This window comes from Cygnus atratus, chromosome 1 (genome assembly GCF_013377495.2).
Source record: "Cygnus atratus isolate AKBS03 ecotype Queensland, Australia chromosome 1, CAtr_DNAZoo_HiC_assembly, whole genome shotgun sequence".
NCBI classification, from domain to species: Eukaryota; Metazoa; Chordata; class Aves; order Anseriformes; family Anatidae; genus Cygnus; species Cygnus atratus.
The window spans coordinates 95,173,105-95,667,628 of record NC_066362.1 but is presented as its reverse complement, the minus strand read 5'-3'; the positions used below and the strand labels follow the sequence as shown (position 1 = coordinate 95,667,628).

Here is a 494,524-nt window from a genome sequence, read left to right as displayed (position 1 = left end):
TGAAGTATTTTTACTGTAGTTTTGGTGACTACATACCAAATTAACAACTCTTTCCGGACACACACAGATACCTATGGTATGCTGACAGTTTGCAGCTGTAGGAGACTCATTTTTAGCCCAAGCAATGTTTTTGGAGCTGAAAGAGCTTCAGCTGGAATTCAAAACCATGAAGGTAAGGGTGGTCATGCCTACTGCCACATGGGAATGCTTTTTGATCATTGAATTGTGACAGTGGAGTAGTTCAAGTTACGATGTTTTACTCCCAACTTTTAGAGTCTGCATTTGTTACAATTTTCAGCACCCTTCCTACTCTTTAATCTATACTTCAGTTAGCTGTTAGGAAACAAATTGGAAATATCTTTCTTTACTCTTGTAGGGAGGTTATATTATACTCCTTAAGGGGAATGAAATAACTTTATGCACTTTTCCCTTATTTTATTCCCCATTTTGCCTGTCTGTTCCTTGATGGCTTTCACTCTTCGATCAATTCCATCAGTTTTAATTGGAATTTTTTTCCTGTCTTCTCTTGTGATAAAAAGATATTTTCATGTAATCTGTTTCTTTGGGCCCAATGGTAAAAGGGCTGTCTTTGGGAATTCGGACATCTATTTTCCATTAAAATGAATGGAATATAGTGTTAGTATCTTGCAGGGATTTGAACACCTTTGAGCTATTGTGAAGCAAATGTTCTTGTTCCTCTGAAAGGGAACCCTTGCTGGTGATGAGGATGGATAATCTTGAGCTTTGAGACCTGTGGATAGTGCTGGGAGCCTGTAAGTCAACTTTTTGGTTTCATTTGTCTTGTGCGTAACTTTTCTTTTTCTCAGAGGAGTAGTCTGTAAAGTGGTCCTAAAGAATTGACTACATCATTAAGTACCTAACACCAAAAACACGTAGACTTTGTTATATTGTGGCTTCTCCAGAAAATGGTGTAATTTTTGTCCTTCTTATTTTGAAACAGAGGTCAGATTGAGCTGACTTTTGGCAGTATGGTAAACCGGTGCTTTTTTCCCTGGTGGTTTACTTCCTGTGCTCCAAAATTACAGCTTTAATTTAGGAGCTGAAAAGCTTGTAGCCTGCCTGACTCTGAGGTTCTAATTAAAGATTGCACTAGATGTGAGCTGACACTTGGTTATTTGCAGTCAGTTTCCTAATACGAGAAGTCTCAGATGTTTGAAGCAGTGTTGACTTTGAAAACTATTGACAGTCATTTAAACGATAACATTATTTATTATTCTACTGCTTTTCAAGAAGTAAGGCAGGAAAAGAAATTAGATAATTCTGTTATGCACCTTGCGCATTGTTGTCATACTTTGATACTTCGAGCCCGGAGTAGTGTCTGGATTGAAACAGCAGGTTGGGAGACAAATAGCCCATAAATTCTGTCTATTATAACTCTGTGTCTACTTTTCTCATACCAGTTTTTAAACTGAATGACCATCAGCACTAGATGTATGCTTGAGTGGGATGTGGTGCCTGAGGAGCCAGCCCCAGTTCTGATGACTGAGGATGTGTGTTGCACCAGGTAGCTCTTAACAGGGTGCTCCCAGCTGTCCCCCTGCCCCAAAAACCTTTATCTGATAACCCCTCGTGAATTTCTGTGGTGTGTTACAGCTTTACCATATGAATCTCTATGAATTCCAGACTGAAACTCTACTTTTCTTACTCAGTTGGATGGATGCGTGATGTATAGTTTGATATTCCATCTGGTATTTCTATCAGATGTGATTTTTCATTCTTGTTTGGTGTTTGGCCCATAAATGGTCCACTGAAGCTAGCTGAAACTTTCATGTAACTGTAGTGGTAGCAAATTTGTTTCTGAAACAGAAATCTTTAAGGTTTACTGACATTTATGATTCTCACATCTGCGATGTTATCATGGTGTGGTAAAAACAAACGTTGATTCATTTCAAGACCACAACAGGGAGTGCTTAAAGTCATATTTGCATTCTGATTCTTACTGATTTTTTGTTGGCTTCAGGACAGCTGAACAAATGGAACAGTGGGACAGCAAAGTACCAGTTAATACAAAGTTATCCTTATCCCAACCTCTGTTTATTTTGTTGGTGCTTTTTTGTTGTTGTTGCATACTATCAAATGGTTTCACAACGTGACCTCTGATTTTGAAACAAAACAAATTAAATGTTAGTTAGTACTGATTAGTGGAATATTAACATTGATTCTTTATTTACTCAAAAATCAGGAAATTAAAGTTCCCCTGGCAAACTTAATTATGTGTAATTGCACAGATATTACAATGGGGATCTCATTACATGATCATAGACTGTCTTTGTAGCAATACCAAATATTATAGTCCTTGCTAATAATTGCAAAGAAAGTTATAGAAAAGGAGCCCTTTGACCATAAGATAATATCTAACTCAAGCTCTTCACAAAACCTGACTGAAGCTTAGCGTTGAAGTTGGTACACTTCATTTCCATTATATTATTTTGGAAATATTTTGTCACCTTGTTCTGTGTGCCCTAGTTCTGTAATGAAAGACCCTTTCGTTCAAATACAGGTAAAATAAAAGAGTTGTTTGCCCATAGGATACTGTGATTCTGTGATTTCATTTCTGTTGGGTTTACAGGCTTACACGGCTACCAACCTCACCAGATCTTCCAATTTTTGGTAGGTCTGATTGAAAGAAAGGCTCTTATCTCTCTTCATGTGTAAATTAGACCTGAGGCTTAATTTTAGTTAATACAACTTTTTGCTTGTAATTTCTCTGGCTTTAAAAAATAAAAAATTCGTATTTTCCATCCAAAATTATTTTCAATTAGTATTAAAAAAGAAGAAAGAAATGCACCTCAAAATGTATCCTTTAAAAGAGCTGAGCAAACTGTGTTCTGATTATCCAAAAATATTCTTCAGGCTAAAACTGAAGGACTAATTGTAGCCGATCTTGCCTATTTTTTGTAAGTGAATTTACTTTACGTAAAATTAAAAAATATCCAGACGAGGACATTCCTTTTCTCTGTTACATCTAGTACATCTAGGGTTTTTTATCCCTCAAGAACATCTTAGACTAAAAACTTCAAAGGCAATGAATACTAAATCCTGCCCACCTGCCCACAAAAATAATCCCACAGAGGTGGTCTACAGATCACAGATAATCAAGTTGTGTCAAAGGGAAACTTTTACACTGAAGATTGATGTTATTAGCCCTGGTGAAATGGTTGCATCCTTTCTAGTGTTTCCCCTGCTTTTGGTACAAAAGTCACCAGTCGAGTCTCGGAGTCGATTTTTTGGACAAAAAAGGACAAAGCTTTGTTTGGTGTTTTACTCATTTCCATTTTCTTTTGCTCCATGGTCTCTGTAGTATTTAGCTTGCCTAGGGAGAATAGAAACAGAATCAGGTACTTCTCTATACACTCCCCATGTCAGAGTCAGTTACCCTAAACACCCCTGAAGGCCCTGAACCTGATACTTTCTATTGTCTGGATGTGGGATTTTAGGGGCATATATCCAGAATTCTTAAGCATGGTGGCTTAGCAGGAATTCGGGCCATCTGAATCTGGGTCCTAGGGTAAATTTTGTGCTGAGCTCCTTGAAAGTGTGATAAAGCCACAACCCTGTGAGTCTAGCATTTTCCATAATTTACACTTCCAGTCTGCTTGGTAAATGCATTGGTTTCCCCTTGCCTGGAATACATGGAAAAAGATCTTATATAGGAACTTTCACACAGTGCCTATATTTGAGGACAAGAATCCTACATCAGCTGCAGGAATTTTGTGGTGAAGTGTTAGATGAGTAATGGCATTAGCATTGGTCCTTTCAAAACTTACAGCATTATTGTTCCTGTGATTTTTTGGTGTTGGTCATACAATGCTAGCTTTAAGAAAGTAAATAAGTTTCTAGTTTTCATAATTGTGCAGAAAAAAATAAAAATACTTGGGAGTACGATAGAGATTAAAAACAATAATCCCGTAACTTTTAAGACAATTGCATAACTTTTAGGGCCTACTCGAGGGTTTTGAATGTTTGAAGTTTCAATATTATCTGTCTCTTTTCTGTAGAGTTGGGTTTCATCTACTTTATTTATAGTCAATCAAATAAAAGTTTTTGTCCACGTAATACATAAAAATTTCATTTTTTTTTCTTATTTCCTTTTTGCCTGTTCCTTTTTCCTAGAAGTGTCTGTTTATTTGGGGGCAATAATCACATATGCAATATTCTAAACAGAAAGATAATTACATCTTGGAGGAGTACCATCTCTGAAAATGCTGACATAAATATTTTCCAGGTAGAATGGATTCATGTTGATAAGCTTGTGCAAATACACTCAATTCACAAGCTTCCAAAACATTGGTAGCGATACTTACATTTTTCCTCATCTAGATCATCTCCATGCAAAATAAAATCAGCGCATCTGATCTGATGTGACAATCACTAGAATTGCAGAAGTATGTAGTGTGTTTTTTTTTTCTTTTTTTTTTTCCTACTATATAAAGAGGGTAAAAGTGAACTGATGACCACCTAGAGCTTCAGCATTTCACAGTGGTTCATGTCATAACCACATGACTGCCTGTAATTATTATGACAGAAATCAAATCCTCCTGCATGCTCCCTAACTTTCTGGGACAAAAATAGAAATCTTTGATAGTCATTCTAGTCATCCAGTAGAAGAGAGTGATGGATGTGCATCCTGGCTTGTTTGTTACCGTAATTCCTTTCAAATGGCAAAACTACGTTTTACCATTTGTTGATCAGTTTCTAAAGGATTTCCGTAAGTAAATCATCAAATTTCTCATCCTTTAAATGCTGACTGAACTGCAATGTGATTCTTTATAATCAAATTATAGGTAACCTTTGGGAAGCGTGTAGTTATATAATAGAGGGTGCACCATACAATTCAGTAGGCTATGTAATAAGATCCGATTCCATTGTAACTCCACAGCTTGGATGAGGGCCTTACACATTAGCTCAACAGCTAAATTGGTCACAAATTGCCTGCTGATGCAAATAAAGGTAATATCCCAACACTCTGTAAATGGAGAGGACGAACACAGATGTAGCCGAGGCTGTATACTTAGCTACAGGTTGTTTTGTGTTAAATAATTACAACACATTCTGTACGTTCAAGAAGTAAAGTTCACACACAAACATGCCAAGTGTGTGTGCATGTGTGCATAATGGAGAGATGAGGATAGACCATGTGGGAGTTTGAGGATTTTTTATGGTTTTGGTTCTCGAATTGCAAAAAGGTATGGTACCAGTCTTCTGGACTTTGTTTTATTAGGACTCTCAGTGCTTGTAGATGGTGATTGATGATAAGAATGATGATGATACACACCAGTATCGATGGGTATAAATAGCAAGGGATTGGCTATGGTGGGGCAAAATTTCTTCCATCACAGATACCTCACTGTCACAACTCACTGATGTAGCATAGCAGCAGTACTTACCTAACACAGTACTATTGCATCTGGCATGGGAAACACCACTTTGCATCTTTTGTGCAAGGTGGCTTAAGTACTGTAAGGGAACAGCCACTGTGCAAAGCGTTCCTTTACCAAAGTGCTGATATTGTCATCATAAAAGAACGTGAGCATTTATGGTACGTGGTACTTATGACTGGGAGGCAGATTTTCACAAATCCATTGAAACGGTTGGAGACATCTCATCTTTGCATCTGATCTATTATTCACGACGTTCCTGGATTTAAAATTAAAAATAAATAAATAAATAAATAGAAAAGACAGTTCTGGTTCAGCAAGTGTGCCCCAGTCTTTCCAATCAATTGGACTGTCTGAGATCCTGATCTATAGAGGCAGCACAGCCTGAACTCCTGGTCAGGAAAGCCTAACATCCCAATCCCACTCCTACTCTCAGTCAAGTGGTTAACTCTTTCCACTTAGTTTTTACTGTCTGTGAAATGGAAATGACAGTAGCTATTTACCAAATGAAGTTTTGAGATTTGTTTTTTTTTAATACATGCACATTTTAATATGTGCAGCAGAATGGATCAAAGCTGCTAAATTAAAAGAAAATACTACTGATTTGGAGGTCTGGCAGTAAGTAATGACTGCTGAGGTGGGGCAACAGTTGAGATTCTTTGTGTATTGAAAGACACCAGGAGCACACTGTATTTTTTTCCTTCTGTCCTGATCATCTTCACCAGTAAATCTGCAGAGGTAAAGAGCATCTGTGTGGTTCTTCTACATTTTTGTTGACTCCTGCTGATGTAAATCAAACACACTGTCCTCCTGTTATCTTCAGGTTTAGAAAAACCTATTTTAATCACTTCATACAGGTATCTAATTTGAATCAGACTGCCAAGCTGCAGGGCTCTTGTGCCTTCTTAATTGGCATCTTTCTCATTACATTTGAACAAAGTTGCAGAGACACCGCAGGACATGAATAGAGACAACTGAATCACCGTTCCTGTCGGGCTGGCAACATGACGGTATGATATACCAGGGGAGTCTAGGAGATCTGAGTATGTGGTGAAGGGGACTAAGTGGAAGTAATCAAGTTCAGACATGTTGTGGAGTGTTTCTAGGTCCTGACAGTATTATCTGAAAGAGAACTGCAACAGATATTTGCCTGAAATTTTTAACACCAGTGTGGTATCCGTATGCTAAGCCTCAGCACCATTTTGCTTGTTGCAATGCATGGGACAAGATGCACTTGGGATCAGCTGAACAACTGCTCTATAAGGTCTATAAGGTCTGTGAGGACCTCACACTGGGGTTCTGATTCTGGTCCAGCTGGAAGCAATATAGCAAAATAGTGTGTTAACCCATCACAATGATGAGCAGGATACCCAACCAGCCCATGGAGTCAGTCCTATTTAAATTTCTTTAGAACTTGAGCGTCACCCAATATATAGCTGCTAAAAGGCCAAAGTCTTTTAAATGAAGTCAGTTGTAACCTCAGATATGGTTATAGGATGCAATGACTCCTCTTCTAGTGGTTGCCTACAAGATAGGTCTAAACTCACTAAGTTGGTGAGCCTGGGAACATAAAAAGGAGAGGAGAGAGCAGAGCAGCGCAGAGTATGTTATTTGGCACCAAAGCACATTCCTTCCCTCTCAGTCTGTCATCCAGAATCTTGTCATGTGCAACAAAGACTTGCACAGCCATACCAGTTCTGGTGGACACTTTTTGTGTGGTTTAGGTAGGCTGACTGATTTATAAGACAACAGAGAATCAAATCGTTGATGGTTCGTATCCATACAGAAAGGTTCACAGGTGAGGAACCAGTTGTGCAGATCACAACTTGAGAGGTTTATCGTTGAGGTCAGATAGATACTTGGATTTTATAAAGGTTATGGCTAATTGCATTCATTTCTGATTAAGGGCCAAAACTAGCTTACATTGGGATCTGCTTGATAGGCAGCCAAACCCCGCACTACTCTGAATGTGCTTTGCTTCAGGTGTCATTTGAGGTTTGGTTCTAAGTGTCTCCATATCTGGGTGGAATCAGGTTCAGTTTTAGGGTCCTTACTGAGATTCAGACTTTCTGAGAATATGAGTAAATTTACCCTGTGATCCTGGTTTAGATATGTGTATAAAATTTCGAGAAAGTTACAGGAAGTAAGGCTCTAGATGCCTCCCAACTTAAAGTTTTTGGATCTGGATCAAGGGCAAATCTGAACATCGTTCAAACTTACATGGTTCCAAATTAGTGTAACCTAAATGTCAAAATTTGAAAATGTTCAAATCTGTATTTTATTGAAACTTGTTAAGTTTTGACTCTCTTCAGATTTGAATCTATAAGGTAGGAGGACTGAGGTGTGAATGTCAGTTTTGGGTCAAGTGTGCCAGAATACTAAGAAGTTCTTATATCTGATACCCTCATTTTGGTGTAGATCTATTTTTTAAATTTGAAATTCTGAGACTACTCATATTTAAACTGAACAACAGTATGTAAAATCTTGTGATTTTCATCAGCTGGCTTTAATACAGATCACCTTTGATTTGTTATCTGTATTTTTCACATGATATTCTCCATCATAAAAGTCTGAGAGATGCTAGGCTGAGATAGGAAAACAAAGCACTTCATATATTTTTAGTACTATTTGCTCATGGAACTACAGTCAGGTCCATTTTACAGATGGAAAAACTGAGGCAGAGAGTGGTCATTTGGCACGTAGACGGCCATATAAAGAACCACATTTAGAAATAGTCTCCTAGATCACTTTTATTTTTTTAACGTTACATACCCTTCAATAAGTTGAATATGGTCATAAAGTCCAGAGAAGCAAATATATAACATCTGGATTTTGCTGTATATATTTGGAGTACTTCAACTTGTAGAGCTACCTCTATGTACTGCAGGTGTGCATTTTGCTAAATATTACTGAAGGAGTTGAACTAAGTCACCTAGTAGAGCTTTTTATTCTTTGTATTTTACCCTAAGGTAAGAAAGGTTGTGTTTTGATGATGAAGGCAGTAGTGAAAATTAACCTTTTGAGAAAAGATTAATCTTTCTGTATTTCCTGTACATCTGTATGAAAATATGATGTTTATGAGCAAAATACAAAAATGTGTAGCAGCTACCAGTGAATAAAACTAATCAAATTCACCAGTCACCAGGCTGGTTAATATTATGAAGACTGTGTGTGAATTGTGAACATCCAGCGAGCCAAAGGGTACAAATACATGAATCTAGGGGGTTTACCTGTCTCTTTTAGTCAGTAGGCTATCCTTTTTCAATCGGTACAAGTTAGGCATATATTGCCTAATAATGAATGTGGCATAAAAATGTAATTTGGGAAGCAGGATGTTGGAATAGGACTTTGGATCCAAATGACATTCGTTTTACTTAATTTTAGCCAACTAAAAGCTAGCTGCCTGGCCTAATCCAGCTGTACAGGCTCACTCCTCTTTTTGGGGGGTGGGGGAAGTGGGATGGGTGGCTTTGCGGAGGTGCCTGTCCCTCCACTGGCAACAGGGGGAGCCCATGCGACTGGTTCAGACGGGACACTTAACTTTTACACGGCCGTGAGTTATTCAAAGCCAATTCCGTGCTAAGCACCAAGAGATTTGGGTTCTCATCGCTTTATCCACTGATTTACAGCATAGCCTTGGGAATATCACTTAACTTTTTTTTTTTTTTTTTTTTTTTTTTTTTTTGGACCCAGTTTCTCCAGCTAAAATAAAGATACCCTGCTGATAAAGTTCTTGGAGGACCTTTGTCCGAGGATGAAATACAGGTGCAAAATCTTGTTTTCCTGCCCTTGCTACTTTCACATGGCTGTGGCTGTCATTAAAATCATCAGAATTTTTGTGAACAGCATAAGTTTGTGTGCGAGGGGAGGCAGGGCCGAGTGAAAATTATTTTAGTGGCAGCGTCGATCTTCTTCAGCCATGAGAGAATGTTGTAAAAATAAAAATCTAGTAACCGCTTACGTGTGCTGGGTTTCCTGGCTTTGTTGTCTCCCTTTTGCACCTTGTTTCTGTCTGTGCCCCCCCCCCCCCCTTTACCCCCCCCCAGCCAAAAAATGCAGGGAGTGGGGAGCACATTTTCCAAACCAGACCCCTATTTTAAATAACCTCGGCCTGTTTGCAACCGGGAAAAATGTTTTGTTTGGTTGTTTTCTTTTCTTTTTTTTTTTTTTTTACTTGAGAGATTTATTTCCGTCCTCGTAACGCCGTGTACTATATGCATTGCACCTGTTCAGCCATAAGCACGGCGCATTATTATAGCTGTAGGGGCTGAAGCCTCCCGATACCCGTTTCGGTGTGTGTGTGTTTGGGGGTGCTGGGGCCAGCAGCCCCCTCTCTCTGCTCGCAGCCACCTCAGCAGAGCCTTCACCCCCCCCACACTGCTCCCCTATTGTCTGGAGGCCCCCCTATTGTGTGGGGCCAGCTGTTCCCCCCATCCCAAGCCCCCAGCCCCAGCGGAGCTGCCTTTACACCTTCCCCTCCCGCTGCCTAGCGGGGCAAGGTGGCAGTGGGGGAAACGCTGGCGTCCCCTTCTCTGGGGGTCCCCACCTCCCCGGGGGTCCCCTCTCCAGGTGTCCCCTCTCTGGGGGTCCTCTCTCTGGGGGTCCCTCCTCCAGGTGTCCCCTCTCCAGGGGTTCTCTCTCCGGGGATCCCATCACCTCTGGGGGTCCGCACACCTCTGGGGGTCCCCTCCTCTCTGGGGGTCCCCTCCTCTCCGGGGGGTCCCCTCCTCTCCCTGGGTCCCCTCTCCACGTGTCCCCTCTCCAGGGGTCCCTTCTGGAGGTCCCCTCACCTCTGGGGGACCCCTCCTCTCCGGGGGGTCCCCTCCTCTCCAGGTGTCCCCTTTGAGGGTCCCCTCTCCGGGGGTCCCCTCGGGGTGTCCCCTCCGGGGGGTCCCCTCTCTGGGGGTCCCCTCCCGCCCGGGGTGTCCCCCCCCCCATCCCGCCCGGGGGTCCCCCCGTCGGTGCCGGCCGGGGCGCGACCTGTTGCAGCGGCGGGGAAGGAGGGGAGGCTGCCCGGGCGGAGGGAGGGCTTTGTCTCGGCTCCCCCCTTGCCTCCCCTGCCTCCGCCGCCGCCGCCGCCGCCGCCGCCCGCTCCCTCGCTCTCGCTCTCCCTCTCCCGTCGCCGCGGCGCGGTGCGGAAGGTAGGTTGCAGTGCGTGTGTGTACACACCGCCCCGAGCAGGAAAATGGACCCCTTAGGGAGGCAGGCAGGCGTTAGCCGCGCACGCTGCGCGCTCCCGGGGAGGCAGCGGCTATGAGGAGGCGAGCGGAGGACGGGGGAACAAGGTAGGCCGGCCAACTTTGGGAAGGAAGCGAGCCTGGGTTTGGGGGGGGGGGGGGGGGGGGGGGCAAGGGGGGTACACACGACACGAAGCCTCCGCTCCCCCGAACCCGGCCAGCCAGCCTCCCCTCCTTCCTCCCCCCCCCCTCCCCGGGTTTTAATTTGGAGGTGTAAGTTTGGCAGCCCTAGCCGCTCGCTGGAAATTGGGAACATCTATAGAAGGCCTTACCCTCTAGAAATGTTTTTTTTTTTTTTTCCTTTCCCCCCCCCGTGGACTTATTGCAGGGTGTGCCCCCTTATGATTCACTTTAATTACTTTTTCTTTTTTTTCTTCCTCCACCCCTAATCGCAAAGGAAACAAATACGTTTGTTTTCCAACACGAGTTCCAAGTAAATCAATATCTTTCACTCTTGTAAAACAGCCCTCTCCGCCTGTTTGCGGGTCCCTCTGCTTTTTCTTTTCTGTTTATGCAGTTCCATCTGTCCGTCCATATATCATGCTCTCCTTATTTACTGCTAAACGGGCTTTTATTACTATTTGCCGATGACTCCCGACTGTAATGCCGGGGCTAACGGTGACTCTCGTCCTTTGTTTTGTGTCTATGTATACACTATAAGTTTAAAGTCCATGCCTAACCATACATCAAATAACAGCAGAAAAGAGAAAGCAGGTTCCACTCCTTCCGACAGGATTTTTATCCGGAGATCTCGTTGTTTGTCTGTTTTGGTGCGGGGGCGGAGGGGGTTAATTTGGGTTATTGTACGTGCACTTTTTTCTTTTTTTTTTCCCTCTTGGGTATTTTTAACATCTATTTTTCATTATTAGTATTTTTCCAGTTTCCTTTCCCGGGAAGAAAGGAGACATATATTGCAACTTTTGTGTTGCTGATCAAACGTCACATTATGGAGGCATCACTGGGTTAATAAGAATTCAAACTTTCTAAGAGGGAGTTCGTATCCTTGGCTGCCCCCCACCCTCCCACTTTCTGCATGGTTATGCTTGCGTTTCCGTCTGTATTGGCGGGGAAGGGGGGGGGGGGGGGGAAGGGAATAGATATTTTTTACAGTGGTGGCAAATTATGAAATCTATCGAGCCATTTTGTCCAGAAATAGTAACTATTTATTTACCATTTTCCCTTGCACAAATACGCTGCTTATTTGTAATTTCAAACATCGAAGCTTTTCTCTGAATTAATCTTTTCTTTTTCTTTTTTTTCCTTTCCTTTTTCTTTTTTATTTTTTCCTGGGGAGGGATTGACGATGCATTTCGTAGCCCATCTAGCATTGTCGAGTTTTTGGAGCCCAGATTTATCGTGGGTTCTAAAGGCTGCTTAAATCGATCCATTTGAAATGGTCTTTTTATCTGAGCTCCTGTCATTTCTGTTGGAGAGTAAAACTGTTACTCTGCTGGTAACAAAACAAAACAAAAAAAAGAGAAAAGAAAAAAGACAGTCAGTGGAAGTGAGTTACATAAAATGTTCTGGAGAATCCTAAGTAATTATATAAAATGGACGCTGATCAGTGGAGATCTCTCAACAATAACAATCACCTTTTTTAATAGAAGATTATTTATTTAATAGCAAGGGAGGGACTTCTTAAAAAAATGCATTAGGCCTTCCTCTCAGCACAAAGAAGTCCATAATGCAATATTCCTAACCCACCTGGGACTGCCTGATAGATTCTCCCAAACCTTCAGATCCTTTGAAATGTTTTAATAAAATTCATTATTTTACAGCCAGGGAGAACTTTTGCTGCCAACAGGTTTGGCTTTTTTTTTTTTGCTGTTGTTTTGCTATTTTTTTTTAGCTGTCCTTTAACTTGCAGCTCCCCAGTTTCAACCGAAGTGCCTCCTCGCTGAACAAACTAAGTTAATTGAAATCCAAAGCAGCAGATCTATTCACTGGCACGACAACTGCAGAAACTACTTGCTCCATTTTATTAGAAGCTTTATTCCAGAACCCAAGTGAAACTTTTCAAGGTTTTACATAGCGCTGTGCCAAGAATTGGTGGCTCATCTCTTAGCTAGGGAATGACATTCATTGCTTTTTTCTTTCTTTCTTTCTTTTTTTTTTTTTTTTTCCTTCCTCCTTTTTACTCAGGCTTCTAAACCAGCGTTTTGCCGGTAGGCTCTAGCAGTGCTCAGGGCTCCAAATGACCTGTTCCTGCAGCAAGGTGCTGCCTCTCCTCCTATAGCTTCCACCTCCAGCTCTGACACTCAGACCTGGGCCCGGAGGGGATGCACAAGTCCTGCCAGGCGCGCGGGGACCCTGAAGGCGGACGGAGCTCCCGGTGCCTGGGCTGGTGCTGAGCCCGTACCAGGGTCGCGGCAGCAGCCCCTCTGGAGGGGTGTGCATGCTGTCAGGCACCTGGCGCTCCGTCCCGAGCCAGGGCAGGTCCGTGTCCTTCAGCAGCTCGGCTTTCCTCCGGCAGGGAGGCCGGCAGACCTGTCCTTGGGAGTCCCGCACGCACGCTGAGCGGAAACCCAGCCTCACCTTTAGGTTTCAGGAAAACTTTAAAAATGACTGCGGTGTATCTCTTCCTTTCGTGAAGACCCCAGGGAAGAAAAATGTGAGCATAGAAAGAGAGTCGGAGTGGGAGAGACATTTTTCGTGACTCAGTAAGGTCTCTTTTTAATCGTGAAAACTTTTCCATCAGAGGGATTTCAATTTCTTTGAAACCTAAGTATATTCTATAAAATAATAATAAAAAAAATTAATAAGTCTTAGCCTTTCCCGACCGCACAAAGTCCGTTTGCAATCTGGATATGACAGCAAAGGGTGAAGTATGGCTAAGTAAACTTAAATCCAGTGCATGATGCTGTGGCTGGAACCCAGCGAGCCAAAAGCCCCTTGGCCAGGGGGCACAGCGGAGCTTGAAAGGGTGCCGGGTGCCCAGGCTGCTGGGGGGTCTTGGGGCTCAGGTGCCCCCAGCCCACTTGGTGGTCCAGAGCGGAGCTCCCCGGTGTCGGCTGGGTCTCAGCACGCTTTATTTTAGCGCTGGAGCAGACAGTTATCTAACACACCCACACGAGGAAGTGCTCCGGAGCAGTTATTTCATGCTTTGCCATGCCCTGTAGCTAGAGTAATTTTGGACTGAATGGCGTGTGCATGTGCCTCTTCCACTCCTGCGAGACGAAAAGCAACGCAGTTGGGTTTTGTGTGCATGTGGTTTTTGGTTTGGGTTGTTGTTGTTGTTTTTAAACAGGACCAAAAATGGGGTATAAGACGGTCAAATCCAAATACCAAACAAATACCACGTCAGATTAATTTTAATAGTAGAGGATTTTGCTTTTCTCTTACAGGAGGAAAAAATACCAATCTTGTTTATTTTGATAAAGACAGTTATAGCAATTTCCTGAGTTGGATATATCATTATTATAAATATTACTCTCAGTTTTCCTATTTTCACATTTTCTTCATAGGCCCAGCTTATTCGTAAGGGAGAACAGCTGCAGAAAATCTAAAAAAAAATTAAAATAAAGTATTATTATTTATATAAAACTTTGATGTAAATAGGGAACAGTGTCCCCTGCTAGAGAATTCTGTGGGATGGCTTGCAAATCCCATACAAGAGAGATTACAGTCTTAGATAAATTGTTATTTAAATCATTTCAAGAAAACCCTGTTCATTTTTGCAGGCCATATGAGGTTTTAAGCAGAACGATTTGAATAGGAGTTCTGTTTAGAAATTGATGGCATGCTGTGGCCTTATAGATTTTAGTTGGTTTCACTCCTGTCTCATTTTATAGGACTGTTTTACAGTGTGGTCTGTATAGTAAAGAGCTCCTACTGAAACAGATTTGTAAATGTTAATGGAGAATTAAATACTGAAATTTAACTTCAAGTTACTTTTTTTTTTTTAAGCAAAACTTTTAGAAAACCTGAGCCCTTTATATATGCTTTAAAGATTTTTTTAATGAAACAATGTACTGGAAATAGTTGTTTTTAAACAATAACTTGTTCCCTCTGTAAGGTCGGCAGTTCAAACCGTGCTGCAGAGAGAAAAGGATGGCAAATCAAAGTGAAACTGACTTCATTGATTGCGTTAGTTTGGCCCAAGAAGATTCAGAAAGTAAACAAACCATATCAACTGTGAAAAATAAATTGGATTTTTAATAATCTATCCGTTCCAATAATCCCAGTTTCTCATGGTAAAAGAGTAGTGTTTAACTGTGCTCCAAACTCGGAGGGGCCGTTGTAATGCCTACAGAGCTTTAACTTCAGCAGATTTTCACTGATTTATCAACATTTCAGTGAGGAGTGAATAAAGGCAAAGGCTTTTGTCCAGGATGGTTTTGGCTTTGACAGCGTCGCCTATATTCCTGGTTATTATTTATCTCAAAAGTTAATATTTAGTTCTAACAGCACTGATCCAATCCTCTTTTAATAGGAGACTGGCATTTCTGGATGTTTACCGCCTATGCACTTGACGTTTTCATGCCTTTTTTTTTTTTTTTTTTTTTTTTTTCCTCAGTCCTTCAGTTTCTTCGTGTCCCACGGAGGCATTTTGCCTGCCAGGCTTTGGTGGACATTGGGTTCGGGAACGGGTCTCGTAAAAGTGCTCCCCCGGGGCAGGTAGGTCGCTGGTGGAGAGGCGAGCCCCACACCGCTGCCGGTGGGACGTTGCTGGCTGCTGCGCACCTCAGAGGTGCGCGAGGAGGGCCCAAGTTCTTCTGCCTCACACGCAGCAGCCCCTATATCTCAAAGCAGTTAAAATACAGCAGTGGGAAACGGAGCCGGTCAGATAGAGCCGTCTGTAGGAACAAATATGCTGTTACCTTGATGGCTGGGGTTTGGCTTGGGTGAGGTGGGCGCCTAGGGTCCCAGCCTGAGGCCTGAGGGGCAGATGCTCACCGCAGGAAAAAGAGAACCGCTGAAGGAGCTGGCGCTAGGTGGCACCACGCGAAGAAAGGCCACGGTCTGTGCAAGCACAAAGACCGACAGCTTGTGGTGCCAAGGAGGGGTCTCTCCCCACCGCGAATATCCCACCCGCCAGCCCCAGGGTTAGTGCCACGGCCTGTGCTGCCCTTGCTCTGCTGGCACCCGGCGCTGCTCCTCAACACCTCGTATTAAAAAAGGTGTTCTACAAGAAGCCAGTGCCACTGAATTCAGGCACTGGCAGCATCTTCAGGACTTCACTTATCGGTGCCCTGTGTCATGTGCCTTTCCTTGTGCTTTGGTGAAGTGAGCGAACACAGACCCTTAGCTAACATTTTCTGTCCGGTTTGCACAAGTGTAAACGACAGCACAGAAGGCAAACCAAAACCAGTACGTTCTTCCTCAATATTTGAGCTAGTATCAAATCAGTGATTACATAAATTTGCATTAGCAGGAGTTGATAACTGTAGTGAAGGGGCAAGGAAACCCAACTGGGTAGTGCATGTCCCCCTCTGCAGAGCATCTGTGGGAAATCTTTTGCTGGTCAGTAGTGTTGCCATTCTGCAAGCTACGTCTGGAGATGACCTCTTAATGTTATGCTTCCGTAGTAGATTTATCTTGGGATTGTGGTAGAGCTAAAAATGCAGGCAAGTGTGGTGTGCCAGTTGATTCTGAGGTAAACACAGTGTGGAAATTACTGACTTTTTTTTTTTTTTTTTCCCCCTCACTATAAGACAGGCTTTCTAATACCTTGCTTCTAAAATCGTCAGTAGCTGAAAGTATGATCCACCCCTTGTGGATATTGACGTAGGACTGGGAAAGTTACCTTACGGACTTCAGAGTTGTCCTTTCAGCTGACTGAAAGTTAATTATTGATTTCTCTTCGCTCCCTAGGGATCCGTATGCCATTCTTTCTGGCTAGAAAGTTAGCGGTCCCAGTGCAGGAGTTTGGGAGTAGTGGTTTTGTGGCAGCACAAGATTTCATGGGCAGGTGGTTGGGAACAGGTAAGATGGAGGCTGATATAGGGGGAGAGAAGAAAGACACCTAGGTAAAAGCCTCTGTCCGCTAACGTGTTATGCAGGGTGGATGTGGAGCCTGTTATTCTCTGTGGCTTTGGCTCCTCAACCCCTAGCAATCTGATAGCTGTGTGAGTCATTGGCATTAGTGACAGGGAGGAATGCTGACAATAAAAATAAAAACAAACAAACAGAAAAGCCCCCCAAACTCATTGTTTAGGCACAAACACAAGCAAAACCATGTTTAATTGCTAATGTGCTCCCTCTGCTGGTTCTCTAAAACTAACAAATGCTATTCCCAGGAGACCAGGCCACACCCGCTGGGACAGTGCCTTACAAAAAATTGCATTTAAATGAATGGCTCTGAGCTGTCCTGCAATGAGCAGTATTAACAGGACAAGAAGCCTTCTTACAAAGTATGCTAACGCCTTGTATACCAGGCATGACTGCTAAGTAAGGTCAAGAAATGCCCGATCCACTAATTTAGCCTTTTTTGCTTTGTTTCCAGTCTTACTTATATTCAATAGGCATTCATTTTTCTATCATTTCCCAAAGTTTGAATTTTCGATTTTGCTGCTGCTGCTTCTAGGATTCTTCCCATCTGAAGGAGTTTTAAAAACATTTTCGTTGGTGCTTTTAGCTTCAATTAGAGTACACGTAGGATCTGAAGAAGCCCCAGTGTAGCTAAGGCTTTGGCTGCCTCCAATTCTTTCTGTCCCTGTCAGTTATATCTGCTTGTCAGCTTTATACTGCTGTGCCCACTTCATCCTGTCCTTTGGCTTGAATAGCTGCTGTTTTTTCGGGATGCTCTTGAACATTCTTCCTCGTTGTGGTGCATCTGTATTTCTTTTCCAAACATAGGCTGGATTGTTTAACATGTTCCCTACACAGCGCATTTCCCCAGTAGATCTGCTTTTAAAATCCAGCCTTTTGTACTTTGATACTATGGAAAATGTCAAAGTTCTGGATAAGTCTGAGTGTTGGATTAAAAAATGAAGAAAGCTTTTTTAACTCCCTTAGAATATTTGGAATGTGTGGAAGATTTCTGACATGGAAATTATATAATGAAAGATTGTCCTGTATTTCCCATATTTTCCACCTTGCGGACTGTCACAATAAAGCGCCTCATCTTGCAGCCATCCACAGATCAGTGGGAATCGGCTCTGCAGAGCTGTTGCAGGACTGGGCTCAAGTTTTCAATGTAGAGTAGTGAAAAGTTTCCTTTCTGCAAGTCTCATGCTTCCCATCTAGGTGACTGCTTATTAAATCTTTACCCAGTAGGGACAATAAACCAAACAGCCTGGTGGGTAGCTAATTGGCTGGAGTGACTCAAGCCACATATAAATCTCATTTGTACTCAGTACATTGACTCTCTCTGGCCTCATTGCTCTCTCCAGTATTCGTTCATTTTGAGACGGCTGGAATATAATACAAAGAAAATAATCCCTGGTTCTTCTTTCTCAACATGTCTCCTAGGATGCTCATAGGATGATTCTCCATTATTTCCCTTTCATAGGCCCTGCAGTTTAGGAACCCGTCCTCCTGAAACACAATGCAGGGAATTGGCCCCCGTGCGGGCAGCCACAGCAGAGACATCAGGAAAGCAGAGCAGCGCCGAGACCAGATCACCCTCCTGTCACCAAGTCCCTTGACATGAGGAATCGTAGCAGGGGTTGGTACGGAGATGGCTTGCCCTCCTGCTGTACCTGCTTTGGGGATAAATAGAGAATGCAGCGCCTGGGGCTACCAATCTGGCACCTTTTGCTAGCACTAAACTAATAAAATACTTAGGACCAATACAAGTTTTCAGTGAAGGCTCAGCCTCTTCTGACTCACGGGTGAACCGTTTAAAGTCCAAGCAGCGTTTTGTAATTTCCAGCATTTCATAAAAACACTGCTTACATTTTCCTCTCCAAGCCATGGCCAAATTTTGAAAGCTTCAAAACTTGCTCCGATTGAATAGAAAAAGAATGTTTTTAAGGTACTGACGTTTCCTAAATGAGTTGTTTCTTCCTGAGCTATATCAACTTCAAATCATTTATCCACTAAGTCAGTCAAGCTCAGCCTGAAACGTTTCACTGCTGTGAAAGCAGCTGCTCCTGAATGAGGTTAAAAGCCAGTTGTGCTCTTGCAGTACATTTGGCTGTGCTGTACTTTGTGCTGGGCAAGAGAAAGCTCAGTCTTCTTCCTTGGTGCAGGGCATTTCTGAATTCTGGAATTTACCTTTTTTTTTTTTTTTTCCCTGCAAATCTCTGAGTCCCTTTTTACAGGAGAGAGGATCCCATTCAGAGCTTTTCATGATGCCTTTTAGATATCTTGTTTAACCTCTGTGCAAAGTTCTTAAATATTTTACTCAGCATAAAGCCATGGTGTGGTCTCAGAAGTTGTAGTGAGATTGAAGTATAGTAGCTAGAGTGATGTATGCAAGTATGTAGGTACCTGAAAGGATAACTCACTGATTATGGAAGCAGGAGCCTTAGTTCGTTTCTAGTTTCTTGTGTAATTTTCAACAAGTCACTTCATTTCTCAGTGTCTCAGTTGCTCGTCTTCAAGATAGGACTAATGAGGTTTATCAGTTCCTGAGAGCAGTTGGGAGAGCATTAGCTATAGCTATATTAGCTAATTTTATTGCTGTAAGAGTCTTTCTCTCTCTTATTGCTGTAAGAGTCTTTCTCTCCCAATTTTTTTTGCCTTATCACCCTGAAAGTGCATTGCCATCTCTTTCTTTAATGGGTTTGCTTTAGCTTCCCGATCAAGGTTTTGAAATATATGTAGTCTTTCTCTGGCATGTCTGAACAGAACCGACACCTGATTTGTTGTTTGGATGAAGTTTTCACCTCATGGAGATGAGAGCTAGCATTTACTTCAGTAGTGTAGGTGGCAGTATCTGCTCAGCCCGGATCATGCAGACCGTATTATGTTGGATCTCAGGTGAGTTTTGCACGTGTCTTGAGCCACGTATTGTCACTGCATTCAGCCCTAGATTGCCTTGAACAAACTGCTATTGATGACAGAGCTAGCCCAGGTAAAGTTCTCTTATGGTGGAGTGGGAGCCCTCTTGTCTAGATCACATCTATATCCAGCCGTGTGTAAATTTGTTCAGCTACCAAAGTTGAGTTAATTTTCATTTTGTATCTTTTTTAAGGGAAAAAAAACAGAAAAGCAAAAAAGGAGATGAGATAGAAACAACTTTTCTGGAGCTTCCTGGTTAAGGCTGTTTGTTCAGGAGCATGGTTTAGTTGTCTGTAGGCTGTTTTAAAGAGTTATTAAAATCTGGTTGAGTAATGTTACTATGGAACATTGGCTTCGATGTGGGAGAAGGATACAAATGGAGCATTTAGGAGGGAGGTTTGGGAAGAATCTGAGCAGCTAGAAGAAATAAAAGCTGAGACGCAGGCAGGGGGCAGAGCTGTTCAAAGAAAATGAGGACAAAAAGTCTGAACTTCATGCAAAAAGAGGGGCTAACTTGGTCCCACTGGCAGGAGAGGGAGAAAATTGTAGCAGCAGGACTTGGTTCGAATAGGGCCAGAGTGAGGTGGGATGAGGCCACAGCCCTTCCCTTTTCCCTCATGAGCAGTGAGCTGGAATAATCATCATACAATAATCATCAGAGGACTATGCTCATGGGATAAGAAGTTCCACGTGAAGTTTCTGAATATCTGTGTATCCGCTAAAAAGTTTATAGGTCATGTTTTGCCCTAAGTTACGGTTGTATAAAAGTCTTGTAATTCCATGAAATTTAAAAGAATCAACATTGAACTGAGAGCTGAATTTAGCTTTGTATTTCTAGCCTACTGGCTGCAGCTGGCGTACGTCTGAAGCAGTAAAGATGATACATCGTACTCCACAAGTGATTTGTGACCAGGAGACAGTTTTCTCTAGGACAGTGCTGCTGAATTTGACCTCATTTTTGCTGTGTTAGATACTGTTTCCCTTGTGGCAGTGTGCATAGGTGTATTAATAAGATTCCTACCAGATCTCTCCTTGAAATCTGAGCTTCAGAGGTTTGATGAAAAGGCTTGCTTTCAGGAGGTGTTGGTGATTATTCTCGTCATATCCAGGCAAAGCCTGCAAAGAATTTAACATCCAAGAGATGCTTTTTTTTTTCTTTTTTTTTTTTTGTTGATCATCTGCAAAGCCTTAATTCTGAGACCCTGCATGATTTTTTATTTGTTTTGTTTTGCTTTGTTCTCATTACCCACAAAAGAGAAGTGCCCGTTCTGTCTAAGTCTTTCCTAGGCTTTTTAGATAAAGGAGTGACACAAGTACTTCAAAACAGAGTGCAGTTATCAGCTGAGTTCAGCCGGAGGAGGGAACGCTCACAAAAGATTCCAGGACAGTTTAGCCAGAGATAGCAGTTGATACAAATAAATAGCACTTTGCCTTTCTGAAGAAACTTACTCAAATATAGAGTTTAATGAAAGTAGTTAGTTTTGCTTAACTCGAGTAGCTGAATCAACATTATTATTTCCATTTTTTAAATCAGGAACAATCGAGGCACAGAGAGAAAGAGGAAGTGATGCCTTTCTTTCTTCCTTCCTCAGTGTATTGTACAAGCAGATGGGACCTGGAAAAGTCAAGACCATGTTCCATGGACAACGGAAGCTCAAATGGTTCCTGGCCATATTAAAAGCTGTTAAAGCTTTTTTTTTTTTTTTTTTTTTTTTTTTAACCACTGTGGTATTGAAACACATGTGCAATTTCTTTGCCATTACAATCTTATTCTAGTTTCAGAATTATATAAAAAAGACCCTACCATAACTCAAAATTGAGGCCAATTTTGAGACTTGTCAACAGTCTTATTTTTAATAGCAGATTTTTTTAATTCATTTTTAAAATTTTGTTTGCTTATTTTATTATTATTTATAATTGCTCTCTTAACCCAGTTAATGTTAACTTCAAAGGCTGGTAAGCAACAAGTAACTTTTTTTCCAATTGGCTTTCCCACAGCTGGGTATGTCCTAGCGAGGTCCAGCCTTAGATTTGAGTCCATTGTGTCCAAGAAAGACAAGTTCAAAACATGGACCAGTCTCTTACCTCTTTTTGTACAATAATAATCATAGGGGAAGATTATACTTGGCTGAAATAAACAGTGGTGTTGCTTGCTTCTTGAAACAGTCATCAAAAGAAGACTGAAGCTCTGTATCGCACATGAATATAAAAGTACCTACAAATAGTTACGTTGTTCTGGGCTTCTTGTGTGTGTAACTGCTTGTCTGCATAGCTGCTCAGTGGGAGTTGCAGTATGTAGAGGAGAAAATAGCCCCTAAGGGTTCTTTGGACACATATTTAAAGAGGATTGTTACTTGTCTGTTTAAACTGTCAGTGGAAACAAACATATGCAAGTAATAATGGAAGCCTGCGAGTACTGGATTTGGGCAGAGCACAGATGTATTACTGCTGAGGCATCTGTCAGAGAATGAACAGTAGGAGGAACTGAGTTATTTGTACGTTTAACTTGAAAGCTGTGCAGTGAGTAGGTGCGTTTAACTTTTTGTTACTTGGGAATGAGATTCATCTCAATTCCTGAAAACTTACAAGCAAGTTTTGGTTTTGTACTACTTTCTGATACATTCCCACTTCCCAAAAGCCAGTTTTAATGTCTGTTGATGCTTAGAAGACCAGATTGGAAGGAGAGCAACAGAAAGTTTTATTAGCCAGCACAATTAATACTTTCTCCTTTGAGAGCCAAATTCGTCTAGTTTAGTATGTTTACAAAAGAGAAGGCTGGAATGCACAGTAAAGTTTTTTCTTTATCAGAGACATATGGACTCACCATCGCTGGATATATTTGTGAGACACTATAACAAAGAACACTCCTCAGGCGTGTCTCACATTTCAGGACTCGAAGGGCAAAGTGGATGAGCGTCCCTTCTAGGAAACGGGTGAACCAGCTTTTTCATATGCAACCTCTGATTTCAGTAATCCTCAAGAAGCTTGTAAAAGCCGGGATGGAGTCAGTAAAATCTCATCTTATTAACCTCCAGAAGGACACAAAGAGCTTTGGATCTCAAGGCTGGTCTGGATGCCAAGTGCACCTCTTAAGTACTCTCATATTGTCTCAGCCTGCTGTAACTTTTGGTAGACACAGCACAATAAGGTTCATACAGGAGATGAAGAGACCAGGTTTGCAGGGAGAACTCCCACCCGAGAGAGGCAGATCAAGCTGCTTTGTACAGGAAAGCCAATAAATGCCTTGTTTGTTTGCTGTTTGTTTTCTCTCACTAGAGATCTTTCCCTGTTATCCTTTCATTTATGCATAATGACCCGTTTCACAGACTGAATGGTCGCTGAGATTTGTTTGCCTCTGCTGGTAAGCACTGGTCCTACGAGAGATGTTCCTCAAGACAGTTGCATTTGAATACTCCTACTTTTTAGAATGCTTATATCCGGTTTACACGCTAAACTCAGACGTAGGAAAATTCTGCAGGTTACACATTTGCTTCTGCATGCTATCGTGGTAATAAAAACTGGCAACTTCTTTTTTTTCTCATTAAGCATTTCCACTGTTATACATTTGCTTACATAAATGAGCTTCCGCTTTTTGTTTTTGTTTTTCAATTTGCAGAGGTACAACTTTTGCTGCATGTAATTAAGGCACACAGAGTCTTCAGAACTCCAAAGGAGCGCTTTATGTAGCACTCCATTTTTCCTTCAGGGTACAGTGAACCATATATATCTACATGGGGTTGGGAGAAAGGAGGATTAAAAAGTCAACAGCTATGTAAACATTCAGTCAGCAAGCCCAGTGGATACTTGTTTCTTGACCTTTTTTTTTTATTTTATTGTTTTGAACTCATCTTTTTTGGCCCTTCCTCCAATTACAGCAGGATTAACTGATGTGTTTAGGGGGAAGTTCTCCTTGACCCTGTTGTTTTCCAAAGTTTCAAACATGCCAAGAGGAAGGTGAGAGCATGATGGGGAGGCTGAAGAAAGTCTAGTGGGGAATTTCTCTTGGCTGTCTGGAAAGCCTGGGTTCATAAGCTGAATTTCTGGCTGAACCAGCGTTAGCCAGAATGGGTGAGACTCCTTGCCTACTCAGAGTTGTTCTCCAAGTACTTCTGTGGGGACACACCAGGAAAGATGCAATTCTGCATGATTCAAGACGGACTTTAAAGGTCCATGCTCTATTTTTTAGGAAATATTCAAGCATGAGTCCACTTTGCCATATGCCTTAAACTGTAAGACTTCAAATCTTTTTTGCTTATTGCTTCGTTTACAAAGCTTTTGCTCTTCTCTGTCTTCACTCTCAACATCTGTGTATTTAAAAAAAAGCAGCATAGTAAGCCGAGCAAACGCAGTGGTGTTCAATTTGCTTGCTTATTTTCTGCCTGAGCAGGTCATGTACCCGCTCCTTGTGGCAGAAGGGGCCATATGCCGTGGCTCCTTCTCTGCCACGTGACCCGATTTGCTGTGCATGCACCGAGTTTACCGCTTACGTGGGATACAGGTGTAACGTCCGTGCTCAGGAGCTCCAAAGCTTCCTGGAATCACTGGGTTTGCTGTGAATGCACCAGAACTAATTTGGTTGGTTGAGGTGCATCTGACGTGTGCCAGAGTTGCTTGACTGCATCCATGGTAGTGCTGTGCTTGCGAGGGAGCGCATCCTCCTGGATGACCATCATCAGGAGTAGGTCATGAGCAAGATGAATTGTGTGTAAACACAACAAAGGTCAAGCATCCTGAGTACAACCCTCAAACACTGTTTTCTATTATTATTATTATTATTATTATTATGGTTCAGATACTGTTTATAATGGCCTTAGATAGGGTATGTGTAAGAAGAGAAGATGTGGAAAATGTAACTAAAAGTGCTTTTTGGATCTGCTGCAGACCGTCTTACTGATCTGGGTGCTTCACCTCTCTGCTCCTCTGTTCCCTAGCTCTAAAATGGAGTGACAAAAGTAACTTCTTCGTGCCTTGAAGCTTAACGAGCCTTTTGGCACGTGCACAGAAATCTTTAGGTGAAAAGGCTTGGGATAAGACAGCGATTATTGCCCCATTTACCTTCTCGTGATCTGGGAGGAGTGAGGAGAAAATCCAAACACTTGTGTTACCACGAGAAATGAAAATGCCCTCATTTAAGAAATTTTCCAAGTAAGGTAGCGTTTCATGCCATCTGGAAATTTCTCCGCAGACCTGTCTTGTGAAGCTTTAATCCTTTCCCTCCGTACAGTGTTTTGCCTGATCACGTCATCAGGGGAAGAATACAGAAGTGAAACAAAGGAGGGAACTGCTAAAAGGCAAATTTTGACTACTTCTAAACCTCGTGTTCAGCCGATGCCAGTGGAAGTTTTAATTCCAGCCCCGGGTTGCAGTTAGCTTTCTGGGTAGCGGAGGATGAGCAGAGGTGGGTATCTGGGTAGGGAGGAAAACGCCATGAACAATAAGCGAGCGCCCGCTGGTGTCGTGTGAATGACTGAAGGAGTTGTAGTTGAGAGGGTAATCCCCGGGCAATGGAGAAACGTGGCTGTGACACGATGAGCGATGCCGATGTGTTGTTTGTATCTTAACTCCTGGCAGAGAGAAGTGTTCAGGAGGGCAGGATTTAGGAGCCGGGTAGAGGTGAAGCTGAATTGGATTGGAAACAAAGGGTTGGAAAGAAGGGGAAGGTGCGGTTCTCCAGCAGCAACTGCTGGGGTGCCTGTGTTTATTCTGGAGTTTGTGGTGGAGCTGAATATCATCAGTGGCAGCGCCGTGTGTAGTGTTCTCAGTATAAATAGAATCCATAAATAGTTTTGTAGAGAGTCAGGATTTTATTTTGCTTGCGAAGTTGGACCTATTGTGACTCTCGGCTCTGCCATTTCTTTCCTTACCTTATTGGTGGGATAAAGTTTATATTGCTTAGCCCCAAATCACGTATATTAATATGCTTTCATCTCTTTTCTCTGTTGCTTTGTTTATCTGTCTCCGTCTATCTCTCTGTGCGCCTGCTGCTTGTCTGCCTGCCAGTTTTTTCTTTGTCTCTATCACTTCATCATTGAACCCATCTGTGTAGAAAATGGGATATTTGGCTGTCTTGTATTTTTTTTATTATTTTTTTTTTATTTGTGTCATTTTGTTCGCTCAGACTTACGAGGATAAAACTCGCACTCCTGGGGGTGCCAGGCATTTCAGCTCTTGCATTTAGGAGGAGCCGTGATGCTTTTTGCGTCTGTTTGTCTGTCCATCTGTCTGCTGGTCTATTATAAGCTGTGCAGCGAGACAGCAGCTTACTATCTGTGTGTGTGAAATTAGCTAATTGGTGTTAGCAGCAATATTTTCACATGTTTTATAAGCAAAGTGCAGCAAGGTATATAAATGTAGATATGATCCAGAGACACACACACATACACACACGCGCGCGCACGCAAGCCTGTCGCTGCTCATGCATAGACGCTCAGAAGTAATTAATGTTAATAAGATTTTAATGTGCTTGTGAGATCATAATGAGGAGAAATGAATGCTGTGATTAGAAAAAGGTAACTCTGTGTGTGTTTTGGCTTAGAACACGATTTCCCCGCTTTTTTTATAAATCACAATTTCAGAACTTGTTTGTGATTGCATCAATCGGTTTTTATTTTCAAATTAGAGGTCTGTTTAGCCATTTGAATGATTAGCCAAATAAATGGGTAAAACCCTGATCATAAGGAATGGTGCAGATTTTTTTTTTTCCTCTTAGAAAGCAATGCTGGTATGTGACAGCGCTGGGCACCCTCATCCTTCTAGCATTACATTTTTTTGATGCCGCTTTTAAAGCCTCATCAGAAGCTGCTCTCAGAGACAGTGCTCATTTTTTACAAATAGAGATGTTTATCTATAGGTGTCTGCAATGCATAATCAACCACTGAAACTATTGTGCCAAGGCACATTCCCGTTCATCAGTAATGATGAATCCACAGAGTCCAGATGATCACATGACACCTTGATAATATTTTGAAATAATTAGTTTAAGAAAGCAGAACCATATACATTTTTTTTTTTTAATTTTAATCAGTCGGCATCCAAGTAAGGGAGAGAGGAAAGTGTTTGCAGGAAATATTTTACTAAGGAAATATTTACTAAGATGTTCTTTCATCCCGGATGCTGTGTAGTCACCAGACCCCAGGCTGGCTAGCATCCAGATAGACACTAGGGGTCCTTCCCTCCAGCAAATCAGTGAAAGTATTGTCCAGAGGGCTTTGCTTTCATTTGCTTATTTCTTATTGTTTTTATTTTGAGTAATAAAGAAGTATAAAAATATTAAAAAGTTCTTGCCTGATAGTTTGGGCATTTAGATATTTTTTTAATTGATATTGAGAGATTATATATTCTGTTTTAAAACCATCTACAATTTAAAAAGCATGTTTAAGAAGTCCATGCACCTGGCTGCATGCAACCCACTTCTTTATTTTGGTGGTGCCTAGCTTGGTTGGTGTTTAGAGATATTAGATCTGTGTTTGAATTCATGGAGTATGATTCATTTCCAGAAGCTGCCGAGGTACCACAACAGTGCTTGTGATGAGAAATGGTGGAACGTGGTGGTATGATTGCAGTTTCCAAATCGTGATGAACAAAAACCAGCGTCAGGAGATACGACTTTGACATGACTTGAAGTCTCCGAAGAAGATGATCTGACAGTTCATTTATAATGAATGAATTTATTTTGGGGAAAGGAAACATCAGGCAGTTTGTGTATTTGTTTATTCCTCTAAACACTCCATGCAGCCAGCTGCTATACAGTAGGGCCTCTAACTCTAGTTCATCATTCAGATAGCTCAATCAAGGAACATAATACAGGAACTTTAATTTTCTAAGGTACCTTGGGATATGTCATCTGCATATGTGTGCGCTTAAGTGTGTCTGTGTGAGTGCACTCAAAGCATCTCTGAAACCTGAACCTCCTTGCATTAAGGCCATAATGAAGTATTACCCAACTGCTGCCAGTGTCCAGGTAATTTTTAATGAGCCTGGATGAAACATGGAAGCCTTTACTTCACCTAAGTGCGTATATAGTTTGAGAAGTGCTTTAAATTTTGACTTAAATAAAATGATCTTCTAAGCTACAGCTGTAAGGAAGCAACTCATTTGCTCTAAAAATCATAGATCCTTTCTATAGGTAATTTCATTAACATCTTTTGAAAAATTTAGGATTCTATGATTCTAATGTTAATCCCAGTTCAGGATTAGCATTGAATTGAATTAATGTTGAATTGATGGAATATGATTCATTTCCAGAACATGCTGAGGTACTACGACAGTAATTGCAATGAGAATTGGTAGAACATAGAGATATGACTGCAATTACCAAATCCTGGTGAGCAAAAACCAGCATCAGTAGATACAGCTTTGACATAATTTGAAGTTTCTAATGATGATCTCACAGTTCAAATCCCACTTTGGTATTAGTATCTTCTTGCAATTTTTTCTTTGCTTGTTTCTGCTTGTTTCCTTCATATTAACATACCAGTTCCCAAAACTGGCTTCCACAAAGTTAAAGAGTGAGAATAGGAATGAGGTAACAATAAACTCCAATACCACCAAATTTCAAGCTTGGAGCAGGAAGCAGCTAAGCTAAGGACCTTCTCTTTAGTTTTTCTGTGTCCTAGATGGGAAAAAAAGTTTGATGCTCTAAATATCAGAGTTGAAGTAGCTGAGCTGCCTTCAGCTATAGACTGAAAACTCTTTAAGAGAAACTCAGGAAGAGCTGAGGCAAATTGGCTAAATGCATGAAGTCAGTACACAAAAATGAGTTGCATGGAATCTTTAGGGGACTGCTTTAATTCAGGAGGAAATTAGTCTTAGGCCACTGTAGCTTAACTGAATAAGGAACTACAGGGAGCTTTGCTGTTGAATTACAGCATCTACTGACAGCTTCAAGACAATTAAATGTGTGCATATTGAAGTCAGACATCAGTTGATTTGCCTTAACTTTCTCAACACCTCCATGCAGACTTGGCATTAGAGACAGATAAGCTGTCCCAAGCAATTCATTTGATATTGGGGATCCAGAACAAAACAAATTTCAATATCTCCTTTGCTCTGTGGAAAACATTATACCACCGATTATTGCACTGTTGTCAGAGTATCGGTTGCCCTGCCGGTCCTTGGACACCATTGTTTTCCTGTGCAGTTGTTGGAGGGTCCACAGCTAATAAGGATGACTTTCTGTTAGAGTCACTTTGTACACACCTATGCCCCAGTATTTGGGAACAAAGCATACCAAAGGTAGAGGTACAATATACTTACAGTGACTTCTAGAATTACTAAAAGAAAAACAAGTGTATTCACAAGTTCTGTTTCCCTTTTACAACTGGCTGCCATACTTACGTTTGGCTACTCTGGTGTAAAGTTAGCTCAAAGGTGAGAAAGAGGGATCTGTGTTTTTATGTGGTTGTAAGGGTAGAACAGAATATCTTGGGAGCATAGTGGTGGCAAGCCATCTCGGGAGAAACTCATTTTCTCTTAAAGAGGCCTATGCACAGTGTGAAAATAGGAGCTCATAAGCGTATGTTCAGATTGTGCCCTGAAGAATGTTTTAAAGTATGTTTGCCAGCCTTACTTGTATTACATTCATTTAATTTGACTTTATTCCTAAGTGCACATATAAGGTTAAAATGCTGTTAATTAAAGTTTATAATTGACAAACTGTGAGTTCGCTGATAGAATCTCCATGCTAAACAACATTAGATTTCTTCAATCATTTGCACAGCGAAAACCTCTGCAAATGGAGGGATTTAAAAAAATATCTGTACGTTCTACCTCTACCAGGCCAGCAGAGAAAGTAAGTGATCAGCTTGAAGGCTTTATTGGAAGTGGTCATCTGCTAGCCTCAAACTGGGTGTGTTTGTTCAAGTATGCTAGCTGATCTCTGTTTTTTTTTTTTTTTTTCGTATGATACAGAGACAGAGAACACATATATTCTGAAACTGTCAAAACTGAAGTTTTAAAGAACTGATTATCTCATCTTACTTGCCCAATTCCATATTTATGCTTCTAAATAAGCAGCTACGTTTTCCAAAGTGCTCGATGTCAAGAAGCCCCTGCTGAGTGTGCTGGATGCACAGGACTTTTAGTAACATGGATTTAGAAGAGCAAATTTAGGTACCAGTTTTGAAACTGTTAGCCAGAGGACTTGTGGGTCAAGATGAGCTTAGAAATTCCAGATAAATGGTGTCACGTTTCTACCAAAAACTTTATTTTAAAAAGTTGTATAATTGTAGCATATAGTATTTACATGAAAGTAAAACATACAGTTATCTACAGGAAGACAGGAGCTGTTGAAGAAACTAAATAAGTTGTTCATATACTCTGTCACCTCTGCTTCTGAAAGTGTCAGAAACTTCTGAGCTAGATGGGGAAGGCCTTCCAATGAACAAGTATGGAAAAAACTGGCGATGGAGGAAGCTCCTACCTTACTCTGCCATGGGATAATTGGCCAAGTCTTTGAACAAAGTAGGTACAGGTTTTCTACTCGATTAGAGGTCTGTTTGATGTTGTAATGGATATTCCTACTAGCCATATACAAGTTTTTCCTTTTTTTATTTATTTTTAATAAGCTCTTGATCTCAGTGTCACTTTGCAGCAGGTATCGTGTGATCTACAGGTTGTTTCACACATGAAAGGAATGGCTTAACTTTTCTCAAGTTTTGGAAATTTGAAGTTTCAGGTAATGTAAAGGCAGACAGCACTGAGCAACTAGATGGAGTTAGAAGCAGTAGTCGCTGTAGTATAAATTCTTGGTATTTCATTTCTTTTCACTGGTGGGCATGTGTCTCCAGTCATTAGCAGAATTCCAGTGGCTTCACATTGGCTGCATTCATCACAGAAATATAGAAAATAGTTTATATGTGTTTATGTATGTGCTAACTCATACGCTTATGCCTGTGTTTACAAGTAGTGCATTTGGAAAGAGTCAGAATGTACAAGAACTGTTTGAGTAAGTCTGGGTAATGGTTCAATTTGTTTGGAAAATGTTGGAAGTTAGTCTTGTTCCCATTCCCCAAACAGTTCTGCCACTGACGTAAATAGGACTAGGTCTTTTTATCTATGCCTGCATGAGTTATTCAAGAAAAATTGTAAACTGCATGAGCCGCTCAGATACCTAGCAGCTCCCAGCCCTGCCCACGTGGGGATTCTTACCTGACCACACAATAAATGTCTTTCCTTGGATAATTGCCCTGGTCACCTCAACAGCACTTAAGGCAAGCCATGTGGCGAGTGCCGCCTTGTTCTGCCTGTGGTGGTAAACCATCCTGCTCCGCTCCCAGCTGCTGAAACACCATTGGTGTCAGGCTCTGATCTTTCCGCTCAAGACTAGAGAAGAGGCCCAAGGCAACACAGGGCGGGGAACATGGGGAAGGTGAGCAGGAAGTGGGATGGAGGGGTGAGAGGATGGGGTTGGACCCTGGTTCTGTGGCGGAGAGGAAAGCAGGGAGGGGATGAAGCAGGGGGCAGTGCCACGGGGTGGGCTGTGATAGAAGGGCATGGAAAGTGCATTGTGTAAATGTGCTTTAAGTAGAATCAGTGTTAGAAAGGTGGGGAGGTGAGAGAATGGAGAGAGATCTGTTTTGAAGGACAAGAAGAAACAACACAGGCGTGCTGCCACCTGTGCACGTTGGGGGTTCATCACAGAACTGGGAGATGTTGTTGCCAGTGCGTTGGTACCACATGAAACTTCTTTGCTTTTGGAAAAGCTTGAAAATATTAAAACTAAATATAGTTGAGGCCCACTCCTTATTGGATTGTCAGCTCTTCCTTCTTAATATAATAGTCCAGTCTTGATCAACGCATTATTAACAAAATCATGCTTGAATACTGTGCCCTGGGTACAATTATTTTCAGCACTCTACCTTTACTTCTTCTTTCGTTGTGTTCCTATTGTTTCTTTTTCTTCCCTTGACAGTAAGCAGATGACAATAAATTGTTAAATTCACTGCCGCCACTTTGCCATGACTTGGTGCTGGAATCAGACCAGTTGAAAGGCCTAGCAGGTACTGTTTTTGTTAATCTCAGGACACGATGGATTTATTTGTAATCATGTAGCACTTACTGAAGCCTAATGGATTGACAGGCATGCTGTAATGAGGTTGTCCTGAAGGATCGTTAGGGACACCACCACTTCTGTCCTAGATTATTTGTTCAAGTACATGTCTTACTGAAATCCAAGCATGAAGACAAACCCTTTCTGGGATGAAATTTTGTCTTCTTAAGATATATGATAATTTTCATATATCTTCGTAACTCTTGTCCTTCATATGTGGCTTTTTTGGGGGGGGATTCTCCTTTAGTCCTTGCCAGTTCTGTTCTAGAACCCTCAAAAAAAAAAAAAAAAGGTGTAAGGAACACTCAAAGTCCTCTTCCCTGTCCAAAAGAGGATAGACTGTATGTTTTGTTATTCCTGACAAGTATTTGTCCAGACTGTTAAGTTATGAGTCCCACTTCAAGTGATCTATTCTGGTACCTCATTATTCTTACCCTTAGAAAGACTTTCCTGTTGCCTAACCTGAATCTTCTTTACTACAGTTTACTTCACTTACTTCTTTGACAGTGATTCCCGTTCCCTTTGCAACAGCTTTTTATGTACTAGTAGTCTGGGTAATATAGTCATTTCTGGCAGTAATTCCATTCTGTGTATGGTATCTGCGTTTATGATCATTCATGCTCTTTTCTGGATGTTCTTCATCTGTTTCTTGAAAAGCTCTGTCCATAACTGGACAGTTTGCCTCTTCAAACTTCCCAAACTGCATAGAGCTGAAAGATCACTTCCTGTGTCCTCAGGGCTGCATGTCTGCTTATAGAAAGCTCCAAATGATGATTGTTCCCTTGTTTCACCAAGATTCTGCAAACTTATATCAAGCTTATAATTCACAATAACCCTAGATCCTTTTCTGAAAAACTGCTACTTTCTCAGTTATACCCCATCTTGTATTTATGTCGTTAATTATTTCTGCCTAAGCACAGTAGTTCATCCATACTCCCGTTGAACCTCATCCAGCGCCTCTAGACCATTTCTATTATTGCCAAGGTCATTTTGAATTTTATTCAGTCACTCAGTGCATTTCCAGGTTCATGTGGTCTGTAAGCTTAACAAATATGTTTTCTATTCCATCATCTAGGTTATTAATGAGAAAGTTTAATAGAACAAAACTCAGGGCAGCAACCCAGTTGTTGTAGTCTTGTATTTTGATAATTACTGTGTGGATTCCCTTATCTAAGAAGTTTTGTATCTGTGACTATCTATGTTATCTGCTTCTGACTATGCTTGCTTTGCTCCAAGCTTGTTTATAAGAATGTTGTATAAAACTGCCAAAGGCTAAAATAAAGTTAAGGTACATGAATGACACTTGCTGCTTTCTACAGGGCTTCTTATCCTGTTCTGGAAGGAAATTAGGTTGTTTTGACATGATTCGTTCTTAAATCAATGTTGATTACTACTCATCTTTTTTAGTTAGGTGTTTTCATTGCTTGATCAAGATTTTTTTTTTCTGGGAATTAAGCTTAAGTCGACTGGTCAAGAATTCCTTTGTTCTTTCTTTTCTCTTTTTTCTCTCACTTTTCATGGCAGGTACTATATTTATTCTTCCAAACTTTTCTTATCTCTCACAAAGTCTCCAAAACTGTTTCAGACAGCTCTTTAAGGATACTGGGATGAAATTCATCAGGCCCAAATGACTTGAAGTATACCTAACTTAGTTAAGTACTCTAATCTGTTTGCTCTTCTGGAGTAAGAACATGTCCCTCTTCATGAGTATTAAGCAAATTATCCATGTCTTGCCACTGGAAATTTTGAATGAAAGGTGACACAAAAAAAGGTGTTAAGCACTTCAGCCTACTCACATCATCTGTCAGTTGATCTTCCTCTCCATTGATTTACAGATCTATATCTTCATCTACCTAATGTACTAACAGAATGGCTTCTTGTTACTCTTGGTATCCCTCGTTAGTTCTGTGCTTTGAGCATAATGATTTTGCTCCTTCATGTTTGTACTATTTTTATAATTATCGTCTTCTTTTCTGATATCCTTCTGTTTTCTTTGGGCTTTTTTTTTTTTTCCCCATTTGATAGCAGTAAAGAGCTCATAATTTAATGATGATTTTATTGTAATTTCTTCAAAGAACGGTTATGTCTCCGTTTTTTTTTTCCTGTAGACTCTCCCTGAGACTTCATTCAACAACATTACTGTCCGCATTGCACTCTTACCCACTCAGTCTGTCCATACAGGCTAGAGCCCAGCCAAAAAAAATGCCCATTTGATCTTCTCTTTACTTTCCAAATAAAAGAAAAAAATTCTCACCAGTGCATTCCATGAAGTTTCTGGAAAGCTGTGATCTGCTGTTTTCTTTTCTCCAAAGGATGTGCATAATTAATCCCCATTTTCACCAACTTTTTCATGCAGACACTTCAGGTTATCTCACAAATTGTTCTGAAAAGTCAGACTCATCTTCCTGTTTGGTAGTTTGTGGTATTTCCCCGTCATGGTGAGGCCTGGGTTCTTTTGCCTTTAATCACTGCCTGTGGTTTTTCACGAGGTTTGACGCTCTGCACATTCTGGACCTCAGAGCGTGCTTGTGCTTTCTCAGTTTTACAAGGCAATATGCCTTTCCTTTTTTTCCTTTTAGGTATCCTCACACAGGTTACATACCCATATATGTTACAGCCATATAAGTAAGTCTGTCAGTTTTCTCTCATACTAATTAAGCATCGATCTTGATGATGCATTAAGGTTTCTAGTTTATTTTCCTATTCACCAAACTTCTTGTCTTATTGTATGGACATAGAAGATGCTTTTTGTCCTTGCCTGATCCATGCTTCTGCTGTGAGGACTGGGAGGAACACTGATTCCTCCACCACTTTGCTTCTAGAAAATTGTAGTCACTTTTGAACCTTGATGTCCCTAAAGTGTTTTTGTAGATCCTTCGGTATTCATTATGCCCTCTCTATTGTGTTGTGCCCTCTTCCATTGTTACTTCTCTGAGTTGGAATGTCCAGGAGACTATCCTGTCCTCACTTAAAAGCCATGTAATTCTATTGCAATCTGCATTTACTGACTTAAAAAGTGGTTTATAGTATCAACATATTGTATTTATTTTCCTACACTTTTGGCTTCCACTTATTTCTTTTTTTCTTTTTTTGTTCTTTTTTTTTTTAATTATTTCTTCCTCTTAGTTTGCAAGTTCCTTGCAGCAAGGTTTTGTTCTCTCATGTCAGCTATGTCCCAATAGACTTGCTGTTTTTCTCTCAGTTCTCCTTGTACATAATTTGCTTTTCTTGGTAGCTTTTTTGGAAGTTTTGCAGATCAGTGCCATTGCAACCATATGGTTCCCCATAATTGTGCTCTAAAATTACTTTGTCCAATTTTTGTCCCAGCTTTGTGCAAGTCTCCTCTATTGACTAACTCTGTTCATTCTCATTTGCTGTTTCAGTCTGTTGTGAACCAGGTGAAGGTTGGATGGTCTTTCTTTAACCTTGGTTAGTTAGTTAATAGCAATTCCAGAGAGTTTGAACTGTACATCTTAAGGCAACAACAGATTTCCATAGTATTGAGCCAGCAATGTTTGCAGTGTTTGCCTGACAGGAAATTTTCTTCACAGCAGATATTCATTAGCCCTTGACTTAGTACTTGGAAAGATGGAAGGACATCTGAACACGAATCTGCAAGTTTTTCCTTTTGTTTGTTTTCTTTTTGTTTTTAATAACAAACCATTGGAAAATTCCAGAGAAGATAATATTTAAATTATCTATACAATCTAGTTTCTTACATTAGTTCATTCAGAGACCAACATTTTAAAATGATAGTTGAGTACAGGTTTCTTAACTTCAGTCAACTTAGAGGAAAAAGCAGTCAAGACAGCAATTTAGTCTCCCTCTGCTATCAGAGGAGGAGAAATACCCCTACAGAGCTATTCATCCTAAATATATTAGAGTTTTGGGATGGGATTAATGGCTCACTGGAGATGATTATGGTGGCTTCAGTTAGATACCTAACTTTTAGGAAGTTAATATTTAGATTATATGCATCCTAGATCAGATTTCAGATTTCATCCTAGATCTCCTGATCAGATTTCTCTGAAGAATATTTCCTCTATTCTTTTCTATAGAAAGCTACCATGGTTTGTCTAGTTTTGGAGAGATTTTATATGTTAGAATTTTCCAGAGTTTGGAAGGGTTATAGACCTTTTAAAAGATTTCCCTTTTTTAAATCTCAAGTTATCTCCTTGCCTTTTTGGTTGTAACCTACTCCTTAATTTTGTTTGTGGTGAAGAAGTTGTTCAGATTGATCATTTTGGTGTGGCTTCTTTTTGATGGGTCAACAATTTGCTCTCCGGCATTGCAGGTAAATACTATCCCATGTTACCTTCCTCACGGGTGACACGAAGATTAATGTTTGCACATAGTTCTGAGTATACCTAACTCTCTCTAAGTTATCCCTGTAGGTGACTATTTTTCCTTGTATTTTGGATCATTTCATGATGTAGCCACTAAAAATAAATGATCCTGGACAACAGATTAGACATATTTGTTGTTTTTTTGGGAAGAGCTAATGTCATTTTGGTGTTGCACAAGCTTTCCTCTTTATCTCTGTACAGCCGTAAGGTGTCCGTGACACTATTATTCTGGCCACTCTGTTGCCAAAAAGTTGTCAAGAAATTAGTGGAGAATTCAGAGAAGAGCAACAGAAGTTAAGAGGCTGAAGAGATTGAAATATGAGCAAAGATTACAAGAATTTATTATGTACAGTTTGGACTAAATGATGACTAAGACATATGATAACAATCCACAAGTATTTGAAGGGTGTAAAATATTAAGACAAAAAAAAAAAAGAATTATTTTAAGATGTTCAAAGGGGTAAAACTCGGCAAGGAAAAATTTCAGTGTGAACCACAGAAACTTCCTGAGGAGCTGCATGTGCTGGACTCATGGATTGGAGTCTACAAGAAGGTGGTAAAAAGCCTATGATTTCGCGCCGCCCTGGGATCACACGCACAAGGACACGGGTCTGACTGCACAGGTCAGGGTTTGCCTGCTTCTTACATCTTGCTTTTCTGATGGCTCCTGAAGAGTGAGCTGCAGCACAGGGGCTTCGTGCTGGTGGCAGCAGCCTGCCTGCAGCTGCTATTTTTGTGGAGCAGCCCTTTTCCATCAGATGGCTGTACGTGTACCCATCCGTCTGATAAGCGTAGGCAGAATCAAGCTATCACCAATGGAATAATTAATCTCATTTTCAGCTCGCTCCCTGCTGAGGTGTGAGAAGTGCCCAGGGAAGAGGGTGGCTGAGATGACACTGCAGGAACTGGTCTGTTGGTGATGGTTTGCCCTTGGCAGCTGTCTTCCCACACACTCTCCTGACCTGGAAGCAGAGCGGTTTCACAGGTAACACAAGGGTGTGCCTGTAGGAAATCTGGACATGTAGTTGTCAGAAGGGCTTGCAGCCCTCTAATACTGGAAGAAAACAAATGGCCCATCCAGGAAGGAAACTGAACACCACTGAACAGAGCAGTTCTTAAGAAACAAGACTCAAATAGGCAGAAGACTCGAGGAAATGTAATGAAGAATAGCATTTATAGTGTCCTGGCAGAGGACTGGAATGACGTCTTAAGCATTTTCCTTTTCCTTTTACCCTCTTCTTTCATTTCTATTATTTGGTGCAATCATATTAAAAACTGTTTTCACTTAGATTTTTTTCCCACAATTTAAGAACCCTCAACACCTATTTATTCATTCTGATAAAGGCTGCTGGTTTACACTGTAGGCTTATTGTAATTAGGAGGTCTTTTATTGTCCTAGTGAATTGTAGTGGACTATTTTAAGCCTAAAAATATTTAACCATCCTGATCACTGATTAATTTGGACGGTATTTTTGTTTAATAGGGACATCTTTACTGTTTACAGCTCGTTTTGCACTCTTAATAGATATGGACAGGAGGAGTGAGGACTACAGCTCTTGTTCCCCACTCTGCCCTCTGTTCCTCATTTTTATTTTTGTGTGTGCAAAACCATCATGCATGCCAGCTTGGGAAGCTGGCATCCCTCCTGTTAAGACCGAACTTGCTCTCTGTTGCAGTATAAATAGTGCTTGCTTCCAGCTTCAGAGCAGTACCCATGTTGCATGTGTTCTGTAGCTGACTGTATTAAAGGGTTTTCCATGTAATATAAGGCTTTTTTATTTGTGGCTTTAGATTTGCTGGACAACTCTGATCACGCATCTGGGGATAGGCCTTTAAGCTTGTGTGATATTAGGGGGCTGGAATATTTCAATTCTGGCGTGGCTCAGTTTAAGAAGGTCCTACTTCACTGACATGTACAGAAGAAAGAAAACCAAATGCCATTCTTTAAAATACTCCAGATATAAACCTAGGAGCACTCCCAACTTTGGTAATCCTACATTGTCCGTAAATCACTGGGAGCGGAGGGGGAAATTGCACCAGGTGAACCAGATGTATTTGGAAATGTCATTTAGTTTGCTAGTCTGGGATTTTTGATTTGATAAAAGCACTTTGTTCTGCTTTGTATAAAAGCAGCTGGCCGGGCAAACTGAGACCAGTTGGTCGGACAGAGGTCACAGACAAATACAGTCAGGGAAGGTTTAGGAGGGGGGCTGATTTGTGATTATAGAAGTAAAGAACCATTACAGACTTTGTGGGCAGCATGTGAAGTTTTGCCATGACCGATCAGTCCTTGGGCTTTTGAAAACTCTTAAAGGTCTTAAAATTCTCTTAAAGTTATGTGATAGAAAGCAAAAGCTGTTTTCCTCAGACTTGCTAGAACTGTTATCTTTCCGATTGAAAATGCTGGGCTGTCTGCCCCAGTCATCCCCTTGGGAAGTGCCCTTCCCATTCTTGCCTCTCTGGCACACGTGGCCAGCTGGAGGCTAAGCCCTGAAGAATAAGAATTATTTTATCCTTTTATCTGTTGCATTTCATTTTCAGAGTTTGGATGGTCTGCTTCTGCAACATCAGCCACTGTTAGCTTCAGTAGGCAGGCTGGACACACTCGAGCAAGTGTTGCAGAGAGGGATGCTGGGTTTTAGGGTTGTGCTGTGTTGCTACAGATCATGTCACCTCAGTGTGTAAACAGTCCAAAAATAAAAACAGCAAATGATACAAAAAGGAATCCAGTTATATTTTTATATCTCATTAAGTTTCGCTCCTCCTTGTGGTTTTATTGGCAGAGATATCAGGGGAGTGTATATCTCCATCTGAGAAGAGGCGAAAAGATTCGCATTGGTTGTGTGGGTGGACACTTTTTTTGCCTTTTTTAAAATTTTATTTTCTATGGGGATTAAGTAGGACGGGGTCTAGGCTCTCCCACACCTGTCTCATTTGTGGATATCCTTATTTTATCATGTATAGAAAACATCTGTTAATTTAAGACTCGTTACTAGTATCCTGCCCAGGGGTTCTTTATTTAGGTACTCAGCTACAAGAGCTGCTGTCCCAAGCTGTCATACACAGAGCAGATTGCTTACTATTGCTGTGAGCCAAAGGTATAGGGTATAGGTGGGTGGACTTGTTTTTGAACCCTGAACTTTTCCTGTGTGGTAGTGACAGATGAGCGGGTTGGAAAAAAGACAAGGGTCCACAACCAGCAGCTTTGGGTCAAGGCACGTCTGTCCCAGAGCCGTAATTGAGCTTGGGATATGCCTGCAGAATACTGGCTACAAGCATCAGCCTTTTTAGTCCCTGCTGTTTAATGTGAGCCTAATAACTGACTTATACTGTTCTCTTTTGGTATTTTGGAGATTCCTTGACTGCCTACCCCTAGTCTGCAGGGAGTGGCCAGGACGTGGCTGGATGATTCTGTTGGAACTTGACCTGCATTTTCCATCCAGACACCCAGTACAGGCCAGGTCAGGGGAGGGAGTGGGAAAGATTATTGCAAGCCTTTGGTTTTCGTACACATAGATCCACGGAGAAATTCCCTATGACGTGTTGTTGTTGTTGTCGTTTTCTCTCCTAGCTTTGTGCTGGGATCCTCCAGCATGCTTAGCAGCCACGTGGTTAGTGGCTTTTCTGGAAATGAATTATGGCCGTCAGAAATGCTAAAGCCCTATCCCAGATATGTTCCCACATCACGTTTAAGTTTATGCTCGTGTTATGGTCCAGTCAACTTTTCTGGCTTTAAGTCGGAATGGCAAACCTTTTTCTTAGGTTCATCTGTAGTGAGTGTTTTATTTGTCAGATTTTGATCCTGAAAGCAGTGGTTTTTCAGACAAAAGCTATGGGTTTGATAGAATTGGAGTTATTATGATTTTTATAGCCATAATCCTGTGCTGTAGGAATTCGGTTTGTCTCATGTCCCCTACGTACAGTTTCTGTGTAGTTACTTATACCATACTTACTGGATCTGGGATGCATTCAGTAAGGGGCATGACTCCCCAGTGTGGATCTGCAAACATGACAATGCATGGAAAACTTCAGTTAGTATTTAATGAACTTCTTCATGTGTTCAGTGTGAGGACATTGCTTAGAATACAAGCCTTGGCAAGTAGAAGTATCAACTGTTGTTGTTGTTGTTGATGTTGTTTTTTAACTACTTAAAGCACTGAACGTAAGCAGACGAACTAGTAGCTAGAGAAAAGCATGTGATTTCCTCAAAATCGTTTATCTAAGCTAGGATATTGTAAGATGGCCTTGCAAAAGCCTAAGAATGAGCTATTCCTGGTGAAAGAGTTAAAAAAAAAAAAAGCCTTAATTAAAGAAATCCTTAAGTATGTATGAGTTGTGTTTATTCTTTCTCTGAAAACATCAGTGTTTCTATCCCTTCACTAAAGGTCTCTTTATATAGTAGACAAAGATCCATAAGGAAAACAAAAGACATTGCATCTGGGAATTAAAAAAGGAGTTTTTTCTTTGTTCCAAGTAACCCATACTGTTAATTCTAAAAATGAAATTGAATATTTTTCTAAAAACTTAGTATGCAGCTCATGCATTTCCGTGGAATGTCCTTAACTATTCACTGACTCACTCCCTATTCATTTATAACTAATATATGGCACTTTTATTGTGGTTTCTAAAGTATGGAGGTTATATGAGTCAGATGCAATTTAGAATAGACATTATCTTTAAATAATCAAAAACATACTTTGCCAAAAATACTTTTTAAAAAAAGAGGGGAAAAAAAAGGAAAGAAAGCATGCCGTGTTCTCAAAATGTGGAGAGTTTTTAAAAAAGATTTGTTTTCAATAAATAAGGGGGAAGAAATGTTATGTAAACCTAAGTGCTTAGCAGACATCCGTTTACTTCTTTTAGGGAGACAAGGGGTTTTAAGATTTTCAGAGCTCATGAGAAAGGCACATCCTTGAGTACTAGCACCAAGGACGTGATGGAAGCATTTTTCCTTGAAAATTTGCAGCATGAACACGTAAGGTTAGAGGTGGCATGAATGATAACTTTCTTGAAGATTTTAATCAAGGACATTTTGGAGAATGTGGGCGTTTGGATCTATCCTTAAAAATAGGAAAACAAAGTAACAAAAAACAAACGAAAACATACAAAGAAAAAGAAATAACTCCTTGCCTACCCTTTCTTTTCACTTCTTCCTTCTCCTTCTTAAGTTGGTTATGGTTCTCATAAAGTTTTTCATTAATGATACAGTGTTAGAAAGAACAATTGTTAATTTTTTTGCCTTGACTTTGAAGTCCGTTTGTTGTGACAGCTGTTAGGCTGGCATTTCCTGGACATCAGTGGTATTTTATGATGGCTTGCCTGCTTCCCTTCCTTCTTATGGCTTTTCTCAGAAAGGAATAGCAAGCTGGCAGACTTAGATTCCTGTATGAAAAAAGCAGAAGATGGATCATATTGGGCTATAGTTGAGAGAATTTTGGGGATCCAAAGAATCAACAGCTTTTTTGTAAGGTAGTTGGCAACGTGATCTACAGACAGAATCAAAAAGATCTCAAAGCTAGAAACTTGCACTCATCCTTCTGCTGATTTTTTTAAAGAGTTTGGTGCAGCAAAAGATCTTACTGGCCTAACAAGTTGATACCAATACAAGTAGAGGCCACTTTATAATAAATGAATATTTTTGCTTTCATAAAAACCGTACCATTGGCTTAAAAAAATCCAAGAGCCTTGCACAACAGTATTTTCAACAATATATCGAGCCTGATATTTTTCAATTACAACAGGGCTTTTTTCCTCTGCTGATCTTTTTTTTTAATAACCAAAGGAACAAATATGTCTTGGTTTTGAGCTTTAATCTGGTGCTTTGTGTACTCTGATGACCTCCTAATCACACTCTCTGTGACATGTCAATCTACTGCTATGGAAAGTGGGTGATTTGGGCTGTCATGAAAGTGATGATATGCTCATATATTCTGTGCACTTAGGACAGAAAAGTTCAAAGAAATGCATTAACCAAACAAATGAAATGTTATGGGAACCCATAATTCAGCTACCAAGTGTCTCTCTCCCAGTTCATGAGTGGTTCTTTGTCTGTGTTGTGACTTTAAATGTGAGCACCAGGTGTGAAGATTTCTGTTTATCTTTATTTAAGCAAAAACAAACACAAAAAAATTCAGAGCTGATGCAGATGATGAAATGTAAAGATGTGCAATGGGTTTAGTAAATAGTCATGGTGCATATGTCTAAACAAGGAAGGAGATTGTAGAATGTGGTATTAGTTTATATTGCTCTCCTTTCATTACTGTATAACCATCTGCCTCTCTGGCATGTTCCTTAAAATCTTACACTTCAGTTTGTAACCTTCAACACTGCAGTGGAGTTTTCTCTGCTGAGTTAGTGGAATCATCTAGATTGCAAGGTAAATGCCGTCAACATCTACAGCAAATTATTATTCATCAAAACTGAAGGATAAGACTGACATTTTTATCAGATGAAGAGACCTGTCTAGTATGTAATTGGAGAGGTGTGATGTGAATGGGAGTCTGGGGGCAAGGATATACTCCTCTTGGCATCAATAGGACTTCCTCTGTGGTCTTAGATGCATTACCCAACTGTTCTGCATGGCATCTCCCATCTGTAATGTGTAGATAGATAATGCCACTTGCCTCCCCGGTGAGGATTTTGATCGTTAGTTAATGTTTGTAAGGGTCTGTGAAAATGCAAAGTGTTGCATAAAAAATATATAAGCAAATAAAAAATGATGTCCTCATTGATGTCCTCCATTTGATGTCCTCAGTAAATTGAAGACTGTAAGTGAATGCTTCCACCTTCATAATCCAGCACCTTTTATGTTATAGTTCAATGAGTTGAACATGAAAACATGACGTTGTGGAACTGTGCTTGTTTGAGGAAATCATGGTCCAACATCTTCAATACACCTTCCTGGTTTTCCCCAAGGAACATTGTTATCATTTAACACATTACTGAACCTCTCTTCTGAACGTTTTTTTCTGAGGTTTTCCTTCAATTCAACTTGAGCAAATGGCTAGGAGATTTAGACTTATAAGGTTGCATCTCAATCCACCTAAACTTGCTAGAAATCCCAAAGCAAGTTAGTTTCATTCCTGTAGACTGACTCTTGACAAATCCCTTTGGATGTGCCCAATGCTCTACTGAACATCATGGTGAAGAATACAGAAACTTGTCCATGGATACAGACTTGAGGCTTTAGAATCTCTGTTCAGCATTTGTCATCCATAAATTGGTACAAGGATCAGAACAGATTCATGATCTGATATGTACTTGTACAACATGAAATCATAAAGTGTTTTAATCATTGTCATGCCTCAGTGAGTATGTGATGGTGGTTTTAAAAGTGGTGAATATTCCTTTTGAAGCATGGTCTTGGATGAAGAGTTAAAAGATCAGGAAGGCCAAAGTCATCTTAGAGGGTCTCTCTCTCTCTCTCTCTCTCTTTTCTTTTCTTTTCTTTTTTTTTTTTTAATTATTATATATGGTTTTTGAAGAAAAGGAACTTGCAGCTCCTTGCTCAGGCGGTTCTTGAGTTGTGGTGTGGATGCTTTGAGGGTATAAACCACAGAGGAAGTCTGGATAAAATAGCTACTTAAAAAGAGATTAAGGGATTTACTTCAGTGCCTCTATGGGCTGTGATTTAAAGGGAGAAGGGCCCACTTTTTCATATTGCAGCTACTTTTATTAGCTACAGGTTTTAACCTCTTGGAAGGATTCTCATGTCTTTCTATCAGCCACTTCGGGGAGTTAATCCAGACCAGTCAACAGAACTGTACATTGCACTTGATTTCTTGGTAATTTTAAAAGCTTTCAGTGTCTTCTCTGGACATTGTAACTCCATAGTCTTTTGGCATAGATGGTATTGATGAGCAAGAATAATAGATAGCTATACCTAAACTCCATTTTCCAGAGATTAAAAAAAAAAAAAAAAAAAAGAGAAAGTTGGGGTGTGGAGGGAAGAAGGCATTACATAAACCAGAATTGAATACAGAATGATGACTCCAGATCAAAATACTCTTTAAACTTTTTTATTTAGTTAATTTTTTCCCCTGCAGAGGTTTATTTGGGACAGAAGCTGAACTTTGTCTTACAACTTGCTCTGTCTTACAACTTGCTTTGCCAGCATTGATCAGTGGGGACACAGCATTGTCAGCCTGCTTGGGTTTGCGGACTCCCTCAGAACTGTAAAATCACAGCACTCAGTAGTGTATTTTTTAGAAGTTTTTGATGATCTTTACTGGTAACTGAATTCTGTGTGACAGATAGATTGAGGATGGCATGATATTGGGCAGTTGAGATGGAAAGCTCAGTAGCGTTACCACTTTTCAATAAGTGAAGGTTTTCCAGTAGTCCCAGAAGAACAATATTATCTGTCAGGTAGTAGATAAAGTTTGTGCTTGAAAGGGTTTTCTCAGTTGGCTCTTATTTACCTGTATCTGCCTACCCTGCATTAGAAACCTCCTTACATTTTCTCTCCCAGAAGCTTAACTCTGTAATTGTTTCCTATTTGTACACATTTATTTTATCTTTCTCAAATGTCAGCTCAGTATTTCAATTAAAGATTCAATCACGCCTGAAGTTCTTACTATCCAGTTTCAGTAGTGGATCGTCCAATTAGGACATAATGTCCTCTGCAGTTCTGTGAGGCTTGGTTTACCTTAGGATCAGAACTACCAAAGTCGCTTTTGAAAATGAGTTGTTGATGCCTAAGTAACATTTTTTAAGTCAAATTTTGGAAATTGTATATTGCAGATGGTTTGTTCTCCTAAATGAGAGAGGGCAAGGAGGTGAGTTTAAACACCTGGTTCATGGTCATCCATGCAGTTCACCTGCTAGCTCTTCACCTGTCTCTGCTTTGTACTTTCTCAACTAATTCTGTCCAAGACTAGACTGCTGGAAAGAGAGACATTAGCTCTGCACTGTGTAGATTTGAGCTAGTCTTCGTCGTGTAAACTTAGGAACCAGGATTGGTCTGGGGTTCTTTTGTTTTAAAACTGTTTTGTGTCATAGTGTAGACATTGTCTCTGTGACCCAAAACTAATTGCCTGATGAAGGGGAGTGGGATATTCCCCTTGTCTTCAAGTAGTTTTAGCTAAGAATGGTATAGACTGGGTTGATGACACTAAAGATCCTGTTGAAGTGAAAATAGTAATTAGTTCTCTTCTGTGCCAAATGTGAATTTGGAATTGGCATTCTTGTGCACTGTTCTTTGTTGTGTTCCTTCATCAAGACGGCATAACAGCAGCAGATCTCATCAACTTTAAAAATGCCTGTGAGCACATTCGTTTTGATGTTACTGAGGCACTCTGCCACCATTTTGGATTCTCCACTGAAGTTAAATGAAGACTTGAAGACTTCTCTGCTCACTGTAAAAAGTATACTGTACTTTCCTCTGTGGAGTCTCTGATTGCAGCATCGTTCAGGACAAAATAGATGGCCAAATAATCAGATGCTTGCTGTCAGCATGCTCCCATTGTCTGTGATGATTTATGCTTGCTGAGAAACTGCCTGGTAGGGCTGAATCAAAATGTGAGGTTTCTGTGCTGGCCCGTGCACATCACTTTTGTTTATGGTCGTGGTCTCGCCTGTGAAAGGGCAAAGAGAATTTGATTGATGCTATGATCATAGTTGCTTTTTTACTTGCCATCTTTCTGTTTCTTAGCCTAGGTTGAGTGTTCATTAATGGCTTCCTTTGGAAGGCATAATGCTCTCTTTCTTTGGAAATATTTAATAAATGCAAGTAAAAATTCAACACAGTCCAACCCCTAGTGGTTTCTATCATGTAACTTCTTCTAATATCTTAAATTTCATTATAGTTGCTTTTAACCAAAACCAGCCAGTTTTAAGTCTACAATAAGCCCACATTAAGGTCTAACTTTGTATTTTTGGTCTAAAGTTTGGAAATAGAAGTGTCTGATACTCAGAGAAATATTTTTTTTTTATTATTTTTTTTTCTGTGTAAATCAAACCCAACTTGATGGATTAGGTGGGTTTGGTTTTAGTTATTATGTGTGAGATAGTAGTGGTGTTGGAAGGAAAACGGGTGAAAAGGACAAAAGCTGTGGATTCAGGCTGGCAGACTGTATTCCAGAGACCTTAAAGTACTCTTTGAAACTTTTGGAAGGTTTAGGTCTGAAGATTAGGGCTCAAAAATGCAAATAAAAAAAATAAATGTAGAAATACTTCAGGTTAAATCTTTTCAATCTGGTTTTCTCCATGCTGCTTTCCAGCATCCTGTGTTTTCTCTTTGCATTCCATTCCCTGAAAGCCTTTTCTACTTTAAGAAACTGTTGAAATGCTTATTTTATGATCAGCACAGTATTTAAAGTTCTCCAACTTTGGAGGCAATGAAACCAGTGTTATGCCCTTCATTTCTAGCCCTACAGTTCCCTAAAACACTGAGAGAGGTAAAGATGAGAAAAATATCTTCTATGCACATATCCTGTAGCTTTTGTTCAGTACAGCATAAACATCATCCAAAGCTACTCTATTTTTTAACACGAAAAGCATTTCAAAATACTCATCAGGTCTGACAGATTGTATGAAGATTCCATCCCTGCATAATTTAAAGCATCAGATGTATCTTCCCCCATCCCCTCACCCCAAATTACCTGAAAATGGGTTTTGTAATGAGGGTAACTTTAAACAGAAGGCTGCTGGATACTGCCATAAATTTAATTCCATATAACTGAAAACAAAAAACTAAAACCAACCAACCAAACAAAAACTAAGCAAAAAACAACCAACCAATCAACCAACCAACCAACCAACCAAAAAAAAAACACAAAACCCATCACCTTATCTTTTAAACTAAAACTATGTTTTTAAAATGCAAATAAACCAGCTGTGTTAGAATAATCCAAGTAGAGATAAATAAACCAGCCGAGCTAGAACCCTTGGCCTCGTATTTACTATCAGAACTTTAACTTAGATGTGGAACTGGAGCATGGTAAGATTGCCACTTACTAAACGTAACAGCATATGTGCAGGGTCTATGGATGAACCCAATTCTCCACAGCCTATGGCTGGTGCCCCGACTATCGATCATTCTTTTCTTATGACAAACTATTAGCGTATACTGTATTTGCCAAGCTATTGTGGAGAGATCTATCACAGCCAGTTTGGAAATCTTTTATACTCTTCTCTCTCAGGGAAAAAAATAAAATAAAATCTTAAGTCTTGTTTGTAGTGAAGTGAGGTTTCTGTGTTTATACATTAAAGCACCACATGTTTGTCTAGTGGAACCTGAGAAGAATTCTCATCTCGACAAAGATTTGAACTTCACTGGTCTGTCTTGTACCTTGAAAAGAGTCCTTTCCAATCAAAGGCCTTCTTGACTAAAAATGCCATGAACTTGGTGTAAAAGGGAAAAGATCCAGACCAGGAATGGTCATTTCCCTTCCAGGTGACATCTGGAGGGCAGTGGGATATGGTCAGGCACTATTGTTGGAATCATCTTTTGGCTGTGACAGAAGAGGGGAAACAGGAAACTGAGACTTGTCTTCTCATCTTTTCTGAAACAAAAATACTGAAAATAGGAAGAAATCTCCAGTACCTGCAAAAGTCAGGGCAGGATGCAGGTTACTGGAGGCCCCATAATTCCTCCAAGATGTGAGGCAAAATGGGAATGTAAAGTTTAAGGCCTTGATTTTCTCCATCTTCCCTCTGCACCCCCAGGCTTTAATTTTCAAGAAGCCAAAAAAGAATTGAGATTTCAATCCTGTTATTTGAAGCCTAAATCAGAGGACTTGATCTCTGCTTTGCTCCACTGAATGCTTCTGAAGTGAATGCACATGGGAGAAATTGGATCTGGTGGAAATCCACCTCCAAAGCCCTGGTGTTGTTATAACTTTTGGTGCAGAAGTGAGAACTTCTGAATTACCCTTAACATCAGGCCCAATATAAATGTGCAATATTTCAGAGGTGCCTAAAGGTTAGGCACCTCTTAGGTTTCTGCTTAAATCTTCATGTATTTACATTGAGGCCAGCTGGGGGGCTCCTACACCATCTGGAGATCCACTTGGACCTCTCTCCTCCATTTAGAGCTTCTTTCCTATTAAAAAAAAATTAATAATAATCATCATCATGCTTCCCTTGAAATTTATTCACTTTTCCAGTGAAGCTCAGTAGACAGCAAAAGGACTTGCAAACAAGTGTGTGCAAATACATCAGAGAAAGTGATATTTAATCATCATCTGCAGTAATGTTGACACTAGTAGAGATTACATTTGGTTTTAGAGTTTTTAAGAGGTTTTACCAAATTTTATTAACAATTTCCTGGGTTTTATAACATTCATCAAAAAATTGCCTGGCCAAAGTAATGGAAACTTTGAGAATACTTTCAGAATGGTCAGCTGCCTTAGATCAAGTCCCTTTGCCCCAGATGGAGAACAACCATGTTGAAATCTTTTATTTGACTAAGGTATTGTCTCTGAGCCTCATGTGTCTCAGGTGAAAACCTGTATTTTTTTTATCTTTCTTAGTTTTTCATGAAAGACTCAGGAGATCTTTGTTCTGTTGTGAGGCAGAATGGGAAAAAATGAAACTGTAAAGTTTCATGGAACAGGGGGAAAATTAGATCTGTTCTAGAAGATGCTGAAGCATCAAAATTTTAGAGCATGCAGTGTTGTGTGAACCATGCTCTGACCCATATTTAACATACAGGGGTTGGAGCTGGGAATGTTGGTACAGTGCTAGTGCTGTAGCAGGCAAACTGGGGGATACTGGGGCAGTCACAAACAGTGCTGTGCCACGTCTGCTTCATATTCAGCCAAGCCTGAGGATTAGTTTGTGAAGTCTGTAGTGCACTTTCACCTCTTCTCTTTATACCACCATTCAGAAGTAATACTGTTACCTTGTTCCCTACTCTGACCCTCCTACCAGTAGAAACAATAAAAAATACTTAGTACACAGGAATAAAAACTGTAACTAGTTTTAGAGCATGCAATGTTGATTGGCATTGTATGCATGTCTGTATATGTTACAGTATTGAAATTAGTGATGAGATATTTACACACTTCTGAACAGATCATTTTCTTTTCCTAGTGTCCATTTCATAATGACTACAAGCAAAGGCACCATTGTGCTTCTTCAGTGATATTTATTTGATCCTAGTTAAGTAGGATTTTAAGAATTTTCCCTGAAACCACTGTCTGCACCAAAAGAACATGAATTTGGAAAGAGGAATTAAATAATGCAAAAATATCCCTTGACCTTACCAAAGTAGAAGGTAATCCATCTAGACACTGTTTGCTGCTCTTTTGCTTTGTTAAAGTGTGTTTATACTCCATTCAAAAATACAATTAAGAGGTTATTAGAATTGCACTGAGAATTCAGAATTATGGGACTGGAGAAGTCAAGAACATTTTGTTTTCAAGGGGAGAGTGGCAGCTTAAAATCATCACTTTTCTTTCTTACTATTGTTAGCTGTGTGTAGTGCTTTCATAGCTGAATGCTGAAGAAAAAAATCTGTATATTGTATGTTTGATAGGCCTTTGGTTGAGGCACTTTGTCTCCCTGGTATACGTATTTCACATTGTATGTTGATGTCTCACACAGCTACAGAAGAAGGAAAAAGCAATAAGAAAAGTGGTAAAATAAAGACTGTGAGAGGGGAAAAATGAAGATGTTTATAAAACTCTGAACATTCGTAGAGCATCTTAGGAGCAGCAGCAAAACCCAGATCTCTGCCTAGCTAATTTTATTTAAAAAGGACTAGATTTTACATGGGTGGTACATCAAGTCACTGTATGTTATGACTTAAATGTATGTTGAGGGTATGTGTTATATCTTGCAATGGTGGAGGAGCATATATTAGACCTTATATTTTCTGCACATGCTAGTATTTTTGTCATAGGTATTGAGTTTATCTTGGCTGACCCACACTTTTTAAATAATGATGTGTTTGAGTTTTTTCTTATAAACAGGATTGCATTTTTGATGAGATTATATTGATCTGCTACCCAGCATTTTTACATTCAGAAAAAAGGAAAGCTTGAACTAAATATAAAAGACATATAAGTGTTCTAGTGGTAAACTTTCAGAGCTGTATTTTATCCTGTATTATGATTCAAAGGCTTTTGGCAGCTTTTTGAGGAACTGTTACTCAGTTATACTTGGTTATTTATGCATCTGGTGGTGTGCACTTCAGTATCTCATTAGTCCACAAGGCATCCGTAGCAGTAGCAGCCCTGCAGAAAGTCCTACAACTTCCTTTTGTGTGGGCACGTCACATCTTGTGGGTAACCGGGACATGGGGAAGAAAGAGAAGCAATGCTGGTATATATTCAGGTTTCACTTTATTTTGGAGTTGAAATGTTGTGTTGAGTGTTTTCTTAGGAAGTGCAATGGAGACTTGCAACTTCTGCCCCTCACTATAACTCCTATCTCTGTGGCTCATCTTTTCTGACACTGGCTTTTGGGAGCAAGACAATGTGAAGAAGAGCATTGAGTGAGAGCTCCTGAAGCAGCATCCCGCCTCCAAGATCATGATAATTGCCACGTTTGTAATGCATCTTCTCATATATCATCTAATATAAAAAGAAACCTAGTCATTGGTCCTGTTCTGTTGAAGGCAATAGCAGAATAGTCATTATCTTCATTATGACTCAGGTCTCAGTCCTGTACACGATTTCAGAGGATCCGTCTTGGAGGGTCCTCCCTTTCCTTGCGTGCTGAACGTGCTGAGATCCTGTCCGTACCTTACACCTGCTGAGTAGTCCTCACGACAGCTTTTGTTGTGCATCTTCCATCTCCCTCTGTTTACCTCACCACTACCCCAAAAGCAAAAGCTTAATTTTGTTAGTGTAATTGGGTGGGTAGTTCATCATTAAGTATGTTTGTTTGTTTGTTTGAAGGCTCATTATTCATTCTGGGTGGAGGTGTTTGGCTTCAGTCACATTTATCTATCTGTGTCCGTGTTTCAAGGATTTCCATGGTATTGACATTTCCATTAGAGGAATTTGAAGAATGTTCAATTACATACAGGGTATGAAACATATTTACTTCTTCTTCTTCTTCTTCTTTTTTTTTTTTATAGTCTGCCAACTATTCCTTGCCAAACTTTAAACAGGGCTGCTATGACTCTTAGATATTTTTTATAACTGCTATATTGTAATATATACAAATAGTGCACATGCAAATAAAAGCTCATACCGGAGCGATAGAAGACAGCACTAGATTTTATCTGGAGGATTATTGTGGGCCTGTTTCTAATTTATATAATGTTTTCGTTAATAGCAGTACCTCTTTAAAATGCCCAATAAAACAGTGTAGCATTAGTTTAAAGAGAAATTTCAGTCATTTTAGATATCCCCCTGTTGTAACAGGTCAGGCTTTTAACAGATGTCTCAATAACTTTGCTATTAGCAGGAATATTTCGTGAATTAAAATCAGGCCTTTTTGTCTCTGTCACTCATTGAAATGACCTACATATTTGGCAGACGGAGAGGACTTGCTTGTGCATTAGTACTGATGGGTAGGGTTTTTTCATTTGTGTATTTTTGGAGAAGAAAGATTTAACATAAGTTAACATCGTTTATTTTTTATTAATACCATACTTCAGTTTCCCTTTACAGAAAAATCATATTAGGCACATCTTGCCTTTTAGGCGTAGACAACATCTAGGACATTTCTCTTGGGCACCAACCTTCTGCCTTAATGTAAACCTTTCAGTGAAGCAGTGGACAACTTTTTTGCAAGCATGTGGACTAATGGAGCTGAAGTAGAAGGTGTAATAATTCAGTCACTGAATAGGCTCTAGATGAAATCTCCTCCTGAGACCTGCACCCTCCCAGGTCTTTCTGGGGTGCAGATTTGTCTGCTTATGCCTTTTCATTCCTCTCCCTGGCATAGTGGCAGTTTCAGCGTTATGCTAACGCTCTCGCTTAAAACAACTCAAAGGCATGTTATGCCAGCACGTGTTTCTGTGTTCTTTGAAGAATCAAAAAGGACCTCTTGAGCTGGAAATTTCATTGACTCTCATGATGACAGCAGAGCCTGAGGCCTGCTGTGAAGAGGCAAACTACAGAGAGAGATTTAGTTGTAGATTTGGTCTGTTTATCTATTGCAAAATCACTCTCTGGCGTCCTGTGCACTAGTGAAGGTTGAAATGATTGCTTATTATTTTTGTTGTAAGTTTGATTGGAATATAACTAATTACACGAGCAAGTACAAAAGCTCCACACATAAATGTGCTGCCTGAGAAAGCAATATATCCCACAGTCATTAATCAAGAGATAAGAAACACTATGGGATCAAGTGAAGTTACTTGAGGGATACATTTGACTGGCTATCCTTTTTTTTTTTTTTTTTCTCTGTGTATACTATTGTTGTAAGTCAAGGAGGTACTAAGTTTCTGTGATTTCCATTGACATCAGTGAGAGCTGCAAGTTCTTAACATTTCTTCCAATCACTGTTTGAAGTCAATTGTATCAGTACTGTCTGATCAAATTCAATGGCATTTGTCCAACAAATTCACAAAATAGGTAGTTATGGACACTAAAATGGTATTTTATTGCTGAAGATTCTCCTTGTTTGCATGGAAATTTAACTTTTTGTACCCAGTGAGAGCAGTTTACAAGTTAGTCAGCAGCCAGGAGAGTTTCCCCAGTGAACTCTCAAATCATAAGGATATGCCAGGGATTGAAGAGAGAAATCATGAAAGGTATTTTGTTATCGTAACACAGCCTACACTGTCTGGGACTGTAAGTGGAGATATAGGTGAAATAGTTATGTGATGATGATACTACTAATAATAATGAGAAGAAATAACTGCAAATTTCAACTCTTGGCTAAACTAGTTGCTTAGGATAATACGAACAAATGCATACAAAGCACTTGGAACTTTGCCTCCTTTGAACTGTAGGTCTTTATATACTTAATTCAAGTAGAAGCTGAAGTCGTGCTGGCCTAGTTCATTTCAACTTTTAGGACTTACTGTTTTAAGGAGCTTCCAGTGATAGAGAAACTGCCATCATTCTGCTTGGTCTGCTCTTTTATGTGCTTTCCACCTGTGCACTATCACGGGAAAGTAACTGAAAAGAGAGCATACTCCTTTTCAAACGAAAACCATAATTGTTGGGGTAAAAAAAAAAAAGTCATGGGGTTAATCATCATCTTGCTGCATATCACTGTTTTCAGTGTTCTCTCTTAAATAGGAAAGGAGATGTGTGATTCATTAGAGGTTTTCCTGTAACAGTGATTCGAAACACAGTCCCATAGAACACCACTGGATGTTTATTATTTATGTATCTAAGTCAAGGAAAAAAAAAAGAGAAGAAAAGTAATGATACCCTTTTAGCATTATCTTTTAACTCTTTTTCTCCTTGCACAAAGAATGACTGTAAGGAGTAGGAAAGACACTTAGGCAGAGACAACAGGGGAAGGGATGTGGTACATCCTGCACCCATTAACACTGTCAATTAGCACCATTTATCTTGAAATTTGTCCAGCTTGGAACACGAAGTATGTACATCAGGGTTTGGGCCAGACAGAAACATAGAAAATGATGGTATTTGTGGAGACACTAGCCAATGTGGGGGTGAGAGCAAAGGCACACAGTAATTCTAAAAAGAGCTGCATTTTTTGTGTGTGAAAATTTGATTATAAGATGATTCTTTCAACATAAACACAATTCTCTAAGGACTTATTAATGCTTCAGTAGCATAGTGAAAAGACACTAGTGCAGTCCGCTTTAATAGCTTTCTGGCTTGAACCCCAATACATAATGTTCTAGTAATAGTTTATGGGTGACTGCAATAAATTGGTAGCAAGTGTTTTCCATTTTTTGGCTCTTCTTATCAGATCTGCTGGTGGAACATTTTGTTCTGAGAATATTGCAAAGGCAATTGATCTGCTTTGGATGTGTGCTCAAGAGTTTTGTGTCTTTTAAAACAAATGTATATATAAGCTTTTTCGTCATGCTCCGAGATGTACACTGTAAAAGCTGGGGGCCAGTAAAATGTTACAGGGGATCTGAGCAGTTGGTTAAACCCAGCAGGACTCCACCTAGCCTAAGTAATGTTCTTTAAGTGCTGCCAAAAAGGCACAGTTTTCCTCCCCCCCCGCCACTTCCCTTCCCAATACTTTCATTGTTCTGGTCTTTTCATGTAACAGTGGAAAATTTGTTCCTGTCCATGAAGGAGTAAAGATCTTTCACGCCGGTTCATTTTCAACCCAAATGGCTTTTTGAACGAGAAAGGAACGTAACATTTTTTACACTTTGTGGTGAGGAAAAGAACCACTTCTGATTAGAGATGGGCCTGCAATGGTCACCTTTGATTTCTATTGGATTTGGAGCTGAACTTGACTGTAATTACAGAGTGAGATTCCATGGCCTCTATTATGCAGGAAGCTGTTCCTCTTGGTCTTCAATTAATTCACAGCTCCAGATCATCTCTATAGTGAGCCTAATTGAAATATCCTGCTTTCATCTCCACTCCCACAACTAGAAGATGAGTTTGGTGGCTGAACTCAGATCAGAAGTGCCTAGCTGGTTTCTGTGTGTAAGAAGCCAAACAAAAACCATCAGCCTGATTGCCTCTGGATTTTTATGCTCTGGATATGACAAATAAAATCAAAGGTACAGACCATCGGACAGTAAGCAAACATTGCCTATTATCTGGTGAGTTGTGCCGATGGACATCCACTGCTTGTTCCTAGCTCCTCTTCGTTTTCTTTAAACAAGCTAGCATGCTGGCTCTTTGCACAATCACCCAGCATAGTTTGCAGATGAGATTCAAAATGAAAATGGGTACATTTCTCTAAGATAACATTAAACATATGCAAAATTAATGGAGAGCCGAGTACCTCCTTCATTCCTTTAGTCTTCTGCATATACTGGAACATTTGTTTTGTATAAAGGTTATATTGCAAAGATACTGGACTCGGGGCAAAAATCAAGTCTTAAGGAATGTAAACTAAAGTCTGGAGATCTCTAAAGCACGGAGTGAATAGATACTCGAGAAATATTTGAAGTAATAGAATGTGGATTTTGCCCAGTTAATGTTAAAGTATCCCAAATGACAGCCCGGGAGTCAGTTTGGTTGTCGCATCAAGCTGCAGAGAGAGCTGGAGATGAACAGAAAGTACTGAAAACCTGGCCCTGAGACAATAAATGGAAGTGCAAAGTGAATGAGTGTGAGAATTGATGAAGGAAGTTAGAAACAGGGAAATGCAAAATAAGGGTTGCCATGCCAGAACCGTTTTTACTGTTGTGTTGTTGTTGTTGTTGTTGTTTTACAGTCATAAGCCTAATAAATGTGAATATTTCTTCTCATATAAGTATTAACCGTGTTATAAAAGCATTGTATGGATTTATTGAAGGAGAAGAGCATCTTAATAAAAGGGGAGTCAAGGTGGACTCTGACCACAGTGGTTCAGTGCTAGTTTTAGGCAGATCCCATCCTGTGGGTCTGGTGTGCTTTCATTGTTCCTTGTGAACAGGGAGCTTTTTTTCTTGTTGTTTACTTATTTAACAGAGGAATTAAGATCATTCTATCAACAACTTGGGGGCACTGCTTTAAGGCAGTTTGATTTTCTTATTTTCCAAGGAAAAAAAAAACAACAACCCATTTTCAGTGACTGTTCTGGGAATCTGTTGCATATTGCATTTGTGGAAGAGCTGCAGTTTTCTGTCTTTCATCCTACATAACGGAGAAGAGGCTTCAGGCAGCGCTGCTAACAATGCACTAGGCTTTCTGTTTCTCTCTGCAAACAGAAATACATCCCATTTCCTGTTAGGGATTCTGGGCAGCATTGCCCAATAGGTAATTTCCTGTAGTAAACATTACAATAATTAGAGTTACCGTTCCAGAGCACTGAACTTTCAGTGTCTTTTTATTATTGCATCGCAGAAAGCATACAAGAAGCAACCCCGGTCAGATGTGGCTATTGTTGTTCATTTCAATTGTGTTAAGGCAAATGTGCAATGTGAAGAATGTAGAAACTAGACAGTCCTGTATTTGTAACCATTTACGTTATTAACATGCCCTTAAAATATATGTGCAAGAACAAACATGCAACTCGAGACAGAAGTTGAAGAGGTTAATCCAGCAAGAATAGTTAAAAACCATTTAAATGAGTTTAGGAAAATACATTACAGACAATCAGCAAGGTTTAGTGCAATAGATAATATTAAAACAAGCATAATATTTAAATTAGCAAAATTTAGAAATGTGGTGATGTTGAAAATGCCCTGCAAGAAGACTCGGGGAGATTTGGTTCACATTGTTTGTGCTGGCTTTTAGAGGGCAATATTTTCTTCATTTTATTTTGGATAGGTCAGAAGCAGAGAATTAGAGGGAGCGTGTTCTATTTAAAACAGAAAGAGGGAAAAGAAATTCTTGAGGTATCTTTTTTATGTTTAGTGTATTTCTTCATTGTATAAAGTGGTCTACTTACAGTGCTGTTATGTGTTTGGAATAAACAGTAGAGTGCTATATTTCACTGTAAGGTCTGTCTATAGAAAGTGCTGGCTCTCAGATCAGCTGTTTACATTTTTTTGAAAAAGCTCCCATCTGTTACATCAAACTTGTTAGTATAGGTCTACAGGATACAATAACATTAATGCTCTAAGTATCCAAATGAAATGTCAGAGTCCGGTTGCATACACTGAATTCAAAAGTGGCAGTGTCCTGAAGCCACCCCTTCTACTAACAGGCCATTTAATAATCTGTGTAAGTATCTATAGATGTCTAAGTAAGTCTTTGAAGGTCTGCGAGGAGCCAGATGTACAAATGCAGTTACAACATCCAATCCTCACAAAAGCTTTTTCACCACACTAGCATGACCACATAAAATTTGGCCTCGTTTTTTTTTGGCTCTGCAGCTACAGCACCATCAAGACCTATTTAAAGTGAAAATAGGCTTGGTAAGGGAAATCTCCGAGCTTCACGCTGTTCCTGGTAAAGTTAAAGGCAAAGTGATTGAATAAATAGGGTTATACCTTACTTTCATGTATATTTTACCATTTATTAGCAAACGAACAAAAAAACAGACTTAGTGGCTTTTTTTTTTTCTTGTTTTTGTTGTTGTTATGGTTTGCTTTGTTTCAATTTAATACATAACGGAGTCCTTGATATTTTAATTTTTTGTATGAGCTACTATAATTTATTCTTATAGTGGCCATCTGACTAGAATGAAGATGTATGCCCCTGTTTTGATCCTTGTAATGATGGAGGGTGAAATGTAAGTTTGTTATATTACCTTCTTGTTTCTACTCTTTTGTATCCATGGTTTTTTAATTTACATTGCATTGTGAATGAAAACCCTTATCTTCTGCTATGTTTTTTTCCTGCCACTCAAATTTTGCATCAACACAAAAGGTTTGTTCTTCAGTTCGTGTTCAGTATTTGGTCACGTTCATTATGAGGTGCATCTAGAATACACAGATCACATAATATACATAAAATATCATTTCTCACTGCTTTTTCCTTGATATCTTATTATTAAGGGCTATTTTTTAGTGGATAGAAACTCAGTCTATGCATAAAACTGCCTTCAAATGAGCTTTGCACATCTAATCATATCTATTTTTATTCCCAAATGCTCGGTGATCAACAGTGATTTCAAGTAGAATGGTTATAAATCATATTACTCATAAACACAATGCAACTGGCTAAATAGGACCAAACAGAGGGTTAATAGTCCAACAATAATTAAAATAATCCTCTTCAATTCAGTAATAACTTTGGCCACCTGCCTTCATCCAACCCCCAACACCACCCTCGGTACTCCTTAAAAAAATATTCACATTACAGACAATCTTGTGTAACAGATTAACATAACATATCTGGAACATTACTCAGATTTTTGGGCAATGGCAATCTGAACATGTTCGTAAGTTAAGCTTTTTTTCTCAGACAGCATCCTGCTGTTAACTCTTGACTTTGTAAATTGGTGGGGCTCTGTGTAACTGGAAAGCGCTGCCTGTGGTATCACACGGAGGGTTGTGAGTGTACGTGTTGGAGGGAGTCTGCTGAGCAGAAATCCTGCATGTTACAAGGGGTTTACACCGATAATATTGTAAGGACTGAATTTTTACCGTCACTTTCAGATTTGAATGGCTGTGATACCTATTTGATGTATGATTTTAGTCATGATAGTGGGTGACACAAATCTGGATGCACAGTTGGGTGTGTGAGGTAAACTTCAAAAACACGGTATTTTTTTCATTAAAAAAAAAGAAGACTCAATGTCACTAGTTCAGTGTTAGGAAGCCTTTTTTCCTTCTGTTCTTTATTTCACCCTGACTTGTTTTTCAGATAAGTTTTTCTTGCTTGCAAAGCGGGAATCATGCCAGGGAGATTTGTGATGGAAAGTGTTTGGGGCACCGGTTATTACTGTTGTAGTATGATATAGTCTTTGTTCATTGTCATTTTTTCTAGGTGACCAGACTTACACACAAAATAACTTTGTGTTACAAAGGGGATTTAACATAAAAGTCCCATTTTTTTTGTAACAGATTTCATCTTGCCTGTTGGTAAAATATTTGGCCTCTGTAAATAAGTGGTAAGTAAACAGTCGAGCAATTTTTGCTAGTACATATTGTAATTCCCATTTAAAAATCACCTAATAAAGATTGCCTTTTAAATAGAGCTATTTGGGTATATCAGGGGCATGTTGTACTAAACAAAAAAAGAAAAAAAAAATCCCTCTGTCATTTGAAAGAGACCATTTAGCCTCTAAACATATTTGCTCCACACTAAATAATAGATGTTATTCTCAGATAAATAGAACATGGTTTATATCCTTCTGTTGGAAACTGTTTTGTTTTGTCTGAATACTTCACCCACTCCATGCACCTGCACCCAAAACAACAAACAGGTTTGGGTAATATGTGTTGTAAATTTTAAATAAGTAAATAAGTTGTAAATAAGTAAATTTTAGGAGTGTATATAAATTATTAATTTAATAAAGTTAATATTTAAATAACTTCTTAATCATTAACAAAAGTGGAAGGTTCAGAGTTAAGATATTCTTTTTCCTCCCTGCAAAAATAAACATTAACAAAACAGTCTAATACCTGTGCATAATGGAGGTTGACCTGGTTTGGAAATTTAACTTATGGCAGTAGATAGATATGAAGATATCCATATCTTCATATTCTGGCAAAGCATTATAATTACTTTCATGCCCTTAAAAAAATGTACAAAAGTGTTATTGACAAATGAAGAAGGAATTTTTAGCACTTGGGCTCTTAAAAGATTCTCATCACTGAGTCAGCTGAGACCTTTTCCGTTTGTTTTCTCATTGTCTTATCCGGAGAAGGAGTAGAGGCCACACAGTGTTTTTATTTTATTTTATTTTATTTTATTTTATTTTATTTTATTTTATTTATTTTATTATTTTATTTTTTATTTTTTTCATAGGTTTTGTTTGTTGAGCATTCCTCTCTTTAGAAAAGGCAGGTCAAATAGATAAATTGTGCATGCATGGAAGAAGGTGTTAAGACATGCAATGCGACTTTATTCCTAGGAAAGGCCATTCCACTACTTCGGCCCTGGAAGGTCCTTTTTAATAAGTGAGCTGCTCATCGCTGCCATGTTTCATAGAGCAGGAGACAGAGGTTGGAGTCCTCTCCATCATGCTCTTCTGCCTGCTCATCCTAGCCATGACACACTGAGAGCTGGTCTCCAGCTGCTGCACTGGGTATTGATTCTTCTTGGCTGGTAACAGATAACCATTCGTAATGGCGATACCAATGCTGCTTTGGGCATTTTAGCATATAACTTTCATTTGAAACAGAAATTTGCTAAAACTGAGAAGCTTGAGCCTGATGGTGGTGTTCCTAGCTGTTGGCTCAATGCTAACTGCTGGGCTTGTGAAAAGTATGCGAGATTCAGGATAGCTCACCACACAACAGTGCTTTGCTTAAACTGAAGACTTCAGTGCTTTTATATGCACCCAATGGGGGCTTTGGGGCAGTATCCAAAGAGGAGAACTTTCAATTTGCAAAATCTATTTCTCAAGGTCCTGTAGCTTTCTCATACCCTTCATGGCTCGGAAGGTGATCAAGTGAAAGTGCGGGTGTTTTTTCATGCAACTCCATCACAATCCTGTGATTTTTTGAGAGAACTCTTTTCCATGTTTTATTTGGCAAAAATACTGAAATACATTTCTTAGCTTTGCATGCACAGAATGGAAGCTGTTAGTCTAAATCATTCTCTTGTTGGAGGTACTGCAGTTTTCATGCCTGTTGTCCGTTCTAATGTTGGAAGAGGCATCATTTGAATTTTATGTTAGCCAGCTTTCATTTTGGAAGAGCTACTTGAAATACTACTTCACATTTAGTTTAGAGCTTCAAAATCCTATCATGCAGTTTAGTGCCAGATTAGAAGTGTGCAAGATGGCATGGAAAAGTCAAGCATTTTTGGACCCCAAATCTAATCTTTGGATTTACAGAGACAATGATATAAGCATTTCTGTTCTTTAAAGGTTATGTCAGTCACAACCAGATTCATTTTCACTGGGATTCAGAAGTATTTCCTCTCTGAATAGCAGGACTTTTGATCAAAGTCTGGTAGCAGACTTTCATCACCTTTCTTTGAGAAATCTCATTTTGATGTGAGTTTTATTTATAACCATTATTTATGTTGTGTCAGCATCCTGAGTATTCCTGCTGGGGTTCTACTGGTTAGCACTATGGGCTAAGTGCTGCACCAGTCTCAGCTAGACCTAGGGATTTACTGCCATTTGTTCCCATTGTCAGTAACTCAAGAAATGGTGGTCAACATTTGGGCTGTGCAGATGCTAAGAAGCAATGAGTTCTGTTTTTTGGTCTGATTTTTGTCAGTACATTAATCGATCTAGCAGTATGCACCTAACTTCTTGCATATGTGCACTAACACATACAGACCTTGGCCTGCCAGAGTTTTGCCTCTTAGGAAAGATATCAAGGGAACTTTGGGGAGATCTACTTTGTGCTAGGATAGGAATTTTTGGCTCATTCATATAAACATCAGGCACTTAGTCATGGCACCTGGGCTGTCTTTATTGGTAAAGGAAAGGGAGAGGCTTCTCTGGTGATTTACTTAGCCATGTATCTGAGAAGAGAAGGAATCTCACTCTCGAGATGCTCACCTCGTTCCAGTGTCAGAAGAAACAACCTAAACAGTGTCTTTTAGATGGCCAAGGTTAGGTGAGATGAATTTACCCTTAATCCTTCTGTGTTTTTTTTTGTTTTTGTTTTTCATTTGTTTGTTTTACTGCTTCCAAAGTAAGAACAATCTAATTCTATTTGTTTTTGCTTCATTCAGAGTATATAGTACTTTGAATTTCTTCATGCTAGAGTTATGCAAATGCAAAGTGGTATGATGTTTGGAAATGCTGAGTTAATGGGGCAGATGTAATACTGGGATTTTTGTTGTGGCTTTTATAGTAATTAATAGATAGGAGGGAAGGCTTTGTTGTTAAAGCAGTGGAGTGTAACTTGTGATAAAAGTTCAGCACTCTGTCACTGATTTCCCGTGTAACCTTAAGAAAGTAACTCCAGTCTGTGTGTCTCAATGCATCTGAAAAAGTAGTTCTTGCACTTCTACTTCTTGCTTGTCTTGTCTGAAGAGTTCTTTCAAGTGACAACTATCTCACAGTCTGTGTCACTGCAATGCCTGGTACATTGGTCTCACTGGAATCTCTAAACTCTACTGTAAAATAAATAATTTATTACCTGAAAAACAGCTTTTTATAATACAATGTATTTCAGAAACTTTGTCTAGTCTCGTTTTGGCCTCATAAGAGGACAAAAACATGAATAATCCATCGACCTGTACTAAATGGAGAAAAACGTGGAGGTCATTTTGTGTATGTTTAAGGAAAATGTAGATAGAAGTCATATATGTAGGTCATATACGTATATGTAACAAAATAATAGTATCAAATGGATCACATGCTTTGAGGGATAGCAACTTGAAGAAACAGATTTTACTGCATAAAGTATTTGTACTAAAGTGTTCATAATTTGAAAACTCTACAGCATAATAAACATAGTTCTTTAATAGGAATGAGTTGAATTGATTTTTGAATCTCATTGATTTGGGTAAGATTACAGCAAATATTAGTTTAATCCCAAACTATCCATTCACTTTTGCGGGTGTATCTTCAGCTGAAAGTGTACAATCCCTCTTGAATTGTTTCCGTCAGACCTTAATCTATACAAACATTATATTTATTCTACAAAATATGAGGCATTCTCATAATGGAGATATCTACTAGCTTGCAATATAGCTCCCAACATGATTTTAATCTGAATACTGTGTGTTGATGTATCTCAGCTAAGATTTTCACTAAATCAACTGTCCTGATGTCCTTAAAGCAGGATGAATGTTAGAACTAAAAAATCCTACTGATCTGAATATCTCAGTCTTCATATTGATTAATCTAATGGTTATTTTTGTAATAATATGAATTTTTAATTAGACCCATTCTTGTTACTTGGTTTCTATGAACCAATTTTTGCATATTAATCATTATAAAAAATAAATACTGTATCTGTAATGAAAGAAATGATAAGAAAAAATAAAGGAAAAGGTGATAATCAGGATTGTAGCTGTATTGTGGTACATTGTGGTATATTTAGTACTGTTGCAAGTATGTACTTATAATTCCCCTTATATTTAGACTAGAAGAACCTACTGCAGCCTGAAGGAACTGTTTTCTGTCCAGAAGTCATTGCAACATGGCAAATATTGAATTTTTAATGTCCCCTACTGAATCTAACTGAGCAAAGATACATTTTCAAAGATTTTTTTTTTTCATAGAGGAAATGCGAACTGAAATTTTGTATTGTGAGTCATTTTAGGATGTAAGTGTTATACATGTATTGGAATAACTATTAAAAATTCACAAAAATACAGGAATAAAAAGAATGTGAAATAGGATCAGTTTTGTTTTTGTTTTTCAAAATAAAAATGATTTTGAATGTTACTTGACAAAACATCAGCTGAAGAAAGTGAGAAAAGCTTTGGAACTGATATTTTGGCAGGGATGCCAATAAAGGTTCTTTCGTAATAATACCAAAAATACTTCGCCAGTAGAAAAAAATGCTTTTTCTGCGATCAGATACTTTCGCAGAAAACAAGTCTGGTATTTGCTAAAGCCTTAGCATCTGTCTTAGCTACCAATACTTAGAAATTTAAGAAGAACCTAGCTGAAGCCCTTAGACTAAATCCATTCTTCATGCACTTCCAAGGTAGTAAGAATTGTTCTGGGACTGCTTATGGGTCCTTTCATGTAGGCTTAATTCAGAAGAACCTGAGGAATTTTCCCTTATATGGTCCTTACAAATGCCTGTTGGTGTATCTTTGATTCACTTTTTAAATAGGAGGAGAATGAAAACCAGTGTACTTTTCCTCATAACTATGAGGTAAAGACAAACAAAAACTCCTTTTCGGTGATAATTCCTGAATATCAGTACCTCCTAAATAGATATCGCCGTAGCTAGGTAACTGGATGCCTTACTCAGAACTGCTCTCCAGCTGTTCCAGGAAAACTTAAATCTGCTTTGGCTGAGTTATTGTCGTTTGGAACAACCTATTGCTCACTCACAGGGCATCTTTCACTGGCGCTTCCAGCTAACATTGCTTAAGAACACACTGGAAAGGGGCTGCATAATTCACGAGGACATAGTGAATCTACATGCCTCGTGAAAAAGGTCCCAAAAGTGCGCATAAATTCTAGCAAAGATCCTACTTCGTCTTTCTGGGTCTGGTAAAATATGAAAGATTTCGGGAGATTTCCTGTGTGTTTCATTACAATTGCCTCCTTTGTGAGACTTCAGCAAGAAAGTCATCTTTTCCTTCAGCTGGAGAGCTTCTAAGGCCTCCAGAGGAAGCTTTGAAATGAAAAGTTAAAAGAGGGATGGGCTTTGTGCATATATCCCCAATTCTGCCTGTTTGGTCTACACATTATAACCTAGCTTTTAACTCCATTATTGGATACATTTTTGTGTTTTCTCTACATCTTCTGTTTATCCCTATTTTCTACAGTGTTAGGTATATTTAGAAATACATGTATTACTTATACATTTTTCCTTATGTATCAAACGGAATTTGTAAGTCATTTATGTGAGCAATACACAGTAAACCATTTTCATACAATGTACTAAATATTAAACATAAAGCATAACGTGCTAATAAAATGTTGCTAACGTAAGTAGGCCACCTAAATTAGAGGCTAAGCCAGCTCTGTGTTTAACTGTCTCATCTCCTGAATTGCACCTTTGGAAGGTTTTAGAAGGCTGAGCAAAGTATGGTACATAAATATTGACAAAATTATTAATATCTAAAAGCAGGGAAAACAAATTATGTTGGACCATTATAGCAATTAAGAGTAGATGATGTAATATCTCACATTTGTACAGTTTTGTAGAAACGATGAGGGAATAGTAGTCTGTTAACACCTTCTCAGATATTATCCTAAAATTCTTGTAGAGACTTCTGCTCATGTGTGAAAGCTTTGGAATAGATTTTTGGTGGCATCATTCACATACACAGCTTCAGTATATTTGCATATACCTTTACTAATCCAGGGCTTCAAAAGCAATATTATGAAATTCTTTTCAAAGAAAGGCTGGTTAAGAAAAATTGTCTGAGATTCACTACCACATTTCTTAATGATAATGATTTTGCATTTTTCTGGATGGCAGTGACTGCATGGTTCTCAACCTGAGGTTACTGAGATGGAGATAGCGTTGTTCTACACTGCTGATTGCTGAAGACTTTAAAGGGTATGCGCCAACTTTGTCATGTGCAGGGCTGTCACTGCTTCATCACACCTCCAGGAAGGAGCTTGGAACTTCCTCCATTTTCAACACAACACCAGTAAAGTGACTGCACCAGATCAGCACTGCCTTAGGGCTAATTATACATAGGAAGAAGGAACGTAAAGATGGTTGGGCCTAGACCAGTTGCTTGTAGGATCATCGGGGACCCGTGGCATTGACTTCATTTGAGGGGTAGGCAGGGTTTACTTCAGCAGGGTAGCTTTACTGAGTAAAGAAAATGGGCTTGTGCCTGAGACTATTTTATCCTTCTTTGTAGCACTTCTGGCTGGAACCTTCACCAGCTTCTCTTAACCCAGCTCCTTTCTAGCAGATTTACGGAAACAGGAGAGGTTGCGTATGCCTCACAGGAATCTCGTTTTCACTCAGCTGCAAGTCAGAAACAAGCCAGCTCATTCACTGGTGAACACGTGAATACAGGATCTTTGTACTAAAACTTTTATTTCTGTATTTAAAATTCCAGCAGGGTTCAGTGAGAGGAAGGTATTTTGGGGTTAATAAGAAGTGTGTATTCTTCAAAACAACCCCACCTCTGAAAAAAAAAAAGTCCACACAGCGTTATAAAATATCTGCTTTGTGTCCTAAAATAAAGCATGTGTTTCATGCTCTAAAAGTCTGAGGTTTGTAGCTGAAAAAGATTAAGTAAATAATTCAGAATTTGTTGTGTTTACCTGTTAATAATTAAGCAGGCTAGTCTGTGTACTTTTTATAGATGTTGAGCTTTATTTATTTATTTTTATATTCTTGGCTTATGTTCTGATTTTTAAATTTGAAGAAGTTTCTGCCAAGGAGGAGATGAGAAAATAGCCATCAAGGAGTTAAGTGTTGCACAGTAACCAAAATCTGTGGGGACACATGGTCTCTGGAGAGAATGGAGAATTGTCATCTTTCTCTCTTCCCTTATGCTTTCCCCCAAACTAATTTCCAGTGCTTTGAGGAAATTAATTTTTAAAGGTGATAATTTTTTTTTTTTGGACAAAAGCAGTACCTTTGATTCTTACTTTCTGATGCCAGTGGCTAGGGATAGAGGATTCTGTTACGAGGTGACATCTCAGTCAAGGAAAAGTTTCAGCCTTGTCCTCTTTCAGAAATAGAACAGAAATTTGAAGGAAAAAATAAGCCACCAGGCACATAATATTTCTGTTTTCTTATAGGTGAGTTAGTTACATTTTGGTGAAAGGTGATGGCTCTGAAGTCTGAAATCTTTTGTCATTTGAGTAGGTACAGAGAGGCCAGCAGCAGTGTTTCTCTCACAAATATATTTAGAGTTGTTCATTGTGAGACTGTACTCTGTGGTAGCTGGTAGTTCAGTCTGAACAGATCAGTCAGGGCATCTTTACTCTCAGTGGTAATGAACAGGGCAAGAACTTGCCAGGTTGCTCTTGAATCTTAGTATCTGTTTCTTGAAGGAAAAACAAAAAACAAAAGGCACTTGATTAGCAGCAAAATTATTCTATGTTTTCCACCCAGTAATTTTCAGTTACTGTTTACATAAGCTACACCAGGCATAGATTGAAAAAGAGAATAAGTAGAGATTTGGGTTTGTCTTTTTTTTTTTTTTTTTTTTTTTTCTGCTGAGAGGTAGGGATCCACCCCACTGTTGATCATTCCCTCCCCACCTTAAGCAAAGTCATTGCCTAATTTTTTTAGTATTTGAACTGTTCCTTTGGTCTTGGCAGAGTAAGATAACATTTGATATTTTCACTCACCTTTTCCAAGGGTGAGAGAAAGCACAGGGTAGTGAGAAAAGTCAGTTGAAATGATTGGCATTAAAAGACAAAAGCTGCTGAAATGTGAGAGTGATCTTTGGACTGTATATTAAAAATCAAAGATTTAAAAAGACTGTTTATGTGAGAATTAATAGCCTGATTTTGTTGACAGTTGAAGTCTTCATCTGTTACCATGGCATGTTTTAATTCACTGTCTGCATTGGTATTTCCTTCTGAAGAATTATACATGCTAGTTACTAGTACCTCTAATATTAAAAATTCTGCCTCTTGTGTTCCAGGCAACATTTTCTGTTTCAATAAAGACAGTACATAAAGTTAAGAGGAAGTTAAGCTGGTAGATAGTGTTACAGAAGCTCCCCTACTTCCTTTTCTCCATAGCATGACTTTTGCCTGAAAGGTCATTTTGTTTTTATCCTAGAGGGTTATTAATCCAAGTCTTCCGTATAGATAAATGTGGGCAAATAGTCCTCTTCAAGTAGAATTTGGAAGTGCACAGAGAATGTAAGTTGTTTTCTAAAAGATTTTATCCTGCATTAAGAATAGTGCTGTAACACCGAGTATTGTTTCTTTAAAAACCTTTCCTGCCAAAAAGCCAATTCATATCCAGTTTGTTATCTTACACTCACAGGTCAGGTCAGTAGTCTGTTTTTGGCAGTCTTCATGTAGAAATTCTCTAAAATCTGTCCTTATGTTAGAAATTTAAAGCTAGTCATTTTATTTATTTTTCCCCCCAGACAGACAAGCTTGACTCTCAAGTCTAGTTCTCAGTGGACAGAAGTCAGTATCATGAAAAATGTTACTACAGTCAGTAGTAATTGGTCTGTTGTTGTACATCCAATGGAAGAGGTCGAACCAGTCACAATATGTGACCACTCAACATGATCCCGCAGTTCAAGGCAGAGGGGCAGTGGTGAGCCTATGTGAGTAAATTTGTTCTACTCAAAGTAGTGTCCTGGAAATGAGAGGAGAGATTTCAACCTTTAAGCTTGCCACAGTAGCCTTATTCATAAGCATTACATTCACACTTGAGTTTTTTTGTTTTGTTTTTAAAAGTGCATTGCTGTGATGCACTGTCCATTTTGCTAAGGACATACTTTACACAATGCTCATGCCAGGTTGACTGAACCTCAAGAGACCAAGGAATTTACCGGTAGTCTTACCATGAATCATTGTCTGAAATCCTTTTGGCTGCTATATTCTTAGCATTAATCAACAGTGATTCCTTTCATCCACTTGCTACAGGAGTTTAGTTTGCATGTATGATGATTGTATTTTGGAGGAACTGAACTGGAGTAATGCTAAAATAATTTATCTTATTCTTTGAAATTCACTCTTTGGATATAGAGTCTTAAAAAGAGAAGATCCTCACAGTTGTCATCCTATAATATTTTCTCCCTCTTGGGAAAGGTTCTATAAATTGAGAGAAAAGTAAATAAAATTTGCACATTCTTTACATATTCTTATATGGAATGTACTTATCTTGGTTTCACTTAATCTGACGATAGTTCACTGAATAGGATTTTTTTCATTCATAGCAAAAGTCAAAAGGCCATGCAGCTTATAAGTTATTAACATAAAGAAGTGAACAAGTATATATAGTTCTTTCCTGTCAGCATTTGTATGCTGTTGCTACTGTATAATCAACTGGCATAGCAGAAGAGGCATTTTTAATTTAGCACCATTTAAATTGTCCATTTCTGTATTTCTTATCTTTGTGGTAGATCTTGATTTGATTAGACATTTTAAAAAACAGCTAAGTATTTTAACTAACTGACTTCATCATTGAAAAAAAACAACATTTTTTCTGGAAAATTACTGTGATCTACCTCAAGTCTCTGTGAGGATTGTGTATTTTGTGATGTTGAAGTCAGTAAGGCTGTTTTGAGCCAATGCTGCAAAGTATTCACTTTTGCTTAGTTCATGGGGCTTAACTTTCAAGTTGACCCGAAGTGAATTTCCTGAGTTGTGTGCATAGTTTTTCATGATGTCATACAGCTGCATCAGATTTTGAGCATATTATTTGATATAATTTGAGTCACCAATAAGCTGTTGATCCAAGTGAAACCATTAAATGTAAACACAGAGGGTGGAATTTAAAACAAAATGAATGGCGTGTAATTTTAGATATGATAAGCTCTGTTAACAGTCTTGGTCCTACAAATGACCATCTCAAATATAAGGCTTGATTAATTTAAATTCCATATAAAAATAGTTTTTAAAAACTATGTGGCAGAAATGTTATCACTAATTAAACTCTGGCATTCAAAAGTTTGGAAAGGATAAATTAACGGTAGTGAAAATAAAGAAACGTAGCAGTTACAATGACACAGACCTTTGTATAGTACTTTCTGGCAAGAATGGTAACTGACAGAAAGATAGCTATGTATGACATGGGTAGGTGTACAAAATTTCAAATGCCAGTAGACCAGAGAAGAGAAACTGAAACTTTTGACTTTGCAGAGCTCGAGGAGATAATGCCTGAGCACCACCACAGGTCCAACTGCTCAGTGACGTTAAACCAGAAAAGATTTATTTCACCTTGTGATCGATTTTTCCTGTACTTTTTCCTGCTTTTCATCTCTTCCGATTCCCCAGCATCGCCCTCTCTTCCTGCGCTCCCCCAGTACATTCTAGAGGCATTCAAGCCATCTCTCACTGCAGCACGTAGTTTGCCAGCCAGTGCAGAGAGCTTCAATTGTTAGATGAGTTAGACATTAGGCAAACAGCACAGTTTCATACCTACTAGTATCGCTCAAATCAAACATACCCTCGTGCAATACATCTACCAGCATCTAAAGGTCAAAACCTGATCCTCGTTACTCAATATTTTAGGCCTCCTGGTTTGCTTTATTCATTGTCGGCGCAGAACTGACAGACTGTTCGAGAACCTGGTTGTGTAATGTTGGAAAGTGCTACCAGCTGCCGCCCGGCGTGTCTATTCAGGCAACAGCAGACCTTATGAAAGCTAAAAGCACATGCTGCACGGCCTTAGTTCCAGCAAAATAAACCTCCTTCCCTGAAAGCGGTGGAAGCCACCATCTAACAGACTGTGTGCTCTGTGCACTCCGAGCTGACCCACGTAGGCCAGAGAAATTTCCCCAGATGGAGAACCTGGGGCATGGTTTGCTGGTGACGATCAGAGGTTGGAAGCACCCAGAAAACTAAGGGAAGGCTGCAGGTGTGAAATGAAGTTGTGAGTGTGTCACCGAGGTGGAAACAGTAGCACCTGTAGTAGCACCTGTAGTAGCACCTGTAGTAGCAAGGATCTGGTGGGAAGTCAGGCTTGGGAACGATGAGCCAGAAGGCCTGCTGTCATTATGTCTTCTTTAACCTGAGAAAACAATGCTTTATGTCCTTTCTTTCCAAATAAGCAAAGTTGCTCCGAAAAGTAGTTCTTTCAGTTCTTTTCTGTTAACAAATTACTTTTAGCAGGTAAGAGATCACAGGTCCATTAACAGATTAACAGACAGCAAATCATATGAGCTTTGGAGAAACAAGTCTATGACAAATAAGTGCCACTGAATCAGTTCTGCAGTATGGCAAGGGGGTCAAAATCTCAGTGATTAAAATGCCTTTGTGGGTAGCTTTGAAAACCCCTCACCAGCAAAGGATTACAGAATACCAGTATGCTTGGTTAGCCCATTCCTGCCATACTTGAGCTGGTTATTAGATTTGGACGTGGGTTCCCAGGTGGAAGGTCAGCACTTGGGAGCAATGAAAAGATCTTGCAACTCCTGTGAGGAAGCAAGAAGCCCTGCTGAAGTGGGTTTGGGAGCTGTAACCTGAGTGAACCTCTCATAACAGGAACTGGAAGTTACGCCAATTAGGGCCCTAAACCATACTCTGAATTGGTGGAAGTGGAGTGCCCAAGTCTCATTTCTGACTTCAAAATACTCCATCCTCAACTGTTTGGCAGCCAGTTCTGAACATTTTGTTAATTAGTGTTATATGGTTCTAAGTCTGCTTTTAATTCTTTTTTCAAAAAGCGGCCTATAGAGAGATTTTCTGAGCATTCTAGTCATTAAAGCCATTTATAGCTGACAGATGCAAAGACATTATACACAATTCTTCATTTAAGGAGAATAAAAGAACCTCTTTAAACTCTTGAACTGTTAGAGTATTTACCTGTAACTTTTCCCACAAATGCATTTGAATGGCAAACATAACTGGTGAAACTTCAGTTGTGACACCCATTTGTTTTTATCCCTAGCAGGAATGAAACTACACTTAATGGAAAAAATGAGATTTTTTAATTTTTTTTTTAAAGCATGAAGTCGTATGAATCACTCTCTGCTAAATTGGTGTTCAGTTGTGTAACTTTTCTCTCTGAAGTTCACCCATAACGTGACATGTTGGATGTACAATTAGCTTATTTGTTTGTCACCTGTGTGCTAAACGTTAATGTGTAGGACTTTTTTGTTCTTCCTTCAGATAGTTATATGTTTATATATATACAGCATTCCACCCACTTCCCCCACTGAACTCCTAGTTATTTGACTGTTATGAAAACTGAAGGTATTGTGTGTGCAAATCTGTAAACATAAGCATTTTTTAAAATTTCTTTCTTTTTTTTTTTCTTTACAGCAGCATAAAAAAGAAGTGTTGAGAGCTGCTCTTAACCCTTTTGGAGTCCGAAGTCAAAAGGTAAAATCAAATGCTACTTTTTGGGTTTCTACAGGTGTTGATACCGTAATTGTTTGGAAATGCTATTTCCCTATCACATTTGAACTGAGATTTCCCACAGGAGAAAAGCAGGGGTACGATAAGAAGACTCAAAACATTATTAGATCTCTTTAAGAGCACCAGCATATCTGGGCCTAAATTATGCAGGTAAGTTACAACTGGTAAACTGCAATTATCTATTTTACTTAATATAAAAACATTGGCGTTAGGAGTCAGTGGGACTTTCAGTAGGGTTTAATATTGCTAAGGATTTAATGATTTTTGTCTCACTATAACTTGATAGTTTTTATGATATATAAAGTGTTTTTTTTCAAATTACAGTAAGACAAATCCTGTAGCTCTTTTCTCAGGCAAGAGTCCCTCAATGGGAGTTTTGCCTGAGTGAGAACTGAATGAAGTCTAAATAATTAGCAATTAAAATATTCAGTTATTGTGCTATTGTATATAACAAAGCACTGGAGGTATTAAAAATTGCTAATCTCCTCCTTATTAAAATGTTAACTGCTAAGCATAATACAGCTTTGCATTTTCTATCATTCATTTTTGCAGTTCATTAGTAGAGGTGAAATGTTAGTGACAAATAGTCATTTGAACTTTTAAGGAATTGACTTTGTCAAGCAGAAGTGTTTGTGGAAGCCATGGATTTTAGTCAAACACTAAATAATGTACAGAGAAAAATTTTGATATAGCATTTGTGAGTATTTACATAGGAAGCCAGGTGGTCAGCTACTCATCAGGAGGTGGAACTAGACAGTTTGGATATTCAATTTGTATACATTTTGATCAGCAGCTTCTTGTAATGAACTCACGTAAAGAAAATACAGATTAAGGATTGTCCATAGGGTATACTGAACAAATAATCTTCAGTGAGAGGGTTAAGAGACTAGCATGTGAATGATTCAGTAGCAGGTTAAGAAGCGAAGTTGGTGACATTGTTCAATTGTGCACCCAGCTCAGTTAATTAGCATGTGAACTGTTTTGTTACTAAGGTAGTCAATATAAGGGCCAGAGTGTGCTCTCATCCTGTTTTACTGCACAAAAGAATAAAAAGAAGTGAGATGTATCTCCTGTCTCCTTTGGCACAAAGCAGCTGCAGGAGGATGTGCGGAGAAGGAGAAAGGTTTTTGATGAGTGAGAAAAGAGTGGTGAGCGAAGGTGATAACTGGTAGATGAAGAAGGTAAATGTAATGTTACTGGAAGAATGTGGTGACAGGTGAATTTCCCAAGGGAAGACAATTCCCTGAACACTGTTCTTCTCATAGTTTCTCCCTGGAGTAGATTTTGTTACCTCTTATGCCTAAAGATTTCTTCTAATCTTTCTGAAGAGCCATTCTAGGCCTGGGCATTTAATTGTTCCATGTAATGCTGTTGGCAATTCAGGCCATGATTCTGCAAGGATTTACACATGTATTTCACTCACAGCATTATGAGTAATCCTGTTGAAGTAGATGAGATTAATTGCAGGACATAAAGTTAAGCATGTATATTAGTCATTGCAGTAAAAAAAGGTGTATTTTATTGTATTTATTTACTTGTTTATGTTGAGTGTGTGAGACTTTTTAAAGATACATAAATACATGGGATTTTCTACCAGTTGTGTGGCTTATAAAGAGGGGTAGATGGTAACAAAATAAGCTTTTCTGCTTGTTCACCAAATCCACAATTTTGTCAGGTTCTCAGCTGTAAAGTGTGAAAAAGAATAGGCTGCTATCATTTTCCTTTTTACATGCACAGTTAAACCTCTGGCTAGAATGAGATGATCATATAATTTATTATAGATTAGTAAAGAGGACAGAAATCAAACAGGAAGACGTGTGCTTTTGTGGACTCTTGTTTATAATTTCATCAGATTGGTATACACCTCAGACATTTTATTTAGTGATAAGATATGCAAATTGTTCTGGAGCCAGCAGTAATACTTTCACCTGAATGTCAAAACTGACAGGGATTTCTAAATCAAACCTCAACAACAACTTGTATTTTAAAGCAACTGTTCCTAAGATATAACCAACTGCGTGTGAGAAAGTGCAGAATTGTTTTCATACTTCATACTTCCTTCATGCTGTTGATTTCCCTCCATTCTCTTTTACCTCTGTAGAGGAAGAGAGTTGCAGGCTTACCTGTAAGTATTGGGTGTAACTACTGGCAACACTGCAGAGGAGCTATACATTTATGTGGAAGTATGCACAAGGAACAGGAATGCAGATTGAAAGTGGGGAGACATACAAAACGAGATTTACCAGAGGTGATGTTTTCTGGTGTTCCAGATGTCTACATCATACCTTCCATATGCTCATTTCAGCTGATTTCAGTTGGTTTCTCTCTGTTAGGTTTTAGTTTCGTTTCATTTGTGCTTTTATTTAAGAACGTAATCGTAGAAGCCTGTGGACACAATGGAAAGTTTGGATGTTAGCTCGATCCTTGAGATCAAAATTTCTCAAAGCTGTGGATGTTAGCTGCTGGGGTTTTGTTTTTGAGTGTACATACATTCACGTGAGAAAGGGTGTCACTGAAAATAGAGCTTGTGATTTAAATGTTAGTTGTGTTTATTTTTGGAATCCTTGTTCAAGTCAAAGTCCACTGCATCTGAAGTGATAATGGTTTAATCTTGTATATTTTCCTCAGACTTTGTTCTTCTTCTCCCTTCTGTGAATGTCTTCACATAACTACATCCAAAGTCTTCCGTCTGAAGTTTTCCAAGGACTTTTTCTTAGAGCTTGTTTTCTTGTTGTTCTTAGTATGTGTATTTATTAACCAGGAAGACATCTGGGCTGAAAACATTTAACAAGGGACAACAACTTACGTATTCCTGTTACTGTACATGGGTATATGTGTGGATGTGCGTGAGACAAAGAGAGGTGATTACAGAGATTATGAAAGATTGCTGTTTGTTTTTGATTACATGCCTAGTTGCTTATGTTGTTCTGACTCTCTGAGTTCTGTTGTATCACTTGGTCATTGTGTCCTAATAAACCCTTATTTGTGGTAGATGAAAATGTCTGGTCAGTTGCATTGTCTGTACCAGCCTCTTACAGGTGAGATTTTGCTTTCCACATTTAAATAGGAGCAACAAGTTTGTTTTCCTACAAGATGAGAAGAAGGATTTATATCTGCATTCATGATTAGAGAGATATGACCCGTCTATACAATGTAAGTCCCACAATATATGCCCAGGGAATTGGGTCCCATAGGTTTCAGGGTCCCCAGAATTACTCTTTGTAGAAAAGGACTTCCAAATTTCTCAAGGCTTGCTACTTATGCAGATTTAGGCCACTGCAGAACATTTTGTTTACAACAACTAGTTCTAGGACTTACGCTGATGTTGTGGATACTTAACTCCTGCCCACTCGAACAGAGGCACTTCAAAATAATTAAAGTAAATGAATAATCCACACACAGAGCAAAGCCTTTCAGAGGGAAAGAGAGCTTATTGAAAGAAAGAATTTGCTTTTTTTTTTTTTTTGCTAAATAGTTTTTTTCAAGGTCTTCTTAAATAAATAGCAAATGCTTTTGTTGTAAAAAAAATAATAAAAAGCTTAAACTTTAATTTTCTTCTTTATCATGACTGATGAGGTTAAATCATTGAAAACTAGAAGAGATCAGGTTGAATTTGTTTTCCCAAAGCTGAAGTCCAGGCAGTAGTGTATTGCCTCACTGCTAAATGCTGACTGCGGTAACAGTGGGAGAAGTACAGTGGGTGTTGTGGTATGCTCACCTTTGATGCACTACTTGAAAAGTATTGGAAAGATTTGAAAGAATTTTGAAGGAATTTCTGGAGCTTTCTGGGGACTGCAGGGTAAAGCACCAACGGAGGGGGAACAGCTATGATGACTTTGATTTTTCCCTGATTGGCTAGAGGGAAACCCATTGTTTAGTCTTTCAACTAAATGGATGCCCTTTAACCATCTGCTCCAATATTAATACCATGGCTGCTCCTAACAACATTGGTACTTGCCAGTTGCCATTAAAGTTGTTTACTTCATGCTGTATAGAAAATAATTGCCCATAGCTGATACCAATAACCTTATTAGTCTTACCATAAACTGCGCATACATATTTGATAAATAGGAATATTTGTCATATCCTTTCAACATCAAGCTTAACAGAAAATCTTTGCTCCTGCAAGTTTCTTCCTTACATGCAAAGTCCAGGAGGCAAAATTCAGCTGCTTTCTTATGTTGACATTAGATTTGCTGTTTTTTTTCTGTGCTAAGTTTGATTCTAGGCATCCGGCAGCATTCCAGAGGGAGAGGCGACCAGCATCACAGTGTGCAATGCTGCTGCTCTATCTGCCATGAATAATAGCCCACTGGGCTAGTTAATCATTACACTCACTTTTTCCTGTTCCTTCATAGCTGATTGCTGCCCAGGGGACATGGGTTACCACAGTCTGGCTGCCAACACAAAGTTCAGTGGTGTGTGTGTGTTTATGTTTACCTGCATGTATATGCACTGTGGTTTTCAGCAGATATTGTAGTAAAACTAACAATGCAAGGTCAGTGTATACTTTCCTATATAAAAAGAAAAGATGGGAGAGAGAATGTTTTATTTTGGTAAAGACATTTACAGTTCCTCTAATCAACACGCTAGCACAACAGGTTTCCTCATTTAGCACTTTAAAAGTCGAGTTGGAGGATGTTAAAATTTTCTTTCGTAGCGATTCATGTTGATTTGCCAGGGGCCATGATCTGACACATTCTTTCTGAAAAAGACATCGTCCCTGTCCGCTGGGAGTGAAAAAAAGTATGGGCAAGAAACAGAACATCAGTGAAGTCTTTTGAGATTCAGAAGAAGGTATTTAACCACCATGGTTCTTGCTCAGATATATGCAGTTGTATTGACTGCTGGGGTGGAAGCCAAGACAAAACTTTCGTTTAAGTCAGATTTTTTTCATCTTAAGTGTGGGTCATCTTGTAATACTTGGTGGATGTGGTACAGATGACACATTTTTGATGACACATGAGCATTTTTGGGACATAGAACAAAATTTGGTAATAAAGCCTTTCTTCTCTTTCACTGACTCAGTTTACCTTCAGTGGAAAGAAAAAATAGTTATTTTGCTGTCCAGATGTCAATATTCAGATGTCCAAACAGATTAAAATACTGATCTTTAGTATCTCTGGTGTTTGTTTTGAGAAAGGTAGTTTTCTTCAGTGGATAGCTCAGGGCAGTGTGTTGTTTTTTTTTCTTTTGTTGTTGTTTGTTTTTTCTTCTGGTCAGATTTTCTCCCCCGCTCAGATTTCTTTTATGTTGTCTTTTTTAAACCCAGTAGGCACTTGGCTACCACAGTTCATGCAAGTAGAACTTGGGTTGGCAAGGGACTAATTGTAAAAGGGAGTGGTAAGTCTTCCATCTGGTAGAACAAAATTTTCTCTTCAAAACATTACTGTGTCCCATAAAGTTCCATAGATATATCTTCCACTGAGTAGTACTCTGAAATTCTTTTTAATTTCCTCCTCCCTCGCTCTTTTTCCCCCTTCTTCTCTCCTTTCTTCCCAGTTTCCCTCCTTTCTTTGTCTCCCTCCCTTTCCCTCTCTTTCTCTGTCTCAGCATCTCTCCCTCTCTCTCCCTACAACCTCTTTCTATAGATGGACATCTATTTTTCTCTTAGAGCTAATTCAAATGTTTGCATGGTGACATTGTGGTGGTGCCGTTGAACACCCTACATGTGTCTCATCCAAGTTTGTAAACCTTCTAGTCAAGACCAACCTACGTTATGTAGTAGTATCAATAGCAGGACAGCATTACTGCTTAACTCAGTGCTATTAGAAATGAGGATCACTTAAAAGACCAAACCCTCTTTCTCCTGTACCAGCAAATAAAATATCAGACAATAAAATGAGAGACAGCAAGAAGTCAGCAGCAGTATGAGCTGGACCATTTGCATGGCAGCAGCAAGCATGTTTTAGTGCCAAGTAGATGATACAGACCATTCTGACTCTGAAAAACAGCTTTGAGCTCATTGTAGCCATTCCCTCTGGTTGTTTTGAATCAAACCTGTATCATTCTTATTGATATTAATAGGACTTTGGGGATTACGTGAGTCCCTTTGCCTTCAGAAGGCATATCTTAAGGAAGGCAGAGGGAATTTGCAAAAGTAGGCAGTCTCTTCTGAGAGACAAGCAGCTGAAAGCTTTTTTTTTTTTTTTTCCTGGCAAGAAATCAATTTTGAAGAAAATAAGGATCAAGAAATGTTGCTACTTAGTCACTCATAGAGTATTTTCATTATGTACATAATGTGCCTTTAATTTTTTAATAATCTGAATTGTCATTTGCAGAACTGTGATCAGAAACATTTTCCTTCCTCTGTATGAAAGTATGTTTACAATGATGTTTATAGGCACATGTAGATGTTCTTTATGAGATGGGTTTGGCCCCAAGATCTCAATTCCCATGTGTAAGAGTTCTCTTGTAAGTTATGTTCTAACAGTTTGATTGGTAGGTGATTAAAACACAATGTTCAAGTCCCAGGTGCTTACCTGAGATATAAACATGATTTGAACATATGCTTTAAGCCTCCTTGATATTCTGGAGGCTGTCAAACTGTAGGTTTCTCAGGTAAGCTCCTCAAGCAAGACTGGAGACTCTTGTCTTTGTTTCAGAGGTCGTCAAGGGAGCATGACTTCCTTCCTCTCTGTTGATACACTGTACTGCAGCAGACTCTCGAATTCATTTAGAGGTGACTGAACTTCCCCAGATCTTGGAAAAAAAAAAGATTTTTCTGAAGCAAACTCTGGACATTTGAAAAACAGTTTTTCTTTGGTTGTCTTGCAATTCGTTTTAAAAGTCTTTATCCTCCCAAGGTTCTTCATTATAATTGGTGAATCTGAGCAGAGAGGTGTGTGGAGGCAACACTGTAATGGGAAAAGCCTAGTTATTATCCACACTGAACCAAGTAAGCAAGCCCACCATCCTCCCAGGCTCTGCAGAGAAGTGTGTGGTGTTTTTTTTCTAGCCAGTGTCTAGGGACGGGAGCTGCACAAATTTTCATAATAATGCACAGTTCCATCTTCCTCTCAGGGAGATCTACCTGCTATGGTTTGGAGATCTGCCTGTGGATTTTTGAGGAGACAGTTACGCATGTATGTACACTGAGCATCAGTGGCCTGCAGGTAATCCTGTTGCCTCTAATTCTAGGACTTTGCTTTATAAACAGGTTCAGTCATCCAAACGTTGTTTACGGCAGTAACTGCAAGGCAGCAGCAGGTGAGAAGTATCTTCAATATGCCCTTTCCTGGTATTGGCCACTTATATTAAGTAGTGTATGCATTACTCACTTAGATTTTTTCATAACATATGCTTGAAATCATGAGTTCTTTAAATTTTCAAGATCCTTAGAATCATTCTGTAGTTTTTTAACTCATTAAATTAAACTAGCTGCTGGATTTTATGTTCAAACAGTAAAGTGACCCTTCCTACTTCTGCTCCTTTCTTGGATAAAAATCCTCCTTAGTTCTCTGAAAAAATTATATGTGCATGTAAATAATTTTCATCTCATAATGGAGTCCATGTTTATTTGAATATTGATGTCTTAAATGGCAAAGAGAAGAATATACTGTCACTTTGAAAGCAGGTGTCTACTTTTTCATTAAGTAGCTCTTAGTTTTGCATCATAGTTAGACTTGTTTTTAAATGTTTAGATCACGTTTTTCTGGAACACAGTATTGAGAAGGAAAGACCCTCAGTTACAAAATCTCACTTATTCTTTAGAATTCTTTTCCCTAACATCCAGTAATATGGATATAACATCCAGTAATATGGATGTTAGGGTTATAGTCTGGCCCGTTGTAGAAATAATGCAGGCCTTAAGAAAGAGACTTGAGCTTAGATATTAAAACTTGTACAATCAAAGCATGCTGATCTGGATTTAGCTTCTAGAATTAGAATTTAGCCTTTAGATAAAATCTTACTTTAGTAACTAATACTTTGACATTCAAATAATTGGGTGTTTTTTTAAAAACAAAAGCTGAAGGTTTTCCCCCTTTTTTAAACAATTTTCTAACCAAAGATTTTTTCTTCTTGAAGTCTTGCCAATGCCAAAAATAAGGAGGGAACATGTGGACTCATGCAGAGTGCTCACTAGGCCAAAAAAGAAAACAGAAATACAAACAAGCCCCCTAAGCTATGTCTAAGTAAACTTCACATTTCTCTGATATGAACAAAATGCAGAACTTGCTTCTTACTGCCGTGGAAAAATCAAATGAACTAACCTCTCCTTTTACAGAACAATTTTTGTGTGTTCTAGTTCCATTTCTCACTGGAAATCAAACTGCTTTGTTTTTAGGCATTTCTCCTGCACACGTAGTCCCTCATGCGTGTGCATGCACATACACACGCACACAAAAATAACAAAAAACAAATCCATGCATCCTAGGGAATCAAAGACTTAGTTATATTTTTCATGGGTTGTTATAAATATGTATAAAAAATTTCCCATTGCATGAATTTCCCAAGGGGATAATACGTGAAGTCACAAAGGAAAATATTATGGCAAAAAGTAATGAAGTAAACTCAAATCTAGATTATCATTTTAGGAAGTTGCAGGCTGAAGCAACAGACTAAAAATGGAGCAGCTAGAGTCTAGGTGGGTTTGGATGTGACATTTTGTTTTTGTCTTTTTTTCTGGTATAAAGATAAAAGATGACATTAGTGTAGTCTCCAGTTGTCTCTAGAAACTTTTTAGCTCTGTAGGATAGCTGCAATATGAGTAAGACAAGAAGCCTTCAATTTTTTGTGTAACTTCCTTTAAGGTATGAATTGTTAACGTAGCATTAGATGAACCAAATGGATGTAGTAACTCCTACAGGAAACATTTTGGGGGATGATCTCTTCAAATTGGGAACAAGTGCTTTATTTTATTTATTTTAATTTAATTTAAATTTATGTATTTATTTTTATTTTATTTCTTTTTTTTTAAGAGGAGGGGCTTGGGGAATGTCTGATTTTTTTTTCCCTGATATACTGCATACACTCAAATACCAGACAACAAAACTTCCTGCTTACACAAAGCTGCCATTGTTTTAAGACTGTTCTCCTACCACTGAATCTGAGTTGAAACAGGTGCCTTACTTGCTTGGCTCTCCTGGAGCAGTTTCATGCATTAAAGCACCACACATACCGTGCACAGTGGCACTATTAACAGTGCAGAATGAGGCTGGGAGAAAAACTCATATAGGAGCTACACACCTAGGTGCAGTTAGTAAACAGAGACAGTTACCCTCATTAAGCATAATTAAACCTAATATTGACTGTAAACTGTTACTTACCTTAAACTTCTCTGCAGACATTGTGGGAAAGGGATTAACTTAGCGGATAGGTACGCTAATTACTACCTTCTTCACATTAAAGTTACCATCAGGAAGGCCTATATTCATAAATAAAACATAGTAGGGGATGAGAGACTGAGAAATATGTAAATTCATTTGCAGAAAAAAAGACCAAATTAAAAAAAGAAAGTTGAGTGATGCTACTGGAAGCAAAATGGCACTCTAGCTAATTACCATGAAAAGTATGATAAATCATGGACGTGTATCCTTGACTTCTGACTGATAGAGCCTGCAGAGTGCAATCTCTCATGCGTAGCTGCCTCTGACTGATTTAAACCCGTACCACTATCGGGTTTGATGGGAAAGCACAAAAGTGTGTTATTTTATTTCCTTGGGTATTGTTGCTACCTCTTTCTCCTAGAAATGACTTGCAATTATTGTGAAAATACAGTCTGATTTCTTGTCTGCAGAAGAATTGTTGTTTGATGCAATTGACAAACAAAGGCTCCGAAGATGGTCTAGTTATGGTTTAATAGCTGCATTTTCAAATGCAATTGATCTGGTATATCGAGACAATTACAGAAATATAATAAAATGTCAAGGGAGGGGTTGCTTTTGCTTTGGTGTATTTATTCTCAGGGAAGAGATCTTGTGTCCCACAGACAAGATCAAAAGTCAGAGACAATCCTATTTATGAATTTCTGTTTGTTTTCTGTAGAATTTTAAGTGAGACACACCACTACTGTGTGCTTGAGCTTTTTGATCTCTTTCCACCCAAATTTCATAGTTTTCTGCACTTTACAATCCCTGCAAAGGACTGCACACACTTATTTAGGATTATTCAGACGAGAGAGCCTTCCAGGATGAGGCCTTACTATGTGTTATCATGTCACTGCTGTTACTGCCTAATCCTGTAAACACTTTACATAATAACGATATGATTGCTGTTTGTGGGGTATTTTCTGTTTTTCTGGTATATCTGTCCGGAGTACTTTTTGCTTGAGTCATATCAGAATAAAAGTCCATTCTGCTGAGGTAATTCACAACAAAATAATGGGAGTACAGGCTTATCCGTAGCTTCTTGAACAGAGCATTGCCTAAGCCCCTCAAACAGGGGAAAGTTGAGTATGCCAGTGTTTCATACCCAAGGTGGAAATTTACCATCTCAGTGGCATTCTTATTAAGTGGGTATTTTAACACAAACTTATTATTGGCTTCTACTGAGCATTATCCTTTAGCTTTTCATGAACTTCCATCACTGGACACACCGGAGAAGAAATCTGACAGTTGTGATGCTCATAGTTTTGCTGAAAGAGGGAGTAAGACAAGTTAAGTTACCAGCTGAACATTTGCAGGTAATATATAGTGAGTACCATTTTTGGGTTGCTTTTTCTTTTTTTTTTTTTTTGTTTGTTTGTTTGTTTCATCTCTCTTTTCAGATTCTCTTTTCTGCTTGAAAGATTTATTCCTTGTAACATTGATGTGGTATACAGGTAGGAATGTGCAGTTTCCAGATACTGGTATTATGCTTCAAGAAACAATGCTAAGTAATTAACAGTATTTTCCTGCTCTGGTAACCCTTATTCTTCCTCTACAACTCTTTGTGTAGCCAGCTGCAGTGTGTATTGATATTATCTTCATATCCTTTTTGCAGTTTCACAGAGTTTTGACGGAATAGGTTTTGAAGAAACCTATATCACAATTGAGTCATAGAACTGCTCGTTACTTTCAAGATCTCATGGCCAAATTCTGCAATGACGTGTGCAGATGTAAGTTGGTTATAACATATAGCAAATAAAAGAGATGGGCTCTGAGCAATAGTGCCAAATTATTGCTATCTATCAAAATCAAAGGCTAAACGAAGAGCTACTTACAAGCTCTAAATACAAGTTTAGAGGCTAGGTTGTTCCGGAGTAAAGAATATCTGCATCCCTTCTCTTCTTTAGCTCTACAAAACTGAGACATGGAGCTTTCACCTGGGATTTACTTTTGAGGAGACATTTTTTCTGTCTGCTTCTTTGGGGAGATTCAGATCAACTCTGTGGTGGGTTGTTGCTTTTTTTCCTTGTTGACTTCCACATCTTTTCAGAGGAGGGAAAGAGTGCTCAATGGAGAGAAAAAAAGACAAACAGACTCCAGACACAAAAGTTATGAGGCTACACAGCCTGTATATTTCTTTTCATTATCAAGATGCCTGGCCGGATTTCTCCAGACTTACTAGCTAGCTCTCATGGGGAATCTTGGTCACATGGCATCTGTAACAGTGGACAGTCTAAATGCTGGGCAAGGATTTCAGTATTTGGCCTGTTAGGAAGAGCTGCCTGCTTTTTATAATTAGAAATAAAAATTGGGTTCCGTAGCTTCCTAGGGAAACATTCAAAACTAGTATTTTTGATAAATAATAAATATTAGGAAAGTTTCATTATATAAGAAATGGCAATATAAATGCCAACCATGCTTTTGGAAAGGAAAGAAATTGCTCTACTTTTTATGTTAGCACCCTAAAACTAAATAGGATTAATTCCTCTCTTCTGCCCATCCAGCTGGTGTCCAATGGACACTTTATGTCTACTGGACACAATAATAATTGATCTCTTTGATCTCTTGTCAAACTCATTCCCTCCAGTCCTTTTAAGAGCACACTTGATGATTCTAGCAAAACGATTATCTAAGTAATAATATGCTTGAATCCCAGTCATCTGCAAAGCATAGGCCAAATCCTTTGAATCCATACTCGAGCAAAATTTCCACTGAAGTCAAAATTAGAAGCTTTATCACTTTGCAGGTTTTTTGTCAGACAGAAATTCCCTACTTACATTCTTCCCCTGTGGTAAGGATGACTAAACACATTTGTGGATTGATATAAAATTTGGATACAGATAATGCATTTAAAAAGGAAGAAAAAACAGATTTTCTTTTCTTTTTTTTTTCTTTCTTTTTTCTTTCTTTCATTTTTTCCTTTTTTTTTCTTTTGTGAATGATGTGTCTCATTTAAGAAATAATATTTCTTAAATAATAGTTAAATGAAATATTTGAAGGTCTAAATTTCCATTTTCATCAATATCAGAACAGCTGGGTCCTAAGACCGACTTAAGACAAAATGACGGAGTGTGGACATATCTCTGCCAAGAATAATATACAGAGATTGGGGGCCAGACTTTTAAAGATGGATGGCACTCTTCATGTGAGTTTAAGACATATTCTTAATCAACTGGTTTAATTTTATTTGAATTAAGCAGAATGTGTCTGTTTAAAATTCTCTTACATTTTCTACTGGATACGTAATAGGTTTGAAACCTTTTTGTCGTGTGGATCATACCTGCCACACTAAGATATGCTCATCTCTGAGAGAAAGTCCATAATTTCTTTTCTTCATCCAGAGTTGTTCCCTGTGGAATGCTCTCTGGAATGATAGTAATAGAGCTTCCATCATTTTCCTTCATTTGTAATATCAGAAGCTAATAGCGAATGTGCTAGGCTGCTAAGACACTTTATCACAGAGGGATTTTTTAAAAAGAAGCTGAGCACACTTCACCAGTATCCTGGCATCTTCCTGGTATGTAAACAGACAGCTGGAGGGAAATTCAGCTGTCACATGACTCCTTACTTCTCAGTTGCAAATTTTGCTCCTCTGTGGGTCAATTCGGCAGTCTTCTGATAAAAATTCCTTGCTGAGCTGGGGCCTGAGAGAGAGAGAAGGGAGGCTGTTGCTGCTTTTTCCATTACTAGCAAGGGAAAAAATGGTTCCTTCTCATCAGCAAACTGTTTTAATGAGAGCTAGAGGGAGAGCAAAGCGATGAGTACAAGTGGGGGAGGAAGCTAAGAGAAAGCTGGAGACTACCATTTTGGTATGGATGAGAAGAGGAACTTAGCGAAATGCATCCAAATCAAAACAGGCTTTTCTTCTAATATAAATAAATTCAGTTACTTGTCTTTTGGCATATTAAATACTAATATGTATTGAGCAGAGAGACTTACAGTCAATCCTTTAAAAGCTTTAAGAAATCAATGTGTCCATTGCTTCTCCTGTTTCCTACTTATTGCCTCGCATTTTCCTGTTTACTCTTAACCTTCCCCTACATGTTGTCTTCTCTAATGTTTCCTTCTCTCACTGTTTTTCTTCTTTCTTTGTTTCCTGGTAGTGCTTTTCTTTTATGGCTAAATCCCTGAATTTCTTGGTTCATCCTTACACATGCAAAACTCCTGTTGAGGTCAGCCAAGGCAAGGGTATATCTTCCTACGTTTTGGCCTTTTCTTGTTAGCAGACTATTTGTATTCTGGGACATACACTTGAGCCAATATAAGGCCATTTAGTTTACATTTACTTCTAGGTGAATTCACTTACTTCCAGTCCTTCTGTTGGAAGCTTGCTAGGCATGTGCATGCTGCTGTAACATGCCAATTCTAACAAGCAGGTGGAGAAAAAGTATTTTTAGTCTAATAGGTTACTACTTTTATTTTATCCTTTTAAAGACAAAGATGGGAATCTGCTTGTTTAATGTTCAGTAAGATCTCGGTGTTGAGTGTTCAGGGGGTATAAAGTGCTTAAAACAAAACAACTTAGGGGCTGAAGAGATAATTTTATGTGATAGGGAATACTGGAAGGGCAGGAAATGCAAATACAAGCAGGCCAAGATAGATTCAGTGCCACAAAATAATTCCCCATTTACACCTCCCTCAAACACACAGTTACCTACTCAATAACCTGAATAACTCAATAACCTACTTGAGTTAATGAATATTTTGACACATGTGAAAGGTTGATGCAAGTGATCTTTACTTTTACTGGATATCTTATACCTTTTTGTGCTGGGCAGAAAGCAGGAAATGGCATTTCACTGGCGAAGAGTTTTATTTGGGTGCTAGGATTTTCCTGTTAAGGTTATTTCCTTCTACAGTGAAATGCAGCACATGGGGTTTTCATACAAAGAGTATAAACTATGAGTGTCAGGCTGTTGTTAGAGAGAGTCAAAACCGATGTGTGGTTGTCCATAATGAGTCCTGTACCCTGTTTCTTCCTTTGCTGAAACAAAAAATGACCATCTTCTCTATCAGAAGATCATAAAGCCGAGAATATTGGTGTCTGAGGCAAGGTTCTCAGTGTCGTGTCAGAAATCCAGTGCCCCTATTCCAACTGGCTATGGAAATATAGCTAGTTAGGTCTACAGAGCAGTGTGGCCTAGCAGGAGTAACAAACAAACAAACAAAGATGTGCACAACAAAACCCAAGCACTAAACAAAAATGTAGATATGGAAAGACTAAGATAATGTTTTGAGTTCTCTTACCGCTGTCTCTCTGGACCTTGGAAAGAAGGCTGCCTTCCATCTTTTGATTTCTCTGCATACCACGGTGAGAATGATTCTGTGTAGCTGCCACTGTAGAACTCTTAGTAAGAGTTACAAATAAAAGTACAGGTATATTTGGTTGTCATGATGATCCTGAAGGTCTTTTCCGACCTAAATGATTCCATGATTCTGTGACTTTGACTTGCAGGTATAACCTCAAGTATTTTTCAGTCTGCATCTCTGGCATGCTATTACTTTGTAGTAGAAAGCTTGCAGATGAATGTGTGCTTACCCTCTTTCCCTTAGCATCCACTGCTGGCAGTAGGACTGAGGATTCTCAGTTAAATGGATTTTTGTCTGCTCCAGTGTGTGTTCTTCTGCGTGTTAGATCACTGCATTTTGGATGCAATAGCTTGTGGTGTTTTAAGGATATAGCACAACTACTGAACACCTTTGGATTAACAAATTTTAAGTATTTGAATCCGTTGGGAAAAATGAGAAATGGTGTCTCCCATGTTAGGAATGACTAGCAGTGACTTGTGGAATTGAAAAAACATAGATCCTAGTAGCTAGATGGCCGTCAAACTGAGCTTAGAATGCCAAGTGACCCTTTCAGTTTGCATGCTGATCAGTGACTCTAAGTGAGAAGTCCTTCCACCTCTGCCATGAGGTTATGAGACATGGTGGTGCAGTAATTAATGCCACTGTATCATTTTTTTTTTTGACTGCTACAGAAATATAATATCAGATGCTCAGATGGAATCAGTTGGCTTAGCTCCACTGAAGGCAACAAAACGTGATGCCAACTTGTACCAGCTGAGGATCTGGCCCACAGTTAAAAGGAAGAAGGGACAGGCTGCCAATATGGCAGGGAACATATTGAGATTTATGGTAGTGATTTAATCGGTAAAAAGTTCTGCTTGGAGTAGTTTTCCCTCTACACATTCACATTAGTCACTTGAGCTGGAGACATTGGAAGCTCCAGCATTACCCGTATGGGCACATTCCCACTCTTTTACCCTCATCCACAGACTATCCTGTGAAACATCTGAGGGCATCCCACCTCATTCACCTTCTTCTTGTAGGCTTTGTCTTCTTTTTTTAAACATAGTTTTCATTTGAATGACCTTATTTTTTCCCTGGTGTTGCTTTCTTAATCATATCTGGAAGAGAGGGAAATTTCACTTGTTGCTGTTGTAATTCTTATCTAGCTGTCTTATTTGTATTAAAATATTATATTGATCTTGATAAGAAAAATACAATCTAGTTTGCTGTCTTTGTATTCAAATATGTAGATTTTTTTTAACTTGGAGATAAGGTGACTAACTTTATGCTTGTAAATTTTTATTTGCTAGAAATATGATAGAATAATTGATAGAATTGATGGGCAGAAATTCTGTTCTCTGTGTTACAAAGTTAGTGAATGAAGCACTTACTAAAGATGATATGGCCGTAGAATCCCCCCAACTTTGTTCTCCTACACTAATACAATTATTTTAGCATTTGCTTTATAATGAGTGCTGTCTCTAAACTGGTGAGAAATCAGTTCTGATCATTTTTGATCATTACTGATGTCCAGAAAAAATATTTTTGGGGGCCTGGCAGTTTCAACACTTGGTCCCATCTGTAAGGTTGATTATTTGAGAATCTTTGGGACCCATTCTTTTAATATGAATTTGAGGGAAAAGTTCTCTTCAGCTCTAAAGCAGTTATCATAAAAAATGTAACTAACTGATCAATGACTTGGAATTTGACCTACAATGTGTATGTCCAGCTGCTTTTGTATTACACCCTAAGAGTACATATTTGAGCAGACAAACTTTCAGAAGTAGAATTATTTAAATATCTAAAGCCTACAAAGTACGTTGAGTTTTCAACATGTAATGAATTTGCTCTTCTATGCTCTAAAAGTACAGAAAAAATAGTCATTAAAACATCTCCAGATGTAAAGCTCAGCTGCAGTTTTTAAGAAGTTTCAAAGGATGCTTTGAATGACAGTCAGTCTCTTACCAGGATATATTTTCTTGTACTTCAAAGTAAGAGTGAGTCTTCTGTGGCATCTGTGTCATGTAGGTACCGAAAATAATGTTGGGGAGGCAGGACACAAAGTTCCTGTTTTTCTCTTTGACTTTCCTAATTATTGTATATTCCAAAGAATGCAATGATACTTTAACCAAAGGATTGTCGCCTGTGTTAGAAAAAACATACAGGGCCCAGTCCATTTCTTACTGAGGTCAGTGGAAAAGATTCCTGCCGCAAGTTAAAACTAAAAGCCTGTAGTATCTTCAAATGCAGAATACTATAGGTACGATAATTGTAGTTGATTCACTTAAACAGTACATAGAAACACTTAAGCACAATGCAAAGTACTTACAAGAAAGGTATGACTTGTATTAACATATTGCAAGAAACCTTTCAAGCAATACTTATTTCTGTATTCTCACTATTTTTCAGAGATTCCAGTGCACTTTAAGAGTTTCCAAATGGAAATATATTTTCTAAAGAACCTCAGAGTTGTTATACAAAGTATCATTATCCCGATTTGATAGATGGGGAAACTGAACACAGAACAGTTAAGTAACTTTCTCAAGGTTGTAGGATAATTCATTGCCAAGCTGGGGATAGATTGTTTCTTGACATTGAGTGTTCCCTGCACTATTCCACTGCTTCTTGGTGTTAAAAAAAATGTTACAATACTTTCATGATACAATTTAAAGAGGAAGCTCAACTAGTTGTCTCATCTTTACAAGTCTCTTGAAAAAACACTTCTTTAGTTGAGCATCTTCATTTGCTATCCCGACCCTGTATAAAAAAATTGAGTTTTTATACAAATACTCATACAGGAGAGGAAGGCTGAATACCATCTTTGACTTGTCTGGGATTGCAGTCAAAAAGAGAGGGCAGAATCTGGCTAAAAAATATTGAGTTGAAATTCTTATAAATGCACTTCAGCCTTCCAAATACTGTTTCCTGTATATTGGACCAGAACAGAAGGTTAGTAGGAGATGGATGTCCCTAGTTATAAATAATTGTGACAACAAGTAGCAGTACAGTGCACTTGAAAGAACAGTTAAGTCTTACTGCAAAACGAATCCTAACTACAAAAATGACAGCCTGCATGGTGCTGTGGATGGAGGGCAGCTTGTAGTGCTATTCAGAATAATAATGCTTGCTTGTATGAGCTTAGAATATCCCAGAGTTTTGTAAATATCTTCTGGAAAGTAATCTGATGTTTCTCTTTCTGGTATCGCTTGTTAAATAATCACAACTGGTGTAAGAAGACCTAGTTTATGAGAAATCCTAAGTCAGGTTGTAGCATTTCTGGGGCAGGATGTATAATCAATATTCTTTTAAAATTACAGTAGCTTTTACCTTACAGTGGAGTTGATGGTACACTTTGTGGTCTGGCTGGCACCAGTAAAGACTATGGTTAGTCCAGTTTTTTATTTTACTGAAGCCACTGCGGATACGTTCTTCTTTGAGACTCTTCTAAGCTTAGCTGAGGTTCACTGCCTTGATGTAATTTGAAGGCAAAAGAGTGTAACTTCACCCTAAGATCGTTGCCAAAATACTAACTCCTGTCTTGTTTCACAGTTTCTAGGATCCTTGCCTAGAGTTTACAGTGTTTTGCATCACTTTGTCATTAAGCTTCATCAAACTGTGTACTTAGCTGAATATATCTACACCTTGAATGAACAGGCAATTTCTTTAGAGAGTTTCATTCTTTTCTAGATGGGAGATGTTTCTATTGTCACAATCTCTTTACCAGAGTGTCGTGTTTATTTGCCATGTAATGGGATGCATTGGCTATTGTCACTATGATTCCTGTATTGTCTTGTCAATAGGCACTTCATACTTCCACATCTTTCGAACTGGAGGTGCATTAGGGAGAATTAAAAGCTTGTCTGTATGTATGTCACCTGCAGATGCTATATCATCTCAGGCACAGAGAAGGAAAGATCACACCCTGCACTTAACATGGAGCAACATGAAGTAACTTGTGTTACTGTCTCAAGATCTTGGAACCAATCATATGAATAAAGCTGAAGTGGTAGTAAGTAAAATGTCTTCTTAGAACTTCATTTCTGAAGTCTACGGAGACAAAACAGATAAGAAGCTTTAATGCCGTTGATGTTTTTATTTTTTTTTCTTTGCTGAAAGAATTGCTCTACCAACTCAAGAAGAAAGTATCTTAAGAAAAGCTGACAAATGAGCCTGTGTTGAACATTTCCATAGAATTTATAGTCTTATATTCCCCAGTCTTTTGTGTTTACTAAAATTGCCTTTTGCTTATCTGATGGAAAATAAACCTAAATCCCAGTTCATGAACTAGGTTTCCAGTCAAGCACCTCATGCTCTTAGTGTTGAGGCACAGTTCTGACAGCGGATAAACCACAACTCTGTCACGTTGTCTCTTTTCTGCTGGGGAATTTTTAACAGCCAAGAGATTGTTTGGGTTATTTAATGACATTTCCACCACAGCCCCTGTAATGTTCAAGACACCATGATGATTATTGTCCATTGGAGAAGCTCTGGTGGTTTGCGATTCTGCATCCTTCATTACTAGGAGATTCTGGATCAAAATATATATCCCAGATAACAGTGGAAAGTGAGATAGCACATAAAAGGTTGGTAGACAGAGCTGGCATTTCTGCCTGGTGGTTGTACAAGTGTTATCGGTCCACTGAATGGCAAGAGCATTGTAATAACCAATTCCAGTTCAGGTTGAAGTGAGTACATCAAACCACGTAACCCTGGACTAGACACCTACAGACTATACAAAGTTTAGCTAGCACCTAACCCATGGCAATACCGTCCACAATAATTACATGCTACCAACAACTGTCTTGATGATCAGTTAAGCAGAGAGCAGTTGCTTTGCCTAGGGAAATTTAGATTAGATGCAAAATTGAATTTTTCATAAGGCCTTGTTTTTACCTAGCTATGAATGTTTCCTTAGCACAAGTGAAAACTTTACACATTTTAGCTCAAACTGTACTCTACTAAGCCTCCCACATTTATACCCATCTTCTTGGCAGTCATCCCAAAATATGTTTGGGTTGAGGCATTACACATTACATTTGGTGAAGCTTTAGCATTCCCTGTTGCTCACATCAATCCTTATTTCTGTTTGCTCTTGTAATTTACAGTTAATGAAAATTCTAAGTTTACCTTTGTTTTTGTTGGCGTCTGTACAAGAGAACCCTTTAGCCTTTTCAGCCTCCCATCCAAATGGAAAGCTGAATCCAAAAGGGAAGGTAAAGTCTATCTGAGCAGTTTTCTTTAGACAGAAGCTCTTAGCATGCATGTCAGCATTACATTTTTGAACAAACAGTGAGAGATCCTTGCTCAAGACTTGACCTGTGCTTACTCTTATGAGCAGCCTTGTAAGTAGCAGATATGATCAACTACTAGTCTAGTTTCTAACATTGGAGAGCCAGATCCTAATGACCTTAATCAGTTCCTGCTCTCTTCTAATTCAGGCAAGGTACTGCCTGAAATTAACAGGAATTTGCCTGATTATCAACATGGGAACATGGTTAATAAACCCATACAGATGACCTTAACAGAGTGTAGGAAACATTGACAAAACAAGCTGTTCTGGAGTTATTGCAGAAAACTAACAAGCCTATTAGAAACAATTTGTCTAATTTTGTCAGATTTTCAGGAAGTACTTTTTCTGTCTACCTACGGTACCACCTATGCATTAAGCTGTGTACTTACAGTATTAGAATGGTAAGCAGTGGGCTGTAATCATATGGTATGTATCTAATCTCTATACACACACAAAATCAGATAATTGTGTTATATTATGCCTGTAAATACACTTATTTAACATACAGGCTTGAGCAATAAAAATTCATATACAGCTATAGAATTATTTTAAAATTAAGCTTTAAAATGCACCTTTTTCATTTATTATTGGTTCTCATTATGAGTTCTGAAACATTACTGTTTACAATAAAAAAATCTTTTCCAGGTGATAAATATTGACAAATTTAGGAAATTTTGTAAGTATGAGCTTTAATGCATTTAAAAAACAAACAAACAAACAGATCTGCACAAAGGCAAGCCCAACCAAGTCTTCCTTTATCTGCCTGCAGTGCTATGTATAAGCCATTTTTCTCACGTTATGAAAGTGTAGCTTTATCGGCAGGACCTCCGATTGCATTTTAAAACTTCATTTGCTGCTTTCTGGTTCTTCTTGTGTTGCCATTGCAGAGTCTGTGCAGCCTGACGCGCTGGAGGACCAGGCATGGGAGAAAAGCACTGTTTGCACCTGTTTAAAATCTCCAGTGCTTTGTGTGGTTCCTGGGCAACAGGCAGGAATCCTGAAAAGCTAGGCTGCACTTGCTCAATTGTTGCTGGCAGCTGTGACTTTGAGAGAGCACATAGCAGCTCGTTAGCAGGTTGCTTGTGTTATGTGACATGCACTGAGCAAGGCAAACTCTTAGCTGATCTCTCTTCCTTTGCTGCCTACGATCAAGGCTGGGTTGCCTGGGGTTGCAGACCTGGCCAAAGGAAGCATTATAGAGATGTAAGGTGAGTTTGTCATTGGTAAGGGGCAGGGAGGCGAGGCAAGTAGGAGTGAATCAGTGTTTTCTGATTAGAAAAGGAGAACAACAGCGTAGGTTCTCTGCACCACTGAGTGCTAGTTTCCTCTAGCTGTCATGTTCTTTCAGAGTGAGTGTGTTTGCAGTGGTACAACATACAAATGCAGGGGATAACATGGATTTCAGAGTGAATGGGGGTGTATGTGTGCATGAATGCATCATATGTGCATTGCAGTGTGGCAGTACAAGATGATTTCCAGGGATAATTTTAAATTTTATTATGAGCTTTAATTTCTGGGTCTTCTTAACTTTGAGGGATGGGAATCAAATCAATCTTTGCAACCTTGATCTTGGCCTACTTAGGCAGCATCTTAGCAGCAGATACAGTCAGACTGCATGTCTGACTGGCAAATTGAGACCATTTCACCTGCATACCTACTCAGTTTGTGCCTATTGGCTCAAATTAAATATCTGTGTGCTCTTCTATAAGGGACTGAGTATGTTATAAATCCATTTAAACCAACAGAAAAGCTACAGCATTGCTGTGATCTTTTTAAATTTTCACCACGAGACAGGAACAGATCTGCTATTGTCGTGAGACTCTACTTTATACTGGTTAGCCCAGGAGGAGTGATCTATAGTCCAGTCTCTTCCTCATATTTGTATGAGAGATCTCTTTTCTGCAGCTCTAGAAAATCTCCTTTAGGCACACAGTGCAAATGTTGACAGTGGAAGTCATTAACCTAAGATGAAGAAAAAGCAAAAGGAAATCTGCCTACAAAGCAAATTAGATACGCTCCTGAAAGAAATCCATCAAGGGCTGTTTAACGCAAAGGTAGGAATATAACCACTTGCTCAGAAAATCTGTAATCAGCAGTTTGCTAGCTACTGGAAAGGTTTAGTGGAGGGCAACAAGACCTCTGATTTGCCCCATCCACAGATTCTTTCTGAAATTAACTGCCTTGGCTAGTGTCAGGGTTGTGCTGCTGAGCCTGTGCAGCTGTCCGTATGGTCTGGAAGAAGAGGTTATGTGGACATGGTAGATTTTCAGTTGAGTAATGCTCCAGATGCACGCTCTGATGCCTGTGTATTGTTGTTGACTTCCTAAGCTGAATAAAACAAAGTACTCATTGTTAGGTACCAGGGGTACCTAACACATTATCACATTTACACGTGATAAAATGAATAGGAAACAGAGTATGCCATGAACTTGCACATTCAGCATATGAGTCCCTTGATTTATTTTGTGTCTTAAAGGAGGGATTTTTATTTCCTCAGCTAGGAAATGGGGATAATCGGGGATAATTGATGTTTGTATCTCATATTGCTATATGAAAGCAGCATATTGTAAACTTTCTTTTCATAGCCTTCTTGTGATATCTGCTGTCACTTCCTTTCTGGTCTTAAACTTGTGTTAACGTCTATTTCATCACAGAGGGCCTTCAGAATTCAGTAGCTGGCATTAGTTTGGCTATCCAATAATGGAATAAGCTGAAAATATGTATTTAGGTCTGTGCACATTTTTAGTGTCTTTTGTCATGCAGATAGGAAACTAGACCACAGTAAAGTTGCTAGCAACTTGCAAAATGACATCACTTTAGTCAGGATACAGTTTTCATTTGAGGACATTTGAATAAATATGGTATTATTCTTTAGGAAAGTACTCATGATACCTTTGGTTGGGCTTGTTTAGTACCCTCTTGATACCATCTCCTCACTGCAGTGAGAGAATTCTAGGCTGCCACCTCCTCTGCAGGTACAGGGAACACACAAATTTGACAAATGCCTCCTCAGTTCTGCTCCACCATTCTTAAAATTCACAGAAATGAGATCTGTAGGACTTCTGCTAGTGTAGAATATGCTGTTAGCTGGTAATAACAACTGCGCTGCACAGCACACACTATAGGTTGGGTATTTATGAAATACATGATAATAGGTGTTGCATTTTTATGTAGTGATTCATTTTATGTAGACTGTATAACACCCACTCACAAATAAAATGCAATAGAAAAATGGGCATTCAAATGTTAAAGGCATGACTTAAGCTCTCACAACCAAGGACAATAAAGTTGGGAAACTCATTCTGTTTTTAAATCAGACTGTTTTCTTAGGTATTTCAGCGCATGTAGTCAAAAGGACAGACCCCCACTAAGAGGATTACGTGAGCTGCTATTTGTAGGTACAGTAAGATAGTTGGATATAGTATCATCAAATCTTAGTAGAGATATGTTTGACAAGAGTCTCTTTTTAATTTCTTACTTGGGACCCCCATGGTTTAATTCATTCTGTAAATTACTCTCACCTCCTTAACATCCTCAGGTGCTGACAGCCTGCAAAATAAAACGTCCCCTGTCTCAGGATGGCATACTTGCTTTGTTACTATTTAGTACATCTGCATTCATCTGCCATGCCAGATCTTTCACCATTTCCCAATGAACAGAATTGTAGCAGGAAGCTGTGCTTGTGTGGGAGCTTTGCCATGCGAGAACAGCACGGATTATTCAGAAGTATCAGCAAGTCTCCTTTCCTGTAGCCTCTCTGGTAAGAATTCAGAACTACCAAATACACCTTGAACAAGTTAGGGTGACAGCAGGTAACTGAGGTGGATGCAATATCAGTTCAGGAGAACCTGAAGGGTTTTAGTGACTTTGACTTGGATCACACCTGAACACACTTTTAGAGGGAGGAGAGAGGCGATAAAAGTCCATCTATATGGACATGAGCAGAACTTGTCCTTTCACTCTGGGGTCCGCCATCTTGTTTTTGGCCTTGTTTTGCACGCTGCAGCTTCCACATGTCCAGAGAGGGGAATGCAAAGGCTCTTCAGAGGCTAGTGTTCATTCTGTTCTGTAGTTCAACCATCCGAGCAGGTAGTCAGTGACACCTTTTGTCATACTTGTGGTCCTTAAGATTAGTCAGAGCCTAGTAAAAGTCCACTTGAGCACTTGCTAGCCGTCTTTGACTCCTACCTTTTGGGGTGGCTTGTTAATATATTTCAAGTGGAAGAAGAGGAAAAGCAGAGGGGCCAAAGAAAGAGGTATACAAAAATATTTAATGAAGCTACATTGACAGATGATATATAACATATATAACAGGCAGGTAGAAGCTGAACTTTCCTTCTGAAGAGCAGAGCCCTCCCTTCCCAGGCTCCCAAGTCGCCAGCCTGTTTCACCACTGAACTTCCTTGTCAGCTTTCCAGAGCACGTACAGCACTAGATAGCGTTATTATTCCACTCTTCATTGGGTGTAGTTACAGGTTGTCTATTCTGCCTTGTCAGTGAGGGTCATGTCTTCCAGAGTCCATCAAACATGCCTGACTGCACTATCATGGCTTTAAAAGACAACATAGTTGAAGCACACATTGGGGCACTCAAATTTTTCTTCTGTTACAAGAATGATGCAATGATAATGCACAGGCTAAATTTACTGGTGTTTGCTATGTTAATGTTCTCCTGCACGTTGTTACCCTGTTGCTCTACACAAAAACTTCACAGCAAAAAGTTCTACTAAAAAAATCAGACACTTAGAAAACAGATTTGCATGGGATAATTTTCTTGTCCCTCCACTTTTGGCTTCAGACTTAGGTTTTTTTTTTTTTTTTTTAAATCCACTTTTTGGTGTCAGCTCAAGTAAATTGACAATTATCCCAGAAAGGGTGAGGCTAATTGTCCTAATTAATACAAGAGGGCCCAGGTGGGGATTGTTGGAGCTCAAGACCAGTCAGGTGGTATGGGCAAAAAGCCCTCCAACGGTTGAGACTTGCTATCATAATGGAGAAGCTGGTGACATTGAAGTCTGTAATGCTCTTGTGGTATGGTTTTATGTCTTTGATTTCTGCTTGGGTTGTTGCATAATGTATGTTTGATCTGTGGGTTTTCATGTATTACAGATGTGTGAGGGAGATGGGTTACAATAAAGAAAAAACTTTCTTTTAAAGAAAAAAAAAGTGTTACTTTAGCACTGTAGCTCTTGTTGATCTTGAAATAGTCAGCAGTGTACTTCTGAATTGTGGAAGGATATACTAAGTTCACCTATCAGTTGGAGATGTGTGGAAGAGCTACTAGCTGAAAATTTACTTTAAAACGAGAATGAAGAATTGTGTTGTGCTTCTCCTATGCTGTAGCTATAAAACACTTGCTTTGATTCTTCACAAGGTATGTGAAGAGAAAATCTTTCTTTAACAGGAATTTGTTCACACAAATGGTTAATGCAGTCTTGAAATTCTTTGAAGGTTTAGTTTTTGTGTAGGGGGATGGCAGAATATTATACTTTTCTAACAAGCATATATCATTTCATTTCGATTTACACTACTCCTTGATCATCCTTCTCCAGTCTTGAACTACCTTTATGTATGTAGCTGTCACTGAAGACTCCTGTTTGCTCCCTTGCATCTGACAAAGATTCTAAACAGGGTAGATTCTGGTTGTTGACTTTAAGAGTAGATTTTAGCCCAATTTACACAGATAAGAATTGGCGTGTTATCCTATCCCAAGTGTCTGTTCAGTGAAAAACATGCAATTCTCTGTTCTTCCTATTATTTTGTTTGCCAGCAACCTGGCAAGCAAAGCTCTTTTCAAGTCCTGACCTGGCTGATGGCTATTTGAGGGCATAGAAAAAGGGGAAATAAATAGCAATTAGACTAGCCCAAAAAACACTAAATGTGTAAGGCGTTAGAGTAATAAACGGCAGTTCATTATCAAGTTCAAGGATCCTGTTGAACTAACCACTGCACCTTTTCTATAACTGGAGGGGAAAGGCCATGATCTTCATATCTGTCCGTAGGGAAAAAGATTTTTTTCAGTCCAGGCAATATGGCTGTTAAAACACGTAGGAAGAGGTCAACCATGTGGTCCTATAGCCACAAGAGTCTTTTTTTCCCTTCATCGTGGTCTGGCTGTAGCATTGTTGTGTGTAACTCATGCTGATGCTAAAAGGAGTATGAATTGTACACATCTTGCGCATCAGTTGTACTGTCTTTAAAAAAAAAAAATTTTCTTTCTTTTCCCCATTCCTTTGAAGTTTGAAGGCAGAACTTGCTGGTGACCCACTTTTTTTAACAGTTCTCTTAACTCACCCCTGTACTCACTTATACTTTTTTTTTTTCCTCTTCCACCCACTGTCTGTCTAGCCTGGTTTAAAATTTTTATATATGTACTTTTAAAAAATTGATTAGTTGGAGAGCTGCCCGTTCTTCTGCACTGTATAATAAGGATTTAAAAACTGCACACTGAATTCTGTATAGTGTAATTAAAACTGACCCAGATTTGGACCTGAGAACACCAGGACTTAGCCAAACTTGCCATGAGCTGAGTTCTGATGGCAGATGGGAGCTAATGAGGACACACTACACTCCAGAATTTCCCAGCTGCTTGGCCCCTTTTTGTACAAACAAGGTTTGGAGTGAAGTCCCAATCCCAAGAGCACGTTTGAGCAAATGTACTGCACCCAGTGTTTTGGGAAACAGGGCAGTGCTGTCAGGCTGTTTCAGGAAAATGTTAAGGCATTCTTTCCAAAGGGCTTTTGCTGTGTATTCCAGTGTTCTGCATCTGCTATCTTCCAGCTTCCATCTTATCCTAGACTGTGTACGTCCATGTGCTTCAGACTGCGCCTGAATTTCCTCTCCTGAATTCAACTGGGGGGGACTTCCACCTTAATTTAATGGAGTGTCAAAATCCCAAAGAACTAGGTCTCCCTTCAACCTGTGGTTCTCTTCAGTGGATTCAATGTCCTGGGACTATTCAGGCAGATGTAATTGAATCAGTTTGAAGCAGCTGTAGCTGGCATCATGTGGTCTCAGATTGCTAGCACCTGCTTGGGTGGTTGTTTTTTTTTGGTGTGTGTGGTTTTTGTGTGTGTGTATGTTTGTTTGTTTGTTTTCCTCTCCCCATAACTCACTAGAGTGGAAGTAGTGCCAAAACCAGCATTGGTCTTGCAGCTGATAAAGCATTCCTGGTCTATATCCCGTTTCCCTTCTAGCCTGTCCACCTCATTACTGGTGCATGCAGTAATGTTGGTGGTAGTGAGCAGAAACAGGTTTGTGCTTCTCCTCCAACTGCCTCCCTCCCCTTCAAGCCAATGAATACCCTGCCAATACAGACTGTTCTTCATAAGCAGTAAGACTTAATCATGCTCAGGTGTGCAGAGTGTCTGTGCACTCCTTAGAAAATTGGGCAGCCTGTGGCTTGCTGTATCAGATGCACACATCAAATTTAACTACTGCTTAGTCCAACGGTAACTGCTGGCACAGGGAAGTTACTGTTCATGTCTAACAAATGACCAAATAGTCCGGGGATGTGCTCTTCAATATTTCTGTTCCCCTCCTATAGTGTAGTGTCGGTAGGTTTTGGTTACTGTGTTGCTGCTACAGTCCAAGTTTTAATAGGGTAAGATTTCAAAGGGGACTGTGAGTCGCTTGCTTGCCTTCCTGTATCATGTGATTTATCATAAAGTTCAAATTAAACACGATGGTGCACTTGGTCAAATACAGTAACAACACACAGTGGTGTGGTTTTCAATATGATATTGCAAGATGGCATATTGAAACATTAATTTTTGTAATATATCCCTCCACTGACTTCCCCTCACTTTGTGCATAAAGTTTATGTGCCTCTCTCTCCTTTTTTTTCTTAACTCCCTGCAGCCCCACTTGAGCAGTAAGGGCTGTACCTGGATTCTTAATTCCATCTGTTTTTGTCTTCCCTGTTCTTCCCACACCTCCATTCGTGCTCTCTTCCTTCATTATTTTAGTTTCTGTTTCAAGACTGTAGTTCTGCACTTTGTCTTGAAAGGTGCTGCTCCATTGTGGGGTCCTGATAGTATGAGGAGAGTATTTCCTAATACAAGTGTAATTATGAACTCTTATTTTGTTTCTTTGGCAGTAAATATTTGGGTAGGCTTCTGTATTGCAGAAAGTATCAGCCTATTCCAGTACCTCCTCCCTTCCTCTTTTTTTTTTCCCCCCACCTGTTGGGTGTTACCACTTATTCCTAGGGCTTGGACGCATGGTCATGCCTACCTTAAAAGTTGCTATTGTATGCAGTTAGAAGTCTAAAGCTGTTTCTTTCTCTCCCTTTAACCTATATCTCTTATTTATATCAAATACAAATAGATGATGTGATTTGCCTGTAGATATCTGTGATATAAGCCAAGTCTTTCCTACTTTGGAATATTCCATAGTTGAAGCATCGATCTGCAGGTCCTTTTGTTTTGGTGAGCTGAAGCACTGAAGAGTCTAGAGGCAACTTCTTTAGGGTTAGTTATGCACTTCCCTTTCAGCAGAAGTGAAAAGCCAGTTGAAATGTATAGCATGAATTGTTTCCACCCTTTTAATAACTGTATTGCAGAGCAGGTGCTCTTTATTTCTACAGCGTGGAATACTACTGTTTTAGATGTAGTAAAATTTGCTTTCAAGTTGCCTGGTGTGCTTAAGTGCAAGTAATACAAGGTGGTTTATCAGCGGCTGTGGAAGTGATGCTGCTAAACAGTTTTGATAATTTTCTAACATAGATGCAGAAGAAGATGAAAACCAGTATTCCAATCAACCCGGAATCACTTTGACAGACCCAGTAGGGTGATGTCATCACTTGATTTTTCTCATGTGCTGTAGTAATCTGTAGTGGGGCTTGCTTTTTTTTTGTTTGCACCTGTGCTCCCACTTCCTTACTCCCTTCTAGTTACTGTCTAAAAAAAAAAAGTCTACTAATAAAAACATCTGTTCATAGTGATAGCACTTACAGCTCTTTGTAGTCTGGAAGTGCTGCAACTACAAATGCTATCTACTGAACATGTCAGCCCACAATTGTAATAGGGGAAGTTAGTAATTTCTTAATTTAAGCCTTGGTAAGGACAGTGGCCCTCAAGTTTTGGGAATACTGCTGTAAAGCATTTTTGCTATAAGCAGCAACACTAATTTATTCTCCATTATTTTATTCACAACATGGAGTATTTATCGCTTTCAGATGTTTTTGGTGCCCAGCGTTCTTGTTGAGATCGGTAGGAATATGGAAGGGAAACTGTTCTTGAGACCGCAGTGAATATAGCACCCATGGATATCTAAATAAAGAGCAATAGCAAATCAGAAAAGTGTTGTTTGTATGCAAAAATACTTGCTATTGGAGGGGGGGAGGGAAGGAGAGGACAAGCAAAGAGTAAGTATGCAAGAGTCTATCTTAGGATTTCTTGGTGCCTTTTGTAGCCAGTCAGAACAAGAAAGCATCTGCCACTCTCATGGTTGTCTTGAAAATATATATAGTTTTAGGTCAGTAGCTATTGCTAGCTGATATCTTATATTCCCAGAATGTTTTTTTCTTGTACTGAAGTTTACTTAGAAATGTAGGCGCTAAATAATTGTGAATTCTACACTAAGTACAAAAGGTACTAGAAAACCAACAGGATTTATATGAAGTCTGTGTGACAAAACTGAAGAGAAAAATAGAGAGGGTTTTTTCGTCCTGCTAACATCATGGTTATATGAGTTGTAAATTAAGACGTGTGTAATATAGTACTAAACCAACTTTTTTTTAATAACTTTAATTTTAAGGTATCAGTTTAGAGACTGCACATCCTTTACTTGGATACAGTTGACTGATCAATTTTATGCCACGTATGCTAGCTTTTTGTGCTTATGGAGTAAAGCACCTAAAAACTAAGATATATTAGTGAGTAGCACAGGAGTGTGATGGAAGGGACAACAAAGGAAGCTAATAAATTGATAATGAAGTGGGATTATAGAGGATTGAGCATGGATATTAGAACCATTTCAGACATACTTTTTAATCACTACTACTCTGCTCTGATTCTGTCTAGTGGGTTTCTAGTGGCACCACCCTGAAATGTATTGTTGAGTTTTTGGAAAAAGACCACTTGACTTTGTCACTTGTTGGCAAGCGTGTCTGCATCCTTGACAGAGGCCAGGAGGTTAAATGGATGATAGAGACAAGATTCTTCTGTTAGCCATGCAGTTGGTCCCTCTGGAAGAGTCTTAAAATACACTGACAAAAATATTTTGAAAACTTGCAGTACCGCATCTGATCTATGAACAAAGCCTTTATTTTCTGGGCTTGTCATTCCATCACTGAACTCATAAACGTATGAAATCAAGCAGTTGGTGACTGATTTAACATTGGAGTGAATATAAAAGGTAGCATATCATGCTTCTAACTAACAAATGAAAGTGTGTAAGACAGTCAAACTAATACCAGGTACAGAGGAGGAAATGCTGAGAAAAGTGAATTGGCTCTTAATCTCATGGAGTGTTTTTTGAGAAGAAACCCAGGCCTGATTCTCTCAGGTCAACCAAGAATTCCTCGACAGAAGACTGAATTATGTTGTATCCAGCATGTAACTCTTGGGCGCTTCCCAAAGGTTCAGCCGCTTCTCCCGAAATACTGTGCTCGACAACTGGACAGAAGGCTATGCCGAATTAAATTTTATTGTTCTGGTGTTCTCCATCCATTTGCAATGCGCGTAATCAGGAATTCAGCTATGTCCCAAGAAACCTGTTTAACTTAATGAGATCAAATGGCAATGGGTGTTCCTTACTTGGGACAGCAGTGCCAACGTTTCCACTTAATTGGGACATATTTGGCTGTTTCCAGTGCTTCAAGTGGTTTTTAAACAGGTGTTTAATGGGTGCTGAGTTCTGAACTCTGCCCTTTTAATATAGAAGTTGCCAAATAAAGATCAAGAGAAATAAAAAAGATCTAATGCAGGATAAATATCTTTTATCTTTGTATACTTATTTAGCATAATCTTTACCTTAACTTGAATCACGGGTGGATGGGGAGGTGTTTCTTCTCATAATTGAGAAAGTCCATTAAATAGAACAACAGGATGTCTAACAGGGTGTCCTAATTAAAATTACCCTGTAATTTGAACAAAACATTCATTTGTATGTAGCTAAGGTTGACCTAAAACCCATCTAAATCAGGAAAATTATTATACACTTTTTTTTCCTGCTGAAAATGAAACTTAGCATTCTGCCACAAAACAGCATGATTCTGTTATTATGTAGTATTGAAGATTAAGGGTTTTCTCTTCAGTGTTTAAAAAAATAAATCATGTTTTGAGGAAAATTTTAAAATAGGTTTCTGTACTACCCCCTCCCTTTGATAGTATTCATCCATGGTTGTGTTTGTGCAGGATTTTGAAAGCAGACCCAATGCTGTTCAGTGCATGCTGTAAGCCAGTCTGAAGCCTTTGGTCGTGGCCAGTGTTCTGGTGAACTAATAAGCAAGTGAGATAGCAGCTGCTTTGCAGGACTGATTGGCTTGGGCATGACTTTGGTATCTGTGACTACACAGTTTCTGACTTGCTTGGTGTGCAAGCTGGGTAATTTTGTTATCTTAGGGTGTGTGGGCCTGCATACATAATTTACGCTCTATACACAACTGGATAGATTTTACTTGTGTGTGTAAAAATGACCTATTCATGCTGTAGCTATCATGTTTTAAAATGCTGCTGTGGCAAATTGTATTTAATAAATTTTATTAAATACAAAGTGAATGTTTGGAAGAATTTGCTAGCTTCTGAAATATTGTTTATATTTAGAAGGGAATTCTCAGCATCTTTATCTTGACAGAATTGTACAAGCTGCAACTTGTTGCTACTCAGGCACAAGCTGGTGGAATCTTTTGTTCTGTACCTCTGGTTCTCCCTACTTTGCAGGCAGGTGGGGAACGGGGAAGATTTTCAAAAGCTTGTGAAGCTGGCCTGAATGTGCTGCTGATGGATTCAGCTAGAACTGCTTCACCATGGTTTTAGTGGAAAGAGAATCACACCATTGTTCCTTTTGATAATCCCACCCATAATGTGTAACGCAAAATGTAATGAGACAGCTATGTGCAAAAAAGTGGAAATTCATAAATGCCAGAATTTAATTAGGTACAAGAGGGGCTACTTTTCACTGAATTATTCTTCTGCTTACACCAACTTTATACTTTCATCTCTGCTTCAGTGGAGTACGTAACAACAAAAGAAAAGAAAGGGAAAAATCTGATGAACAATTTGCAATTTGCTTCACCTACTTTCAGTTCCAAGAAGAATTGTTAGAGTGAAGATAAAATTTGAGGCTGGTGTTGTGGTAATATACTACTTAAACCAATCAAGAACACTCGAATAGAAAGTATTCAAATGTTGGCATCATTTAAAATTCTTAGGTTCTCCTCATTGTTTTAATGACCGTCAAAGCTGGTGTAGGCACTGTTGTAAATTGGAGAAAATAATTCATTTAATCAAACAATTGTGATGATGAGCTAATGATACTGTTGCAATTAGGTGTTAATTACAAGTATTTACCGAAGTATTTTATAGATGTATGCATATACATACATTAATGTGCATATGCATGTCTTCCAGTGGACCATTGTTTTATAGAAAGAAGTATTCAGAAACACTATAGCAAGAATATATGCCTGACTGGGTTGTACTCTTATCAGGAAGCCGTATCTTATGGGCAGCTGAAGGAAAGCAAATCTCCTGTTGGTAAACCAGCCAAGCTATTGTACTGGTCACATAACTTGAACATGTATAAAATTGTGTAACAACCTGTGCATCTGTTCTGGATTGATAGGGTAACTACAGCTCTCTTCAGAGTATATATAACGCTGCAATAAAAATAATTAGTTGTGTGGATGCCATTGCTTCAGAATCACATGTGCTGTTATATAACGCTGCTTAAGAAGGTATTATTTCATTCTTGTGGAAGGAAAAAAAACACCAGTTCTTATGTCTGATCTGGTATTCTGCCCTTGAGGCCTGGTTGCAATTGAGGTATGAAAATTCTGACTGCCTCTAGTACTGAAAAGGTTGATATTGGTTGTTGAACTAATGATCAGGTATCCACACTGATTCTTCTAGTTTTCTCAGCCACTATAATTTCCAAGATGATGAATCATCTATGGATGTTAACTGGCTGGTCAAGTTGTTCATTAGTGACTCCTCCTCCTGAAGAAATTGTGGATGATGGTGTTGGGTGATTACTTGCTGCCATAGGATCTCTCTCATGTAGGGTTTAATTTTGTTGTTGTTGTTACATGGAGCAAACAAGCTAAGGGAGGAGATTTGGACTGCAGTGTCTTCTGTATTTACCTGAAATCCAGATTTATATCCCACAACTGCTAGGGCAGAGTGACTTCAGGAATGATGGTGCTAGAAAACTTAGATTCCACTCTAGCTGGAATTAATAGTTGTGCACTGGGAAAGCAGCAAGAGATGCTCAATATCATAACTACAGAGATGAAAAAGAAAATTCCTGCTCTCTATTTCCAAATGTATTTTCTGAAGTCCTTGAAGGATTTCCAGGAGCTTCTGGATGTCCTGGTAACAGTGCTTCTTAATCGTGTGCTTTATCATTTGCCGTTGGCAAGAAAGCTCAATTCTTTCCTTTTGAATGTGGGACCTTGCCCTATTGCCTCAGGGAAGCATCACTGTAATGCATGTCACTTGAGGCTAATTCAATCTGCCACTTGGAAATTGCCCCTGGTGCAGGTTGTAGCAGTGCACCATTATCTCAAGCTATTTTTCATCAAAAGCACACTGCATCTATTCTGCGTGATCTGTATAGCCCGTCAGTTTACTTTAGGTTAGCATGTGAGGTGGTGGCATTTTTTTCTACCTGTAAAGCCATGATTGCTTTGGTTTCCAGCAATGTGATAGGAGCCTTTCTTCCACACCATACCAGAGCAGCCCTGGACTTCTCAAGATGTAGGTCCACAGTAGCTTATACTGATTGACATCCAGGCCTCTCTGTTGTTCCTTCACTTGTACAGTCCTGCTGCCTCCTTAGCTCTAGCCCCAAAATGTCATGACTGGATGTTGATTTGTGGCTGGAGGTTTATTTGGCTGAAAACATATGAAAAAGGAACATTCATTCAGCTGAAAGCCCCCTGAACCAGTTACCCAGTTCTGGCTCAAGGATGGGGTCAGGCACATGTGTCCAGGAGAGAAAAAATGAGAGGGAAGGCTGAGATTGTTGCAGCTGCAATTTAAATTAGCTCAGATTGTGGTGGAACAGCACTGGTAAGGTTCTGGAAATAACAACCCAATGGTTTCAGCAATGTAAGCTGTGAGTACAGGATATGAGAGTTAAAGGAACTTTGGCTTTGGAATTTACTTTTTTCACTGTTTGCTAAAACCAGCATTTTGGTATGCATCAAAACTTCTGAAGATCACACATCTCAACCTTTCCATTCTTGAAAAAGGGAAAATGATTTGAAGGCTTGATTAATTTCTTTTATTGGGTTTGGTTGCTATATGCCATTAGAAGATGATCAGGCAGGAAGTGGTAGGCTTTTTTTTGTAAGCAGTAGGGAGTTTTCCCCTTTGAAAAACAGCTAAAACTTCATTAACATTTCAGCCAGCTTTAAATTAAAATTTGTGTCTGCAAATAATCTATAATGTATTTTGAGTGCCAGTGAGGCACATCAGGGAAGCATCAGTATGAGTTTCCTCTATGTACAGCTTGCAATGCAGATCCTTTGTCTTCTGTCACGGTGTCCCTGTGCCACTGGTGTGAGAACGCCTGCCATGTTAACCCTTGGCCTTCTGCTGGGCCTGTAAAACTGTGGCTGGGGCGAAATGAACCAAGCAGATGATTGCTGAATGCTAAATACCACACCTGCTTGGTAAACAAGCTGGCTTGGCATAGTACTTGCTACCATGCCTTGTTCCAGTAGATTTCAATAGGGCTGCCTGCACTAGAAAGGGCTATACCTGCCGTGTTTCTGTAGGACAGGTTCATATAATGTGCCGGTGATGGGTTCTTCTTCCCCCCCCCCGACCTTCTGCTATTGAATGTCAGTATTTTGCCTTTCCAAAAACCAGGCATTACTTGGCCTTCTGAGCACAAGTCCGTGAGTATGCTGCTGAGGAGAGCTGGGCAGCGATGCTAGCTGCTGTGTAGGCCACAACAAATGGCAGACTGTTGTGCTTCGCTGGGTTTTGCACATTTGAGGGGACATGGAAATGTGCAGCATGCAGCCTGAAATCATGTTTTTTTTTTCCTGCAAAACTTTTATGCCACTTCCACATGGATTAGAATTACAGCCATTCTCTGCATTTGGTACTCCCACTGTAAAGCCTGTGGAGAAAAAGCTTTTGCTGACGTATTGTGCTTTTGGTAGGGCCTGTATTAGAGTTTCTGCCAACTGTTTCTAAAGGTTTTTGCCTTTGTGACATCTTAAAAATCTTTTTCTCCTCTTCTTCTAGGGAACTAGGGGGCTTGATACATCGCTTGCATCCTGCATTTACTCTGACCACAGTCCCTCCCTGTTCTCACAAGTGGAGCTCTGCCCTGCTTCCCTTCCTGTTGATTCCCAGTCAGCTACATGGTAAGTTTTCATTATCTCTATACTTGATGCCACAAGGTAAAATTCTGGCAGACTCCCTCTGAAATCCATTAGCACTGGGCATTGAGGGCAGACCACTTCATGCCCATCAAAGATCATTCAGTCCTGTTCCAGGCTGACAGTAAGGAAAGGAAGATAGTATTGAATTAGCATTGGAGCTGAACTTCAGCATAGATTGTTATAGGAATAAAATATGAAGTAAAATATGTGACAGAATTAAATCCATCAGTTCTAATAAAGGAAACAGAAGAAAGCAAAGAAATCTTGGACCCTTAAATCCCATTAACCAGGCCAGAGAGAGAATGTGTTAAAAGGGAGCTGCACTGTATCTTTTTTCATTGTTTGATGAAATAATCTTTTTCACCCTTTAAGTGGTGTGTTTAAAAATCCTGGTATTTCTGAAACAAAGAGAATACACAGCCACTGAGCTAGCTGGATTTTATACCTTCCTTTTCTGAGTATTGTCCTTCAGTACAATACCGAGCCATTTCTTTGTTCTCACAAGCTAGCAGTTAAATTGTATGTAAATGTATGCAAATTAGATGCTGTCTAATAAAGAGAGTCATTAGATGGAAGAAATATTTAGTTGGGGGGGGGGAGGAGAAAAGAAAGCAGGTGTATTTTGCAATAGAAAATGTAAGATTGCAAAAAACCCTCAAACTTTGGGTGAGGGCTTTTTGTAAAGCCATTAAAATATTTTCTAGAAGACTTGCCCTACTCTTGGTCCTTTCTTCTCTGTGTTTTTGTATGTATACTTCTTTGATCTTAAAACTCACGCTGGCTGTTCTATGTATATATATGTATTTGAAATGACACAAATACTGTGTTCATAAATATTTGATTTCTTTAAATCATACAGCTATGCATTTACATGCATGTACTTTGTATTAGGGTGTGTTTTTGCTTACTGAGTGTATACAGGTGGAGTCCATGTGGTAAATTTTATATTCACGGATTGATTTATTCATCATATGCCCTGAGTGTCTGCCTTATGCTCACTAAATCATCTTCCTTCATTTTATCAACCTCCTCCTCAACAATTTTAAAGTATTTTTTCCACATTGTTCACTAAATCTCAATGCCAGGTATGTTTCCATTCTTTGGTGGAATTTTCTACTAGGTAATCCCTTTTGAAGTATGAACCTGATTCAAGCCTAAAACAGCAGTGACTTTTCTAAACATGAAGTTGCAGCTTGGAGCATTAAAATGCTGGGAATGTGAAGCTGTGTGTCCTTAAAGGCTGGAGAACCCACACCTGTGGGTGGAGCTCTCAGCATCCATCTAGGCTCTGAAAGGCTTAAAATTGATGAACCTTATGCTCTTGCCACTTCTAAGGAGACAAATTTTAAGACTTCAATCTCTGCACCTTAGAATCTGTAGCTCTGATCTGTCCAGTCTTCTGTTTGAGTGGATTAGTATACGCAGACAACATGGCTCAATTATTTTGAAGTTGGTATTGTATTTTGTTTCTGATGGTCAGTTGTCATGGTTCAGGCAAGCAAGCTCATAACTATGCTTTGGCATATTTTTTTCAGTTCCCGTTTTGCAAGTCTGGAAGTCTAAAGACATATATGTATATGTGTATAAATGTATGTATATAAAAACAATGTTTAAATATTTACACACAAAGCCAAGGGATTGGCTTCCTTCCCAGAATTACTGGAACTACCTTCCCCAGGAACATTTGGACTTGAAAAATCTCTACAGCAACACTTTTCAGAAACTAAACAACTTGTGAAAAGAGGAACTAGCTCTGCACCCTTTGCTGTTCATATGGGTTCTTTTGCATGGGGTGATGGAGAGGCCCCTGTGCATGAGTAAATACATTTCCAGTTAATTATGACAAGATGCTCTTTTATTACTCTTTCCCCCCACAGTTTCTCATTGGTTTATTTTATGAGAGAACATTTATGAGAGAAACTATAGCACAATGGGGAATTTTTGTCATTGTTCTAGGACAGGTCTATTCAATGTGCTGCATCTGAGCCGCATACGGTCCAGAGGCAGCAATTCCTGTCTAGACAGCTGCAGGGCAGATGGGCTGATCACTCAGAAGGAGCTTGACTCCCTGGTTGCTCCATGTCCCAACCGTGCTTGCTGAGCCATCAGCAGAGGAGCTGCAATGTGTGTCTGCTACATGATGGGAAATATAGGCAAGGTCATTGTAAGTATACAATGGAGGGTTGGCAGTGGATGTTCTTGAAGGAGAATGCCTTCATTCTATTCAAATTATTCTTGAACATTCAAGGTATTCTGGAAGGAGAGTACCTCAGACAGAAGATGTAAGGTGAGGATTGCTCTAGTGGGAATACAAGAAGAATCTGAACTGTAATATGAAGATTCTAGAGAAAGATAAGATTAATAAAGTAAGGGGAAACACAGGGTATTGTGGTGAGTGGGAGGTATGAGGCAACATCAGTAAACAGAAAATGTTAATGGTTTACCCACTCACTTGGGGGGCGCCGCTCTTCTAGGTTGTCTGGCATTGCATGTCCTAGGAGCGTTGAGCCACTAGTGATACAAATATTTAACACTCTTTCATGCAGTGTGCAGCCTATAGGCACAACTTCAGCCACGTCTCAAAATCTGAAGAATTTGCGTTAATCCTGAAACACCAATTGGGATGTTTGTACAGGAGCCTAGCAGTCAAGGACAGTGCTTTGTCTTGCAACGTGTTCTTGAGCAGGGCACCAAATGCACATGCAGAAAAGACTATGTTCAAATGGGGGAAGAAAGATGCAGGGTTAAAGGCAGGAGCCTGATTAACTGTATGTTGCTCTCCAAACTTCCTGTGTTCAGGGCAGGCAGAGAATTCAGTATGTACTTTTTGAGGATACATGTGTTAATACCTTGGCCATCTTTACAAAAAGGGTAATACAGCTTTTCTGTGCTCAAAATATATTGCAGGGATATATGCATAAAAGGATGTGGGGTGTCCATATCCTGTGATAATGAATCCAAAAGCATTACTGCAGAAAGATGTAGAAATAAGACCAGATGTCCATCTAGTGTGACATCTTCCTATTAAATATCTTCAGCTACAACAGAGAGGGCAAAAGAAATGCTAAGTTGTAATGTGAAACAACCAATATTTTCATCCGTGATCTGAAAATAAGTGAGAATTTTTTTAACTTCTATTTCTCAGGAGCTTGTTCATCTTTTAAAAAAAAGTTTTAAATAAAATATGCTGCACTAAACTAATCCTAGAGCTAACGAACAGGCAATGGGACTAGCAGCTTTTGCTATTACCTACTGCTTATTATTGTTATTATTATTATTTCTTTTTAATTATGCAAAGTGCTAATCAGTTTGATTATGCACAGTGCTAATCAGGTTAATTATGCAAAGTGCTAATCAGTTGTTCTCTAAGCACACGAGGAGAGCAGAGGTGCTGGCAGTGAATGGTGGTTCTAGATGGGGGTAGTCACGGCAGTCATTCCTTATTAAAAGAGGAGTAGGTGAGATGACAGGGGTTTTTGCTTCCATTAAAAAATAAATAAAAAAAGAAAAAGCCATGAGAGTGATAGTTCTGGTGGGGTAATGTCTTTCACAGCAAGGCAGACTTTTTTTTCCAAGTTGGCTCATGCTGTTGGATAATTTCTGTAGGAGTTTGAGTGCACTGATTTGGGCAAATATATTACAGAGGGGTCTTGTAATGGAAGGGGTAGGAGTGTGCCCCCACTTGAGAAACTGAGATGCATAACCAGAAAAATAACAAATTAAAGGAGTTAGTTGACTGTTCATTATACTGAACATTTAGACACTGGTAAGTAGAATAGTGATAATGTAGCATGAATAACAGTTGATCATATGTTTGTACGGTTGAAGGTACTTTGTGAGCATTCAAACTGTATTTCTTTCAGTGTGATACCTTTATAAGTAGCAGGAATGTAGGATGCCTTATCAGTGGAACGTATGTTAGGCTGCACTTTCTCTTCCTCTTTAGTGCTAAATTACAAATTAGAATTTTGCATTCATGGGAAACAGGATCTGTTCTCAATAAGCTGTGTTCTTCTGACAATTACTGAAGATTCAGTGTGTCTATTTTGCTGTGCTCAGTGTCTAATATCTAACCAGTATTCCTTATTTGATTATGTTTCAGTGTTGGTGTGGGATACATAAGTACCACTTTTTACAGTTAGTAATGGAGATGACATTCCCAGAGCAGAGAGCTACTTGCTCGTAAAAGTCTTGGGAGGATCTTAAGAGATTTTTAAAGTCATTAAAACAAAAGACTAGTCCTGTGTAAGGCCTATAGTGGTAGAAGGTTATTGCATAAATAGTGCAAAAAAAGTTTTCCTTGGAAAAATTAATCATTGCAGGTGGTTACCTAGGGGATGTCATGGCAAATTTTGAATTATATTTAAGGTAGGAAGTAAGGCATCATTATAACTTACACGAAAGCCTGAAATTTAATAGTATTGCCTTCTCAGCATTGTGATTACTCCACAAGACATTGGCCCTCAAACCAAGTTTGCTTTACTACCAAGTGTGTGGGCACAAAGTCATCTGGTTTCGAAAATTTGTTACGGTTTTAGAAAGCTAAACCAATGGTCCATCATCAATTCCAGTGCTTTAAACCTGGAATAGAGGAGTATATGATCTAAAAACCCCAAGTGAAAGGGAGGTGCACCAGAAGCCAGGGTCCTGAGAGTGCAGATGCTTTTCTCTCAAATCAGAATCCTCTGAAGTTAATGCAAAGCTTCCTATAAGCTGATGGTTAATCAGATCACTGCTACCCTAGGTGCTGCTCCAGAAAAGCTGTCTGTGTTCCTCAGATCTGAATTTGACCTGAAGTAGTACAGTCCACAAACTGTTTCCACAGAATTGCTATTTTGCTTTCATCTATTGTCCCTAGCTCTGTTTCTGTTTGCTCTTTCAGTACACTCCACTCCTCCCTCATCAGCTCTTTGATGAGACACAATAGGAGAGTGTGTATAGTCAACCACAGTAGGGGAAAAAGACTGACTTCTTCATGTGATCCCTTGGCATCGCACAGCCTTGCAGGAGGCAGATGCTTGCTTTGATTGCCGTACCCACAGAAATGCAACAGTCTCACACTTGGATTATTGTTCTGTCTCTTTTAGAGGCTGGGCTCCAAAACTGCACAAGAATGGAATTAGTTTGAAAGGTATTGTGATGCTTTAGGTGTATTCTTTGTCATCATTTAAAGATTTTTCAAACTGGAGTTTCATCCTTCGTAAAGAAAATATCAAAGTTTTTGTGTTAGTACAAGTATTTCCCCTAGTCCACTATCCCCGAACTTAAAAGATGATGTATAGTTGGAGGACACTTGCAAAGCCAGTAGCATAAGCCACATGTAGTATTTGGGTGGGACAAATGTAAATCTACCCAAAGCATTGTGAAATCCAACAGAGTTTATCATTATTTCAGATGACTGGGTTTCTGATGAATCACGGCGCTAGAAAGTAAAGAAGCTCACATTCTGCTCCGATTTGTACTGCTTTCTTTGTAACCCTGCTACATTGCATTATCTCACTCTGCTTCAGCTTTCCTTGACAGTGAAGTATGGATAATGATCCGGACCTAACATGAGGTGTGGGAGGGTTGTTGTAAGGCAAATGCATTGTTTGCAAAGTGCTTTGATATCTCTGGATTAAAGGGGTTGTAGAAGTGTGATGTATTATGGGGAGTTATCTGTGTTATTAAGGAGCATCATCAAATCTTGTGATCTTGTGTAAATTTGTGCAAGATAACACAAAAATAGTTTATGTGCATCCCTAAAAAGTGAAGTAAGTGGATGGAGAAAACTCAGTTGCCTTGGCATTAGGCTAATGGGTTAGCAACAGATGAAGAAACCCCAGTAAAGAAATCTCTGATTTAAAAAGCAGGTCTTGTGTGACAGTGGCATTGTTGCAAAACCGTTTTGCATCTTCCTGAGGACCTGGTCTTCAGAGGTGCATGCTAACTGCTCTGCAGCTTGACAGAAGTTGAGCCTGCTCATTGGCATTCACAGAGCTGGGAGCTGGGGGTGGGGGAATTAATAACAAAAAGATCTTAAACATTCAGCCTTACCTTTGAAAGTTACTGACCTGCATTCAGGTTACAAACACACAGCAATTTTCTCTTGAGCTGCAAAGACTCTAAATGTTAAATCAGTAACTCGATCGGGCTAGCAGCCCTTCTCCTCTCTGCTTGCCTGTGCCCAGCTGCCACGACTGGAGTAAAGGACCAAGAAAACTATCTGCACACATACCTATCTTATGGTGACATGAGTACTCGGAAGAAGCCCCACTGACATAAGCTAACACAGAGTGACACTTTTGCTTAAAAAGCTGTTTTGAATGTCTTCTCCCATCGATCTTACGCAACGGAGATAAATAAACACTGTGTGTGGTGCAGCCAGGCTGAGTATTTTTGCTCCTCCAAATGTTTATACATTCTCTGGTGGTTGTTTGTGTTGCTGTTTGTTGACTGTAAATTCCAGACCTGGATGTTTGTAATATATACATTTGCAGGAGCGGGACAGTTTGGAGAGTATGGTGAGGGTAGTGCTTTTTATGAACACTACCAGCTGAATAGTGGGAGGGTTTTTTCTGCTTCCAGCGTGGTGAATTAGTCTTTGTGCTCATGGTGGAAGAGAGGGCTGCTGTACCAGGAGCTTTAGCTAAGCAAACCATTTTGGGCTCAGATAAATGCAGGTAGATGCACAAGAGAGGCTGCTGAAGACTTGTCCGGTAGGAGTCAAGTTAGTTTAGCTTTGCATCTGATTAATAATCAAGTCTGTTGTGCTTGCAGTTTCATTGGTGATGATGCATGTCTTCTCTTGGGATTTACTGACTGAAGTTGTTACAGATGACAAAATTCCCGGCGGCAGAGACCCCTCCTGCCACTCTGTTGGTTTTAGTTCACAGTTTCTCTGCCTGGCCATTAAACCAACTCTTCCCTCTTTCACAACTGCTGTTGTCAGCATCTCAGTATCTAGGGTAGTGGGAGTGTGTAGAGGTTTTTGGGAACTGATGCAGGCACTTCTGTCCACCAAATTGAATGGGCATTTAAGAATTCAGCTTAATTGGTCATCATTTTTTTCAGATTTGGTGGGATTTTCCTTGAACCTGTGCTTCTGTTGTGTTTGTGCAGGTTAAAATCATGTGTTTCTGATACTCCAAACTCTTTAAAGCCTGACTAGTGTTTTTCCTTTTTGCACCATCTCGTGCACATTCTCTCTGTTTGTTAGAGGCAGGTTTTGCTGTCTTGCAGTTACTGTACTACAGCAGCCTCTCCTGTTTATTTATAAGTTTCATTGAATCTTAACTATTTTTACTTAATTTTATTAGCTTTAAGCATAACTTTTAAGGAAGAACTGTTATGGGTGCACTGCTTACCAATCTGATACCAGATAAAAATATTTGGTGTTGCCCATAGTAAAATAGTCTAAAGCATCTTCTTAGAGTTCTTATGGTTTACTTGGAATGAAGCTTTGAAAGGAAGCAATGACCTTTGTGGCAGGGAGTTTTTTTCCTTTCTTGTCAACTGTGTCTCAATATCCTGATAACTGCTGTCCTGTGAAAATAAGGAGGACCTACTATCATTATCAGCTTCTCAATTCTTAATTTTCTCTCTCTGGTGAGCCTGAAGGTTGCCGAACTGATGATAACCACAGAGCACTGATGTATTGGTGTGTAGTAGATTCTCTTTTTCAGCTTGCTATTTAAAAATCCAGAGTTAAATACACTAGCTAAACAAGGTGACAGAATACTTTGCTTATCTGAAGTCAAATGCCAGAATTGAAGTTGGCTTAGCAGCCTTAAATTGACTTCCCTGTACTTTTGCAGTTTTTAATTACGTGATCACGTTCTTTTCTGTGGGAACCGATCATCTCTTAGTACACTTAATGGACCTGGTCTGAGGTTGAGTGGAGGTTCCTTAGCATGAGGCTGTTTTCTGCAAGATCAATCAGCTCACTTACTGCAAACACTGGAAAATGTTTAATAAATGAGGCAGGAGATAGCTGTAAAAGACAGGGTGATCTTATTCTTAAGATTGAGGTGACAGCGTGCATGTGCTTAAAAGGGAAAAAAGTGCTTGATTTTTGATTTGCTTGTAAAACCAGACATCTATAGGTGGGCTACAAGGCAAGCAGGTATTTTTGCCTTCTCTTTTCAGTTCACTGGCTCCTTTTAACCCTTCACTACTTATATCCTTTTAAAGCATTCTGTTTGTATTTCTAAGCTGCCCGTCCCCCCCCCAAAAAAAAACCAACCAAACAAACAAACAAAAAAAGACCATTAGTAACAGCCTGTGCTGTTTTTGCCTTTTTCATTTTCCTGGTATACAAATGTCCTCCCCCTTTCCCCCCCCTCCCACACTGCCCCTTTCCATAAAATAGCAGTTCCCAGGATTTTGACTTTCAGTTGGTAGGAAGTGTAATGTGTTCCACATTACTCGCTGAGAAAAGTGCACACAACCCTGATGATGCTTTGATGGTTTAGTTGGAGATGTTGCTCTAAGTAGAACTGGTCTGTCTAGCCAGGTCCATTTTCTAAGCACTGGGAATTCAGCTGTTTTCTTGTGAATTCTTTTCATATTTTATTACTATGAAGAGAATACAAAGAGTGCTTGTTTCTCTTTTTTTCCTCCCTCCAGTTGACACAATCAGTATTATTTGGAGGAAAAAAAAATTACACACAGAATGGGAAATAGGGTGGGAAAATGTAATAGGATCTGCAAATCTTTTCTGTCTTGTCTGAGTAAATGAGAGCTGATGAGAGATGCAGCACAATGAGGGCTAGGGAATGCTAGCTGAACTGGTATATAAAGATAGTTTCATTTTGCTTCATTTCATTTTACCATATTGAATTTGAAAGGGAAAATTGCAGCGGACATGAAAGTTTGCTGTGGAAACACCTCAGGTTGCTGTACCCTTGATGCGAACCTGGGCAAACATGAAAAGGAGTGTTAACTGAAGTGGTGTATGAATTTTGTAGGTGTGCTTCTGAAGCACTTTTTGAAGTGCCCTTTCAGAAACAGTGGCCTGCCTATAGGCTATTAGGCTACTTCTCTTTAATCTCTTTTATTGTCCACGTAAGTTACCAGTTCAGGAAAGGTTGTGGTTTTTTTTAGCTTTGGTTGTTTTGCTTTTTGTTTTTATGAGCCAAAACCATGCTGATTTTCCAGGTAAATCTGTTCCCACCCCCCCCCCCCCCCCCCCCCCCCCGCCCCGTGCAGACTTTCAGGAAGATTAGAAGGAGATTTTCTTCCCCCCACCGCCGCCTTTTGCCTACCCTAAAAGTTTATCTTGCATTTTTGAGTGAAGGTAATGCAAGCTAGGACAGAACTCAGTCCTAGGTGGGATACTATGACAGCAATGCACTCATCACTAGACAAATTTTACCATCAGTGTTACAAGTGGTAGTGTTTTTATTCAATTGGGGTGGCTGTACATCTCTTGCTGAAGGGAAGAGCTATAGTTAAAATCATTTGTGAGTCAATTCCATCTGAAAAGTTGTCTTTTGCATGTTATTATGCTACCTTAGGCAGGGATAATTTTCAAAAAAAAAAAAAAAAACAAAAAACCACAGGGTAAGATTTGTGTTGTTCTTGTAAGTCAAAGTCAGGTGTAGAGGTCTGAAATAATGCAGCATGAACAGCAAACATTTCTGCATAAAATCTCCAACAGCACAGATTATAAGATTTGAAACTCCTATAGCAGCCACTACTCTGGGAGATATCTTTGATGATAAAACGTTTAAAGACTAAACCTTTTTTCTTTAATCTGTTTTTTAAGTAAGTGAATTTGTGTTCAGAAGTAAGACTCAACACCTTAGCTTCAGAGTCCAGCTGGTGCGATCCCAAGGCAGGTTCATGCTGTGAGCAGATTTAAGATACTTCTCTCAAAAGCATTGTGTAACTTCTGTAACTTTATGAGATAGACGTGCTTGACCAGCATTTATCTGGCAAGCAGTTTGCTCTCTATGCTTGTTCCCTTTCCAATGTCCTCAAGACTGAAGAGGCTGGGTGGGCACTGGAAGAGGAAATGAAGGGGATTGGTTTTGCTTTTCTCCAAGCAAAAGGATGGTTTAATGGCATTTGTATAATGCTTCAGCCACTCTGAAGTCAATGCAGAGATTGTTGCTTTCCAACTCTCTGCCCCCTAGCCATTATTAGAGAACACCTCTCCCCTCCTAATGGAGACCTGGCAAGTGCAAGGCTATCCATGGGTGAGTGAGTGTTTCTGGATGGGATTCATTCCACAGAGCATTCCTTGAGCTCAGTATGTAAAATCTGGGTGTGCATGTGGATCCATGTTTGTTTGAGCACAATCTGTTTTTTTCTCTATGGTTCCAGTTTCGGAGGTGGAAGGGTTCCTCACTCTTATATTTCAGAAAAACCCCATAGCCTCAAACAAGTAAATCTTAGATACCAGAAAGGAAGTGAGGAGAAAAGTTCTTCTCCCCCACTCTAGGAGTGTGGAGACAATGCTACCGGTATGAGAAGATGTAATGGCTGGACAGCAGCAGGGAAAGATCTGAGATCTTAAAAGCTGGCTGAAATCCAGAAAGGATTGGTGGTTTTTTTGGGGGTGGGGTGAGGAAGAAAGCTGTATAGCAACCAGTCTTTTACACAAATTATTTCAGTCTAAATCTTTGTCCTGTGCAGTCTGAATAGCTATCCTGTCTCGTATACATTAGTAATTTTAAGGATTATTCTTTTTAGTAGAATAAACAAATTTTTGCTGCTTGACATGTGAAATGCTTGTACTAGTAAATTCCACAGACAGCTTCTGCCCCCCACTCCCCAATATTGTTTTGTCTGATTATACAACCTTGAAAGTTTAAAATTGACTGGTTTACTGTAAGAAGCATTAAGTAAATGCAATCTCTCTATTTTTAATAACACTAGCTCAAATATCATGTGAGATCACACTAGTCCTCCAGTGTAATTAAGTTTATGGCTTTCTTATGCACTTCAAATGCCTGTGATGTGCAGTTAATAGTATTTTTCAGACAAGTATTAGGACACCTCGGCAGCGATGCCAATGTGGGCTGGTGTCTATCAGCAGTGCAGACACCACAAAGTAATGGAAATTGCAAGACACTCTACTATAATTTGTCTAAAAATATGCATGACAGCAAAGCTTTTTTACCTGAGTTTAGAAAGTGATAAGGCTCTGAATTAGAGTGAAGCTTCATAAATGAATCGGGCATGAAACAAGATTTTCGAGTTTGGCTTGACGTCCAGTGTTTATCGAGACGGGAGTGTAGCTGAATATCAGAGATCTCCTGCATCTTGGATTTTGTATCATGAGCGTACCTGCAGTATGATCTCTGCTGCATAATTCTTAACTGAGAGCTGTGTAGGGAGTTTTGGAGTAAAGGTTTGGATGGACTTTTCTTCTGTGTATAAATATATATACATGTGTATGTAATATTTATTTGTTTAAAGAAATCGAGATCTTCAATACAAGGGCATTCTCTTTTATTTCTAAGGAAAGAAAATGATAGTAAAGATGCCTAACTATTCCAATGAAATGGCCTGAAAATACTGAAACAAAAAAAAAAAATTGGGATTTCTCCCAAAGTAGGTTGATTTTTATGTTCAGACATTTTGAAAAATGAAGGCCAAGACTTCAGATTTTGAGGAGGGCGAATGTTTCTGAAGTGGTTCCAACTGACACACTTGTTGAACACTGCAAGTTGCAATCATATGTAGCTAGGTTTGGATGCGGATTTGGATCTGAGCCTGCAGTGTGTGCCACAGCTCTGTAAAGCAGAAGAGGATCTGACTCTTCTGACATCTTGGAAAGTCTGGGTCGAAGTCTACAATATCAGGAGTTTAGGAATCTTGAGATTCAGCTTGGTTGCTTATAGAAATATTGGAACTGAGCCCGTAGTCACCTTCTGAAACGGTCACCTCTGATATGATAGGACTTTCAGGAGTCTCTGCCTTTGTGGTAAAGTTTGCCCATGTAACCACATTCTCTCTAGCAAGCCGAAGTTTAGCTTTAGCTAAGTGTCCAGTAAAGCCTTTAGCTAAAGGCCCAGTAAAGACCAATAGCTAATATGTGGGGCAGCTTCTCAGTGGCTGCCTTTTAAGTTCATGAGCTAACTCCAGTGCAATGCTTTGCTATGCTGTATGTTGTGGGTACTGCAGATCTGTGTAATCTCTGGCAGGTAGCCATAAACTGGCCGTTCCTTTCTTAAAACAGCGCATGCAAATGCTAACCAACTGTTTGTTTTTGTTCATGCAAATTTTTGCCCATGCAAATTTAGGCTGCAGGTTTCCTTCGTTACATGTTAAGAGGTTGGAATGTTCTTTTAAATGGGAAATAATAACAACGATGGTAAAGCAGCACCATCTCTTTCTGTTTTCTCCTTAATCAAACGAACATGGCACAGACTTGAGTGAGACTGCTGCATCAGTGAGGACTGCAGGATTTGGCCCAGCAGGTATTAACTTGTTTCAATCCTATGGGGAGCTTTCTTTGCCTGGTGTCTGCCTTTTAGGGGGACTGCTGGGGGGCAGGAAGCAGAGCAGCTAGGACAGGCTATCGGAGAACCTGCTGTGGCATCAACTGCCCATTGCTGGCTGGGAACTGCTAGCTGACATTTGAGAGAACGTGCTTTATATGAGAAAGTGATGAGTGAATGGAAATTAAAACAAAAGGATTGAAAATAGAGCTGTAATCAATCTAGCCCCAGTATCTCAGTAAACCAGGGATGTTTTTTTCACAGGGAATTTGGGGTAGATATCACAGCAAGTGCCATGATGGCAGGGTCTTCCCCCTTTTCCCCCTTTCCCCCCTCCCCTTCCATTAAATCTACATTTGGAAGGTGGATGGTGCTGACTCATAAATTAAATTGGAGTAATACATACAGTGTATATATATTTCTGTCACTTTGTCTCAAATTAAACACGAACCTTCTCCCCTGACAAGATGATAGAAAAGTTAATTGCTCGCCCTGGCTTTAAATTGGAATTTGAATTTGCAAAATGCTAAAGGTTTATGAGATCTAAATCATGAGGAGCTTAAATTACATTCCTGTGATAAAATATTAATAAATCAATTAAAACATAAGCCGAGTATAATATTACTTTTTTGTAGGAACCTTGAACACAATAATTCATTAGAGTGTGCAGTAACAATTATTGTATCTTTTTTAATTTTCTTTTTTATTAGTTTTTTTTTGAACTGGGGAAAAAGCAACATCAGATGGGAACACACCACACAATGGTGGAATATTATCCTGGTACCAAATCTAGTCATCTCCTAGTAACAATGCACATGCATACAAAAGCATCTAAGCACCCCTAACTGCACACATGGTGTTGTGGTTCACAGATAACCAGATGTATTCCCTAAAATTCAGGGGCTATTTTCCCCCCTTCACAATGTGGAAAAGAAGGGCAGCAGCATTGGAAGAAAAGTGATTGTACTGCTCCTGCTTCTTTTTTCTTTTTCCAGTCCCTTCCTATGCCATTTTATTCTTGTTCTCCTTCTAGTCTCCTTTCCCTTGCTGGGTACAAGATTGGTATAATATCAGAGTCAAAACTTCAAAAATGCGCAGATCTTTCTGTACAGCTGGCCTGAGTTTTGTGTTGGGGAAACCTAAGCTAGAACTGGATTTTGTTACTAGCTTTTCAGTTACATTGCGAACAGCTCTCGTAGCTCTGATCTTTACATAACCCATTTCTGCGTACTATATAAAGAGCACTTCAGGCACAGTATGAAACTTAGTTATTATTTGAGGAAGGAGGTGTTATGCTAGCTCAGCATGCATTTCGTATATGCAAACATTAATACACGAGGAATGCAATTATTATATATACCTGCACACCTCTAGTGCCTGTCAAGGTGCAGATTCCTTAGTCAAGTGCTTTTCACCTTCTGAGAAATGACTGGACTGCATGGCTGATACAGCTTTGCTTGATAAAGGGTCTAATTGCTATCATTACGTTATTTGTGTTGCATTCTTGAAATGTTATTTAGTACAAATTACACGCTAGTGCCAAATTGGCAGCTCTGGGGACTGACGGCTGCCGCATGTATCCATAGTGTAGGTGCTGCGTGCTCTGCCCACCCTGCCCTGTGCCCAGGCATCCTCAGTGCTGAGGGACTGACCGAGGAGCCCCTGGTTTTGCCAGCGTATAAAGGCTGCTGGACTGCTGCTTGGCTTGCCCTGTGCTGTGGCAGAGGGGTTTCTGACCGGATGAGGGATTTAACAGAAGGCCGAGCCTTCTCCCTCTCAGGGGATGAGGGGCTGGTGGAGGAGGCCTGTAGGCGGCTGGGGAGCGGTGCGCAGCTGCCACCCCCCTCTGCCTGCTTGCGGCCTGCAGCCATCTCGCTTGCAGCGGCATGGGGCAGCTGCCATTGGCCAGCTGAAAGCAGTTAGGGCCAGAGTCAGCTGGGGAACACAGCGAGAGGAGATCTAGGAGCAGGTGGCTGTTGGTGCTCCTCACCACCTGTCTGAGGAACGCTTTGCGGTGCTGCACAGAAGCGATGGCAGGTGCTGGTTTGCCCTGGGTACAGGATCCTGTGAGGCTCAGGGCCTTCCCCTCCTCATGGTGAGAAGATAACTGGTGGATCTAGGGATCCCACCTTACTGTGCTCTCTCAGGGGTGACTTCGTGTTGCAGTTAACCTTGACTTTCCACAGACTTATCTGTTTTGCCATCCCTCTGCTGCTGAAGCCAGTCAAGGTCCATTGTAGTGATGCAAAATATAATAAAACTGTTTCTTACCACATGTACCATGTCCCTACTGGTAAGCTCTTCATCAATATTAACAAATTAGTTGTTACTTTTTATATGTATTATCCTCCCTTTAAGAAGGGAACATGGGGAAAGTCCCTTTCCATGAACTCTCAGGGCATTACAGCAGGCCAGTGGTGGAGATCCCAGTAACCTACATGCCTTCCAGCAGCCCACCCACGGGACTTCACCAGAATCAGAGAAATGCCAAAGATAATGAGCCCCGTTCATGGGGAAGCAGAAGGAGATTCATTGAGCTTGTTTTATGTAGACCAAGGAGTAGCTATCAGATGTGATTAGCTTCTTGTGGTTACTGCAGTGAGTTGGCATTTAGATCAACAAGCTGCAACTGAAGGCTTCATGTCGCCAGGACGGTCTGATCTTCCTTTACTATGATTTTTACAGCAATGGACTATTGAGGTCTCAACCGGTGGTGTTCACTCAGTTTGATAATTGCATTTACTCAATAGTTTCCATTCTTTACAACTCTTGTTTTAGAGTGTGGCTGAATCTTTGTGAGCATTTCTGTAAATAACTTTAAAAAAAAAAAATGGATTAGCTGGAGTTTGTGTGCGTGCAGGGAAATGTTCCAGATTTTTCTTGTGTACAGGAACAATTTCCAGTAGAAGCTAAGAAAAGTTTTAAAGCTAATTTTTGTCAGTGGTATCTTTCTGCTGATCAGAGGAGTTACACTGGCACAGTGCTTTCTCTGTGGCATACTGTCCTTGCTGGGGAGGAAGCAGACTATACACATGAGAGTGTTGTCACCCCCCATTTCAAACTTGAAAGCAATTTTAGCACTGGGTAATGCCAGCTGCTTGAGAGGGTGAATCGATGCTTATGCATCAGTCCATAAAATGGAGAGGAGGGAGGGGATGGACTGGTCAGTGACAGTGCATATGATGCACTATAGCTTTGAGGATCGTACTATCCAAAACCTTCCTGCTCTGCACAGAGATCACAATTCCTTTTTTGCTTCTGCCTCGGGAAGACTTCCTTCCTCCTGGATGGCAGCTATTGTCAGAGTTTCCACGTCTGCTGGGGGCACCGAGGTTCTTGCAGACTACGGTAAACATGATTTGGCTCCCGAGCATTCGTAATCAGGCTTACTTGCACTGAAACAGAGATTGCTCTATTGCAGTGCCAGGCCTCTAGCAATACCAACTGTTAAATAATAAACAGGCCCTGGTTGTTGGCAGTGCCTCCCCACCCCGCCACCCCTGCCAGCACGCAGTACCCATTTTCTGGGTCTACCTGCCTGCCCGCCTCCTAAAGTGCAGCCCCTCACCTGTGTTTGGTGGAGGTGGAAGCAGCATGGAGACATCAGTCTATGTCTAATCTGCTTAGTTTATTATTCTCCTGGGACCTCGGGTGATATAGCAAACATGCAGTGCTTTGGCAGCACTAACAATGGCTGTGCTGTCGTTCTAGATAATATTACAGACTTTTGCCTAATGCATGGGATTTTTTTTTCCTCTGTTCATCTGTGTGTTCTTTAAGGTCTTTTCTTTTTTTGGGGGGTGTTGGGGTTGCTGGGAGGGACTGCTTGCTCCTTAAACAGCTCTGATTTTTTTTTCCTGCAAATTAAAAATAAAGTAGCATGTTTAGCTGGCTTGTTCTTCTGATGGCAGAATGGTATTTATTGTTTTATTGCATTGAGAAGTATTACCCAACATTTTTTTCTGTACTTCATGGTTAGAATGGGTACTGGAACAATCAATTTTATTTTTTTTTGTGAATCAAGGGACTCTGTTATGAAAGACAATCCGCCAGTGGGGGAAAAATACTGTAAGCAAGCCCCTGTCCTCTCCATTTTGGAGACTTCTGTAGTTTTCATTTGATTTCCTTGTTACTGTGTACACAGTACACATGTGGAAAACAGTATGTCCTGTTTTATGCATAAGTGAAGTTCAAGAGCTTGGAGATAAGTTAGGAAAAATATTATGATATTGTGAAGAGGAAGAGATTATATTGCAGAGTTAAAATGTAACTGCATGAATAGATTAGAGTGTACATATTAATTTCCCTTCCGTTCTCTAAAACCTTGAATGGAACAAAAGCCAGAATTTTCACTTGGTGGGATAATATTTTTTTTGTAAACCCATATACGAAATGGGTTTTAAACAAAGTATTCTTCTCTAATCCATACAATTAAAAAGCCCAATATTTGGAGTCAACTGAAACTTTTTTTTATATCTTTGCTTGGTATAGCTGTTGTTTTTTTTTTCCCCATCTGTGAGGGAATTTTCTGAACTGTGGATTAACCATGGTATGGATGCTGAGAAAAGCCTTCATGTTTTCAACAAATATTGTACTATAAAAAGTCTGGTATTTTTCTAATGGTCTGGGGGACATTCCATCAAAATTTCCTATCAACTCTATTTGAAACTCCACCCTTATATCATAATTATGGCAGGTGGCAAATAGAAGGAAGCAATTGTAATTAGTAACTGGACTTGGGAGCATTGCTCTGTCACTAGCTTTTCTTACCAGTCGTTCCTGTCTACAGCTTTACCATTACCCCAGTTAAAGGGTTTGAGAACCCTTTATTTAATGAAGTCCTTGCTTTATTTGTGCTTAGTGTCTAAGAAATGCAAGAGGGTGAGGTCTATGAATGATCAATGTTGTTCCTTTTTAAAATACATTGATATTATATATTATATATCCACTTTAAATTATTGAGTCACATTAAATACTCCAGAATAAGGTAGGAGAACTTGAGTTTGTCTAAATCCTTGGGCCAAATCTTGTCAGATGAGATCTTCAAAATGCCTGCTTGACATTAGGAGAACAGCAATATTGGCTTCCCATGTTATTTGTTTTCCTAGCGTACTTGAGCACTTCTGAAAAGTGTGTGATATGTTTGTTGGTTGGCTGTTGTTGTTTGGTTGGCTGTTTTGTTTTCTTTTTGTCTGGTTGTTGGTTTTTTTATTATCCCAAAGGCTTTGGCCTGAAGAAGCATCTGGAATTAGACTTGGTCTATGTTGAGACAGCAGCAAAGACGATGACTACTGTTTGCATTTACTTTACTTGATCTTTATTGACAATCATTTAATTTATTCTTAGTAGGAATAAGTTGGAGCTTAGTGCTTCTGAAAGTCTTCAGAATATGGGTGAAATATCAGTAAATGAACTTCTTGGTTAAGATATTTTTTTTCTGGAAGGTGTAGAATTAACATAGTTTGAGTGTTTTTTTTTTTAATTTCATAAGAATATTGAAGCAATGCCAACAGATAATTTTTAGGAGGCTAAAACAGGGCAGCTACAGGTATGCAGGGAGAGGCAGTGCACTCAGGAGATTAATGAAGTGCCTTTGCAGCTGCTATTGTAGAAGCTGGAAACCTTGTTTCATTAAGCAGGAAAATAAACTACAGAAACAGAAGACTCCCTCTCCTTCTTTCTAAAAGTGTTTCCTTTCTTAAAATGCACATTTTAATCCAGTGGGAAGAGTCTTTTCTTATTGCTGACATACTCCTTAAATCATATTGTTTTCAGGCAGTAGGTAGAGTGTGTAGATGAGTGACATTTGCGTGTAACTGTAACTAAAACATAGTTTTAGTGACATCAAAAAAAATTATTGCATTTATAAGCTGAGCCATTTTCAGCAGGTAGAAGGAAACCTCAGAACTAGGGATAGCAAGCAAACATCTCTTACTCCTTGCGGTGCCCGTGGCTGTACCACCTTGAGGTGTGATTTATTTAGCAAAGACAGTTGTCTTGGTCAGTAATTGGTCAAGGGAATTGCTGGGATGAAATGCAGGGAGCTGTAAAAGTGGTTCAGTAGGTGGTGCTATTCCCTTGAAGCCAGTTCTGATGCTGTGCCCAGTAGCGTATTTGGGGGGGGGGTCTATGTTCTACAGGTTTAGCCTTCAGATAGGACCTGAAAAGCTGTAGTTTGTTGCAATACAAATCTCGTTTGTGTTTTTTGTTAGCTGTAGTAGTATTCTTAGATGCGTATTTGAACTCTCGGGAGTGTGGGGGTGGGAAATGCAACAGAGGATAAAAGTGATTTCAGAGTCATGTCATACATACTTGAACCTGAAGCTCGAAGCAAATTTCACGATCTGAGGGATCCAGGAGTCATAACTGAAAAGAAGAAGGGGGAAAAAAAAAAGGAAAATGTTACATGTAAGAAATCAATGGCTGCAAAAGGGAGATTTTTCCTAGCTGTGTGGATAGCATTCTTTCAGGTAGCATCAAATTTGGCTTCAAGAACAAAGCAGAGTTGAATCTAGAAGCAGACTCAGTGAGAACTGCAAACATTCCAGAGCTGGGAGTTGCTTGAATGTGAGCTCTCAGCTATGGCTCTCCACTGAGCTATGTGCTAGTGAAATAACAAAGAAAGCAACGCATTTTTCAGAAGCCATGAGCAGTATCTTTCCAAGCTGCCTCCAGATGTCAGAATTTAAATTTTTTATTTTTTTTAAGAAATCTTCAGAACCAGCAAAACTGGTTGTACGGTGCTGGGTGTATACAGACCCTTCTGTGAGAGGACCATTTGTTAAGGTCACTCAGAAAGAAGAATAGTCTATTTGCAAGTTGCATAAAAATATATAATCAGAAACTTCCTCTCATATGGTTTGAGGTCAGAAAGGACCATTAGATCATCTGCTTTGACATTGTGTCACAAGTTGTTATATTTGACCAGCCATTTCTGATTTGAACCCAGTTACGCGCGCACACAGCATCTCTCCATCTTGAAGCCATCAGGAGGTTAAAGCTCCTCCCTTCCATTGGTAATTTTGTTCTGATGGCTAATTCCCTTACTGTTTCAAAATGTGGGATTCGTTTCTGGTTCGATTTGACTTTCTTTCTTTCTTGGCTTCGTGTTCCAGACTTTGGTTCTTGTTATGCCTTTCTTCACCCAATTGAAGATCCCTTCAGAAAACAATACAACAAAGAAAAGTAAAAATGCCTTCCCAAGCCTACCCACTACCTCCTGTTTATGCCTCCAGGGATTGTGTTTAGCCATCTTTACCACATTGCACTGGGTGTTCTTGTTCAGTTGTTTGTTCGTTGTGACCTCTAAATCCTTTTTGGAGCTGCTCTCTTCCAGGATGTAGCACGTTTCCCATGCCCAATGCTGTAGATACAATATATGTTCCTTTTTCTTAAGCATATGCCAAGCTAAAAAGTGTATTATTTGAAGGAACTGCAGTTTGTACAATGATTGATTCTCCCCACCCACAGATGCCCCGTTCTCCTGATCTTTTGTCAGTCAACCTGCCTTTGCATCACCTGGAAACTTTTCTCAGCAGTGCTTTTGTAATGTAGGAGTCATTGTTCTAAATGCTGAATAATGTTGTGGGCTATTACTGTTTTTACCTGAATCTTACTCAAGATACCTCTGTTTGAAGAACCCCGAAGTAACATTTTTCTAAGGGTTTTCCATTAGTTAGCTGTTAAGCCATTCCACGTGTGCTTTCATTGGCAGAACTGGAAAGCTGTGCAGCTAGTACTAAGTCAAGTGCTTGTGAAACTGTAAGTGTATCGCATTTATGCTGTTAGGTTCAGTAAACACGTATGCTTACCAAAGAATGAAATCCGGTTTATTTGACGAGCTATCTTCCATCATAATGCCATGGTGACTGGCATTAATTATATTCCTATCTTTATCAATAAATTCACTCTTGGCATATGTGGGTGCAACTTCATCATTGTCAGTGGAATTGTACACTTTTCTTGTCTAAAGCATATTTGAATGAGCTTGTATTTAAAAAAAAAAAAAAGTAGCAAAGCAAAAATGGGAACAGCAATATAAGCGAGAGTACCTTAATATTTGGAGAGCAAGTCTGTAACTTCTTTGTGTGGCTGTGAATGGAATACACTGGTCCCAGTGACTGCAGGCAGAGTGGGGAAGGTCTCTAACTGGACCTTTAATCTACCAAAAGGCATGTGGAACTTCTTACAAAAGTTAGTGCTTGATCTGAATTCTTCCTGTATCTTGCATAAAGCATGTGCTATGTGGGCATCTATGCTGTACTCCCACTATCCTCCCTTGTTTGTACTAAAGCTCAAAGTAAAGTTTGATTTTCCTCAGCTGGTCTCCTTTCACAATGGAGACTTAGAGGGGAAATTCTACAGCAGAGTTGTAGGTGTGATGAGATGGCTATGAAGCTGCTGTTCTGATTTGGAGGTGGGAGGTTGATGTCTCCTGTAAACATCTCAACATCCCTTTCAGATAGCTTGAGACATGATTTCCACGCCCTGTCCCCCCAGTCAGGTCTTAAGATGTTTTTCACATTAAACAAAACCCTATTTTGTCTAGGAAGCCTCAAATGTCTTCCATTTACATTAGTCTCCAAATGAAAAATATTGAAGGGCTTTGCAACCAAGATGCATGGACAATTGCAGTTGCTTCTGTATAGCATATAGAAATTTTCAAGGTATGGATGAGAGTTGTGTGTACAGATGTATTCTAATCACACACAAAATAAACGTGTTAATTTTATTTTGTCTCTAGGGCATGGAAACTTGGCCAAAATTGGGCTGGAATGGATTGGGGGGGGGGGGGAGAGAATTAGAGTACACAAGAATGACCTACTTAAAAAATTAAATTGGAAAAAAAGACTAATGGCTTGTAGCTATGGGATAATGGAATTTGGGACACTGGTGACTACTTCATCCTAATCTTACTTTTAAGTGACAACAAAGATGTTTGTGCTTTGTTATGGAAGGACTTTGTGATCAACATACTGTTGTGTGAAACATCCTTTTTAAGAAGCTGTTCAGAGCAAATAGCTCAGGATTCCAATGTTCAGGGCTAGGATTTTCATTTGGATCCATTTGTATTATGTTCTGAGGGAAATTCACTCTGATTTAAGAGAAGTTTCCTCCCTCAAAAAAAAAATCACCCTACTTCCTTTCTAAACACTTAAACTTCTTCCTGTTCAAAGTCCAAAAGAGTGAAGGTCAATATTTTTAATGGATATTGTGTGGCAGAATAAGGTTATCCCTACCGAAAATATTCGGGGTTGGGACTTTTTCTGTGTGATGCAAGGGACTGTTGTTTCTGATCCATCCTTTTGGGCATTACTGTGATACAAATATTTTAATTTGCATAACGTATAGGTTGGAGAAGTTGAAACAGAATTTAAGTGATCTCAGTGTTATAATAACAGGTAAAAATCATGAGTTTCAAGCCCACTTTTTTAGCACTAGGCTGTTATTTTACTTAGTAGCTGTATTCTGAAAGTTAATGAAAGCCTTCTGTTTTCAGGAGAAGATGCCTTTACAAGGAAGTGCTTAGCAATAAATCATTTGAAATAGTATTTTTTTTTAGCTTACTACATTTTTTCACCCTCTAATTTATTACCATTTTCTCATTCTTGATGAAAGTGGCATTTTATGTCTTAGCAGTTTATCTGTAAATTCTGTCTGCAAGCCCTTCCATCTTAAAAGTTCGTAGTAGTTTTGGTGCATGCTATGTGCCTTGGGGAGCCTGCACGATATATTAAAATCCCCACCCTTCATCCCCTTCCAAATACGACAATCAGGATTCAAAGTGAGAATAATTACAGCTGTGCAGTTACAGCACTTCTGAAAGACAGGGTAATATGAAGACTCCAGAGGAAATGTTAACAATTCTAATAGTTTTTCATAAAAGACAGAGAGACACTGTCAAACCAGAGGTTTAAACAAAGAGTAGGTTGTTAAAAATAAAATAAAATTAAAAAAAAAAAAATACTTAAAGGCCATGAGGGGCCAGCTGAACCTTAGTACAGAGTGTAAGCAGCCAAAAAGTTCTTGTCTAAAACATTGATGTCTTGCTAGCAAAAGAAGACATGTCTATTATCTGCCCCACTAGATAAGTCACAAGGGGACACCAAGGAAAGAAATAAATCTTTCACTACCTTTCTCTGAAATGCTAAATTAAGGTTAGTGGCTACGTTTAACAAAGAAAGAAGTGTTTCATCTGTGCTGCATGTAGTGAACTATTAGTAGGACTGCTGCATTTGTACAAACCGAACGATGTGCTATTGTCCGTCATCTTTCTCTTTCTTCTTTTTATCCTCATTTTGAATAATTCATGGAAAAAAATGATCACTTCATAATGCCACAAACTCACAGCAGGCAAAACTAATTTTACATGATATGAAAACAGATTTTATTTATTTAAGAGTAATATTTAAAGAAAACAACAACTTTTTTGACACCAGCTGCTGGGAAATAAATAGAATATTTTATGACAGAAAAAAATCTAAACGCGTTAAAAGCTGTTCCTGAGAGATGGATTAAAAAAAATAAAATATAGAAATTGAGCAGATAAATTTAAATGTATCGGTCACTGATGTAGTTCTGATCTTTAAGGGAGGGAAGGATAACTTGCCGTTCTTCCAGCACACTCAGAGGAATGGTGAGTTGTACACAAGATGGTTTCTGGATAGCTGGTCTCTGTGTGCTGCTCAGGTGACAATTTGGAGGACCTTTTCTGTCCTCCAGACCAGATTTTTTCTTTGAAGTGCCTCTTACATAAGAAAGAAGCCTCTTTTTTTTGTCTAGTTTTTCCATATCTGAGCTCAGCTCTTAAGTAGGAGGAAACGCTGAAGAACTGGGATACGATGTTAAGCTACAGCTTTTTTTCCTTGAGGTGGTTTGAGTGCAACAAGAAGTATTCTGGAGAGGAAAAAGGAGGAGAAAAGAAAAAATGATCTGTTAATGGTGCCGTGTGCTGCTTTTCCTTTGCTCTCTGGAGTAAGAGGACCAAGAGCCGCTGTACAGCGCCGGGGAACGGCGACATGCAGTGCCAAGCGCTAGCGTCTCTCCCCACAGTGCAATGCGGTGGCTGGAGTGGGGCTGAGGATGGATGGGCTGGGTGCCATGGGCGGGCCCGGGTTTAATCCGGGATGTACGAGAGTCCAAGGATCTGTCCATGCACAGCGAGGGGAGGAGGGGATGGGGAACGGGAAGAAGGCTGTGCCATCGTTTTAGTTCAAAAGCAGGGGGAACAAATGCCCTTGGTAATATAAATGCTGTTGACGGCGTTTTCATGTAAAATTGTTTAACTTAAAAACTCTTAGTGACAGAGGGAATGTAAATTTGAGGCTGAGAGCCTGAGTCATTGGCAGAAGTTTATTATTATCCCTGATAACAGCTGAATTCCAGCCTTCCTGCGTGCCATAAAATGGGGCAGTTTTGTCTATTATTGGCGCCGCGTGCACCGCTATACTTACGGGTTTGTCAGCAGTTCAACTCTAAGCCCATATTTTCATGGGTTTATAACTGGACTGTTAAAAATTCACTCTGGGCTGAAACTTGGCACGTGAGATGAAGTCTCAGCAAGTTATGCTGAAACTTAGGCTGTCCTCGTGCAGCTTCATGACGTTCAAATACACTCGGTGTTCAAAAGGCAGGAGGGAGAGAGGGCAGGGTCCCAGCTTTTTGTGCCTTTGGAAAACGGCACTGTGGTTGCTTAGTGGCATGCTTAGAAGGACCGACGTTCTTGCACACGTGTCAGGTCTGAGAGGACTTGTATTTAAATTGTGTATAACTCATCTGTTCTCATTCTTTCTAGTTTTACATGGAGAGAATCCATCTAGCCATTTCTGTGGGTTTGTTTAAATGGGAGTTAAGTGCACTGCTGTTTTGCTGCACCTTAAGGTTTAAATACCATTTAACTAGCTCCCATTAATAAGTTAATATTTGTATAGAGCTTGGGCAATATAACATATTCAAAGTACACGAAGTAGGTGGTTATTCAAGACTTTAAGAAAATATATTTTCTAAGAGGTGGATTTCAAGGCTGTAACACAGTTGTAACTGTTGGGTGGTTATAAAGATGCAACCTTTGCTCTAATCCAAGGTAACTTGGTACAAGGCATGCTGTAATCATGCAAAGAGCACTGTTTAGTGGTTTTGTGAGCTCTGGTTTGTCAAGGTATGTGGATCAGCTTTGTGTTTTGTGTTTTTTTGTTTGTTTTTTGAGGGGTGTTCATTTTACAAACTGATCAGATGCTTTTATGGAGTTGCAATCTTGAAAATAATGACATCATGTTATTTTTTGATTTTCTAGCTGGTCAAGGTGACCAGGGAGTACCTGTGCTGCAAATTGGCAAGAATCCTTTAAACAAGCAAACAAATAGTGCTAACTCTTAACGTGATTATTCAGATTTATAAGTAGGTAGGTCTGACTGTGAAATCTAAATTGTCTTGGGAAAATGGACCTTTCTAGCTGTCAGATTCAAAAGTATTGGCAAAATATTACAAAAGAGAAGGTCTGTTGGGGGAACACCAGGGGGCAAAGGTTATATATATCTAGAGGGAGAGAGATCCGTTTGTTGAAATTCAGCTTCTGACCTGTATGGGAAGATGCTGCTTGTCTTTTGTTATAACGAATAAATACAACTATGTATTTGAAAGAAAATTTGTCCATATTTTGTCCATATGTTTTTCAGCACTTGTCCCATTGGGCATCTAATTCTTGGCTTCAATCCAGTGATTAAAGAACAGCGCTAGAGGTGAAATTCGTCTAGTAAAATACATTTTCTTGTCTTATGCAGTTGTAAATTCTGGATTTTCATACACGTCAGTGTTCTGGATTTACTCTAAAATATATCTAAGATCAAAATATGGTCAGCTATCTAAAATTTGGGAGTTTAATTAACTTTGTGCGATAAGGTAGCAGTTTGTTGGCATAGACCTTCTTTTGCTGAGGTCATAGGATCTGTCCGCCAGCATCCTCACCTGCAAAAAAAATTTCACTGTCTTAAAATCCCCCATTCTTGGTGGATGACTCATACCTATCCAGGATTATCTCAGGGGAAAACGTTAAATACAGTCCTCTGGGATTGGCTAACAAATATTTAAATGTCTTACTGCAGTGGAAATAGAAAATCCACGTCACAAATTGTAATTAGCAATGAGGCTGAGGTCCATCATCTGGAACTAACTTTTTGCTAAACTTTATATGAATTCAGGCACTGTTGGCAGAGCTTGTGAAAAGGTCAAGGGGGTGCATAACTGATAGAGTTCTGTATGATCAGTCTTTGAGGTCTCAGTTTAAAAAGCATCATTAACTCAGTGTTACCTTTCAGTGTCTTTCTAAAATCTTTCATTTTAGACGAGAGGCCTGCGTGCAGAATTTAAGAGGCTTATTCTCTTACACAGAAATAATGCTGCTAAGCTGCTAGAAATCTCAGCAGCTTAATATAAATGTTCAAATAAAAAGTTAGTATTTTAACTGTATAACCTTCAAATATAATTAATAATGAAATCCTAAGCAGGAGCCTAGGGGAAAGCATTTGGATTCTTTCTATTTGTGGAATAGGTGCAGGTCTCTAGTGTGCAGTTGAAAATAGGGACTAAATATGAGCTTGATGATTTGGAATTCACTAATGTGCGCTGCCGAATACAGTCAGAGTTGGGATATAAAGTAGAGCACAGGAGAAAAAGAAAACAGAAGGACCTGGGCCACCAACTTCAAACTTGGATAAAATTTCAAACTTTTGTACCAGTTGGAGGTACTCAGACGCGGAGCTTTTCACATTTGCCCTGATGATCAAATTGTGTTGTTCTGCCAGCACAGGAGACAGTATGTTATTTTTTTTCACTCCCTTACCGGACCACCCAAATAATTATTCCAGATTATAATTATGGGAAACAAAAATCACAGTGAGAGAATGTGTCGTGACCACCTGCAACACGAACCTGTAAAGATTTCTAGCACAGCAAGATGCTTTCAAGAAATCAGTACTTGAGCTCTGCAGCAGTCTCGGTTATAAACAGGAACTATTTGATTGTGTGCCAAAATTTTGGCCTCAGTAATGAAATAAGCACAGAGGTAAACTGTCTGCAGGTACTTCAAATGTAAGGGATGTCCGAACAGCATTCCTCCAGAGTGCAGGTGGGCAAGGCAGAAGCCTTGAAAATTACTGTTTGTTTTGTTTCAAGTTTTTCAGCTTCTTTAGGCAGCTTGCAGCACATGCAGTAGGCCTGATTAAGGTATAAATGAGGGTCATATTGTGGGTTACTGCATTGAAATCCCTGGAGACACACGATTATAAAGAAGATGCAAGTAGAAAATAAAGTTCTGTGTACACAGTAGTCATTATTTACACACTGCTGTCACACCGTGAGGTTTGCGGTATTGTGGTTATTTCCTATGAAGGTATCAGTTGCCATTTTAGTGACAGCCTCTGGAGAAGTGATAGTATTGGCTAATGGAGCAATCATGCTACTTGTTGAAGAAAGAAAGATATTTTTAGACTTGTCTTTTGTGACAACCCCCTGAAATGGCTGATGATGCCTAAAAAGGAAAGCACAGAAGTCAAACAGGTAGAAGCAAAAATCTCAAAATGTGAAAAGGACACTGTAAACTAACACACAGTTTACTTTTCTAGATTCTCCCACCTGCAGCACAGCATCTGCTAGGACTAGGGCTGCATTTTAATTTTGAGGCCACCTTCCATCTTGCAGGCCATGTCATGTTGCACCTTCTTCATTCCCTTACACACACTACTGGTGTGTGGTAGCTGTAGGAAAATTGCTGTTCTATGCTGCGTTTTACTTGAGGGGAAAAGAATTGAACACACGATGAAAATACTTGCTTGTCCATATGTAGCCTATTGCTAACCAATTCATTAACGCTTCCAGATTATGCTGTCTTTCCCCCACCTCAAGCAACTGACGGGTGTACTGATGAATGACTATTTAACAGCTTCAGATTGTTTATGCAGTCTTGAGGTCTTTTATGTAACCCTTCCCAAGTGATCATGTCTAAATGTGCCTTGTGCAATTAACACATTGTTATTCTTTGTTATTTGAAGCCAGAAGCTGACCAGTGTGAAGCTGTAGAAACTGAAATACAGTGGAAATCAATTTTTCCCCTTAATCCAGGTTAGAATAATGTCCTTGATATCTTTTGAGACGTTAGCAGATAAAGATAGGAGATACCTAAAATACTAGCAGATCCCACTAATTACATATTTTAGATTTGAGATCCTTCATTCTTTTTCACAATGTTTGTTAAACCTCATAGAATCTCCATAGGGCATACAAATTGTTCATTTTAGCCAAAATAAAATGTTAAGTACTTAATAGATCTGGAATGCAGGTCTAGTCTTCTGACATCTTTAGCTGTTGATTGAAAGCAGAAATTTATTTATTTACTCATTGATATAGTGCTTCTTGGTGACACTTTTCCCATTTCAAGAAGACATACTCAGAGGGTTTGTTTGTTTGTTTGTCCCCTCAGGACTGTGGAAGGGTCGTAGAGAAAAAGAATTCATTTTCAGTAATTTTCAAACAAACAAACAAACAAAAACATTAGTTCAGTGAGCATGGGAATTCACGAATCGAGGTTTTGTACTGGCTAGTGTTATGGTTGAGTGACTCGCTGTCTAAAGTTGTGAGCTTGTGTGTACCTGAAAGGTGTGAACTGTTCTTGTCCGGGGGAATTTTAGCGTCTTTTCTACCCCCTATTTTGTATGAAGATAGTAGGAATAAGCTTTTTTTTTTTTTTTAATTCATGGTTATACTCCTCTAGCATATTTTCCTGAAATTGGTAAATTTATTTAAAATATGATTAGGGAGAGGATATATCCAGACAACACGCTTTTAGCCTTAAGACAACCAAGAGAAAAAGCTGGTATCCAGAGATGGATATCCTTAGTTATTCCAGGTTTAACCAATGATTTGGTCTATGACCTTTGGCAAACCACTTGTCTCTTTATGCTTGATAAAGATTGATTGATTGAATTGATCTTCTCATGGGATGAAGGCCATTTTCAGATTGCTGATTGAGGTTCTCAGGGTTCTTTATTGCAAAATACCGAGAGGATGGAAGATAACGGTAAACAGTCTGTCAGTATTTTCTTAAGATATGCTAACATATATTTTGAAAATGATTCATACTGAAAGGTTTGATCAGGTTCTGCTGATTGAATAATGCAGCTGAAAATGTCTCTCTGAATTAAGGAGAGCTTGGAGTATGGTCTGAAATGTCTGAAGAAAGGAGATCTAAAGGCAGTTATGGGTTTGGAGAGGTTTACCTGAACTTTTACTTCCTGTTAATAAAACAATCTCCCAGAAAGGAGGAGGGTTTTAACTCTTCGCATGCTATCTATGACTTGCTGTCATTGAAACTTGCCATAAGAGGCTCAGACTATATAAGAGGCTACATAAGTTTACTTGCTTGGGTTTTTGTTTGTTTCGTTTTTCTCCTTATCACTGGCAAACCTATTACAAGTAAAGCATCAAGATATCTTTTTCATTCCTTTCATCTATCTATAATGTATGCTAGAGCCAATTCCTTCCCCTCTTTTTTTTCCTGTTATTTGATAATGTGATGCAACATGTGACCAATGTGGTGGGAAGCCAGGTATCGGCATCAGTTATAACAAATTCAAGTGCTCCTCAGCTTTTTAGCGCCCAGCCTATTGTGTCAGGTGTATTGCTTGATTAGAGAAGTTGGTAGCCTATAATTTACTCATTAAAATCAGTCCACTGTGGAGCTTGCCTTACAGCTTTCCTGCTGCTACTTCTGGGGGAGGCTTCAGGGACTTGTCCTTCCTACTGTTGCAGCTGAATATGTGCACGTGTCAGGGAACGAGATGTTTCTGTGATGGGAGAGTTAGGAAGGCTGGTAAATCAGGCCAGTTTAAAGCTTAAAAGCAAATCTTTATAAGACGCTGGCGTTCATTAACAATGCATATAGGCACTGGTTAGTTCTTAGTCATTATTAATTACTATCACTGCATATTCAAACAGTTGGTGCTTAACAATTATATCCTCCATTAGCTACAAGCATACAATACCACAGTTTAATACCTGCTAGTTGTCCTACAGTCCCCGGTGATCTTAGTCACCAAGGTTGAGGTCATCAAAGTTGAGAGCTTCTATATGAGGGAATCAACCTCTTAATTCTTCATTTTCAATTGCTCTTACTTGAGGTTTTTATGCTTCTTGGCCCTCTTCCCGCTCAAAAGGGGGGTAGTTTCATCTGCTCTCAGTGCTACCTTATTTTTAGGGTAAGCACTTTCTCAGTTGATGTGAGAGCTGTCATTTTTAATGCTCCTTGGGAGGTCAGGATAGTAAGAATAACAGGTATGGTTCCGCAAGAAGATAGTTTATTGTTTGTAGCTTTTATTTGTCCATTGTGTGATCTCCCAGAGCCCATAATGATTCTGATTAACTGAGTTTGTTATCAAAGTTGAAGGATTCATGGGTATTTCTTTGTTCATACAGAGTTTGAGCTCTGTACGAGCATCAGGCATGAGGATGAGCATTTGATATATCATAAATTTCACCTTTCTTGATTGTGTAATGAAAGGGATGGTGCTTCCAGAATTTGTTATAAAGCTTCGTAAAAGGGAGAGGATTGTTTTGTTTTGTTTGTTTTGTGGTACAGAAAGTTGAGATGAAACTGCTTTCTCTACAGGGGTCTGTGATGCCACCAGATTTTCCGTAGTTACTACTGGCACATATGGTTTTCTGTACTCTCTGGTCTCCGTGTCTTTTTTCCATTCCATGGGGAGTCTTCAGTGAATATTAGCCAACAGACATTATGTGAGAAATCTCTCTGGTCATCGGTCAGAAGTTACATTTGGCTATGCCGAATTACACATAATGTATTTTTCCCCCCTCTGGGCCTTGCCTTGTTTTTACCAACAGTTATTAACAGAGGCCCAATTTGTCCCATTTGTCAAAAAGGAATGGGAGACTGGAATGTGACAAAGACCACATTAGGATGTCTTCATAAATAAGGTGTGAAGCCCTTGAGCTCTGTAGCCCTTGTCTATAGTGGAGAAAAATAGAAGGATGCTTCTGGGCATCTCTGGGGAAAAGGAGCAGGGTGGGTAGGAGCTTACCACTGGGTAGTTCACATGGTGTTGCTCACACGGTGTCAGTGTAACATGATGCCTTTCTTAAATACAGACGGTAGCACTGACTATGAAGAGGTGGCTAAGAACTACCGAAGTCTTAGTTTAGAAAGGTTCCTAGACTCTATTTATTGTCTTTGCGTGGTTGTTTGGTTTAGGTCAAGCAGAAAGGACTGCTGTTTTGGTTCTCGGTGTACATCCCACTTGGCATGGCATGACATGACATTATGAAGAACCGTGCTACTTGATTGCAAGAAGAGATCTGCAATGATGATTCACTTCATTGTACTGCTTCTCTTCACCTTTGGCACTAAACCTGGAGTGCATTGTTTTAGCTTTTAATCTTCTGCTAATGGTACTGATATTCAAGGTTGAGCAATAGTAACAGTTATCTGTAGGAGTTTCACTGGCAGGAGTGCTATTTCAGTTCTTCTCGGGTAGATGTGAGCTGTGTTTTGGAGCTTTGCACTTTAATCTCCTTTTGAGAGAGTTCAGTATGATGAGAAAAGAAGGATCAGATTGTCTTTCTGACTGTCCAGTCTGGCTTATCTGTCTCTCTCCTTCAAGTAATGACAAGAAAAGAAATAATTTTTATTTTACAAGAGTTTATGAAATCCTTAAATGAGGTGACATACTGCTTCAACTCCATATTGAAAGTTCTGTTGATTCTTTTAGCAAGATATGTATTTTTCCAAGTATTGATTGAGAAGTTGCGGTAAGAAACTTAAACAGTATTTTGAACTCCTGGAAGAGTAAAAAGCTGTTTCCTGCTTAATGCTTCCAACTCCGATATTAAATACAATAGACCCATGCTCTGTGTCCAACAACCTGGAAGCTGTCCTTTCAAGAAAATTGTATCATAACATTTAAAATGTAAAGGAAAGGCACAACAGAAATAGAAAATAAGGAATTATTTTTAAGTTTTTACTCAAGGAAACTTCTACAGCTTTGTAACCTTAACTGTGATTTTCAAGCTGTCTTTTGTAAGCTATGACAATATAAAAATATTAATTTTGCGCACACAAAAAAAAAAAAAGAAAAATTGGGGATTGGTACAGGTCACATTCTTCAGAGATGCATACAAGATTATGAAAAGAAAAACGAGAAAAACACCTGCATATCTCTTAAATATATTACATATACAATATGTGTAAATGAAAAAAAAAATCAAAGCAAAAGTGAAGTTTCTTTTTGCTCTCCCTCCACCACCACTGCTGTACTTACCTATTTCAGCCTCCTTTTTTTTTTTCCCTAGGGTTGCAAGCTATCTTTTAAAGATCCCTTCCACTTAATATTTCTGGCTTTCAACCAATTGCCATTTTACCTAAAAGGGCAACGTGTTTACAGACTATGTGAAATCACTTTTGAGGGTAATGTGTTTCCTGAACATCTCTGTTTTTAGTACAGTGATAGCTCAAAGCTAAGAACCCTTGCTAATTGATACTGTGTTTGTTGGAACTTAAAGATAGGGTTCTTAATTTTTTGCTGCTACAGACACACATTAATGTGGGAGGCATCTTACCAAATCTTAGCCAATTCTCCTCTTATTCATAGCTGTGAGAATTCTCTCCTCTCCAGCTTGGATTTGTGTAGTTCTCTGAGATTGAACCACTGTTGATTTCAGTGCAAATTTAAATGTTGAATGCATGTTTGGATGTCTTTTTTCCCCTCTTTTTTAATGCAGCTTAGCAACTGGGAATAAGGTGAACCAGAATAACGTGACTAACTAGTTTCCTGCAGGCCATCAGGAAGAGCCGCACCAGTGGTACATGAATTATGCTGCTTTAAGAGAAATAACGGTAGCACGTTACTCTTCAGAAGTGTTCTACAAGTAGACACTGACCTGGAACACTTCATTAGCCTTTCACTAAAAATAAGGGAGCACAGATTTCATAGGTTAATATGTTTAGGTGTTCATGGTACCATCTTACTTAACACAGTGGGATTTTCAGCAGCTTGTAGAGGTAAGAAGTAGTTCTGTATACATTTAATATGTGGGACTGTGTTTCTCCCTTTGGACTTTATGTGACTTAGAAGATAAACCAACTTTTCTCCTGTAATTCACCAATGAGTTGGTGAATTCTAAATACAGTTATTTTGAGAGATCTTTATTTGTCTCTCTGAATGTCAGGACCCTACTGTACTGGTTATTTTTTGTTAATGCAAACTTCCAGTCAATGAAGATAGGACCATTGATTACTTATAATTCAGGGCTTGTTTGAAGTATGGCTCAGGAGATGGAAAGCTTTTCTTTTGTCCAAACATGAGTTCCAGCCACAGTTAGGAAATCTAAAGCTATTAGTATTGTATGCATTGTTAAAAAATAAAAGTTTAAGCTTAAAGATAGAAATGCATGAGGGAGAGTCTCATATAAGGTGGTTACAGCAGAGAACCTGGTGGGTGGAATTCTGAGTTCTGCCCAAGCATCTCTAGATCGCTGAGGGAATAATGTAGCTGTAGTCAGCATTATTGTATTTGTTCATGGGAAAAGAAAGCTTCTAAATCATTTTGAGATTCGGGGAGGAAAGGCTGGATATGTCTGGAAATTTCTGCCTAGTCATTGTACCAAGTGATTTTAGGGGCATTTGACTATGTGTAATTGAAAACAAACCTCCATTCAATTGACATTAAATGATGCAGTATTTTATGTAACAGTCTTCAGTAAACACAGATGCATAATGAGAATTTATAGGTGTATATAATTCCTAAACTCTTGTACTTTTTCTTGTAAACTATTGCCTTCAAATTTGGCTTATTATCACTTTTTTTTCTGCTTGCACACACTAGAGTAAACATGCAACAATCTTTAAACAGATCACCCCAGAGTAGAATAGCATTAGGAGTTTTGTTTCCTGGCAGGCTTAGTGTATTTTTCAAGCACCTTTCTGGAGGAAGATACTTGTTCAGGTCTGGTTCAGGTTCAGTTCCTATGCATTGCTTAGTGTATTGGTAGGGGAAGAGTGGATAGTGCTCATCTGCATTGTTTCAAAGAGTTCCTCAGCATGTAAAATGGAATGAAACAGCTCTTCCATGATAGACCTCTGTACATTATCGATATCCTCCGTATACTATTTGTAGAGAGCACGCTTTAAAAGTGCTGAGATCTTTGTGGAGGAGGTGCAGAGGGGACGGAAAGGCTTTTTTTTTGACTTTCCATACGAATTACAGGCAAGGTCCCCTTTGGTAATTGGAGATGCATCTCAGAGTTGTGATGACAAAAAGTCTTGAAGGATCTCTGGTTTTAGTTCTATTAAGGTATATTGAAGAACTAACGAGTTTAGTTGAGTAATATGTAAATTTTTTTTTTTTTTTTTTAATTTTCACTGTCTTAGTAATTGGGCCTGAAATATTTTTCTGGGCTTAGTGGCAACACAAAGATCAAGAATGTTCCAAGATTCACATTGGCTGGTATTTGCTTGTATCACCACAACTGAATGTTACCAGTTTTAAAATGCTTTTTCTGTTCAGGAAATTTTAAAACAGCTTTGATTTCAAACATGAAACTTGGCAAGTGACTGGTCCATAATGTGTTCTAATCACTTCTGGTATTTTGGAAAAGGCTTGAAAAAGATTCAGTTGTTATTTTATTAGAAATCTAGTTACCAATTGCATATTTGAACTTTTCTTCCTCTTTACCTGAAACAATGTTGAAAGATAATTAGCATATGGTCTTGTAGTTCTTTCCCTAGTGTTAATGTTAACATGATGGAACTTGATTTTGCACTTTAACAGTAAAAAATATTTGTACAGCAAAAAAATTTTTAGACCAACTACAATCTTGTCATTTTGTTGACCACCAGGGGGGTGCATTTGATTTAATCTGTTTTGTTTAAACAGATTCTAGAACAGGTTGAATACATAAACTTTTCTAATGATAATCATTTACTGTCTATTAGGGGTGTGGTGTGTTTTTTTTAATGCAGATGGAGCCAGAGTGAATTTTATTCTTGGCACTTCAAACAATTCAACCGTTGCAGAAGCCCTACTAGTCTTGAGCTCATACGTAGCATTATACATTTTATCACATGTATTTGGAGATAAATATTGCATAGATGTAAGCATACATACACTTTATAGTAGAGAGTCAGACTCAAAGCCCCTGGAATGACTACAAACATAATTTGTATTGGACCAGTCCGGCAGGATGCCGAGGTCTCTGAATCCAGTTCTGCAACATATTTAGATATCCTTTGCCTCTAGCAAAAGTAGGCTATTCTTTTTACAAATACATTTAAAACTTATTTAGTAATTATGCTGTTGCTTTATTAGTTAAATCTTTGCAGGATGTGGCTGGCAATATAAACCTTTTTGTTGTTTTTACTAGTAGTGAAAGTAAATGGAATGCTTTTTTCTCTTTCGGATATTATTTCCTGTTCTGAAGCAATGATCAGTTTGAATCATTGCTGATATGCTTTCTTTTCTGTATTGTTTCCGGGGGGAAAAAAATTACAGTGGAGCTTTACCAAATCATAATGCAGGAGCCAAATTTTTGTACAGCCTCAACTTGGTCTCAGTTTCACTTCTTGTAGAACGATGTCTAATTAAGCAGGAATTATGTATATGGACTTCACTGGGAAGTATTTGAAAGTTTAAGCAGCAGGTTTACAATACAGTCCAAAGGTCTCAAAGTCCTTTGGTATTAAATTTCCGAAGATTTTTGAGATGAATGAAATTGGGGGGTTTAGTAGCATTGTCCCTGTAATATTGAATCTTAATAGCCTGTTCAATAAGATATTGTTCAGTATCCTCTTTGGGCCTTAAGCTTAATATGGCGGTTACATAAACTGAAATAATATGAAACTTCTGGCCATGGTTTATGCATGACACTGTGCAAGTTGAAGCTGGTTTTGGACTTCAGGTTAACGGCCTACTGGCAAAAGTACATAACGTGCCCAAGTAAAAGTGCAGTGACTTGTGCCTCTGCGCAAATGGTAGGATAAACCTATTCCACAGACAGCCTGGAAGTGTCCTGGTACCACTTGAGGTGCACCTGCTTGCATGAAATCCAAATCTAGCCCGTAGTTCTGACTTTACTTTCTATTACCTGTACATTTTAGTAAAAGATAACGTGTCCCATCTTACATGTCCCGATCCCACGATCCTCCCAAGGCACTTGGTAGCCCTGTAGAGGAAGGTTACTCAGGAGCAAAGCTTGTGTTTGCTACTCTGGAGGGTGGCCAACGGCAGGGTATTGCTACCTCTCACTCTTTCTACTCCTCTGGCCTCAACAAGAACTACAAATTCAGGTCTCTCTGTTCGTACCACTTCCCTCCTTGTATTTTTCTCCTGTCAGAGGGGTGTCGCACCTTCATCCATGTCCCTCCTTGTTGTGCAACAGAGGGGGAATGGAAGTTCTGCAGGTGAACAAGACAAGGCGGATTCTCACAGGGCAGGCAGAATGAAGGAGGGGTTTGTCAGGAGGATAGGGTTAGGCTGCTGTATAAGGGAGGAAGGAGTATTGTTAAATCCTGGCAGAAGAGCAAAGGCCCCAGAAACAAGTGATGGGATGTCAAAAAGGAGCTGTGCTGCAGGTTATGTTCTCATGACATCAGCTTGCCAGTTAATGTACCATTAATGAAAAATCTAGAGTAAGAGCCACAAAAGTAACAATTTTCCAAATTTTACAATTTAACAATTTGACAGGGGAAAACATGCAGCCTCTACTTGTTCAATTTGTTTTTGCTGCCTCAAGAAGGATGACAACAGAAGTTAGTTTGTCCTTATTCTTGGAGTAGCACAAGTAAGTTGGGGCTGTGGCACTGGGGCTACGTTTTTTGTGCAAGGAAAAGGATGCTCCTGTGTTAGTAAGAGAAAGGAGGGGGGAGGATGTGATGAACTTCATGCCTTGCTGCTGTTATGGAGTTTATCCTGAATATATTCAACTGTCATATTTAATTGCTCAACTTTAAGGGATGTTGCAAATTCAGAATAAAGATTTATCACTTTGATCTTCTCTGCCATATGTCCAATGAGATGAAAAACCACAAAGCAATGAACATACATTTCACCTCAGAATAATGCCTGTCATACAAGATCTTGCCCTTTAATAGATAAGGGTCAGACTGAACCTCTTCAAGGCAGGTCTGTGATGGAAGTGAAAGGGAGAGGGAGTACCCATTATACAGCAAGGGTTATGTGCACACAGTGTCTCTGTGGGGACAGCTCAATGTCACCTCCTGTACTACAAATCAGCAATGAAAAGGCATTGACTGTTCGGGGGGTGGAAATTCAAGACGACAATCAAAGAAGTACACTGTTTACAAAGAAGAATTTAAAGACATTGTATGAGATGACTCTAAGCTTTAAAGTTTAATCATTAGAACTAATATCCTTACTCTAAGAAAAGAAGCTAAATGATATTGTGTGACCACAGTGGCAGCAATTTTGTTTTTAGTTTGCTTTGCAAGGGAGCAAGTTTCACAACCAGACCATACTGGTGCAGAGTAATGTGACATAGTCATATACTTGCATAGTGAAAACTCTGTATTTCCAAGTTCAAAACCAAATTTTATATCAGTATGCAATAACTTTCTTTAAATGTTAAGATATTTTTACATACTGCATTGTTCTGGCTCATGCACATCTCTGTTATTTGGATCTTAAAATTTTGATCCTTAATACCCTTTTATATTTGACACACATCTTACTTCTGAATCATCAGTTTTGGATGCTGTCAACATTTACATTTTTTTTTCTGTTCCTTAATGAATCTGTTTAATGATAATAATCCTAGCCCCATTTGCGAGGCATATGAGTAGATTTTTCTTTCTATTCTTATCTAATACCATTGATTAATAACTCATTGCTTCCTATCTGTCAGAAGGTTCTTATCCACCTTATTGTATTATTATCCAGACCATAATTCTCTAGTCTCTCTATGAGCTTCCTGTGTGGTACTGTGTCAAAGGCCTTGCTAAAATCCAAACAAATTATATCCGCCACATTTCCTTTATCCGCCCAGTTTGTCACTACACTGAAATACCCATCACAATGAAACATTTATTGATGTAGGTTTCTGTGTTAAACCAGAATAAATGTGAAGGTTCTGCTGTGATTATGTGATAGAGCCTGCTTCTTAACAGGTATTATCATTTTATGCACTAAAGATAATTTGAGCCATGGGAGATGATACCATTCAACAGAAGCACTGAGGCTGTGAAGATCAAAGCATTATGAACCTTGAAAAGAATTGGGAGAAGCTTATATGCTACAGTAACTTGTGAAGGGTATAAGCGAAGACCTCGATCTGTATTCCAAGAGATGTTCAGAGAATATCAGCTTCAGAGCTGCTTCGCAAACAACTGTGTCTTCAGAGGAAGAATTGTTTGGGCAAGGCCTTGTGAAAGCTGCATGCTGTCACTGTTCCTGTTCCTTGGGAACATAAACAGGATCTAGGGACAGCTTGTGCAAGAAAACAGTTGGAATAGGGAATATCATGGTTTTCAGCAGCCAACTTGATTACCATCATCATCCCCGCGTAGGTGGAAAGCTTCAAGAGGTATTTAGAAGGATGCTGGGACCCACCTGGCTATAGCACAACCACTGGCTGAACTGCACTTTGGGAGTCCAGGGCAGGTCTTAAGTGCAGTTATAAAGAGACTAACTCTTCAGTGGGTTGAGAAGTTCAGTTACTAATGTGCTTTCACAGCTGGGCTTCTCAAGTACTCCTTGCTTACTCTGTTAGCAGTAGGAATAAATGAGAGGGGTGGGCTATGGTGTTAAGGGATCTAATGCCTTTAACAGTTACAAGGGCCCTTGTAGTGGAATTGCATGCAGCACCTATTTTGGAGGGACCACTAGGGTCGATTATGCATCACAGCTTTTGTTTGTTTGAGTGTCTCTAATTTTCTGAAACCTGGATTTCAGGGAGCATTAGTCTTAGCCTATGGGCAGTATTTTTCATACTTGAATGAAAACAGTTTAGATGCTGCTGCTTTTTTTTTTTGGTTGTGGTGGGGTGTAATTGGAAGAAAAGTAGACAAAAATATGCCTTTTTCCCCATCAAAATACTTTTCTAACTGAAACAACTATGGCTTGGAAGCTAAAATTTGTGATGGAGAGAGTCTTCTCTGGGAAAGTAAACTTAATAAGTGAATGCCATAAGGAAGATGAAATCTCTGTCGGTGCGTAGCTTTGCAGTGAACTAATAACGGATGGAAATTTATCGTTTTGACAAAGAAACCTTCAGTCTGCTGTTGTCCTTTATTGCAGTGGCAGGAGTTCCTGTTCCCAACACAGTGCTGTAGGTTGTCTTCTACTCTTCTCCTGCTGAACCACAAAACCCGGGTTTCTTCCATCTGCAGCCCTGTGAGCCGGGTTGGAGCCACAGTCGTGGGTTTGGAAGATGCCCAGCTCATCTCCCTGGTTGATAGTGGGGCTGCATCTGACGTTGCTGCTGTACCCTATAAATGGCCATGAGTTGAAAGAGCTGGAAATGAGCAAAGCTGGTAGATACTTTTTGAAGTGTACAAAGGGCTTCAGTTCAGGAAAACATCCCTGTTTGGGAGGATTCTTTAGGCACAGACGTTACTTTTTGTTTTTTTACACTATCCCCTCAAGACAAATGAATGGTGACACAAAATGAACCTATATATGGAGAAAAGACTCTTGGACTAATAGCAACTGAAGTACATTCACCTTAAAAAGCACAAGAGCGTAATGCTGTATCTACGTTAATAAGATTTATTCTTTTGCATTACTAATGAGCCTCGAGAGAACATTGTATATACTGGTTCCAATTTCAAACTTTGCTTGTTTGCTCTTACATGGTGAGACCTCTCTCTCTCTGATTTCTCTGACACAGTTAGGACATGACCCTGTTTGTGTTTTCAAACCTAAAATGCCAGAAAGTAATCTGGGCCATACCCTAAGTCACTGTCCGTATTCTGAAATTGGAATGAAGTCTCTTGACTGGCCTCTGAATTTATTTGAAAATTCTCTTGAAATTAATGGGCTTGATTTTTTTTTTTCTTTTGTTTCCCAGGTTCTTGAAAGGGACTTTCTTATTATAATCAGTGAGGTTTTTCAAAAGTAAGGATATCAGTATTTTACACTGTGTGAATTGTTATTTGTGGCAGTTGCTTCAGCATTGATTTGCAGCTCTAGGAGTGAGAGCAATGGTATGAGCAATTGACTTACACCATCAGTCAATTGATAGATGTCAATAAGTGTTGTGCTATATTCTCTCCTACCCTTCTCTCTCCCTATAACTAATCAACTGCATATGATTTTCATTAACCTCCTCCAGCTGACATCAGGTATTCAAAGTAAATCAAACCCTTACAGATGCAGAACTTACTTATTGCTAAGAGACAGGTTGTAAAAGGCTGAAATCTTCTGAAATGTTTTCTGATAACAAACGATTGTTATTTTTTATTTATTTTTTTAGGTGGAGTGAATGTGGTTTTTATGAAAGTGGAGGACAAGACTGCTAATATCCATCAGGCACAGCAGAGTCAGGTGCCATATAGGCCATGAAATATTGCTGATAAACTTGTCATGTACGCTCAGTAGCTTTGCTTTCACAATTTGCAGGCTTCATGGCAAGCAAAAACCACGAAAAAGAACAGTGAAAATGTTTACCTTTCTGTGATTTGTTTTTGAAGCATTTGCTGAGAACCAGCACTTGTTCTCCTGTTAACACTCTACAAATGTACCTCATTTCATACTCCTCATTCCTGTAATTCCAGCTCTTGGGCTTCTCCAAAGCAGAAGTTCACCAGCTGTTCTCAAGGCAGGTTTGTTTCTTGCTTTTCACCAGGGGACAAGGGCCCTCTTTTAGGACAGGTCTCCTGCCCTGCAGTGCTAGGCACACTCACCAATGCCACCTCCGCTTTTACTCCTTGCTCGTGCATGCTTCTCCAAATCATTTCAAACCAAGGTCATTAGTTTCTTAGTTTGTAAACAGAAGGATGTGGTTAAAATGGCAGCAATTGGTATTCTGTGTTTAATGAGGCTTTCTGTAGGTTTTGCTCTGGGTTTACCTCCAACTCGTTGCTAAAATAGCTCTTTACGGCGCTCTGGCTGTGTGTGTTGTACTTCAGGTGTTGTGTTAACTATGGTTATTTAATTGAAGTTTTTCAAGATGGTAGTTAAAAGGGTCTCACGGTGAGTTGTTTCCGAGGCTCCATTTCTTTTAATTGGTGGGTCGTAGCGTGTGCCGGTTATGCCTGCCTTGAGGGGAGGGAGTGCTTTCTCTGAAAGCACCGTGCCCTGCTGCTCAGCTCGCAGGGTAATGCTAGATGTTGTGTTTCCTTGTTTTTCTTTCCAATTAGAAGAACAGAAAGGACTTTGGGTTAGAGCTCTTTGGAAAACGCATCAACGTATGGCCATAAGGAGGGTACGGAGCATGCGGAGAGGGGGCTGTACCTTTGTGGTTTCATAGGACAGGGCAAAATGCTTCCTCGTTCTCTACAAGAAAATGGGGATTTGGAGAAAATTCACTGTGATGAAGTTTGTGTACCAATTTATTCCTATTTAGGTCATCAGAATAGGGCTTCAGTGGTGCAGTCTGTATGCTGGCTCTCTATACAGGGATACATTTCACCGTTAGTGAATGCTCTTTGTTTTCTCAGTTGAGGTCAGTTTTTCATTGCATTCATTAAAAGAAATAGCTCTGGATTGCAAATACCACTGCCCTTCTCCTTCCCAGCCAGCAAGCCAGCATTACAGTTCTTAAGATGTTAGAAAAGGGGGTAAACTTGGAAAGGGAAGGGCAAGAAAGAAATGGAAGTTCAGAGGCTGACGCTGTTATCACTCATCTGATGGTTGTGCCATTGCCTGGTTCTGATGGACTCTACGACCTTTTTTTTTTTTTCCTTGATTTCTTCCCTGTTCCTCTATCTAGCTTCCTGGATGCCGATCAGGAGAGAGAAGGATAGTTATGTGATGTAAAGATTGCATAGGGAATGAGGAACATGTTTCTCAGATGATTCCTCTTGCCAAGCTACTTCAAGAAAAATTTCATCCAAATCTCCTTCATCCTGTGGCCGTGTTGTCCTAGGACCACTGGGTGTGGGGTCTTGTTCCTTTCATTTGAATGTTAAAGATTTCATTCTGCATAAGATCTGGTGATCCTTGCTGAGCTCTTGCTTCAGGTGCTCTCTGCATTGCTTCCTGCTCTTTACTACATCTCATCTTGACAGAGTTAAGCCTTAAAATAAGTTCCAGAGTTTGCTCACGTTTGTAGAGTACACGTGTGTATGATGATGTTTGTATGACAGCATATTGCATGATATAACTTTTCTTGGTAAATGTTTGTGGGGCAGGATGGGGATATAACACTGAAGCCTGAAGAACTATTTTGTGCTGTTGCTTTTTTGTTGTGGTGCTGGGTTTTGTGTTTGGTTCTTTGTTTTGTTGATTATTTTTTTTTACTCATTTGAGAACAAAAAAAAAAAAATTTCACTTAGGAATTGCCCCCAGACTGTGGGACATTCAAAGTCATTATTAGATTTGTATCCAGAATTTATTTGTGGGTCTCTGTCTGTGTGCTGCTAGTGAAGAGAATAGCTTTGACGTTGAAGGGCGTAAATTCGGAAAGTTCTGGTGTCATCTTTTTTAAAATAAAATTTGAGCAAGTTTTGATTTATTCCTTTAATGAATCATTGCTGTGGTGCATGTGTCTGTGTATAGGTGTACAGTTTGTTATTATGAGGTCAAATCCTGACAACTTACTGCAAAATTGTTTTAATTTATTATTAATATTTTTTGTTTTTCTCATTTCTCCTGGTTTTGGAGCCTTTATAATTAGATATAATTAAAACCACGGGTTTTAAACTCCAGTCTAACATTTAAACTCATATTTATGGTGGAACCCCTGGAGTTTTGTTGTCGTTCTAACTGTATTTTGAAAAAAATATATATATTTTTTGCATTTGTTCAAATGCTTTGTCTACAGCTACCACTTCTTGATCATCTGTTTTGCGCAGTGAAATGATATTTATTTTACACGATAAGAAACTTTGCAGTTTTGTAGAGTAGCTATTTCATATCCCTTAACTAATGGGTGCAAGGGACCTTTTGCCTCGTACACTTGAAAAACAGCTTTCCTCTTTTGGAACTTGTCTTTCTTTCTCTGCTCCTCCATGTAACAGTCTGAAAGTGCTACATGCTGTAGAACGGATTTTTAAAAAAAATGTTGGCTGGCATTATGTAAAACCATATTTTCCCTTTTGGTGCGTATGTTCTGGTCCTAGCAATGTCCTTGTTTTGCTGAAATTAACATTTTTCCCCTCGCAGTCATTGGTATGTGATGGTGTTTTTCTGTCTTCTTTAATTGTGATGCTTTTTTTTAATTAAAAGTATAAGGTTGATTGTTAAAATTAAGTGGCAGAAGGCTTCTTTCCGAGTTATTCAGATTTCTTTTGCTGTAGAAATATATTTTGCTACTCTCAATTGCCTTTTTTCCCCTTCTTTCATTGCAAACTACTCTGGGAAGAGCTGCTTTTAACAAAAAAAAAAAAAAAAAAAAAGAGGGAGGGAAAAAAAAAGGCTATGCTTGACTGATAATGCATTGCTTTGGATGGTGAAACATTATGAAAGTTTAATTTTTAATTAAATCTGAAATACCAATTATAACTGAAAGAGATTTTAACCTGTTTCTTTTCAGACTGCCTGAAGTTACATTGTAGATGCTGAAATCACTGCACCTTAAAAACAAAAAGATTAAACTGCACTGCATTCTTGTAAGTAAAAGCTTTTCCGGTACCTTTTGTGTGAGTATTTTTCCTCAATATGCATCCAAAGTGTTAGCACAGTAACTGGTCTTGGATAAAGGTCAGAGTCCCCTTGAATAGGATTTAGAAGTTCAAAGGATGTTTTATTTAAAAATTAGAACTAAACTTAAATCTTTCAGATCTTTAATTTCAGACCCCTGAATAGATCTTTCTTTTTCACTTCAATTTGAATATTATTAGGAATAATGTGTGTCTGTGTGTCTGATGTACAGTTCCTGTGGCTTTGTCAGTGAGGATTTCTGCAGTTTGGTGTAGAAGGAGATTCCTCATAGCATAAAGTATAATTTATTTTCTTTTTCTGATGTCATAATAAAATTTTGTCCCTTATGTAAGAAAAAACTGAACAACTTTCTAATGATATCACAGGAGGCTTCATCTGCTTTAGGACATGGATGAAAGCAGAAATTTCTCATTTTGTCTGTTCTGTGATACAACAAAACAGTCAAAATAATGTCTTGTGTCTCAGCAAGAAAGGAGTCTCTTTCTAAAATCGTAGTTGCTCCATAAGTGCAAGGCAGATTGTACATCTACCCTTATTTAGAATCTGTTTACCAAATGTATTTGGGTAAATAATTATGATTTGGAACTTCAGTGACTGAAGAACAGGCAGGCAAAACAGTATTGAGAAATGCAGTAGATTCAGATGCTCTGAATTTAATGAAATAATATATGAATAAAAATCCATGAGTTTGTAGATACTAAGAAAAAATGTTTTTCAGTTGGGCAGTGCAAAGCTGTGGAATATTACAAAGCAAAGTCAGTTTGTTTTCTTGTTTGAGATCAAAATGTACAGTCTGTAATGAAATCCAGAGTCTTTTCCCGAAGTGATACTTTTGTACTTCAGTATTAAAATATTTTAACTATTCCATGGGATTTTTCTTCTCTCCCTGCACCCCTGCCCCCCTCCCTCCCCCATCTTATTTTTTTTTAATTGTATTTTAGTGATTTATTTTAAACTAGCTGAAGGGTACAGTACACTGTGGGCAGCTAATGCGTGCCCCTTCCAGTGTGGAACGCCAAGCATGACTCAGGCAGGCAGATTGTGCCATTCTGGCTTGACTCCATTGTGTTTTTACATTACTGGCAAGGGCCGTGCCATTGTGTTGCTTAAATATTGTGCATTAACTGCAGGCTGCGGCCAGTGAATTGTATTTAACATTTTCTGCTCATCATTGCTGAATATCTGCCACGAGCAGCTTCACCGGCCGTGAGAGGTTAACCTTACAATTAAACCAGTGGCCTAAACTGAAAACGCTAATGGATCTGCTGGGTACAGCAACAATTTAAGGGGAGGCATTAGGGGTTGGGGGGAAAAGTTGGGGGACACTTGTGAATCTGGGACTACTGAGTTTCAAAGTTGTCTTGAAATTTTGTGTAAACAACCAGGAGAATTTTTATTGGAAAGTAATAGTATTTCTCTTTCCAAAACGCAACAGAGCAAGGAGTGAATTAAAGCATGTTCTCTGAATCCATAGGATCCAGATGGTCAGTAAGTCCTGTGTGGACAGCCCTAAGGCAAAACACCAGGTAGCAATATATGGGTCTGATGGATGGTGCTGGCTGGAATGGGCTTTTTCAGTTAGGGAGGAGATGACAGTCTAAGCTTTTGAGGAGGAATAACTACACAAGTGTAGAACTCATGTGCAGAAAAAAAAAAAAAAAACACATATATAAATCAAGGCAGAAATGTTGAGCAGCTTGCTCCAGATCAGAGTAAATTAGAAGTGAAACTGGGAATGGAGTATGGGTTCATGACTCCAAATCTCTTCTGTTGAGCCCAGTTCTTCTTTCCATTCCATGACATAGAGGTCCAAGTGTCTAATCTTTGAGTTTCTTGTCATGTTGTGGTTTTTGTTTTTTTCTGATGTTTTCTGTCCTTGGCATACAGCCTGTAATAGGACGAATAAGGAGGGAGAATTTTTGTATGCACACATATGCTGTAAAGTGAGGCTGATTCTTGCTGTACCTCATGTCTACTTAACTATGGAACACCCTCATTATAAACAGAAATATGCTTAAGATTTTTCTTATGTATGTTCACTGTAGTCAGGTGTCTCTAATTCTGAGATCTTTAATGAAGTGAATTCAAGTATGGGTTCCCTGTATTAACCTGCAGACAGCATGAAGAAAAGGCAAGCCATGCTCTAGTAGTTTTCTGGTGTGTTAATTGTTGGTGTTGGTGGGTTTTTTTTTGTTTGTTTTAAATTGGATTTCTTTAATTCAAGGGTGGGAACCTTGTTTTAGGGTGTGGATGTCTCTAAAGTAACAGGTTAATATAGAAGGGGCTAAATTTTCAGCTGATATAAAAATGTTCTTGACTTGATACATGGCATTAGAGGAGAATACAGATTCACAACACGTGAACATCTGGCAGGCAATTGCATAAAAATACAGCCTTTTAAACGGAGTGCAGGCATGCTCCTAGTGGGAAAGGTCTGTGGGCTTGATTCTTCTTATGCTGGGTGCTCAGCTTAGCTACATACTAAAATTACGTAGATTAATAGGCAAGTAGATTCACTGAGCTCCGCAGGACTACTCAAAAGCTTAACTTTAAAGATGTGCGTAAGTACTTCACTGTTTGCAATTAACCCAAAATAGGATAAAGTCCACTATGAGGAGTTAGTTACCTCTGCTGGCATTCAGCATGTACCTCATTTTAGAATGAGGCAGAAGGGAAGGCATTTTGTGTGTGGAAGAAAAAAAAATCTGTACGCACAATGAAAACTTATACAAGAGATGCACTGGATGTGCTCTCAGACTAATGGTTTGTTATTGGTCTTAGACAACAGCAGCATAAAGAATATACAACGCGTTATTTTTGTTAAAAAGTGAGATTTTTCATAGTTTCAGCCTTAGGTGGCCTTGTGATCTGATTACTGACCAAGAGATCTGATGTTCTAATTTTGATGGATGCTGGCTCCTTGAGTGGCATTGGACAAGTCATTTAACCTCTTGGCGCCTTGTTCAGCAGATCACTTCAATCTGGTTTGTGCTGATACAGCTCTGTGAACATTATTGAGTTTGTTTTTTGCAAAGCTCTTACAGGAGAAATAGTAACCATTGTTATTATTAATAAGTATATTGTGTAGACAAAACACGAGGGATGGAGATACAGCTACTCATGGGGGTGATCTTTCACAACTCACTTGTGCCTTTGTTTAATTCCATCACTCAAAGGTATCAAGGCCAACTCCAATTTACAGAAGTATTTCTCATGTCACTCTCCACTGTTGAGTATTTTATTGTTCGTGTTCTCTCTCCGTCTGTTTCCCCGCTACTTTCCTCCATGCTGAATTAACCTTGCATACCAAACTTTATTCCCTTTTTCTGTATTATAGAGCAGAGACATTTGTGTAGACTCCAAATTACAGAGAACAAATTCATTTTGTCTACTGATTGTTTGCTGTTGAAGTATGAAACAGACAGAAGACAGTTTGAATTTTCATAAGTTCAATTGAGCTTGCAGGCATAAGGAAAGGAACAGGCAGAACCCAAGCCAATGTGACACAGTAAGCTGGCATCCCGGAGTGCATACAGCATGTGTAGTGTCAGGACATCAGGGCTAGGAAGGGCTTCGTCCATCACAGCAGTGCTTTTAAATGAAGGAAGAATTTTGAAGCAACAAACAAGCTACCCTACCGTGTTCTTCACAGCACAAGGATCCTTGTGGATCCTGATGGATAAGGGCTCTGCCCTATCCTCCTGTAACTTGCTGTTTTAACTAGAATTGCATGTCTAATACATGCTTTGTTGAGCTCTGTCCATTCCCAGTTGCTATTTCTCTGACAAAATTTGAGCCCTCAATAGTTTACTAAGCCCTTTTTAGATGCAGGAGTGGCTTGTAGAAACTGCATTGGAGAAGACTTGTTTGAATGTGAAATAAATATGGAAGTATGCTTCCTTTGAAGAAAGATAAGTGTCTTGAGGCTGACTGTCACTGAGGAATTGTTTTAGCAGTAACAAAGAGAATTAATTTTGCCTTTTCCCCTTCCTATACTAAGGCATTAATCCAGAAAGTCATGGGGATAAATTCTGCCCTGATTTCTACCTGTGGAACCCCAGTGGAAATGAGGAGAGGTCATAAATGTTTGTCAAGGCAAAAATTGTCCAAGTCTTAAAATCATTTAGAAAGCAGAAACTGTTTGATTTTTACCTGGCCCAGGGACATGGGGATACATTGGAGTCCTACATGGCAATATATGCTTCCAAAAGTGTTGCTTTTGTTGTATATACTAAAGAGAGTAAGAAAAAATATTCTAGTGAGTGAGAAGTTATAATCAGGAGCACAGTGATTAATTGTTCTTCATATCCACTGGGAGAAAGACCTAAAGAAATCAGTTCAATGAGCAGTGAAAATTACCAAGTTACATATTAAGAACCATGTTCTGACTGTGTAGGCAGTAAAACACGCAACCTCTAGGTACTGTGGAAGCAAGGGACGTTTCTTTTTGAAGGATTGGGTTGGAAAATCACCTCTGGGGGTGTGCCATAAGACAGACGCTGAACTAGATGATTTTTGTTGTTCCCTTGCATTTGTCTGATTCAGCATACCGTTTGGGAATGTTGGTATGTGGCTAGTACATTCCTGATTAATAAAGCTTAATGTTCCCAAAAGATCCCTAGGGTTCTCATTTTTCCATCCTCTCATAACTGAAACCATACTGTCTCTTCAAGGATTTCAGTGGGCTGCCAGCATTTCGATTTGACCCTTCTTTTTTTAGAGGAGGACAGGGGAAGGAATTGTATAGACACCAAAAGACAGATTTTTGGTTGCTGTGAGTCTGTCTATTTTTTTTCCCAGTCAATGTACTAATAATGCTGATTTGTTTCAGTTACTGTTTTTGAAAATTTGGATGGCACTCCAGGTATAGCCTAGTACAAAAGCCTGTGATATAGACCATGGAGGTGGTTTGGAGGTGCAAATATGACTGATGATCAGAGTGAGTATGTAATGGGGCTGGAGTAAAGCAGTTTGCAAAAAGTAATTTCTGAGGAGATAATGAACTTTCAGTTTTCTGAATTTTCATGCAAACATACTTGAGAGATATTTTCACTTTGTGAAACTGCCAATCTCAAAGTACAATTGTCCAGCCTGATAGTATTGTTAGTTCTCAGGTTGATTTTAATCAGTCCCATCCACAACTTAGCACAAAGTAGCGCTGGAAATGATTGTTGATCAAGTCTATCACAGTTTGTGTTTTTTTTTTTTGTGTTCCCTTGCAAATGCTTAAGGGTGGTGTTTGTTATTGTTCTAGGTCTATATGTTAAGAGTATCAATTGTAGTGTACAAATGAATAGAATTCTGACTTTTATCACAGGTGGCAGCTCTTGTTTTTACAGAATAGTGGCCACAATAGATGAGGATACGAAAATGGCTCTCTAGTGCATGGTTGCTTTAGTATATAAAGGAATATGCGTTGTGATTCACTCATATTAAAAAGGCATGGGAATATCAGCACTGATTCCCTCAGTAGCACTACTGCAGTAAGTTGTAAAACACTTCAGTATTTCAGCACCTGAAGATATTATGGTGGAAGTGGAAAATATCTCACTCCATTTATCAAAGCATTTGCTGGTCTAGCTTCGAGATAAAAGAAAGACTACAGATTGAGCATATATCATGATTGTAAAGACCATTAAGCATATATTATCTTTGGCCAGAGATGCTCCTGGATAAGCTAAAAAAGGAAAAAAAGATGATACAGGCCTGGCCTTTTCCAGTTCCTGGCCCTCTTATTTTGTTCTATCCAAACTGAAATTCTTCAGCTAAACCAGTGTATAATGGGAGGGACTCCACAGAAAGGCATTGTGGTTATTTCATGTTTGCATCAGTGCCCCTGGGGAGACTCTCACTGAATCATTTTGAATTTCAGAGTCTGATGTAGGGCAATCTGATGAATGTCAGTTACCCAAACTTTCTGGTCTATTTTCTTCATTAGTGTAAGTGGTCTTGCTCTGAATTTTACTATAGAGGATCTGGTTCTTCTTATTGCCCTCCTTTCCGTCATTGCCCCTGTATCTAAATAATAGATTAGAATAGATTTAAATCTCAGTTGTATCAAAATTGATCTATTGTTTTCATCAGTTTCCACTGGCACAAGAGAGATCAGAATACATATATTTTTTTAAATAAATCATCTGCAGAGCTTCACTGCTGACAAGTTCGTGGCTTTGGTGCCAATGCATGCTCTGCAGGGTCTTCAAAATCCTGACAGGATGCGCTGTCATTCCATATGTGTTTTAGTAGTTCTATATTTCCTCATGACAAAAGAATCTCTCGTTCTGTGCATGTCATTATCCTATAGCATTTGGGTGATCCTGTGGTTTAAAAGGACCTAGTTGTTGCTCCTTCCCTCCTCTTTTTATACCTGTCTCATTTAGGAGCCTTCAGATGTCAGCAAGATAGCTGGGTTGGAGACAGTGAGCACTTGGCAGGTCAGTCTATGCTGTTAAAGGCTATTGCAAAAGTATCTGGCTTTACAGAATGTTTGTGTCAGTAATACTGAAGGCATCACTGAATCAAAATTTCACTGAGCTTTCCCCAGCAGGCTACTTTTTTTTGTCTACATAATGTTTTCTCAGGAATTTCATTCCAGCTCATGTTTGCATGGAAATTCTGAATAATGTAATTACTTTGTAAAATGGAAGAGCATTATTTTATTTTACCTCTTTTAAGACTGGCAGAACCTTTCCATGGAATTAGGCATGTAATTCCCAGCAATGACAGGATTTTTGCACCAGATCACTGTATGTCCTCTCTGAATATGGACCGTTTGAGGTCATGATCCTGCAGTCCCAGTTCATTTAGGTGTAGGGTATAGTGGCACAGTTCCTGTGAGTGTAGGTTGCAAGATCAGACCATCAATGGGAAAACCTGCCAAACTTCATTCTCAGAGTCTGAGCCAGAGACAGATGAATTTTCATCTCTGCTCGGTTTCCTTTTCCATTCATTAGGATTTCTAGTGTGGAGGGTAATCTGTTTTGTCATGTCTCTTGCCCTGTTTTAATACAAAACTGGCCTTCTTATGTGTGAATGGCTGTCACTTCTCCAGAACAAATGATACTGGATTCCTGAAGCAAACAATTATAAAATGATTACCTCTTGAGCTGACTTAGTGTGCAGATGACAGCTTTTGCCTAGATGTAGTTAACAACTGGAGGGAATTTCCAGCAGTCAGACATCACACAAGCCTGAGGAATGCAGAGAGAAGGTGCTGAGGAACCCAGAAATCAGGTGACCACGAGGGTGTGGACTTGCATTAGTGTGTCATCCTGATGGAAAATACAGCATGATTAGAGGTGAGAAATCCCCGAGACTCAATACGCAGTGTTCCTATAGGTACTGATTTATGCATGGATAGCACTTGAGTGTGCTGTTGAATTTGTGCCAGTGCCTCTCTGCCATATGATATTGACCCCAGAAACGATGCTATTTGCTGTCTCTTCCTTGTGTTTGTAGTTTAGAAAATACTGTTCTTCACAGCTACCTCTGCCCATATTCTACACTTACCATTCAAGAAGACATTTACTGGCTATGAAAATCTCCTGTTCTGTTTATTGGTCTTGGTTATGCTGTGGTTTTCTTGAGCTCACTGAAGAGAACTTCACTGAAGAAAATCTGCCGGTACTGCTCTAGGTATCTAGCAAATATTTTGTTCCCTCAGGATACCAGTCACAGTCGCCTCAAATGTTTTCCTGCCCTTTCCAGAGAATTACTCTCTGGTAAAGATTCAGGATAGTTCTTAATGCAGGAAGATAATCACAATTGGTATGTATGATTATAATCTGTAGCAAATATGAAATCTCTTACATTAACGTGTATGGTTTTTGGAATGGTACTGGACCAAAGCTTTGTATTCAGACAGTCCCTGAAATTCTGGGGTTCTGAAAATTTCGTTGTTTTCTCATACGTGAAACCTTAGCCTGTTGCAGAGATGAAAGGTGAAAGGCCCCTTCCCTACCATGTCGAAATTTATCACAGGGGCTTTCAAGCTAGATGCAGTAACATTTAGGTGCTTAACTCTGAGGGGAATTCAAAGCCCAGAGGTAGGGTCTTTATCCGCTATTTGGGAAGTACTGAGGGCAAAGGTAAGAATCTCGTTGGGTGGAGTGCTGCCTGGAGGTAGTCAAAGGGAAGCTCTAGAGGCTAAAGGTTTGGTGATTCTTTCACGGGCAGGATTTTTTACCAGCAATTACCCTGAAACACAGAATGGATCCTGTCCTTGCTGCGGCCTTTAGTGTCCCAGAGAAATTCAGGTGTGTCAGGTAAATTCTACTCTTTATGAAATTATCAGCTGTTAAAATACATTTTTAGATCCCCCTATCCTTTCAGCTGCATGAGATAGGCATATATTTCCCATGCCTTGCGATGGTGGAAAACATTTCTGATGTCCCCGCATTGTCAGACTGTCAAGGGCACAGCTATGTGATTATCATTATTGTGATTTAATTACATTTAAAAGCATTTACTTTCTGAAAATCTTGTACGCTCTCTCTGTCATAATGTTTAGAATGTATCTTTACCATACAGTAGTTATTCTTTAAGGCTCCTTATACGTAGGAAATCTTGTAAAAGAAATATACTGTATAGCAGAACAGGCGTTTCTTATCTAATGCTGAACTAATTCTTAGAGCTGTGTCGTGATTACTCTTGTAGGCATTGGTGGAAGTCTAGAAAGGGTAGTGGACGTTTTCTCCTGAATTCTCCATGATGAGATGGTAGGAGTCATGAGTATCTATCTTGTAAAACACTGAGTCTCACTTCTATGGCTCCTAGTACTTCATCCCACTGTCTGAACGGGATAGGGTTTTCCCTGTAACTTCCCTCTACTGCTTTCTAGAGAGAGCAACAGGAGAATGAAGTTCTGGGCTGCAGGTAAGCTGTGTGACAAAGCAAGTTTTCTTTGTAGCACACTGAGAGGTTATGCAAATGTGAAGTCACCTGCAATTGTCACCAGAACTCTGTTTACAATTTCTTTATTGAGTACAGCCATCTTCTGATTGCTTGTCTTACAGATGGAGTGAAATCTCGGCCTCGATAAAGTCAGTGGGACTTTACTACGTTCCTTTCAGTGGAGCCAGGTTGTGTTGCAAATATATGTGCTTGAGCTGCCTGGCTCTGCAGGGTAGGTTATGGGATGCCTGCTGCATTGCATGTGTGCATCTGTTCCCACCTCTCCAGCAGTGCTGTCTGGATGAGGGGCAGGTGCTGACTCTTCTGTCTGCTGTGTTGTCAGCCTCAAGGTAGAGGAGGAAATGGAGGAAATTCCTTAGGTGATGTAGAGGAAAACAATTTGCAGCAGAAAAATAAACATATGATGCTCTCTTTAGAAAGAGGTGGTTTTGTTGTTTTTTGAAATAACATGATTAAACTTTTTTTATAATAATATTACATAAGTTGTCATGCATGTTTTAGCCCAGTAGTGGTCAAATGAAGGTTTATTTCGCTTTTAATCTCCTCGTTTTAGGTTGTTTGGAGTTCTTTTGTGAAAGTTCATAAGACTATATTGGTTAGAAATTATTCCCCTCTCCCATCTTATCTAGCCCTGATTTAATATTAGCTAACAGAACAGATCTTTCTTCTGTGGAGCCAAGGAGGAACTGGCAAATTCCATGCCCAGTTCAGACAAACTGTACCTCTGTGAGGCAGGGGCTGTGCTGAAAACCAGGTGTAAAATCCCCAGTCCCTGCCTCAGTTTGGCTTTTCTGCTCTCTGCAGCACTGATCTGCAAACGGAGACTCCTGGGCTGATCATTTTCGATGCTGAGCTTTCAAAACTGAGTGTGTGTTTGGCCTGTCTTTGTTTAAACTTTAACGGAGCTCATTCTGCACATCTGAAATCCCAGTCTTCACGCTTACACAGAACATTTGAGTAGCTTTATTTGCAAGTCTAACGCTAATTCATGAGGCTGAATTGACAGAAGAGGTGGATGGTACTATTGCCCTTTAAGTAGATCCTTCCTTTATTTTGGTGGGACTTTTGCTGGTATCAGTGTTCGGGAGTATTTCCGTGTTTCTCTCCAGTTTGCTAATCTCTCTCTAATGCTAAGCTTCCTCCATAGCTCATTTCTAAAGGCCACTTCCTTGAGGTTATGGTAAGACCTCAGTTGGACAGAGAGGGAGAAACTATAAGAACCTAAACCAAAAATTCTAACACAAATTTTACCTAATACAAATTACAGGGATTGGTGTGGTATGCAACAGCTTCCTCTGCAATGGCCACGCTTACTGTCTGTCACTGCTCAGTTTACTAGGCTGAGCTAAAATGGGCTCTTCGCTGCCCTGTAGATCTCTACCTGTAGACAGGGAAAGGAATTGTGTCCCCTTGCCTCCCCGCGCTCTCCACTTCATAACTACAATCCCAATTATCTTGTCAGAGAGATGTTTTTTTATGGGAAAAAGGTAACGTATCACCACAATAACTTCTGAACAGAGCTCTTGCCTCAGGACTTGGTGTAGCAGAGAAGGTTGTGTTTTACCTTCAGGCCCTGTACAAATAGAAATAGCTTGAACAGTGAGCCAGCAAAATGTGAAAATAAAGAGGGGCAAATGTACGTTTACTTTTTGTATATTCACATTAATCAGGCATATCGTTTTTATTTGGAAAAGACAGTTTCGAGAAAAGTAAAGTTATATCAATTAAAAATGTGAAAAGGGAAAATCAGAATATTGGTTTTGTGTGTGTATATTGTGTGGTTTTGTTATCTTTTTTGCTTAAGTTCATCACTCATAGGTAGTAGTAATGCATGACATTGCATGTCAATCTATTTGTTAGACTGGAAGAGGCACAGGTTTAGGAAAGGTGAAGGTTCAGTAAGCACTAAGCTTATGCCTAGTGAATGTTTTATAGTGATATAGACTGCTGCTAGGCTTTCTACAGGGACGTGCAATGATGCGAATATAAAAGAATGGAAGGGCTTACGTGGAAATTCTGATGAATTCATTTCTGGCTTTTCAATTCTGTGGGGAAGTTCAGTGTTCTTTCTGAATTCCAACTTCAAAAGGAAATGAGAAGTCAAATTTTCTGATTTTAGATGTATCTGTAAAATGCAACAGAAGGCATGTTAGCTTACTAGCAAAAGTAATGGAATGCCCAAAGTGTAAATCTCTAGAGACACCAAAAAACAAAAACCAACCCTGGGATCTGTTGCTTTTAGAAATGCTGTGAGGATTAATTGCATGCTTTTTGCAATGTTATGAGCTTTATCTCTCACTCTGACTTTCCACCATCATTCTTGTGTCTAGGTACACCCGATTCTCTGTGTTCTTTTGGGTTTCAAATAGTAGAATTCAGGTGACCACCTCCCTTTTTGCTGACTAAGGCTACTCTAACAGATAGTTGAGTATTGTTGTGAGTGCCAGGAGGAATGACTGCTTTGTGGACAGATATTGTAGCAGACAGAAGTATTGATTGGGTTTCATTGTAATAAACATTGCCAGATGTTATCTCAGTGTGCACTGTTTACATTAGTAAATAAATAAATCCTCCAGAGCACAATTATTCTCTATAATGTTTTTTTCAAAAGTTTACTATTGTCTCCTTTTATATGTCTAAAGTGACCTTCCTATGCTCTCTGTGCAGCTTGAGAAACTAATTAGGACATGTGAACCTAATTGTAAAATTCAAATCCTGATCCATGTTCAGATATCACGTCAAGGCTGAGTCTAGGATGTATATGTACTAGCATCTTCCTTTTGGGTACTCTTTCTTCATCTGAGACCTTTTCCCATAGGAAATACGTGAACAGGTTTTTTTCACTGTTGTGTTACTATCCATACTATTATCCAAGATAAACACCTTGTCATGCAAATGTCATGGTAAACATCTGTGTCCTCTTATTCTTGGCAAAGACTCTCAAAACTGGTGGGTCACTTGGTACACAAAATAATGATGGGATTCCAACATAGGCGGAGTCACCAATGCACGCAAGGCCAGCGTGTTAGTTAAATAAGCTAAAAGAACTCTAAGGATCTGAGCTTCCACAAAGGCTAAGACTCATGAGAGTCCAGATTTGCTCTTCAGACTGTGAATGCACAGCACATCATCACAGCGCACAGCAGATCAGCATGGGCCTGTGTGGAACTCCTGCTTCTACGCTTGGCTGGTGCCGCCTTTTTCCTTGCAAGAGGCATGGCAGATTGAAGCATACTTAGGTTTTGAGTTCTCTTGATCCCTGCTGTAATCAGCTCTCCCCAAAACACCCAGCAAGTTCACAAGAGGTTTTTTGAAGTGTAGTTAGTAACCATAAAACTTCATGTTAAATGAGAGCTGAAAATGTCTACTGGGCCTTCCGAGAGTGAGTTTTTTGTTTCCAGTGAAACTCTACCTATTATGTTGAAGTACTGGTTCCTTGCTTTGCTAGATTAAGCCATCTTGTAATTTATCATCTTGAGTAATGTGTGCTTCCACAGATGTACAGGTTCCCTTGGCAAGTTGGCTCCCTCTGGAGACTCCCCAAAACATACTTAGAACAACTTCTGTAGGTTTAGAAAGATGCCAGTGTGTATCTCAAATCTCTGCCAGTGAACCAACAATATTAACCTTACATCTCCCAAATTAAATAATCTTTCTTTGTCATATCTTAAGTTTAAATTCATATAAAAGATGTGCTTTTTCCCCCAACTCTTAATAGTTTTGTGGGATGTTGTTTTTGTTTCTTCTGCTTTATCAGCTGAATTTAACTGTACTTGTTCTTTTTATTTAGCTACATGTAGAATTATTCTATACATTTCACTGGAACTGCTGTGATGGAAGCACAAACAAGTTACGTGTTTATGTATGCAGAGGTATCCTGTAAAACTTCTAGGGCTACCCATTTTTAATATTTTGTGATAGTGGACGAAGACCATCAAACCAATAATCATTTTTCATTGTTAATGTCTCCCCTTTTCTTTTCATTGACAAAAAGGGAAAAGAAGAAAAAATGAATAAATAGCAAAAGAGGAAAATCTCACCTTCTCACCAATTATTTCCTGTGTGTGAATGCTTTCAGTGATGCCTCTGAAAACTTTGAAGAGACCTACTTGCTTCTGAATATGCCTGTGTAGCATGAAGAATGGTTGTCCATATAAAATGCGGCTCTATTTCTTATCTCACTTTCACTTTGAATAGTCAAGTGCATGTCCAAACTACAGCTACTGAAGGAACAAATTCAAGTTGCATGCAAACATGGCTCATCAGCTGTGCATTTTTCCTGTTTCTAAGGAATAAAGATCACAAGTGTGAAATGAAACATAACAGGGAGGCACTGGAGTGCAGATCTGAAGGTGGAATTTGCATTGGCTGCACTTCAGCACAGATGGTAGAAAAACTTAAATCTACTCTTGGGTCCTGAGACCTCCCCCCCTCACATACACCTCAGGTTAGTGAATGTATCTAAGGGAGGAAACTGGAGCAGGTAATTCCTGAGGGATTCTAACCATTCATGCTCCCTAAAAGAAGGAGCCATGGGAAATACGCCTCAACATCACTATTTTGTTGGCTGCAATGGGATTTTTGTTTAGTGCAATAGCTCTCCTAATCACCATCTAACCAGTCGTGTCCCTAATAACGTAAAAGGTGTAACACAGCCTTCCTCAGGATTACTCGTCTGCGAAATTAAATACCTTAATTGTTCCTCCCATCTAGGGAGGAGAATTAAACCAAAGAATGACCAAAGTCTGCAGTAAGTCTGTCTGTTCCCCTCTTGATTTTAAGGGGGTAAAGAGTGTGCACAGGCTTAATGCATCCTCCTCGTTAACTGGGATAGAAAACCTTAGCTTCATTCTCCTTTTACTGTCCTATGTACTGTCCTACTCTCTTGGCTCTGTCATAATACAGGGGCATAACATCAAGCACCTTCTAGTTTGGGGGAAAGTTAGGACTCCTGAACTCTTCGAGTTCACATTTCAGGTAAACGTTGCAGCACTTAGCGGATGTGACTACAGGGGAGTTGGTTTTTCTGTTTGGTAGAGAGAGAGAGATACGTTTCCCTGTGCGTGCTCCACACTTGTATGCACCAACCCTGTCTTAATGATCAGTTCTCAGGATAAAGTGGGAACTTTGTATCCAGGACCAGTTTGGTGTTTTTTTTGGCATCTCCTATGTCGCTGTGTGCACTGATGCCAGTTAATGCTCATTGAGGCAGAGGATTTGCGATTCTGGTTCTTGGCCTGAAGTGGATTGAGATTCATAAAATATAATCTCAAATCACAAAGCCACCATGGGAGGTTTACAGCTTCTGTGACTATCTCACTTGGGCTAGATTTGAATCAGCAATCAGGAGGTGAATGGTATTGTTCTTATCCCACTGCCAATTTCCTGAGCTAACATAATCTGTGTGTATGTGTGTTACAAAACTTTATTTTCCAATTGAATGCATCCATCCTTTAAAAACTGGTTAAAAAACAAAAGACAAAATGTAAAGGAAATTTACCATCCAAAAAAAATACAGAACAGTGCTAAGGACTTTAAAATATATGTAAACATCAGTTCCTGCCAAGTTAGTCATTACTAAGAGTTAACAACACGGGGGATTGATTGAGAGAATGATTGTTGCTGTAGAATGATGATTTAATAAGAGAAAAATCTGATAGATTTGACATGCTACATAAAATGTGCAGAACGGTTATTCTTTGGGAAATTGCAACTTTCATTTGCACCCTTTACAGCCGTGTTTGTTCTTTGCCTTGCCACATTCCCCTTCTTCCCTGTTATTCTCTTTCATTGCTGTAAATCATTAGTATTCACCATTGTTACATGTGTCACAGGAAAAAGGAAACGCACGTGCCATTTCCCTTCCTCTTCTTGCCTTCTCTCACACCTTCATCTGGTCTGTTTTCCAGTAGTCACCCACCAGCTTTGTGCCATAGGGTGCTGCAAAATGTCCTGCTCCCCATCTTGAAAAGATGGCTGCTGAGAACTCAATTTTATTTCCCCTTTGCTACTGTTTCCTTCGTAAGCATCCACTCCTCACTGTTCTGGCTGATTACTATTTACCCGTTACTTAGTCCTAACAACATGCTTGGTGCTTTATAAGCCAGAAAATAAAGGCTGTCTCAGCTCAAAGTTGTTGTTGTACAGGACAAATAGACGGAAAAGCCCTTCTATTGTTTCCATCTTTATTGATGAGCTGGGCTCTGTCCTTCAGTTTTTCAGCAATAATTTATGAGAAGGTGTTTTGTTGTGTTTTTTTTTTCCCTAAATCTGAAATGCCCAGTGCCTCTGAAGATCCTGTTGCAAATGTTGTCAGTGTGTTTAGTCTTCTGTAAAACATGGTGGTTCATGCAGTCCATGCTCAGGTAATAGCGCAACGTAAGCTTCTGTGCCCTTTTGCTGTAGATAGGGGATGCTGATGTCAAAGGCTGGGCTAAAAATGGTCTTCTTGCCTCAGTAAAATTTTGGGCTAGCTTTAGTGCCTGTATTGTGTGAATCATTTAAAAAAAAATAAATCCTAGAGTCTGATTACAACAAATAAATTCCATAACACCCTATGCACTATATCTGTTGTCATGCCAAAGAGCATAATATAATGACTGAGAATGACAGCAATTAAAAAAAAAAAAAGTAAACAATAGTGTAATTTGACCCTAAGAACATTAAGAAAAAAAAAGGTTTAAAAGAAAACAAGGCAAAAATGGGAACATGGACTGGCATTACGGGCAGTGTCATGAAACTACAGTCAGAGGTATGAGCCTAGTAGAAAGAAAAAGAGAAGGGGGTTGGGGGGCGAGTTACTTATGAATCAGTACAACTGTGCTTTGTTCTGCATGAGTGTTTTAATAGAGCAAGTGTAATATAAGGATCAGGTGGGCTCGTGGGAATGGAACAAAAGGTTTTGTAAAATTAAAGCAAAATAATTATAGCTCTAGGTGTAGAGTGAGCACACTCCAGCAGTTGATAGCGGGAACCTGCTTAGAATGGAGAAGGGAGGAGGGAGAAAGATGCAGTTGGAAGGTTTTTTGTTTTGCTTTGTTTTTTAATGCATACGTGCACGCACATATGCATAAACATGCATAATATAAACAGATTTATATATGTATGATAGCAAAGACTTTTAATCCCTGACAGTTGCAAACAACTTTAGAAGTGATTAATAATACCCACACACAAAAACGCATTAAAAAGAAAATTTAAGGAATAGTCTGAAATGAATTAATTAACAACACAAAAAAAATCACAGCGGAATGCTGTCTTTTTAGTCAAATAGAGGACTGTAATCTAAAATGGAGACAATCCTCTGACATGGGATTCAAAGATGATCTTCCTGTAAGAGCCCAACAAGGAATATATACGGAGTGCCACGTACGCCAAGGAACCAAGCTCAAAATTCCAGAAGTGGACATGATCTCCTGGGCATCGTGGGAAGGCTTTCAGCAATAAAGGTGTTAAAGGATCTCCCCTGTTTGGGCAAAGCATTCTTGCAGAAGAGCTGTTTCCTACCTGAATTTAAGAGCAGTTTTGCTGGTAAGATGACAGCTTGGTTGATCCCACAGTGGCCTCTCTGTATCTAGTTGTTTGCTTTTTCTTTCCTTTACCATCCATTTATATACGTACCTAAGTACATGAGGGTGTGTACACTTAAGCACATATTTACGTGCCTGTACTGTAAAAGTAACCCTCCCCCAAAGAATCCCTGCCTCAGGACCACCGTCCTTTTCTCTCTGGGTTGTTGGTTGCCTTCAAACGTGTAACTAAAGAATAGTTATTTGTGAGTAGTGAAAGGTGTGCATGGTTCTCTGTCATGTTAGGTTCAAAACGTTCAGAATCTGTTCCTGTTGTGGGCATTGACTTGCTAACAAATATGTAATTTTTCTTTGGAGATTTATCAAAAGAGTTAACGAACACTAGTTCCATTAACTCCCTGTGGCATCTGTGGGTTGGGATGGGCTCCTTTCCGCTTATGTGCTGCTATGCGGAGTGTTACAAGGAGCACAAGCGTGTACCTGTGATAAAAGGGACCTGTGGAAAGGATCCGGTTTTGTTACCGAACTACAACAGCTTCCCTCCCGTGGTGGAGAAGGCTTCTGACGGGTGCAGCGATTGCCACCTTGTCGCGATGCGAGAGGCAGGCAGTCTGCGGAGAGGAGGCTCTGCGGAGCCCACAAGCTGTAGTAGCAGGCACAGCTACTACAGATGGCTGGTGCATGAGATAAGGCCTTGGCGAGGGAGGGGGGCGATCAGCCCTACCTCCCACCACATTTCCCCTTATTCTGCCGTCAGATTTCCCTTATTCAGAGTTTGTTTGGGATAATTGTTCACAGACAATATATTTTTGCGCTCATGCTGTAATCAGAGGCTGTTGTCACTTGAAGCAGAGCACATCTCTTAGGTGGTGCTTTCTGCCAGAATGTGGAGGCTGAGATCAGAGCGAAGCTTTATGAGCTCCATTTGGTGCTTTTTACTTCCGTCTTGTTTCTCTCTCTGCAGGGGATGTGAAACTAGATTTGTCCTGTTTCCACAGCAGGGTTTTGGTTTATTTTGTTTTTCCATAGCATTTCATTCTGTGGCGCAAATCCAGAGGAGAGTGTGTTGCAGAGATGGATTTGAATGTCAGACAGAAAGAGTTGTGTTTAATAAACTCTTTGTTGTAAATTATAGAAACTAGAGAGCAGGAGGCCCATGTTTAATACAAACATTCTGTGGTTAACTTATCACTTTAAGTGTTTACCCCGTAACATAAAGAGCAGTGGAACAAGATAACTTTGCTAGAGGGGTTGCTTATGGGGTACGAAGCTCAAGACTGAAACTCCTTCGTTGGGGGCAGTCATCTCAAACTCCCTTCACCTTCCATCTTTTTTTTCCCCTGGCACATAAATTGATTATTGTATAATTCACCGTGAAATTGTCTTCCTATATATGTTCTCTTTGTGTTCCTATAAGAGGTTTGTGGTGATAAGGAAGGTTGGTGGTGTTTGGAATAACCAAAAATCCCATTACCCCCTGGTGGTTCAGTATCGTGTTCCACTTGTATACCTGCCTCCCTCTTCTATCTTAGAGGTGGCTGCCTAGCAGAACTGAGAGACAATATAGGACTAGTTCAAGAAAAGAAAAAAAAAATGTTATAGGCTTTCAGGAAAAAAAAGGTGCTTTAGCAATATAATACCATACTTGAAGATGTCAGCCCAGCATGCAAACAGCTGAACATGTAACTCCCCTTATACGTAATGGCTGCTGCTTATTTCCTGCGCTCACCAGCTTTTGAAAACTCCTTTCTGTTTGTATCATACCATGAGTTACGTATCTATGTTGATCTCATTTCGAAGTGATTTGTCAACATGAGCCTATTGTGAAATTAAAGGTCAATAACAGGCCAGGCAGTTGACAGGGTAAGCACTGCACACTGGAAAGGGAGAAGTCAAGAATAGCACATCAAATCCTAAGTCTTCAGATGTGCCTCGTGAGTAGTGCGTTTTGCTGTTTAGGAACAGAGATGCTATAAAGCTTCAGAGTCGAGCACTCGTTCACAACAGGACACAATATGCCAGTATCTGTCGCATTCCAAGTCCTTGCAACACTATTGAAGTCAGAGAATTGAAGTCCCAGATTCCTGGCTGTTTTAAAGATCAGCTCATTTTCTTTCTTGTTGTTACAGTAAATCTGACATATATGCATGCACACACATACTCTTATAGGTGCACTGATTTTTTTTCCAAATGAAATTAAAAACAAACAACAAAAAAAATTTTTTTTTTTTTTACTTCGTCCTTCTATTTTCTGGCAAAAAGCACTTCATAAGTAGTTTATATTCCAGCTTCATTTTCTTCCATTCACCCTCTGCTGGGAGCTAAGTCTAAAGGATTAAGACAGGAACAGGCCTGTATTATATAATTTAATAAATTAAAAGTGTTCTAAATAGCTCTTAAAAAAAGAAAAAAGGTAGGATTTCCACTTTTGCTCAGAAAGAACTGACGCAATGCTGCTTTCCCTACATCTACTTTGGAATTCAATGAGCAACTATGTACAGACAGCAGTAAAGACTTCTATCCCTTTCTTTGCTCTTTCATCTGATTCTCCTGCTCCTAGTCTATAGGAGAATGAATCTAGTCTGGCTAGAGAATTTGCACCCTGCTTTTCTCATAAGGAATATGAAGTTTTTTAGATAACAGTAGGGACAATTTCTGGTCTCATTGAAGTTATTGGCAGTTCTCCAGATGATTTGTTATGAGATTTGGCCTTGAGAAAAAGGATCAGTCACACTCATCTCCTTTTTATTCTGAACTAGAATGACCCATATCACTACCCAGTGATGGCTGCCTAGGATACTAGCAGTGAATTTTTGGAAAACGATCAAAAGTTCAAATATATGCAAGAATGCATGAAACCCACTGTCTAAGCAACCAGAGAGAATGCAGTTGGCCTCAGCAAAATACGTGATTAAATAGAACCAAATAAAATTGGAAGCTTGTTATGAAAGACCATCTATATCCATTTTATTATTTGCCTATGAAATATTATATTAGGGGGAGGCCTGGAACAGTCACCTCAAACCTAAATGTAAGTATGTATCTTCCTGCAGTCTCTGAAATTTTTTGATTGCAGAACACTATAAATGGTGCAAAACAAAGTCTCTTTTCCAAGTTCCCTACAGTGAACAATTTAAGAGCATTTAGTCTTAGCTGGTATTAGGACTTCGTGTCCTCAGAGAATAAATGCTGCCCCTTTGATCTCTAGATATAAAAGTTGCTATTTCCCAGGAGCTGGGGAAGATCTGGGGCCCCGGAGCAGAGAGAGAGACACACAAAACAAGAGTCTGGCAGCAGTGGTCCATTCCCAGCATTGCTGCTGACTTGTTGCAAACTTAGAAAAAACTATCAGTGGGCCCCAGTAATCCCTATTTTTGAAATGAATTTAAGAGTATTCATGTCTTAGCAACATTAATTAAGGAAGGAAACAAAATAATGTTGAAGAAATAGTCATATTTTTGACCTTACTGTAGCTTCTTCCATATTTTTTTTTTGTGTAAGCAGGTATTTTGCAAAGTAAATTCACAGGCACCTGATTTTGCAAATCTATATCCTGTGCAGTGCCCCTTCCTATGGGTAAGGAGGTGAAAAATGATACTTGAATCCAAGAGTTTTCCCTGTCTTCTGGAGGGGAGAAGCTAAATGCAGGAGTGGCAGGTCAAAGAGAATATAAGATTTCATTACAATCAAGTTGTGTATGTATTTGAAAGCATTTTATTAACATGTTGCTATCCAGAGTTTTCCCTTTCAACATTTCTTGTAGGAGGTAAATTTTCTGGTTGGTTTGTCTTTGCTGTCAAAAAAGTCAAGCTGATTTTTTCTTTCATCTGATTAAGTGAATAAATGTTAAGAGTAATTAAGCCAAGGAGAGTTTTAAATCTGTTTTTTTTTCCCCTCTTTAATTCCTAACCTGATAAACAAACTACTTGTATCCATCTTTACAGAGAGATTTTAAAACCACTGTGCTGAAAGTATAGTGTAAAAACACCAGTTCTCACTTCAGAGTCAAAACCACTTTGATGACCGCCAAACCTCATGTGTTAAACTTGCAAGTAGAAATCATGTTTTTCATTATTCGTTACCTCAGGGTTACTTCAGGGCTAGGTTTCCTGTGAAGATCAAACAAGGATTTTTTTTTTTCCTGTCTTGCACGTCCTCACTTGTGCCCAGATTATGCCCTCCGAAAGTACTAAGCGTCAAACTGTGGCCTTGAAGCTGGAGGGAGGATTGTTTGGTGTTTTTAAGGCTCTGATCAGCAGACCAAGAGAAATCTGGGTTCTTTTCCTCGTCTCTGGCTCTGTAACCTTGGAAAAGTCAATATATCTGTGCCTATGTTCCCTGGCTGCAAAGGGCAGGGGATGCTCTTTCCCTGCTGCATTAGGTCCTTTGAAGATAAACCTGCTCTCTGAAACTGATAATGAGCACTAGAAAATGCATGTGTTGGTCAGGTTCCCAGTCCATGCCCTGAGTGGGGAGTCTTTTCTCGCAGTGCCTAGTCCTGGAGATTTACCAGGAAACCTTCCTTACTCGAAGGCGATCACATAGGGCCTCTGTGCTCCTTCCTGAGCGCACCTTGTCAGCAGCTGCTTTGGGAAACCTCTGCTTCTCCCTCCGCTGTTGCCCTGGCTGTTGACATACGAGAGATTTCTGTGTGCTCCTCTCACGCTTGAGGGATGTAGAGACTGAAGTTGCCCAGCCTGGCTTAGTACTTTGGAGCTTTTGATCCCCTTTGCAGGGTGAAAAGGGTTGTTTCCAGAGCTTTAATGGAGCATTTTTCTGTGATTTATTATCCGCAAATGCTTGCGTTCCTGATACACTTCTTTTGGAAATGTTTTGCTGAAGCCTTATCCGCATAGGCTGATCATATGTGCCCCAGATATAAACAGGAAGGAAAGGTTTCCAGTTCCATCTGCTGCAGTCTAGAACAATTTTATCCACCGTTGGCTGGGGGAAAGCAATTCTGATTTAAAGGGCACGTAAGCTCTGTGTTATTACTCTGATAGGATAAGGTATTACAGTTTTTCTCCTGGTGAGTTTTTAAACCTGAGCTGAAAATAAGTGCACTGCATGCTGTAAGCGAAGATGCATAAAACTTTAAATAAATAAGAAATAAAAAAAGAGAAATAACAGAGCTGGAACTGTGCATCAGTAACGTCTACTGGGCACCTGGACTGTTGGTTAAAATCCCATCAGGGAGAATCTTCTGCCGAATAGCCAGCCAGCTTCTCTCCGGCAACTTTCAACAGAGGTAGATGGGAAACCCCAAGAAAAACAGTCGAGCACATGCAAGTTTCTTGTAGCCAGCCAACTACTGGATGCAGCCTCTTCACCAGGGCCCAAAATCCCTTTTCCATTTGGTAACAGCCTGTGCAGGCTGACCGAAGTGACATCACTCCTTGGGTTGGGTCTGGATCAGAGGCACAACTTTGTAAATTTGGTGTTGGTGGCAGGGATTCAGGTAGAAGTAGCTCAGGTTTGCATCAGGGTTTACTGTTCAGAAGCTGGTCTGTGGATTTAGGTAGGGATTTACTGGATAAAGGCATAGCATTCAGCTGCTGAATTTTAACTCTCCCGGACCACTTAAATCATTTGTTTCCCACTTAGCGTACCTAAACATGGGTGTAATTTGCTGGATGTGTTTCTCTTTTCCTCGAAGTCAAGATGTTCTTCTAAAGTTACTGTTCTGAGTTCTGCTTTCCTCTTCTGTAGCAGCTGAAACTGCTCAGTGATAGTGCTGTAGCGGTGACACGTGGCATGGGTAGTGCTGAGGGTCCCTTCTGTGGGGAGACGGGATGGGGACATTAGTACTGTGAGCAGCTGTGGTCCCCCAAAAAGCACCGAGACATGTTAAGAGATTTTATTTACTGGACATCACTACAGAATGTCTGGCTGGCTTCTGAAATAAAATAATAGAAAAAGAAAAAACTTTGAAACTGAGAGCAAATAGGAGCTTCTAGCAGGGAGAAAAAAAATAATCCAAAGGGGAAGTTAAAAAGTTACAGTGACCATGTATCCGTGTTTCTGTCAATTGAATTTGCACACTGAAAGTGCACACAACTGAAAGTGCACGCTGAGGTGTGGGGCTGCCTGCAGCCCTGCTGCCGACACACAGTGCCAGTGCCACGCGAGCGAGGAGGGCCGGCTGCACTTCTGTCCTCCCACAGGGGACGGCTGTGAAGGAAGGAAGCCGATCACAGCGTGTGAAGTCTGAGAAGTGACAGCGTTTTGCACTCAAGGCAGCTACACGAGGTTACCTGAGGACAGTGTCTGGCTCTACTGGCTGATTGCTTTGAGCACGTAAAAAAAAAAAAAAAAAAAAAAAAAAAAAAGCCAGCTAATGGGGGCACCTCCTAAGCAAACCAGATATCCCTTTTACCGTACAGTCCCTGTTGAGAAGAGTATAATTTTACATTAATTACACCGGATAAGTAAGAATTTGTTATGTTCTGACTTGATCCAGTAAATTCCCATTTAACCCAGTTGTTCCTATTAAGTGTGTCAGCTCTTCTTTCAAAAGCTTGGCTGTGCAAAGACAAATTACTGTATTAACGTGAAAATACATGCTTTAAGACAACAAAAATTAGGAAGCCCTTATCCATTTTTTTCAGAAAGAATTATTTATTGTGGAATATTGCAGTGTACGCTGGTTGCTTACAGTTGTTTATAAAAATCAAATTTATTTTTGTTCGTGCTGTTTATTTTTTTGGTTGTAAGCCTTAACAACAGAATTCTGCTCGTCACTTTCATTTTCTTTAACGTACTTTCATTTTGTTTAAAGTTGATTTAAAGTTTCATTTTCAGATTCTCATATAAATACTGAAAAAAAAAAAAATGACCTGAAAGTACCTCCTAAGACTGATCTCTTCTCTGCTCTCTCTTTAAATTATACATAATATATACTAGACAATAGTCAGATCTAATTCTGGACTGCTTTATTTATGCCAGTTTAAGTCAAAGCCTAGGGGAAAACCATTAGTTTATCTTGCATGCAATTAGGATGTGACTCTGTTCATCCAAAGTTAAGTATACTTTCCAAGACTTTCCCATTGGAGTGCAGGTCCACTGCTTTTAAAGACTTACCGAGGAGCTGACCCTTTCTGAAAACACGGTCTCAGTTGCAAGGTTCTTTAAAATACGTTTATCTGTCTTACTTGAAACCAATAAAAACTGTGGTGTTTATGTCCACAGATATGTGACGGGTCCTAAGTGGGCATTTCGAAGCTCTCCTGTTTTGAGGGCACCTATATAGCTAAGTATATTAACCTTCAGGTGTATTTTGTGTTATGTTTTCACAGGGAAGTTGGGTTTAGGGAATAACAGAGCAATGTAATTGTAGTTTTGGTTTTTTTTTTTGTTTTACTTTTCACATGCCACTTGTTTCATCATTCTATTTCACTTTTTTTGGATGGTGTCTTGCGTGCAGAAGGTGGTTTTATAGATCTCCTTGTGTTATGGATGGACAGGTGGGTTTGGGGAGGAAGGTTAAATAATTTCTAACATGAAATAGTCAATTTGGGAATATGAGATATATACGTACAAGAATCCCAAAGACGTCTGGATTGATTGAGCACATTTTTCACTTGTTGCTTTTTAGCAGCTGATATATAGCATAGACACAAAATAAGTGCATTATATTAGGGATGTTTGATAGTTCTGATTCTGTTTGTGCTCAGAATGTGGTATTTTAGAATGCATGTTTGTATATGAGGAATTATTATTACATTTTATTGTTAATTATACATTTTACTGTTTGAGTAGAATTTTTTGCTCAGAGAAGCTGTTGATGCCCCGTCCCTGGAGGTGTTCAAGGCCAGGCTGGATGGGGCTTTGGGCAACCTGGGCTGGTAGGAGGTGTCCCTGTCCATGGCAGAGGGTTGGAACTGGGTGGGCTTTGAGGTCCTTTCCAACCCAAACCATTCTGTGATTCTATGAATATGTGATAGTTCTGTTTTTCTACCATACCATACGAAATGCACGCAGTGCATCTAAATGCACTAAAGTGTCCACGATGTGATCTTAATTTTCAGTCTTTGGCCCACAATTCGTTTTCATTCACGTAAGAAGTAACCAGACCCAAACTGACTTTGAAAGATGACCTGCTTGTATCCTAAAATGGATTTAAATGCATTCTTTCTCATATTGTTCAATCCCAGGTGGGTCACTTTTTAATTCTACTCCCTATAAGGGTGTTCCTGTTTTGTATTTCAAAACCTGGATTTTCATTTAGCAATTAATGTGGGTGATTCAAGTCACTCCTTCTGTATTTTATTAATTTTTGCCAAATATAGTATTTCTCTGCCTACTGTTGATTGAGCAGAATGGAACTTGCCTACACAAAATTTCTTAGGAAATACAATTTGCACATCCAGATTTCTAACTACACCCACTCTCCCCATTATTGCAAGGTGTTAATCTAGTTGTATGATGCTGCCTGCACAGATGCATACCCTCTTTAAAATAGTTTATGTGCCTAAATCCTTAAGAGAAAGATTGAATACTGAATTTTTCTAGGTCTTTTTGCTCACCGAATATTTAGCCCTTGTGGTTACTGTACCAGTTTTTGTGAAGGCTTTTCTGTGTTTTTAGAAAGTGCATCTAGTAAGTAGTTTAATCCTAAACAGCAACTGAGTTCTGTTGCAGCAAAAGCAACTACTGATTTTAAAAGTAATTTTAAATTTACACATACCCATTTTGGCAGTACTTTTGATTTGAGCAGTTCTCTTCCAGAAATCTACCCTGGAGAAAATGTTTTTAATCAGGTTAAAATGGAGGCAAGATAGGAAAAAAAAAAAATGTTTGCTGTGGCTTGACTGCAGCAGTGCTAATGAGCTCTGCTCTAATACATGAAGGAACATATGGCCCCCATCTGAATACAAACTGGACACAAAGCAGTAATTCAGCTGGGATGTCCTGAATATTGTAAACTGGGTGAATGTGGTTGAAGGTGTTTATAAACGGTGGCTGAATCCCACACACTGACTCACTGCTTTCTAATGTCCGGGGCTCAAGGTGCTATTTGTAAGAGTATAGAAAATGACCAGTAGAGGGAATTCTTAATTAATGCTAACAAAATAGCTAACTGAAGTGTTATGTTATGAAGAAAAGACTTCTTGTGCTTGTGACGCAGCGAGAGACGGATTATCGAGAGGGCGAGTTAGGAGAAGAAAAATCACAGGACAAGCAAATTGAGTATTTACTGGCAAATAATTGCTCTCTTAAGCTGTGGCTCTCTTCCTAAATTCTTGGCATTCCTGAGCACTAGAAGCATTTTCAAAAAATGCATCGTTACAGAGTAGATGTAAAAAAAACCCTCAAAGGCTGATGTTACAGGCTTGTGCAGGTAAGAATGTGTGTTACTGCATATATTTCTTCTGAAGCTTTAGGTTGACCATTGTTTATGGGAGTACTGCTTTTTTTTTCTGTTTCTGAAGAAGTGATATTTTGGTTTCACAGCTATATTTCATCTGAAAGTTGGAATAGTGGAGATAGTCTTCTAGGTTGTAGTGTATGCTTTTGTGTCAGCAAAGATATACCGATGTACAAGGAAACAAAACAAGCTTTTGGCAGAGAGTATATGGCCCGATTTTATTTAGTTTAAATGGGTTCCGGCTTTTCTAGAAGTGCCTCTACTTAAACATCTCCACAGCAGCTGAGTGTGGGGCAGAAACACATGCCCCTACGTGCTTGCATTTTGCTACAGTCTGATTTCACTGGAGGGAATGCTTGGGAGATTCTGCAGGGACAGAAGTTTTTCTAAGTAACTCTCACAGGCTGCCTGCATCTGTACGTCTTCCCGAGGCGTGTCTCCCTGAGGAAATGAGATTTCCGGGAACCCACTCTGTTTGCTCCTGGATGTAGTTTGTGTTACCTGTCTCCAATTCTTTTTTTTTTTTTTTTTTTTTTTTTTTTTTTTTTAATTTAGCCACATTCAGCCAAGTTTGATGAGTAAAAGTCTTCAAGATACCAAAGCTTCCACATGTTTTGTGGAACTAGGCAGCTCTTTAAAGGGGAAAGGCTCTTTTAATGACCACACTGAGGGAGAGGCTACCTCACAATTTTAAGAAAATTATACATCGAAGACCCAACGTGGACAGAAATCCATGAGAATGCAGGCTCATTTGGCTGTCTGTGAGCTGGTACAACTTCTTGAGAATCTGATTTTTGTTTATCCCACATGTAAACTTGATTTTATAATAGTAAAAAGGTCTGTTAGAGCATGGAGATCTGTAGATGGTTAAGAATGCTCTGCCTTAAATTTGATTCTTTTTCACATCTTAATCAACAAATAAAAAAACCCACTGTCACTAGCATTTTTTTTTGTTATACCTACAAAATACTCTTCTTTTCTGCCCCCACTTCGTTATGTGCATTAAAATTAATGGCCAAAATAACCTCACTTTTCACAAGTAAATAAAAATAGCATGTACCCCTGAAAACAGAAATGTTCTTTGATTTTACAAGGATCTGATTTTGGTTGTACAGATTCTGTCATGTGGGGTATTTAAGTTGAACACTGGACTGATGAGCATTATGCATTTCACACACAACTCTGGAAAGCTACACCATTAGCATCACAGAACCCAGTATCAGGTCCTTCCAAAAAAAAATTGCTGAATTTCCGCTAAAGAGTAAGTGATTTAACCTTTCCCACAGGGGTAGTTTCTCCTTAACAGGTATCAAATTGAAGTTGCCTTTTGTCTTTAAACACGGGCAGTTTTCAGTCCTCACTCCTTATTGTACCATAATTGTGGATATTTTGTTTATTGACTACTGCTAATAATTATTTCTACAATTATATTATTATTATGTTTTTATTATCGTTAGTATGGCAATAATTAGTCCTTTTTCAAACCCTCATAAAATCTTGGCCCTTCTGCTGTCTTGGGTGCAGAGTCCTGCAAGTTAATTGTATAGTATGTGGATAAAAAAATAATAATCCTTTTATTGGTTTTAATGTTCTGCCTTTTAGTTTTAATGACTGTCCCCTCTTTTCTTGGGAGGTCAGATTTATTTTATTTTCTCTATGCAGCTACATTTGTATCACTTCTCCTATGTTCAGTCTTTTTCATTTTCTCTGTCAGTTTGAAGCTTTCTAAACTTTTTGCATATGGAAGACTCTTGAGGGCTTTAATGAGTCTTTTTACTCTCTGAACCCTTTTTGCTTCTTTTACATCCTATTTGAGACAGGGTGATCAGGGTCGACAGCAAAATCCAGAGGGATGGCATAACACCAACTTACGTAACAGCATTATAGTATTCTCCGAAGTATTCCCTTTGGACCACCAATCTGCATGAGGCACCAAGCAATCCACAAAATCCCTGTCTCCTTTTCCTGAGTTGGGTGCTGTGAACTTATCATGCCTTGTGAGATGAAAGCGGTGCGAGTTATTTCTTTATTCCTGATAATAATAGGAACCTGATAGCTGAGGAAAGGCTAGCTACAGAATCCTATGAAAAGTTTTTTTTAAAGTCAGAAGAGAGATCTGTGGAGAGTGATCATTGTACCTTGTGTGTAGTAAACTGGAAGGCTTCCACAAGATGGTGATGGCTGACATCAAAAGGAAGTACAGCTTGTTCTGTGGCTTCTAGACCATCTGCAAGTGACTTGCAAGAGATGAGAGGATGCCAAACAAAAGCACAATTGTGATATAATGGAAGTATGAATCAGGCATTGGTCTACTCTTCCTGGAAAAAACAGGCAAAGCCTGGGTGGCGCTCTGAGACTTCATTCAATCGAAAGAGATGAATTTCAGGCACTAATTCAAGATGAGAAGTCATGTTAAAATGTCTGGATCGAGATTTTTTCAGTTTAGATTGTTGAATTTTTACCAGATTATTTTTATTTCTGCAACTATATAGAAGCATGTTATAGAAATATGTAATAATAAGTCCTTGGGTCCAAGTAGAGCATATCAAGTTGACTTTTGTTGGAAGCAAGCTAGTTTTATTCCCATTCATTTCCTCTCAGTTCATCCCTGTGACCCTTTTCCCTCCTCTTCTTTCCCCTCTCTGTCTTTCACCTCGAATTTTCTTCCTTAATAAAACTTCTGAATGGCCTGGTACGTTATACTACAGGGTAAATGATCACGTTCAGCATTAAGGCGATAAAACATACTTTACTGTCATCTTGCTTGCCCAAGAAATAACATAGCTTTTGAAAAGCAGATGGTTGACTAGAGAGCCCTGAGGTATCACAGAGCTAACAGGTGCAGCTCCCTATTCAGATTCTGCAATGCAAAGAAATCTTATTTCCAGACAAGTCAGGAAGAAAGGAGAAACAGTGAGAAGGTGGACTCAAAGAACCCAAATGCATACATTTAAAAATTGTATTTGTGGTAGATGATGCAGGGACAACATTTGTATGCTGAAAGAAGCAATCTATTGCTAAGAACAAGTTAAGCTTTATGGATGAAGCAGAGTGCTGAAAGGTAGAGAGCTGCATTGAGTTCTGTTGTGGTTGTTGACCAGCCAAGTAATTTGCACAACTCTGTTTAGGTCTATTTTCCACAAAAAAGCAGAATGCTAGCTGAGGAATAATGAATGTATGCTTCTACAGACCATTGTGAACTCTGTATTGGGAAAAGATAAGGAAGGAGAAGTATATCACTGTTGAAACACTAGATACTGAGGCAACTCAAATGTGTTTCTGGGATGTATTTAATGCCTCAAGCAAAACACCACATGTAGGTCGCCAGTAAAGAAGGAAAAATCACACCACTACCGATACTTCTTCCTAGTCCTGTGTCTCCTAACTTACAGGTTAAATACAGGATTGTCAAAAAAATAGAGCCAGCATTCAAGTGGTTAAGAAGCTATATCCGCACCTTTTGAGTTCCTCACATTTTGACGGAGCTGGGCTTCTGTGAGCTATTGATAACTTCAGATGCAATTTATTTGGGGTTTCGTTCACGTTACCATAAATCCCAATTTGAAATGAAAATGGCCAGAGAATATAAATGCTTCATTATTAATAATATTATTAATAAAGTCATTAGGCTCTAATTTTGTGATTTTAAGCTTGAGCTGTCCAAGTGAAATCTGTGGCCTGTGCTTACTGAATATGGGCCGTAGTGCAGGACTGGGAGCGCTTCATTGTCATGGGTGCTTTAAACACGTTTGATCTTGGGATGCCAGAGGACTTTGTGGTGTTACCTTTCTCTAGAGATCACAAGAGTTATCCTTGCAGAAGCAAGTAATTTATACAAGGTGACAAAATGACTCTTACAGTGCTGGTGGAGGAAAAGATAGAGACCTTGACTTCTAGCCTTCTAATCTAAGTACGAGAGAAATAGGGTCTTTCATTTCAGGGAAAAGTAAAGGTAAAGGAAACCAAGAGAATAATCAGAATTTTATCTAGTCGTGAGAAATTAGGAAGGAACAAATAGTGAACCTGGTCCTTATGCAAGCATTCAAGTCTTTAAATTTTAGATTGCAAGGAAAGTGTGTATTTAGTCTATTAGAAAACAAATTCACAGTAATCATAATCACATTTTAAAAAGCAATGAATACAGGTATGAGAGACTATTATAGATAGTCTGATGCAAAAGTTTTTCCAAGAGTTATGGAATCTGGTACATCACATTCACAATTTTTCCATAAAAAGATTTTTCCATTAGTCATCAGGTTGGAACAAAGTTCATAAAAATTGGAAAAACAAGTCATGCGATCTATAAAACATTTTGAAAAGTTGAAATGAAGAAGATGAATTGGATGGAAAACTTTCTGAGCATTTGAGAGAGAAAAAAGTAACGGAGATTTTTTTTCTGCATTTGTTTTAAAGATGGAGTCTTCATGGAGAAAATACTGTAGCCAACTGCAAATACATGATATTCTTAAATAAAAGATTGCTCTCCTTTTCCTATTTTCAGACAAATTGCCTTCGTGGTCCTGGTCCTTTGGTTCCACACAATCATCGACTGAGCTGAAGGAGATCTCCCTATAGCTGTGAGTAATAATGAGGCTTTAGTGTTTCTTTGCACATTGCTACTAGAAAGTGAACTCTCTCACTAGAAGGCTCACCTTTTCATTATAAAGGTGTTACTTCTTTTCTGCATATTTAAAGCATTGCTCGAGTTACTATGTGATTCTTTTCCTATGAAGCAACAGAAAAATTCAAGCTAACAGAAGTTCCAGAGAGCTTCTTTAACCTTGGATGTGAAAGGTGGCCAGTGATAGAAAGGAGCTTTGAAGGACAGCAGAAGAATGATTACATTTAGGATTGTACTTAGAATGGTGTACAAATGATGCAAGAAACCCAGAGAAATGCCACAAACACGCCCTATTAGGGAGATGTCAGTAACACAGAATGAGAGCTACTGTCCAAAACTGCTAGAGTTTCGACAGCCTTGTGTGATGACATCTGAAATGTAAATAGATGACAGGCAGCGATAGTGTCCTTTTATGAAGACATTTATTCTTTCCATGGTGACTTTTCCCCTTGTAACAGTTCGAGTACTCTCCTGTGACATAGAACTGATGTGACCTCATGAAATTCCAAGAAGAGAGGAAATCAGGTAGACAAAATGGATGCTACTGCAAAGGACAAATTACCTAGTACTCTAAGAAGTAAAGGACATGGTGGAGTGAGTCAGTCTTCACAAAATGGTGCCTGAAGTGAGATGGATAAATGGTGATTGGACATGACTTGCAGCTCTAAGTGCTGTGAGGAGGTGATACCATGTGGTGGATTTACCAGGGATTTTTGAGCTGGCAGGCAGATGGGTTTGGGGGAAGGAAGGTTTTTTATAATCAAGGAGTAGAGTAGCTCAAAGCAGCACTGGTTTTATGTGTGTGAATGATAGACAGTGGTGAAATGGAGTACAGCAGAATCCTAAACCAAGTGATTGTGATAGGGCAAATTATACGGGGATTTATGCAGGGATCTCTGCAGCTATAGCTCAGATGATTCAGCTGCACTTTCTTTGTCTCACCCTTTTCCCAGTTTATTTTGTATTACGTATCATTCTTATAATTGTGTTCTTTGTTGTTTCTCTCCTGACATGTTAAATCCCACAACGCAGTCTAGTCTTGATGTTTTCCTTCTCTTTCAAAGAGTCCCAAGAGAGAGAAACAAGGAAGGTAGATGTATTTGACTTTGGAAAATGAGTTGATGCCAGTTGCAAAGGAAATAAAATATATCACAGGGGTCTGCTAAGGGGTGGGGAGTGAAAATATTCCTCATTTGTGACAAAAGATTGCCTTGAAGATTGCTTCAGCTTGATCAGTCTGAAGCCCATGTCTCACTGTTTCCATTACAAAGGCTTTAATGTTCCTGTTTCTCTTGGAAAAGGACTTCATCTCTTTTGAAATAAATCCAAGGTTCCCCAAATGTACTGTTTGCTTTCAGGCTCAGCACATGAGACCTATGCATTGGGGTCACTTCGTAGAGGGGTTTGAAGAATGTACATGATTTAGGTCATGATCCAGGATAGCCAAGGAGACAGCATGTGACAGCCCCATGGCAGCTGAGGAGCCACAGTGTTCCACTGATATAGTGTGTCCTACTTCTGCAAGGAATTTCAATATGGGGACGTTGGAATGTTGCAGTACAGGGCCATGGCTTCCACCCTGCTCTGGGCAATGGATGTAAGCAATGTGCTTAGCAGACAGGAGAACAAGCTGTCCAGCTGTGCCTGGCACAAAGGACCACAGGATGGGTGAAAAGCTGAAGCACTGCTGTGCAAGGAGTCTGTACTGTGGTGGGTGACCGCGGGGCTGGAATCAGATGAGGAAATCTCAGGCAGAACAAGTGAAACACGGTAGATCTTTATTTTACATAGGACTTGTCTGGTTTGCCTGTAGGAGGCAGGATGTAAAGTGCATATATGATGCATGAAGACAGAATACTATTTGTATGATGCTTTCTTGCTTTCAAGTCTGTAAGCCAGTGCTGATCGTTCCTTTAGAGGATCTCAGTCTGGATATGTTCGTTGGAATTGATCGTTATAGAGCCATAATACATTAATTCAAGTCCTCAGCAAACAGTGGCTTAGTATCCACCCCAAGCCTCCTACGGCTTCCTGTTGTGAAGACCTAGCTTTCTGATGTTGTTTTTTTTCCCTTTTCTGCTCCTGAGATATCCCTAATCTCTTCTGAGCATCGATCCCCGTTTTTCAGTTTGCAGAAAATAACTTTTTCAGTGCATACATGTGGAGCTCATTCCTAACCTATCATTTTGATAGCAATAGTTTAACCTGGTGTGAAAATACATCTACTGTCCTGATACATAGAAAGAAAGAAAATAAATGCACCCTCTGGAAAGGGGCAATACAATCTTTAAATTAGTGGCAACCATCCCTTGTGGTATCCCTGGTGATATGTTTTAAAGTTCAGGGTCTTTTTTTCTTTTTGTTTTCCTTTTTTTTTTTTAGCATGTTCACCTGTTTGCATCAACTACTGATGCTTTTATCTTAGGCTTTTTTTTCTTTTAGAAATCTTACAGCTTTTTTTTTTAATATCCATTCCTCCAATTCAGCTTTTAAAAGTTTTTTTTGTTGTTTTAAAATAAATGAAAGCAACTCTTACATAAGATCAGCTCAAGTGAGCTGCTGCCAGGAGGTAATTTCTTTGTAAGTGGGCTTCTATTTCACATGGGGTAACCACTGTGGACTGCAACAACTCCGGGTAACAGCCTGCACTCAGGATGCACACAAGGGTCGTCCTGCCACCAGGGCCAGTCAGCTCACCCAAACTGACCTCGGAGCTAGCACTTGTGCCCTTCAGCATGTCCTGGGTGTCCTGCCACTAGGGATGGAGGAGGGAGTTGGAGGGGCTGCGAGCGTTGACCAGAGGGAAGCACGAAAGCGCATGGGAGGGAGAAGTGGGGGAGGGCAGTCATAGCTGGGGATGTTGTGGCTGGGAGAGGGGGAGAAATTAAAACCAAATCCAAAGGAAGCCAAGCCTCGCTGCTGCTGTTGCTTATGGGATGATTTGTTTAATTCAGATACCCTCTGGTCTGTCACCAGATCCAGAGGTATTTTAACCATGAAGCATTGCTTTGAGGTTAAAGACTGCAACTGAAGGGGAAAAGACATAAGTTCTGTTCTTCAGATAATAGGTGTGAACTTGACAAACTGATTATAACATCTGTGTCTCATATTCTTTCTCTCTGAGAGAAGAACAAAAATACATGTGCGCTGCAGAGGGGAGCTGAGATGCTTCATCCATTTGGAAATTATTTTTCTCCTTCAGGAGACGGATGCTTTACCTTTTTCCATGAAAAGTTGTAAATGTTTCAGAAACAATTAATGAAGCTTCCTGACATCCTCTTGGGTGAGGAAATATGATTGCTGTGGGAAAACTGAGGCAAAAATCTGTCATGTGAATATTTTATTGTAATAGTTAATGAACAGGGAAAAAGAAAGTATTACTATAAAACACATGAGCAAGATTGTGGAAAACTTTGGCAGAGAAAGGTACTGAGATAAATTCTGTCTTGATTGACACCTCTTGAAGGTCAAAGTATCCAACCAGTCTATGAGGCAGGATTAAATTTGGTTCATGGTGTATATGTGATCAGAAGACTTGCCTCTTAGTGTACTTAATTTCAGAATACACATACTGCATAAGGCAGGCTTGTAGAGTAGAAGTAAATACTTTGGAAGTGACTACATAAAAAGATAAGCTTTCTTTGGTTTCACATCAGTAATAATACCATTATTTTTTACACGAAAACCTCAAATTGTTTTGTGATCAATACTTAATCCCCTGATAGCATGCCTCTTCAGGAGATCTCAAAAGACCTTGAATAAAATACACCACAACACTTCAGGGTGTTTGTGTTGTGTACAACTGGCATTTCCTATTCAGGAATTTGGAAATAGACACAGAGAAATAAAGTAAGCCACACACCAAATTAAGTGGCAATTGAGGAAGAAAAACCAGATGCCCTGACCTTTTCCTCTCTAAGTCAGAAGATCCATAGTCCTTGGAAGCATGCACATCTGTTTATAATTCAATCTGATTTTTGTTGTTGCAATGATGTGTGATACTTCAGATGATCCAGTTGTTTTGACTCCCTCATCCCAAGAGCCAACTCATCAAATCAGTAATCGTAGGTAGTGTCACTTGTCCGCTAGGGCAAGCGTGCCTTTCTTCACTTCTAGTAGATTTTATACTGAACAAAAACCAAGTAGCATTTTAAACTGTATTTACATAATGATACTGGCAGATTGTATTGTATAGATATGTATGTATGAGTATACGTTGAACACTTAACTCTAATACCTGTGGCTTTCTCCAATTAACCTTCTTTATATCTTTATACCTTTATATCATTTCAGTATGCAACTGCATCTGTAAGTCAAGTATGTTATAACAGAAAAGAGAAGCTTCAGCTGGTAGGAAATGAAAAATACATGGTGAGAAAAGACAGGACCACCCATAAACATCATGTATATGCTGTCATTAAATGATTATTTTAGATTTGTTTGTCTGATTTTATCGTAAGCTTTTCAAAAGTCAGCAATGACTTTATTTTATGTCTGCTGAAGTCAATGTGGGGTGTACCATATACTTAAAGTGAATTATACCAGTATTGAATATTGTGAAAATCTCACCCCTAAATAAAAGCAGGTTCATGTGTAGGAAAATGAACAAAAATAAAATTAAACAAAAAAACCCACCCCAACAACTGAATAACTCACCCACCTTCACTTTTGTATTCTTGAATCAGGTTTGGGAAGACAATGTACAGAAATGGGCATTATTTCTTATTCAAGGAGAGCTAGTGCTTTCCAGCACACTGTCCTCATTTCAAAATTGCTGTGTTTTCAATTGTCTTGCAACATAGCTTGTCTGTGCATCCAGTGGGTTTTGTCTCTGGCCTTTTAAAATCCATAAACTTGTGAAGTATACTAGACAAGAATCCTTTGCTCTTGCCTATGCCATTCCTAGCTTGTAACACAAATAGAAATATAAAGCTAATTTTGTGAGGTTCTCCTGGGAGAAGAAGGTATGTGAAGAGAACACTGTCTAGCCTTCTGAGGTCAGAAATCTCAGGCTGGTTTCTTGGGTTAATTCCTCAGCAGTGTCACGAGGTTTGGACTGCTTCAGTCCCTCTCCCTGGGCCATGATTTCCAATTCTGAAGTCATCTAGATGCTGTACGTGGCAGTATGTTAAACGGCCGCTATTTTCTCTGTCACTAAGAATCTGAATGGTCTCTTATTTCATAGAAGTGCAATTCACTTCCTAGTGATGTTAGTGGCAGAAATACGTCAACTGTCCACTTCTGTTAGTGTCATGATGGATTCTGAGTTCCCCGATAACTGTATCAAAAGGAGGCTGGGGATGGAGAGATCAGGCTACCAACAGGTCTTTACTCGTAAGAAATAGGCATTTGCATTCTTTGTATCCCGGAGTTGTAAATCAGGAGGGCAAATCATCATTCTGAATGCCATGCTTATTCTCAGCATGATGTGTGTGGTGAAGAAAGCACTGAAAGAAAGCATTAAGGCTAGGATAACATCAAAGAAAATGCTTCAGTTTTTATTCTCCCTTCCATGGTGGATTAATTAAAACAGAATGAAACACCAGCTAACTTGAAAATAAAATCAAATGTGTGTATGTAGACTATGGCAGTTTATTCTAAAAATCAAAGTAAATTCTTCCCTCCCTCAAACCACAGCTTTAACAACATAATCCTCTACCTTGCTTTCTTTGACGTACCTTCTCAAATACGCTGGCCAGCCCATATGGTTGCTTTGAGATTTTTGCCGTGCTGTGTCACTTGCTTGGCTTTCAGAGCTGTAACAGATAACTCTGCTGGACTTAGCATCCACTGATAATACATTGTGCTTGGCATGTGATATGAAGGGATGTCACTTTATTGCACCAACCCTCTCCCTACACTTTGAAATAAAAAGTTCAAACAGGGTTCCCACTGAGTGTTCAACATGCATAGTGGTGGTAACTATAGGAAAATGGGAAGCAGGAGCTTTTCAGGCAGAAGGAGTCTAAGGAGACAACCTCAGTCTATGCCCTCTTTTGAATTAGGAGTTGCATGGCACAGGATCCTTTACATCCAAAAAAAGTGTGACTAATCCTTCGCCTTCCTCATTCCTTTATTTTAAAATGACTATACCCTGTATGACACTACCCATGTAAACATTGCTGCTGAATACAGTCCTGAGCACCACCAAACCATTCCTACAGTCCAGATGGGGTTTTCTTCTGCCTTGGGATACACCAAGACAGTAACAACATTAAATTCTATTCAGCTGGAGCTATTTGTGAAAACAAGAATTCTAGAAAGTAACTAGATGAGTTCTCAAGTAGCAGTCAAGGTAAAATGTGTGTGCATAAAATATTTTTTAAGACTCAAATCACAAGTATGCAATATGCAAGCCAGTTGTAATCAACAGCTTGCTTTTCATATGTTCAGTGAGGAAATGTTTTGTTGTTTTTCTAGCTTTATGGCAAGGTGGGCTACTGTTTGAAGTATGTTTTGTGCTGGTGACTTCTCTAGTCAGGCAAGTTAGTGATTCTGTGTGTTTTTTGTTAGCTGGAAACAGCGGTACTGATTTCTGCCATAAACAGCTCATGAAAATTGTTGATATATTGGGGGACCAGTACGCATTGATCTGAGTAATACATCTGTCCGAATAAGTGTATAAGTATTTGGTACATTGCTAGTAACACCTTTGTGAGCTTTACTCCTTTTCTTTCCCAAAGAAAGTGTGCATGCATACAAATAAAACTAAATTTTTTGTCTTTTATTTCAGTACGTGAATATGGAGACAGAGTAGAGACATGCAGTTGTACAGTTGTAAATTTGTATTAAATATGTCCTCCATTATTTGTGGCAAAATTAGTTTTTAGACCATACTGATTAGAAGAAGACACACAGTTATTACTGAGGATATCAACCATAGGAAAGAAACACTCTCAGCTTTATACCACATATCCCATTCTTTTGTCAGCTTACATTATAAATAAATAACAAAGCAATTTGACACATGCCCATTGATTAAAAATAAAAGTTGTCAGAGTGAGAGGAGAAAGACAAAAATATGAATTATTAATAACAATATTAAGCAATGCAAAAAAGATGCTTAACATGCAGGAAAGTCCCTGAAAAGTCACTTAGTGAAGGGGAAAGAAAGGACAGCCACAAAGACCTTTCCTCCACTACTTTGTGGCCAATTCTTTGCTACTTGGTGTAGTAACTTGACCGTTGGAGGTCAGGGTGACCATATGAGAAAGAAAGGTGATTCTGTTAATTTTATATAATCTTGTTTACCTCTTCTCTAGTATTTCTAACATGCACACCCAGCAAGCATATATACATCATGTAGGGAGTGGAGTAAATTTAAATCGATCACATTGTTGTGATTAGATTGGCCATTTTACGTTTCTGAGCAATCTTCTTGCCTGTGGGGTTTGAACAACTGATTGACAATGCTGACACTTTCATGGCAGAAACTAGGCTAATTTATACTCTTTCTAATTTAGGATACCACATGTACCTGTGATTTAGTAAGCAGATATTAAAGCATGCAAAAATATTGTTATTGCTAGTAGTAGTCTGTGTTCTGTGTACTGTGTGATGCTCCAGTTGGTATAACAAACAGTACCCCACTAGCTGGAATAATTATGCATTTCTTTTCCCACCTTCTGTTGCTTATTTTGGTTGCAACTATTTAAATGCTTTCATTTATCAGGCCAGTTTGAATGGCTGTTGGGTATATTGACCATCCTGGCAATACTTAATTTTCCATCTGTGAAGATCAGATTTCTTTTTTCACTGAAGAGGGAAGGAGGAAAAAGAATACTTGTAAAGAGCAAGAGAGGCAACTGCACAACTTCCATGAAAACCTCAGAATCACATTTAGCGACAGTCCTGCTTGCTGAAGAATGCCCTTGCCCTACAGCAGATAACGGTGTGTGCTATCACAATGGAAAAGCTAATCAGAAGGTTTTCCTGGTAGGATAGCACTAAAAGTCCTGTTGTGGTTAAAATGATGGTGTCTGTAGTGGAACATCGAACATTAGACTTCCTCATGGCCAGTCTGATTTTTGTATTACTTGTAGCTGAAGAGATGACGTCATCTAAAGAAAATGACTGCAGGAGCAGTAAAGCTCTAACCTTATGCTTATGACGTTAATGTTTTGAATTAACAAAGTGTTAATGAATTCACAACGTGATCTTCCAGTTATTGTGCTTTAATTCTGGAAATCTCTATTTTAAACATCTTTAGCTCAAGTAAGGGCTAAGCACTTGTAGCTTTTATGGATTTCATTAACTGTCAGATGCTCAGAGCTTCTGAAAACCAGGTCGAATGATCTTCTCTCCAGCGTTAGTAGCGTATGGTGCAGGTACCCTCCATCTTATCTCCTCATTTCAACTACAGTTGTAGTTGGGTGGAGAACAGTAGGTACTTAGAGGTGTGATTCGCCCTATCACAATGAAAGGCATATGAAATACTCTCAGGTAAGGGCTCACTTCTGTTCATAGATTACAAAGAAAGTCTGGATGAAGATGGTAAACTGTTAAAAATTGTCAGCTGAAATTCTTCTGTATGGTGCCCTGAGTTGAATAACTGAAATTAGGGAGTTGTCCTAGAAATGTTAGTCCTAGCTTTTTTGGTTCTGTATGTAAAATGGGGGCACTATGCTCCTTTGCAGGTTGTGAGACCACCATGGAGACATAGAAATGTTTGGGCTGGAAACGACCATAAAGACCATCCAGTTCCAACCCCCCTGCCATGGACAGGGACAACTCCCTCTAGATCAGGTTGCTCAAAGCCCCGTTCAACCTGGCCTTAAACAGTTCTGGGGATGGGGCATGCACAACTTCTCTGGGCAACCTGTGTCAGTGCCTCACCACTCTTACAGCGAAGAATTTATTCCCAATATCTAATCTAAATCCACCCTCTTTTAGTTTAGAATTATTACGCCTTGTCCTATCGCTACACACCCTGACAGAGAGTCCTTCCTCACCTTTTTTCTGTAGGCCCTCTTTAGCACTGGAAGGCCGCTATAATGTCACCCTGGAGCCTTTCCTTTTCCAGGCCTAAGAACCCTTAACTCCCTCAGCCTCTCTTCACAGGAGAGAGGTGCTCCAGCCCTCTGATATCCTTGTGGCACTTCTCTGGACTTGTTCTAATAGGTCCATGTCCTTCTTGTGCTGGGGGCCCCAGAGCTGAGCACAGTACTCCATGGGGTCTCACAAGAGCAGAGTAAAGAGGGAGAATCACCTCCCTCGATCTGCTGGCCACACTTCTGTTGATGCAGCCTAGGATACAGTTGGTTTTCTGGGCTGCAAGTGCATGTTGCCAGCTCACGTTGAGCTTTTCATCCACCATCACCCCCAGGTCCTTATCAGAGCTGCTCTCAATCCATTCTCCACCCAGCCTGTGTATGTGCTTGGGATTGCCTTGGCCCAGGTTCAGGACCTTGCACTTAGACTTGTTGAGCTTCATGAGGTTCTCACAGGCCCACCACTCAAGGTCCCTCTGGATGGCGTCCCTTCCATCCAGCGCGTTGACCATACCACACAGCTTGGTGTTGTCTGCAAATCTGCTTGAGGGTGCACTCAATCCCACAGTCCATGTCAAAGACAAAGATAGTAAAGATACTGGTAAGATGGACATTTCTTACCTGGTACACAGTTATAATAATGAGACTTCTTATTAGCTCCTAAATGGTTAGCATTTACATTTTATGAGCTCTTTCTACTTTTACATATAGTATGAGTAAAAGTTAGCACTGAGTGGTTGCGTCAGTTGTTTCAGCATGGGTACTGTACACTATTGATAAATTGGCTGTACATGAACTTATTGTTTTCTCTTAAATATTAATTGATGTAGCCCAACTCCCCTTAGTACTTCTAATCTGCTAGATCTGATCCTCAGGGTTTTGGTGAACATAAATTTGCACATTAAAAGACTGAATTTAAAATATGTCATTTGTTTGAAAAAAATACACAAACCAATAGTTGCTTAGCAGAGCCCAAGCACAGAACAAACTGAATGGTTTCTGTGGCAGGACTGAGGCGACAGAGAATCAAACAGCTGTCCTTTCTCACATGTACCCAGAACTATAGCTAAAGTAGATAAAGACATGTAAAGAGATACTAGCATATTATGCTGGTCTCTGTTGGGACTTGAAGGCAATCATTTCATAAATCATTTTAGTCTACTGGCACCATATTTAGCCTTATTCTAAAATCTTGTACAAATGTCTGCAAGGAAATCTTTAGACATTCCAAGAATTTTGTCCTCTGAAAAGGAGTTTCTTAAGAAAATGAGTAGGCTTTAAAATTAAGCAAGGAGAGTTAAGAGAACCTTTGATAGGGAATTTTAAGAATCTGGGAGAAAGCACTTTAATAATACTGTTATAGTACTTTTCATCAGTCTTACTACACCCATGTGCAGTATTTCAGCTCTGTAAACTGAAGCATATTTATGTTAAATGATTTGCCAAATATCCTATCATGGGTAAGTGGCAAGCTGGAAATGGAACCCAGGAGTCCTAATTTGATTTCTTGTAGATTTCAAAGACGGTATTCAAAGTCTCTGAAAGAAAAACACTCAAGAATTCAACGGTAACAGTCTGCATGAGGAGTCTCCCATTTCAATAAATGTGTGGTTATGATATGTCTGTACTTCACTGACCAAGGTCCCTGAGGTTGCTTTCAATCCAAACCCATGTCTCCTTTGTGGGTGCACATTACACTACCAAATCTTTCAGTGCTCTGAACCAAAAGTCTTGTTCTTAATGGACATACTGGGGAAAATACAGCCAACTAAAAACACCACCACTGCCAGTGAAAAAAGCAAGTATGGGTGAAATAAAATCTGTAGAGTCATAAGAATATAAACTGCAGCTTGAAAGCTTCTATCAGTGCTGGGCTTCCTTTTTTTAAAGAAGTGAAACAGAGACAGCAGATGATATTATTTGCCTTAAAACCCTAGTCTAACAGTATTTGCAATCTCTGTGAGATCTTGAATAAATACAGATATGTCTCTGTATTTTTAAATTCATATTTTGAAATTTGACGACACACTGGATGAGCCTTACAGAGAGGTACTTCTGGTTTCTTTTGATAGAAGTCTCTTCGTATCAGCTGGTCTCCCCAGTAGCTTTTGCAGTACGTGAAGACAGAAGGTGAGAACGAGCAAACAATACCATCTTACGGAATCTGGGCAAACATTTGAAATCAGTGGGTTAAGTGCATTGGCTGGTGTAAAAGGCTTGCATAGACTCAGGAGCTAGTCCAGAAAATCCAATCTCATGCTCTTGAACGGAAAATTCAAGAGACAGGGGGAATGCAGTCCAACGCAATTTGTGCAGTCAGGGTTTTTGTTTGTGAACTTCTGTCAGGATTGAGCTCAATGTTTTTATAAAATATAAAACTGATGTTCTTCCTTAGAATTCCAGCTTATGCCAGAGTCAAAAGAAATTTTGTGTGTTATAGCAAGTTTACTTTGCAGAGATAGTGTGAATTTCCTGAGCCAAGACATGGAGGACATAAAAGGGAGTTTTGTGAGCAGAGTTTTTCATTAATATCTAATTTTATGTATGTTTGGCCAGAAATTGAAGGAATTTTATATTCTTACATTGGTGCTGAGAATAAGAAGGTTTGAAAGCAACGAATAGATGGAAAGCTACAGCTTAATACACGTGCACTAACTGTCTGTACAGTAAATGGCCACTTCAGTTGCTTAAACATAGGTTCTTGGTACAATTTGAGATGTGTTAAGACACAACTCCTGGCTTACAGCTGCTTTTCTCAAAAGACAAGTATTTCAGAAGTGGTAAGTCATATCTGCTAGATGTGTCTAGATGTGTTGAAGTCCTAGGGCTTCTATGATGGCACTTGAAAGCTATGCTTAAGCAAATGATTTAAACTAAAAATCAAACTTAAACTAAAAATCAAACTTTACACATTTGTAACCACGTTTGGCACGCGATTTATTGATCATAATCCTACTATGCAATAGTTCAGGAGAAATCATTTTCCTAGCAGTTATTAGAATTAAGTATCATAAAAGAATGGAGGTCAGATGTAGACCAGTTAATTTCATTCATGATTAATTGATTACACTGTTGATCCTCTGGCATTTTAGATCAGCACCTAAGTCAGGATTTTTACCTATAAATGCTCGTTCTATGTGTACTCTATACACTGGGTGTGATGGATAGTTAAGCATACAGTTTAACCGTTAGTATATCTGACACAGCATAAAAACCCCTCAGCACTTTTGCTGAGTGGTGTAAATATGACTTGACTTCCCAGGTTGCTATGCATTTGTGCCTACTAGTCACTGAAAAAAAAATTACTAGAAGTTGAATTGTTGTATTGTAACTTCAGTGTTAATTGCCATACATATCAAGCAAAAGTTAAAAAACAAACAACAACAAAAAACACATGAATTTATGTCCATGTTACTGAAATCTGCGTAGGAAGAGAGGATCTATTAAATATCTGCAATTTATTAAATTCTCCAGTACGAAGGTAAAGCATATATTATCTGATGTTACCCAAAGGGATATACCGTATGTTTTAAATAACTGGATTATAATTTTAGGTACTGCACAATGTATATTGATCTTGTCCTATTTTACAGATGTCATGGATGACATTGTTTCTTTTTAGCTGTTAATACAAGGCTATTTATGATGTCAGGGACCAACTATAATTCGACATGATTGGTTTGGTTACCCGAGCCCTTTTTTTTGAAGACATTATCCTTACTAAAAGTAACACAGTGAAGTATGAATCTTTTTCTTCCATTTCCTGCACTCTTCTTCAACTATTTTCTGTCATGAAAACAAGAATAATGTCTTTTACAAACTCTCTTCTTGGCCCTTATTCCAGCAAAGCTCCCACTGACTTCCGTAAGTATTTTACCTAAGTAGAGACCAAATCAAGAGTTAGTGAGGTACTTCAGGATTTTATGCTCTATTTACAGGAACTTGAAAGGACAGATTTCTTTGGTGGTGAAATCTGAGGAGCTCTTGAATATTGCCCAACACTGTTTTAACCTTTCTCCAGCAGGCAGTCTATAGATTCTTTTGGCAGAAACCTGTATTTTGTTGATGTTCAAGTCTGGTTTAACTTCATGAAACTTCACTTAGAATCAGATTTGGAGAATTGAGGTTACCAAGATCAGTTTTTTTTTTTTTTTCTCTAGTCTGTTAATGTTCCATGCTGTACAGTTTTATCTGCTGCCTTTAAGCATGGTATAGGAGAAAGAGATTCTAAATCTGCCTAATGATAATGCAGTGGAATGAGATACCATAACCCTGTCAAAGTTGGTGTTCATTTAAGAAACTATAATTTGTGCTTTTTTTCAATTATTTGTAATTCTTCTGATTTTATTCATTCTGCCTTGATAAAGGCAAAGTTTATGGTATCTGCTTGCTCTGAGAAATTTCTTCTGATTGTACACAGTGTTCAGTGAATTGGGGGAAGAACTGTCAGTCAGTTTTATGACTTGGTGATTTGTTTTCTGGCCAAGACTTGGGACAGGCAATAAGAAGGCTGAGGTTCACATCCCCAGCTATCATCCAAGATCATTGTGTAGGCTCTGGCCAGCTATTTCTGATGCAGAGGTGGTAGTCACATTGATTAATTCACGATCACAAAGTGCTTTGGGCTCCTGGGATAAAAAGCAGAATAGAAGTGCAAAGTGTTATTAATGGAAAGTATGCTTGACATGCTTAGTATACTACGTTAAATATCATTTAAGGATGGGTACATTATGAGAGTGTGAGTGACTCAGCTGAAAGTAATTATGGTTGTCTTCAATTGAGAAAAACAGATTCTTAATCAGTGCATCACAGTTACAACCCTTGTGGTAACTTCCTGGTTAGGTTTCTGGATCGATTTAGTTCACCTGAGTAACATATGGCCTAGGAACCAAGATACTGACAGCATCTTCTGTGTTTGGGGAACATTTGCACTTACTTTTGGTAATGATGTCTGGGAATTTCTCTTCCTGTCCTAGCTGGATTTACCAAGCTTTCACCTGTGATATAATTCAAAGAGTATCATACTTCAAAGCATGTATTTTCCCCTTTTCCTGGTGATTGGTAGAAGAAATTTGTAGTTCTCTGAAATACGAGAACTTATTTAGAGTTCCTTCTCTCTAGGGTAGGAACTCTAAAATACAACATGGTTGTATTTACACTGGGACAAATTTTGCTCTCGTTTATATTAATATGAGATTTGCCACTGTGTCCCCAAAGCTGGGATTCAGCATTTTAGGGTCTGTTCCTGTGTAGTGGGAAGCATTTGCTGATGGAGCACTCTTTGTGAAAACATAGGTATGTTACAATACCAGCTTTTCTCCAGAGCTACTTACAACTACAGGGCTCTTCTTGTGGAATTTCAGTGCTTATGCATGAGGTGAGAACCAGAGGGATGTGTATACCTAGATTAATATTTTACTTTGCTGGTGATAGTTGTGGTTTTACTGGAAGTGTCATAATATCTCGTGCTTTCCTTGAAGATTCAACTCTTGAAGTAAACAGATAATGTCCAGATCTTCAGTTTTTGTTTGTAAAATGTTTCTAGTCCTCACGATTGGAGGGAAGACACTCGATCATGATCAAAACATCATACAGAAATTCAGAAATGAGGAAAAAGAAATAAAACCTGGTACTTATTAGATTGTTAGTATTTCTAAAAGACATTAGAATTTTCAGGGGAAAACAGTGAAAGACAGGAAGGGAACAGTGTGAAATTAGGATCGGCAGTATTCATTTGCATTTTGTTTTCAGTTTGGTCTGAGGAATAGTTTAGTGGTCTGAATACCAGCTTTGAAATCCCTGGGCAAGTTGAGTACGTGACTACAGTATCAGCAGCAGGACTGGGAACAAAATTTGTACCTTCACATCTCTACAAAGATCAAGTACAGCAGTGGGATTTTATTATATATTTTGCTAGCCATTTAAACAAAGATTGCCGAAACTATCTTCTGTCTGTGCATACGTCCATTCATAGAAGTATTTGTGTTACTTATCTGTGTTTTTATTAGTTGACCAAGAAGTGCACTATTCAATGTTCATTTATGTGATGTTTCTGCCTGTCTGCCTGTTTGCTTGGCTAGATTTTCTCTTCTCTCCACACTCACAAGTGTTTGGGCAATGAAAGTACTTGTTAAATTTCCAAGGTATTCTGTGATATTCTGCTGCTTTAACTCCTTAAATTAAGTTGGTATTCATTAATAAAAGGTATGTACTCATTCAGACACTAGTTATTAGGATTGTATAAGAATTACTGGGTGAAATTCTATGTTCTTTATTGTACGGGAATTGGGCTGCAGGATTACTGAGGGTCTTCTATGGCTTTGAGAGCTGTGAAATAGCTTTCAAGATTTAAAATGAATGGTTATGAATCATTTGTTGTTTTTTTTTTTTCTCTGTAAATTCCATTACAAAAATAACAATAACAATAAAACTGCAAACAAAATAGTTTGTTTGCCTAGGGAATTGTTTAGTTTGTTATTTGGATTGCAGTACTGCCCCAGTTCCCAAACAGAATTAGGGTCTGTTTGTAGTAAATGTTTGTGCAGAAATTAAGAGATTGCCCCTGCTTTAGGTCTTTGTAATCTACATCGGAGATTCATACAAATGAGAGGAGACATCGCTATAGCCAAAATGTCAAAGGACATCTTGGAGATTATCCTTTTGTAGAGATGGGCCAAGCAATTCCAAGTCAGATTTGAATCATGCAGACTGTGGTAGGCACAGTACCTGTTCTGTGGAAGAAACAAAACAGAGTAAAGCAAGACTTTCTTTTTTCTTTTCTGACTTTCTTTTTCTGACTTTCTAAGAGCAAATGCCAATTCACCCTCCACACACTTTTGCAAGCCGTTGGGATTTTTACTGGGGTATTCCCACTAGGTCTAACCAGAAACAGCATTCTCTGCAAGAGATTTTAGGTAGAGAGTATCTCCAGAATTTGAAGTCAGATTCTAACTGTTTTGCTGATGTGAGGGAGAAGTAGTGTTGTTGTTTCTTTCTCTTCCATTTGCTTTTTTCTGTTTCCTAAACATAATGCCTACTTCCAGGAGAAAGGAAGAAGAGATATCCACTACTTTTCCCTGCCTTGCTTCCACCTGTAGATAATCTTCTCCAGTGAGTAAATCAGGGCATGTGCCAGGAGTGCTGTTTCCCCAGCCAGCAACATAAGGAAACTGTCTAGCTGTACACTGCAAGATTTCCCAGCTCTGTGTTTACAAAACTTGTGAGGAGAAGCAGGAGCTTTGGAAACTTTTTTTTTTTTTTTTTAAAGCATCAGCTGGCACTTGATGTTAGGAATTTTACATAATGCTGACACAAAAGCAAAATCTTAAGTCTGTATTTTCATCCAGTGAATCTTAGGAGCTCCTTGAAAGCTTGAAACTTGATTTGCTAGATCTCTTCAGAGCAGTTAAAAAGCTATTGCCTTTTAAATTTGAATTGTTCTGTTTCCCAAGATCAGGTGGACTTTTTGGATCCTGAAGAATAAAAGTGAAGCTACAGAGAAAATTTAGAGTCAGACCTAGAGTTTCAGTGCAGTTTAGGGTGGGGGGGAATTAATGTTAAGAGGTCTTAAATAAAAATCTTCATACTGCCAAAGAAAGACACAAAACACTGTAATATTTAAATCAATCTGAATTTCCTCCAGCTAAAAATAAAATAAAGGAAAATAGTGCAACTTGGTGAATGCATCTTGACCTCATGCTATTTTTACAAGTCAGACAGATGTGCCGCCACCGATAAGCTGGTACCCAGGACTAGCTATCAAATCAGAAATCTGTGGACTCACTCTTCAAATCCCAGCACTAATCGCAATGATAAAGAGCTACCTTTCGATTAATCCTGCCCTGGACTTTAGACGAAAGATACTGCAGTTTAATTACTGAGTGAAATCCACTTTGTCTGATCTGCCAGTCTGCACTGTAATGTCATAATATAATCAGCTTCACCCCTGTCTGAAGCTCCAGGGCTGTGAAGTCCAAGGACTTGTTTGATTGGAAGAAATAAAACGATGTTCAAACAACCACCAGCCTCAGCGCTGTAATTACCAAAATCTTGTTTGCATCTGTCTGTCATTTTTGCCATTGGTTTTTTTATGACACTAAGAGGCAAGGAGAGATTGTGGTGGATAAGAACAGAGACCTGACAGGTGACAAATAAGATGTGGGAGGGTTCACTTGTAGGAAATAATCACTGTAAAATATTCAGGCTAATTAAACTGGGTCTCTTTCTTACATATTTCCCATCGGCTTCAGTGACACATGCCGGTTCAAGCAAAGCCAGCCATCAGTACTGTCATCTCATAATTAAAACCTGTAACTGATCTGGGAGTGTCTCCAGCAGAGGTTCCAGTGAGGGGACAGAATCATGCGAGTGAGAGAGAAATGTATTTTTACCCATGTGAGAGCTACCGCAGGGCTGCCACTGTGTGAAACGTTCCCTCCCTCCCTCCCTCACCAGGAGATACCAGCCGTGACTTGGAAGGACTATTCCTTCAGACAAAGGAGGTGGCCACAGCTTACTGATACAAATCACTTAATGAGTCCTGCACAGGCGTAGGGCTCAGCTCCCACAGCTCTGTGGGAACTCGTAACGAGTCCCACTGGAAGCAAAGGGAGGATTTAGGGTGCTCCTGCTCTGTCGGTGTCAGGCCTTCATTCTCCCTGACCTCCTTTATGAAGAGTGACACCAGGGAGTGTCGGTAGCAATTTCTTTTTCAATATACCATGGAGAGCTTTATTCTCAAGAAGTTCATTACCTGCTCCAGCATTGTTTCACAGTGCATACAGTATACCAGTTGGGTAGCAGTGATGTCCTGTTACCTCTGACCTCAGCTGAAGGTGGATCGTTAACAGGAGGTGAGAAGATCCAAATTTTCTAACACATGCTTGATTTGGATACTTCTCTGGCCATGCCAGGGAAGTTGTGATAGTGTACAGAAAGAAGAATAGCTGACAAAGCCCTCAAAAGTAGTTTTCTCTCATTTTATTGCAAAGACATAGATGCTAATGACCGGAAGAGGAAACACAGCTTTTATCTATCTGCAGCTTTTAGGGAGGACACTACATCCTGTGCAGATGAGGTAAAGTCTGGTTGATTTTGCTAGAGTCTTTAGAATGCGTAAGCTTTCCTCCCCTACCTATCCCCCAAATTTGGATTTATCTCATCATTCTTATATTCCATGTTCTCTGCTTTCCTCTTTGCATCTTTTCTGTCTTGACTGTTTCCAGCCAGATTTTCCTTTTCTCACGTGATGTATTCCGTGCAACCCACACCATTTGATTTGCACTTAGGATTCTCTGTTCCACCCTTCTAGCGTGGAGATCTTGTACTTTCACTCTTCTCCCAGCTCCTTTCCCCTGCAAACACTTGCAATTTCCATCTCTATCCATCTGTTTTCACAGAGTGAGCTGGTAGACTATCAGAGCAAATCACAACCACAGTTTGATTATGGTCCCTGTGCTGCACCCTTATCAAAGGGTTGCTGTGTTCGGCACCTATGACTAAAGAGGCCAAGCACAGGGTAAGATGAATACTCTCAAGGTATCCTGGAGTTATAGCCTGTGGGTAGATTTCTGTGCAAAGACCAATTCTCCTCTTTATTGCAAAATCAGAGCAATGTCTTAGGGCAGAGACTGGGGATGAGGAAGAATATCAGACAGCAGTTGTTAGCAGTATGTCTCTCTGTCTTAAACTTGCAATACATTTACTTTCTTCCTCTTCCTTTTGTATCCTGTAGCTGACAGCGGTGCCTAGCATTGCCTGTCAGCAGGGATGGCATGCAGGGTGTTTTGCAATGGAAATCTGGCTTTAAACCTAACTGGGTTTGTCACTAGTGTTTTAGCTTCTGAATAGTATTTAAACATTGCAGACTGCAGACTCAGTTCCAGCAGGATCTATCCAGAGGAGGCTGTCTAGAGAATCATCTCTGAACCAGCTTTGACCAGCAGCAGTAGCCCTAGCGCTTTATTTGTACAGTACTTTTGCCCTCAGTTTAATCCTTTGCTTTAGAAACAGAAATGTCAGAAGGAAGATGTGCACAGCTTCTCTTAAATCCCAAGAGAGTATTTTTCAGCATGAAGGAGTCCATCTAGTTACGTGGCCTTGCTAAAACCATCCCGCTGCACTGATGATCTTGCTTCCCTGGGGAAAAATGCCAGGGGAACCTGAAAAATAGTTTTATGGCCAGTTACTACAGAAATGATTTCTTTTCTAAATAAGAGGATAATGGAGGGCATAGGGTAGTGTATAATGTCACTTACTAAGAAAGGAAGAAATTAGTGTATATTGATCAAAATAAATTGTGATTCTCTACAACAGGAGAAGGATACATGTAGGTGGAGTGTAGGCTTGGTGTGGGGAAAGCCTTATTTACATTATCCAGTGACATGAAGTACCCACTTTTGTAAAGACCTCTGTTCGCATTCAGGTGTTCAGTATGCTTACAAACATGAAGATGTGTTATTCTAAGTGTATTGTCTTTCATCTACTTTGATGTGTGAAGTTTTGTGTCCATGACACCATGCTACAGCCTGGTTACAGCTCCTGGGCTTCCTGCATAGAAATGACCCAGGTTATGAGGGTCATATGGTAGCTTACAACTACATTATTGGGACCACCATAGACACTTTTGTCAGAAGGCCTGTTTCAAAGTTTTCTTTGCTGTATACATTGTTTTAGCCTCTTATCTCCTCTGAGAAATGAATTTCTCTCTCTTTTCTCTCTCTGTGATACTTGTAGGTCCTAGTTGTCTTAGAATAGATACCATGACATCTAAGAAACCATGCTGCCACTAGCTCTAGTACTGTGTGAACTAATGATTTTTTAACATAGGTGAAAAATTAGGAAAAAAGTAAGTAATGAAATGAAAGAATACAAAGTGTTATCACATATTCCGAGGCCTCACATGGCATAAACAGAATTTGTTGAAAGTAGGGTGATATTTATAAATGGCAGGAGCAATTCCACTCAAATGTGTGAGTCAAATCCAACTCATGGAGGACCAGGGGCAAGAGCTTAATCTCAAGGCTGCTCCTTGGATGTGCAAGTTACTGGGAAATGACTCACTTTCTAATTGAAAATTGCATCGTGTTCCTGTATTAGTTTTAGGGCTGGTAAGAATGCTATTGACAAGGTGTCACCTCATCATAATATTCTCTTTTCTGTTTAGCAGAAAGACTTGGAAGAGAATTTTCTGGTCATTTTTGGTGACAGAGATTGAAAACCTCAGGTTTTTAGGACTGAAGGCATTTGGCCACCTAATTGTTTTTTAGCATGCTAGAAACCTATTTTTTCTGTCCCCATGAAGAATCCGAAACTCTCATCCACTGGCCAGCTCTAATTAAAATGACCCCCTCCCCAGCAACAAGCCTGATGGCACTTCACTGTCCTTTTTGTCAAAGCATGTCACTTTGTGTAGCAGGGAGAGGTGTTGCTCTGAGAACCCCGGGAAGGAGAAGGAAGCACATCCTCTGCTAAGCAAACAGGAGGTGGAGCACACCCTGCAACAGCACAGGTCGGCTCCTCATCCAGGCACTGACGAGTGCCCTGCTGATAACACAGGGCCATCAGCCAGGTTGCTTTGGGATTCACTAGAAAGCTTATCAATATTTGCACTGCTTTTGGCCATGCTTGCCCCACTTTTTAAATGGAGGCTAAAGAGATGTTGAATTTAAGCCCCCGAGATTCTGCAAGAGCCGGAGGAGAGTTAACAGTTGTGGTCTCTGGTCCTTCCAATGCTGCTAATAATATCTTAAGGGCAGAAGGCAACCGCTAATTGTGATGTAACTTGAATGATTTCATCACCCTACTCCTCTCACCCGGTTGGGACATTCATCAGCTCTTCTTGGTCACTGCTGACCTGGGATGCCAGCAATCTGGCAATCCTGAAAAGCAACTTAGCCAACCTGGAGGTGATTTATCCACTCTGGTCTGTTTCTGCAAATGTTTTCCGTATCCGATTATATGTAAAGTGCACTCATGCTTATGATCGTGTGAAGACTTTTGATTTTGTTTTGCTTTTATATATATATATATATATATTCACATATTTAAACTATCATCATGTCAAGGGTGAGGAAAAAAATCATTTAACACCTTGTTGCCTGTCCCCTAAGCTACACATTTTTCTCAAAGCCTACTGCTCTAGTAAATGATAAAATACCCTTTTTGGGAATTTTATCAGCAGTAGAATCTTTTTCCCCTTTAGCATAAAAAGTAGTTGAGAAACCAGGGAGGCAGCTTACATGACTGTCAGAGCCTGTATTGAATTCATCCACAGGTCTAAAGAGATCAAAATTGTTTGAATTGACCCTTTCTGTTGCCAGTGTAAAGAGAAATCCCTTAAGCTTTTTGCTTTCTTGTCATGTACAGTCTCCCTTTGTCAGTTCACATCCAAGGTCCCCGTTTTCATTTTTCTTAGGGATAGCAGGAGCTCTTGCAATATCTGTCTTTATCATGTCTGCAGTGAGAGAGCAAGAGACTGAGTGTGAGGGTGTGGGGAGAAAGGGTGAAATACACGAGGTATCTGACCCTTGCGTACCTCACGCTGTCTCTGAGAACCGCAACCTTATCAAAAATCACAGCTGTGGCTTCTGTGGCAAAGGATGACGACAAAAGCAACTTTGCCAACAACAATTATTATTCAGATTTTAGACCTCTGCTTTAAAACAAATGCATTTGGAGCAGAGATGTGGAAAGGAGGAGAAACACAAGTGTTGCTTATTGGGGGCCCTGCAGACAGAAAATTATTGTGTTTCTAACGCTATTGATTTTTTGCAGCAGCTGATATTTCAATCTGGGTGCAGCATGTCTGAGAGTCTACGCACACTGTCAAGAAGAAATATGATAGTGTCTTAAAAGATTAATAATATCGCTGGTCCTCAGGAGGCCTGTCTTAATTCACTGGCCTGTTCCTTGGCATGTACTGTAATTTATCTAGTCTGATTTGAATAGCAAATGGCAATCGGCTGCCATTAGGGAAATAGGCATCAGTCTTATTGATCCAGGATGGGCTGGATTTTATTTAAGGAGAGCTGCAAAATGTTATTAACTTCCGGATGAGAGGCTGGAGGTGGAGAATTTTTTCCACTGTTCCAAGGGGGAATTTGCACTGAATCTGAAAAGTCCTGAAATAGATAGGAAGGGGTCTGAGAGGATCAAGGGGGCATGGGAAGAGGGGTTCAACTGCTACCAGTTTGTTTCCAAAGACACCCATTATTTCCAGCACAAATGTTTTGTTTTCTGGGCTCTCTGTAAGATTATGTCAATGCGGTACTGAGTTGTCTTTAGGTGAGAAGGCAGGAGGTGCTTTACATTTGGGGAGAAGAAAGTGTGGTGGTTGATCTTCAGCACTGATTGAGTTGACTCTTTAATGTGCTGCATGAATTGTTTGTTTTCAAGTCCCCCCTCACTATGCTTAATACGAGCTATACCATTAATCTCCAGACATCAAGGGAAACACGTACTCCTTGCTGGTGATCGGCTTCGTGTGTGTTTGGAACTGCCACCAGCATTTCCTGAGGAGGGTGGCTGATGGGGCTGGAAGGGAGACAATGCCAGAGTTGTTGTAAAGGTCCTCTCTTGGTTTCCTGTTCATACCAGGTCTCATCAGAAGTCACAGTGAGGGATAAAAAACAGTCTTTGGATAACCCTTAGGTGCTGCAAATCCTTCAGGTGTTTTTTTCCCCAGTGGATAATATTGTTAAATTTCACAATAGAGCCATGGATGTGAGGAAAACAGAACTGGTGCAATTTCAGTCTCTACTAACTGAGGAAATAAATCATTTGGTATTATTGGGAGTCTGGAAACTCATGCCTGAAAACGAAGCATAAAGAAGTAAAATCACACTGAATACCTTGGGAAACTTACAGTCTCGTGGCATATCACTGTGGAATAACCACCCCAGGGAAGTGGAGAGAGCCCAGCTATTTGGCATGCTTTAAAGTTAGACTAAATAGAACATCAGAAAAAATATTGTAAGGAATACCCCAGCTCAGGTGGGAGGATGGAGGAAATGATTAAATACCATAGGTCTTTCCAACTTTAATCGCTGTGATTCTTTGATACATCACATTCTCCCAGCAGGAACTGCTAGAAAGAAAGATCCAGGAGTGCTGTCTATTAAAAAGCTTATAGATACCTTAGCTCCAGCAGGAGACACTGTAAGGAACAGCAGAGGAGGGTTGTATGTAGAGGACTTCAAAGCTACCTTCCAGTCCCCGTCTCACTGGGAAGCCAGCGCTTTAGGGAGCAGCACAGGAACAGGAGCTCCCAAGCCCTTCCTGTGCCAGGTTTTCCACAGAAGGCACTGGGAGGACTGGGCAGGGATTGCTCTTTGAGGAGGTGGGAAGTACATAATGGAGAAAAGGATTGGGGAAGGGAGGGTCCCCACAGCTGGTCAGCATTAGCTTTTGCCTTTGAGAAGCTTCTTGAGGCTTACAAGACAATCTCACAGCTTTTTCCAACAGCAGTCACAATAAGGAAAAAAAGGTGTGGGAACGTTTAGGAGAAGCAGCATCTCGTTTCTTGCATTTCTTTTGCACTGAAATATGGGCATAGACAGTAAAGTGCTACAGGAAATGGCCAAGCACAAAAGCAATAAAATAAATTGAAACTGACTTTTTTTTTTTTTTTTGAGCAGCAGTAATTGCTATACATTGTGATGTTTGCATAAGAAATTAGTTAATGTGTAGGAGAATGACATGTGATACATTTTATTTGCCTGATGACTGTAGTCTCTGAGTGAATGACTTATTAAGGTTAATAAAAAAAATTTGCTTGTGACTTGTAATAATCCAATTGCTAGAATTTAACATCCCCTTATGCATAGTTGCCTAAAGGGGGGAAACTAAATTACATATACGTTCTAATGACCGACTGGCTATGCTTTTATTTATTTCTTAATAGCGGTTTGAGAACAAACAATGTGTTCTAAATTGTTGGTCTGTCTGTCTTTCTGCCTGCCTGGGCAGGAACGTTATGGCTTTCTTAATTCTCCTGTGTGATTTATCATCCCCAATTCATTGTTTTGCATAACTCTGCTCAAAATGAAGAAATGTCATTATTTTGCAGTGAAAAAGTTGTCATTTGCATAATGCCTGCCATTAATTATTGTGAGACTAATGCAGTTGTTGATATTTTTAGGGCACAGTGGTACATCCTGCACCTTGTATAATGTCATTCTGAAAACATTGGTAGTTAATAGGTGCCACAACACTGCACAAATGCAAGAAAGGAGGAGAAGAAGAGGAAGGGCACATAATGGAACAGGCTGTGATCTTTACTTAGATTTTTCTTTTCCTGAAGTACATGGTGAGAGACAACTGTAAACAGAAGCAAGAGATAGGAAGCTGTGACACTCAAGAGAATGAGGGAATGAAGAAACAGGAAACGTTCCCTTCTGCATGTTAGTCAAGATGGACCTAACTAAAACTCTCTCATGCTGACGATCCCTGGAATTTGAGAAAACTCACGGTGGTATTTAATGACTGTTATCCCATAGCTGGCAGTCTTCCCCCTTGAAGTCTTTTGTGTTTTGTTTTTTTTAGTGGCTTATTTATTTTTACTTTGGAGTTTTTTATAATTTCATTTCAAATATATAAAGTGAAAGCCCCTGCATATACATAACAAATATTATTTTGTAATGTCCTTAGAGTCTATGAGGGGAGAGCAAAACAAACAGATCTGACCCCTATTAAGAATTTAATAAATCTAGTTACTGAAGTATAGTTCCTGATCTCATCTTTGCAGCTGTTCACTGCTATTTGAAAGTCTCTTGATTCAAGCCACCAGTGGTTGAAAAAAAATATCCTTGTCAAGTTAGGCTTGCACATTGCCAGAGGAAAACAGCTTTTTCATTACTTTTTCATTGCAAAAGTAGTTGATTTGGCCCACAGATATTGGAAATGTGGAGACAGAAGAGCAGTCTTCTATAGATCTGTAAATTGAGAACATGGAATGAATTTTCCACTTCCTTTTCTAAGGACTTCCATTGCTCCCTAAGTAATTAAGAGAGCATGTTCTCTGAATAACATGTGCACAATAACTATAGTAACTATTAATAGTCAAGTGGAACAAATATAAGGGTCTCAGGTTGGCAGAAGCTTTCTTTCCTACATGTCTTGTCCAACTAGTACTGCAAATGCAGGATTGCTTGAATGCAATAGCCTTTCTTCTACCCCTTTTCTTTTTTGGTCCTTACTAAGAAAATATTGGTGAGCAGTGTCTGAGGCTGTGGTAGTGGTTGAATGTTAATGGAGAGAAATTAGTTCAGAAGGCCATAAAACATCAACAGAAACTATGGCTTTTGGTATATTTAGTAGTAAATAAGAAGCCTTGCATCCTCTTGCCATTCTACACATTTACTAGGTCGTCTTTGTTTGCTGACATATCTTAAAATGCCCGAAAGAGAAGAGATGGCAGTTTACTCTTCAGATACTGCGATTCACTGCCTCCAGAGGGATGTTGTTTCTTCTCCTGTTTTCTGCCATTAGAATTAAAACAACAACAAAGAAAATTAAACCACAAAAGTTCAAATAATGCTTAAGAGTCTAACTGAAACCCACAAAGGGCAGGAAATTCATCTCCAAAGATTGCCAGTCTGTCCTCAGCTCACCCTATTGTCACAGAGAACTGAAAGTTGTTCCTACAGTGGGTGATCTTACAGACCACAAATGCTGCAATACGTAGACGCAATAGGAAACACAATACAAGAACAGAGACTGAGCTTTACTCTTGGTTTCTTGGCTTTGTTAGGTGTGAGACAGACTTCTCACGTACATTAGGGTAATTTTTTGTGTGTTTTTATGCACTTTGAGCACAAGTGCAGTGTATAAAGAATATTCCACAAAGTTGTAATTCATAGTTACGAACTACATCACAACCATAAATTGCAATCTTTGATATTACAGAAATACTCCATATGTCAGTTATTGATATCTTATACCCATACCACTACCCCTTCTTGAGACTTTTTAGAAAAATATAGAATACCTCGTGTTGGCAAGAACCCTAGAGAATGCAAATCAGGAGGAGAAATTTCTGCAAAAGATTGTAAGAACTAAGTGCCAAAACTTTGTCCCTCATCATACTGATAATTTGAGTATCTCCAAAGGCTTTGCAAATCTCACAGCAATTAATCCTTAGAGCAGCTTTTCCCAATTGACAGAATTAGATATATGGTGTGATCAGAAAGGGGTTCCTGTCCCTGCTATCCCATCCCTGTTGGAGAACTTTTATGCCATGGGTGAGCTGCAGGTCTGCTGGAAGAGCATGAATCCTCAGAGTGCTCCTCCTGTAGGATAAATTTAGGAGATTCTTGGCACCCGTTAGAATGAAAAGATCTAAGTTCTCTTCCTGTCTTTGATAGAGACTTCCTGTGTGGCCACAAAAAAAGTCACATAATTTCTGTCATAATTTTCTTCAATGAGGAATTATAATCATTCCAGACATCTGAGGGTACATTGTAAGGATTAATTCATGAAGATTGTTGAGATATTCAGACGCTATACTGATGAGTACCACAGAAAAGCCAGAAACAAAAAGCCATCTTATTTCATGCAAGACTTGGATGCAACTCAGTAAACAAGGCTTGGGGCCACACACTGAACAGAGAGGATAAAAAAAGAATATTTGAATTAGTCTCATTCCCTGGATGCTATCCATTATACAGAACACAAAATATACAATCATAACATGGAAGATTGTATTGTGACACTACAGTTGTTGTGACAGACTTCATTTTGATATTTTCCTACTTCTGAGTGCTTTGCTTTGTGGCCTTAATGTTTTTACTTATTTTTTAAAAGACATCTTTGGGTGTATCATGGACAGTAGACTATCTCCAGCTCCCACAGATATCACTCCATCATTGTGAATGTTGAACACCCATTTGAACCAAAGAGGGTATCACTGGTAACAAAATGAGATAGATGGTTTTCATCTCAGGAATGAACACTGCCACCTAGAATCCAAGCCAGCAAGGAAGAGCTGCTGTATCCGTATCACAAGTCTGAAAGAATGTCTTGTTCCCCAGACATTGCTCTTCCTGTTTCACTCTTAAGTCTTTGTCCTTAAAAGAAAGTTTAACTATAGTTGTACCTGGTAAGGATATTAATCAATATCTAGTAGGTTGACAGTGCAATAGTAAATCATCAGTTGTGGCCATAATCCATGTGCTCCATAAATTCATTTTAAAGCCAGAATCTCTGTGATCTATGTGTTAGCTATGTCAGAGCTTAGCTGCTGATATGTGTCAGATTGGTTCATTCTGCTGCTTAGAAAGTGGCAGATGAGCCTTCCTATTTCTTAGTGCAGGGTAATGTTTTCTGCTTTCAGATCGTTGTGTTTAATTGACCTGGTAGACCTTTCTGTTGAGATTTTGTCCAATTGCTTTTTGAAACCGTTTTTACTTCTGGCATTGAAAACATCCTGTGCCAGTGAATTCCACAGTTTAATTACATATTGTGTGAAAAAGTGCTTCCTTTTGTTTGCCTTAAACCTTGTGCTTGATAACTTCTTTGGATGTTTCCTAGAAATATGTAATAAGAAATATGGAACAGTTATTAGCAGTTCACCTTGTTCTTGTTTGTTATGATTTTATAAAACTCCTTTCTATTTTCCTCAATAATTTATTTTTCCAGGGCAAAGAACCCAACTCTTTTTCATCTCTCCTTAAACAGAAGATTTTTCCATACATTTATGCACTTTTCCATGTCTGTTTAGTTTGCTTATATCCTGTTTTGCACTGGGAGCTCAAGCCTACGTATAGTATCCAGTATATGAGTCTACTGTGGATTTATTAGAGGGCCATAATTATGTTTTTAGTTTTATTTTCTATTTCTTTCTTAATAATCCAAACTTTTTTTTTTTTTTTAACCTTTATGATCAATGCTGAGTATTGAGCTGGTGCTTTCATAGGTATATCCACAAGGATTCTCTACTCTTTTTTCCTACATAGTAACAGCTAATCTAGATCCTATTGTATGAATGTGAGGTCATTTTTCTATGAATATTGCTGTGTGTTATAATGGTTAAAATTCATTTTTCTCTTAATTGTGTAGTATCTCAGTTTTACCTGGTCTTTTTTTCGGAACATTTCAGTTTTAGCTTTTGTTGTGCTATATTTTTTTGGTAAGAAGTACAAATTTTGTAGCGTCACTAGTCTTCTTTCCCTAGCCATTTATGAAAATGTTGAACAGCATAAGTCTTCCTGCAAATTCTTATGGGACTCTGGTAGTAATCATCTTCCATTGTAAAAGCCGAATGTTTATTCCTCCCATTTATTGTGCATCTTTGAGACAGTTATTAATCTGAGAGGCTCTTTTTCTCTTATGTCATGATAACTTACTTTCTTTTAGAGTCTTTGGTGAGGTTTTTCAATTTTACTATTTTTTTTACCAACTAGTACTACTTGAGTCTCTTCCACATAGGCCTGTTCACTCCTCCTGGGAACTCTGTAAATTTGCAAAACAAGACTTCCTTCTACAAAAAGCTCATGTTGTATCTTCTCTGTTTTATCTGCCCAAGTGTCAGTTATTATTTATTATATTTTTCTACCAGTCTCTATGTTGTAGATTATAGACTGATCTACATGGGTCTTCCTAAAGCCCTTTTTCCTTTTTTAATATTGCCAGTAAGTCGCTTTCTATTATTTTGTTGTGCACTAATATTCTTTTGTTGCACTGATTATGTGCAAGAGTTATTAGTAAAGTTCTTTCATGTCTGATTTTCTTTAGAACTGTTAGATTAGAACCATTTTTTTTTTTTGCATTGCATATTTTCTCAGACTATTATAAACTTCACCATAGGGAACACAAGTACAATAAATTAATTTTGGATTTTTGTTCTGCGAACACTTTTTTCACCTCATCTGTTGGCCTTACAGATTCTGTGTAGAGTATTTGGAAAAGTTATCTATGGCTTTAGAAAGTTTTTCTTCAACATTTTTATGGGCGTGCTTTATTCTACATACTCAAAAAAAACCCTTCTGCATTAAATATGGCTTTCTCTTTTCAGATGGTAGCTTTTTACTTCTAGTAAAAATGCTCATAAAAAAATCCTGTTAGAGATTTTCTTTTTTCACAGGTGATTATATATTTGTTTTGTGAATTCAGAGTAATGACTAGATATGCATTACTGTAGGACAACTTTAAAAGTTCCTGCATCCAGCGATATATCAAGCTTCTCTCCTGGAGAATTTTGCCCCCTTGCAAAGGATTTTCATCTAAAGTGGCAATCGAATTATGACAGTTTACAATCTAGCATATTCAGGTAAATCAGAATGGCTTCTGGATTTCTTTAGTACCTTAGGCTGTAATTTTCTGTGCCTGCCAGACAAACTGCTGAGATGTTTCTCACAATGATTGAGGCGGGCAACTGGGGGTCAAGATTATTACAGCTACTCTAAGGTAAGGCTTTCCTTTTACTTGTAAGAGACCTGAATCTCTGATAACGTATCTTCTAACAGTAACATCTTAAAGTGTTTTACTTCTATCGTTTTTTCAGTTTCCTTTTTACTAGATTCCTAATTTTAAATATGATTTTTTTTTTTTTCTGAAATTGCATATTGCTGTAGTGGATTTTGCTGTTATTTTTTCAGTCCTATAGATAACTGATTTTACATGCACTATAATCATAATTACAGGATAGTTCTTTGGTATGAACATGTTAAAGTAGGTTTAGTGCTTTACTTGCTTCTTCTTTCATAGGTTTTCTAACTAACTGCTGCTTCTCAAATCTTCTTTTTTACATTTCATAGTCATTGTCAGCATTTTGGGAAGATGTTGCATAATATGATTCTAACACCTATCCCTTTCTATGTAGGCCTGGAATTGAAAAAACATTGTACTTCTTAATTTTAATATATTCATTTTATTTATATATACTTTCTTTAATTCCCAGCACCCGTCTCTCACCTGTGCATTTTACTCAGTCATTATTATGAAATGCAACACACATCTTCTCTAGCAGCTCAAGTTGTGTCATATATGTCTTTGAAAAATGGGCATTGCACTTCACTTAGCTCAGTCTTTAGACGTTCAGTTTTGTATTGCAGTGCTTACATATTTGACCTGACTGTCTGTTTAGATGCTCTGCTTAAAGTGTATTTAGTCTATTGAGGCAGTTCTTTGCTATTCAGTACCTGAGTTTTGCCAACTTGTGTCCTTTTTTTTTTTTTTTTTTTACAAAGATAGGGTTCTCATGGCCTCATCCATAAATTAAGCATCATTCTGACCTGCCCACAGTTCTGAACCTGGAGCCTTAAAATCTCTCACGTAGTCTTTTTAAGTGTGGTACATCTTGCTATAGTTGGAACCATTTATCTTTTGTAGGATTTTGTAGGATCTAAAGGAATCTTAAGCTAAACTTGTCTTCCCTTGAATGGAGACCAGCTGGGGAAAAAAAAAAAAAGTGAGTTTAATGTAATATCTGACTTGCCGGCATCCTATTCAGACAGTCACTCACTCACTCAACCTGATATACAGCTGGGATCAGAAATTGTCAGATTGTGCTCAAGAAGTAGTTTTACTTTTGTTCTACGTATTGGCTGACACACTTCCCTGTCTTTTGGCTTGTCAAGAGTGCTGCTTCCCACAATCTTGGGGATGCCTCTACCCCAGAGGATGTACAAGACCTGGAAGCTCTCCCAGTAATACATTGTAAAAAATGTTTTAAATGGTTTTCAGAATACATCAGAATCGCAATTATCTGAAGAACATGGAAAGAACACTGAATAGAACTCGATAATCGCGTTTATGAGTAACCAAAATGCCCTGCATGCCCATGGATCTGTGGAAATAATTAGTAATAGAAGCAATTTACCATTTAATTAATAAATGACAAGGGGCAAAACCTTGTCTGGGTTCACTGAATTTGGATAATTGAGGCTCCACTGTATTTTAGAATCTGAAATATTAACTATTATTCTGTGTGCTTGAGATAATAATCATTTAAAAAATGTGCACATACCAGGATCTAAGTCTCGTTGTACTATTTCTGCAAAACAAGGTAGAATTTCATAATGCCCTACGTGCAGAGATTCGCTCTGCAAGAAAAGTTCATTTTTTTGTTTGTTTTTGTTTGCCTTTTTTTTTTTTTGAAGTGTCCAGAATCTGTGTCTCTTAATATATAGGTCTGTCAATTTTGAATCTGTAACTACATTCAGATGCCAGTAAGGGATTTCACAGGGCAGCGAATAACCCCTCACCAAGAAAAGGAAGAACCAGTGCAGCATAACATCTTGAAACTGGTTCTTATCTCAGCAGTCCACAAAGCAATTTGAGATTGATGGAGATAACTTAAACTCTGTAATGAAATAAGAAAGAGATAAGAATTGGGCCCTGTTACAAATAGTCATTCAAAATATGCTGTAGCAAGTGAAAGGATGGGATTGAAGATAGGGGTTCGTGGGTTACAGTATATTCTAATGGTCTTAAATGCCATAAAGCACTGCTTTGGTACATCTTCAAATATCAGTAATTGAAAAAAGAGTTCCAGACTTCTGCCTTCCTCTGCTTTGCCTGTGTCTCTTGCCATTTTACATGTTTAACAACACTTTCCTCTGAGTCATTGAAGCAGGATGGCAGAAGAACAAGGACTGAGCTCCTTAAAGGCAGTGGCCTTAGAATCACTCTCACGCTGTCAAAATGCAATGTTCTTTCCTTCTCTTCTCTCTTTCATGTTGTTTGCTGCATTCTGTATTTTCCTCCTTCAAATCTTGTCCATTCTGGCATTGACTGGAGGGATGCTGCACAAGAGAATGGGTGTGGTCAAAAACAAGACCCAGCATTTAAATATGAAAGTAGAGAGAATGGGATGAGTCTAGTCTTATTCAGTTGGGCTAACTATTGCTAGAAAACTGTTGCTGGAAACATTGTTTTGTACCCAGGAGACTTACCTTAAATTGATTGAATTTGTACCATCCTTTTCAAATATATGACAATTATCTGCGGACAGGTAGTCTTTGCAGAAGCTTAATTCCAGCCCCACCTAGATGTTTCATTCACAATGAATTGGAGGAACGCACAATTAAAACGTGCTATGAAGTTCTGTCAGCATTCTGTCTATTGCTTCTGAAGAGGTAAAAATAAAATCGGTCATTTCATTCAAGTTTTTATTGTGCGTGTGTCAAAAGTGTCACGGACTTTGGCACGTACAGAAGTCTCTGGTCAAGGAATCTGTTACCAGAAAGCAGGGAGGGTTGCATCAGAAATGATGAGTTGGCACCATTCATGGTGGTAAGGGAAGCTTACTTATGCAATGAGCCACATCCTGCCCTCCTAACTCCATGAGTAGCTCTATTGAAGTCAATGGTAATTACATCTATTTAAATCAGTGGAACTACTTGCATCAATAAGATAAGTAGGATTTGGCCCAAAAGTTGGTTAATATCAATGTTTTTAATCTCTCGTTTTCATAAAAGCTATATTCATTCAGCAATATAAAGTGAGGTGAATAAAGAACATTCTGTGCTTTGAATAGTTTGGCATCATACACAGATAGGGCATGTGATTAATACCATATTGTTGGCTTTGTTCTTTGCTTTTCAGTTGTGGCTGGCAATGTCCTTTTCATAATTGCTGATATCCCCTGAGCCTATATAATCACTCTCTCCAGCTTTTCTATGATGCCCTTAGATTTTTCCTGCACTAAGTGTAATAAGTTTCTGTATTCACTTATCCCCATAATGTGTTTCTGATGTACTACTCTGATGTGGTCAGAACTGACATGGTACAATGTATTCACCTGACAAAGTTTCCAACCCAGACACCTTACCCATATATCCATGTGCTTAACCATCACGCTGTAGAGTCATGCTCTGTGGTTGTGCCTCTGGGAAAATCTGTGGAACTGCAGCACAGAGGTTCAGTCAGTGGTGTTAGATAGGAAATTTTGCTTGGATTTGAGAGAGTAGACTTGTTATCTCAAAATAATATAATTAGGGGCTAAATAATAAAAATGGAGAATTTCTGTTCTCATTGTAGACTTAGAAACATAGATGCGTTGTTGGAGCATGACAATCCTGATACTTTCTACTGAAAACAGCCAATATAAGATGCTATTATTAAAGTAGAATTATGATTCATGTAGAAACGTGACCCAGCAATCAAGTCTCTGAAGTTACATTCTGGTTTTGGTGTTGGTAAAATTAAATAGTTAAAGGTATAAGCCTCATTCTTTATATTTTTTTTTTCAGTAAGTAATATCTAGTGTATTTCTTTTCCTCCAGTGAATTTCCTGACAGTATTTAACTTCTTGGATGGCCGTTTGTTGTCACCAGGAAACTCCTTTTGTAAGGCAGACTGTAAGGACTGGTAGCTGTCTGTGCTATTTAGTGTGCATCAATGAAGTGAAAGCCTTACCACAATCAGAAAAGATTCATTAATGTGCCATGAAATTCTGCACTGCCTTCTCACAAGAGATTTCCGTTTTGTTAAACTCTCACTGATGTGACATTCAGGACCAGATTCTGTTTTCAAATAAATGTGAGGTCATTTGACGGACACTAAAATATTTTTACTGATATAACAGCAGAATGTATAATTTATGACTACACATGAAGTGAGAAATACCGCCAATATTATAATTGTTACATAGGTAAACTTGCTTGCATTCATAGTAGTAATCCATTCATTGATTTATTAACATTAATTTCCATAAGAAAATTCAGAAAATCTCCCTACATATATACTCCATGGTGTTCCTTGGAAGACTCCGTGGAATTTCCTGGAAGTTGTTAAAAATCTCAAGCCATGCAGCTCCCTACTTATACTGTAGGCGGTGTTGGTCCATATGTCACTATGGGTGCAATTTGCTCAGTTTTCCTGGATGTTTGAGATACCTACTGGTACTACACAGAAAGGGGAGATAAGATTTGGATCAGCAGCCGAGGAATGCGAAGGATTCATCCTTGTGAAACCAGTAAACTATTACTCAAGTCTTGCACAATGAAGTATTGTATGTGTTTACAGGTGCTGTGAATACTAGCCTTCTTGCAAGTTGCATCTTGAATTGTTTATCCAGCTACACTTATATTGATGACACACTTTAAAAGAGTTCATAAACGCTAATATATGATCGATCAATATTCTAAGAATATTTTTGATATGGATAGTACATATTATACGTTTTGTGGGCATATTACAGATGAATCTATAGGTTATTATAAATATCAGCTAGTTTGTTCCACTCAGTCCTTTGTAAAACTTAATAAGCCATTTATTGAGCCCTTTATTGATCGTCTTCTGAATCTTCAAAAGTAGTCGTAGTAAGAGTATGATCACCTGGCCATGTAAGGAATTCACAGGTTCTGAGCTGAGAATAGAAGATGGACAGTCCAAATGCAAATTCTTCTTAATGTAGAATTGGACAGTAATGATGAAAACTCTTTTTAAATTACACTGCTGTCCAAGCATTTCTTCTAATCAATTGTTGTAGAGCATATTTTTAAGCAATCACATCTGAAAAGATTCTCACTTGTAGATACGTACGGAAATCTCAAGAAGGCAAATTAATTTTAATTCTGAGCAGCTGAAAATTCAGTAGCACTGTGCTCTAGTAAAAGCTTGGAAAGATTGATATGCCTGAGAATACTGTCTTTTAAAATTAGCATCTTCCAGACTGGTAGAAAGCCAAAGGATTCTGATTCTGTTGTTATATTTATCCATTATCAATTTTCCTCATATTTCTGAGGAGTTCAGAATATGGCCCCCATATTTCTGAGGAGATCAGAGTTTGTGAGTGAAAGACAGAACTGGTGTTTGCTGTTTTCCTGTTCATTGCTTTGTCATGTATGACTGGTTTTAATTCTTAAGAACATAGGTAGCTATATACACATCCAGTTGGGTCTGTCCAAAATGAGGTTTTCTAGCTGAGGATTCGGTTTTCTAGGCTTTGAAGCCTGAATGAAATTATTATTGTTTTATCTCTTTCTGTGCTGAAATTGTTGTGACTGTTTCTAGTTCCTATTTGTACCAAACAAAGGGAAATAATGGAAAGATGTTTAGGAATTATATCACTATTTTATATTTGTTTGTAAATAACCATACTTTTGGGAATTTAAGTTAGGGTAGGCAAGAGGAGCTTCATGTTAGTATTAATGATGTAAATCAGTTGGGTAGTATCTGTTCATTCACATGTTGGAATTTCAGAAGAGTCTGTTAGCCTAGAAAAATAAATCTCGTTGAATGGGTGCAGAAAATCATTACTTCTTTCCCTGACTTATTTACATCAGATGGATAAAAGAGTTGTTAGGCTTTGTTGAAATGCAGAATGAAGATTTGATTTCAGCAATGTAAAGCAAGGTGACATGTCAAGATACGCAGAACTGATATGTATAGATTATGGTGACCTGAGTATCAGTCTCCAGCAGCTATCATAAACAAAGTACACGATAAAGGATGTGACTTTTGCTGCTCACAATGGTGTTCAGTATGCTTCTATGCATACTCAATCTTCTACCTGTTAAGCTTACAGGACCTACAGGCAAGCTTTATATTTCTGAACAGTACCAAGTCAAATAAAGCTATGCACAGGGAAATATTTCAACACATTTTGAAGTAACTTAGTATCTGAAAAGAAAATTTCATAGAATCATTGAGGTCAGAAGGGATCAATGTAGATTATCTACTCTAATTCTGCTGTTCAATGCAGCATCACCTAGAGCATGCTGCTCAGCATTGTGTCCTGTTAAATTTTTAATAGCGCCGAGGATGGAGACTCCCCAGTCTCTCTGAGCAACCATCCAGTGTTTGACCACCCTCACAGTCAAAAGTTTTTTCTCATGTTTAAGAGGAATTTCCTGCATTTCAGTTTGTGCTTGTTTTCTGTTGTTCTTTCACTGGATAGCTTGGAGGAGGGCTTGGCTGTCTTCTTTACTTCCCCACATCAGGTATTTTCTACACATGGATAAGGTTCCACTTGAGTCTTCAACATAACTTCTCAGGATAATTATCCACAAAAACCCTACTCGGTATCTTTTCAGTGCTTACTGCAGAAAGGAAGATACTTTTCTTTCATTGTGAAATGAGGCAAGTGATTTGTAACGTTTCTCCAAGAAAGCTGGGATGATCAGTTTAAGTTAATAGTGATAGGATTAAGATAGTTTCCTAAAGTTTTTGCCAGCATTTTATTTGTTGACGCAATTCATTATTTTGGTCAAGATGATCTCCAGAGCTAAACAACTGGTTTCTGCTGGCTTCCAAAGAGAAATAAGGCTGTTTTTTTCAGTATTCAAAGAACCACAGATTATTTGAGGACAATAAAGAACTAGAACATCCTGAAAAGATACATCAAACTCAGTGCTAAAGCCCTGGAGCATTGCCATTTGGGAAGGTCTTTTATAATATTTTGAAATTCAGTTGCTGATATCTCAGTTTCAAGAGTTTATTTTGTTCTTCAGTCATCTATAGTACTTGGGAGTGCTTTAAAAAAAAAAAAAAACACACCTCTGTGCATTGTGCTAAGCTAGGCATTCCTGCAGTCTTCAAGTTTTAGTACAGATTTGTTGTTTCTTTTACTGAATTTTCTAAGTTAGAATTCTATCCTTCTGTTATGGGTTAAATAGTTGAGATATTGCTGTAATGTCATATTTCAGGAAGATACTGCCTGCTGTCTTTCCAAATTTTAATTGCTGTTGGCAAAATAGGAGAGCTTCTTTTGTGTAGAGAGACGATAATGGGACCAAACTGTACTTGTATATATACAACTTACGTTTTTGTTTGTTAGAAAGCACTATTGATCAGTTGTTGCTGATGAGATTTCAGTCTTTTCTAAGAAGAACTGCTAAACAGACTTGGTTGGTTTACAATGTGCATGTCATTCTTTGAGTTTGTCCTACTAAACTTGACAAAATATTTCCTTTTTGTAATTTTTCATTACTGTTTGCCTGTTGAGAAATTGAACAATTATTTTCTTTCTTTTCATCTTTAAGTAAGCATTGTTGTCTCTGAAATTTTGATTGTACTTGTTAGTGTGTGGCCTGGATATTTTACTTGCTTTAAGTCCAATATATCTGGGGCAGCTTCAGATTTGTTGAGATTAATCAGGAATTGGGTGTTTACCACTTTGTCTTAGGTGGTCTCATCAACTAAGGCCTAGTATGTGCATAGATTTTATACTAATGTAATTGATCTGATTAAAAGGATTGATGTTTTTACTGAAGTAATTATACTAGATCAACTTAATGCATGGATATAGTTATACTAATACAAGATTGAGTTATATACCTTTTCGACTGCATCAGCATGAAATTACATGACTAGTTTGTTGCGGCAAGGATAGGCCTTAAGTTTTTATATTTTAATTTATTTGGAAGTAAAGGGTTACTTCACATAGTTGGAATTTTAACATACCATTAAATCTTCTCCAAGAAATATTACAGTAAGTTTAAGATCATAGATACCAATTAGGAAATCTAATGGAAGGATTCCTAAGGAGCGATAGATGTATGTCAGATATTAAGATATATTGGCAGACAATGTGCCAGGAATTGAGAGGTATTTATGTATTAACATCGCTGTTCTCCTTGAAGCAATAGAAGATGTATTAGACATTTGTCCCAGCCTATATTTTTTTAATACATTGTATACAGAGAAAGGTAGATGCATTTCTTGAACTCTGGTAATATTCACTCTCTTTGTCAAAAGAAGGAGGGAGTTTGCATTAAACAGATTCCTTTAATGTTCTACCTACAGAATTTCAAAGAATGCTGAACAAATGAGGTAGGAGTTTGTACTTTTGTGCATCAAAGAAATGCTTAAATAGTTTCTTGTATGTATAAAGGTACAATGTAAGGCACAGTTTCTCAAAGAGAAACTATATCCTGTAATCAATCTGTTGCCACCTCAATAATTACATAATACTTTTCAATTTGGAGATGCTCTTAAACACGCTAAAACTGTAAAATATCCTGCTGAGAAAAAATTGAATGGACTGTTTGCTAAATGGTCACTGCTAAGAATAGCATAAATGTAGGCTCATTACAGTTATCACAAGATTGTTATTTTTAGCCGTATGGTAGTATTTTCATAATAGATCCTACCAGATTGGTGGTGGTCAGATAATACAGAAGTTAACTAAGAATCCTTTCTCTTCTTTTTCAAATTAGCATTTTATTTCTAGATAGATAAACTTTTCAAGTACTGTCGATGTCATGTTACTACATGCATTGTGCTGATCAGTTAAAAAAAATAGCAAGTTAAGAGGAAAGAATGACATTTTTTAAATTTTAAAATGGTTACGTCAGTCATCAGTGGGTAAGGAATAACTTTAACAGTGAGGAAAGTATGAACTGAGTTTTGTTCAATAGCTGCAGTTGATTTTAATGATCAAGAAATTGGAATATTAAGATCAAACAGAAATTAAGTGAAGGTATGTAGAAAATTTTGTCTACACAGAAAATAGATACATGTTATATTTAAACGCCTTCTTGTCTGTAGATTATCCAAAAACCCTTTCAAATGGACCATCTAATACCTGTTAAACATTAAATTACTACAGGACCAGTTTCCAAATATTATCAAGTGGATGAAAGAATAATTATCCAGAATTCTTTGATTTAGGAAGTAGTATTTCTGTTTTAATTAGCCAACACAATCTTGACATAAAAAGTTTTTTTAAGGGTGTTTTTTTTCTTTCTGATACTGAGTTGCAGGATTTTAGAATTTTGTGGTTTTTAAATATACCCGAATATTTTATTTATTTATTTTTTTGTCCACGAAGTATATTGTCAACATACTTACTGTGTGGATTTCTGTGTAGACTTTCTTAGACTTGAATACAGTTTTTTACACCTGTAAAAAGAGAAGATATGTTGTGTGGTCAATTTTGAAATTTTTCGGTCTTATGGGTAAGGTTGCCTTTTTCAACTGCCCTTCATACCCAGTAGGTTCTCTTTATGTTTGTATCTTATCTCTGTAGTCTATATATCCAATAGGTTTTGGCTCAGGGTTTCCTACTCCCTTCAGAGAGCCCAGAGGTAACATATTGAATCGACAGTTCATTTTCACTGTGTTACGAGTAACTGGAAACCCAAAATATAGCTTCTCCAATGAGAGAAACAGATGTCCCCGGTGACTGTGTTGCTTAGCTTTGTTGTTATCTTGTGCAACCTCCTCCTCCAACACACCTGTGAGATGATAGGATGTGAACGAATGAAGTACTGAATTAAGACGTGAAGATCATCCAGTGGACACATGCTATAATCTGTTTCCATAACTAGCCTAATGCAGGCTTTATCACATTACAGCATCACAGAGACCTTAGTATCAGAGACTAAAGTTCAGTCAACTCCTTTTGCAGCTCTAATAGACTTAGCAGAAGCCTAGCTAGCAGGAAAAAAGGTTGAGATGGACCTAGCTCCGACCGCAGTGACGGGACAGACCAACTGGAACCCTGCCCAGTGACGTGGGGAAGCGTGGCATGCTGGTTTCTGCTAACAAGAAGGTGAATACCCCTGTTTATCCTCTGGTAATTTGGGAGAATGCTGTTTATTCTTAAGGCCCAGGGAAGCACACTACTAATGTTTGGACTTAAAACTGCCAGATTGACCTGGATCTGGAGTCACACCTTGTTCTTTCCCTCTAGGGGATTGTCTCCTGAACTGGTACAGGGTGACTCAACTCTGGCCTCTTTAATGAATAGCCGGAGGGAAACTGCTCGTGGTACCAATGGGGAATCAGGCTGCAGACAGGCTGGCAGTGATTTCACAGCTGTGCCAAGTGAGCTTACACAGAAAAACTCTAGGCAAAATAACAGTCAAAATTGTTACTGCTTGCAAATCTACGGCAACAGACTAATGTAAAGGGAACCAATTATATACAGTCCTATTTAGAAGGCAGCCTACTGAATAATAAACCTTCCTACAGCCAGCAAGGCATATTCATTTAATTGTTTATGATTTTCTTTGTGTATGTGTCTTCATTTATGTCGTGTATGCTGCATATGTTTATATTTATACAAATCTTACTGTTGAACAGAAGCCTACTGTAAGTATGCATATTTTGGGGTATACCCGTATGTGTGTTTATATATGCCTGTATATTTGTGTGCACGCACGCGTGTGTGTGTATATATATGTCTGTGTGTATGAGAAACAGATGCACTGTAGGCAGATAAAGCAGATAAATATAGATTCAAATAGAAGCATAAGCCTATAAATACAGGCACTATATAGAGTGAAAGCAAGCAGATCAGCACACTTTTATTATTACTTTCATTCTGTATGATAAACGAGTAGCTGACATTGAAATGACTGGGGAGATGACACTGTTGGCTTTCAGCAAATGTAGTAAAAAGGTAAGGAAACTTTTATTTCCAATATGAGCAGCAATTAAGACAGAAGATTTACCATCTTTAATTATTTGCTTAATGCAAGCTATTGTTTAGTTTCTTCCAGGATTGAAGACAGAATGAAAACAGCATAACATTTCTAATTTTACCTTAAAATAAGTGAATAAAATAAAAATCCTGACCCACAATCTGAGAAAGTGCAACCTCTAGTTTCTATTTTTACAATAAGCCTCACACACTGTGTTTGTCAACTTTCTGCTGCTACTGTACCCAGACGAACTTCTGTGGCAGAATATTGGGAAAAACATTTAAGTTCACAACAAAATTAACTTAAATAGTTTGTGTGTGTGTATGTATGTATCTTAGCCTTCTGTCTGCAAATTTCTGATGCCAGTTTTTGCAGTCAGCTTTCTCTCTGTTGTAGCAATTTCACTTTGGCCACTCCATAGCTGTAATATAGGTAGTTAGAGTCAGGAAGGTCTTAATCCCATTAGAAATGAAGAAAACCACTGTAGTTATTCTGGGTGACCTGGAAAGCCTTTATTATTATTATTATTATATAACATTGTGATGAGGGTGATCAGATAAATCAGCAGCTGAGAGTTTGGCATTCTGTTTTCAGCTCTGCCACTTGCTTAGCTTGGGATCTTACACAAATTGTGTACTTATTTCCCCATTTGTAAGTGGAATGGATAATAATTATGTCACAGGGTTGGGTAACTGAATAATATCTTATTTTGTTAAAAGGTCTCACGATTTCATTGGAACTACTCATGGAACAAGGTGCTTAATATGAGTGCATCTTTTTTTACAAGGTGCTCTGACAGTCTTGGGGAAAAATGAAGTTATAATGGTACAAAAGACTGTTACTGCTGTTCTGTATTGTGTTACAAATTATTCACTTATTTTTAATTTATTTACTTGTTTTCAAAATATGTCATTAGCTGATGAGTATTGTCAAGTTTCTGTATTCCGAACAACTCTCTGCAAAGCAGGAGAGGTAAATGCCACTGTGTATGCACACTCAGACCAGCAATACTCAATAAGACAAAACATAACCAAAGACAGAAAATTAAAATGTCAAGTGGTGGAAGCCTTGCTGTCATATTCAGCTCATGTAACTCTCGCTTTCTTATACTATCTAGTCTGAGCTAATTTCCTCATTGGATAAAAAGAGAAAGGCAGCTTAGAGCATCTTAGAGCATCCTGAACTTGTTGCACAGTTTGCTGCAAGCTATTTCTTATTCAGCTTTCTTATTTTGGTGCCTGAAAATAAGCTCTTCCAGGTATATTTTAACATTTAGATATGCAGGGTAGATCCCAATTTCCAGCTACCTAGGTGCTTTAAAAAAAAAAAAAATTGATCTTGGAGTCATGTGAAGTACCCTGTGAAGGTGCTTTTTTTTTGCTGTACATATTGAGGTACTTGAATTAAAAACAAATAGGAGTCTGGAGTCGTACAGATATGAACGATGAGAACCTCTGGGGAAATCCTGTAACTGCTGATATAGTAGGCATTCACACTTTTGCATTTCCTTGAGCTAGTAGAGCCATTTTGTAAAGCAGGGCCTTGCAGTCTTCGTCCAGGTACTACTGCTAGAGGTGACAGTGGCAGAAGCAGCAGCTCTCTCCTCTGGGTTGGAGGAGGTGTTCAGCTGTTCCAGCAGGCTTCATGTGCAGTGGGGTACTGCCTTGCACTCTGCAGTTTGAGGGCTCCTCAGACTTGTGACCTACCCTTTGTCTGCACGTCCCTGAGTCACTCAGACCTCTGCAGGATCAAACCTGTAGAGTGTAGGGGTGATATTTGAGAGGTATGAGGTGAATGAATGTGATAAAGTACAGTACTTCAAAGATTAACAAACATCATCTACCCTGTAAACTCCTTTGGGTCTCTTCTAGTCTCTTCATAGTCTGCTACATATTATAACAGCCAGAATAGCTTCAAAATAGGATTTTGCATTTAGGGACCCAAACAAATTTTTAAGGTTTGTTGGACAGGTATTATATTGTGCCCCCAGTTACTGTATGGTCTTTTCAAAATCTCATAGGGAATATCTGGTAGGGAAGTTATGCTATCCCTGAAAGCATTCACTGTGATTTCTGAATTTTGTCTTCTGTATCCCTTCTCCTTTCTCTCCCTAATTCTGTTACATTAATAATTCCTTGCCAGATTAAATTATAACAGTAGATTACATTTGCAGTAGAGAAAATAAATTTAAATATATAGATAAATATTTGCACATGATCTCAGTCCTTGTATGCACTGATTTTAGTCTGGATCGGGTCATTGCAGCTGAGTTACAGAGTCTTGAAAAATGAGGTTTATTATGGAAACACTGACATAATCTCACTTCTTTTGGTTTTGGCAGACATGGCAATAATATCCAGAGACCATTTTTCTGACACCAAGTTCTTTGCTAGTCTCCTTGGACTTTGCTTTCTGAGTCTTTGCCAATTTTACTGCCATTCATTTCAACTAAAACTGTCTCGGAAATATGTTGGTCTGCAGGAACCATTAGGAAATACACCATTACACATGTTTAGTTGGCTGGTTGGGAGGTGGGGAAAATTTAGTAACTTTTGCTGTGTCATAGTCATTTCCAAAATGGAGGAGTCCTAAAGGTTCATGTTAAACAGCAGCCTATAGGAAAAAAATCAAAGTAAATTGCCAAGAAAAGCATATTTGTTGCAAGTTTCTTTCATTGCAAGGAAAATCATGTTGCAAGAGGTCTGCAAAAGGTTTATTGATTCTTTAATTAGCAGGAAGAGTTGGCAAGCATCTCTAATGTATTTATTTTTTGTCTCTATCATTTTAATATTTTTTTATATTCATTTTGCTATTAAAAGCCCATGACAACCTAGCACCAGGCTTATCTCCTCCTACAGTCATTAAAAAGACAAACTGTACTGAGAAACATTAAGTTTTCATGCAAAATCATGAAATTCTAGAGTAATAACTTGTTTATAACCTTAGTCTCTCCCTTATGATGCAGTCTTTACTGAGAGGTCACATTGCTTTTCAGCAAATACAGAGCTATGGAATCTTTGATACATGCAAATGGCATCTGCAATTAATGTGTTTCTCTTATCAACAAACAACAAAAAAATCCCAAGCTCCAACCAGCTACCTCGCATAGTGACAAATAAGCCTACTTTGCAGGTATGTTGTGTTGTAGGGAGAACATGTATCAGAAGTTAAAAACTGTTACATACCCCAATGCAAAAAAGACAGTTTGTTAGAACTAACAAAATTTATGTTTTGATTTTCTGACCTGAGTTTGTGTACATGATGCCCTTTGTAAAATATTTAGTAGGATTTCATAACTGTGTAGACTTTCTAGAACTATGATGTTTTCATCATAATAGAAAACTTATTCTTGAAACTTGAAACTAGCCAATATTGGCTTTATAAGCTATGAGTCCATTCATGTTTTCAATTTTTAATGCTTTATACTATAGATAGTTTAATCTCTTTTTTACACATTTCTTTTAAGTCTCTGGATGTTCTTCTTTTCACATTCCCTACATGCAAAACAGATGAACTTTTGTTTATTCAAGATCTCATGGAATTGCATATGAGGTAAACATTAAGAATAGAAAATTTGCACAGCAGTTTCCAACATTTTTGAGTGATTGAAGACAAGATGATTTTAATGGAAACTTTTCTCAGCTTGATAGCCCCTGAAGTACAATGTACATGAGAACTGAACTCCATAATTTCTGTCCCCATATTTTTATTGGATTCTGATCTCTGTCTGAGCCTGTTATGTGCAGTCCACTGCTGGATGCTTAAAATCTAACATTCAGACTAGTGCTTAAATATATGTCTACTCCGGTTGTTGGTTAAACAAGCATAGCACTGTTGGAACTGCTCTTATTGACATGACAGCTTGCTTTGCCCTAGCTGGCATTTCTTTATTTTCTCTGTGTATCTCTTTTATATAACATCCCATGAGATTAATACATTTTAAGCTTCTACACTGCATCCCTGACGAGGACATATACAACTTGTGAACTAACTTTAAGTGTATTAATTGATGCTGAAACATTCCTCTTCACATGCAGTCTTTTCAGAAGAAAGAAGGTTAGGAAATATTTTTTATTTTCTGAGTCTGTTCTGTAGATCAGTCTTCCTGAGATACTTATCGTGTATAGCATCACTCAAAGTTTGATTGTTAGGCATAATTTCTAATGTCACCATGAGAGTCAGGGAGAGTTTGTCTCTTCTCTGTCTCATTTCTTTCTCCCAGTATGTCTGAACGCATTTTTTTGTTGGCCTGACCTGTTACTAAAGAGTGCTAAATTGAGATTGCACACCCAGGTCCCTCTTTATGAACACCTTACTCTTTTCCTTTAAGGATCAGTTTCATTTTAAGACAAATCAGACTAGTTAGGCCACACATGACTTTGTGTGTAAAACATTTCTGGGGTTATTTCAATGCAATTTCAGTTTCGTACAAACAAAATGAATAAGCATGTGTGAGACAGAGAATTACTATTTTCCTTTTCTCTCTAACCTAAAATCCCAACAGAGATTCTGAATGCATGCCAGCTGGTAGTATCATAGTTAATGTTAGTAGATGTGGATCTGCAGAAAAAAAAAATCAACAAAACAGTCAGAAACATTGTATACACGTGGAATTTCCTTAAAACAGGATCTACCTTTTTTATAATGTCATTTTTTATTTTGTTTTGTTTGCTTGACCTGTAAACAAAAGCGTGTTGTCTATTATACAGAGCTTGAAGAAAGCAACATGGGGGATGCATGTCTTCTGGCAAAGATGATAATGCAAAGGAAGCTTTTAAGGGCATTGGTAGCTGCTGGTTTGGGTTTTTGATTTTGGTTAGTTGTTTTCTTGTAATCAGCATGCTCTTTTTTTCTGCCACTAGGCTAGATGTCTGCTGTGGCATTTAGTAAACCTGCTACTTTTAGTCTTTCAATCTTTAAGTGTGCTTTAGAAACTATTAAAAACCTCTACAATCACATCAACATTGTTAGCAAAATCCCCAGCCTAATATGAATAAGTGGCATCTAACAGGCCAGTGTCATGCCAGCCTGGCAGTGTTTCCTTGCTTTGTAGGACCTAGAATTAAGTGGGAGCAGGCAGAACTTGGAAACCCTTGTCTTACCTTGGAGGCAAAGGATTCAGGGCATTCACCTGTGGGAATGAGAGAATTTCACCTTATTGACTGGATATGGTTTTCATTATAGAGCTAGGGGTGTGCTGCTGTCTAAATTGAGGGCTCCAGGTGTGTGCTTGCTCAGTGAAGAGTGAGCAAAATAGGTTGTGTTCCCTGTTGCCATTCTCTGATTCCCATGCTACTACCTAACATATCAAAAGATGCAGGGCTTTAGGTGACATACTGTGCATAGTGCCTATGACTTCAGTGCTCCTACAAGCCTGCAGATCCTGAAGGAATAAGTCAAAAGTTGATGTAGAATAGTAATTAAAAAAGATTTTTCTTAGTGCTAACCCTCGTGGCTGAATAAGAGCTTCCTGTGCATCTTCATAGTGAGCACAAGAAGTGCCACAATGACATAATTATATATTGTTCTGTAGTTTCTAATGAGATTTGGGCAGTGGGTGTGGGAGGGAAACCCTGCTTTTGGCTGGAGGGTTTAGTGGCTCTTGTTGAGCATCTGTGCTGCCAGAGACCTGGCGAAGGGCACCAAAATGATGAGGCTGGGAAAAGCCTGTTTGGTTCAGAAAGGCGTATTTCTGTTCCCAGATGTTTCGGTCCCCTCTTTCCATGGCTCCACTCCTCACCCGTCCTTAAATCCCCATCTTGTCCCTTTGTCTTTCTTCGTGTGCGTCTCTCCCTCAGAGCTCTGAATTCATTATATGGAGTAGTGTAAATCAATAGTAAATGCTAGCCGCCCACTCGGTACTCAGTTACGCAATATCACATACCGTGTACACAGAGACAAAAAGGGAAAAAAGCACACACAGGCTTTACATTCAAAAGCTCTTGCATAATTTTGCTTTTCTACAGCCAAGAGGGGAAAAAAAAAAAAAAAAAAGGAAATAACAGATGGGGAGACTTGCAGTTTTTTCCCTTTTCTCAGACTGTACCGAGGGGAGTTAGTTTAACATCCATGGTCATTTGAAGTGCCCTGTGCTGCAGATAAGCAAGCCGTCCTTGCTTATGCTTTAAAATAAGACTTTCTTCCATCTCCCATGATGTGGTGCACTTCTCAGGTAATACGAGAAAAACTATTACAACATATTTAAGACAGAATTGGTTATTTGTTTAGGTTTAATAGGAAAAAGGAGAAGAAAAACCTCCCTTGAACTGCTCGATGCATGTTACAAAGCGAAAGAGGGACATGAAGTACGGGAGGCTGGATTGAATTCTCTTGTGCCTTTTAATATCTTTTTTCCTTTCTGAAAAGCAAAATACCTCTCACTGCAATATTTATGTAAAAAGCCAGTTATGTAACTCTCGTCTGCCTTTCACTTCTGCTACCTCTCCGGACTGTATAGCTCCACTGTTTTTCCTCACGACAGATTGCATTAAGACCTGCAAATCCCGATGAAAGGAAAGAGCGACTGCGTGCCGGCAGCACAGGCTTTAATTTCTAGCCTTTTTAAGGGCTTCAGACTGGAAGACAATGGATCTATTTAAGATCTTTTTTTGGCTGCTGGAATTCCTATTGAGTGTTTTCCTGTCACAGTGTGCTCTGGAACATCCATGACTTCTGCACAGCGCTGTGCTCTCCCTCCTTCTCTCTTTTATATTTTTTCTCCCCCCTCCAAACTTCAGATGTATAGAATGAAAGTGTCAGGTCACTCTCCACATAACAGCGGCAAGTGCAGAAGCAGAATAAAATTTTATGCTGCACTGAACTTTATTTATTCACTTTTTATTGCATTTACGTGATTGATATCCATAGAAATCCAGAAATTCTTTTGATTAGGATTGGTTGGGATATTTTAAATTGACTTCTGTCAAATGCAAGTGAAAAATATATAACCCTGCTAAAAGAATCAAAGATGAAGGATTTGGGGAGGGGAAGGCAAATAGAAGGGGGAAGAAAATGGTCAGTAGTATGAAAATTTCATGCTTTTTGATCACGTTTCAAGAGGAAAATATGCTTATACTTATTGCAACCAATTTATTCATAGTTGTATCCTCTGAGGATCTGACCTGTTTGTGGTTGCAAGCATTGTGTCGGGGTTTGTTTTCTTTTGCCCTTTACAAATAGTTCTTGTCTGTGTGCACATTCTTGGGCAGATTCTTCCCTAGTGTAATGCTGCTAATTTTGTTGATATTACGTCAGGGGTGTATAAGGTCAATTAAAAAGTTATAGGGCTTGACTCTTGGTTATTTTAAAGTGTTGTCCTGGCAATGTAAAGCAGTCATAAAGTGAGCACAAGCATAAATTTTGCCCACTTCAGGAATAAAAGGAAATAGTTGACATCTTTTGACAATGATCCCTGAGACAATCAAGAAAAGAATCAAGAAAAGCTTTTTGAAAACAGGAAGTGGAATATTTTAAGCTATATAAGTATCTTATATAAGTATACTGTGTAATAAGTTGATTATATAAGCTGTATTTCACAAAATCGCTGGGCAGTACGTAGATCTTCAGAAGGATACTAGAACACCTGGATTCCTTGCCTGATTCTGAATCCAATTCTTGCTTTAGCTCTGGGCAACCAGATCTTCTGCCTCTATTTCTGTCTCGGTACAGAATCTCTTAGGGATTACCACAGATACTTGGTTTATTGTGCCCTACAGAAATATTCTAAAGCTATTTCATTAATGCTTATAAACTGGATTTAAATGTAAAGGCAGAAGGTGTTGAAATAAGTCAGAGAGGTTAAAAAAAAAAACACTTCTGACTGGTATTGCCACAAAAACCAAATTGTAGGGACTAACTGTAAAGAAATGTTAGCTGCAAATTAGAAGATGACCCTGATCTTTAGAGGAAGAATTCTGGAAGGAATTATCTATAGGAATAATACATCCTGGAAACCTATGTAGTTGTAAGGATGGAGCTGAATCAGTAGCATTTTATGACATGGTTGTATGAAGTGGAGGAGACTAACCTTCCTGAGCATGACAATCCCTAATCCTGGTGTCCTTAATTGCTGTCAACCCTTTGTAAAATACTTGGAAGGTGTGTATGAGATGAATATGATTCCAGTGTTTAACATGATCAAAAGAGTGGTCATATGTCCTTGAAAGAAAAGTGTTTTCTGCTGTTCTTCCCACAGGTTTATTCTGGAAGTTTTTCATCTGCACTGGAAGATTCTACAAAACCTGATAACTTCTAACAGTAGACAAGCAGAATTCACTCTTAAAATCATTTTCTTGCTTTTCAATTACTGAAATTTCTGTTTGTATCACTAGGTTACCTCTGACTTCCCCAGTCTTGAGTACTCAGCTTTGATTTGTAAGCTTATGTAGACTTGTAACAGGGCACTAACCTTCCTGAATGGTCCAACACGTTTAATTATTTTCTGAGTACTTACTAATTAAACACGGTGAAAAACCTTGGAAATGAATGTTGCTAAAATTCTAGTTTTATCTGTGCAGTTGAGTGGCATCCAGAATGGTGGAGTTTTGTGTTTTCTGCAAAATGTAAAATCTAATTTTAGTTTATGGAGGAGAGGGTGATTTGACTTGACCAGACATTAGACTTTCAACCTGTGAAGGAAAATTCTGTCTTCCTAAATTTATAAACAGAACAGACAAAAATTTGAGCAGTTTCTGAAATGGGATGTTACTGTTCAGTTTTAACAAACAAGACTTCATTTCACAACTTAAGAAAACTGTAGTATTTAAACAAAGCTGTTCGAGTCCTGCCACTATGCAGATCTCTGCCTTATTTTTCTTAAATTCAAGTTTGTTATTTTAGAGAAAAGGCTAAATATGAGCCCTAAGGGTTTAAAAAGAGCAACAACAATAAAAAGAAGCTCTACGTTAATTTTTATTTTAAAATTTCATTATTTTGCTTTCCTGACACATGCTTGGGGTTGAGTATATTGGAAAAATAGTTAGCTAATATGATTTTGCTATATCTAGTAATGTGCTGAATTAAATACAACAGTCTTTTTTCTTCTATCTATTAATATTTCTGCAAGGTTAATCCCCTCCTGTTCTTCAAAATATCATTTTTTTGCAGCTCTGACACTTTGTTTTAAGTTTATGACAATTTTGTGTCCTTCACTGTCAGTAACTGATTGCTAGTACCTTCAATAGCTTCACGGGTCTTTTTGACTTATTGGTGTCCCAAAGATATGATGCCAGAAGGAATATATTTAGAGTGACTGTAACTGAAGTATCAAGCCTAGCTGCACTGCATGTTCTTGTACACCTCCTTTTTAAAACTATTATCTCATACTTTCCCAGAAAACGAGGCAGGACGGTTCTTTGCTCCCATCACAGAACCTGTGCATCCTTGTCTTTGTTGTTAAATACGGTTTAGGGAGGTGGGCCGTGGCACCTGCAGGGAGGAATCACTGCAGTCCGAGGATGTGGAGAGGTTCTCAGCACGGGCAAGGTGCTTTTGGCAGAGGCTATTTTGAGGAGTAGACATCTGGATGTTCCTTGCTCTTTCTTCTGGACAGTTGTTAATATTTTCCTCTTGCCATGAAACAAAGTGTGTTCTGTTTGGACTGAATGCCTGTATCAACGTTAGTCCAGTGAGAGGATGGCCCGGGCAATGTGTCATACCCACTTTGGGGAAGGTGCATATCCTCATTTGCTTGGGGGGTTGACCTTCTGGGTGGATGGATGGATGGATGGATGGATCGTTGATTGGTTGGTTGGTTGGTTTCATCCCTGGCAGTTACTTTGTGCTGGTGCCTGGGGTGGGAAACAGGGCAAAGCTCTCTTCACCTAGTTGATTAGGAGGCTTTAAAAACACTCTTTAGGACATGACTTTTATACCTAAAGTAAAAGAGAGAAGGGAAATAGACTTGATATTCCAGAAAGTCTGCTTCAGGGTAAAATCTTGTGAGAAAAGTAACTAAAAAAATCAGTTTCTCTGGGGACTCGGTTTGGGCTATTACTTCATAATTTTGACTGAAGATGCTTCCGACTTGTTTGGCTGTTAGGACACATGCTGAAGTTCAGCTCTTTAAAGCCGTTCTCGTAGAGACAAGATACAAGGAGAGCTTGTCAGTGTGGCGAAAAGAGAGAGGATTGTTTGCTTCCAAGCTTTTGGTGTTTGATTTGTGATCAGTGGCAGCAGATTGGATGGACTCACTGCCTTGACTGTGCTGCGAACAAGAGTATAACACACTTAGTTGATATTTTTTGCAATCAAACTAAATAATATTGCCTTTCATGGAAAGATTTTGTGGAAAGATGTTAATAGAAAATGGTGTAGAAAACATCTGAAAGCATCTTCACCCGTAACTTTCACTCCATGTATTTCCTCAACTTTTTCTGCTTAAAGGTTTTATTAAATATCCTGGTTGCTTTATGCTCCTGACATCACTTTAGAGAAAGATCACGAAGTTTCAATCTAGTCATCTGGGGTACATCTAAATCTACATTTTGGCTTAAAAGCGTCAGTGTCAGCTGAGGCTGGAAATGGTCTGTTCTGCTCTGAGAAAGGGAGGGGCAGACCCGTAATGGTTGTTCGGGCTGTTTCTGAGAATCAGCTGTTTTTTTCTTTATACTGCAAAGATTAAACAAAGAATGTTAAACATTTCCCAATTTAGCATTTATAATGGAAAGCGGCTGTAGGGCCACAGCTCGCTGCTGCAAGGGCAGGCGTTCATATTCGGAGTCGCTTTAAAAGGCTTTTGTTTTCTTTGAAGACCTATCCTTTCCTCTTCCAGCCTGGCTGCAGTACTTTGCAGTCAGGTGGAGGCAGCTTTAAATTTTTTACTTTCATTTAAGTAGGAGCTAATTTACTTTTGGAAATGAAAGTTAAAGCGACTCAGCTATCTGCAAAGTGGAGGAGTAGGCAGTGGATTTCTTTAACTTTTCAAATGTCTCTGATTCTATTTCACACCAACAGGCAAGCAAAAATTACCTTCCTGAGCTCCTATTAGTAACAATATGTAGTATTAATGATCTAATGTCTTAGCTTCAGCTCTTCATCTCAGTTTCTAAAAAATATCTGTCGGCTGTGTTCAGTCTTCTTTATAGTTGCACCCAGCTCAGGAGCTTTGAAGCTAAATGTTGTAGTTTAATTCCTGAGAGCAGCAGAACGACATTTTTTGACCTACTGTGACAGCACAGCTTTTTCCATAGCATTTCACTAGTGATTGCATGGAGAACTTGGAGAACTGTGACTTTCTGTTCCTCATAGCAAGGAGAAAGAATTCTTAAGGGTGACTGTATGTGACCAAAAAAAAAAAAAAAAAAAAGTTTGTGGGCAGCTTTTTAACATCTCAGTGTTATATATGTTTTTCTTGTTTTAGTTGTTTGTCAGCCTTTCTTATTTTGTCTTACTTGAACAGGCAGTCTGTAATTGAAACAAATACGTAGCTCCAACTGTCTTAGTTGAAGCTGAGGGGAATTTCAACTTTATGCAAATATATGTTTTACTCTCTGCTGAAGTGAAATAAGTGTTAATAAAGTTAGTTTTTAACAGAGCAGCTAAGAATGTCCTTTGCCTCTCGATTGGCTAGTTTTCAGAAATTTGGTAGTTCTCTGTCATCACATGTGGACAAGATCTAAACATCTTATATAATTAAAACATTTTCAGAAAAAAAATATTTCTGGTTTCTTTTATAAATTGTAAGCACTGCAAAAATCAGATATCCATTTTCTGCCTTCTCTAGCCTGCCTGCAAGTAGATTTTGTCTAAACAAAAGAGCCTTGCACTCAGAGCTCACAAACATTTGTGTATTACTTAGGTATCTACATGAGTAATTTTATTTGCCTTTTATAATAGCTTATATATATTTGTAAATATTTGCCCAGCTTTTTGTTTCTTAAGGGAAGCTTTTCAAGAATTCCTTTTTATTTCTTTGAGCAAGTCAAAGTTTGAGTTTAAAAAATATTTCAATCTTGTGATTGCACTTCTTACAGAATGTTGGAATTTTTGGACTGTGCATCTGTTTAGGCACGTGGAGAAAGACAAGGCTGAGATCATGTAAGTCATGAAACTGAGGGTGAATAATCCATACTTTATTCTTTCACCAATTTTATAATTTATACCCAGATGCAAGTAATAAACCGAAAAGGAAATAAAGAAAATCTAGTTAGCATTTATTTTTAAAGTGATTAATGAAAAGCAAAGTTCAAATGAGGCCTCAAATCCTGGTGGTGCACAATGAGTTGATTTATTTTGTAAATAGACCATGGATAATTAACCATAAAACAAAACTTTTTTTTTTTTTTTGAAACTTGCATAATGACATTGGTTTCTTTTAGTTGCTGTGAGTTGCACAGAGGGATAACGACTTATTCACAACTGGTTGCAACTGGTTACAGCCAGGAAAGGAAAAATCCCAGAGCAGCTAGAGGAAAAAGGCAGTTAAAACCGTGCTACACTTGTAGTTTTACAGTAAGGCATTTGCTAATGGCTACAGTGGGCAAAGCTGTCATTGCATGATAAGAGAAAAAGAGTAGATACGTACATGCTCTGATGATGCTTGCCATGTTATCCTGTGCTTTGGCTTAAAACCTGTTAGCAAAAGACAGCCCCTGCAGCTGGCCTTGTGGTCCACAATTTTGTATTCACTTCTAAATAACATTACTTTATGCTCTGTTATAAGCTTCTATGATGCCTGTATCTTGCTACTCTGGCAGTGGGGAAGAGTCCTCCAGATAGTCAAAATAGTCTGACTTGCTGCCAAATCCTCTTGTGAGCCAGACAGCGATGGTAGTTTTTCAGATATGTGATGTGACAAAACTGCCTGCCCAATGTCCCCCAAATTTGCTTCTTCATATTCCACAGTCATCTGGGAAAGGGATTGCTTATGCCCAAGAAGGAGAAGGTCCAATTTGTTGTGTGAGCACATTCACTACTAATCAAAACTACCAGCTGGGGTTATAGCCCTGGAGAATGTAAATAAACTGGTGCATGAGATGTTCAGATGACAATATGGCAGCTTTTGTGTTGGTTTGTTTTAGTTGTCCATATTCAAGTTTAGTCATCTCATGCCAGCTTATTAGAGTGAAGAGAGGCTTTATATAGGTAATGGTCAAGATGCAAGAGGTTGGATTTGCCACAGATACATTGTCTATATGGACACCTTAGCCTGCTTTCACACACCACAATGTGCCTTAAAATTCTTTTGTCCGTGTATATAATAAGTCTTGCAGTTCACATGGAGCTGAAATCTGATCATGATGTGTTCATGTGAAAGTTGGTTTATAGGTGTAACTGGGCTGTTTCACAGACAGAGACTCTTAAGGTATTTGCAAAAGGCCCTCCTCATTAACAATTATAGCCTGGATAGGCACATGTAGTGAGTAAAATTACTTAAAACCAGCAGAGTTTTACATGTGTTGAATAAATTTATCACAAGAGTGTTATGGACTGATGCTCGTAAGAGTTCTGTGTCTTAAATTGATTTTGTAGGCATTAGTTTCTTCTATAAATAAGAGGTATTCATTGTCAGCAACATACTGTAGAGACTGAAGAGAGAAGAAGCAGATCATTAATGTCAGACTGTCACCTGCTATCTCCGTGAGCTTCATGTAGATAACTGGGTATAAGGGTTGTGCATTGAATTTTTAGTCTCGATCCCAGATGCAAGACAAGGCCTTAGATCAGCTCTTTAAACCCATAGCAGGATAACTGCTGAGTTCCCACTGCATTACTAACACTAGTAACTACAACACATGGGCTGCCACTTCAAATCTTTATTTTAGGCCAAAGAGTCAAGTTAAAATAGCATTTAATTTGAGCAAGAGACTTCTGTTTGTGGGTGGGAGTTGTGCTGGGTGCAACATTAGCACATTACTTTCGAGTGGCATTGCAGTGAAGACAAGACCCCAAAAGTAAGTTTACAGTTTTTGGCTTCTCTTCAGGTCCTATTGGAAAGGAAGCCAGTGAGGGTCCACTGTGGTAGCGTTAAGTGGATGTGTTTGTCCCATGGGGTCTCCCTTGAAAAATGCTGTTGTCAGACTTTTACTTAGGAAGTCGTGATGATGTATGGAATCTGCTACGTACTGTTTATAAGTTTGAACTTGATTTTATTGACTAACTGAATCCTTTTATCTTGTGACAATCTTTTTCTGTGCTCTACATCATGCCAAAGAGACAGGGGAGTGGTGTTGGCATATCTTTGTATGAATAGGTCTGTCATTAAATATTTGAAATAGAAACATCTGAAATAGATCTTGCCTGAGAAGAACAATGGGGTAACTAGAGAAAGCTGGTTTTCTCCAAATTCTCTTTTGGGGGCTGGAGTTTTAAGCAAACAGAAAAAAAAAAAAAAAAGGAAAAAAAAAAAAAGAACAAAGTGGTCAGGTATCAGCACAGGGTCTTAAAAACACCAAAGCATGAGAGTCGTGAAGGGACACACAAAGGAAGCTGAGAGAGGAGAGGGGAGGTATTACATTTAGCAGAGGGAGGTTTTTCTTCTTTTTATTTTTATTTTTTTTAAGTAAGTTTAAGACCAGACAAGGGAGAGGAAAGCTGGTAGTAGAGAACCGACAGTCCCTCATTTGGAAAAGGCAATGTGTATAGGAAAGGGGAATTTTTTCACATAATGTTGATCTAAGCATAAGGAACTTCTGCTGCTAGTGCTGAGGATGCTGAGGCACAGAGGTGCTTTTTAGTATTTTCAATTTTCTCTGGTCTCTAAATTGGTGTTTTTGTTTTGTGAAGGTGAAGAATAAGTGAGTCGGTCATCTTCCTCAGGCAGGGCAGCTAGGCTCTGAAATCTTACTGCTAGGAAGGGGTTACAGACAATCTTAGCTGAAGAAATATGCAGGATGAAGGAGAGCGCATTCAATTCATTTCAGATTGTGGAAGCTGTCAGCCCGTGGGCCCAGTATGCAGAAGGCACATTCAATAGTCCGCTTGGTGTGCAGCAGGGAAAGCTCTGTTAGAGAAGTGACAGAGGTAATTGTAGTTCAGGCATTTGAACAAGCCTTTGTATTTCTCTCATATGGTAATGACCTGTTTGTAAAGATATGCAATCCAAACTCTTTTTATTTTGCCCCCCACTCTCTTCCCATACATTGCTCCCCAAATCTAATATTTTAAAAAAACACTGGAGAGGTAATCCCAACAGCTCTCCCCAAGACTTTCCTCGTCTCTGCTTTGCAAAGTGTGGCATCTGATGTTCCAGTAGGTAGGTTCAAGTTAGAAAGTGCTTTCATGGGAGACTAAACAGTACAATTAATTGTTTGAATCCTTGGATTTCTGCTCCAAGCACTGCATTTAGAAATGCGCTTTATAACAAACAAATTATTTGATTCTTAATGAGATTCCGTCCATGTCACAAAAAGCCCTTCACCAAATGGCGCAGGAGGCAACCACTTCTCAAAAGCATCTCAACATTGAAATATCCAGGGGGTGCCAATCACTGGGAATGATGTCATGTTTACAGGCCAAGCCATACCTCAGCTCCCCTTCTGGTCTTCCTAAGTGAATACTTTCATATGCTGGGGCTCTTGCTGCTACCTGATTTAGGTGAATCCTAATTTGAATTCCTCCTGCTTTAGGTCAGGACTCATCTTGCAGTTTCAGTCAAGCTTACATGGCTTCATGGTATTTTGCATTTTATTTGTTTGGAAGTGTGTGAGCAGTGAGCAAGAATCTTAGTGGTTGAAGAAAAAGGAATTCTTGGGTGCTTAAACATCTTAACATCCCAATTATTCTTGTATTTATCTGTAAGTTAAATTTAAAGGAACAGACCAAATGGCAATAGTAATGAAGGACACTTGACCCAACAAGACTTGTGCTAGTTGTTACATAAATGATTGTATGAAAAGCTTTTTACTTTTCATACACCAGTAAGCTCCACCAGTCTAAGGAGTAGACAGGAACAACATACCACCTAGATTATTAATAATAATTAGATTGTCACTGATACATTGATAGAATTCCAGAGGTATTACAAGCTTCTGAGGTTCACTAAAGAGTATGGAAGGCCAGGACTAGAATTAGTAAAAATAATAATAAAAAAAATAATAATCTAGTGGAATTCTCTTCTGATTGAAATACTGGTTCATTTTATATATATATACATACATATATATAATTGTATATACATAAAATGCACACACACACTCCTAGGACTCAATTTATTTTCATTATCTATATTTACAGATAAAGCTTTTTTGCATTTGTGGAATAGAAATGCTTGTTTCAAACTTTTCTTTCAAAAATGTGTTCTATGTTCTAATATAAAATTTAAATCAAAACTGAAAGCAACAATCAAAACAAAATTATTTTGTCAAAACAAAACATTCAGTTGATTGAAATCATTTTTTATTTTTGTTTCATGGGCAACTTTGCAATACGCTGTTTAATTCAACTGTGAAACAAAAGCAAATTTCAAAGTCTGTAGCTATCCTGTAAAGCAGAAATACGGGGTTGTGTTTGGGCTCTTCTAGGTGACATTTAGGGAAGCACTTCATCAGAATTCTACTAAACCTATTTAAAATAAAAAAAAAAAAAAGTAAATCTCTCATATTCTATTAAGACAAAAATATTGAAATATATGAGGACCCTTAAACTTTGCTGAGGTCTTGTATTGATGTCACTCACAGCAATGGACTTCAAATACACCAGTGTTTTTCAAATGTTTCTGTTGTTGATTTAATTCTCTGTGGAAGTTCATAAAATTACAAAAATGGTCCCTTGGATTATTTGGGATTTTGTAATGGGACTTTCTGATCAACTATTACAGAGATAGTGTCTGTCTCTGCAACTATATGTAGGTTTCCCCTGGAGATATATTCTTTCTGCTCTGCAAATTGAGAAGCCTTTGATACCATTTCAGTTCTACTGGCTTCCTTCTCTGTGGAGTGCTTGCAGACCAAATTTCTGAAATTCTGGGTGCCTATCTTGGTATAACTGTTTACAATGTCATCGTGTGTGTGTGAAACCTATGTAGTTAATATTAGTGTATTCACTTCAATTTGTTGCTTCTTAGGTCTTATTTGAAAGGGACCTTCCCTTATTAGAGCACTTTTGGTTGTTGCTGTCAGTCTTTACTCATCCTGTGTAACACCCAAAACACTCTTGCTTTCTCTTCTTAATGTCTTGGATGTTTTTTCCACTCCGTTCCACTTTCTCTTGTGGGATTGGTATGCTTAAATACTACAGTTCTTCTGGCAGCAGTATTGTCCAGGGCCACGATATGGTATGCCTCAGAGGCATACTGCTTTAGGTTATGGTTTTGGCTAATCTTAAATTCTTCTGGACTGGCATAAACCCAGCTCCGTGGGAGCACTCTACAAAAGAACAACATGAATTTAAAGGGGGTATTTTTGATAAGTAGGGCTGAGGGTAAAGATTAAAAGCAAAACACGTAGTTAAGGATTGCTCTGTTGCTGGAGAGACTGTTTCACATGAAATGTAAAGGACCTGACCTTGTCTCAGCAACGTGTGGATCCCTGTTTTTTGAACAAGGGCTGCAATACTACCCTGCTCACATGATACCTTGGTTATTCTGATCTGGCTTCCTTGAATTTGGCTAGATATAGCAATGTCCTTTGGCTTAGAAATATTATCACTGAGACTTTTGTAAGTTAGGGATAGAACAGTCAGCATCTGATCATCCCTGCAGAGGAAATGCATCCTGCAGCTCTACTTCAGAGTTTGCGCTCAAGTCGGAGGTAAACACAAGGTGACAAAAAATAAGAAATGAAAAGATTTTCCATTTGTTTGACCACCTAACCTTTTGTTTCTGTTTTTCAAACTTGGTAAGGGGTATTTTGTCATACAGAAAAGCTGCTTTTAAATAAATACTTATTCTATGGATAATAGTGTAGTTGCTTTGATATTTCTCAGTCACAGACCAGTGATGAGACAGGCAGGAATATATGCTTTGTCTAACAGCTGTCTCCTGTATTCATCAGAATTTTTTACGTGACTAAGCATGTAACCTGCTGTATCAGTATATATTGAATTTAGTCTTAAGAAGGCTGATTTAATCTAAAGAATATATTTTTGCACTGGTCTTGAACGTGAAGAGCTGGAATAATGATATTTTTAGGCTTTAAAAAAAAAAAAAAAGCTCCGCCACCTCACTCTATAAATAAATTTTTGAAAAAGTTTGTTGTGGACACACAATATTTCTTGCGTGCTGGTAGAGCATCACATATCACAAAGATAATAATATAAGCAGTAAAATATCCCAAGCAAACAGAAAGCAGCTGTAGATCTTGCCTAGCTGGCTAATATTATTGGGATGGTTCTTTTTAGCTTAACATACCATTAATGCTTTGCAAATGTATATGTGCATGCTGAGGGCTGGCCAGGAGTTGAACTGCATTTATAATGGTTATATTGAATTGCTGCACTGTGCCTGAATGCTTACAGACACATAAGAGGACAGGAAAGGTACTCAAGAAACTGATAGACCATGCCGGATCTGGTCTACCAGCTCTAGTTACAGGAGAATGTAACGTGCCAGAAACAAGATGTGAAGAAAAATTTATAAAGGTACTTGGTGAAATGCTGCAATGCAACTGAAGTGTTTGTTAGCTGTTGTCCCAGGATGGATTGTCTATGTCCCTTTGTTGTGCTGCTCTCTTTAATAAATAACACACCAAACTCAGAGATATGATTTAACTAGAATGATTTGTATCATTAAAAACTTGTAACAGATGTAGAGAGAAAGCTATTCTGCCTCCCATTCTCTTCCAGTGCCTTTTGTTTCCTTCACTATCTGTAATAGTTGAAGGCTATAACATATCTCTCTAAGCCTTCACTTCTAGACTGATACTTGCCAGTCTGTCTTCAGAAAGTCAAGGTCATTTCTGCAGTGTGCAGGAGTAAATATTAGAGGTATAGACAGGAATTGTGGCTGTTTGGTTTTCTAATGAACTGTATTTCATTATAGGCAGCATTTCTTGTAGAAAAAATGTGACTTTTTTTTTGTAACATATCATAAACCTGATCTAATTTTTCCCCTTGGCTTTAGCAGACACTGGGGATCAAGTCAATGTTGGGGATTCTCCATGCATGCTGCTGGATGCAGTCAAACCTGCAGCTGGCTTTCAAGCTATTTCAGCCTGTGCTGCCCTCAACCCAGGCCAGTCAGCTCTGACTGAAGATACAGAAATCAGAAAACTTCTGATGTTACCTTGAAATAAAGTGGCCCTTGAAGAAATCCTCTCTTGGGAATCCTGAGATTTCCTATTGTGCTCACAAAATCTTTCTTTACTTTCTCTAGAAGTATGCTTTTGCTGGACAATTAAGATTGTAAGCATTAATCTGAAAAGGTTCCCAATGGGAGGATATTGGTGACACAGATTATAGAGCCTTACTAAGGCAGGCCCCCTTTCAAGAGTCAAAGATCTTTAGGTCAAGGGGTCACAGAGACTTTTCTAAAAGTTAATTTTGCATCAGTACGTCCAAAAGCACTGTCTTTCACAGGTCCTGACAATCTGTTGTCAGCAGAGATCCTGCTTCACGTATCATTGCTTTTAGTGGTAGCTCCTGGGCAAGTGGGATGAGTTTATCCCACAACAGCTCCCCCAGAGCAACGGTACACCAGACATGGAATTGATTTGTCCTGTCTGTGCTGTGCAATTCAAGTTCTTTTTGGGTTCCCTTTCTAGATTCAACTGTTTAGTAGCACTGCAGTATGAGCTTCAGAAATGGATGATTTCTGTCTCACAGACATATGCTTAAATTCCTTCTTCTATAGCAGTTTGTAGAGCATCTTCATTTCCAGTCTTCTACTATTCAGTGAGAAATCAATTTAGGATTAGGGTCCTTCAGTAAGGATCCTGTTGCAGAAGTCCTTCAATCATTGCATGGTACAAGAACTTACGATTCTTATGACTGAACATTCTGATATAAATACGAGACTGCTGTATTTATGGCAAAATCTTGATACAGTCTTGCTGTTATGTGGGGCATTTAAGAGATCCTGAAATATCTTTGAATCTGAAACAATGGGAAGCTGCTTACCTCATGACATAATAAGATAAAATAAGGTCAGGAAAAAAGTCATGTTTGCAAGTCCAGTAACAGAGCTGCAAGAATTATTTGCAAGAAATAATTTAGTTGCCAAAAATAGCAATCAAATATCCACAAGTTGATCAGTCTCTTTGATTCAGGAATCACTGGAATTTATTTGGTGACTACCTTCAATATTTATATTCTATGGACTCTCTGTCACTGGAGGTGGAACAGGGATAGCTGTGGTTATAATACTATTTGCAAAAGCCTATTCTGTAATTTTCCCCTCTGGCATCCGTCTTCACATTACATGAAGCCAGGCATTTAGGAGACTATAGTATTGATGAAAAGACTAACAAGTTTAGTGTTCCTACAAGAGTTAATGTTTAGCTTACAGGAGGCTTCACACAGGTCCATGAATCCTCACACATCCTTCGCATTACATTTATTTTATTAGCCCTACGATTGAAATGGTGAAAGAACAAAACATGATAAAGAAGACTGTTGATGCTGCATGAGTGAAGTGGGGGACATTGTTCCACGAGCCCATGGATTCAGAAGATCAGCATGAAGCTCAGTGCACAGACGGGCAAAAACGTGTCAAAGGCTGTTGCAGGTAGTGCTGCGTTCGTAAAGGCAGCATGGCCACCCATTCACTTTCCAGCCACCACGTAGCAGAGGAAAGACGTCATGCTGCAGACGTCTGTTACTGTGTTTGCTTACCCTTACCCGTGTTCCGAAGAGTTTTGGAATAGGTTCTGACAAGTGCGTATGGCAGTCATTGTTTATGACCATACTTCGCAATGTCCTACTGACTTAAAGAGCCCAAATTTGGCCCTCTGTAATTTAACCAACAACATAAACAGCGAACTCTCAGCTAAAGAGCTGGGAACAAAACTTAGTTCCTGGTTTCCTGCCTATTAATTTAGTACATATCTGATTTGAAATCTGTTTTCTACATACCCTTGCGTGCATATTCCTTGGCACATGTGCTTCTTGCCATTATGGGGCAGATCCCATAGATTTTCTGCGTCATTAGTAGGGAGAGCCAGTCATTAGGAAAAAAAAAAAAAAGCTTATTTCCCTGAGCCGTTAAGATTTTTTCTCACAGTTCTGCCTGTGGCGCCTGTCACTAGCAGTCAAATAAGGACAATTTTACCATTCTCTCCTGCTGCTCTAATTTTTTTTTTTTCAGTGCCAGTACATGTATTTGTTATTCTTTATAACTCCCTTTGAAGTTGGGAATCCAAGGGGAATCTAAAACCGACCAGATGTTTCTGCTGCTGGAGACACAGAAGACAGCAAGGATTAAGTTTAACTGAAACTTACTTCTCTACAAAGCCCATTACAGTCAAAATTCTTCCTCAGATAGATTTATTTATTATTTATGTTTGCACTTGCCATCCCGGGTAGGTGATACCTCAAGTCATCTTGCCCAGGAGGAAAATGGATGATTTATCCAAGTAAATAGCGTATCAGCAACTGCCTGTGTTGATTTCCCTTATGGGGTTTCAGTTCCATTACACTGCATATTTCCCACCCACACTCTTTATACGGCATTTCATGTTGAGGAAAATCATTCCCATCTCTTTAGCTTCAGAGGACAGATATGTGGAAGCATCCAGAGGGAGGGCAGCGTCACTTGTGTGCGGAGAGAGGTAACATACATGAGAAAGTACTATCTGGAAGGCAGCGTGATCTTTAACTCCTTCTCCTTTCACTGCTGGAAGATGGGAGAAAGGAATAGAAGGAGGCACAGGTGGGGAGGGACAGGAAAAAATGCTTTTATTGACACATGAGTTCAGGTTGTATGCTTTTGAAGGTGCAAGACATAGAAAAAAATATTCTAAAATATACCGTGATGTAAAGGCATTAGGAAATCTTATGCATTGTCCAGGTCCAAATTATGCCATGGCAGATCCTGCTTGTCTGTGTCTGCAGTCATGGCCACAGGAGGAAATAGCAAAGTCAGGGCTCGTGGAGGTCAGGATAGGGAAGCAGCAAACAGAGCAACGCTTTGGTTTCTCTCTGCTAGGCATGGGCTTAAGCTTCCAGATTTTAAACACCACAGATTTCTGTTGTACTTTGCTGCCAAGTTATCTCATGTAAGTTTATGGGACTCTCTGTCTCTATGCCTGTCTGTCATGACCATACACAACTTTTGAGCATGCTGACCATTTTCAGCCAAGTCTGAAAGAACTTGAAAGATAATTCAATTTCTATAAAATGGGGGTCTAAAGAGAAGAGAAAAAACTCAAACTAGTGCCTCTGCTGGGCAAAAACAAGCAGAACTTATCATTTAACCAAGCTTAGTGGAAGACGGCTGGCTGGCCAGCACATGCTTTGCTCCAGAGCAACCACAGCACTCTGTCTTTTGCTCACTGAGAATTTTATCTTTCTTGTGGGAGGGGAGACCTACAATAATTGTACTCGTATTGTGTAGAGCTTGCAGGCTCTGATCACCAATCTGTAGGAAGATGGGCTTTGTTAGTATTACTTTCATGTCTGAGCCGTTTTTCTTAAAGTCCTGCCCTCTTTCTTGCTGGTAATCAAGGTACATTTCTGGCTGACAGTGTTTTCCCATTTCTCTCTGCTGTGGGGTTACAACACCTATTCCTTGCTTTTCTCTGTTTGGATTCACGGTATTATTTCATGCTAAATCTCACTATTCCTCAAGTCTCGATGTCACAGCCACCGTAATTGAGAAATAGTATTGGGCTCTGCCTAAGTTGCTCTTTAATTGGCCAGATGGATCGCTAATGCCTTTGCTGAGGCACTGTCCTCCATCATTAGCTGTTGGAGTTGCCTCCTAATATTCCAAGGCCCTGTACAACACCCTAATTTGTTTTTAAACAGGGAAATCAGAACCTTTGTAATTATATAGAGCCTCCTGATAAATATCAGGTAAAAACATTTTTTTTCTGATTTGAAAATATAAAAAGAAATAAGTCCTGGGAACACTGTGTGATTTTGGATGTTCCGTGAGTTTCTGAGGAAAGATAGAAAGAAAAGAAATCATGGTTTTCATTTTATGTTTTAGGACCTGAATTCCCAGCTTTATATTAAAGGGAAACAGGTTAAAATCGGGGAATTTGGGATCTACGTATTTTCTCGTCTGTATTTTTTTGTCAAGGCATCAAGGCAGATGGTATGAAAAGCATTTATATTGGTCTCTCTGCTGACGGAGCTTAACCTAATAATCCAGGACTTGGAACTGGGTACTTCGATAAAAACACTTTCCGAGAGATTTTTCCATTCAAAACACCAGCAGAAATTTTTTAATTGACAACATCAGAAATTAGTATCCTGCTAGGACTACATTTCTTTACACCTTATTACTCAGAACAAAAGATTAATATATACTCATTCCAAGCATGAGAGTTTTCAATATTTTTTTCCTAAATTAAACCAAAGACAAAGTGAAATGGTTTACCACAGGATTGTGAGAGTGAAAATGGGGAAAGTCCCAGTTCCCTGTCAGTTATTACTTTGTCCTAGTTTAAGCACTTGACTCTTTCTTCTGGTGATTGCTCCATTTTCTTGTTTTTATAGCGTGCTAGATACTTTGAAATTTGCAGACTTAGCTCAGTCTTTGAAATGAAGTAATTCTAGCTCTGAAAATGCCAAATTAAACTGTGATTCAGAATTCCCCTTAATTGTTACCAACTTCATATACAGAAAAAGCTGCACTCTACTGGGGTTTTCCTTCATTCATCTCTAGTCTGAACTTCATTTCCTATCTTCTTCCTGTTGTCATGGGGCAATCTGAAAGACCAAAACTGGTGTATAAGAAAATAACATGGTTCTCATCTAAAATTTGGAGCACAGGTCTGTGTGGACCCCTCCCACTTCTTGGATTTCCTTATGTGTACGCTCTTGAGAAATTGCATTTAAAATATATACAGGAAACTAAGCCTAACTGAGAAGATTATACCTTGTAAATATTTTCTTCTGTATATTTTGATAGAACGGCATGGGCGTGGAGGGCAGGGGTGTGGATTATATAAATGTTTTTATGCTTTCATAATGCAGCCCATAATCCATTTTAGATCGTTCTTCTTAAACAAAGGTATTCAGATTTGCCATAGAGGTTAGCAAATAATGAAACAGTACCATTGAATTGCGATGTTAACACCCCAAAGCAGCCCATCCAAGTGGGATAGCATGCACCCTGTTTTCTTGAATCAATTTGTGATTTTTTTTTCCTGCTGCTATACAGCAGTTTTAAAGGTTACTTCTCATGTCCTTTACAGTTGTCATTTTCCATATTGTAGCACTGCAAGGAAGAGTGCACTGTGGAAAGGATCTGTTGTGGAAATGTCAGGTGCAAAGACACAGCTTACCTATTGTCTGTGACATACTGTCTTATAAAGTCAAACAGGAATCTCTATCTCTTGCAGTTGGGTATTAGAGATTAGGCAATGAGTCCAAACCAACAAGGAGCCAGAGGGCAGATTGCACATCTGACTGTGAAAGTCATCATCAGGCCAAGTACTCAATCAGGCCAGTTGGAAAAGCATCTTGTTTCTCAGAGGTAGGGCTGGATTTATGTTCTGCCCAGCACACTCATTTAGAGAGAGAGGATTAGATAGCCCATAATATCACTGCTAATACTCTTGAACACAAAGGGGTTACCAGTGCTTCATGCTGTGCTCACTCTCCCAGGGTAGCAAGTGTGTGGATGAGGTAGGGACGCGGGTACAGCCCCCAGTATCCCCAGACCAGCTGAATTATTCCAGCAAAGTAGCCTGGACCTCAGTGGAACACGTTCTCTGCTGACTCCCAGAGGTTTGTGTTCTGGTGGTCACAGAATCAGAGGAATTATGCCTCGTGATCGCTTTCTCAAACAATGCTCCTACGTCCCTAATGATTTAACAGCTGTCTTGCAGTTGTGGTTCTTATATCTACCTTTATTAGATCTCCAGCTAGCCCCATGGCCTCTTTCATCTTCCTTTCCCAGGGCCCTGGACAGATTCCTGCTAACTTGCCGTTGCTTTGTATCTGCCCGCGGATTGCTGGTGCTGCTATTCTGACAGCCTACCCAAATCCTTCTTTGCTCAGAGGAAATAATAACTCTCATTCAGTTGCTTTCTTAGCATTTATTGTGACATCCAAAGACAAATGCAAACTCATCTCTAGAATCATTATTCTCTTTGAAGAACAACGGATTGTCAGGGGAGGCATTTTTTTGTGTGGATTCACTTAGAAGTTCTGTCCCCCAGTGTGGTTCTCCAGCTGCCCCTGTCATATCCTCAGTTGTTGTTTATCCAACTTTTAATAATTTCCTTTTCATGCTAGAAAGGCCCACATAATTTTCTCTGTGTGTGCATGTATTTGTATTTACTTCATTTTTTTTATTTCTTTAAATTCATAACATACAAAATATATAGAAAAAGACATCCATTGCACTAGATACATGCATTATGTATATGCATAAATTTTATATATATATTGGCCTGAATTTCTTAAAATGTCTAGGGATTTTGTGTGCCTACGTTTTCAGTGCACTGTTGCAGTCTTCAAGGTATATCTTAATCACCTCACATCATGACTAATTCTTGGAAGAAACGTACTGGTATGTGAATAGCTAGGCTATGCCCTACTTCTACGTAGAGACGAGTGGAGGGAATACTTCTTTGTATACTACTGAAAGAGATGAAGACTGTGGATATTACTTCACTTCATCAAAAGAAAGAATATCACTTAGTATGTTACCAGCAGCATTGCTTTCTACACCTGGGCATCGGCTATTTATATGTTTTCTGGATCACTAAAGGTACTTTGAGGTTCCTGTTTAATACTACGGTGGCTTTGATTAGTGGACTCTGATTTTGACTAATCTCCATTTCATCTGAAGATGGGAAATCAAGCCTGGCCTGAAACCAGCCCAAGGTGGCATGAAAATCCCTAGCTTAATTTGTTCTATTAACATAAGCTTTCACCTAAAAGTGTTAAGATGAGATCAGCACGAGGCTTGCCATTACAGCAATGTGCACAAATATGAGGGTGGAAAATTGCTCAGAGAAACTGTCATTCAAGTTCTCAGGGTAATGTAGGAATGTTGTTTATTCTCGTCTGAATAACAATAGCACCCTTACCTGTAGCAAAAGAAGTGGAAAGAAGCAGCAGAGAGAATATCCTTCCAGCCATGACTTTGGGTTTGACAATCTCCAATGAAATTGATGTTTAAGTGCTGGCTAGTGTTCCCATAAAAGGCCATCACCTTTTTTTGTGACATTACTGGTTAGGGTAGAACGAAGAGGGAGAACAGGAGGAAAATGAAGAGGGAACATTAGAAAGTGCAGCCTTTGTCTTACAGGAGTGTATAGGATTTTCACTGGGATCTTTTTTTCAGTTCTGTGTCCCTAAAAAAAAAAAAAAATAACAACTTGCAGAACGCATTTGAGAAAGAAACTGGAGGGTTAAGTTGTCAGGTACTAACCTGAAACACATAAGCCCTGGGCTCTTACCCTTGCTTTGCCACAGCTCTCCCAGAGGACCCTGGGGAAGCCAGTTTGGGCATAACAGCTCTTTCTGCCTCCCAGGGAGGCTGGGGGAAGAGGCACTGGAGATCAAGTGGAGCTCTGACATAATGGTGACAGTGGCCTTCCAAGGAGTTGATATAGATACCAAGGTTTGATACGATGAATTGGATTCATCGAACTGAAGGTAGAAAGCAGGGATCTGTGCTGGAAATGCTTCCTCTTATAGGGATCTGTGCCACTCATGCACCTGGTGCGAGGGGCTCATAGCTTTTCCTTCTGTGTTTCTTTCAAAATTTACACAGTGAAAGTGTTGTAGGTTTTCTGTCCTGCATTAAAACAAGGGTAATATATATATTGTGTTTATAAAATAAGAATTTTACAGGCATGAAGGACATCCATCCTATGTTACATAAACATAAGTACTTTTTGCTTCCTTTTCCTCCTTTTCCCATGTTTATGCCATACAAAGAAATTATTAAAGCAAATACAGTTACAGACATTTTATCTCTAATCTGCACAAAATTTTAAAACCTTTTCTCACATCCCAGCATATATAACTACTACTTTAAAGGCAAAGAGGAGTTCTGTGGCTGGGAGCTGAGGAATATGAAAGGTTTAGTAGCCTTCCTGTGAGAGGAATATGATAATGTTCACTGACAGAGGAACTACGAGGAACAATTATCCCAAGCTGTGTCTTTCAGACAATGCTGTCAGATTTTCCACTTCCATGAGCACAGCTGGGCATGCGGTGCCAGGGTGAGAAATTCCACAGTGGCTGGAAGCTGAGAGTGCTGGGTGCAGGGCTGGCCTTTGGTGCTGGAGGTCAGGAGCAGAAACTGGAGAGGAAAAAGGAGGATGACTTTCTCAAGCTTTGAGACTGTAATTTAAAAAAAAAAAAAAAAAAAAAGGGAAGGAAAAAAAAAAGTTTGGTACTGTAAGGAAGGAATCTTTCAAAGATGTTCCTTCCCAGACTGCTGCTCCTTTGAGTTTTGTCTCACAGTTCAGGTTCTTAACATACCTGTACTGCCTTTACAAGATATATGCCACCTACTTCCAGCTGTCTTTGGTCTTGGGCAAATTTGCATCTTACATATAAGTCTGCTGAAATGTTTGGGGTTTTGTTGTTTGTTTATCATTTGTTTTCTTCTGTGCCACTGGTACTTTACATGTTTTTGTTTGTTTTGTTAATTTTGTTTTATTTTTTTTTTGTTTGTTTGTTTTTAATTATGTAATATGCCCAATGTTAGCTAATTGAATGTGGGAGCTCTGAAGGATGAGGAAGTGATCCAGGTCAAACTCCAGTGGGTATTCAAACCTGAGATCTGTTTGGATGCAGAGTTTCAGTCCTACCTGGTTTACTTGGGTCAGCCAGCAATTTTGACTCCATTTCTGACTTTTGTATATGTATAGCAGTGTGTGCGTTAGGTAGGCTTCAAGCTGGTTAGGTTGGTTTCCTACAGGGAAACAAAGAAGTGAAGAGATTCCAAACAAGCAACAGTGGAGATGGTTAACTCGGGATCTGTGAGTGCTTCAAGTGCTATAGATTGCTTCTCATATACACATCACGTTTTGCTTTATGTGGTGTTTGAAATATTAAATGGTACAGCCGTATGTTACATCTCCCGATTTGATCAGTGTGCTGTTCTTGGTAACTTTTCATGATTCTAGCTTTTTAAGAATGGTTTGCTAAATGCTTGAGTTAGATAATCTTTGGGACTCCTCTTAGATTACCTTCTTAAATTATCATATAGATTGCCTGTTACATCAGATTACCTTGACTTTTGCCTACTGCTTTGCCTTAGTGCTTGCAAGGAATGGTCTCTTTTCTCATTCTTTGTGTGAGTTGTTTCACAGAGATGTTCCCTGGCCTACCTTTTTAATGTTTTCTAATTTCTCTGTTGAAAACTTGGGAATTCTGGATAATTCCCTAGTCAGTCAGACAGCTCAAATAATGGACCCCCAAATGTAGGCTGTTAATTATTTTTCAGTGCAATGGCAATGTAATGTGTGACAATGGAGCTTTTTGGTAACAAGCAAAATCATTTTGGACATGCTGAAGACTAGAGTGATTAGCACTTAAATAACACCACGCTTCTGAGGATATCAAAACACTTCATAGCATTTAATGAAGGAGGCCTTCCTTCTGTACCCGAAGGATATACTTCACTACTACTAGCTCTCTTCATAGGGAAAAGAGGAAACTGGTTCAGGGAGAGGTGAGGGACTAGGCAAAATTATAATTAGTGGCTGTGTTGTCTGACCAGGGTCTCAAACTCAGACCAAAAGGCGATGTGTTTTGGTCCTTTGCATGCACCCGACAGGGGCCTGTTGTCAGCAGGGAAGTCCTGTGGGAACTACAGCATTGCTGAGGCTCTCCACAACCAGACAAAAAGGTTGCTCCGTGGGGAGAAGAGCCTGCCAGCAGCTGGTGGGGTGATGAAAGAGAGAAAGGAGAACAAGAATGCCAATAGACTGAATCATTCCAATTCTATAAGGAAGAAATTCTTCACTGTGAGGGTGGTGAGGCCCTGGCACAGGCTGCCCAGAGAAGCTGTGGATGCCCCATCCCTGGAGGTGCTCAAGGCCAGGCTGGATGGGGCTTTGGGCAACCTGGTCTGGTGGGAGGTGTCCCTGCCCATGGCAGGGGGTTGGAACTGGATGGGCTTTAAGGTCCCTTCCAACCCAAACCATTCTGTGATTCTAAAAAAATGGATAGCTGATTATGGAGGGAGAGCCTGGGTGAGTGCAAGAAATGAGTGAAAAAGCAGGAGAAAGTAAAGGACTGTGTGGATGAAAGGGTGAACTACTGAATGCGTGAGCCCAAAGCATCCTGGGCAAAGGAGAGTAAGATGTGGAATACTAGCATATATTTGCTTTCAGCTACTGGAACATAGAAACTCATTTTGTTTCCCATGTAAAGAACACTGTGAAGCTGAGCATTTTGTAGTTAATGCTCAGCTTTGAAAAATAAAGTTGTCTGCATGTATTTTGCAACACCTTTGAACTGGACACATGTAATAAATATCACCATGAGATGTCTTAACAGGATTATTTTAGGATAATGGTCAATTTGAAATTTTTAGCCTTTATGTGGCAGGAGATGAGGCCATTAGCTCATGGTTGCTCTGGCTAATCTTTCTAACAATGTAGGAGTACTGTGCTGTGATCATCTTCCTTGTGTGCTCAGCCTGTCCATGAGATAAGGATATCAGACCCCAGAGTCTGTGTTAAATTCTTTTGTAAATAGGTACAGCTGGTTTTCTTTTTTTTTTTCCTTGGTAATTACAGTAAAAATGTACTCCAAGTTATATCTGGTCTTAATGTGGTGTTTGTTTGTTTGTTTGTTTACTTTGCCTTCAGCACTATCTTTAAATCACTGTACTAGGGATTTGTTTTTAAGTTTTAAGAGAGAACTTCCTAGGCATAGAAATACCGGACTAAATTTGCTCTCTGGGCGTTAACATAGCTCCTTCAAGTGCCCCATCTCAGGAAGTGCTCAGGGGCTTTGGGCAACCTGGTCTAGTGGGAGGTGTCCCTGCCCATGGCAGGCGAGTTGGAACTGGATGAGCTTTAAGGTCTCTTCCAACCCAAACCATTCTGTGATTCTGTGACAAAGAGGACACGGAGAGATATACCTGTGTATGAGTCTCAGGATTGACTTTGCTGTATTAGACAAGTTACCTTTTAAATTCTGCTTTTAAGAATGGCCTGTGAGGCAGGTATCTTCAGCCGTACGTGTGTGACATTTAAAAATTATATTACTTGAAAAATACTATCACTGTTACAATTTATTTATTCACTTCTTAAACATACCTACTGTTGAGAAGGGTCTGTGTGATGATTAATGAGACAATTATACACATTAATACCAGAGTAATCAGACCTCATACTTTTAAAACAGCGACAAAATGATACAAAAAATTTTTGAAAAGCATTGTGCTATCTGTAGTTGTCACTAGTTGGTTGGCTGAGACGTATGTAGTGATAGCTGGACTTCATAGTACTGAAGCACTGTCTCTTAAGACATGTCTTGCACATGACAAATTAAGAAAATGAAACACCAACAATTTGAAAGACTTACCGAAGCCATAAAGCAAATGCTGACACTCAGGCCCAGGCCACCAGTTCTCAGCTGTATGTCCTGGGTCCTGAATAGGTACAACATGAAAAGTCTGTAACTGAAAAAAAAATTATCCTGACGATGTTAAGGTGAAATAATGAATGTTTTATCAGGGAATCAGAGGTTATCAGGGAATTCCAATGATTTTATAATAAACTGGTTATCACCAAACGAATACATATTCAAGTCCCACTACTCTAGTCAGCCAGCAAAAGATTACCTCTGAAAGCTCATGCATGAGGTAAAACACATTTTCAAGCAGAACAGCAACGTGTTTCTTTAATTCTTCCTGTCATAGGAAGGTGGTCCTTGGCCTAATTTCACGTTGTCTCTGCACTACCCAGCTGATTAACCTTGAACATCTCATCTAAGGGATTCTTCTGCACAACTGTCCTGTTTGGTTTTGAATATTGGGCTGCACCACCATTTTCAAAGCTGGCTTTAGTGCGCGTCCATTGTTTCTCACTGGCTCCTGAGAGGCCTTTTGGTTGTACATTTTGTTATTTGTACATATTATTTTCACTCTTGTTACAGTTTTCTTTTCAAGCAGTAGACAGAGCTGACTCACTGCTGTTGACTCCATGACCTGCTTCCCATTTCAACCTCCACCTGCTTAAAAAGTTTAGTAGTTGGTGGTCTATCTCCTGGGACTAATGTCTGAGCAATGGACCATTAAAAAGCAAAACAAAAGGTAAAAATCCTTTTGGCTTGTGTGGCAGGAGCTCTGAGGGTGCAAGTAAACACCCACTTTGCTGATCATTGAACCTAGGGAACTGAAGAAAGAGAAGGAATGTTTTTCTAAGCAAAAAGACCTACTGGAAACTTGAAAACCACCTCTTCCTTGCTGTATATTAGCTGATAGGCACAGAAATGAAAAATAGCTTTGTTTGTTCTTCACATAAAATACATTGAAATATCAGGAAGATACCAAGTAGCTTGGTGAGGAGTGAGTAGCGCAGGCATATCTATATATCTAATATATATATATATATTTGGTTTTATCATTGACTCACTCTTGTGACTTTGATCATTTAATCTCTCTGTCTCAGTTTTCCCCAGTATTTAGTGAAGGCTACAAAAATGCATACTGCAGTTTTTGATGTTACAGTTGATTTCTGTAGATTCCAAGAGACGCAACAGTGCTTTAGGTACTGTGTGCCCATTCTGGAAATGCAGCGTATGTTTCAACAACTTACAGTTTAACTAAACTGTGGCTGGTAGAAACTTCATTATGTTAACTTTCCCCATCAAAACCGAATCTCTGTTTTAAGCCTCTGTGAACTCTGTGAAGTAGCAGCACATTTCTGGATATCAGAAAAGGCTCAGATATAGTTGAATGAATTTATTAATGAAGTATTCCCTCACAGCAAACAGATTTGTGCACTCCCATAATTAAACAGTGCAGAAGTAGTACTTCTCACCTTCCCTTTAGAGAAAGTGAAAATAAGCACTGTACAATGTTAGATAGTTTTCTCTAAAATTAAAGTTTTATTGCTGTTGAAATCTTGCAAGTCTTATATTAACAAAACCATGTGTTTTATTTTCTTAAATGTTAATATAGTTTTTTGTTTGCATTTAAATGTTCTCCTGGAGTGTTTATACCACTCCGAAGAAAGAGTATTGTTCACACATGAAAATCTGTAAATGAAACCAACTTGAAACAGAAGTAAAGCTAGCACATCTGTTTTAATATCTCAGAAAGTAAACCAGCTGTGTATATATAATATATACACGCTAGTAGTAGATGTTAAATTAGATTTTAAGAATTTGTTTCAGCTTAATAGCCTAAAATGTTATTAGTAACATAGATAAGGAAATTACTTAATAAAAAATATATGATTTTTAACCCGACAGTGTCCCTCTTAATTAAGTTATGAGATCCTTAGATGAATGATGTTATAAAAGTGCAGTGTGTAGCTTCTATTATTTATAACAGAATGCCAAAGAGCTAGCTCAAACCGATTAAAGCAAGGAAAATCTCATTGAAACTTGCCATTCTGAGTAAGTGAATGGTGAATATTTCTAGAGAATTCGTACAGCTTTAGCATCTCAAACATAGCAACCAGCTAGCTCCTTTTGATGCAAGAATTAAACATGTTGGGAAAATAATGATGATACTATTAAATTAATAAAAAGGATGGTCTTGGCAGGTTCTGGAATGTGAACAAAAATACAAGTATTTAAATTGTGATAAAATTTAAATTAGAAGTCTGGGTATCCTCATCTGCCTTACAATGTCAGCTTTGCACTGATTTTTTTATTATTTTTTTAATACAAACTTTAAATATTCCTATTAGGCAGGTAATTTATCTCCCCTGCTACAGACCACTATGGGGCTTGTTTCTTCCTGCCCTAAGCTGGTTGTCCACCCTTCAGCACAGTGAGTGTTGTAGACCTGCAAACCTTTAATCTACGTCTCCTAATAATGACAGCAAAGATTTGGGGTTTTAGCACTTCATGTTTGACTCTGTTGCAGGGCTGAGGAGGGTTGATGTGTGATCCACAGCAGGACTATGCTGGCACAGGGCACTGCTGAATCATTTCCGTCCTTCATGGTGGGGGAGAAGTGATTTGGCAGGGACCACAGAGGCCAAGACTAGCAACTCACCCAGGATCCCAGCTGCAAGCTCAATTCTGTGCAGTAAAACAGCAGGACCCTTAAGAGAGTTTGTGATCTCCAACCTCTCAGCTGCTTTTGGAAATCCCCTACCTCATCGCTTTCTTTATCTGTAATATGTGTCTTTTAGCTCTATAGAGATCAGGTGTGGCACACGGCTTTAAGGACAGGAAGGATCTTGACGCAGGAGAATTAAGAGGGTAAATACTCATTTTGTTGGTGTTTAACTTATCATTAGTGAACTTTTACCTCTGCTCACTTATTGTAGCAATTAGGTGCTTTGGAAATTAAATTATCTACAATTTAAGCAAATAAGAAAGCTGAAATCTCAGCTACATGGAAGTCAATGTGGTGGTGTTTTTTTGTTGTTTGTTTTTTCCTTCTTTCTGGTGCCATGATTTCATCCTAAATATCCAAGTCATTGAGGTAGGGTTGATTAGTATCTCTTACGTTCTTTTACCAGTGCTTACTACTCTCTTGAGGGCTATAAAAATAACTTATTATATGGAATTTAAATCAAAATGTATGCAGCATAAGCAGATTTTAGAGAACTTGTATTTGAAATGTTTCTTTTCCTAGTCTGCCTTCAGAAAACTCCTAAGCAAAACGAATAATGAAGTAATTCATTTTAAAGGCTTGATTCTGGAAATATGGTTGAAGGATTCAAAAGACCTAAGCACATGTTCAAGGAAATACATGCTATATCTTAACACGATTATCATTTTAAGCCAGTTTCCTATAGCAGTTCGATCTATAACATGTAGAACTGATAGAATATAATCAAGTCTTATGATGATCATGCTTGGCATGGAAAATGAATATATGCAAGGCTTCAGCTTAGATTAACCATGCACCACAGATGCATTCATGAGCCCGTTTCCTGTTTTGCTTTATAAGCACCCCCAATCCAATCCTTTAGAGACACTTTTATCTGCTAATAAGCATAATTACAGTCATTCCTGCTGTCATTTATAAAATTATAAGACATTCATTTAGTCAGTTGTGGTGTTGAAGGCTGCTAAGTTTCCCTGACCAGGGAAGTTCTGCTGAATTCCTTAAGAAGTCACCAGCACACCTGGTCCGGCAGCCCTCTCTCCGCTAGATCATTAGGCTGTGATGAACCACTGACTGCACAGAGATTTCCACAAGATAGACAAGAAGTTCAGGTTCTCACCTCTGTTCACTTTGTACCATTTATTACTGCATAGAGAGGATCTAATTTTCTGCATCTGGCGGGTGTGAATCTAGACCAGCTGCCCTGACACCTGAAGGGTTTCAGCGGTGTGCATTTCTGCAGGCCCAAGGCCTTTAAAACCAAGGGGCGTGGGGGGGCTTGTAAATTTGGCCATCTGCTGAGAGTTTTGTGGAGCATTACACAGGAGGGGAAATGCTCTGACACAACTCCACTTTAAATGGCATATCTTGAGTGACTTCAAGGTAAGGAGGCTGTCCTGTAGGCCTTCAGCTGCTGAACGCAGCTCGTGGTGCTACATTTAACTTCAGCCAACATTTCCCCAGTTGAGAAGCTCCTTTGCCATGTTTTTAACATGTAAATAATCCACACAATTTAGAAATCTAATGTTATTCTATGGGACAACAGCATTTCCTTTGGACACTCATGACAACAAATAGAAAACTAGGTTGCTTATATTTATAACCTTTCAATCTTTCTGTAGGTATCCAAATGCTTGCCTCAGATAGTGAAGAGATTTTACTCTTAGTAGCTCCACAGACAATAAATTGCAGTTGTCTTCTTAGGAATGGGACATCTTCGAGTCGGTGATATGAATAACTGATCACTTCTTGTATGAAGGAAACTCAGGCCTCGTGTATTTAAAGTCATCCTGCTGCTTACTACTCAGTATACTACCACGAAGTCCACAAGAAGTAGGGTGGTCAGATGACAGGTCACCTGAACACATCCGGAGTCTGGACTTTGGTTATGTATACTGATGTTACATATAAAGCATCTGATACACTTCCTTGGGCCTCACGCCCTTTAACAAGAGTTTGGCATATCTTTTTAAATCAGTAGGAGGTTTGTCATTGATTTGAATTTAAATTGTGAAAAGGCTCTTGTTTTGAGGAAAGATATCTAAAAGTACCAGAATATGCACATCTGTTAGCCAGACGTCACTTCAAAAACCTAACTCTAGTAGAAAGTTTTAAAGGCTTTGTGGAAAATAATGGACCACTCTGGGGAACTGCGGAATATTCAGATTAATCATCTAGACAGAAGTTTGTGAGTCTAGGGACTGTTCAGTATAGAAATGCTGAAGTCACTAGCAAAATGTTATGGTAGGTCACTCAGTTCTACTAAAAAGGAATATCGTCCTTTTAACTTGTGAAATCCTGCTGTCTATCTAAAGGTGGGTCATAGTAGAATAGTTCAGAGACAGCACTGATAAAAACTGTGACTGTTACTAATTTCACCCTCACTGATATATGTTCCATGCAACTGCTGTTTCCTCTTCCTAATTCACATTATAGTTGAGGGGTTTTTTTGTTTATCCACATGAATAGACAAGCTCATGAAATGGTCTCAAGCAGCAAATGGCTTTGGAAGACAGACAAAGTGAACTAATCTCCAGTTTATAAACGTACTGCAATGCTGAAAGAGCAAATGCTTCAGCAAGCAACTTTAAAGAGGAATTGGGTTGTGGAGTTTCTGAAGGAAAGAAGTTGGAGGTGACAGAGTACAATAAGGCCAGAGCACAATGACAGCCTGACTAGAGAAATTTGATTATATAAAGAGGGATAATAGATGAATCAACTAGAAAAACAGACACCAGAGAGAGCAGACAGAATACAAGAAAAGAAGCATTTGACCATAGGAAAATAAAATGAAGAGAACTTAGCAGTTTCCTACTAGCCACCCTTTGAAACTGAATGGAGTATGTGAGATTTTTAAAATATCGTTTATTTCTTAGACTGCTGGAGAAAGGACACTGCAAGGGACGAAGTGACTCTGCTATCACACAGCTCAAACTGCTTCAAAGGTCTGCCCAGTGTGGTAAGTGGCGCAAAGCACTTTGTGATCTCTGGATGGAAGTCTCGATAGTAAGTCCAAAAATTTTTTTCAAAGGGCAAGTCTAGCAGTCTTTAGCCCCAATTCAGGCAAAACTGCCATTGTTTCATACATGAGCGTCTGGAAAACAGAGGATACAGGGGCATTGAGCCAACTGTTCTTTTTTTTTTTTTTTTCCTGTCTTTTTTGACTTTATTGTAGAAAAGGCTGAAAGACTTTTCAGGGTGGAGGACATTGTGAGAAAGGGAGGGGGCCACCCGCTGGTAATGCAAGGCTGAGCGTGTTCTCCACCACTCTCTTTCCACCTGCCCCCAATTTGCCTTATATTTTGCATCATTCAGTTGAGGCCAATCTTTCAGCCTGAAAAAAAGGACTTTGCAGAAAGTTATGGGCAAACAGTCTGAATGGAAACTGTTCTGCAAACTTAATTACAGTGTTTGCAGTTAAATGCAAACTAGTAACAGCACACTGGGATTAGCTGGGTGTTCAGCAGAGAGAGTCCAGGTACAAAGGCTTTAGTTATATGGATCTGAATTTGAATTAGACACCTTTCAGCATCTTAAAAGAAACTCTGTCTCACCTGTGGTTCAGGATGTATCCCTTCTTTTTTTCTTTTTTCTCTTTTTTTTTTCTCTCCCTTACATGTGTGTACAATCAAATCACAGTCAAAGCAAAGCAAACAGCTGTTTGGTTCTCCTTAGGGCTATATTGAAATCAATGAAGCATCTTCATGATCTATTGTTCTTAAAAATGTACACGCTGAGTCACTCCCTCAGCAACATCTTCTTGCAGTTCAGGGCAGGATTTCACCTCAGGTTTCAGTGATTGTTTTGGAGTCTGGGAAGCGATTGTGGATGTGTTCCTTTTGCTTGGGAGTAAGCTTTCCTGCTACCATTAACCTTTGCAATTGCTGACTAGTAACAAAGGGACTTATTTGGGTGCCATTCTCTTCAGGTGTTGAAGCTACCTCTAGTTTGAAAGGGCTGAGCAGAGCGCCGAGTGTGTCGCAGACAAAGGCTTCATGCTGTGCTGCACAGGCAGGCTTAGCTCAGGCAAACTCTCCCTGGAGTCAGTTGAGGTTTTCCCTAAGTGAGAAATGAGTTAAAAAACTGAGGCAAGATTCTGATCTTTTACCCAGGCACAACTCCAGCAACTTTGGAAGAGTTACTTTTGACTTACAGCATTGTAACATGGATCAGAGTCTGGACTACAATAAGGACTTCAGCATTTGGCCCCGCTTCTGTGTAGGCTTTTATTAATTTATATATATTTTTTAAAAGGACAATTACATTGACTTTAATAACCCTTACCTCAAAGTTCACTTTAAAGAAAACTAATAAGGCTTTTTATTTAAAGGGGAAAAAAAAAAAACTAAAAATAAAAGTTTAGCTATGGTCAGCCAGGGTGGGAAATTCCATTGTGGCTGCAAGCCCATGGCAGGTAGAGTGGAATTTAATGAAGGAAACTGCTGTGTTTTTGTGTCTTTCTGTATGTTTTTCCTTTAAAACCAAGAGCTGGGCAGGCTTCCCATTTGACCTGATGTGACCCAAGCAAATTGCTTCTTATATAAAAACAACTGCAGACTTGGAGAATGTGAAAATGCACTGTATCCTTTTTCCAACTCAGGGAAAATGAAAGCCTGAGAAACAGGACGGCCCTGTCAATACTCGTTGAGCAAAACTATCACTCAGACCCGATAAAGAGAGATTAGAACAGGCTTCCTTATGCCAGAGGGATTCATTATAAGTTAGATCTCTTTATGTGTTGTGTGGTTTCTGTTGTGTTTTTTTGTGTTTTTTTTTGTTGTTTTTTTTTTTTTTTAAATAGACACCGTCAGTAAGGGAAAAATCCATTTTTCAAATACTGTTTTTTCTGTGTGTGAAGGGAGCAGGAAAGGAGCACTTGTAAAGGAGGACAGAGAAGGAAAGGGGGAAAAAAGGAATTTAACTAACACATCCAAACTAAAGAAAGAAATTGATAATGGTTAAGATGTAGGCAAAAAGCCCAGCTTTTAGCTTTTGCTGTAACTTGGGAGAGCACAGGCGCAGGGATTCAGGGTGTGTCTGCTGATATTGTATTCAGATGTGTTGCCTTGGCATGTGTACTGACGGATTTATTTAAAAAACAAAGCAAAAAAAAAGCATTGTGTGCTCGTGAAATGACTTCATAAAATCCTTCCCTTTATGAATTATTTTGATCACAGGGCTTGTTGTTTAAATTTCTAAAGTACGGTGCTTTTTTTTTTTTAATTGCCTTCTTTTCAGAACTGTCTGTTCTCAAGTTGGCACCTTTCGCATAACAGCATGCAGAGATTAAAGGAGAGGAGAGGGAGGGGAGTTGGGGGGGCTCTCATCAGACCAAGGGGGTGACACAGCACATAAATCAAACATCTTCTGAGGGTCACTGCTGAAATGAGCCTTGAGCTCTCAGCCCCTTGTCTGCTGTATGGGCAGGTACAATCTTCAGTGGAGAGAAGAGCAAATACTCAAAATGTCGCGTGCTGCCATGTTGCAGAAGGCAGAATAGACTTCTGTTTGCTCTGAGTTGCTTAAAATGGAGGTGAAGGGCTTCTCACCCAGGGAAGAAAGATGCTGTGAAACAAGCCTAGTGCAGTGGGACCTGTCTTTCCGAAAAATGGATTTTGCTTGTGCTCAGTGAGCCTTCTGCCTAGTGGTTGGGGTCTTTTCATGCCATGGCTTGTGAGCGTAGTCAATATACTCTGTAAGCACTGCATGCTAAATGGGCAGATGTTCAGAAGGAGGCTATTTGGACGGTTTTGCGCTAAATATTGTGTTAAGGACCTGCAAAGTCAAGATCCACCACCGTCATCATACAGATCCTGTATTTATCCAAAAGTTGCAATGGTATTTTCAGACTCGGCATGAAAGTCAGAAGGTTTTCCTGGATTAAGGCTCTGTACTACGGATCAGGAGAGCTGGTAGTCACTCGCTGTTTCTTTTTGTTTGCTGGGGATCATTCACAAGCTCCCTAGTATTTTGTTGTTGTTACTTGGTAGGGTCTGAAGTACGATGGTGCTTGGGACTACCCTCCAAGACTATTCCTGCTTGTGTAAAGGAGGAAGTTAGAATAGTCCTTACCTGAAAAGTAGTGTGAGCTTTTTATTCTAACATTGTGTTCAGAGCATTAGGATTTATGTAGTAAGCTGTATTTTCTGTCAGGAATGCTTGTCTTTTCAGAAGGTCGCATGCAGAACCATGAGCCTGGTATTCATCTGAGGACAGGAATAATAGTTTTGTGTTATGTGTATTGATTTATTTGGTTCTCTTCTCATTGCACTGTCTGCTAGGCAGGGAGATCACAGCTGCACATATAAATGTGTGTAGTATCATGGCAAACAATGAGTTAGGGTTCTAGATTATGATGAAGAAGATGCCGATTTCCATGTAAGCAAAGAATCCTTGTTTGGCTTACTGGACGTGATATTAGAGCAAAATACGTTTTACTTTTTGCTGCATGGAATTTTTCTGCTAGTAGCAGAGCTTCCAGCTCCTGACAGATTTGCTTTTAACTGTGTACAGGAAAGTTTCCAAAAAGAGACAAAGAGTGGAAACCCTATTATCTTATTCTAGAGAATTTGTCTCTCAGTTTAGAGACGCTTTGTTCCCAGAAACTCTTTTCCATAGCCTAATACATCTTAATTCTCATATAGACAAATATGACTGTACGTAGATTTTGCTTGTTGTTTACTTCAGGACCTTTCCTTGTACGGATTAGATATCTCTTTAATTTTGAAAGCTGCACTTTGGGTGTCTGGAGATGAGTGCCATTCAACTAGCTTTTCTTGAAGGCAGGTCTTCTTGACCCTTAGTCAGGAGAGTCTATTATGTTTGACATGATGGAGTTCATGTAGAACTATTCTGATCTAAGTGTGCCTTTTTACTTCCTGTGCATAAACATTGGTACCACTTTGCGTTATCTTCCATTATGGGCTGGACACTGAAGCCATCTAATTTTCAATGTATATTAATCCATTCATCCAGTAACAGCTGACTGTATAACGAGCCTGAATTATTTTTTGTAAACATGATTTTCTGCTGCTTGTGCATTTAGCTTTACTGGCCTTTTAGCAGGTAATGGAGGAAGAGTCAAACGAGCCACACAAAAGGTTTCAGCCTGGACTCTTTCTGTAGCATCTAATAAAGTACAAAAGTACAACAAACATGCCAACAAAATGTTGTGCCATGCTTATCGTGCAAAAATTGGGCAGAATTCCTACAGTAAGAGCTTGCTGAGACATACAAACATTTCCGTGGAACATTTTATTTTATTTAACAAAAGGTGTGTAAGTAATACGCTCTAGTTTTAAGTTAGTCTTGTTGTTTCTCATGGATGCTTAGAAGAACAACACCTAGGATGACAGATTGCTCTTTTTTTTTTTTTTTTTTTTTTTTTTTTTTTTTTTTTTACAGGGCAAAGCACTTAGCACAGTGATGAGAGCAGTTTAAGTACATAGGTGTCTTTCTGAGAAGAGATTTAAAAGTGAAGTGCTGTAAGGTGTCTACATTTTTGGCAATGGACATTTCAACTGTTTTGAATTCCAGTGAAAGGCCTAAGGAACCTCCTAAACAGAGTTCAAAGGGCGTTTGGTGGCTCACGGAAAAAATCCTATTGCATGTCAGTTCTCCCAGTCTGGGCAGAATGTCACAGGACATGTCATCATGCGTCATCTGTTATTCTAGTTAGATAAATTCTCAGCTGCTTTTTTTGCCTGTACTCTTTTATTGATTTCAGAGGGAGTTTTGTCCAAGTTAAGAAGTGAATAGTGCTTCAGGATTCAACATCCTGACATTTTTATGTTCCTGGTCTTGACCAAGTATGTGAGCAGTTTGCTGAGTGAAAGTCAGGATGAAATGAAGATGCTATCGCGTGAAAAGCAGAGGAAGAAATTTCTCATTTAGAAATCCAAATTCAGGTGTCAGCAAGAGATGTTCAGTCTGTTTAGAATATTTCTAATTTGTACTAGCCACGCCCAGAGCTTCCGCTGGCTTCAGTGCAGTTATTCTTACAGCTGCAGGAACTTTCCCAATAAACCTGTATCGAAGACCATTTAGCTACGTGGGAATGCTTCCAGTAATGTCCCTGTGCCCTGGTCTGGGCTGCACACGCATGTGCTTCTGAACTGAGTACTATCAGAGAGACTCTATACTCCTGTTTGAAAGATATAAAACAAATTAAATTCTCTGGTCAATAGTTCAGTTTTGATGTCAAAAGTAGTGACAAAAGTGAAAGCTATTGATGGGAATTATAAAAGTAGTATGATGGGTACTGCAATTTGTAATATATAAAGGCTCAGAAAAGAGATTTATTTCTTACTGAATTTGAGAATGTCACTGATTTTGGGATATCTCGTTTCTACTGGAAACAGCATTTGTAAATATTGCAATATTTACACTACATACATATTTTACTTTATATACTTGTTATATTTTTAAGAACAGTGACAGTAATATAAAAACTGGTAATAGTATCTTGAATTTTTATAGGTTTCTTTACCTGAAAAATTTATAAAGGACCTTATAAACATAGTTCTTGCTCTTGTGAATACTTACCGCTACTTACTTAATTTTGAGCATGTGACTAGTCCTGTAAGGCTAAAAATTCAGGGGAATAGCTAACCAGATGTAAGCTGAGTATGTGTGTACATGTTTTTGTAATCAGAGTTTTACATTTTTAAAGAAACTGCACAAAAATCTTATCATTTACTTTAAAAAAAAATACTTTTGGGATAAGACGAGAACATTATTCACTAACTTACGACAGAAATGCATAAAACTTCACTGTTGATACTGCAAAACGGACTTGAAAGAGAAAATTATATTTACCCAGTAATTTGGAATGTGGCAAGCACACTGCAGTACTTTTTCTTCTTTTCCTTGTCTAATGTGCAAAGACTGGCAGGATTTCAGTTCAGTCTAAAGTGAAAATAAATAGGATACCTCACTCAAGAAGAACTTACGTCATTTGCTTAAGAATGCATATAAAGCGTTTGACAGGGTTGAGTGGTATTTTATTTGGTTAAATTAGGGTTTGAGGTATGTGCAGTTTAAACTCCTTCCCCTTCTGAGAATGATAAAAGACAGGAATGCTATAATCATCTGGTTATATGAGGCCAGAACAGGTGCAGGATATGGAAGAATGAATGCTCTTTCCCCTCACATCTGTTCTCTGATGAACTATTTAATTCTTCTTGCAGAAATCTGTTAAAAGCTTCTCCTAAGGCTTCCCTGTAGGCAGGCAGTTCACTGCAGCACCCTACATGCAGCACCTTCTGATGCATGGGAAGTAGCATATGCACATGTCCTTTCCATTTCTTAACGTGGAATGAGAAAAACAGGAATGTGTGCTTAGAAGTCCTCTCTCTACCTTCCTTCTGGGTACAGCAGAGGTTGAACTGACTGAAGAGTAGCATCATGATCCGTTTCTGCTAGTGGGAATAACATTGATTTCTTTTGTGTTTAAAACAACGATTAGAACTGGATTGCTTTACTTTCTGTATGAGGATCTGTCAATTATTCTAGTTTTGTTGTTTTTTTCCTCAATATCCAAACAAATTATAAGTGAAAGCAAAACCTCATAAATGTTTAATTTGAAATTGTTTCTGCTTCTGGGTCAAGACAACTTGAGTTTATCAGACAGGATGTCCTCTTGTTGGGAAAATAAGCTGTGCTACATTCCTTATTTCTTTGTTTCTTTGTGATAGGTATACCCAGATGTTTGAGCTTTTGAAAATGATGGTTGAGTTTTTGAAACTCAGAGCCATATTCTCTTCATAGTACAGATTTCTTCACAATACTTCTGCTAATTTTAATGGGATCCATACATAAACCCCTTTTGTAGATGTAGAGGAAGAGATCTTGAATGTTTTATTCTTCCAATCTGTGTATTGGGAATGCTATCTGATGAAGAGGACGAAAAGAGTGCCAGTTTACAGCAGAAAAGTATTAGAGGAATTCCCACCACACACTTCTCCTGCAGTGAAACACAAGCATATGTTTACAGAAGAAGACTGTAAAGTTTGGTGTGAGCTTGGGTTTCAACTCCCTCCAAGCCTTGACATGCTGGAATCCAGCATTTGAGTCCAGATCATTGCTATTTTGTGAGCCAACAGTCAAAGTCTCAGCTACATGTAAAAAAATCCTGCTTAACATTGGAAACTTGAAAGTCAGAATTTTAGTTTTTTTCTCTAAAATAACTGAAGATAAATGGACCCTATCAGAAGGTGATTTATTCTGCTTGGGTAGACCTCTTATGATGGGACAAATTTCTCTTTAAAGGCACCTTGGTATCACAGAAAGCATTTAAACAAAAGATACTAGGCTTCAGTAATTCATATGAATGTTGCCATTAGGTATTGTACTACCAATGTGGGTCCTTTTATGGGGGAAGTTAGTCCAGGACAGAGGAGAAAACCAGTCACTAAGTGTATGTCACTGCACAGTTCAGCACAGTACAGAGAATGCAAGTCTGCAGTGAATAAACCACCTCTAGGAAAAAGCAGCAGCATAGGTCTGACAGCATGGCACCCTACCCAAGTTCATAAGCACTGCTTCTTCGAAGTATTTCTTTGTTCAGGTGCACCATGATGCTATTCTGCTTTTGAGATCTAGGTTTGATTATCCATGTTGCACTGTGCTCTGCTGGCTGGTTATACAGCCCTTTTCAGACTGACACTGGGGCTAGCTGTAGCAAAAAGAAATAGTATTGTCTAAAAGAAACAGCTCAGTTAGGTATTCACAGTTCACAGTGCAGTTTTTCAATAGAATATTGCAATATGTTTACAGCTGGGCTTGTGTTTTGTTACCGCTTAGTGATATTTATGTTTTGGCTTACTAGTTTTACCAGCCTAGTTTAACCCCAACTGCAGGTATAATGAGTATACATAAAAGTCCACAAACTTTTTAAAATCACTGACTAGAAAGAGGATATTCTGGGAAGGTATTACAAGAGGCTTGCTTTCTTTTTATACCTTTCCTTCTAGATGCATGCTCTTGGCCTCCATTGGAGACAGATGACTGGGCTAAATGGAGCATCTATCCCCATATGTGTTACCATGTGCTATTCAGGAGACCTTATATACATACCTGAATATATGTATGCATATGCAGCAAGCCTTTCAGTCTCCAAGGTGCAGCGAATAATTATTGTCGTCTTGTCCTGTGACATGGGTAGCAGGTGACATGAAGATACTGGTTGAGAACACAGAGTTTCTTAACCCCTAGTTGTGCCTCTTACCTACACACACATCCTTCCTGCTTGAACTCTTCAGTATACTTCAGGCTCAACTTGAACTGCCTAGCCCAGTGATGGAAAATAAACCCTTTTTGATCACTGTATGGGACTGTTAGGAGATTAATGTGAGAAGAAGGGAATGTAGCCGCCAGTCTCCCTGCCAAGATGGCAGGAGTGCCACTTTCATGCTTTCCAGCTGCTCTTTGCTTAGGCCGGTAGAGAATGAGTTGAGCTCACTCATGGAACCCAGGTATGCAGTGCTGCTACCAGTGCCGCCAAATAATCATACATTAGTCATTTCATATTGTGTGTGTTCAAATATGTATAGATGTACACTATGTATAGTTTATGTATAAAAATGTAAAAATATACAAGTGTGCCTACATGCATCCAAGGGAAGCACTGGCATTTAGCATCTGCAGTTCTAATGGCCTGGGGGCTAAGCCTTGAACATAATTTAAATATCCATAGCAGTCTTTCCTTCTTCTCTGCAAAAGGACAATGCATGTTATATGCCTTTCATGCAAATTTGATCTTTCTAGACACTTTTGAATATTAGGACCAGCACTGTATTTGTCTTAAAGAAACATGAGTGTTCTGAGCCAGCGCTTTCTATGATAACGAAAGCATGCTTTAAACACAAGAAAGATTTCCAGTGATCCAAGTTTCTAACAGTACTGTCTCTGACTGATTTCTTATTATGTTCTTGAGCAGATCACATCACCCATTTGCCACTGTTCTTCCATCTGAAAGAGCCATTGTGAGCCTTGATTAAGTGATAATTGGAAGGATCCTTGCAAATGGAAGCTAGTTGTGAAAATGTGTGAATAAATATATAGATGTATGGTCTATAGACATTCTGATGAACTTCACCTCAAACAGCTCGATATCTGTGAGCTTTAAAAAGCAGAGAAGATATCTGTAGTATTACATTGAGTTTTATTCATTAAAAAGATGTTTGAAATACATTATTCTGTTTAGTTCAGCAAGCATTCACCAGTTAAGTGATGAGTTATGGCCTTTTTTTATGGGACCAAAGCACAACAGGAGAAAGTATACTATTCTCCTTTTCCAGTTTTTGCATTGTGACCTGACATTTATGTATATTGCATAAAGCAAATTCTGAGCACTGCAGCTTCAATGACTTGGGAACTGACAAATATTTTTTGTCATTTTTACTTTCTTATTGTCGTTTTCTAAGAAGTTAAACATACTGTGCTATGCAGCTCTTTCCAGATAGCATAGAAAGGCTTTGATAGAGAGGTTAGAGAAGGCTACACCATAACTGTTTCTGTATGTCCAACTTTTCAATATAAAAATAATGCGTACCTGAGTATAACAGAAATGGTTGTGTCTGCTTGATTGTATCTTTAGAAGCCTAATAATCTAAGCAATGAATGATATGATGAACCAAGCATACAACAAAAACTTCCTTTAAATTACTCAGGTCTTTAATTCAAGAGTCACTTTGGTTGAAATGAGTCAGTCTTCCTCTTGCTGGCACTGGGAAATTTAAGAAGAAAAGCAAAAGAATTCCTCCAGCATAACAATACCACCCATTGTAAGTCAGTGCCAGCCAGAGATACCAGGAAGCAAGGAGCTAGGCCAAATCAGCACTTATTTGTTAATTCCAGGAATATTTCAAATATTTGAGGGCAGTTTCCGGACAGAGTGATGATGGCGGAGGGTTCTGGCATTACAGTTTGTTGGGGCATGATGGATCTTGTCTTTGGATCTGTTCACATTCAGGCACTCATTTCATTGCACTTTAAGTGATTGTCCTTCATACTGTTCCAGCAGGAGTGGCAAAAATCTGAATGGACAAATAAAGCAAACAGCCCTTCATCAGAGCCCCATCTGAAGGCCAAGCTCATTTTTCCTATCTGTCTTTTTGAAACTTAATTTTACATCAGACCCAGAGGTCAAAATGCAGGCATTGCAGTTCCGGTGTGCTCACCTAGCAGCTACTGTATTGCAGCTACTATATTTTTAGTTCACTTTTAGGTATAGAGGGAATTCATCTTTATCATTCCTTATTCCCTTGCTGTCCTAGTGCTTCTTCATTGTATTTGTGTTACAGATTTATCAGGTCTTTTGCAAGTACCTCCACTCACTGTGCAGACATCTATTTTTTTCAAGTGGTCCTCTGCCTTCATTACATCTGCTTAACTCACAGTTATTCTGCCATGCCAAGTCTAGTACTCATTTCCTTGATTTCTATTTTTTTCTCCCATTTTCACAATTCGAGTAAGTCTCTCACCCTATGAATTGAATGCAGACATAACCAAGTGAAATTCTATGACTTATATTACTTAGGAGGTAAAACCATGCTACTTGGACAGACTGTTGGAGCTGTAAATCTTTTAGTTTGTTCATTTTGATTCTATGGATGAGTGTTTCCTTCTGACCTCTTAGTTGCATCCAGACTTTTGCAGGAGCAATGTTTTATATGTTGATATGCAAAAAAGATGCATATACAGCAGTGAGTTTCCAATCCTGATAGCATAAATTCACTCAGATTTTTTTTTAAACGTAAATAAATTAGATTAAATTGCAAGGAAATCTGTAAATTGCAAGAAAAAAAAGGCTGAAAAGAAAAATGTTCATTTATATTTTACAGATTATTGTTTTGCAGTCACAGTATTTGAGCATGTCTCAAAAGTTCATCAGGCAATGCAGCCAGTATCTGTCATGAGTTTACGGTCTTGTTTGGCTTTTGCTTTTCCTCATCCTGCTTCTGCTTTTCCTCATCCAGCAATGTGATATGGTACCCAACCTACAAGGTTTTCCATGCTGTTTTGTTAGAGTCACCATGCCTTTTCCAAATCTGTTTCTAGGCTATTAACTGCTTCTGATCTGTCCTGTTTACTCACTTATCTAATTTTTTCCCCCTAATTCAGTGAATGTAGGTCTAGCATGCTTGCTGGAGACACAGGTCTGAATTTCTTTAAAGCAACCTTTCTGCTGTAATGTAAGCAATATTCTTTTGTTCTCTTTTAGGCGTTCCAGGTGTTAGATTTAGTCTTGTAGTTTTTCAGACCTGGATGAGCAATGTTTATCGTAACCTAGTTTTATGCTGAGAAAATTGTTTCTTGCTTACTTTTTTTTTTTCTCTGAAGCCTGATGGAATTTGCACCCTGTTCCACAAGGTGGTCAAGAATGACTGTTTCCCAGTTACCAGCCTGGTCTTGTCTTCTCCACTTCTCCCATTTCAACCATCAAGTGTAAAAATAAGGTTAAGATTAACTGTTACCCAACAGCGGTCTGCATTGCCAAGCAAGGTAACAGAGAAACACACAGCTTCCTTCAAGTTCACAAAATTTCTTGAGCTTGGAATAATGCAAGACTGCTGAGTTCAATTCCAAGAGGAAAGCTCTTCAGCAAGTTCAGGTTGGCCATAGAGCTAGCCAGAAATGGTGGTTAGAGTGAATCCATTCTGACACAGAAAATAGTCACAGAAAAAAAAAAAATTAAAACTGAGAACAGCTATAGTTTCATATTTTGGGAGTGGTGGGGAAACAATGAATATTCATTGATAGAGTGTTGGCTCAATAAAATGTAGGGATTCATTCTGAATTTATATGGAGGTCAGTCTGGGCTGGCTTTCTTGTTCCTTGTTTCTTAACGTATTAACTGAGCGTGTAAGAAAGGAAAAACACACAACAAGCAGCATTTGCTTTCTGCAAATTTGCAGTGCACCAGCTGTGAGAGGGTATGCATTCCTGGGGACAAGCAGTTTTTATACTCTTTTCTGACAAGCACTGTGTAGTTACATCTTCAATCAGTAAATGTATGTGTTTTTAATATATATATATACACACACATGTACATATATATCATTTAAGTAAATAACTGTGGAAGGGAGGAGAAATAGTTATAAAAATAAGCATTCTGAACAACAAACAGGCTTAGTGTACAACTAAAGGAAACTTGGAAGAAACAGGCCTTCATGAAGGAATAACATTGTTGAAACCATATGTTTTCCATGTACCGGGGAGACTGTTTTAATAGTTTACAAATGCATATAACCACAGAAAGACTAAAATTAGTCAGTGCTTTAAAGGGCTAAAGATTGACACAAGTCATTCCAGTCAGTAAAGCACTTCTTTTCATCCAGATCCAGCGAATAAACTTATGTGACTGAGCTGAAGGGAGGTGCTGGGGGGGGGGGGGGGACATGGTGTGTCCCTGGCTGCCGGGGGGGGGGCATGGTGTGTCTCCAGCTGCTGCAGAGTTGTCCAAAACTTTGCACAGCTAATTTGCAGTATCCAGGAGAAGCATTTTCTTCAGGCATTGTGCCTGGTGGGAAGGATGGTGGGCTAGACCACAAGTAACCTGAGTTCTGTCCCTGCTCTGCCACTGGTATGCTAAAAGATCTTGAAGAAGGCATTCCTCCTCCTTGTACTAGTTGTGCCATCATAAATTAACAAATCCCTCTGTAGTCTAGACTGCTTTGGGAACAGCTGATGAAAGGTGGCGGCTAGGAGTTTTATTTTGCCAACCTTTTCTCCCAAAGTTTGTTTGAACTTAGTAGCCTAAAGCAAAACTCAGGTGAGTCTCTATAGCCTCCAGGGTTTGTGCTGAAGCTGTACAAAACCTTCAGTACTGCACGGTATCATTTTAACAGCTCCAGGGTTACTCTGAGCTGGGCCCACCTTCATTAAAGGGGTTTGTAAATCTCAGCAAATCCTTCATCATCTGATCTGAATTACGAACTGGCAATGAAACCAAGATCTTCTGTTGAGCTGTAAAGGCTTTATCAGTCTGTGTAGCCCTGTCTCCACAAAAGCTTAGCTGTCTTTCGGCAGTGCTCTCATGGCAGCTTTGCTCTGCTGCATGTCCTGTTCAGTCTTCTGTTCATCCCTAGATGAGCTTCATCCCAGATGGCTTCATCCTTAATTGATTCTGGGCTGTGTATGACAGCTGAGGCATGCACAGTGATGTCACCCTGTTCTGTGATATCACAGGCTGAACGTGACCTGGGTTCCTCCATCCAGGATCCCTTGTTCCCAAAAGCAAAGTAAGGGTGCCCTTCCAACCCACCTGGACATCTTTCTCATCATGACAGCTGTTTGCATTGTGGTTTGAGCTACTTACAGAGAGAACTAAGTTGCAGAGCTACACGGTAACGTCAGAGTTACTGAAAAGCATGCTTCCTAAGTAGCCAAGTAGTGACTCTATGCTCACCTGACAGATTTTCATCCCAATGGCATTTGTACAGAGTTTCAAGTCTGTAAGAAACCCCATTCTATGTTAGGAGCCTTCTATACAGCCCTTGGTAGGAGCAAGCTTAAGAAAAAGAGATTTACCCAGAAGAAAGGAGGAAAGTGGTTTTGGTCCTCAATAGATAGGCCTGGCACTTTACCAGAAATTTGGACCAGATCTGTGTCGTGGTTTTTTTTTTTTTGTTGTTGTTGTTTTTTTCCCTTGGTGAAAATGCATTAATGCAAACAAACCTGCAAACAGAAAAAAATTTACTAGACCTTCTGCATTACTAGAAATCCTCTCCAGGTCTTTTACTTTAAAACATGGTCAAAGTGTACCTAAGAAAAAGTCTGTTGTTGTATTATTTCCTTTAATGAAGTATTCCATTCAGTGTCTGTCAAAAACAGTCACATGGTAAACATTGAACAGAAATTTGAAATGTTAAAGGAATAAAACTCTTCAGGGAATAAATTATTTTTACAAGTGGCCAATATAAAATAATACAGTACAAGTCTCTTAAAGTAGTAATTGATAAAGGAATAAAACTGCTAAAAGAGTATATTTTTCATTCTCTGAAGCAAACCGTGCAATAGCACTCAGCAGTATTTAATCTCCAGGGGTCTCCAGAACAGGCACAAAAGTGCACGTAACTTAAAATCGACAGGAGGGCTCTTCCACGAGGTCTGTGCTACCTACTGCCGGCTGTCAACAGCCACGTTACAGCAGCAGGCCTGCTCACTCAGCACCACCACAGTTTGCCATTCCCAGGCTTTTTTTCTTTAATCTGGATATTAAGCAGATAATTCCCAAGACATCCCTGTGAAGTGGAAAAACATGATTCTTCCAGCCTGCCGTATGCGTAAACTGAGATATGGAGAGGATAAAGCCTTGACTGAGGTTGGCCTGTTTGTTCTGACATGTAATATGGTTGTGCAGGGCCTCCATCCTTTCATGGCATTTTAACAACCTTTTTAAAATGTGGTTTCCCTGCGTACTACGAAACAAGATTGCTTTGGAGTTACAGCTGTATTGTAACTGGGTCCTTCGGCTTCCTACAGGGCGTACCCAACTCTCCGTATGGAACCAAAGTATCACATTCATCTTGGTGGCTGCCTAATTAAAGAGCTCTTTCAACATATTGTAGGGCTCTGTGAGTGGGCTTCAAAGGCTGACCTTACACAGGCAAAAGGAGAGCATCCCGAGGGGGATAAAATTATCCTGCTACGTGGCTAGAGTGTGATTCTCATTTACCTTAGAAATCGGTCTGTCCCAGAAACGTTTTAGACTTTCATTGAGGAAAAGAAGAGAATTTTTTTCATTAGGTAGATATATTCAGAGAGATTCTTGCATGAAAAGAGCAGGAAAAAAAAAGTGGGGATTTGGGAGAAGGCACATAAATGACATTTCATATATGCTTGTTATAACTTGGTGGGTCTGTGAGAGACCAAGTGACGTCAGTTCATGCAGGCTTAATCCAGTGATGCCCTCTCCCTGAGTTCTCATCCTGTTTTTCCATCCACTGTTCAGACAATCTGCCCTGCAGCACTTGTTTGTTCTTCTTGAGATTGGTCACACTGAAGCAGTTGTATGGAATTAGTTGTTTGTTTTTTTTTTTATTTTTTACTGTACCTGTCAGCTAGTTTTTGGTTTGGTGGTGCTTTTTTTCTTTTGCCCCTATTTCTCTACCCCCAGCCATAAGCTCATTCTCCATGAGTTTAATCAGAAATAAAACCCGCTTTTATCTGAATAGTCTCAAACTTGGGTATATTTTAAAACGGAGTCCTTTTTAATATAAAGTTTACAAAACTACCTTCTGCAGCATTTCTGGTTTTGGTATTCCTTAAAAAAAATAAATAAATAAAAAAGGAATAACTATGAGGGTTTTTTATTTTTTAATTCCTGCACAGTTTACTTTGCTTAGTTATAGAGAAGATGCAAGAAACTTTGACTGGGTAAAAATAATAGAAGGTAAAGGTGCTTTTGGAAATCAGTAGACTTTGTAACAATCTACATCATGGAGTTTACTCCTTGCATCATGGGGTATACTCTCCTAGCCTGTTCATTGTAAACAGACTGCATTAATTTCAAGAATAGTGGCATACCCTTATCAACAATATGGAGATTGTTTCCTTTTATAATCCACCTTATCAGTTACAATTTTCTCTCACTAATTATTTCAGGATTGAAATTGTTATACTTTGTTTGAGACCTGGGGATATGAAATTTTAAAAAAAAAAAAAAAAAAAAGCCTTCAGTTTTTCTCTTTTTTAATGGTGGTTTTGATCATATAGAAATAAGGAAAGGAAATGAGAATGAATTACAGTATTTCTAACATACCCAATAATATATTTTGTTTCTGCCTCATTTCAAAATGACCCAAATGAATGTTGTTTAAATTTGGCTTATTTTGTAGATACCCTAGAGAGCCTGGTAATAAATCAAATGCCAAACAAGTTAGTTCAGTAGTTTCAAAGTGGTCTGTACGCATAACATATGTAGACTGAATATCACTTGTGCCTGTACCTCACTATTTTTCTCTGTTGAGATCTCTCCATTCTCATGGAAACCAACCACTGATTGACAGTAATGCTGTGAACTTCCATTTATTAGCTAATGTGTTTTCACTGACTTTTCATGAAAATAGGAGCAGAGTGGAGCATTATGGAATATTCATGGAACAAAATTCCAGAGAAAGAGGTCTTAGGGTCAGGAGGAGGGAGGGAATGGGAAACAGATGCCAGATTGCCTGTAGAGAGTCCAAGCATGTGTTTTTGTTTGTAGCAATGATGCACATGCCTTTTGCGGGTGCAATTATTGCTTCTGCCTTTGAAAGTTTCACCATAAATCTGTTTCTCAATCTCCCTTCATTTTTGACCCAAATTAACCTCTTCTCTATACTGTTCTGTTACTTAACCTCAGTTTCTCTTGGGAATATGTGTACACGACCATGCTGTAGGTGTTCTCTCCTGAATTTCGGAGATCACTCTGAATTCAAATCCATTTCTGGACAGATTTAATTAATTAAATATTTATATTTTTTCATAATCTGGAATTTATGGATTTTATATTTCACAGAGTCACTGCAGTGAACAACACCACACGAGTGAAAAAAAGACATTCGCCCTTTATTTTTGGTCTCTGCCTAGCATCCAGCTTTATGTGAAGGCATATGATCTGCAAGTAGCTGAAAACTGGGACCTAGAGTATTTGAATATCCATTTAACATATCGTGACACTTTCCTTTTAATCTATCAAACACTTAAAAATCTGATTTCTCTTGTTCTAGCAATAGCTTGTCTTCTTTGAGTGACACCTTGGGTCTAATGAAGCTGACTGCAGGTGACTCACAGATAACTGCAACAGATGTGGGGTGAAAGCTTTTAGCAGCCGTGCACCTCCAAGTGGGAATTCCCAGCCCGTCATACCTGTGACATTGACACTCTTCTATTTTCCCACATCAGACTCAGGCTTTAGCACGGACCTGACAGGTTCGAAGTCACATAAGCTATGCCTTGTCTTGGAGTGTTTTAGAGAGGAGGGAGTTAAGTGCATTAGCATTCATTAGTTTTGTTTAGGAAATGGACAAAGAATTGTAACTTAATATTCTTGTACTCTAGGGAGCTTTGAGCCTCCTATGAGTTTTCTAACTTGGGTTTAATCAGTAGGCTGGGATGCTTGCAAAAGTGTTTCAGCTTGCTGCCAGGTGGTTAAATTCAGCTGCTAGTCATGCTGTATCTTACTGAATAGAAAATGCGCTAGTTCTAAATGTAATGTAAGTTGCCACGAACAGCTGTGTATCAGAATATAGAGCCACATCATACTGTATACAAAGTCAGGAACTTCTGTGCTCTCTCCTTCTGAAAAGAGAAGCTCTTCAGTAGCTCAGAAGCTTGTTTTTGAGAGAACTAGCACATTGCCTATGGTTTTCTCTGCGTGCTTGAGGCGAGTCTCCTGTAGTACATCCTGCAATGTGCAGGACTGGTGCTGGGAGAGTAAGAGCTGCAGAATATCTTACAAATGTGAGCCCTGCGGTACGGGATAAGTCAGGGAGGGTCAGATGGATTGGCAGAGTTTCACGGTTTCTAATGTGCTGCCCACAGTGGTTTGAAATAACTGCAGCCTGTATCAGATCTGTCAAAGCTGAGTGGTAGCCTTCAGCCCACGTGGTGCAACCAACCAAATGGGGTCGCTCACTCAGGATAGCTAGTTGTACCAAGGGCACTGTGAGCTTAGTGATTTCCAGCCAATATCTCTCTGCAACACTATTTGTCAAGAAAGCCGTTCTTTTGAGCTAGAGGTGTGTATCTGGGCCCTCAGAATGGAAGTAATTTAAATGCATATATATGTATTTTTATTTATTTTATTTTATATGGGGCAAAGTTGCCTGAGGTCTGTTTATTAGTTAATAACCCCCTCCAGGTTACCATCTCTAATCTTGTAATGAAATTGAGTTAATAAATCCAAGATATTATTAAATAAAGTAAGTATTTAATATTACTTGTCCTCTTTGAATCCAAGTTGCAATACAACAGAATTTCATTTTATAAATAACACCTTTCGTGCTAGCACCACAGGGCATGATTCAAAAGAATCTAAATAGAACATGAATGCTGTAATCAAATGCAGACCCCAGGAAGGCAGATTAAAAAGGCATGTTGCTGGTTAGCGCAGCAGACAGGGTAAGTATAGCGGGTCACAGCAGAAAAGCTAGTTACAAAAACAAGGGCACAATCAAATGAAAATTGTTTGCGTGCCCACTCCAAACCATGACTGACTGCTTCTGTGTCCATGACCTATTTTTTTAATAAAGGAATATTTAGAGAGGCTGTTACATTTTAATTGCTTTATACTAAACAAGAAAACAACAAAAATCTCAACCCTGTGTTTGCATCTGGAGGACACTAGTAGATTATCTATTTATAGATAGGGATGCTACATCTGGAGAAGACTTTTCCACTAGGTTTATCTCATCTTTCTCTGTTTATCTCTCGTCTGCTCTATCTCTCTTTGCATCCACTGCCAAAGCTTGTGTATCTCCTCCTACACAGAGGAACATACAGCAGAGGGGGAAGCTGATGGGAAGTGCCATGAAGCTTACCTTGCAGAGATCCTTCAAGTGTTCACTTTGGAGGACAGGATTGACAGGAGCGAAGGAGGCTCGTCTCTAAATCCTTGGAAACCCAGGAGTCCAGAGATAGCCGTGCCATGGTATGACTCCACTTGTATTGCTGCCCAGCCTGTCGCATGTGCCTGGCTGTGTCGCCCGTGTCATCTTGCTATCTTTTCTCCTCGAGGGGGATTACAAAGGTGGAGCAGGGGTTAATGGAACAAAAAGCAGAATTAACCTCTGTGTGTTTATCAGCAGCTGCTCCCGAGGTCTAGTCTCAGTCTCTAGCTATATGGAGAAATGAGGGGAGAAAAGTCGTGTCTCCAAGCCTCTGGTGGGTTTCTTCCCCCTTTCTTTGCAAAGGTGTGGGAGAGCCCTTGGAGGCTTGTCCTCTCTAGGGCTTTATAAGGCAGGCAGAGAAACCCACAGGTTGTACTGTTGTTCTTAAAAGGATTCTGGTTAGCTCTGTGTGTGTGTGTGTGTAGAACTGCATCCAAACACATTTAGTGTTCAAGAGCTAACAGCCAAGTCAGGAGGGAGAAATAAAACCATGATTATTTTCTTTATATATACGTGTGTGTGTACACATATGTATATATCTATATCTGTGTGTGTAACACTGTTATGAATATTATAAAATACTACCTAGATAAAGCATGTGTTTTAGGTGTCACCTAATTAAAGCTTTTAAATTACATTAAACTTAAATTATTTGAAGTCAGATCCCAAGAAGGAATGTCAGTACAGTTACTGTGCCGAACTATATAAACAGTGAAAATATTTCCGTAGGCAGTCTGATACTTTTACTTTAACAGGTAGGATCAAACCAGCCAAATGCAAAATAATGAATTGCAAAAACTGGTCTGTAAACACTCTTACAGAAAGAAAAAATAAATAAAATCTTCTGGAGTGGTCTGCTGTACTCACGGTAAATGAAATATTTAGTGATGGCAGCAGCAAAAAAAAAAAGGAAAAAAAATGAAATATGAGATCTTGCATCCCAACTTATTAGTGACCTGTTAAAAGACAGGCTGAAAAGTGCCTTTACCAAATTAAAACTTTGAAAAAGGGCACAAATGGGAAATGTCAAAATAAAATATCGGAGGAAAATGATTGTCCTCCTGGCTCTTATTATTTTGCAGTTCTGAGGCAGCGGCCACTGTTAACGGTAGTGAAACAAGAGCAGCACAATTCAGAGTCTCTCCTGAAGTCTGTAATGGAAATAGTCTGTGCTGACAGGCAGACAGTTAGAATTTACTGAGATTTTGATCACAATTGTGTGATCTGTTTGCTGCATGTGTGGTTTGTTTTTTTGTTTGTTTGTTTTTTGTTTAGTCTAATTTTTTAGAAACCTCATAGGCTTATTTTTTTCAATGGAAGATTTCATTTGGTTCTCTGCTCCCTGTTTTTATAGTTCAGGCATCCCTAATGCTTAATGATACTAAATAATCAGAATGCCAGAGTGCTTAATTTAATGTCTGCTATTGATCTCTAGACTGTTTAGCAAATGACTTATTAAACACAGAGGGCCATATACTGCCTTCACTTTCATCTATGTAAATCCCTTAAAGGCAGCTTAAGTTATTGGGAACCTAAGGTCAGTTGATCAGCCTGCTAATCGTGGTTCCTGCTTAGAAATGGGGAAGGTTTTACTGGGCATGGTCAGGAATTATTTTTTCAAATTCTGCTCCATTATACTCTGTGCACTGCTGCTCTCTGAGCACCTCATTCTCTGGGCACCTCTCAGTAATAAGGTTTCACTTGAAAGCGCTTGAAATTTTCTTAATTATCTTAAATATTCCTGGTAATGCTAGTAAACATATTGGTAGCGAGAGGTGAACGATGAGCTGACCCAATACATGAGCAAAACAGTTCTTGTGAGATTAGATCGGCTGGTGGCTGCTCAAACAGAGCAGAAGCCATTGGCTTCTGGGGCTTCTCCCTTTTTGGAGAATGGAGTCAGTTATGATGCTGCCTTGAAGTGCTTCACAGGGATGTTGGGAAGTGGACACTTGCCTGTCCATGGATCCCTGTGATCTGAACACGTGCTGTGGGCTAGTAAAGCCCTTGCCAAGCTTCTTCTTGAGGATTTTTACTGAAATATCCGAGCACAGGTAACAAGCTGCAGCTATCAGGATGCTAAACTGACCTTGGGTTTAGGTCGGTCATTTTACTGTGAATACTGTTGGGCAGAAGGAATGTTTGGACTCAGATTACATGTTTTTAATTGTTTGATTTTAGCATGTAAGAGCCAGATGGTCAAATTTACAATTTACCAGTCAGTCTGGTATAATCGAGTTGAGTTCCTTCGTTCTCACAGCTCCTCAGGTGTTGTATGGGTGATGTCACTTTGATTTTTCTGTCTTAAGAAATCTCTTGAAAATTCTTTTGTTTTATGAAGATCACCTTGGTATTGTAGATCTAGAAATGCTTTAACAATAGCTTGCCCAAAAGATGTGAGCCTGAAAGAGCTGTTTTATTATAAATTTTGCATTAAATACTCTCAAGTTTTTCTTTCAACTGTACTTCCGTCTTAAGCATATCTCTGCCTTATCCACCTGCGTTCATATACTGATTGTTGCTAACAAAAATCAATGACAGCATTGCTTTGCCAGCAAGAACACACAGATGTAAAGCTAATTAGGTTAAAAAACAAGTTTTCATTTGTGTCTTATGCTTACAGTAGTCCTCAGGTATTCAACAGACTAGGGATTTTTATTTGAGATTTGGGACATTGAGATCTGGGAGAGGTATGGATGAGCACTATGCACACTATGCGTTGCAGCTCTGTCTCAAATGGAGGAGTCCCCTAGAAACAAAGTGAAAATTGGGACTGCCAAGACATTTTCAGCATCTCATGTTCTTTTAGTCTTTTGTCCCCCTTCTCCTTTGAAGTGACTCCTCTCCTGCTGTACTCTGCTGTTCTAGTCATGACCCAAAACACAGCATTGCCAAGCATCTCGGCTCTCATCAGCAATCTGTGATCTTCTAATGCTGTACATGCCAGGCAGATTTAATAAGCTCCCTAATAATGACTTGTAGCATACTGGTTTCTCATAGACTCAGGCCATCCCCCCATTCTAGGTCTCCAAATATGCTTGATAAATTATTTGAATTACGCTTTCTGTTGCCATCTGTGGTTCCTCATAAAGAGACTGCTATTTGCCGTGCATTGTGCCAAATCACGCAATAGTTTTTGCAAAGCTAGGGACTGTACTGGAATCACCAAATTCGTGTCACTTGTGACCTGCAGTGCAATCCGATGTGAGCTTTATGTAGGCATCAGTTCCAGCCTTGTGAGATGAGAGCGAAGGCAGAAGGTCTCCAGCCCATGAACTTCTCTTCTCCCTCACCTCCTTTTGAGGTTTATGTATGTATTAAAAAAAAAAAAAGTGCTTATATATAATGTTCTTATAGTTATGCATCATAAAATGCATAAAGAGTTGATATTATATATATAAATAGACAAGGACACATATATGTGCACACACACATGTATACCGTGACCTTCTCCTCCTTCCCCTTGCCTTGAACTTCCTCCCCGAATCTGTCCGAATGGCGAGGCGATGAGCAGTTCTAAAGAAATGTAGCACTGCGTGAAACCTTGGAACAGTGACATCTGTTGAATTTGGACAGTTTTGTTTGTCTACTGGGAAATCGCATGAACTTACCAATATTTTTTTTTTTATTCCTAAAGTTTGTGTTGCCCTCCCTCCCTCCCTCCTCCCCAGTAAGGGAGGGCAGCTTCGGGAGACATGGCTGCTTTCTTGCCTTCTGGTGCGGTGTAAAGTTTTCCGTCGAGAGACAATAATGTACATTCCTCTGGCAGGACGGGATGGATTTTTTTGTTTCTCTTGCTGTTGTTTATTTATAAGACATTTCCTCTTGCTTAGTGGAAGTTTGATCATAAGAGGCTCCAGTGATTTTCCTTCCCACCTCTCCCCTCCCTAATTTCTCTGCCTCGGCACTCGCTCTGGAACACAGTGAACTCAAAAAGCCCATCAGCGCGGGGCGCGCTTAGCAGCCAAGCCTTGCCACTCTCCAGAGACTGTGAGGTGATTCTCCTTCGTCACCGCTTGGACCAGGAACCACAGCCCTGGTGAGTGGTGAGCTCCCAGAATTTGATGTGTCAAGGCTTCTATTCTCGGTGCCGCTGAGGCAAAGCAGGAAATAAAGGGTTTTTTGTTGTTGTTGTGGTGTTTTGTTTTGTTGGTTGGGTTTTGTTGGTTTTTGCTTTGCCTTTTTTTTTTTTTTGCCTTTTTTTTTTTTTTTCTCTCTGTTAAAAACAAGATCGGCAGCGACCATAGAGGGATACGGAGCTGGGAGCAGCCGAGGGACGGGAGCTCCGGGCGGGGGGCGGCTGCGCCCGGTGTCCCTGCCGCCACCAGCGGGGGTCGGGGTCGGCAGCGGCTCCCGAGGTGCGGGGGCTTGGGGATGGGGGACGGGGGGGAACAGGGGGGGACACATGGGGGACGACGCCGACGAGAGAGGGCCGGGCGAGCTGGGAAAGGGAGGGCATGGGAGAGGGGGGAAAAAAGCGTTAATCCTGCACTTGGAGTTTCTGTCTGGCAAGTTTTCATGCCTCTGTGTTCTGAGCATTTACATTATGCTCTGAATACCTGATTGCCCAGCCAAGCAGAAAAGAAACTCTACAGTGGATGCATAGTAAAAGAAAATGCTTCTGCGGAAGCCACCTCTGGGAATAGGAAGAACTGGTTGGTTTATAGGCTTCTGGTCCATTTGAGGGGGAGGGAAGGGTTGCTTTTATTTTATTTTATTTTATTAACTCTCTCAATTCCCTTCTTTTCCCTTTGTATGGGGAACTGGCAGTCAGGAAAAAAAATGTTTTTTGGAAAACTTCACCTACAAAATTTTGGATACTAAAGAATTAAGTATCTCAACCAACATCGAGACACTTGTGCAGTTATTTCCAGCTGATGGATAGGGAAGCTGAGGCACAGAAAGTGAAGTGATTTGGTCAAGGCCACATGGGAAAGCCAGTGAAAGAAAAAGGAATGGGATGTGCGTCTCTGGTTCCAGGCCCAGATTACTCAGGGTCTCCTTTTGTCCTCTCCTGCCCAACTAAATGTATCACTTCTGTAAATCTTTCATTGCTGCAGTGATAAAGAAGGCCAGGGCAGCGCGTGGGTTGTTCCATTCATCTTTTATCATCTCCCATGTTATCTGAGTTGAAGAAATGAATCATTTCTTGACTAATCCTTTCTACTGTTAACAAAGTAGGCATATAAGAAACACAGAGTAGCAGTCAAAATATTTGTATTTTGAGGTGTTATCCTGTTCTTTGAAACATGTTGTCCCTGGCAAAAGAACAAAATGTTTAATGGCACCAATGTATCTCACATGTGGTATTAATTAGAAGGTGTTCTTCTCCACGTAGCCTTGCTTTTGACTTGGATTCATTCACTAGGTGTATCAGCAAACACACATATCTGACCCCCCTGGAGATACCCCCTCTCCAAACACTGCTGTTCACCTGTGACACACAGAGGAAGTCAAGTCAGCTTTTCCCTGGCTTCATGGCCAGTGCAAGTTGTTAAGGACAGCATACAAAACCTGGCTTTGACCAGTCTTTCACTGGAGTTATCGGAGGTTTTGCCATTGACTTCAGAATCGACCTCAGTGTCAGATGAAACCCAAGCCACGTTAAAGTACTTGCTATTTCTTATAACCAGTAAGTAAAGCCATGCAAGACTTGGTGGTTTTACTGCTTGGCAATTTTTGCAAATATTTTCTTTGGTCATGATCCATGTGGAGTTCTCAGTCCTTCTCAGTGTTTTCAGTTTCAGCCTAACATTTAACTAAGCCCAAAAACTGTAGATGGAGCACAGACAAAACCTCTGAGTTTCCTCTGGGTTTACATTAGAACCATAGAGAACTGTGAACTCCTTTTTTTTTTTTCATCTACAGACCCATAAGTTGACTGTAGATTTCCTTCAGCACTGAGCAGCGAGGGTTAGCTCTTTCTCTTGGTGCACTGCAACTGTGGAACCTCTCCCTGAACCTAAACTAAATAGCTACTTCTTAACAAAACCCACAATTAGGCTGGCCAGTTCCCTCAATAAAGAGTTGTATGCGCACACAGAATAATCTTTACACCCATCGAAGCCCTAATCCAAATGGTCCCTGCTTTTGACTAAATGGATGTTAAGATCCAAAGTTGGCATTTGCATCACCTTTTTACAGTGTACTCAAAGAAGCTGACAGATCAGAACATCCCAAACTTTCAGGCAGTTCACATCACAGGCAGAAATATAATGGATTTTTTCTTTTCTCTAAATGGGCTATACTGAACGCCCACACACACTTTTGGGTCTGATCTTTGAAGCTTATCTCTGATTTACTTTCTCCCTCCAGGCAGTGTAAGTCTGAAAGACATAAGTACTTCTGAAATGGAAAGTTCTCAAAGCACAGCGCTAAATGTCTGAAACTTCAAACTTCTGCCTATGTAACACTTGTTCTCTGGATATACAGTAGTCAAGGGCTGTCACTCTGGCGACTTCCACCAAGAAGGCAAAACAATGTTTTATTTCTTTTTTAAGAGTCTCTGTGTTGTTCTAAACCTCTTGGTGTTTAAATTATTTAATTAATGTATTCTGCAAGTCTCTGCAGAGGCAAAGGAACTTGTCTTCACTGGTATTTATGTATAACAATGTGGAGAAAATCAGGAGTCTTTCTTATTATGGTATAAGCTGCTTATTGACTCTAGTCCAAGGTTATAATGGTTTGTCTATGGTCCTAAAATCATTAGGGTGAAAATCTGCAATTTCAAAACGTATTTTAACTGTCTGTTTTAACGCTTTGGGACAGTAAGATGGTAAACTGTCTCGTTAGTAGTAACTTCTTTGTTTACCATGTAATAGTTTGCCATAGTTGCTTTAAAAAATCAAAATGAATATTCTTTTACAAATGCCCTGTTTGCCTCTACTGGCAGCCATTTTAGTTACCCTTCCAACTGCTAATCTCAAAGTGTCGTACAAGTCCTGCTGAGTTAAACCTCCCCTTGTTACCCATAGGTAAGGTGGGGAAGGTATCATCTCCTGCCTGACACAATCAAAGAGCAAATGATAGTCTTTCATTTGCGTTCAAACCAGCACACTGCTTGTGTTTGATGTGATGTGTTTGTTCTGTTGACTGCATCAGGCAAGAACATAGCACAGAAAAGGTTGTGATGATAAAGATGCACAGTTTTGTAGGTACTGGAACAAGAACTTAAGCCATACTGATAATCAGGTTTTATAGTGAACGCAACTGCTTCATTTCGAGTATCTTGCCCCTTTTAAGGTATTCCAAATGTTATTGATTTTTTTCTTCTTTTTTTTTTTTTTTTTTCCAGAAGTCAAACAATGGCTTATTTCCTAGGGCCACAAAATTGAAACAGCACTATTTTCACTATATGTAAATCGGAAAAGAAAGTGAAACTTGATTTGAAGTCAAATAAGAGGGAAAGTTATGAAAGTAAAAGTGATTTGGGGGGATGGAGCTAGATGGTCTTTAAAGTCTCTTCCAACTCAAACCATTCTATGACTTGCAAGTTACCTAGGTGAAGTGGCCACTGACCACTGATGATCAGCTCCAAAGCTGTGTTGTTACATGGAGCATTAGAACAGTTAACTCATTATCATAGCTGAAGGCTAAAGGAATAACAAGGTGTATGAGTTGTAAAATGAAGGCTTTTCTTACTGACCTGGGCAGAGAAAAGGGGTGTGGATGAACAGTATAATAAGAGCAGAGGGAAATGGAATAGTATCTGGCAGATGTGAATCTCAGCTCTGTCACTCTGTAGCCTTTACCTCTATCTATATCTTACTTGCCCATCTGTAATGTGGAAATATTATTTTCCGACCTTATGGGGCTTCGAGGGAAGGGAAAACTTCTTCCCATTTAGCGATGCTCAGACATGCTTTAAAACCCTTTAAATCCAGTGCGTAGATCCCCCTGGTGCTGCATTGTTTGTTTTTCCCTCTGTTCATGTTTCAAGTTCCTAGAATAGACGCAAGTTCCAGAGCTAGCATGGGTTTGTGCTGCTGGCAAAACAAAGCAGGTGCAAATTACGGTGGGAATGAAATAGCTAGTGCTTTGAGGCGGTGGAGTGCCCAGTTCACCTCAGGGTATGTGTCTGAGTTCACAAAACACGGCTATCATGCACACCCTGATTCATTAGATGTGTTATCCGGCAAACAAGAAGCCTAATCATATTTTAGTGGGAACATTCTTATGATAAACTCTGCTTTAGTGAAACTCCATATATAGTGCAATTTCTCCCGGCCGCGTATATTACACGGTGAAGAAAAGCTACCCTGCTGCGTATCAGAAGGCTGTAATTTCATTTAGGGGGTCTATTGACATCGTAAACTGCGAGAGCAGAGCTCAAGTGGCTATTTAAGTCATAGGAACTTCAGACTGAAATTACTGCCTGGCAGTAATTGCCCCTCCCCGGCGGGCATGCGGGCCCCTATGTACGTACTTAATGTTTTCATCCATGTGCCTATAAATAATACATCTTCCATGGCCCCTGAAGAGAGCGGTTCCAAAATACGGGTGTTATCTACCCCCTGTGCTGCAGGACGCAGCCCAGACAGCGTCCTCTGGAGCAGCCAGGGAAGGAGCGAGTGTCCCAGGCCGAGGCGGTGGCACTCAGTGGTGGGACGTGATGCCCGGTGCTCCAGAGCTGTGCCTCTGCCAGCTCCAGAGGCACCCACATGCCGTGAGCAGCAAGAGGTGAATGCACCTGTGCTGGCTGGTGAGGCTGTTTGTTGCCATCGTAGTTGACACTTCTGACCTTTACCACTTGTACGTTGTAGGTATCCAGCCTGGCACACGCAAAGATAAATGTGCTGTGCCACCTGTGATCCGCAGGGCTACGGCACATCTCCTATTTATACCGTGCCTCCCTCAAATCCCTGTGCACAGCCCCGGGGCTGGTGTGCCACTGGAGAGATGGCGGTGGTGGGGAGAGGAATCAGTGCTGCCCTGAATCTGTGCATTTGGGGAGCAGATCCAAACCTGCCAGCAGCAGTGCCCAATACACCTGAGTGAGAATTTCCTTTTTGTTTTCTCATGCACAGAGCAACAGCCACGTGGACAGAAGTTCATGTATTTCACCCGCTTGGGTTTGTTTCAAGAAAAGAGTGAAGTCAGAAAGCGTTTGCTTTTTATCAGGAAAGCGAGGTTAACCATTCATTATAGCTTGTCAAGAAACCTCACATTTAAGCCAGGCACAGGAAGGGACTTTCAGTAAGGCTCTGGACAAGGATCGTTAGGATCATGTGCCTTATATACCAACTTAGGCATTTTAATTTGTGTATCTAAAAGCTGAAGCATATCAAGTCCATGTAAATTTTCATCTTTGGTTCCCTTTTTTTCCTCTTTCTTTTTTTTTTTTTCAGATGGTGGGAAAAAAGTATTTTTTGTACTCAGTGTGTCTGAGACCTTGGGGTGCAAGAGAGGTGTTAAATTGCTACTGGGAACAGAACGAGTATTTATTTTCTCTGAACCAGTCTGTCCAGTCTTACATTGCACTTACCAGAATAATTGTTCAGCATGTTAAATTATAAAAAAGTACTTGGTTATAACATCAGTGTTTCCATTCTTCATCAAGAATGCTTTATTTTGGTTTTGGAGCTTTTTTTTTTTCTGGAAAATCGATTAAACCACTGCCTCTCCCTCTTAAATGCCACCATCCTGTGAATCCTATGACAGTGGTATGGCTTACAACGACAGCAGTGTTGAAAGTAAATAAACAAGGTTTACATAGTTATTAGGCATGGCAGTAGTAGGACAGACTTTTCTGGTGTGAAGGGAGGCTGTTCACGCTTGCATTTCATCTGAGTTTGAGCAATAAAATGCACTTCTTAGATTGGCTAGACTGTTATCCTAGAGAACATGCTTTAAATATTCTTTAGGAGTCTGCGAGAGCAGCTTACGTGCATGCCCACAGTGTAAATGGGAGAAGTGAATTTTGAACCCTGTGTTGCTGACTACAGGGACCATGGATGCAGATATCAATAGGGTCTATGCTTTTTCTGACTCTGTTTCAAAAAGAACTAGCCAGGTCTTTTTTGTGCCATTCCTTACCCACCTTCCTCTCTCCACTTTATTGACTTCTGAACCTTGTTATGACTGATGTTTTTATGCTGGCTGTACCTACTGCAAGTGGGAAAAAAAAATGGAAGTCCACAAACTGTGGATAACAGCAGATCCCACAATACAGTGTAATCAAAATAGGATGCTGGATGCCAAGACTTAGAGTTCTCATGGTCTTTATCTCTGTATGGAATAACTGGAAGTGGTTACAGTTTCCTTCGTTCAGTATAACTGAATGTATTGAGGGCAGCATATCTTTAGTGAGATATTGACTGCCTGATGGCATGTGTCCTAATTTCAGGACGTGATGTCCTGGCATGAAGATAGGGTAGCCTTTTGTCCCACTGAATCCTGAGTGTCTGAAATCTAAAGCTGTGTTACTGTATTGGTGTCTGTCCAACAAAGATGTGTGTTCTACTTGTAGCATGTGGAAAAATGAATAAAATATCTAAAGTTAAAAAACAATTCATAAACACCATATGCACATACATACTGCAAGCACAACTTCTCTTTGAAAATATTACAATGGGACACCCTTCCAGATTCTGGTTGCAAAAGACTGCAACTTAATTTCTTCTACAGGTTTTTAGTCAAGAAATACTGCTACAGAGTCTGTTTGCTTTCAAATCAGCAAAAGTATAATAGAATAGAGAGTGTTCTCTAAAATGAAATATCAATCTGTCTAATGTTTAGGAAGATATCAACCCTACGAACTGGTAGGTGCCAAAAACTAATTCAGGCTTGGAGATACTGAGGCAGAGGTTGGTGAGGTGACTAACCTAACACCATGCCCTGATGTAGTCTCACTGACTCCAAGTCCCCTGCCCTAGATGCGTTGGTTAACTTGTCAGAAGAGTTGGTGTAGCCTGGGTGTGAATGTGGCAGTGGAGGGCTCTGCAGGTCTCATGTCATGGTGAGGAACCTTACTTCCTTGGAGCCTGAGTCTCTTAGACCTCGTGTGAGAAAAAAGACTCTGCCTGGCACCAAACTTCTTGTGTCACGTAGCTTCTGGGGGTGGCATCATTGTTTCTGCTGAATCCCTGGCTCATCAAAAAGCTCAAAGAGTGGCTTCAGTGCTCTTTTGGTCCCATCTCTGTTTGTCCACCACAGCAGTACCATCGTTTGTTTTGCTGGCACAGTGCTGCAGTTTCTTTGTAAAACCAGAGAGACGCTGTGGCAACGGGTTAGAAACGAGATGGATGGCACTGTTACAGCAAGGAAAGAAGCGAGACTATCTGACATACTCGTTCTTCCCAACCCTGAAATCTGCGTCTGGGTTTAATATTAGATAGGATCACTGAGAATAATCGTGGTTGGCAATTTTTAGTTTTTAACGACTTAAAATGACCTCTGATGTATTAGGCTCAGCAGTGTCACTCCGGAGCATGACTTCATTGTGAGACTTCCTGCTTCCCCAAGAATGAACAGTGCAAACAGTGCCACTTCATCCACATTGGTGCTTTCAGCATGTGATACCCTGTGGTGTAGGGAATGCTACAGCTGTTTTTACTCTAGAAATATTAGTAGTCTGTTTGATATTATATCAGTGAGACTTGCTGCTCCATAAAATTGACTGCTCTGTAGAGCAAAGACACAAGTACAAGGGCACGCTGAGTCACTGGCTGTATTTGGATGTGTTTTTGCATACTTTTGTGAGGAAAGATGTATACTTGACAGGAGGAAGGCTAATTCTTCTCTGTCAGTCAGTGGAAGACAGGTGGTTTAGTGAGAAGAGATCAGATGGGCTTGAATGAATTTTGTAATTCTGAACGTACCTAGGAAATAGAGCTGAATGATGTATAGAGAACTCCTCTGTCACTGTGGAAAATTAGAGATTTGAACAAGATGAGTTTAATACTGAAATGAAATGAGAAGAAGTTTATGATTAATAGGGTCTGGCAGAGACAGCATACTTGTATATAATTTTGGAGGGTTAGGAAATGATCCATGGGCAGATGTGAATCTGAGGGTTTAGGGGAGAGGGGTAGCCCCCCAAGGAATACCATCTGGATTGGCTGTTTCTAGTGAAAGTTCCAAAAGTTTTATGCAACAGGAGTAAAAAGAAAGAGTTAATCACCAATTCCAGAAATCCCAGCAGCTTTTAAAATATTTTAAAAGATAGGAAAGATAAATTAGGAGTATTTGCTGAGCATAAAAAAGGCTTTTGTTTCATCTTATCATTAGTCCTGCATCTGAAGGTTGCTTCTGGGGAAGGCCTTTTTCCTCTGGATACTGAATCTACCCAATTGAGCAATACTGGACATGGAGGCCAGCTTCTTTCTGCCCCCTGCAATGATCAGCTTGCCATCCTGAAGCATCAATTTGTTACATTAACTCATAAATGGCAAAATATGCAGGCAGATTACATTTGCTTTATCTTACATGGCTACAGATGTAGCTCATTATCATTAAAATTACTCATTGGTCTGTGAGGAAACCATAAAGAAAATTATTTTGGAGAAGCTAACAGAAAAGGATAAGATTCACAGCTCACTTGTTATCTTTATTCTAGGTAAATAATTAGCTATTTTATTATATTCTAAGTAACTTTACAAACTTTGATTGTATTCCCCTCCAGGACATGCTGAGATTCTGTATATTTTGGCTTGCATACTTCCGTTTTGAAATTTTCTTTCAGAGCAAGAATTCCTTCTCCTTTGCACACCTTTAAATTTTTCCTAGTGCAGAAAAAAAGCCATGATTTTGTGCCGATGTTTTCTGACTTAAGGTTATCCATGTAAAGTCAGCAAACACAGAGTAATTCATTCTAATGCAGAATTTTCAATAAGCAAGTTTTATTAGAAATGAACTGCAACTCTTATCTTTGCATGCCTCTCTCCAGAGTCCCATCCCACTGCACTTTCCTTTAGGTGGCACTCCCACATTAACTTGTGTACAACCCGAACAGCTGTTTGTGATCTGTCATTTGTGTCTTGAAATATGATGGAGAGACTTAGAAATTATATTAATTGTGGTGTCCACATCCTCTCTTCATTAAAAGTTGAAAATTGCTGTTCAAATATTTCATAATCAAAAATTAATCCCAGTCTACCTGCTCCGAATCATATATTACGTCCTCTGGGAATGAATCCCAAATCCCTGTTACAATTTGGATGTTCTCTCCTCTGGGTATTGATTACAAATTCTGGTTATTGTTCACATACTTTGTCATAGGGGGAATTAATCTCAAGTTCCTGTCTACTGTTCTGGGACTGAAAGCTATCTATAATTAAGATTTTTCTATTAAATGGATATTGACGATGAGCTTTTCTGTCTCCATTTTTTGGTTATCTTCTGGCAAGTAAACTCAGTCATGGCTCATGGAGAGATTATTAATGCTGAGTATTTGGACCACCGATTTTCAGGCCACCGAGTTCAGACATTTTGCAGGAGTCCATGGCATAGCTGGAGTGTTCTCTAATATTGACATTTGGTAAGAAGATGTAAAAATTTTCACAGGGACTCAGCAAAGTGGAGCAAATAGGATGGCTGAATAAAACCAGAAGCGTTGCGTCAGAAATGTAGAGGAGTATGTGTTTAGCAATCCTGAAGCACCCTACAACTGCAAACCAGTTTCCACATGAAATCAAAATGATCTTAGTTATGTGGAAAGGAGGAATAATTTCTGCTCTTTTTCAATGGTGGATAGAATGAGAATGAACATACTGTGGTGAGAGATAGCAGTATAAAACCACCAGAGAGACTGTGTATTTTTGATGTGTGAATCCGTGTTCTGTCTGATTAGTTTCAGCAACTTTGTCTATAAAAACAACTGCTGTATTTTTACATAGGTGTAGTCTTTTTTTCTTTTTTTTTTTTTTTTTTTTTTTTGTATAACAATGCAGAGAATAAAAGTATTCAGTTCCATAGCTCTGTATATCCCTGTTTCTCTAAGGGAGGAAAATCAGATTAAAACAGCTCTGATTTTAGGAAAAATTGGAATCTGGACCTACACTTTCTTGTTTCAGACCCACTGCCACTGCTAATAGACATGGTGTTTCCAGTGGCAACAGTTGGCTCACGCATTCTTTCACACTTCAGAAGAGATCCCAGTTTCCTTTTTTTTCTTCTTCTTTAGCAGTGGGCAGCCCTGCAACCTTTTGATCATGCCGACTTTGTACATTACATGACTGAACTCAGCTATGCCAAACATCCTTTCAGAAAGTTGACATTTATGCCATTTGAAAAAAGAGAGGGAGAGAGAAGGAGAAAGGTAGGAGAATGAATCCCGACTGCTTCCTACTGCCCTTTTGATTAGGAGAGCAGTAAGTCAGCAGAAGAGGTGGGACTTTTAAGAAGCAGGGATGCGTGCAAGCTAGTTGTGGTCTATGATGTGTGCACACACATAGAGGAGAGGAAAGAAGGATGGAAGTTAGACAATAGTAATCGGAAATTATTACAAAGAATTAATTAATTGATCAAAAGCATAAGGAGACAGTCAAAGAGACGAGATGAGATCAAGGAGATGGCCTTTGATACTACCCTAGACTAGATGAAGGAATTTGAACTCAAGAACTTCCAAGGACCTTTTCATACCTAATAACTTTGATTCCGTAACACCTTTTATCCTATTACTTCCCTTGCAATTGATATTTTGTGTGCATTTATTACTTATTTTATTTTGTGTAACTATTAGTACTTCCAGTTCTTCCAAATTTTTGCTCACCTTTATTATCCCGGTCTTAGAGATAGCACAGAATTTATGGAACTAATATGGCTGTTGTAACATGCATAGCATATAGAGAAAACAGAGACAAGACTTGTGCCTGTTTTTTTTGTTGTTGTTGTACTAGTATTTGTAAAGGAAGACAGGGAGAGAAGCGTCTTGCATATCTTCAGGGAAGTAACAAGACTTTGTTGCATCTAACACAGTCCCTTCATTTAATTAAAATGCCAAAGCCTCCTTGAAAATGTGTCCGTCCCTGCAGTAAGTTAGAAATTTGTCCCGCTTGCTCCCTTTCCAACATGCTCACTTGGAATTTTGTTGTGTTTTAAAAGTGTTAGCATCCTTTTCCCATTCCTCCAGAAAGAGACAGATCTCCCAGTCAAGTTTGTGACTGGCAGCCATGTGAAGTCCCCAAGAAGCCAGAGTACCCCTCCTGGCTGGTGGTGAGAGGTGGTGTTGGGCTGGAGCATGAAGGCGGAGGTGTGCTGTGGAGGGAGCACAGTACCAGGGTGGGAAGTTCTCCCCTGGTCTCACCTGGGAAGGGTTTGGCCATGCACCGTCCCCTAAGTCACCTCCCAGCACTGTGGAAAGTATGTCTAGGGGCAAGTAGGACAGACAGTGTGCTGGGATCCTCCAGCACGAGGCAAGCACATCCAGTCAGATGCCTCTGGAGTTATCGTTGTACCCAAAAGGGCGTTGCCATGTCAGTATTGCAGAGAGCCTGCGTCATTGGCCCTTGTGAGAGGCAGCTTCGTAGCTAGGGCCCTTCTGTAGAGGGGAAATGCTGAGGGGTTTTTGCATCTTCTTCAGTACAACCAGTGCTGGCCTTTGTTGAGGAGGATCTACTGGACTGAGAGAACCACTGGGTTAGTGTTTAATAGTAGTTCCTTGGTTACTTTTTAATAAAGAGAGAGAGGGAGAGAGGAGAATGGAAAAGGAGTGTGTGAGGAGACAGGGAAGGCCAGAAGGGGCAGTAATGTTAGGCTCTTTAAAAAACCCCCAGAAAAAGTACTGTTTAAAAGTAGGCTTTCAATGATGTGTAAAATACTTCCCTGTGTGAAAATCTATATTGATTTTTTTCTTCGTTTGTATAGAGATTGTTCTCAGAATAGAGAGGCTTTGACATTTTGCCTTCTCATATACTTAATCAGTCATTTGTGTCATCTACTCTTACATGCGTGTGTGCTCTGCCTTCCCCCTGGCTGATCTGCAACGGATGGCTGCTTGCTCCTTCCTCCACATCGTTTGTAGAGCTACGGGTACGGGATAACAGTGCTGGAGAGCCTGCTGGCAGTCGTGGGATGTGTGGTGATAGGGAAGGCCTGCTTTAGGTGGTGGCAAGAACGGGTGACGCAAGTGGCTGGTTGTTGTAGTCCATGTTACAGTTGATTACCACAAGTGCCAACCTGAAGGAGCATGTTGGCTTTCAAAACCCAAAGCATTTTTCATCGTAAGAAGCTGGAGCTTAAATTGGGAGTCCTTATACTTGTTTCCAGTTGCCCTAACAGTCAAAAAATTAGCTCCATCTTTTAATTTGTTTATTTTTTGTTATTTTTATTTTTGCTTTGGCAAAGGTAGTCCCAAATAACCTGCCTGACAAGATGATGTGAAAACAAGCTCCTCTTGAACACTGCTTGTGCTAGTCCCTGTTCTTACATACAGTGAGATTTTATAGCTGCTGTGGTCAGCAAAGCCTTGTGTGGCCAGATAGAGAGGATACTTAGGAGAAATTTTTTCAGTGAAGAATGTTGACTTTTCTGCAGCAAAAATGTAAGTGGAAAACCACAGGGTCTCACCGTGCTGCTGATGCTGAGGGATGCTTTGCTGCATGCGTGCAGCCTGCTTCACCTAGCCAGCCCCGCACACAAATGCCGTGTTGGGTACAGTTCCTGCTCCTCAACCCAGTACTCCCACACCAGATCATGCTGACCTTCATAGGGGGCAGCTGGGCCTTGTGGGAATCAAAGCCCGTGCCCCTGGAAACAACCGAGCAAGTGGCATGTGGAGCCCTGTTTCCCAGTGGCTGTGTGCAGAGGGGCTTGCTGAAGCTGCATTTTTAATGGTTGGCTATAAACAGCCCATTTTTACCTTTGCATACATCATGTACAAGATCCCTTCACTTCCTTCCTCTTTAAGTGCTGTCTTATGCATAGATTTGTCATTTACGCTCCAACCACATTTTGCATTATTACATTTTAATGATATTTGAAGTTTTCATACATATTTGAGTTCACTGATATAAATGAAAAAAGATAAATAATCAGCATACTTAGTTTATCTGATGACATAAAGATGTTCTGTCGTAACTGCCTATTTCTTGGATAAGATCAAACACAGTATCAAGTACTAAGAGAGGGTCCAAGTGCAGCTATCTATCTGAATGACTCTGCAGAGTCCTTCAAAGGCAACATCTGAACTTTGCAGTTTGGCCCCATTTGTACCTCAAATAAGAACTATTTAACCAATTCTACCCCTTAAACTGTGTAACCCATGGGTTTGGTTAAAATGAAAATAAGATCTGCCCCTCTCTTTTTTTCTTTTTACCCCTGGGAATGATCATCTCTCATTTTGGCTTTTTTTGAGGGTGCTCTGCATGATCTCGAGGGTCTACCGTCCTTGACCCTGCATCTACTGCTGTCTTAGGATCTGTTACAATCTATTAGGAATCTTGAGGCTTGAGGGCAGAATTTTGTGTAGGGATAAAAGATGCTTTCATGTTGGTGCTGTGGGATATATTTATTTTTTTTAATTCTTTCTCTCATTCTCCATTTCATGAAAATTCATTAATCTGTGACATTTAAAGACTCTGTCTGAGAGGTGTCTGGAGCAGCGGCCGGCTGCATACATCAATAGTTTCTCAGAGTCTGGCACTCTGTCAATATTTGGGGGCCTCAGTAACAGCACTTAAATGCACTGCCTGCCAACCGTCACGCTCTTAGCATGTCTGTAAGAGTCTGAATGAGCGGATATTAGCACGTCAAGTCCTTTCACAACTGGCAACACTTTAGAGACAAACTGCTTGGTAGGTATCTCTCCTCTTCCCTCCCCTCCTGTTTTCTGGCATGTCTTCTTTGTTTATCTGATGTGATTTATGTATTTACACACAAATATGCATCCTGTGAGGAGGCATTATAAATCCTGAAGCTGGAGGTGGTATTATGGCATAATCTATATAACAATGGAAATGGGCTGAAGCTGGATTTGGACCCAGAACCAGATTAAGCTTGGGTTGACTCTTGGGCCAGTTGAGTCAGGAATGGAGTTTTGTTTGGATTTCATGGTGCCAAAACCTTTAGAGTTTAGTTCCAAATAATGAGAATCTTGGACAAAAATTTTACAGGAAGTGCTACTGTGGCAATATTTCAACCAGCTCCAAACCAGAAGTGGAAAACAAGCCATTTCAAGACTTGGGTTGTATTCAAATCAAAGCTGTTAGAGCAGGTTCAGAATCCAGACCTTCTGTTCCTTTTTTAATCCTATCCCACTGCATAAATTGGATTCACAGCTGAATATTACTCTAGAATACCCATGAAACCTCCCTATTTAGTGGGAAAAAAAATCAGGGAAGTAAAATACAACTTTTGCTTTTTTTTTCCCTGTGTGGAATAGTAAGTACAGTAGCAGAAATTTTGATTCACAAATATTCATTGTATTCCTCCTCTCCACTCTTTTATTTGGTTGAACATTATGGGCAGAGAGCAATTGGTTTATTTTATGATGCAGTCACATTTATTTTCTCTTTACCCATTGTGCTTTGCCTTTTGCTTATTATGTTGCCGGGACCATGTCTCTGAAACCATGTTGTCTAAAGAAGTGAATGCCTACAGTGTCTGTGAGTTTAAGTTGGCTTCTTAGAGCTGAATTTTAGGCAGAAAGCAGTCTGTGAAACTCCATCCGAATGTTTCTAAATATCCTTCTTGGAATATTCTTTTTCAATCGTATCTCATGCCATCTGTACCAAAAGGAGATGAAGGGATGGCTGCAGAGTGAGCCCTTCGGTATGAACATTTCCACTACTGAATTTTGGGAACAAATTCTTTAAAGAATGAATTTGAACTTGGGAGCTCTCTGAAATTACATCCTTATCATTCCTCCTTCACCAAGTCCAGTAACACCAGCCAGAGTCCCTCAGCTGTGACCTTCAGCACATCCTTCAATGCTAGCTTGAGTCAACAACTTCTTAATCCCTTTCCAATAACATCCAGAAACTTTTTTCAATAAACTTCCAACCTTCCCCCAGTAACACCTGCCAAAATTTGGCATCATAACAAAATAGACAAAATTATTCTGCTAGAACCACCTTGCAGGAGTAAGTCAAAATAATAATGATAATAATAATAAAAGCTAAGTACCCCTTCTCAAACATTTCTTCACGCTTTTTAGCAGTCTCTTATCAGCTACCTTTATATTGAATTTTCCCATTTTTCAGCTACAGCTGCACCTGATCTCCATTTTCCTGTTTGTGTCCCCAGAGCAACTGCATTTGTACAGTATTTCGTCACCTGTTGAAAACAAAACAAAACAAAACAAAAGGAAACCTCTATGAAAGTTTACAAATGCCTCCGTGGAGCTAGTGAGTAACAAGGGAGGCATTTATCCCTGCTGCTAGGCCAGCAGCAGAGGGAAAACAAACAGTCTGAAGGCTTCTGTGAATATTGGTGATGCTTCTGGCTAGATGGCAGCAATGGCCAGTAAGTACAATCGGCAGGGAGAAGGATTTATTTTTGATTATAATAATTGCTCCTTTAGCATGGCGTGGAAGGGGGAGCAGGGGCACTGGTGTGCAGGGTGGGAATCGCTGCCTGCAGATGAGGCCTTTGGACAGAGCTCGGCCATGAGCAGCAGGGCTTGGAAGCCTTAAACAGCCCCCTAGCAGGAGGCTGCGAGCGAGGCTCAGCCTCACGGGCATGCAGGCTGCGAGATTGCTCTGCTGTCTCCTGGAGCCTGTCAGCAGCAGCATGGTTTTGCCTGTTAAAGAGCAGTTGTCGGGAGGATGGAGGGAAATAGTACTCCAAGATGCCTGAGGCACACAGGATTGGGCCCGCAGAGCAGATACAATCGCATATCCTCTACAGTTCTTCTTTCTCAGTCTGTACTTTGTTCTGCCTTTTACAATCTTGGCAAAGTAGCACACGAGCTTGAGGTAACCCACGCACCTTTTGTACCCAGGGAGTACATCTCAAGGCATAATGGGGCACATTTTCAGCTCCGTCCCCAGTGTTTTAAAAACGTGACTGACTTTATTGTCAGTGACAGCCCCGTGTGCTCTGAAAAAACTCCCCACCCCCAACCCCAGTGCTGTGTGTCGAACTTGAACGGTTCGTCATGTTGCATTCGTTTCTATTTCTGGATTGTTTATTTTCTAACGAGTTCTAAAGTCATCTTCTGGGTAAGCGAGTGGGCCCTGTAAGAGGTACGGGGTCTCCAAAGCAGAGGCAAGCAGACTTATTTATTTCTGCCTCACAAACTGTTTCTACCTCTTTACAGACCTGTTCTAGGAATACATTAGGATCTTGCATTTCCTATTCATAACAGTTGCAATTTTGTGGCCAAACCCCTGCACAGAGAATTTGGAGGTTCTTTCAACCCAGCTACCTTGCCCTCCCCGGAGGGCTGAATGGATTTGTCCCCAAATAATGGGGCATAAAAGTGCCAAGGGGATCTTAGGTGACAGACTTCATTCAGTACATGTCCCCGTTGGTTTCTAGTAGCTGTAAACAAGATGCTTTCTTTTACCACTGGAATTGATGAAACAGGAAAAATCTAGACTTGCTATCCATTCATATTTTACCTCTATTAATAAGTAATTCATTAAAAAGAAACTGATGGTCCCATGATGGACTACTAAATATATGCAAGTGAAACTATTGGCATTAAAAAGAGATTTGACTGCAGTCAAGCAGTTATTTATAAGATAAATAAATCATGGAGGCCCCAGCTGAGATAAGCAATCTATTGTGTTAGGTGCTGTACAGACACACTTCAGGAGGCAAATCTGAACCTGAAGAGCTTGGAGACAGCAGAGGCAAAATGTGGACAGAGAGACAACCATAAAGAAATGAAATAACTCTCCTTGAATGCACAGGCAGGGGCCGAACCAAGGAATGAAGGAATATCCCCTGCCTCCCTGGTCAAACCCATTTGCATTTGTCAGGCGGGTTATTCACTGTTGTGTGTATTGGAGCCATACTGTCTCTTCCCATGTAGAATGAATATTACAGAAGGCTGTGGTGAGGGCTGGTTTGCTCTGCTACACTGGAAAGAGGGCTGTCAGAAATCTGCTGCTTGCAGTTGCTAACTACAAAGAGTTAGGAGCCATCCCCAGAGAGGCTGACACCAGATACACAGGAACATGCCTATAACCTCAGCCATCTATATCTGAGCCCTCTCCTTACGCTCCTGCAGCCTTCTGCTGGCCTGAGGTTCACCATCAGGGTGCCTCCAGCAGCCAGCACCAATGCCCGGTGGCTGCACTGCCTCTGCACCTCGCTAACAAAGTCCAGAGCTGATGGACTCACGGTTTAGCCTGGTTTTAGCATGGTTTTAGCTTTAGATCTGTGTAAAATTGTTGAGTGTAATATTTTATTTGCTGAAAGCTGCTAGTCTCAGATATGGGTTATCCAAAACTATGAAAAACAAACAAACTGGGGGAAAAAATAAAAGAGAAATGTTTTGGAAAGCCAAAAAATTGGGGGTTTGTATTTCTAAACGAGATTCCTGGTTTTGTTTTGAAATAAAGTCTACTTTAATTGAAACGTATCTAATGCAAACAAATGGCTACCCCAATTTATAAAACTCATAGGTGTTGTTTTTCCTTTCAGTGTTCACAGTTTGGTCAGCAACCTAAATAAATCAGTTATTTGCACAACTCTGATTCTAATTAGAATGTAGGGCCCTGGGGACTTGGGCTATATATTTCAATACAGTACATATTTATAATGCCAAATACCCTCCAAGGTACTCCATATATAATAATAGCAAGCCATCCAGTACCCTGGGGATATGAGGGCATTGGGGAAGACCCAATGCCTTTTAGCTGTTAGTTTTTTATTTTCAGTTGTAGTAGTATTTTGGAGGGTATTGCTTACAAGATGAAATTTGCATTTATTTGAGCTACTTACAAATGGGATTCACTGCAAAGCTATCATTAAAGGGAAATAAAGCAGAAGAAGGAACAAAAGACACATTCTCAGCAAAGTTTGATATGTAGACACTTTCAGAGATCCTTGGTGCCACAGGAAAAATGTCGTCATCTCACTTTAGCACACCCCCACTCCCCAAATCCTGGAAAGCAAGCAGGTACAGGGGCTGTTTGTAAAGTGCTGTGATGCAAATGCTGGTCAGCGGTATTGTTGGCTATTTCCAGACAAACCTTGCAAGCCTTGTTAGATAAAGTCTTACAGGACAGGGTAAGGCGTTGGCTGCTTGGCATCGTCAGTCTCATTCATCCTGCTCCTTTTTGGCAGAATTGCCCCACAGTCTGAGCTCTGATCCACAGAGCACTCTGCAGTGCTGCAGCCTGCAATCTGGTGGTGAAGTTCTCTGTACTGTGTGGGCTTGATGCGGTTTTTGACTCTGCCCCAGTCTCAGCTGAATCGTTCAGGTGTATGGCCCTTGCAATCTTTCTCTAATGAAATTAATTTCTTTGTGCGAGCCCAACTGGTTTGCTGGGTTAGTGACAGAGAAAGACTCCTGTAGGATTGCTAGGCCTTGACTGCTAAGGCCTTGAAGATTAGCTTTCTGATGGAGAACTCTTCAGCATTCACATCCCTTGGCTGAAGAACAGTAACTGTAGAAAGCACTAATACTGTTGCTTGATCCAGTGACTGCCAAATAGGGAGCCCTGGATAAAAAGTAAGAAACAAGGTTTGACCAAGCCCTCTCTGACTCCCCACCTATACTCCTTGATGAGGTCAGCTTTGTGCATGTCTCTGGAAATTTCTCTTGACATCTGTGAAGGTCCTGCGTTGCTGTGTCCTTGGGTCCAAAACTCTGGGGCATTGCTGAGCAAAACAGGGGTCTGCTCTGAGCTGTCACATTTCTCTCTCACTTCCATCACCTTTCAGCTGCCACATTTAAAATTATCTGCTAGTGGGTGCCATGAGATTCAAGATAAACTGAGATGTGGTAGGAAAAAAGGGTAGATGAGATGGGTGGGACTAGAAAATTGTATAAGAATTGTGTAAGGGAGCTGAGAGCATGCCGTGGAAGCATGTAGGAGAATGGGCAAACAATTTTACTGAGTACACGTGCATGTAGAGCATAAGGAGCTGCCTTCATTAGCCTTCATTTGTTCAGGATATCTGCTGTTGCATTTTGGCAGTCCTAAATCATAAGTCCAATCCTAACACTCTGTTCGCAGTGTTACACATTGCCTCTGAGACTTGCAGCCTCAAGGAGAGGTGCAGGAGCATGGGTTCTCCTGCTGTTGCCGTCAGTACCCTGGTGTAGAAAATTTTGGAAAAGTGGGATTTTTACTGCTGGTGGATGCTGTCTTCTTTGTGCACTGACTGCTACTAAGACCAAGCAAAGGCTTGTCTAGACCAGAGCTCAGGGTTACTTATTATCCTCATAATCCCTTTCCTGTTACCAACAGCAGTGGCTGATGTGGATAAGTCAGGAGGGATCGCTCACATCATGGGTAGCCTCTTTCGTATGAACTTCATTAAGCTTTGGACAATTAGCTCAAGATGCGTGATTATTTTGTTTGTTCGAACAGCAAGACAAGCAGAGTCTCCTCTGAGTGTTTCTTTCAAGCAAACCAGCATGACTGAAAACTGGGAGCTTGCCAGAAAACGTTACGTGAAATAGTAGTGGCAGGTTCATCTTAGTGTGGGCGGAGAGAGAGCTGTACCCTCTCTTTTACTACTTCAAACATGTAGTGTCCATATGCCGTAGATGAGCTGGTTTAGGGATGGAGTATGAAGGCTACTACTTGATCTACTTCATGCAAACACTGTGTGTGTGCTGTAGATAGATAGTCTGGTGGAGATGAGTATCAGCTGTTGATGCAGTCCAAACACACCGCATCAATATTCAGTGTGCTATAGACAGCCCCGTTTTTCTCCTTTATATTTACTGTTAGTACACAGAGCCAAATACTACCAAAAAAAAAAAAAAGGAAGAAAAAAGAGGGGGGTGTCACATGATTAAATTAATTCCATTAATTATTTAGAAACAATCAAAGGAAATACAAGACATCTGGCTTTAAGCCCAAACAACTCATGGCACTGCTGTTGCCTTGTAACCTCATCAGCTCTTAGTCCAGTCATCTCTCTTCTTCTTTCATTAAGGACACAGGAGATGCCCCCCCTTCTTTCCTGCCTTATTTCTGGCAGCTTGGAACACAGATCACAAGACTGGACTATACAGTTGTCTGACTCTGTGTGTAGAAAATCTGATTAGTTCTACGATGAAAAGGCACCCCCCCACACATCCCTATGGTATACAATAGTGTTTGATTACCAGTGTGTTGTAGCCATAGGTCGCGTTTCCCTCTTCATCTCAGCATCAAGAACTAGCTGCTGTAGGAGGAAAAATACTGTTGTTACGGCAAGGGCTCAAAGTCATTAAACGTGCGTGTTGCGTCGGGCAGCATAAAACATATATCCCAAGATTGTGTAAGAGGACTGTGGCAGCACCAGAAATAGAGCCTGGGACTTGGGTTACCCAGTTCAGTGGCCTTGGCATTCTCCTTTCCCTGGCTGAGGCCAGTGGTCCTAGCCTTTGTAGCTGCTGCCAGGCGTTTTCCATTGGAATGATTTTTCAGTGGAAATTCTCTTTCTTGAAATATAAATTTTCCTTGGGAGTAACTGTTTTACCCAAGAAAAGTCAAAACAAGTATTTCCCAACTGCTGGTTCTGGAAGGCTCTTTACTCTTTTTTTCTCTATTTTCTAGCTAGTTAACAGAAAAATTCCATTTCAGTTATCTCAGAGGCAAATTTTTGTGGAAGCACCTTATCATGGGAAAAAAGACCCACATTTCTGTTTTCTCATTCCAGCTCAAGAGCAGGAAGCTTTTGCCCCCCAGCCCCAGCGATTACATCTTCACTAAAAGATAGGGCCATTTTCTGTTCATCTCTGGTCCTTGGTTTTATTAGTATAAATAATTTAATCATGCAGTTCTCATGTTCTGTAGCTAAATTAGTATATACAACTTCCTAAAACAGTTTTACAGTTATTGGAGCAAAACAAAGGTTCTCACTGGTCATGAGGATTCCACTTTTCTGTGTACTGGTGAATGTGGACCCATTTTGATTAGTAGCCATTGTGTCGAAGTCATTCTCATTATGTCTACTGTTAGTGGAGAGGCACTGACTTTCATTTTCTTGCTTTAATCGGAAAAGCATAGTTTCACTGGCTGTTGTTCCCTTAATGGTTGCTGAGAGTTGCATTGAAGAACACTTGTTTTATGAAAAGGCATTGAAACTTCTATCACAGTAAGGATATCTAGGCCGTCTTTGCCTACTCTCGACTACTGTTTTGAAGATGCACATTCCCAATTATCTGTTAAAAAGTACCCCTGAAATGAAATAAGCTTCCCTAGCTCTGAAAAGCTTACTTGAGACTACTGCTCCCTATTGCTTGTACTATTCCATAGCCTACACTTTGTCCTCAGAGAATGATGGCATCAGATGAACATACTGGCTGTGATTTTTCAAAGTATGCAGTTACCCGCATTTGGTTCCCACTGCATTTGATGTGTGTTAACACTACCTTCAACAAAGGCGGTTAGGCCCATGTGGAAGGCTTTAAAAACAAAAACCAAACCCCACTTCTAGCACCCTGGGCTATTTGCAGGCAAGGACATATGTTGTAATTGCTTATGCTGCTTTACAAAGTGTTTGTCGGAGGTGCTTAGCCTGCTCCATGAGTAACAGTGTAGTTCATTTTGATGACATGATAGGTATATTTCTTTAATGTTGTCCTTTTAAGTTTATCATATGTTTTCAAAATATTGTATCCCTTGGAGCTGAATTTAAACAAATATCCTGTAAAATAAAAAAAAAATCTCTCAGTTTAAGCTATTCCAAGATTTCATATATTTGTTTATTTCCTCACACTGAAGGAAATTAATTTTGTTGTCCTCAAAAGCAGTCGTTACGTGCAGTTTGTTGTTTATGTAAAACTTACATTTTTCTTCCCTTTTTCTTCTCTCCCTTTACTTTGCCTTTTCCTAACATCTACATGGCGTGCTGATGGCAAGAGCAGCAGTGGTTGGCAGTTTTCCTCAACTTTGCAAGAGACAGAGAGATTTGGTTGGAATGAAACCTTGCTCTCCGAACAGTCTGCTTGAGATGCAGCATTGAAAGGTATCATCTCATTTTCTGTCTTAAAACCAAAGATGAAAACCACAAACAGGTAGAAATTTCAGTGCCAAACCACCTGTTGATTCACAGCAGAAAAGCCCTTTGGCAATACATTTTTCACTGTTTTCAGTTGGAACATTTGTGTGGCAGGTACCCACAGTATCTGTCTGTACCTGCAATTTTGGTAAAGAGGCTGATTCAATTGGGAAGGTTTGGAGTGAAATTTGGGTTATTAGATGGACAAAGACTTTTCTGATCTTGGTCTTGTTTTTTGACTAGAGGAACATACATCACTCATATAAATTGCTCCAATATTGAAGGTACCAAACCTGAAGTCACCTGCTGTGCATCATAGAGGAAAAAGAGATTCATTTAAAGTGCTGTGTTTGGAAAGTCCGGATTTGCAATTGCATCATATCCTGGTGTATGGTGAAACTGTGAAAACAAAAGTTGCGCAATACCCTGTTAATAGTATCATTTCTTCATCTTTTGAGAGCACTAGAATTCCAAAAATCATTCAAAATCAAGCTCAAATGTTATCCTTGGACTGCTATACGTATGCTCCCTGTGACACGTGCATTACAGAAACAGCCACTGTGTGTTAATATGGCATTAAGATTTTGGACTCCACCCACAAAAATTAATAACATCCTTGAAATAAGAGTGATGTAGCATGCTGACACATTCAAGTCCATATGTTCCTGGACATGTGTCCTCCAGTGCATGATAGAACTAGAATTCCCAGATATTCTTATTTTTCTTATTTCCTGTAAAGCCATGCTGAGAAACTAGGAGAATGTAAATGATGGCAGGCTGGCAGGCTTTGGCCCAAGGAGAGCTGGACAGCGGAACCGTATTTTACATTTTTACGTGCTCTTATCTGTTTTATTCTGCTAGTAGAACTAGTTGACTTCCATGGATTTGCATAAGTGTAATTTAGAACAGACTTGGGCCATGCTATTTATATTTGTGCAGATTGCTTCATGTTTGTGAAACAATTATTTCCTGTGGATCTGCAGCATTGACCAGTGTTGTGCAATGCTTTCATATGTATATATGACTGGTTAAAACACAAAATATGTTTTGAAGCAACATGACAAGGAACAGTAAAAGCTGTGCAGTAACTGAGCTACCCTTGGCTGTCCATATAATGTCCAATTAATGTGGTTACTGTGCTCTGAAGCCCTTCCAAAGCTGAATAAGACATTCTGAAGCCTGGCAAAATACACATTTTTTTCCCAATTTTTCGAAAGATTCCCATTACAGATGCTACAATGACATGAGGACACTGTAATACATATCTTCAGTAGCAGTAACAATGAAGGGTGTGAAGTATATCCCCAAAACCTGAAGGTGTGAATTCTAACCATCAGTGAACTGTGTGTGAGAATTCTATGTAGTAAAACCTAATTCTGTGCTGAAGGGGAACGCTGTGAACTCCCAGCATAAAATAAAAGATGTTCTGTTCTCTACTGCACTATCCTGAGCCAAACTCAGCATCTAAAAGCCAAGCAGGGTTCTTTCATCACCAGTCATAAAGATGCTGTAAGTCAGATTGTCCCCTCAGGCTATATTTTGACAATGTAGCAAATCGAGCTTTAGGAACTTTCTACCAGATCGAGAACTCTTGTCACCTCAAAACACAAAGCACGGATCCATTATAAATTCATTCTTTCTGTTGAAGATTTTTTTTTTTTAAATGGTTTGACGCTTTGACTTTATAGCAGCAAACTGCATGCCTTACCCGGTATCTTATGTTCCCTGCTGCTATCACTAAAACATATAAGAGCAGGCATAAACGGGATCTCATGCCCTCACATGATCCAGATGAAATCTGCACTGTGGAGTTAGCCATTAGTGCATAGCCTGGTAATGTTGTTAATGATCAAGCACCATCAGCTCAGTTACTCCTCTGCATTTCGTTGTCTTCCTGTTGTGTCCTTATTGCACCAGCCTACCCGGTAAGGTTGCACAGGCAGCAGTAAGAGCAAAATCTCATCTGTGTTCAGAATGGGATTGGAAAATATGTTGGATTTGGTATATGTGTATCAGCACCTCCAAGTCAGTGAGCTGTGTTGAGAAGAGTGCAAAAAGCGAAGTCTTGTTTCTTTCACTAAATGAAGCCAGACTGATACAGGAAAAGTACAAGGACAAATTCCTTTTCATATAAACACTAGAGAAGCTAACAGACAGACAAAGCTTCGGAGTTTTGATTTTAGTATGAGTTTGGCCAGAATTAAAATTCGTCTAAAATTCTTATTGTTTTCTTCTGCCCTCCTCCCATTGCTTTTCTGTGTTGTGTGATGAATGCATCATGCCCAGATTTTGCAACTGTAGCTTTGTGCTTAAAAGCCACACTGACACAATGAATGCCTTTACTAAATTATATTTCAGAACTCTGGGTGTTTGTAGTTTGGAAAGGCAGAGCTGCTTGCAAAATTTTCAGTTTCAGAAATGTTTTGCACTTGAACCTATACGATTTCCTTTGTCTTGGAGGGCCAAGGTGATTCTCAATCCGATGATCTTGGTCTCCTGGAATGAAGAGGGGAAGAGGAGGGAAGAACTTTCCAACGATACTGTTGATAGTGCTATCTTTAAAATATATTATTTGAAGTTTTGAGAAGTTTTTTATTTGCTTTTATTTTCTCTCTGACCTAATTAATTTTATGGGACCTCTCCATGGACACAATTTATATGACAAATGAATTACATTAAAATTTGCTGTCATGGTATGAAACCCCTTGTTTATGGTAAATTTAAGATATTTCTGCATACTTCCCTCCATAAATAGTGATCTACCAGTGATACTTTGTCTTCTTTATTTTTCAGATAGTTTGGAGTGTATAGTGACTTATTGTCAGTATTAAAAATACTAAAAAATATTCATAAAAGGGGGAAGCATTATTATAATTCAGCAGTGGTTAGCAAAAAGAAGTGTCACTAACTGGGAGGTTAAATTCATAGCTTAGTCTAGAATAAAAACTTTAACCACAAGTCCGTGTGTTGTAGGAAGGTAAAGGACAGACCATTTTTATTGTTGTATTCAGGACTGTCCCATCTGCAGTATTTGTGTTAATGGTGCTATTTAAACGTTTGAAGCCCATGAATCCTTTGAATACCTGATCAAGCCCTCCCCCCCCCCTTTTTTTTTTCATATCTACCCAATCTACTGACTTCAGTAAGATAATGCACACATTAAAATATTTACCTTTGGCTTCCAAGGCTGTATGCACTTTTCTGAAGGATTAGAGATGTGAGGGATGTACTACTCCTGGTGAAAACAATAGGTGTTTTACTAACAAGAGCAGGAGCTGTTTTGCAGTAATTTGGGGCCCAAAATACAAGTTTGGAATTTACTTGGATTTTTAAAAAAATCTCCAGTAGCATTGCAGTTAGGTACTTATTCCTGAGGTTGGATAGTGACACTAAGTTTACTTTTCCATAGAGAATGAAATGCAGAAAATAGTTTAAATGGGGATAAAGTGATGCACAATAAATCTTTTAACAATTTTTGCTTTGGTTACATAGAATAATTCAAGGAAGGGAACTTTTCTGGTAAAAATGCACTAAGCAGGGCAAAACATCCTAGCATTAATTCATCAAAATATTCAAACCAGTGCTTGAAGTCAAGCCTGTGCTCCAATGCTGTATGGTTGTGGGATGTCTGTGCCCTGTCACAGGTTTTTTGACCAGAACGTGGCCAGGCTTCGCTGGCAAACCAGCATCCTGAGCAGGATTTGAGGAGCATCTTTTGTTAACTGCGATGAGCTGTGGAGCTGGCAAATTTGCCTAAGGGGATGATAGCAGGGAAAGGATATTGTGCCTGGATTGTATTTCTAAACACTGGATGCACTTTTTTTTAAGTTTTCTATTTCCATCCTGCATTCCCTGCTTTTATAAAGGACTCCTACGTAATTTCAGAATTAAATTACCTCACTAGCAGTTTTGTGGCCCTCATAAATATGATGAAGACTGACTCCCTCTGTCTCACTTTTTCTTGTGGTGCTTAACTGTCTTATGGCATGTTAAAAATCTTCCTTCGGCGTCAAGACAGCATATTTCTTTAGTTAAAGATAAGGTTCAGAGGCAAATATAAAATAGTTATTTATGTTAGATCTGCACTAACTCTGACTTCTTTTTTTTTGTGATGATAAGTTATTTTCCTTTCTTTAGATGGATTAGAGAGAACGTGGTGCTGTCCCACAGTCCCCAGCTTTAATTTGAAAATGGATCAAGTTCAGGTTCTGACACACTTGGCAGAGCACCATCGTTTTTCTACCCCTCCCTCAATCTGGGCCATAATTGTGGATATCCTGTGGACTGCAGCCCAGAGACTGCCAGTACTGGGAGCATATGGAATGGAAGAGATGATGGCAATAGCTGCGTAGCTTGACCTGACATTTGCCTTGTTTCTCAGCCACAGAGTGCGATGGGGGGAGCAGAGGGTCTAGTGTGAGCTGCAAAAAAGTCGTTGTGGTTTTGAGGTACAGTCACCCTACCTGACTTGGATATTGATACTAGGTGCTGTTGGCAATTTTTATATATATGTACAAATAAGGGGCATTTTAAATGAAGAGAAAGAAAGCAAATAGATAAAGTCATACTCTAGCTAATTCCACTGCTTACGGTGAAGTTGCACTGTGGATAGATGTTAACCCCATAAAATCCCTAGGTCACAGATAGCCTTATGACAGACCCTGATAGCTTTGTGGAGACAGATTATGTCAAGCCCTCAAATTTGGAAATATAGCAATTCCTCTGTAGTAAGATTGCAAATGAACACCCATTTGGAGATTGCCAACATTATCACAGTTTGTCAGGGTGATCTCACAGCCCACAGAGCGCCGTAAGAGATTGCTTTACAAGTTCTGAAAGATTAGAGTGTTGAAGTATGTGACACTGGAATGATGCTTTGATGCCTGGCTTTGTCAGTCAGCCAGACAAATAAATAATATCCACTTTTTATTAGTGTAAAGCATAACAGGTAATGTAAATGTATAGAGAAACATTTCTTCGCTGCAGCTACGCTGAGCACCAAAATGTAGGCTAAACAAAAATGGGATGTGTTAATGTCAAATCCTTAGAACAGGCAGTTGCATGCGTACGTATGTCAGTAACTGCAGTACGGCACTTATTACTATTTCAGCAGGTAGTACTTTAAAGCATGAGCATTATTGCATGGCTAAATGAAACAGCAAAAATGATTTGTCAGTCTTGGGTTTTGGTCATCTACTGAAACGAAAACATATGTTCTAGTAAATGAGGAATGGAGTTCTGGCTAGCAAGGAGCTGAAGTGCAGAAGCCTTGGGTTCCACTCTTCAGAAGAAAGCAACACAGCTGTGCAGTTCGGATGTGGCATGGAGGTTAAACAGAAGAAGAGTACAAAATTCAGTATTTCTTCCATGGCAGGAACTATGGAAAAGTGTTTGGGTAACGTGGAGACTGTCAGAGTTTTGTTATGAGTTTCAGGTACTTAAAACTTTAGAGACCAAAGTGAGAATAATCTCAAAACGTATAACTGGCCTTTTTGACTTTCTGCATCAACTGAATTTAACAGGCTACATTTCTTCCAGATTTGTTCAACATTCATCCCAGGTTTCCATAAATGATACATGGTCTGAAAACCACTTGTGGTTTTTTCCTCATATAGGAACCATTTACGTTGTAAAGGGTTCCAAACAAGGCAAATTTGTCAGTCCATGTGCCAGTCCTTAGCAATAGATCTGATTTATGTCAGCTCTCAGCCTTTAAACTTTGTGGAACAGGAGGTCTAAACAGCACATTTGTTGCACTTGTTCGTTCTTACACCATTACGTTGTAGGATCAGGATCAGCTACAAACTTCTGCATCACTGATCCACCTGCAGGTAGAAAACCATCATTCTGCAATTGTCTCCTGCCTTGACACCAGATCATAATTTATCCTTGACCTTTAGAGTTTTTGCCCCTATTTCTCCATCCTTATCAGTAGCAAAGTACTCACAGGTACCCAAGCATTAGTTAGTGATTGCTTACACAAACCTTGAGAAGCTTGAATGAAAGACCCTGTGTAAGGGCATAGAATTTTTATGACTGTTATTAACTGAATGCCTAAACCTAGACAATGTATTTGCACATGTAAGTAATTATGATGCACTTCAAGGCATTCTGTTTGTAATGCTTTGTAATGCTTTGCTCTCCATTTCCTACAAATCAAATTACTGAGGGATAGATTTGATTTCCACATCATTTTGAAAATATTTTCTTTTTCTTTTTTTTAATTTCCTTTGTATTAATTTTTTTCAAAGTTCAAAACACAACCAACTGTGACTAAATGCATAAAACCAAACAAAAAAAACCTAAAGTATAACAAAATTAAAGACAGCCTAAGATGATATGCAGCAAACAATGTAAATCATACCTAACAAACATGGTTGTAATAATATACCTTATCCATGTCTGATCCACTAATAACAAATACTTATTCAGAGAACAAATAACTCATTCTTCTTCTTAGTGAGAGAGAGAGAGAAAGGCAATCCCCAAATTCAAATTATATCTTGCAGTCCAAACAAATATGAAAAACCTGCCAAATCTTCTTATAGAAGTCCCAGCAATCTTGTATTTTCATTGTATCTTTTGGGAACAATAAGATTGGGAGGAGGGGAAAAAAGGCCAGTTTTCACTGGGAATGTGGGGCCTGATTTTGTACCTTTTCCATGAGAAGTCCATACTGCCTTCTGTTGAAAGGTTTCTGTTGTGGATACTGGACTCAGACCAAAACCAGAGGGCTCAGGCTGGGGCTGCTTTTAATAATAGGGGTTTTTCCCCTCCCTCATGAGAAGTTTCTTCAGAAGTGTAGGCTTGACAAGATTTCTTTGAGAATAAAGATTGCTACTAGAATATAATTAATACTTTCCTCTCTGCAACATGGCCAAATAGGTTTTTGCCATCTTCCCATTTCCTTTCTGGTTGCAGAAGTAATTATTATTTGTTTAACAGAAAAACAGCATCCTCCCTGTCCTATATTCAGGGTGCATCACCATCTTCTTCAGTTCCCTGCAGCACTTCGTCGGGCTCTGTTTACTTCAGTTGGATTCTGAGCCGTGAGATGCCACTGATGTGGTGATGACAGGAGTACTTGCAGAGGGGCAAAAAGGCAGATTTTCAGGTATCTTGCAAGCCATGGTATACCTTATGTGTCATGCAGTGTCTGTCATTTGTGACCAGATCCTGACCCAGCTAGCTGTGATGCCAGCTTCGCCATTTCCCCCGCTAGTGTGAGAGCAATTTTTGCCTCATTGCCTTCTGATGAGAATTCATTTCTAATAACATTTTTAAAAAAATGTATGAAAGATTTGCCTTGCTCTCTCTTACATCAGGGACTTTGGGGTAGAAAACACCTGTCTTTCTTGTGTCTCTTCTGTCGACATTTTTGTGCTTTGTACTTGTCACCCCTTCCCCGTGGGCTGTGGTCACTTGTTTGGTAAGAGCTTTAGCTCTCTGCACTTCTACACTGGTGAAGCTGCTGCGGTTGTGGGGGCTCTGTGCAGGGAGGTGTAGCAGGGTACTGCTGGGTGTCTTTGGATTTTAGCTCCAGGTTTTATGTGATTCCACTCCTCCCAAGCCAGCCCCTTTGCCTGCTCCTCTCCTGCTGCTCCCACGTGTTCCCTTAGCTGTTGTTCTACCCAAAATGTCTCCGTGCTGCCTCTCTCATAGGGTGCCCCCACCACACACGTGGGCTGGTGGTGCCACAGGGCTCAGCAATGGCAGGGTCGAGGAGAGAAGGCAGGGAGATGCATTGGCCTTCCCTAGCCTTGCACCCTGTCCTTCACAACATCTTGTGATGAATGCTTTGGAGAGAAGAGCAAGACGCTCAGCAATGATCGATGCCAGAATGACCTGAGCACTTGATTTATGTTGGAAACTTGAGGGGAGTTTCTCATATATTCTCAATATATGTATAAATACCTAAATCATTTTGGGATCCTGCTATTCTCCTTGCCTAGGGTATTATGGTCATGAATTTTACAATTTCCAGATGATATTTCTTGCCACTATTATTACTTGAGGTTTAAAAAGCTCCATCAGTGCGTGGTGCTCTGCACCTGTCCAGGAGTATCGGCTGCTTCTTACAAAGACCCACAGTCCAGTATATGCAGATAACATGAATGCATAACAAGAACATAAGGAGATGAGTAAGATCACTAGAGTGATGTAAGGTAAGGAAGCATTTTTAGATCTTCTCCTATCATGAACTTCAGGTTGAATTATATCAGCATCAATTTCCATTTAAAACCAAAGTCACAGAAATTCCTCAACAGCATAGCCAAGAAATACGCCTTAAAAGCGTAACCGAAGCCGAGCTGATACAATATCATGTCCCAGTGTGTGAGATCCCAGCTAACTGCCCCTTAAATTGTTTTTTGTTGAGGAATACCTGATTCCACCAAAACATGATTTCCTAAAACACCTTTTCCTTTCAGGCTTTAAAAAAGAACCTTATTAGCTAGAACGTAAAATATAAGAGAGAACTGGCTGTAACAGCTGCAGAAACAGAGATGCCAGCTTCAGATACAGAGCAATCTCCTAGCAGTGGGCAAGCAGTCCTTACTCCCTTCTCATTGCCAGGGATAAATTCTTAATGAGCTTTGTATGTGTTCTCTTTGAGATAATTATTAAATGTAAGATACCTGGCCTTTCCCCCCCTGCATGTGTATAACATCCTGACAGGGGAAAGAACCCTTTAAGAAGGATTTGGGAAAGGAAGGATGTTTGTGGCACTTGTTGTGAGAGGCTGTGGAGGGCAAATTGACCTCTGTGGTGGATGGACTTGATGGGGAAGGAGATGAGGTAACAGGAGAAGAAAATGAAAATTCAAGTATAGGCAGAGCCTCAAAGGTCAGACGTAGATTAGAATTTATCTTTATAGGTTCTGACTTTTCACTGCAAAATTATCTCCATTCTGAAGTAAAGGCCTAGGTATTTAACCCATAGTGTTTTTGTAAGAATGTATGCCTATCTGTAAAGAGACAGTGTGCCCAGAACATGGTTTAGTGAATGCAGAACATGTCTATCAGTTACATCTCGGCTGTATTTTCTTTTCTTTCATTTTTCTTTACAGCCATGAGACAAAAATTCTTTGTATTTAAATAAAAATTAAATATCTGATACTGGTGTCATTCTTTGATTAAGAAAGCTGAAGCTATAGGCCTAAGCCTATAGTGCCTGTTGTTCTGTTGGGCTCTGCCTTAGTCAAAATGGCCAAAACATCAGAGACAAAGAGGCTCCTGGATTTAGCCTGCAACACAGCTGCACTGGCCTACAAGATGAGAATTGAGTTGCACACTGAAAATATGGTTGAACTGATGGTGTGCTGGCCCAGCATGGTGTCATCTGAGCTACGCTGACACCTGCAGTTCATCTTTCCTGATCAGGGTAGGAATTTACACATCTCTGTTCAGATCTAGTGTCTTGTCTGGTGTTTGCATCTCTCTCAGCTTGTCCATATTTTACTTGTTTTCATGGTCTTGGATTTTAACCTCGTTGGATTGTGTAAGTTCCATTCATTTAGTCAGGAAGGAGGTGGTGTCTTTGCTAGAGCCCCCACGTGGCATTTCATTTGTGCCTGCTTTTTGAACTCTTGCAGGGAAATGGTTGCGTGTATGGGAGATGTTTAAGGAGGCTGCATTCGTTTTCAGTAAACGTCTCCTATTGCACTATGATAAGGCAGATTGCAGGCTGCTTCTGTTCTGCAAGAGCTTAATTCTCTAAGTCCTACTGGCAGGGCGTCAGTAGTATATTCTGTAGCAGCAGGAAGGATTTGCTTATGTGTTGCTGGACAGAGGTGAGGCCTTAAGATGCAAGACTTCCTATAGCACAACCCAAATACTGTATTCTCCCTGGATGGTGGCAATGGCAGATGTTTGTGAATGGTGGCACCTAGCCCACAATATGATCGGGAAAATAATTCTCAGTGGAAATTTCACTCCATTGTGCTGAAGGGAAGTGAAGCACCATTTATTGATACGACTGAAGAGTTTTACATTTTGTTGTGTTATGGATAGAGAAGAATAGTAAAACAGCTTCCACTTAGCATGTTATCAGTGCAGCCACCAATTATAGGGAATTCACCCATGCACAGTGCTTTCTCACCAAGAAAAGTAAACTTCTGCAGTACCTAGCATAGTCATCAAACTCTTTGCATGCTCATCTAATATGTGCAACCATTCTCTGGGTTATGGTCTAGTATGAAAACAGGTATATGTCACTGCTTCCCTTAATCTTGCCAGTGGCCAGCTGGAATAGACATACAAACTCTTAGGAAGGCATGAAAACAAACATGCAGATGTTCTCCATCTCTCTCTCTGTGCAATCACCATGTATCAAAAAATACACATATGATGATACATCATATGTCAGGGGAAAAAACAGACTACACCCCATGCAGCCATCACACCTTGAAAATAGACATAAAATGGTAAGTCAATATGAATACACAGCTCCTAGCAGCCTAATAGAATAGATCAAACCACAGCCAGGTACATCTGTTCTCAGCACTAACCATTATCATTAGTTTAAAACACTTAAAATCACTGAGCTTCCTTAGGTCTGGGGACAGATTATACCAAGAAGAATCTGCTAAATAGATTTAACAATGTAGCAAGCAGGGACCTTGACTACATTAAAACAATACATTTCGCATCTCAAAGGCTGTAGGCTGTTTTCAGAGGAACAGTCTGAATGAAGAATGACAGTAACACCGTATAGCAATTTCTTTATCACTGTTTAAATATAGAGCTTGAAACTCTTGGACCAACAACTGTGCCAAACTGCAAAACAATTTGTTTGTGAAAAATCAGCTATCCTGTGCACGTGTTCTCATCAGCCTTCAGCTTGAGATGCAAAGACCTAAGTGTGACTGGACTTCACAGCGTGTGGCCGACACAAAGAATCAAATCTCCCTTAGGTAGGAAAAGAAACCAGGAAACAGAAGAAATAACAAATTTCTCCTTGTCTATCTTCCCAGTCTGGTGTCTGACTGCTGTGAAGTCAGATACAGGATCTTGCAGAGGCATTGAAGTCAGTCAAGTCTTGAAGGCTTCAGGGAAGGTTTCAAAACAAACAAAAAAGAAGTTTGATATACGTGCATCAGTGGCTACTGAGGTAGTACATTATTGCTTGTCTAAGACTTGCTGTAAAGGAGCTTTTGAGGAAGGTATGTGACTGATTCAGTGGGAATCAGAGAGAAGAGAACTGTTTGGCTCTTCAAAAGAAGTGGAAGTAAAGCTAGGCAAAATGACGGTGATAAAATTAAACATAGAAAATGCTGGGTTTGTTAATGAAAAATGTGAAAGATGTGGAAAAAGTCCGTGTACGTTTTGTGTTTTAGTTGACAACAGGCCCAGAAAAATAGGTAAAGATTTAGCTTGTATTCACATAGGTCTTGTCAGGATAACAAAGAAAAACGTTTGAATTTTATGAATGTCAGTAGGGGACAAATATGTGGAAGACCTTCAGTACCTGGTTCCATATATCTTCTTCCGGACTCAGAGTTCTTCAAGAACACTCCAACTCTTATGAGAAAAATCATTCACAGATATGCGTGGAAGGACATCTCATTTCCTATCAAGCTGACTCATTTTATATTTTCAACAGAAGGTTGAGATCCCATTCTTCCACGGTGTCTTCTTTTATATATCTCTTCCACTCCCAATGCCCCAAATTTAAGAGGTGTTAAGGCTGACCCTGTCTTCACCAGTTCTTTATTTTTCCACCACTAAATAAGCTGGCTATTCTGCCTGGTGCCAGTATTGGAGCCAACTTCACTGCTCCGACAGGGTAACGTATCTTTAGTGTTTGCCAGCTTGAGCTGCAATTTGGTAAGCTGCTTTTCTTGTTTCTTAGAGGCTACATCATACCCTTCCCTTGCAAAGTTCTGGGAATGATTCTTGATGAGGGAGGTGCTGCAGTGGAGACTGAATGATTTTTTTTTCTGGGAGTCTTCTAATGGGGAGTTTGAAGAGTCGTGGATTTTTGAGGCAGTGTGAGCAGCTTTGTGGAAAAAAGATAAGCTAATAAGCAAGATGCAACTAAGCTCCACCAATTTCCAGTAAGTTCAGCATTGTTTTTGTGCAGAACCTACCTCTGGTGCAGTACAATAACAGCACAAGAAAGCTTCTGTAGTTCTAGTTTCATCTTCTGGCTGTCAGTTCTCTGAAATTTTTGATTAGTGTTTCTTCCACTTACGCTTTGCCAAATCTTGGAAGTCCACAGTGAAAATAAAATATAATGTCTTGCCGAGGGCACATGATCCATAGTTTAGATGTCATTATGGAGCAGAAGCTAAGGTTCCACAAAGCATACCACTTTCTAACCTCTCCTGGAACTGAGTGTATCAATCTCATCCTAATGGGCAGTGCTTTCACCTTTGAGGTTCATCCTTTTTCTGCTAGAGTACAATATATTGTAGCTGGGCATGAAGACTTCAGGACTTAGGAAACTCTGCCTAGCAAAAAACACCAGATTGTATGTGCTTGGGAGCACAGATCACTGTAAAAACACTAGGTATCGATACCGCTTTCCCATGTAGGTTAAATCAAATCCTTGCCTTCAGCGTACCCACATAACCCGCACATAATGCATGGAGCCCAAAAAATTACTGTCAACAACTGTGCTTCTCTGGCACAATCAGTCTCTCTGTGCTAAAGGACAATCTGTAATTCTCTCAGGAGGCAGTCGGAGCCTGTGCAGTTAATTCCCTCAGGAACTGGTGGGTAGCGTATACCTCACCACTCTGCTTCCCATGGGAAGCATATATCTTTCATCATGCTTTCTTAAATATAAATACAGGGCATCAAGCACATTAAAATACCCTACCAAAATAGGAAACCATATTGCACCCACTTGTATCTCTGGAGAAAGAAGAGAGGAAGAAATAATTCATGGTAGATATGTGAGATGGCACCCTCGAAGCACTAACTGGATGGTGCTCTGGTTGCACGGCGATGGTCAGGGAATCAGAAACTGAACAGAATAGGTGAATACCATGGACTGTGGCAGGAGGAAGGGGCAGCTTGTGGCAAGAAATAACCCACAGTGTGTGTCTGTTCATTCAGCCCCAGGAAGGGGATAGGTGGGATATAATCTTTGTAAGAAAAAAAAAAAAAAAAAACAACTAATAAAGTTGCCAAGAACAGATATTTTATAATCTGTGCTAAATCTCTGCTGGAAAACATGAACAGCAATGAAACTGAGAAGACACTAAAAGAAATTCGGGGCAAAGTGCCAGACGCCCAGACGGAAGCAGAATGTGGACCAAAAAGCTTGCGACAATTGGGTAATTATGGTTTATGAATTTCAGCTTTAATCTGTAGTTCAGTGAGTCCTGATTAAATATCTGTTAAACACAATTAAAGTTTGTTTTTGTATTTCACCGTCTTGATCAGAATAATTAGAGACTGCGTGTTTCATGTCAAAAGTAGCAAGAGGAATTTTAGTGAATGAACATCGTTTTTAAAAGCCATTTGTAGCACCAGCTGTTGGCATTATTTTATATTTTAGTGTTATCAGCATAAAGACGGGTCCTCTCAATGCTGAATGCTTTCCAGCAGGGCTAAGATTCTGGGAGAGGCATGATACAGTAGGAGCCGTGCCTGGCCATGGGGCTACGCAGAGAGCCTCAGATGAGGCTCGCAAGCCACGATGTTAGACCATACGCTGAAACGGTGGAGGGTGAGAAGTGCTGCAAGCGGGTCATGTAGCACCCAGCCCGTGCTTCTCTGCCGAAGATGATTTAGATAGAGAGTGCGATGAGTGATAGGAAAGATCGCTGGTAGGGGCACGTATCTGATGAGCTGAATTTGAATTCTCTCATTGTGGTGCCTTATCAGAAGCTCTGGGTGTCCCAAGGGTTAGGTGTTAGAGTGTTAAGCCAGAATGATAATTGTGGTAGTGTCACAAACGCTCTTGGGAAGGAACCCTTAAACTGTGCTGGTGGTGCCTTAGCAAAGGCAACAGGCTGCGGTGATGACCCTATGCAGATACTGAAAAGGATGGGTATGCACATGCTGGTTGTTGCAGGGACTTCCTGAGTGTGTTCATCTCCTTTTGTAGCTGCTTCTTTTAAGTGAGGAGGGGGATATAATGTCCTCTAAGTTCTTTCTCTAAAGGATAGGAAATAAGAAAGAGTGTAGTGGGAAGAAAGCAGGATAGTTTCAAATAAAGGCACACTGAACTACAACTTCCGTAGATGGAACTTTCTTTCTTTTTTCTTCAAGAACCTGAAATGTATTTCAATGTTACCTGAACATGGTTAGGATGCATAAATAAATCCTGTAGGGCGTGTGTGTGTGCGTATATGGCTGACCTGTTTTTAGCCTTCAGATGTCTATTTATCCCAATGAACATGAATCTTCAGTCACATTTAGTGGTGCCTGAGGAGGGGGAATAAATCTCAAATATCATAAGCTAAGAATTGAAAATACCTACTAAAGAGACCAGAAAGACAACACCAGCTTCTCCTCTTGAGTAAGTGTTCTACTGCTTCGTGTGCAGTTTACTTCAAGTAATGTAGTTCCTGTGACCTTTTCAGCTTCTGCCTCTTCGCTTAGTGTCAAAAGAAGGGGGAATGCAACTGTCATATGTGGGGGAGATTTTGTCTGCAAGCACGGGACTGAGCCTACGGTCCTATTGAGGAGTCATCCATTAGTAACAACTTCCAGTCACCAGTGACCTAGTGGAAGGTCTGTGTCGCTCGTTATCATCATGCAGAACCATTTCATTTGCTGGCAGTTTAATGATTCACTTATGCAATAAGCTTGAAAATGCAAGAAAAGCATTAGCTTGTGTATAGTTTCTTTTTTTTTTTTTCCTAATGCTGGTCAGCTTTTTGTAGTTTCACCTACCTTTCCAAGTAAGAGGGAAAAAATAGTGAAAGAGAAAGCAGAATTTCTAAATTAGCTTTCCAAGAAAACTATAGATCTATTAATTCCTAAGTGAAATCAAGGTTAATGGTGAAAGAGTTGAACAGAACTTAAAAATCAAAGATACTTTGGAAGACAACATCAAAGGCATATCAAAAATATGGTGGTCTTTTTATAAGCTGCAAGCCCTGAAGAGATGGTACCCCTAATAGAGCTGAGGGAGAAAGGATCAAAGCGCTGATCACATGAGTCTTTAAAGCAGAAAGAATATCTGGAGTGAATCTATGAAGAGACAGGTTTTGGATGAAACTTTCATAGCGCTGGGATCGTTTATCAAGTTTTGAAGCCCGGGTACAGTACAAATGAACAGATTTCACCAGAGAAAGAGGGAAAGGATATTTGATTCAGAATAGGAAGACTAATTGTTGTCTATCTGTGGAATGACGATATCCGTTTTTAAACGTGTGTATATTTAGACATATATAAGAACAAATATCTTTTTAAGATGTGTATTTTGTTAATTTGAACCATGCTGCCTTTCTTCGAGAGGAATATATTCTACTGAAACAAAAGACATCCATGGTATTTGGTTAAGTATGTGATTTTTTATTTTCACTTCATAAAGTTAGGAGGAGAGGGGAAATGGAGTTAGGGCTTTTCTTTATCTTCTGTTGCATTTCTGAATTACTCTGATTTTCCCTCAGAACCAGCTGCTTAAGTATATCTCATCAAATGGCTGAGCTAGTCCAAATCCACTACCCTTATGTCTGAGATAAAATCAGGACAGCATGTAGGTCTCTAATATGAGTTCCTTTATACGGGGGTGGAGAGGGAAACAGAAGTACTGACTTATAATTAGTGTGTATAGGCCTTTCACAACGTGTGTACAAGCCCAGTGGAAAAAAAAAAGAAAAAAAGAAAAAAAAAAAGGGGGAACTATTTCTGCTTTTGGCAATGGTATATGTAATTCTTCCAGAGAGTTTTATACTATGCCTAAGGGTCCTTTCTCGTTTAAAGAAGCACTGACAGCTGTGATGAATGATGTTACCTGGGAAGAGGGGATATCTAGATGTTTAAACAGATCAACTTTCTTCTTATAGAACAGTAGACATTAGGTCAGAAATCAGCCTGTTCTACTTTCATGGACAATCAGGATCAATTCCACGCTATCTAAATGTGAACTGGATAGACTTAAGTGTAGCTGCATGCTGACATTAACAGAGGATGGTAGTTTATAACCTGTGTACATTGTCACAGCTATCCTTTTACATGAAGTCATGGATGAATGCCATGTACCCATGTTGAGTTGCCTCCTTGTCAGCAGGCAAGATTGCCCGTCCATCACTATTATCTACAACGAGGCTCATTACCTGCCAGCCAGTAAACATCTCACTCTCACCATCTGCAGTGAATTACAAAGTGACTGGAAGAATCAGGATCAGTTTGCCTTGCAGAATGATTGTCAAGTTCATTTTCATCTTTGGAGGCCCTTTGGAAATGGAAAAGATGGTGACTTGGATGGGAAAAGGATGATGTCCATTACCCTCAGGTATACAAGCTGAGTGACTGACGCTATTCTTACATACCTTCATTTTATGAAGTGCAGGTGGCTTGAAATTTTCACAGCATGCAGGTGGAATAGTATCTTTTATTCTCAAATGGCTGTATGATTTGTGATATATAGTAGTGCCATTTTCGCATGAGCACACATTGTCTCATTCAGGAAAGTTGTTCTTTTTTTAAATAAAAATATTAATTGTACTCAGTTCAAAGTCATCTCCCATTGATAAAGCTGATGTCGAGCCCATCACGATCCTCTTAGAAAGGAGGATAGTGTACTATGGTAATTTTTGCTGTTAACATTTTGCCAGTCAGTGTTTTTTTAAGGCCTCCAGGTAGCTTGACACTGATTGCAAACCTTAGTATTGCTAAATGGGCATACAATGAATTCTGAGCATCTGCTTTAGGGAAGACAAAATCTATTTTGTATGCCTTTTAAGGGAAAACATAAAACAGGAGGGGCAAATCAAGAATGCATCAATACATTCCCGGTGAAGGGTCTGTTGGTGATGGATGGATAGATTGGGCATCCAGCTGTCGATAGTAGGAAGGCCAGCAGAGGAACGGGAGCATCAGCGAACAAAGATCATTCTTGTGGTTTCTCCCTCTGGCCTCCAGAACGTACCCACATAGTGCAGAACCTGGCCTTAAGCTTGGATGTCTGTCCTTTCTCTTTGGCCTCCCTCCCAGCAAAATGCAGAGTTTAAAAAATAAAAAATAAAAAACAGAGTGATATGTTCGGTATGTCAGCCAATGGCCACATGTGCAGTGAGGAAATTTTCTCTGAGAGCTCCCAAAGCTCATAATCATTGTGCAAGACATAATTATACTCTTTAGAAATCCAGATCAGTCCACAGCAAGGGGAGGATGGGAGGGAGTGTTGCAGACGGATTTTAACAAGTGTATGTGTCTCCTTTCTGCAACAATTTTGGTCTTAAGTGCACTTGGCTAAATTTTCATTCTCCCCCGGGAGGGTTACTGGAGGGATTTCCAGGCTTTTCTGTCTGCCTGTAGCAGGCTCATGGGGAGTGAACACGCTGACTACCATTCTTTGCACCTGCTTCAGAAAGGGGCAGCATACACTCCCAGATGCTTGCCTCAGGGTGCCAGCAGGAACGGGGGAATAGGAAGAGGCTGGCACTGCTGTTAAACAGACAGTCATCCCTCTCGGGAGTCACGAAATGCCAGTGGGCACGCTATAACCAGGACTTTGGAGCTGAGCAAGTGCTAATGAGAGTGTTTTGCCTGCTCCTGGTCAGATAAATAAAGAGGTTTGGAGGATGGAGCTTTCCTGAACCCTTACTTCACTCTCACAATGCTTCAGAGAGCGCTAGTGTTCGGCTCCCTGTACGAAAAGAGCTTTGTGCTGCTACTTTGGAGACCGAAATCTAATTAGGGTGGATAGCAACCCTGATTTCTGACTGTTTTTAACCATATGATTATCCGACCTAATCTTTGTTTTTAAGCTTTGTCTTTTATTGTTGACGTGGAGAACCTATTTAGGTCCTGTGACTTTCTAAGCATCGCTAAAAATTTTCTGAGCAGTGATTTTTTCCAAAAAACAGAGCTTTGCAATGGCCTGCTGTCCTGATTGTTGGTGATACACAGACATCTGACTGACTAGGGATGTTTCATAATTCTCAGATTTGCTGTATTTTGAAACTGGAACAAATGCTTTAATAAAGTAAATGAACAATAACCTCTGAACCCTTGAAGTGAATGCAGATTTTGCCTGGGGCAAATAATGTCTGGAGATTCACAGACACCCTCGCTTTCTACAGAAACAGAATAGTTTGCAGTTATTTCTTGAGAATAGGGTTTTGCGTGCAGGGATGACCAGATACCTAGAACCAGACAGCGGATTGCTGCATGGTAGCGTAGCCTCTCTGGATTGTACCTCAGTATTCAGGATGAGAGGTGAATATCAGCCACAGTAAGGCTTCCTATGTTGTGTTTGGCTACAAGTGTATGCTGTTGTCACTCTTTCCATTTACAGAGACTCTGCAGTGGACCAACCTAAGGGTTGGATGCCAGATTATCAAAAGCACGTATGTGTTTAACAATGTCACTGATTGCCTGAAGGTGTTTTCAAAAACACCTTAGCAGACTAGGGTATGTTCCATTGACACTGGATGTTGTTTCAAATCCTGATTGCTGCCTGCTGTTAGGTTTGATTATAGCAATTCATCTAAGGATCTTTGCTGCCACCTCCAAGACTTGACAGCTTGCCCACCAGAGGAGTTTGGAGTACCCTCTGGGCTTCTCCTGTAGGAGGTATGTCAGGGGCTGATATGGCCCTAGTCTACTGCTCTGAAACCAGAGAGGCCTTTCAGCAGCTTCAGTCTGAGCTGGAGGGACCATTACACTCCAATAGGGGAGATTTCTTTCTCAGGAACATACTAGAGGAGCCTGGCGCATTGAGGAGCTGACACTAGAAACTAGCCAGGAGGAAGGCAGAAGACATGTATTGAGGAGAAGAGGGCATAAATAAGAGGGAACTAGAAAAATAGGAAATTTCAACTGACTTTGTAAAGGATAGAGAAATCTTGTACAATGAGTGTTGCATTGTAAGTCACAACAGCACAAATACTGTCATTATGCTGTTTGCTGAGCAGGGAAGAGATAAACCTGAAGGATAGCAGGCTTGGCAGGCATCTTGTTCGCACTGAAATACTGAACAGACAAATCAGCTGCAATGGGAACTTCAGCCATTCAGCAGGACGCATAGCTTGGCTTGATAAACAGCCTCTCAGCAGAAGATACCTACATCACCAGTCCGGGCATAGAGAAAAGCTAGTGACTGCAGCTCTCCTTTATGTTATGTTTTGGCTATTATGTGCTTCCAAATGGTACATTTAGTGACACTGAGAGAGAAAAGATGGCTCTAAGAATCAAGCAAGAAGGAAATGATAAAATATCAAGCTGGTGAAACAGCATATCAACTAGCCAAAAAGAATATTTGGCCACATATTTAGGTGTTGTAAAACCAGAATGATTATTTAGCTCTTAGTTGAAACATACTAAATTGCATTTGCAAAATACACAGCCCTTGGTTTGAGATAATTCATTTAGTAAGATCTTTATTCCCATGTAGGTTAAATGTTTCTATAGGGATGTTCATTTTCTAAAATTTCAAACATAGATTTTTAAACTGAATTAAAAATAAATGTCACTCTTATTTGCAGGTGTCAGTCTTCAGAGTTTTTGAATCATGAAACAGATAAAGAAAAGAAAAACCTGGGACAAATCTGAATCTATAAATTACAAAACCTCAGATATCTTTACTTCAACAAATCAAGCATAAACTACAGAGATTTTCTACCAAAGTTGTGCCACATAGCAATAGAACTGCTTGTAGTTACGAGGAGGAATTCAACACACTTGACATTTCATAAGAATTTAAGAATTTTTATAACTTGGAAGTGTTTTGGAAGTGCTTTAGATAGTATGCTATAAGAAGTAGATAAAAATTGAAATAACAAATATATCATGATTTAATAAATATCTTTTTATTTAATGATATTTTCCAGAAGGTACAGATAAAAACCAATTGGAGTTGACAGAGAAATTCCCACTGAGTTCAGTGTGCCTTGAGTCAGATTATTGGCAATTCAGTACCCCTAAAAATAGAAGAAAAAAAAAAAGAAAAAAAAAATTTTTAAAACCTTTGAATTGGGAAAGTGTGATCTCACAACACAAGCATTAAATCATTGTTCTTCCTAGAATTAGTTTGACAGTTAGTCGAGTTCTCTTGCAACTCCCCATAAAAGTTATTCAGAAAGAGATGAGGGTGGTGTTTTATACCAAGCGTATGGTGAAATTAATTATACGAGGAGAAATTTGTAGAGTTTTAGCTAGTAAAACACCTGCAAAAGGCAGCTTAGATGTAGGATTTGAGGGGGACCTCGAGTGAACTAAAGCTTTACTGGGTTAATGTTTAAATAACTGGCACTGTTTGCAATTGCAACACTAATTAAGGTGATTGTGGTTTATTGCGTTACTTGCTTCCCTTCCTTTTGTGCAATATAGTAAGTTCAGAATGGGTACAAAGAAATGATGATTCAGTGTCCTTAATAGCATCTTTGTTGTTAAAACTGAGATGGTTAAGGATCCCAGTATTGTGATCTTCCCATCTTTCCCTCATTCAAACCTCCACTTGACTTCATGAGCTGGAAAGCCCAAATATCAACTGTGAAACTGAGTTCTGATTTCCTTTCACGTAATATTTCACAAGTTAAACAACTTGTTATAGTTTGCCACAATTGGAAACTTGGTTGATTTTGATAGTTCATTTTGGTGTAGAAGTCTGTAAAATCCAATTGAGGAAGAAATAACTTTCTATCAGTTGCTAAATCCTCCTCAAGTGGCCTTAGCGCATGGACATCTACATTTCAGTTGATGTATAGCATTCCACAGCTGAACCAAAAAGGCCCTGCTTAAGTATGGGTGTGGTGGGGTTTCAAGGCAAAACCAATGGTCATTTTGAAACTTTTCTTGTCATTTTATGCCTATGTATCTTGAACCAAAGTTTTGTGAGATTAGTTTTCTCCCAAGGCTTCTGCATTATATTTTATTTTTCAAGAAGGATAGCTGGAGAAAAAATTTAGTGGTATCTAGGTGACACTGAAGAACATGTACCTCCTGGTTATGTACAGGGGAAATTTCAATCCAATTTAAAATAATTCTACCCTTTTGTAAAGGATTTTTGAGACTGCATGTGCATGCATATAAACAGGGACTTGTGACTATGCCATAGATGATAAAGGTGTTTGAAAGCAGTGCCTGTCTTAGTCTAGTAGGAATGGCTGGGCAGTCTTCATCATCCAGAAACCTGTCTGAGCAAAAGTATAACCTCTACAAACTGTGTTCTTTTATACCTAAGCCAAGTAATTATAACTTCCCTATCTTTTCTGTTTGCCGTGTTATCAAACGTACATTTTGTTGGCTATACAGTTCTAGTGCACAAAGACATGATGTGTACAGATAATAATACTGCAGATATGTAAATATATCCCAAGGCGGCTACAATAGGAGTTATAGGGCTGCCATACAAAGAGTTGCCACTGGAAATACAATATCGTGTTTCAACGTGCAGATTGGTGCTGTTTGAGCATGGAAGGTTTTGGAAGAGAAAGAAAGTAGGATCTTATCATGATTTCAGTTAGAGATTACCAGTGCAAGTAATTGTAGTAATATGTAAGCTTTGATGCATCATTATTCCTTCAGGCATTGGATGCAACTGCTGTTAATACAGGAGAGATTTTCTTCACTTTTAAATATAGCTATACTGCCTTTGGATCTTGAGGTCCTTCACTGAATCTTCTGCGGAGATGAATTCTTCAGAAGACATGATAATCCTTCATTTGACATTTACTCACTTGATTACCTTCCTGCATTTTGTGCAGGCCACATCAGACTTTTCAAATTGTATTTCTTCTTGCCAGACCGCATTTATTCATTAGCTGTATTTATTGTAGTTATGGTTGAGACAGCACTTTTATTGTAAGCCCCCTATCTTTGGTGGTTTATAACTTTGTGAAACAATTACCTTTTTGGCTGAAATTTCTCAAGCTTGTTCTAAGCTCAGAGGTGAATAATGTTTCAGTAAGTTTGAAAAAAAATCCATTAAGCCATTTATGAGGACTAGACGTTCCAATAAACGTAGACGCATTTATTTTTTGATGACCTACTTATTCCAATAAAGTACATTATTATTCTGTTTTCTCCTGTTTTAAATTATGTTGTCTTTTAAAAGAGAATGAGGACATTTTATACTGGATTTTCAGACAGGCTTCAACGGAGGTTTGTTGACATGCAGTTTTGTGCAGAGAAGCACGCTTGTTGGCTGCACTTAGCTCAGAAGCAGGACTGTTTATGGGTGCAAAGCTTTTGGGTGTTCAGTATCCTGTTCTTTGCAGGAAAACAGCTCAGTCCTCTGTTGTTGCAATGGATAGTCGAACGAGTGCATATGCAAGTCTGACTGTGCAGTGCAAGGCTAGATAGACAAAATGTGGCCATCTTTGGAACGTGCATCCTTAGTTGTGCAATGATGTTAATTCAGTGTGAAGATTCAGATATTACTTGTGCAAAAGTACAATCAATATACTTCCGCTGTCTTGCAGGCATTGGATACAATTTTTCATGACGCTGTCCTGGACAATGTGAAATAATTTGACAAATGATAAAGTCTCATGCAATTGAAAAGGCAGTGCTTTTTTTTTTTTTCACTGAACTTCTGCACAGACTGTAATTAAATTCCACTGTGCTTTGTCTCATGTCTACAATGTTCTTTTTAATACACATATAGTGTTTTGTATTATATGGCTTGTGTATTGCATATATTGTGAGGAAGTTCGAGTGTTTATACACGCCAATGTGGAATCGACTTCTGCCTTCCTTATGCTAGCATGATTCTAATATAATTCTACTTAATACAATAAAGATGCTCTAAGTTTATGCCAGTGTAACTGATAACAGAATTTGGCCCAATATGTTTAATTGTACTGATGAACTTTGATGCTAAATACCATGACCTTTGCACAATTAAAACCTCAACTTTAACATTGCATTAACCTGGCTTTTCATTTAATTATATGTATTTGGTTGAAAGCTTCAAAAATGTTAATATTTTAAGTCTCTTCTCCTGTTTATAATTGAACTTTTTTGTGTGATTGTTTTCTGCAGTAATCAAGAGGACATTAACATGGACAGGAAATGAATCTGGAACTCTAGAGATTAATATTAATCTGCTAATGTCCTGTCCTGATGTTCTCAGGAATCCTTTCTTCTCTAGCACATTATGGTACTTTAGTAATCAGCAATTAGGGTAAGGTTTTCTCATGCCTGAACTACGTCCTCGTATGTCTTTCATTTTCTGATTGCTATGGGAATGATGGTTCTTCCCCCCCACTGGAGTCAGCGCAAAATGCAATGCTTCATCTTCAACAGCCATACTGCTTTGACAAACTCAGGGTCTGAGGCACAGCATATCATCAGCAAGGGTGAGCATTCTGGAATTTAACCTCAGGTTTTATATTTTTGTGTGGTATTTGCCGTTCCTCCACGTTTTGAAATACTGATCTTGATCCTCGTGCCAACTCTGCATAAAAATAGGCATGGGCTTCGCAGTAGTGCTGTAGAAACACAGAGCCGTCAGGCCCTGATCCACAGAAGCACTTAGGAGCCTGGCTGTGCTGAAATGCATGTCAGGAGGGACATTCTCATCCTTCCGTTACGTAGCCTGGGCAAGGCTTTTTTGCAGATCCAGTCTTGTGGTATCAGGCAAAAAGTCAGAGGGACTATGTAACCTTGATGTATCCGGCAGCTTCAGTAATTCCCTTAATATTCATTACTTCTCAGCCCATTTATTCCCTTCTGCAAGGGACCTTGTTGTCCCAGCCCACAGACTGATTGATGCCACTGCAGAAATTATTTGTAGCCTTAGGACTACAGTGGACTCCACTGATATTGCTTCTGTCAGGAGATCCTATATAGAAGACAGCTCACTAAGCCATACTCCTTCTTCCCTGTCATTTCCTCTTCTTACCAGGCCCCAGATGGTCCTGAAACAGCATACCTCTGCAGCATTTAGGAAACACAGACCTATCTCCATGTATATTGCTCTCATTTACGTAGCAAAGCTGAAGGGATTTTTCTTTTAGTGTGTATGCAGAACTAAGAATTGTTTTTCAAGTTTTCAGAGAGTTGTAGGATTCTGTGGGTTTTTGTTTGTTTGTTTGTTTTTCATTTTCTGGCATAAGTGCCCATGATTTTGCTCCAAAAAAATATTAATTGATAGTTCATTAAAAGCTCACTGCATTTGCTGTGACTTCTCCTTTTATTTTTGTTTTCTATTGTGCAATTCCATCTGAATAATAAAAAACCCTCTAAAAGGTGCAATATTGAGATGCAATATTAACTTGATTGTAGAAGATCATTCCGTTTCTTCTTAAAAAAAAAAAAGTAATTGAAACTGTATTTTCAATGTTTCACTTTTGATAAATCAGCATCTTCTGATGGCCATATGTTCTACTGGAAAATTCTCAAGTAGTCCTTGTTGTATGCACCCAGCTGATACTCACAGTTTCATGATATGTTCCATCGTATGGTATTTAGTACAAAAAGAAGAAAACAAGAAAGTGATAGTGTAAATGACACTGAGGCCTCTGCTTGCACTTAAGCATAACCAGTTTTGAGTCCAAGCATCACTTACAGCTTTCATTTCAGCAATTTTTATTTTAGCTTAGGATACAGAATAACTTTCATTTATCTCAGATTGGCATGTGTCCTTTATAGCCTGTTTGTTCCCATTAAAGCTTCCTACATTACCTGAACCTTTGACTGGCCAAATTCTTACTAGTATTTTTGTATGATATTCTGGTAATCGAGCTTCCCATGTTCTTAGCAGATGAAGCTGATGATAAAGCTGGTTTGAGCAGAACAGGTTGACACAGTTTAACAAAGCAGAAGATCTAGGGGGAAAAGGGTGAACAGGCAGTGCAAGCAGAACATTTCTAGGACATCTGTATGAAATGGCACGGTCCCTTTCCACTCTTGCAGCCTACAAGTATGGTCTGAGGTCTTAAGCTGGGAGTTGAGTTCAATTAGCTTTTGTATTACTTTCCTCCTGCTTGACTGATTGTCAGCAGGAGTAAGGGCTCCATTTCAGTACCTAACTCCCCTTTTGGTGCTGAATATCCATAGTAATTACTAGGAAATAGGAATCAAAATACCATATTTGTCCTCAGCCTTAGTTTTTCTGTGCCACTATTTCCCACCTGTATGTACATCCCTCTGATTTATTATGGGTACTTAAAAGATAGTTGTGGCAAGAATGGAGAAGTGTGGAAAATATTTTTCAAGTATTTGTACTAAATACTTGAAAAGATAAAGAAAATGAACCCAGAATCTATTGAGGGAGCTGAGGGAAGCCCAGGTTCCTCTGAGTGTATGATTTCTGCTACAGCGCTGAAGCTTAATGGTGAGAGGTTCACTTCAGACAAGCAGAAAACCCAAGAGTTTTGACTCATGAGTGGGGAGAGCTTGCAGTGGTCTGGTAAATGAAGTTATTTCCCCAGACTCAGTGCTCTGTCCCAACTCTGCAAATATCTGAGCTTGTTCTAAAGCATCCCTTAAACCATCACAGTTTATTACCCAAAATTTTGAAGAAAACCATCACACCTTCTAACTTTCTTTATAGTCTTGAACTGTGAGCAATAGCATTTCAAAATCTGCTTCCTGAGCATTTCAGGCATCATTGTAGCAGTGGTGGATAGGGAGCTGGGGGTGGCACCAACAATAGACATCCCAATGCCCAGGACTGATTCTAAGTTGTACCAATTCCTTGTGCTGTAGCTTTGAGGTCAGGTTGCTTCTCCATCTGTGCTCCATCTGCTCAGCAGGAATGCTGATCTGATGTTCTGTACCTAACGCAATGTATCTACCTTACTATTAGATTTGAAAAAGACAAAATGCTCTGAGGAGATCCACAATGTATATGTATTTTTGAAGGCTTGGCTGGAAACATTTAAACTTCATGCTTCAATGGTCAACAGGGGAGTTGCAGCATGCAAGATTTCTCTAAACTCCCTTCAGAGCCCTTCTTTTCTATATTGATCCAGTTTTGCTTTTCCAAAGGATTTCTGCTTCTCAGAAATATAAGCAGAAGATGTAAGAAAGCTCACTACAGGCACAGGCTTTATGCTAAGGCACTCAGTATCTTGCTGAGCTATCGACTGTCTTAAGGCTAGTGGAATTTCAGTTTCTTTCCTTCTTTGAACTGTTGTAGGGATCCAGAACTTTGCCTTTTGATGATGACGTATCGTCATTTAAAAACAACAGTTCATTTTACAGCTGAATTTGTTCCCCGGTGGCAAGGGGAAACTGAGGCAGGAAATGACGAGATCATACAAGGGAGTGAGTGTCAAAGCAGAGAATGAAATCCCACATTTAATGAAGCCTTCTTCAAATCAAAGGCAAAGCTGATTTTGAGGGACCAGACTTTCTGCAGATAATGCCGGGCTCCTTATCTGTTTTCTGTCCATTCAACTCTCCTCTGAGTACTAGTAGCTAAAGGACTAGAAAGATCAGTTTGGCTAAGTATCCAGAATGGTAGGAACTGCATTGAATGTTTTTATTTGCAAAACTGGACTAGAAGTTGTTTAAGGGCTGTGTTGTACAGAGTGTTTTTTTCACTTAGTGTCATAGGCCTAGCAAAATGCATTGTATTTCTAAACAATGTTTTTTTTTTTTCTTCCAAAAATTCATTGTATGTATTTAATAACAAAGGGCTAACTAATTCCACCAATATTTTTAAAATTTGAAAAAGATTCAAGGTCCAAATATACAACAATTCTCAGAACAAAATGCCTGGTGCCTTTGTTGTTCATTCCCAAACTGGAACAGCTAAAGGATTAGTTACACAGCAGCGTTCCGGGTAAAAGATCAGACTGGTTTGCATTTTTTTTTTCTAATGCCGTTCACCCTTCCCTGTGGCAGAAAAGGACAGTTGTATTTATACTGACAAGAACTGTAAATCAGACTTGGAATATACATTGGCACTGGCTCTTAATTATTTCTGGGAGCTGGGATCAGGTATGCCTTACATTTATGTCCCAGCTCTAAAAGGCCGCAGAGTACTTTCCAAAAACTAAACAATGCACACGTCCATTTTTTTGTGGGTTTCAGCTATAGTACGTTGCAGCCCACTGCTCAAACATCTGTTAAAGGAATGGGCCAATTAAAAGAACACAGTGTTGCTGTAGTGTGGTGATGCATTTTAATAGTCTCCTACTGTATTTTTTCATGCTTTTTTAACTCTGTGGAAAACCAAGTTCTCCTTCAGCCGACTTTAGGAGCATTTGGATGAACTTATTTGCCCTGGGGTTCACTGTGGGTTCCCATGGAAAAATGGGGTTACAGCTTGGGTGTTCTTGTTTCTTAGCATTGTGTTCTAAACTAGTCTTGCAAAACCTCAGTTTTTTGTAGGGTGCAAGGATGTGGGGGGTTTGGTGGGTTGTTGATGGCGGTCTTAAAAGATCTTCTGTTTCCACTGTTGCTCATCAGTGAACTATCAGATTGTTAGTGCCAGATAGCCATGGCAGGAAAACTGCTCTTAGGTAGTTATTTGCCTTGGGGCTGGTAGAATTTAGTGGTAATTTTGTGAAGCCTCACTAGCCCCTAGACCATGCTTCCTTCTCTACTTCCACTTAAAGAGGTGGCTGTAACCAGAGCGCTTGCACGTTTTATTGCAAACCATCATGTTTTCTCAAGCATTTACAGGTTTGAGCCACAGCTTTCCCATTTCTGGCAGCAAATACTGATTTGAGAATGGAAGAGAGATTGCTCCCTTGATCAAATTAAATCTTTTTCTTTGTACGGTGCTCCAGCTGGAAATTACTCCTTTTTCCCAGAACAACCATGCTCTTCTACCCAGAGAGATACTTCCATGCATGCATAAAAGGTGAACTGAAGCTAGGGGAGCTGTACTGTTGGTTTATTATTATTATTATTTTATTAAGCAAAAGTGTGGATTTCGTTCAGTTTTTTACTGGTGAGGATAATTTCTGAAGTTTAAAATCTAGAAGCTCAAAATACAGGTGACTCCACAAGATAAGGTGCGGAGCACCCACAACTTTACTGAGAACTCTAGGACCTTCTAAGATCTGTCATCTAAGACCATTATCTAAGACCTTTTGAACCAAAATCTGACTTCAGCTGCACAACATGCAAGATTTATACAGTTGTAAATGTAAATGAAGGCACATTTTAGCCTCTTGTCTTGCTTATATTCTTATAGTTAGGTGTATACTGCAGGTTAATTTACCATGGCGTGTGTTTCCTGCTGTTGATAGTCACTGAGAAGGGGTTAATTTTGCATGGGCATTTTGTTTCATCACTGTTTTCCCTAGGCATTCTCAAAGCATTTTAAAAATTTGGCCAGGACCAGAGGCTGGACTCAGACACACATGCTGTTGCTTTGTAGGCCTGGTGCAACTCCTCACTTTGGGGGTGATGGTGATGTATCACTTGGTAACTCCTAGATTAAAACTACGGGGACAAAGTGATAGTTAAGCTCAGATCAGACCTTGCTCAGCCTGAATCAAAGGCTACTTAAAACCGGGGCCTTTCAGCAAACTGAATCCAAGCTTTGCTTTTGGGAAAATGAGGTGAAAAGCATCAAGACCGCTGCATGCAGCTGGCAGCACAAGGCAGTGACTCAGTGCCATTGTGGGAGATGGCTCCTTGGGACCTGAAGCTTCAGATCCTCAAAGTCAGGAACCTTAATGTAAACAAGGAGTATAAAGAATAGCACTGCGTGTGCCTGTATAAATAGTCTACAAATCCGGTTATAATGAGACATTCCTGAAGTGATTTCTAAACTCTCTCATCCCAGACAGGCAAATTCCCTGTAGGTTATGCCTCTGGAGGTGGTGGGTAGAGCAGGAATCGTCGATGGTGTGATTCGTAGGCCTCGTCGTTGTAGAAGTGTGACTGGAAGAAACATGTGCAGATGTCTGGGTTGTGCAGGAGTAACAGAGGGAAGAGCTGAGGCCACTGAACGTGGATAGTTTATTGTGGCCCTATTGTAACTTTTCTTATATCATGAGGGATTTTATATCTTCTGCTGACTGCATAGTCCTGGGACCTGCCTTCTGGCTGTGATTTATTTTTCTAGTTAAGTCATTGTTCATCATTATGAACCTAGATTATTTTTCTGCGTAAATTTGACAGAAAAGTATTCTTGAACTTACACACATTTTTAATTTTCAAAAAGCAACAGAACCCCCTTTGCCCTCCTATAATTATGATACTAAGTAATTATAACTCTTTACCCTTTGGTCTTCACGGCATTCTTGTCAGATTAGTACAGAGATAGGCTTGAATCAGAGCACTGCCTCTGAGCAACCCAACCAGCTACGTGCTCTGAAGGGCTGTTTAAATCTGGATCCAGACGCAATCTTGTCTGAACACCAGGAAGTTAATGCGGAAACATGCCAGGGAAGCAAGACCATACAGTCACCAGATGCAGAAGTAATTTTGTTGTTCCTGCTAAGGCTTAAATCCTAAAGGAACAAAGCTTGGTTGGGGAACCTGTTAAAAGGGAAAGAAAGAGGCCTGTTAGTTGACCTGGACAGATGTCAGGTGAAGGAACGCAAATGACTCGTAAGAAGACTTGGAAGATCATTCAGGTGACCTGAGCAGGCCTTCCTGGCCACCCAAAATTTGGCATGAAGAGAAGAACAGGTGCACCTGAGCACATCAGAGGATGTTGCACTTTGCCTGTGGTAGTAGAACTATCACTGCATGCGCTTGCAACATCTGGATGCTTTTCAGAAGGGAAGAAGACACACAGTGACTGAGAAGGACGTGGAAACCCTTGCCGGGACAGCAAAGGTTTGGCAGGCTGAGAACTCCCTTTCTGACTGGCTTTTCAGTTGCAGCAAAGCTGTTTCAGTCATCATTTCTCTTACGCTTGAAATTTTCTTTATACTTAAAGTATAATGATAGCCTCTCAGCTAACACAAAACCTAATATTTATTAGGTGGAAAGGAACCATCCAAAAGGTGGGTACATGTAAGAGCATTCAATTGTCTTTCAAAAATTTTCCCCTCATGGTACTTAACAGCATTTTGCTCACCACTCAATGCATCTCTTTGTCCTAGTTTGCAGTGTATATTTTTCTACCAACCCCCAAAATCTCCCTAACCTTTTTTGCCTCTTGTTTGAGAGTCTTTGTGGATATATTTGTATCTCTCTTCTCACTCACCCCCTCTTTTCCTTTCCCTTTGCTATCCACATGTAAGTTTGTCATTTTTTCTATGGGTAAGGAAACCCAGTTGTGTTTGTCTCAAATTTTGAGGTCTACTGAAAGGGGGCGGGGGTAAAAACTAAATTAGAGTGAGTCATCTTTCTTGGCTTCTCGAAAGTTGGAATCATCTTCAAGGGGAGTCTTAATCTGGGGGCAGTTGCACAGATGAATCCCAAACCTTTGTGAGTCCTTCCCTTTCCTCCTCCTCTCTTCTCATGTAGTCCTAACAGATTTGGCAATTTCAGTTAAGCACGTCTGTGCAGTTTTTTAAAATCCATTACATAAGTTTGTTAGTTTAAGACTCTCTTTTTCAACATATGAGCCTAAAAAGGCTTTGATTTAAAAATGGAACTTGGCAGGGAATTTGTTCATATGGTAAGATTTTTTTTTAGTTTAGTTTCATTTATAATATGTTTTAATCATTTTTGGTGTTTTCAAAACAAATGGTGAAATATGTTTTTTTCCTTCTATTTTTGGCTACCCTCCTCAGAAAGGCCTTACTTCTCTCTTGTGTGTTTAATTTGGTGTTTTAAGAAGCCTTTTTAGATAGTGGGGCCTTATGCTGCAAAATTTAGACTTAAACATCCCTATGAAGTGGGAAAATTCAGAGAGAGATTCTGCTGTCCAGGTCTTTGCATCTCAGGGCTTTTCTCTGATAACAAGCAGAAGGGTCACTAATTGGGCTCAGAGTATGTGCAAATATAGAAAGTCAATGGAATACAAGAAGGAGAAAGGGGGGAAGGAAGGGGAGACAACACTGTTTCTATTTTCACAATCAGTGCATCCCAGTTATCTGAGCAATTATTATTTTAAGGACATTTGTTCACACTCTGAGATGCAGCTAAGCAGATTGCCACCAAACAAAACTATTTCTTCTACTCCCTAAGCAGAGGGACTCTGCATTCCCTGATTGACCCTAATTCCCCTGGATTTTCTTACAGAGGTTTTCCTCCACGTTCTTTTTAGCACATGGAATAACTCTTAGAAGAGATTGTTGCCCTTTAGCAGGTGGTTCAAACCATGCTTGTTTAACACCTGTTAAGATCTGTGCAGTGGAATTGGGTCCTAATTTTTCAAGGGTTCTCTTCGAATACCCAGGTCCCAACTTTGTGGGAAGTGGGCAAGCAGAATATGAGTTGAAACCTCCATGCCTGAAGCAGCTGTCTTCTGGCTGGAACCTCAGCCTAAATGCTTTTAAAAGAAATGCAAGGCTGATCACTTGGCCTGCCAGTTGCATTTATACTCAGCCTAGCTGAAACAAAATGCATTTCATTTCCATAAAGGACAGCAGAAGCAGTGAACATTGTGAACCTGAAGAGCAGCTCCTTTTTGAAAAGGGGCAAGCCCTGAGGAAAAAAAAAATCTCCTCTAGTTGTCCTTTCTGGGAAGCTCAATTGCCATGACTGACTTAATTCAGGGTGAGAAAGAGGTACAATCTGCATGACTAAAGCAAAGGAAGAGATGATCCACCAGAAGAAGGCATGGTAGAGGGGAAAAAACGTTGAAATAGCACTTCAACCCTGACATATGAGGTAGAGGGAAAAATCTTTTAGGCTCCGAGATGGGCTTTAGAAGATTAGCCAGAAACAAACACACTCACAAATAAGAAAGCAGAAGGCGTGGGTGGTTATGGGGATTAGTACTGACATATGGAGCCTATCAGCTTGAAGCTACACGTTTATATCTGACCTAGGTCACTCATGTCCCAAAGTCATTACTGTCAAACAGCTGTTGGGTGGCCTCTGTGAAATGACTTAGGGGTCTGAGCCTAGTTTCTGGTGGCAGGTGTCCACATTACGCAAAATCCATCTGTATTAATTGGCCCCCTATATCTGGGAATCTCGGCAGAAAGACCAAGTACTAACTGTTCACCACACAGACTGAGCTATAATATTTTATCTTGGATGGCTCTTCAAGGAAGGGGTTGAAGAACTTTGGCAGAAGTACCATAGGAGAACACAGCACAGCTCCTTGCCTGCCTGTTCCATGGGTAAACTCAGGCCATCAGTTTTCAGATCTCATGGACCAGCAGATTTCACTAGTACTGCATTCACTCTTGAAGTATGCAGAAAGAAAGTATTTCATTACTGACAGCTCGTGCGATGTTGAATATACATCCATTTGGTTTCTACTTTCGGATCATAATAATATAAACAGGAAAACTACATTTTGAATTCATTAAGTTCTTCCTCCGCTGTTTATAAAAGATAAAAACTTCTCTCTCTTTTTTTTTTTTTTAAGGATTGATTGGTGTCATGTACGTATTCGTTCACTTCTGTTTATGCAAGATAATAAGAGTATTAACATGGAGGTGGAATAATGGTGTTTATAATTCCATCACCAGTGTTTATATAAGATAAACACTGTGTGTGTTTTTTTTTTTAAAAAAAAAAAAAAAGGAAAATAGTGAGAGAACATTTGCTGCTATGTACATATATTTTTTTTCTACTTCTGTTTGTAAAGAATGTGAAAGGAAAAAAAAAAGTGTAACAAGTTGAAGAGGAGTTGGTTTTGTTTATAATATTTCTGGGATGTTTACCTAAGATAAATTAATTTAGAATTGATGTAATGAGTAGCTGGGCAGAAGAGAATTGGGGTGAAAGAGGGACTAGTGGGGTTGTGCCAGATACTTTTAGTACTTTGTAATCCTTTCTTTTATTAAGAAACGTGAAATATGTGTACTGAACCTTTCTAGTGGGAATATGATGCCACCTGCGAGGCAGGGGACACGTGGCAATGTCATGCCAGTTAATACAGTGGGCGCTGCAAGAGGGGTTGGAGGCGCTCTTAGGGAAGAGGATTCTGAGAACAGAGAGGATGCTACAATAGTCTGAAAAGATCTCATGAACGTTAAACCCCTTGGTATCATCATCCATGGACTTAGCCTAATAATTTTGTGCCTGTATGACCCTGTTTTGTTCTGCAGCTTTGAAGTCTAATCCTAATTCCTTAAGGAGAAAGGCTTGTAAAATGCTTGCATTTCACAGAGGCAGAGAATGCTACCTTTGATGCAAGGTTTTGTTGTCAGCCCTGCATCATCTTTAGGAGTCACCCCTGCGCATAGCCTCGACATGGCTGTATTGACAGAGGAGGGAGGCTGGCAGATGTGAATATTTCCTTGAGATGAACACTGATGTACAGTTTCTCAGTGTCAACCAGAAAGGCCATTTATACCTAATAAAAGAACAACTGTGTGGATATTAACGCATACACACACCAAAAGTCCATGAGTATTCGCTTACTTTTACAAATGAGTTTGCTCCGGCTGCAGTCACACCCTTCATGTGTTTGCTTTGCGCAAACATTTGAGCAGGCAGGCTTTACTCTAGCAAAGGCAAAAGGCCCGCTTTAAAATCACATGCTCATATTCTCTTAGATAGTGAACTATCAGCTCGTGAATGTATTTACCCTCTAAGTGGTGAGCGCTGTGAGATGTGGCTTTGCACACCTTTCTCACCTCCGTTGTGCAGTCAAAGGAAGCAGCCCAGAAGCTGTCCTGACCTTCTGCAAATGGCAATGGACATACATATGCAACTAGCTTAAATAGAAAATGTGAGAGAAAGTTGAACTGCGTCCCTAACCAGGAAGCTACAGAATGCCAGTAAATCTAGGAGTATCGCATCAAAAATGCTTTCTCTCTTCCAAAAGAAGTCACTCACTTTTATAATTCCATAGAAACATTTCTCTCCCCTCTCATCTTGAATGAATCCAAATCCCAATGATGTCTTCATCTCTTCTTCCCAATTCTTATTTCAGCTCAATAAATTGTCTCTACAAAGCAAGTCATTTAAACACATGCATAAGTCCATTTCTACTAACTAAAACCTGAAATAAAGGTTAAATTTTAATTACATGCTTGAGTCCCATTGCATTCACACGTTTGAAGTTAAGCACAGGCTTGAGTACATGGTTTCAGGGCTCAAGGGTTTAACATTAATCCAGTCAGGAAGCAAAAACAATGCTGTTCACCTATTGTGTGACGTGGTTGATTGCATTGCTTGATCCCACCTCTGCACCCCTGTTCCAAATGTCAAGTACTTGAAGCAGGCTGCAGGCACTTAGTGAACAGTATTGCCCAAGGTAGATAAAAAAAAATAGGCTGCGTTGAAAAAAAATATGTATGCAGTCTGCTGGTGGACATTCCAAAAGCAAAGAAGGACATGAATAAGCCAAGTAAATGATTCCCTGAAAATGTTTCTGTACTTATTACCAACCTCTACTTCCTTGAGTGCTGATGTGGAAATGGAGGCAAGGAACAGGGATAGATGGATCAGCTAGCTATGGAGGAGGCTTAAAGGAGCTGCAATCAGAAACTTTTGTTTTTTTGATGAATATAAATTGTCACGGGTACAAAATGTCATTTCCTGAAGTGAAGGCCACTGCATTGCTATCTCCGAGCATTCCAACGTACGATAATACGCATCTTAATTATGGCATTTCAGCACAAAAGGCACAGAAATTTTACTTTTCAGAGTTGTATAATCAAGTTGCTCCACCTTGCTATTAGGCATGAATGGCAGTCAGTGCTCCAGGGAAGCCTGAAATTGAAAGAACAGCAGGTGGGGAGCAGTGGGTCAGGATGGGTATGCATTTAGGAGAGCTGTGTGGGGAGTCCAGAACTAGAATAGCGGGAAGTGCTGTAAATTGGATTGAACACATCGCTAGTGGACAGGGTGAAAGATTATACAGCATTTGTCTGTATGACCATAATGAGCTTCTTTCCCATAAAAGATTTGGGGAGCAAGTACTGTGTATGAATAGGGTCCCTTTAAGGAGCACTTTTAAAAGAGCTCATTTTCGATTCCAATCATGTATATGCCTCAGCAAGACTGTAGCCAGATGCTTGTAGATCTGAAGAAAACAGCCCAACCCTTTTCTTATCATCTACCGGAGATGACAGACTTTAAAAACTCAATGGCACTTTCGATAACTTCTAACAAGAACTGGGACTTGCCTGGCTCCATTTGTCTGGTCAAGGCTGTATTCCTGTGATTTATCCCATGGAGGTTTTCAGCAGAACCTTACACTTAATGTCTAAATTAATGATATTCCTTCCTTTTTGCCATGACAAAAACCACTCTGCATTATATACGTTATGCTAAAGTTTTTTGTCATGGACATATTCTGTAAAAGCTTTTTCAGCTTCATCATTTTGACAAGCTGATTCCATTAAATCCTTCACAGTGATCGCTTTCGTACGGTGCAGGTGGAAGTGGTTGTTTGCTTGCATGAGTTTCCCTTCTTTGAAGCTAGAAAACAGTGATCATCTGCAAGGTTACATGGTATGTCTTATCTGTGTCCGTTCCCCAGGAAAACATATTTTGAGGAAGCACAAGCATTTTCTATATAGCTATCGTAGAAATAGCATCTGTTTATTAGACTAGTACATAACTTTTCCTGGAGGGTCTTTCAGGATATTGACACGAGCTTAGCTCATAGAGTACTCAGGTTGGTTTGTTAATATCTGTGTGTATTAAAAAGTTCTGGCTAGAGAAGACATTTCTATCCACAGCATTTTTCACTGTTTCACCTGCACTGACAGGGAAACTGTTGAGTGTTTTGACAAAGGAAAACTCCTAGTTGTTCTCAAATACGTGGTTAACTCAAAATCCTCCAGTGAAATTTCACCAGGGTATAACGATACCTTTGTCAGGTACCTTGTTCTATCTCTGAGGTACCAAATGAGTCTGGGCAAACACTGTTGGCCCTGCCCCTGCCGTGTTGGTAAGTGCTAGATGCTGGTGAAAAAAGCTACAACCGGTAAATAATAGAGTTGATAAAGAAAGAAGAGGATTCTTAATTTTCAAATGCATCCCCTCACAATATACCATCTATGGAACTGAGTTATTATAATCTCAGTTTTGTGGCATGAGAACACTAAGGTTTTATGACTAAATTGACCAAGGAGTCTGAGGGGGACCAGATCCCACAAAACCTGCCCTCATCTTCAAGCAGTGTTTTTTATCTGCCATTGCTACAAACTAGCACACGGTAGTGTAGAACTACCTCTGCTTCGTTCTTCATGAAGCCGGTAGGAGTTTTCATGCTGACCTCAGTGATGGGCATGACCACTGGTCTTTTTGGGATAACTGTCAGAGCAGAATAGCATTGCATACACCCTGCTTTTGCATAAAAAGAAATCTCAGTATGCTACCAAGGGTACAGAAGCATCTCAGATTCCTTAATGTATTTATCTTTGCCACAAACCAAAAGCAAATTTTAAAGCCTTTTTTTTTTCCCACCTGCTAATAACTTCACCATCCTTCCTTTTCCAGAGTGTTTCCACAGATACTCATATTTCTCAGGCTGACAGCTTTCTGATCCCCAAGACTGAATAGCTGGTTATCTCAGCTTCCCATCTTATGTAGAGTTTATCTCCCTCATTTAAAACAGCAAAATCACAGTCTGCATGCACAGACCATTATTCTGGTTGGGTTGTTAAAGTTACTGCAATGCTGACTTTATTTTCTGTAACAGTTCTGAACAAAATGTTTCCTTTGAAAGGTCTCAGACCTCTATCCTCCCAACTCCTAATCAGAGTAATAACCAACCTCAAGGAGTCATTAGTGAAGATTCAAACAATATCCTGTAACAAGTCAGCTATGAAGAAATTGGCATAGTTTATCTCTTTGATTCATGTTCTTATGAAAATAATGGGTTGCAAAATAAAGCTAGCATTGCTCTTGTGCTATACAGTATCCCTTGGATCTGATTCTTTCCTCCCCCACCCACTTGTCTCCCAAACTAACATTGAATATAACTTTGCACTTGCTTTACAAGATAGAGTCCATCTATAGAAGTGACATGTTCTTATACTATAATGTCAGTTTATTGTGCTGCTTCTTAAACTGACTCACCTGTGAACTTCCTTTTGATTGCTGTAACTTGTTGCATTTTCAGATGATCTGGGAAAATGGTATAATGATTATATTCAAACCAAACCCATAAAGAAAGGTTTACTTTTCTGAAGCAAATGGATGCAACGAACTATGTAAACTGGGTTTGGATGAGTTCTTGGAATTGTTTGCTTTTGGTTTTGTCTTTGTGAAATGGACACTTATGCTTTGTAGGAAAGCTGATAAATAATGTAAACTATGGCTCGCCACTAAGAGACTATGTGAAATCTCTGTGTCTGCTGTTCGGCTTGGCTTCAGCAATCAAAGGGATCAGCTTTTCTTCATTGAAAGCAGTATGCAGATGGCTTTTCAGGTTTCCTGAAGGATTTTTGTTCTCACTTCATGTAGCTAAAGCTCTAAACTGGGCATCAAAAGATGTGAGATCATTTCTCAGTTTTGCTTTACAGAATAGAAAAGAGTAGTTCAGTTGGAAGGGACCTACCAGGATCACCTAGTCCAACTGCCTGACCACTTCAGGACTAACCAACAGTTAAAGCATGTTATTGAGGGCATCATCCAAATGTCTCTTGAACTCTGAAAGACATGGGGCATCAACCTCCTCACCAGGAAGCCTGTTCCAGTGTTTGACCACCCTTACAGTAAAGAAATTTTTCCTAATGTCTAGTCTGAACATCCCCTGGTTCAGCTTTGTGCTGTTCCTGTGCTTCCTATCATTTAGCATTGATCGACTTCAAGATCAGTTTAGCTTTCTATCCTTTCATTTGTTCATTCCATAAAATGGGAATGAGGATGACTTCTTCTGTAAAGCAAAAGGTAACATTCAGCTCATTGGCAGATTTTTTTATAAATACAACTCTGGTGACTATGCATATTGAACTCCAGAGCTTCAAGGCACGTTAGTTCCCCTCTGAATGAATTTTATTGACTTGGATTATCAATATTGATTTGGAGAAGCCTGGAAAATTTGGAAAACCCCCAAAGTAATTCAAATATTCTTGAAGCCCTTCCCACCGTTCATTTATAAATATTATTTCCACTTGTTGACTGAATGAAATTGCCGGGCTGAGATACCTCAAAATGTTTTGGTGTTTCAAGAAAGGAAGTTCAGGACTGGAATGGTGTCACTTCAGACAATGAGACCTATTAGAAAAGCTGCTAAGGACTTACAGTGTGGTTACTTTTATATTATGTCTGACTGGGACATATACCTTTTCTTTTCAATTACATTATGCAATAAATTTATTCAGCCAAATATCTGGTGTTGTCCTCTATCTAAATTATCAAATGGTCACTCTGGTTAAGACTGAAGATTTGGTGTGAAATGACTATCTAAGCTACCTGGCTGTTGCACCACTTTAAGCCCTCCTTCTGCAAGGAATGATGATGATGATGATGATGATGATGATGATGATGATAATAATAATAATAATAATGTATAATAATTATAAGGAATGAAAGAGAGAGGTGGTTTAGATAAATTTGCAGTAACGCTTAAATTTAAGGACAGGATCCGATAAAAAGGCATCAGCTTCAATGTTAAGAGGGATCAGATTCAGTGATAAGAGACTGCATTCTTGCCTCTTCAGGCACCCATCCCCACCTAAAAAAGCAATGAAAAATCTAGTTCCCCTGAAACTGAATTTTCAGGGCACGTGTCACAAAACTAACTGCATGCTATAAAGTACACTGTTCTCATGCCGAATATAAAATGAAGAGTATTGTTCCCAGAAGCTGTTTTAGTGGATCTTTATACGGTAGTTTTGATTTACTTTAATAGGCATAGAGTGAAAAGAAGCAGGTGAAAAATAAATTCCAAAGTATTGATTATGGCCTTTCAGAAAATAAAAAAAAAAAAAAGTTGGTCCTCCTTCTGGAAAACTCAGAAAGGGCACATATTTAACCTGTTTTTGTAGATGCCGAGGGCTTACTACTGCACACACCGGTGCAGCTGCATAACCCTGGTGACTTCAGTGGGCCTGTAGGGGTTTAAAGGAAAATGAAATACTTTCTGTAATGCTTTTTGTCTAGTTCCAAGCACTGCATCCTGTCACAAGAACACGGTGTATATTTGAGGCTGTACAAATTGTAAAGAAGTGAGCACAAACCGTATGATACCTTTCAAGGCTTTGCTCCTCCTGGTATCTGTCAGGTTAGCATTTTCCTATAGGTCTTCATATATTCACGTCATGATTTCTCTTCTGGGTAGGCCGTTAGGAAAACATCCTGACATTTTCTTTAAATGATTGTGATTATGGATTTGACATTGTTACACTTTTCCATAATGATCTTGCTGCCACTTGGTTCCTGATTTAACAGACACCCTCCTATTCAAGTCCTCAAACGCTATATATACAGAGCACACAGCTCTCTCCAAAGAGAGCAAGGTGAATTTTTCAAGTCCAGCGTAACCCCAGCCTGGGGCTTCTGAGAGCTCTGCACTGCCCTCCAGTCCCCTTGCAGCTTCCCTCAGCCAGGCTTCGCAGTGCCCACCCCATTATCTGAGCCTCGTGGTGCTCGCAAACTCAGTGCCCTTTAGTTCTGATCTGCAGTGCCTTCAGGGAAAAATGATATATCGGAGTACTTATGTCCCAAATTGAATGTTAGTCAGTTGTTAAAATGAAAGAAATATTATGGAGAGTCAGCATGTCTCACTTTGGAAATAAATTACGTAAAGTACACTGGAGTGTCATGGCTCTTGGGACCACGCATGATCCAAAGATACCATTTAGAGGAGTGATCACAACATTGCTAGATTTATCAGATCATCCTAGAGGAACATCAATACCCAGAAAGAAAATAATAATTAGCAACAGAAAGCTCCCAACCAATAACTTAAACTCATTTTCCAGGGTCACTTCCTCATATCAGTAACCTATTTATATGTATCACTAGAGTTTAGAGCAATTATCTCATTATTAATAGGAGACAACAAGCCAAACTTCACTAATTGCTTTTATTAATACAGATGCATTTGGTTCCTAGTACCATACTTTTTCAGCTTAACATTTCAGTTACTCAAGTGTAGTCTGCTTAAATAGTTTGGTGTTATTTGACTGTACTTTCTTATACCGTGTAGTCCAGCTTTTTGGGCACTGCTGAATTCAGGACAGGTACTTAAGAAAGGGTGAAGGGAATGTGGACTGTGCAGTGGAGCTGCAAACCTCCAAGCAGGGAAGCGGAAGATGTGCTACAGCACAGCACCCCTGGGCACTCAGAAATAGGCAGTGTAGGTTATTCTGGTGGTGGCCACTCATTCCCAGGTAATCTGTTTCCATTCCCAGGTATTGTTTCCCAGATTTAGTCCCCAGGCACGTGAGAAGCATGGCACCTGCTTGCCTGTGCCCATCTCTGGGGCAGTGGTGCACAGCAGTGTCCTGGCACAAGACAGGTGATGGTGGGCAGCTTCCTTCTCCTGGTGGGCTGTGCTGTGAGGTATCTGCCAACCCAACATCCTGGTTTCCCTTATTTTTACAAATTCCTCAAAGATACAGTCAGTAGTCAGAGTTACTGAAAATTAATCATAATAACGTTTCATACCGTCTTTAGGTCAGGATGCATGCTCAAAATGCTACATTTAAATTTTAAAACAAGTATATATTTAACCCTTTTTTTGGGGGGAGTGGGTTTTTGCTCGTTTTGCTCTCACCCTGAACCTCTTACAGCAGCTGCTGTTGAAGCTGTAACGTGATGTTGCTTCCGAGAGTTCTCCTGCTCTTCTTTGAAAGATGTTTTCCTCAGAGGTGCTTTATATAGAGACCTTTCTTGACTGAAGTTCTTCTTGGGGAGCTGGAGACCTCTGATGGATGTTAATTAGAGTTCAGTCTGCAAATGTAAGAGAGTCCTTTTCTTATTTCATCTACCTCATTGTTTTCACTGAGAACAGCTGGTAGGACTTACTTATTTTGGGCTGAGTTAGCAACAGAATGAGACAGCTCTTTGACTTGGTGTCTTTTTGAATTAGCTTACAGAAACATAAAAGTCCAAACTTTGGATTAATTTCTTTTGTCTTATCAAAATATAATATTATCCAGTCTTCCTGGCAAGCAGTGTGTGTTGAAAAATCTATTCCTTCAAGACTTTTCTTTTGTATTTCCTAGTTAAGGGTCCGTGAAGTTTCTGGTTTATAAAAGCATTTGTGTGTGCGTGCATGCATAGCACATATTTAAAGTATCCTTTGCCCATTGCATATTTCTTAATTTGAAAAAGACAAGGCTAACCTTTTAGCTATTTTTAATTGAAAAACAAACTCACTACTCTCCTTTTATTACACTTTCTGGTCCAGATTTAACAACTATTTTAAGTAGTTACTTACATACCAATTAAAGAAAACATAAGATATAGCTATTCATAAACCCATTACAATATGTGATAAGGTAAACAGCAAGGCTTTCTGTCTTCTAGTTCAAGGGAAGAATAAAAAGTCAGTTAACCCTTTCTGTTATCTTTTGTGGACTGTAGCTTCTAAACAAACAATCTAAACAATCTTTGGAAAATGAGTAGTGGGCATATCCTCATTAATTATGATTCAAAATTGTTCTCAGGTCACTGTTACATTCTCTACAGAACCACTAGTTGGTTATTTGTTTCATTAACAGGAGTGTTCACACATATAGTAAAGAGTAGATTCAATTTTTTTAAATGATTCATAACCAAAGTGCATGTGAAAGTACATCCCAGTGCAACATACCTTAATTCTAATGTGTACAAATAATTCTGGTAATTTTTTAAAAATAATTCTGTTTTGATTCTCCGGTATAGAAGGCTAAGACTTGATACATAACCATATAACTGTCCCTCAAGCCCACTTTGCAGTATCCTCTTCCATCTGTGCCTTCTCCCTCACTGGAGTAAGCTGTCACTTGTAAAACCATCTCTTCAGTTCATCACTTATATAGCACTAACTCAACAGAGTGATGCTTATTTCCCTTCTTATTAGATGAAGCAGCCATAATATACGTATGAATGAATGAATTCACAACTACAAGGGCTGCACTGTGGCGTTGTCCCTCTTCTGATAGGCACACAGAAGTAAAATGCAGAGGAAAATGTGAATTGGCCTATATAATCCTTTGAGAAAACTGTTGATTTCAAAGGGAGCAGGACTGGGCTTCTGAGGATGTCAGGAAGTGCTACTGCCTGGTTGGCCTTTTGGTTTGTTATGTGCTTTAACACATTGTTTAAGTAGGTGTCATTATCAGTCCCCAAGCAGATACCATTGTGCAGTGAAGCTTATTAATATAGATGGCAATGGAATTCTAGATATTTCAGTTGTTAGAAGAGGTGGTCACCTCAAGTAGCATGACCACAGAGGAAGAAAGAGAGGGAGAGAAAGAAAGATAGGAAGAAAGAAGGAACTAAGGAAGGAATGAAGGAAAGAATGAAGGAAGGAAAGAACGAAGAAAGGAAAAGGAGATCTTTAAGATCATTTTCATCTATATGTCATTTTGTTTGATGTAGTTCCCTGCCTCACATGTGACATCTGTGGCTAAGATGTTCTCATACATTTGGTATCACAGAATCATTGAATGTTTTGGGTTGGAAGGGACCTCAAAACTCATCCAGTTCCAACCCCCCTGCCAGGGGCAGGGACACCTCCCACCAGACCAGGTTGCCCAAAGCCTCATCCAGCCTCGCCGTGAACACCTCCAGGGATGGGGCAGCCACAGCTTCTCTGGGCAACCTGTGCCAGTGCCTCACCACCCTCATAGGAAAGAATTTCTTCCTAATGTCTAACCTAAATCTCCCCTCTTTTAGTTTAAAGCCATTACCCCTTGTCCTATCCCTACACTCCCTGATCAAGAGTCCATCCCCAGCATTCCTGTAGGCCCCCTCTAGGTACTGGAAGGCCACTGTCTCTGCAGAGCCTCCTCTTTTCCGGACTGAACATCCCCAACTCCCTCAGCCTGTCTTCATAGGAGAGGTGCTCCAACCCTCTGATCATCTTTGTGGCTCTCTTCTGGACCTGCTCTAGCAGGTTCATGTATTTCTTGTGCTGGGAGCCCCAGAGCTGGATGCTAACATTTAACTGCCTTCTTTTGCATTTTTGCAATTAACTCCTAATACTAAAGCAGTTTCCATTTCTGGATTCCTCAGAAAGATGATTGAAAGGCAGTTTAATTGCACAGCTTTGCCAAGAAACTTGTTAGGTGATTGTTGGCTGTAGTAAGAGTTAATGCAGAGGTAATAGGAGATATCACAGGGACTAAGATCTTGCTGGCCATTAGCAGAGGTGATTTCAAAAAGCAAATGTTAATTAGTATAGGTTTCACTGAACTAAGTTTCCATCTGCTGCTAGTCGCTGGATCTCCTTTGCTCTCCTATTAAAGATTTGCATATATTTTCCTGGATTCTCGATGAAAAGAACACTTAGGGGGAAAGGGTATAAATCAACAAATAACAATGTAACCTGGAGAAATATAAATCTATGTAGATTAATCCACGTTTCCTAAATTGCATACTGGATTGTAATTCAATCAAAGGGTTGGGGTCTTGTGACGTTTATGAACATTTATGGATAGTACGAGCGCTCAGATTAAATGTCAAACCTGGTATTCAGTTTAGAATCACGTATTATTGTTGTTCATTAATATATAAAAACAACAATTATATCCACTAAAATCCTCAATTTAATTTTGCTGTAATCTGTCTCTGCTATGTCAGAGACATGTCTCTGCTATGTCAGTGTAGCCTCTCTGCCCCCTCAGATCATTTACAGAGCTCTGCTGAATTTCAGCTGAAACAGCCTCCTGTTTCACCATTTTTTCCCATCATGGCAGTGGCTCAGTTTGGCCTCCTTTGAACTGAGGGATTCTCTAGTAAATTATTGTCTTCATTTTCTGCTGGGATTAAATTCTAGTTTCTATACAGAGCAGGTGTAGTACATCCAGAAGAAGGGGTATGGCAATACTCTACATCTCAGATTCAGTACACTGAGTAGGTGTCATATAAAACTGTGTCCCTTGCTGGTTCCGTGTTGGTAAAGGCTGAAAACATTTTGAGGGAAGAGCAGTCAGATTGGGATTATCTGAATCTGTTGCCACTCTTCCCTGTTTAAGGTAGTTCATAACCTTCCTCCTTTTTGCCAGCAAAGGGGTTGAACAAATATCATTTCTCGTCTTGGTAGTGCAATACATCTGAAAGAGCCTAAATCACTTTGCACAAATGAAGCAAAATCTCTGTCCTGATTTACTACTTAGAAGAAGGCACTGAAAGCAGGTTAACTCAAGCCACTTAGTGAATAAATTGCTAGAAGCAACTAAATGCCAATTGTAAAAATAACTTTGGCACCTCAAATGTTAATTTCGTTGAAAGTAAGTGCTACTTAAGCTAACAAAGGTAAAACATTCTGAAGTCCCCAGGTGGTTTACAGCCAAAATTTTGCTAACTTCCAATAGACTTTGATGTGAATGCCTAAGTCACCTTTGAAAATTGTATTTAGGCTCATAAATCTATTACCTGCATACATAAACTAGCTCAGATGACTGGATTTCACTATCTTAACTCCTGAAAGTAGAAATCCTTGAACATTTAGAAGCCTAATTCTCATTAAAATTATGGGGAGATAGATTCCTAAATATCCTTAATGTTTAGGCCTTACTCATCTCTTAGTCTTTGTGATTTAAATGGCAAAGAAAGAGAAAGTGGGCAGAATCTGGCCACAATGAAACAAGGGCAGATTTAAGATTAGCCCCCGGCTATCCTGTCCAATGGCCAAAATGGCTTCCAAGTAATAATGATTAATTAATACTGGGAATTGAATATGAAAAAGATCAGTGGATTCCTTTTCTCCACCCCACCAAATAGAGCAATACTGGGTGGGAAAAAATGGCATAAGTAGAGACAGGTAATTATTCCACTTACAACTTGGAGAACTGAGAAAAATGGTCAGCTTTCTTAGACTTCATTTTTTATCTATCATGTAATAGTATATCTTGAAGAAATCTACTGTGTTAATATAATGTAATTAGGTTACGTCCATCTCTAGTGACAAACAGTGCCATATGATGAAAAGTTTCACCCCAGTTCTGCTCAAGGCTTCAACCAAGTCTGCAAGACTGCACAAGGCTGTGAGGACAGAACTTGGCCCACTTCTTTCCAGCATACATGTGCTGCAGTTATCTAACCTGGAATGAATCATAGTTTCCTCAGACACATATTGTTTTTCAAATACTTACATGGAAAGTTTTGTTTTTATGTATTTTCTTTTGAACAAAACTTGTAATCAAGTGTCCAGACCAATTGTGATCATTTAAAAAATTATGGTCTTTCAGTTCTGACGATTTGCCAGCTTCTAGTTTGCAGTTTCTAGTATATTCTGCCTGTCTAAAATTACCCTACAGTTTTAATTAGGTATGACAGTCTTGTTCATTCCTTACAGCAAATTCTATGGTAATGCTGGTGTAAGTCATTACTCAGCACCTCCAGAGTCTCAGGTCATAATTTGTAGAATTCTTTGGCATCCGTGTCATCAAAGTTGCTTGACGCTTTCCCTTAAGAGAACTTGTTTTATATTGCTTATAACACAGCCAAACTCTAACCACTAGGCTAAAATTTTCCATTCTGTGTTTTTTTCCCATGCTGGATGCCTCCTACTTTTTTTTTTACTCTTTTTTTACTCTTTTTTACTCTTTTTTTTTTTTTTTTTTGATTTAAGCTCTGGGGCTCCAAGACACATTCTTTGGCTCAGACCTTTTGTCTCAGGTTCTGTTATGGTGCAGCTCAGTGTCCCAGCTGCCCAAAACCCTGAAAAAGTACTTCCCAACTACCAGCCATTGCAGTCCTTTGCATATAGTCTATTCTAGATGTGTCTGTGAGCCTCATATTTACATCTTCAGGAGCCATCTAAAATGCAAATAAGGGATACGTGCTTAGCAAAGGATTTTTTTTTCTACCTGAACTTCCCTGTTAAAGTTTATCAGTTACGGATTCTTGAAAATAACATAAATAGTGACCTGCTCTCTACCAGCCTGATCTTGACCATCTCATATCATCTTGGGGCACTTCAGCTCTTCAGTCTGGGCATCCTGTCATCTGTCTCATACAAATCTTTTTCAAATGTGGGAGTAATCAGTTTCCTCTCTTCTTCAAAGAGAAATTTTGCAGCTAAATAGGGCCTCTCAGGGTAGTCTATCCAACAAATGCTATAAATATCTTCTTTGCTGACCTGCAATTTTGATGATTCTCTCTGCTCTTTGCTGTATTTCTTCTACCTTCCTGGGTAGATGACCAAACACTAGATAAGCATTTATGCTTTCTCTCATACTCTCGTCTACCATGCCTATAACTCCTACAAATAATAGCTATAACTCTGAACAAATTTTCTACCTGCCTTCCTTCCTGTGACAGCTCCTCATTTTCCTTCACTACCTCAACTTAGGTTTGTACTTCTGTGAATATTTTTAATTGCTTTGAGTAATGAGCTAATCTCTCCCTGTACCTGGACAGGAAACAGTAGATGAGAGCCATGGCTTGAATTAAGTACTAGAGAGCACTGTATGGATCCTGGGGCCGTTATGCACCAGGCTCCTGGTCCCCAGACCAGCAGTCTTTCGGAGAACATTGTCTGGTCTGACTGCCTGAATTTATTTCAGCTTGGTGAAGGGAAGGCAGGACAGGACTGATTTGTAGCATAAAACACTTTGGGGGCATCTGCCTTTGTTTTCTTTGTCAAATAGGCGTGTATCTTCTTGTTACAATTCAGAGCTTTGATTCATTTTGTCCATTGCTTCATCCTATGTTAATATGTTTTGCACAATGTGTTGGCAGTATAGCTTAGTATTCCTTAGTAGACTTGGGAAACCAGACCTTTAGTCTACCAAAAGTTTGTAATCTTTTAGCCTTTCCGCTTTGATACATCCATTTGTTGTGTTGGTTTTTTCTGAGGGGTCTCCGGGTAACAAATCTGTCAAGTCCAAAAGATACAGTGTTGACAGAAGGAACTAAGACAACACAATTTTTCTGTGCAGCTATCAGCTGTAATGTACGCATCCTCAGCCCTAATAATATGCCTAACCCCTCTTCTGTGAAGGTCAGGATCAAGAAGGCGAGTTCTGTTTTAGAGGCCTATATCGTCTGGCATGGCTGCTAAGAAGGATGCCATTCAAATCTGGCAGTGTTTTCATGATAAGAGCATTTGTCCATAGGAGCCACAAGCCTATTTCATGGAGACTGTTGAACAGCCACCAGAGGATATTTAGTCTCTGCTGGCTTGGAATTATCACAGGACTGAAAAGCTCCTCAGCCATTAACAGTTTTCTCAGCTATATAGTTTTGGGGTCAGGTAATTTCAAAACTTCAAAAATGTATACATTTTGTGAATTTTAAACACTTCTTTTCTCTCCTGTGGGAACTGCTACCATCTGTGAGTCTCCTCGATCCCTTTTTTATCTTGGTATCATTTAGAGTGTTTATTATAGCTTAATTTAATAATTTCTTCTTTTTTTCTCCCTTTTCTTTACAGATCACTCACGATCAGTTTGTGGCCTTCCTCCGAAGGAACCTTTCCTGTCTCTTCTGTAAGTATTTGTTACCAAACATTTTATACTTTTCATTAATACGAGTTACACATTTTGTTCAAGTTCCATTCAGGGCAGTAGAGAGAGCCCTTGTGAACTTCTCTGTTACTCCCTATGGCCACAAGAGTCAATACTGAGTTGTACTGGTGCAGCAGTCCAGAATTATAATGCAGCATCAGCTTATGGGACTCAGGCTTAGTTCAGTGACATTGTGTGATCAATTGATCTGGAATTGATATGTGCATTTCTGGAGGACTTCTGTTAAATCTGGGGATATATTTGTTGTGATGGGTATTGTGTTGTTGAACTCTGAGAATAAAGCGTATCATATTCCATACTGTGCAAGAGTTAAACAAGTGTAGGAGTCAGTCAACTAGCATTTCAGCCCATCCCTTCTGATACCTGCCTTCGTGGCATGGAACCCTTCCTTACCCCAGTCCCGTGTGCTTTCCAACCTAATACCAACCTGCTCTTCTTATCTGGGTAAACTAAATATGCTGTATTCACCTTGACACCTAACAATATCAAAACCAAAAACCCATTAGTGGTTTCTTTGGAAAATATTAGGTAGGGTTCTTTTTTTGCCTGTTCTCCTTCACTTGGGTTTGGCTGCTGCTGTGTAAGTTATCAGCACAGTGACTTTTTTCACTGGAAAAAATACAACATAAATCCAGATAATTGTGTTCTTAAGAACTAGAACAGGAAGAATTAAAAAATTAATCATTTGAGTTTTGCTTTTTCTTTTTTGGGGGGCAAAGGGGATGGAAATTTTGGGATAATTTGTTTGTTTTATTTAGTTTTTAGTTTTGCCAGGCTCTAACCCATGACGGTTTTGTGTATTTAGAACAAAAGTTTGCATTTTGCCTGGAGTCTTTAATGCGTATTGGCAGTGAAAACTACTGTTTTGTAACAATGAAGGTTTTTGTTGTGATATAAAGGGAAATATAGAACTACCACATCATAATATTTACTGAAGTAAAGATAGACCAAAGTTTTCCAAATGTCCACCAGCATTTTAAGCCACTGTTTTGGGGTGTTCAAGCTGGAGCTATTGCCAAAAATAATGAGGACTTCTAAATTTATGTTTAGAACTCCATGTCCAAATCTGTCTGGACTTTGTGTTACTTCAGATCTCCATTTTGCAATTTAAATTCATGTCTACTACATGTTCAGAAAGGGAAGTAGATGGCTGTTAAAGTGCTGCCTGGAATTAAAATTATAAAAAAAAAAGGCATAGCACAGTAAGAAAAAATAGCATTTTTATATTTGGGAGAGAAATTAAACTGCAACTTTTAGTTCAAGTTGAGTTCTGATTGTTGGAATTTCTTCAAAGGAATGTTGAAGTGCAAAGAAACATTCAGACTTTTTTCAGGTGCACGCTAAAACAAAGAGCTTTCTTTTGCTGATAGCAGAGCTAAAATATGTGACTTTAACATTTAAAGTTGACTCGGTACTTTTGCCATGCAGAAAGAAATGGCAGACTTGCTTCTCCCCCGCCCTATGGGCAAAAACATGAGATATGCTGCAGTGACTGCCAAAGGTGATATGACAATGCCAACTACCAAGGAGACGTATTTGAGCTGACCTCTCATGCCAGTGATCTCCCCATATTTCTTTCCATTCCCCTTTTCCTTTCATTATAAGGTGTCCCAAATCTGTAATTTACAACGTGCTGTTCCCGTTTTCCTCTGATATATTTGCTGCAAATAAGTAGGAGTCTATGCGTGTGCATAGCTCCCCGTGGCAGTGTCAGGCCTGTGAGACGAGGGAAGCAGAGGCCCCCACAGAATACAACATGGCTTACGTCTAATGTGACATTTATTTGACTCAGAAAGGCAATTGATTAAAGTCCCATCAGACCTTTGCCATCATGTATTATGTATTTATCCAGCAGGGGCGGTTCATAACGGTCCCGGACAAATCCTATTATTTTTGTTGCAGAACTTCATAATATCGATAAAAAGTGTTAATGATACTCAGGGACTCAAAATGCACACCTCTTGTGTTAACACTTCCTGTAGCAGCGGTGAAGCCGTTTGTGTCTGTGGCAAGGACTGCAAGCCATTGACATTTGTACAAACTCTCCTGTTTAATTATCCCTGCTCTGCTTTGGCAGCATGAGGTAGCTGTGTGCAAGGCAGTTTTGATGGAAGCAACAAGCTAGCTTCATGCTGGATAGGCACGTGGAAACCCAGAGCCAAAATCCCTCTCTGACAGTGCTTTGCTGTGTGACCGTGAAGATGTCGTTTCCCTTTGTTTCTTGACCTGTAAAGCTAGAGTCACACACTTTCTTGCTTCTTTAAGTCAGGCTTATTCTATAGCTAAGGGCTTTTTTGTGCTCCTCCATTCCCAACTCAGCCAGCTCCACAGGAGCCTCATGTTATTTCAGGCATGCGTGTAAAGTTTGTATTGTTTGTACTGGCTCTCTTCTTTCTCTCTGTAAGGTATATCCTTCAGGCCACTGATCTTTTAAGTTCTTTTGGGTAACAGAAAAAAAAAGTAGAATTGGGACATTTTCACGTTAGAAGCTGTTAATGGTACCTGTCAAGTATGTTTCTAATCTATAGATAATAATTGATTTGTTCTGCCCTCTGCCTCAGTACCCACCGCTGGGCTTTCTTCTCATATCCCTACCCACTACTTGCTGATGATTCAGTCTTCCTCCTCCTCCTGCAGGTTGTGTACGTGTCTGTCTGTCTACATGTTATCTGGATTTTGGAGGTGGAGGGATTTCATGTATCTCTCCCCCAGGCAATATTCCCACTTAAGAGGAATGCAATTAATCTCTGCTCCACTTGAATGTCTTCAGGAGTTTTGAGAGAAGCAGGTGGATTCTTTGTCAAAAATAGACCTTTTCATGGAAGAAAGTTGTCTTACCAGTCTTGAGCCTTTCTATCATATTGTCAACACCAAGTAACAGTAATGAGAATACTAAGGTGCTTTGCAGTAAGATAGGTAGCTACTGTAAGATAAATAGCTGCAGTGAGATGCTCTTTTTACTTCCAGAGCACTACCCATTCAGGTGGAAATCACACAATATTGAAGGATTATCTGCTGTTATCTTTGGGTAAGTACAAAGCAGAAATGCCCCAAAGTGATCCAGATACAAAGAAGTTGCGTGTTGTGTTAACCTGATTCCATGGACATCTGTTCATTTCCTTGATCTAACTGGGGTGTACTGAACTCCAGCGTCGTTCCAATTAGTTTCTGCACTGATCCTGATCCTTGTGCTCTGACATCCTCTTGAAAAAAAATAAATAAATAAAGTGTCATTTATTCCTCAGCTTCATGAAGGTATACTTGGTCAAGTAATGATGACCTAAGGGAAGATGAGTAGCATCTTACTGATCTCATCATAGTTATGAGAACCATCCATCATATGATCAGTGATTTGTGTGTCAAAATACACCCAGCAATGTTCCAGGCTGCCAGTTATCAGTTTCTGCGAGTACATATTCACTTTATCAGACATGATGATGCTCAAATAGCCTTTGATATCTCTCTCTGTATATGTTCTTGCTGTTGGTACTTGTTCACCACCAAACTGTCATCTGGTAGCAATTCAAATCATCATCGTGAAATATCTACAAATAGCAGCATCTGAACCTCTTTACTTAGTTAGTGTGCTTCATATTGTTTTGCAGATGAGGAACTTTAGAATAACAACTATGATTGCTACATCAGGAACAGGGAGGAGGCATCTTTTCTATTCTCAGGTTTCTTAAGAATTTCTCCATTACTTCAAAGGAGGATAATAACCTCCAGATCAAGCTTATTAATGAATCAAAAATGAACATTTGCAAAATGACAAAAAAAAAGATGTCTAGATGTACTAAGTCTTGTATTTACAACAGCTTTCAAGAGCTGTTTTCATTTTTCAAGAATTATCATATTTAATGTAATAAATTGACATACAAATTATCCAGAAGAATCAGTTTATCCACTTCAAAAAGTAAGGAGTTGGTTCAAAGGGAATTGTCACCTACACAGCAATTTAAAACAGGAAAGGGATAGTATTTTCCCAGCCATTGTATGTTTCCTGAAGAAAAGGAATTCTCCATAAAAAGCAAACAACATGGGCAGAGACGCTCTGTTTGGTGGTTGCAAATGAGAGAAATGGTAAAACAGAACAGAAATAGAAGTGGAGTAGAAATTATATTCTGAAGTGCTTATAGAAATCAAACTGTATAACTGAGAATCCGCCCCAGATGAATATTCTTGAATGATTGCCAGGACTTCAAACTTAATTCTTTGTCTGAAGACATAACCATCAAATGGTCTTAAGCAATAGACTTGCATGAAAAAAAATTATCTTCTTTAAAACAACTCTGATGAAGTTCATGTTTGTTTGTTTGTTTTTTTGTTTGTTTGTTTTTCCCTAAAACATTTTTAATAAAAACAGACCAAATATCCAGAAAACCAGAGAAGTAGCTGGGGGAAAAAGGCCAAGTCCAATACCAGTTTTTCATTCAAGCATTAGTTTAACTGTTAATACTCAAATTATTTAACAAATAATAGTGGCTACCCACAGCTGTGAAGTTGATGTGAGGATTATGACAAAGGCATGTAAGCAACCTGCTTAGCCTTGCAATACGTACGAAATATCCACTGAGGTTGAATGAGGTTGAATTTGAGATTGGCCAGCATGACAGCTGGAAATATCATGCCTTTCTGCCATTATGCTTATTGGAGATTCTTTTGTTCTGGTTATTTTTCATCAAATTAGTGTAATACAATATATTGAGTGTTAGCTTTCTTTGAAATGTAACAGGTTACAGCAGAAAAATTGGACATTATACTAGAAAATTCTGGAAGTATAGTATTTAGATTTAGCTAGAAAAAAAAAGAAAAGGACAAAGAAAATGCAATTGTCCAGTGCACTTTTTTTTTGTCTTACTCCACACTGGAATAATTCAGTATATTTGGATAGAAAAGACTACCTTGCTGAGGCAGTAGCAGCATTGCCTACAGCAGTTCGAACAACATCAACCATCCAAATATTGAGACAGTCCAGTTTGTTAGGTCTGAAATCACTGTGCAAAATGGCACGACTACAGAGTGTAGCAGAGCTTTTCAGAATATTCCCTTTGCAGTTATGGTAAATTATCTTCCAACTTGGGCAAGCATGTTGCTGTTCTACATTTATATCACCATGTCTCTCTTTTTTTCTGAAATGTACTGTCAGTCCTTCTCTAAAAAATCTCTGATGCACTCAGCTTTAACATCATCTTACATAAAATGTGCACATACCTGTCTACATAAAATGTACACACCAGATTTAATGTGAAAAAAAAAAAAGTACAAAGAGAAAGTTGCACTGGAGGAGTGGTTATTATAAAGCCAGATAACCAGAAACGAATGGTTTCCCAAAAACCACCTCTTGATCAAAAGGTCATAAATTTGACTAGTGGGACTGACACTGAAATGCAAGTTCTCGCAGAGGTCTAAATGCTGGACTAAGTCTCCACATTTATGCTAAACGTCCTACATATAGGGCACCATGATTGAAAATGAGGTTTAAAGAGCATCTCATCCATTTCCCTTTTCTTTCCGCCTCTCTCACTTAAAAAAAGAAACGGAAGCCATCTGCTATATAGTTTACCTGTGTGCCATTACACAGATGTACATGTCAAAACATATGTGACCATTGATTAGTCCTCAGGATGTGCTTCATGAAGGCTGGTTTACCTCTTGGTGGGAATGGGAAATCTTAGACATAAAAGATTCATAGTGTATTAAGAAATAATGTTTTCTTCCTCTGAACTTCTTGCTCACTGCTGCTTCCCTCCATCATTTTGGATAATATCATGCTGAATATAATTCATGAATAGAGCCCCCCAGGTAATATTTTCATTTCATGTGTTTGCATGCCCAAAATATTAGATTTTTGAACACAACCAGAAGAAAATGCTTTTGGATTTGAATAGATCTTGCTGACTTCTCTTCCATCAGATTGAGTTTAAATTTAATAGAATGGCTGTATCCATTTTCTGAATGCTGTTTTCTAATGTTTTAACTTCTTAAGCATATGCTAAACAGCTTGATTGTCAGAGACAAAATTGGAATCCCAACTTCAAATAACATACAATTTAAAACTATTCATGCTTCAACCAATCACAAAAGTAAGGATCAGTTGCAACATTTGGACCTGGATATGTGTTTAAATTTCATATTCATCTGTCTTCGCTTATCCTTGATACTGGTAAAAGAGATTAATTGAATTTCACTTTTTGCAATAAACTCCCTTTTAGATAAAAGACAAAAATTAATGTGTTACATTCTGAATGCTCTGCAATAAGCACTGAAGGGTGTGAAGGATACCTTCTACGTGTGATCGGCATATAACCAACCTCAAAGAATAATATATTTGACAAACTGTTTTTCAATTCTTGCGCTTAAATCCTTCAAGTTTGGTTCTCAGTGTGAATTTCTTGCTGTGAATGTCCATGCATGCCTAGCATGATCTAGTTATGACACTAAGGAATAAAATTCTGCCACAGAAGACTAAAAGAAAAATGCAGCTTCTCCTCCAATGAACTTTAATGGAAAGGTAACAGTTTTAGTCATTGAATTACCTGTAGACTGAGGCATGCCTCAGGGAAGATTGTCAAAAATTCTGTTTTTTTGTAAGCTTGTTGAAAATATGCTAGCAGATCATTTCTTTCAGAGCCTGCAAATTAACCTCATATTGGTACCTTCTACTGTGACATCTGTAGCGCTGTCTTCACCTTACTTCCTGGCATGGCTATATTTTGTTGCATGTCATCTTGGTACTGAGTGTGCCATTGCAATATCGTAGCCTTGCTATATTCTGGGTGTAACAATATTTTAAAAGCACAAAAGTGAAATGGATGCCTAATTCAACTGCACAAGTAAGCTGCTCTGGCATTTTTGAGAGAGCTGTGGCATCTTTGAACTTCCCAAAGGACAGAACCATAGAAATAACATGGAAACATTGAAGTTATTCTCCTGACAGGTGAATAAGGCCTAAATATTATTAATGAGCAATTCATTAAAACTGATTAATCCTTTTATGTCTGTTAAGCATACTCCTTCTTTTTCCTGCTTTATGATGTCCCCTCCTTTTATGAGGGGTTTCATAAAGAAAAATCACCCACTCCTCCCAAACCTATTAATTTAAAAAATACTATTATGTTTAACTAAAAATTATGGAAATATAGCCTTCACCTTGCCCAATAATTCTTTTTTCAAAACTCCCATTCAGGTAAGCATTTGCTCACTTTACAGTCCTTTTGCTAATCTTCATCTTAATTCATAATTTCCCTTGTGATACCATATCAAATGCTTTACTGATAGATTAAATTTACTGCACTTCTTTGTCTGGATAATCAGTTATCTTATCAAAGAAAGTTATTGGGTTAGTCTACTGCAGTCTATCTTTGGAAAACTCATGTTGTGTTTTATCCCATTTTCCGTTTGCCTCCATGTCTTTCATTCCTTTTTCCTTGAGTATTTGCTACACTCATGCTATTGAAGCTCATGATGTTACATCAACATCAAACAGGTGTAAGTGAGATGCAAATCAGTTTCAATACACCGTAGCACAGCTTTGCAGAATCCTATTCATTCTGACACCTACAAAGTGTTAAGTTCTCATCTAGCACACAAATAAAATACCATTTATTATTTTTCATTGTCATTATAGCAAAGGGCAGGTGAGCTGATTTTGAGCCTTGGCTGGTGAATGTTCTCATGATTTGCAAAAGGGTTTCTAGAGATAGAATCATAGACATCTACCTACACATGACAGTGCTTGGGCACTTGCATTAGCAAAACCTTAATGTATGTATCAGTAATGAAAATCTTAATTAAGACCGCTGCATCATTGTCCACGAACACTCTTTCTTTCTCTGTATGTGATGTCCTTTGTGTATTGCAGCATCTACCTGGTCCAGACAGACAGAGCCCTTGAAGAGTGTGTCTGGCAGATCCAATGATGATTATTAACAACTAGCAAATGGCAAACTCTTACCCATATTTTGTCTCAATACTGAAGCTTAGAATAGCTTATGCAGGATAGCTTACTTTTTTATTTTATTGCTTTTTCCACTTCATTATCTTATTGGTTGGTTTCAGAATCCAGTAGCATTGATTAGAACTGAATTATGTAGCTTAGACTTGCCAAAATGTGCAGGCATCTATTTACCCAACAATATACCTTTTCCTTTAGAAACAATGCACTTGCCTAGGCCATGTTCTGTATACACAAAAAGTATGCTAATGTGATGTGAAGACAGATTTTAATCTCTGTAAATTCAGGAAATTTAGAGTTAAGGTTCCCACAGCAACCTTACCTCTGCCCCTTCCATACAATAGGGTCTTTCACTGCATGTTCCCTAGCTGCGGGTTTACCAAGGCAATATAGCACATAGAGAAGACAGTTTGATGGGTAGGAGCTGCTGAGTTTTTTCCCTGAAATTATATTACAGTGACATTTTGTTTGTTGAGCACTGTCCATGTTTGCAGCGGATTGAAATACATTGAAAAGCCTCTCAATGTAATGGACATAAGAACAAGTTATAGATATACTGTTAAAAGCACGGATAGTGTAAAGTGAGGAAGGATGTATTCATGCACGTGTGCACACATTTCTCTCCATGAAAGCCATCAGAGTTGTATCTTTTACTTTCAGATGAGTCAGGCTGTCTTCTCAGATTCGCTGTAATGTCACTGACATTGATAGTTTCTCTGGACTCACACCTGCACAGTAGGAGAATATATGCAGGTACTGATGTTTACTTTGAATGAGAAACAGCTACTGAGCCCCTTCTTGGCTGTACAAATCACTTTAGCCCCATACAGAAACCTGCACATGCAGTGACTTTCCTTTTGCAGAAACGTTGCATAGAAAGAGTTACTACAAACTAATAGGAGGATTCGTGCTGAGGCTATTGGTTTGTGCAAGGCAGAAAAGCCACATATGCCTTTACATCATCAAATGAGAAAATAGTTTTGCGAGCAAAGCCCATGTAATGCAATAATCAATCAAACTGCAGCTCCTGTTTCAGCCACCATTAATATTCTCAGGACCAATATTTACTTCACTAAGACATCAAAAACTGAAATAGTTCAGGTGAAATGAAATGTTTAAGTAAATGACTGCTTGGTAACAAGTCATTGCACTTATATCTGGACAGAATGTAAGCAAAGAATCTTCTCCAGTCAGATATGATGCCATTCTTTACCAAAATGCAAAGATGCAATAGTAAAACTGCAGAGGTAAGCAATGGTAAATTGAATTCAGAGCGTTTATGGAAAGCTATTGCCACTGCAGCGAGAGCCCGCATGTTGTAGATGAAGAGAAATGATACAGTTGTCCTTGTCCCACCATAAGTGACAACTCCAATTTTTTTGGAGAGTAGATAACCCTAGTTCTGTACTGCTAGTTGAAGCACGATCTTGAGAGCAGAGGGAGCAAGAGCAGCCTGGAGGCATCAGCCAGCAGACAGGGCTGCCAAGCACGGAGCTCCAGCCATCGCCATTCACTCCAGCAAGAAGATCATGCCAGAGCTTTAGCAGTTCTCCTTGAGAGTGCGTATGTGTATACAACGTACACAATAGGCAGGACTGAGCCTAATCCCATTGTAAACAGCGTTCACCGGTCTTCTGTGTTGCATCTTGCTCAGATTGCAAGAATAGTGACTCTTTTTCTTCATTCGTTTGCGTGGGGTTTTTTGGTCAGTTACACAATTGAGAAGTTTCAGTGGTGTCTAAAGTTAGAAATCCGTAGCTTAGAGTCTGTGAGAATCTTTAAGAAAAGAAAGATGTTTTAATATGGTAATAACCTTGTTATTTCAAAACCAAGTGGTTTCAAACATGGCAGCCCTGCTACTTCTCTTTCAGGATTATGTACATGTCAAGTTTGATGTTTTAAAACAAAGCTGTGTTATAATTATACAAGCATGTTTAAGAAAAAAAAAGGTTTATGGAAAACTTAACAGCTGGAAACTGTTTTTTACATACTTGGATGACTCAAAAACAGCTGAATGCGTTTTTGCAAAGCTTTACCAAAAATGTCATTTCTGGATTGAGACAAGGCATGAGAAAGGTAACTGTTTCAGAAAGATATAAGCAAATATAGACAGAGATTATTTAATTCATCAACTTCCACTGTACGGTCGTTAATGTAATGCTAGAAAAATAAAAGAATTCATATTTATATAGTTTTTCAAAGATTTCAAAGATCTGTACTAGAATTTAAGGAACTAAGCTTTGTAGCTGTGAGTTAATCAAATATTAATATTTATATTTCATTTGAATATCACGTATTCAAACAGAAAAACAAATACATAGAGAAAGGTACAGGGCTTGCCAAAGTTCAAGTAGAAAGAGAATACAACTGTGTTTGAAATCACAGAATGGTTTGGGTTGGAAGGGGCCTTAAAGACCATTTAGTTCCAACCCCCTTGCCAAGGGCAGGGACGCCTCCCACTAGACCAGGTTGCCCAAAGCCCCATCCAGCCTGGCCTTGAACAGCTTCTCTGGGCAACCCGTTCCAGTACCTCACCACCCTCATAGGAAAGAATTTCTTCCTCATGTCTAATCTAAATCTATCCTCTTTTAGTTTAAATTCACTCCCCCTTGTCCTATTGCTACTCTACCTGACCAAGAGTCCCTCCCCAGCTTTCCTGTAGGCCCCCTCTAGGTACTGGAAGGCCACTGTCTCTGCAGAGCCTCCTCTTTTCTGGGCTGAACATCCCCAACTCCCTCAGGCTGTCTTCATAGGAGAGGTGCTCCAACCCTCTGATCATCCTCGTGGCCCTCTTGATAGCAGAAAGACCTTTAAGTTGGGCCCCTGATGAAGGTGCCGTATTGCCTGGAGTGGCTGCAATTCCCTTGTGCTGCTCTTCAGCTGCTCTCTTGCTGACCTGTGGCCCTTTGACTGTGGGCCCTGCGTATTGGCCATCTTGCTCATGACACCAGTCACAGAGGGGCAAAAGATGACGTGAAAACAAAACTGAGGTCCTTCATGAACACCCCCACGCCTTCAGATTGCTTGCCTTTTGAAGTGCAGCTGCGCTCTGAGGCACACTTGGCACTGCCGATCCCTGGGCTAGTCTCTCCCTGATTCCCGTGGCAGGTGAAGAAAGAGTCTCATTCATCCACAGGCTCTGGGCACAGGTACCCATCTCACCTCTTTCTGTCTCCCACCTCAATACCAAAGGCAAATTCTGCCCCATTCTGCCCCCTGCAACCTTGACACTTGGTTGAATTCAAGTATTGCCCCCATGCCTAAGCCTGGGGCTTAGGCCACCCGCTCTTCCTCCTCCACCAGCCCACTGGAGGGCTGTTGAGGTGACAGAGCTGCCACCGGAGACATATTCTGGGGTCTTGTTCAGGGCACGGTCCAGTCCGTAACTCAGTAACAATCATTTTACTGTTTGAAACCTCAGTCGGTGAATAAATACCATTTTACTGCTGCTTAGTTTGGATGTTGAGCTGTATTGGAGGAAACTGCTCTTCTTTCATACTGAATTTTGTTTCAGGGCGGTGTGTGTGAAAAATAACACAAATAGGAGTATTTTTGGATGACCATACTGAATAGTCAGCAAGAAGTACAGTATGGTGAAGGGAAATCTGTTTGTAGTAAAAGCAATATGAGCTTGTGGTTTGCTCTTGGGACTGAGACATGAATTTTCACTTTAACCCTAGCAGAAAAGCTCCCTCCAATGCTGAGGAAATCTCCAGTCATTGCACCTCGCTTTCTCCCTCCGTATATTAGTGGTAATCATGACCCAGCTCACCAGAACGCCGTTCATCTTGAAGTTCAGCTATTATCAGTGGTTTTGTAGGACTGCTGCTCGCACCTAACAAGCCCACTCCTTGTCAGAGTGCAGGGTGCCAACGTCTTGCTTTCCCGGTCAAGCAGGCTTTTTGGTGCTTGCTCCTTTTAGCTCTGCGCGACATGCGATGCTAGAAGGGAGAGCAAGGCTGCCTTGTGCATTATGCAGAAGGTTTTCAGCAGCAACCCCAGGTTAAGGATTCAGTGCTGATATTTCAGCGGGACATAAATATCATTTCATTTTCAAAGCACAGCTGATCTGAGGTCCTTGAGAAATGGTAATCGTGAGGCAGACTTCAGCTTGCTGTTTTTACAGGCATATTTGCGGCAGCCCTAGATTTCATTAGATTTAATCTGCTCACCTAAACTGTGGATTCACATGAAGAAAAAAAGATGTATCTAGCCAGCTTGGAGCACCTAACTCCACAAATCCCCTCGGCATAGCAGGCCACCATCAATCTTTTTTAAGCTGTTCGAAAGCTTTGGCTGTGTGCCCTACGTATTGACCGTCTTTGCTCATGAAGGGCCTCAGTTTTGTTTTCACCTCATCTTTTGCCCCTTTGAGGTGACTGGTGTTGCCAGTGGTTCTCACAACAAGCTGTCCTTGTTCTCCTACCAGAAACAAAACGACAGCTTAAGCCAGCCTTTAACTGGGCTTTAGAAGGAAACAAGGCTCTTCACTAGCTAGTAGCATTTCTTCCTCTGCTTTACAAATAATTTTCTGATCCAAAATTTCTCCACTATTGCATTTTGCTAAAACAATTCAAATGCTGAGCAGTATTGCTACACATCTCTTTCTTGTGCGTACACACCCTGTGCAGCAGGAAGTTTCAGGTTCATGGATATTTTTATCAGAACTCATTCATTCTTGCTTTCCTGAGTCATCTTTTAGATTGTATGTGGTTTTTTTTAATATTCGTTGACCGGAGGATGATGTGTTGAGATAACTGGATAGAGGAAAGAGGAGAAGGATTAGTAAAAGGCAGAAGTCAGTGAGTTTGCTAATCTGTTGGAGATAAATCCTTCCCTGGAGAAAGAGTTGCATCTTGTAAAGCCCAGAGCAGTTTCAGTACAACGGAGCTGCAGGCTGGCAAATTCTCTGCTTTCTCGTTAACTGGTATGAACAGCACTTTAAAAAAGCACAACAAACCTTTAAATACAATTGCATTTAAACTTTGACTGAAATAGGAGAAACAAACTAAAACCCAGTAAGCAGAGTCTTAGAAAAAAATATATATTTTCCATAACAGCATGCTGTATACATGAGTTGACATCATTTAAATAACACAGGTGCACATGGGAGGTATGTTAGAAGCAACAGAAACTTTGGAGCATCCTCTTTGTGGCCCCTCTACTTCAGCAGGGATTTATGGTTTAGCGTGGCTGCCTGTGCTGGACGGCATCTTGAGCGGTCACCTTTTTTGAATGATTTTTTTTCAGGCTTTGTCAGGAGTGGTTGAAAAAAGCATGGAGAGAGAACAATGAAAAATTTGTTTTTCTTGCCTAATTGAAACAGCAAAATCAATGTTGCTGTTTTGGAGTGAGAGGCAGGTACCTCTCCATTTTAAATAGCATAACTGTTTTACAACCCATTTTGAAGAAGCAGAGCCATGGGCACAGGCAGGAGAAGTAAGATGCAACAGGTGACAATGTACAGGAATGCTTTCTGTTGCATGTCGTTAATGACAATATTGACTCTGTCATACTATATTTACCCAAAGTTTTGTTGAGCTTGCATGGCAAGGTTGTACTACCAATGCATGTATAGCCCACCTGCATGTGTGCTCTTTGTGAAACATTTTGTCAGCCCGTTTGCAGTTTGCACTGGGATTTAGCAGAGTTTTGCAATCTTGGAGAATTCTGGCTTGTCAGATACAGTATTAAATGAAATTGGTTTGTATTGCAACAAGGCTGGTGGGAGGATCAAAGCCTTGGTATAAAATAAAAGGAGCTATTTGGCTTCTGTGTACAGAAATTTCTCTATTTCCCTCTATTTTTTTCATTAGTATATTCGTCTCAAGGTATTGAGTTCTCCAGCAGTTAGCAAAATATTGTACCAAAACGGTTATTAGAGAGGATTGTCTCTTTAGTTGCTGTAAGCAGGGAAGCATGTTATTTGTACAAAGGGTCTCAGAAACTGTTTTTCTAAGGTTGATCAACATTTCATTTTAAAATCACAGAGGCGAGCACCTAGACAACATCATATATCTGATAATTCTAGCTTACCCTGAGAAGTCTGTGGCCAGCTAGAAATTTGGCAGATTGTCTCTCAGATCAGGAAGTAATTCTGGTTTACAAATTTAAAAGCCAAAAACTGTTTTAGTATTTCTTAAATGTCAAAACAACCCTCTGACCTTGAAAATGACTTTCTCTGTATACTTTTTGTGCTTTTAAGTAAAAAACAGTCCTTTTTTTTTAGTGAAATATTGTAGCCTGGTAGTCATCAAATCTTAGAATTTAGGGAACAAAAAGTGAAATTAACTCATCTATTCTTTCGTATCAATGGCAGCTGGAGGGAAAAAGTCTTAGTAACCTTTAACTATGCTTCCAGTTTATTTCTATAATGTACATCTCCTGTCTTCTCTGTCTGCGTTGTTTCAGACCTCATAATAATCATACATGGGAGGACAAGATTTTCTGCTGTATATCAGAAGAGACCACCTGTTCCTTGATTTTGGTCTGTACCCTTCTAAGAATTACAGGAAGGCAAAGGCCATATTTAATGCAGCTGGCCAAATGCGCACTTCTCTAACCCAGACTGATAATTCCTGATCCTTCATATGACCAGCTGAACTTAAATATGACATTTGAGCAGCCCATTTAATTTACATATCTCCAGTACTCTTATTTCATGCAAAGGCCTTTTGCCACTTCTGAATGTTTTGTGGTTTTCCCTCCTCTGAAAATGTGCCCTTCTCTCATCACTTCTACCTCTTTTTCTCACTCTTACTTTTCCACTGTAGAAAGGGGACATCTGTGTGATAGAAAGGAGACATCTTTCAACAGAGTAGAAGCAGTCTGTGGTTCTCACTGGTAGTAAGACACGGCATTAGTGAAACAAGTTTTGAAGCCCTCCTTTCTTCCACGGTAGCAGAGCACAGCACATCCTCAGGGTTCCCAGGCCCTGCTGCTCTGCATGATCAGCGGTTTAGATCTTCTAGGTTTTGTTACAATGAACCTCCAAATTCTTTGCAAGGTGAGCTCTGGCCCTCTTCTGCCTCAGTTATCAGTAGTATCTAACGTGACTGCACCAAGACTTTCTGCCTGAAAGTTTTCTGTGGGTAATTGCTAATGAATTAACTTTCCTTGGATTTCCCTGAGTAGAGAAGTCATATTTTCAGCATTTCACCATTTATTTACAGAGGAAACTGAGGAACAGTTCTTGATTTGACAGAACACATAAGCACGTATTTATTTTAACATAAAGGTCATTTTTAAGAGATTTTCTGCAAAATCATTTGAAATGTCTACCTCAAGTAGTCTGCTGAAATACATCTTAAAAAGAACTGTATGCTCTTTATAGCAATCGATTAATTAGGTAACATTGTTATGTAGAGATGGGGAAACTGAGGCATAGCATTTACCTACAGTCATACAACCTGAGTGCTGATGCTCACAGAGTTAAACAGCTTTCTTTGCATAGTCTTTTGTGGTTCCGTTCCTCACCTTCTCCAAGGAGTTGACCATTTAAAAGGCTGAACAAGAGTCTTTGGAGAAGAGGTTGAATTTGGAGGTGTTGGCTGTAGCATGCTAAGGTGATGGTTATTCAGCCAGTTTACAATGTAATGTTATTAGTTATTGAGTACATTGAAGCATTAAAAAGTAATACCTGCTCAGTGATATGCCAACTTTATATAGAGCAAACACGTACTACTGGTCTGTAGTTACATTACTTAATCTAGACCTAATCAACCATTCAAACCAGTCTTGAAATGAAGTGGTTATACTGTGGAAAATAATTGATTGTTCAAAGCTATAGGGTTAAATTCAGCAGTGACCTGAATTTAGAGAGAATTACACATTGCACGCAAGTTTGTGGGAAAACAAGTGACAAAATAGTATACGTTGCCTTGATTCTCTTTTTTCCCAGCTGCTATCGCGCAGTAAAGTTGGTAGCACTTTGTGCTGTGCTGGCTTTGCCCCCTGCTTCCTCCCTCCAACATTCAAGTTCTGACGGTTTAATGAACATCTCACCAGGAAAGTTGGTACAGGTTTACATTTTCTCTGCCCTGCATCCATTTACACCCATTCCATGGCCTGGCCCAGAGCTTGAACCGTTACTGATCTCACTGAGCAGTTTGGCGCAATTGGCCTGATCCTGCGTTCAGTGAGGGGCACTGGATGCCAGAGCACTTCCAGTGACCTCAGTGGAATTGCTACTGAATCACCCTGATGTAAATATGAGCAGATCTCAGGCCAGCAGACCTCGGTGATGAACTGTTTCCAGCATCCCATTTCAGGAAAAATAGTGAGTCCCTTTGAAGAAAAAGAAAAAGAAAAAAAAAAACTTTTTTCTCTCTCTCTGAATGCCTCCACAGAACAACATGGGGGAAAGGAGGGGAAGAGCAAATATTCAACAGGAAATTTTTCTTCATCCTTCTTGGAGAAAAACTTCCCCCCACAAATCAAAACAAGATGGAGCCCTGGAGCCCCACCTGCCGACTTCAGGAAATCAGGAGAAGAAAAGGAAGATGCCTGGTCCCGTGCCAAGCATTCAGCACTGCGCCTGTAACGTTGTGATGTGGCACTTAAAGCTCTGGGGGACCTGGAGCAAGCGTTACAAATGCAACAAAAACTCTCATGAAAACGAGACTCTTAACAGCGTGTTGAGCTAGTCTGCGATGGCCTCAGGAAATCCCCCTAGCTAGACAGGGTCTTTTTATCCACTACATTGCTCTGACTCAAAGAGAAATCTCATCTAATCTCCTTGACCAGAATTTAGGTGAGCATGTAGAGCTTTGCAATTTCCTTATTTTCAGTTAATCATTTCCCACCTCCCTCTCCGAAGAAGTCTGTCCTACCTTTCTTTGCTGTTGCATTGCTTTTAGCATACTGAGCCCAATCCTGCAAACATGTGGCACGTCCTCGGTCATCCTGCTTCCTGCCATCCTTCCTTTGTGGTCAGATCCCTAGCTGATGTAAACTGGCCTAGGGCCATTGATTTGAATATTTTCACTGGCTGAACACTTGGCCCTTTGATTCTTAGAGAACTACTCATTTTTAATAGCACCACGACTGGCGCTACTTGTTTGCAGGCTCAGGACCATCTACAAGCAAATGCTTGCGTATTAATTACAACAAAGAGCAAATCTACTTGACATTTGATTTTGTTTTTCTTGTTTCCTTGCAAGCTTGAAAATGAGCTGCTTTTGCCAAAAAAAAAAATCGAAATGCATTTCACACTTTTTTTTTTTGACTTGAAATAGGCCCCTTAAAAAAAAACTGACATGTTAAACACCACCAAGAAAATGATTATTTGGACATATGGCTCTTCTTCCTGAACTTTGCGGAGAGGTTAGATAACGCTCTTTCACATCTTAAAAGACTAGACTCCTGCTACATTACTAACATATTCTTATGTAATAATCCGGCACTGGTGGGTGATACTTTATCCAGTCCCAGTAACGTAGGACTCATTTCTAGTTTGGTCAGTTATGAGGGAATTCTTGTTTTCACAGATTATCTTTTAATTATTTTTTTCCTTACTCTGTCCTAAAGTAGAATACAGAATAGAGTAGAATCATAGACTAAAATACCTTGTAGCTCTGTCTTTTAACAGGATTTTGTTGTGTTGTTCCTATTAAACATTGCACATTTAATAAAAAAGTAAAAATAAATTTTAAAACCCCACCCTTACATGAAGGCAAACCCATCCAAACCCATACAATTTCCTTTCAGACTAGGATCTTTCATAAAGTTGAAAAAATTATAAGAATTAAAAGAAAGTATCAAATCATCTGAAGTAGTGACATTTCACAGGAAGGTTGTCATAGAGTCACATTATTACAGGCTGGTTTGGGTGGAAGGGACATTAAAGCCCACCCAGTTCCAACCCCCCTGCCACAGGCAGGGACACCTCCCACCAGCCCAGGCTGCCCAAAGCCCCATCCAGCCTGGCCTTGAGCACCTCCAGGGATGGGGCAGCCACAGCTTCTCTGGGCTGCCTGTGCCAGTGCCTCACCACCCTCATAGTGAAGAATTTCTTCGTAATGTCTAATCTAAATCTCCCCTCTTTTAGTTTAAAGCCATTACCCCTTGTCCTATCCCTACACTCCCTGACCACAAAGCCCTCCCCCTTTGGCTTAGACCATACCCTGTTCCTGCACAGGGCAGGGACCCTAATCCTGCTACCCTGTGCGTACCGCTGCTCTCTGTTGTACACAGGGCATTTGACTAGATGGAGCAGTGGTCTAATCTGATGTGGCAGCTCCTTCATTTTTATCTTTTAAGTGCTTTACTTACATGAATTAATTCTGAAAACACTCTTGTGACGTTATTCATTGTTATGATTCCCATTTTAGAGACCCTGTGTCTAATTCTTAATTATACTAATTCTTCCTTATGCTGCTGAGGTTCCAGAGCTGTGAAAGGGTCTCCCAACTCAGGGAGATGGATTGCAGAAATGTCAAGGGCAATATGAGAGTTCATTGCCCTACAGCAATATTCTGTTTCTCTAAGGTCAAAGAGAAATATCGGAAGAAGAACATAAAAGAGGCTATGTTGATTTGTGCTAGGGGCTACACAGGAGTTTGCATAGCTCAAGCCTGCAAGAGGTGTTGTACTGGCCAAAATGAAATTACAGATTTTTTTGGCATTTCCTTCAGTGTGGCCTCAATCTCACCAAAAGAAAACGAAAGCTGCCTCTATTGTCCCTTCTTTTCTTTTTCTCAGAGTACATTTACTAGAGAATTGACACACACCAGTAAAACCAGGAGAGAGGCAGTGAGCTGGAGGGAGGGAGGAAGAGATTGAGACTTGCCCCAGAATGAATATAGCACGCCATTTTAAAAGTAGCCATTATGTGCTCAAACCAGAAGGATGTCTTTCTGTATTATAAAACTAACAGTGAAATGTATTACAAGATAATTAGGAACAAACAAGCAGGAAAAATGAGTGATGAACTACTCTTGATTTCTTCCTGAGCTTGTCTCGTTCTGTTCACCTTGCCAGTAGAAGCTGTTTCTGTGGAGAGAGCAGAGGTGACAGTCAGCATATCTGTGTCTTCCTTCCTCGCGGTTTCACCCAGCCCAAGGATATGATGGACAATCGTATCTGCTACAGAAAAGAGACAGAACTCTACACTCTTATCTGATTCTTTAGCTACATGCTCCACTCATATCCAAGCCTAAAAAAAGAAAGTGGTATACGCGGAGTAGGGACCCTTGCAGCAGAGAATAGGCTTGGGAAACTGCAGAGGAGCTTGGAGAGCATGGAGAAATTGACACCAAGACAGACTTGGTACGTGTCAGAGAGCTTGGCAGAACTGTTAGAGAGGAGGTGCTGGGTAGTTTTAGACAAAACTTGTTGATGGACAGAGAAGCCAGAGCCCCTCAGTGGGATCAGTATTCCCCTGTGGTGGTGCTGGCAACACTGATTTCACACTGTCATCCAGGGGAGAGCAAGAAAAGTTAAGTAAAATGGACCAATGTAGTTTCAGAAAACAGTCTCATGATTTTGGTGGGAGCCTCACGGTTTTGGCATGCTAAGGCTGTGCAGCTCCTAAAACTGCTATTAATACTGTTGTTCTCACAAAGGTTTTGTCCTGAATGAAGAATGAGGAATAATTAAGATTTTTACTTAGTGCTGAGCCTATGGAAAAGCCTACAGAAACGAGATGTCTTTAGGTAAGAAAGTTAGGTAAAGACAGTGGGTGCAGAGGCACAGTATATGTCACATGCAAATGCAGGAAATGAGATTTTAGAATGTGCAACAGGACCAAGGTTTGCAAGAGGGTTATATGGCATGCTTCATATCAGCATAACAGAAGTGGGGCAGACATCTGTTTTAAAGTTCTTCACTTCAAAATTATAATTGTCTTTCCATGCAAGTATGAGAGAAAATTAAGATGAGAGAAAAAAAAATAATTTAAATAATAAAATTAAATGAGAGAAAATTAAGCCTCCTGACACCCCAAGATACTTCTTTCAGAAATCACAGAATAGATTGCAACCGAACAGACCAGCATAGAGTAGACTGAACATAACACACAGTTCTGCTTAAGTCATTTTAATTTTGGAGCAGACATACTACAATCTGGTAACAACAGTATGGATAGCGATGGAGGGTAGACCAAGGTTGAGAGTTAATGTTTTTGTTGTTTAGAAGTCTTCTGAGGCCTTCACGATAAGCACCCACAGAATTGTATAGAAAACATGTGTTGCCTGCAAAAGCCACCTCTTTATTCGTCTGCTTTTTAATCAGTGATAAGATTTCCTTAATTCATTAAGAAAATGCACGTGTTACTTTCCAACCCAATGCAGCTGAAGACAGGCAGGAGTCTTACTCTTTTTGTCTTCTCAACCAGATGTTTCATAGAGCTCCTGTAGGTTGCACTGTTGCTTGTCCAGTGAAGGTAAGGGGATAACGCTGGTGCCTCTGAGAGCATGGCTCACTTTTCAGCATCTTATAGCTGGTGGTAATCTGCAAAAAAGAACAGAAATATCTCTCTCAGCCCAATTTGCAATATTTTCATTTTTCATTCCACAAAATAGGGCTTTGTATTTGTATTGTTTAAGAGACAGAAAAAAATATGGAGTCTTTCTGATGCTCCCATTTATACTTCCATGTTGTCAGCAAATCTCTGAAAAGAATTGTCTCGGGAACTGTCCGGTGTCAGTACTAGGTTCTTTAGGAACAAGTCCTGGACACCTGATAGAGTTTTAATACACAAGGCAAAGCTAGCTCTGGTAATCAATGCAACAGGGAATAGGCTTGTTTGGTTTGCCCCAGAAAATCAAATTGCATACAAGACAGAAGTGAACTAGGTTAGGTGCAAAGCAGGGTAGCTTTCTCACCTTAGCATACAAAGCCATCTACCAAGCATAGTAGTGCAAATTAGGTATGATTGCATGCCGAAAAGATCTTCTCATGAGCAAGGAGTAGACTTCTGTAATGGGTGGAGTTTCCAGTCATTTTTTCTGATTTGTTTTGAACAGCATGATAACCGTATATTCACCCTCTGCCACACGCTGTGCTGGTTTACATCTCTGAACAAAAAGCAGCAACTCCGTTGCTTATGAGGACAAGCCAATAAATCTAAAGGAATACATTTATACAATTTATCCTGAGATTACATAGTTACACCCCTTTTTCAGGTAGATGGAGCTCTTAACTGTCCTTCATTGCAGAGCACTTCATTCTCTGTAGAACCAGATTCTTCTCCGTGCCACCCAGATCTCTTGATTTCCCATTAACGTCAGCTCGTGTCAGCTGTGCTGAGTGTTATGAGTTGCGCTGCAGAACACTTCGTATACATTAAAGGAATGAGCACTGTGTCATTTCCAGGTCCTTCCCAGCCTGCTGCTGTTTCGTGTCCTCCTTTTGGCTGCCGCTGTGTAATACAAGTAGAAGTCAGAAAGCAAGGAGCTGTTCTGGTGGCTTTTCCCTTCATAAATCCTGCCACTTGCCACTGGCAAATCCATTTACAGTTCTCATATTTAAACATCTATTCCAATTCTGTTGCCACATTGTCTTCCTACAGAGTGGGTATCATGCAGGAGAGCTTGAAAGCTTGCTGCAGCACTGATTGCCTTTTCCACGGGAAACAGCAAACTTTATTCAGCGGCTCAGACTGAGCTTTCAGTTCTCGCTTCTTGGGCTAAACCTCCCTGATGCATGCAGTGATTTATACGAAGGAAGAGCAAGCAAGAGAGTGCGATGCAAAGAAAGAGATCATCATCATGTATCTAAATTAAAAGCTGTGATAAAATCTCAGGAGGGGAAGGCGCTGCACATTTCTGGAGCTGCTCTTGTTTGTTTTGGTTTTTTTTTTGCATTTAGACTCTGGGTCTGCTCTTGATTGAAATTCTGATAGAAATCAGGAGGTCTTGGACTTGGGTAGCTTCTAGTAGAAGGGGACCTTCTGAGAGCAGGACTTAATAGCAGCACTTTCTACATGAAGCACTATAGGAGATTTGGGGATCACCATATCAGGAAGACATGCTAATAAAATATGTGCCACATAGTAAAAACTCACCTGGGTGAAATGCTGCTCCTTCTGATATCAATGGAAATTTCCTTTTGACCAAGGGTTGCTATGGCAGCAAGCACTGGAAATGAGAACAAGGACATTTTGATATGTCTACACTGTGGATTGAAAATTATGATACCCGAATTACTTTTAAACAGTCTTGCAAGAAGTGGTCTAGTTAAGGCAGCCTGGAACGCCACGTAGCCTCATTTACCGTGCTGAGCAGCTTGCTTTCCTGTGCTCTCAGTGCCCGTCCATGCCTGGGGTGGAGGAGAGGTATTTGAGGGGACTCTCATTTTAGTTTCATGGGACAAGGAACAGACTGACAAGGAGTGGCGTAGGGAAGAAGAAACAGCACGAGAGAGGGCAAGCTAGGAAGCAGGAGGAACAGGAATCCATGGGGTCAGCTGAATGGAGCGGGTGGAAGCAAAATCGACAGCAATAGAAGAGGTACAAATTACTGAGTCCAGAGATCAAAGGGTCTCTCCCCATAGCTGTGCACTTTTCTCTGCTCTTCGGCCCTCAGCCTAGGGCTCCTGTGTCTCAGCATTTCCACGGTCAGGCAAATACCATCAGAGCCATGGAGAAAGCATCACGCTTCCAGTGGCTGATCACTTCGTAAGCAGGTTCGACTCGTGCTGCCAAGGACACTGCTGGCTGCGGTGGTGAAGTTCTGTATTACAGCTCCGCAGGTGCCTCAGCATCGGCGGCTCCGTGGAATGGCATTTGGTTTTCGAGCTTGCTTTAAAAGAACACCCTGAGAAATTATATTGAAAGTGCATTACGGTAACTTTAATGTTACTAAGTCAAGCACTTAAAAGTTAGGAAATGCCACCGTGCAACCTTACTGAGGGCCCCTTGTACCACTGCTGTAGCCCGTAATTACATGACTGCACACTGTTTCTTCCACTGAACTCCTGCATCAAGTGGTCAGAGCCTCTGCATATTTCATTAGAAACACAGCCCAGGGCTATTTTGCACCCTGCAGGATTATTAGTTTGGTACTGACCCAGAGAAGAGAAAACTGCTTGTCTGTGTCACAGTGCTCTACAAAATCTCGTCTGGAAAGCAGTTGAGGCCTTTGATGGCACTGTGTTCCTCTGAAATCTCCTTTATCATTCTTTGGTAGTGCCTTACCTCCCACAATCCTGCTAGAGGACTGCATGTATTTCAAATGGGAGCAATTCATATTTTGGGGAGGCTGGGGACACAAACTCACAAATAGCATTTAACAGACCTCATTAAGTCCAGTGCCCCATTTGCGTCTGCAATGCACCTCTCTCCTGCTGAACCTGGCTAGTTCTCTGCTGGGTAAACGGGCACCAACTGGCTGGTAGGCAGATGGGATAGGGCCACCCAGGACATTGTGTTTTAAGGGGTGGAAAATGGCAGGAACCCACCTTCTCCCATAGCAGAGGCTGATAGAGGGAATTAATAATTTTGTCACCACCTGGCAGTTCTCCATGAACAGCGAAACCCATAAAAAACAATGTTAATTTTGCCTGGAGATGTGCGTAGAAAAGATGATGAAATTAATGTGGAGAAGTTGCTAAGGCTTCTGTCTGGTTTTTTTTGTTTGTTTGTTTGTTTGTTTGTTTGTTTTTCATATCTCTTTTTAAGCATCCGTACCCAAAATGCAAAGTGAGAGGGAATCCCAGAGCTCCCTCTTGAAGACCAGCAGCCAGCCACGTTTTAAACTCCTTCTCTGCTTTCTCCTCGTATTTAGAGCAGCGCCTGCAGGTTAGCCGTGCCCATCTAAAAGTTTGCGTACAGGAGATGCTCATGGCCCCCATGGGGAATTTATGGGTTCGCTGCTGTGGCTGTAACCCTATTTGCTATACAGAGGACATATTTAAAACACGGGGAAGATACCTGCCTTGCACAGTCAATTCACCCCCAGCCTTGCTGCCACAAGCTAGGGGAGGGGGCAATGGTGTGTGTATGCCCTGAAACACGGAGAAAGTCCCCATCCTCTGACAAGGGATGGTTTTGGCAGGGTAGGGTGCCAGCAGCCGCGTTACCTGCCGCCTGAATTCTGCGGGGGAGCGGGCGCCTGTCCGCACCTTTCCGAAGAGGACTTTGTAGAAGTGTCATAAATACCTCCCCTGCCTGCCACGCAGTGCTGCCACCACGCTGTTTATCTCCAGGATTAATCCATTCGAGCTGCGCTTCAGATTGCAACCCGGGCTAGAACGAATAGATTGCTTTGCCACCTATTTTTAGGTATAACTTTTTTTTCCGTTCCCGGTGCCTGGGACTCATCTATTCCACTACCTGGCACTGCCTTCTCGCAGCATCTCTGTACGTATCGAGCAGATACTCAATTTATCTGTGTGGATGTAGACATCCATAGCAGAGATACGCTCCCGGAGCTTGTGTAGTCCCAGAATCAGAGATTTCCACCGATCCACCAGGAAAAATTCAGCTGAGTGGCGCCGCAGTCTCGCTTTCTATGGCCAGAAGTAGCAGGGGAATCTGAACTCCCCTTGCCACCCTGCAGGGACAGGTAGACATGAGGGCTCCAGGAACGTGTGCATCTTTGCGTCGGTGAAACCTTGTGGGGCATGTAAAAAGGCGAGGGAAGGGATCTCCCAGCTTTTTGGAGAGGGCCCCCGGTATAACGCCATCTGACTCGGTACTTTTTGTTTGGTGGTAAGTTTTAATAGTTATCCTTTGAGGATTTTCCAGGCTGGCTTATCTGAATACACCAACAGTCTTTTTTGTAATATTCGCATTTCCCCTTTGGTTCAGCCGAGCCCACTGACAGATCATTCAAATTCAATTGTTTTATGTCTAAGCCGAACAGCTAATTAAAGTAGGGATGATTAACCTGACTGGCAGTGTCGCTCTCTCTCCCTCGCTCCCTCCCTCGCTCCCTCCCTCCCTCCCTCCTGTTCCAATCAGTCTTTTTCTCACACTCTCTCCCTCTCTCTCCCTCTCTCTGTCTTTTGCTCTACTGTGGTTTTTTTTTTTTTTTCCTCTCTCCTAAACGTGGTCTGCTTGCTGATGGCAGAATGGCACTCGGAGATTTGTGCATTGTGTCTGGTTTCCTACGGGCAGGCTGACCCAGTGCCTCTAGGGACTTATCAATAGACCACTCAGAAGAGACAGAGACAGGAGAAAGGAGGAGGGGTGGGGGGGTGGGGGGGAGAGAAAGAGAGAGAGAGGGAGAGGGAGAGAGAGAGAGAATCAATATCAAGAATAGAAGGAGCTCCGAAGCCATTTTTTTTTTTTTTTAAAGAAGTATCAGGACTTGGGAAGAGGGTGACAAAGAAGGTTTTTCAAAGAGGCAGTGGAGGAGGTTCTAATAAATTTGGAAGGAAACAGTTCCCTGTCTTGGGAAAAAAGGAGAACTCCTGGCTGATTAGCATTCACACCAGGTATGAGATGTTCCCTACCCCTTATCACTGTCGCAACCGAGATGGGAAAAGCTTTTTTTTTTTTCTTTTTTTTTCCTTTTTTTTTTTCTTTTTTCCTTTTTTTTATTTTTATTTTTTTCCCTCCCCTCTCTGCTCTTTAAGGAGCCGGAGCGAGCGTGTATTTTGGTATGTCTGTCGCTGGTGGCAGGGGGAGAGAGGAGCTGTGGGCATTGGCGTGCCGGGAGCAGGGAGAATGGAAGCAGGGCAGCGGGGAGGGGGCGGCGGGGAGCAGAGGCTGGCTGGAGCGCGGTACGGTGGCTCCTCTTTGTGCACCCCCGGGGGGGTTGCCCAAGTTCATTGCTAGCAGGTGGATTTAGGCAGGGAGTTACTTAACGCTTGACCGCCAGTTTTGAAAAAAAAAAAAAAAAGGAAAAAAAAAAAAAGACCTGCTTCCTATGTCTATTAAAGGAAGCTCCAATTTTTTCCCTCTCTCTCTCTCTCTCTCCTCTCTCTCTCTCTCTCTCTCTCTCTCGCTTCCCTCTCTTCCTAACCAGACAGCGGGAGGGTTTCTGGCTCCCAGCCAGCCCAAAAGCCTCTAAGTGTTTTGCACTTGTTTCAGGGAGCCCAGGGATTTTTTCAGCATTTTCACTAGAGAACAAAGAGTTCTTTACAAAGGAAGGGGGAGAGCGAGCTTAACGCTGGAGATATGTTTTTCTATTTTTATTAGGGATTTTTTTTTCCCTCCTAAAAAGAAAGAGACAGAAGCAAGGCAGAGAATGTGTGGCAGCAGCAAAATAGATTGAAAGGAAATTCAGTTCCCTTACCTCCAAATTGTAATTTGGAATTAATAAGAACAGGAATGGAAGGGGGACGAGACCAAGTGAGTTTGATATGTCATTCTTTTCTCCCTTTTTTCACTCTCTCTTTAAATCCGATTGCTGTTTTGCCAAGTTACCTATTCTTTTTTTTTTTTTTCTTTTTTTTTGGCATAGAAGTTGTACTGTGAGCAGTTTCTGTTTACTTAAAAAATTAAACAACAAATTCTTACCGGGGGAAGAAAAAAAGAAGGGAACAGGGTGATTTCGATGAAAAATAAATATGTTAGTGAGAACTGAAATCTTTCACTTTCTGTCACTTAGAAAAAAAGTTGGTAATGGCTTGTTGAAGCTGGGATCCTAAAATATAGATGGGGCACCAACGTCTGTGTCCATGGACTCAGTTTTTCCCTGACCATCTGTCTAAAAGTCACCTCTCATTTGCAGCTCAAATGATTAGTTGGAGCTCAGGGATTTTTTTGTTTGTTTGTTTGTTTGTTTGTTCCTCCTGGTAGATGGGACCCTCTCTCAAAGGGCTCCATTTCGTCCTCCGAGTTTACTTCTCTCATAGAGCCACAAATTGAGGATTTTGGGACGGACCACCTGGCACTAGAGATTTTTTGTTCTTCTGACTGTGTTTTTCATATATACACTCTTTGTGTATTCGCATGTGGAAAAGGCATAGACCTTTCCACGCACCGTATAGAAAAGGAATAATGCATCATATTTGAGGAGGTGTTTAGACTGGAAATTTATTGCATCTGGTATATAACATACATGATATCTTCTCTACACTGTCTTCTGTACAATGGTTAGGATGTTTGAGAATATATACCAGTGCAAATTCAGTAGCTTGGGGAAGTGCTTTATTTAGACAAATTCTGCCTTCCTTCCTTTATTGATTTGTATTTTCAGGGCTTTGACAAATTACCAGTCTCAAAACTGCATCGTATATCAGCTGTAACAGAAAACAAGAGAGGAAGCTGTAGATTATATCCACCCTGTAAGAATCATCAACACGCGCTATATAGAACTAGGTGAAATTACCAGAGAGTTACAACAGTCGTTCCTGGATGCAGAGCGTTATTGCTACAATACCTTAATTTTTATATTCATGCTGCAGGCTTCCCTCGGAAGAGGTCGTGTGTAACAGCAACGTAGGTATCACAGATGTATCTGTGGCACTGTTTTTGAGCAACATCTCTGTGTCGTGTGAGTGTACACTGAGAATTATTGCGTTTACAAATCCTCAGACGATGAAAAGGGGGGAAATTGCGTCCTTTTGCTCTGTCTGCACCGCTGTGGGAACACCACTGTGCCGTAGAGGCAAAAAGTCCCGGTGGACACAGCCCGTCCCTTGCAAAAGTGAAGTAAAACCAGCCATGGCGAGTGAAACCGCCAGCTAAAACACAGCTTGGTGTTTGCAGGGGCTTCCACCCCTCCAGATCTGCTGGCAGGGCCCTTCCCTCCCCAGGGCTCTGGCGGACACGGCTTTGGCAGCAGCAGGAGGGTGGCGAGCAGCCTTGAGCCCCCTGCTCCCAGCCCAGGGTCCCTTCCCTGCAGGTGCCCGGGGCACCCTGCTTTTACGTAGGCAGCGGGGATAGCAGCCTCCACTCGAAAGTACTTTGTGGGCTCCACCAGGTTTTGTAAAATGCTTGGTGGGGGACGGACGAAGCACCAAAAAGAGCTCGTTGTTCTGTTGGCAAGCCTAGGAAATAGATGAACTTTTGGCAAATCGCAAATCCCTTTCTTTTATTTTAAATCCTCCTTTTCCTCCTTCCTCTGGAGAGTTTTCCAGACTCCTGATGGTTTTCATGGTCTGAGTGTTTTCTGTGACTTCTCTCTATTGCTCTCTCACTCTTAAAAAGAAGAAAAAAAGAGAGAAAAAAAATCAGAGGAAAACTAAACAAAAGAGCACTGAAATGGGACTTGGCCTTTGAAGTTTTCCATAGGATAAGCAGTCTCTATTTTTTCCCTCCCTGAATCTTTTTTCTTCCTCCCTCCCTCCCTCCCTCTTTTTTCTTTTTTTTTTAATATAACATGCCTTTGTGAGCATTTTGTATCTGTAACCGTGGAGCTGGTGACAGAAGAGGGAGGGCAGACAGAGCTGAAATCTAGATTTAGTCCCCCTCAATCTCAACCAGAAAGCATCTCCCAGCAACTGTCCCTGCTTCCAGAAGTGCAGAGAAAGACGATAGCTGTCTTTTGGGGACTCTTCGTGGACCTGACCTGAGAGCAACACGTTCACAGTACAGGAGAAAAGAGGGAGAGGGCAAAAAAAATAAAATAAAAAGGGGAGAAAGAAAAGCTCTTTGAGCAGTCACACACTGGCTCTTTCTTCCTGTAGGCAATCCACTCCAGCTCCTGGCGACGTGTCCTGCACTATCAGATATCATATGACTCTTTATTTGGACTCCCGTTAGCAGTATGGGCCTGTTAGGAGTCTGTTTGTTTTCTTTTCCTTTCGTTTCCTTCTCCCCAGTTCCCCCCCGTTTTTACGTGCGCCTGTGTGAGTGTATTCCTTTTATAATCCCTCTTTTTGTGCTGAAGCTTTAGAGAAAAGAAGAAGAAGAAGAAAAAAACTTAATTATTTCCAAGGGCTGTTTTTAATCCTCTGCCAAAATTGGAGTTCATTGTAGAGTTGAAAAAAATAACTAACACCTTTCCTTTTTATTTCTCTCTTTTACCTCTTCCTCGTCCCTTTCTCTCACTTGTCGGTGTGTCCACACACACGTGCGTCTGTCCTTCCAGCTTTCCTGCGTTGGTCGGTGAAGTTAGGATGCACCTGTATCAGTCTCAGCAAGAACACAGAGCTGCCTATGGCTGCCCCTGCTAACCTGCGCCATTTGTTCCACTTCTGTAAACTTTTACCTGTTTTTTTTATTTAATTTGGGCACTTTCTACTCACTGACTTTGAAAAGCTGCTGGGTAGCGAGCCGTATGCTGGGCTTTTCTGCGTTTAGGTGAGCAACGGGGAAGTTAGCGCCGTCAGAAAATGAAATACTGTGCTCCAGGAATACAGGATAAAGTCCGAGGTATAAATTAGAGCTGCTTTATGCATGCCATCCACACAAGTTTGCTGTACCAGAACGCTGGTGCCTAATAATAGGACGGAAAGAGCCAGACAGCAACTAGGAATCGGAGGTGGATAGCCAAGTAGAAGAGCAATATTTATGATACTGAGTCACATTTTAGTTAAGTGAGATGACTTCTGCTCCTTTTTGTGCTGGTCTTAGCAATGCATTGTTTAGATAAACACTGCTTGAAAACTTTTTACCTGGAAATGCAAAGTCACGTCAACACAAACAATGAGTTGCCATAAAACATTAAATTGTTGCGAGAAAAAAGGTCTGTCTTTCCAAAACAGAGGTAATGTTTTGTTTTGATACTTTCTTATGCAATGTTTTCATTTCTGTTTTTGAACTAAGGATTTATTTTGTCAATTGTTTAGAATTGATTTCTAAAGGAAAAGGAAAAAAAATCCTTAAACATAATTCAAAATGAGAGGGTTTGGGGGGGGGGTGCTATTGAGATTGTTTGGGAGGAATTCAGTGTTTGTTTGTTTCATTTTTGTGCACCCTGAATTGTAATATACTTTGGCAAGCAAATGAGAAAATGAGCTTTTTACACTACTTCGCTCCCTCTGTAATTTCTGCTGTGTCTTTGTGAAACTCAGCGTTGTTTCCATCTGAATTTGGTACGATCGTCAAAGCTGAAATCCTGTTGGCTCCGCAGAGACACAAAGGAGTTAGTGACACTTTCTGTAAGAGGTGGGTGCTTTGGCTGGCCAGCCGTGCCACCACTTGCACTGCTCCGCCGCTGGCTGGGCTCGGGCCGATTGCCCCACTCCAGGGGGAAGTACGTGTGTGTGTTGTTGCCCGTTTATACAGTTTGTACTGACACTCCTGTTAGCGTAGCTAACTATATTCTATAAGTTTTAGCATTTCCTCGCTGCTGTATACTTAGGCCGGTGTACAAAAGCAGTCTTGTATGCGAGGTAGATACAGAGTACAGATTTTTTGTTACAAATCCAGGAACAACTGTAATTCGCTCATGCTGTTGAACCACATCTAGGTGGTGGTGTTTCTTTTTTCTTATCTAGCTGAGACACCTTCCCACTGAAGCCAGTACAGGTTTTCCTGAGAAGGGGCTAATTAAAAACAGAGCTAGAACATCGGGATTTCGGGTGATCCCCTTGAACTGGACACCACGCAACATGCAGTGTGTGTTCTCTGTGGTGGCGTTGTTAGACATGAGTTGAGATGTCTCCTGCAGCCTGAAACTTTATATGTCTCCAGATCTTTCAGAAAATTACCAGTGGACTAAAGTGTCACTTATTTACTCTCAACAGCAGATCCTTCCTTTTCACTGGTAATCTGAATGAGAAGGAAGAGCATCTTTGACCTCAGACAATATTTTGAGGCTTCTTGCCTTTTCTCTCTTACTCTAGCAACTTGAAACCGGCTTTGTTTTAACATTTTGTGCTGAGGCACATTCGTGGTCCTGAGGCAGGAATTACGGACTTTGCTGAAAGAAATTTGGTTTTGAAATAAGTGTTACGAACATTTAAAAACTGCATGCTGTTCATGCATGGTACATTATGTTCCCTGCTACCCTACGCACGCTCCAGCCCTCTGAGCCGTCATAGCTGCTGATTTTTATTTGTGAGCTTGTTCTCGTAGTCGCCTGTGAATTCGGTCGCCTCAACAGTCAGCAAACAGCTCAGAGGCAAGGCTGAAGCTGGAGAGCTGTGGCCGTGCGAGGTCTTGCAGGTTTGTGGCCATTTCGGCAGCTTGGTGTTCGGCAACTTTAGTGAAAGAAAAAGATGTGAAAGAAAAAGAGCTCTTCTCAAACTTCTGGGACTTTGCATCTTATTTCAAAGTTACTCTAAGCTCAAATAATGGTAAAACACATATTTAGCTACCTAGTTGCATAAATACAGTGAAGGGTCGCAGAAATTTTAAAGCCAAGTGCTGCAGTTAGGTTTCCAAGCGCGGCTCTGGGCTGGGCAGGGTAGGCCAGATCCGTTGCTAATGAAGTTTTGTTAGCATAACTTGAAATCGGTGGAATTGCACCAAAGTTGTGCTTTGACTTGGCTTAATTTCACAGCTTTCATCTGACTTTTTTTTCACAAGCCAGCCCAATCCGGATCTATTCAGTGCTTGGGAGGGTGATAGCCAAGGGACAAAACAGCTTGTCTAACACATGTCTCTTTAGTGCACCAGTGTGTGGCTCGTGGGGCCTCAGATGGGATCACCACCGCTAAGAGAAATACATTTTCCAGCGGCATAATAGGTTGTCCTGTTGCTTCCCTGTGTCAGGGATCTCTAGTTCAGCACTCGGTGAAAACATCTGCCTGCAGAAGAGGTTTCCCTTTCATTTAACGTTTCATTAGTGCATGAAACTCATGTAAATCTGATGTGGCCAGTAGAAGGAACAAATTCAGGTTTATTTTTGCCAGGACGCATGTATTTATTCTGTGTCTGTATTAGTGTTATGGTGAGGTGATATTTCAACCTAAACACCAATTTCAGTGGTTTACCACTAAAAAAGCTAGCTGAGTTGAAATGTCAAGGACTCATTCCAAGCTCAGAGGTGAAGCTTATATTATTTTGGAAAATATGAAGAAAGTCTTGGTTACTTTTTTCTTTTTTTCTTTTTTTTTTTTCATGTGTGTTGGACAGTCACACTAAGACAGGAGCATTTTCTGGTTAACTAATTACTGAAACCCATTAATTTTTCCCCTCTCATTCTATTTTTAATTTTTAGTGTTTCTTCAATACAAAATTAAAATTATAAGGAGCTAATTTCCTTAAACTAATTAGACTTAGAATTTTAATCTCACAAAACCCAGGAAATTCCAAGCGATGTTTTTTTGTAACTCTGCCATGTTGCACATGCCTCTCTCCTCTTTGAAACCCTTGTATTGGCCTTCAAAAAATCCTGGGAAAACACTCAACACTTGCCTGAGCCAGCCTTGTCGGTCCAAACCCTCCCGAACTTCTGTCATTATTAGGCATCCAGATCCAGATTTTCTGATTTGAGCTCATCTCTTTTGAAAATAACAACATGGAATTTCCAGACATCTCTTTATACGAACTTAATATTTAAACAAAAATTAATAAATCTGAGTGATTATGTTTCCACTGAAGCCAGCAGAAGCAGAATCCACTTCCTCTGGGTAAAATTTCTCATGGCACTTTCCAGAACTTAATTTTTGCTTGGATAGCCTTTTCAGTTTTGACCATCTGAAGAGCAGTGAGTTAGTTACATAGGATATTCTTTATGTAGTCCTTTGAATAGAACCCATAAAACTTTGACCTGGTAATTTCAACTACATATCCCATAAAGCCTAAAGAGCTAGCGTGAGAAACAATTTTTTCCCCTCCTCCCAGAAAAAAATGGTTTTGTGATGATTTCTTTGGCCGGAGAATCAGGAAATACCAATGAAAACTGTGTAGGAAGATGCCAGAGTCTTCTTCAGTGAGATCAGCTGTTCTTTATATATATATATATTATTTTTTTTTTTGGTTGGTTGGTTGGTTGTGACTTTTTTTTTGGCTTGTTGAGATATATCCCCATAATCTTCAGAAGCCACAGAAAATCGTCAGTGCCACAATAACCCTGTAAAGCTGGAAGGAGCAAAACAGAGCTCATCTGAGGCTGTCTTCCCCACTAATGATATGAGCCAGCAAGTTGGTTTTGTTCTTTAGTTTATGCTATTGCCTGCACGTTGCTGAAGCACCAGGGTGTACACTGCGAGGCATCTTCCTCTCTGTTACTAGTCATTTTTTCCCTCCTGGTCCAGTTCTCCAACTTTTGTTTGCATGAAATTGCCACCAAATTCAGGATGAAACCTCTGTCTGGAAAGCATGGCGGAATTGATGCTCTTAGAGTGTCTGCTGCTGATGCAGTTAAAAATGCAATCTCTCACTCAAACAAACAAAAAGATATATAGCAGAAAGCAAAAGGGAACATTTATTTTGAAGCCTCTTAATTTTGTGTTAACCTCATGTCAGACATCGTAAGACTGTTCTGATGCTTGCTTTGGAGGACTTTCAGGAAACTCTGTAGAGCTGCACAAAGCAGAAACAGAGACTGAGAAGCTCTCTTTTTTTCTGATCAAAACGAGATAATGTGCCAACAAATGATGACAGAAACCTGGAGAGCTGTAGGTGCTCCCTTTTGTCAGAGATATAAAATAGAGATTCAGACCGCCGTTAAAGATTGCATAATGTCCTGGCTAAATTTCAATTAAGGTAATTATATTTGGCCTCCTTGAATTCCCTCTGAAGTGTCAGTTGGGTACGGTGATATTCACTTCCTGGCCTGAACCATATCATTATGGTGTGGAGCGTAGTTAAGCAGCTGCCACTTCCCGCTCCGGGGACGGCTGCATTTCAGTGTTGAGCAAAGTAACTACCTTGGAATTTGGTCAGAACAACATTAGCAAACACTTCTGTCCCGTACCTTCATTTGTCTCACAATGTTTGATAAAAAAACTGATGACCTGAGCCCCTTCCCTTGTGCAGCCTCGTGGTATTTGTAAGATTTATCTCCATTTTGGAGAGGAGGAAACCGAGGCATGGAGATGTTGAGTGACTTTTCTCAGTGCACAGCAAGTCAGCATCAGAGCCAGGAAGATAACTTGGGAATCCTGGATCCCAGTTCCATGCTGTAACTGCTAGGAAACACTACCCCTCCAAATGCAAGTTATTGTTATTAAGATGTGGTTTATCTTTCATGTGAGTTGCCATCTGTTATATTGCCTACTTGCTATTAGTTACGAAAGCTATTCACATTTTAAACTGTTTTGTGTTCTCACAGCTACTTAAGTCCGCAGTATACTTTTTGACAACAGTAACAGCACTTCTCATGTGAAAGTACTGGACAAATATTAACTCATGTTTTCTTAGTAAATTTTTGCAATGCCATAAACCCACGGTTAAAAATGAATTTAAACAGAGCTTGAAAAGTCCACTTACTTGGTGCTGGTTTGTTCCATTTCTGTTAGCCGTACCATAGTTAAGACATGACTCTATTTTCTCATAGTTATGATGATGAAGATGAATTTCCAAATGGTAATTGAATGTAAATTGAGTGACTGATAACTCTATGTGTCTTGGGCCTAGCAGCTCTGTGGCTGCTAAGATCTTTCTAAGATGTAGTAGAAAAAATGTATTAATCTTGAGCTCTTACTGATGCTTCTGGGGACCTCAATGAGCCAAGGAGAAGTAGGTCAATTTTATTGGAGGCAGTCTGGAAAAGCCCTGAGCAGTCACTGGGGCAGGGACTGTAGCTGTGAAATGAGAAAAGACTCTTGAAAAATAAAAATTTCTGTGTTTTTCTCTCTGCATATGGATGGGTTGTAGGGGAACGCAATCACCATTTTTAGGACAACCAGAAAGCCCTGGCTTGGGAAGCGGAAACCCCAGCAAAAAGGGAGAAATATCCTTGTAGGTGAGGAGGGAAGGAGTTGTCCCAGAGTGTCCAACATGTACTAGCAGGTGGGAGCAATGGGTGAGACTGCCAAGCAAACTCAGAGGCAGCTTGGATGCTGGTGCCTTTTCATCTCTGAAGATGGTCAAGCAGCAAGGACCCTTGTGGTAGTCCTATCTAGTTCCCTTCATGTGGTAAAGCCCAATGCATTTATTAAAGCTCATATCTTTATCTTTCAGAAAGAGGTAATCTTGAATTCCTTAAGTAAAGCCTGACCGCTTATTTAAGTCAACTGTTCCAAAGTTTAATGTCTGTTTCATTTCTACTGAATCTGAATTTGTCGTCTAACTTCAGCTACTCCTTTGCCTGATGTATCAAGGAGCCCTCTACTGTCAGAAATCTTCTCCCCATACTTGGTATTAATAAACTTCGCTGGTCAGGCTGGTTGATGATGAATTTTTGACAGCCACGGTACAGTGTGAAGGTATGGGATACTAACTAGTGGAATTTGAAGTGAGATGTGAGGAATTATTGGTGTCAGAAGAAATGGCAAAACCAAGAAGAGAAGCAATATGCAGAAACAGTGGGGGTTTTTTTTTGAGGTGAGGCAGAAATGAAAGAAATACATGAGACAAGGTGAAGATCCAGCTGTAAAGAGGGAAAAAGGCAGGAAAATAAGAGCAAAGGTCTACAGAATAGATACAGAGAATAGTGTGAAGAGAGAAGCATCATAAAGCTATTAAAATACAGTAAAGAAACAAATATAGTCTGTAATGGTCAATAAGGTCAGGACAAATGGGGAATACCAAATTATGTTAAGAAAGTAACAAAAAGTAAGTGGTAATTCACCTTGGGTAGTAGGGACTAACGCTTCTCAGTCAGTGGGTAGTTTCCTATCTCACAGGAGGCCACCGGGCTTAGCTCATTATGGCTTTGAAAATGTACTGCTTAATCTTCATGTTAGTGAGGGGCTGGTATGGTTTTAAAGGGTCCGAACGCATTCAGACTCTGTGAAAAAGACTGGCCAAATTTTCTGCCCAAGGCCCCTCTGTGTTCAGGATTAAAACTCCAGTGTTCAGGGCGTAACGAAAGGGAGGCCTAATTAGGCGAGAGAAAGCTCTTCGTACATACATAGCTATTTTTTTTTCTAATGACAAAGAAACAAAGAACAGGGTAAAACTTTCTGAGGGTAACTGTACTTTAGGTTTTCTCAAGTTCCCTCTATCCCCGTCAGCCTCCTCTGTAACGGGACCACTGCTCGCACCAGGGGCTGGAGCATCACGGGTTGGACCCATTCCTCACCCCAGTGCTCTCGCGCCGCACAGCCTCGGACAAGTCACTTAGTGCCCTTGTTCCAAGGTGCTCCAAACCACTCTGAAACTAGCCAGTGGTTTCCTGCCTCAGGGGCAGCTGAGAAGATTGGATCAATATGGCCTGTAAAATGGTACGAAGCCATTAGGCGCAAGCAGTAAGGTTGCGTTCACCTTTGGTTTTCACATATCTCAGTATAAAGAGCTCTTGCATCTTCAACTCAAATTTTGTGTTGTTTCTCTCGTCTTCCTTCACCTCTGAAATAATTCTGGTAATGCTTGTCACTGGTGCTACAAAAGTGCCGTGTGTGAGTGTAATTAATTCTTTTCACTTTGAAGGTATTAGTGTTCTCTTCTCAGATCTTGATAAAATCCTCTGGCCAAGGTAAAATTCTGGTTGGTTTGTATTAAGAAAAAAAATAAATTTTTTTAAAGGACTTAGGTTTTCTTTTCAAAACACATGCCAGCTACTAACTGATCTGGGAAAATAGTGAGACAAAAGATAATTTCTAAGTTGCCATTGTAGGCCAAGCACTGAAATGCTGCCAATCTGGACCAATCAGAGTTAGCTTTCAAGAAGATACATGCTTTTGTCATACACTTAAAGATGGGGAAAAAAAAAAAAAAGCCAGCCCTTCAAACTGGTTTTGTGTAGCTGACTTGTCACTGATTTGAATGAAGTCCATGGAAGTAAACTCCACCACATTCACTACTTGCTAGAAACACTTCCCTGGGTATTCTTGTTGATTGATGGATCACTGAGGGTTGTATTCTGACATCTTTCAAACAAGGCTATCCCCTTGCATTTGTGCAAGAAAAGAAAAGGAAAAAAAAATTACTCAGAAGGAGAAAAAAGCAAAAAACTGTTGGAAACATGAAAGTCATTTCTAAAGCCGTTTCTGCCTGTCACTGGTATGAGAAGAATTTTCATTCTCCTTAAGGCTATTTAAAATATACTTTGGGGCTAAAATAACAGAGAAGATGATCCAATCCATTCTCAGCCCTGAAACCACAATGGGTAACAGATCCTCATTGCCACACCGCATCCAATGAGATAGCTTACTGGAAGAATTGGTCAAGAAACTTCATCACTGATTGCAAAAAAAAGGAAAGTAAAAAATAAATGAAAATGTTCTCTTTCCCTTTCCTCTCACTCTTTTCTTCAGGGCAGAAAAAAAAATGTTTTTATTGTTTAATCAAAGATAACTCTCAGTTTCAGTTGCTTCAATTTCTGTGAAATTTAGTTCTTCTTTTTTTTTTCCTGAGATTAAATACCAGAAAACCGTGAAAGCAGTTAAAATTTTCATTAAAATTTTGCATTTTTAATTTGGTATAGAAGGTTGTTCTCTCACTTTTTGCTGCCCTCCTGCCTCTCTTTTCCATATTCATGCACAGACTCCTGGCTGACTCTGAATGGCACTTAACCGCTACACTCATTAGAATGAGCAAGTGGCAGCTCCATAACTTTGTTGATTTAAGGTGAGATCATGCTAGGGACCACCCTGGATTCTGGAAATCACACTGCTTCTTGAAGATATTCTTTGTGAAGCAAGTAAGGAAAATGATAGCATCACTTCTAATCAGGATGAATATCATTGCAGTCAGCAGTAGGTGTCGCAAGCTATATGGGTACATCAGGGATCTGACATTAAAACTCTTGTGTACATAATGTTTCTGTCAGTCATGCATAATCCCCCATTTCTCTGTTTTGGCTTGTTTTCCACATTAGGACATCTTGGCACAGGTAATAAACCTACCTTTCTTTCATTTATTAGAGAGATTACTTAAGGAGTTATGTATGTAGATGGCACCGATATTTGGAGTCATCCCTGATGAAAGACCAACGCTGCTGGCATGGTCTGAGCTAACATTTATCTCCATGTTGAAGGCATGCTTTTTCTTCAAAGCATTCAAAGACAACAGTGAAATTAGGATGCTCTGTGATGATGAAATTAAAAGCTATCATTTTAGAATAGGTGTTGATACTGTTTTTCTGTCTACCTGTAGCACCTTTAGTACTCAGCTGAATGGTGGGAACATTAAGGAGGAAAACTAAATGTGCATTATTGACCAGATGGGTGCATCTGCTTTGTTACTTTCCCACTGTTTTGTATTTGAGCTGTTTATTTTCAGTGTCTGGCTGTCAGTCATCACATGAAGTAGAAATGAAAGACTCTTCCCCTGCTATCGGACCTAAAGTCACAGGTGGACCAGTTTCCCTGGGTCACTCTGACATTTAGTTCTCTCTCCCCTAGTTTCTGTCCTCTCTAGGTACAGTTCTGCAATTGGGATTGCAGTTGAATCTACTTCCAAGAAATGCAGACAAAAGAGAGACAGAAATTTATCTCAGTGGGATTAGAGGAAGCCTTGAGTGATCTGACCCGATCAACAAACATCAGGAAGCATTGCCGCTTGTGGAAACGTAAATGCTTCGTTATTGCTGTTAGACAGATCCACCTCCATAAAACACCTGGAAGTGGTCCACAGACCACAGCCAGAATGTCACTGAGGTTGATTTTTTTTCAAAAATGAGGAGAGAGAGCAGATTTTAGAGATAAATTGATTATCAAGTAGGGTGAGGAAGTAATCTGTCACATCCGAGTCTCATGTAGAAACCAAGTATGTTATAGGGCGATGTCCCTTTCCTTGGATGTTGACCACTCTAGGGGGAAGGACATCAGACTGCCCAAAGCATTACTTTGATGAGAGGAGCTCACAGGAGAGATATGTTGCTTGCGGCGAGGCTGAAGGTGAATGAGGTAACCACGGAGTGTGCTGCTACGGATGTGGATTGTGGGAAGCACTGCTAATAGAGGGGGCAGCTGGTTGGATTGAGCATGGCAACACCAGGGACTAGCTGTTCTCTTTCACCATCCCAGGGTGAGGTTAAATCTGCTGCTAGTAGTAATGGAGAATAGTTGATACAGATCAGACTCGGCCGAAGTAACAGCATTGGCATCGGGAGTAGAAAGTTTTACAGATTTCTGTGTGTGCACTTGCTACTGGTGTTCCTGGTGGGTGGCTGAATCATCCTGATGGCATTCAACAGGAACCAGCTGCTGAGAATATTAAAATGCAAGCATTTATTCCTCTAGAGAGACAGTAGCATCTGCAAAGTTTTCCTGTCTTGATAGTACAGATAATCCCAGGGAGTATTCTCTAGTAGTTTTTAACTCTCAATTCATTTATGCATTTTCTTTAAAGCCGTATGTGCTTTGTGTCTGCTCAGAGAGGCAAGCCTAGTCTTAGATCTGAGGCCTCAACAGGTCCCAAGCAGGTAGTTCGCAAGCCCTCTGCTCAGGCTGAGGAACCTTATGTACGAAAAAGAAGCTGGGCTTTCCCTTCTTCTTCCCTCTCCTCCCATGTTTTGTTCTGGTTTTGTTTTCACCCTCCTTCTCTCAGGAAGGACGCCTTGGAGGCAGGTGTGCAACAGAGCAAGAGTCCTCTGCCGTGCCCCAGTCCTGTGACTTGCCTATCAGTGTGCGGTTTGGCTTAAAATTCATCGTGACAGCAATTGTAAGAAACGGTAAAAATTGCAAGAGAGTGATTTACTGAGCTAATAGATGAGGATGTTGAGCATACACCCATTGTTGTTTGTATTTGCTGTCATTAACCCCATCAGGAACAGGGAGTACTCAGCACCCCCCAGAAGCAGGCTCTGAGTCCAACAGCCGTAATACAGAAACTCATAACCAGCACATCTGATGGAAGGGAAAAATAAGATAGTAGCAACAGTGGGAAAATAAGACGACAATTTCTCCTTTTAAGCCTTTTGCTCAGCTCTGCACATCTCTTCTGCTTTCCTTACAACGTGTTCTCATGCTAATAGTGTGTGAATTCACATGCTAACGGTATTCATAGGAAGGGAATGGCAGAGATTCTGCCCGTGACATATGATGTGAGAAAAGGTGCAGGATTGTTTTATGGGGAAAGGGAAACGCAGTTCTTACAAGTGCGGCTGCAGTGTTGGCACGAAGAGGAGAAACAAGCTGTAGTCAGCCAGAGCTGTGGCAAAAGCAAGGGTGGGGATTGTGAGCTTATTTAAAAGGCAGCATAATTTGGTGTGCTCATCCATGTAGCATTTTATGAAGGTATTTTAGCCTTTTCTAAATAACCTTGTGTGAAATACCTGCCTAACTGCAAGGCAGTGAATAGTTTGGCCCTGTTTCTCCAAGCTGGAGTGCTAGCACATCTGAGTTAAAAGAACCAGTTCTCCCAGCACAGCAAACCTCCATTCCTGCGTCCACTTTTCATCATCCCCAGTCATCCTCAGAGCCTGGCAGGATGTGTCAACAAGTCAAGGTTTTGACAGGATCTTACAGACGCAACAAGAGAAGCTGCAAACACTACTCTCCAGAGTTTATTGATAGCCTCTCTCGTGATGTGACAGGCCAAGGAAAGCTGTTGTAGGAGAGGTGACAGCAACAGCAGCACTTTATAGCCTTTCCTGATTTTAGCTTTGCCTTGGAAAGAGCTGCTGAAACCTCTTAGTGGTGTTAAGACATATAGTTTAATCTCAGTGAGGCATCACAGTGATGATGCATACATCAAAGACTCTGTTGTGCTTTCCCCTTTTTGTGTGAATTATGTTTGCTCATTTATTTAAAAAAATAGCATAATGATTTCAATTTTAAGAGGCTTAAGCCCAAAGCTTTGGAAAGTCTTAACAAAGAATGATTTAATGAACTGGCTATTGTGTTTATTGTTATGCTCAGCTACTTAAGTATGTCATAGGCTCTGCAATACAAACAATTAATGGTCAAGCTTCTGAGCTCAAGTGCTAAGGTCTTCTGCTTTTAGAAAAGGAGAAGTAGCATTTGAGGTCTGTTCCCACTTAAGCAGTAGTGCAATAAAACTCCAGTGGATTTAGACTTAATGGCTTGGAGTTGGATTTGTTGTTTGTTTGTTGGTACAACAAAATAAAGTAGAACTTAATCCTGAATAAGAGCAGCACCAGGAAAAAAACACATCTCTCTTAAAATTGTCCCAGGCAAAATATATTCTTGAGCTTCAGTAACACTGAAGATGTGAGTGAGTTTCACACCAGGACAGTAATGCCCACCAAACCTAGGGAGGGGTCTGATCCACACTGCATACTCTGAAAGCTCACGCTCTTAGACCTCAGGGCATCAGGTAGCTCTTAATGCAGCTCAGCTTATAGTATGAGGTTGGTAGGTTGGTATGCATTTTGAAAGCTATACAGCATGTTTCCCAACAACTCCTGGGGAATTGGATTCTCCAGTGCAATGTAGGTTATAGATATTCTTTAAAAAAGGATCAAATTTCTTTTTATTGTAACTCTTTTGCTTTTCAGTTTTATTATTTCTAGTGGGTCAGCTAACTTCAGTTCTAAGTAAAGAAGATAGGAAGCTTCACTTTCCTTTAATGCTTCTGTATTTTGTCGTGGGTACTTCATGTCTTCTGTTTTCACCGCTTGTCTGCACTTTATATTTACCAATGCAAAATGATAATGAGGAGATGGGGGTTAAAGAGAAATAATGAATGTTTGGAGCTGTGTATTGTCATCAAACAGCACGATCCTCCAGGACAATAGCCCCCACGTAGTCTAAGCAGGCAGCAAAGAGAAATCTGGGCAAAGAGAAATCTGGACACAGCTTCAGCCACTAAGAATGAAGTCAGAGCTACGATAATAAATTCCATCCTGAGAAGAAAGGAAAGTCAGAGGCTGCCAGTGGAGCAACTGACTTGGAGCTATCTGCGGAGCTATGACTTGGTTCTCCCTTTGCCATGCTGTGGCTGAAATCAAACTACGTCTGGGAGTTATTTACCTCTCTGGCCACAGGAAAATGGCAAGCCTGAAATTCCCGTCATTGCCGTCTGCGCAGCAAGCACTGCCCCATTTTAACCTCGGGATACTGTGACACCTGAGTGGTGAACTACACTAACACTGTAGTAAATATCGTGATGGTGATTGCTGCTGTGTTATGTTTTATTAGGAATGCTTTATGCAACTATTTGGGTCAAGCCCTCTGCTTTCTCCACTCGAGTCCAGCCAGTGGTTGTTTCCCCTGCCTGCTGTCTGTTCAGTCAGGCCGCTCGCAGTATCCTGCCCACAGCCTTTTGTTCTTCAGCTTCCACTTTGTGGGTGAGAGGAATGACCAGCAGTCACTGTGAGAGACAAAACTGAAATAGCTGGGAGTTCAAAAGTTGCCTGTTTCGGGTCATTATTGGTCTCTCTCTCTAGCTGGGAAAAGGAAATATAAACTCCAGGGGAAGCACCATTGCAGGTGTTAGGAATTTAGCACATCAGATGTGCTAAATGTGTGAAAGTTTGTTAAGGCCCTACACAAGGCAAATGGAGGAAGGAACTGAAGACCAGGGCACAATCGTGTGTTTGTCACAATATGTTTTAGGGAGATCTGAGTGATCCTTCGCAGAGGACTGAAGGATCCAGGAGTCATGGAACCGTTTTTGGCTCCTTGCAGTCTCTGATGTCCAAGTGCACAGAACATGGTGAACAAAAAAAGAGCAGTCAAAAAAGACACCTCTTCTCTCATATTTTTTCTGAAAATCTCAGTCACCCTATAGGGTAACTTCTGCATTAATAGCTTTCATTTCCAGCCGCAAGCAGTAGAACCACAAAGATAGACATTCATTCAAAGATTATGAAGACTTCATTATTTTTAGAAAGTTCATCACAGCGCATTTACAAGAACACTGTAAAGTATTTTCACAAATTAAACCTAAGCAGTTGTCAAAATAAATGAACAAAGTATGCTCTGTGATGCTTTATCCTTTATTTTTTTATATTTTGTATTGTCTGTTCAAGTGTTTGCTAATTTGAAAAATTCAGTTATTTGTGATAGGTCAGCATCCTAGCTGTTAGCTTGAATTAGCAGGATTGTATTTTTTTTTTTCTGACTAGATACACTCCTAATAGCAAAAGTATTAGCTGAAAGACATTTATGTTTGGGCTGGAAGACTGTGGTCACTAATCCAAAGGATTATTCCATGAGGCATTATCCTAAATGAATGTTTTCCCGAGCTGCCTGCTCTCTAAAAGGTCATGTCACTTCTGTGCTAGACTCCGCATCGAGCCACATTTCAGTGTTTGCAGGAGGAGAGATTCCAAAAGAAAGTGACGGAGGTGGCAGAACTGGGTGACATGTGGTAGGCATGTCAGCGAAGGGAACGGCATGCCACACACCTGCTTTGTGGCTCTGCCGTGCCACAAGTTAACATTTTGATGAGCAATTTCCATTCTGTTGTTTTCTCTCAACACATGGGGTTCAAAAAACAGTTAAAAGAAAACTGTACCCATTTGCTCATCCCAGAAGCCTGCAGATTCAGAAGTCTGCCAGATTAATTTTCACATATACAGTATTTCAGAGTTGAAATACACAGAGGAGTGCAGTTTATCTTTTGAAACTATAGTGTGATGGCTAAAGAAAAATAGGTGTACATTGCTCTAACTTCATGAAAAGCCTCTGCTTGATGGTTTATAATTGTCAAAAAAGAATAATTTTTTTTTCTGTAGTCAAAACCTTCTGAAGTTTCTCACGTCTATATAATAATCATGAATACTGACCTCTGTAGGAAGATTTTTTTCTCAGCAGCTGTATACAGAAATTAAAGAAGCACAGCAATCTTTTTGCTGGCTGCACATCTGTAAAGAACCTGATTTTAAAAGAGCTGCCTTTAAAGCACCGCTATGATGATAGAATATAATCACAGAATCATAGAACCACTGAACAGCTCAGGTTGGAAGGGACCTTAAAGACGATCCAGTTCCAACCCCCTGCCATCGGCAGGGATGCCACCCGCTAGATCAGGTTGCCCAAAGCCCTGTCCAGCCTGGTCTTGAACACCTCCAGGGATGGGGCATCCACAGCTTCGCTGGGCAACCTGTTCCAGTGCCTCAATAATCTATTGATCTGCTATGTTTTAACTTTTCACTTTTGCCCATACTTGCTCCTTAACACCCTCTTTGCGAGGGGAGGGAATGGAGAATGACTGCAGAATTTCATCAGCATGGGTGCAAGAAGTGATGCGGGTCTCAGAAACATTGTTACTCCGACCATGTATGTTAATCAGGAAAAAGCTTGCCCTTTGCTAATTTACCCTGAGAAGTAACTGTCATATGTCAGAGGAGAGAATTAGACTTGTATTTTCTAGTTAAACCTCTAATCTGATACTCATATAGCAGATCTTGTAGCAAATTTTGGCTACTGAAAATTTTCTGGCTAGCGGTAGGCCTGTATCTGTGTAATTGGAAAACAGAAGAGATTCTCTCACTTTAATCTGATGCTTATCTCCATCCTCCTTAAGGCAGGAGAAAAGCCAAGGGATTTAGCATCTTCCTTCTTTTCTTGCAACCTACTGAGACTAACTATGGTTAGAAGCTCTTCTTAATGCATTTTATAGCAGGATGTCCATGCTGCTAGAAGCCTTTTGTTGCTGAAGTTTGAAGCATTAAATCATTCAATAACCCCTTATTTTTGTCTTCCAGGAGAGCGTCAGCTTGTAAAAAGTGACATGATCAACACAGAAGTCAGCCTTTGACATGCCCTTTCACCCGCTGATCATGTTCATGCACTCACTACTAGAGCAGTTTAAAGGTTTTCAGTGACCTTTTAATAGAGGTAATTTCACCGGTCCCTTTCAAGGGGTCCACTTGATTATATATCAGTAAAGAGAGATGGTATTTGAGAATGGTTGATACGCTCACAATTTTTGTAAGCAAAGACCTTGACGAGTTGCTCCACAGTCAGTCTCCTTGGGCTAAAATTTCAACCTATTACATGGGGATTTAGCCACTCATTTCCCATAAACATCAATGGGAGTCATGTGGCTAAATCCCTGTGCAACACATTGAAAATGTATTCCCTTATGTTTAAACTCATTTTGATGCAGATGCTTTCTTCTGCAGGAAACAAGTGAAATGAAGAAGCCATTCATTTCTTTCATTTGTCTGCACCAAATCACCAAACCCCCAAATTATCTTCCCTTCTGCCTAGGTACCAGCGTATCCCACAGGATGTGCTGAATCTGTGTGTGACACTAAGTTAAGAGGGCAAGCTTCAAGACATTAGGACAATGGATGCTAATTTGTATTTATTACCTACTCATGTGTGGAAAAAATTGGGTGGATGACAGGCTGTCCCTTCACCCATGAGAACAAGATTTCTCATTTCTCTCAATTCTCCATCGTCTGCTGTATTACATATTAAAGGAGGGACCACATGCTGCTTTTTGTGGATTTAACTAGTGATCTTTGGCTGCAAGTTACAGTGTAGGATCTGCTCTTGGTTGATGTGGCTTTGCCGTACTCTCCCACAAGCTTAATGGATCTGCTATGATCACAACATGGAGATCATTCTGCTTTATTAAATTCCTTAGCGAGGAGGAGGAGGATCTTTTAGGCCAATTGTTAGAGGGAGGAAAATGAAAGGCTATCAGGATGTAGGCACAAATGCAAATATACTATTTCGAAATCATCGGGCATGATTTTCAATAATGGCATGTGTGAGTTAAGATGCAATTTTGTGCCCGAAAAGAATTGTGTTCATAATAAATGGCAGGTGCTTTTAAAGCATTTAAATATTGCATTTGCTATTTCCACCTGCACACCAGGTAACTGGGTATTAATATGCTCCTAGTTGAGCCCATGATTCATTGCAGGTGCAGTGCTCTGGAAATCAAGGATTGCATTGAGGTCCTGATGAAAATCATGCCCTCAGGCACATCTGTTCTCCATTTTGATCAACAAGCCAAAAATAAGACTTTTACTTCAATTACAGTTCATCTGATTTTGAACTTAATGATGCAACTCGAAGTCTATTGGCTTAGCTCCTGAGACCCAGGAAGGAGGATGTCTGGGACCTTGTCTATTCAGTGGAATAGAGGTTCCCATTAAATTCACTCTGATCTCATTACATGTCTTTTATTTGGTCAGAAGCTCTATTTTTGCTCTTCCTGGCCTTATTGAATCTGTTGTTGATTCATTGTGCAGACTTGGTATTAATGAAAAAGACTGCCTCACTCAGGTCTCTCCGGAGGGTGAGATTTTCCATAGCCCTGTGTCTGTACAACACGTTGGAAGCACAGACTCCGATGGCTTGCCTTGTGAAACTAGATTCGAGAGCAGCTTTATTAATAGGCTGATGAGATGTACCAGCTTGGCTAGGCTGTCTGCCTCCATAATGAGCGAGGGCTGTATTTTACTTACTTTAACGAACAGAAAAATCCTCAGTTATGCCTTTCCTGTCCCCGTGCTCTCCCTGCTCCACATTCCCATTTCAAAGACCTCTTTCAAGGTCTCTATTATCCCAGCTGCCTTTAGGTGTCACTCGAAGCTTTGGGTTCCTCCTGTTCATCCAGCCCTTTGTGTGCTTAGCTGTGCCCTGCCCTGCCATTCAGCTGCGCTGGCAGATGGGGACCCCACTGGTCACCCCCCATCTACTCAGTTCTTGACTGCCCCAGTTGTCCACACTCGCCGCATGTTTTCTGTTGCTAATGGAACATTTTTATTCACAGGGTTGGTGCAGTTTGGTGGTTAAGTAGGGCGCTTAGTTGAAGAAATGAAGGTAATTCATTTCAGTAGCTTTTCTCATTCGAAGGAGTGCTTGGTGTCAAAGGCTGGGTCCGTATTGCCAGATTTGAAACTCCACTGCAGGAGAGCACCGTTGTCCTAAAATGTGTAGGGGATGGTAGACCTGTATTTTTAACTTTCACAGGAGTGGAAGGGCTGACTTCTGTCCTGGTTTTGTCAGGCACCGTCAAGCTGTCCTAGCTCCCTCAGCTACTAGACTTCAGGAACTGTTAATCTGGTCTTTTCCGTTTTGAGGCTATCTGAACATTTTTGAGTGGGCCAAGTACTTTCTTGGCCTTGTGACTAAGCTTGGGTCGCTCATATGGTAAATCATTAATTTGGAGACTATATTCTGCCTTTGCTGGGAGTTAAGAATGGTGTTCTAATAGCTTCCTTCCATCTGGAACAGTCATAAACCAGATGGATAAAGGATTGGCACCACTTATTTTGACTCTTTACCCAATTCACCCTGTATAAAGGGACCTTGCAATATTTCCCAGACAATTGTTGCGTGTATCCAGAATCACAAGTGAAAAATATCAAGATCAGATGTGTGGGCTGCCATTTGGGGAAAGTTTTGGAGAGGTGAGCAATAAAAATTATCCCTTCCTTTAGCAATATTTTGTTGGAGATCATCATTAGGAGCCATATGCGAGATGGTTTTGTATCTAAGAATTATGTGAAAATTTAATTGTCTAATTTGAATTCCAAAGATTGGAGCACCTTGGGTTAAGCCAGTTCAGTGCAGGATTTATTTCTTGAACAGAATGGGAAGAGGTAGGTTACCAAGGTTGCTGTTTACAAAGATCTTGGCATCTTGTCTTACTGGATCCATTCTCTTCCTCCCTGTTTTCATGAAAATAAATTCATCACGCTGCATTTCATTGCATTCCTTTAATACGATTTAATAAAAATTAGAATATTATGAGAGCCTAAAAGTTGCACCTATAATTATTTACTTGGGTAAATTAAAATTATTAATATTTTCATTACAGAATGGCTGGAAGGAAGCAGTTGTTGCAAATAGCATATGTTGTAGGAGAAGATTTCCATTTATAACGTGTCTTTAAAGAACTGGTCTTTGGCCCGGGCCCACGCTGTAGTGTTTAGGAATTGTTTCAGAAACAGTTCTGATACTGCTGAATACCAAAACAGATACATTATGGTAGCCTACTTTATTTTTGCTTAAAGAAATGCAAAAAAAAAAAAAAAAAGATAATCCAGGAGAAGACTGTAAAACTCAGGTGGCAAAATAAAAAGATTCACAGAGGCTTCTTAAGCAGCCCAGAGGAGTCATGGAGACATGCATTGCACAGTGCAGGAATGAAGGGCCAGCATGCCTACATGGGCAAAGGTGTAGGAGGCTGTAGAAGCTGAACAAGTACTTTTCCTTAAGCATAAGTCTAAGCAGAGCCATCAGAAAGGTTGATAAGCCTCCAATAAAAGTTACAGAAAAAAGGACTCAACAGTGACTGGAAAAGAAAACGCATGGAAAGAGGTTCTGCACTTATGCTTGGGAGTCTGAGGGGGAAAGGGCAGGGCTATTATTAAAGAAGAGAGGAAACATTACAGGATAGGAAGGATGCAACGTTGTAAAGAATTTCTTTTCATTTGTCATCATTGTATATATTGGAAACTTTTATGACTTTCCACTGATTAACGTCCTTTTCAGACCACATTCAGCGAGGGTGTACAGAGAAGAAAACAACCGCAAGTAGTGGTGTATCATCTAGGATCTTGCTGCATATGAATCCTAGGGCACTCAGAGAACTGAGAAGGTGATGGTGCTCCTAGCCCAGAAAAAATGTAACCTGTTCTTGAAATTAGCTGGAGATACAAGGAGTTTCAAGGGTTGCTCTAATATTTTGAAAGACCAGGAGGTGATCTTATAAATGGATTTAGTAAAATGTGCTTCAGTAGTTTCTGAATTGTTTATTACTGTAGTTAAAAACATCCACGATTTTCGTAGGCTTCTAAGTCTTCGCTGGCTGTTTCCACTTGCTTGGAAGAATCTGTCAGTGCCTGATTGCTTAAATTCCTGCAGACTCCTGTTGTGAAGAGGAGAGCCCTCTGTTCTTGGCTGTCACCTCCATGTAAAGGCACCTTTCGAAGCACAGAATGCCAGGGTATTCTGCTGCTCGCTGCTACCAGCGAGGCTCTGTTCTATGAAGCACAAGCTGACAGCTGGTACCATGTATTGCATCCAGCATCCATTTCCTGGGATATCCACGAGGATAGGAGAGATGGGGGAAATGTTATCACTACAGAAGTTAATAATTGAGTCCAGTCTGTCTTTGTGGTTTCATGATAAGGAGTATATTAGAAGAGCCAGTTCCTTTTAACAGTTTCTGCCTGAAATGTGCTGGAATGTGAAGTGCTCAGATGAAATCCTTCCTGCCAGCACCTCTTTCTTCATCTTCTGCCATTCCCAAATCACAAATTTGTCTCAAGAAAGATGGTAAATTGAGGCACTGGGTCAAGAAATGTGTCCCTTTGAGTAATTCATCAGAAAATACTCAAAATACAGCTGTGCCTCTTGTTATAAAGTCAAAGTAGACTGAGCTACAAAAAATCTAAGAAAACAAAAGCACCACAGTAATAAGCAGAAGCATGTTGGCATTCAACGTTGGTTCACCTAACCTTCAAAATGTGGAAATACTCTGTTTAATCGGTTATTTACGAACTCCAGAAGAGAATGCTGCCTGTTAACGGCAGTAGTCCAGTTTCCCTGTTGCTGTGTTTGTAGCACCAGGACACAATCCAGAGAGTAAAATTTACACTTGCACCTAGTATTTGCTACTAACTCCTCAACTTGGTGTGGGATGAATGCCAAAAACTCTTCTCCAACAAGGGACTAGCAGGAAATTAGCAGCTTTTATCTCTTAAAACACCAGCACTGGTAGGAACTGCATACCAAATACCAGTCCTCAACTTTCTGAAGGCACGTAGGCTGCTTTTCATTATTCATCCTAATCGTTCACAGTATTAAAGTTACTCTGGTGACCATCTTGCCTTTTGCCATTTTGGTTCAGTACGTCTTCAGTCATCTGTTGCAAGCTGGAAAAATTGGAAACAAAAGGCCTGATCCTGCTCAGAGGGCCAGTGTCAGTGGTGTTAGTGAGTACCAAAATGAGAAAGGCCTGTGAGGATTAGGCTCTCAGAGCTCATACCGGCTGAAAATAGGTTGGGATCTGGTTCAAATTGTCAGGCAGTAGTGGCAGCTAGAATTGCTTGATTTTGAAATCTGACATCTTCTGACCTGCCTGTGTTAGAGACACTTCTGTGGCCTTGTAGCAAAGCTTTCAAGGCCAGTAAATTGTTCCAGCACCAGTCCCAGATGATGATCCAAAAAGAAAAAAAATCAAGACAATTCTCTGTCTCAATGCAACAGAACAGTGCATAAATACAGTCTTGCAGAATGACATCTGCTGTTCAAAGGAACAAAAGGCTGAAATGGGAAGGTCATCGTTTTGGCTTTTCTCGCTCATGCTTGCCTGAATTCTAACCTTAGCATTATTAACGTAAAGCAAAGCTGCTTTGCTTGTCAGTTTTCTGTGAGCATTGGTGTTATCTTTAACAAATTGTTAACGCCTTGCGAAAGTGTTTTCATAGCTCACCATAATGATCAGTATGTTGGAAGTAGGGATCTCAAAATATGGATTACTGATGTGATCATTTGCCCCAGTTGCAACCTTTTGTGATAATCTCTAATGCAACAGGCATTAAAAAATACAGCATGTGATAACAGGGGCTGCTTAGTTATTCCCTAGCAGAGCTAAGAAGAACTCTGTATTTTCACTTTGCAAACCTTGGCAAAAATATAATGCTGTATATGCCAAATTTTCAAAAATGATGGAATTTTGCTTTCATGCCCAGGAATAAAACAGCCCAAGGTACCAACCAATAGCAAAATTGATTGGGGGAGGGGGAGGGGAATACCCCGAGAGCCTTGGATGCTATTTTTTTGACAGACTTTAGACATTAGCAAATGTTGTCTAATGACTACAGCAGGACAACGAGTTCTCTAGACTTTTTGCTCTGAGAACTACAAAAATAAGCATCTGACATTAAATAGAGCAATTAAAATACCTTCTCAGACTGTATCCTGATTCAACAAATCTCAACTGAAAGTAAATGAAATAGCTGAAATGTCAACCCTGGGGAAAAAAAAAAAAAAAAAAAAAAAAGGAGAGAGATTAGAATGAAAAAATGTATAATTTAGGTTAATAACTGCTTTCCCAGTTATTAAAATTGAGAGGACAAGTTAGTTTATTCCTGGATCATTCAGGTGTTAGCTTACTTAATAGACCAATGCAGAAGTTTTCCAAATTTCTCTCCATTTTACAAAACACCAGTTCATTGCTGCAACCTGGAGTGAAGCTGTTTACAGCTCTGTGCTAAGTAGAAAGTTCAAATCAATTATTGTCCATTAGAGTTAGGTATAACTGATGAAATATCCCCAGAGGAGTATTGTAAATGTATCAAGATGTCCTCCCCCATTACAGAAATGGGGAGGCATGGTGAATTACTTACCTTCTCTCTTACACTTAATGTCTCTGAAATGCTGCCAGGCAGAAAAGGCTTATCTTGTCTCACTGGGTTAAGAGAGGTCTACACTGTAGTCTGGGATATAGGGGAGGGAAAAAAAAAAAAAAAAAAAAAAAAAAAAAGGTAGTAGTAGAGGGCAGACCCATCTTAAGCTTTATTCCCAGGCAGAACCAAGAGCACAAAAATGGAGAAAAGCTGCTTAATAACCAACAGTAGACTCCAAATACATGCAGAAAATATCTGATCCAAAAATCAGTACTAGGGAGTTTTCTATAATATAACTGAAATCTTTGTGCAGTGAGCTATATAATAAATGCACTCATTAACATGTACATTGCAACAGCATTGGGCCAGAACATACAAACACTAGAAAGCAAGAAATCTGTGCATAAGGATGTCTCCTAATGCCAAAGCACAGTGAGCGTGGTATTGAAAGTAACTGGTATTCATGCTTTGTTTCCATCAGGAAAAGAACCTTCAGCCTGCTTCTCACTTGCTATCCATCTGGCTCCAGGACTGTACTTGAAGTTGTAGAGAAATGTGGATAGACAAGATTCTTGCACCAAGGGAGCCTCATTTTGTAAAAGTCCTTTCCTAGAGATGTAATGAAGCTTGTGGCTGCCAAACATGCTTTTCTTTTTATGATACCTGACCATGATGTTCTCAGTCTACTGTGGTATCTCTGCTGGCATACAAGATCTCTTAATGATGGGTTTGAGTGATCTAAATTGCACGTGACTGTGCCACCGAGCGCAGGGACACTAGAGCTAAGGGAAAAACACACTGTCTTGAGACCAACCACTCAGAGATTGAACAGAGCAGTAGAACATCCTGGCAGAGAAAGGAGGAAAGGAGATACGGGTCTAGGGAACAGCCATGCTCTTAAATGGTCTGTGAGCGTGAATCTTGATGTAGGCAATGAGTTCAGATTTATAAAAGACTCAATAGATGTTCAGTGCTCTCTGTGCATCTCACCTTAACATCACCAGAAAATGTTGCCAAAACAAAATATAGCTGATGCTGCCCATAGAGAAACTCAGACTCAAGCTTGCAGAATGTTCGGAATGCATGGAATGTTAAGCAATTCAGTGAAGCAAAGGAAGAAGGTAGGGTCAAAAGTTAAAAGTCCTGTGGGGGTGGTTCCTGGCTCTTGGGACTTTCAGCACTACAGCCTCTGCCAATCCCAGCTACAATAAGAAACGACAAAGCTGCAAGATCTGATTTAATGACGTAGGCGGAAAGGAGAAAAAGGGTCTTGAGGGTCTTTAATCCTGAAGTGGAAAGCCATAACTATTGCAATTGTTAAATCATCACTGAGTTGGAATTCCAAAGTCTGATTTTCAGATTTCTGCGTATTAAAAGTGATTCTTAGGCAAGTAACTTAACTTCTCCAAGCCTTAGGTTCGCACTCTGTATAATGGAATGCTAGCACTTTAGTGATCTACAAGGATTTTATGACACAAAACATATTAAAGGTTTTGAGATGAGCTGATGCTACAGCTGCATGATCCCACATGAGTATCCAGGAAAGAAAGAAATGTTGGGAATGCACACCTTCGGAGTGAGACCTAATTTGAGAGCAGTAGAGTATAGAGTTGGTTGTACAAAATGCTTTTCCCTCATAAGAGGATGATGATAAGATGTATGGTGAGGTCCAGCTCTCCTCCCAGTCTTAAGTATAATTTTCAAAGCATTGTGCAAAGGAGTTAGTTTTGTGACTCATATCAGAATGCATTAATCACATCTCTGGGTGTTGGAATCTGGTGGATACTGAGCTACGCACAAGTTTCTATTGATGTCAGTGGTATATGATCTCAGCAGCTCTCATAATCAGAAGAAATCATTGTTGACAGCTTTTGGAGTTTATCTTATCCTTTTTTCTCCTTTATTTTCCTTCCAAGTCACAGTGATTAAGATAAGCGACTGCTGAGAATGCCAGTCAACAGGTTAGTGTGTGCAGAAATTAGTCTGATCATCCTGCGTAGCTAAGAAGAAAGAAGTTCCTGCTCTTCGCTGGCTTCGTTTCCCCTTGTCAGTGGAAGCCCAGGGCTGCCTGCTCTGTCCGTGGTACTAGGGGAAGAGCTGGCGCCGTTCGCCCCTCCAGCCCTGGCCCCATGCAGCATTCCCCTCCTGCGCTGCGCCTGGGTGTCGTGGCCAGGTCTGCTAGGGTGAAAACGGAGCTGCCTTCGGGGAGCTGCCAGCCATGTTCTTGGTGTGGTGAGAGAGTATAGCGCAAATGAGCTCAAAGGCTTCTTTTTTAGAAGACCAGGGAATAAATATTTAAAGTCCCTGCACTGCAAGATAGACTTTTCTGCTGCCACCACCATCACGTACTACTGCAGAAATCTGTTCTCTGGGAAAGGAAAGCTGTGTATGGCTCTCAACCAATAATCAGATTTGTTACCTCCACTTCTCTCCCACTCCTTCTGGATGGAGAAAGCTCAAGGGCCTGAAGTGGGATTGCCAGGAAACAACAAAATACAACCACAGGCTAAAATGATTAATAATAGGAAGGTTTCTCTTCTTAGTGGTGTAACGTGGCTGGACAATATTTGACACCTGGCATAATATCATTTTTAAAGGCACAAGTTTGGAAGGATTGCTTTCCTGGACAGTAGAGAAGTCTATGATAAATTAGTAACATAAAACTTTCCATATGAATTTATCCCATTTTATATCACTGTCTAATTCATGACATGAAAGTCGTGGTAAAGTAAAACCACTTAAAAAATGTCACAGTTCCCCATTTCAATTGTTTGTACTCTTCCTCTGTCTCTAAAATGTCTTTAATCTCAGGCCTGGCAAAACACCACAAAATGGCGTCTATGCATATTTGTTCAGCTTCTGCTTTATTCTGCCATAATTCTCTCCTAATGAATATTTCAGAAATGTGCAGGTGAAGACTTTTATGATTATGAATGCTAATGCATCATTTGGAATCTATCCTCCTGTTTCAAAAGTTTGTCATCCAATTAAAAACAGGAAGCATATGACTTAGATGACCAGACACACAGCATAAATATGATGGTAAAAAAAATAAATCCTTCATATATCACCAAAGGGATATAAACCAATTATCCTAGCTGCTCAGCACACACAAATGACTAACAATATAATTTAAAAAAAATTAAAACTTGGGTACCATAAATAAAAAGGGGTTACATTTTTCCATTCTGAATCATCTGTTCAATCAACTCTACCAGTCCTTCATGACCAACCTTAGAGATAGGGAATAACTGTAAACATATTTTAGAATAATTTGAAAATTACATTTAGGGCTTTTCTGTACATAGCGTTGCTATATATAGTGTTGCTGATCTCTCAGGACCATATGAGCTTCTAACCATGTTCTGTGTATCCTCTTTGAAAATGAAAGGACTGTCTTGTAGATAGATAAATCTCTTATTGTCATCGCAAAATTCACACCTTGTATTCGTCATTGTTTCAGGAATGAAAATTTCCTTTCAAGGGCTTTGGACCACTTTAATTTACAGTCAAGATATGTGGTGAAATTATAAATAAATAAATAAATAAAAATCTATGCAATTGTTAAGACCTGAAAAGGAAAAGAAATAAGAAAAATGAATTAGGGAGCAGGAGAAGAGGCTGTTTTCTTTGTAAGCATTAGGGAGCTTGAGATACTAGAAATTGCACAGTAGAGGAGAGGCTTGCAAGCAAAGGCAGAGGAGTCAGTACCTGCTGCAGCTTGTGTTATGGAGAAAGCTATAGTAGAAATGGTATTCCTAATATGATACATAGTGTTATTGACATGAGCTTGGGAGACTTGTAATCTCCATTTCCAAGTGGTGTTGCTCATTGCAAATAAAAGAGGAGGCAGGGAAAAGTTTTTTGTATTCTTTAATGATACATAGATTACAGAAAAATATTTTAGGTAAGCTTTAGGCACATTGGGTTTCTTTTCTTAAGTACAGGGGTAATTCATCTTATCCCTTCATCTTCAGCTAGATACTTCAGATATCACAAAAGAGACAGCACAAAGCTTGGGAAGAAAGCATTTAATGAGGGTAAAATGCATACAAGCTGTGTATGTGAGTGTATGCATGCAAGTATAAATATATACTCAAGTCAGTAATTATATATACATGTAAAAATAAGATTAAATAGTTGGTTATGCATATGCATACATGAATATGTATTATTGGAGGTTTTTTTGCATGTGTGTGTGCAGACATATATGTAGATATTTATATAAGAAATATGTGAAATCCATTCATATAATCACTAGTTTTGGTCTTACAACAGGGTCAAAAATAAGCATGACACATCTGATTATGAAACCTGCTGTCTTTTCCAGAGCAGAGATGTTTCCTTTCTTCTGAGGTGAAATAGGAATTGCACATGAATATAAAGACGAAATTTTGAATAAAGACTGGACTTTAGGCTTAGGCTGCAGGTTTAAAAAGGAATGCTGTATCTCTAACAGCGAAAAAAAAACCTTGTTTCATTGTATGGGGAGAAACAGTTGTTTAGAGAACTGTTAATCTAACTCTTGGGGGGAAAGGTTAGCCAGCAGGAGATGCTAATGTAGGACACTTAAAATTACTCCTGTGAAAAATTAGTTTAGAGTGCACATGTATGATTTATTACATGCCTTCCACATATGTGACATGCGGTGGTTTCTGAAACAGATATTATTAAGAGATGAAATTGGCTGACTGAGAAAGGTTGTGGCTTTATAGATTTCATTCTAGCAGTTTTGAGCTTTGAAAGCAGTCTCTCTGAGGACAATACCCTCTGCAAACAACTTATTTCTGGGGAAAATAGTGAGTGGATACTATCATCCTTACATATGCAAGGATACTTGTCCTCCATCCTTTTGGCCTCCCATCATCTTGGGGCAGGGAGGTCTTGCTGTGTTCATGACACAACAAATATTCTTGTTGATCTATTTCATCAAAGCCTGCTCCAAGCCACTCTGATCCCTGTTGCCCTTGGTGATCATCTTCACTGGAAGGCGGTGTTGAGGCAGCTGTAGTCTTCTGGGCTTTGTGATGAGGGTGAAAAGCCCCTTTCTGAGAGTTCAGAGAGGGGACTTCATATATCCCTGGGTCAACTCTGTACCATTATAAATAGGCTGCTGTAAACAAGAGGACGAATTACCCTGACTTGTTCCAGACAGACATACAGTACGTGCAGCTTAGCAGGCAGCATTCTGAGTCACTGTATGCAAAATAAGCTTCCCAGGAGACTTTGCGATAAAAAAGAAGAAAGCAATTTGTTGTTATTTCAGTAATCATGACCAATGAGCTGCATAAACTAAGGCTACCCACAGAGCCACCCATAACCCAGGAGATTGACTGCCCGTGGCTTCTGCTTTCTCTCAGATCATTAAACACGCCGGGATTCCCAAGAGCTTCTGGGCCACCTTGACTTAGTCAACCCTTGTGTTTGGTTAGACTAGAAAAATGGCCTGTTAAAAGAACGATCTGTCCTGTGCAATCAAAGGAAAACTTCAACACTTCTGAGTCAGATTCAGAGTCCAGCCTGGCTGCTGCTGTGCGTTCCTGTCTGGCTCACCTGGCTGCCAAAGCACAACTCGCTGCTTAAATAGCCAAAGCCCCTCTCATCCTCTCACTGTAGCAGGGGAGGGAGTAGCAGAGGCATTATAAATTGAGGAAATGTCATTGGAAGTGGTACGTGGTGCCTTGCATCTGAGCACCGAGTAGTCAGAAGAGTCTTAACAGACAGACCAGCACCAGGAAAGGCCTCCAATCATACTGTGTGGATAAAGGAACAAGCTCCTTCTACAAATCCAGGATGCAGCCATCCAGGAGAGAGACACCCATGGAGGGGACTTGGAACACGAAATTGCAGGAATTGTTTGAGAAAGTGTTTGTGCTGATAAATGTAATGAATTTCCTTTTCTCTCCTTTCTCTTTGTCATCTTCCCCATCTATACAAAGCCACAGTTTATCTTTCTGTCCTTGGGAACAAGGAAGCTGCCAGGCACAAATTGAAGAGCCCGCACTAGCACAGAATGGAGCGAAACATTCTCCATCATCAGTACAGATCTCACCAGCCTGTATTTAAGTTTTTTTCTCTGTGCAGGCACAAATGCAATTAGGAAACCTGTGATTTCTCCTGAGCCTTGCCAGTCTGACAGCTTGGGAGAAGGAAGTGAGGAGAATGCAGGGAGTCACTGGGCTAACAATGATCGGCAGTCATACTCAAAACGTCTCTCCAATCAAGGAGGGCGTAGCGGGCACCGAGGTCTCCCTTCGCTCTACAAACTGCAGCATCTCGGCACTTGCAGGCACCGTGCTCATTGTCAATCAATCAGTGACAGCCAGCACTGCCTCCACAAGCACTTAATTCCCCCTCCTGCCTTTTCTGGAGTGGTATGAACTGAAGAGGATAGGAAATCAGAGTTAACGAAAGGTTAGGGTGGGAGACAGAGAGTTTATCATAATAAATGCAAGGTAAAGGTAAACACACAAATTACAGCCCAGATACTGTGGTGGCATATGACATTGACGGTGCCAGGAATGGTGAGTAGGAACAGAAAAAAAAAAAAAAAAAAGATGTGCATTAGAGAGTATTACAAAATATGAATCTGAAAGCTGCTAAGGGAAAGACTGGAAATAAATAGAGACAAAAAAGAAAAAGCAGATAAAGGAATAGGCAGAAAGAAAAGAGTGGCAAATGGATACAACGGAAAGGGAGGATACAGCTTACAGTACATCCTTTCCTGAGAATATCTGCCCAGAAGAGGTGGATAGGATCCTTGAAACCTTTGAAAGAGATTAAACTCACAATTTACCTTGAAATAAAGAGAGTTGTGAGTGTAACACACTCAGCTGGTCTTAAAAATTCTTCTCTGTATTCATAGCAGCATACAGTAACATCGCAGGAGCTGCATGACTTGAAGCCCTACAAATCAAAACTAGCATGGACCCCAAACACTTTATTAAACACTAATGCATATGCTATGCAATGTAGTGTGCACTGAGAGGCTGGATATTTTTTCTCAATCTCAGGTATGTGTTGCCTACATGCTAGAAATAACTTCACATTGATAAAGTAGCTTGAAATTGTCCATTCTTAGATTTTGCTTCAGTGCTGATTACTTTTCAGTCTTCTTTGTGGAAACTGTTCTGAACACACATGCAGCGATGCAAAGACCTCCAAAATCTAGTTGCAAGTATTTCAGGTTGGGTGCCTGCAGTTAGTGGACATTTATTATTCTAATTTCTCCATGTTTCTCTGTAAAACATACAACTCTACTGCCTGTTCCCGAAGGGATGTTCTAAAGACCAAGGAATGAACGCAAGCCCCAGATGGCATGTAGGTTTTAAAGTGGAAGACTGTTTGGCCACAAGGCAGTCCACAACAAAGGCAGGGAGCTTTTGCTATCTTGAATTTCACCACAGTTTTGCTTCCAAAGTTGCACCTGGGGCATTCATGGAGACATAAAACAGAAGTACAAATGTGTTTCCTGAAGACGAGGCGATATAAAAGTCTTTTCTGGGTGAACCAGAGGCTGGATGTGAGTGAATGGACCCATAACTTCCACATTCTTGAAAGAGAAGTGGCAAATGAAGCCAGCTGAGCTCCCACTTTGCAAAAAGACGCATTAGAGCTGAAAACCGAAGTCTGATTGCACACTTCTCTAGAGCCCCCATCCTGTCGACAGGAATGGGAAAATCTGTAAAGCGACATCAGGGTTTTGCTCAGTATTTTGTGTATAGCAAGTAACAGAACCATGTAACAACACTGATTTTCTCCAGCTTTGCCTCTTGCGTAATTGATGAATCCCTTGCAAAATGGATCTTTGGGAGCTTTAGGTAGTGAGGTATTCCCCTCTCATTTTACACACGTATAAATAATAGCATATGGTAGCAAGCAGCAAAGGATGGGGCTTTTAATGTCCTAAAGGCTGCAGTGGGCCCTCAGGCTGATGCCTCGCGCACCAAGTTTCAAAGGGCAGCAAATGTACTGACAATTATACTCCTCTTAAATAGAAGGTTGATTGTGTACAGCCAGGGCAGATGCTCACTTAGCTGTAACTGAGCTGCTAAAACAAAAGCTGCATTTACCTGCTGCTGCCCAGCAGCTTTGAAATCTAACAGGCCTGTTAGCAGCGATGCAAGAGGAGCCACGTGCATGCTTTAGGTTTAATGGTATACCTCATGATGGGCCCTGAAATATTGCTCTGGGAGGTGAAAAGGAGGTGAAAATACACTCTGCTCAGTCAAAAAAAAAGCATCTCTGGACCATGAAAAGCACTTTGGATGGGAAAAGGTGCATCAGAAGAGCGTCAAAAGGAAAATTACAACAAGGGTCAATAGAGAACCATGGACAAAATCTGCCAGATTTAACAGAACATTAATTCAACATGCTCGGCTTTAAAACCAAGCTTTTCGTTAGCTGATTTTTGCAGGAATATTAGCGAAGAATGTAAATCAGAGTCCAGCTGATGAGTCGGGGCATCTGTGACGTGATTTATTTTTGTAAATGTAAATAGTAAAACGACTGTTCAGCAAAAGCTAACCTGTTATATTCCGCTTTAAAATAGCCCCTTTTTAGAACCAGTTGCTTTTCTAATATATGGCACATGGGTTTCCATTAGCATCATCAGGATGACTTCATGCATATCCTGGGGCAAGTTTTGGCCCCAAATGTTCTATAATTAAGTTCTAGTGGCTCACACTGCAAGCTTGTGTTTTGGCTAACTTACTTAGGGCTGTTAGCATTTAAATGGCCACAACTGGGGCCTTAATGTTAATGCCCCATTAATCCCTCCGTGCTGGGAGTCAGGTTTTCCTGCTTTAACATCTGTTGCACCAGCAGTAGGTGCACCTACGCTGGCAGCATACAGAAAGTCAGTAACACAGGGGAGGCTGTGCAGATCCCTGCTAAAGGGGCTGTTTGAGCAGGACCACGGTTTGTGTCGGGTGCTGCCATGCTCATTGCTCCTGCCTGAAAAAGCATCTTTGTGTATCATAGCCAGTCAGACCTGGTAATAGCTCTGGGGTTTCTTGAAATGTCCTAGCCTCCTATTTGGATCCGCCAGCATCTCTTATTTTAGCAGGAGCTGAATCAGCCATAAATTAGAGATTAGGTATTCTGGTACCTAATACTTTATGTGCCAGGAAAAAATCCTAATTCACCCTTCAGTTGTTAAGATACCTGTATCTGGAAATTAAGACCTGCTTGCATTTGTCTAGTTTTTGTTGCTCTGGTCTTCAAAACTTAGAAGACTTGTCAGGGATGTAGATGCTTTCTGAATATAGAAGCGTGGTGTTGTTTACATTAGTGTTTGGTGAGGAATTGTAACGAGATCTGTCTCATTATGGATCTTACTATGATTATCTCTGCGGGGGATGGTTTAAAAACTTCAGCTCATGTACAAAGCAACTTCTTGCTTGCGTAGTATATTTTTTTTCTGCTGTGGCATTTAATATGTTAGTGCTCTCTGGATGGCACTGACTTCCAGGTTGTTCTCAGGCATAATCTAAGAGATGCTTTTGGATCTTTGAGGGACTTCAGGGTGTTTGGTCTCTTTCTCGACAGACGAATTAGCTTGATCAGCTCAGACATCAATTCTCTCGCACTCCTTGTCTCACTGGTTATCACATTCATTTCTTTCCCTTCCTCAGAGGAAGTCAAAAATTGTTATGTTTGGGGGGAAAGCCTTATCTATTTCCCAGACTTCGGGGAAAAAGGGAAGTGGGAGAGTGAGCTGAGTGTGAGGCTCTGTAAACCAAGGGAAGGAGATCCCAAGTCATATCTGTGAGTTGAGAGACCTTTTTTAACGTTGATATAAGGCAAAATCAGACTGTTCTTTGGATGTGATTTCAAAGATCAGTTTACATACACACATCAAACTTTTAGGCAGGCTCATTTTATAAATCTTAGCAAATTTTAAAAATCCCTTTATGCTTAAAGAGAATTGTCATAAGTATTGTCAAAGTGATAGAAATCACACCATTTTAAGCAGTTTGAGTTGCTAGTGACTGCAGTGCTCTGCTTGGTGTTTAGAAGAGCTATCAGCTGTCAGTCACTTCAGCATTACCCATAGGGTTAGGAGCGCTGGTTTGGGCAGGCTGATGGTCATTAAAGCATCCCATCTATATGGGCTTACAGCATTAACTTTAAAATTAGCTTGCACTTGAGGGAGTGAGCAGCATTGTGTTTCCTCCTCATATTTAACTGTTACCCTAGCCAGAATGGCTGTCAGAAGCATTTTGTCTGTCAGCTGCTTGGAAAGTCCGCGGTGACATGCATGGGGTTTTAAGATACGGGGCCTGTAGATGCTGAGGTAAGCAATAAAATATTGCATGTATCTTGTAAGTGCGGAGGTCAAGTTATCAATGTGTATCAGCTGGAAAATGAACACACAGCCTCAAGCCACCTTTGTCACAGGACTCTGCAGCACCAGGCAGACACATGGCGGCCTTGTCTTCCATTACGCTCAGCAGGGATTCCTTTCTGTTCTTTCAGAAGGAGCTATATTTGGCTCTGCAGACGGACAGGTACATACAATTAGTTAGAGGGGAACTGCAGAAAGTGAATAGGCTGCCCAGGCTGGGGCTTGACGATACATGGGCTGCAGGGACCAAACCAGTTGAACAGACATCCCGCTCTGGCTACTCAGACTTGCCAACACTTTGCAGTTCTCAAGTCCCCCACTTGTGCCAACACACGGGTTTGTGGAGTTGGGCTATGAATGAAGACAACCAATCTCTCTCTAAGTTGTGGGTTTTGGAAGGAATTGCAATGGTCTGAAGAGTAATGAGAACCTTATCTGATATTGATTCTGAAATCTCCATTTTGTTGGACCTTCAGCTTCCAGTACATGATTTGCACTGTAATCAGTATTGCGTTTATATTTAGGATTTTGTGCAGGAAGCACCATTGAGTAAGGTAGAACAGAGGGAGTCTTCTAGATATCGTATTTGAGCCAATGAGGAGGGCTAGTGGAAGAATAATTCATAAACAGAGATGAATTTTGTGTGATGTCACCTGAAATATTGTAAGATTTTTTTCTTCACATCATAAAAGGATCCCATAGTCGGCAGAGGTGTACTCCTAGACCTTAGGCTAAGCTGGCAGTGCCAGGGGGTGCTGCATTGTCAGGGCTACCTAGGGTCTGCAATAGAAACTCCTGTGTAAGGCCACAAGGGAGTTAAATCAGTGTCTTTGGTCCAAAGAAAGTTTATGTTTTTCCCTTGGTTCTAAAATGTATAAAAAGGGTAACAGATGACACTCAGATATGCCACTAACCTAATTTTCGTCTTTAATATCACCGCTGCTATAAAGACAGAGTTCATCCTTCTTGTTGAAAATTATCAGTAAAATCAAGTTTATTTGTCTATCTCTACCTTCCCTTTGCTTTTCATCCAAAAGTTCTTTGTTTTCCCATTTAAAAAGCTAAGGAATATTTCCAGAGCAGGCTGAAATCAGTCAGGATCTGTTTTGCTTTATGTGTTAACTTTTATGTCTCAGGTTTAGCTGGTGGTTTTCCTGACTGCACTCCTTGCTGCTGGGGGGTTATGGATGGGAAGTGACAGTAGCGTTTCATCTCATCGTTTCTAGATGCCTGCCCTCCTTCCACTGCCACCCCCTGCATGGATCTGTGATGGATTTTGTCTGCGTGCAGCTTTTTGCAATGTTTTAATACTTAAGTAATGGGAGTATTGTTTTTTTCTTTCATAAGCTTATATCCACTGTTCAGTAGTATGGAAGACTGCAAGGCTCGATCTTTTTGTCACTGACTTCTTAGAATGCTTTACAGAGAGAGACTAGGTCCCTTTTTACACGGTCAGGTTTCTGGGTTTGTAGTGCAGCCACTTCCTTACACTTTGTACTGGCTGACCAACTCACAGCTCAGGAGGTCGCATATTCTTTTAAGCTGTTTCCCCCACGTTACCATAGGATCTGTTGCTTGATCCATACATGCTGCTCCCTCTTTATGCAATGGATTATCCACTCCTCTGGCTGTTCCTTATTGTACCTTCTGATGCTAAAAGAGCCACCTCCTCAACCCTTGAGATTTTGCTCCTTGCGGGTCTAATCCTTTCTTCTTGTGCAACTCCATCTAATTCACAGGGTTATCCACCAAACATAATTTTAGTCTCCTTCTGGTTAATCATCACCTAACCTGCCAAAGTGTGTTTTGCGGGTTTCCATGTTTTTTAAGGATGGTTTTTAGGCCAGAAAAACACAGTGTACCTTGGAGTCATCAAACTGGAAAAACAATCAGGACCTGCTCAGCCCATCTCGCCAGGGCCAATGAAGGATTGTGAGTGCATCACATGTCTACTGTTTTGTCTAGGGCAGTCCTAAACACACAGTCAACCTTCAGCTCCTTCCCTAAGGAGACTGCTTTTCTACACTATTTGCTCTCAGGAATTTCATCTTTATGTTACTGCTCTTGATTTTATCTGTACACCTTTTTGTTATTAGTTATCCTCTCTTCTTTCCTTTCCTTTCCTTTCCTTTCCTTTCCTTTCCTTTCCTTTCCTTTCCTTTCCTTTCCTTTCCTTTCCTTTCCTTTCCTTTCCTTTCCTTTCCTTTCCTTTCCTTTCCTTTCCTTTCCTTTCCTTTCCTTTCCTTTCCTTTCCTTTCCTTTCCTTTCCTTTCCTTTTTTTTTTTTTTCTTTTCCTGGCATTTGCATCTTTTAATTATACGCGGCTTGTTTTCCTGCCTTTCCCTTCGTCTGCTAGCCATTGGCATGTAACTGGGCTATGCAGATGTAGCTCTTCATTTCGTCTCCTAGTAGCTCAGTCTTTCCACCACCCTGGTGGTTTATGTGGCTCTTCTCTGAACTCTCTCCAATCATTCTGATGAGGAGGTGCCCAGAAACAAATGTCACATTCCAGGTGATTTCACCTCCAAGCCCAGACAGAGAGACTGTTGCTGTATCTCACTGTTATGTGATGTGATTACTTAGCTTTTAATGGTGCTGATTTGTCTTGACTTTTCTCTCTGTGTGTGTTAGGTCTAGACTGTGGCCATTGTCTGTGGCTCTTAAAAGAGACTTTTTAGCAGCCTCCAGGCTGCTTCCATTGATCTCAATTTATTAATTTTCCTTTCAGGCTCCTCCAGCCCCCTTGCTCCCCCTTTTTCCTAAAGTGTAAGAATATAAGCCTCTCACGTTACATGTACTTCAGTTATTGCAGTTAACAGTTACACCCGCTTTCGGAGCTAGTCCTATGGGCTGAGACTTTGAGGCCACTTGCTCCAACGTGTAGCAAATACCGGCACTCACCTTTGGCTGCCTAAGTCCATCCAAGGCAGGGAAGGACACTTCTTTGGAGATGTTAAGGGAAAGAAATCACATCGACCTGTAATGAGCCTTTGTGAGACTAGGTTTTAAAGTAACGTGAGCCTGCAGCAAAATGCTTGATCTGGTCTCTGGGTGACTTGAACCACAAAGTTTCACTTTCTGGTGGTTATATATGTATATATATATTTATGTATGTATATAAAGAACCAAGAAGAAACACCATATTGATGTAACCTGGAATTTTTGAAGGTGTTTGTATTCCGGTTGAAGTTTTGCTCTAGCACTTACTGTCAGCAGAATTGACGTCAGATTGAAGTAAATAAATAATCTGAGCAGCTTCTAAAAATGCATTAAATGTAAAAGGCAAGACTTCGTTTCTCTCCACAGTGCTTACCATCAGGTAAATCTATTTTGTCCATCTGGCAGTTAGATATTTTGATCTCTGTTGTGCTTACCAGCATTGTTTTTCTCATTCTCATGTTTTCATGCTGTTTTTTACTTAAATATTTACTCCTAGCATGCATATATGCAGACTTATAGAAACTTATACCTTTCCATATGCCCGGAGTGGTTTGGGCTCTTGCTTAACTCTAATGTGGAAACCCCTGGGTAGCCGTGCTGCTGTGACCTTTGTGCTAACTGTAGTGTCATGACCTCCGTGCTAATTGCAGCTTGGTATTGAAAAGGCAGAATTTATGTCCTTGTTAGTGAAGCCTGGTCAGGATAAGATAAGGGAAAGATACATACCTCTCCACTGTCTGGTAACTTTGATAGTGCAAGATAGGAAAAATGTGCAGAGCACAGTGGAAGGCACCATATGCTGTAAACAAGTAGCTATAAATATAGTTGCATTGAAATGCATACTGAGATTTCTCCATGCTATAGGTGAACATGGTTGTGCTGGTCCTCTTGAATTGGAAACATCGCTGCTTGGATTTTTTGGTAGATTGTGTTCCTGATCAGTAAACTAACCCAAGTATGGGCAGTTCTGCCTCTCAAGTCCTTTCTTTATAATTAACTCTTATTAGAGACCAGAGTTGTGACAATGATAAACCAAAATAACATTATTGGATGGATTTGGTACTGCAGGTCCACCTCATGGCTACCTGGTAGCTTTGTCATTTACATTTCAGTAAAATGGTTTGAAAAAGTTGCATCAACTCAGAATAATTTTGTTTTGTTCTTATAACTCTCTTGATTTTAGTCTGCTCATTTCCTATCTCTTTTTTCTTTCTTTCTAACCTAGTTTATGGATTTAATCTATCATTGGCAATCTATCATGTCTACTATTACAATACCCAAAAGTTTTAGAAAGCCTATTTTAAACACAAGCAAAGCAGATAGTTGCCTAGAGTTGAGGAATGGTGGGACAAATAGACTGAGTGGTTGGTCCCCAAAGTCTTAGAGCAACAGTTGTGGCTTCTTGCCTGAACTGCTGCTGGCAAGAGGCTGTGCGAGTAGCCAGCTGTTTAAGTAGTGAGGAGAGAATGGGACATGTGGTGGGCCATAACTTCCCCTCATGGCTTTTCCCACCAGGCCAACAGCACTGCGCTACCTGACTGGGATGGGGCACATGCAGACAGTGCTGCAGGGTTGCAGTCCAGGAGGGAGCGAGGCTGAGCAAGCACACAGCAAAGCCAGGGCTCCCCGTTACCACTTAGTTGCTGATTCATCTATTTTGGAGGGGAGGTAATTTTGGGGAATGTACTGAGAACATTGCCCACTTGGCTGGGAAACTGTAAGCTTCCTTTGGAAATAAAATCCAGGCAGGAAGTGCTTTGTTCTTTCCCTGTGATTTCCAGGAAACTGTTGAGTTGTGGAATCTCTTTTTTAAGTGTTACCTGAATCCTCACATTCCTTTTTGTCTCTCCTTCCTTATAATAGTTTCTACATAAAGATCTCAAAGCATTTTCTCAACACTCATGAATTAAACTTTATAAGTTGCTTGTGAAGTTGATGTGTTATTAACTTGACTGGCCTTACAGAGAAGCTGAAGCACAGAGCACTGAAATATCTTTCTCAAGGCCAGGCATAGATTCCCCAGAAGAGGTGTTAAGTAGGACCCAGATTTCCTGATTCATAGAGCTGTTCTTTAAAATAAATAAAATTCCCTTTTGAATTCTGAAGATGTTCTTTGATGGTGGTGACGGCAGTGTAGCAAGCCTTGTTTCATATTTGTAAAACTTTTTATTTTCCTTTTTGATCTCACATCCTTTAAACCTTATTATTATTATTTTTATTGATGCCAGCTCTAATCTATTTCTATTTTTATTTTGGCAGCCCTGAGTTTTCCATCACATTGGTGAAACTGTCATTTCCTAAACTTCTTCATAGTATTAAAATTGATGAGATTGACTTAAAGCTGCTTTTACTTTTTTTTTTTCTTTTCTTGCTCTTTTAATAAAGGCAAATCAAACTGAGATGTTCCACATTTACACCTGTTCTTTCTTTCACTTGGTATATTCTGATTGATGGCTCTGTTTCTTACTACTCCTTTTCTATTATCATGCGTATCCATTTGTAGTAAAATACCCAGCTATCTTCACTGTTGTATTTTCATACTCCAGTCAAAAAGCTCACTGCCTCTTAGTAACCAATTGCAAACCCTTTTCTTTTCCATCCTTTTCAGGAGCTTTGTGTGGCAGCTCAGTCCTGCTGCAGACTAAAACCTTTGCCTCTTTTTTCCTTACTCATGCCATGAAGTCATATCTGTCTGTGATATCACAGTGGGCTGCTGTGGGAAATCTTGTGATATCTGAAGCAGAGGATTATAATAAGGTTAACAAAGCCATGGCAGGACTGGAATGATAAAGGTGTTTATCATACCATAAAGCATCTTAGTAATTAGAAATTTAAGCACAGACGTTTCCTGTTTTTTTGAGGGAGAGCTGGAATTTTATCTGCTTTTCTCTCTTTTGCTTCATCAAGGAAGTTCACATTTATAAAGCAAGAATTGAAGCTGCACTTTGTTTTTCACACAGTAAGAGGGAAGGGAAAAATGTGCAGGCAGGCTAGGTCTATAACATTGATTTGTAACCAACAAAGGAAATGTCTACTTATGAGACACAAATCAATGTAACCAGACTGTGAAAGTGCAAACAGAGATGTGAGAAAATTATTTGATCGTTAGTCTTCCTTTGGAAAAGACAGAGGGACGGATTCTGCTCTCATTTATGAGGATGTAACTTCCATGAAAATTGGAGGAATCTCACCAGTATAATTATGAACAAAATTTCGTTCAGTGTCTCTGTGATGGCTGGAGGTGTAAGGCATTAGTCAAGGAGAAGGGGGCTAGGTGGCAAAGGGAGTCAGAGGAAGGATGCTGTAGCAAAGAGGCTATGAACCAGGTTCTGTTATTAATGAATTGTAGGTACAGAAAATATATTGATGTTCCTTCCCATGCAGAGGTGACCCATGTGAACGGAGCACCTGCTTAATTCAGCTGAAATCATAAAACAGTTTGCATTAACTTGAGACTTTCTTGCCACAGGCTGAGATGTTTCCGTAGAAATGAACTGCTCTCCTGAGAATAATCTAGTCCTGCAGGTTCTAGCCTACAGGGTCTGTTATCTAGGAAAAACACATATTAACAACAAAAGCCACCATATTTTGAAGATAATCAGAGAATATGGTGTTCTTAGTCTGTCTGGCCTGTTGGCACTAGGAGATGCTGATTTGGAAGCAAACCCCTTTATTCTGTACTAGGATAGTCTTTACAAGGACTGTCCGCTTCTCAGGTATATGGGAGCTCCTCTCCCCTGGAGCTGTTTGCACCCCCAAATTTCCTGTAGATGGATGGAGTTAGTTGAGCCAATGTAAAATCTCTGGTATAAACAGTTTCTGAAGCTGTGGTTTGGTGGTACAGTGGATCCAGGTCATAATACCCGATCAAAAACACTGTAGCCATATAACACGAAGTGTTGATCTAGGATAAATTCACATACCAGTTCAAATGTTTTCAGAACAAATGGATTAACTTCATATGGCAGGCTTTGTGCCAGATCAGATATCACCGGTCTGCGCCACTCTGACTTCAGGCTAGATTATATATCGTCTGTTCTCTCGCAGCAACATAAACTCATGCTAATTTGATAGTAATGTGATCATGTGCTCATGCCCAAAGTGGGCCAGATCTATATTGTAGGGTGATCTAGTGTTAAGGGTTGTGAACTAATAGCCTGAGTCTGTTCATTAGTGGGGAAACTCTTCTCAACTTCAGCACCAAAAACCCACCAAGGCAGAGGCAAACTCCCTTCCTTTAGTTAAGCACCAGGCTTCATTTTAGGTTTCAGTCACCCTTCTCCTTCAGCGGTTCCCTGTGCTTGCAGTGATAGTGGGCTTTCCCAATACATCTCCATTCGGCTCCATCAGAGAAGCAGGCCAACTCATACGTACTTACCCAATTTAAAGGCCTGGAAACCCATTCAGAGGTAGATATTTTTATTCTGGTGAAACTATTCTAATTCCTGTGGATATTGTTTTATTTATGTCACAATATGAGATTAAATCAGGCCATGGCTTCCCAACAGACAAACAAAGTGAGTCTAAACAAATGATGTTTTTAAAAGCTTTCGGGATAGGAATAATTTTGAATCTAAAACACATTAAAAGGATATTAAATAACAACAAAAAGATTGCATTCATTATAAGTTAAACTCCCCTTTACAGAAGGAGATGCCACAAGTTCTGTCTAACTTTGTAAATCAAAAAAAAAAAAAAAAAGTACTCTTTTTAATTTTTTTCTAGCTTCTAACGTGTACTTGGGCTTTGAGATGGAGGCAAAATTCTCCATATCATTTGCCCCCAACTCTCACATACAGTGAATATTTACCCTTGGGTGCTCTTTGTGTTGTGATATTTTAAAGTAAATGTCTTCCTGTCAGGGATTGCTCCTATATAATACATGTTGTCATCTGGAGTGAGGCACAGTTGTGCATATTTAGCTGGTTTACTTTGTAATGCGTCATTACAAGTGACCAAAAACATGGTACAGGAAGTTGTTTGTGTGCTTTTTTTCGTTGCTTATGCAACTCCCAAGCAGAAAATGTTCTTGAGAGCAGATGGCACAGAACAGTCAATTGCAAGCTCCATTTTCCAGATGCATAGATGTCTGGTGTCTACTTGAAGCCAGTTAGGATGCCTTTATAAACTTGAGACCAAGTTTTGTTTAACCCTTTACTGTGTCAATGGTGAACGTTTTCAATGGGAGTTACAGTCCCATTGGTGTCGCAAGGTGTGTTGTGTTCCCAGATGCTTAGCTGGAATCTGGGACATAGCACTGTGATCAGCAATTAAAATATTAATCCTGTTTTTCTAGAAGGAGTGTTGCAAGTTCAGCAACTCATGCATGATCTGTGGTTTCTGTTCATTTCTCTCTTTCTTTCAACTTTCTAAATAGTATGCTGTAACACAGTGGCCAATATCTGAATTTCTTACTGCTTGACAAGGGGATTACTAGATAGTGAAGGCAAATTAATTTGACTTCCTGCAGAAAAGGTAAGAACTTCTTACCCTAGGGCAGTAACACAGTCAGCTCATCATGACTGCATGATACTGATAAACTACAGTTTACAACTCAGCAGGTTTCTTGTTTGATTTGTTTTTTTTCACTTGCTTGGGTCTTTGGACTTTTTGCGGTAGGCTTGTGGCTGCTCAACCATTGGTTTTTATTTGATAACAAATAAAAGTACCAGTATGTTTTTTTCCCAGTTGTACTCACAAAAGTCTGTCTGAGATCATATGAATATTACAGACTAACTTACTCAGAGGGCATCCATGAAAGCCAGTGTGCAGCCAATGACCAGTCCAATCAGCTCATGAGTTCAAAAACTATTTAGCTTTAGTTCAGTTCAGACTTTACTGTCCAGTGGTTGGTGGATCCAGGACTCTAATAAGATTCTTGATCACACAATGCCACTTTGTCAATGATTGTCCACAGATCCCAAAACAGGGAAATAATGGTTCCTCCAAAGATATTGCCTGGTTATATGGTACATCTTGGTCTACACATCTGATCCATTCAGCCTTCCTATTTTAAAATACTTCCAACAAACTTTCAAGAAAGATTCTATGAGCTGTAAAAGATGATAACCTTAGAAATAAAAGCTGAAGGGAAACATTTTTTCATTATGTCATCCATTAAGCTTTTAACTATTTATTATCAAATTCCCTGAATGTGAAGAGACGAACCTAAACTGAACTCTCAAAGCTGAAAAATCCAGAAGTCAAACTGGCTTTCCAAATCCCTGGCTCTGATCCATCTCTTAAAGCAAGAAAATGTAGGAGATTGGAATGGCTGAACTCTGGCTCTTGTGTTGGTCATACCATATAACCCAAACTGAGGTGCCAAGATATGCTGGTTGATGGTAAGAGAGGTCAGAAGCAACAGGTTTCTTTGGAAAACCTTGTGAAACAGTCTGGATCCATTCCATCTGCATTTTTCTCTTCCTTTCAAGAGTCTTAAGTTTGTTATTAACTACAATCAGGATACTACAATTGATGGGCCAGACAGCACATTTCTCTACAGCAAAATTTTGTCCCATTTGGCAAGAGGACAGACAGTCCAATGTCTCACAGAACAGCAGCAATATTACCGGGGAGAATTTCCTCTTTGACCTCCTACTGAAAAGTTCAGATTTTTTGTGAGGCCACTATAATCTTTAGAAACTCCTCCTTTCTGTTTACTACTTGTGGGTTGCAATACAAATAAAAAGAAGTTTCATTGGAAGACCTCAATGATGATTTGCAACATTATCTTCCTTTGCTATATCAAGGGGAGAACTAAGGGAATTAAAACATAAAGGTTTGTCAGAACTAGGGAAAGTAACAGCTTTATCAAAATGTGAGCCTTCACTAAGAGACAGATGGAGAGTTCACATCTAGCAAGAGTTAACCTTTCAGGTCAAGATCCAGCCACGGTCTTTGCCATTTAATGCTCTCTCAAAACCAAACACTGCTGTTGCATTTTCTTTTCCCTACCTCTCGCTGCTTGGGCTGTGAAGCAAATTGCTCGTACTGGACCAGCTTCTCAAGGCAATAAGTGAAAAAATGGCATTTTAAAATAATAGTTGCCAGGTCCGGCAGCTTAGAACTGTCATATTGCATGTTAAAAGCTCTCTGCTTCCCAGAAGTGAGGTGTAAAAAGTAATATGAATATGTGTGCGTGTGCGCGCGCATGTGTCTGGGTCACAGACAGATTCCCTACCTGGAAATGGCTTGCTATTATTAGACATTCAGTTACCAGGGGTTATGTAAGACAATTGAAGCTCTGTTTTTTAACAGAGACATGATTCATGCTACTTGTAGTAACAGTAACCACCTCCAAACGAGACAGAAAGCAGACACAGACAAAAGGCTGAAGAAATCAATGCTGGCTGAATACAGCCATTCTCTTGATACCTTCTACCTCTCCAGCAGCCGTGGGGTTATCAGCAGCAGAGGTTAATGGTAATTCTGAAGTATTCTGGAGTTACCAAGCTGATGCACCCATATCCATGGCCTTTGCAGGGAGCAGCTGAGGCTGTAGGAGCTGGGACAGGGGACCTCGCTGGGCATGCTTTGCCGTGTTCCCGGTGGCATCTCTGGTGTTCTGCACGAGGCTGAGGGAGCTGCGAGCAGAACTAACACTCCTACTCTATTTTCTCAGTTACTCCTGCTGGGGAAGGCTGGAACCAAAACAACTTTTGGCTCCTCTGCAGTTAACACTTCTACAGTCATTTTTATAGTAATGTGGAAGGAGAGTCGAGACCTGGAGTAGCTTTGAACTTCTGCCAGCGCTCTTCATTAGAGCAAATTGTGAAATCTGATTGAACTAGAATAGCTCTGAGCTCCCCTACAGCTAAGATTCGTGCTCCATCTCCTATGGTACTTCTTGCTGGTCGTGGCAGAGATCAAAATATCTGCAAGCTCCTTCATGATTTTGTTCATATGAGCCATTTTCGTATGACAATTTCTGTTGGGAGATAGCAGGAGTAAGGTAGCTGTCAGATTGCCTATAGTTAAAGATCCAATCTCTTCTTTACAGAACTTCTTTCCTTATGGGGAAAAAACAGGGTTACGTTCAGAACACCAAAGCAAAGACCAGAGAGTTGCTTGTCTACAGCGTTTGACCTTCCAGGAATAAAAGGTGGGGAAGTTGTTATTAGGTTCCCACAAGTCACTGCCATTCCTTACCACGTCTCCTCTTGGAAGACTGGTTATCCTGCAAAATTTCATTTCAGCAACATCTAAATCATTCTGTGTAGTAACTTCTGCTGTCAAGGAAGAAGATGCTGAAGATTTGGAAATGGTCTTTTTAGCACTCAGGAGACAGCCCTCCTACGTTAGCATAACTTATCCAGCAACAGAGCCAACTGCCTTCAGTTTCATTCAAGAAAGTTTTGAAATGACCAGAGAAATAGCCTCAGAGAGGCTCAGTGGAGAGCTGAATTTCAATAAATCCCAAGAGTTTATAATTTGTTAATACTGGAATAAGAATAACAATAATTATAGCTGTTATTTTCCTTACCGCATGATGCTGTATATACTGTGCAGAGTAGAAATCACTTCAGCTACTATTAATTTTAGTAACCATTCTCTATCAGCCACACTGCATGAAGTTAAAGGAGAAAAGTGAAAAATAACTCAGAGTGCTTTAGAAATGGTATTTAGTCATATCCTGACTCTGACCTTTTCTAGCACAGGGTATTTAAAACCCAGTCCTGAATAACACAGTTGTCACTGACATCTTTACATTTGAGATATACATAAGAAAAATCCTGTTTTGATGCAGACGATACATAACTTTAAAATAATAATAATTACTATTATCATCACAAATATACCTCACACCTCAGGACACGCTGCTGTCAGTGACTTGACATTTCAAATGATAAGCTTCACAAATGTGCGTAGCCATCTAGCCATCAGATTTGATTGAACAATGTTTTAGAATAATTCACATGTTCATCTAGAACTTTTTTTTCATTGTGTTTTGGCACTGAAGCATGAAACAGGAAATCTACAGTGGGCTTCTCTTTACTTGTGAGGAAGCAAACGCTTTGATCAGTTCTACATACTCCAAGGCTGCAGTCAGTTATTCCTCAATGGATAATGAAACCAAAGCCCAGAGTGACTCTGTTTCTCTGTGGATCGTGTGTGATATTTTATATATAGTTTTTGACATAAATCAAACAAGCTTTCATTTGTACAGTTTGAGGCCAGAGGCAGCAAGCACACAGGAAGAACAGTATGCATATTTAGAAAAACACGTTTGTGGTTCTTTTTACCTAGTCTTTTCATTGTGTTGGTTACTGACTCTTTAATGATTGACTTGCAAGGGAAATCTTCAGAGACAGGAGACAGTCATCCAAAACAACAACAACAAAATTCTAAATCATTTGAGTATTTTTCCTGACTGTCAGTAACATCGTTGTTTAGCTCAGCATTTGGGCAGTGGTGCTATGAATCTTAAAAGCTAAGGAAAAAGCTCCTTGTCTCAGACCTTGCCCCTCAGAATGTACACAGACATGATCTTTAATATAAATCTTCCTCTAGTAGAGGCATCAGTGAATTAGGTAGCAAGTTTCTTCTGCTCCTTCTAAAACAAGTTTCGTAATAGAGAATTCCCCTAAGATGATGTTTTTGTGTTGTTTTTTTGTGGGGTGGAGGAAGCAGGGAGGGATACTTGATTTTTCTGTTTATCAGTTTGACAACTTGGCTCTTGCTGCTTGAGAAAACCAGATGTATGAATAAAAGTTTCATTTACTAGTCTATCTTGGTTCTGTTTTTGTGTGCGTGTTTGTGCTTGTTTGTGGTTTGGTTTTTTTTGTGACAAATGGATCAAATTGTTTTGTTCTGGGACAAATAGATCAAATCCATCAAAATTTATATCTGGTGGTATTCCTTTGGCTTACGTGGAATTATACCATAAATGAAGGTAGATAGTGTCTCATAGTGTCTTCTAAATAACAAACCTTGAAGAAGCAGAATCTGATTTCTAAGATTTTTATCAGTTACCATTTTGTATCACCTACCACAATTATGTCACTGCAGTTCAGATTTGTGATTGATGAGAAGTACAAATGTGATGGCCAGACATTGGATACATCCAATGCTGTAGCATTGGGACTATGAGGGAGGGGGATTATGGTAGAACCGGTGCCGGTAGTATGAATAGTGTAACTCAACTGCGATACGTGTTGTGATGATACAGTCCCTGCAACTTGGTAAAAGTACATTATCAATTTGCAATCCTGCTTGCTGAAACACAGAGATATGTATTTCTTGCAGACGTTCAGTTCGCCAACATCTACTGGAGTAAGGGTTTCAGGGTTTATGCTAAAGTATTTGCAAGGACAGCAGTCAATCAAACCACAGCAGTGTGTAATGGAGGAGGAAAAAACTCAGCTCATTCTCTTCATATGCTTTCATTGTTTTTGTTCTTCCTGAAAAATAATGTCCTTTCAGATTTCGTTTGACATCTCCATGATGTTGAACAGATTCGGAGAAATCACCAATATTTTGACAGGGTTCCTTGGCAATGAAATGTTCATGAAGCTCATCTGTCATGAGCTAATCTGGCTCATCTAGCCAAAGCAGTAGCTTAGGCAGATATATTGCTGTAACAATTTAATTTCTACACATTTTCTTCGTCTCTGGTGATTGCAGTGATGGCAACTCATACTTCAGTGGCAGAAACATTGGTGATAACTGCAGCACAACTACACCTTTGGTTTTTTGTGAGAACTTTGCTTAGGAGAGCAAGGAAGGGTCATGTTGTCCAAGTGCCTTTTTCTTGGTAACAAGGCAATATTCTGATTGTGCTGGCCCTCTTCAGTGTTCATGGCTTCAAAACCACTCACCTTGTTCCCCTCCCATCAACCTTTTGAGTTTCATACTATAGTCCTGATGCATTGTAACTTACTGCATCAGCACATGAATGCATGGGGCTTCTTATATCCTCAAACTGCTTCTATTAATAGTAGGTATCTGTAGGAAATGAGCATTTAAAACACAACAACACTAGCAGTATACAAGCATGACCCAGAAATCAGTCTGTTCCCTGGAAGGTTCGTGTAGGTACAGTTCCACTGAGCGTAGATTTGCCCTGTATTTGAAAACAGCACCAATAAATTCATGACCTTACATATTTCCCTCAGTCATGCCCTACTTTAGTGCATTGCTTTGAAAAGTATGTGGTTTCATTGAGAAATGACTGTGATGGTTCCATTGTAGGAATGCAGAGAATTCTGTGTTAGGAACAACAATGTTTTGCCAGAATAATTTTAAAATAGTAATTGTGTATATAATTGTACAGAAATATATCGTTGCCATGTAAGTGTATATCTATCTACATGTACAGTACCGTTTTTCTCTACCACTTGTGAAAGACAACTCATAGTCTGACACACTGTCATGGTTCAGTCTGGCACTGTAGTTTTTGTGTTCATTTGAATGTCTGGCTGAATGTTACATCAGGCCTTTCAATGATCTGCTTCTGCTCTGATTAAGCCTACCGTCTACTGACATTTAGTCGCCTCTTTGAGGTTCCAGCTATCTTCACCATTTCAAATCAAGAGTGCAAACTCCCAACAGATGTCTAACATCGTTTTACTAAGTAGCACCTCGTAGCTTTCTTAAGTCGTTTTTTTCCTTTCAGAGCCATGTTTTGTTTGTTTGTTTGTTTGTTTGTTTGTTTTGCCAGGGGGGTCTGGAGGACCTCTCCATAAATATCCAAGCAGAAACGCTGTGTAAATGTGCCTGCTCTGAGCTTGAATTTCCAACATCTCCTCTGTATCTCCAGCTTCCTCATGTGCCTGCCAGAGCTCTGCCATCTCCCCTGATTTTTCTCAGGACCAAACCCAAAGAGTAGCTGGGCTGGACTTCCTCCTCTCTTGGTCCTTTACAATGAGGGGGAAGGTGCACCCCTTGACTTTATTGTCTACCCACAGCAAGGTTTAGCCAAGAGACTGACCTACACTCTGCTTAGGTGCTATCTAACCTACTTCTCTGCAAAGTAGGTTGGGCTTATGCTCTGGTAGGGCTTATGTACCCGACATACTAAGCACAATGAGATCTTCATTAGTGGAAAATAAGCAGCACCTCAATATATATGTTAAATGAGAGAGAACATTTCCAAAAGTTCATGGTTGAGGCCTTGTACCACTGCCTAGGGCAGGAGGGGGTGTTCAGCATGGGGAGCAGAGGGGAAGGTTGGTAGAAGAGTTGTCCTTTTGGACCTTAGCTCTTAAATATAGTTAGCTGTTGCATTAAGAATACCACTTGCAAAATAGAAAGAAATATCAGAAGAAGCATCAGATGAAAGTGATCCCTAGAAAATGCCCATTCCAAGTGCCAAATTCAAAGTGAAGAAAAGAACTGCCTGTTAAGAGAAGTGAAATTTTATACTCTCAGATAAAAGGGAGTGAGAGACAGGAAAAAGAAGCAGATACAGGCAAGTCATAGAGGGTGTGTGAGAGAAACACTGTGAACATGATGTAGACATTACTACAAACTGCATTGCTATTCCAGATTTTAGTAAGAACCCCTGGGACTTCAGGGAGAGGTTTTTTTCTCTAGTACTTTTGCAAAGATGTCCTTATGGGAAATTGGCCTTTACTAGGCTAGAGCAGTCCAGTCTCTTTAAACAGGCTTTCTGCAAATGTCTAATCCATTAACAAATTAATTTCTGAATTTCAGGCCCACTTACAGATAGCGGACATACGGTTTTCCCAGTAGAGTACAGAAATGAGCAGTTTCTTCTCACAGATGAAGGCCTGACTGTTGAGAAAAATTAATGCTGTGGCCTTCTGATAGTGTGCCCTGTGCTGGTAAATTTTTCTGTTTTCTATGGCACAAGTTCTGGTCTCTGTTGGAAAGGTGTCGTGTATATAATAGTGCATCTTGATCTCTGCTTAAGACATTGTGGTCAGATACCTACCTCTGCAGGTAGCTTACGTCCTAACCTTGTTCACTTAACATAAATGCCACAGCCTGCCCTAGTCAGAGGATGTGCTTTCTTTTGAAAAGGAAACAGTAAAGTGCATCTGGAATCACCCACTTCATGCAAGAAGTTGGCTCCTGAGTCACGTTTGTTGATGGCTAATACCACTGCTCTCATCTTTCCCTTCTCATTGCTGCTTTAAAAATTTCACCCAAAATGCTACTCCTGCAGAGAAAAAGTGAGCAAAAAAGAATTGCATTTAACCTAGACAGCTCAGTCTGAAAATATATCTATGATTGTGAAAGCGTCATTTAAAACTGACCCCACCGTACTCAAGAGACCTGTACAATATGTGGATTAAGATCAGACGTGCTTACTTCTGTGGCACTAGCGAGTTCTTATTTTCCATTGCCTCATGATAGATTGTGCTGTGCCAGCGCAGCAAATAATAATCAGAAATAAGCTCACAAGAAGCTCATCTTTTAATTTTTTCATTACTAGGGATCACACAGAAGGCAGAAAGGAGCAGACTTCTGAAGATATGAGGGGAAAAAAGCATTGCAGGGATAAAATAAACAGCAATTAACTAAAAAAAAATTGAGCCCCCTTGATCAGGAGTCACTAAAAGAAAGTAACAGAAAACTGTGGTACCAGGTTTCAAGCTCATGCACAAAGAGAAAGAGCTATTCTGCTGGTTGTGTCTTGCAGGTCGAACGTGTGGGTGCCCCTAACAAAGAGGGAATACTGAAAGGGTCCGGTGATGTCTCTGAGCAGAAAGAAGTGTAATTAGGGGCAGAGACAGAAATGTCCCACAGGGAACAAACTTAGAAAAAGCAAATTTCAGGACTGAGCACCAACAGGAAATGGATGTTTATAGTATTTAAGCCCTCTATAAAGGAAATATTGTGGCGGTGTGTTGCGTAAAGATCAGAGTCAGGCCAATGCTTGCTTATGTGTGTTTTAAGTAATAGGATATGACAGACCACATCAGATCAATGGTGCTGATTAATGAACGGCTCCAGAAAGGTGGCAAATGAGATGAAAGGGTCAAGACACAAATTTCAGGAGGGAGGAGGAGGAGGGCCAGTGCATCAGAATATGGAGTTATGGTTTGGGAGCCCATTAATCATCAGCATTATTATGTAAAGTACCACATTTTCTGCTGACTTTATGCCCACTGTGTCTCCACTGAAGCCACTATAGAAATTGACCTGAAGTGTACATCCTAAATCAAAATCTGTAGTACATCACTGCTATCATAAAACGGACCTTCCTTAATAAAAGCAGTAATACAATTAATGTTTCTTACACCCTCTAAATTACCAGATAAAGCTTGAGAAGAGCAAGGTGGAATAAATGTGAGGTTGTACAAAATGCCCGAGTTAGTATCGTTAGTGGAAATATTTAAGTAATAGCAGTCTGCATTTCTGGAATCCATTCATCCAGAAAGCTTATCCTCCAAGATCTTAATTAAGAACACAGTACCTCATGGAGCAGGGATGTTAATGTTTTCCTTTTCTGAATAGAGGAGCCCAGGTAGATAGGGGAAAAGTGACTTAACCCAGTGCCACACATCCCATTCCTCTGCTGTCCTGCATGTCTCTCTTTTTGCCCAATCTTCTCGTGGTCAAAAATCATTTTCCTCTATTTTTTCTCTAGCTAGATAAAAACTTTTAGGAATTTTTGGGGTGTTTCCTTCTCTGTGGTGCTCTGCATCTCTTCCGAAGTACCATCAGCTTTGTTGATGTTTTGTACTTAAAACGTACCTGCCAACCGTTGATGATCTCAGTGCTTTACGTGCATCACACTGGAGGAAGAGAGATGTATCTTCCAAAGCCCTAGCAAAAAAGATGGAGAAAAATGGAAATATTCTAAGCGCAGATTTCCATGGGGGTTTTAGTGCACAGATTTTGTAGAAGACTTTGAACAGCCCATCTCTAACAACTTGTTTCCCTGACCTTTGATGTGAAGCCAGATTGAGTGCTAGGCAGCGCTATGACAGAGAGCCACTTGGATTGGAATCCCAGAGATTGGAAGAGCAATAAATGACACACACAAAGAGAGAGGTGACAAAATATGCAGGATTAGTACATTCAGTTCTTAGACTTCTCTTGTGTGAAATTAGGAGTGAAGTGAGCAGGAGTTTTGCCGAAGTAAAGACTAAAGACCCAATCCTGTGATTTTCTGCTTCTGGTACAAGTTAAAAATGCATGTCGACTGAAGTACTGGGCACTCTTCAAGGCATGCAGGATGTATGCCTGAAAAAGATGAGGAACAGCCAGACAAAAGGCAGATGTGTTCAAAGTGGATACAAGAAGGGAGGTCAGCATTAACAGAATAGGTGGGGTGTGCACAGAAGTGGAAAGGAGAGTTTGAAAGTAAGCCATACTGAGTGTTAGCAAGGACTTCAGTCTGCGGAATCGCTGGGCATTATTGCACTTCTGAAATTCAACCCTTCGTACTGGTCAAAGGTGTCACTGTTCTGTGGAGTTCTTTTGAGCTAACCTGATGCTGGCATATGATTCCACTCCAAACTCCGGTGAAAGTCAGAGGTTCAGGCTGAGTTGAGGATTTTTTTCTTTCTGTTTAAATTTTCGCAATCTGCAATTCAAAGCAGACCTCAAGAAGGGAGAGCCCACAAAAACTGGAATCAAAGAAGATGGTTTTTGAGCCCCTGTGAAGTGTAGTTGATGGGTTTTGTGTAGCCTGTTGAAATGAGTATGTAGCATATATCCCAGTCTCCAGTAAGCGTCATCATTACAAAATGTGTAAATTGAACATAAAACTGAATGTATATTTTGTGAAGTACATTATTCCAGTGTCATCTAAAATCCTTCATTGTGTCTGCTGGCACTCATTCCAGTGTTCCTGCTGCACTAACAGTGGGGTTTTCTTTATTGTGTTGCATTTACAGACATAAATTCCAACTTGCACAGTGACATTAACTACCTGTGAAATAACAATTACATCTCTTATCATTTTTTGTTCACCTCCTTGATTTCTTTGATAAAGCAAATATTTGCTTTTCTTGTCTGATCAGAGCAGACAAAATTATTTATTCATGGAAACAGCACCATTGGCTTCACTGTGGGTAGGACTGAATATGCTGATGTCCCAGGAGTTCTTTGCATAAGTGAAGTAAGCAGGATTTAATTCTGTCTCTGGATGTTAACTTCAGACACATTTCCAACATCCACAACGAGCCACCCAAAGATCATAAGAAGTTAGCAAAGGAGGAGTTCTGTTAGTCTAGCAAAGGATTCAAGTCCCCCAAAAATGTAAATACTCCCAAAAACTTAGGTCTGGGTGGTGAAATCACCCTCTAATAAACACTGCAGCTGAGGTTTCTCTTTAGATCCATTTCTGTGTTAGTCCATTGAGTCCAACTCCCTCTTGAGCTTGGGACGTTTCAGACATAAAGCTGCTGCTGAGCTGACTTTTTCCTGAAGGGCTGACAATAGGCTGTTTCACTGGCCTCACTGCAGTCGACCTGGTGGCCGATGGGAGATAAGTGGGGTTTCTGCTTTGATGTGAGCCATCATTTTTGTGATGCAAAGACAGCAAAAGAAGCGCAGGAGTTTTTTTCCTTCCTTTTCCTGCCTTTTAGTTCTAAGGAAGTGTTTCTTGCTGCTCTGAACAGGACTAGCCTTGTTGTTCTGATAAGATGCATTTTGGTGCCAAGTTTGTGCTAGCTCTCCATCACTTCTCCGTGCTCATGCCGTCAGAGTGAGCAACTTCTCAGAATGAATCCTACTGATAGCCTTTTGCTGGCTCATCCTCTCTGTCCCAAGTTCACCAGAATAGGTTGCATGGGTAGCCTGTGGTAGCTGGGGACCGATTCTGTTGTCATTTACAGATGGGGCTGGAGAGGTTGAACCAGGCTTCAGCCAGCTGTACTGACAGTGAAGAATGCCAGTTAGCATTGCAGCAAGTTTTCTTGCTCTCGGTAAATAATTATTATTTCCCCCCTGACCTTTCCTTTTGGTTCTTTCTGGTACAGACACAGCCTTTCTCTGTTCCCTGCCCCAATGAACGTCTGCACTAGGTCCAAGGCTTGGAGTAATTTACCTGAAGAGTGATACCATTTGGAAACCACTGTAAGTATATTTTATCTCTTATAAAAGAGTGCTTGTTTCAGAAAAAAAAAAAAAAGGACATTTAAAAAACAAAAACAAACTGCAGCACCTGTGAGCATTACTGACGAGTGTAAGCTAAGTTTTGCTTTTGAAATTTACAAGGAAATATGTGGGCAAAAAAATATGTCAATAAAAAGCTGTTAAATATTTAAGTCGTAGCCTCACAGCATAGTTCAGCAATGGCTGGTTTGATGTGCTTGTGTCTTTTCGTTTGGCAGGTTCTCCCTGCTCCCTGCTCTAGTTCGTGCTGTTGTAGTCGATTCATCCATGTTTGTCTTCAGAGTGTTTATCTTCTTTTTTATTCTTATTACTTTTTAATGAGACACCTTTCCTCTCGCTGGTGTTTCATGCAATGCAGATTGAATTTACTGCAAGTCCTTAAAGGTTTAATCTGTTCTTTCCAGGCCTCAAGTCATCTCTAATTTGGACAGAAGTTACTTTAGGCCATTACAATTTGGTAAATTTGGCTGGATTACATAGGTAAAGTTGCCTGAGATTCGAAGACAATTTTGACTTTGCATCGTGGTTTCATTATGCTCTGAAACGATCAATTGTGTGTTATTTGCACCGCTTTTTTTTCCCCTGTAGATCTCATAGTTTTGATTTGTTATGATCAATTCTCAGCGCTTGCCAGTATTGTGGCAGTGTTGCTGTAGCCAAGATGCTCTGAGGTTGTAACCGAGGCAAGTTTCGTAGGCAGGGAGTAACTTTTATGAGGTTTGTGGTTTAGATGGAAAAAATGGACAAATTTGGGGGCATATCAGCCCCACTTCAGGTCTGAAATAGACCCAGCAAATTTCAATCTAAGTTGAACTTAATCTCTGAGTTTAACTTGATTATGTTAATCAGTCTCCAATAAGGGATTTTTGAATTTATTTTACTTTTCTGCATTGATTAAATTTTCCAGGCTTTTATTACACAAGAACATTGCGCCTCTCTTGTCAGCTCTCCATGCCTCCCATTCTTGTTCTGCAGTATTCTGCTGGGATTTCTCTTTCATATTACATTTATGGCGATGTTTTCAGGAGTTTGTGTTTTCTATTGTATGATACAAACTTGCAATCAGAGATTTTAAACAAACTGCCACTCATGTAGCTGTAACAGCATGAAGATCAATGTGGCTGCAAAATCATCAGAGAAGCTGTGTGAATATTCAGGCAGTCAGCCTGTGCAGGACTTCTTACTACTGAAGCAACACTTCTGGCAGGAAAACTGGAATGGCTTAGGTTTTTTTTAAAGCAAGCTTGTCTCAGGAAGCTTCACCTGTGGCTCCAGTGTTCAGTGTGCCCTGAATTTTGAGGTGAGGGCTTTGGGCAGATTTAAGTGCTTTTTGCTCTTGTGTTTTGTTTGGTTTTGTTTGTTGTCGTTTGTTTGCTGTGTTTTGTGTGGGTTTTTTTTATTCAGTGATTATACTCATCTCTCTCTTTCACTTTGTCAGTTTCTAAATATGTATTGTCAATGTCACGTCTGGAAGAGACACAACACTGGCAGTGATAAGCTCTGATATCAGGAGCTGTGTTAGTCGCATACAGGCAGAGGAAGAATGTGCAGCACAGCACTGAGAAAAAATACTGCTTAAAACCAGACGTGAATTGTTTTCACACCCTTATATTTTTAAGGTCCAAAAAGCCTTTTTTTTTAAAAAAATTATATGCAGTCTATTACTAAGGTTAGTCTATTACTAAGGTTACAGACAAACTGTACACTCGTGAGTTAAGTACAGTGCTTGGACACTACAGGCAACCAGAGGGCAGTTACTAGAAGGTGATGCAGTATCTGCTAGGAAGAGAAATAATACCTGGAACATGGATGGGCAAACTCAACCAGCATCAGCACTCCTAATATCAGCAACCTGTGACATGTTCCCTCCATGCTGCTTAGTATGCAATGAACAAAGGTCTGGTTGGTGACCCAGCCCTCCCTGTATTCAGAGGCTGAAAACTGCCTCGTTATTGTTCATTATGTAGTATTATTCTTATACGGTCACAGTATCATAGCCTCCCCTGAGAGCCAGGATACTACGGTGGGTTCTGCGCAGCTACACAGGATCCAAGACCTGAGCTGATTTGTTCGTTGCTGACTTGGTCTCTCCACAGGATAAAGAGCTGCTCCTTCCATAAGGGTAGGTTCGAGCATTAGTAGTAGCCGCCCTGTGAAAAGCAGTTGAAGCTCAACAACATACATTACCTGTTTTTGACAGAGACCTGATTTGGGGGGGGTTCAGCTGGAAGAACTTGCTAACCCATCAAGGGGAAATTCATTCCAAACTCAAGCATTGGCTGCAGGGGAGATGTATGCAAAGAAATCATGTGGAGAGCAAGTGGAGGACTGGGGGCAAGAAGGCCAAATGCATTAGTGGCAGCAAGAAGGGGTAAGGGTAGCAGGAGTTTGAAAGGCTCAGTGGTAGGAATTAGTTTCTAGATAGTTTTGAGCTTAGGACATCCAAGGGATTACCTGTTCTGCCTTCCACATAGATAGAACGGGGCCTATCCTACTTTGCATGCAGTGCAATCACTGCAGTAGCTGCAATATTGTGAGTTGTCCACCATCTGAGACCTTAGCGTGTGATACTGTAGCATTGAGGTAGATGGAAAGGAGGGAATGCCTCACTGCATTGAAGATAGTGACAGAGGAGTTTCAGGAAACAGAAAGAAAAAGCTGGTAGGGATTGTAGGTCCTGTTTTACACAAGAGCTGAAAAGCACTAATACACACGGTTCTGTTCAGGGATGACAATGGATGTAGTTAGGCTGCTATTAGGTGTTGGAGAGTGTGCAGTCAAGAAAGAAAACGTATTTTAAGTGGTGTAAATGAACATAATGAGAAGTAACACAATAAACACAAAGGAATGCTGAAAATGAATGCCAACAAATAAACATATCTGGACATAGGACACATCATTTAAAAAGATGAGTAAGTAGGATGTTTAGAACTCAACTGGATACATTTCTTTTAGATCAGTAGTAAGTATGAATTCTGTAGTGACCCTCAAGACTCAGATTAGCTTGGAAAAGCCAGTGTCTTTTCTGTCCCCAACTTCTGTGAGTCTGTCCATCAGGTTCATACAAAGAAGTACCTTCTCTTTGCTATATTGGCCTTCTGCTGACCTTCACAAGAAGCAAAGATGATAAGGATAGCCCTCTCATAGTTTTAAGAGTGAGTGCAGTATTTGGAAGGGCTTGTGCAGGTGAGTGTGGAGAAGGAGCTCAGAGAGATAACTGGGTATCAGACTGGACCCACGTGCTCCAAGGGCAAATTCCCAAGTCTTTTGCAAATATCTTGCAACTTTCATTGACTGTAGCAACAATAGCAAACTTCTTGTTTCCAGGATTAGTCTGTAGAGGAGAATGTACTCACATGAACTAAAGTAACAAGGTAGACTGACCTCCACAATTGAAATAATCAGACCAGGTTTGCAGTCAATGAAGTCCAGGGATTGTACATAAGTAGCTATACTTTGGGAAGGCTCCACAATCAATATTTATTACTTGCTTCATTTTAACTCTCACCCCTGTGCTTTTTCTCCTCTCCTCTCCGCTCCGCCCCCCTCCCCTCCCCTCCCCTCCCCTCCCCTCCCCTCCCCTCTCCTCTCCTCTCCTCTCCTCTCCTCTCCTCTCCTCTCCTCTCCTCTCCTCTCCTCTCCTCTCCTCTCCTCTCCTCTCCTCTCCTCTCCTCTCCTCTCCTCTCCTCTCCTCTCCTCTCCTCTCCTCTCCTCTCCTCCCCTCCCCTCCCCTCCCTTCCCCTCCCCTCCCCTCCCCTCCCCTCCCCTCCCCTCTCCTCTCCTCTCCTCTCCTCTCCTCTCCTCTCCTCTCCTCTCCTCTCCTCTCCTCTCCTCTCCTCTCCTCTCCTCTCCTCTCCTCTCCTCTCCTCTCCTCTTTCTCCTTTTTCTTTTCTTTGACATAGCCAAGACCAGTCATACTCTTCCACAGTTAGTGTCCCATTTTACCTTCTGGAACACAGAGATTTATTAGAGAGCACACTGATGGAAGTGTTCATAGAAGAACTATGCAATCAGAGAAGAAATTAGGTTGGAAGGGTCCTCTGGAGGTCTCTAGTCCAATTCCCCACTCAGAGCAGGGCTGACTTCCAAGCTGGATCAGGTTACTCAGGGCCTTGTTCAATTAAGTTTTGAAAATCTCCAAGGATGGAGATGCCATAACCTGTCTTGTCAGTCTGATCCAGTGCTTAACAACTCTCCTTGTGAAGAATATAGCAATAAGATAGCAATATAAGTAGACCATGTAAGTGAATGTATGAATATTTAAGTAGAATATATAGGTGGAGATCATAGCAATAGGAGGTTTTCATATGGGAGATAGAGTAGAACAAAAAGATAGCAATATACTTAGAGAAATAGGAGCGTGTTTCTGGTTTTGCCCATTTTCCGTAACTGACAACAGCAGTCTGATGTTGCAGACTGGAGAAGAAGAACCTCGTTTGAGTTTCTTCAGTAGGCTGTTTCCCTTCCTCAGACTTCCCTACATGGAAGTTTGCGTTCCTTTCAGGTAATACTGAGGTACAGGGCATGTCCAAACACCGTAAGAGAAATGGAGAGCTGCTGTGGAAAGGTATTGCCTTTAGTGCCAGTCAGTACCATTGCTTCTCTTCCCATCCAGGCGAGGACAAGTCTCCACACTGCAGGATGCTGATGTGGAAAAGTGCTGATGCAAGAGCATCTCAATAACACAGTGTCAGCCTGCAGAACAAGGTAGAAAATACATAAGTTTGGAAAGGAAGAGTCAGGGGATGATGTGCACAGCCACACTGGTGTCACTACCTATACTTCAAGTATTTCCAACCTATCCCTCTAATGAGTTTTAGAAGGTAGACACAGGATCAGCCTGATCACAATGAAGTAAAGCTCAGCTTTGGTCCATGCTAACAAAACACTCTGGATGTGATAGCAACCAACAGGCAGTGCTTGCTCAGACTGAGCCCCTACCCTGCAAATAACAGTACTGTCCTGCCCAGGGAAAGCAGCTCTGTGTGTGGACAGAGCTGGAGTCAGAGGCCATACTCTTGAGTGTTCAACTTCAGCTAACTCGGCTGAAATATGGGAGCTCAGCTTCCAGACACAACCAGAGTCTAACTGACTATGTATATCGTTTGCTGCCTGGACAAAAGCCATGCTATTTGAAAGCTTCTTGGGTAGCAATGCTGTAAAAAAAACACTTGATTTATACACACTGCAGTATCCAGCACATGCTGGGTGCACATGGAAAAGTCACGGGGTCAGGACATGCGACGTGTGAGGGCATACGATGGAAGTTACCAGAGTTGGTATGCCAAGGAGCTACACAGACTGCTATGAACAAAACATATGCAGTCTGTGCACTTTAAATTATACATGCTCACGTGCAAGCTATACATCTCATGTATCCTCATCTATGTAGCAAGACATGGATCGTGGTGACAGGATGGGGAACAGACTGAGGGATGCCAGAGCTTGTAGTGATGAGATGCTCTGTTTACTCTTCAGGAAAAATATGTTTTTAAATACTTTGATTTTCCGTCTGTTTAAGATAGAGTTCATTGGTTCAGCCCTTACCTATACCTTTACAACTTCAAGTAAGGTCCATTTTGTCATCTCCTATTTGTTTTAATTTAAATCTGATTAGACTTTGGCCTGGGTTATTTTGAGCATATTGATTATATATGTGGAGAAAGCAGCAGGCTGTGCCCTCAGTCCATGCCTCAGTGTGTCTGCTGTGGGGATTTTTAACCCCAGTAATCCAAAACAAACACATTTGGGATACCAGCACTCTCGGGGTGAGCAGTGTTGCCCACGATCACCTTTGGTTTCCCTGAAAACCACCCCTGCAACACCCGAAAGCAGTCCTTCTGGACAAGAGGGAGCATTTGGGGGCATTTTGGCCTCTCCAGGGGGTCGCGCCGCTGTGTGCACACTGGTCTTTCCTCCTGTTGTGCCTCACTTTTCCCTTTTTTTTAGGAAACTAAAAACTCCCCACTTTTTCTTCACCTTGTGGGTTGTTAGTGGAAAGGCGGGAGCAGGGGCAGGAAAGGGGCGGGGGGGTGCGTCGTGATTTGTTTTATATCTTTTTGGCCCGTTTAACTTTTGTTTTCTTCTTCTCCCTCGCACACCCACCGAGCTCTCAGTCGCGGCCGAGGTGACACCTCCGACGCCACGGCAGCCCAGCCGGGCCTGGGCGGCTGCTGCCCCCCGACGGCGACCGCCAGGAAATGGCGGCGGGCCCGGGCCCTGCCCCCGGCCGGGCGTGCCGTCCTTATATAACGCCTTTATGTAAGCGGCCCTGGCCTCTGCTCGGCCGGGCGGGAGTCCCGCTGCCCCCCATTGTCCCTGTAAGGCCGGGTCGTCTCAAAATTGAGCCAGAGGCCCTGCCAGGTCTCAAAAATCACGTTTTTCACCGTGTCGGCTGCAAGCTGTCCCAGGTGGACACATACCCTATGGGGAGCCCTTCCCATGCTGGCAATGGCTAATGGCTTGTCCCTTCATACAGAGGACCTGTCCCCATCGAGAGGAGCTCTGTCACCAGCATGGACCCAGACAAAAAGTGGTGGATGCCAGGCTGCACTACCATGGCCCCAGCAGCACCCCATGCCAAATGTTTATCTGGGTGCTGTTGGCCACATCCTAGGCCAGGGCAGCAGCGTCCCCTGCTAGAGGCTGTGTCCCAAGGTCCCCCTGGCAGCTACCTGCCTTGAGGGAGCAGCAGAAGTGTGGCTCTCAAGTCTAAAATAGAAAAGAAGCAAAGAGGAGATCCAGGTTCTTGCCTGCCTGTACAGAGGACTTGCTGTATGAGTCAAAGTCCATCATGTCTCTTTGTTGTGCCTCGGTTTCCCCATTTGTGTAATGAGTAATCACTACCTGCTTAACGCTCTTTAGTCCCTTGTGTTTACAAAATGCCATGAGGTTCTGAATAGACGGAGGCATTGAGGATTCGCACGCATTGTGCTTGTAGCCTGTTCTTTCAGGCTCCAAATCCTAACACTTTACTTAAATGACCTCTGCATATCAAAATTACTTCACTGCTTTTCTCTACAAAACGGGTCTTTGCCCTGATTTGTTTTGAACTGGAAACTTGCATATTTTTTGCTTTTCAGACAAATCTATTGCATTCCTGTATAACTTTCTGTTCAGAACGCTGCAGCCTTAGTTAATATTTGTCAAATGGAGCTTCGACTGTCTAAACCACTGGGACTAGTTTCATTTTATATGTCATCAGTAGGGGCAGAATGAGGAGTTTCGTTCTTGGCCTGTTTGCTGTAATACAGTCTCAGGGCCATTGCATCAGAGTCAAAACAAGGAGCAGCTTGTTTCCAAACAAGAAGCATGGAGGAGAGTCTTCTCTGCCTCCCTCCCTGTAAGGGAAAAGGGAGGAGAGAGGGAGGGTGAGGGGGGAAAAAGAAAGTTATCTTTAACAGATTCTAAAAATGCCTTTTCCCAAATATGCAGTCAGTCCCTTCAAAGGTCTCTTTGTTTATTTTCAGGAAGAAACCCAAGACAGCTGAAAACCAGAAGGCGTCTGAGGAGAATGAGATTACTCAGACGGGTGCATGCAGCGCCAAGCCGGGCCTTCCCTGCCTGAACCTTGAAGCTGTTCCGTCTCTGAGCCCGGCCCTCATCCACTCACCACATTCACCAACAAACCTGCACGCACACACAGGGTCATCTGATTGTGAGTACACCAACACACTCCTGGGTTGCACCAGGGTTCCTGAAAAGATGTTCCTTACTGCAGACCATGTTTTCCAGCCAGTTGGATGTTCTTTCCATAATGGCACAAGCATGACTTCCTCAGGGTTTACCTTTTCCCTTTTTTGGGAATTATCCCTAAAACAGTGTTTTGTGTTAGGGTCACGATAATGCAGCCAACCAGAGGAAGATGAGAGCATGTTGGCTGCTCCTACTTCTTATGAAGTAAAAAGGGAAAACCCTCTGAGTGTGTCTCCTTCTAACAAGAACTGTAGTTACTTCTCTTCAGGTAGTCATATGCTTCTCATTACCCAAGCATATCTACTGGCTGGGAGTTTCTGCCTGTACTGTTTTCCAGTGGGAGAAAACAAGTGTCTGGCTCTAACACTCTGGCTTGTAAAGGATTTCCATCAAGACAGGGAGGAGTGCTTCTGTAGAGGGGTTCATATTCAGCATGTGAGGGGTCTGGAAGATCTTTGTAAACTTTTGTGCTTGTAGCAGCCTAAGACCCTTATTTTCAGTGCATTCACTTTCAGATTACTCAGCATGGGTTAACTTTTAAAGGATATTAACTTTTAAGGGACATGCAAAATTGAAAATTTTGCCCCCCCCCCCAAAAAAAAAAAGAGAGAGAAATGATTAAAACTATGCTTTAGAAAGTCAGCATTTACCCTGTCAAGTCTTCAAAACAACATCATTTCATAGTGGTCCCTGCCTGAAAGTCTCTTGGGCAGGAACACAGAGGGTGATGTCAACCTCATCATTCACTAGTTGTATAAAATATAGCTTTCCTCTTTTGTGGTGCTTTTAGGATCTTGTAAACTTACAAGGGGGAAAAAAGGAGGAAGAAAGATGATGATGCCAGGTTTCAAGAGCTCAGAAGCCAACCAGACTTTGCAAAGGCCTATAAAAAATTCAGGGCATGACAATAAAAAAAAATCAGATTAAAAAGTATGTATATTCTTTTCTTTTCTTAATTTAAAAATCCTGCCTCAGGGCCAAACTTGGAAGCAGCTGGGTTATAGGGCTCATCACTATCAAAATCACTTTAGCTGCAATTCATTCCTGCTGGCTTCTGACTGTATTCATTATGAGCTTCTTCTAGAAATCTTGATTTTAATAGAGCTGATAAAAACATTGGGGAGACTTTCCTAAATCTCACCTGGTGATTTGGGGAGAAGAAAGAGACGTTAAACAATTGAGCAGCAGGCAGCATGCTATTTAGTATATGTAAGAATTCTCTTCAAATTGGAGATGTCAGACTCTTTGTTAAAACCGGGGTACAGTTTTGTCTTGTAATGTTTTCTGAAAACAAAAAGCTTGTGAAAAGATGCAAAAATGAGCAGAACAACAAGAAAAAAATAATCCTTATTTTCAAACAAAGAATCACTTTATCCCATTCACAAAGATGAAAGAGTTCATTAGTAAATGGGATTTGAAACCTCACACTGATGTTTTTTGACAGTACAAATAGAAACCCATGAAAGCAACCTTAGGACAGAGGCCAGCAGGGATTGTAGGGAACTCAGAGAATTACCTCCTGCTTTTGCTTTCTGAGGTGGCCAAGTTCAGGGGTGAGGAATATTGGCAGAGGGCACCATGGGGAGGTGGAGCCTACAGCTCTTCATGCTCTACCTGTTCAATGGACAAACTGTCTTTTACACCCCAAAGGTTTTAATGTCCCCAAATCACCTTCACTCCTACTAAATTCACAGTATGAATATGAATGAAAAACTTCAAACCCAGAATGGATGCTCCTTTCACATGGAAGTCGTTTTTTCAGAAAAGAAGTTTAATAATATTTTCAACATTAATACTCTCCTATTTCAGTAGCTGTTGAAATTTAGTTCCCAAAATACAGTTAGAGTCCTGCAAAAATTCAAGAAATGATAAAGCCTCTTGTGGTGTTGATCTCTGTTAGTTGATTCCTTGTGCTTTGAAACCAATGGAAAAACTTCCATTATTTATGCTGGGTTATAACCTTCATCAGGCTGTATTTGTTTAGGGCAGTATGCATATAATTAGTGTTTGGCACGCTCTTGCAAAATAGCAATGCCAGTTTCTCACATGAAGACAAAATAAGGCACGGTAAATTTACGTCTGCATATTTACTACAGCTATCTACCACGTTATGTATTCGTGTGTTTTTATTAATGTTGCCTCAATTCCTTCTGCTAGAACACACTAATTGACCCAAGATACTAGTATTTGTAGCTCCCAACATTTAAAAATGTGCTTCCCTGTCATTATAAACTCTTTCTCCTTACCTCTGTCCTCCCCTGCCTTTCCTCTCACACTAGAACCCCTCCCTTTGCCCTTCTCTTCCCCTCCTCTCAGAACTATGTTGCCACATCTCTTTTTTGCCCTCAGCATTTGGACCTGTGATGAAGTCTTCCTTCTTTGGGCCAGTATCACCTCCAGTCCTTCTGCCTACCTTCTAGACACTACAGGATTGCTTCTCCTCCCTTGTCCGGACCACCATGCAGCCTCTACCCTTGTGACTGGGCAGATTATATTTCATTCTCAAGAGGGCATTTTTCATTCTGGTGGGGTAGGATGATAAATACTCTATTTAGAAACTAGGATTAGACAGGAAGTTTGAGAGGAATTGTCTCATGCAAAATATTAGTAACACCCTGAAAGAGTCAGCATGTAGGGTATTTCCATTCTTGGAAAAATGTATTGATGTACAGATGGCTCCATAAGCCCTCATTCATGTATCTGGAAAAAAGACTTGGATTTTATGGGCCACCTATTCAAATCAGTTTGAAATCTTCACTGACCATTTTGCATGCACAATCACTAGTGCTTGGCAGAAAACACCACCACATATTTATTATGAGAAATATTCATAAGCCAATTTACTTTAAAAAATCAGGGTGCTTTTGGAATGATTCACATCAAAATACTTTTTCCAAGCATAGGAAATAAAAGCTCCATGATAGCCATCTGCTTCTCGCCCATAAAAGGCAGAGGTGAAGAAAGCCTAAGCAATAGTCTGAATGCTAGTCTTACTGAAATGAGTACCTAGTGGGGGAAAAAAAAATCTGAGTAAAGTCGTATGTGACACACAACTTAATTTAGGGCTTAATGTAGTATATTCTACCTGCTGCTTCTGGTGCTGCTTATTCACAATGAAACTGAATTGCTTCTGACTGTTCTAGGACTTTGGATTTGAACATTATGATGTATTTCCAGTGCAGGTTTATCTTTGAAGCTAAATCCATAACTTAGGACACATTGTGTCCAGTTCTCATTTTTTTCAGTCTTAGAAAATGTGAGCTCATGCCATGCAATTGGAGAAAGAGGTTAGAGAAAGAGGTGCTTCCTGAGGTAACTGTTTTCATGTAGGGCTTGGCAAATAGAAAGCACCACTTTGAATTAATTTGGAATTAAATCATAGAGTGAGTTGATAGAGCTCCAAACACCTCTAGCTACTCAGCTGTCACAAACAGATGTAGCTGCTTACTCAGAAGAAAGGTGTTTGTGCAAAAAACTACAAAGCCGAGTATGGAGGCACAGGTTCAGGAAAGGTTACAGAGAAGCCAAGTAAAGTATATGAGATTGGTGCTGTTTGCAACTTTCCACACACTTTTTTGTTTAGGGACAGAGGACGCATAAAGTTGGTAGTAGATTTGAAGGCTGAACTCCCTCAGGTAGAGCTTCTAAAGATTTTGCTAGGAGGAAAGGAAGTCATCAGGACTTTGCTCTCTATTTAAACTGATTTGGTCTGTATAGGCCACTTATTTCAGGAGGCCTTTAGAAAGCATATATCAGTATATATGTTTTGCAAGTGCCAAGAGATAAGATAATTTTGGCAGAAACTTCCACAAGTGCTAAGAGATACAATCAGACAAAAACTTCATTCAGGCTCTGATGTATGCATCTTAACAGATGTGTCCAAACTTAAAGGAATCCCATGGGAAAAGTGCAACTGAATCTCTTTGTCTCTATTGATAGTTAAAAGAGTTATTCTTAGACATTGGATGGTCCATCTGTGTAGGAATTTGTTCCAGACATGGGAAAAGCAACATCTTAGCAAAGAGCTTCCATGGGACTGGGAGGTAGGTTGGACAATTATTGGAAACACTGATGGAGCAAATTTTGTGATTTTAAAGACCACAGAATTTTTAGAGACCACAGACTCTGATAGGGAATGAAAGTTGCAAAGAAAAGTGAGGCATGGATAACTTCTGAAAAATCCATGAAATAATCATTGGCAAGTTGTTGTGATGGGGAGGACTTTTATAAGTAATGTTTTAACAAGGGGCCAGAGAGTTCTTATGTATTGAATACAATGCATTTTATAAGCACTTTTGGTGATAGACTAGATCTGAACTGTTTGTCCATATGTCCTCAAGTGATGTGGCTGACTTGGTCCAATTCCAGAGTTTTTAACTTTCACAGGATGGGAAATTTGAGGCTGGCTGTTTTCTTTTTCTAAATTCTGCTTTTTGTAGATTGTTAGCCTTCCAGCAAAATGGGGAAAGGCAGAGAGGGAACCTCAAGAGGTTCCTAAACTCCACAGAGCATTGAGAGTAGGTGTGAAACTCTAGCTTTTAATTTTCTTGCGCAGCTAGAGAGATCGTCCATTCCCTTCTCGTGAATCAACAGGTTTGATTTGCCCATGGCTAATGTAGAGACTAGATGGATCCTAAGGTGGTTTGGCCTCATCTTTATGTTTTAGGTTTCCTGTGTTCCTCTTTGAGGTTCTGTGGCAGGAAGAGAATGGTTATGTGCCCTTATGGTCTTCCCTCTTTGCCTCTGTAAATGTGTGATTATGATTCCCTAAGAACTGCTCTGGAGCTTTGAAACAATTTCTACTCTGAGGGGAGAAGGAGGGCCCTGATTCTACCAGTTTCCTTGTTTTCAGTGGCAGGGGCAGTACATTAATTGTCATTTCATCCGTATTTTTGCTAGTCTATGTGTTATCTATGTGTTAGCTAGAGCTGAATATTTTTAGGTTGTTTTTGGTGACCTAAGAAAGGATGTATGTTTAGGTAACCTATTGTAGACAATATAATAATGATATGAGCCTTTTCTAAAGGAAGCTAAGCTGAAAGCAAGGACATGCATGGTTCTCAAATACTGATCTCATGAGAGGTAGCTATACGTTTGTCCTGCAGAACATTCAGAATTCTGCTTAGTAAATACTTGGCTTTTCAAGTCATAGATGGTTTCTGCATCCTGTATGTTTTTATTTCTGTTTGTAATATTATCAAAGAAATACCAGGCAGGAATGACTTTTGTTTTCACTGAAGCAGATGTATGTTGTTTGAGTTGTTTAGAGCCAGAAGTAAGTACAAGTAAAGGTATGTAAAACTATAAGATGAGCTCGCCCTGCCTCTCTTGAAAAAGCCGTCACAATCCACTGAAGAAGTGGTGCTGTATAATGTTGTACTACTGATAGGAACTGGTCTCTGTATTCTTAATCAGTACACTAAGTGAGTTTTGTCAGGTTGGTCTCTCGGGCTTTTCTTCTCATGAGAAATGACTAATAACATATGGTACTTCAGTTATGAAGTCAGTGAGTATGTTTTCAGAAGCAACTGTGTGACTTTGGAGCCTAACTTTTACTGATGCATAAATCACATGTATAAGTCTCATAGAGGCTTTTTAAAATTTGTCTAATTATCTTAAATGTTGATTCTCTTATTTGATGACACTGTAATACTGGCTTGTGGTATTCAAGGCTTTTCTTAGTGGTCACCACTTAGGGAACTATAAGTGAACACATGCATAATTTCAGCTTTAGTTTGAAAAAGCCGTGCAAGCTTCCAGCTTTCATGATTTCAGGGGAGAACCTGAAGATATGTCCCCAGCATGTCTATTATTTCTAAGTATCAGGGAAGAGGAAAAGAAGCGTATTACTCTTTAAAATTCCATAGTTTCCATTCTTAAGATTGTGAGGTGACCAGGTTGAAAATACCATGGTATTTCCATTTCTAACTCATGCTGCAGCCACTGAGGCATACTGTAACTGTCAACTAAAACATATGTAGTGTGTTTCTGAGTTTACCTGTTCATGTCTTCAGAGTCTGCCCCCCACTGACTTTCATTGCCATTCTTTAAGTTATAAGTCTTCTATAAATCCTTCCTTTATGTATTACGTGAGTGTTTCAACTATTTCACTCATGAAAAGAGTGAATAATGAATACTATAAAACTCCTAAGTGTTTATCACTGTTTATTACGACATTCTAATACTCCTGCGTTGTTTGGGGTTTCTGGTAGGTTGGTTGGTCTGGATTTTTTTTTATTATTGTTATTATTTTTTTCTCTCTTTGTTTTAGTTTTGTTTTGTTTGTTCAGTAACAATCTCCAGGACAGTGCTTTCTTCTTCACCTGCTTGAGGTAGCTTTCCTTCTCCCATCGTCCTCCATTCTGAAAACTAAAGGAAAAAATGCAAATTCCACTGGATAATTTCTGTAACTTCTTGGATTACCTTTATTGCTTTCATAGATCAGTAGTCTAGCTAACCTACTGAGTCTGCTTCTTGCCTATTTAATCTATCAATCCACATAATCTAATGCTCTTCTTAGGTACCAGTCATTGCCCTGTATGCTTTCTTTGTCTGATATGTTTAAAGAATATTTTATTACGATATCAGTCTTTATACTTCTAGCTGTTTTTTTCTTTACGTTTCCTCTTCATCCTGCCTAATCTTTGTTTTACATCGAGCATGCAACAGTTTATGCTCTGTTCTATTAGTGTTACTTGGGCATGATTTCCGTGTTTGGAAGGATACGTTTTCAGCTTTGCAGAACTCTTATACCATGTTATTTAACCATTATAGTGTTTCTCTTCTTCCTTTTTTTGTTGTTGTTGTCCTTAGATATGGATTCTAATAAAGTATTATTAAGGCCACCTCCCTGCTGATCTTATAGATTTTAATTCCTTATCTTTTCCTTTCAGACTCTTTCTGACTAATTTCCTCTTGTTTGGGGGTTTTGTTTTTGTTTTTTCTGCTAGTTCTCCTTCCTGAAGTTGCACATGCCCATACTACCTTTTTATATAATCTGCTCAAAGGTTATGAAGCATAATTATGTTGATCATTACTATTTCATGTTTTAAGCATGCTTGCAACTGCTGTTGTCTCCTCAGTCCTAAGCCAAATGTACAATTTCCCTGCTATGGTCTACAGAAGGACGCTTTATGTAGCAGAGTCAAACACAAAAGATTTTCATATGCTTGACAGGTGACTCTTCCTTGAAGAAAGTTAAAACAGCTGCATCTGTATCTTCTTTTGTCCTGCTGTGTGTTATTAATACCCTGCATGCCTCAGTGCTTACATCTCTCTTGGGTGGTTCTTTGCATGCTATAAGGAGACACTTTCCATGCTTTGGGAAGCATTGAGTGGTGCATTAATTGCCTGGTTTGTTGCAACTATGCAACTCCAAAGTTACAGATGTAAAAATAGACTTGGTCACCTTCTGTTTCTTTTCATCGCTGATCTGTTTAGCACTGGAGCTTTTTGCTCTTTTCATCTCAGCTTACGTGGTGAAGTCTTAACGTGGTACTGGGAGAGAACCTGAAACATTAAGCAAGATACTGTTTAATACCACCAACCAATGTCTATTAAGTGTACTAGGGGATGCTGGGGAGTGAACTTCCGCTAAACTCCTTCATTTCTATCATGGCATTTGTCTTCGCAGCCTGGTATACAATGAAACACGACAATGTGGTCTTGCTGGCCTTGTGCGTTTGGGTTCCAGAGTACACCAAGTGTGATTGTTTCTAAAGAGAATGCCATTGCACCATCTTTTTATTTATGCCTTCTATGCTTTTTTCATTGTCCATGGAGTCATTTAGAAGGCTAAAATAACATGAGATCTAGATTTACGTCTCCACCACTCAGGAACTGGAATATAAAGAGAATTCAAGATGTCTAGTTAATCTGTCAGCACAAATAGCTCCTTGAGGAATTAACTGTGCCTATGGAAAGAAAATAAAAAGTAAACAAATCCTAGAACCCCTACTCGTCCCAGCTTTGTTGTATTAAACACTGAAAGGATCTCTGCCTGGTTGGGATGCTCAATATATACTCCATATCAATCTGTGACATGTGGTGAAATGCTTCTTCTTGAAAACCCACAAGAGAGAAGTAGTATAAATTAAGAGTAATCTCACAACAGCTATTTTGGAGTTCTTACCAGTGAAAATGTAAGTGTAGCAATATTGTGTATCTATTAAAAATCTTGAAAGGCTCTTTATAACTAGATGATAGGAGTGATAACGTGTAATTTATTGATGTTACACAGATAGAGAAAAAAAAACACAAAGTAGCAATTTTTGTGTGAAAAGGGGTATGATAGAGGAAATAAAAACAGAGCAAGGGACTTCTCCCCGTAGCTTCATGCCTGTGTGTGCAGCCACGTCAACTTTAACAAAAATACCTTGTGCTTTGATCCTATGTAGTGCTTCAAAACAGGGCATAGCCCTCCCTGTATTCAAAAGTAAAACTCCCAGATGTTATCGCTCATGTCTTTTGGCTGAGCAAAGGGTAGAATGTGCCTGAAGGCACACCTGTGAAACGACTCTTAAGTACTACAGTAGTATCACCTGTTTGTATCACCTGTATCCATGCATATACATGCACTTCCTGGGCCTTTTCCCCGCAGAGAAAAAAAAAAAAAAGTGTTGGAAGAGCAATGTGCATTTAGTGCTACAGATCCATCTAATGATATCAAGTCTTCCATGAATGCTATGTTCTTGTTTAGTACTGTCATTTGTTAGTTTAGAGCATTCTGTCCTATGTTTTTCTTTTTATCAAAACTAAGCAGGTGGGTTTGGAATATGCCTGCTGCCAGGAATTGAAGAGGTCTCAATGAGGACAGAAACTTTTCCTGTGGCCTTCAGCATCATTGCTGTGAGCTTATACTGTTTACCGCTGATATTTAAATCTGAATCAGAAGCAGGCCTGAACACTCACCCCCTAAACTCAAAATAAAGAAGCCACAGTCTAGCACAGTATGAATATCTGCCTCACAGTATTTCTAAGTTGAGATATTCACCAAAGTACCCAGTTGTATTAGTTAACAATTACCCTTTCACTAGCAGGTAAAAAAGATAAATGGAAAAAATAACCAAATAAAATCTAGCATTTTCATGTGATAGCTTTCCTCTACCTAGAACTGAGACACAGCCACTGGAAGAGATAAAAGAATTCTTTTCCCAGTCCTGGGGACTGGCATTTACAGCTTCTCATCTATTCCTTTTTTCTCCCATCAACCACTACTTCTGTGACCAGAACAAAATCTCCTGCTTCTAAAGACCTTTCTCTGGAAACATGTAGGGTATAAGCAGTGCTCTTCCACAGACTGCAGCTCTCCCATGAAAGCCAACCATTTCTGACTGCACCCTTTTCCTAACAGACTGCTACAACCACTCCCCTAGAGGATTCCAGCTTGAATAGAAATCTTCTAAACAGGTAATTATCTTAAGAGGTTTTAATCTATATTTTCCTTTTAACCAAAGCCCATAGGCTTTTAGTCTTACTGTATTTAACCACACTCAAACTGATAAGCTTTTTCTCCTTGTCTTTCTGCCTGGGGGAAAACCTAACAATACAGGGCAAATCTGAAGAGTTCATGGAATAGCAATCGTCTCTTTTGGAGACACATTTTAATGTATTTGCACCTATTATCCCTCTAATTCATTCCTCCTCCACACTCAGCTCCCACCCCCAGCCCCAGCCCTTTCTCCTCCCTGAACAAGATTACTGAGAGGACATAAATGTATACGATCCGGCACAGTGAGATGACCAAAAGGAATCCCTGTTCGCTTTTCATGCAGGTTTGCAATGTGAAATATGCCATTAAGATTTAAACAAAAGCCCTTGAAACAGGTGAAAGTCTTCTTAATTAATACGGTAAGCTTTTAATCGGGACCATGAAGTAGCAAAATACGTCATCATGGTTGCTTCCATTTTTCTAAAAGTTTATCCTTTTTTCCAAGAAACATACCCCTAACCTTTGTTTAAATGGAGAGTGTTATCACAGTAACTTCATGGGCATTGTTTGGCCCATCTTAACTCTTACCTGGCTGGTAACTCTTTCACTGCAAATCCTCAGCATGCCTTTGGAGTAACGGTACCTGGCACCATAGAGGAAAACTCGCAATAGATGCATGCACCTAGATTTTTAAAGAACCAAGCTGCCTTAAACTTATAGCCAATTAAAACAGTTGGGCCATGCTGGGGCTTGGCATAATCGTGCATGAGCTCTCTGGGAACAAGCGAACACAGTTGAAACAGTTTTCATTTAGAATATTAAAACGTTCCATAATGAGGAAGAGATGAGGACAGCCTGGTTTCTCTTCCTAGGAAATGGTGCCATCATGTGGCCACACGACCTTCTCTGTTTCCTATTACGAGAGGGCAGTTGCAGTTTTCTCACTTTCGGGTTTCAGTGGAGTTTGGTGATCCCAACTTTTGCTAATGTAAATTGATTACAGCTGGCCGGGGCACAAGAATTAACACCCATATAATGACCCTGCCATCCTGGTGAAATACCCTGTAATGCAGCTATGATGACAGCTTTGGTGGTTCTTCTGTTGGAGGTGTAGTAGACCCCTATTGGAAAAGCAGCCTCCATCCATATAGGCTGTGTCTGCACTACAGGGATATATTGGCATGGCTGTAACAGCGGAGGGTCTGCAAATGAAAGTTGAGAGAGGAGCAGAGAATTGAGTAAAATAGAGTGCATGCCAGTATTCACAAGGGAGGTATGTTGGACTGTATCTCAAATGTGTGCCTGAGAATAAAAGTGGCTTTTGAAAGCACTCTTTTCTATGAAGTACCTCTGGACTTCCTAAAATAGCAAGAATACAAACTAGTGGGAAAGCAGGAAAAATAAGTAATCTGTCTAAAAATTGAATATTTCTTTAACATAAAAATAGGTGAATGTACTATAACACTTCTAAGCCCTTGGTCACCAGAATACTATGACTTGAAGCTAGTTTTTACCTGGTGTTTTGCAGTTTTAAGTAGGATGTTCACCATAGAAGAGTTGTAAAGAAACAAAAGCACTAGAGTAGTGTGAGAAGAAAGCTTTATTTTTGTAAACCTGGAGGTCTGAAGAGACCTTTGGAGTTAATTCTTGGTCTTTCTCTAGTGCTCTTTATTCCAAGAAATGCAGAACAATTTGTAAAGATTAACGAAGGCAGGCAGTCCTTTGGCAAAGCTGGGTGCGGGATGCTACCCCTCTTTTACATGTGAAGCAAACTGAGGCACAGAGTTGCTACTCTGCAGGTCGTGGGGTAAATGGGATTACTGCTGATGGACTCCTCCTGCAGAGTTCCAGGCAAAGCACAGGGAGGTGATTCACTGCCTGCTCCCCAAGCATGGAGACTGAAATAGAGGCTTTTATGCTTGACGTTTGGGATTTATGTCCACTGGATATAGAAGCAATTTTATGTACTGGACACCTATGGTTTTGTCTCCAGTTTTATGTAAAATAGGTATCTCATCATTCGGTAGATGCTAAAAAGGACAGGGCAATTAGCTAAATAAATCATCCATAGGAAATTTGCTGCACATGGCTTAGTCTGCAGAAAAACCCTGTCCTCTGAGCAAAGTTTAAACAAACTCTTTCTTATTAGCCATCTACTCGATATGTTTGCTCCTCGGAGAATAAGGTTGTGCTTGTGTGTGCATGCATTTCTGTCTTTCAAATAAATGTAGTTATTAGACTATGAAATTTAGAGAAGTTTGACAGCTTTCAGAACACAGTGATTTTTTCTTCCATAGAGTATATTACTGACACATTAATAGATGTTGTGCTGGTAAAAATACAGTACTTCCTGTTAAATGTAGACTGCTACATATTTTGATTCTAACAACAATCTGGTAGGGTTAGGGCAATTCGTGTAGTGTCATCTGGTGTTTGTTTTGGATAGATATTATAGAAGGAGATACTGATTTTCAAGATGTTCAAGCAGATGATTGGGTGAAAATTCCAGCAAACCTTTAAAGCAACAGAAAGCAGGGGCTGCTCCTGGTCAGATCTCCTGCTGAGGATACAAATGTTCTTCCTGTGTTCCTGAAACTCTGTACAAGCTTTTCCCCTGAAGGTCCCTTTTCAGAATGAGGCCAAATATTCAGGAGAATCAGTCTGAACAGGATTGGCTGCATCGGCCTCTCTGGAATCATTGAAATATACATACTAAGAAGTCAGCCGCAAACATTGTTTCAGGATTTGAAATTCAAGTCACTTCCTTCAGTGAAAAAAGTGTTCTTCCAATAAATTTGGTCCCAAAGAGTTGGAACCTGATGCAGGACTAATTTTGTCTATGGAAACACTAGATACATATTTTTACTCTATTAATGTAGTTTTATTTTAGAGTAACTAATTTGAGAACAACAGAACGTAAAAACTGCATCACTAGGAATAAATCAGGTCATTGGAACTGAAGAAAGCACCCATGGTTATGATTGCTAAGGCTGGGACACTGATACATGGAAATGAGAAAACTTCCTATGGAAATTGTGGGGTTTTCATATGTTGTGATGGGCACGCTGTATTTCCCCTGAACTGGCATGTTTATGCAGGAGTTGAGATTTCTTCATTCCAAATCGAGGATTCTTCACTGAGACATGCCTTTCTTAAGGAAAATCTGTAGGGTTTAATTTTGATAACAGAACTTTATTTGCTTGGTTTTATTTATTCCTTAAGGTATTTAAAGTGTATGTATATGAGATGTTTCAGGCAACTGTTCATTCACATCACTCAGCTAAAGTATTCTGCCTACTTTAGTACTTTATCTACTGCATTTTAAAAGAGAGAAGAACAAGCTGGATAGAATATGAAAGAAGATAAGAATGAGAAGAGAACGTACGTCCAGTGAGTGTGATCAGGAGAACTGAGTTTGGATTTTCTAGAAAAAATAGGTTTAAAAAAGAAATGTGAGGCACCTTCCAATATGTAAGAGACTGCTATAAAAAGGAAAGTAGTCAATAGTTCTCTGTCTGCTGGGGGAAAGGATGATTAATTGGTTTGAAAGTTGAATACTAGGAAAACTTCCTTGCTATAAAGATAGTATGCAGTCTGTCTGGGGAGAGAGTGGAAATCCCCCACATTGTTGGTTTTTGCAAACATTAGGTGAGTTGCTGAAGAAGTAGTGTAAGTAAATCGTTCCCACCACAAGGAAGAGGAATAGACTAGACGACTGTGTGAAGAACTTAATGCATCCTTTTGATACAACTAGGAGGCAGTAATCCTCCAACATTTGATTTGGAGACCAAGGATTAGAGTAAGAAGTAGATGATGATACTGGTCTCCAGCAGCAGGTTACTTCAGTTTGTGGTGCTTCCAGAAACTAATGACTGAATTACAGATGCACATATTCTATAGGAGATACAATGCCTCCAGCTTTTCTTCTGTCTCTCAGACTGTATTCTCAATGCAAGGCCTGAGAAGCTCGTCAGGAAGACAAAGTAAGCAGCAATTTCAAAATAGTTGTAGTTCCTCTCACTGATACATAGACAAGATTTGTTGCCGAACAGTTTTCTGAATGCTTCTAAAGAAAAAGTGAGTCCAAAACTCAATCTATATGTTTCTACAGGCCCACCAACTCTTTCATTTGGTGGGCAATTATTCATTTTACCCTCTAAGTATGAAAGTAAGACGGAGCCTTTGGGGTTCACTCTGCTAGTTATTCCTGTGAAAGACTACACAGCAAGTTTCAAAAAAGAGCCTGGATTTCAGTGTCATAGTTTGCTTCAGGTAAAGGCCATGCACTGAGCTACTGCTGAGTTACAATAGCTTTGGTGGTTTCCTCATCACTGTTTCTAGAAATGGTCATTCATTACTGTGCAATGAGCTTTGCGATACTGTGATTTTAAAGGACACTAGAGAAAATCGAATTCTGTGATATCGTTCGGTTATGAGCTTTAAAGCAGCAAGCATTGGCTTTGCAGAAAGGGACATCTAGTGGCTGTACAAAAAAAAAAAATCCCTTACAAAATACATTTTAAAATGTACAACGTAGTCATTTGTGTACGACCTGCAGTATTCCGTACATCTTTGTAGCTCTGCTACACCATGTGTTTGCTGGGATGATTCTCTCTGTTTCTGGCAAGCAAAAAAAAAAAAATCACTTTTATGAGCCATACCTTTCTAGCTTTATGTAGGTCTATGTACTGTAGCTTTGGCAAATAGAAATCTGCCTTCAGGCAGTCCTCGATGTATCTCAGGGCTGCACTTCCACATTTTCTATAGCATCTTCCAGGATTCCACTGCCTGCTGTTTCCTTCTGCCATTGCCTTCCCCGTTGGTACTGTACTGGGAGAGGTTGTCACCGTTATTGTCATGGTAAAATCTGCCTTCCTTTGAATACCCTTAGTATAAAAGTCAGCAGGAGGGGTGGATGAGATTCAGGGAAACACTAATCTAAGCACTCAGTCATGTATTACACAACAAAAGTTTTTCCCTTTCCCATCCATGTTGTGCTCCTTCTTACTAGTTGAGGATGAATTCCATGCATGTTTCTGTGAATAGCCTGACAGTTTAATCGGTGCATTTGCATATGGGGAAACGGAGCTTTTTTCAAAGTTGCACAGTAAAATGTTTCACCTTTATGCCATGCCAGCTTCAAATTGTATCCCAGGAGGATTGCAAATGTGCAGTTTTTTCTTTTCTTTTTTTATTCTTACTTTTTTTTTTTTTTTTTTTTTTTACTGGCCAAATGCCTATTCATTGCCCATCTGGGTAAGAATGGCCTTTGCATTTTCAAACCCATTCTTTCCTATATGGTTTGTGAATGTCCCACCAATCAGAACTTGCTTCACAGAAAGGGGACAAAACCATTTTACAGGAGTTTCTCAGAATGAGTCCATTGGGATCTCTACATCGTGTTTACTGGACAAAAAAAAAAAGGGAAGGGGGGTAGGAGGACACTTAACAAAGACCACTTGAATTTCACAGAAAATCTCCCACTGTCTCAAGTTTAAAAGAGTGGCAGGTCTGAGACGAGCCTGAGACAGCAATCTTTTTCCCGAGCCAGGCATTCTGTGCGGCGAGTAGGTGAGTGTGTGTGCGTGTGTGTGCATGCTTCTTGTGCAGAACTGACAGCCACTGGGGCTTGTCCAAGGCTCTAGTATTCTCTGTCAGAATGCCACATTTACTTTAGAATTAAACCTACATTGATAAGTCCACCCCTTTATGGGGAGCATCACCTTTGGACTTTTTGCTTACAGCAGTGTACAGTAAGGAGCAACAGCAAAACTTGGATCGGGATGCAGTTCCCTACAGAGAGGGAGAATTCATGGGACAGTGAATTTTGCTAGAGACCAATCTCTAGAATTTGTTATATTGAATTACTGCTTTTTTATGCTGCTGTGGTTTGTAGCATCCCTGACACTACTGCAAGTGATTTGCTTGCCTGTACTTTGAGTAGGTATGGTTTTCAGTGTTAAGAGTCAAGGGAGGTGGCCTGGAAAAAATATCCTCAAAATCTGCATTAGTTGTTTTACCATTTGTTATGTGTCTATTCCACCTACCACTCTTGTTTTATTCTTAAGGACTGAATCTCAGTTGTTAATCAGTTGAAGAGGTGATAGATGTTCCAATTTCACTTGAAGCAGTAAAGAAATAAGAAGAGGATCTTTAAGGGAAAGCACTGTTATACTAGGAGCAACCAAAAGGTACTCCTTGCCTTACGTGAAGTGACTCAAGTGACTTTTATTTCAGTCCCTACACCTCAAGGAATTTAGCATCCTAGATCAGTTCCTATAGGAGAGCTGTTCACACCAGTCTCTCATGAACATGCACAAACCTCTTCTTCTTCACCTTGATCAACTCTGGCTGTTTTCATCAGTAGCTAATGGTCAAATGCATTGTGGTTACACAACTCTCACTTCTTCCATCCAGGACCTGAGGAAGGATGCTGAAACTTAAAGATGAACCTTGTCCTTCCTCCTTTCTGTACATGATCTGTGAACAGGTTGCGAAATTTACTTTCCCAGACTTTTGGTGCAGCTCACACTGAGAAGGAGCTGGGTCTGAGGATGCAATTTTCAGAGTCTGGCCAACAAAGTTATTGTTGTCTGCCAAGATGCATATGAACAAAGTCAGGATTCTTTGCACCAACTCGAGTCAAGAGACCTGTCTGTAGCATGTTCGACCTTGTGCATATACAAGGTGTGATTTTTGGTTTAGACTGCTTTTTGTATTAGGCTGCTGCATATCTCTTCTTATTATGAAATACCTTGAAATACCTCATTTGACAAAACCAAACATAAACTATATGTCATTCCCTTTTCAAGGGAACATCTTAAAGACCTAATTACATGAAAAGGGAGCAATAGGGTCAGACCAAGTAGTGATCAATACTTACTGATGGAAAGATTTCCAGTATACTGATAGGCCAGCACTCAAAGAGAGATGCAGATAAATGGGTAGCTATGCAATCACTTGCCATGGCCTACTGTAAGTCTTGAAAAGAAGTGTTTATCATTAATCTTCCACCCTTCTGTGTCCTCACAAACACAAAGCTTTTGCCAAGCTCTCTTCCTTTCAAATCGAGGATTCCTATTTTTTTTCAATACATTTTGAATCCTTGTGTGCTCTGACATGCTGAGAAAGAAAAGAAAAATGGATCTACCCTGGAAGCCTCTGGAGAATGATTCTGGCTGGAAGGAGGAGGAAATAGATCTCTTCTGTACATTATTTTTTGTTATAGTAATCACAGTGCTCTTGAAGGAAAGGCTCCTAGTTGCTGAGATGTTTTTCCAGTTCTGTGATCAGTATCACCAGAGGGAAAAGCTCGGGTTTCCCAACAAAGCTTATGAACAAGACAGATGTAATTCACAATGTTCACGATACTGTTAATGGTTTCCTCCTTGTTACTGCTATCTGAGCATCTCCCTAGTGCTCTAACCTCACATGGAAATTAGTACCTTTCTGATACTGGCTAGTTCACATCTGTTAGCATCTGATTTCTTCACTCAGCTTGGCCACATCAGGATTTCTAGTTCCTGACCTTTATGCTTCCCTTTTATTATCATCAGCTTCATGAAATTGAAATGACCGCCTGTGTCCAAGGTGGTTTTTATCTGAAGCACCAAAATAAAAGGTGCTTGAGATGGCAGGAGGGGATAAATGAGAAAAATGAGAAGGAAAAAGCGGAGGAGGGAGCACTCCATATTTTCCTGCAAATTGCAGTGCACATTGTTTTACTGCCTGAGTATAAGATGTAAAGCACCCTTTAGGCTGGATCAGAGGGACATTTTGGGGTTAAAAAACATGTATATGAAACCATTTTCAATGTCATTTATTTGCTCTCTATATTTCTGTTAAAACAGACAGTGACAGTAAGCTAGTTTAATTTATTCATGTTTCTCTACCAAACATCACTTCTAAATTCTCACACCCTAACAACCAGTTGTGTAAAAGGAGTTGTAGCTTAGTTAGGCATATTCAAGACAAAATGCCCATAATACTAGTGGTGATTTTTCATTACTTTCCCGAGTGTGCTTTTCTGGGAACCAAGGTGATGGATGTACTATGAATACTAAGAGAGGTAATTTATTAATAACGTTTCACTTGTTTACCACTCAAAAGGCAGTTGGTTATTAACAGTTAAAAGATGAAAATGTAGTTTCTGCCATCAAAAGCTAAACAGATGAAAAATGAGTAAAGAACAGGAAAGGTAGCGAAAAATCATTAGAACCAAAGAAAGCAAGATGGAGATAGGGAAAAGTGGATTGAGAGATTAAGAAGTTACTTGGGAAAGTTAATTTTGAAGGATATGTTGGCTCTGTACCCATATTAGTTAGGTGCTTTTCTAAACTGTTCTCTGTTTATATTATTCAGCCAACCTAAGACAAAGTCTTCCTTAGAGTAAATGTCTGTAATTTTCCAGTTTCTGTCAAGTAAATAACAGCAGGAGAACATTTGTTTTTATATGATGGCATTCTGGTGCCAGTCAGAACTTGGGATATGCTAAAAATGAAGGGGACAGCTCATGTTAACTTTTTGCTTTGGGTTCTTATAGAGGACTGTTTGTCACTATTGGGTAGCAAATGTTCTAAACCACAGCCCCAGACAACACTGTGCGTAGGATTTTAGGAACATTTACAGTCTAAATCTTGAACCAGATTTGGATTTTGCAAAGTGACTGCCAACTTTTTGTACAAATAACTGTAGCATAAAACCCAGGATCCAAATTCCTTAAAATGACAATCTAGATAGAAACAGCATTTTCATGTTGACCCTTCACATTAACAACTTGGAGTAAAGGGTCATTAAAGAAAGAATCCGATCTTTTCTGGAGTAAGTCCACATCCAAACAGCCTAAAATCCAGCTCGGTGTTTACAGTTGGCTGGCCCTAGGCTTTTTAAAGCCATATAAGCTGATAGGAAGTCCAAGGCCCAGGAATGTGGTTGAAACTTAGGCCAGCTACACCTGTTTTTGTCTGCTTTTGTCCAAAAATTCAGAACATGAGCTTCTGCAAAAGAATTGCAGAAGTTTACTTCTATCCTTACAAAGGCAGCGTCTTCTTACTGGTGCCTTTGTTTGCGAGTTTTACGATATGATCAGCTTTTTTTTAATCCAGTGGGCAGTCACCTTTGCCAATGTCCTGGCTATGTTTCTGCAGAGGACAAGACCCAATCTGTTCTTTTCTTCTTTTTTTTTTTGTCACCTGCTTTGCTATAGGTAACATCAGTTGCAAGGGGATGACAGAGCGCATTCATAGCATCAACCTTCACAACTTCAGCAATTCTGTGCTCGAGACCCTCAACGAGCAGCGCAACCGTGGCCACTTCTGTGACGTGACGGTCCGCATCCACGGGAGCATGCTACGCGCCCACCGCTGCGTGCTGGCGGCTGGCAGCCCCTTCTTCCAGGACAAGCTGCTGCTGGGCTACAGCGACATCGAGATCCCCTCGGTGGTGTCAGTCCAGTCTGTGCAAAAGCTCATTGACTTCATGTACAGTGGGGTGCTGCGGGTCTCACAATCAGAGGCCCTCCAAATCCTCACAGCTGCCAGCATCCTGCAGATCAAGACTGTGATTGATGAGTGCACAAGGATTGTCTCACAAAATGTGGGAGAGGTCTACCCGGTGATTCAGGATTCTGGCCAGGAGACACCCAGGGGAACACCCGAATCAGGCACTTCGGGGCAGAGCACTGACACAGAGTCCGGCTACCTGCAGAGCCACTCGCAGCACAGTGTGGACAGGATCTACTCAGCCCTCTATGCCTGTTCCATGCAAAATGGCAGTGGGGAGCGCTCCTTTTATAGTGGGGCTGTGGTCAGCCACCACGAAACAGCCCTGGGGCTCCCCAGGGACCATCACATGGAAGACCCCAGCTGGATTACCCGGATCCATGAACGGTCACAACAGATGGAGCGGTACCTCTCCACCACTCCAGAGACCACGCACTGCCGCAAGCAACCACGCCCTGTCCGAATTCAAACCCTGATGGGCAACATCCATATTAAGCAGGAGATGGAGGATGACTATGACTACTATGGCCAACAGAGGGTGCAGATCCTTGAGCGCAACGAGTCTGAGGAATGCACTGAGGACACTGACCAAGCAGAAGGCACTGAGAGTGAGCCCAAAGGGGAGAGTTTTGACTCGGGAGTCAGTTCCTCCATTGGCACTGAGCCCGATTCCGTGGAGCAGCAGTTTATGGCTGGTCTGGGCCGGGATGGGCAGCAAGAACCTTCTCAAGCAGATCAAAATGACGTCCCTGCTGATGGCACTCAGCCACAGCAGCAGCAGCAGCAGCATGTAGATGCCAACTCTTCCTCACCAGAGAGAAGCAATGACGTTGAAATGGACAGCAAAGTGCTCACAGTCAATAACAGCACCGAAAAGGGGGCTTTGCAGCCTTCTGTCAACACAACTGTTGCCCAACCATTGCCAACCACACAGATCTACTTACGCCAGACAGAAACCCTCACCAGCAATCTGAGGATGCCACTGACTCTGACCAGCAACACTCAGGTCATTGGCACAGCTGGCAACACCTACCTGCCTGCCCTTTTCACCACACAGTCTGCTGGCAGCGGCCCTAAGCCTTTTCTCTTCAGCCTGCCCCAGCCCATAGCTGGCCAACAGACACAGTTTGTGACAGTGTCCCAGCCTGGCCTGTCAACCTTTACTGCTCAGCTGCCAGCCCCTCAGCCCTTGGCCCCATCTGCGGGCCACAGCACAGCAGGTGGGCAAGGTGAAAAAAAGCCTTACGAGTGCACTCTCTGTAACAAGACTTTCACCGCCAAACAGAACTACGTCAAGCACATGTTTGTACACACAGGTAAGAGTACGTCCCTTTGGCTTACACATGAAGCCAGGGAAAGTCCTTTACAAACAAGGGCTTCAGTTCTGTTTCCCAACCTGCCAGCCCCCAGCGCAAGCAGGAGGGAGAGGCTGCTCAGAGAGCTGGTCTCACCGAACACTGTCTAAGCTGACTGCATTGAAGTTGAGCCGCTGTGGACACACACAGGTCCCGTAGAGGGGCCTAACTGTGTATGGTGCAGAAACAAGCTCTTTTTTGCTTGTAATAAAATGTGTCCTGCTTCCATACAAGGAAATGGTAAGCATTTGTTGTCCCCAAGCTCATTCCTGGTGGAGTTGCAGCAGTAGTTCCAGGCCTGAGTGTTACACACGCTCTGCCACATATTTTCTAAATTTGACATATTTCTATGAAGAAGTAAATTTGGAGTTTTTTCAAGAAGTTTTTCTGTACTTCATTGAAGCTTATTGCTATAATTCCCCGTCTCTTGGTAAGCCAGATGTTTTGCTAACTGCAACTACAGAAACATAGGACTTGGTGGGAGAAAATTTTTAAATAATGAATGTAACACAACAGCAGCAACCTTTTAGTCTAAAAAATGCAACTGTTTTTAGTATATGGTCTTTTGAGACAAAATAGGTAGCCATATTTGCTACTAATCCAAAACTGCCTTTTCTAGCTTTGTTGAGTTATGAGACTTAAAGCAAGGATGTATATACATATATATATATATATATCTTAAATGAAGAAGCTGTTCTGGGTTCAAGAGAAAATTTTGCATCCTTTAGCCCTCAGCTCATTTTGACTTTGGAGATAAATTTTAGTTTAGAGAAAGTGTAAATATTTCTCTCACCAAGCAGTCATTTTGTTAACATCAGGTCTTAAAATAAATGCTTGGTTTGTGATATGTGGAGTAGAACCTGGAGAAATTGCCTAAGGTATGGGGGGAATGTAAATCGTGCCTCCCTACTGTATCAAATAAATTTCACTTCCATGCATGTATGTAAACTTTTAACTACTATTTATGTATAATTATCACTTAATTTTAAAAATCCTTTAGAAATCTAAGGCACACATTTATATTCTCATATACACATAATATACAGAAAGGTTCACTCCTCAGGACTGATACAAAATGTACGATTGCAAGGATCAAGAATTCTGAATCACAAGACTACCCCTTGTGTCTGTTTATGTCCTCCATCCTTCTGTTGTGGATGAGTAGCTAAAATACCATGTAGATGGTGTTGTGTTTTTCAGAGAAATATCCCATTAAAAACACAGTAAAATACATCTGCCTGCATCCTTGTTCCAAAAGCTAGAAAGGCTTTTTCACAAATAACTTCACTGAGATTAGGTGCTTTACTTCCCCCACCCTCAACTGCATAGTATGTTTGGTATTTAGAGTTGGATAAAAGGGACCAAAAAGAAAGACCTAGCTGCTATGCATAGTGAGCCAAGGAAATGGATAGACGTTTCCAATCATGACTTCATATTTAGTTTGTGTGTGTATTAAGAATGCCAAAAATAATGAACTTCCGGTGGCAAGGAAAGAATAGTGTAGATAAATGATTTCATTTAGGAACTAACTGGTTTCTGGAACATCTGGAAAAACAATAGCACCTTGACCAATAGAGGGCAGGGCTTCAAAAAATCCTTCTGAAAATGACCTTTATATTGAAGTCTTGAAGAAAGCATCCCTCTGTTACCTTGTCCATTGCTGGACAGGAGCACTCAAAAAACTGAGTGGAGACAGCTGTGCCCACTGTCAGGGTGACTTTACTCAGCCCTGTTGAAAGTAGCCAGGTGAAGTGGTTCTGGAAAGGATCCAAGGAAAAAGGGAAAGATTTCGGAGATGCATATGTCTGAATTAGTCTTGCTGTCAGGAGGGCTCACAAGAGAATCCATGGAAGAGTCTAATCAGAAAACAGAAGTCAACAAGCTAAAGTTCACCCAATCTTTCTATGTTTTTATGCTTCCAAGAATGATACTCTGATGCAGCTTTATATGCAATGAAAGCACTGCAGTGTAGGCACAAACCTACCTCCCTTTCTCCTTTCACATGGATGCAAACACGCTAGAGACTGATGTTTTGCCATGTTCCATGCAGGCTGGCTTTAATGTATCCCACAGTGTTGTTCTCAGACATGCACTGTTGTGGAAACGCAGAGCTAGAATGTATGCAGTTACTGTACACCTTACAAGCCATCATTGCCTTCTCCTACATATCAGACTGTGATTAATATCCAGTAACTGCCCCATATTACTGGCTGAAACCAGCCAAATAGGAAATAAAGAACCAAAAGGAAGAACAAGCACATCTAATTCACCGAACACCTGGCTTCAAGATGAAGAATCATGGACTAAAAAACTACAGTTGGAAAAGGCAACACAGTGATCAGTAAGGAAGCATTTAAATTCACATTCAAAGAAGAAAACCTTAAGAGTTTTGAGATTCTTAGGACAGAAGAAGTCCCAGGAAGATTTAGAAGATAAAATTAGAAAAAGCCAGAACACAGCATAATCTTAGAAATATGTGCAGGAAAAAATTAGGGTGTTTTTATAGCATAGTCTTAACAGGGTCTACAGCAAGGGAGACCAGCTTCTTAAAAACTCTGGGAGATATCTTGCCTGAGGCAAAAATGAGTGTTGCAAATGTAATCAGTCTCTTGTAAATTAATCTGACATGATTATAGCTGACACACTATCATTTTCCAGATAGCACATGTCAAGTATATTGGCCTGTCTAAACTCACCACTCTATGCTCGGCAAAGGCAGGAAAGTAAGGACTTACTGGGTTTTGACCAAGTATCTTTGACCAAACTGGGACAAACACATCATTGGTGCAAGGAAGTGCAGCATGTGGATCCATCCACAGATGTTGCCATCATATGTGCAAACCGTGAAATAAAAAGAAACAAAGATGGAGGTGATTAAAAAAAAAAGGGTCCTTGCCATCCAATCCATATTAATGATCTCCTTTTAAAATTGAGCATAAGTAGCATATTTTAATCTCACTACGCAAAGCCAAATGACACATTACCACAGGCGTGTGATCATCCCTGAAAATTGACTCTTCAGGATATAAAACAGTCCCGAGCAGACTGTAAAAAGGAGGAAGCAGGATGTGAAAGAAGAGGATGTCTGCTAGATAGGAGATTGCAGAATGACCAAAGGAAATAGTTTTTCATTTGGTGAAACAAGAGGATCATTTTAATTGTTTCACGGAGTCTCTCGCCCTAGCAGGTTTGAGGGTGATGAACTACCATGTATCATGCAAATGTTGCTTGATGCTGTGAAGCATAAGGCTGTGGCATTGTCTCCCAGAAGAACTCTGAGCATGCAGAGGAATTAAGAGTAGTCTGGACAAATCAGTTATATATCCTCAGCTAAATACTTTTTTAAGGCTGCCTCATCATGGTTTGTCTGGATATGATCAGAGTTCACATCTCTGGCTTACCTGGTTAGGAATTTTTATCTGGTGGTCAGGTCATTTAAATTTCACCTCTGTTACCATGGATGTTCATGTGTTAGGCTGCCCTTTCCACTCTGCTGGCTGGCCTGGGCAGTCCTGTATATTGAGGTACCCTTTTCGGTTACTCTTGTCCATAATTCAACTGAGAGAGTTGACCAAAAAAGGGGCAGCAAATGTAAACCTGTCACGAAGAGCTGGATTCCCTTGGCAATCTCTAGTACTTCTCTTCTGGGAAATTTGAAGCAATTTACCAAAAATGAGTGTGTTACAAGTCAGCGGTCTGGTAGATCATGTTTTTATTGCATACGGGTAGGGAGACAGAAGCACTGAAAGGTAAAATAACTTGAACAAGATCTTGCTGGAAAGGAGTAAGAGGACAAGACATGAACATTCCTCCTCCCTGCCTGGGGCAGCAGAGGCTGAGCTATTGAAGCTGGGAGTAGAAGATGCCAGCGCTTTTTAACTCCTGTTTTTGTCAGTGCCGTCTCCGTGAGCTTGAGCATATCACCTGAGCTCCTTTTCATTGTGTGTAAGTTGGGAATACCTGCAGCCTCCATAGTAAAGCACTGTGAAACCCCTGGTCAGACAAAGTTTTAGGTCCCAAAACACAGTTGTTAACAGAACTACACCTTCTTAGCCAAAGCATCTCTCCAAAGACCCGTGTAGGACTCACCATTAGTTTATTGCAAAGAGTCATACAGAGCTGGTTTAATTCTGTTATCTTTTTTTTTTTCTTTTTTGTCTGTTTTTCTTTCTCTCTCTCTCTCTCTCTGTCTTTGGCAATGGGCAGGTGAGAAACCCCACCAATGCAGCATCTGTTGGCGCTCCTTCTCTTTAAAGGATTACTTAATCAAACACATGGTGACGCACACTGGCGTGAGGGCGTACCAGTGCAGTATCTGCAACAAGCGCTTCACCCAGAAGAGCTCCCTTAACGTGCACATGCGCCTCCACCGCGGGGAGAAGTCCTACGAGTGCTACATCTGCAAGAAGAAGTTCTCCCACAAGACCTTGCTGGAGAGGCATGTGGCTCTGCACAGTGCCACCAACGGCACGCCTGGAGCCACCGGCACCGGCGCCAGGGCTGTCCCTGCTGGGGTGGTGGCCTGCACAGAGGGGACCACATACGTCTGCTCTGTCTGTCCAGCTAAATTTGACCAAATCGAGCATTTCAACGACCACATGAGGATGCATGTGTCAGACGGATAAGTAGAATCTCTCTCTCTCTTTGTTATGAACAAAAAAAATAGAAACAACAAAAAAAGCTATGGCACTAGAATTTAAGAAATGATTTTTGTTTCATTTTTACCTTTATTTTCCTCCTTTTTTTGGGTTCATTTCGTTTTGTTGTTTTTGTACTACATGAAGAACTGTTTTTTGCCTGCTGGTACATTACATTTCCGGAGGCTGGGTGAATAATAATTTTCCCAACCTCCCTCGGATGGTGGCCTTAAGGCCAGGTAGTGCTTCATGAGCTCCACTGGTTGGATCTCTAGCTACTGGCCTCTAAATACAACCCTTCTTTACTACAAAAACAAAAACAAAAAAACACAAAAAAAAACACAAACAAAAAAAACCATAAAAAATCAAAAAACAGACAGAAAAAAAATAAAAACAAAAAATTTTCTTTTTTCTCACTTGTGAAGAGCACTACAAAAAAAAAGAAACAAAACAAAATATATTACAAAATCTACAAGGCCTACTGTCGTTATAAGTACACCGCTCGCAGTGTTTCAATGGACATAATTCACAATGCTGACCGCTTTTGGACTTCACAGTATCCAGTTAGAACTGTGGAATATTTTGCTTCTGGTTGAGCAGCAACCAGAGGAAACAAGGCCCTGCTGGTTTCCACCACGTGTCTGCTTTCTCACACACATGCATCCACAAACACACGAAAGGGCTGAGGGGAGTGCAAGGCAGTGTGGCTTGGATAGTGTGGAGTCCCTGCAGGATGAGGAAAAAAGAATAAGAGGTTCCTCACCTGGATTCTGCTCCATCCCACGCTCTTTGGCTCACCCTCCCCGCTGCTTTTCCCATACCACCACCACCTTACAGCAGAAACCAAGAAGATTCAGACAACGAGCAACGGTGGCTTTTTGTAATTTATTCAGTGTCTTCGCTGAGCCCAGGGCCTCAGCACAATCAAGAGGGACTTTCACAGAAGGCAAAGAGAAACACAGAGGAAAATCAAAGATATCAGAGGTTGCAACCTATGGATCTAGGTACAAGAGAAGGGTTAGTTCCCACAATCTTTGCAAAAAAAAAATGCATCAGGATTTATTCTTGTGGAAGAAAGAGGAATAGAGGGCGGGTGGGGAGGGGAATAATTAAAAAAAGAGTTCTTGGGACTTTTTTAATTCAAAATTTTATAGAGGGGCAAAAGTGACGTTTACCAGATAGAATGCTGATTTTTTTAATATATTTACAACAGTATTTGTGTAAAAAAAAAACAAAAAAAGTGAGATTGTTAAAAGTAATTTTTCTTTGTTTTCTTTTTTGTTTTGCGTACACTGCCACTAATATCTTCTCTTTTATTATATATATGAATATATATATAAATATATATTTTATTTTAAATTGAGACTGTTAAGGTTAGCTAACCTGCTTCCAGATAGAGGGGGGGAGGGGAGATGATCTTGATTTTTATTTTAAAAAAGAGGAAGGATGTTTCTTAATTTTCTTTTCAAGTATTATTTTTTTCACTCTCTCTCTCGTTTCTAATGGAATCAAGAATTACCTGGGTCGATGAGGGGCTCTGTGAAGTCATCTGTGGGATTATCTATTAGAGTTTGTGCGTCCTGCAGTGTGGGTTGAACTGCTACTTTGTTTTTGAATTACGTGGTTCTCTTTTGGCTCTTACCAAGGTTCTGTTGTTTCTGGTTTTGGTTCCATCTCAGAATTTATTTCTGCTGAAGGGAGGTTCCTTCTGAGAAAGATAGTTTCTTGCAACGTTCCCTTGTTTTTGAGGCTGATAGAGTTTGTAGTCTTTTTCTTTTCTTTCTTTGTTTTTGAAAATGTAATGAAAGTTTTGGAAGTGTGTAATAACTAGGATTTCCCTTCTTTTTGGTCACTGGACAAGAAGTAATCTGCTGTATTGTTCTCTCATCCCTGCCTTGCTCTCTAGAGAGCTTCCATATTTGTGTGGGAATCTGATCCTGCCCCTGGTAATTTGTGCTGATGCCAAAATAACTTAAAAGGTTACCATTGCAAATAATCTTCCCTTCTTCATTTGCAAAAATGTCTAACTTAAGGGCCACATCCCGCATTCTCTGCATATGCAAAGCTATGCAAGGAATGTAGGATCGGTGTGACAGATTGATTCCTGATCTGCATATACATGTTGGTGTTTTGTATTTTGTTTTATTGTGTTTGGGCTGGTGTTCTCCCTAGTTGTCTTCTGTGTATCTGTGTGAGAATTTTCCCCCAAAGCCAACTCCCAAAGTACATGGGTCCTTAGTTCAGTTGGTTCAGTGTCTGACACTGTCTTTGTCTTGCTTGAAATCCATAGCTAGGATTTGCACCAGCTGCACTCTGGACTTTATTTTTTAGGCAGAGAAGAAGCACCTAACAAAAATATGCAAAAAGAAAAAAAAATGGCTAGTTTAGCTTTTACTCGTGTCTATATTTAAATTAAGCTTTCTTAAGTTTACAAAACTTTGCTTGTGAACACTGAGCATTTCACATGAGATATTCTTTGATGCTGGACAACCCTCTAAATATTGACTCGATAGGTCTGCACATAAAATGTTGTGTGTTCTTTCCACCTGCAGCTTCTGTATCAGATTTCTGTGATTCAGCACAGGTAACCTCGTTGCTACATTCTAGGCCCATTCCATTACTGATTTACTATGGGCAAAAAAACCCTGACAGATACTTCACTCTCAGAATCTTTCTGTAACCTGCAAGGTATTGTTCAGCAGATCCTAAATGTCCAAGGCCCAATTCTCACTTGCACTAGACAACATAAAGAGACTTTGAGGCAGGTGCCAGAATGAATGAGCCTTTTGTGTGGTAATGTCTTTTTTTGTCGCCAGTTTCTTCGGGTCGTTCAAGGATTTTCACAAAGAATCCACATTAGTTTGGCTGGGCTAGAGGAGGAGCACAAGCTAGTTAAAGAATATTGTTTTTATAACTGCACTGGTAAAATAAATGCGGGCATGTAAACCAAGAAGTGAAAAGACTAAGCCTAAGACACAGAGAGGGAGAACTAGTATCTGCTGTGCGAAGAAACACTAAATCTGTACAGAAAATACATGTTCTAGAGACAGGGATGGGGAGGAGAGTGGGGAATGTGAAGCTATACAAAAGGATTTGAAGATGCTTCTCTGGGGAAAAGAAGTTTTTTTTCTGAGATCTTTAGTGTTGAAAAGTTTGGTGTTCTCCCATATGAGGAATTAATGAATTTTACCCAGCTTAAAAATTTGTAGCTGTTCATTTGCCATCTGAGGTCTGGGGAAAAGCTGTTTTAATTTGTCATTGTTAAATTTGGTCAACCACAGTCAAAATGTAGCATATTCTGGAATATGGTTCTGATACCAGAAGAGATTCCAGTACACAGGAAATAAGAATCAGGGTTTACATCCACCAAAATCCAAATACTGGTGTTTAAGTGAATTAAAAATCAGTTCTGAATGAATGAAGGTACTATTTAAAAAGTAAACTCCTTAAAGTAAAGCTAAGGCATATAAACTGAGTTCTAAATCACTTGGACAGTTTAGGTCAAGGTCTTCACAAATACATGCCTGAAATACAACCCGATTTTATCAAACTTCCAGGCTCAAAAATTAGTGGCTAGATTTTGTAAAACATGGAGCAACTTGCAGCGTGCTTGTAAATGTAGCTGAAAGTGCTCATCAGATCACTTACGTTTTTTAAGTGCCCTTCTATGAACTTAGGAGCTCACTCATAGACCCCTTTATCTTTTAAAACATCAAATTCTCTTTAATAAGGCTTCCTCCTGTCTGTAGAAATATTTATTTCCTGTGTGGAAACACCTACAATAGCTGAATGTTACAGGTATTTTCAAGCTTCATGCATTGCTACTATATTCCTTACTAGAAAGAATACCTGTAGTACACTGGTAGTCCCAATGATCTCTAAACTGCTGTTGACAGTGTTTGAGTGCACCCACGTCAGTATGCTTAAAGGGTTTCCTTCAAAACACCAGGTAAGACGAGGTAGATGAGAAGGAGTGGACAGTGCCACACGTCCCTCTGATGGAGCATGCAATATCCTGCATTCCTTGAGCCCGATTCTCCCTTTCCCTAAAGCTCTCTTTACATTGCTTTGGCAATGGAAAAGGGCATTAAGTGGGGCACAGATTCAAGCATACAAATGAAAGCCTCTCTACAAGGCAGAAGTGCAATTAGGAAGCCTTAGGTTAAATGAGAGGTAAGTGCCTTCTCTTACTGCTGCTGAGGCTGGTGAAGTCAATTGAAAAGGTAGGAGTGGCCAGAGCAGACCCACCCTGTGGTCCACCTCACCCAGTGTTCGGTCTCTGACTCTGTGGCAAGGTACAGATGATTGGGAGGAAGATTAAAGACCCGTGTTGGATAATTACAAAGTAGTAAGCCTAAGAGAGAAGATTTATTATAATCCCTATGAGATATGTATCTGCTTATAACCTGAAGACATAATAATTGATGGCCTTAACTTTTTATCCCATATAAAAATTATATATTGTGGCAGATAATTCTCATTATCCTACAAAGATCTAGCTTATTAATTGCTAGGTGGCCCCAATGCTATCCTATGGAAGTGAGTTCCTCAATTTAATTACAGCCTTGTAGAAATGATTCATTTTCTGGTTAAATTTGTTGCTGTTCATTGAAGCACCCTTGTTCTTGTATTACATGGAAGTATAAATCAGAGGACCAAAATTTGTCTTCTCTTGCCCATTCCCCTGCAGTCTGCCTCTCTTTGGGAAATCTGAATCCACAAGGAATGCAGGACCACAACGTTAGTGGCTGCTGGTCAGGAAGGAGAGAACGGCAAGCGAATGTGTGTGTGTGTGTGTGTGTCGTGTGTGTGTGTGCACAAATGAGGTTCTCCTACAAGATCTCTTCCAGAGGCACAGAAAGTACAACTTGTACATAATGACATAATGGGAAAGTAACAGGAGAGTACACTAGTCTTTAGAAATTTTAATATGAGCATTTTGAGCTGGTCACTCCTCTCGTAAAACACGTAGTAATAGTCTCTCGTAAGGGAGATAGAGCTGTTATTGTAGGAGCTGCTCTGGGGACACTTTCTCAACAACTGTCTTGCTCCCACTAGGCCTATGTCTGGCCCATGCTGTCAGATACTTTCAAAATTAGCCCAAATTCACAGTAAGCTAACAGGAAAAAGTATCATTTAATTCACTCTCTAAGAGAATAAGATTTCCCTTTGCTCTAAGATCAAAGAGGCCAAGTGATACCCATTTTTCTTCTTCTGATTTCTTTTTCATCCAAAGAAGAGTTGAGTAATAACCCACATACCATGAGCCTCCTCAACTCTTACTCACTCCAAACTGACTGATTTCAGTGAACCTTGAGCTAGTCCATTAATTCTGCATCATTAACATGGTGGAGGAACAAATCTCTCGCCTTTAATGTTATACCAGCATGTCCTGGCTTTCTTAGTAGAGAAAACAAATCCCATAAGTTGATGGCACAAAACATACTCTTTGTGGGAGCGTTGAATCCAATCCAAAAACAGAAACACCCAAACCATTTCAAACATAACCAGACCTCCAGTATGCTTATGCCTGTGACCTTTTAGACAGTTTTACGTGAAGGTAATCTTACAGCTCTCACTGCTCAAGATGACTTGCTACTCAAAAAGAAGTATAATATCAATTTAGTACCTGGTGACTGTTCTGTCAAGGAAAACTAGACCTTGGTAATCCAGCCCTTTCAACTCAGTATCCAGCTCCTCTGAGCTATTGAAATAAACCTGACAGAAATGAATTAGCAGGTAGCCTAACTGAAACAGCATCTCGTCTGCCTAAATCTAAATAGCTACATTTCACATTCCCAGATTTGTTGGTACACTGGCTGTGAAAATTCCTGAAGGAGGTGTAACGTGATGAGAACTTGGCTCTGAGAGGTTCTGAGCCTCCTCAGATCCCAAGAGGCTTGTAACTCAGTAGGATTTAGCCCCTAAGTGATCACAACTCTGCTGCAAAAAGATTTAGCAGAGAATCTACAGCTAATGCGTTAAATCTGAGTTTATAAATGGAGTCTGATATGAATGAGTTTATAAATGGAGTCCTGAGTTTATAAATGGAATGAAAACCCTTCCCAGTATTTGAGTGCCCCTGACAAAAAAAAAAAAAAAAAAAAAAAAAAGTGAGGTGGGAAAGACTTGCAGAGGGGTAGAGACCAAATATCTATGACATGTCCAATAAGACAGTTAAGTATCAGAAGGTGGCATGATGCTCGATTCATGTCCATCAGCGGCTTGCTCTGGCCATGCAAAGTCAGTTATACTGCAGTTAACCTTCTTGTTTGTCCTGCTAGAAGTAGTACATAAGGTTTCAGTTAACTTCCTTTAGAGCGATCCAGTTCATCTCAGCAGGAGCAAAGGAGTCCCCGTATTTTGACAGATGGCTAAGGTGGGAAATTTGGAGAAAAATGAAGATGAAATAGTTTGAAGAATATGCATATACTCTAATTCAGACAAAGCAAAAAGTTGTGTTATGTTTTCCTTAGTGTAGAACAGACAAATAGGATCCACAAGTGTGACACTGACAGAGATGACCTATCTCAGAACAGAAATGCTTCGCTCATAGACCTATTGTAAAATGCAAAGGAGAATCTTTGTTTAATTTTTCTGAGAAAAAATGTAAATAAGAAAAAAGCTGTGTTAGGTAATAGTATAAATCCACCTAATTATTCCCAATGCTGATAACTAATCAACTAGATCAGTGCCTCTAGGAACAGAGAAAATGTTATGCATTTAATGTTTCTATTCCTAATCCCCCTCCTACTGGATCAGGAGTAGCTTAGATGAAAACAGTGGAGTTACACAAGTGCAAAATTTGTGGTGAACGAAAGAATTATTTCCCTGTACATCTGTGGATACCAGGACATGCCGCCTCTCTGAGTTTAAGTTTATCATTACTAGGATAGTGTTAGATAATTTTGGTTTAATATTTATATTTTCAGTGGAAAAAGAATACAAAGTTAAATATAAATAGATTTCTTTTTCATTTATTTAGGAATGGTGCTTGTTTCTTTTTGCACTTAAGCCTCAGCAGCAGTGCTTCATCCCCAGACATTACAAGAGTCCAAGTATAGGAGAAGCAGAGTTGACTCATCTACTGTAAATAAGGTAAATCAGTAACCTGGATGTGTAATATGCTTTAAGTTGCTCTTCATGTTGCAGTTGGTAATTCCAATAAAGATTTTTCTAGGTTTGTTATAAAATACAAGGAATCAAATGCATCCTAACCATAATTCTAATAAAGTCATGTCAGGCAAAGAATTAGTCATGTTTTTTTAAATGCCTGTTTTCCCTAGAATTATCTATAAAAACTTTTAAAATAATAACAAGACACTGACTCAAGATACACAGAACTTTGCTAGTGTTACATGAATCTTCTGATAGTATCTCATGGTCACAGTTTCCACTGCCTGAGTTAAGTCTACTTCACTAACAGATGTCCTTTCCCTGCAGTCAGTGAACTGAGATTTTGTGCACAAGCGCAAATGCCCAAGGAAAACTCTTAATGTTTCCCCCAGGAATATTTAGCATAACAAATGCTTGACTGTCAGTAGCTCTTGTGACCTCTGCAGCCCTTTGAGCAGAACTCTGCAATACATGCAGCAAGTAAGTTGAAATAGGAAGAAAAAAAAAAAGGAGAGTAACTGAGGTAAGCAGGCCAGGAAGGTCTTCCAAACACTCTGTTAACTTGGACTTTAACCCCTCCAATTTACACATTTGTCCCTAACTATTTTTTAGAAAGCAAAAAGCAGTGAAATACTTCTTTTGGAAATGAATACACTTCAGCCTCAAATACAATTGCTGCCTTAAAACCCATGCATCTGAGCAGTATGGAGTGTACTTATGTTTTGTATCTGTAGCAAAGTTTCATCTAAAACATTCCTTTCATTCAAAATGCATTATATTGTGTTTTCCTGTTTGAAGGGGTAGGGGAGGAGTAAAGAAATATTAGTGACACATAGTGGTCTCTTTACATTGCTTCTCAGCTGTTTCTTACCTTCTGTTACAGCTGCAGGTTTGGTCCTCTTCCAAAGTGATCTCCTTTATATTGGGTTGGTTGGCAGTAGCTCCCTGTGAAATACTGAAGGATAAATCCTGTTTCTAAACCAAATTAATATTATGAGGGTAAGGCTGTATGATTTGACTACTGACTCCAGCCTCACCCATGCCATTAAAATAAATTCATGTGAGAGAAATCCAGTGAAAAGCTGTTTTCCATTTGCAAATCCTGTCCTTAATTTCTATCTGTGCAATCTGTAGTGGTACTTTTGGGATTGTGTGCACATCACTGGAAATAAATGTAGGCACTTTGATTGTTTTCCCATGATTTACTTTAAGAAAACTAAAGAAGCACCAATAGCCCATCATGTGTGAGAACTGTCCACTTCAGCCCATAGGTATATTCATGTTTCCACTCTTCATTGCAGACTTGAGCTCTCCTTGTGAAGTTTCACACCCAGTCGTGCAACCACACCCCAAGCATCTCTAGTAAATAATCTGTCAGGTTGGGCTCAGGTACAGCAGTAGCCCATATGCTTTCATAAGGTCCCCACTGGGACTTACCCTGCTGGAAAAACTGGCACCAATGTAGCAATGTATTTACTGCTTTAGGTGTTTTCCTGGCAGAACTGCACACTTTGTGCATTTGACTTGGTGATTTTTGCCACGTTCAGCAGTCACACAACACTTGAGGAAAGTGCAGAGCTTGGTTAGACACGCACTGTTGTGCACAGCTGTCCGATTCTGCAATGTCCTGTTCTTAAAAAACAGACAGGTATGTTTCTGAGGTCTATACATATAACTAGGCACCTATGTCATTTCACTCCTTTTTGCCACCTGGATATTACCCCGTTCTTTTCTGACACTTATAAAGACCCCTAAAAATACCCCCAGTATATTCTGTTTGACTAGGGAGGAGCATCACATTCAGGAAGCAGGACTACAGTCACAAAAGTGCCCTGAAATACATCACAGCTTTTCTCTTCTCACTCACCAATGAAGTCTTTTCTTCGGTTCTCATTTGTCACACAGTCTGATGGTATCTATGGGATCTTCAAACAAAACTAAATTATATGGCCTCTGTGTGTGTGCACATGCCGACAGATGTGAGTACGTATGTGTATGTGTGCATGTGTAGGTAGCTAGCTAGCTAGCTCTGGCTTTACAGATTCCTAATTGGGTATGGAGACACACATGGATCAGGGAAGGGTTTAAATAAGGGTTACAACATGAACTGTGGAGCATTGGCACGAACCTGTAGCACGCTACTTTAACAGTATGCGTGTGCACATATATTCACCAAACACATCTGGTTGGCCAAATGCCCTTAACTGAACGTTTGCCCAAATAAAACATTTACCCTCATTCAAAACTTGACTCCCAGACCTGGTCCACCGTGTTTTTGTGAGTGCCTCTCAGAGCCTTGCATGGTCTTTCAGCCACAACATACATAAAACAGTGCTGCTCAGCAGGCTTCACCAGCAGAAGGGACATCCAGGGGACTGACAGCTCTCAAGCTATACTCTTAAGTTCAGTCACTCATTTCCACTGAATTTCATCATGTTCACCTGACAGGGGAATCAAATGCAAACAATGTAATCCAACTTGCCTCTTTGCTCCCCTTAAAAAGGACAGTAAAAAATTACCAAGTCATTAAACAGTTAGCAACGCAGTGTATTGATACGTACAGGCTCTAAAATAATCTCTTGTATCCAGAGCCCTATCAAACAGCTCTTTCCCCACCTCATGTACTCTGCAATATGTTGGCTATGAATATCTTTACAAGTAGTAAAAACAATGTAGGCAGAATGTGCAGTCGCTAACAATTAACTTTCTCTCCCGTGGTCTTTGCCAAAATCCTTTCAGGAACATCTTTAGTGTGTCTAGAAGACTGGTAGATTGTCAGGAGAGGAAGGCATTGGTTGGTGAGAGCATTCAGCATGTAATCCACGAAAACTGCGGGATTTCTGGAACTCATTTTGCTCTCATTTCGTTAGCGGGATGAATCAGTATGTTTAGCTACAGCTGCCTATTTTGGTATTGTGTTGGCCCTGAAGTAGCTTTTTATTCTTTTCACTCTGGAGTTCTTTTGTCGTCGTCACAGAAAGGGTAATTGATGATTTTATTTTATTTTTTCCTTTCATTTTCTCTCATACAAAGTTGAGTAAATGTTATTCCTCTTCTTATATTGGTGGCATTTCCCTTCCCCTTTTGAGTAAGACGATAAATGCAACAATTTTGGCTGGTTGATTTTGGGGTGAGGTTTTTATTTTGGTTTGGGGTTTTTCTTTGGTTTAATGTACATTGTCTCTCTATAGTCAAAATGTCTGTGACTGTAACAGTATGTATTTCTTTTACTGGAGAAAATAGACTTTTTGGTTTTTGTTAACAGTACTAGTGACTTTGTGGAAAATGACAAGTTGCTATTTAGATCTGCTTAGTTAAGTACAGTACACTACAATACAGTATTTCTGAAAGCTAGAACATACAGTACACAATATATATAGCAATTCTATATCAATATATATACATAGTATAATCATTTAACTTTTGCATCTGCCTATGATCATAGAGGAATTATTTTTCACATGTATCATTCACAACCCAATCAACTGCTGCAGCTATTTGAAGCATTTAACAATCATTATTACAGCTCTAGTGTGCTTTTTCATATTATTGGCTTCTTTATTGTCTTTACAAGTATTTTTTCAGGCTTTTTAAAAATTTCTATGTAGCAAGATGTAGGAAAGTAATTTTTTTTAAGAAAAGGTAAAACAGTATTAGGCTCTACAAAAAGTTAGATATTGTTCCCTGCTATCCCTTTCATATCAGAAGAACAATAAGTCAAAACAATTAAGATTATCTGTTAGCTCTCCTCAAAGATGTCCTGTTGTTTCATTTGTAAAAGTGTATGTCAGACTTTCCTCTTCCATTACTACTAGCCTTGGAGAAAGATGCCGCAAGAGATCTTTCACTCTTTCCAAGATCTGTTTCTTCAAAGTCTTAAGATTTCCTAAAATTCTTCCCTGCACTTAGAAGAATATATATTAGAAGAATATATATTATTCTTTTTTACAGTCATTCTGAATGTGGCCAGTGGATTTTGACAGGAATTGGATACAAAAAACCTCTATCCACCACTATTAATATCACAATTAGATCTTTCCTTATCCACTTGATCCTCCCTTTTTCAAATGACAACAAACTTCCGTAAGTCAGAGTTTCAGTTCAAAAGTTTTCCAAGGTGAGTGTTGCCTTTATCATCTTCCAGTTGGTTCTGAACTTTGAGTCAGACCCATTTCATTTGAGTCAGACCCATTTCATTGTCAACAAAGAGCTACTGAAAAAAATGTCACTAGGGATATGTAAACATCTAGGTCCAAAGAGCCCAGAGGAAGCTGATGGATGCCCAGACCTTGTGGCTTGGGGTGTTCTTTCCATGTTCTCATCTTGTAACAGATTGCCCAGGCAGTGAGTCCACATCAAAACTTTGTACAAGTCCAGACTTATGAAAGCTTGGGAATGTGTGGTTGCTTTTCTGATTCAGGTACATCTCAGCTGACCTTCATTCCTTTGGTCAATAACATATCACTCCTAAATGACAATGTGCAAAATCAAGTGGATGAGGGTTGTGGAGGAGGTATTCATTGTATCTCATTTCTTCTAACTGTAAAGACTGGAAGAAATAAGAGATGGTCACATCAATTACAAACTGTGCTTTCATTGAGAATGACTAAATCCGTATCACTGCAAATCAGTAAACTTAAAAGTGATTTCGGAGTGGGAAGAGAGGGAAAGAGTTAATTATTCCACCTCTTGGGATAATAAAATGAGAACTTCAAGCGTGGGAATCATCAAGTGCTGGCATTTCCTACAGACTCCTGTCATCTGCCATTTGCACTTATGTGGAGGCCACTACCACAACATTTTGTTCTTTCTACTTGCAGTTTAAAAGTCACAGTCTTCCAGCAGTGATTTCTAAGTCTGGCTTGTCTTTATTCTCTGTATATCCATTTCTGAGGGAAGGAAGAGACTACTAATTTGCCCTATTACATAAAGGATGATTTTTCAGCCTTTAAGCCAAAAAGGTGCCATTTCCCAGATTAATTCCAGTTAGCTGCTGCAACAGAGTGCTGATTCAGTGGTCCACAATTTCTGACCATGGTCTTTGCCTTTTCCTTTGAGTGCTAAATCATACATATTTTAGTAGAGAGTGTTCTCACTTCACTGAGAATGCCTGCTCATTTAAATGGCTGCATACCCATTCCACGCTTCCCCTGCTAATCCTTTATAAGGTTCAGTAATTCATTTAGGATAATTACTAGTTAATATGTTTCTTGATTTAACTTCCTTGTTGCCTTTTATTTTTCCTAATGCTTTTTTTAAGCACCTCAGTTCATTTTGCATCTTATACAGTTTACAGTTTATATTTTTAGGCTAAGAAGTGGTTTTACAAACAGGATGGTACCAAACAGGTAGATTATCCACACTAGAGATTGTACTTTTAGAATGCAGTGTGTACAGATACAATTGCCTAAGGGAAAGTGAAACTAACAAAATAATCGGCTGGTGAACACTATTTTAACATACCTTTAACATAAAGGACAGTCAGTCATTTGTGAATCCAGAAATCTTGCTTTTTTGAACATGTATCCTTTCTTTTTCATTCTCTGAAGATACACTAGTCTTGAGAATTGTGTTGTTCTAAGAAACTCATTTCATATGTGCATATTTTCTGCTTTTCTGAGGAGACAGAAAACAGAAAGTGATACTGGCTTTGCAGTTTTATAGAATCTTGCATTGGAGACTTTCCTTGAATGATATAAACATCAAGGGAAGGCCCTGTCCAAGTATTAGCTTTATTCTAGTATATGGTTTTCATTATTTCTTTTGTTTTCCATCTCCTCGTTGACCGAGCAGACCTCCTGGGCTAATGCAAGCCATGGTCTCATGTTTCTGTAGTTGACAGCATTTGTATTCAGCTCCCTTTTGCACTTCTTTTCTGTTTTGTACGGCTTTTGAGGAACACAACATTTGAAGTAGGTCACTGTCACCACGAGAGGGAGAACCTTGTACTAAGAGCACGTTGCTCTGTGCTACTGTGCAGGGACAGAAAGGGATTTTAAAGCTCTTCACTGCGAGGTTGAACAAGAGGAGAGTCCCCCCACCTTGGGGGTGCTTGCACCAAAGACTGGGGGGCTCCCAGGAAAGAGGAGTGTTTGAACTCCATACAAGAGACTTGCTCATCACCCACACCACTTAGAGGAAAAGACTGAATCTTCAGCATCTGCTGCTGCTCTTTCTTTTTCAAGTATGACTACCTTTAGTTTTTAGAAAGGTATAGTTCCTATTTATTGAGGGAAGAGATGTCAATCTTTCAGTTATTGGTGTCAGAACTAAACTTGTTCGCAAGCGTCTTCAACAAGTTTCCTTGTCTTTTGGGGTGCCCTGTTTCCTTTGTCGTAATGACGGGATGTAGGTCAGACTGCTGTGAAATTCTGATGAATCTTTTAAATCTTTGATTTATTCCCAACTCCACATATGCTGAGCATTCAGTCCCCTGGATCCTTGCTCCAAAGTTCAGATTCAAAGAAATTCTTACAAGGAAATGAAGCAGAAAATTGGTGGTTTCCCCTAAGTTCCACCCATAATCAGCTTTTGTTGCCAAACATAAGATAAATAGGCTGCTCAGCTCAGGAAGGATGTACTGAATAACCTTTCTCGTCAGCACCAGTGAGGTCTATGCTTAATCCTGAAAACTGATCGGACCAATACTCACTGGGCTAAATTCTCCAGGCGTGACTCGTAATCTTTTGTTGACTTCAGTGCATCTTCTCAGACAGGGAAAGCATATGTAGTCCTACAGAAAGTCATAGACCTAAGAACTAGTTTCATATACATCCATTAATATGTCACAGGACTGCTCCCGCTAATTTAGCATGTTTCTGCCCAAAATTTTTATCCTTCGTAAAACTGACCTAAGATTTGATTTCATTCCACTGGACAGATTTTACCTGTGTTAAGGGTTCTGTGATTAAATGGTCTCTCCTTTTTGCTGGGAGGCTTAAAAATTCAGAAGGCTGCTTCCCACTGAACAACACATGGGACTCTTTTTGTCCAGAGAGAGGTAAATAGTAGCATATTTATCTTCAGTAATTAAATAGTGAGCCACAACAGCTAGTGTATACGTATATGAAACACAGCAATTGCTTTTCCCTAATTTACAGCCTTGCTACACCACTTTTCTATTACCAAAACAATGTAAAAGCATTTGGGGAGTAAATGACAGCTATGACCCAGTGTCATTGCAGCAGTGATATTTGGAGTTATTTGATTCTAGGTTTCTGACTACTTTACCCAGAAGCTCTCTAGCCATACCTTTTCTGTAATCATGTGGGTAAAATAAAATTGCTTCTTTGTAACATCTGATTATATAACCCCAAATTCAGAGTATACATCAAGCTTTTCTTCAGACTTTTTTTTTAAAAATACAAAAACATGCTAGTGCATCATATATGCAGGAGAATGGATTGGAAACCATGTAGTCTGGCATGAGCTTAGCATTTCAGCAAGCAGATTGAATACCCTCAAAGTACAGCCAGCTGAACAGCAAGAAAATTCATTGCTGATGACTAGAGAGGCAAAATTGATATTCACAGACTTTACAGAAAAGCTAGAAAGCTTTATCAGTTTTGTGTCTTGTGTATGCTTTGACATGGGACACACTGCTGTAGCTATGCACCCAGACAGAGTGTGTTTAGATGCTGGCCCCTTGCCATGCCTAGCAATTCGATTACAGTCTCTATTTTTTATGGTAGGCTCATTGCTAAAGACAAACAGCAAAAGTCCTTATGGGCTGGCATTTTTCTAGTTTGGAGGTGGATATTCAGGGTCCCTGCACCCTTATTTAGATTCCTTCTCTTAGGCTCCTTCCTTATTTCTGTGCATTTGAAAGCCCGTTAATCTTTTCTGCACTAGAATGAAACAGAGTGTATCTGTGTGTCTGGAGTCGAGGGCACAGTTCTACCTTTGCAAGACAAAGAAAAAGGAGGAACCTGTTTCTCATATATTCTTTGGTTTATTTGTTGGTATTTGCTTTTGTTTACATTCTTGGTTGGCTGCAGTCTTCAACAAAGGATCGGGAATAGGAGAAAAGAGAGAAGGCATGAGGAAGCATGTGCTTAGACCTAGATGAAGCATCATGCAATATACTCTATGTACCATGCAATTGCAGAGAGGTTCATATAGCAGCAGCAGAATTGCCCTAATGTGTTCCTCTTTCTATACATTTCCCTTTCTTGCTCCTCTGTCCCTGTTGTGGCCTCTTACACAATTTTAGTGGTTCCCCACAGTCCTTTCTCGTTGTTATGAGGGTTAGATGGAAGCTCTTGTGGCTGTCCATACTGAACTTAATCTCCAAACCAGTGAGTATCCCAAGGCCTTTATTGTGTTTTCCCAAGTGATATCTTAATGAGTGGCAAGCCCCGGCAGATGTTTTATTTTGTTAAAACAGATCAATTGACATGGGGAGGTATGGGCTGATTGGGCTAGTTGCCTTTGTTACTAGCAAGCTTTATTTTGTTTGTCTTATGTGTTTTCATTTTTAGGTACGTAAGAGCTTATATGCCTGTCATTAAAATTCCTGCTTTTCCCACCATAGTCCTAGAAGGGCTATGAAAAAAAAAATCCTTTATATATATTGCTTGTGTATTTGAAGGGTGAGGGAGGGAGTTGTCCACACACGTGTGTCTCTGTGTGAGAGGGAGAAAACTGAAGTTAGTGTTGATCTGTCCATTTGTTTTAGGGTGGCCACAGAGAGCTGCCATGTTGAAGAGTTGATTGCACTACAGAACCTTAGCTTGGGCACTGTTAAAATAAGGACTGTATATTGGGAACAGGGAAGCTTTTTAGGTTTTTTATCCACACTTACACATGCCCTTTGCAAGGTGTACCCTTGCAAAGTTTGCATCTGACAAGTTTGTGTAAAACCACTACTGACCTTTTTTGCTGTATCCATTTAGTTCTCTCTTCTTTCTGCAGCCCCCAGACAATGACTTGTCTCCTTTCCATTTTCAGTTGTTCAGCTTATTAAGTTTTCAATAAATGTCCTGTCTACTAACGAGATCTCTACATTGAGCAGGAGGAGGAGAGAAAATAAGGCATGTGAAAGTGTGGCTGGGAGACTGCAAATCCCCCCTCGTTTTGGGGCATTCGTGTACTTTTACTGAAAGCTGATTTCTTGGGGATTGGGTGGGGTGGGGAGGGAGTTTGTGCTTTTTTGGTCTGGATAAGGCTTTTTATTTTTGCACTAAGTATGACTGCACTGCACTGCATTGCACTACTGAAATGTATTTACATGTGGTGGGATTGGAAGGGGCCAATTAAGCAGGAAGGGAGAAGAGAAAGGGATGGGCACAGAAAACAGGATGTATCTTAAACTTGACCAGGTTGGAAGAGAACTGAGGTTACCTTTACTTTAAGCAACTAGTCAGACACTGAGATAGCTGTATTGGATAGCTTCTGTAAAATAATAATAATAATAATAATAAAGTAACAAAAGCACTATAATGGAAACAGAAGAGGCATCACAGGTTTCAGGGTGCTACAGATCTTTTCCCCACTTTTCCTAGAGAGTGTTCTTTGCGGCTGTGAGAGCATTAAGAGAACTGCTTAGCACAAAACCAGAGTAAGGCTTCAACATGAAGATACCAATTCCTAGTTCAAAATCTGCTCAAAACCTGCCTTGTCAGATCGGATCTCCTCAGAGATGTTTGACTGTAATCAGTATCCCTTGGGTGTAAGCATGATCTCTCAGCTCAAGAAGTGAAGCCACAAAGCAGGCTTACCAAAGGGGAAGGTCACTGAAAATAAATAAATAAATAAAGCACTTCTTTCAAAGGCTGTTATGGGGACGGTGCAATAAACAGTCATTCTGAACACTCGATTGAAAATGTTCCAGTCAAGCCTTTGGGGGCAGAGGGAGCAGGAGGGATGTGGACAAGGAAGGGCGATGTGGAATTCAGTACAATAAAGAATATTCCTGCTTGGGCAAAGATGCTCTCCGGCATTTTTAGATCTTTAGTCTGATTTCTCTCCTCAAAGAGATAGTCAAGCATTACAAAGGCTTTTGGCTGGAACCAAACAGAATCCTAAGCTGGAAAGTATTTTACAGTCATGATGCATGTTGGCCTATACCTTGATCATTAACTCTGTAACAAGCATAATATGAGAAAAAAAGAAAACAACAGTAATTTGCAGCAAGGTCCATCTCTGCTGTAGTTCTTTGTGGTCTAAAAACTATCAAAAGTTTGTGTTGAATCTCTTCAGTAAGACTATAGTTCCAACTTCTGCCAGAAGGCAGATTAGAATCATGAAGAATGCTCTGTGTAGCAGCTAGGAGAAGAGTGTAACACAGGAGTGCATCTGCTTTGGGTCTGCAGTATAGGGACCACCTGTCTGATGTGCACGGAGGTTTCACGAGCATAAGGGGGGAGATTCCAATTCCTAAGGAAAGCCTACAGTAATTGGGTGTTCAGAGGCCTATTCACACCCTGAATTTCTCCTGAGGCCTGAAGCTAAGACCTTTTGGCTCCATTAGTACGAAGGAATGGGCAGTGGTACAGACCTTATGCAGATCTGCACAGTGCAAAGCTGGTTTTGCTGGTCGGTCTGTTGGACTGCCTCATTTGAGAAAAGTATGAACAACTAGAGGAGAAGAGGATCTGGAACCAAAAGAGACTTTGGAGATAAGGACATGCTTGTCTGGGAAACTGAGATTTCCACTCTTAGTTACATTTCATCCATCGTGGCTTGGAAGTACTGTAAGAGAAGAACTGGAGATATCCCCCTGAGGTAGTGTTAGGTGAACTACTGAATGGCTCTTCCCATGAGAGCAGGCAGGGCAGTCTCTTTCTGAGCCACCTGCAGGACTCCTGTAAGATGAATACCACTGGAAGGCCATCTTCCAGTACTGAGGCAGTGGATGCCCAACAAAAGCACAGTTCGTTTGAGAGCCAGCATAATACAGTGGCAGGAGAGCACATTTAGTTTAAGTGGCATTTGCTTCTGTAAGAGTAGTGACGGCTACGGAGTCATGATATGGGAGGAAATCAAGTCTGTCTACTGAAGTTAATTTGGGTTATGAGCCAATATTCCCCATTTTTGTTTAGGTGAGTTTTGTTTTGTTTTGTCATTTAAGGCAGCTGCATATATTGCTACTGTCAGAGTAGGTTTGCATTGTCAAAGAGGAGTAGTGGACTGCTCCAGAAAAAAGTGAAGCTGAGGGTTTACTGAGCCTGCTGTGTCCAGAGTGCCTTTCCTGCTGTGGTGAAATAAAGAACTTCTGTAGTTTGAGCTGTTCTGGCTGACTGATTGCTGCATATTCCTCCCTTGTGGTGTGACCCGCTGTCAGCCGTATTTGGACAAGGAGAGGAACACTGCATGCTTGCAATGCTGTGATAAGATGCCATTTGCACTAGTTTTTTAAAAAGTACTGCAAACCTGGAAAAGAGGGCTTTGAGCCATGCTCCCAAATGGGGTTTGAATTCTGCCTGTTTAAACCTGATTCCAGCTGACTCAGTTTCAACAAAAGCGGTCTAGCCCATGTAGAGAAGAACCAAACCATTTCAGAAAGCCACATTCCAGCCTCTGTTCCCGCTCGGTTACAGTGCTCAGCCAGATCAGTTCCTGGATGTAAGTGCGATTGTAGAGTTTTAAATGGCTCTTAAATAGGTTGTTCCTTTTTACATGGTCAGTTTGAAACTAGTTTGACTGGAACTGCATTTAAATATAGCACAAACTCAATTTTTTCAGCATGGTACTAAAGCCCTGTGTGGACAGTGCTTGACTGAGAAACCAAGGATAACTTGAGGTTTATTTTAAGAAGCCAAAACATATGTTGCTGATTAGAGATGCCGCATAACTTAATGCCCTATTTTTTTCTCCAGATGGAGAAATACTAACTTCCATAATTCTCCTCCATTTGACATCCTGCTTCGTTGTTGCACCTTTTCTCTTGAATGAAAATCACTTTGGCCAGTGGGCTAGATCCAAACCAGAACTTCCCTTTACTGTTTGATCATCTTCTTTCTGTATGTTCCTTTCCTAGATGTTGACAAGCACTACTGAGGATCAGCTTGAGTATTTGCTGGGACTGTGTGGCGTAGTTATAGTTCAATAAGATGCTAGTGATGTTTTCAACTCTACCATAACTGTATAGCTTACCCTTGAAGAGAATGTTGTTTCAGAAGTTCCAGTGGAGAAAAAAAAAGGAGATGCCAGGAACCGTGATGGACAGTCACAGTGCTATGGCTGTGTTTGTAGGGAACACATTTCTGGTGGCTGGTGATGCTGACATTTACAAAGGCAATTCTGTAGCAACAGAGAATGTATGCTTTCTCATCCCTGCTGAACTTAGAGAATTTATGCTAGCAGAATGATCCCAGACTATCCTGTTAGAGTTCATCACGGTTTCCCTGATGGAGAAGGCTAAGCAATCTGTCACATTACCTTAGGCAGTCTGAATTTGCTTCTAGACTACTTCCAAATGGCCTGCCAGCCAGGTGATGATTGATTGATCCCAGTTTCACACTGGCTGGTGGTTTGCCAAATCAGCCAAGGTGACCAAGACATAGCCTTGGCCCTAGCTAGGAGCCTTTCACCTTTCCTTTTCCTTTTGGTTTTCCATCAAACCAGGAGTGCAATTAGTGGTGAGTAGGTGGCCGGTCAGCTGTTGCTCCAGGTGACAAGAATGGCAAAGCCACATGGCAAATTGAGCTACTGTTGTCCCTCAGGACACCCGTAAAGGCAAGAGACCGGGCTCTGGTTGCTGGTGTAGTTCCAGGCCTACAGCTTCTGCTGCTTGCCCCCCAAAACTTGTTTTGATCAACCATGCTATTGCCCTTGAATATGCTTTGTGTGTGAAAAACTGATTGCAGTTGTTCTGTTGTCTGTTTTCCCTCTTCTGTATCATGGATGTGGCACCAACTTACTCTCACAATGAGCTTGGGTGTTGTTTTGCTGTTATTATTAACATGTAATTCTACTGTAGACCAAAAAATATGAAAAGGAAAAAAATCAGTTTCAAGACGTAAAAGACCAGTGAGTGAAAGGTGAAAAATTTAGGAAGCAAAGGTGTAAGAGAAGCAGTGGTTAACTGTGTTAAGTTAGAAATCTCAGAATAGCCTTACCTATTTCTTAACCAATGCTTACTAATCATCCGGTAGTGGGGATAGATAGCTTTGTTGGCTCATTCATCCTTGTATCCTAATATATATATATTTTATTTTTGTTTCTTTGGTATTGCTGTTGCACATCATGTTGTCTTTTATAATGCCTGATTTTATTGTATTGTACTTTATCAATCTGTTTTGTTTTTGTTTTCCTTTTGAAGGATGGGATAAATAATGTTTCCTTTTTGTTTTGAATTTTTGAGAAAAAAAATGCACTGGAAGTAAACACAAACACATTTTGCCATTTGAAAAAAAAAAAAGGAAAACACACAGCCACGCAGTGGAAAAGGCTAAGAAAAAGCTCCTCTCTTCTTCCTTATTGTGGAAGCATCTTCTATCAGATATGCTAGAAAGAAAACAATCAATCTCAAACAAAGGAAGAGAGAAGCCTCTTTGATCCTAGCTCTGCTACCTGGAGTATTTAAGCGCAGTGTTTTGCAGGGCTGGGCTCCTAAATGGCCAACAGTCATAAAATCCAGAACCACATGGGGCAAAATTCATCCCTGGTGCAAGCAGATGTAATTGCAATGAAGTCAAAAGAGGTACACAAAGGATGGATTTAGCCACAGGCATGCAAGATACAGCTGCCTTCCCTGTAGTACCTAAGTCCCCACTGCTAGATTTTATTGATGTGGAAATGGCTGGTCTTTTGGCTGTGTTAATCGCATAATACCCATCAAACGTTGTTTGAGGTAGGCAAAACACTTTCCCACTGAATAAATCAGTTCTGGATGCACCTTTGCATGACGCCTTTTGCCTACCAGCTTTCAGCTGTTACCCACTCCCAGCCGCGAACTGATCCGATCTAACTCTGGTTGAAGAGCCTGCCTTTGCCAGAAAATGGACTTGACTATTAAGCGTAGTAAAACTTCTGCGTATTTAACTACTATAACCCAGAAATGGCCCTTGCACTTTTAAGGCATATGGAAACATCCTCTCTGTCTTTCAAAATGGCTACGGTTCTTTTGCGAGTAAAATGCCACAGACACACACATACACAAAAAAATCTGGGGGCTCGTTGCCCCCAAATCCTTCCCGTCTCTTTCTGTGTTTGGCAGTGTCCTGCCCCCCTAGTGCCTGCTCACCTGAGTACAGCAGGACAGATGCATGTGTTGAGATAAATGCAAAGAGCACGCATTTTAAAAGGCAGATGATTTTCCTGTTATGCCAGCATCTTTGAATTCCCATATCAGCTGATGGTTTTTCCTAGCCTGACAGCTTTCAGTCAGTTGTTGAAACATTGGCTTTCGCTGTTTTGTTTTCTAAGGAGGGAATGTGGGGTGGGGAGAATAATGTGTTGTTGTTTGTAACTTCACAGTCCTGATAGTTGGTTTGTATCTTCCATATTTTATGCAAAAACAGACATTATAAGTCAATAAATAATTGTGCCCTAGGTTGAAAGTTAAGTGTTCAGGAAAGGAAAAAAATGGTTGGCATTTTTCTACATTTTTGTGAAGACTCTTTTGGAAAGGAAGGGTACATATTTTTGTTGTGTAGTATTTTCTATTTTTGAATGCATTTTCTTGGTACAAGACTGTTTTGTGGAATTTTTTTTTCTTTTTGGTGAACACATTATTTAAAAAAAAAAAAAGAAAAGAAAGAAAAAACTAATTGAAAAGTTTGCCCTTAAGGATATGCTGCAGTTTTGAGGTTTAAAATAAAAAATAAAAAAAAACCATTCAAGGCGCGTGTTAAAAGTTGGGGGATTGTATTGTTGGGAGTTTTTTTGTAATTGTTACAAGAAGAAGTTTGTAGCCACTGCTGTTTATTTTGTTTCAGATGAGTAAGTAAAGGGATTGTTCTTGTGTTATTCTTTTTTTAAAAAAAAAAAAGTTATTTATGAAATGTCACAAACACTGGACTGTGAGTTTGTGTGGAAGCATTTTACCACCCTGTGTCTTCATAGAGCTGTTGGTGATCCTACTTCTCATTACTCTGTCTCACGATTTCCTGAGCAAATTTGGGGCGAAAAGTGGGAAGGGGAGAAGTAAAAGAGAAACTGAATGCATTTTTGAGGCAGAAACTTGGGGGAAAAACAAAACAGTGTTTTGGAATCCCAAACCTGCTCCGTCAGCTCTACTTCTTCTCCCATCTACCACAGGAACGCAAAGGGCTTGCACTCACTGGTGGAGAAAGAAAACTTGTGGTATGTAGACGTGGCAATGTGGAAGGGGCTAAGTGACTGAGAGCCGCGATGCTCATAAGGACCTCTGTAAATGACATCCCAGTTTCTCAGTCAACAGCTCCCCTGGCATGCCCATTATCAGGCCAGAGGCTTTTGGGACTGCCTCACTAACCCAACCAAAACCTTGAGGGTAGTTCTGCCTTTTCATGTACCAAGCGAGCTCTTTTGGCACGCCACCAGTGGGCACGAACAGTAGGGAGCACTGCTCAGTGCGATCGCTGGGTGTTGATCTGAGGAGAAGTAGAGACTGGAGGTGACCAAAGAGGTGTGTGGTGCTCTCAGTTTTGAGGAACAAGCTTAAAAACGATTGGAGAAGCAATGCTTCAGGCATTCGTTGGACCAGAGAAAAGGGAAAGGGGAAGACACCAACAGCCATAACAAAAACTGGAGATATGTAACTGGGCTACATACTAGACCAACCAGACTCTTTTCCTTCCTGGACAATAATGCAGCCAAATCTTGACACTGTCAAGCAGACAGAAAGCTGAATGTGGCCTTCATTTCTCCTGCCTTTCCTTTTTATTCTCCCTCTTCCTTTGCCCTGAGATTTCTTCTCAGTGTGCATCCGCTCTGCTGAGCACTTCTTTTGCCCTCCACCTAAACTGCCCTTGCTTTCGAAATGTGGGTTCAGTCAGGACTGAGTAAAATCATGTGCCTTCTTTTTCCCCTTTTGTAATTATACCGACCTCCTCCCCTTCCCCAACTTAGACGTGCGAGAGAGGCAGGAGGAGGCTGTTTAGGAGTGCTACTTGTCTACAGGCGTCCGGCAAAACACTGAGATGGTGGTGAGGGGAAGGGGAGTGGAGAGACAGTTTTCAGCTCCTTCCCCTTTCCACACGTAGCAAGTCTTCCCAAGGAGACACCCTCCACCACCACCTCCTCAGATGGCCCTCTCTCCTACCATCAGTCCCAGTGGGCATGGGATGGCTTTTCTCCGCGATTCCTATCCCGGCTGAGCGAAGCACTCTGTTGGAATTCATGTCATTTGCAAGCAGTTACGCTGATGAGACAAATGCAGTTTGTGGCCTTATCGAGATGACTTTTAAACCACTAAAAGAAAAAAAAAAAAAAAGGCAACTCAATTCCTGCCTAAGGTTTGTGTCACTTCTAAAAACCCAGTCCGTACCAGTTCAGACTCCTTAAATCTCAGTCCATTTTAAGGATGGTGGGTAAACTGACCAGCCGAGCACTTAAATGCTAGACTGTCTGGTCTCATGCTTTCTTTGCTATAATCCCTACTGTCTGCTTGCTTTTCTTACTTTCTCTATATTCTCTGCTTTACGAGGCAGCCCTAGCCTTTGGTAAAAGGTGAGAGGAGCCAGTGGGATCCTGGCTCAGGAAAAGTAGTTGACGGCTCATTTTCAGTGTTTTAGCAGGAGAAGGATATGCCAGCTGCCACAGCAAATGCATATTACGATGGGCTGACTGTGGCATTTTTAGGGCCAATAAACCCCACCCAATTACCGGAACATGGCTTATTCCCGGGTCAAAGCCATGGAGAGAAAATAGCGCTTTGGCATACTGGAGAAGCAGCCTGCAGTGCACAGGACAAAAGATCCGCAGCCAGCTGCCCCTCGTCCTCTCTGTGGACTTGCCCGCGGCACGGTCGGTGTCCCTGACCCCACGGAGGAGGCCAGCAGCACTGCAGGGGCTTTTCTGATTTTAAGAATCCGTGCTAAAGCAGCCCCCAAATAGTGCCCATCTGGCAGGGTGAACGTCTACCCGTGCTGTTCTCCTGACACGCGGGTTTTCCAGGTCACCCTTGAACAAATCCACCTGTAAAAGCTGCACACGCCTGGGTGGTGGGAATGCAAAGTCCCCTTTGCACTTCCATAAAGAGATAATAAATGAAAATGCTGTGGATGGGGGACTGGAAATCTATTCTGTAGGTTAGGCTCTGGAGACAGGGAGGAGCAGCCGGGGAACGATGGGTTTATCTCCCCCTCCCCATTAATGGTGTGCAGGTATACACAGAGGAAGGGCGTATTCCTAGCAACCTTTGGTGCTGATGATGGACTTCAGATATTTGTCCAAGGCCTATTTTTGACACTCTATACATGTAGACTAAAAACTACATCACATGCAATATTTCCAAAAAAAAAAAAAAATAGGAGGGAGAGGGAGGAGAGTAGTGTGGGCAGTCGGGATTGTTAGGGTTGGATTATTTTGCATCTTTTGTAAAACTGTAAATTCAACAGTGCCTTATTCCTAATAGATGCTGGCACTTGGGGGACACACACATGAAAGTATTGATGAAAGCCAGAACTAGGGAGAGTCAGACGCATAAAACAGAGGTCAGTAATCATCGTAATGGGAGCTGTATTGGGAATGACACAGCGACGTCAGAACTGAAAACCGCTCAAATATTCAAGCTCTAAAGCAATTTCCCTTCCACCACCTCCTGCCTTCCCTCCTTGCCAATGGTGCTGCCCAAGAATAGCTGCCTACACTGAGGCCTGTCACTGCCCCATTTGCTTTTGGCGTTGTTGAGTCCAAGGAGTTTAGCATAGTCAAGCTTTCCACCGCTACAGTGTTTTCCACGGGGTATGTGAATGCCAGTTGTTTTGCTTTAAATGCACTTTAAAAAAAAAAAATCAAATCAAAGCTCCAGACTGTTTCAAATACATAGGGGAAGCTAGTGCATATGTGTTTGAACCCAGTTCACTTTATCTCCAGTTAAAATGTACTCCATGCAGTGTGTATGTATAGAACAATGTGTATGCATACGAACACACACGTCAACCTTAAATATCAGCAGACTAACCTTTCTCCTTAAGCTCATGAAACCAGATGCTACACAAACACAGCAGCAGCAGAGGAATTAACGGTTGGGCTCTTGAAACAGATCACAAAAAATAAAAGCAACTACTTGGTCCTTTCTGTATGTTCAATAATTACAGAAGGAATTGGGTTGTAACAGGAATAAAAAGGAACGGTGCTAACTGAGTGAATGGGCAAAACCAACAAAAACAAAAACAAAAACTCAGCCCAATAACGCGGTTTGACTTTAACACTAATTCTCACATTGGGTTGTTTTGTTATGGTTTTTTTGTTTTGTTTGATATGGGAAAAAAAGAATTGCATCTAAACTGATCCACCCGCAAAAGAAAAAAGCAAACGAAATGAAATACATCCTGCCCTGAAGAAGCTCTTGTTTATGGAGGATGTCAGAAGTCTCAAAACTCTCGGCCTTGCTCTCACGTACCACATGCTCAATCAGTCCTTTTTTTAAAATGTCTGAAACTGAGAAAAAAAAAAAAAAAAGAAAAAAAAAAGAAAAACTTTTTGAAGCACCTTACGTGGCTTCCCATTCCAGGAGTGGGAGCCACCTTTTTTTCTTTGAGCACCTTACTGATGTGTTAATGCTATCTGCTGTCTTTTTGTTGCCCGTTGGCTGAGCGGCTGGCTGTCAGCACCTACACGCAAGCGTGCGGGGGCGAGGGCACCTTCCCATTCCCGTGGCTTCGGCTGGGACCCAGGAGGAAATTTCTCGGTTTCATTCGCTCTGTTTCGCAGAAGGGGTAAGAGGGGGGAAAAAAAAAAAAACAACCACACACTCGTGTATGTGTGTAACAAAATGGGGCGCTTTCATCCTGGGGACAAAGAAACTCCCAGCAGCCAGAGCCAAGCGAATGGGAAACGGCACCCAGGGCTGAATCCCGGGGTCTTTACACCGATGGCCTTGCCCGAATAGAGACCCATGGATCCGGCCCCGGAGAGCTCCAGGAGGAGCCGGGTCTGTGCCCGGACCGCCGCGTGCTGCCGCGGTCGCTTGTGTTGTTGCACGCCCGCCCATCTGCACACCCACGCACGCGCACCGCTATACAGACATCTCTCGAGAAACATGGTTTGTGACGATGTGAAGAGCAGGTCAACAGTTTTGAGGGGTTAAGTTCCTTTTTTTTCTCTCATTATACTCTGTAAATGGTATGTCAGTTATCAAAAACAAGCAAATAGAAAATTGTTAAAAAAAAAAAAACTTGCATACGCCTTTTCTATCAAGTGCTTTAAAATATAGAATAAATACACACATCCTGCCAGTTTTTTCTTACAGTGAGAGTATCCTTACCTGCCATTTAATATTAGCCTCGTATTTTTCTCACGTATATTTACCTGTGACTTGTATTTGTTATTTAAAACAGGAAAAAAAATAAAAAAAGAAAATTAACTGTAGCGCTTCATTATACTATATTATTATTATTATTATTGTGACATTTTGGAATACTGTGAAGTTTTATCTCTTGCATATACTTTATACGGAAGTATTACGCCTTAAAAAAATACGGAAATAAATTTTACAAGGTTTCTGTTTTGTGTGGAAGAGTAATTGATGTTGCTAAGAATGATGTTTGTTTTTGTTTTTTTTTTTAATGTTACCAGCACTTTTTTTGTAAGTTTCACTTTCTGAGGTATTGTACAAGTTCACACTGTTTGTGAAGTTTGAATATGAAGGAATAATTAAAAAAAAAAAAAAAAGACAAAAGAACGTGGCAGGCGTCTTTGTGCGTTTGTTTTTTCTCCAGAGGATCACGGTGTGATTGTTGTTAAGTCTGAACATCAGCAGTACTGCGTGTTGGGGCCAGATGCTTGGAGGTTTGGGGTACTGGCGTCTGAGACTTCACTCAAAAATGAAATGAATTTTGGACTCTGCCCAGGGCAGCCTGCTCCAGGTATCTCTGCTAGAGCAGGAGTTGGACCAGAGGGTCCCTTCCCACCTCAACCATCCTGGGATCCTGCAAATTACTTCTGATGTTAAGTGACACCGCACAAGGTCTGTGAAAACAATACATTTCAATTGTCCAGCCCTTGCCTGCCCTCTCCAAATACCCAAAACAGATTCTGCCAAACAGATTCCACCTGTTGGTTCAAACTCTCCAAGGGTGAAGTGCTCCTTGGGACTAAGTGGGACTTGCACTCACTCTGACGGGCCTCTGGTCATTTTCCCTGGGTTTCTTTTCTTCGCAATGGCTAGTCATTTGTCCTCTAGTTTCATTAAAAGAATAATCTTCCTTGCTCATTACAAAGACATACGGCTTCATGCTGTTCACTAAAGATTTTTGCCACAGATCTAAAGAGGGAATGGTCAAAATCTCACAGGCAGCAAATCCCACAGGCAGCGTGTGCAGCAGAGAAGTGGTTGAATGAAACAGGCACAGTGTTTCCATCTAGCAACTTTTAAAACCAAATGCTTAAAAGGGAGCAAATTTTGTTAAATACGACATTTTAAAATTTTCTATAGATATCAACAGGGCCATTCAGTCCTGCTCTTCAGCACTGCTGTTTGAGCCCTGCCATTTTCCTAGTGGATGTCATTCTTAACTTTCCATAAATTTGCTACAATTTTCCCTGCAGTGCCAATTCACCCCTGAGCTGCAATACCCCAAGTTTGACGATGTTCATTAAAAACATTGAGTGGACAAGGCCCACCAGCTTCATTCTCAGATCATTCTTGAACCAGTGCCACAAAAACATAGAAAAGGTTACTGCAAGTTACAGCAGAAGTAATATAAAAACAGGGCATGGACATTACCCATGAGCTGCTAAGGCTGAGAATTATTTGTACAAATGTACAAAGCAGAATTAGAAATGCGGACATAAACTAAGCTCCTGCTCTCTTCCCAAACACTGCTTCTCACTGAAGTCTGCTCCCACTTAACCAAAGCCATATTGAAACTAGAAAAGCCCCTACCCTTCTTTCCAGATCCCATATTGCAAACAGCCTGGTCTTATTTAGGATTACCAGCTTTCTGCTTGGAGCAGACTGAGAGCTCCAAGGTGAGACCAAGGTACCCCATCTTAACTTTATCCTACTGAAATTTAGGACCATTTTGCCCATTTGTTTTCTGCTGCATGCACTGTATGCAAAACAATTTTCTTCTCCATTTTCCATAATGGGATGAAGGACAACTGTCCTCACTGTCCTCCAAAGCCTGAGTGGTAGAAAGGAAGGGATTCTCCCACCTGGGGAAAAACATGGTGGATAAGCTCCTCAGCAAAATCCCATCCACCCTGCTGGCAAGCGAGGTACAAGCAGCCCTACTCTCTTATCTTGGGATAAGACAACGAGATGCAGGGATCAGTCCTACCTGACCTCTTATCTGAGGTGCTCTGCTGCCACTGTCTTTCATGATGGGTGACGGTCACCCGTTTTTTCGCATGTCCTTTAAGAAGGAGCTAGCCCTCCAGTGGGGTTAATCATTTGCTGGTCTTTTCTCAGTTAACCCTCACAAGAACTTTAGCAGAAGCTCAGGACGGAGGTGAAAAAACAATTAGGAAAAACCTTATGAGAAACAGGGCAGAGGAACAGCATGGATTTACTATTAGCACTTCACTGCTTCTACTCACACCACATTGATCTACATCAACACTAGGGCCATCCCCAGGCTCGGCTGTCTATCACTTTATCACGGGGTAGATTTGCCATCACTCGCAAAATGCTGCCTGCTAAATAAAGACCTGTTTACCTGTTTACCCCTTCCTCTGATGTGTTTCCTGATCCCCGGTGTCCCTGGAAAGCATCCTCCATATCATATATGGTGGCATGTGTGGATCATGCTTTTTTGTCATTCTTTTCCACATGGCAAACCAAGGTGTTGGATTCCTCCTCAAAGCCAACTGCTCCACACTACATACATGCCCAGCACCACTGAAATGGACGAGTTTCCAGGTTTTAAGCCAAGTTTGGGCAATGCTTCAGAATGGCCCAGCTGCAGGTCATGTTGCCTCCTGAGGTGATTTTGGGTGGGAGCTTAGTGGAGGAATAAGGAGGAGATGGGGAACAGAGGTGATCTGGGATGTGTTCTAATACCAGCCCAGACGGCTGGAGCGTTCCAGAGAGGCATCGCATGCTCAGCCGATGAGGGATAGAGAAGCACCTACAGGACCCTGTGCCCAGACAAGGAGGAAATGAAGTCTCCTGGGCTGTGCAATTTCCTCCTTTGGCCCTTAAGGAAATGAGGGTCCTCTGGGGCTTCTCTGTGGGGTGGGGGAGCAGCTGTGAGATACGCTGGCACACTTAGACACACAAGATAAGCCTAAAATGAGGATCCTGACAAGATTCTCCTCAGAATTGCACCTAGAGCTGAGAGTGGGAAAAGCAGGAAATTATCTAGAAATAGGCTGCTGGGAAGCCCCAGCATGTTCTCATTAAGTACCTGGAAGGAAATGGAGACATCTCTCACACACTCTCACACACACAGGCAGACATTCATTCGTACTGTGACTCAACTCTGAGAGGTTTCCTCACACAGCCCTCCTGGGGAGTTCAACATCAGGCCCTGAAGGGAATGGAGGATACAGGTGAACACAGAAGCACAGAATTAGCATGGGTTGAAGACCCTCCTTCACATTTGCTAAGGAACAAAATCTTAAGGAAGGACTGACAAAGGGAGTGCTGGGTTGAGTTAATGGGCTAAACATGGACCACAAGTGCTCCTTGCAGCCCTTTCCCCAGCCCTCGGGCTCCTTACCACCAAGAAACCAGGCAGTGGACGTTGTCTGCAGCCATCACCAGCTCACCCTGAACATCTCCAGCCTTCCCGCTGCCCGGGAGCAGACATTGTGTGATGGCACAAGCCACCTGCAGGCACCTCCACCCAGGCCGCATGCCCAGAAGTGCAGCAAAATGGGTTATGACTGAGAGTATCCATTTCCAAGGGGTGTACCTCAAATCATATGACAAGGGGGGGGGCCTCAACAGCGAGACACAAACACACAGTCTCCATAAGCAGCCATCAGCCTGCCTAGCCCACCAGCAGGGTGGTTAAGCTTTGTTGCCAGCTCGCTGGCTGACACAGCTGCAGCTTTGTCAAGGCCAGCCTTAATCTTACATGTTTGTAAAGACCCTTTGCTAGAAAGGTCATTGGACAGATAAATTGCCCCACGAGAAAAATCCTGTTCATGCATGATTGTTCACAGCATTAGCAAAAAGATGCAAGATCCACGGCTGGGGATTTGTGGTCTTTGCTGTAATTACAGGACAACTCCCAAATCCAGGTTTTCAGAAAAGCATATTTGAAGATTCACATTTATTTTAGAATATGGAAAAAAAAAAAACAAAAAACTTTTTTTTTTTAATGGCAACCTCAATATTTTTTCAGGCTGCTTCCTGACAGAATTCAAAATGCCTCACTGTGCCAAAACCAAGATGACTATTCCCTTTTTCCAATGAAAACATACGAAGTTCAGACCACTTTATATCAAAGCTGTGAATTTTGATAAGCATTGATAAAAAATTAAATTACAGTCAAATATCATTAAAAATAGCCTTGTTTATTTCAGAAGGGTGGCGGTCTATTCCCAACCAATACCATGGAATGCAAGATGGTTGTCAGAAGCAGCTCAATGATTTTGGATGCCCAGTCAGATTTATGAAAAGCCTTAAGGCCAGGCCCAAGGATACAAGTCCATGTCTCAAAGGCATCTCCATTTCAAAGGAAGCGAAACACCTACACAGCTCCTCAAAGCTGAGCCTCAGCCCCTTTCAAAAGCAGGTTGTGGATGCTTTCAGATCTTCTCCTTGCCTGCCAAGAACCCTTTTTCCTGCAGTTTCCCTTGGCTTACCCATCTCCTCCAAGAACATCCCACCTCCATCAATGCCAGAAGGCAAGGTGTGGATTTTACAGCCATACTCCCACAGTCTCCTGCCAGGGAGAGCTCTCCAGGTAAGCCACCAAATCCATCCAGTTGTACCAGTTTGGCTCACCAGCCCTGTATCACATTGCCTTTGCTGGCTGCAGAAATACTGCTAGGTGTCAGCACCTCTCTGGCCACTTCTCCTGGACAAGGGGAAAGCAGAAGGGCAGTCAGAGTGATGTTGCTCAGGGCTCCCATTAAGGCGGGGGAAAGTTTTGCTCCAGATGACCTCCAGAAGTCCCCTCCAACCTTAACCATTCTGTGGAAGTTGCTGTGAGGCCTTGAAGTTCCCAATCTGTTACAAACCTCTGTCAGACACCAAATTCAGCTGCCTGGTCCCCATGCTCACTTAGCAAGAGAAAATATCTGAAAGGCAGCCGAATGCTCTCAGTTGTTGCTGCCCTGTGTGGCCTTAGACCTCACCTCAGCTCCTGGAAGCTCTGCCAGCCTCACTGTTAAAATGGGAACGACCAC

The 494,524-nt window shown here is 40.0% G+C and overlaps 1 protein-coding gene across 24 annotated transcripts; it reads left to right on the top strand.

The window, feature by feature from the left end:
- Positions 1-10,410: 10,410 nt before the first annotated feature.
- Positions 10,411-463,962, top strand: ZBTB20 (zinc finger and BTB domain containing 20). Of its 24 annotated transcripts, none has more exons than XM_035541102.2 (13): positions 10,455-10,684; positions 71,003-71,062; positions 106,413-106,534; positions 149,692-149,767; positions 180,130-180,205; positions 256,688-256,770; positions 301,329-301,429; positions 349,016-349,070; positions 430,260-430,356; positions 437,865-438,052; positions 447,443-447,498; positions 456,726-458,336; positions 462,582-463,962. In XM_035541102.2, the coding sequence occupies exons 12-13, from the start codon at positions 456,746-456,748 to the stop codon at positions 462,998-463,000; spliced, it is 2,010 nt and encodes a 669-aa protein (XP_035396995.1). In that variant the 5' UTR covers positions 10,455-10,684; positions 71,003-71,062; positions 106,413-106,534; positions 149,692-149,767; positions 180,130-180,205; positions 256,688-256,770; positions 301,329-301,429; positions 349,016-349,070; positions 430,260-430,356; positions 437,865-438,052; positions 447,443-447,498; positions 456,726-456,745; the 3' UTR covers positions 463,001-463,962. The 24 variants fall into 24 exon arrangements, with proteins under 24 accessions (XP_035396981.1, XP_035396995.1, XP_035396994.1 ...); XM_035541101.2 differs by lacking the exon at positions 447,443-447,498 and adding an exon at positions 393,456-393,588 and having other exon boundaries at positions 10,456-10,684; positions 462,582-463,960; XM_035541087.2 differs by lacking the exon at positions 447,443-447,498 and adding an exon at positions 352,077-352,137 and having other exon boundaries at positions 10,456-10,684; positions 462,582-463,960.
- Positions 463,963-494,524: the final 30,562 nt, after the last annotated feature.

Excerpts from the sequence above, each read along its gene's own strand:
- ZBTB20 (XM_035541102.2), top strand. The coding sequence starts at position 456,746 with ATGACAGAGCGCATTCATAGCATCAACCTTCACAACTTCAGCAATTCT. Across the intron at positions 458,337-462,581 it reads GCACATGTTTGTACACACAG|GTGAGAAACCCCACCAATGC; the intron begins GTAAGAGTACGT and ends GGCAATGGGCAG.